The sequence below is a fragment of the Carassius gibelio genome, chromosome B1 (assembly GCF_023724105.1).
Source record: "Carassius gibelio isolate Cgi1373 ecotype wild population from Czech Republic chromosome B1, carGib1.2-hapl.c, whole genome shotgun sequence".
Lineage (NCBI taxonomy): Eukaryota > Metazoa > Chordata > Actinopteri > Cypriniformes > Cyprinidae > Carassius > Carassius gibelio.
The window spans coordinates 31,639,600-32,184,322 of record NC_068396.1 but is presented as its reverse complement, the minus strand read 5'-3'; the positions used below and the strand labels follow the sequence as shown (position 1 = coordinate 32,184,322).

Here is a 544,723-nt window from a genome sequence, read left to right as displayed (position 1 = left end):
AGAGTGTGTTTTTGAGATCGTACTTTGGTTGGTTTAAGCCTGTCATGGATAAATAAACATGACACTAGAGCTGCCAGAAGGTGGCGGCAAGTCTCTGTCTGAATGAGTGATGCACTGACTCATTCATTCAAAATGGCTGACTCATTTAGAAACAAAGCCAGTGATTCCCTGTGTCTCAGTGTGCTTACTTATACTATGCCCCTTTATTACATACTCTTTTTGTGAAGAAAAAGTAAACACTTTTGAGTGTGTAGTAGAAGAGAGGCAAGCTTTAGGACATACTATCATATCACACAACTGTGTCTCTATCGCATCTGTTACACGCACCCTGTCACTGTAAACTGGCCGGTCAATCATATTGTAACAGTTAACATACTTCATATTTCATTTCATTTAACTTCCTACAGTACTGGAGAGAAAAGTAGCAGCTAGATGATCTGCCAGCTCTGCTCATATTTTTTGCATAATGATGTGATGATATCTCATGGGTTTTTGCAAGGTTTCTTGCAGAGCTGCAAGGTGAACCGTTTAAAGATGGTGATCTCAATTGAAACACGATTCAGCTATGTCTCCTATGTTATGTCAAAACAGCATGTTTTGTTGCTGCCCATGTTAATAAATCATTCATGCTGCAGTCTTTTCAACCACACATCATTATAGACATTTAGATAACAGAAGTACTGATATAAAAGTTTGTAGTTTGGGTATAACACTTATTCTCTCTACAGTAGCGATCAAAACAAAAGTATCTTAAAGCTGCAGTAGGGAACTTTTGTAAAAAAATATTTTTACATATTTATTAAACCTGTCATTATGTCCTGACAGTAGAATATGAGACAGATAATCTGTGAAAAAATCAAGCTCCTCTGGCTCCTCCCAGTGTCCTATTGCCATTTGCAGAAACTCCATCGCTCCCGGTAAAAAACAACCAATCAGAGCTGCAGTCCGTAACTTTGTTTGTGTTCAAAATGTAGAAAAATTTATATAATAAGCGAGTACACCATGAATCCATTTTCCAAACCGTGTATTTAGCTTGTCCTGAATCACTAGGGTGCACCTATAATAAGTGTTTATATTCGGACTATTTTAGATTGCTTCGGGGGTACCGCGGCGGAGTAACCCAGTGCCTTTGTGATTCTTCATAGACATAAACAGAGAGAAGTAGTTCCGGCTACGATGTTCTTCCGCAAGACGCAAGCAGTTCTGTTTATTAACCGCTAGAGCGTCAAAAGTTCCCTACCGCAGCTTTAACAAGCGTATTTCTTGTAATGCAATATCCTCTTCCTCCACGAGGTGGCGACAACTGTCCATTTAAAAAAGTATTTGTCAATGATTCATTCACTCATAAGATTCTAATTGAGAAACAGGGCCCGGTTCCCCAAAACGTTCTTATCGCGAAGTAGATCTTAACCTATTCCTTAACCTCTCTCTTAACGTTATGGCATGATTCCCGACACGTTCGTACGCTAAGTATTTCTGTAAGTCACACTTTTGTAAGGTTGATCTGGACCATTCGTAAGCTTTCTCTTAGCATTGTATGAGCTCAAGATGCTAGTCGCTGCCATTGTGCAGCAGTCTTTAGAAATCAGCGCATGCAGCGCAGTACAAGTCAAACTATGGTATGACAACTATGATTTTATGTTATGGACATTTTAAGACTCATAATAAAATATGTTCGCAATGGATACAGGCCTATTTATGAAGTTGACTTTATGTGGTATCAGAACGAATATGGTGGGAATTAGCCTAGGCTATTTCGTAATGTCATTAAAGCGTTTAAATTGGCAATCACTTTTGATAATAACAATCTGGCTCTAAATGGCTAAGATCTATAAATGGGTAAGCATGGTGGTGTCCAGTAAGCGACCAACTATGGCAGGGATCCAACGTGTCCTTGTATTAAATCAATGACAGAGCCGGCCACTGAGCCATTTAGTCTGTCATTTTTTTATTTGACAAAACTTAAGCCCTTTTGAGATTTTGCCTGACGTGGCTATATTAAAAAAAATGTGCCTCCCAAGACAACTCATGGACCTGCTGGACCTTCTCAGACCTGCGTTTGCCAGGCTTATGCGGCAGAATTTTTCTTTAAGCCCTGAAGTCCAGCTGCTTGCAACGCTGAGGTTTTTTGCTGCAGAGAACTTCATCGAGGTCATGGGAGAGCGCTACGGCCTAAGACCTCGGTGTGGAGGTACGTCCACACTGTCACCAACACCCTTCTGCACCATGCCAGGGATTACCGGCCACACATCAGGAGGTCCAGGAGGTGAAGCAGTGCTGTCATGCTCTTGCTGGCATCTTGCTTGGGCCTGGTGGATGGCACACTCATCCCTATCGCCAATCCATCAGTGATTGATCAGGCGGACATATCGCGAAAGGGATTCCCGGCCATAAACGTGCAGGTTATAGTGGACCACAGGGGGGTGATCACAGTTTACAGTCTACATTTTACTGATAATTTAAACTATGTTAAAATAAATGTTACTGGAATAATTTGAGGAATGTTTCATTTCATTAGAGCGTGTTTTCTTTCTTAACGCCTAAATGCACATTTTGCGTGAAGTGGAAAATCGATTCCTGCTGGAATTATTTGGACAATCAAAGATGGATCTTTAATTTCTTTCCAGTTTAATATTTAAGTTTCTTTAAGTGTAATATTTAGCAATGTTAATGAAATAGAAATGGCCAGGAATTGGGTACTTGGATGATTGGCACATAACCTCTGTCCAACTGGTTGGTCTCTGAGCAATTTATCTAAAAACAACATATTATAGCCGATGGCCCTAAAGACTTTATATAAAACATTAATGGTATGTCATAATGTGTCAGATACTGTAGTTAGCTTAACTGAATTTAAAATCATGGCAATTATTTCTTGGTATGATGGCAATAATAAGTAACAACTCCTCAAATAAACAACAAATGTAAATATACACTGTAAAAAAATTGTGCCGTTAAATTACAGTAATTTACTGCCAGCAGGGGTGCCAGTAAAGTACTGTTAATTTACAGCTTTCAACCATTAATTTACCTCTCTTGGTAAAACCACTTTTACAGTATTTTACCGTAAACTCTACCATGGAAATTAACTCCACTCTCACTGCTTCAAACAGTTCGAGTTTAAAAGCTAGCATTCCTACGATGTTAGTACTATGAACATCTTTCATTTAAGTCCACTGAGAAGGAATATTTCTTTAGATAAAAATGCAAACACTTAATGTGTAGTAGTAAAGCAACTAAATGCATGACTTTTACTCAAATCACTGCAGCTCATTGTCAGCTATAACACACATGTATGTGCTGAAGTACTTAACACAGAGATCACTACTGTATCAGCATCTTTATATAAAGCAGCAGAAGATCAGAATTTGTGGCTCATCATTGACTGAAGCACAGGCTCTACTCTCCAGCACAATGGTGAACAACCAAACTACATTAAACTAAACGATCTCTCTTGTGCAAACACACATTAATACAGTTCAGTTCAGTATTTACTCTCGTTATCAATGTATGACTTTGCATTATTTTTTTTCTATGGAGGTTCATAAATATTTTAGTTAAATTAACTTTTTATCATTTGGTAAATCTGACGTTTACATTTTACAGTATATTATGTATGTTGTTTAATACATTTGCAGTCAATGTAATTACATATATCTCTCATATCACTAGAATATAATGTAATAATGTTATTGCAAATATGAACATTTCACTACATGGGGAATAGTGCAACTAACCCATATCTAAATAGTCTTAAATCAGAAATTTATATATATATATAGTAATTACAAATGTGATTGGTTGATAACTTTTGACAATGTTTACTTCAGGTGTCAAAATCATGAACATAGCTGGTTGCTGCCACAGTTTTGCCTGTAACGTTATCCATAGTAATTTAATATAATTTAATTTATGACTGAACTGTGATTTTTCAGATTTTTCAGCCCCAAGCTGCGATAGCATCCAGCACCCGAGTGGGGTGCAAAAACAGCGCTAAAGTAGTCACCTTTGACCTGACTGCACACTTACCACAGGCCTGGAGGATCTCTGCGGCACCTGATTGAGAAGCAATGGTTTAAAGAGTTTCACTCGTAATTATGTACAGGATAAACAATATTGATCAAACCACCATTCACCAAACACACAATATACATTATTTTATTGTTTACTCAATTCTTTCTACACATTTAACTCTTCTAAATTTACAGTAGTATTAACATAAACAAATGCATCCTTTAAAGGCAAATAAATACAGCACCCGATTCACTATTTTTAAAGGCTTGTGTTAAAATATTTGAGAGAAACAAACATTTAATGGCAAAGATTAGCCGACAAGAAAATGTTAAGCTTGTCTCCTCACAAAAGCCATTTATTCAGCGTAACGAAACCTCTCCTCCATTCAGAAATGGAAGTTTTTCATATGTTTGCTCACAGCTCTTATAGTTTCATGTCCTGTTTCTCACACAAGTGTTGTGTATTTAAAGTCACTTCACATGGCCAAAAGCACATTTCAACAAAAAGTCCAAATTTTAATTCACCGTTTATTTTCTTAATGCATCTTACTGTGATCGATCCGTCCAAATGTAGGCCTATTTGATGTATAAAATAAAGTCTCATTTGTTAAGCGGAATCGCTTTTTTCGGTCGCAACTTCTATTTCATGCCGACTTCAGTGTATGCAAATGTATGAGCATGTTCAGTGATGTGACCAGACGCTCCGGTTCTTCATGAAGATTTGATGCTACTGTAGATCACATTGGAATCATCCGCCTTCTCAGTATTTGATCTGTTTGATAAGAATAAAAAAGACAAAACAAGATTAACCAGATGAATGTAGTGCACCCATAAATCCTCATTCCTCTAAGCTAGCTCTGCCTCATTTTCTTAAGAAAGCTGGAGAGTTTGTGTTTGTTTGCATCTTAAACCATAGTGATGCTATATGAAGGAGTGTGTCTCACCCGGCAGAAACACTGTTTCCATTCTGACATCCGTCCTCTGCAGTCGTGTTTCTGGTGTTTCTGTGGTGCTGGACGGTGGCGTACTGAACCTCGTCTTCATCTCCAGCTCTCTGCTGTTCTCTGGGTCTGCTGTGAGTGATGCTGGCGTACACTGACTCATTCAGATCGGCTGGTTTTGGAGGTTTTGCGCTGGTCTGATCAGTCACGGCTGTGCTGTTGTTTTCTTCCTGAATACACACACACAGTCCGGATGATTCCACTGTGATCTCAATTACATGATAATGTGCTGGAATAGATGCTGTTCTGGACTTGCCTGTTTTGAAACACCACTCTGGCCACCAGCATCTCCTGTTTTCCTGCCGGAGAGAAGAAAAATGACACATACCGTATCCGTGTCATAGAAAGCAAAGATTACACAGAAACTGATGTGGTGTAGAAACAATTTTCATGCAGACATTTCTAGTTGACTTTACAAACAGTTACAAAGAAACAGCGAGTAGCAGATTGACCTAAATGTGAAGTTTGGTAGAAAGCCTAAAATAGTAACTTTGTTGTAAAACAACAACTACAAAAATATGATCACACTAGTCATATGAATGCTTAGAGGGAGGGACCTAAAGAAAATGTTGTTATATGCTATTGTTCAAAATGCAAGGTGAAGAATGAGATTGTATTCTACAAAATGAATGAGTTAAATATCTGGCTATAGCATACGAGTCACATAAACTACCTTCATGATGTTTTATGGTGTTTTTCAGGTTTTTCCACTGCAAAAAGAAAAAAAATGACAGCAGTTTTTTCTTACCTGATGTTTTTTTTTACTACAATAAATATACAGATGCAGATGAGCATTGCCCCGATTGCAGCAGCTGCATACAGAACGGCTTTCTGGTCACCTGAGTGAAGAGAAACATCATTTCACATGATGCTCATGATAAAAGCAGAGCTCAGAAAGAGCCTACAGTATCATATTAATACCTGCAGATGTTAAAGAAACAGACGCTGATCTCTGAGATCCATATTTATTCTGAGCCTCACAATAGTAGCGTCCGCTGTGACTGGAGTTAAAGCTGGAGATGATGAAACTCTGTCCAGATCCAACAGAGGAGCTTTGATTCTCCTTAAACCAGCTGAAGTTCAGAGCAGGAGGGTTTGAGTCACTGCTGCAGATCAGAGTCACTGAATCTCCCTCCACTATTTCAGACGGACTGATGGACACTGAGACACTCTTTGGAGGATCTGAAAAATTCAAAACATTACGTCTAACAGTGCATCTTTTGATCAGTCTGGACTGACTGCTGCTAATGAAGATCAAGTCTCGACGTACATCTGACGCTGAGAGTGACGGCAGGAGACGACAGGTGTTTCTGATCTGTTACTGCACAGCTGTAGTTCCCCGTATCATCAGTGCTCACAGACGGCAGCAACAGCTGGTCCGAGACATTCGACTCTGATAAACGCTTGCTGTTTTTATACCAGGTGAAGTTTGTTTTATCTGAAAGGTTACAGGTGGTTTTACAAAATAAAATCGATGATTTTCCCTCTAAGGCCTCTTCAGGAATCTCCACTCTGAGCTCTGAAATCATGGAGAAAACATATATTCATATGTGTACGAAAGAACAGAGTAAAATCAGATATGTGAGTGTAATATTAGTGTAATTTTAGTTTGACTGTACCGGTCACTTTAAGATCAATCCCAGGAAAAAACAGATATTTGTCTTCTTTTGCCACGATTCTGAGGCAGTACATTCCTTCATCCTTATGTGTCACATTACTGAGACTGAGAAAGAATATTCCGTCTTTATTCTGGGAATACTGAACTCTGCCTTTGTAATCTGGATGATCCACCAGATTGATGGTTTCTTCACCTTTAACTGGGTTTACAATCCAGAATGTCTTTATCACTGTGAGATGATTTGGGTGTTTATAACTGCCTGATAGATGTGTATTTGAACCCTTTAGGGCACATTTCATCATACTCGAGTACTGAACCTGCCAGTCCTGGCTCCAGATCACTGGAAAATATGACACAGACAAATACAGGGAATTTATTCCATTCTGTGTAACTGTGTTTTTACTTTTCTCAACAAGACAGAAGATCTAAAGTAAGATGTGCTCAACTTTACCTCAATGTCTGCTGTGATTGTGTTTATAGTTTTTGTTAAATATGTCTTAACTCTTCAGTTTTTCTCATTGTAACCAGACAGAAGACAAAGTATAATAGCATCAATATCTCAGTCATAGTTCTGCTCTCTGTATGCCTTTCTAACATGCCACCAAGTCAATAACAAAAAAGGACAGCACTAGCCAGTTTTTCCTGGAAGTGTTTAATTTGATCTGTCACTATAGGCATAATACACAGTATTGATGGTGTCTGTGTTCATTTTGCAGAACTGAAAAACCACAATATATGAGCAATACTTTTCCACCGTAAACATCAAAGTAATTTAACACACTATACAGACAATCATACTCAACGACAGTCATGGATTTCTTCATATGTATGAAAATAAGATTTTGAGACTCACCGGGAATCATGATCAGAGAAATCAAAGAGAATAGGCTGAACATTCTGGAAAACATTAGGAAGAGTGTTAAAATGACACTAATGCGCACACTGTAAAACCCGACAAGTTAACTTAACTCAAATCGTTTGAGTAAACAGATATCCTTAAGTTATGTTAACTCAAACCGTTTGAGGAAACTGATTGCCTTAAACCATTTAAGTTGAAAAAACTAACAGTTATGAGTACTCTGAACTTAATTCAGTTGAGTTCATTAAAAGAAGATATACATTGCAATTAAGTGATTAACTGAGTGATAATTGAGAATTAGTGATGAACAGCTGCTGTTAACAAACAGAATCACTGAAGAAAAGAGAAACACAAGAACTACTACAACTGACTTCAGACACAGACTTAGATGAAATCAACTGAAATAAAATACATGAAATCTCTCAAGATCTGATTAAACAACCCCACAAACAGCATCACCAGCTCCACTTATTAATAACCAGACTGACTTTATTTCTGTCAGACGTCTACAGAAGATCTTATTGAGAATGAACTAAGGTTTAGATGTTGATTTATTGTTTCATTTGAAGTAACCATGTTAGAGATCAGTGTTTGCTTTAGTTGGGCTCTTGACCCTTGATTTCTGTCTTAGTCTTTTCTCTGGCTGTTATAACCATGTGTTTCTAAAACATGTTTGTTGTAATCCAAAAGTCCAGAAGAAATGCGATCAGGTGTTAACCTGTACTTAGGTGTAGGTTGTTTTGCTTTATATAGGTGATGATTATTCATTATTATTCACAATTATTGATCTGTACGGAGTCTAATCTCTGATGAAGTAGATGTTATGTAATTAGTAGAAGTGGACCTAATAAAAGTGACACTAAGAGCCAGTGATTCTGTGATAATCAGTTAATATAAAAATGATTTCATAAACATTTTGTACACATACATTTGTCTTCTATGCCAGTAACTGGTCAAACACAGACATCAATAATCAGAATATGAACCTCAACAATGGTGACAAAAAAACATGCTGCAATGCATTCTGGGTACTATTGTATTACAAAACTCATCCATGGCTCCCAGCATGCTCTGCAGCATTTTTTTTTTTTATGGTCACCATTGTTGAGGTTCATATTCTGATTATTGATGTCTGTGTGTGACAAATTGACACCATAGAAGACCACACTGTTTGGAAAGTCTTTGTATTAACCGATTATTACAGAACCACTGGCTCTAAGAATCATTTACTATAATCAAATTACACAACACATATTGCATCAGAGATTAGACTCCCAGCAGTTCAATAATTGATGATTATCATCACCAATATAAAGTATAACAACCTACATCTAGGTACAGGTTAACACTTGATGGCATTTCTTCTGGTCTATTGAGTTACAACAAATGTGTTTTAGAAACACATGGTTATAACAGCCAGAGAAAAGACTAAGACAGAAATCAAGGGTCAAGAGCCCAACTAAAGCAGACACTGATCTCTAACATGGTTACTTCAAATGAAACAATAAATCAACATCTAAACCTTAGTTCATTCTCAATAAGATCTTCTGTAGACGTCTGACAGAAATAAAGTCAGTCTGGTTATTAATAAGTGGAGCTGGTGATGCTGTTTGTGGGGTTGTTTAATCAGATCTTGAGAGATTTCATGTATTTTATTTCAGTTGATTTCATCTAAGGCTGTGTCTGAAGTCAGTTGTAGTAGTTCTTGTGTTTCTCTTTTCTTCAGTGATTCTGTTTGTTAACAGCAGCTGTTCATCACTAATTCTCAATCAGCACTTAGTTAATCACTTAATTACTGGAATGCAACGTTTTAAACTTACAGGGTTTAAATCAAGGCAATCTGTTTACTCAAACGGTTTGAGTTAAGTTTACTTGTCGGGTTTTACAGTGCAGCAGACTTAAGTGTATTTGCTTATTTAAATGTAATATTTAAAAATCTAACTATATAAAAACTGTATAAAAATATGTATTTACATTGTGAAAATATAGTTGTCCCTACCTTGCCTTGATCTGCAGGGACTGAATTGTCATATAACAATGACAGTTGATGTACTGTATGCAATTATTTTCAGACATCCTGTCTCTCCTCACTTCCTCTATCTGAGTTTAAGACACTTCTTGTCACAGGACACTAGAAGATACTCAGTCGTCCCTGATGAGTCAATCAAACCTCATCACATCTGCACTGATGCATTCAATCAGACAGAGGGGGGTGAACTGAAGAGGTTTTTTACATGCAAGTTCACTGAAAAATTATGGAAACATAAGTCAGTGTGACATTCGCATGGCACTGCAGAAAATAGCTCTCCTTCCTCTTCTTCTTTCTTTTTACGGTTATATGCTGGTTTTGTAAGAGTCATGAGAAAAGTGCAACATGCACACGTGAGAACTGGCTTCTTAACAGCGTTGACTTCCTCTAAAACAGTCATCAATACTCATTCAACAAATAGCCCAGCTATTTCACACAAATATAGAGTAATAAGCAAAAATCAGGAGGATTTAATAATTGATCATTCACTGTTAATCGTACACCTTATATTATAATTCAAATAAAACGAGTGAATGTGGTTAACTGTAAGGCTGCTTTCACAATGCAAAGACATCTTACATCTTAGATGAAATCAACTAAAATAAAAGGAGACATTAAATCTCTCAAGATCTCAGCAGAAGATGATTAATCATCTCCACAAACAGCATCACCAGCTTCACACATCACTAACCAGTTTGAATTGTTTGTCATGCATCTAAAAATGTCTTATTAAGAATTAACAGAGATTTAGATGTTAATGTTTATTGAAAATAACACAATTTGACGTCACCTTTGTTGAGATAAGCGTTTGCTTTAGTTGGGCTTTTGACCCTTGTTGTGTTTTTAATAATAGTTTTTTTTTTTTTATGGTTGCTGTAATTGTGTTTATGAAACATATTGGTTATGATAAGAAAAAGATTTTTTTCAGATTATATTGGCTATTTATTTGGTAGTGACATAACTATCATGCTGTATCCAGATTCACTGAATCATACAGCTGCGTTTTCTTAGTATTTTATTTTTACTAATTTATTTTATTTTTATCTTTTGTGATTTTTTTTAATGCCTTGATTTGCTACATTCAAAAATCACATAAAAATTATCTAAATATTTGTCACCATTGCTGAGATTCACGAGCTGATTCCACATGTCTATGAGCGCCAGAATCAAAGCCACTTTACAAGCCATATTTATTAAAATTGTTCATGAAGGGTTTTCCACATTGTTATCTAATATCTGCAATAACATAGAAATCATAAAAGTGCTACGGTTATAGGTAAAATGGATTCAGAGACATGACTTTATCATAAATTCCTTGCTATCACATATGTGTTTATTACACACAACTGAGCTAGCCAAAGAGAAACTCATATTTACAAAAGTCAACTAAAGCAAACACTATTCACAAAAATGGTAAGTTGAAGAAAAAAAAACATCATTCAGCTTAATTGTGTTTAAGCTGAATGGAGCGTAGTCCATGACACATATAAACATTAATTTTCAGGAAAGAACTTCTGTTTTAGAAAGTCTAACTGGTCAGTAATGCATGAATCTGGTGATGCTGTTTGTGGAGATGGTTAATCATCTTCTGCTGAGATCTTGAGAGATATAATGTCTTTTAATTCAGTTGATTTTATTTAAGGCTTTGTCTGAAATCAGTTGAAGTAGTTATTGTGTTTCTCTTTTCTTCAGCGATTCTGTTTGTTAACAACAGCTGTTAATCACTAATGCTCAATCAGCACTTAATCACTTAATTATCTCATTAAATTAAACACTGCTTCAGTGTTACTTTCACACTGGGACCATATATGCTCCGAGCAGTGTTAATTTAACACTCGGGAATTTACTGTGCATATATGAAGAATGTTTGTATTTTGGAACATACCTCTGAAGGTTCCACGCACGTGTCACAGTTGATGAGCGAGCGATCAGTACCACGGACAGCGCCTAAGGCCTGGTTCACACGGGACGATTTTAAAATTGTCGGCAGATTTTCCAAACCTGAGAGACCCCACACACGGCGATAAAAAATCACGGGTCTAACAGTTTTGGTCGCTCCGTGTGTGGTGTGCAGCCACACGGCAATATCAACACATCACACACGAACCGATTTGACTCCCGAGCATTCCCAGGTCAGACGGGAAATCTCGCAAAATCCCTCGAGATCAAACGTGACTTTAGAGTAAACAATCATGGCGGACAAAGAGGATGCAGTGGCCATAGTTTGTGCTTTGTTTTTAACGGGAAAAAAAAAACATAAGAAAAATAAGAAAAGGCGATGGTCAAAGAGGTGGAGACGACGCGAGCATGGACTATACTTGCTATATCATGATATGGAGATAAGTTGTTGTTTTATCTCATAGAAATGTTGTTACGTACTACACAGATTAATAACCGTTGAAATAAACGTTCATATATTAGTTTCCATGTACTCTGGTGGACTGCAGTTGTGGATGTAGTTATGCCCATCGACTTTATTTGTATTTGTTATATTATATACGCCGGCTGTTTTGATTTTGTTTCCCGGTACTATCACTGCCTCGTCACCTCGCTTTCTGATTGGCTACACGCCACAGTCCACAGGCTGCGTGATTGTTTGTCCTCGGGGGACACCACACACGAGAAGAAATCGGGCAAAATAAATCCAACATGTTGGATATCCCCGATTTGAGATCGGAGCGGTCCCGACATTCTTCCGAGCAGAGGAGATTAGTCTTAACACACCACACACGGCAGGAATATTTGATCAGATTATTTTACGATAATCGGAGCATCCTAAGATTGTCGGAAGGGCTGAATCGGGGCTAAAATCGGCCCAATTATCCTGCCGTGTGAACCAGCCTTAAGCGGCTACAGCAACAGCAGACCGTTAAAAACTCCTTTCTGTTGAATCCGCGTCGGAACAACACTTACTATGGAACACACGACCGTTATTGATCACAAAAAGATCTGATATAAATAATTTTTAAAATGAGAATTCGCTGTATTCACACCAATGCCAAAAATAAAGCAAACAGGCAAATACAATGTTGCTCCAATTCATGTTTATTTGTATAGCGTTTTGTACAAGTTAAAGCAGTCTAAAAAATGGGGAAAAAAACTTATACTTCTATTGTAAACAAGTTAAGGGAATTTTTCTCGTTTGTAGATTTTTTATTCTAACCCAGTTTTAGTAAAAGCAAAAAGGCCTGAAATATAGACAGTTCATTACTTTTACAAGCATTTCGATGAAACAGATTTGTTAAGATGCATGAAGCAACTCTTTCACAAACAGAAGACTGCAGCTCATGTGCAATGCTGCATCCTGTGTTTCTATATTTTTGGGAACTTGCAATAAACTGACATATAGGCTATTTAACAGTTGTGATGTTTCTCAGCATTTATGTGATATGTACACACACATACACACACACACACACACACACACATATATATATATATATATATATATATATATATATATATATATATATATATATATTATTTTACTTGCTTAATATTTGTTTTTTATTTGTTAGTTTTCTTAACTATTTGAGTTATCTTCTAATACTGACTCAGGCTGTATTTACTTAGAATTCTGAGTATAAAGTTTTATATATATATATATATATATAAATTTATAAAAGGTAAAGAAAAGTGAAATACCAAACTTCATATTCATTTGGGTTATTTCAATGAGTCCAGGAACATCACTGAAGATGTGTCCAGTAGCATCAGTAGATGTATTTGCACAGCTTTAATCTGATTCAATCAGTGACAACCAGGAAAGGCTGGTTGACAACCATGAAAAGCATGGTGACAAACGGAGAGTCGGTGACAGCTCGGAAAGACGGCAATTGGGCCAGAATGGGCTGGCAACCTAATTTTGTGTCTTCTGTGAGGGGGACTCCCACAACAAGCTACGATGAACCTAATGGAAAAAATACCCCCAGGGGTGCCCGAGAGTGGGGGAGGAGCACCCCAACTGGATGGATATAACGGTATTAGAACAAGGCAATGGACAAATGACTATGAGAAAGCAGTGTATATGTGGCAAAATCTGCAAGAATAAGCAAGGCCTAAAGATCCACAAAGGGAGGATGAAGTTTCTGGTGGGGACAGGACCAACACAACGCACAGGTGTTCAGAGACGCAGGAGGAGCCAGGCCCGGAGTCACCCCTCAGTGCCCGGAACCTCCAAGTGTTGCAAATGACTCCCTCTAGCATCAAGTCTGAGAGGGGGCCTATCAAGTGGCCCGCATCTAACATGACCTCATTGTGGAACCAGTTTGATAGTGATGCAGCACTCTGATAAACCCTCCTGGGCCAAGTGTGCAATTCCACATGTCAGAGCTGCAGCTGAAGGAGGTTCGAGAGGTTGTCAGGAAAGCGCGAGCTAGTTCCGCTCCAGGACCAAGCGGCACTTCATACAAAGTGTACAATAACTGTCCTAAACTCCTGCTGCGCCTGTGGAAAATCCTGCGTGTTATCTGGATGAGGGGCAGGATCCCTGAACAGTGGAGAGTTGCGGAAGGGGTCTGGATTCCGAAGGAGGAGAACTCCAAGAAGATAGACCAGTTCCACATTATCTCCCTGTTGTGTATTGAAGTTAAGATCTTCTTCAGTGCAGTCTCCAACAGGCTGACCACCTTCCTATCAAAGAATAAGTTTATTGACACATCAGTCCAGATGGGTGGAATTTCAGGAATGTCTGGGTGTTTGGAACACACAGGAGTGGTAACACAGCTCATCAGAGAGGCTAGAGAGAACAAGGGCAATCTGACAGTGCTGTGGCTCGATCTGGCTATCGCATATAGCTCAATACCACACAAGCTAGTGCAGCTCACCCTCACAAAACATCATGTCCCGTGCAGAGTCAGAGACCTCATCGCTGATTACTACAATAATTTCAGGATGAGAACTTCTTCAGGAGCAGTGACATCAGGCTGGCACAAAGTAAAAATCGGAATCATCTCGGGATGCACCATCTCTGTAGTTCTGTTCTCCCTGGCCATGAATATGCTCATAAAGTCTGCTGAACCAGAGTGCAAAAGGCCCAAGAAGGAGTCAGCTCTTCGCCAGTCACCGATCACAGAATTTATGGATGACCTCACGGTCACCACAGAATCAGTCCCAGACTGCTGGTGGATTGTTAAGGGTCTCGAAAAACTAATGGAGTGGGCACGGATGCATTTTAAACCAGCCAAGTCAAGATCAATGGTGCTGAGAAGAGGAAAGGTGGATGATAATTTCCGGTTTAGTGTAGTCTGTCAAGTGCTTAGGCAAGGTGTTTGACAGCACCTTGAGGGACTCCGCACCCATCCAGTCAACCTGGACTGAGCTGGACAGATGGCTAAAGACAGTGGATCAGTCTGGAATGCAAGGGAAGTTCAAAGCTTGGCTGTACCAACATGGCATTCTTCCCAGAATCCTGTGGCCACTACTTGCCTATGAAGTGCCAGTCTCGACCATGGAAACCTTAGAGAGGAAGGTCAGTAGCCACTTCAGAAGATGGCTGGGGCTTCCAAAAAAGTCTAAGTTGCATCGCACTCTAAGGGCACCGCAAAACAAACTGCAACTGCCGCTTAAGTCCTTGGAAGAAGATTTAAAGGTTCCAAAACCTAGGGAATTGTTGCTATATAGAGACTCTAGTGACCCAAAAGTAGCAAAAGCTGGGATTGAAGTGAGGACTGGTCCAAGGTGGAAGACTGAGGAGGCTGTTCAACAAGCAGAGGCAAGATTACACTAGAGGCTGGTGGGGGTGGTAACAAGAGGCAGGGCTGGACTGGGTTCCTTTTCAACTCCCCACACTGACACCATCAAAGGGAAGGATAAGCACTGCCTAGTCCAGGAGGAGGTGAGAGCAGTGGTTGAGGAAGAGAGAACCTGCAGGACAGTAAGAATGAGGCAACAGGGTGCCTGGACATGATCGGAGAATGGGATCTAGAGGAAAGTGACATGGGCGGAGTTATGGAAGGCAGAGCCACAGCGGATCAGTTTTCTCATTCAAAGTTGAGTCTCCAGCATGCTCACTGTGCTCTAAGCGTGGAACCCTAGAGCACATTTTTAGTTGCAGCTCAAAGGCACTGGGAGAGGGAAGGTACAGGTGGAGGCATGACCAGGTACTGAAGGCCATTGTGGAAACCATTGCTACAGGAGTTGAGTGGGCAAAGCGCTTCCGACTCTCCAAGCAAGCCATTGCCTTTGACAGAGCTGGAGAGCTGCCAAAACCAGACGGAAAAACATCTGCAGGTATCTTGGCCACTGCGAGGGACTGGCAACTGTTGGTGAACTTGGAGCAGCAACTCAAGTTCCCCAACCACGTTGTGATCACCACCTTAAGACCCAACATCGTACTCTTGTCGGAGTCCACCAAACAAGTAGTTCTGTTGGAGCTTACAGTCCTCTGGGAAGACCGCTTGGAAGAGGCCTTTGAGAGGAAGCTTGCCAAGTACGAGGGACTGGTCAGCGAGTGCAGACAAGCCGGATGGAGAGCTAATAGAGGTAGGATGCAGGGGCTTTATAGCCTGATCCCTGGCCAGAGCCTTCAGTTTGTTAGGTATGGATGGGTGGAGGAGGAGAAGAGCCATCCGCAACACCAGCGAAGCAGCAAAGAAAGCCTCAAGATGGCTGTGGCTAAAGAGAGGAGATCCATGGAGGAAGGGTAGCTAGATTTGCCAACTGGACACAAGCTGTGGTCTGATCAACCACAGCTGGGTCGCCTGGATGAGGGTGTATGATGTTGAAAGACCCGAAACACTCAATTTGTCCAGAAACATCACTGAAGATGTGTCCAGTAGCATCAGTACAGTAGATTTATTTGAAGTTGTTTTACTTACAAACTAAAATATTTCAACTTGCATCAACCAGAACATGACTAAAACATTTGAAATAAAACAACAGTTGAAATGAAAAAACTATTTATTTGGAAGAATAAGAAAATATGCCAAATTATGTGGAATGAACATGAACACTTTGGTTTTGAAAACTTAAAGTAAGTCCACTTTACTTTCAGAAATGTAACAATTAACTAAAGTTGTCAAGTTGAAAATACTTAATATTCAAGGTATGTCAATGTAAAGAGATATCTAAAAGTAAAATAAAATTTTGCATTTTCACAGCACAGCTTTAAAAATGAATGCCAAATTAAAATTGTCAAAAATTATCATATATAGAATCTTCAGGGTGGTCTGTGTTCTCACAGGATCTCTTCATATTCTAGAGAAGAAGTGAACATATTAATAACTAACTAGATCTGATGTTAAATATCCACATGATAAACAGAGGAACTCACATCCAGTGTGTCGTATTCAAAACATCTGGACTTGGGCTCAAGGCTCATGTAGGTGTCCTCAGGAGACTCCAGCTGAGGACACACAATGATGAGAGAATTCATTCTCCCTCCAGAACTGACAGACACAGATGAGAAGATGCATGAGGAGATTTACTCACAGTCTTATTGTGTCCTGATCCTCCAGGATTTTCCTCTTCTGATGGAGTCGCTCGTTTCCTGAGAGAGAAGAAGAAATGAACATGAACACAAACTGACTCTGAATCTTTCTGACAGTACAGACACAGAGTCTCCTTCACCTTCTGATCAAATCCCTGATGAAGACCATCAGAATCGCAGACGTCAAGACAACAGCTGCAGAGATTCCCATTGTGAACATGATCAGAGATGAGCTGCTTTCTTCAGTCATGCAGACGAGAGGAAGAAGAACTGTTACTCTTTACATACAGACAGTGAGCTCATTGAGATCAACAGAGATGATTCTCACCTTTAACAGAAACAGACGCTGATCTCTGAGATCCATGTTGATTCTGAGTCTCACAATAGTAGCGTCCGCTGTGTCTGGAGTTAAAGCTGGAGATGATGAAACTCTGTCCAGATCCAACAGCTGAGCTTTGATTCTCCTTAAACCAGCTGAAGTTCAGAGCAGGAGGGTTTGAGTCACTGCTGCAGATCAGAGTCACTGAATCTCCCTCCACTATTTCAGCAGATGAATTAAGGGTCACCACAACATCTCTTGGAGCATCTGAAACAGAAAGAATGAAATGTCTCATCAGTGAACAATAATAAAACACACTCAAACTAGAGGATCTGTTCTCAGTTCTTGCACCAGCGTTCACTCACACTTCACATTCATCATCACATTGTCAGAGTCTGTTACTCCGTATTTATTTCCGGATCTGCACTTGTATTCTCCACTGTGATCAGATCTGATGTTTGAGATGTTATAGATTCTTCCAGATCCTACAAACATTCCTTTCTTAAACCAGCTGAAGTTCAGAGCAGGAGGGTTTGAGTCACTGCTGCAGATCAGAGTCACTGAATCTCCCTCCACTATTTCAGCAGATCCATTTAGGGTCACCACAACATCTCTTGGAGCATCTAAAACAGAAAGAATGAAATGTCTCATTAGCGAATAATAATAAAACACACTCAAACTAGAGGATCTGTTCTCAGTTATTGTACCAGCGTTCACTCACACTTCACATTCATCATCACATTATCAGAGTCTGTCTCTCCATGTTTATTTCTGGACTTGCACTTGTATTCTCCACTGTGATCAGAGCTGGTCTTTGAGATGCTGTAGATTATTCCAGATCCTACAATAACTTCTCCTTTAAACCAGCTGAAGTTCAGAGCAGGAGGGTTTGAGTCACTGCTGCAGATCAGAGTCACTGAATCTCCCTCCACTATTTCACCAGACGGACTGATGGACACGGAGACACTCTTTGGAGGATCTAAACAGACAAAGAAGTAAGCAATGACAACAGTAAAACATACAGTTGTACTCAACTCCAACCACGTTTATTGCTGTTGCTTTGTAAGCATTATTATCAGAAACAGTGAAACAAACTGAAGATTGTTGATTTGCCATTTCCTTGTGAATACACATGAGATGTTTTAAAATAAACCTCTCAACTAACTTACATCCAGGTCTAACAGTGATTTCATGAGATGCAGAGTTCAGTCCCTCATGACCGCTTATGGTGCAGGAATATCTGCCTCCATCCTTCAGCTCGACGGACTCCAAAACAAGTATGTTTTCCCCATGGTGTTGACTGTGCAGTTGCCCATCTTTCCTCCAAATGTAGGTTGGTACAGTCATGGAGGGGATGCATGAACCACAGACAAACATAATCAAGTCTCCCTCCATCACAGCATCAGACTCCGTCTTTACCTCCAGGTTCGCATCTGGAGCAGAAAGAAGAAATCTATGCTTAATATGTAACACATTAAAGGTAGAATAAGTTATGTAATCAGATTACTTTAATTACTCAAGTCACTAGTCAAGTAACACACTTGTTGTTTACAAGAAATTATCTTACTGGAGTTACTTTTTAAGATAAGTAACACCAGTTAGTTTGATTTCCTATTTTCTTTCCCCATGTTGAGAGAAATCTGGAGTAAGTGCAGAAACATTGTGTGCACTGTGTAAGAATGCTTGCTCCATTTTGTTACACAAAAACTAATTTCAGTATGACTTTTGCTCTTGACTTGCAAAACAAACTTTTAAAGTAAAAAGCCACAAGCCAAGATCCCAACTAAAGCAAACACTGACCACTACAATGGTGACACACAAATTGTGATTTTCTCGGTTGGTGATTCTGCTTGTTAACATCAGGTGTCATCAATAATGCTCAATCATGACTCAATTAATTTCGTAATTATCTCATTAACTTCAACTCTGCTTCAGTGTTTTACTTTTAACACTGCTTCAGTGTTTATATGAGTCCACAGACTCTACACTCAGAGTGTTAAATTAACACTGGGGATTTTGCTGTGTACTTCTACACATCAGGGTACATTTAATTTCTTCCTTCTCTTATGCCTCAACTTTCTAAAGCATCTATAAATGGCTTACAAAGCAGTGTTGAGTGTGTGTCAAACACCTACAGTATAACCTGGCCAAGTACCTTGCACGCAGTCTGGTGACTTCTGGACTGAGCTCTTTTGATGATAAACCTAAGAGTTATTGTGCTTGGAGATCATCTTTTAAAAGTGCCATTGTGGACCTTGACCTCAGGCCAGAGGAATAGTTAGACATCAAATATCTCGGAAGAGATTCATCAGAGAAGGTACAAAGAATAAAACCAGTTAATTTTAGGTAGCCACATGCAGGTCTACAAATGGCTTGAGAGAGATTAGAAGAAATGTGTGGCTCTGCAGAAGCAATTAATAGAGCTCTCTTCTTCAAATTGGAAAGTTTCCTAGAATTAAAGATAAAGAGCCATATAGGTTGCGTGATCTTGGAGACTTGCTTGCCGAGCTATCTTCCTTGGGTTGTCCTATATTGACACCGCTCATGGAGTGAGTCCTATCATTGGGAAACTTTCTTACAATATCCAAGAGAAATGGATATCTTATGGCTCCAAGTACAAGAAAGTGCATTCTGTGGCATTTCCACCATTCTCTGTGTTTGCTAATTTAACTAGTTCAGAACCTAAAGCAAGAACAGATCTATTTTTTCTGCAGTACCTCAACAAAAGAGAGACAGACAAGATAGATACAGGTAAGCTTCTATAACTGTTCATAAAACTCAAGTGGATACATCTGAGAGAAGAGATGCAACTGCCAGGATAAGATCTGTTGATCCTTGTCGATACTGTCTCATCCATGATATGTATCATCCTCTGTAAAAATGCAGAGGCTTCAGAGAGAAAAACCTTGAAGATCGTAAACAGTTTCTTAAGGAACATTCAGTGTGCTTTAGGTGCTGCTCCTCAGTAGTTCAAATGGCAAAAAAAACTGTAAAGCTGTAATTCAGTTTATTTAATGTGGCAGTGGCCATCACATTTCAGCACTACACCCTGGTCCAGCAACCTGGAAGAAAAATGTCTTTCCTGTCTCAGAGGATGGCGGGGAGGAAACTGACCCAACTACTCAGGAGGTAACATCAAAATGTACTGAAGTTTGTGGATCTGGAATGAGTTCTAGAGCATGTTCTAAGATTTGTTTGTGTATCCTGTGAGTAACAAGAAGGAATCCAAAAGAAGGTATGCCATTTTGGATGAGCAGAGCAACTGATCACTAGCAAGAACATAATTCTTTGATAAGTTTCAAATCAAAGGTTCTTCTTTTCCATACTCACTGAAGACATGTGCTGGACTGAAAGAGACATCAGGAAGGAGAGCAATGTAAGCCTTCATCTTCCTATACTGTTAAAGTGCTACCAGATTCCTAACATTCGTTCTGAAATTCCCACCCCGACATAGCATGCCATTTCAGTCGTCTCAGGGATATTGCACATGAAATACCAGCCCTTGATAGAGACCTCATTAGGGTCCACAAGGTCCACCAACAGATTAATGGACCGCACAACACTCCATTTGCTCAAAAGTTAGATCTTGGGTGGGTTGTCATTGGAGATGTTTGTCTTGGAGGTGCTAATCAACCTACTCATGTAGATGTTTTTAAGACTTTTTCATACTTGAAAGTGGACGTCCCCAGCTTCTTCCACCCTTGTGAGTCAGCTTCATGTAAAAGAGTACTATGGCAGTAAAATTCAGTTTCAAGACCATCTCACATTGAATGGCACAAATGCACTAGTTAGGGCAATTCCTTTTCATTCGTACATCTAGAGATCATAAGCTTGACCATAAGCTTGATCAGTGGATAATGAAAGGTTTCTTCACTTAATTGACAAAGAGGTCTATCAAGATGAATGTACTGACTGGGTGGCTCCTTTACCATTTCAAGTTCCTTAAAGAAGGCTCCAAAATAATAGGGCATATGCTTACAACCGTCTTCCTTCACTTCATGGCACCTTGGACAAATGTCCTCAGATGAAAGCACATATTTTTGAGTTTATAGAGAACATGTTTGCTAATGAACATGCAAAAATTGCTCCCCCTCTTAAGAAGGACCAGAAGGAGTGTTGGTATCTGCCTTTGTTTGGGGTTTATCATCTGAAGAAACCAAACAAGATCTAAGAACAAGAACAAGATCTGTGTAGTCTTTGACTCTAGTGCACCTTATGATGGAGTCTCTATGAATTATGTCCTACTTAAGGGGCCAGATCTCAAAAACAGCCTCCTGGGATTGTGGCTATAACTGCCGACATTCAACATATGTTCCACTGCTTTTTAGTCAGAAAAGATCACAGAGATTACCTGCGCTTTTTGTGGTACCAAAACAATGACCCAGGTAAAGAAATAGTGGAATACAGAATGCATGTTTGTACCAATGTAAAAACTTTCATAGTCACAGGAAGAAGGAGGCGATAACCGGAGAATGTGCAAATGAAACTTTGTTAATAAAATAAACACAAAACAGTGCGACAGCCCCTCATGGACGACTTCTGCACACAAACAAAACCAACACACAAAATGAAGTCCAGGCCTGTTCCTCTCTCATCCTTCATTGTCATTACTCCTCTTTTATCCTTCCAGAGCTCCTCCGCGGGACTCGAGATCGGTGAGTGGCACAGGTGTCGCTATTTTTCCAGTTACTCCGCCGGCCTCGACCCATTCCAACGGCTCTCGGCAACGCCCCACCCGTCACAGTGTTCATGTGTCCGGCAATAGTCCTTCCCCCACTATTACCAGAGTTTGTTGAATGTGACTTCTTTGTTGAAGATGCTTTGAAGTCCTTTCCTTCTGAAGCAGCAGCAATTCAAGTCCTCAAACAAACTGCTTGCAGTAGAGAATCTTAGGCTACATAAGATAATTTCTAATCAACTTGCAGTGATTGAGGCATTTCACCCAGAATTACGTGTTGTGGACATCAAAAATGTTGACCTCTTCGTGGAAGATACTCCAGTGTAGCGTAGCCTAGGAGTGTCCTGGCACATAGCATCAGATACCTTTACCTTCCAGGCTGTTGATGGCAAGAAGTCATTTACCTGGCAAGGTTTACTGTCAACAGTAAACAGCCTATATGATCCCTTTGGTTTCATTGCTCCTATTACCATCAATGGCATGTTGTTGCTTAAGGAACTCTCTGCACAGGCTGAAGACTGGGATTCCCCATTACCAGATGACATGAAGCCAGAATGGATACGATGGAGGAACTCCATACAGCGTACTCATTCATCTTTCAGAATCAGAATCAGAATCAGAATGAGCTTTATTGCCAGGTATGTACACATACGAGGAATTTGTTTTCGTGACAGAAGCTCCGCAGTACAACAGAATGACAGCGACAGAACATAAAACACATAATAAAGAATAAAAAATACAAATAAGTAGAGAGTGAATAACAATATACAAATGACAATTGTAGGCAAGTATATTACAAAATGAAGTTATGTATGTACATATATATTGTGTGCAAAATTTAAGTGTATACTAAGTATGTGTGTTAGATAAATAAGTGTGTGTGTATATAAATATAAAGTGTAGTGTGTCCGCCGTTATTATAAGCTGTTCATAAGATGGATTGCCTGAGGGAAGAAACTGGTCCTGTGTCTGGTCGTTCTAGTGCTCAGTGCTCTGTAGCGTCGACCAGATGGCAACAGTTCAAAGAGGGAGTGTGCTGGATGTGAGGGGTCCAGAGTGATTTTGACAGCCCTTTTTCTCACTCTGGATAAGTACAGTTCTTGAATAGAAGGGAGGATTGTACCAATGATTCGCTCAGCAGTCCGGACTACCCTCTGTAGTCTTCTGAGGTCAGATTTAGAAGCTGAGCTGAACCAGACAGTTACTGAAGTGCAGAGGATGGATTCAATGATGGTGGAGTAGAACTGTTTCAGCAGCTCCTGTGGCAGGTTAAACTTCCTCAGCTGGCGGAGAAAGTACAACCTCTGCTGGGCCTTTTTCACGATGGAGTCAATGTGAATGTCCCACTTCAGGTCCTGAGAGATAGAGGTGCCCAGGAACCTGAATGACTCCACTGCAGTCACAGTGCTGTTCATGATGGTGAGTGGGGGGAGTGCAGGGGGGTCTCTCCTGAAGTCCACGATCATCTCCACTGTTTTGAGGGTGTTAAGCTCCAGGTTGTTGAGACTGCACCAGACAGCCAGCTCTTTTACCTCCTGTCTGTAAGCAGACTCGTCACCGTCCTGAATGAGGCCGATGAGTGTGGTGTCATCTGCAAACTTCAGGAGCTTGACAGAGGGGTCCTTAGACGTGCAATCATTAGTGTACAGGGAGAAGAGCAGTGGGGAGAGAACACAGCCCTGGGGAGCTCCAGTGCTGATTGTACGGGTGCTGGATGTGTATTTTCCCAGCGTCACTAGCTGCTGCCTGTCTGTCAGGAAGCTGTTGATCCACTGACAGACGGAGGTGGGCACGGAGAGCTGATTTAGTTTGGGCAGGAGGAGGTTTGGGATGATCGTGTTGAAGGCCGAGCTGAAGTCCACAAACAGGATCCTCACATAAGTCCCCGGTCTGTCTAGGTGTTGCAGAACATAATGCAGTCCAATGTTTACTGCATCGTCCACAGACCTGTTTGCTCTGTAGGCAAACTGAAGAGGATCCAGCAAGGGCCCAGTGATGTCCTTCAGGTGGCCCAGCACCAGTTTTTCAAATGACTTCATGACTACAGACGTTAGAGCCACAGGCCTGTAGTCATTTAGTCCTGTAATTTTGGGTTTCTTAGGGATGGGGATGATGGTGGAACGTTTGAGGCATGAAGGGACTTCGCACAGCTCCAGCGATCTGTTGAAGATCTGTGTGAAGATGGGGGCCAGCTGGTCAGCACAGGATTTCAGACAGGCTGGTGTAACACAATCTGGACCTGGTGCTTTTTTCCTTTTCTGCTTCCGGAAGACCTGGCGCACCGCATCCTCGCTGATCTGAATTGCAGGTGTGGGGGAGAGGGGGGATGCAGGAGGTGAGAATGGTGAGAGTGCTTGATTGGAGAGGTGTTCAGGATGGGTTGCAGGAGCTGTTAATGGTGTGAACGGTAGTTTGGAGAGGCATTCAGGGCTGGTTGCAGGAGTTGTGAAGGGTGTGAATGGTTGTGTGGGGAGGCGTTCAGGGCAGGTGATGGGTGTTCTTTCAAACCTGCAGTTCCCTACATCAGAGCTCCAGTCAAGGGATATATTTGCAGATGCATCTGTGAAAGCTGTAGCAGCTGTAGCTTATCTGAGATACACATCTCAAAAGGGTCAAACAGATCTTGTCTTTGTGTTGGAAAGACAAAGTTGGCACAACAGTCAGATCTCACTGTTCCAAGACTGGAACTGTGTGCTGCAGTTCTCACAGTTGAGACAGAAGAAATTGGCTTGCAGTTCAACAGCATTCATTTCTTCACTGACAGTAAGATTGTCTTGGATGTATTCACAACCAAACAAGACGTTTTTATGTATATGTGAATAACAGAATCCAAAGCATTCTTCAGTCATCGACTCCGAATCAGTGGAAGTATGTTCCATCGGATGGCAATCTTGCAGATCATGGGTCTAGATTTGTAGCAGCTGATCTTCTTAATAGCACAACATGGCTTACAGGGCCAGACTTCCTTTTGAACTCTCCACTCTTTCATTCATTGTCTCAGGAAAGCTATGACCTTGTTGATTCTGCATTGGTGCATTCTGCATTCTGCATTGATGTCTAACCGCAATACCAAATCAATCAAGCCACATCTCACAGTCATTCTCACATTCTGCTAAAGAACTAGGATGTAGTGGATGGCATCTTTGTAGTAAGAATCCCACAGGAGATGACTTGGAAAATAAATATTTTGGACAAGATGGCATCGTGAGTATCTTTCCACTCTTCAGAATATGCAGAAGTGGCAAGACAAGAAGCCTTGTCTCAAGGAAGGAGACATTGTATTGATGAAAGATTGCCAAGCTAAGCAAAATCAGTAGCCTATGGCCATTGTTGCTAACACGTTAGTGAAGATGGCCTTGTAAGGAAAGTTGAATTGAAGCTCATTAGAGAAGGTGTGCAGAAAACCTTCTTACGTCCAATATCGGAAATGGTTTTGCTTTACTCAACCCTAAAACATTTCAGTAAGCCAAAGATTAAAGTGGGGTGTTAATGAACCCCAGACGGGGAGTGTGTTGGACTTAATATTTTGATTCATGACTTTTATTTTGATTTTGATTTTTAAAAATCTATGGGCTATGAATTGAATTTCCTCCTAGTCCTCCACCCGGACTTCTTTAAGAGGAAGTAGGCCAGTAGTTTGGTGTTCACTGCAAAAATAGGGTGATTATTCATTCCTTTAAAAAAAATAGAAAAAGAAGAAAGTTTTCATATGGCCATATATTATTGTAAAATGTAATAAAATATTGAGTATAATTCATTAAACATGCCTTCAGGTTATTTAAATGTAATTAAACCAATAAAATTAAATTCAGCAAAATTTAAATGTAAAACTTGGAATTTGAGGGAAAAACTACATTTGAGAAAAAAAAATAATATATTTCTTTTTTTTCTTTTTTTTTTTAAACTATATATTGTATGATTTCAAATTATCAGATTTAAAGCTGCAGTTGGTAACTTTTGACGTTCTAGCGGTTAATAAACAGAACTGCTTGCGTCTTGTGGAAGAACATCGTAGCCGGAACTACCTCTCTCTGTTTATGTCTATGAAGAATCACAAAGGTACTGGGTTACTCCGCCGCGGTACCCCCGAAGCAATCTAAAATAGTCAGAATATAAACACTTATTATAGGTGCACCCTAGTGATTCAGGACAAGTTAAAAACACGGTTTGGAAAATGGATTCATGGTGTACTCACTTATTATATACATTTTGTATACTTTGAACACAAAAAAAAGTTATGGACCGCAGATCTGATTGGTTGTTTCTTACCGGGAGCGGTGTATTTCTGCAAATGACAATAGGACACTGGGAGGAGCCAGAGGAGCTTGATTTATTCACAGATTATCTGTCTCATATTCTACTGTCAGGACATTATGACAGGTTTCACAAATATGTAAATATGAAAATACATTTTTTACAAAAGTTACCAACTGCAGCTTTAATTTTTGATTACAATTAAATTTAACCATTAGAATTCTAAATAGAAAAAAAAGGTAATCCAGGTAAATTTATTATAATCCAGAAAACTTCTAAATTCCAGGAAAACAGAAGTGCAAAAGTGTATAAATTGTAGTAAACATATGCTTAACTGCTTAAATAATTATTAGGGGTCCTTGGAAACTGTTCTCCCCTGTGAAAATGTTTGAGAACTGCTGCTATAGTGCATGATATGCCATGCAATGTAAATTACTTTGGATATGGACATCTGCCCAAGGAATCGAAGTAAATATAAAGATAAAGAAATGTAAAGATTTAAACATTGTTAATTCTGAAAAAAGTCACATAATTTAGCTTTAAGCAACCCAATGATTAGTGGTTGATTCTGTATAATTGGTTAAATTCCAGTTCTTACACTGAAATCTTAAAGGTCTTTATTCACACCTATCATCTATCTGGCTCTCCACTCACCTGTTACTTCTAGCTGGATTCCCTGATTGTTTGTCCAAGTTTGTCCGGAAGTAGTGTTGAGCACAAACCGGAAGATGCCGGCGTCACTCTCCCTCACGTTCCTCAGCAGCAGTTTCCAGCGGCAGGCTGCACAAACTCCACACGGCCTACAAACGCAGGGTCCTGAGAAACCCTGACCCTCTCCCCCGACGATCTCTCAAAGAGCCATTCGGCTGAGCTCACCTGCTCGTTTGGAGAAGTGTGTTTGCAGGGTATGAGCACCATCGACTGCTGGACCACACACATTTTGCTGACGATATGAGTCACGTCATACTGAACACCTGCAATACACATATAAATGCATGCATGCAAGCCTGCTTGGAGACGCACTAAAAATCAAGGTACTTAATTAGGTTCGATGAAGAACCTTAAAACTCTTAAAAACAAAGTGCACACTGCAAGTACTGAAAGCTGTAATCTGTGACCGTTTGACCTCAACTGAAGTGACACAGGATGCTGCTTTAAGAGAAGTTGTTGTATGCAAATGTGCTGCCAGTAAAGAAACTTTGTTTTCTGCTTATCGGAAAACAGCCTTCGGTAAAGACTGGTGTTCATTATGTTACCACATAATATACCTTTTGCCATCAGAGAGATCCAGATGAAGGATAGAAGCAGTATAGCTGGACACACCTTTAAGACATGAGATTTATCCATCAAAAACCTCAATAAATCAAATATCTGATTTATCTGTCTTCAGACACTGAATACTATGACAAGTAAATTAAATGTATCCCATAGTTATTTTTCCATAACCTTTTACAGAAGCATGTAATAAAAGCATGTTTGCAGCCTTGTTTTTATCATTGCTTGACTTAAACTGACCATAAATGACCAGACTGTTCATTAGTTACAACTATACGTCTTGTGCCAAAATACAGTGCAGTGCAGTAAGCAATCAGTCATCTCAGTAGTTTCAACCTAACGTGATTTAAAATGAAATATATTACCATGATACCGTTGCCTTCTAATGACGAACATAAAAACAGCCTGTAGAAGTGAAGACAACGACTCGTGAGACAAGATACCAGAATAAAATGTCCTCTTTCTAAAAAAAACTGTTGACCACACTTGTCTTAGGTGGAGTCGTAACTACAGGAAATACTGTAGCTCTGAAGGCGCCAAATGTGAACCTGGAGAACAAAAGTAAATCACTGGGTATGGGTCAAAATTATAAATTTTTCTTTTATCGCGAAAATCATGAGGACATCAAGTAAAGATCATGTTCCATGAACTTTGCTACCGTAAATATATCAAAACTTAATTTTTGATTAGTAATATGCATTGCTAAGAACTTCATTTTAACAACTTCAAAGGCGATTTTTTTCAGTATTTAGATTTTTTTGCACCTTCAGATTCCAGATTTTCAAATAGTTGTATCTCAGCCAAATATTGTCTGATCCTAATAAACCAAACAATGGAAAGCATATTTATTCAACTTTCAGATTATTTATAAATCTCAATTTCGAAAAATCAACACTTAAGACACTTAAGGTTGACACTTAAATGTCATTATTAGTATAGCTTTACCATGCATAATTCCCCACACTGTTTTTGGAACATGAACATGAGTAAACTTCATCAGATGGAAATGATAAAAGAGCCATGTGTACACTACAATACCTTACACTCTCAGAGGGAAAAAAGTACAAAAGCTGTCACTGGGGTGCTACCTTTTCAAAAGCTACACATTTGTACCATATTTACCAATAACGGGGGCATATTAGTAACTCAAAGGTAGATATTAGCACCAAAATGGTACATTTCAGTGACTTTTAAAAAAGTACCACCCCAGTGACCGCTCTTGTATGTCACAATGTCATATTTTATGTTCCTGGAACATGATTCAATTTTCACGAGATTATGAAAGATGTATAGGCTAATAATAACACTCTTCCTGTTTTTATGACTTGTTTCTCACTTGTATACTTGTGAAAGTAATGTTACATGGTTTTACAGAGTGTTAACAGGGTTACTGTCTAGTTTGTGACACTGCACGTGTTAAAGCCCTCACACGAGCACAGCATGTGCTAAACCTGCGGGGTTTAAAACATCTGGAGCTCACATCTGCTCTTTCAACACATGGATCCCCAGATGAAGGGCTGAATAGGAAAGTTATCATTAGTTACCTTTGCAGTAACTAATGATGAACGGGCACTTTGAAGAGACGTGTGTCTGTAAGTTACTCACAGTGGACTGACTTAAAGGGATAGTTCACTCAAAAATTCATATTCTGTCATCGTTTACACATTTCCACAAACTGTTCCAAACCTGTAATATATTTTTTTTTTCTGTTGAACATAAAAGAAGATACTTTGAAGAATGCTGGTAACCAAACAGTTTCTGCTCCCCATATGCATAAATCCCCCCTAAAATTATGATTAAAAACCATGCTGTGTATTGCAAATAACAATGTTTCATACTTTAAATTATTGTGTAAGTAGTAAAACAACACAAATGGGGCAAAACTGCGTTTTATGTTTAGAAAGATTTTTAGTCTCCCCCTTCCTTGCTTCACAGTGCTCTGGTCTAAATGCCTGCTTTGAGAGAGACGTCAATAGTTGAGGAGCTCCAGGAAGTAAGGCTGTCAAGGATATTTTATTCACTGAAAAAACAGCCTGTGGCAAAAGTAGCCCAACTCCATGGTAAAACCGTGGACTTGACAACATTGTGATGGATAGTTATCAAGCCTCTTATTAAGAAACCAAAACTAGAACTGGCAAATTATAGGCCTATTTCAAATCTTCCATGTATGTAAAACATTTTAGAAAAAGTTGTGTCTGCTCAATTGAGCACCTTCCTGCACAAAAATGATCTGTATGAAGAATTTCACCATAGCCCCACCATAGCACAGAAACTGCACTTGTTAAAATTACAAATGACCTGCTTCTTGCGTCAGATCAAGGCTGCATCTCATTTCTAGTCTTACTTGATCTTAGTGCTGTGTTCAACACCATGGATCATGACATACTAATAGATTGATTACAAAACTATACAGGTATTCAAGGGCAGGCTCTAGGATGGTTTAGATCCTATCCGTCCGATAGCTACCAATTTGTTTATTTAAATGGGGAGTCATCTCATTTATCACCAGTAAAATATGGAGTGCCACAAGGATCCGTCATAGGTCCCCTTCTATTTTCAATATACATGTTGCCCCTTGGTAATATTATTAGAAAATACGGGTTTAGTTTCCACTGTTATGCTGATGATACTCAGCTATATATCTCAACGAGACCAGATGAAACTTCCCAATTATCTAAGCTAACAGAGTGTGTTAAAAATGTAAAAGATTGGATGACAAATAATTTTCTCCAATTAAATTCAGATAAGACAGAGATACTAATTATTGGACCAAAAAAAACACTACACAGAATCTTGTAGATTACAATCTGCAACTAGACGGATGTACTGTTACTTCCTCTACAGTCAGAAATCTGGGTGTTATATTAGACAGCAATTTGTCTTTTGAAAATCATATTTCCAATGTTAAAAAACTGCATTCTTCCATCTTAGAAACATTGCCAAGCTACGAAACATGTTATCTGTTTCTGATGCAGAAAAGCTAGTTCATGCATTCATAACCTCTAGACTGGACTATTGTAATGCACTTCTAGGTGGTTGTCCTGCTTCTTCAATAAACAAGCTACAGGTAGTCAAAAATGCAGCAGCTAAAGTCCTTATCAGGTCAAGAAAATATGATCATATTACCCCAATTTTACAGTCTCTGCTCTGGCTACCTATTAAGTTCCGTATCAGTTACAAATTATCATTACTTAGCTATAAGGCCCTAAATGGTTTAGCTCCAGCGTACCTAACTAGCCTTCTACCACGCTACAACCCATCACGCACCCTAAGGTCACAAAACGCTGGACTTTTGGTAGTTCCTAGGATAGCAAAGTCCACTAAACGAGGTAGAGCTTTCTCACATTTGGCTCCCAAACTCTGGAATAGCCTTCCTGATAATGTTCGGGGTTCAGACACACTCTCTCTGTTTAAATCTAGACTAAAAAAACATCTCTTTCGCCAAGCATTCGAATAATGTATCTCTTAAATTGTGAGTATAGTTGTATCTGATCAAATGTGCATTCTTATTCTCCCGAACAGATCCAGAACACCTGAGAATAGATGATACTGACCCCTCAGAGGACCCCAGATGATCATGCTAGCCCTGAAAAAAAACAGAACTGACAAATATTGCTACAAGTGTGACTGCATCATATAAAAATTATTAATTATTAATAATATGAATAATATTAATCGTCTGGCTGACTGCGTCTTGTATTAATTTTTCAAAAAATCCTGTCATACGTGCACAAACGGAATTTTCTGTAAAGTCGCTTTGAAACGATTTTTATTTTAAAAAGCGCTATACAAAAAACTTTAATTGAACAAAAATTTAATTGAATTGAATTGAATAGTAATGTCTACAACGGACACGAGCGCTGTCACGGTGCGACCACAACAGCTTGACGTTGTCTAATTTGGCAATGGCCTCCCTGCTGCACTAATAGTAGTATTCATCTGTATATACAAGCCCTCACAAGTACAATTTTAGCTGGATTATTTGTGTCCCGACTCCCTTTCAAAAATTGCTCTAGAAATGTTATGTTTATTGCCCCCCCTACCTTTTAGACTGCCTTTTCGGAGAGCCAAATTAGCTCCGGAGCAGTGTCTAACCAGCAAAACTAGAACTGACCGTAGACATTGATTGGCCAGATGGATTGAAAACGCCATCACCCGCCATGATTTAAAACACCATTTAAAGATACTGTAAACATTGTATCAACTTATTTGGCAAATATTGAGAATGGCGACAAATATCCAGACGCTGAAGTGCAGGGACTTGTAGCAAATGTAGCATTACCAGTTTAGTTGGAGATTCTTAATTGTCCTTTCCATTCTTTCAGTCGCTTTACGTATACGTTGACATTTCACATCCATTATTGTGAACCACTTCAGGAATGTTGAATTTGTTATTTGTTGAAATCTACAGGATTTCTGTGAGACGTGTGTGTCTTGTTCTTTAACGTTCCGCCTGAAAACAAAGATACCATGCCGTTGTTTACAACTGTGATGACGGGCACGTAGGATCAACTAAATGTTGGATTTTCAAAAGTATGTGGAAATATTTAAAGCATGATGATGAATGACACAAACTGTGATTGGTTGTTGGACATATCATTCAATGGGCGGGCATTGGCCAATGAAAGACGCGAGACTGGTGCGAATGCAACCCTTTAAATGGTTCTGGGAAATGGTTCGGGCAAAATCGTCCCAGTACTGTACATTCAGTTCTGGAACTAAAGCAGTGCGAAAGGCCCTGATGATTTTGTTTTCTCTGCTATGGAAGTAACTGAGGACCAGCAGCTGTTTAGTTGCCCACATTCTTCAAAGTATCTTCTTCTGTGTTCAACAGTAGCAAAAACTTTATGCAAGGTGAATTATGACAGAATTTTTTTTTTTGGATGAACCATACCTTTAAAGTGACAGGCACATCCATGCTACGAAAGGGATAGGCCTAAAGTTTTGATAAAATTTGGATAGTCTGTTAATATGATATTCCATATATTATCAGAGCTTGATATACACAATTGTTATATTTTTAAAGAGATTAATTGATAGATTATAATTAATGATAGACCGCATTTATTAATTTATCATTATATAAGTTACATTTATACATAATAAATAATCATTTACAAATTTGAAATTACTTTAGATAATTATTTTATATGTATTTTATTATAATTATAATAATTGTATTATAATAATATAATCTATTTTATTTTAATATAAAATATTATAATTTTATATTGCAATTATTTTTTATTTAGAAACAATTAGGAAATAAATTACCTAATAATGTAGTCCTAATTTGAGCAAATGAATAAGATAGGTAAATTATTCAATAATTCATCCCATTCAGGTCACAACTGCAGAGCAGTCAAAAAGACAAATAATAATTAATAATAATTATAAATAATCAAATTTAAAATATCGATATTAATGTGTTCTGTTGCAAGTTTGCATATTTGAGCATGTTTTCTCATGGTTTATTGTTGAGTCCCTCAATGTTTATGTGTTTCCTTTTGTTGACCTCGTGACCTTACGACTCGTGAATGAGTGTCCCTTATTTTGTCTTGCTGAAGGTGGGAACCCTACTGTAGGGCGATAGAAAATACAGTTTTTATAGTATAAAAACTATTACGCCTATGTCCCCACGAGGACAGCTGTCCAGACTCTGCGTGTGCGCGCGCGCGTGTGTGTGTGTGCGCGCGCGCGCGAGTGTGAAACTTCCGCAAACTCTCTTCGGAGTCCGTCAGTCATCATGTCCAACAATAACGCGAGCAGCAGCAGTGTGGCTGTGGCGCAGAGAGCCGTCAAACAGCTCAGACTAGAGGCCAAAATACGACGAATTAACGTACGTATGCCAGCTTCAACAATAAATGTGAAAGAGTTTTGGATTTTGAGAGTTTTTGGATGAGTTTAACCTGTTTGATTCACTGCTAGTGCTAACGCTAACCGACAAAACCATTTAAACGAGTTGAGGTAAATGTAAAGGTAACGTAAATAACATTTTTGACGTCGGAGATGCTTTTAAGTTGTTTTAGACGAGGTTTTTAAACTACCAGAAGAGTATTTAGGCTTAAAATTTAGACAACCTTTAGAAGTTGTTTCTCTTGCTCATTAATAATGTAAATCTATGTAAACGGACGCTCTGTGAGTGATGGTGTCAGATTGCAATACTATTGTACTTCAGTGTGTATTATGTTACTTTGAAGAATACAATTGTAAATATAAACTTTTTTTGTTGTTTTTGTTGTTTTTGTGTGCATTAATTATGGTGACCCAGCCTAAAGACCCCCATATGAAAATGCCTCTTTTTTTTTCAATAATAATACTGTGCAGTAAATTTCACTATTAGTGCAATTTTTCCCAATGTTATTTTGTCAAAGTAGTGTTAACCTAGCTTTTCAGTTACTGTTACTTTTTACATCCTATAAATTCATCATGCCACTGTTGTATGAAATAAACATATTTACATTTGTTTAATGCTCAGAAGCAATCAGTGAACTCATAGAAAAGCTTATTATAACCATAAATGTAGGGCAAGGTACTAATAGGTAAAAAAAAAAAAAAGTTTAACAAAAGGCTTTTGAAATGTTATGTTTAAATGTGCAAATTATGTATTCGCTAAATACATTTCCAGAACAGAATCCTGATCATTAGATAAGGCAAGGTTCAGAATTCTTGTTTTGAAACCCTCTATAAAAAAATAGAATAAATATAGTTTAACATGTTGTCTTAATTGTAACTTCTGTAGGTTTCTCAAGCTGCCACAGACCTGAAGAACTTCTGCCTGCAGAACGCCCATAAAGACCCGCTGCTGGTGGGTGTGCCGTCCAGCGACAACCCCTTCCGCCCGCCCAAGTCCTGCGGTCTCCTCTGAACATCTGCTGTCCGATCACATACAGGTTACAACAGCCTTCTGTCCTTCTAAAGCACCCTACGTGCATTCAGTCAATGCATACGCAATCAAAATGTATCAGGCCATCAAAGATGTAGATGAGTTTGTTTCTTCATCAGATCTGGAGAAATGTAGCATTGCATCACTTGCTCATCAATGGATCCTCTTGCAGTGAATGGGTGCCGTCTGAATGAGAGTCCAAACAACGAATAAACAATCACAATAATCCACAAGCGAAAAACAAACCTATCAAGACATTTTTGCCTTCAAACTGTTGCTTCTGGCAAAAATGTGTCTGCATAAACCATAATATTTTTTCCTCCAGTGAAAAGTAATCTTGCCTGAATCAGGAGAGAAATATGCACAGATCAAGTACCATTCACAAGCACTTCTAAATAAGTGGGTGGATTTTCTTGTGAGCGGACAACAGCGGATGGACAGCGGATTTTACTTGATAAATCATCATCATGGATTATGGACTTATATATGCCTTTTAGGTGGATTACGAACATGCAATTTTCACTTCACAAGACATTAACTGATGGACTGGAGTGCTGTGGATAACTTGTGGATTATTGTGATGTGTTTATCAGCTGTTTGGACTCTCATTCTGACGGCACCCATTCACTGCAGAGGATCCATTGGTGAGCAAGTGATGTAATGCTACATTTTTCCAAACTTGTTTCCAAGAACAAACTCCCCTACATATTTGGTGGCCTACATTTTTGAACTACTCCTTTAAATGTACTAATATCTATATTATATCTGTTATTTCAGAGCTGGTGAAGCGTTTCAGATGATGTGGCTGTCTTCTGCTGTGTGTTTCTACCTTTACACTACTCCATAAAGACCTCCTGGAGCACTACACACACACAAACACTACTTAGCGTAGCAAAAAAAGAAATATTTCTTCTGTTCATTATCTTCATATCTGCAGTTGCTGTCTATTTCTATGAACTGTATTATGAGTGATGTTGACTCTGCTGAATTAACACTGTATGGTACAATCAGCTGTAAAACCTAAACTCGTCCCATGTTTTGAAAGCAATTTTATGTACCAAACACTATTTTATTTGTAATGCGTATTTTATAAAACAAAAAGACTTCCTTGAAGATTGTATGAAGTTTTCCCTGGTTTATGTGGAAGGAACGAAAGAATTAAACGATTAGAGAGTTTTTCCTATCAGAAATGACATGCCCTTGTTTTATTATAGTCTTTTACTAATTTATGGCCAGCAGGATTTGGTTTGAAGGTGGTTTGTAAACATGCTTTGTGTCTTCAACAATACACACGTGGGACGTCTTCCTTTATCTGAGGCTTACTTGAGGACTAAAGATCTGATGAGTGTTGAGGAAACCCTGAGCAACCCTTCTTTTCTTGTTTCACTGACTTTATACTAAACTTTTAAAATAAAGTGTTCATTCGTCATTAATTGGTTGTCTTTTGTTGAATGGGCTTTAAAATTCGTCTTTAATATTATAATTGAACTGTTTTGTATCTGATATGGGTGATTTGTGATCTCAGTTTGGTCTTTAACAGTCTATGTGAACTTTCGTTATTAATCTACCTTCTGGGTGAACTTTATTTATTTATTTATTTTATTTTTTGCTCCGGTAAGACATGCTGTATGTAAGTTGTCATATTTGCATATTCATATATATTTAGGAAGTGAATTGGTGTATAAATCCAATTTTGGTAAGTTATTTAATGTTACAAATTTAAGAGTGCACAAAAAAAGGCCAAAAGCCAAGCTTTTCCAAGCAATATTTTTACAACAACTGCCTTTTATTTTATATATTGAAAAAGAAAAGCTGTATATAGCATGAGATGCCAGTGTTTCATGCTGCAGTGATATTCATCATGCTGATGTTACAGTATCTGCAGAGTCTGGGCTTATGGCACACAAACAGGTTTCGATATCCCCGACATCCCATAAGAGAGCTCAGGACTGCTCAGGTAACTGATCACACACACTGGCAGCATGCTGCAGATGATGCACAGATTCAGTTTGTGCTGGTGCTGTGTTTCTGCCTCGGTGTCCTGATGAAAACACTCACAGCTTCTCACACAGGATCTTCAGAGAGGAGCACAGAGACCTCATCTACTCATCACAGGTGCACAAACCCCAAAACTCACACAACCTGTCATCAAATCATCAACGTCTTTATATTCTGCACTGAGCTTCTGACATTACTCGTTTTATTTCTTAATTCTCATCACTATATATCGCACTTTTTTTAACTGCCTTTTATGTATTTTACTGCCTTTTATGAATTTGAAAATGTTTAAATTATTTAAAACCATTAAGATTAAAAAGTATTATACATAAAATGCAATCTGGATGTGCTCCAGCTGTCCACGAGGGGGCGCAAAATAGCTTAAAAATATTTTAAATAAGACAAAAGCTTTAGAAGAAGCTAAAGCAACACCACCTCAAGAGTTTTCAAGATCTTGGAAATGTATTAAATATTAAAATAATTTACATTTTTTATAAATTTTTATAATTTTGTCTTATGTCAAGCTGTAAAATATTGTATCAAGTGGCTAGTGCTATTTGTGAGTCAAAATAGACACTAAAATTGTTTCTGGTTTATCAAAATTATAAACCCTAAATAATTCAGGAATTGTGGAATTAAATTATTTTAACGTTATAAATATTTTGTTGTTGTTAGTGTCCCACACCATCATCTGAGGGGTCAGAGGTCACGCAAAGATCCCATCAGTCACCTAACATGCACTGGCCCTTTAAGAGCACATGAGAATCAGTGTTTTCAAAGATACATTTTTGAAAAAAGAAATGAAATAAAGATATGCCATATGTATAGAATAAACCTTGTTTTATATTTCTTTCATATTAACATCTCTCATGAATGCACACATCAGATCAATAATTACATTTATTATTTTGTACACTGAAACTGAGACCGGGGCAAGTTGTCACAATGCCTATGTTTACAGTACTATATTTCACTCAGAAGTCCACAAATATATATATTTTACGTTGGTTTAAATTTGTTGATAATATACCTACCCTCATGCTATCTGAGAGGTACATAAGTTTGTTTATTCATCAGAAATTTAGCATTACATCATTTGTACATCAATCCCATCTACAGTATTGTTCAAAATAATAGCAGTACAATGTGACTAACCAGAATAATCAAGGTTTTTAGTATATTTTTTATTGCTACGTGGCAAACAAGTTACCAGTAGGTTCAGTAGATTGTCAGAAAACAAACAAGACCCAGCATTCATGATATGCACGCTCTTAAGGCTGTGCAATTGGGCAATTAGTTGAAAGGGGTGTGTTCAAAAAAATAGCAGTGTCTACCTTTGACTGTACAAACTCAAAACTATTTTGTACAAACATTTTTTTTTAGCAATCCTGTGAATCACTAAACTAATATTTAGTTGTATGACCACAGTTTTTTAAAACTGCTTGACATCTGTGTGGCATGGAGTCAACCAACTTGTGGCACCTCTCAGCTGTTATTCCACTCCATGATTCTTTAACAACATTCCACAATTCATTCACATTTCTTGGTTTTGCTTCAGAAACAGCATTTTTGATATCACCCCACAAGTTCTCAATTGGATTAAGGTCTGGAGATTGGGCTGGCCACTCCATAACATTAATTTTGTTGGTTTGGAACCAAGACTTTGCCCGTTTACTAGTGTGTTTTGGGTCATTGTCTTGTTGAAACAACCATTTCAAGGGCATGTCCTCTTCAGCATAGGGCAACATGACCTCTTCAAGTATTTTAACATATGCAAACTGATCCATGATCCCTGGTATGCGATAAATAGGCCCAACACCATAGTAGGAGAAACATGCCCATATCATGATGCTTGCACCTCCATGCTTCACTGTCTTCACTGTGTACTGTGGCTTGAATTCAGAGTTTGGGGGTCGTCTCACAAACTGCCTGTGGCCCTTGGACCCAAAAAGAACAATTTTACTCTCATCGGTCCACAAAATGTTCCTCCATTTCTCTTTAGGCCAGTTGATGTGTTCTTTGGCAAATTGTAACCTCTTCTGCACATGCCTTTTTTTTAACAGAGGGACTTTGCGGGGGATTCTTGAAAATAGATTAGCTTCACACAGACGTCTTCTAACTGTCACAGTACTTACAGGTAACTCCAGACTGTCTTTGATCATCCTGGAGGTGATCATTGGCTGAGCCTTTGCCATTCTGGTTATTCTTCTATCCATTTTGATGGTTGTCTTCCGTTTTCTTCCACGTCTCTCTGGTTTTGCTCTCCATTTTAAGGCATTGGAGATCATTTTAGCTGAACAGCCTATCATTTTTTGCACCTCTTTATAGGTTTTCCCCTCTCTAATCAACTTTTTAATCAAAGTACGCTGTTCTTCTGAACAATGTCTTGAACGACCCATTTTCCTCAGCTTTCAAATGCATGTTCAACAAGTGTTGGCTTCATCCTTAAATAGGGGCCACCTGATTCACACCTGTTTCTTCACAAAATTGATGACCTCAGTGATTGAATGCCACACTGCTATTTTTTTGAACACACCCCTTTCAACTAATTGCCCAATTGCACAGCCTTAAGAGCGTGCATATCATGAATGCTGGGTCTCATTTGTTTTCTGACAATCTACTGAACCTACTGGTAACTTGTTTGCCACGTAGCAATAAAAAAATATACGAAAAACCTTGATTATTCTGGTTAGTCACATTGTACTGCTATTATTTTGAACAATACTGTATGTCTTGGATGGTCCGAGGGTGACTACATTTGGAGTAAATGTTCCTATTTGATTGAACTTTGACTTTAAAATAAGAATATTAATTCCACTGTAATATTTTAGCTATAAGATGAGAATATAAGGTTCGTAATGAAAAGCTGAACTGTATTTTCAAAAAACAGCAAGTTTCTCCATATTGTTATTATTGCAATTATTCAACCCCTTTGACCTGCAAGGCATTTTGCTACGGCGAATAAAATTTTATGGAAACAATTTAACAAAGGCATCAGTAAAGTATTAGAGAAAGTTTGTTAATACACTTTTGAGTGATTCTGAGAATGGAACATTGATGAATCATGATCAAATTAGAATTGGCTCTAAACATTCATGTTCAAAATTATAAATTGTTTAATTATTCTTTTAAATCACCAATAAACTCTGTCTGTAAGTGTTTAGAAGCTTCTGTCACATCTCTACTACAGTCTTGGCCCATTCCTCACATGAAGAAGCTTTCAGATCACTGATAATCTTTGGTTTTCACATTGCCACTGCTTTCTTCAAATTCAACCAGATATTTGAAATGAGAATCAAGCCTGGAGACTGAACAGATCACTCAACTACATTCTGTGACTGATCCCTGAACCAAGCAGGTTCACACATTCATAGATTTGGATGTGTACTTTGGTATGACTGTCCTGCAGGAAAGTCCACTGATCATCAGCTTCAGTCTTTGCACCAAAGGCATCACACTTCTGGTGTGATGGCCTGATACTTCAAAGAATCCATGATGTCCTTCATACAGTCATGATTTCCACTTCCTTCTACAGTAAAGAAACCCCATAACAGGACTGATCCACCTCCAAGTTTGACGATGGAAATGGTGTTCTTCTGCTTATGAGCTTTGCCTGTTTTGCAGCAGACATACCGCTGATCCATGGGTACAGAAAGTTCCAGTTTGGTCACATCACTCCATAAAACATTCCTCCAGAGCTCCACAAGTCTACACAAATGAATTTGATCAAGTTCAAGTTGTCCTTTGTTGTTCTTGATCAAGAGTGGTATTTATCAAGATGTCTCAACATGAAGGCAATACTTGTCATCTTCTTACACACTGCTTTGAAATGGTTTCCCTCCTTTCATCGGGTCATCGTGAAAGTCTTTGGCTGTACATTGCAGGTTTTTCTCAGTTGCTCTAATTTAACATTTTATGATATTGTGCTTTTTCTTCCACAACCTCAAATTTTTTCTGGTAAAACACACTTTAAGCTAAGAAATAAGGCTGAGAGCTGTGTCTCTAGGAACTTTCAATGTCTTGGAAATCTTCATAAAGCCTTAGCCTTTCTAAAGTAATATGATATTTATTCTCTTTAGCTTTTGTGAGATCTCTGTTGACATTTTTGCTACTCAACTTCAGCACATGCATGGGCTAACTGTATGTGTAACAGCTCAAGCTAATTCTGTTTATAATAGAGTTTCTAAAAGCTTAATTGTGTTTTGAGACTGTTTTATTCCGCACCATGCAAATAAGTGATTTAAAAACAGCTATGTTGAATTGGGGTTTGAATAATTATGACTTAGCAGTATTATTAAAGAATCATATAACTCTTTAAAAATATTGCATTATATATTGACAATATCACTTTTAATACGACAGTGAACTTACAGACGCAATTTGTATTTTATCCTGGATCTTCTGAAATTAGATTGTATTTGTAACTTTACAAATGTATTTGTATTTGTATTTGTAAAGTAGGCTACTGCAGTCTCTGAGGGGTTGACTTTTGATTGCAACTGTACACACACACACACACACACACACACACACACACACACACACTACACAAGCAACTCCAGTCCACAGTTTAAAAGTATTTTTGCTTTACTTCAGTCTCCTCTACCAATCGTTTTCGTTTCAGAGGACACTTGGCAAACTCTTCGTGTCGTAATTGGTCTCCTGGCGTGACGTCTGCCCTTTTAAACCCACGCGTGCTCAGCGCGTGCTTCACGGTTCTGTCGCACTCTGGCGGATGCCATGGCATTTTCTCTTCTCCACTACATCCTGTCAGCTCATGGATCTATGGAGTCTGGAAATCAGGACTTTCAGCCCTGGAAGGATTACATGGGTCTGGCGGACATGATCCGAGGCATGCAGCGGCCAGCAGAGCAGCCAGACGCGGCCGATGACGCCGCCGCCTCCGCCGCGCTCCCGGAGTCTCCAAGCGGCCCGACGCGTGCGCACGGGACCGTGACGACGGAGAACAGAGACCCGGGACACGGGAAGAGCACCCGCAGCAACCCATCCGAGAAGAAGTTCTGCAGCTTCTGCAAACACAACGGAGAGTCCGAGACCGTGTTCACCTCACACTACTTGAAAGACCGCGCCGGGGCCGTGACGTGTCCGTACCTGAGCCAGTACGTGTGTCCCCTGTGCGGAGCCACCGGGGCCAAAGCGCACACCAAGAGATTCTGCCCGCTCGTGGACAAAACCTACAGCTCCGTGTACGCCAAAACAACATGGGGACCCGGACGTTTCTGACCCGCAGAAGACCTCGCCACGGTATACGAGAAGGACGTTTTTTACGAGTGGTTTTAATATTTAAGTTTTAAGCTTTAATTGTTCGATCCATAATGGCTTGTGTGTAAGTTTGCATGCATGTGTGTTTTTTGGTGTTTGATTTTGCACGTGTCTTCTCTTGTGTGCAGTGGGTTTTTTATTTCTATTCTTTATTTTTTTTTCACTCTTTTCACTTTGACTTTAAACAAACTTGTACACAAGCCAATAGGCTCGCTACAGGTGCAACCACGTGTGAACCAGCTCTTGTTAATATTACTAAAAAAAGTATTTTGTGATACTCTGTGGTGAAATATATATATAAACGCTTTTAATGTTATTTAGCTGTGTTTCTCTTTAAAGCTGCCTATATTTTGCTTTAATATTTAACAATCTCAATCGTCTGGTTTTATTTCTATTACTACATTTTGGAGAACATGATCATCAGATTTTGTTCCCATGGCATCAGGAAGTTAATGTACATTTGTTTGAAAATATGATGGTTTGGTTTTGTGACAAAAAAAAACAAAGTGAACAACAGAAACGTGTTTTGTGAACTTTTGGAAACCTGTGTGTTCATAGCACAGCACTTTTTTTTTTTTTTTTAAACATTACTTCAGAACCAAACACACACCGCAATAACCAGAAAGATTCACTTTATTTATGCAGAATGTGTTTTGAACCGATATTTGGAGTGATTTATGACTTCAAGGTTATGACCCTTCAGTCCTGGGGATCGCACCCTGTGATTGACAGAATTACGATGTTTACTACTTTGCTTGAACCTCCTTGGAAAAGTGTTAACTTTGGCTCACTGAAACAGAGCAACTCTATGAATGTGCCTTTTACTCAAACAAGTGTAACTGAACGGTTGTAAACCAGTGCCTGCTATCTGAACTCATCAGTGCAAATTATTCGGTGTCTGTTCTTTTGTCAACATTTTCTTTCTGTCCCTCATATGATGCAGTAACATATGTTCAGAATCTGTTATGATGCCTATTTTTCTGAGTGGGGAGAGGAGGTTTTCTGCCTTGTTGTCCAAATCCAATCTGCCTGCGTGCGTCCATCAATAAGTGACTGCAAGAAAACATCAAAATTATGGTTTATGGTCAAAACTGTTCTTTACTGTTATTTAAAAATAAACCTAATGGTGTGAACCACACAGAGTTGTTTCAAGTGCTTACTTCAGAGAGGCAATATCTCTGATTAGGCCACATACAAGCTCCGTGGCATCTTCCAGATCACCGGAGGCTTCAGAGATGGGGAGATCCTCCAAACTGAGAAAGATATCAACCATGAAAATGGACAAAAACACTTTACTCTGTTATCACAATTAATATTGTGGACGTAGCGTCTGAAATTGAAACAACATCTAGAAACCTAAGCAGACCTCCGGTAAGATTCAAAGTCAGCGGTTGTCACACTCGTCTCACCTCAGAGGGATGTTGTTGAGCTGGGAATCTGTCACTGAGTGCACGGATGAAGGGCTGGAGGGATCCGGTTCAGCGGCAGGACTCCCATGAGGCTCATGAGCATCACTCAGTACACTTACACACTCCGTAAACGACTGAGGATACAATTCAGTATTAGTATATTAATGCTGACTTTAAAGGATATGTGAGAGTTTGGGATGCCACTGTAAATTCAAAATTAAAGTAAAAAAAATAAATAAATAAACCAAGTGGTTTTGGTATTTCAAAGGAATATTACACAAATTATATCCTGGCCTTTTTCTCACCCAAAGCTGTCTTAGGAGTCTTATGGACTACTGTTTTGTGCTTTTATGACTTTTCTAGCTCTTAAAAGCACTTCAGAGAACATTCTGCACTATATCTTCTTGAAATATGGTTTTTAGAGTGATTTGTGAAACCTGATCCTGGAGGTACAGCATCCTTCAGAGTTTGGCTCCAACGAATTTGCATGGACATTAATTAAGTGTCTGAAAAGCTTAATCAACTGATTCAGGTGTGTTGGTTAGGTTTGGAGCTAAACTCTGCAGGACAGTGGCCCTCCAGGAGCAGGTTTGGACTAGTGTTTGACAAGAATAACTCACTTGCACCTCTTCATTATCACCAGCCGATGGAGCTGCAGGTAAAGACAAACTCGACACGCTGTTGTTCTCCCAGTCTGCCTTGTTCTCAGCTGTGACAGTGGCGGCAACCTGACAAAAGCCTGAAGACTCACACTTATCTTCTGTCTCGTGGATTACAGGAGGTGCACCGATGTTCTCATCGGCTGTGATATCCATGAGCTCCACACACTGTTCACTGCTGTGGTTTCTAGTAGAGGCGTTCATGTCACATTCACACGGACTGCACTGCTTCATCTCGTCGCCTCCCATGACGAGTTCTTCTCCAAATTGGTTTGCAACCTCAGAAGCGGACGCAGAGGCTTCATCGTCTTCTTTGGGAACTTCAAGTGAACCGTCTATCACAACCTCTTCTTGAGCTGAAACACCAGTTGAGTCTTTGTAAACGTCAGCTAAATCCACAGGCACTTCAGTACCAATCTCAGTTGTGACCTCGCTGCTATCTTCCCTAATGTTGCTTTCAGTCGCATTTTGCTCCATGCATTCAGTTTCATTCTGCTCGAGAGGGTTTAGATCATCAGCATCATCTTGGGATGGGATTGCATAATCAGTTTCATGAGTAACGGGCTCCTTTGACATGCATTTGACCAGTATCTGAACTTCACTCCCAGACTGCTCCCGTTCCTCCTGCACTGGTTTATCCTCCGATGCGCAAGAGGTTGTGAAGGAGGGCACTGAAACCTCTAACTCAGTAACTCCCTCTTCTTCAACAGACATCTGGAGATCCTTTTTCAAACCATCACTCGTCATGACCGGCTTTTCGTTAGTGATTTCCCCCGCCTCGTTCTCCTGGCTTCCTTCAAACACATTCCCTCTAGTCGGCTGTCCCTTGAGCATCTTCTTCCTATCTCCAAGTCTGCACATTCCCATCCTCTTTCTTATTTTTCTCTTTACTAGAGGATCTGCAGAACTTGCATCTTCAGGCATCTGCATCTGGTCATATGAGGTCTCCGTTACGATCCCTGAAGAACCTAATTGCTCATCCATCTTGGGTTCGGTGGCTGTATACTCCTCATGTGACAACTCTCTCTCGGTTTGATGCTCATCGTAAGGTAATTCAGAGTCGCAGTCATCTGGGACCTTCTCAGATTGATGATTTGAATTTCTTGTGATTTCACAATCTTCATCATCTAGCTCTACAGTGGGCTTATCTAGATCAATAGCTTCTGTATTCAGAGGTCTAGAGAGTGTGTGCTTGTCAGTTTTGTTGAGTTCTGGGGTCTGTAGTGTGATCGCCGGAGTCTGTTCGGTCTCATGAGAGACCTCAGGTGGATTTGTGCCATTTCCAAGCTCATCGTTCTCATTATGGCTTGTTTTCTCTTCCAAGGAACAACAAGGCTGATGTTCATCCGGCTTGTCTGAGCAGAATGCATTGTGGGAGTCGTTGTTTTCTGACTCTGGTGTCAGAGTCTAGACATTAAGGTAAAGAGTTAAGTGAATCAACAAACAAAAACACAAATATGACAGTACAGTGGCATTAAAGCATATTGTAATTTTCTTTAAAATGTTATGTGATAGCATGTAATTGAGAGAGAAATCACCTGTTTGTCATCTTCAGACTGGTTTGTTTCTTCAGTGCTTTTCTGTCGTTTTGCTCTGGGCTGCGTCCTCTTAGGAGGTCTGAACTCTGCTAATAGATATTAAACTGCATCAGCATGTATACTGATGAAATAAATATGTAATCTAGCTCTAATCAAGCTTTTAGTATGAATTGACTGATAATTAGGTTTACATGAGTCCAAGGTACCTGTTGTCTTCGATTTTCTTTTGGCCATTGTCTTTAGTCCAGATTCAACTAAATTTATAAAATTTAAAATATGTTAATGACACACTTAACTCTTTTCATTTGCAAACTGTAGATGGTTTGTTTAAAATGGTTTTTATACAGTCTTTGGTTAAAATGTATACATATTTCTTCCTTTAACCCAATTTTGTAAAATAAATACTTATAACCAATTATAAATCACTCTATCATATTAAAACAAACCTTTGTAAAAGGCACATAATTAATTTGACAGAGGCTGTCAAGTCAAATAAACGCGCGAAAGATTTGTGACGCTATTCGTGATATCATATTTTAGTAAACCTATTTCTGCACATTTTCTCAGAGAAAACCAATTATGACAAGACAAACCATCATAAAGTGTAAAATATGGTTTAAAACTTCAATACATCGACAGGCTGGCGGTTGAACTACAGATCCTGCTGCGGGGCGTCGTTCCCGCGTGCCGTAAAGCGAGAACCTCTGTCGTTGCTATGGGAAACCTGACGAAAAGCAGGAAGTGCTGGAGCTACATTGACAGCAGTGTAGATTTGTGTTTATCTCTGTGTTTATGACACTCTAGTGCAAAAACTTCATGACAGATAGCTTGTTCTTCTCAACGGAACAAATATATAACACTTAACCCGCCGTCGGATGAACATTTGACCAAGGTATCGCGTTCAGATTTTTAGTAAACAGAGTCTGATGTGAGAATGAACCTCCTTGCTAGCAGAGACCTTGACTGAATTAGTTGTTACTTTATGATTTATATTGTAAATGAGCTGATATTTATTATATGGCTTCGTTGCGCTTTGCCTCCAACAGTTCTGGTGCAAAGTCAGCCAAAGATGTGCTTTGGATTAACCTGTTTAACTTGTAAACACTAACGCTAGCATGTTAAACACTGTGAAAACAATCGCTATCGAGCTGATAGTCAGTTAATGTAAGGTGACGCAGCTCTGGGAGAAATATTAAACTATTAAATATGTATATTAGGCCGTTGATTATGTCTATACATTGATTATGCAAACACAGACGTCATTATTCACGTAATGAGCTAGGAATGCGCTATGACGTCACTCAGTTTCTGGTGTGGTCGGTTGTGGTGTCACTGAAAGGCTGAAGCAGTGGCTGTTTGTAGTATTATAAATGTATTATTATTTTTCTCACTCCAGGTTTGAAGGACCTGTGGAGAAAATGAGTCGAAGCCGGAACCCTCCACAGAAGGGCCAGGGGGCCGCCAGGGCCAAACAGGTAATGACACTGTGGCCAGAATCACACGAAGAAGACATATTTGAAGTCAGCATGAAACGAGAAAGAAAAAAAAAATAGAAAAAACTATTTATTTTCTAAATGCATGTTATAAATTATATTGTGAACTATTCCCCTTTGTACGTTTATTTATTTATGTATTTATTTTGTCTTATTCTTTATATCATGTTTAATGATTTGTGGTGATGTAAGGACTTTTCCAAATATTTAGTGCATTTAAACTGCATTCACATATAGAGTGCCACACATATAGATTCTTAAAATGCTTTTGAATCTATAAATCAGTTTTGAGGGTTATTATTGCAAATTAAAACTAAAACCTATTAAAAATTGTCACTTGAAATAATATAAACATTAACCAAAATAAAATAAAAATAAAAGTATATATTTTTTATTCATTCTAGTTGCAAACGCCACATTTCTAACTGTCCTTTACTTTAAAGCGGTCATATGATGCCTTTTTAGAGATCATTATTTTGTGTAACAGAATATTTTGACATGCTTCTACACTATGTTAATGAAACCACACCTTCTTTGTTTGCATGAACATTTGGGTTGCATTATGCAAATATTTCTACATCGTGACGTAGACATGTGGGGGCGTGTTTGAATGAGCCACTTTAGGGGCGCGTGGCAGAGTCTTAACTTTGATAAAGGATATCTCTTTGGATTTGAGACTTTGGTCTTTGCAGCTTTACAGATCTTCTTCATGCACCAGGAGTTTGAAACACTCCAAAGAGAAAGGAAAAACTGAAATCACATCATATGACCCCTTAATCTGAATTACCATCATAAAGTGATAAAATAAAAATTGAAAGGAAAATTTTTAAAACATTTATATACATATTAAGGGGAATGTATGTGCATAAAATGCTCTTGAATTTGCAACAGTTCATATGTAATGTTCAAACAAACTATAAACATTTAGGCATATTTACATGTATACACAAAGAATGACACACAACAAAATGACAAAAACAATAATAATGTAATTCAAAATATTGATTAAAACTGAAATAATATCTCAGTGATACAATAATAACCGCATCTGTCCGTCCTCCCGTGTATCAGATGGGACTGCTGCTGGATTTGGCTCCTGACGGCGGTCTGGATGACTCCGGAGGAAATGATGAGGATCTGGAGGCGGAGCTTCTGGCACTGATGGGAGGAGGAGGGAGGAGCGGTCCAGCCGGCAAGAGACCCGGAGGAAAAGGTTGCCGTCTACCAACAGCAAGCCAAGCTTTGATCCCTCAGCATTTTTCCTAATCTCTCTGTCTGTTTTGTTCTCTTGTAGCTCCGGTGCCCATGGAGGACATCGAGCGGATGGCAGCGCTTTGTATGAAAGACCTGGACGAGGACGGAGATGACGATGGTGATTTGGAGAACGATGCTGATCTCTTGGTAGAACACAACCCTTCTTGTCTTTCTTTACATCACTACAGGCCACACATCAGATGAGATCCTTCTCTCAGGAACAGCTTTTGATTGACGTCGTTTTGTGTGTTTCAGGCCGAGTTGAATGATGTGCTGGAAGACGATGAGGAGCAAGTGGTCAGGAAACCTCCTCCGTCACCAGTGCCTCCTCAACGCTCCAGTGCAGCGCCCACATCCCAGAATGCACCTGCCAGCCTGGAGGCTCGTCTGCAAGAGCGCTTGGACATGTACCAAACCGCCATCACCAACGCCAAGGCCGCGGGGGAGACCAGCAAAGCACGGCGATACGACCGCGGACTGAAGGTGGGACATCTCCAAGACTAGAGCTCCACTCACATCGACTGTTTGATGGGAGATGATAATGTTTAGAGCAGGGGTCTTCAGCCCCTCTGTCCTGCAGAGTTTAGCTGCAAGCCTAACTAAACACACCAGAGACAGATGATTAAGCTCCTCGAGACTGCTTAAAATAACCTCTGCAGGAGCCGGGCTGAAGACCTCTGTCTTAGAGAGCAGGCTGGCTGATGTGAAGGTGATATACAACAATTACTGCTCTTTATATGACACATATCTCACTAAAACAATTAGAAATACATTATTTCAAAAACATATCAATTTGAAGAAAAAAAGAATCCATAAGATAAGTCATTTATACTGTATTTAATAGAGTATATTAGTCTGAGGATTTCCGTTTTCCTGTTTTTAGACTCTACAGTCCATGCTGACATCAGTTAAAAAGGGGAAGCCCATCAGTGAAGATGAGATTCCTCCTCCTGTGGCCACTGGGGGAAACCCCTCCGCTGCTCCGCAGGCCGAGCCAATCACAGAGCTAGAGAAACCAGCTCCAGCAAACACGCCACCGCAGACGGCCAACGTCAAGCCAGTCGCTCCGCCCAAACCTCAGCTGCTACAGCCTCCACCACAGAGAGTGACGGCCATGACACCCGATACACCCGCCATATCACCCCTCACACCCGGCCAGCCCAACACTCAGCACTCGGGTACACACACACACACACACTAACACTCTCACACTCTCTCACACACACACACACACAGCACTCGGGTACACACACACACTAACACTCTCACACCCACACACACACACACACACACACACTCACACTCTCACACTCTCTCTCTCTCACACACACACACACACACACACACTCACACTCTCACACTCTCTCTCTCTCACACACACACACACACACTCTCTCATTAACTGTCACTGTGAAGCTGTGGTGTGTTTGTGTGTGTCTCAGAGCTCAAAGCCGGTGTATTAAGCAGACAGAGAGAGTATAAGCTGGCAGCGTTAAAGGCCAAGCAAAGCGGGAACACTGAACAAGCCAAACAACTCTACCAAGTGTTCAAGGTGAGGGAGTTTCTCCAGATCGTGATCATCAGATCCAATCTGGGTCACTATCATTCCTTTGTTGCCCTATGCATTTTATGTTCAGTAAGATTCAAAAGATAAATTTGTTCAGCAAGAATGCATTTAAGTGATCAAAAGGGACAGTAAAGACCAGGGTCATTACAGATAAACTGGATATTATAAATGAACTAAAAAAATAAATTTGTTACTTTAAAAAAAGTTAAATTATTTTTAACTTTGTTTATCAAGTAAACCTGAAAAAAACACAGAAGTATGAAACGCCTCAACTGATTTCAACAATGATGATAATAAACATTTCTTTAGCATCCAATCAGCATTTGATAATGATTTCTGAAAGATCATGTGACACTGAAGACTGGAGGAATGATGCTGAAAATAAAGACCACAGCAACAAGTTACATTTTAATATATATTCACATAGAAACCAGAACAGACTTAATTGAAAGAAATCCATACTGAGCTCAAACGTCTGAACAGAAGTGTAGGTTTGTAGATTTATCTGGCTACACAGCACTAGATCATCTGAACGTCCCCTCACTCTCCGTCTCGCTCTTCTTCTCAGAGACTGGACTCGGTGGTGGAGAGTGTTGACCGAGGGGAGTTCGTGGACCTCAGCTCACTGCCGCCCCCTCCTGGTACAGCTCTACCTCACAGCTCTCCTCTGCGCTCACTTCAGTCTGGTTCTGATGAAAGTGTGTGTCTTTCAGGAGATGTTGAAGTGCCACGCTCTGACCCTCCTCAGCAGTCCTCCAAACCAGCCGCCCCTCCTGCTGCACCCGCTGCTGCCCCAGACACATGTGAGAGCGCGCGCGCGTGTGTGTGTGTGTGTGAGACGTCCCACTCACACACATCAGTTACGTGTGTGTGTGTGTGTTTCAGCTGTCTCTGCTCCCCGGAGCGTCGCCGAGGCCTTACAGCAGCGCATGGACAAATACAGAGAAGCTGCAGAGAGCGCCAAGAGCAAAGGAGACGAGCGCAAGGCACGCATGCACCAGCGCATTATCAAGGTAACACACGTGAAGACGCGCTTCAGAAGAGCAGGTGCTGTTTCATTAACCTCTCCTGTGTGTGTGTGTGTGTGTGTGTGTGTGTGTGTGTGTGTGTTCTTGACCTCAGCAATATCAAGACGCCATTAAAGCTCATAAAGCGGGACGGCCGGTGAATTTGGCAGAACTTCCTGTTCCTCCAGGTAACGCTGGTTTACTTGTTCCTAGCGAGAGCCAAACTTCTGACAAATGTCTTCACAAATATAGAAAAACCTCCTTAATGAGCCTCACCAGTGGAAAATGTTAACATATAGATGTGTTAAACCATATAATGTGTTAGATAAAATCTCTATATAAAACTGCAGGTGTTTGTAAATGTTAGAGAAGATGAGCGTCTCTAATGCTCACCAAGACTGTGTTCATTTGTTAAAATAAAAAACACTGAAACCTAACAGCAGTCTGCATTTATAACTATCTAATTTAATTAATATGTAAAACAGAGACAGTGTAGTTATGGTTGTGGTTTCTGCACAGAATTAAATAGTCTCACTTTTTCTCTTGCAATCTAGAGTTTACTTCTCATTATTCTGTGTAGTTTTTTCCTTGTTTTGGATTAAAAATAAAAAAAGGCTAATTGTGATTTTAGTTTCTCCCCATTCAGAATTAGTTCTTAGAGTCTCATAGTAGTTAGCTTGTGCGCCTCAGTTTTGACTGTGTTAATGTTTCGTGTAGGTTGTCCTCCGCTGCAGGGCACTGAGGGCGGCGAGCAGAACTTTATGGGCGTCCTGGAGACCGCTATGAAGCTGGCCAATCAGGACGCAGATGCAGACGCAGACGCAGATGAGGAACCGCAGAAGGTAGAGTCAGAGTTCAGCAGCGCCTCTAGAATCTGTGCGTGGGTCTGGTTCTTCATCTCTGTGTCTGTGTAGCCATCAGCTCAGCCTGCCGTTCAGAAATCCAGAGCTCCCGCTCCTCCGAAAGCCTCGTCCGCTGCAGGGACGCCCACCGGCTCCACTAACACCCCCAAACTAGGAGGGAAAGGTAGGTGTGCTGATATAGGGGCATTAACGTGTCGGCACCGCTGTGTGACGTCGTCTGTGTGGTTGTGCAGCCCAGCAGCAGCTGGATTTCCTGACCATACGCCGACAGCAGTTCGTGAAGGCCGCGCTGCGCTCTAAAGAGATGAAGGACATGCAGGGAGCCGCTCAGCACCTGAGGAACGCTAAAGGACTCGAGCCCATGATCACTGCCGCCAAGGCCGGACTTCCTGTGGACATCAGCAAGGTTTGTGAATCACTGAGGCACAGTAAATGAATCAGAATTGGTTCTGGAGGGTCAACACCATTGACTGAATGAGACCAGTTGAAAGTATAACTCTTCAAAGTGATCAGATGTGTGTGTGAAGTGTGTGTTTTATGTCTGGTCTTCCAGGTGCCGGCCGCTCCGGTCAGTGAGGATGACTACAGACTGTCTCATTCCCGCTCGTCCGCTCTGTCTCCGCGCTCACTCGAGCAGTACACTCAGCTGATGGCACAGCTCAAACAGCAGCACGAGGTTATTACACAGATCTGATCCAAACACATGCTTTATTTACAGTCTACGTGACTTTCTAACGCTTGCTTCCAGAAATGCCTGGCGTACTCGCAGCAGTTCACTCATATGGGGAACGTAGCAGAAACCGCCAGGTGGGTTTTCATTTACTCTATATAGAAAACATGGTCAGGTAAGAAGAATCTCCAGGTGAGTGATAAGTGCTGTTAAACTGCTGTTTAAAAGTTTTTTTTTTTAAAGTATTCTTTTAAAAGTTTTTTTTTTTTTAGCAAATATGCATTAAATTGATCAAAAGTGCCAGTTATTATTTCTTTTTCTAATAAATGCTGTTCTTTTGAACTTTCTATTCTTCAAAGAATCCTTAAAGGAAATGTATAAAAGTATTTTCAACTGATAATAATCAGAAATCTTTCATGAACAGCAGATCAGCATATTAGATTGATTCCTGAAGGATCTTGTGACACAGAAGAATATTTGGCTTTTATCACAGAAATAAACTAAATTTGACAATATATTCATATTTGATCATATTGACCTAAACAAGCACTAAAATGCCATTTAAAAAAAAAAAAATCTTATTTTTTTATAAATTGTATTTTATAGTACTGAATTTTCTTTTCTGTTTTATGTATTAATGGTGTAAAAAATATTAATTAAAATATATAATATTAGAATCTAAGCTCTAACCATAAATACTAACATTTATGAAATCTAGCCTTAAAGTGTATTTGTTTGTGAGTTGTTAGATTTTGCCTACATTGTAAAGTTTATATGTCGTCACATGGATATTAAAACCTGAAATGAACATTTGAGGGAGCACCAAACAGTCCTCATGAGGACAACTGAATCATAAACAGTAAATAGTAAATAAAAAAATAAAAAATGCTGAGGGTTTAGTTTAAAGATTGCTGCGGAGCAAAGGTCTAAATGGAAAAAGCCCCCACGATAGAAAATATGTATGTATGTTTGTGTTTGTGTGTGTGTAGGTTTGAGAAGCTGGCTGAGGAATGCATGAGTAATATTGAAGTGCTGAAGAAAGCTCACGCTAAAGGAAGATCAGTTCCTAAATACCACACAGAGGAGCGCACCTTCAACTCTGTCAAGTGAGACAACACACACACACACAGTCTGTCAGTGCAGTCGTCCTGCGGATTCACTGATGTCTTCATCTCTGTGTTTAGGATCTTTCCTAACCTGACGTCCAGTGAGATGGTGCTGACCATCGTGAAAGGAATCAACCTGCCCACTCCTCCAGGTGTGTGTGTGCGTGTGTGTGTGCGTGTGTGTGTGTATGTGTTTCACAATGCTGTAAACAGATGGTCACTGAAATACACTACCATTAAAAAGTTAGAAATGTATTTATTTCTTTAAAAAAAGTTTCCAGATTCCAACCTTTTGAACATCCGTGTCTATACTGTATATAATACAAAACAATGAGATTCTGTCACAGAATGCAGTAAATGTTATTTTCTTTGTTTTCTCCAGGAGTCTCAGCCAACGATCTGGACGCGAGTGTGCGCTTTGAGTTCCCGTTCCCCAGCGCCGTACGCAACACTCTCACACTCTTCTACACACACACACACACACACACACACTACTTGCATCTAACAGTGTGTTTGTTCCTTAGGAAGAAGCTCAGAGAGACAAAACCAGTACTGTGAGGAACACCAACTGCCCAGGTACACACACACACACACACACACACACATGATCTGTGGTGGCAGTAGCTGACAGTCTCTGTGTGTTTCAGAGTTTAAGGAGCAGTTCAAGCTGAACATCAAGCGAGATCACAGGGGCTTTAAGAGAGTGGTTCAGGCCAAAGGCATCAAGTTTGAGATCGTACACAAAGGGTGAGACTCTTAATCATCACTGACAGTGAGTCTGACAATAACACGCCCAGATCACATTCACCCCAGAAGAAATTACCTTACTAATGTGTTTAATAATGAAAATGAAGAAAAAAATCTTTAAAAACAGGCAATTGTGTCTTTAAATCTCACAATTTAGAATTTTGTGATGTATTCTGATCTCACAGTTCTGATGTTTTTTCCCCAAAATTCTGAGTTTCATAAGCAGTGTGTCTAATAATCGTGTGTGTGTGTGTGTGTGTGTGTGTGTGTGTGCGTCCGCAGCGGTCTCTTCAAGACAGATAAAGTGGTGGGAAGTGCTCAGCTGAAGCTAGAGGCTCTTGAGAACCAGTGTGAGATCAGAGAGATCATTGATGTGAGCGGTTCACTCAAACTCACACACACGTGTCACATGCAGACGAGCGCTGGTGTCCCATGAGGCTGTGCTGCCGTTGCAGGTGTTGGACGGACGCAAGGCGACGGGAGGGAAGCTGGAGGTGCGAGTGAAGATCCGCGAGCCGCTGTCTGGAGTTCAGCTGCAGCCGGTGACGGAGAAGTGGCTCGTCATCGACCCGCTCACACCCTCACCAGAGAAGGACAGAGAGCGAGAGAAGGACAGAGAGAGGGAGAAGGACAGGGAGAGGGAGACAAGCAGGGAAAAGGATCGGGTATGAGATGAAAAAAAGTGTCGTTTACATTACACACAGGATCTTGCAGACAAGAAGAGTTGGACAGAATCCACATAAAGCGTTTTATTTCCAGCAGGCTCCTTTGGATCCGAGAGCCAAACCTAGGAACGATCACGACAGGAACTCTAAACCAAGGTAACACGCTAGCTGATCGTTCAGCACTGGTGTCCTGTGTTTAACACCTGTCTCTGGTTGTTTCAGCTCGTCTCCTCCGCAGTATAAGATGCACAGCTTCGGTCTGCTTCACCACGACAAAGAGAGGCTGGAGTGGAAGGTGTGTGTCAGTGACCGGATCGAGCTGTTGACTGGATCTAGAGTGTGTCAGGAGTCATTGTGTGTGTCTCTTTAGATCAACGAGTGTAAGAAGAACAGACGAGACCCGTCAGAGCTGATCAAGCAGCACATGGACGTCTGTCAGAGACTGCAGTGGCAGAAATCATACCTGGAGAAACATCCGGCAGCACTCACAGGTACCACAGGACATTAGAAACTCTGAACTACACTGCACTACAGTTCACTTCAAAAGAGTCCGGACAGGGGTTCATCTCTTTCTAGACAACAGAGAATCCTGACTGAAATGTTTATTGAGCAGCAAATCAGTTCTGAAGATCATGTGACACTGAAGACTAGAGGAATGATGCTGAAAATACAGCTGCGCATCACATGAATGAATTAACTTTTAATATATTTTATGATAGGAAAGTCATTTTAAATTGAATCAAACTGTTTCAAATGAATGCAGACTTGGTGAACAGAAGAGACTTCCAAACACTTGTTTTAAGAGAAAACCACCCAAAACCCTAACCATAAACTGCACTAAAATAAGAGGTTTATTATGAATGAGAGCATAAAATGCTGCATGTGGACTGATTGATGATTCAAATGAACCTTCTTCATAAACTGATTCACTTTCCAGTGCTACATCTTAAGAGTACATCGGGTCATCAGTAATGCACTGTATCTCTGTCTGTTTCTCAGAATATGAAAATGTGCTGCGGAAGTTTGTTCACGGTCTGTCAGATTCAGTTAAAACGTTTTCCAGCCAAGGCAACAGGGTGAGCTAACCACACACACACACACACACACACAGCACTGATGAGCTGTGAGGTGTCTGGTTTTATCTTGAGATTACTGAAGTACACTTCATGTTGACATGAAACACTCGTGCAGTTGCTCAGATGTTTCATCAGAAGCTGGATGTCACTTTTATCAAGTCGTTTCAACATTTTGAATTCAGTCGTTTAGATTCAAGCTAAAACGCTGTTCTGGTTTCTCAGGATGCAGCAAAAGATGCCCTCGGCCGACTGAAGATCGTGGAGAACGAGGTGAATATGAAAGCCTTCTGTCTCTGCTTCAGGCGCTTCATCATGTGAACTCACTGTGGTCTTCTTCACTGTCTCTCTCTCACAGCTGGAGTCAGTCAGGAAAAAACGGGCCATCAGAGAGTGACACGACTGTCTGCTTCTGAAATCATGAGAATAGAAATGAATCCTGACGGATATAAAAGAGCTGCAGAGGGAAGCACACACACACACACACACACACACATATGCAATTAAGCACCTTTGACATTGCTGCTCTTCATTACTCTGCGGTCCAGACCATCAAAACTTTCCTCAGTTTGACGTCTGAATGTTTCGAGGGAGATCAAACTGATCTCAGCTCATGCAAAAATAATCACCAGTCAAACACTAAAGCAGAAATCTCACAAAACACATCATTGGGGAGATTTCCCCAAGCAATGTTGTGTGTGTGTGTGTGTGTGTGTGTGTGTGTGTGTGTGTGTGTGTGTGTGTGTGTATCACATAAATGAAATAAGGGTTATCAAAGAACAGGATAACACACGGTCATTCATTCCCTCTGACAGTTGTATGTACCTAACACTACAAAAGAGAAATAGTTATTTTATTTGAATCCAGTTTTGTGTCTGTCTTCTGTCTGATATGGCTCTTCCTAACCTCTCTTTCACATATAAACGCTGTTAATCTGCCGTCTTTACAGTAGTCTGTGTCCTCCAGTATTCCCAGATTAGGATAATGCCACTGCACTGCTGTGATATGGGAATAATCTCAGCACTCCAGGGAAGATGTTCAAGTGTGTGTTAGAAGGAGCAGATGCTGATAATATCCCACAATCCTGGATTATCCGCACCCCGCTGCTTCGGGGGAGGAGATGAAATGGGGCTGTTTCGGGTGTGTTTCGGGTGTGTGTGTTCTGGGTCTGTTTGGTTTGATAAGGTGGAATGAGAGGTTTTGTATCCGGGTGATTCTGGTCATTCATATGCTGAGATCAGCATGTTTCTAGGAAAGCTGTCGCCTCTTCTTCTGTTTCTTCTTGTCTGTTTCAGAGAGTATCTGCTTTAACCCCTGACTGACACAGTCCAAACCTCTTGTTGTTTGTGTAGAGAAGATCTCAGCATGTGCAACAGTCAGCCATTATATCAACCGTTTGGTTGCGGGGGTTTTTTTCTTTTATTCGGCACACGATCACCTCTTAGGATGCTGTCTGAACCGTTAGCCTTCATCATCCTCGTTCACTCCAGCATGTACAGATCAGGTTCATTAGGGTCTCTGAAGGCAATCACTGCTAATGTATTAATGTATGTACTGATTTCCTGACGATGGGTCTATTATTTAAAGCTGCATTAATTTGTTAATGTGTCTATGGTGAAGGATATGATAATGCCTAATGTAATCATTAAAAATTAAAGATGACATAAAAATTTAGATTCTGTCATCATTCTCTCATACTTGTGTTGTTTTTATGCTTAAGTAATACAAAAGGAGATGTTTAGCAGAATGTCCTGGCTGAAAGCGAATGTGGACTGGGACTTTCATGCTCAAGAAACAACAAAAACACCTTTATGGTAGGTTATAAATGTTAACAGTACAACTTAACAAGCCATATTCAAAAGTTCACTAATTTAAGTAAGCTCTTTGAAGCTTTAAAAAATCTTATGGACTAAGTTCACACAGAATGCGTTCGTTTCTGAGTGGCCTCTTAAAAATATTGTCCTGTTTATTATAAGCACACACTTAAAGGGATAGTTCCCCCAAAATAAACTTTTCTTGTCATTATTTACTCATCCTCATGTCTTTTCAAACCCGCAAAGCCTTTATTCATCTTCTGAACACAAATGAAGATTTTTCTATGAAATCCGAGAGCTTTCTGACCCTGCACAGACACATAGGCCCAGAATCGTAAACAGTCCATGTGACATCAGTGGATCAACTGTAATATTATGAATCTACAAAATACTTTGTGTGCGGAAAGACAACTAAAAATAATGACTTTATAAAACAATTCTTCTCTAAATCATGTCATCTTAAAATTGTGGTTGAACCACTGATGTCACATGGACTGTTTACGTTTCTTAGCCTATGTGCCGCTATCTGTGCAGGGTCAGAAAGCATAAAAAATATCTTAAATTGTTAAAGGTCTTCTAAGTTTGGAACAACCAAGGGTGAGTAATTAATGACAGAATTTTAATTTTTGGTTGTCATCATTGTCAGACCTAGCATGGATGTTGTTTGTGTGTGTGTGTGTGTGTGTTTAAAAACATTAGACCGTTTGCGAATATTTAAATGAGGAAATGGCAGAATTCTCATTTTGGGAAGAAAGATTCCATCGGACGAAAGACCGTGATGACGTCGTGGCTTATTAACATATGAAAAATAGCCTCAGCGGTGTGCGTTTTAATCGATTCCTCCACAGAAACATGATCTTGCGTGTCCTCATCTGCTCTTCGTTGGATCCCTCCATTCACTCTCTGAGAATAGTCTGAATCGCTTTATTGTTGCTTCGCCGTAGTTATATGAATAATAAAAGGCTTCATCTGAATGTCAAACGCGCCTCCGCGGGATGATTGACAGAGTGGGCGTGGTCAGTGGGCGGGGCTTTCTGCCAGAGCGAAGCGAACACGCTGCTCCGTTGATCGGTGCGCCGTTCCCCCTCGATCCGTGCAGACGCCCACACCTTGTGATTCGCGATTCATGATTCACGAATCGCAGCGCGTTTAACGCACCCCGACTCCACCGGACGCGAAGCGGACCTACGGAACCCAGCGCTCCACCGGTATACGTTCAGCCGCATCTCATACGGGTCATGACGCTAGAGGCGATCCGGTACCGGCTCGGTTCTCTGCAGATCCTCAACCAGCTGCTGCTGCCGCACGAGACCGTGTACGACGAGATCCGCTCGGTGCGGGACGGATATGAGGCCATCAAGAGCATGAAGGTAGGCTACGACAGGCCCGGTCGACGGATCCTCTGCCCGGTTTCGCTCGCGCACGTCCGAACATCTCAAAGCCGGTTGAGGCTCTTTGTGTGGAATCAGAGCACGGGCTTGCGCTTTTTGTTCGTGCACGCGTGTGCATGTGTGATTTGCATAACATGCGATTGACAACACTGCGCTGTTCCTGTGTGTGTTTATATTATATATATATATATATAACCCCAAATTTTTCTCAGGCATGAAAGTAGTATAATGTGTCTTTAGTAACCCCTTGAAATAATCAGTAATGTGTGTTTTATGGTTGACCGGTGGGATAATGTGTACACTGAAATTCAATTATTTCTGCAGTCATCAGAATTCTTATGCATCTCAGCCAGCTATTAGCCCATCTGAAACTGTTTCATCACTATGCTTCGTATTATACAATAAAACCCCTTATACAACACTGAATAGGTATATTAGGATAAAACACAGAAATGTGAGCCTGGACCACAAAACCATAAATGAGCTCTCCATCGATGTGTGGTTTGTTAGGACAATATTTGGATGAGATACAACTATTGGAAAATCTGTCTAAAAATATATAAATAATGAGAAAATCACATTTGAAGTTGTCCAAATGAAGTTCTTTTGCTATGCATATTACTAATCAAAAATGAAGTTTTGATATGGTAAGAGATGTACAAAATATCTTCATGGAACACAATCTTTTTGACAAAAGAAAAATCGATCATTTTGACCCGTATAATGTATTTTTGGCTATTGCTACAAAATATACCTGTGTTTAGACTGGTTTATGCTCCAGAGTCACTTATAGTTATTATGCCACTATTATCACTATTGTGACCATCAACATGTTTGCTCACTCTGTGTCCACTCTCAACAAAACTGAATAATTCATATATTAATACCAGACACCTTAAAGATAATGCATACCAAAAATCTTTGTTGACATACTTCTCTAGCCTTTAATTTTTGATGATCTCATGATGCAAACAGGAAGTAAACTGCTCTGGTCATGTGACACTTTGCAGTAAACACATGATTTAATTAACCTCTTAAGACCAGATAAAAATTTAGTTTTCTCCATGTCTTTACGTTGTTTGGAGCATTAAAATTAATGTAAATAAATAAAAGATATTGTGTCCGTAAGTTATGCTGTCCTTGGCACTGATTCTTTAAAATAGACAAATAAAAAGACATGAATGACATGCATAGACAAAAACAATTAATTTTTTTAAATCACCAATCTATTTTTAGGTTTTCAAGATTTATTTAGATTTTTTTTTTACCAAATTTTGTATAAAAATGATTCTCAACTATGTTATAACAGAATGATTCAATACACAATTTTTCTTTCTACAAAATGTGTGTAAAATGGCCATAAACAGGTTTTCTCATTAAATACAATGTAGACTAAATCTAATTTGCATATTAATGTGTTTTTGGGGCACCATTTAATGAAAAAGAGAAGTGTAATAATGGAAAAATTAATTAATAAGATTTTCATAATAATATATAATATTTAATAGAATACTGAAATATAATTTCTTTCCATGTTCTTTCCATGTCTCTCAAATTGTGTAATAAACATGCTTTTAGTCCCGGTGTCCTCATGTAAGGACATGAAATCAACCTCTGTTTCATAATACAAAAACATATTTAGTATTTTTATAACACAGTTTAAAAATGAGACAAATTTATATGATAATAACAAAATATTATTATTTCCATAAGAGTGTCACTAAATTAATTTCAGACATGTTTGATGAGCGATGAGAGCGAGTGTTCACGGTGAAACATCCAATCATTTGGTGTCTCTGAAAGCCCTGAATGTGCTCTGTACAGGACATCCAGACGTAAGAGCCTTTACTTGTTAAAACAGCAGTCAGTAATATTTGTAGAGCTTTATCAGTGAAAAGCTTCTTTACAGTCTCTTTTGTGAGTGAGCGGTGGAAATAAATGAGTTAACTGTGCAGAGCCGCTTGGGAAAACAAGTGACTTCCCAAGTTAAAGATTTGGCAGTGTTAGTTCATGCTTGTAAAAAATTAAAAGAAATGTCCTGAAAGAAGTCAATCATACATTAACGGTTTAATGTGCTAATTTGTTTTCTTGTTTGCCACTGATGTGTTTTTATGAAGGGACATCAACGTCTGAAGTTTTTAAACATCTGCTGTGTTCAAACATGTGACAGACGTCTGTAAGATGTCAGTTTTACACTCATTCTAGTTTCTAGTTTTCTAAACCGATGTAGGCTACGTGTGCTTGGGAACACGTGGTGACATCAGAAAGGTGTTTCACAAACCTCCAGGTTTCTCTCTCCAGCTGTTCCACTCTTGATTAACGTAGTGCATAATTAATGTGTTGGGGTGATGGTTTTCCGGCAGCCATGTCTGCGCCTCATTAATAGTCCTTACTGCATATATCTGGCATGAATTATTGATCAGTGGGGGATTCGGGGGCTCTGGTCCTGTGCCAGCCGCTGTCACTGTCATCAGGGCTTTACTAATGGACGGGAAATGAAGATCACGAGCCAGCGCTTGAGCTACGGTCAGTCCCACACCAGACTCTCTTTACTCCACAAGAGCCATCACCAGCGGCCCATATAATATAGAGATCATACTTCAACACCAGAAATACCAGATCCTGCCAGAAAATATCTGATTTGACTTGTTACAGATTTACAGTTCGTCAACAAAACTGTCTGATAGCCAAAACTGTATTAACAGTCTTCTATCAGCCAAGACATTGACTGAGTAAAGCCAAAGAAGAGCAGAAGCAGGAGATGAAGTGATAAAAAAAGAGCGTTTTATTGAATAATCTTAGTTGTGTATGTTTCAGTGAAGCACAAATCTGGAAAATGACTGCTTCACAATAATGTCCCATAACCTGAAAAACACTGAAAGTAAAACCTCTTACTATAATGAAGACAAACATCCAACCACTCATCATAAGAGTAAACAACAATGGGAACAAATATTTAAAAAAAATAATCATATAATATAAATGACTAATCAAGGAAATGAGTATATTAATGGCTTTAAAATGATAATTGATAAATAATTACATGATTAAATGCAATAACAAAATGATTATGAATGAAGAATAGATGAATATAAAAGAAAGAAGACGTAATGAATTTCAGATGTTCCAGTTTAGAATGATGATGTCATACGATTATTAAAGGGGTAGTTAATCTAAATATAAATATTCCTGTATGAGTCTCTTTATTCTGTTGAACACAGAAGATTTCTTGAAGAATGTTGGTAACTGAAGAGTTGCCGGTAGCCATTGACCTCCATGCTTTTTTTTTCATTCTATGTAAACTATTCGCCCAGTAACATTCCTCAGAACATCTTCTTTTGTGCTCAGGAGATGATGAAACTCAACAACTTGAGGGCGAATAAGTGATGACAAAGTCTTTTTTTCTTGTGAACTGTTCCTTTAAGTCATTATGACATCACAGTTCTTTAATTAGCTCTTTGAACTGAATGCCCATTTCAGAATGATGTCATGATCGCTCATTGTAATCGTTCCGGCAGAATTCCAAGTTCTGAAGAACTGATGACTTCATACTTGCCATAATTTCTTTTTGTAAGTGATTGAATAATCTGTGAACTGTGGATGGATGACTCTTAAATGGAAAGGTCGTTTTCCTTTAATAGGTTCACTAAATGCAATGAGTCCCAGTGGATTTCCTGGTTATGTTTAACATTATGAATGTAAAATGGGTTTGCAAACAGCATTTTAGCTTCGGCACACAATTTTTATCTCAGATTGTTTTTTCCCATCAGTATAAATGAATGTCTGTGGTTTTTCACTCCAGTGAGCTGATGTTAGAGCTGACGGGAAGTGTTCTCATTGGGAAAGCCCATTGAAATGGATGATTTGTGAGTGTATCAAGCTCCTGGTGATGAGAAGCTCTGGCGGTCCTGTGACCCTGTGACCCTTCACCCCACAGGTGCGCGGCGCTCCCGCCATCGCCATCGTGGGCTGCCTGAGCCTGGCGGTGGAGCTGCGGGGGGGCGCGGGGGGCGAGGACCTCGTGTCCTTCATCAGGGACTCTCTGTGCCACCTGACGTCCGCTCGACCCACGGCGGTCAACATGGGCCGAGCCGCCCGCGAGCTCATGGAGTTCACCGAGAACGAGAGCATGGAGAAGAACACGGAGCAGCTCCGAGACAGGTGACGGCCCGCCAGGGTTTACCTGGGACCTGAAGAGTTGGGGATGTGGGAATTGTTTTTCCATTGTATTAGTTTTAGTATAACATTATAATACCATTTATATTTTTACTTTTTTATATTTAAAAAAAGAAACCAATTCGATGTATATTTGAAATTTGAGGCTTAATACTATAGAAAAGCACTAAATGTTTTTAAGATCTTTAAAATATTTTAAATTATCTACACACCTTTCTAGTTTGTACAGTATCTTTTTAAAGAGCCTTGAAGGAAGAATGCTTTACTGTGTATAAATGTTTAGCAGATATTCACTGTGTGAGAGAAGTTTAAATCATGAAACGCAATTATATTTAACGACACTTAATTTTCATCTAAAATGTAAGTAATTGATCACAACAGCCTAAATATGAAGTGCTGCATTAATTACTCCTCTTTGTCCTCCTCTAACGTGTCTGTCTCTTGGCCACGCCCCTCTGCAGCGTGATTGGCTGGATCGAGGAGATGTTGGAGCGAGACGTGAACGACAACAAAAAAATCGGCAACTACGGCGCGCAGCACATCCTGTCAGGCGTCCCGCGAGACTCGATCACCATCCTCACGCACTGTAACACGGGCAGCCTGGCCACCGCGGGATACGGCACGGCTCTCGGTCAGTCCACGCTCTACAGAAATCAGAGGATAAGTCCATACCACAATAAAACCTTTCCTGATAATTGACCCAATGCCAAGTCGTGTTCATGTCTTACTCTCTTCAATTGCAAAGAAATTATGTTCCAGGAATTTTCTCCATATAGTGGACTTCAATCGTGGCATTTTTTAAAAGGATATCAGCCGAGGAATAAGAGCCTTATCTAGTTAAACGATCTGTCGTTCTCTGAAAAAGATTCATATTTATTTACATTTTAACCACAAATGCTCGGCTTGCTCCAGCCACCATTGAAGTCCACTATATGGAGAAACATCCTGTAGTGTTTTACACCGAAACCTTTGACTGTAGAGCGACTCTGATAAGACTGTAACTGATCTGTGCAGGAGTGGTGCGGTCGCTGCACACGCTGGGCCGCTTGAAGCGTCTGTACTGCACAGAGACTCGACCCTATAACCAGGGCGCCCGGCTGACGGCGTACGAGGCCGTGGCGGAGGGGTTCCCGGCCACCCTCATCACAGACAGCATGGCAGCGCTCGCCATGAGGGAGAAGGGCATCACAGGTGACGCATGTGGAGTGTCTGCTCGAGTGTTGTGACTGTGTCAGGTGTGTGAGATGTTAATGTTGTTCTGCACACACAGCTGTGGTCGTCGGAGCGGACAGGGTCGTGGCCAACGGCGACACGGCCAACAAAGTGGGCACGTATCAGCTGGCCATCGCTGCCAAGCATCATGGGATACCGTTTTACGTGGCGGCGCCCAGCACGTCCTGCGACCTGAGTCTGGAGAGCGGACGAGACATCGTGATCGAGGAGCGTCCAGCTCACGAGCTCACCAGCATCAACGGACTTCCTGTGGCCGCTCCTGGTGAGTCAAGAGGACACCGCAAATACACTTCACACTAAACTAACATCCAAAGCACTTTAGGATTCAAATCAGAACTTCTGAAATACATTCATATTAGATGAAAAACATCCAAAAACAACGTGCAACATTTCTCTTTTTTTTGTCTTTCTTTTTTTTGAAGCACTAAAATTACTGTTAAATAAAAGCTAAATTAAAACTGAAATAATATATTATATAATATATAATTAAACCTTATATAAAAAAAAGTATTAAAATCAAATAAATAAGAAAAGAAAACTACAAATATAAAAATAACAATAATTTAACATTATTACAAAGTATAATATTATATAACTAAAACTAAAACAACACAATTTTACTACTACAATAAACACTTCCAAGGATGAAGAAATAAATGAGTTTGTCTTAGTTTGCGAAGATTATGCATAGAAAGTATTATAACTTAATTTTATAACTTAAAAACTAAAACAAAAATGTATTCATATATTCCACTTTTTACCTGCATTTAAAGTCACACAAACAAAAACAAATCTGATTGGTCATTTAACACGTCAGTCAGAGAGACTAAAAAATACAGAGATAAAACATTCAAATAAATTAATTCTCATGGGATTTTTTGTGAAATTCAGCATGTTTCTGTGAAATATATATTTTGAATAATCATACATGTGTTCAGAGGTTTAGGGTTGGTACGATTCTTTGACATTTATGATGGTTTCTATATCAAATAAATGCTGTTCTTTTGAACTTTCTAGTCATCGAAGAATACAGAGAATAAAAATATATCACTGTTCCCACAAACATGAAGCAGCACAACTTTATTCAACTTGGATAATAATAATAAATGTTTCTTGAGCAGTAAATAAGTGAAGATCATGTGACACTGAAGACTGGAGGAATGATGCATAAAATACAGCTTTGATCACAGGAATAAATTACATTTGACACTATAATAACATACAAAACACTTATTTAAAATGTGTATATTTATTAAATTAAATTTTAACATATATTCACATAGCAAACATTGGATCCAACTTATAATAATATTTCACAATATTAGTTTTGACTGCATTTTTCATTAAATAAAAGCAGCGTTGGTGAGCAGAAGAGAAGATGTCATCAGTGCTGAACTTCTGAATGATGGAGAAAGTTTATTAAATGTGCTGCTGCTATCGTGATCATGTACAGTAAATGGCTATTTGTGTTTATTTTAATAATGTTCGAAGCAGCAGGGATTGTGTTGTTGTTGTTGAAGAAGGGATGAGAAAAGCAGAAAAAGATGATTAGTGTGAGCGCAGGGTTTAAGTGAGATCTGAAACAGAGCACAGCTGCGTTTAATTAAACGCTTCTGATGTGAGGGAGGAACGATCCTCCGCACGTGTGAAGAGAGAGAGAGAGACAGAATCAGCAGATTAATTAAAGCTGCAGTGTTTAATATCTGCTGGGGTCTCGAGGGGGGAGACAGATTACTGCACTGCTCTCATGAAGACCAGACCGGGAGATTGAGACGGGAACGCTGCTCCCAGATCAACACCCCATTCAGTTCATCTCAGCAAATCAGCTTCTCTGACTGGAACTGTTATACGTCTGCTATATCTGAAGAGCAGCATGAATTATATCAGCTTGATTGATGACTGTCTGTAGAGTTAAGTAGTAGTGTTAATGTTTGTTCATGGCAAATGATTTACAGAAATGTAGCATTGCATCACTTGCATGCTCCTCTTGGCTGTTTTTAGTGGAAGAAGAAACATCCTGTTTTCGTGCATGTCTCTTTAAATGCAAATGAGCATTTTCCAAAGCTGGACTGTGTCTTTAAAGCTCATTTCTCTGATAATCTTGGTTTGGATCATCATGTCTACCACACTGAAATAATGTGTTTCAAATCACATTCATTTAAACATCTGGCATATGGTTTCATGAGTGAAGCGAACGCACAGAAAGCGGCTGTCACACAGCGTGTGTGTACTACATGCTCAAAGCGGGGGCTCTGCTAAAGCGGCTGTGTCTGTCATGGGCAGAGCTTGTAAAATGTGATGTCATATTTTACGGATTTTGAGAACAGCTTGTTCTAAAATGAAAGTGAAAGTGAAAGTCGTGAAATTGCCAAGTATGGTAACCCATACCCAGAGTTGGTGCTCTGCATTTAACCCATCGAAGTGCACACACACAGCAGTGAGAAGTGAACACACTGTGAAAACACACCCAGAGCAGTGGGCAGCTATAGATCCAGTCCCCAGGGAGCAACTCAGGGTTCAGTGCCTTGCTCAAGGGCACTTCAGTCACAGGTATTGAGGGAGGAAGAGAAAACTGTTCATACACTCCCTCCTACTTACAACTCCTGCCAGCACTGAGACTCAAACCAGCGACCTTCTGGTAACTAGTCCAAATCTCTAAACATTAGGCCACAGCTGCAAATACTGCTTATGATTTAAGAGGAGTAAAAAAAAAAAGGAGTGTGTGGATTTTTATCATTATATGGTGGTTGTGTACACACACTGCCAACAACATGTAAAAGTTCATTTAGCATAATAGGTGCAAATGAATGCATTTTACCTTTAAACTGTCACTTCTGTTAAAAAATAATCATTTCCTACTGTAAATATATCAAAACATACATTTTGATTCGTAATATGCATGGCTAAGGACTTAATTTGGATAACTTGGATAACTTCAAAGGCGATTTTCTCAACAACAAATATTTTTTTCTGCACCCTAAAATTCCAGATCCAAATAGTTGTATCTCAAACAAAAATTTACCAATCCTAATAAACCATACATCAATGGAAAGCTTATTTATTCAGCTTCTCTATAATTATTTCATCAAATTGTCCCTTATGGCTGGTTTTGTGGTTCACATATAGACATATTTATAAGAAAAACTAATAAAAATTACAAAAAACACAGTGTAATGTAATTGAGAGTGTGCTGGTGGTCTGTGTTGTGCTGCAGGGATCGATGTGTGGAACCCTGCGTTTGACGTCACTCCTCACCAGCTGATCACGGGCGGCATCATCACAGAGCTGGGTGTGTTCCTGCCGTCTGAGCTGCAGGCCGCTCTCACCGGGAGACTCACTGCTCTGTAGGCTCTCGCCCTCCTCATGGGTTCACCTCACTGTACACACAAGCGTCAGCACCGAGGTGTAAACAAGCTATACTAGACACGATCCATTCAACACTTACAACGAGGAATAACACCATGTGACACACACTTGTACAACCCAGGGATGCTTGCAAACACACACACACACACACACTTACACACGTACGTTCTCCTTCTCTCTGTGTGTACAGCTCATGTCACGTCATCTCATGTCTTCTTCACTTTTCCACTCGTTTCTTCCCCTCTCTCTGGCTCAGCTCCCGTTTTAAACAGGAAGTGTTTCACAGAGGTGGTAAACAGTGTAGTACATTCAGAGTATTTCCAAATACGGGTCAACTGATGTCCCTTAAGAATGACGCTCATGACCGCTGTTGAGAACACATCCGGGTCGTATTTCACCCCAAAATCAAATGGAAAATGAGCATTAAATTTTCTATAAAGTAGAAAAAGCCTATTTTGGAACTGATTTTGCTTTGTGATTTTAATGGCACTTAAATATTTAGAAATTCCTCCATGTTCTCAGTAATGTAATACAAAAAAAAACTGATATTAACAGAATTTTTGATTAAAAAATATTATCTAACATTAAATAATATTGTGTTGTACTACTATAATATTTTTACTGTAATACTGTAAAAATGGTAATCTATTACAGTAATGAGAATCTAATAAAGAAATTTGAAAATATTCTCAAAAGTACATTCCAAAAAAAAAAAAAAACTTTTAAACTGTAGACTTTTTTTTTTTTGCATTACGTTAATTTTGAGAATTTTGGGCAGTAAATATATTAGTGTCATCGTCATGATCCTAAAACGTTTTCGCAAGACTTAATGGAAAATGTAATGCCATTTCTTTTGATTTTGAGGTGAAGTGTCTTCATGAGATGTTCCCTTTACCGGTCCGACTGTTTATTAGTTATAATAACAGATTTATGTCAAATATGAGCCCATTTTAGATAAGGGCTGTACTTTAATCTACATATACACGATTTATTGTGATCTGAGTTGCAGTCCTGGTACAAGCAGTGCCATATAAACTGTCTCATGTCACAAAATCAAGATGTTATATTAACATTAAGAGAGATGTGAAGCTTGCAATCGAGCAAATAAAACAAATAAAGAGTAAGAGCATTCATATCCAGATGATTTTTAACCTTATTTGAGGAAATACAGTATGTTAGAACAAACTTATTTAGAGTAGAATAGTCAATCTACCTAAAACGAACAATTACCGGAGAGTGATTTGAACTTCAAGGTTTCAGGTTTATCTCGAGCACTATGGATTGGTAAAAATGAGGTACGAATCAAATTATTTTCACGTACAGCTACAGACGCTGGGGTTAAACCTGCAATGTTTCTTTAAATCTGTAATTTAGGCAGTTGTGTTTGATCAAGGTGTGGGAAAATGGTGCTATGGAGCTAGATGTTAGACAATACCTCAGAAGAGATCCCAGACTCCTCTAGTACTTCCACTCTGTTTTTATCCTAGTTCTGTCTTGTATATATTCACACGATCGCACACACAAACACACAATCACAGTCGAGCCTGGTTTTGGGCGGATCTTCGGCTGTGGATCAACGCCGTGAGTTGGTCCGGGCTTGCGCTCCGTGAAACCGAATGTAACGAGGCCCAAGATCCTCACTGCCTTACGAGACCAGCAAAAACACCCCGCCCACTGATGTCCGATTGGCTGAATGAGACGGAGCCACGCCCACCTCTCACTTACAGCATTCTGAAATCACCACGGCAACCCGATCATAACAGACTTACTTAAAATAACAACGTATGGTTTTTATCACAGTCCAGTTTCTCACAGTATCAGTGTCACATTAATAAACTTTAGTCAGGGTAACGCCGCATTGAATTTCTGCTGAAATGAAAACGAGGCTGGACAGAATTACAGAGCGTTAAATGAATTGAACTGTTGTTTAACAACATATCTAATGAAACGTCTTCATGTATTAAACTCTAAGAAGACAAAAACTACATAAAACAGTCTTGAAGGCTGTGAGTTTATAGACCTTTATACAGTGTGTGCGACGACAGTACGTCCTCGTTTATAATTCGCGTTAAATTCATAATGGCGTCTATCCTGATTAAAGACCTGTTTGCACGTTCACACCAAGAACAATAGCTATAAAGATAACTATAATCTGATATCATCTGTCTATTCTAAGCGCAGTGCGTCTGCCGCTTTAAATGCTTGAGCTCGTTATAGCCATAGACAGTAAATGAAATGGACACAGCAACCCCATTGGAACTCAATTGAGACAAGTGAAGCCCATTTTTAGCGTTTTTTAGCACTTACGTTTCTGAAACGCAGACTCAAACGAAGCTTGACGACGTCAGCAACCTGTCTGACAGATGTAAATCTTCTAGTAGCTGTGCGTGCAAACTGCCATCGTTAATCTTGCAGAGACGGCGAGCTTGAGCGGGGAGCTCTTTGGAGTGAGTGAGCAGGAGTAAGTATTCTGATTAATTATTTTGTATAGTATTTTAAAATGTAACGCCAGTACGCCATATTAAGTTAATTGCCTGCGAGCTTCTCCTCCTGTCTGTACGGTAATGCGACAGAGAGCCGAGTGGTTATGACGCAATCGTTAGCCTATTTTTTACAAAAACTGTTTATACGGGGCCATAATGTAACATAGAAGGTAATGGAGCCCTTTATACATTGTTGTGTATCTTTAGAAATAAATAATGGACAAACGGAGTCTTTAAACGCCTCAGATGTAAAGTTATTCGCTGTCAAAGTGACGCCAAAATGAATGGGAGTCAATGGGAATGCTAACGCAAGTGCAGTTCTGCTAAAAGATGGCAGCCCCCACCCGACTTCAACTTCCGGTCGAGTTCCTTGCCCCCTGGTTATAGCAGGATTGATTCTGATTGGCTGTCAATGTATCATTCATCAGCTGACTCCAACGATATCGTTTCTGTGTCTTTATCGTTATAGTTGTAGTGTGGACTCTGCTGTTCTTTAATATTGAGAACGATTTTTAACACGGTATCTTTATTGTTATCTTTATAGTTTTCGTGCTTGGTGTGAACAAGCCAAGAACATTAACTATAAGGATGACGATAAAGATATAGTTCTCAAAATCGTGAGAAAATTCTCAGTATCGTCCACACCGCAGCTATAATGATAAAGATGAACTAAAGATTTTTTCAGCTGATGAACGATGCAAACATTGACAGCCAATCAGAATCAATCCTGCTATATATAACGAGCTGGAGCATTTAAAGCGGCAGATAAATATAGTGATCTTCACAGTAATTGTTTTTGGTGTGAACAGGTGTATTTAACTAACTTTGGATCACACAGTAATGAATGCGCATTTATTTTTACACTTTCATCTGCTTAAAAAAAAAATGTAGCATCGAAATAGCAGCTGTAAATGTGTATCATATTTTTTTTTAATCCAAATTCTCATATAATACAGCTCAAGACAAAATATGCTTTATTTTTTGCTTGTTTATTATCTTTGGTTTTGAGGACTATGAATGGGAAATATGGAAGGATTCATTCTAAAGACAAATGTAGCATAATTCGAGGTCATCCGTGTAGGGTTTTGAAGGTACAAAGTTGATATTTTTTTCACATCATATTGATTATTTTTTATTTTTTACTTGAACTATGTAAGCTTATGATTTGATTTATGTATATCTATACATTGTATATCCATGAATTGTGATTATTGGTGATGAAACTGCTATTTGAGAGGCCCTCTATAGACGGGACACGCCACTCGATGACTAGAGGCTAAATCTAATATGAAAAGCAATGAAATTTCCCAGACTGAAATCATTTAAAGACTAAAAGCTCTGGAGCGGATGTCCGTCTGAGAGGACCTCTATGTGTTTCTGTTTGTTCTCGTTCTTCTAATTGATAATCACAGCTGGGTTTGATTTTGTATTCTGTGGAAGTAGTTGGAGAAAAAACTATTACACTGGATGTTTTTTTTATACATATGAATATAATATACAACGTACATAAATAAAGAGATGTCTGTTACACATCAGAACAATAAACAGAGAGAACCAATACTGTTGTGTTCTTGTGTAGTTATTGACCTGTGAGATGCTAACGAGGAGACCCAATATCAAAGCAGTCCTCTCTTTCTCTTTTAAAATCTAATTATACTATTAAAACATGTATCTTTCTATATACTATTAAAACATGTATCTATTTCCGGTTCCCCTCAGTTCTATTGTTAACGGTTAAAACCACAAGTTTCTGTTGTTAGATACAAACGTGGTGCAAGTTTTGAACGAGATGATTAATATCATTAATTTAGTACCACTGGGGGTGAAAACTTTTGGATAATTATTATTATTATTTTGTTTAAAAATAAGCTTCTATAACTATAAGATAGTAACATTCAATTTGGATTACATAATCTGATTTCAAACATTAAGTACATGTAATTAGATTATATTAGACTTGAAAACTAAAAAAAAATGTAACCAGACTAAAGTTACTTTTTTTACTGAGTACGTTATTACATATCATTCACACAACAGCAATAAATCATTCATAATTTAATGAATCTCCCTATTTTTATATCCTTTGTCATCTTTAATAACTATGAATGGAACTAATTTTTCTTTCTCTTTGTATTTTTATATCGATATTCGATTAAGTTTATCTTATTTAAATCAGTGATATAAACAACGGTTTAAAAGTAATGCATTTAAAAAAGTAGTCCGATTATATTACTTAAAATGTGTAGTGATGTAATTGTTTACGTTAGTAACAAAACATTTTTTCATTTTCTTTTTTTTTTTTTTTGTGGGGGGTGGTCGGTAATGGCCTACAATTTATATCTACCAGCACTGTCTACGTATATGAAAAAGTACGTTTGGTCTAAGAACAAACAAACGTTTGGATAATTCAAGTTAAATGTTAACATTTTTTATTTTATAAGTTATGTTATCGCTCTGATGACCTCACAACGGACCGACGTAAAGACGTCATCCGCCCTTCAGCCAATCAGCGCTCGAGCTCTGCAGCACTTCCTCGAGGCCGCGTAACCAAGCGGGAACAGTGCGCGCGGGTCGGAAGTCTCATTCCGAGAGGCAAAAAAAAACAATAAAACAATAAACCTACAACAAATAAACACTGTCAAAACTTTAAGAATATGGACCACTACACAAAATACCGAACTGCGGTTTGATAAAGCAGCGCGAGGACTGATAAATAAGCGCACTTATGGCGGATTGAGGAAGAGTTAGCCGCTGCTGCTAACACACGACACTAGCTCCCTGATTCACGAATAACTTATTTCAGCGGCACTTCAGCCATAAACTGCGCTTTCTGGAGCCTCTCAGACTCAGAAGAGTGTGTGGTGTTAGTCGGCTGTGTGTTAGAGAGTCTCAGGAGGCGGTTTATGTTGTGTTCGGCGCCCGCTGGGCTCGAGGCCTTCTCTGCTCTATGAGGAGTCAGTTGTAAACAGCTCAGATAGAACAGTGTGTTTAACGCGTCAAACAGGTGTATCCTCAGGTGTATCGAGCTGAACGGGTGAAGATGTCGGCCCAGGCACAGATGAGAGCCATGCTGGACCAGCTCATGGGCACTGGCAGAGATGGTGAGTGTTTCCTTCAGTCTCATCAAAGCGAAACTAAACCATGCGTTTGACTCAGTGCTTCGTTACTATATGTTTTATATACTGTATATATTGATGTTCTCTTAATCTCGAGCGGTTTAAAAGTCACGGTTTCATGTGAATCATGGCTCTCGTGATTTGGTTGAATCATTTAATAGCACTGCGATTAGTGATTTGATTGATGGGAAGCACGTCAGACTGATGATTACCAATGATTATGTTGAAATAATTTTATAATTACTGCTACTTTCACTTTTCGATTGGTTTATTTCATAATTCTAACGATTCTGTCGGTATAATAAAAAAAAATCGTAGCCTATGCTTTGCTTGGAATAATTTCATATCAGTCAATCATTTCGTGGGAATCATGAATTTTATTATTTATATGCTATGAGAAGAATCACAAGTCACATGTTTGGTTGACAACTTATGATCACAGTTTCAATTCATTATTCTTATTTTTGTTATTATTACCGTCATTAGTCTAATTATTGTTGCACTTATTTATTTATTCTTTATTTGACAGGGACAATGAATGATAAAATATTACCCCAGAATTAGCTCAAAACTAAATTTCATCTGCTGTTCCTGTTTAGGAGTAAACCAAATTATCAATGAAAATACTGTACAAATTAAACACAATAGAATAGAAGTATAAAACATATTCAAAAATCTTTACCTTGTATAATTAGTGATCTAGAACCTGACTTGCCTTTAAAAATCTTCTCAAATGTAATTTAAACTGCACAAAGGTAGTACAAGGTCTAATATCAGTTGATAAACTATTCCAATTATTAACAGCTTTTACAGAAAACCGGATCGTCCAGAATCAGTTTTTCTAATGAGGCTCTTGTCTGTCTTATGCTGTCATTGTGCAATGAAACACACATCTTTAAATGTGGAGGTGCAAGATCGTTCACAGCTGTATACATTAAACTACAGTTGTGTAGTATTACAAAGTTTTTAAAAGTAAAGAGATTGTTTTTGAATTATATGACAATGATTGAATGAAATGACAATGAAACTTGTAGTTTGATCATCAGTCTCATAATTCTCATGTTCTATTGAGAATCATGATTTGATTTGTGGCATTGTTGTTTCTTTGATTGGTGTATCTGGTTGTGTGTTTGACACGAGGAGAATCGTGATTTTTGATGCTTATTATGTGTGGCAGGCGACACGATGAGACAGCGGATCAAGTTCACGGACGAGCGAGTATGTAAGAGTCATCTGCTGGAGTCGTGTCCACATGACATACTGTCAGGAACCGTAAGTGTCCTCCTCTCTGCGGGGTTGACTTCACTCATCTAAAACCGGTCTGATAATTGCAGGACTGTGTTTATGATTGCCCCACAGTGGCATTATGACATCAAACACACTGAAAGCTGGCCTGAGTTTTCTAAACGGTTGTGTTTGTGGTTGTGCAGCGCATGGATCTGGGGGAGTGTGTGAAGATTCACGATCTGGCTTTGAGAGCAGATTATGAGATCGCGTCTAAACAGCAGGAGTATTTCTTTGAGCTGGATGTGAGTATGAACCCTTTGCATTTATTTGACTGTATGTGCTTCTGAATGTCTGATCGTGCCGCGTCTCCTCAGGCCACAGAGCACCTGCAGTCCTTCATCGCAGACTGTGACCGAAGAACCGAACTGGCCAAGAAACGGTTGGTCGAAACACAGGAGGAGATCAGCGCTGAAGTGGCTGCCAAGGTGAAAGCTGACGACCACCAGATTTCACTTTCACATCATTTTCATGCTGAAGTTTCACACACCTGCTGTGCACAGACCAGTGACTAGTGAGTCATGGTGCACAGCTCTGATATAAACTGACTTTTAATGAAGAAAAAAGGAGAATGGGCTTTTCAATGTGTCCTGTTCCAACTTCCTGTTTCGATAGGAAGAACATGCTAACAGAAAAGAAATCCACTCAGTTTATTTTCTTTTTAAAGAGACCATATCCTACGGAGTCTAGTTTCCACCACAAAAATCCCTCAAATCTACTAGTTTATATCTCACATTTTTTCGCTAACAGCTCACAATTTCCAATGTTTTCTTTCCGAACTTTAAGTTTATAGTTCAAATTTTAACTAAAAGTCTAAAGCTAGAATGTGAACTTAGAATTCTGAGAAAAAAATGTCTCAGTTGTGGAATCTAAGCGTTGAGTTTTGAGAAAATTTAGAATTGTGAAGCGTAAACTCCAAATTATGATATCAAAAATCCAAATTGTGAAATGTAAACCGAATTCTAAGGAAAAAGTCTGAATTGGAAGATGTTAAGTCATAATTCTGAGGGGGAAAAAGTGTTGTCATGAGACGTAACAAGATTGAATTGAGATGGGAATTCAGAATTCATGAGAATTCAAACATGTCTGAAGTGTAAACTTGAGTTCATAGAGGATAAAGTCAGAATTACGAGATGCTAACAGACTTCTAAGAAAAAAGTAAGAGTTGTGAAATGTAAACTCATGATTGTGAGAAGAAAGAAGAGTGGATTCACTAGTGATTTTTTTTCTGTGGCAGAAACGGGCTTCCTTTAATATCTTGCCATTTGGTAGCTTTTAGTTATTTTGCCCGAAATAAGTGTATTAACATTATTCAAGTCAATGTTTCATGCCCGTCTGACCTGTCCTCCGAATCTGTCTGTTTCTGCAGCTGTGACTCTAATCTGGATGCTCTCTGATTGGCAGGCGGAGCGAGTGCACGAGCTGAACGAGGAGATCGGGAAGCTGCTGGCGCGAGCGGAGCAGCTGGGCGGCGAGGGGAACGTGGATGAGGCCCAGCAGGTGCTGGAGAAGGTGGAGAAAACACGCACCCTGAAGAAAGAGGCAGAGGTCGGTGTGGGTCAAAGGTCATGGTGCAAATATCACTGTGATCATCGGTTCTAGATCTTAAATCACAAATAACATTTGATTCGGTATTTGTTGTGGTTTTTTATTTATTTATTGGTTTACGCTCAGAGTATACAGATACATACATCCTCAAATCCAGTCTGTGTTAACTGAAGTCAAATGATAGCACATGAGAGGTCAGTGTGTTAAGAGTGGATATAAAGTGAAAAGGCTCATAGTAGGTCCAAAAACATATTCCAGGTCTCTAAGAAGATGTGGCTTCTGTTTAATAAAATGTATGTTAAATATTCCATGTGCAGCGTGTCGTTTAGGATTTTCTCACATAGGCAAAATAATCAATTAGATGTGTTTTTGTATTAGCAGTTAATTCTGTCGTTGTGTTTAGGACATCTACCGTAACTCCATGCCGGCCTCCAGCTTCCAGCAGCAGAAGCTGCGCGTGTGTGAGGTTTGCTCCGCTTACCTCGGCCTCCACGATAACGACCGCCGCCTCGCCGACCACTTCGGAGGGAAACTTCATCTGGGTTTCATTGAAATCCGGGAAAAACTAGAAAAACTGCGGGTACGAGGACGACTCACAGCTCAGTTGAGGCTGGGTCACGCAGTTCTTCATCGACGATCTCCTCTGTGATTTACAGACGGCTGTGACAAAGAAACAGGAGCGCATGCGCACGAGGAGAAGAGAGGAGCGCGACCGAGAGGAGGAGCGAGCCCGAGAGTGGGAGCTGGAGAGAGAGAGGGAGCGCGAGCGGGAACGAGAGCGCGAGCGGGAACGAGAGAGAGAGCGGGAGCGCGAGAGAGAAAGGGAACGAGAGAGAGAACGCAGGAGGTCCGTCTCTGTGCCATGCTTTCATTTCATTCACCCAGATGTGTGCATCATATTCAGGCCGTGATATTACAGCTGGGAATGTCTCTGCATGTTCATTTTTTGTTTTTAAGTGCTTCCTTTCTTGACCAGGGACAATTTGAAAAAGAGACTATTGTCTCAATATGATTTGCCCTGGTTAAACAAAGGAATAATAATAAATAATTTTAAAAAATTACTTTACTTCAAATCAGTGGAGCTCTAATAGTTAAGGCAATGAAGTTGTCAAACTCTAAAGCAGCTCTGCAGTCTGTGTGTGTGTATGAATGTGTTTTTGCTACTTAGTTTGGTGATGTAGCCGAGTAAATCAGCAATTACACATGGAATAACATTTCACAAAGAAACCCTTGTGATTTTTTTTTAAGAGTTGACATGCAAATTGTTAAACAAAACAAGCTATATAATATATCTGTGGTAACACCGAAATGCCCAAGTGTTTGATCATGATGAAGTTTCTCTTTATCCTGCTGTTCTCAGGTCCAGATCCAGAAGTGCTGAGCGATATCGGTGAGGATCAGCTTCCTGTAGAATAACATCCGTGTCAGTAATCAAAGGGTGTACTGTGCTGAAATGATATCTGTGTGTGCTCCTCAGGGAAGGAGCAAGCTCGTCCTCCCATCGCTCTCGTCGACACCGTGAGGAGGGAGAGAGGGAACGAGACCGAGAGAGGAAGCACAGACACAAAGATCGCCATCGCTCTCGCTCCCACTCACACAGGAGCAAAAGAAAGAGGTACCACAACAACTCCATGGAATTTAGATCTAATAAATTTTATATCTTGAATTCAGATTTAGAAATTTGAAAATATTGAATTAAATACTTCTGTTAATATAACAACATTTCAAGTTAAAAGAATGAATGTTTAATAAATCTGTATATTCCCGTTCTTGTCTGTCACACTCACTCAGACACTCATATCCTGACGCTTGTGCTTGTGTCTGCAGGTCTTCACACACCAGAGATCCGGAGCCGAATCTGTCTCAGGAGAGATGGCGGGAGAACGCCGCGGACGAGAGATGGTGGGACAACGGAGGCAGAGACATGGAGAGAGAGAGATCCCCCGTCTCTCCAGACATGAGCCGAATGAAAGAGCGGGAGAGATCCGTGTCGCTGGAGAGAGATCAGCGCTCCAGCTCCGAGGAGAGAGAGTCCGGAGAGATCTAGAGGAAGAGATCCAGATACTTTACACACTGTAGCTTCCGATCCCTGCACTGATCAGACAACAACTGGACCATCTTTCTGTCCGGTCACACACACATCAGTAGAAGCTCAACAGCTACAGAGAGAGAGAGAGAGAATGTGTGTGTGTGTGTGTGTGTGTGTGTGTGTGTGTGTGTGTGTGTGTGTGTGTGAGAGAGAGAGAGAGAGACCAGCATCTTTATTTGAGATCCAGATGACGCCTCAGACAGCAAGAGTGTCACACTCTGATTTAGTTGAGCCAAACTAGTCAGCAAACCAAAACAAACATTTGACAGAAGTGCTGTAAAGGGAAAGAGTGCATTTAGAAGTTAGTTTTTTATGTTGTGAAATAAGGAGAGGTGGATGAAGGAGAACCTGCGGAGATATAAAAAGTTTTCTTCTTTTTAAACTGGCTACTCTGTTTATTTTTTATTATTTTTGTTCCTTTTTTCATAATTAAAACTCCTTAAAATGACTTTTGATGGGGATAATTATTTTCTCATGTTTTTTCATTGGATACAAGTATAAACTAAGATCTGGACTGAGCAGTAATCCTGGATTACAATGTGATTGATTTTTTTTTTTTTTCCTCTGCAAAAACCAAACCAGTTTTTTTTTTTTTTTCTCACACACATCTGCACAGGTTTGTAGCTCGGCTTACATTACATTATTTCTCATGGTACCATGATGTGTGTGAGTTTCTCTGGCCCCTGTTTCTCACAGTTTGATTTTGCTGCGTTGAGGTTGTCATTATGCTAACGCTATGAAATAATAAATCTCTTGCTTTCATTGTTTAAAGTGTGTCAGGCTTTTTGTCTTCATGAAAGCTGGTTTGAATAAATTTCTGCTTCTGCCGAGATAAATGTGAATAAGGCTTTGTTTGCATATCTGCATGAAAATACAAGTGTTTACAATGAAACAAAACTCTTAAAGTGTCAGAAGAACACCTACACTTAAAATATTTACCCATAGAATGTTATTTAACTTATTTACTGAAGCCCAAAATGTACTTTAACGTCACTGAATTGAAATAAATACATTAGGTTACACAAACTTGAGGGTAAGATGTGACAGAAAAAGCAGTTTTAATTGCAGGAGCCCATATTCACAGTATCTGATATGGTGCTAACTTCAATCAGAGGAAACCATTTCCAAACTTTTTATATAGAGAGATAATCTATAAAATTCCATATTTATCATCAAAAGATCGATTTAATATCATTGGAAACTATAATTATATTATATTTATTCAATAAAAATGTTTTTATATATTATCTTCAATGAAATACATGATGTTTCTTACGTTTTAAGATGCATGTTCCAAGAAGAAGAAAAAGTCAAATATGAAGTTTAATCACGAATGTAAGGCCGTTCGTAACCGCGCGAGGGCAGCAGCGCGCGCTCTACGTCAGGTCGCGCTCTGTGACGTCACGCGCGTGAACTTTGAAAATAAGCGCGAGGAGGAACCGTCACGCTAATCGCGAGTTTTCGCTGGGTTTTTTCTTCTTTCCGATAAACACACAAAGAAATCAGTAAAACTCGACTTATTTCTGATACCGCTCATCATGGCGCTCCTGACTCCGTTCAGTAAAGTCCCGGAGCTGAACACCGCGACGGTGCTCGTGAGTAACGCGCCTCAGTTCATCTCTCCGATACTGTTGATGAAGCTTGTAGAACAATACAACTCTTTTAATGTTTTATATTTGTCTTAACAGTTGGTGGAAAACGAGGAGGAGCTGCAGTCCAAACTAGCCAACGCCTTAGTGCAATATAAGAAAGATTTCAACGTCAATGTGTGAGTGTCTACAGTTCTTATTATCATGTGTGCGGATATGATGTGATATTATGTATCTCATGTATTAAATGATCGTGATGTGTTTTAGGCGTCTGGCCAGAAAGCTCCCTCTGCCCGTCGAGAACAAGGAGACTCGTCCTCGCATTGATTTAATCGTGTTTGTGGTGAATCTGCTGTCAGAGCGCAGGTAAACTCATCTCTTTCTCATAACATTGACTGGGAGTGGACAGAACCTCATTTCTTTTACTCTCTCTCTCTCTCTCTCTCTCTCTCTCTCTCTCTCTCTCTCTCTCTCTCTCTCTCTCAATTCAATTCAAAATTGCTTTATTGGCACGAATGTAAATTATACAATATCGACAAAGCTGTCTGTCCCTCTCCTAATAGTATCTTTATTTGTTCTGTTTCACTAATGGCTCTAAAGTTCTTTAGTAAGTTGGTTATTTTGTTGAAGTAGAGGTCTCTTATGGATCTGTATTTCTGACAATGAAGGAGGAAGTGCATCTCTGTCTCGATTTCTCCTGTTTGACAGGACAGATTTTAAATGAAATAAAAACATTTTTTATATTTTAAATGATTTTGGAGTTCAGTAGAATTGTAATTTACTCCGTGTATTAGTTTCTTGATCCCAAATGTTCCAGATGTATTTTTAGATAATTTGATTGGTTCTGATGTTTGGGTGAGAAGCAGTGCTGGTCTGAGACTGGTTAGTGTTAGTAGAGTTAGTCAGGTTAGTCAGGTCTCAGAACTAGCTGACTGAGTGGACTCTTTTCAGGGTTCAGTTCTTGGGTTCGTATTGCTTTAAAATGTAGTGATTCTGTGGGACTTCATTTAAGATGCATCCAGAATTTGAGGGATCTTTTATGCATATTGATAATCAATGGGAATCGGCCTAATTTCGAGCTTTCTTTGAGATATTCACTGCCGAACTGAAACTCCCCGGCGGTGCTGCCGAGACTGAACTGGTGTCTGTGTTCCTGACATCTGAAAGACCATAATGCAGATCATCTGCGTATAGCAAAAGCTTGATGTTCTTGTCTTGTAGAGAAGGTCCAGGGGCTGTAGACTGTTCCAACTGCACCGCTAATTCATTGATGTAAATGTTGAACAGCATTGTACTCAGGCTACAGCCCTGCTGCACTCCTCTTTTCTGGTGAAGACTTCTGTATGTTTGTTGCCAATTCGGATTGCACATTTGTTGTTAAAATACATTGATTTTATAATGTCAAAAACTTTACCCCCTACACCACCAAATCTCTCTCTCTCTCTCTCTCTCTCTCTCTCTCTCTCTCCCAGTCTGCAGTCAGTGGAAAGCTCTCTCGCCCATCTGCACTCTGACTGCTTCCTGGGGAAAGTGTGTTTCTTGGTGACTGATGGTGAGTTGAGAACAGTTGTAAATGTGCGCACACTCATTTTTGTCTCATTACAGTTTTCCTTCAAAAAGCATTGCATAGTATTTGTGAAAATGCATTTATAGTCACATACACTCAGTGTTGGGTAGGTTACTTTTGGAAATGTAATAGGATACTCTTTTTAAAATGTATTAAGTAGTATAACTATTTCAGATACTTTAATATAAAGTAATTGATTACATTTGATTACTTTTCCAAATTTCTAACGTATGTTTTCAACTATTATTCATTTTCAGACATTTAAAGCAGGCAGGTTTAACCTTACAGTACTGAACACTACTGTCAGACTTTCAAAAGCCTTCATCACTTGAATTGAGATTATAATAATTCAATTTTAAAGCGCAGCTTAAAATCATAACAGGAAGCACTGGTATCTAACAGTGCCTTGGAAAAACAGTTCATCTTAAAACATAAAGCATACATAAACCCAGATAGAAAGTGTAGTTACTCCCCAACACTGCACTCAAAAAAGATGAAATGGGTTGCTTTTTTATATTTTTTATTTGTGTAGTTCATGACCTCACACAGTTCAGGGTCCCATTTGGGTAACAATGTAGCTAAAGGGTTCATATGTTATTTGGGTTGAGCTGAAGATGGATGAGCAACACTTTCTGAAGGTCAAGCGTCGTCTTTTTCTGATCATGTACTTAAATACATAGTTCACTTTAAAAGTCTGGGCTCAGTAAGATTTAATGTTTACAAAATAAGTATTTTCTGTTCACCAGAGCTGCATTTATTTTATTAAAAATACAGTAAAAACTTTGAAATTATTACTATTTAAAGTCACTCATTTCTATGTTAATATATAGTTGAGATATAATTTATTCCTGTAATCCAAGCTTGATTTTCAGCATAAAATAATAATAAAAGCGTTATATTTTAAACCTAAACTTTAATTCTAAACAAATCTTCCTGACCCCAGACGTTTACCCTGGTTTCTGAACGCTCGGTCTGTCAATGATTGTCAGAAGTGTGTGTGAGGTCAGTGTGTTTTACGTGTGTGTCTGCAGCTCGCTGTGGCTCTCACACTCAGGAGCGTTTGGTCAGCGTAAGAAAACTGGCTGCGTCACATCAGTGTCCCGTCCTCTGCGCCGAGCACAGGGTAAACACACACCGAGAGACACATGCACACACACACCACACACACTACCGGTCACCTCAAGCAGACATGTGTTTCTCTCTCTGTCTCTCTGTCTCTCTCTCTCTCTCTGTCTCTCTCTCTGTCTCAGACGGTAGATGGCGTGAACGCAGCAGCTGTGCGGCTCCTCAACATCTTGAAGGTGTCGGCGGGAATGTCTCCCATAGCAACCACCGCCCTCTATCTGTCCTCTCTGACCCGCTGCTCTGTGACCTCTGACCTCGAAGAGGACTGACCTCCGATATGATCAATGAATAACCAGATTAAGACTCGATTCATTAGTTTGAACTTCCGCACAGGAAGCCCAAGCTGCAGAGAATCACTGTGGGCTGCAGATTAGTTCAGGTGGGTGCCACTGTCTGTGAGACTGACCTTGCCCTGGGCCTGTTCACATCCAGCTCTTGTAATGGATAAACACATCAGAACCAGCAGAGAGAGCCCTTGTGTAGCGAAGGAATCGCTCCTAACATACTCCCCGAGTAATTATCCTGTTACCATATTTATAAATAAAAGAAGCGCATTTTAACCAGATTACTGTACTGCTTTTTAGGCAATTTAAGTTGGTTTTTCATTTCATATATTTACTACAATACTAGTAAAAAGTTTGGATGTACTTTGTGAGCTCACTATTATTATTATTATTCCCATGTTTTCCCAGTTTTAAATGCTTAACTACTGTTATAAAATAATAAAAGAATGAGTAAATAAGTCCTGGTACTGAACCTATAAATCTTTACTGTTCTTGCCCTAAAATATCTTAAAACCCAATAATTATGGGAGTAAAAACATATTTATTATTATATGTGTCTTGGAGCATTTGATGGCTCAAAACAAAAATGTATTATTGAGATTAAATGTCTACTCGAGTGTTCTTTTAGATAATATTATAGTTTCTATTAATAGTTTGAATTCGTTTTTTCTGTTTTGTTCTTCATTTTAGATTTTAGTCATTTTGTTGTTTAAATCATTTTATTAGTTTTAGTTTTGTAATGTGTACATTAGTTTTTATTCAGTTTTATTTCAGTTTTAGTTATTTTATCATGTTAATAAGGGTAAATATTTCTTTGACAATATAAGTTTTTCAGTAATTCTATAGTGTCCGTTTGTTTTCTGGGTTTAGTTTTCGTTCCCTTCTGTGTTTGGTGCACTACAGTAACCTCATCCCAGAATCCTCTCATTCTCCCTCGAATCTTTTGGGGTTTCTATGACAACCTCACCTGTTGCAAACCAATCCTATCGGTAACCCGAGTCCTGAATAACGGACGTTCTTTGCGGAGAAATGGCAAAAAGGCTTTCTGGCATCTTACCTGCGCTCTCTCTCTCTCTCTCTCTCTCTCTCTCTCTCTCTCGCTCGCCCAACCTTTCCGTTGGCTCCCTCGTGACTGACCTCATTCAACAATCTCTCCACTGACCACTTCACACCCGGGGTCACGGTCCAGATATCCTCTCACCCCACAGACACACAGAGTGCCTCCACTGTCACGAATAGGCCATCGAGGTCTAATTTTAGAGTTTCTTTTTATTGTTCTTGTAATGCACACATCTGATGGCGCTCATGAGTTGGGCTTGAACCTACGAGCTCTGGGATTGATGTTCTGTTTTTGGCCTTAACTATAAAAGTCATTAAAGTAGCTAATTATAGGCCTGTTATTCTCATGAGGTCTCAGACTCGGGTCATTCTCAGTGGCTCTGTGAGGTTCGTTCCATGATCTGCTCTGCTGGCGTCCATTAGAGTCCTTCACAAACACATCTACAGTGCAGCCGTCCCTCCAGAGCCCTGCCTTTGTCCCACTCCACATTCGGTTACTGAATAATGCAGTGTGTGTGTGTGTGTGTGTGTGTGTGTGTGTGTGCTGGGAGACTGGCAGAGCTGGATGGCAGTAGATGTGTTTCTACCTGCACGTACCACTTTCACACACATTCCTGCCCTCATTTATGTCCAGGTGAAGTGTGGTTTAAGTGAATCATCACTACTGGCACTGCACACAGTTACTGATCAGAATCAACGCTTTCCAGTTAAGTGTGATCTTAAATCACATGTCTTGGTTCAGGAAAGTTTATTTTTGGGTAAAGCTGCTCTAATACAATGTACATTGTCAAAAGCATTGCACAAGTTTCTGTGTCCAAAATGTCGAGAGTCCAGGTACACCGACTCTAGAAACTGACCTGCAAGACCACACTCTAGAAAACATCCAGAAGATGCATAGCAATGTGTTAAAAAAAATGTTTGCTCTGGTCCTCCTGTATGTTATAACTCAGTTACCATGGCCCACAAAATCTAAAGATAATAACTGAAGGGTCAAGATCCCAACTAAAGCAAACATTGACCACTATAATGGTGACACACAAATTGTGATTTTCTCGTTTGGTGATTCTGCTTGTTAACATCAGGTGTCCTCAATAATGCTCAATCATAACTCAATTAACTTCTTAATTATCTCATTAACTTCAACTCTGCTTCAGTGTTACTTTTAACACTGCTTCAGTGTTTATATGAGTCCACACTCAAGGGTGTTAAATTAACACTGGGGATTTTGCTGTGTGACTACCGCATAGCAACACCCTCGCAACAAGAAAACTCTAGCAAGCATGTAGAAACATGGTAAAAACCACATAAAACTCCTGGCAACTACATAGAAACACCCTTGCAACCATGTAAGAAACTCTTAAAACACCTGGCAACTGCACAGGAATGCTGTAAAAACCATAAACCTCTAGAAAGCATGTAGAAACATGTTAAAAACAAATCAGAAAACCTAGCATCATCTTATCGATCCTATAGCATTGATGAGCATAACCTTTGAAAAAAAGAAACCGACTACCTGCACAACAATATGCTAAAACCCTTTTAGAGCACTTGACACTGCTTAGCAAACCCCTGGCTCCCTCCCAGCAGCGCTCCAGTGCTGTAACGGGGAGATTTGCATGATTAGCAATGCATACTTATTATTCATTTCTGTGTTTTGAGAGTACGTGATCATCGTCACGTTTTGACTGATTATCATCAAATGCATGCATGATAGTGACAAGCATCATTGTGTGTGTGTTTCTGACGGACTCTGGAGAGCTCCAGATATCTCAGCTTTCCTGCCCTGCCTCTTCCTCTCACAGAAGATAATGCAGGATGACTCTGAGCTTCCTTACAAACAAACACACACTCATTCAGTCAGGAGATGTTTAGAAAGTGCTCAGAAACCAGATGCTCCCTTTCAGCAGAACAATGCTGGTATTGAGAGGAGAAGCGATCAAACCAGCGCTTGATTCGAGAGCTCAGAGGAAAGCCTCGGTGCACAGAAGTCCCTCTTCTACTGCTCCAGAGACTGTGATTATTGACTTTGAAGCTTCTCTTACCATTTATTTCGATAGAAAAACTCAACCACAAGATCCTCATCATCCCTCTCCTACAATTTAAAATGCTGCCATAGATTTTAATAATAAAAGCCCAAATGATACAGGAAGAAAATATAGTAGGAATATGTAGAAAATAATATTCGCTAGTACTTTTTCGTTTGTTTAATAACTGATTTTAATTTTTAAACTACTATTTTTTTTTTATCTTTTATTACAATCAAATTTTACTTATTTGTTTTAATCTCATTTTTTATTTATCTTAATCTGCTTCTATTTCTATTTAATCATTTGAATCCATTTTTAGTTTAATGTACCGTGTATTTATATATTAAGAAACTTTTTCTTTTTTCAACAAATGTGTTATTTTTTTAACAAATATTTCCACAGACCCAATCAATCCAATTATTTATTTAGAAAAAAAGTAAACACTTTGAAAGATATTTCCACAGACCCAGTCACTGCAATAGTTTGTTTATTTGAAACAAATGTTTCCACAGACTCCCATTGCTCCAAATAATGAAAGTAAAAAAAAATCAAGTCTCCAGTCACTCTTCTTTCGATCTGGTTGCTTTCTAGGAGAACCAGGGATATTGGAGCTCAGGCTGATATGCTTTATATGTCAGCTATCTCATGTGCGTGATATCATGTGCAGCTTTCGGATATGAGGTCAGGTCTCCAAACACTCGACTACGTGACAAATAAAGGAAGACAGAGAAAGAGAGAGAGAGTTACTGTTGTCTGGTGGGACAAAGAGACACCCCCCCGGGACAACTTAACACATGCTCATGACATCTCTTAACACAACTGTAAAGTTAAAGCGAATGGCGGTTGCGGAGCAGGAAACCTCTGTGGCTCCAGTCACGTCCACAGACGTCCTGGAATGAGATTTGTGAGGGATGGAAAAGCGCGAGAGCGTTTGACCTCGAGCATGTGCGTCTGTGCACGGCTGCAGATCAGCCAGCAGTTTTTCTGAGGACAAAGATTTCAGAGAAACACCGGCCAGCGGAAGAACGTAAACAAGAGGTCGAGGTTTAGCAAAGAGTAAGGGTCACAATGTCATAAATAAAGCTCATTCCAGCCCCAGATCAGACCAGATGACTTTAGCATGTGATTACACAGCAGCTTAGAATAAAGCACTTGCCAAACAGACCGTAAACACATGCAGCCGTGATCCTTCAGGTCCTTATGAGCTGAAAACAGCCCACCGCAGCCATAAGTCAGCTAATAACTCCTGTGTTTGTGTGTGTGTGTATATATTTACAGAGCGGCGCAGTTATTGATAACATGTAATCTTTATGCACTTGTGATTAGATTAAAAGTACTTGTAATCAGACTACAGTAACTTTTATATTGACTACATGATCACCTGTTATTCACACACAAGCAATGCATTTTTAATAATAATATAGATTTTTCCTAATTCCTCTTTTTCATCTTTTAAATGTTTCTTTTCTGAAATCGCCTGCCTCTTACATACACGTGAAGTCTTCAGGTGCTGAATCAGTTCAGGTGTAAGAAGTGTTTTAAGTCTGTTGTCTCTCGGTCGGTTGTTCAACCTTTGTCTTTCAAACACATTAAATTCACAAACTTTTTTATCATCTGATCTGCTTTTACCTAATATATTTTTACCCCTGAGATAGTTTAAGATAAATAATGTAATAAACATCACAGTTCACAGTTCACAGTCCTCTGATGTTGGTTATAGCCACATGACATGAAGCTAAACAAATGCAATATCACGTTTAACGTTTTTATGATTTCATTCATTATTATATTCTCATTAAATTCATAAACCCTCTGCAGTTTCTTCACAAACCTAAGTCAGGAAAACCTTGATGTAATGTTTAATGCACTTCATATTGTTAATAACAATGAATGAAATATATTTGTGTCTTTCGTATTTTTATATCAATGTGGTACAAAATTATCATATTTAAATCAATGTGATAAGTTAGGACAATCGTCATCTAAAAGTAGTCTGATTACATAACTTAAAATCTGTATTATAAAGGATTACGTCACTAATTACAATTGTTGGCATGTAATTTTGAATCAATATCAGATTAGTAAATAATCTACCCGTGTGTGTGTGTGTGTGTGTGTGTGTGTGTGTATATATATATATATATATATATATAGTTTAGTTTATTGTATTATTTTTGTGTCTGTTTATAATAATTTAACAAATAGTGAGAGGCAATGGTGAAGCTTCCACTGCAGGAGTGACAAATAAAGAAACAACACAGTTTTTCAGCAATTAAAAGCGATGTTTATTAATAAGTGTTGCTAATCAAAAGCAAAGCAAATTATTTGTAATGCAGGTTAATAATTGTAAGAGACAGCAACTGTAGAGAAACAAATATCTAAGGCATTTTTCAAGATGATAGAGGAGTCATTAGAATTAAACAATTTCAATCATCATTTTTTTTCTCCCAAATTGAACTCATTTTATTCATGTGCAATCACTCGAGTGCAGTTCAGATGAAGTTTAGTCCAAATCTGAGGCTCCTCCTGAGACCCTAACAGTCACCGCCATGACGTCATCAGATCAGCTGACACTCGACACCTGACGTGATTGGCTCTGCTCGTTCTAAGGCACGTTTACATTAATCAGATCAGGCGCCATCTTGGATCTAACGCAGATGAAACGAGGCTTTCATCAACTTTCTTTTTGAGTTTTTGTCTAGACAAAGTTGTACTGAGTGTGGTCAGCTGAACAATCAGTGTGTCGTCCAGTGACCGCGCTGTAATTAACGTCACTTCAGCTCCAGCCTCGAATTCATTCCTGTAGAAATGAAACATAGCGCTGTCCTGACTAACACCTATACAGACAGTTGTACGTTTATTTGGATTTTAGACATGATTTGTTCTCTGCAGATAGTTTCTAATCATATTAGCTGCACAGTAATTTCTGCTGACTAATGCATGAACAAGACAAGCGTTTTTTTTCTGTGATGCCGCTGCGTTCGTGACGCTCAGCGTGTCGTTTAACCGGCGAATCCGAACTCCTTGTAGTAAGTATCGATGTCTCCGATCACGGCCTCCATGACTCTCCTGAGCGCGCTCTGTCCAGCCGCGTCCAGCCCCGCCTTCTCCGCCATCACCTTCACCAGCACCTCCGTGATCAGCTGCACACACACATTACCATGTAGTGAACATTTTATAAGGTTATCTTGTCATTAATAATTAGAATCTGATAGCCCCTCCCCTTTTTACGACAGGTGGGATTGAGTTCATTTCTCATTCATTCCTATGGGATCCATGAACGTCGATTGAGTGTTGTACAAACAACTCTGACTGAAATTCAATAACCTCAAGGCTCTAATGTGATATTGTGTATATATAGTGATTATTAAGACACACGTCATTCGAGTTACCATTACACTTTCTCCAATAGTAAGAAGCCTAATAGAGAACCTCTCATCTCCTGATAGTAAGACAATCTGATGATGTGTCCAACTTCCCACTTATTATTATTTTTATTTTTTTTTACTTTTTTTGGGTAGGAGGTTATTGAAGTGTATCTTTTGGGCATTGAAAATGGACTTTGTTCTTTTGGAATTTGTCAGTGTGAACACTACTCACACTGTAAACTACAAAACGTCACAGAAAAGCGCATAAGTCTGCGTTTTTGGGACGCACTAACAGACAGGACTGGCTGTTTTCTGAGAACAGGCTTCGTGGAGTCTGTCTGCGTGCGAATGGAAGGAAGAGACAGATTTCAACACTCCGTCTCAAAACTAATGAGTTTCCTCTAGTGGCAACAACTTAGACAGCATGGATTTCATCCAAAACTGATGCATGCAGCGTATTTTTAGAATCCTGTTGTTAGCATGGTTACGTGCTGTCAACAGTGGAAACTACTGCTTTAATTCCTATACTCTTATTTTTATATAGAAATAATGCACAACATTTCCCTATAATGAAATATAACTATTTTCAGTGAAATATAACTTATGAGAGGAGTTACAGTAAGAATGTTTTACTTTTGTGAAGTTTAATTTGGTCTTTTTTTGCAACAAACTATGCACTTAAATTAAAATTAAACAAAATAAATAATCAAAAATATTATGCTATTTCATTTCATAAATAAATAAATATATGTATATGTGTATATATATATATATATATATATGTATATATATACCCATATATACACAAACATACACATTTATATGTGTGTGCACATGTATATGGTCTTTTTACTAGTTTTACATTTTCTAGCAGCGTTCTAATATTTTATTTAATTATAAATTGTATATATAATGTGCAACAATTAAAATCAGTCACTTATGAGGTGCTCTCTGTGTAGTCAGTGAGTCCGTTCACTAGGTTTTGAAAGTCAGGCGTGAAGGTCAGACTGGACTGAAAGTGTGAGGTGTTACCCTGAAGTTGTTGAGGGCGATCTTGTGCTTGTTGGCGTGAGTGGTGGCCAGTGGTTTGAGGATGGCAGCGTGATCTCCTCTGGCCTTCAGCAGCTCACCCAGCTTCTTCAGCACAGTCGCTCCGTGGGCATTCACCGCAGCGTTCCCCGCCAGATCAGACTGAGCGATGCCCACGAACTTCGGGAACAGCTTCTGAGTCTCGGGATGCTGCTTAAACAGACTGAAGAGACAGAATCATCAGGCAGCTCTCAGCAGACCACAGAGATGTTAATCAGGACGGTGCCGTGACTGACCGGGTCAGAACTTCTCCTCCGGTGCCCTCGAAGTCGGCCTCGACCACCCCCCAGCATTTCAGAACCAGTTCGTGATCAGCCATTGCTGCAGGAGAAAACACACCTGTCACTAATAACCAGCCAGTACTCTCCTGCCAACATTTCAGCTGTTGGGAATCACATTTGCATTCTTAAACAAGGCGTTTATGTGCGACGTGTTTCAGTCTGTGCCTATCACATGGCCTCCGCTTCACTCATGACCCGTATCAAGCCACTTTCAGCTGTAAAGCTACTTTAAAACTATGACCTCCTGAGCTTATGTCGATCAGGAGAGTCTATGGACTTACAGTGTTTACTGTGCTCTCGTTTGCACACATTAAACGAGCGCTGGGAGTGTGAGTATATATGTTTTCAGATGGATGACTGACCTCGACATTTGACCTCTAAAGAACTTATAAATGAGCTACATTAGTACCATTTGTCCAATAACTAGATCATAGGATAGATTGTTTTTAGTGTTTGTTTGCACTTCGCTTGGCTGATTAGTTGCATTAATCAAAATAATGTAGCATCTATGGTAGTTATTAACATTAATAACGGCTGCAGTAAAGTGCAGCGTGTAGTTTGAGGCGACTGGAGTCAGTTCAGTTTGAGGCTCCAGTGATCTGGAACGTGAGTGACCTTCAGGACGCTCTGTCGATCTCGTCTAGTCCTGCGCCACACACCGCACCGCTCGTCTACAGACCAACAGATCTGCAGTTTACTCAAGTTTATTTTACCTTCAGCTGGGGTTTTTCCATGACCCTTTTCTATTAGTTTTTATTTCTCAAAAAAAAAATCAATTTGGACTTGTTTTTTCCTCTGTAAAACAAAACCGACATTGAAATATAATGTTTATGTTTTAGTTTTTTTCCTCTGTAAAAAAACATTTTTTATTTTTATATTAATTAGAAGTTTTGTTTTAATATTTTACAGTCTCTTAATAAATAAAGATTTCACTTTTAAGTTTCAATTTAACTTTTTAAATATACTAGTTTATTCTTCCCAAACATATTCTGCTTTTTAATGTTTTTTTTTTCTTGTTGTGCATGTTTTTTCCTTACTTTTTCCCTTCGTTAAAAAAACGAATTACTTTTGAGTTTAACTGCAGCTTTCAAATTCTAAATTAATATTTGAATAAACTACCATTTAACTTTTATGGTTGATTTTAAATATATAAATGTAGTAGTTTTCCCTTCTTGTATAATTTCTGCTGCAAAAGAATAAACGTAGTGTTATGTTTATTTAAAATGATCAAAACATTCCGGGTACAATTCCTAAATAAAATTAAAAAAAAACATTTTAAGTATTAAAATAACCCCCAGGAATGACAGATGCGGTCTGCTGGGAATAATTAGCATCTTAACTTTCGCACAAAGCTTTAGAAAGTCCAGTCAAACTCCTTACCGATATCAGCGTCCTCTCTGAAGAGCGTGTGACTGGATGAAGGTTTGGAAAACTCCCCAAATGAGCTCAGATTCCCCACTTTCACCTTTTATACAGCGTCCTTGTGATGTCACCTGTCAATCACACTGTCCCTCTCCTTGTCTTGAAATGCTAACCCCACCCCTCTGTTTGCCCCCACCAGCACACACACACACACACACACACGTAGAACAGATCTGCAAATGAAGCCATTTGAGATGCTCACTGTATTATTCCACAGCATTTGCATTGCCGCACAACCCACAGATGCCTATCTGCACACCTATATTCACTTTAAAAGTCATTTTGAGATGTGCCAGATGGTTTGCTTCCACAGCATCATCTCTCCCACTGTGTCATGCTCTTCTGCGAGTTCATGTAGTGGAAAAAAACAGATGAGCCGTCTCGGAGTTTGATTTGGGGTGAATGGATGAGCGTTCAAGGCTTTGGCACCGGAAAACAAAACAATGACCGACGCGTGTGCAAACAAACACAGGAAAACTCCTTCAAAAGTGAGCAATAAAAGCTGTGCAGCCCTGTCTTTGGCCATATCTATCCCAGCACTCATTGTCTCTCTGCTGCAGTCACCAGACAGGTGTATTAATAGCATTTGTAGGTCCGTGGAACATGTGTGAGCGTGTATTTGGATAAGGGAAAGCCATTCCCCTCCATTTGGACTGGTTCAAAGACGGGTCAAGTTCAGCGTCCACTGCCAAACTACCAAAACCTGGCAGAAATGAGAGGAGCTAAATACGCTGGGACCAACTCTGGACTCCAACACTTTCCATGAGATAAAGATAGTCAAACAGTTGTGCTTCGATCACCAAGAGAAAGAAAAAGAGAGAAAATCTACTCTGCCATAAGATAGTCTTTTTCAACTGGTTGACCTTTTAGTTAATGTTAATGATGACAGACAGACAAACAGATGTACTCGATCCGGGACAGAGGATCGCTTTTGACTTGAGTTCAGCGCCATCTAGAGAAAAAACTGCTAACGTGCTGCAGTTCTTGCATTTTGTGTACATGCGTAGTCGATTTAAAGTTTAGAAGTACATTTTGACGGAACGTGTTGCGTTAAGAAGCGCAGTCGTATTTTACTAGGCATGCAGATCCAGTGATAATCGATTAAAAGTAATTTAAGAGACAAACAAAAAATGTTTAAATAAACTTTTTTTTTTCGATTTCTAGCAAAATAAAAGTCGTCTGGAAACGTTCCAAAATCGTTCTTCCAAATATACTGCAATATATGCGATATATATATATATATATATATATATATATATATATATAATAAAATTAATAAAAAATATATGTGTTTAGAAATATAAAATGTTAAAAATAGATTATGACAACTAATTTATAAAAACAATCGTGCGTCTGTCAAGGCTTTTATTTTGGCAGGTCGTGCAGCGAAAGTGACGTTGCCTAATCACCAGCGAGTGGCCATTTTTATTTTTATGTGCGTCCAGATCCCACTTCCGCTCATTCCTCTCCAAAAAACGCATTTAACAGTGATTAATAACGGGTATCACCAGCAAACCGGCCAACTTTAACCGCCTTTGTCGCAGAGGAAGAACACGACAGATAATTTGGGAGTCTTTGTCATCATGAATCCTGAATAGTAAGTTTGTGTAGGAAAGCGCCGATGACACATCAAACACACGTCACCTGCTTCATTATTATTCACATAAATCATTACCGCGGCAGTAAACTAAACATTAGTTAACGTTACTTGATGTATCTTGGGTTAATTAATTCCTATTTGTCTTAATTGTGCTGTGTCTTTTTAACGATATCGACAAACCGAGTGTTGTTTCAACCTGATTTAAAAGTATCAACATTGAAGTTTGCGTACATATGTGTCCTTTACTAATGTTTCAAATAGAGATGTAAACAATAACCGTCAGTCTGTGTCTCGAGCTCTCTGAGCGCCACATCATAATAATACAACTAAAGAAACCGTCTGCATAATTATCATCGCGTTTATAATGAAATAAAGCCCTCCTCAAGTGCTGTCAGAGAGCTGATCCTGTCACTCCTGAGGTGACCAAACCTGATCTTGGGCCTGAACTCACTGAGTTTGTCACATGTTGAGCTCTGTTTCAGGGTTGTTGTGTAGTTTGAGGGCAAGTGAAGTCATTTGTTGCCACACCACTTTTTCAAAATCTCTGGTTTTACCATTGTAATACTGTGGTGTTGAAAGACATCATGTGAACCTGTCATACATGCATGATGCATAGGTCATAATTCACATCAACTGCATTGGTATTGTTTTCTTTTTTTTATCATGCAAAATTGATTTCTTGTAGATTTCGGGGTCAAGTATGTGCCTGACATGCCCTTATGTCATGGTGACACACATGTGTTAAACACATAATGTGATCCCCTCTTCCATTGACTCGTCCTGTGGTTTGTGTTTCAGTGATTACCTGTTCAAGCTCCTGCTGATCGGAGACTCTGGCGTGGGGAAGTCCTGTCTCCTGCTGCGTTTCGCTGTAAGTTACTGCTCAGATGATGTTCACACACACGGGGTCAGATATTGCGCAGGTGATTTGACTGTCAAACAGCTCCGTGTTCGAGGTGAAGGAAGAATGTCGTCTCTGCAGCTGCTCTTCTTTTTAGTGCGTGTGTGTAGAAACGATGCCTCATTTTTGATTGTGTGTGTGTTTCCTCAGGACGACACGTACACCGACAGCTACATCAGCACGATCGGAGTGGACTTCAAAATCAGGACGATAGAGCTCGACGGAAAGACCATCAAACTACAGATCGTAAGTGTGCTCCACTTCAACACCCCAAACCGTTTATTACATGACTTTCTTTTAAACTTTGGATCTGAGAGAGTTTTAAGTGTTTTTGGAAGTCTCTTCTGCTCAACAAAGCTGCATTTATTTGATTAAAAAAAATAGTAAAAATTGTGAAATATTATTGCTGTTCAAAATGTCGGCTTTCTGTTTGATTTTATTGTAAAATGTAATTTATTTCTGTGATGCGCGGCTGTATTTTCAGCATCATTCGTCCAGTCTTCAGTGTCACATGATCCTTCAGAAATCAGTATGATATGCTGATTATCTGCTCAAGAAACATTTCTGATTATTTATGTTTTCGTGGAAACCGTGATGCATTTTATTTTTCAGGTTTCTTTTAATAGAAAGTTCAGTTGTTTGAAATCTTGTGTAAAGGTCTTCCCTGTCACTTGACTCCGTGCTGAATGTGTGTGTGTGTGTGTGTTGTCAGTGGGACACGGCCGGTCAGGAGCGGTTTCGCACCATCACCTCCAGCTACTACAGAGGAGCTCACGGGATCATCGTCGTGTATGATGTCACGGATCAGGTGACCAGACACTCCTTCAGTGTGCGCTTCACACACAGCACGTCTGCTTCAGTCACTCGTGCTTCAATGTTCTAATGTGTTCCTCAGGAGTCCTTCAACAACATCAAGCAGTGGCTTCAGGAGATCGACCGCTACGCTAGTGAAAACGTCAACAAGCTCCTGGTGGGAAACAAGTGTGATCTGACCACCAAGAAAGTTGTGGATTACACCACAGCCAAGGTCAACACAACACTACATTCAGCAAAATCACAACAAGACTCATGTTTTACACAGTGAAGTTTTCATTAACTGATCATTTATCATCATTTGTTAAACAACAAATCATTATAGTCAGTCATTTAGAAGTTATGTTTTTTTTTTAAATCATTTTCTAGTTGCAAACTGAGAATACCAGATTAATTATTCATTAATTTATTATTTATTTATTATTAATTATTCATTAATTTATTATTTATTACTAAAAAAGACTGGCTGATTAAATGCATATATTATTATTTATTGTTAATCAATAAATAATGAATCATTTTAAACGTTTTCTGGTTGAACCTCCAAAGACTGGCTGAGTAATGATTTAAATGGTAAATTAATAATCTGTGTAAAAAACTTTCCTGATTGCAAATTTTAAGATTAGCTGTTTATTAAAAAAAAAAAATTAAGTTAATAATGTTTTAAAATAAATTATTACAATTAATAATGTATCCGTAATCTATAAAAAAAAACTGATTAATAGCCTAAATAATGTTATTTAAATATTTATTATTAAACATTAAATAATTTATTATTTACAAAACCTTTCTTGCAAACCAAAAGTAGTATTTTATCATTATTAATTGTGAAATAATTAATAAATATATATTTTTTTGAAATGTTTTGTTAATGATTAGTACTAATGAACAGCCCTAAATAGGTTGGAATATTTAAATATATTGTATAAACTATTTTTTTTTCTCATTTAATTGCTGAGCTAAACGCTCAGTTTGAGATCAGGCTGTTGTTTTCTGTCTCCAGGAGTTTGCGGACTCTCTCAGCATCCCGTTCCTGGAGACGAGCGCCAAGAGCTCCTCTAATGTGGAACAGGCCTTCATGACCATGGCAGCAGAGATCAAGAAGAGAATGGGCCCCGGGGCCACTGCAGGAGGCCCCGAGAAATCCAACGTCAAGATTCAGAGCACGCCGGTCAATACATCCTCCGGAGGATGCTGCTGAGACCAACGACAGTAACGCTACCAACCATACGCCACAGCTGAGTGAGTGAGTGAGTGAGTGTGTGTGTGTGTGTGTGAGAGAGAGAGAGAGAGAGAGTGTGTGTGTGTGTGTGTGCAATAAAGACTGAGAATATTAAAGAACAGGAGAGAGAGAGAGAGAGAGAGGATCAAATGAAACATTGCCTGACATTGACCCATGCATGCACATGGATGCATGACCAGACAAATACACATCCAGCCGTGGGGCGAGTCAAACACACGTCTTCACGGCTCAGATTCTGTCGCTCTTTACACAAGCATCCGGCAGCACTTCCGGACACCAGCGGTTTTAGAGGAGCACCACCAGGTTTGGCTTTGAACTTCCTCTTTGGATCTTTGAAGGAAGCTGTGGACTGTGATGTCATAACTGACCTCGGAACAGTGGGATCTGTTACTATGGCTCCCAGTGGGGTTACTCCGTCCCTCTCCGTCCCGTCTCTCGTTTGGTGGAGCGTTCGCCTGTTTGGCAGTTTCTTCTGTTTGGTTTTTATTAGTGCTCCTCTGAGCGAGACCAACGCAACACTTACAATAGAGCTAGTCATGTTTCTAACATTATTATTATTATTATCCTGGGCAGTTTGTTTGAGCTATAATTTGGAAATCAAGAACCAAATCCTAGGCCGCTTGTAGTTTAGACGCATATTTCAACTAAAAATGATCAAATAAATCCTGATTCTGTCATCATTTACTCTCCTTCAGGTTGTTCCACGGCTGCGTGTGAGTTTCTTTCTACTGTTGATCACAAAACATCTCGGTTATTTTGTTGTGATGTTTAATTGCCGGAGGCGTTCACTTCCATAGTGTGTAAAAAAACTGCTGTGTGTGACGCCGGCAACTGTTTGGTTCTCAACCGTTTTCAGAATTTCTTCTTTTGTGTTCAACAGAAGAAAGAAACTCTCTGACGCGTCTTGTACAACATCAGGGTGAACAAATGAACTCTGCCTTTAAATGTCTATATTATCAGTTAGTTATTTTCATTAGTTTTGATTCTTATAAATCATGTATATTATGTGGAAGCTTGTCTTTATCCATGGGAAAAAAAAATCTAACAGTAAGTGCAATTCTTCACCTCACAATTTGGACGTTTTTTAACCCTTACTTTTTCCTCGCAATTACAAGAAATTTGAAATATGTCAAGGGGAAAATCTAATAAAATGTTTTATTCCATGATGGAAATAAACAACAACAAAATAGAAATTAGTTCTTATTCGAGTCTGAATTGCTAAAAAAAAAACAATGTTTTGTTGAAAACAAGCTTCCGTAACAGTGTGACTGTAACAGGAGCAATAGCAGATCTATGTACAAATGGATCTATGGAAATCCCACAGATAAACAGGAAATGACATCACAATAAGTAAAGCAATGTTGCATATGTAGCTTTTTGTTTTCAGGGAGAAATGCTCTTTCTTTCCTGTATTGTTTTCTTTTACATCTCCTGATGTTCAAATAAACTATGAAGGAAAAGCTGAATAAAATGGTTTTAATTGGAGTGTTAGGTGACATGTTTCATCATGAAGCTATTTTAAATAGTCATAATTTTACTGTATTATTGATTAAATAAAGAAATCATACTGATCCTTAACATTAGCACAGTTCTTTCCGGCAACAAAAGAGTTCACACACTGAGCTGAAGTCTGACATCTGCACGCTTCCACGCTCCTGCAGAAAGAGACAGCTGTCCTGCAGGGGTCAGAGGTCAGGGTCAAGGACAATGCAGGAGCGCGTGTGACTCCTCGGGGGTCCTCTGGGAGGAGCCGAGCACGACGGCAGCTGTTCAGAGGAGAGCAAGAACAGAACACAGTGTGAGAACAACAGACTGTTTACATACAAACACGGATAGTCTGCTCAAAATGATATTAAACAGTGAATCAGCACTTAATCATGTAGATGTGATTTCAGTGTAAATCAGAGACGTTCCAGAATACTCTCATATGATCATATTCACTGAGACGAGGTCAAAGGTTGAGTGCGTTTCTTTGTGTGTTTGATGTGGTTTTTTATGCAGACGTGTGTGTGTGTGTGTGTGTGTGATCCAGCTGCTCTGACTGACTGCTGCTTCATCTCGTTCCTCTTGTTCAGGCCATCTGGTCAGTGTGAGGTGAAGGAGATGAGGACCGTCTGGAAATATCTGCAAACATTTTCACACACAGAAAGATTCTGATTACCTGCTAATGTAGATTTGTTTCGTTTTAAATAACTCATCTTGAAACAGAACATTGCATTGCTCCGAGTTTGGTCTTTAATAGTTAGGATAGGAGACATCAAAATTATGCTTTATTTAAATATCAACTTTATCTTTGTGTCAGATGCATTTTCTAGAATAGGGGCCTTTAAACTGGGGCCAATAGAAATATTAATATTAATTATTAAATTAATAAAAAAGATTAATAATTAATACAATTAGTTGATATAAATAAATGTGTTCTAAAATGTCTGATATTTAATACATATTTATATATTTTACAAATTAGAGTGTAAAATATGAGTTTAAAATGAATCAATTAAAATAAAAAATAATCTAAATAAAAAACGGATTATTATAGAGATCATACATAAAAAGGAAACAAAGAACCCCAACAAAATTATAATTAAAATGAATTAATAGATTATAATAAATAATAAAAGTTGATTTAAATAATTTAGGTTGTAAACATAGATTTATAATATTTATAAGATTAATTATACACAATAATTAAATAATTCACACTAGAAAAAAATGAATAGGAACAAAATATTTTCCAAATAATGTATTTATCAAAATAATTTTGCATGGAAAGCCCCTTTTATAGAATTCCTCTTAGAAAGTACAGTCATAAATGATCCAGTAAGAGTTTGTATCTTTAAAAAGAAAGCCGAGAGATGTTTGAGTTCATATTGAGATGATCTTCTGAATCTTCATGTGATGATTTCTGTTGGCTGTGACAAATATGCACATATAAACATATTCAGCTGCACTGAAATAAGGGCAATCTATTTGTCACGCTTTTTTTTCTATTTATCATTCTTTTCTGGATTGCTGTTGTTCAGCTGAACTTCACAAGAAATGCTTCACATATTTGTGGCTTTTCCACGGGAGCGCGGAGCACGAGGTCACGTTCACTGACATATGCAGACTGGAGAGAAGGAGGGAGGGGTGACATCTGTAGCATCGCGAGCTCCGATTCATTCTTGTGAATCGACTCGCTCGAGCGATTCATTTCAATGAAACCTTCAACAAAGATTCTTTTGAGCGATCACATGTTCCCAGCACGTTTAGATCAATATTTACCTATTTTTAACGTTGCTATTAGCCTCAAACGTTTAAGTTAAATTTAAGTAACATTATCGTAAACAAAAATACTGTGGAGAAATCATTAGTGCTACAAATGTTATCTACAATGTTGGGCTCTTACTCAAAACATGTAATTTATTACTCATTAGTTACTTCTATCAAAAGAAATATTATTACATTATTTCTGTCTGTCAACATTACACTACTAGTTACAATGCTTTACTTTCTTCCCCATGCCATGAAATCTTTCTAAACAATATATTTCTGCCTCATCACTTCACCAAACCCACACTAGATCAGAGTTATAAATAACTCTCAATGGTGACTGACAGTGATGTTTAATTAAAAGTTTTGTATAATCAACAGTTACCAAGTGACGAGCTGTTACTGTAAAAAGTAATGTTATTACTGTAACTAGTCACGTGTACATATACTGTAGTAATCTATAGTAAATATAGTGTTTTGAACCATACTATAGTAAAGTGTATTGTACTCTATACATTGTAGGCTATTTGCAACACTTTGTTAATGAATGCTACAGTATAGTGAAGTAGTGAACTGATAAACTGTAATGAATACTGTAGTTTTTACTACAGTAAACTCTAGTGTATAGTAGTATAATATATCCTATAGTTGCATGAAACATAGTACAGTATTGGGTAATTTGTTTCTGTTAGTATAGTTGTTATATTATTACCATAACAAATTAATTAAAGCACTTTACTATAGTATGGTTCAGAAACACTATAGTATATATATATATATATATATATATATATATATATATATATATACAATTGTTACTAATGCTTCCCTTCGAACGCCAAAAAAAGCTTCGCGAATCGGATCGAACGAATCGGTTCCATCAAAAGATTCGTTCGCGAATATCATTGGACATCTGCGAGACTGACGCCACTGTCGAAGACTCCGCTCGCGCGTTTGTTGATCGAGTGACTGCGCGTGAAACACGGTGAACGGCGAACGAGTTCGATGTGTCCCTGTCTGACCTGCACGCGGTGAGCTGCTTTAACAACTTGTGTTAATGTGTGACTGTGTGGTATTAACTTACTTTTGGAATTTTAATGTATGGAGTGTTTCAAATGTGTTCTATTGTCTTAAAAATGTATCGAAATAAAACAGGTCGGATTTAAGCGCTACTAAACCCCGTTAACGTCACGCTAAGACTCTGAACGCGATGAAACTCGGTCCGTTGAGCGCTGTTTACTGCAGCAGCTCCCGCAGGACGGCCAGGAACGGGTTAATACTGTCAGCCTTTACTTGAGAGAGCTGTAAAGCTTTCATTTTACTGTAAGTCATCTGAAGTTTGACTTCTGAGCTGATGTGGGCGTGCAGCGCTTCAGTTCAGACCTAAGCTAACTTAAGAAATAATCTAGCTGTATACATATACACGCATTTATACGAAAATAAGAGCTTTCGGTTCATTTTTGCACGTCTGCTCAGTGTTGTCTTATGCAAACCTCATATGTACACACTATAATAACAGTCACAATATCACACTCGAGACATAACAGCTCTAGAATTCTCAAATATAAACTGATTTACGCAGTGTTAATGATCCAGTATGTATTTGTGCATTGCGTGACTCGGGCATTATTTGTCCAGCTCTAGTTGTTGTTCTCCTGAACACATGATTGTTACAAACTATTTACTCTAACTACTGAGCAATCAGTTCAAGAGTGGAAGTGAGTCAGAGCAGTGCTGTGATTTACAGTAATCCCACAGTCATGTGTGTAGTCATGAGCTGTCACTGCTGAACTGTGTATCTGGCTGTAGCTCTTCAGAAGTTCATTTGAGCAGAATATTCATTTTAAAATACAGAAAACTTTTTTATATTTAAAATGTTAATATAAGAAATGTACACTAAAAATAAAATGTTTTAAATATAGTAATTACATTACATTTTATTCATTAAAGATAAAATAAAATAAACAATTAAGTTTTATTAAATTTATTTTTAAAATGTTATTATAGAAAAACATTTCAAATAAAATATACATTTTAAAGTTAATATATGTTATATTTTTATTAATTTGTCATTTTAATACATTGCATTTTATTCATTAAAGGGACACTGAGTAGGAATTACTCCCATCTAGTGGTGAAATTGTATTTTGCATTCAAACTAATTTTGCTCTCCAGCGCCTCGCTTTTCCAAATGCGCGTTGCATCTACGGTAGGCGATATGTACCAAAAAGCTTTGACAGGATGTCTTCTAATAGCACTTCGTCGAGTTTTCCTTCAGGTGAACAGGTGTGTTATTTCAAACAAACTGCAACATGACCACTAACAAACGAATGTTACAGTATGAATTACTGACTGTGGAAAACATGAAATATTGTAATTAGTAGTTATGTCTAATTTATTCGTTATATTTTCTGAATTATATGCATTGTTAGATATAAAAAAAATATTATAATATAGACTGTAACACTGACTTACCTGTCGAGAAGAAAACTGGCCACTTCAGCGTCTCTTTTGAAATCTTTATCCAGCATTAGCTCTTTCCACCTAGAAAAAGCTTCCCCGACATTAACTCTTGTTTTCTGTAATCTACGGTCACATTTCCTTTTACGTTCTATTTTTGACTGTTTTGGCGACGATGTTTTCTTCTCCTGTGGCGCGGCATATGTATGGTCCATAATAAGAATGCAATCCAGACTTTTAAACTTGCCGGTGCAGTTTCAAGCGCCTCTCACTGCTCTGCACCTGCGTTTCTGGCTCTGACCGAAAACGCGCTGTGGAAACGCGTTGGCTTAGTACTTTTTGTCCCTCTCTGCTATTATAGTTTTGCAAGATGGCGGAACTACATGGAAGCCTCCGTCGACCTACCCATCCCATGTATATAAAGATAATAAATTCTTCATTTACAAGGATTAGTTTAAACATTGGCATAGGTATTTGTACACCATTGAGGGCATATTTATTAATAAAAATATTGATTTTAGATAATAAAATACCTAAAAAGTTACTTATTGTCCCTTTAAAATTTAATTTTGAAGATACTATTAAAATTAATACTTAACAATAATTCAGTTAATTGTATTAAAAAATACTTTTTTGCACCCTCAGATTCCAGATTTTCAAACAGTTGCATCTCTGTCAAATATTGTCAGGTCCAAATTTTTCAATTAAAAAAAAAAAAGATCCATATGACTGGTTTTGAGGTCCAGGTTCACATATATCAACTATTTTAAAATAGAATCTTAAATTAGTAATTAAAAATATTATAAATATAATGCGCTTTGCTTAATTTCTGTGTGTTTCTCTCTCAGATATACGCTACATGTTGGGTAAAGGCCTGAAGCGGAAGCTGGAGAAGGAGGAAGATGATGGTGTGATGAAGATGAGCTGTCTTCAGGAGGCGTCACCCGTCTGTTACTGGCTCCAGCGGCAGACCGTGCTCAACCTCTCGCTGCTCAAGCTGCACAGCCGTCCGGGACACTCGGAGCCGGGCCTGGCCCGCAGGGTGCTCATCACCAACACACTCCGGCTCATCCAGGACGTCCCGGCACCCCAGGCCTTCCCCAGCGGGGTCGAGGCTCAAAGTGAGGGCAGCTTGATGCCCGTGTCACAGCTGGAGGAGGACAGACATCTGTTTCTCTGTCTGTCTCCGTCCATCTCCAGACAGCAGCCTCCATCATCCTCCGTTTTTAAAGACAGCTTCGCCTCAGCACTGGCTGAAATTGAAGATCTGTGTCCCACTGTAGGAATAACCACTTTATTTTCTACAGAGACAGGCCGCTCGCTCGCCTCAGACCCAAATTCAGATGAATCCAGGCACACAGATCCAGATCTTTCTGAAATGAACAGCGGTACAGACTCAGCGTCATCTCTCTCTGACTCCGCCCAGTCACTGTTTGGCCACACCCCCTCACTCCTTGCCGATTTCTCATTGGACGATTTCCTGCTCACAGAGATAGACAGCTTGCTGTTTGATAACGTCCCCTGCGGGAGCTCAGGCGCATCAAAAGTGTTCTCCATTGTAACAGACGACCTCGTCAAGACGCTCGCTGGTTACGGTAACGGCGGGACGAGCCAATCAGCGCTTCCCTCTACTCAGACGTTCAAACTGGATCTGAACGAACTGGATCACATCATGGAGGTTTTGGTTGGCTCGTAATCTGATGTGCAAAACGTTTGAAACTACTGAATATTACGGTCAATTTTTCTATTTTTTTGTATTATTGTATGTTACTATGAAAGTAAAGGGTTAGTAAAAGGGTTACTATGGTAAAAAGATATATGCATTTGTGTGTATATTTATTTTGATACAGTATCAAATGCTACACAATACATTGATGTAATGTAATATATTGCAACCATTTTATAATGTTATAGAATGCTATTTCAGTATTTTTCTTGTGGAAATTTCATATGAATTGTTATATTTAGGATTAAAAAAAAAAAAAATACCAAACTAAAGTGGCTTTGATTCAGTTTTTGACTGAAAAGACACAAAAACAGCATTTTCTCTTAAATTATTTTAATTTCTTGTGTACACTTAAAGAAAATTTACACACTTGTTTGTTTTTTTAAGAACCTGGGCATGCACGATTGACCTCGGTACAGGCTCTTTAGAGATATCATTCATCTGTATGAGTTTTCCATAGGAATTTTCCCATAACAATTTTTACATGTTCCATAGTTTGACTGTACACAGTCTGAAGCCACAGTTAACTATGTAAGCAGATCTTCTGTATATCTTTACAATGTGCAAAATCCTCCAGGAGACAGAATAAACAGAGACACGACTGAAAAACAAAAGATCCAGGAGACAGAAAAACCAAAAGGTGAGAAAACACGTTTCTGGCGAACATTTCCCATCATGCACTCCTGGTGTACAGGACCACAGTGATAGCAGACATCCTCCAAAAGAGTCACTTAAGATTTATCAGAGTAAATAAAACACAGATACAGAATGACCAAAACAGGTACATGAGCAAACCGATACAGCAGATATTGGTCCCTTATTCTTGATACATATATTTATATATTCAAGTTGATCATTCATTCAACAATTCCTTCACTACAATTGAGTCCAAAGACAGTGGTTTCAACCTACATTAAAAAAACAATAATAAACAAAATGAGAACCGAAAAACATGAGCTAATGCAGAGATGTGGTTTGTATAGTTGCCGTCTGTCAGGATGGAAAGCGAGTTAATTGTTAAACTATTTTCACAACAAAATGATAAAGTGTTCACTAATGCCTGTGCGAAATCAAATAACCTAAAACCTACATGTAATAACAATATTGATTGTAATGTAATAGCCCAAATGATTAAAAACTAAGGCCTTTGTTACGCAAAATCTAAAGAAAAATTTGCAGGTTTGGTTTCAAGTCGATATTACTATGCATTTATGTATCTACAAACAAATCAGATCATTCACATCATCATTTGTGCCATTGAAGGACGTTTAAGCCAGTGTTTCATTAAAACAAACGACCTGAAAATAACAAAGTGCCTCGTTCTCCCTCATACAGACTATCTTAACTGTGACGAATACTCCAAAGCAAATCATCCCTGATTATATACAGATTGGCTCTAATATAAACACAAACTCTTTTTCTACTCGCATCCTACTAATAAAATTAACTAGTCTTTTCTCCTCTAAAGCGATCAATCATTAGTCGATTATCTTATCCACTCTCTCTAACATAGACAATGTTTTTGAACTTAAAAACACCTGGGAACATGACACACCGGAACTAGACAACCAAAAGGATGAAATTAAAATCATAACTGTCCGTTTCGTGAAAAGCTGGAGAGCATTACACAGAGAAAGAGGTGAAACGGCAGGAGGAGAGGACCGCATCAGTCGGGTGTGGGACAGGGCGAGGAGGAGGAGGGGAGGAGAGGAGTCAGCGTGGAGGGGAACATGAGGACTTTAGCCTGCATGAACGACAGATCCGGCAGACCGGAGATCACTCGCCGAGCCTCTTCACTCAGATTCTCCTCCTTCTGCACTGGCTTTCTGCTGAGAGAGATCAGACCGGTCAGAGAGAGAGAGGACATCAGAGAGAAATATCTAAAACAGAGATCAGACATATCAGAGTAAGGGATCAGAGAGATCTGACAGAGATCAAATAGATATCAGACAGAGATCAAACATAAATCAGACAGAGATCTGACAGAAATCAGACAGAGATCAAACAGATATCAGTCGGAGATCAAACAGATATCAAACAGAAATCAGACAGATATCAGACAGAGATCAGACATAGATCAGACAGATATCAGTCAGAGATCAAACAGAGATCAGACAGAAATCAAACAGATATCAGTCAGAGATCAAACAGAGATCAAACAGAGATCAAACAGAGATCAGACAGAGATCTGACAGAAATCAGACAGAGATCAAACAGAAATCAGACAGATACCAGTCAGAGATCAAACAGATATCAGAAAGAGATCAGACAAAGATCAGACAGAATAGACAGAGATCAGAACGAGAGATCAGACAGAGAGCAGACAGAACAGGCAAATCTGAGTAAGAGATCAGACAAAACCGACAGAGCTCAAACTAAATAGACGGAGATCAGAACAAGAAATCAGACAGATCTTGAATTGTTGTTTGATCAGACTTAGAAAAGTTGGATCAAAAATGCAAAATAACCCTATTTTTCCTAAGGGTAATTACTGAACGGCAATCATTAAATTAACCAATAAACCGAGTACCACACAGGATTTTCTTTTCATGAGCAGCACGACAGAAGTACGCAGAAGTACTACAACAGTAGTAAATACCGATGGCATCACATGACCTACATCCAGGTATCCCATTAAAATGGCTATTTGCATTTTTATTAAATTCTGTGTAAAACCATCAAACCTTTTGGCAGTTGGCTCAAATAAGGAGTCAACGCCTACAGAAAGCCTGCTGCTCTGAACCCCCTCACGCTCTGTGGTGTGGCTCCTCCTGGTGGCCCAGCAGCAGTACTGTGAATGTGAGAGGCTCACTGACCTGGTGGAGGTGCTCGTCTTCTCCACGGTGGACATGAGGCGAGCGAACGCATCCACGACTCTACTGCTGCCTCCGCTGACCTCCAGCTTCGCCTGGGTCAACTCGTACAGCTCCGGGTCCACACCTGCACACGCAGATCAGCACACATGTGATACACCAGCACATGCACGCATGCAACAACAATCGTCTGAATGGACGGTTAAAGATATAGATGCAAATAGAGCAGAAATCCAGAACGCACAGACAGCTTTGGTGTTAAACTGGAAATGTTTCAGCAAACCTGGTATGGAGGTGGCCGTGCCGGAGGGCGACTCGTCCACAGGGCCGAAGAAATCGAGGTTGAGCAGAGAGGAGCCTCCACTCGCTTCAGAACGAGGGATGGTGAAAGACGAGAGAAGGGTTAGGAACAGAGAGAAAGAGAACACAGGAGAAGCAGAAGTTGACAAACGCTCAGGTCTGGATTAGTGATGAAACTACGGGACTGGATTAGTGCTGGTTTCTGTTAGCGAGAAGCGTGAAGAGGACATGAGCATCCAACAGAGATGTGGAGAACTGTTAATCAAGCGTTTAGTTTTCAAAACACGAGACATGTTTCTTTATATTTGAGAATGAGAAAAGCTGGTTTCTCAGCGATGTTCCTCCTCGTGAATCGATTGATCGGTCTTACCGTCCAGAGGGTTTGTAAGGCCACTGCTGCTCCAGTCAAACTGAACGGGAGGAAGAGACTCCTGACCACAGAAAAAGAGAGACCAGATGTCACATTTTACAAAGTAATGCAAAAAATTATAATTAAATGAAAAAAGTTGTTCCATTTAGTTGTCTGTACGATACTTTTAATGTGCAACAATTGCATTTGTTTGTTTTTTATGTGCAGGACTAGGTTTATTATGTAATTAATGATTGCCGCCCAGTTATTACACTTAGAAATATAGAAGCTGTAACTTTTTTAAGTTAAGAAAGGTCTGATATAAACTGTGGTAAATACTGATTTGGCATGCTTTGTCAAACATATTGTAAACAAACCTTCCTATAGAAACCACGTTCTAAAATTAAAGTTTTGACATTTTCATTTGTGCAGATTATATGGGGTCTAGCTATTTCGTTTATTTTGACAAACAAAAAATGACCATTTAAATCAAACTGGTTTTAATCAAATTGGTCCTCCAGCTGTTCCTTTTATCTACAATTAACTTTTCTGGCCTCTTATTGCTACCTGTCCCAACTTTTTTGGAATGTGTAGCTCTCATGAAATCCAAAATGAGCCAAAATTGGGCATGACATTTCAACAAGTTTATGAGATTTGTAAATTATTCCATTCCTTTTTTTACTCACAATTTTTGTTCACAATGTGTTTTTTACTCACAATTTTTGTTCACAATGTGTCCCAACTTTTTTGGAATCGGGTGTGTAATGTGTGCACTATTTTAGCAGGTGAATGTTCCTGAAGACGCTCACCTGGGCAGTGTCAGGTGGACAGGTGTTCAGCTCCGTGGTGACTGAAGGAGATTTAGCGATTGAGGCGATCATTTCAGCGGCGGAGACGGGCTTCACCGGCTCTTTCGTGGGTTCCAGCATCCCCTGCAGACCAACATGATTGATTAAACACATATGAGCTTTAAAGGTCGTCTAAAATAAACCAGCGTCCATCATTCTCTCACACACACAGCTCACTGCAGCTGGGCTTCACTCACCAGACTGGCAGCATACATTGGCACAATTACAGGCTGCTTTTTCTGTCCCGTGAACAGCTGAGGAGAAAGAGATCAAAACAGAAGAGAAGTCAGTTACACACAGAACACAGCTTCTTATATACATGACTTGACCATCACTTGACAACTCACGATGTTTCTGGTGTCGATACCAAGCGAGCAGAGCAGTGCTTTATTGGTGTGAGAGCCGCCCCACTGGTACCGGAGGCCGAAGGCATTATGAACATCCTGCAGCTGCTGCCAAACGTCTCGCAGTGCCCTACAGATCCCGCAGGAGGAGAACGAGAGCGTTTCATTCACCACAGGACAATAAAGATGACTTAACTGAGGTAACTGGCCACCAGCAGCACTAAGCAAATAAAGCTCCTCACCCATTGGTCGGCCCTCTGTCAGCGTCTTCCTGTGGTGAGGTGTCAGGAGGTTTGAGGAAGGTGTCGAGCGTGGTCACCTGTACCTCCACCGGAGGGGCGACCACCAGCTCGAAACTGGCCTGGAAAAGCTTCTCCAAACGGCTGAGCAGTGCAGACTTCGTAAAACACAGAAAGAAAGAAGAAAACTGTGTTATAATAGAGAGGGGATCAAAGGACTTTTGGAATGTTGCAACAGATAAATGCTGTTCTTTTGAATTTTCTGTTCATCAAACAGTTTATTGTAATTGTAATGATATTACACAATATTACCATTTTAAATGTATTTTTGATCAAATAAATGCAGCCTTGGTGACTTGGTGAAATATTACATTTCATTAATTAGTGAAAGGTATCTGTAAAAAAAACAGACATTAAATAGGCTCTGTAGACAGAGGAAACCATCCTGTGCAGGTTCATTCCTCAATCTGATTTAATTTTCTGTGCTAGTTTTTCTGAAGCACAGAATGGGGCAAAGTAAAAAAATTTAATATAAACCATCAAACTAGTAAGTTTAAGTAATTCGACCTACCGTTGTACAACTTTTGTGCTCCTCCGCAGCAGTAGGGGGTGCTGTAACCGGTTGGCTTTCCTGCCAATCATCTCTGTTTTTTTCTGTAGCCGATGCATCAAACCTTGCCCACGATTCCTCTTCCTTCTGGCTCGGATCCGGCTCAGAGAAGGCCTGCCATCCTTCGTTATCGCCCACCTGTGCAGAGCTAAAATCTGCAAAACTGTCACTTCCAGGAAAATCAGCAAACGTTGTTGCCTCCTCACCCTCCAGCTCTGTTTTACTAGGTTCTTTTGATGTGTCAAAATCACCAAATTCATCATCTTCGACCTCCAGTGGGGGATTCTGGTCCAGCTCGGGCTGAGAGACCCCCTGCTGGTCAAAATCAGCAAATCCTGTCGCGCTAAATGAGCTGGCGTCTCCAAAGTCACCGAAATCTCCAAAATCCTCATCGTCGTCCTCGGCCAGCTGGCTTTGGTCGGCCGGAGTGGCCGTCTCCTCCTGAAGCGGAGGCGAGGGGACAGATCCCGTCATGCTAAAGTCGCTGAATTCTTCGAGCGCGTCTGTCGATAGCGGCCGACCAAAGGAAGTCTCCGTTTCCGTCTCCATTTCTAAAGTCTCATTCTCTGAGACTTTCTCATCTGATTGCTTGCCACTAGACTTATCCCCAATAGAGTCGGGCGACCCCCTGTTCTCATCGGTTTCACTAAAAGTGACACCATTAAGGGCTAGCGGTTCCACTGTGCTAACGACTTCAGCAGTATCAGCTTCTAGCTCCCTTCGATCTAAATCAGACCCTTCATGGAAACCCCAGTCACCATTGCTGAGACTTTCTGAGTTTCCAGAAAAGAAGCCAAACCCTGTGTTTCTCGAGTCCCTGCTATTGTCTTCTAAACTAGTGCCGCGCTCTTCAACGCTGTCGCTAGCATCGTTCTGTGGCGGTACGCATCCTTGGTTCGAATGTTCCCAGTCTGTCTCTGAAGGCTGGTTGTGTTCAGCATTAGAAAAGGCAGTGAAATCTGCAAAATCATCTGGACTGACATCAAATTCGTTGGATTTGTGTGGTGTGGCCGGGCTTCCACCTTGGTCTAATGTCGCGAAACCGTTGGTGAGCACTTCAGCGGTGCCATTGCAGTCAATGACATCACTGTCAGTCCGAGACCCTGTTGTGAACTCCAAGGATGTGATGTGAGCTTGGTGCTCACTGAACTTTTTGAGTTCCTCTACGCTAACCGTTCTGCCATTGGGTGTGGAGGTCTGGCCGGAGCCAGGGGTCACGCCGTTGGCTTTCGTAGACCCTGCGGGTTGAGCGGACAGCCCTACGATCCTTCCGTTGCTCAGCAGCTCTGGCGGCGAGGTGGCGTTCAGAGCCTGAGACTGGTTGAATGTGGTCGGCGTGTCGAACTCAGAGAAGCTGGTGCTGTTCGGGACACCGGTGAAGTCACTGAAATCATCGTCCTCGTCCTCCATGCCATCCTCCATCGGGGGCGGAGAGGAGGAGTACATGTGTATCACGTCAGGCTCCATGGGGCCTTGAGCAGAAACACAGCCGAGAGCTCACACCTGAAGCAAAGCCATGCACGCACAGATTAGCATTCAGGAATATGACTCACAAACCATTAGTACAAATGGAGGTTAATTTATTCTCAGGGCCTTTAATCTAATCTTACACATCAATATTTTCCAATTAGACACTGGTTATCACAAAAGAGTTACTAGATATGTTATTGTTTGAGAAAACATTTTCTTTTTCTGGCAAAAGAAATATGATGCATAGATGTGGCTTTGCGTTCATTTACACAAGCAAAACATGATCTAGTTCACAGTAAATGCTAATCCACATCAAAATCTATGCTACTAATCTGAGTTTGTGTCGCACAGGACAACATGCACCCATCATCTTCCCATTGTGTAAAGAGAAGTGCCCATCAACACATATTACAATAGTAATAGTTATTGTATTGTTTGATATTTTATTTACAATTTTTGCTTTCATTTTTAAATGATCAGAAAAATTCACAGCCAGGTTTTTCCTCCTGAACTGCGCAGCCCTACAATGCATGTCACACAATGAGACTGTTGGAAGGATACTAATATAATTAAAGTGTCAGGGTGCCCTCAGGATTATTCCAAACCCATAATCAGATTTAATGTGAAATGCAAGAAGTCGTTTGGAAATGCTTTCTGTCACAGCAACAGAAAATCAGCTCTTCTGCAACGTTTCATGTTTTAATCGCAGCAGTGAGAACAGCAGGGAGACGCTGTATTATCACTAATTCTTCTCTTTAATGACCTTAAGCATTTTTGTACATGAGCATCACCCTACATCTAATTACTGGTGTTTGCAAAGACAAGCAACACTTTGCTGTTGCTCTGCATATGTGTTAATGCTTTAAGCCATAAATAACTAACTAGTGAGTGAATCATCACACACTGCTTGTGCTTTAGTACATCAAGCCATCTTTGAGAACACAACATCAGTAAATCTTCTTAATCTTGACATGAATAAAATGCATGCTTATTTTCTTTATTCAAACCGCTGATCACCATCGTAACACCGCTAAGCAATCGCCCTCTGTAGACAGCGCTCATCATGATAGTGCTCAAGGGCTCATTAACAGGAACAAGTTCTTGTTGTCTAACTCAAATCAAATCAACAAGAGTTAAAACAAGACAGACCGTCTTCAAATCAGACGTTAATTAAGTGCTAACGGGAGAAGTGGTGACTCGAGCGGAGCAGGAGAACCAGATCAGTCTGGAAAATCCACGTCACTCAATGCAATAGTTTACAAAGGAGAGCAAAAGCACAGAGCAAATTAAACAGGGTTTTAAATGATCCACTGTCTCGCGCTGGGAGCGTCGTCAGAGCTGTTTGCTCAGAGCTGGCTCAAACAATGACAGAGTGACTGAGTGAAAACAGCAAGATCTTAAACAAACCTCAGTTTACATTCACACCACTTAAGTGGCCGATGTCTTACAGACATTATAAAGCAAAAAAAGAAAAAGAAAATTATATATTTCAAAAAGCATCAACAGATTTCCAAATGAATTATTTACTCCTCTGATTTATATTATTGTAAATTAATTTAAGATTTATCTTCATAGATTTAATGGGACTGACTGACAGTAATGCTCAACTGTCCTGTAAGGACAAAACCTTTGGTAAATAACTGATATTAATAATCATAACTGAGTATTCATTTTATAATTATTATGAAAATGATACTTTCAAAAACAGGAAGATTAAAACAGGAACAGAAAGCAAATTGTGCTAAACTACCATTTTTGTTTAAACCAGTTTAACTGCAGACGTCTATAATCTAGCACACACACACACACACACAAAATACATTTTACTATCAGAAAGCAACAACAAATGTCCATCTTAATTATTTTACTCCTTTAGTTTGTATTACTGCAAATTAAAAACCCCTCTGCATTTCAGAAGATACTCTTATTTTCTTCTGATGATACACTTCATCTATAAATATCTATAATTAGGCTATAACGGTACATTCATATTACACATACCAAGACTAAAATGTAGTAATATGAGGATTATGAGTAATATCGTTTCTAAAATAGATGACAGTGTTTAAGTGCGCAGGACACACTTCAGGAGTGAAGTTATTAAATCAGTTCATCACAGCTGTTAAAAACACCAGGCCTTCAGCTCATAAACTGATCAATCTACACACACTTTATTAACCTGACGAGGAGATTAGTTTAGATTAAACTGTGTTTATCCTAGATTAAATCTGGATTAAACCTGGACTTTTAGGATTTTAGACAGAATCGAATCGGTTTTGGAGATGTTTACCTCACGGCTAGCAGTTAGCCATTAGCTTGATTACTCCTGACAGCATAAAATACAGTGTTTAAATCAGTCAAAATGATCTTCTTCTGTCTAAACTATTACATTAAGTTCCCGTAAGAGTCGTGTTACTGTTTCATGAGTGATTCAGCAGAGCAAACTCGGGCTGTTAGCATACGAGCTCAGAGTAGCATCAGAACCCATTGGTTAACATGGGCGATGCTAGCAGGCTAACACTAGCTGTAGCCTCGGTGCTAACGGCTAGCTGTCACGCAGCTGTCAGTCATCTTCTTACCTCACGAGACCGGAGTGAAGAGTCCCATCGTCACGAGCGCATCCCGCGCACCGGCGTCACGGGAGACCCGCTCAGATCCCGCTCTCTATGTTTGTGTGAGTGTGTGTGAGTGTGAAAGTGTGAGCTATAGATCCTGCTCTTTTTCTGAGTATTACCCAGCATGCACCACGCGCTGGTGTGGCACTGCTGGACTCGCGTGTTGATTGGTTGAGGCTGGCTTGAACAAATAATATTATAATTATGTAACATTATTTGGCTTATCTTTTTCTCATTATAGTACTGTACTGTATTCTGTAAATTTAATGTCATTTTGAAATATATTTCAATTATTAATAATTAATTATTTGTTTAGTATTTTAAGTTATTTAGTAATATCTGTCAAGCGATTAATCGCGATAAATCGCATCCAAAATAAAAGTTTTTTGTTTACATATCATATGTGTGTCCAGTTTATTATTTATTATGTATATATAAACAAAAACACATGCATGCATATATTAAAGAAAAATGTTATATGTTAAATGTTAAATGTTATATGTATGTATATATATATATATATATATATATATATATATATATATATATATTAAATTGCTATAAATATATACATGCAAATACATTTAAATGTTTTCTAAATTTGTACTATATTTGTGTGTATTTATAAATAAATAATAAATATAAATATATTATGTAAACAAAAACTTATTTTGGATGCCATAAATTGTTTGGCAACACTTATTTATATCATACTTAATTTTTTTGTTATAATTTTTTATACTGCTAGCCTAAAGACCCAGTTCATACAGTGAAAAGATATCATGAAAATATTTGAAAAATATTTTACTGCTCTATGTATTGTTTGTTTATTCTAATGTAATTTTACATCTATTTATTTTAATCTCATTTTATTCTTCTGTTTATTATTTACATTTATCTATTTATTTATTATTTTAATCTACATTTAAAGCATTTTTTGTACATTTTAATCTACCTTTTTTACACTGCTTAGCCTAAATGCCCCATTTATACTGTAAAATTTTATATTATAAAATTGTAAAACATATAAATAGAAAAATATAGAGTTTTTATTAAGTTACATTGAGCTTTGCTACTCACTAGAACTGTATTGCTATATGTATTATTTGTATTTTATTATCTATCTATTGTTTAGCATATCTATCTCTTTATAATTATAATTATAATTTAATTTATTTAGTAAATTTTTATTTTAATGAACTTTTTCTAAGTTTTTGCTTACCGGCCTAAATCAAGCAGAGCCTTAGCAAGTACCAAGGCAAAATACAGTCATTATAACATACTGCAGCACAGCTGAGAAGGAGCTCTACTATAATAGACATAATCATCAGGAAGCAGAGCAGAGATAAGAAAGCCAACAGGAAAGCCGAAGGCAGGAGTTTATCAGCACAATATGCAGGAAGACTCTTCCATGAACGCTCAAATTAAACTCTTCAGAAGGGATGAGAACGTTTAGTAACAGGAGTGCAGCACATCAGTCATTTGCACATTTGAAATATATTTCTGTATACACCAAAATACTTTTCTAGATAACTTGGCCCTGCTAATATCATCACTTACAATACCATTTCATTCATTAGAAGCCTTTATTAATTAGAAACAATGTGTGTACAATCAAGAGGCTGATGTGACACACCGTGTGCTCAGAGACAATAAATACACAGAAAGCACTGGAATGCAATGATTTTTACCCCTGATTTCTGCTGGTCTCAAGTAACCAAAGCACCTAAATGAAGTTCACAGCATCAGCGGCTCAACAGTGTGTTTAACTGCTTGTCAGTGCAAATACAGTGTTAAGATCACTATTGATGTAATTTTTATGTTCTATTCACGTATTTAGGAAATAAACAAACCTCTTTGGGGTTTCCACCGGAGTACATTAGCTGTAGAGTTACACATTCAGGCAGTACGTTCATATATCACTATTCACTGAATCTTTACATTATTAGTTCAGCATCTGTATCTGGCCTCATGCAACATTCATCTTACATTTGTCATCTCCACTTTAATGCCATAAAGTCAACACGGAATGCAGATGGACCCCTTTACTTTCTGAATGCATGCTCTTGGTCTTATATTTAATAAGATTTTTTCATATATGTAACATTTTACATATAAATATATTTACATACATTTATTTTAATATATCAATATTTTGTGTTTTACCTTTGAAATTAATTTATTATAAATAATAATATATAATTTACTATTTCTGTAGTCCAAAACTATGAAATGTTGAAAGTGGCATTTCAGCACTGAAGTCCCGGGCTGGTTTTCTGAATGGGTTTTGGGTTAAGTTCCTGAAATAATCTCTGTGGTGAACACAAGCTCACAATATTTTCACATTTTATCACAATTGCTAACAAGTAACACATTTAACCGCAGAGGTTCAACTCATCTACTCACTAGGCGCTGTCACGGCCTCATTGTGATTATAATCATGCTCGTGCACTATTCAAACTCAAACGTTCAGCGAAAAAACGTTCAGTTCAGTTTTTAAATAAGCTGATGGTGATGTTGAAGTTACACGATCTCGTAATTTGTTTACATTTCTTTTTTACTTTTGGTGATTGTGTTCAGGATTCAAAATTGATTGTGAAGATTAACAAAATGAGTAAAAATCTTAGTCACAGAGCTTTTTTTCTGCAATAATCCAAAAGCCAATGGAAAGTCCAGTTGAGTCCAGGATGATGTGAACTTATGAGATGGACTACAGATATTCATCAAAATCAAGTCCCAGCCTATTTGAATATCCCTTTGCACTCAGAAAAAACTAACTAAATCGGATGCGAATGGCATTTCATGTTGACTTCTGCTAAAATGCTACTGAGACTTGTGATGCTCATCAAAACGAATGTCTCCTTATAGCTCGAAGTGCATCAGTTCTAGATGATTGTGGAGCGTCCTTCAGCATCACAGACAGTCTTTAGCACCCAGAACAGACTCGAGGAGTCTTCAGTTGAGCTTGGTGATGGTCAGACTGCCGCTGATCTGGATGGTGTCGATGGCCGTCAGCGGCGTCACGCGGTGGTAGAAGTCAAAGAGCTGATGGCCGTCCACGAGCACGCGGAAGCGCGGGTGATCACAGTGAATCTCAACCTGAACAAACAACAAGAACATGTCACATACAGCTTCTAATTGCATGTTCATGTTCCTGCTGTTTTATAAGGACTAGGAGAGTTTCATGCAATAAACAGTTATTTAGACTATTTATCTTTTGCATATTCATCAGTCACTCTAAATATTTACGCTTATGCAATTAGGCATACGCTTTTATCCAAAGCAGTTGACTTACATTTAATCAATTCATGCATTTGCTGGGAATCGAACCCAAGATCTTGGTGTTGCGGTCAGCATGACCCTAAACCTTCCTCCATTAACCCCATAAAGCCTGCTGTGTCATATTTGATGCACAAAGGTCTCTAAGTGATAAACATGATCAAAACCTTGCTGTTAAATCAGCTGCACGCAATCTACTACATGTCTTCTACCGTCTGATTGATAGTTTAGACTTTTGGGCGTTAAATGCCTTTTAGTACAAGTATAAAACGGCTTGTGCTTCACTTGTCTAATTGCTCTGAAATCTTTAATGATTTTTATAAAGTAAACATGAGAATAACTTTTATATTCTTATTGCCAACTCTTACTGGGCTAAAGTAACTTCTCTTTACACGTACTTGATTATCTAGATAATAAATAATAACAGCAAATGTATTAATAATAGTCATGCTAATAAGCAACTAGTTAATAGTGAGAACTGGTCCCTAAACTAAAGTGATACCACTTTTTCTGTCTATTATTTTATATGTTTATGGGGTTAACAAGCCTTCAAAAACACCAACAAGTCAACTATTTAGTAGACAGCCAATCGTTCAGTTTTGCAAATATGCATCCCGACACAAAACATGAGGTCATTCAGCTGAATTCAGATGAGGACACTGACCCTGAAAGGCTGCTCTGCGATGAAGGGGAAGTACGGTATTGACCTCTCCTCCTCGCCCCAGCTTTCAGAAACACAGGCGTTTCGTGAAACCTCCCGGTCGTCGAACCGCACGCACATATCCAGAGCCACGTCCCCACAGCCGCACGTCAGACTGATGTCAAACCTGCCCCGGAGAGAGAGAGAGAGAGAGATGAGAGAGAGAGAGAGAGAGAGATGAGGGAGAGAGAGCAGGAACATTCAACATTGAGTCCAAACCAGCGTTGAGTCCAAACCTGAAACAACCGAATACAGGAGCTCATCGTCTAGACGTTTTCTGTCTAACCTCATTCCTTGTTAACTAGCTAGCTTTGATCATTTAACTTATACAGATAATATGAAGCACATGACAGCTGTGTATCTCAGGGTGTGTCCTGCACTTGTGTGTGTGTGTGTGTGTGTGTGTGTTGACATAAGCTACTGTACCTGTCCGGATCTGCATTCACGACGCCCATGACCGTGATTTTCTTCCCCGGTCTCAGTCCTCCGCGGATGCTGCCACAGAACGGCACGGCCTGTCAAACACAGCACAGCGACGTGAGACAACACAGCCTGGACATATAGACAGATCCACATCTGTCAGGTCATTACCAGTGTCTGCTGCTCATCTTTCTGTGGTGACATACACTGAGGCTCCTCAAAAGAACCGCTCAGATTTCTGGTTCTCTGTGGTGGATAAAGCACAACCAGGAAGTTAAGAGACGGCCGTTTGTGCAAAAAACATGCAAATTACAGACAGATACACAGCACTGAACAGATGGAAACACTGATTCATTCACTAAGGGAACATACAAATGCACAATATACAAGCTGTCTTCTTTTAAACACAATTAAAAGTGAATGAGGACTGGAGCTGTCAAGCCCTCATAGGACTAAAAGAACCATAAAAATATCCTAAACATACTCCATATGAAATAAAGTCTTTAGAACCTAAATCGTTGAAACTATCAAGACATCCAAATTATATTTGACAACAAATTGAAGCAAACATTTTCTCCTCACACAAAACTATTGTCTGGCTTCATAAGATAATTTAGCACATCTGTCTTGACAGCTCCAGTCCCATTCACTTACACTGTAAAAAAAAAAAAAAAAAAAAAAAAAAACCCTAAAAAAGTGTTCATGTTTGGAAGGACACGAGGGTAAGTAAATAATGCATGTTATCTGAATGTGTAAATTTCTTTAAAACATCAATGCGTGTGAATTCTCTAGTCTGACTCTCATTGCTGACGAACTAGTTCCGCGTCACTCTTTATTATGACAATACTCACAAGTTCGTGTCGGACTGCGCTCAGCTCCGCCATGTTCCACGCAGATGCTCCACGGAAAGCGCGAGCACTCGGGCTCGGTTCGGGATCCAGGAGTCAGTTCGCCTGTATCTCCAGCAGTCTATGAGCAGAACTCTGAAAGAAGCGTCTGACCAATCAGCGCGCGCCCAGCAGGGTTTGCATTGTGACGTGGGCAGGATGTTAATCCGAGCGCTTGTCCTAAAACTTAAATCAGCTCTAATGACTTTAGTCTGTGTTTATCCCCCTGGGACTGAGAAGAAAAATGTTTTGGGGAATTTATTTTTACGTCATTGTAATCTGTTGAGCACATTACTTTTTATAATATAAAGTCAAATGTTATATTCGATCAACATCTTCTTGCAAACTCAGCACCTGTTCAACAACTCACTGAAAAACACTTAAAATGTTAGTTTAAGACATAATTTGAAAATCAAAGCATAGTGATGCAGTGTATGAAAAAGGATTGACCACCATCAGAACTAAAAATAGCATGTTACATTTTTGAAAATGATACCACAGTAAAACATTTTTTTCTTTTTTTGATGTGCACCACGGCGCACTGAACAAGAAAACGTTTTCGAGCTAACATTTTTAACAATGTTTTGAAAACATTTAAAACCAGATAACATTCCACACGCGTTCTATTAACACTAATGGAAGAATGTTCGTTAGTCAGAGTTCTGAGAACATTCCTGGGGAACACTGTGGAGTACCACGTGGCAAGAAAACGCACTGAAAAGATCGGAAATTAAATCTCTTTATATCATATGAAACATATTTTGCATGTATTTAAAATTGATAAATCTGATATTGAACTAAAAGGATCCTCATAAGAGTCTTCCACGACCAAATTGAGCTTTGCTGTCAGAATCATTCATTTTAGGCAAATAGCCTATGAGTTTTATTTCTCATTGGGAAGTTTTAGGAAAACCTCTGAGCAAACAGTTTCATATGTTTAATTCTAGACTTGTAGTCATAAACATTTAATATCTCATGAATATACAGCATACAGATTCCATATTAATTCATCTTTAACTATTACTCATGTATGCCGACGGAGGACTTTGGCATTTTTACACGGTATTATCACACATATGTTGGCTGTTGTGATGTTCACAGGAGTGATATAAACTGTCTGTCTGAATCAAAGTGAAGGCAGCACCACAGACACACACGTGTTGTGTTGTGAGGGTATATACAGCAGGGGGCGGTCTAGAGCAACACTTTACTTTCTGCATTTACCTCTATACTACTGAAACACCTCATCTATCTATCTATCTATCTATCTATCTATCTATCTATCTATCTATCTATCTATCTATCTATCTATCTATCTATCTATCTATCTATCTATCTATCTATCTATCTATCGATCTATCATCCATCCATCCATTTATTAGTCTGTTTGTCTATCTTTTCAACAGTCTGTCTGACGACCTGTCTACTTTCTTTTTATAAAAGAAAATTATAAAAATAAAAAAAATAAAACATATTATTAGAGCCACAGAGTACAGGATGGTCTCTCAGCTTGACCGACACTGTAACCTCAACCAGAATCTCTCTCAGAGAAATCTGATTTCCAAACATCTCTTCGTTATGTTTGTTTCCAATAACCTGTTGCCTCATTCAAGTTTAAAAGCATGGCAGGTTTAGTTGAATCCTTTGTAAAGAGAGTAAGCGAATCATAAAGCTCTGCTGTGTCATTGTGGATTGTGTCATGCCTATGGTGCACGACTGGTTTGAGATCCATAGACTCAAGAAGACTGCATGTAAACAACACACTAATGTGTTACACAGACAAAGACTTCTAATGCAATATCTCTCTTTTCTATCTCCTACACCCAGCTATAACACACACACACACACACACACAGACATCAGGACTCCAGCCGAGCAGTTCTTTTGTTTCCCTCCCCAGTCTAAGTTCAGGGTATTTAAAACACAGTGTAAACACACTTATACTCATGGCAACTGTCTCCATGACAGCATGACAACAAGCCCTTGGCAGCTGGTGTAACTTAATATTTGCGTTGCGTTAGCATAACATTTTCATTATGTAAGGCCGAGGCAGAGAGGCGGCGCTCATCACTGAAGTTCAGGGCAGTCAGCGCGCGACGGTTGCTATGTTGCTGTGTGTTGAGTTGCAACTGTGGCAACAAACCCATGCTGAAGTACTTCCTTAAGAGGAACATCTGGTGAAAAAAATGTCCCCGGGGCGTAATGTGCTCTGAGAGAGAGAGAGAGAGAGAGAGAGAGGAGTGGGCTGGGCAGACAGACAGACAGATATGACACAGAACAGATGCAGGTTATTGCCTGTGCCAGGCTCATGGCTTTGCCTCCGGCAGACGGATGAGGAAAGTGTTTGAATGCTGTTGCTGTGTGTTGGGATCTGACTCACTTTAAAGGGTTATTTGAGAATTGCTTATTCTGAAGAGAGACTAAAGGTTAAACTGTGTGAGTAAACGCATGGCTTTCCATGTTTATGTTTGTGTGGACTACACCCATGACTACACCTGTGTCGATTCAACACCCCACATTGACACCCTATCACTGCATGGCAAACACTCGCTAAGTCAAACATGTATTTATGGGTTGCCGTCGGCTGAGCAACAATGATGTCACCCTGGGATTTTATATTCCCACATTTTAAGACCTGTTCTATTCTATTATCTTCTTTTCTATTCTGTATTGCTATTTTTTTACTCTAATCAGTTACACTTTTATTATATCTTGTGCTATTATATACCACATTCTATTCTGTTCTAGGCTAGTCTGTTTCTTCTAATTGAGTCCAGTTTCTATTCTATTCTATTCCAGTCCAGTCTAGTCTAGTCTAGTCTAGTATGATTTACATTCTATTATTTTCTATATTATTATGGCATATTATGCTACAATCTATTATTGTCACACCCCTGGACTCTCATGTGTGTTTTCGCCCCCGTGTCCCAGTTTCTGTCTCCTGTGTTTGGTTTGATTAGTTCCCAGGTGTGTCTAGTTTCTTCCCCATGTGTTCCATGTCCCCGTTAATTAAGTTACTCCATGCACCTGTCTGCTCTTCTTTATCCTGTCTTTAAATGTCTGTTCAGTCCATGTCTTTCCGGTCTACAAGCCATATATGTGTGTCTTTCTCAGTGTTCCATGTTGGATATAACCTGTGTTGGAGTAATAAAGTCTTATTTCACGTATCCCGACCTAAAAAAAAGTTTAATTTTCATGTCAACCCTCTTGTTTTCTTTCTGGTTTTCCTCAGTCCTTTTTCTTTCCGTTGTGCTTTATGGATCCCCTCCATCGCCCCAAATTTCTCCTCCTCGTTCTCTCGAGGACCATACGAGAATGTTCCTATGCTAGCTAACATCAACAGCTACCCGGATGACACGTTCTGCGCTTTCTATAACGCCAGCCTGAACACAGAGTGCAGAGTGTTGTCATCCAAAGATGGTCCTCTGAAGGAATTCGCCGCCTTTGTGGAGTGGACTGGCGAGAAACAGGTCGCCGCTTACCATCTGCCCTGTGGAGGATATCGCCCAATCCACTCCCGACCCAGAGCTCAGCCCACCATCTCCCCACAGTACGGAGCATAAACCCGAGCCCACCAGTGATGGAGAGCCAGAGCATACCCATCAGATCAGATGCAAGAGCCGGCAACAATGCCCACCACGAGGTAGCAAATCCTGGACGGTGTGAGTGTGGAATGGAGCTATGCCCCCTGCACATAGAATGCCAAATGGCGGCACATATACTAAAATTGGATCAATACAGAGAAGATTAGCATGGCCCCTGAGACGCAAATCCGTGAAGCACTCCACATTAGGGAAGTCGTGGCCTAATGGTTAGAGGGTTGGACTCCCAATCGAAAGGTTGTGAGTTCGAGTCCCGGGCCGGCAGGAATTGTGGGTGGGGGGAGTGCATGTAGTTCTCTCTCCACCTTCAATACCACGACTTAGGTGCCCTTAAGCAAGGCATCGAACCCCCAACTGCCCCCAACTGCCCACAGCATAAATGGCTGCCCACTGCTCCGGATGTGTGTTCACAGTGTGTGTTCACTGCTCTGTGTGCACTTCAGATGGGTTAAATGCAGAGCACAAATTCTGAGTATGGGTCACCATACTTGGCTGAATGTCACGTCACAACAATTAACAATCACAATTAAATGGGTCAAAATGAGGAGGAGGATCTTATAGACTGTGAATCGGTACTGGAAGTTGTAGTGCTACCTCTCCTCCCTCCGTCTCCAGCCCTCCTTGGTTTCCTCATCCAGCCCAGAGGGGGCTTCCAATTCTCCAGCGCATGATCCCCAGTCAAGCCCAGGGTGGGCTTCCGAGCCCAGTTAAGCCCAGGGACGGCCCCAGAGCACTCTCCAGTGTTGGTTCCAGCCCCAGAGCTCGCCCCAGTGCCTGTTCCTTGAAGGTTTCCTTGAGTGCCTGTGACTCCGAAATGCCCGCCCTCCCATCTACTCCTGCTTCCTCCACCGCTGTCATATGGCAGCCCCTCTGCTCGCCCTCAGCCCTCCATTACAGTGCAAGCTCTGCCGGACTGCCAACCTCCAGCATGGCCAGAGTCTCCTTCACCTCCACCTCCACCTTCAGCCTCCAAGGCCTGGACTCTGCCTCGGCCCGTTGACCCGTCAGCTCCACCATGGCTCCTAGCTCCCTCCTCTCCACCATGGCCCGGCAGTCCACAAGCTCTGCCTGGCTCTCTTGTCCCTCCGGCTCCACCTTGGTCTGGCATCAACCATCCTATGCCTCAGGACTCCACTGTTCTGGCTTCGCCTCGTCCCTCCAGCTCTGTCAGTCTCCTTCATCGCCTTGGCTCCACCTCAGTCCTCTGTCACTCTGGTTCCACTGCAGCCTTCCAGATCCACATCCCTGCGCCGGTTGCCAGAGCCATCAGCTCTGCCTAGGACCTCCGGATCCTCCCCATCACCCTGGCTCTTCAGCTCTCCGTCTCTGCCTCGGGCTCCTCCTCCACCTGCTCTGCTGCCGTGGGCGGCCTCCTCCATGGTTGCTCCCCCCATCAGCTCCACCTTGGGCCATTATGGCTGTGTCCTGGGTCCTGCTGGACGCACCTACGCACCTGGATGAGGACGCACCTACTGGGAGGGGGGAATAGTGTCACACCCCTGGACCCTTATGTGTGTTTTTTGCCCCTGTGTCCCCGTTTCTGTCTCCTGTGTTTGGTTTGATTAGTTCCCAGGTGTGTCTAGTTTCTTCCCCATGTGTTCCATGTCCCCGTTAATTAAGTTACTCCATGCACCTGTCTGCTCTTAGTTATTCTGTCTTTAAATACCCATGTCTGTTCAGTCCATGTTTGTCAGGTCTACAAGCCACATCTGTCTTCCTCAGTGTTCCATGTTGGATATATCCTGTGTTGGAGTAATGAAGTCTTATTTCGCTTATCCTTGTCTCCATGTTCCTTCCAGGCCTCGACGTGTCGCAATTATATTGTATGCTACTATATATGCCACATTCTATTCTATTCTATTGTGTTCCATTCTATTTTAGCCTTGTCTAGTCTGTTTCTTCAAATCAAGTTGAGTTTCTGTTCTGTTATGCCACAATCTATTCTAATTTGTTCCAATCTAGTCTATTTCAGTCTGTTATATTCTATTCTGTTATACTTTATATATATCTTATGCTTTTAAATGCCACATTCCCTGCCCTTTACTTTCTATTCTATTCCAGTACATTCACATTCTAGTACATTATAGCTTTGTTCTTTTGAGTTATTTTATATTCCATTCTATTATGTATTGATGATATAAATGTTAAAATGTGTGAAATTGCTAACCTAGTATACTGTTGTTTATGCAGTGCTATTCTTATTATTATTATTAATGAAGGCCACTAACATCACTTTTTTTTGGTTAACTGCTGCTAATCCAAAAGTAAAGGGGTGATATTTAAGGACTAATGGGCGGACTTCATTACCCATAACCCCTCGCGGTGCGCTCTGTGACGTCAGCTCTCACGCTTTCTAGACGGACGCGATTTTTGAGAGCTGTCAGTGCACGGAGACTGCGGAGGACATTCTGCCTCACTCCTTACAGGATAATTGTTTTGCCTTTTTATCCGACAAACAGAACGACTGTTGTCATTTATTTCCGTCCACTCCTGAGTCCGTCCACCTGGATTTTGTTTAGTTTGGCGCATATCTGAGAAGGCACACTAAAAAGTCTTATTAGAGGTAAGCTGTTACCTTTAGTGAATGGAAATTAAAGCACTCTAAGTCAGCCCAGGCACATTTAATTTTAGTTTATATATATTATGAAAACGTTTGCAATAAGTTTGCAAAATGAATTTGAACCAAACCAATATAATAAAAACTTTTGTTAGTCTACGAAATAAATAATTCTCTATACGCGCTGAATGTGATAAATCTATGAATTAAATGAAAATTTGTTTCAGAGAGTTCAGCATATATTCTCATATTTACATATGAGCGTTGATTGACTGACAGCTTTCAGCATATTTGTAATGATATCCCATCTCGGAATTGTTCATGTTCTAGGAATGTTTTCAGCGGCAAGTTTTATTTAAATTCCCAGAATGTTCTGCTAAAAGGTAGGACAACATTCTCTAAAAACATTCTAAAAATGTTTATTGATAGCATTGTTTACAAAAATTATTCTCTAACATTCTAATAAGCCTCCCATCACACTAGATGTGGACTTATATTGCTCAGAAATCAAATGTTGGTTGAAAGTAAAAAACCCAACCTTTGTTTCATGTCAAGCTCCAGCATAAATAACTCCAAAATCAACATAACCAGTTTCACTTATAAACCAGACTGACTTTATTTTATTTCTGACATACATTTACGTGTTAGATTATGATTAACAGAGGTTAATATGTTGATGTTTGATTGAAAATAATAGTTTGGTTTGACGTCACCATTATGAAGATCATAGGCAGCTTGACTCAAACTTTTCAGTGTTAGTTTTTACTTGGCTGTTGTAACTATGTTTGTTACGGCAAAAACGGTAAGAGAAAATAATGTGATCAGGAGATGTTGGCTACTTGCTGATGTTAAAGATATCACCATGTAGTGTTCTGATCAACTGATCTCATCTAGAGTATATTCTGTTAGTTTTATATTAGTGATTATTGTAAGTGTGTTTCAACAGCATAAGATCCAGCAGTGTTTTAATCAGATAATCTGTATTTCGGTCTGAACTTTTTGAAATCACATTGGACATAAATCACTTTGAAATACTGAATTTTTTAGACACACACAGATATAAAAAATTTGTGCATAAATCTCAACAATGTTGACATGCTTCATGCCACAATGCATTATGGGAGACATGAGTTTTGTATGATGCACCCACAATACATTACAGCATTACACTGAGTCCACACACAATGTCCAATGGAAAGTTTCCTGTTTAAATCTTAATTAGAATGTTAGGGGATAATGTTCTAATAATGTTTTCGAAAACCATATTTAGAACCTACCTTTTAGCAGAACATCCTGGGAACTAAAAATAACTGCCACTGAAAACATTCCCAGAATGTTCTCAGAACATTCTTAGAACGAAAACATTCCTAGTTGGGAGTCTGTGATTGTCAGCGTTAATATCCGTTCAGGATGTTCTCAGCTATGAATACTGCTGCTATACAATATAATGTGAATCAGTGCATTATCATGTTTCCTGAGTCTGAATAGGCTCGGGATCTTTATCCTTCTCCACAGACTCGATCGTGCGTGGTGTGTATGCCACTACACTCTTAAAAATAAAGGTTCTTTATTGAAATCAATAGGTTCCACAAAGAACTTTTACCATCCATGGAACTTTCTCATTCCACAAAAGGTTCTTTACAGTGGAAAAAGGTTCTTTAGATTATTAAAATGGTCTTCACACTGGAAGAAAATTTTATTTTTAAAGAACACTGAAAGGTTCTCTGGGGAACCAAAATTGCTGTGAAAGCCTCTTTTGGAAGCTTTATTTTTAGGAGTGTAAAGTCTGTAATTTCTGAGGTTACAAAGTCGGTTTAAAAATGACAAAAACTGAAGCATGGTGATACTAGCCATCACTGTCATCAATAAAAGAATAAAAAAATAAATGTCAAACTTCTGAAGGAGAAAAGTAGTCTAATAAGTCTTCAGTAAAATAAGCTAGTAAAATAAATCAAACTACAGAAAATGTGTTTTACATAGAATAGTTTACTTAATTTCAATTAGAAATACATTTAGATTATTTTAGAATATGTAGAAAATGCTTTTCTGTTTTTTTTCCAAAACTAATCATTATAACAAAAATGTTATCAAGTTATGTTACATTTATGTTGTGAAAAATGAACTGCCCTTTCCTTGCATGTGGCTTTCTCAGTTGAATAATGAAAACAGCTTGCACATATGCTTTCAGTGTTTAGTTTTTTAATTTACCATGTTTCGTTGAAAGAAAGGAACACTGACATATTATTTTTTATAAAAATTTTTGTTAGCAGGGCTACGTTGTTCTGTTATTTTGTGCAAACTCATACATACTGAAATGCATAACAAACTTTAAAATACATTTTTAAGTAATGAAAAAAACAAGTAAATCAAAACACTACAAAAATAAAAAAGGATTTGTTTATTTAAAAAATTAGCTTAATTGGTCCAACAAAAATGTCACCAGTGATATTCAGTATCATAAAAATCATGTTTGTGTTGTTCCTGAACACACACACTGTCCCTTCACTGTTTCCATTCGGCTCTTTCCTTTTTGAATTTTGGGATATATTTTCTGCTAATTATTCCATAATCATCAACCCTGTATGTTTAATTCAGTGCAACTCAAACACTGTTCATATGCTAAGAGTACAGCTGCTCTCCAGACAAGAAGTTCTGCACTAAACTGACGGACCAGCATGCATTGGGTCAAATGCTCGAAATCATTAATGCACCAATGGTTACGTAAAAATAGGATTGACAAATGTACAAACGTCTGTGCTTGCTGTTCTGTTAAACACTGCGATCTTCTGTGGCCATATACTGTCTATCCTGAAAAGGTTTTTTGTGCTAAACATTGCATTTCCAAATGTTCCATGTTTGTTTATAATTTCAGAACATATGAATAAATTAATAAAAAAATTATTTACACAGAATCTGTACTGGAATTTCCTGAGTATTTGGTTGTTTAATGAATCAGAATCAGAAATCACAACTAACTTTGCATTTACATTTATATATAAATCGGAGAAATGAAGCCTTTGCAGCAAAACAAAGACTTCTCTCTATTGCACGGCTAAAATGCTGCCTAACAAACAAACAAACTGTTTAGTCTAACCGTCTCTATCACACATACTATAGATGAAGTGAACTGTAGCTCTAAGTTGAGCGTGTGTGTAATCTCAGCATCAGCGTGAAGGTCGTGTGAGTGTGTGTGTGTATAGCATGTGTCATGAAAGATCCTTTGTTGTTGGCAGTGAAGTCACTCTTAGGTTTGTGAGTTGGTTGGGTGGGACTGAACAGAGCTGAGAGCCCAGCGAAGGGCTTTCAAAGTCAGACGCATGGGGTGAATGAAGCTCTGTGTCGAGCCACCTTCACACGGACAGCTTAGTCAGATCTCAGCATCAGAGCTTCAGCTGCTCTTAGCAGTCTGTTTGCTAAAACAACACTCTTGCCCATACTTTGGCTTTTTGTCCCTTTCAATTTATAGAAATAACTTAATTCTTAAATGGAACTATTATTCCTCAAAAAGTGTCCTGAGGGATAATAGTTGAATTTAATACGTTTATTTTGCTGAACTTTGCACAGTGCAAGGAAAATAACTGTGGCTGTCTGCATAAAACAGAAGCCACTGCTTTTCAGTTTATTTGACATTTTCATTCATGCATGGTTGCAACAATGTTTAAGCACTAAATATTTAGGTTTTAATATAAAAAAGATAAATTAACTTTTGTTTCTCAATGGTTCGTAGTAGTGTGTCAAATGATTAATCTGCATTAATTGTATACAAAATAAAAGTTTTGTTTGCATAATATCTACTGTGTATATTAATGTAATGTAATAAATAGACACAAATACAGTATATATTTGGAAAATATTTACATGTTTTTACATGTCTATTTTTTAATTAATATCATTTATATTACAAATAAATATATTTCATATATTTAAAAAAAGTAATATATACAAGTAAAAGCATGTGTGTGTATGCGATGGATGCGATTAATCACGTTTAATAGTTTGACAGCATTATTCATAAACATTTAGTTATCTTTTAAATTAAACTTTAAATGTCACTCTATTATTACTTGCAGTCACTTTTATAAGTGATCAGTCTTGTGATTTTTTTTTACCTTGTGGATGATTACATAACACCCTAGCAACCAGACTGAACCCCCCAGCAACTATGTTTGTCTTTATCCTTTACGTCTCTCCTGTGAAAATATCTGTGCTAAACATGCAGGCTTGTATCTATATGTGTGTGTTTCAATCCTCATAAATCACTCATAAATCACAGCTCATCATTAGCAAGCGTTCCCATGCATACTTCAAAGAGCATAAACTGGGAGAGGTGTGTGTCCTGCATCACCCGCTGTATAATGGGTCGCTGTGGAAACACTGCACTGTGTTGTAGCCAGCTGGCAAGAGTGCAAATTTCTTCTGTATGTGAGTAAATGTCTGGCATGGATACAGGGACGAGGCCAGGATGTAACACACACACACACACACACACACTGCCCTTAGGGCTGACAGTATCTGTCCTTAAGAAACATATCTGGCTTTGTGTGGTTAGTGTGTGTGTGTGTGTGTGTGTGTGTGTGTGTGTGTGTGTGTGTCAGGCAGGAATGGGGTGAGAAGATTATTCACACTATGTCAGAGTCGTCCTGTCAGTGCTTCAAGCCCAGATCAGATATCTGTCCTGTTCAAGAGAGCTCCCTCTGGGTCATTCACACAGACCCACATGAAAGACAGCAAGGTTTGTACGTTTACACACAGGTGTGTTGTTGCTAGCCATCCAATTGCTAAAAAAAATCATGCACAGATGCATTACACTTCTAAGTAGTTTTCTCTATGGATTTTGTGCTTGTGTTGATGCTTGTTAAATGATTGACACCTGTTTGTTTGTTGTTCAGTTCTTGTATTTATGTTAGATTATTTTTGTTGATTTTTCCTTGTGTGTGTGTTTTTTTTGTGTGCTTATTTATATTTGTTGGTTTGTCATTTTTTTTTTTTTTTGCGGTTGTGTTTGTTCTGTTTTTTTTTGTTTGCTGCTGCTGCTTTATATTTTAATTTGTTTCTTGTTTTCAGTTGTTTTGCAGTTTGTTGAGCTGTGTTGGTGTGTGTTTATTGATTTGGAGTTGCGTTTGTTATTTAATTTATACATTTGTGAGCTTGCCACTTTATGTTTTTATTTATGTTTTGTTTTTATGTGCTGTTTTCTGTTTGTTACTTTACACTTATTGTTGTTTGTTTGTTGCTTTGCACTTGCATTTGTTAGTAGATTTGTTCTTGTGTTTGTTTTGACACTTTTCCACTGTATGGTACGGTTTGGTAAGGTTCAGTATGGTACGGTTCACATTTGGGGGGTTTCCCACTGGGTACAGTTCCTGGTACCTGGTATTTTTTGTACCATCTCGGTTGAGTTTCCAATTAAACTGTACTGTTACCAAAATGTGACGTGTAAACTCTGCTGATCATGGATTGGCCAGAGAAAATCGTCACTACCTGCGTCACTGAAAATGTGACACAAAAGTAAAAAATAAAATTAAATCAGCACAGCCACTGAAGGATTGAAAAAGCAACTGTTCTGAATGAGCGCAAATTATTTGTACATTTGTTCGTTGCAGAAGTACAGACGTTCCTCTTGTTGATAGCAGAGGAGCGGATCAAACAAGAGCTTGATGGGGCAATGCGGAATGAAAAATTACTTTTTAGGAGTTGTGGCAGTAAAGGCAGTGCAGCTATAACAACATGTGAATAATCCCGCCCACTCTAAAGTTATACTAAACTGCAGTGGAAATGCAAATCGTCCCTAGACAAGCTTTATTATACTGAGCCGTGCTGAGCTGAGTATGAGTCTTGTTTTGTTTGTTACTTTGCACTTGTAGATTTGTTCTTGTGTTTGTTTGTTTCTTGCTTTGTTTTGGGTTTTCTGTTGCTTTGCACTTGTACTTGAGCTCTGGAGCTGGAGTCGACAGTGGAGTGAGCTCTGGGGCTGGAGCCGACAGTGGAGAGAGCTCTGGGGCTGGAGCCGACAGTGGAGTGAGCTCTGGGGCTGGAGCCGACAGTGGAGTGAGCTCTGGGGCTGGAGCCGACAGTGGAGTGAGCTCTGGAGCTGGAGTCGACAGTGGAGCGAGCTCTGGAACTGGAGTCGACAGTGGAGCGAGCTCTGGAACTGGAGCCGACAGTGGAGCGAGCTCTGGAGCTGGAGTCGACAGTGGAGCGAGCTCTGGAACTGGAGCCGACAGTGGAGCGAGCTCTGGGGCTGGAGCCGACAGTGGAGAGAGCTCTGGAGCTGGAGCCGACAGTGGAGCGAGCTCTGGAGCTGGAGCCGACAGTGGAGAGAGCTCTGGAGCTGGAGCCGACAGTGGAGCGAGCTCTGGAGCTGGAGCCGACAGTGGAGCGAGCTCTGGAGCTGGAGCCGACAGTGGAGCGAGCTCTGGAGCTGGAGCCGACAGTGGAGCGAGCTCTGGAGCTGGAGCCGACAGTGGAGCGAGCTCTGGAGCTGGAGCCGACAGTGGAGCGAGCTCTGGAGCTGGAGCCGACAGTGGAGCGAGCTCTGGAGCTGGAGCCGACAGTGGAGCGAGCTCTGGGGCTGGAGCCGACAGTGGAGCGAGCTCTGGAGCTGGAGCCGACAGTGGAGCGAGCTCTGGAGCTGGAGCCGACAGTGGAGCGAGCTCTGGAGCTGGAGCCGACAGTGGAGCGAGCTCTGGAACTGGAGCCGACAGTGGAGCGAGCTCTGGGGCTGGAGCCGACAGTGGAATGAGCTCTGGAGCTGGAGCCGACAGTGGAGCGAGCTCTGGAGCTGGAGCCGACAGTGGAGCGAGCTCTGGAGCTGGAGTCGACAGTGGAGCGAGCTCTGGAGCTGGAGTCGACAGTGGAGCGAGCTCTGGAACTGGAGCCGACAGTGGAGTGAGCTCTGGGGCTAGAGCCGTCAGTGGAATGAGCTTTGAGGCTGGAGCCGACAGTGGAGTGAGCTCTGGAGCTGGAGCCGACAGTGGAGCGAGCTCTGGAGCTGGAGTCGACAGTGGAGCGAGCTCTGGGGCTGGAGCCGACAGTGGAGAGAGCTCTGGGGCTGGAGCCGACAGTGGAGCGAGCTCTGGAGCTGGAGCCGACAGTGGAGCGAGCTCTGGAGCTGGAGCCGACAGTGGAGCGAGCTCTGGAGCTGGAGCCGACAGTGGAGCGAGCTCTGGAGCTGGAGCCGACAGTGGAGCGAGCTCTGGAGCTGGAGCCGACAGTGGAGCGAGCTCTGGAGCTGGAGCCGACAGTGGAGCGAGCTCTGGAGCTGGAGCCGACAGTGGAGCGAGCTCTGGAGCTGGAGCCGACAGTGGAGCGAGCTCTGGAGCTGGAGCCGACAGTGGAGCGAGCTCTGGGGCTGGAGCCGACAGTGGAGCGAGCTCTGGAGCTGGAGCCGACAGTGGAGCGAGCTCTGGAGCTGGAGCCGACAGTGGAGCGAGCTCTGGGGCTGGAGCCGACAGTGGAATGAGCTCTGGAGCTGGAGCCGACAGTGGAGCGAGCTCTGGAGCTGGAGCCGACAGTGGAGCGAGCTCTGGAGCTGGAGCCGACAGTGGAGCGAGCTCTGGAGCTGGAGCCGACAGTGGAATGAGCTCTGGAGGAGCGGGCACTGGAGGGCACTCTGGAAGGCATTTGGAGGTTCTTGGAGGTTCCTTAACGTCATCATTCAAGGTCCGGTCTTCTGTGATGCTTCTCAAGCAGGGAACAGGGAGACAAGGAATTCTTTAAATAACAGGCTTTATTTCTCCAAGAAAAACATTCAAGACCAGACTCCAAAGACAGGGAAACACAGGGCTTAGGTACAGAACTAAATGAAGAGTAAACTAGATAATTAAAGACACACAGCTGAGGACTAATAACAATTAGTTATTTAGAACTAAACAAGGACAGGAAGAGGAATTCCAAATATGGTTACAAGAGGGAGGGAATTGGAACTTGTTAATTTGTAGAATTGTACTTGTGTTTGTTGCTTTATACCTGTATACATTTATTGTTGTTTTCTAGTTTTGTTTAAACTGATGTTTTTTTGTGTCTTGATTTTGCATCTTTGTTGACGTGTGTTTTCGTTTTGCACTTGTTTATCTCTGTTCATGCACATGAGAGATTAAAGTTCTGTCATCTGAGGCTTTGAGAGTTGTTGGTTTTTTTGTGTGTGTCGGAAACAGCGATGTCTGTCGCCTGCTATTTTTATGTTTGTGGTTTCATCGCGTGCCAGCGCCAACTTTTTGTGACCGTTTGACCCTGACAGAGCAAAACAGTACTGATGACAACCCACACTGAGAGGAAGTGAAACCATCTTGGTGATATTTGGAGATGATCTCCTCCGTTATTTCATTACTTGCTTGTATGATATCGAATGTGTCTCTTCTGGGTAATATTCCCTTTCTATAACTTTTATTTGCTTGTTGCAGGGTTTTTATTTGCACTGTAGTCTCAGTGGTGCCACCGTAAAGGTGGGAATAAGATTAACATCTTTAGATTTTGTGCTGCTTTCAGAGGCGTATAGTAGGAGGAGAGCAAACTAATCACTGGATCACAGACATGATCAGAGACATCTGTCGCTTAGTCATTCGTTTAGTGCCACAAATTAGTGTAACCGGCTTTTGTTGTGTTTTTCATTTGCAGATGTCTTATAGTGAGCCCATGATGGTGGAGCATTGAGGATACAAGATCAAGAAGGGAAGTCAGAAATATTTCAGAGAAAGAGTGAGCTGTAGACCAGACCAGAGTGATGTTGGCCCCTGAACAGGAGCTTTTGAGCTCTTCCAAACCCATCAAATACGGAGAGCTCATCATCCTCGGGTAAGAATGACTCCTCTATCTCAATCAGATTTACATTTATGATTAGTAAGTCTTACTAGTTCAGTATTGAGTACTAATGTTTTGTTTCCACAGCTACAACGGCTCCCTACCGAAAGGAGACCGGGGAAGGAGAAGGAGTCGTTTTGCTCTGTTTAAGAGACCCAAAGCCAATGGAGTCAAACCCAGCACCGTCCACAGCGCATGCAGTCTACAGACCGCCAAGGTACATGCCTAGTGTACTGAGTGTATATTTTTTTTAAGTCTTTATTGTGGATTTACATATCACATTGAATTTTTTAAGAGCTTCTGCACAAGCCGAGTGTTCAAAGTTTTTCTTATCATTTGTCGTATCTAAAGCATGCGTAGCATGCGACCCATTTATCCAGAGTGACTTAACCCTAACATTTTATTGTCATCTGTTGCTCCTGCATGTCTGAATATGATAAATCAACTGTAAGCTGATTTGACCGATATAAATATTATGAACTGGCATGCTCTTGATGAGGGTTCTGGTGTGCATGTGGTGTTTCTGCAGGCCATCAGCAACAAAAATCAGCACAGTGTGTCGTATACGCTGTCCAGAGCGCAGACGGTAGTCGTGGAGTATACACACGACAGCACCACCGACATGTTTCAGGTATGTTCATGTTTCTTCAGGTAACTGTGTGTTTGTATACAGATTTAGTGGGTGCATTTGTACTTGGATCTGGTTTGCATCCTTCAAATCGGTAAAGCACCTAAATGCAATACCAATACCAATTGACAAAATTAGCTAAAACCGAAAATAAAGTTTATTTAATAATCACATTCATTTAATAATAAACATTCAAATAAAAATAATTATAAACATTTAAATTGCACATAAAGATGTTTTTATGTCAACTTCATTATAAAATCATGTTTCTACTCCAACATAATTTGAACATTAAAGAGCATCAAAACCACATTTATTGTTTGAATTGTGTGATAAAATGGACAGAACCAACTAAAAACGGCACAGACTAAAAGATCTCTGAAGAAATAAAATGATATTATCAGTGCCTTCCGAAAACCAAAAATCCATTTTCAGTTTTGGAAATTTTGGTGCACTACCTCTCTATGCAGAAAGGACATATAAATAAACTGCACAGTTAATGGTGCAATATAAACACTTTCTAAACACTGAATGTTCTTCATCTCATTCATGCATGTCACCCTGTTTTTACTCTGTGTGTCACAGATTAGAGGTTCCCACACAATATCGCCTTAATCATTGCAGAAACCCTCTTTATTTTGCAGATCGGCCGGTCCACTGAAAGCCCCATTGATTTCGTGGTGTTGGACACAGTGCCTGGTTGTCACAACAAAAGTGGCACGATGTCGTCTCAGAGCACTATATCGCGATTCGCGTGTCGGATCGTGTGTCAGAGAGCGCCACCCTACACCGCGCACATCTACGCCGCTGGCTTCGACTCGTCCAAAAGCATCTTTCTGGGGGTGGGTCAAACACACTCTCTCCTCTCTAACAGTCTTTCATACTCATCCATCCATCCGTCCATTCCATGATGCTTTCATGTGTTCATCTGTCCACTATCACTCATCCTGGAGAGGCTGGAAATGAACAAGTGAGTGAGTGAATGAACTAATTCATGACGTGAGTAAACCACACTGCTATTCGAAAGTTTGCGGTCTGTAAAAGTTTTTTTTAAGGATATTTTAAAAATAGATAAACATTATAAGAGTTAAGATTATAAATGTGTTTACTGCCACTTTTGATCAATTTAGTGCATCCTTGATTAATAGAAGTATTAATTAATTAAAAACTAAAATCTTACTGACCCCAAACATTTAAATGGTAGTCTGTGTGTATGAATGAATGAATTGGTGAATGAATTGTGGGAATGAGTGAATCGATAAATGAAGTGAGCAAACAAATGAAAGATTTAATGATTCTGTTAATGAACGAATGAATCAGTGAACGAATTGTGTGAATGAATGAATCAGTGAATGAAGTGAGCAAATATATATGAATCAGTGAACGAAGTGAGTGAACGAATGAATCAGTGAATGAATGAATGAATCAGTGAACGAATTGTGCGAATGAATGAATCAGTGAACGAAATGAGCGAATAAATGAATCAGTGAACAAAGTGAGTGAATGAATGAATCAGTGAATGAATGAATGAATCAGTGAACGAAGTGAGTGAATGAATGAATCGGTGAATTAATGAATCAGTGAATAGATGAAACCAGTGAACAAAGTGAGCAAATGAATTAAACAGTGAACGAAGTGAGCGAATGAATGAATCAGTGATCGAAGTGAGTGAATAAAGGAATCAGTGAACGAAGTGACCAATTGAATGAATCAGTGAATTAATGAATCAGTGAATAGATGAATCAGTGAACAAATTGAGCAAATGAATGAATCAGTGAACAAAGTGAGCAAATTAATCAGTGAACGAAGTTAGCGAATGAATGAATCAGTGAATAAAGTGAGTGAATGAATCAATCTGTGAATGAATGAATCAATGATCGAAGTGACCAAATGAATGAATCAGTGAATTAATGAATCAGTGAATAGATGAATCACTGAACAAAGTGAGCAAATGAATGAATCAGGGAACGAAGTGAATGGATGAATGCCACGGTGAATGAAGTGAGCGAATTAATCGGTGAATGAAGTGAGTGAATGAATGAATCAGTAAATTGAATGTGCGAATGAATGAATCAATGAGAAAATGAATGCATCAGTGACTGAAGTGAGCGAACGAATGAATCAGTGAATGAAGTGAGTGAATGAATGAATCAGTAAATTGAATGTGCAAATTAATGAATCAGTCCACGAAGTGAGCGAATGAATGAATCAATGAGAAAATGAATGCATCAGTGACTGAAGTGAGCGAACGAATGAATCAGTCAATGAAGTGAGCGAATGAATGAATCAGTGAATGAAGTGAGCAAACTAATGAATTGGTGAATTAATTGGGAGAATGAGAGAATCGATAAATGACTTGAGTGAACAAACTGATTGCATGCATTGAAAGAAGAAATTAATCAGTAAATGAAGTGAGCAAACAAACAAAATAATTAATCAATCTGTTAATGAATGAATGAATCAGTGAAAGAAGTGAGCAAAATGATATATCAGAGAATTGGTAAATCAACAAATGAATGGACAGATTTCATTCTCTGTCCTCAGGAGCAAGCGGCAAAATGGTGGTGCTCTGACAGCCAGATGGACGGCCTGACCACCAACGGTGTATTAGTGATGCGACCGCAGCACGGCTTCACCTGCGAGTCCAAAGCAGGCTCCTGGAGAGAGATCTCAGTCTGCGGCAATGTCTTCAAACTCCGAGAGTCTCGGTCCACTCAGAAACATGGAAAACCGGTGAGAGCTGAAATTAGACTTTAATAGACTAGCCATTTATCACACCACCAAATTTAGATCAAAGAATGGCCAAGGCTTGATGAAATCCCCCAAAACAAGGTCAAAACATTGCCATAGGGACAGATAAACACAAGGGTGGCATTTCCTTGTTTCCAGCTTCACCATGACAACTCTGATCATGTGCTGGTACATACTTGTTTTATTGCTTGACAATTCCCACTGGCCTTATCTGGAATCACACAAGTACTCACAGTTGCAGTGTGAAGAAGAATTTGTATATTTGTGTATCTTTACAATCAGCAAAGGCCCACGGGGACTGACTAAGCACATAGCTGGTGTGTGTGTGTGTGTGTGTGTGTGTGTTGTGCGTGACAGGACTCTCGCCCGACTGCAGTTTGTTGTGTTGTTCAGATCTGGTCTCCATGGTGTCAGAGGTCCTGTCTCTAACCTTTTTTTCTCTCTGGATGCACAGTGTGTGAGAACGAGAGGTTATGAAATGACTGTCACTGGTAAACAACTCCAAATCTCAAAAACCTCTAAACCAGTTCCTCTCAGAAATGTGTTTATCAATATCTGTTCTTTTAGATATACCTTTTTATCATTATTTTAGTATCACTGATATACTATTGTAGTTATTTTTTATTAGATTTTTTTATACATCAACTTTTTATTAAACAAAGTTTTAGTAATCTTGTAGTGTTTTGGTCTTTTTTTTTATTTTAAGTTTATATAGTTTTTATGACCTTTTATTGATTAGATGTATTTGTTTTCGTACTTAAAGTTAAAATAAAGAAATGTTGCCTTGTTGCATATATATACATATATATATATATATATATATATTTTTTTTTTTTTTAATTATTTTTTATCAAAATGTTTATTTTAGTTTAGTTCAGTCCTTTTTTTCAGGTTTTAGTTAGCTGGAATATTTTTTTTTTCTAATTTAGGATTTTTTTGTGCATTGTGGCATTATTTCTATATATAAAAAGCACTACTATTTCCATGAGACTTACCTTTTAATAACTCTGTCGTGTTAACTCTAGTTTTGTGCTGTGAATTGTGCTAATGCAGTATTTCTGACAGCACACCTGTGTAAACTCTTCTGTATGTTGGCGGTAGCTGTGTTTGGTGTCTCTCTGGTCGTGATTTGGCAATGCTGGGCTGGATTTGTGTGTCCTGGCAGACTTGAGGTGCAGTCTGCCCTCTCTAAAGAGTGGATGTGGTTTGGACTTGTTTCATTCTGACTCTGTGTGTACTCACTGTACATTGCTGACTCGTGCAGAGCTGAGAAGTGTGTTTGAGAGCATCATCTACTGGACGCTTAGAGTCAGTGCAGACTGAACCTTTGCGAACTCACGTGAAAGAAACGACCTGTAGATGGTTATATTAGCCAGACACATGAATCGCTCAATATCGGACTGTTTTATGATTATCCTGCTTTGATGATCAGCAGAGGTGGCTGTTAATAAATATGCTGGCCTTAATAATTGTGACAAAAAGTGAGTGACATGACAATACAGTCAAGTACAGTGAACCTCATGCTCTGCATTTAACCCATCCAAAGAGCACACACAGACTCGAACTCACAACCTTATGATTACAAGTCCAAATCTCTAACCATTAGGCCATGACTTCCCCCAGATGTAATGAATACATACATACATTTTAATTTTTAACACACACAAACACAAACACAAAAAAGCTGAGGGACTGTAGTTACAAACAGGGTTTGTTCATATCAATATATTCTAGCAATAGCAATGTTTTATTTTAATACAAATATAAAATAAAAAATGCATATAATGAAAAAAGTATATTATTATTATATTATACTTTTTTAATATATAAAATATTCATATAAAATAAACATCAAGTGAGCATTTAGTTTTAATAATTTTTATATGATTTCCAACCAAAACTAACTTTTTGCACAAATCATATTGCTCCATCAATATTTAATGTTACAAAATAATATTGTTTTGATCATTTTATTTTAAGACTATTTATTTTAGACAAAAATACAAACATTTTAGTTACCAAAATCACACAAAAATGCTGCAAGGTTTAACGTGGAGTTTATTGAAATCTAAATATATAAGTTATAGTGAAGTGATCAGTGGCATTAATGATGTTGTTCTGTGTTTGTCTCTCTGTGTAGCTGGTGAATGAGTGTCACGAGCTGGTGGATGGCACTTTAATCGACCTGTGCGGCGCGACTCTTCTGTGGCGTTCGGCGGAGGGTCTGTCACACACGCCGACCCCCAAACACCTGGAGGTGCTGTGGAGAGAGCTGAATGCAGCGCGGCCCCAGTGTCCCGTGGACCTGCACACCCTGGCCTTCCCCAGCCTGGAGCGCTCCTCCAACCCTGACCACCAGCTCTGGGCCTACCTGAGCTGCGGCCACGTGCACGGACATCACGGCTGGAGGGGCTCCACCGAGGAGGACGAGTCCCAGAGCGGAGAGGACCTGGGGCTGGAGCAGGGCGAGCGTGAGGGTGAGTGCCCGCTGTGCCGGACCCGGGGCCTGTACGTGCCGCTGAAGCTGGGCCTTGAGTCGGGCTTCTACCTGGACACCGCGCCCCCCACGCACGCCTTCAGCCCCTGTGGACACGTGTGCTCGGAGCGCACCACTCACTTCTGGAGCAGACAGCTGCTGCCACAAGGCACTCAACGCCTCTGTCCCGCCTGCCCCTTCTGCATGCAGCCGCTCGCCCGCCACAGGAAGAGCGTCAGGCTCATCTTTCAGGGACCGCTGGACTGAGTGTGTGTGGCTGCGTCACTAATCACCAACTACACCCTTAATGGGTTACTCCACCCAAAAATGAGATTTAACCCATGCTTCACTCACCCTCATGGCATCCCAGGTGTAAATGACTTTCTTCTTTCAGACCAAGCCAATCGGAGTCATATGTGGAGCACAAAACCAGTCTTAAGTAGAACGGGGAATATCGGTCAAAATGAGAAATTCAAGATCATTTTCCATGGAGATATTTAGACAATTCCCTACCATAAATATATCAAAACTTCACTGTAGATTAGTAATATGCATTGCAATGAACTTAATTAGCTCAACTTTAAAGGCAAAGTTCTTAACATTTTTTTTTTGCACTCTCAGGTTTCAGATTTACAGTTAGCTGTATCTCGTCCAAATATTGTCCGATCCTAACAAACCATACATCAATAGAAAGCTTATTTATTCAGCTGATGATGGAAAAAATCTCAATTTCAAAAAATGGACCTGATTCACTCACTGGTTTTCATTCACTCCTTCAGGTGATAGTGGATGGGGGTATAGGGGATGATTTGGGACTCAGCATGTGTGTATTTAAGACTCTGTTCCTCTCCCAACACACACACTCAGCTCTGATTTCCCACAAGGCATCTGTTCTCTGTCTGACTGGATGCTGTTCACTGTACGTTCAGTAGTTTACTGTATAAAAGCCACTGTGCTTGTGCCATAAAACCAATGTTATGTGAGGAATCTGTATGAATACACTTCAGTGGGTGTGTGAACCTGTTTTCTGAATTCAGTTACTTTCATTTGTGCTCGTTTCAAACTGCCGTTGATTATCAACTCCAAAAAACCAATGATTTTCATCAACAATGAGTCTGAAATGAGGTTATTATATTATTTTATATTATATTATGTATATAGTATTAAAGCGGTATTGTTGTTGTATTTTCTCAGAAATGTTTTTGTATAATTAAAGAATAAAGTTTATGGATCATATTTCAATAAACACTGAGCATGTCTTCCACCTATTTTAAAAAAACTGTATGTGGTCAGACAGACATTATATAAAAAGAAATAGAGAGAGAATGAGCTGAATGAATGAAAGAAAGAAAATACGTAATAAAAATATTTTACTCATTATAGAATAATGAGTTAAATGAGATAGAAAAGGCAGAAAACAATGAATGAAATTAATGAAAAGTAATCAGAACAAGTTACTGTATGTATTTATTTAGCAACAAAGAACATTCAGACAATAAATAAAATAAATCCTAAGAAGGTTACTGAACTAAAGTACATTATATTATATTATATCATAGCTGAAAAGTGTTTTTCTCAGAATTAAATAAATAAATAATGTTAATACTTCACCTAATGTGAAAAGAAAAAGCAGAATGAACTGAACAGACAAAAGAATTGCACAAAAAGGAATGAAATATTGAATGAAGACAGAATGAATAAAAGAAAATAAAAACTACCAATAAAATAAAGAACAAAAATAAGTTAAGAGTTCTTTAAAGAAATCAAATATTTGTAAATATCTTTCTTGAAAATATAAAAAGAAGGTACTTTTCTAAATCAAAAAAAGTACATTTATGAATGTAGGTTACATGTTATTGTATGAGGAAAAATAATAAAATAAAACAAAAATTATAAGCTCAGTATGACAAATGTATTTGATCAAAGAGTCTCCAAAAGCACGCATTAAAAGTATGGCTTTTTTTCCAATCAATGAATCGAAAGACTTTATGACGGAGTTAGATTTGCACGCGCTGACAATCGTAAACCGGAAGTCTTGGTTTCTCGCGCAGTGCATCATGGGCTGGTGGCCGGCTGACCGCAGAGTGAGTGATTTGATCCGTCAGTGAGGATGTGAGTGAGTGAGATCTGAAGATATAATGATCTCCAGGAGCTGCTCTCTGTCCTCTAACAGGTATATGAGCGGCGCAGGTGTTTGTGAGCGCGTGCGGCGCGCGCAGACGGAGCTTTGTTATGATTAGCGCTCAGCTAACAGCGGCTCGGACAACAACAAACACAACACACCAAACTAACGAGTTACTGAATCTGCTGTAAAACACCAGAAATCACACACTCGAGCTGTTCAAAAGTGTCTTAGACGTCTGTGTGTCAGTTAAAGCCATTGCGATGGAGTTACTGTCGCGTAGGTGATTTGTGTTGCTCTTAACCCGTGATTTTATCATGAATTATTATGTGTAAATAATCATAATTCGTGTTCTGCTTCTGTGAAATAGTGTGAAGCTAAGGCTTGTGTCTCCACATCACCTTTACAGTGATTAAAATAAGATCATCTGTGGAGTTGTCATTGACAGTTTATGGGTGAAGACTCATAACAATCACAATCAAAATTAATAGTTGTTTGATAAAGTGAGAGACTTGATGTGTGTGATTTGATCTGATCAGATGCTGAACTTCATCAGTCATGTGTTCAGTCTTAATCATTAATAATCATTCATTATTCGACAGGGCAGGATTTAGTATTGGAGTGCATTTGGACACATTCAGTGCACTGGCATCTGATTATTTAGACATTTCTTGGCTTTCCAAGAAAATCCCTGTTAATTCAGGCTGAAAGACATTAAAATATATATGTCACAATGACAAAAAGTGTATGCATTTAGCAGACGCTTTTATCCAAAGTGACTTACAATGCGTTCAGGCTAAATTGTTTTACCTAAAATTTAACCCAAAATACAAAACTAAATATAAATAGATAAAATACAACTTAATCAATTTAAAATGTAAAGTAAATTAATTACAAAAAATACTTCTGTTCTAGAAAAAATTTGATCAGTTGTGATAGAAAAAAAAGAATCACACAGCAGTTTAAACCAATCCAACATTAGTTTGAAGGGAGATCTAGTGCTTTTCCTCTAAAGGACAGGTACTTCCTGTGCTGGCAGGAAGTTGATGTGTGTTCTTGCGCTCTCCTTCCAGTCCTCCTCATATGTGAGGGATCCACAGTGATGTCCTCTAACCAGGGCTCATCTCCGCTCTCTCAGTCCAGTGATGGGCCCTTCAGGAAGCCCAGGGCCCCTGCGATGGGCCCCAGACACTGTCAGACGCCACACTCTTTACCAGACGTCTGTCCTAAAGAGCCCACCGGTGAGAGACCTCTGCACTCTTATTACAGTATTACTGACTACTATATTATACATACTATAGCTCTTTGTCAATACGTTGGATTATATTCAATTTTTATATTTTCAGTTTTCATTTTAATTTCAGTTAAAGTTTTATTAACTTTTTTGTGATTTCTATTTTAATTTTTTTGAATTTCTATATTTGTCTATATATATATATATATATATATATATATATATATATATATATATATATATATATATATATATATATGCCTATTTTTATTTTAAACCCTAACCCTTTTTATTTTATGTTATTCTAGTATTCAATGCAAACTAAATGCAAATGGGAAATGTTGTCTTGGCATCTAGATGAAATTAAATAAGTTTAAGATTTTTACACTTAATTTTATTTTAATTCAATTGTCTTTTATTTCAAGTAATAAAGGTGTTTTTATGGCTTTTGTGCACTTTAGTCAGTCCTAAATCCACTAAAACTAGTTTATTAAATTTTTTTGTTTTTAGTACTGCAAGAAAAACAAGGAAACATTTGTCATGTCATTTTTTACCAAAAACTATTTAACTAGTTTTAGTAAAAATGTAATGTTTTTTTTATTGTCTTTTTTTATTTATTTATTTGATGTTTTTTCCATTTCTATTTATTTATTTAAGTTAACATTTATTTTAAGCAACGTTTCTTTTTGGTTAGTTAATTATAATAGGTCTGCCTAACCGTCAGTCTAAAAGCCTTCAAAGCTTTTTTTCAGTAAAGCGTCCAGGATTGTTCCTGACCTGCTGTGCTCCTCTGTACAGGTGAGGGACGTGCTCTCTGTGACGGGCCGTCTGTTGTGGTCGACCAGCACCGCTGGACTGTGTATAACTCTCAAGTGAACCTCCCCGCGGCCCTCAACGACCCCAGGCTGGCCAAGAGAGAGTCGGACTTCTTCACCAAGACGTGGGGCCTGGACTTCACCGAGACCGAGGTCATGCCTTCCTTCTACCTGCCCAACATCAGCCGAGAGCACTTCAGCTCGTACCTGCAGGAGACGGCTCAGGTGACCGCAGCTGAAGCACTCACACAGAGACCTCACAGTGACATCTGATGCGCAATAAACACCAAGCTTTCATTAACTGAAACTGTCAGGCTCTCCCGCTGACTGTATGTTTGTGTCTCAGAGGGAGAAGGTTCACGAGCGATGTAAGAACATCTGCCAGAGCAAAGACGATCTGTCCATGCTCACCATCACCAATAATCACGGTAATGTCGAGTTTGAACTATCGTGAGGTGTTTGTATTTGATTAGAGGAGCTTGAATTAACCTGCTCTGTGTCTGTGGCTCATCTGTCCTGTAGATAAAGCCCGAGCTGAACTGGAGCAGGTGCCCAAGGTGAGAACTCCAGATCTACCAGGAGCTTGTGAAGTCTTGATGTACACTCAGTGACCTACACAGTCTGGTTAGAAAGCGTGTGTCACTGTTGCTCTGTCTCCTTGCCTCTCTTCTCTCTTCTCTCGTACAGATCTTCATGAAGCCGGAGTTTATGCTGAATGATCCAGCCACGTTTAACGCCGTGTTGCCGTGGTCTCACTTCAGCGTCGCCGGGGGCAAGAACAGCCGAGATGTTGCATCGTCACGGTTACTGCAGGAAAAGGTCATTATCTGGTACCATAAGTTACAGACGCAGTCATTATTTTAGAATCAGAAAGATGTTGTTATAGTTTAGTTTTAAATAGTTTGAACGAGTTGTTTATTTTTGTAGTTTCCATTTTAATTTGAGTGTTTGTTGAATTCTTAGTAATTATGCTGTTTTTTTGCAGTTTTAGTTTTAATATGCTTTTATGATTTTTTTTTTTTTTTAGTGTCAGTTTTTTTTTTTATAGATTAAAATAGATTAAATTAAAATGAGAAATTACTTTACAACTAACTGAATTTAAAAAACAAATCATATCTATATGTATGTATATATCAGGTACATTTAATTGTATTTCAAGTAGCAAATACATTTTTTTTTTTTTTTTTATTACTTATTTTAATATTATTAATTTATTTAGTTTTGTAATCGTTTGAATTTTAGTTCACTGTAATAATCTTGCAACTAATACCAGGGTTTTTCTTTTTCCCATACCTTTTTATTTGGGGATTAATGCCAATATGCTAATTTTAAAATTACATTTTAATACTTTTAATATTTTAATACTATATTTATTTATTTATTAATAATAAAATCATTAACAAGTGAAGTATTTCTCAATTAAATAAATTAGTTGTTTTACCAGCAGGCCTAAACATTCAAGATAATTAAACAGTCCTAAAACTGAAGACATGACATAAATAATAACGATTAATTAAACAAATAAAAACAGTATTAGAAGTACATGAATGAAGTGAACATTCTGCCTGTGTGTGTGTGTGTGTGTGTGTGTGTGTGTGTGTGTGTGTGTGTGTGTAGTTGAGTCACTATCTGGACGTGGTGGAGGTGAGCATTGCTCGGCAGATCTCTCTCCGCTCCGAGGCCTTTTTTCACGCCATGTCGTCTCAGCACGAGCTCCAGGATCGTCTGCGAGGAACAGCGGACGCCGTGGCTAAGCTCCGCGCGCGCACCGCCGCCATCGACCGCATCATGTGCCGCGGACCGCTGCGAGCACTACGAGACGCTCTGACACGCAACAACTGCGTCAAGCTACACAACAAGCTGAAGCTGATGGCGGCCGTGCACCAGACGCAGCCCACCGTGCAGCTGCTGCTCTCCACCTCAGAGTTCGTCGGGGCGCTGGAGCTCATCGCCACCACCAAAGAAGTGCTGCAGCAGGAACTGCAGGGGGTTCACAGCTTCAGGTGCGCACACACACACACACACATCAGGAGAGGAGGAATGTGCAGTGCCGCTCACTTCCTGTGATTTGTGTCCGCAGACACTTGGGTTCTCAGCTCTGTGAGATGGAGAGGTTGATCGATAAGATGATGGTGGCCGATTTCTCCACCTACGTTCAGAGCGATCTCAGTCGACCCTTTGAGGAGGACAGTCAGATCCTGGAGAAGGTCAGACGAGTCTCATGTGTCAGCAGAATCAAATGTGCCTTCAACACACCATAACTCTCACTTCACCTAAAAGAGCCTTTATCAGAGCTAAACCACAGAAATGTATTCAGGATATGAAAGGGTTAAATACATGCCGATGTATCATATTTCAAGTTTAAATTTGGGATTAGTGAATTTTTTTTTTTGTATCTTCTGTTCACCAAGGCTGCATTTATTGATGAAATATTGAAATATTAATTACAGTTTAAACGAGCTGTTTTCTACGTGAATATAAATGTTAAAATATAATTTATCTCTGTGATGCGCAGCTGTATTTTCAGCATCATTGCTCCAGTCTTCAGTGTCTCGTGATCCTTCAAGAAACATTCATTATTAATATCAATGAGGCAAACAGTTGTGCTGCTTCATGTTTTAGTGGAAACTGTGATGCATTTTATTTTTCAGGATTCTTTGATGAATAGAAAGAAAAAAATCTTTAGTAACATTAGAACTATCTTTACTCTCAGGGCTTAGCCCGTGAATCCCATCATGTGATGCGCTCAGTGAATCAGGTCATGTGTGTGTTGGTTTGAGGTTTACAGTGTGAGGTCTTCTCATACAGGTCTCAGAGCAGCCTGCAGCGTCAGGAAAGATTGGTCACGCTCCGAATCCCACGCGACCAGCAAACAAACCGCCGCTTGCTTTTAATTTCCTTAATGAAAGTAGACAACCACAGAGGAAGACTGAACTCAAATCAAGATCACCTCCGCAGCATGTGTTACGGGTGATGTTTTCATCTGAGTGTGTGTGTGTTCGTCACAGGATCGCTTGCAGTCTTTAGTCTTCGGCCTGCTGAGACAGAGGAAGCTGGATTTCCTGGACATCTACAGCGAGGAGATGGTGCGCGTCGCCAAGAGCGTCGTTCGACAGGTGCAGTGCCTGATGGGAACAGGAAGAGTGGAACATCAGATCACAAATGAGTGTTTCTCTGAACGATTTCTCCTTCTTCCCTGCAGTGTGTTGTGAAGTCTGTGTCACAGATCAGTGAGATCGATGCAGACACTGTCAGGTGAGTCCTGAACCGTGTAAGTATCACAGCCCTGTGTATCCCAGCTGACTGTGTGTGTGTGTGTGTGTGTGTGTGTGTGTGTGATAGGTTTCACGAGCAGATGCGCTTGATGACCTTTCCTCAGTGGTTTGATCTGCTGCTGGATATTTTTGAACACTTCATCCTGTTCCTCAAGAGGATCAAGGTAACATATATTCTTCAAGACATGAAACCCTGACAGAAAACACAATATCTGACTTTTAGAGAAGCCGATGACGTTAGCTATGTATTTTTTATATTTTTTAGTATTTTTTATTTTTTTCTAATGATAACTGCACTGTTAAAGATACGTTTGAAAAGCAGCACTACCGTTGAGATGTGTATGTCCAGATTCTCTGGAGGGTGAACTTCATGTCTTCATGTTTTCTCAGTAATGCAGTCGTCCTCAGACTCTCTGGTGTTTGTTTCAGGCTACGCTCGGCGTCATCCGCAGCGTGGTGCTGGAAGTGCTGGATAGCAGCCAGAGGAGTCGGCTAGCAGACGTTTCCTCTGCAACCAATCATTCTGACGGCAGGACCAATGAGGAGGAAGAGGAGGAGGAGTCTGGAGGCGGAGAGGCGGAGCTTGCGTATCTCACACACGAGGGGCTGTTCATCAGCGATGCGCTGACGCTGAATGAAGAGGAGCAGCACAGTCACACATCAGCACATGTGCAGACGAGAGAACAGACACACACAGACGCCTGCGGGAGCGACTCGGCCTCCGCAACCACCGAATCTTCCTCCAGCAGGGAACACAACTCCAACACTACCTCCTCCCTGCCCACAGGGGGCGCTACTGCGACGTGAGTTACACTGCATCTGATTGATAATAATCAGAAATATTTATTGAGCAGCAAATCAGCATATTATGATGACACTGAAGACTGGAGTAAATCCAGCTTTTATCACAGAAATAAATTTCATTTGAACAAAAATTCAGCCTTAGTCAGCAGAAAAGACCTCTTAAATAATTGTAGTGTAATCCCTGTGATGCCCAGTGATGAGAGGGAGGACGGGAGGATCTGATGATTCACAGTGTGAGAAGCCGCAGATAGATCCAGCAGAATAACAACACCCATGCACTTGATTTTTTATTTAAGATTTTTTGTGTGACCGTGTGAATAAGCCTCATATTTAAAGAGCATGATGATGTTGTAAATGTGTCCCATCCCTGTGACAGCGGTGAGGACGTGATGCCGTCAGATCTGGAGCTGGGTCGGGTGGCCAATAACGCTCAGGAGCTGCTGTACACCGCCTCAGACGTCAGTCAAGACCGCTGCGTCAAAGTGCTCATGACACGAGCAAAGGTAAACACACACACTCACTCACTCACACACACCCACACAAACGAACACATACATACACGACATACACACACAACACACTCACACACGCACATGCACATGACATACACACTCACACACATTCACACACATGCACACATACATACACGACATATACACACACCTGAACCGGTTTGATCACTATATCGGATCAGTGCTTTCAAATCTACAACAAAACTTCTTCTGCCTCGTCCTGTCTGAGTTGTATAACACTGACAGCTGTTGAAGTGTGTGTGTGTGTGTGTGTGTGTGTGTGTGTGTGCAGGACGGGTCTCTGGAGCGCCTGAGCTCGTCAGAGTTTGTGTGTTTGAGTCAGGCGGTGGAGTCGTTCGTCTCAGACACTGATGAGCTGTGCGGCCGGCGCAGTGTGAGCCTGAGGGGGGCGCTGCAGAGTCAGGCCAACCGCTTCGTGCAGCGCTTCCACGAGGAGCGCAAGAATAAACTCAGGTACAGCTGCGCTCCTGCTGTCAGTGAAGGAGAGCTCTCAGTCTGAGCTCAGGGAGTCACCGCTCGTGTGTGTGTGTGTGTGCGCAGTCTGCTGCTGGATAACGAGCGCTGGAAGCAGGCAGAGGTCCCGGCTGAGTTTCAGGATCTGGTGGACTCCATCGCTGACGGACGCATCACACTGCCTGAGCACAAACACACAGGTACTAAACCCTCCTTCAGTCGCACTTCATTTGGCTTTAATTCATTTTCAGGGTTCTGGTGTTTCTATATTTATAGAGATTTCTTTTTTTCTTTTTTTTATATACCATACAAGATAAATAATATTTGTATAATAAAAGTGTGATTTATTATTTTTATTTACATTATTATTATATTATAATAATATATAATGGTATTTTCATCAATGTGGTTCTGCCATATTTTTGTGGATTTCCGTATGAATAAATTATTGAATACATTATAATATATAAATAATAATAAATAGTTGTTAAAATAAATATAAGTAATTATAAAAATATTATTGTTTAATAGCTGTTTTCATTTGACAGTACAGTAAGAGTTGGTTCAAGCTGTTTAGCGATCAGTTATTGCCGTGTATCAAGTTTAATTCATGTAATTTTATTTTCCATATTTGTAGAATTTCTGTATTGTTTTATGATGATAATAAAAATGTTGGTTCTGATTATTATTGTGATTATCTATATTAACTATAACGAAAATAATCCTTTTGTTCTTTTATAATAAATATTTAAAAGCACTATACAGTATGGGTTTAATATTATTATATGCAATAATAACAATATTAGATTTTTTTTTTTAATTAAATTCTAAGAAAATATTCCGTATTAGTAGTGTGTTTGGTGTGTGTCAGGGTCCGAGGACAGGAAGCCCGGTGAGTTTCTGTGTGTGGACGGACAGAAGTACGCTGTGGTTGGGTGAGCTTTCAGCGCTGGAGCTTCATTTCTCACCGCTAGCTCCCTCTGTCCCTACTGTGACCTTTAACCTTTGTGTGCTCTGACAGGACGGTGCTGCTGCTGATCCGCATGTTTCTGGAGTACTGCCAGTGTGTGAACGACATCCCCTCCATCACCACCGACATCCTCACACGCCTCGCCGACCTGCTCAAGGTGTGTGTGTGTGTGTGTGTACTTGTTTTTCTATTCTGGTGGGGACTTAAACCTGAGTGTGACATCACTTGACTGACAGGTTGTGGTTTGTCTCTGTGCCACAGCTCTTCAACTCTCGCAGCTGTCAGCTGGTGCTGGGGGCGGGAGCTCTGCAGGTGGTCGGCCTGAAAACCATCACCACCAGAAACCTGGGTGAGAGATCACACACACACACACACACCACATCTCAGACGCAAGAGGAGTGATGTTCAGCAAAACACAAGCACAAATACTGAAAGAACTACTTCATTTGGCAAATGCCTTTCACGTGCAAGTTTTTTATAAAATAGTTTTTGCCAGGAAAATAGCCTAGGATGCTAACATGGCATTAAATAAAAATGATACTACTGCTAATGTCTTTCACGGGGTTACTGTGGGTCCTTAAAACATCATAATTTGATTAACAAAAGTCTTAATTATCATTGTAAATCTGGCCGTGCATAAACAGGAGTCACAGTATGATTTAATGTGATAATTCAACTACAGAAGGCCATTGTTGAGTTAAATAAATGCCAGCACTGCACGTCTCAAAGTCAAAGTGTTTCACAGGCTCACGCTTTCAGAACAGTTCACAATCAATGATTGTTTCACATTTACATAAAAGATGCAAAGCTATGAAGCTGTTTAGGTTTTAATGTGGTGTAGATCGTTGTATAAGTGCATATTTCATAGCTCTCTCTTCTTTTTCTTTTTTTTCTTTTTTTTTTTGCATTAGCAACCGGTAATAGTAAAACATATTTCAAAATAAGAGTCCTAATGTATTTCAGACTTGGTTATCATTTAAAAAAAGATTTATTTTGATTGCACAGTAAACTGTCTGGGATTTAATTCAACACAGTTAAATGCAAACCAATGCTATTATTCAACACACTCAGTATATGGATTTTAGCATCAGTGTATTAAAGTCCACTGCCTGTGTAAATCTGCATTAACAAACAAACCAGTTTCAGTACTTGTGTACCCACTGAATAAAATGTTTGTAGTATATTTAAACTTGCTTGCAATCAAAAATGTAATAATTTTTTTATGTTTTATTATTCATGTTTGTTGTCTATGGGCATAAATATTTGTGCAGCTGTTTAATAATGTCTTGAAGTGTCTCTTAAGTGTATTGTGAAGCAGCTCATTGTCCGAGTGATGTTGTGCGTCCTCAGCTCTGGTGTCTCGCTGTCTTCAGTTGCTGGTTCACTTCATCCCTGTGATCAGAGCACACTTTGAGAGCAGACTGCAGCCCAGACAATACAGCATACTGAGACACTTCGGACACATCACCAAGGTACACGTCCTCACATCCTCCAGACACTGTGACACACACACACACAGCTGTGCTTACACTCCTTCCTGACTCTCTCTCTCCAGGACTACAATGATCACATCGCCGAGATCTCTGCTAAACTAGTGGCCATCATGGACAGCATGTTTGAGAAGGCTCTGTCTAAGGTGGGTTTGGACCGGTGTGGTCTCTGGGATGTCACTGTGGTTTATTACTGCTGAAGTGTGTGTGTTCTCTGCAGTATGAGGTGAAGGCACCCATGCCGTCTGTGTGTCTGCGTAACGTGTGTAAACAGATGGCCAAGATGCACGAGGCCATTAATGAGCTGTTACCGGAGGAGCAGACGCAGGTGAGACACACACGTGATGTTTGAGTCGTCAGCGTGAACACAGACTACAATCTCATGGTGTTTACTGTGTGTGTGTGTGTGTGTGTGTGTGTGTGTGTGTGTGTGTGTGTGTGTGTGTGTAGATGCTGTTCCACAGGATAAATGCCAGCTTTAAACTGAATCTGAAGAGACAGCTAGCACGACTGGGAGTCATCAATGACGGCGGACCTCAGTATGGGTGAGTGTATGTGTGTGTGTGTGTGTGTGTGTGTGTGTAACAGCAATGAAAATCACCAGGGACTATGACAATTACAAAAAAAAGGCTGCATTTTATAGAAAATACTATATGCTTTATTGTATCTTTTATTTTGCATATTTAAAAAAAAACTGTAAATGCTTATTTATTTGTACTGTTATTTTTAAACTTTTTTACGTTTAAATATATAATAGTATTCTATATACTTAAATATAGATAATATTCAGTAAATTTTAATATGTAGAAATGTACATTCTCTCGCTTTTTTTATATATATATATATATATATATATATATATATATATATATATATATATATATATATATATATATCAAAATTTCTACTTTTAGAATTAATTTTATTTAGTATATTTAAGCACTAAGCCCCGTGAAGCTGTGGTTTACAGTGAGTTTATAACAGCTAAGCGGTGTTGTTGGGCATGAAAACCCTATTAACTGTTATAAATTCACTGTAAACCACGGCTACACAGGGCTTATTGCTTTTATAAAATAGTTATTCCATATTCTGTAAGGCTTCACAGAATAGAAAAAGGGCAAATAAAGTAAAGATATTAATAAAAACTTGTATTCTTCCACCAAACAATGTAGTTCTTCAGAATCAGTTGTTGCTGAACAAAACACAAACCTAAATAAATGTGTGTGTTTGTAAAGTAATTTACAACAGCTTTATTATTTAAATATTATTATATATTTAAATATTATTTCTTTAATACTTCTTTTACATATAATGTATATATATTAATAATGAGTATGTTTTTACTGTTATTAGATGGAAAGGTTATTTCCGTCATTTGTTCTTGATGAATGCGCTCGTGGTCTTCTCTCTGTAGGCTGGTGATGCTGGACGTGGCGTTTTACTCGGAGAGCGTGCTGGCTCTGCGCTCTCTGGAGCGTCTGGACTTAAACATGCTGGAGATCTGGGAGCAGAAGAGGTGATGATTGACAGCTCCTCCCGGCCAATCAGGTCTCTCCGTCCGTCACGGTGACCGGCTCCGAGGATGAACCGGCTCAGGACTCGGGGTCTGGTGTGTCTGAATACCTCAATCACTGAGGGACCCCTGTGTGAGCAGGACCGCCTCGGGGGGGACCCACGGCTTTCTTACGGAGACCAAATCAGGATTAGCTGGAGTGTTGATCAGGCGCAGCTGGGGATTGTGGGGAATATGTTGTTGTGTGGTTGTAAAGCAGAGACTCGTCGTCCGATCCGCCACAACAGTGCAACTCTCCATTCGTGTGCAATTCTGTCTGATTATTGTTGTTATAATTATTTCTGAATTATTTAATCACAGAGGAATCAAGGAATATTAGGTTATTTATTTTAATTGATTTTGACGTTGGTTGATCAATCAAATGTTTTGTTTTTGTCATGTAAAGCTTTCAGGTGATGACGGCTGGATGAGAACTAGTACTAAAGAGGGTTTAAACACACTTTGACTTGTTCTCTGATTTCCACCAGCACTAATATGATTTTAATGGCTGCTTTTGGTTTCATGTTCAGGTTCTCTGAGTAAAGTATTAAAGCCTCTGGAGGGTTTAGGGCCGTTTCATAACTGATTCTAGTCCATGTTCATCGGGAGAATCTGACTGTGTCTACTTTATATGGTCTGCATGGAGAAGATCTGCTGTACTCCTCTTCAGACTCAGATGAAGACTGCTACACTAATCAGCTTTAGATTAGTGCTGTCAAACGATTCATCGCATCCAAAATAAACAAATTGTTTACATAATGTATGTGTGTACTGTGTACATTTATCATGTATATAAATACATATATATATATATATATATATATATATATTGAGAGAGAAGAAAAGGGTTTTATATATTAAAAATATGCATGTGTAATATAAATTATATGAACATGTAAATATTTTCAATATATATAGTGTGTGTGTGTGTGTGTATATATATATATATATATATATATATATATATATATATATATATATATATATATATATAATGCACAATACACACACACATTACTTAAACAAAACTTTAATTTTGGATGTGATTTATTGTGATTATTCGTTGGACAGCACAAGTTTAGATAAAAAACTCATGGTGATAACTTCTTGTCCATGCAAACTGGAGCATTAACTCGATTTCTCCATCATCCATGGTATTGCTGTAACCCCGCCTCCTCTCAGTCTAATTTGAACAAATCGAGGCCTGTGATTGGCTTGTGTGAATGCAGACTGTTTTTAAATCACATATTGTTTTGCTGTGAGCTTCTGTCATTGACGGAGGGTTTCTGTTTGGGAGGATCCATGTATCACATTATTTTAACACTCATTCTGTCCGGTTCAAAAGTGCCTAACCTTTTATTTGGTATCAGAAACTTCTGACTAACTGTACGGCTTTAAGTTTACAGTGCCTAGTGTGTGAGTGTATGAGTGTTTTGAGGGCCCTCATTCCTGCAAATAAATTTACAGATGGGAAACTCTTGTGGCATGCTTTACTTTTTAACTTGAGGCACTTAGTATTATTAATAAACCCACAATTAACAAAAAGTGGTGGTTTTTGCATATTACTTGTAGGCTGTGTGTTCAAATCTAGCTACCTAGCTAGTCCATCTTTATATCTTCGGGCACTACAAAAGAGCAAATGAAGAGTTAATTTGTGTGTTCAAAAATCTCTCTTTTTTCCATCCTGCATTTAAATTAATATCATTCGAACTGCAGTTGAGTTGTTTTGATTTAATAGTAAATATATATATATATATAACACAATAAAAAAATGAACATTAATAAAAAGATATCTGTTTTTGCATATAAACTCTTCAAATGTAAGTCATATATTAGTTTTAAAATCAGTTTACAGATTTAATCAGTACCACTAAGACTATTCTTAATTTAACTCTTAAATTACACTACATCACACGCACACAGCCACACACAAACACTGTTTGGTGTTTAGAAAAGACTTTTATTTTTATTTCATCCTAAACGTGGATGTCTTTCTACTTCCGGTTGCGTCCACGGAGTAGAAATGGCTCAAGGCAAATGAAAATGTAAAGCACAAAGACCCGGAGAAGTTAAAAAGCAACAGCACAAACCGAAAGCACTCAGGAAAGGAGTTAAGAAAGCACTGTGTCCTTGAACAGACGAGTATTCTGAACGTAAAGCAGCGTTAAATAGATATTTCTCATCAGCAGCGGAGGAAACTCGTGTGTGGACGCGCATGCGCAGTTGAGTTTGTATCTTCAACTTGAAATACTACTGGCCTAAGACTTTTGCACTGCACTCTGTGTGTGTATATATAATAAATAAATAATAAAGTATATATAATAAATAATCGTGAGACCATTTTAATTTATAAACTTAAGTTTTATTGTTTTTTTATGTATCAGTGGATTATGGATGACTCATTCTTCCTCAAATCTGGCGAAGATTTTGTACTCACATCAAAAAAAAAAAAAAAACTATTTTTTTTTTTAATAGAAAGGCAAACAGTTCTGTGGAGAACTTTCTGCCCACGCAGCTTTTTCTAGGCATTTAATGTGGTGCTCATCTGCTTGTTGGTATGTAGTAGCCTATGCATCATCAATTTTTTTTTAAATAAAAAAATAAAAATAAAAATCCTTTTCAATTTCTGTTACCACACCAGTCTGCGGCAGTCCTGGTGTCTCTCAAAAAATGTTTTCCTGCTGTGAAAGAAGAAAAGTATAGTCAAAATATTTGGTGTATATATACTGTTACAATCAATGCCTCAAACTTGTAGACCATTTACAGTAAGACGGAATGCTTTCTATAAATATAATAAATATATACTGTTTTCTCATTATAAAATAACATTTAAAACTCATGAAAATAACACATGGTTTTGCAACAAATAAAAAAGGTTATTACACCTAAGTAAGGTAAAACACTTTGTTACACTCACTATAGTTTAAGCATGCTATTTGTAGTAAAACTGTAGTAATATAAATTGTAATTAAAAAATAATAATTTCTCGGTGATCCATTTTTTATTTGCCCATTTTCATTCTATAATTAATTGAACTGCCCAATTTCCATTCATCACTTTATTAATTTGGGGATGTCATCCAGAGTCACGTATAAGTTTTTCCACTGGTAAGCAGTCTTACTGCGATTATAATCTCTGGAGGTCTCCCTGTGGTCAAGGACCCGCTGCTCGTTCTGTGATTGGCTGAACGCTGTGATTCTCTGCCTGCTTTATTATCTTTGTTCAGCCTTGATTGTGTGGCGACCTTGAGCTTCAAGATCTCGACTGGCTCTCAGTTTGAGATTGACTGCAAAACACTTCCATTCTGAGCCAAATAACTTTATTAGGTTCAAAGATATAAATGCACGATTATTGATGTTTTCAAATGTCTAAAGAGTCTATGTCCTACTACACTTTATTCTACCTGACTGTGGCTCATGCGTCTCTACATATTAACTCCAGATCTAGTCTAGACCACAGATACACAGTGTGTCTCACAGGACTCTGAGAGGCTGCTGGCTGAAAGAGGAGCGCAGGAAACGTGGGAACGAGTCTTTAGCCATCAGAGAGAAGATCCGGTGCTGAGCCTCGTCGAACGTGTCCGCTGTGGGCTCCTCCATCAGCCCCATCAACGCCTCGCGGGTCTCACTGTCCAGATTCACCTGAGAAACACATCACACAAGCTCCAACTGTCTAGAACATGCATTTCACTTTAAAACCAGAAGAAAGAAACAAGAAATCACATTTTAGAAAAAGAAAATGAAGCATGTTTTAGCTCCATAAAGATGTTTTGCATTCTACCATTATTTTGATGACAATAAAGCACATTTCTATCTAAATTTGTCATAAGAATAATTCAAAAATAGGTATATTATTTGAAGATTTTTTGTAAAATATATAAATACATTATTATACAGATTTATATAAAATGCAAATATAAAATTTAATATAATTTTTATTATTATATTTTATTAGTTTTAAGAATAATACAGTAAAATATATACTTAAAATAATTATACAAAAGCATATAATGTAAATATAATTCAACTTTAATAAACTAAAGCAAATATCAATTTGTTTATAAATAAGTTGATTTAAATTAATTGTTTATAAATAATTTGAGTTAATTTAATTAATTTAAAATATTTTTTGTGCAGCTGTTAATAATGATAATATCACAAACAATGTCAAAATTTGACTTTTTACTTCATTTAATTTACTTAAACTCAACAAGCCTACTACTATTTGTTCATTATTTTTTTATTCTCCCTGCTGTACACTGTGTTGGTCTCTCACCTCCCGAGGAGCGTCAGGGTTGATGAACTGCTTGTAGATGTTGTGGGCTCTCTCCGTCAGTCTGGACCCGGATGTGCTCTTGTACTCTTCACACGCCAGCCAGAACTCCAGGTTCTCCTCGCTGAACTCGGAGCGCAGGAAGCAGCGAAACGCCTGGATGCCCGCTGCGCAGAGAGAAGTTCAGTTTAGAGAAGAGAAGTGAGTTCAGCGAGTCAGATCAAGAAGAAAGTCTCCTCACGCTTGCTGTTGAGCAGAGACTCCAGGTCCTGAGGCAGCTTCTCACACGCTCTGAAGAAAACAACAGATGCTTATTATTACCTAGTTCAGCTTTTTTTTTTTTAACTATCCCTTTTACACCCATTTTTGTTGGTGTTTTAAAGAAAAGGAAGGATGGTATATTAATCTTAACATGTATATTGAGCTTTAAACGAGAGCGGTGCACTTCTTACCTGTGTTTGTGGACCCACTCCTGCTTTTCGGTCAGGTGGGACAGTTTGACCCTCATGCCCTTCGCCCTGAAACATCAACACACAGTTTCACATCCAGACACAGTTTGATGCTCCAGTATCTGTCTCAAAGCACTGATACTCACTTCTCCAGGCATGAGGAGGGGATGGCAGACAGCCCCTTACACATCGCACCACGTCTGAGAGAACCTCGGAGAATCGATCGGATGTCTCCCGCTCTGCTTGACTCTCTCTGTCTCTGTGTGCTGCTGTTATATAGTGACATTAATCTGATCCTGAGATCGTGAAACAACACGGACAGCTGTTGGGTGAGAACTCCACACAATGACTGTCCACATCACAAGCAGGGCTGATTACCGGCTGTATTGACGTTATACAGTTAGTGTGGACAGCAGCTGACAGCGGTTTTCTACAGAAAGCGTGTCTCTGTGTGTGTTATCACCTGTATTTGTGTCGGGAACAGTGACTGAAGGCAACAGGTGTTCATTAGGTTCTCTGTGCACTGACATAGTGAATGCATTTAAAGTCAAAAAAGCTTTATTGCCAATTATACTTGCGTATACAAGGATTTTTTTTATTTTAGTGACATAAGCTTCCAGTACACAGAGACAATAACACACAGACAAAAAAATATAAATACATGTATAAACAATGGTGCTAAAATTATAATGGAATAGGATTGAGTAAGATGCAGGCATGTACTAGGATGGAGGGGTAACAAATAAATATAAGGATATTACACGTTTATGAGCATAAGTAGAGAACATTTAACTGTTCATGAGGTAGATTGCCTGGGGGAAGAACTGTTCTTGTGCCTGACTGTTCTGGTGTTTGCGGCCAGATGGCAAAAGTTCAAAGATGGGGTGATTTGGATGTGAGGGATCCAGAGTGATTTTATGAGCCCTTTTCCTCACTCTGGATGTATACAGTTCTTGAAGGGTGGGCAGAGGAGCACCAATAATCCTTTCAGCTGTCCGAACAGTTCTCTGTAGTCTTCTGATGTCTGATTTTGTTGCTGAACCAAACCAGACAGTTATTGAAGTACAGAGGACAGACTCAATGACGGCCGAGTAGAACTGTTTTAGCAGCTCCTGTGGCAGGTTAAACTTCCTCAGCTGGCGAAGGAAATACAACCTTTGCTGGGCCTTTTTAACGATGGAGTCAATGTGATTGTCCCACTTCAGGTCCTGAGAGATGGTGGTTCCCAGGAATCTGAATGACTCCACTGCAGTCACAGTGCTGTTCATGATGGTGAGTGGGGAAAGTGCAGGTGGGTTTCTCCTAAAGTCCACGATCATCTCCACTGTTTTGAGCGTGTTCAGCTCCAGGTTGTTAAGACTGCACCAGACAGCCATCTGCTCAACCTCCTGTCTGTAAGCAGACTCGTCACCGTCCTGGATGAGGCCGATGACTGTAGTGTCGTCTGCAAACTTCAGGAGCTTGACAGAGGGGTCTTTAGAGGTGCAGTCGTTGGTGTACAGGGAGAAGAGCAGAGGGGAGAGAACACATCCCTGAGGGGCACCGCTGTTGGTGGAGCAGCTGTTTGATGTGAATTTCCCCAGTCTCACTAACTGTTGCCTGTCTGTCAGAAAGCTGGTGATCCACCGACAGATAGAGCTAGGAACAGAGAGCTGGGTCAGTTTGGTCTGGAGGGTTGTTGGGATGATGGTGTTGAATGCCGAACTAAAGTCCACAAACATGATCCTCACATAAGTCCCTGTTTTGTCCAGATGTTTCAGGATGAAGTGCAATCCCATGTTGATTGCATCATCCACCGACCTGTTTGCTCGGTAAGAAAACTGCAGGGGGACAAGTAAGGGTCCAGTGATGTCCTTTAGATAAGCCAGAACCAGTTTTTCAAACGACTTCATGACGACAGACGTTAGAGCCACAGGTCTGTAGTCGTTAAGTTCTGCTATCTTGGGTTTCTTTAGAACAGGGATGATGTCTTCATGCAGAAACATCTCAATATGCAAATGCAGATGAGATCAGGAAAATAACTTAAATTTGGGTCTGTTCCTCTCATAAATCTATAAAAAAATTACTCCTCTTTGGAGCTTGAAAGCATTTGAACCCATTCATTTACATCATAAGGAAACATAAAGCAAGGACATTCATCTGAACAACTTATTTTGGGTTGCATGGAGGAAAGAGAGTTAAATGTATTCAGAATGACATAAGGGTGAGTAAACATTTACATTTCGGGGTGGAGCCTTTAAGGTGGTCAAACCTGTTTTTTGGAGGTCTACTAGGTCTAACCAAACTGACAGATATGGTCTAGCAGATCAAAAACCAGTTATGACCTTAAATTACTGGTTTGGACCATCTAACCAGCAAAACCACCCTTTGGATTAGTAATATGAAATGCTAAGATCTGGACAACTTTAAGGGTGATCTTCTCAATATTTTGATTTTTTTTTTTTTGCACCCTCAGACTCCAGATTTTCAAATAGTTCAAAAGAAAATTAAAAAAAAAATGGTGTTTTGTGGTCTATGGTCGCATGTGTTCTTCTGCTCACATTTCTGATCCATCTATGTGTTTGATAAGAGTCAGCAGATATACTGAAAAAATAGTGAACCTGCTGCCTGAATTCTTCTAGAACCCTCAGGAAGTGACTTCATAAGCCATGCAGCCTTGAATCAAAATAACCAATCACCCTTGTGAAGAGAAGATCATGTTCTGTTCTGCATGACAGGAGGTGTTTTACTCCTGTCATCTGATTTGTGTGACATTCATCCCCAGAGTCAGTGGAGAAGTGGCTGCACCGTGCACGGTTTAACACGGTTTCTCTGTTGTTAACACTTCAGGACCAGGATATTTAGGGTCATATTATCATGCTGGCAGAAGGAAGCCCCCCTGAGGGTGTAATGTGAAGCCGCTGTTGTTGTATCGTGGCAGGAGTCAGTCACTGCAGTCCTCGGGTTTCAGACAAGGACAGCGTGGTGTTTTCATCTCGACGTAAAATGTCGCAATGCTTGCGGATAAGAATATGAATGGCTATCTTGGAAGTACGAGTTTCATGATTGCGCAAGCTTCCTGGTTCGCGTGCAAAACAGCTGTTTGACGCCGTCTGCTGAGCGCGAGCTCGGACGCGACGCAAGGGGTTTGTTTCCCCAGCAGCTCCTTTTTTGGACGCGTCTTCCGGCCGATGTTTCTCCGTGGCTGACTGTGCGTGGACAGCATCATGTGGCGGGCGCGGTGCCAGGACAGCGGGGTCGATCCCGAGCGCGAGCGGCTCTGGGCCGAGCTCTTCGCGCAGCTGGATCTGAACAAGGACGGACGGATCGATGTGAACGAGCTGCGCGTCGGACTCGCCGCGCGGGGGATGTCGTGGAGCTCGGTGGAAGAGGTACGGAGGACACCTAATGCATGCAGTCATAACGGAAGGGTGCTTATAGAACAAGGACAACTGTCCGTGAAATGACAGGTTTATGATTTAACGTGGAAATACAACCTGCGCTTCCAGGTCACGTGATCTGAACACTGAAAGTGAAAATGCCGCAGTACGCGATACGATCTCAGGCAGCCAATCAGATTGTGTCTGATGCTCAAGATTCAAGAATGTAGAGTGCGATTCGAACCAATGGGTGTAGAGAACAGTTGCGTCTCAAACATGTACTGTACATTGTGTACTTACTCTGTCTCAAACCGTGCACCATTCTGTGACGTTCTGTCGTACAGATACTAGTGTGGGTAGTGGGTGTAAAATTCCTAAAACAAAAAGTGCACTTAGATTACCCGAAAAAGGAAGTGTGGAAGTTTGTTGGTTGTGGCTAGAACTGATACAGATCTGACCGGAAACTAACAATCATGCCATTACATTTTCTACCTATTAGATTGTTTTGTTAACATCTAAACCTACCCCTTACAGTAATGCAAAAATAGAGATAATTGATGTACAGTGTGAGAAAATGTACACTACATTGATGTGAGCATGTCCAAGCATGTCCAAGGGTGTGAAGCTGCTTGTAGTGCACTGCTCATACTATTACATTTCAAGAATGATGCACAACAAGTACACAAAATGGGATAAACCTGTAGAAACCACAATATTTCATATATGATCATGTAAACAGGATTACAGGACGCTGAGATTTCACTGTGGATAGACAGTGCAAACAGTGCTCCAGAAATAGAAAACAGACAAGCGGTCAAAAGAAAGAAATAAACAAACAAAAAAACAATCAGTTGTTGCTGGTTGGGATGGCACCTGATGTTCAGTTCAGATTAGACAGATGTGCTGCACACATTAGTGAGAGTGTAACACATTAAGTAGCTGCCTACTCGCTAACATACTCAAACTCATGATGCTTCATATGATAAATGAATTGAATTGCTAAGAAGGTTGTAGTGATGTAATGCCAGCACATCAAACTCAAGGCCTAGGAAACAATGAGAACCAAGTTACAATCAAACCGACACACGCATGTGTTAAATGAATCTTTGTTATCTTATCTTACCACAGCATCCTGCACGCTGTTTTTTAGTGTTGTGGAAACTACCTTTAAAAGTAATGCAATACAGTATTGCGTTACTCCATTAAAAAAACAAAAACAGCTCAACACAGGGACAGAAGACGTGTTCGTGAATAAACAGGGAAAAAATAACTTGCTTTACTAATTTAAAAAGTAGCTCCAATAGTTTCTTGTAAATGTGCTACTCTACTAGTTACTTGAAAAAAGTAATCCGATTACATTACTTTTAATGCGCTACCCCATCACTGCTGTATACAGTAGTTTATAGTGATTAGACATTGATCTGTTTGCCTGCAACAGTCTTGTGTCATATTGATTTCTGAAACTTGATGATTTTGTAAAGTGCTTTGCTTTTTGAGGTTTGGGAGCATGTGTGCATGTGTTTGTAGTTGCATTATGCATTGTTATGAATGATTTTGGCAAGAAAGTGCTAAACTTCACACATAGGCTCACAGAAACACATGCAGACTGCAGACTGTGTGAAAGGTCAGCGCCTTGGAGTGGATCGGATTTAAAGCTACTGTTTCGTGCGCTTGGCTTTCTCTGTTTGTACATTTACATTCATTTTCGAATTAATTCGAATGAAATGAACCTGTTTAGTTTCGATGATAAGTGTCTGATTGCTCATGTTTGATGTTGGTGCTGTGGGCCGGTGGCTTTGCATGGTTTTAATGTTCGCTTCTCCTTCATTTGCACCCCATCCCACCTTTCCTAATGATCCCGGCATCCCTCTGTCCCTCCATCTCTCTCTCTCCCCCCCCTCTATCTCTCTGTATATGCCCTATATTCAGCAGATTGTCCGAGCTGGAGATGTTAATAAAGACGGTCAGCTGGATTTTGAAGAGTTCACCGAGTATCTGCGTTCACATGAGAAACGCCTCAGACTCATGTTTCGCAGCTTGGACCGAAATAATGATGGTTCGTTTCTGTCAGATTCACAACATTATCAGAATCATGTTATTTTAGTATTATTCTCTGTATATTCTATTACTGTATGTGTTAATATTTCAACATTTTATTTCAGTCGACTACACTAGTTAATAACAACACTGGTCAGAATCTTAATTCCCTGTTAGAGTAGACCTAATTTTTTATGTTACAGATATGATAAGTAATAAAATTTGCCATATATATCTTCCCAATAACCCTACAGTCTATCCCACTACACAACATAGCATCTATAACCTTATATTATCTGTAATATATTAGCATTATAATAACCCAGAAGCTGTGATATTGCTGCTAGCACTTTACATCACTGTTACCATCATATTAGCATTAGCATGAATTCGGTTTAAGCTCTGTTATCTCATGTTTCAGTACAATGACACATTGTTTGTAGGTGAACTGGACGTGGGGGAGATCCAGCAGTCGTTACACAATCTCGGCGTGGATGTCACGCTGGAGCAGGCCGCCAAAATCCTGCAAAGGTGAGTGCTTTTGTGCGTAGCATGTATGGGAAGTGCTTTTCAGCTGTGGTTTTCTGACATGGTGCTTGTGAAATGTGTTGGTACAGTATGGATAAAGACCAATCCATGACCATCGACTGGTTCGAGTGGCGAGATCACTTCCTGTTCAACCCTCTGCTCAACATGGAGGAAATCGCTCAGTACTGGAAACACTCGGTGGTACGAAGCAACAGGTTTTCTCATGAATATTAATGGCGCCTCTTTCTTTCTGTAACTCCTCTGTTGTGTGTGTGTTGGTGTGTTTGTGTAGATGTTGGACATCGGGGAGCATCTGACGGTCCCAGACGAGTTCTCGGAGAAGGAGAAGCAGTCAGGGTTTGTGTGGAGGCAGCTGATGGCAGGAGCCGTGGCCGGATCAGTGTCCAGGACAGGAACCGCGCCGCTCGACAGACTCAAGGTCTTTCTGCAGGTGAGACAGCGCTGGTCTGGGATCAGTGAAACCATCTGATCTTTGATGCATGTTTAGAGGTTCCTTTCAAGGTTTGCTCTCAAGATACTGTAGGGCAATGTACGGTAATGTACAAGGACCAGATATGATGAAGGAAGACCAGGAGTCAGAGATGCGTTTCATCAGCAGAAGTAGTCTCGACAGAGCACCAACAACTCTACTCTAGACAGAAAATACTAATTGGGTCAAAGAGCTGGTCAACAGAAATCTGATTGGTTCCAAAACCTAGATAAACTTAGACAGTCTCCATGAATGAATGGATATAAACATCTCCAGCATCTCTCCAATGATTGTGTCAGGCGTCAGCACTGGTGAAGAAGACACCTCATCTCAGGTCAGGATGTCTGCGGAAACTGGTCTTCTCACACACACACACACACACACACACACACACACACACACACACACACACACACAGAGAGAGACCTTATCTACAATTCAAGGTTTTCGAGCACTGGCAAGTGTCTTATTACGGTTGGAAACACACACATAATATGCAGACATTAATCCTGAATAATAGAAATACAGGATAGAACAGGATTCTTAAAGTCTAGTATACATTTCTAAATGTCACAGTTCTCTTCGTTTCTCGCTGTGCACGTAGAAGATAGGTCATCCTGACCCTTTTAGCCTGGCCTTGTGACCCTAGGAGAAGGAATACTCTCAACATGTGTTCATGCCTGTTACTCTTACCACTTCTGAAAGGATAAACATATATTTATGCATTTTTTATCTATATGAGTATAGATGGCTTTTACTTATTTAGTTAAATCATCAAACAGTCTTTGAGGTTAAATACTGATGAATAACTTGATTAATAGTCACACAAAATATTAATGAAATAATAAATATAGTGAAGGAAGGATATGATCAGGCAGCATCCACTCATTATCTCCTTTAATACTTTCAAAGTTGCTCACGCAACACAATCTAGCAAAAGCTGTGGCTTGTGTGAACAAGGATAATAGATATTACTACAAGATGAAAGGCATCTAAAGGTTAACTACTACAGTTTTAGTTAACTAAACCCTGAAGCAAACCAACCAGCTACATGGTGAATTAATACAAACTTTGATTTGGCGCAAAAAGCACTTGAAAATCGGACAAATGTACGCTACTATGTATTTAGCAGCATTAATGAACGAATAAAACTACAATTCTGTAAAGCATTGTGACGGACAGGAGAACTATGAAATTATGGATTTAAAGATATTTGACTATGTGCATAGAAATGTATTTTATGGTTATTGCAAAATATGCTTATTTAAGAGTTTTAGTTAAGAATGCAGTGTTTTTCTGCTACAAGTCTCTGATTGGTGAAGAGTCTGTGCAGAATTATGGGTAATGTAGTTTTTCACCACCGTTGAACAGGATTATTTAAAAATTAAGATGAAATAATGTGTGCCCCTGGAGGTCATTTGAGACACTGCAACTGAACTTTTTTTTGTTATCATGTTTAGGTGTGTTGTGATTTAATTGTAATCTAGTTAGACTACATCTTGACATTAAAAATCATGTGAATTGTGTTGATGTTCAGGTGCACGGCCAGAGCTCTGATAAAGGGACTGTGTGGCGTGGTCTGCGTGCGATGGTGAAGGAGGGCGGCCTCTCTGCGCTGTGGAGGGGGAACGGCATCAACGTCCTGAAGATCGCACCAGAGACAGCCATCAAATTCATGGCTTATGAGCAGGTACAGCTCTGTCTTACACTCAGCCGAGTGGACAGCGCCTCAAAACTCAGCCTACATCCATGTGTGTGCAGATTAAACGCTTGATGAGAGGCAGTAAAGAGGGAGGAACTCTGAAAGTTCAGGAGAGATTCGTCGCTGGATCACTGGCTGGAGCTACAGCTCAAACTGTCATATACCCAATGGAGGTAAACACACACACACACACAACAGCTGGTTCCTGCACGCACTGAATATCAAGGTCACTATATGTCAAGGCCTCGCTGTCACACACGTCTACATGTCTGCTCAAATTACCAAAGCCCTTACATAAAGTTCAGGCCCAGTGCTCTAAAGAAAGCGCTCTGCATTCAGCGGCTCATGTCAGAATAAAGCAGAGAGCTGTGGTTAATGGAGAGAGAAGCAGAGTCCTGGAAATATAATGGACTTAAGTCAAATAAAGTCTTCTGAAAAATGTTTGCATTAGCAAAATATACATATCTTCAATAAAAAACACATTTATTAATAATATTCACAATAAACAATATTTGTAAAGAATATAGTTTATATAATATATTTATTACTACAAAAACCTATTTTAATTGTTTAATTGGTGTAAATGTTTTAATTAAAAAAGTAAAAGAAATATTCACTGACAATAATTAGTACATTGCTGTTCAAACATTTGGGTTCAGTAGTTTTTGAAAAACGTCTTATCTGTTAAACAAAGCTGCAATTATTTGATAAGAAATTCAGTAAAAATTTTAATATTGTGAAATATTTATTAATATTATTTATTATTATTTATAAATAATATTAATAAAAAAATATATATACTTGAATATATTATAAAATGTAATTTATTCCTGTGATGCAGAGCTGTATTTTCAGCATCATTCCTCCAGTCTTCAGTGTCACATGATCAGAAATCATACTAATATGCTGATTTGATGCTCAAGAAACATGTATTATTATTATTATCAATGTCAAAAACATATTTATTTTTTTTGTAACATTTTTTGTGTTTGTTTTAATGTCATGAGTGGGTTTCTGTCTGTCTGTGTGGTTCTGTAGGTGCTGAAGACCCGTCTCACTCTTCGTAAAACAGGACAGTATTCAAGTGTGGCAGACTGTGCCAAGCAGATCCTGCAGAAGGAGGGCGTTCTGGCCTTTTATAAAGGATACCTGCCCAACATGCTGGGCATCATCCCGTACGCTGGCATAGACCTCGCCGTCTACGAGGTGTGTGTGTGTGTGTGTTGAGAATGATTTCTTCATGAAGGCTCTCTCTCACGCTGTCTCCTCTCTCAGACGCTGAAGAACGCCTGGCTGCAGCGGTACTCGGAGGGCTCGCCCGACCCGGGCGTCCTGGTGCTGGTGGGCTGCGGGACCGTGTCCAGCACCTGCGGACAGCTGGCGTCCTACCCGCTCGCCCTCATCCGAACACGCATGCAGGCGCAGGGTGAGACACACACACAATCAGACCAGAGCTGTGCTTCCTTCCCAGGAAGATCATCACATAAAACACAAAATTGTCACTTCCAGGAAAAGTAGTGCAATGTATTACTAATAAAAATAAATAAAATTCCACCTCATAATTATTCCCAAAATTATCAACAACAGTTGAGTGCATATGTTTTTTTTAAATGCACATTTTAAGATTTTATCTAAAATATTGTCATTTCCATCTGGTGTTTTTAATGCAATATCCCAAAATTCACATAAAAATACTTGAATAGTTAATAATAAAGCTGGAAGAATAGATGTTTTAGTGTGATTTGTAACAGTGTTATCTTTGTGAACTTAAACTGTAAAAACATTTTATTACTTGATATAAATATGCATGAACTGAAATTATACTTTTGGTATCATAAGAAGTTAAGATTGTTTTCCTCCGGCTCCTCAGCGTCAGTGAAGGGAGCTCCTCAGTTGTCCATGCTGACCCTCTTCAGGAGTATCGTGGCACAGGACGGAGTGGTGGGTCTCTATCGAGGCATCGCTCCCAACTTCCTCAAGGTCATCCCGGCGGTCAGCATCTCATACGTCGTCTACGAGCACATGAGGAAAGTACTGGGAGTGGGAACCTGAGACAGAGAGAGACAGGTCATGTGTGTGTGTAGAAAAAATACAATCAAAGACTTGTTTATTTAAGCCTACAATATATGAAATCACTGGAGGGATGTTCACCAAAAACATTGGATGTGAGGAAGAACGACAAACTGAAACCAAACACTGAAATATGCAGAATCTTAGAGGTGCTGTTCTTACCCAATCCTGAATTACCGAGGTTCATGATGTGCTCTTCATGTGTGTTTGTTGGTTAACAGGGCCCTGATATTCAGATATACAGGGTACGGCCCTCTGGATGCGGTAAAATGAACGTATGTGTGAGCATGTGCTTTACTGTGTCTGTGTGTGTGTGTGTTTAACCCAGTGCACACTACTGAACTCCAAATGGGAATGGACAATAAACTAACTTCCTCGCTTTGAATTTACAGTACAATTGAAAGTGCCTCTGCTTGGAGAAGCATGTATGTTTTATCTGTGCTCCAAAAATACGCTTCCTCTACTGTACTGAATCCCTGTGTGCTCCGAAATCACCATGACAACCAGTCAAGAGTTCTAGAATCCTCAGCTGAAGATTCCGTAGCTCAGATTGAATAGTTCACCCAAACAAAATTAACATTAGCTGGAAATGTGATCACATTGAGCCCATCTAAGATGTAAATGGGTTTGTTTTTTCATGGGAACAGATTTGGAGAAATGTAGCATTACATCACTTGCTCAGCATTGATTGCTCTGCGGTGAATGGGTGCCGTCAGAATGGGAGTCGAAACAGCTGATAAACACATCACAGTAACCCACAAGTAATCCACAGCACTCCAGTCCATCAGTTAACGTCTTGTGAAGAGAAAAGCTGCGTGTTTGTAGGAAACAAATCCATCTTCAAAGATTTTTTAAATTCAGCTTCCAGCTAAAATATGACTCCATAATACTGCTTTCTGCAGTGAAAAAGTCATTCATCTGGTTCAGGAGATACATATGCACAGATTTAGCAGGATTTATAGGTAAAAACAGTCCAGTTCTAATAAACACACAGCTTGGACTATTGGAGCTTGGATTATTGTGATGTGTTTATCAGCTGTTTGGACTCTCATTCTGACGGCACCCATTCACTGCAGAGGATCCACTGGATTTACAAATAACAATTTACATCTTTGATGGCCTAAGGGTGAGTACACTTTTAGGAAATTTTCTATTCCTTTAACTGTTTCTAAAATCCTGAACTGCGTCTCAATTTGTACATTATCTACCCTTAAATGGCATTAAGTCTCACTCATGAAACATTTTCGTTTTATAAATTTTTTTTAAGACGGACAATAATTGTGCCAAAGGCATTTTTTTTGTGGAATTGCATCCATGCATGTTTTTTTTTATTTATTTCAACTAATATGGTCCCCCATTAGTATAACGTTTTTGATGGTTTTCTTTTGACTGTTTCAGGTAAAGAAAAGTATCGAGGAATGCAAGGCAGAAGTTGCCACAGCAGTTTTAAAGTGTACTGGATATGATTTTAACATTAGTTATTTTAAGGTTAGGAATGTAGCTAGATACTAACGTTATAAAGCAAACAGTAGATGGGTGGCATACTATCTTACTACAAACTCAGAAGTACTTTTACTCTCTACTTTGTACATTCAGTGTGTAGTGTAGGCATCTGAATTGGGACGCAGCCTTGGAGTTCAGTTTATATATCTGTTATCCTCAATGCATGAGAGACTGCAGGCTACGGTTTGGAGCAGAAAGCCTTATGGGTGTTTGTTTTTGTGATTTTTGACTCATAGAACAATAAGACTAAGCAAAAAATGGACTTTCTGATAGTGTTACTTCTACTGTAGGTCAACGCTCTGTGTTTTATCATTGACTGAGTTAATATGTTCAGATAATATATTCAGATTTGTATGTGTTACAATAAAAAAATATTCCGTACAGAATCTGCAACCACACGTTTCTTTAGGATTCAAGCATTATTTGTTCACAAAATTCTATCCAAGTTCAAGTCTCAAAATTAGATTTTTTTTTTGCACTAATATGCTACTGCAGAACTAAATGTTCACAACACAAACTTGTAGTAAATATATATGTATTTAAATGCTCCATTCTTTATCTTCTGGGAAAACGGACCAAAAATAATTATGACGTCAACATGCACCCACAGATTCTATTCAATCAATTGCTCTCAAGAACAACAATGTTCCTCCCACGTATTCAGCTGTGACAGACACTGGCTATTTCAATAATAGTTATTTACTGAACTAATTAGGCTATCTGCTTCCAATAAAAGCTATATTTGCCATGTTTACATCCATTCTGCAAAATATACCCACAATTAGTGGGAAGTGTGAAAAAATATTTCGTTTGGTTTTGTATGCATACATTATTATTGTTGTTATTTTGATGTTAACGAAAAATCATGTATTGTCATTATATATTTTTGCTGTCCTTCCGTGTGTTTTTATTTGAAAGGAAACTAAAGCAAATTACTGAATGCATGTACGAGAATGTATGTAAATTAAATACAATTAAACAGTTCAGAGTCTTTCTTGACGGTCTTTATCATCATTACAACACCAGCTCATCTCTCTGCTGTACGGAAACTGTATTTCATTAACCCATAAAAATGCCAAGATAATGCATTGAGAGCAGCAGAGTAACATAATCACCAAGGTTAAACGGTCCTAAAAAGCCTATACGCTAATCCAAACGTCCATCATTGCCTATCAGCGTTTTCTCGAACCTCATTGGGCTATTTCATGCGTTGCCGAGCGCTGATTGGCTCCCTCACGTAGCGACAAGCTCTGTGCGTTGCGTTCGGTCAGCTCTTACTCATTGGGTGAATGGTCAAATCCGCACGCTACGCCCGCCTCCAGCTGCCATCTAATTGGTGCTCGCAACAGCCACTCATTAAGAACGCCTATAGGAAAGCCCGTAGAGCTTAAGTCCCTCCTCCCATGCGTTTGTCTCGCTCGTCTTCCCGCGTCTGCGCACCTCTGCCAGGCCTAGTGCTCCTCGCCGTCTCCCGCACACTTCATCCTCCATACGGACAGCATGTCTGAGTACAGCGCGGTGCCGCCACCCGGTGCCGGAGCAGCTGGAATCCAGAAAGACGCGTTCGCCGACGCGGTACAGCGCGCGCGGCAGGTGAGAGATCCGCACTGCGGGCCGCGTTTGTGGGTCAGCGCGAGGGCCGCGGCACATGAGCCGGCGCGCGCCACAATCATCCGTTAGCACGAGCTGCGATCGCGTAGGGCTCGGAACAAAGGCAAGATGTGGTTACAAGTTACCGTTACAAACGACTGCTGTACTATAGTACAGAAATGTTCGCACAGAATAGGTATTTAGCGCGGTACGTAGTGATTATTTTCATTTATCACCGTATTTACACTGAGTCCAGGGGGTAACATGGTGCTAATGCTACCGCTGTAACGTTAAATGTCCGACAAAACATTCGAATTACCGTTGTTTGTTTTTCCCTCTTCTGTAAAAGATCCACGGCACTACCATGTGTTTTAACGTGTGTAATGATTGTACCATGGTTTTATAGGGGTAACGTTACACATCCTGTAAAACATGTTAGCATCGTGGTGTCACGGTAAAAGCGGTGTTCTATACTTAACACACACACTCTCGCTCGCTCTCTTTCCTATTTGTATCGGTGTGTACAATTAGTGGCGATTATTATGGCAATTACAGGAGTGGTTATAGATGATAAATATACAGTGTTACTTTTCACATGCCATTGTACTGAATTTTGGACGTTTTATTATACCGTGTTTTTACATTGCATTTCAAAGAATATTGTGGAAAGAAAATGTTTGTCAAAAAATAAAACAAGCCCAGTGTAACATTAATGGCGATATTTCTCAAGTATATTATAATGTTTCCTGAAGGATCATGTGACACTAGAGTAATGTAGCTGAAAATTCAGCTGAATTAAATTTGAGCAAAATGGTTATGTACAAAAGCATTATCTTAAATTGTGTTTTTGATTAAATATTTGAATCCTTGGTGAGTCAAGTAACTTCTTTCAAAGGTCTGGAACAAAGGATCTCGCTGACCCTAAACTTTTGAATAGTAGTGTCTGTCTAATATAAACGCATAATTTTAAAAGAAAACGTGACTAGCAGTTCGTATTAACTTCATGTGATTTTGTGGTGTTTTCCAGATCGCAGCGAAGATCGGCGGAGACGTTGCCGGTCCCCCCATGAGCAATAACGGTGGAGCGGAGAGCTATGCCTTCGCGGCTCAGAAGCGATCGCTGGAGGACGGAGGTACGGCGTGAGAGACGTGCTCTGGATCTGTTCGTCTATCTCTCCGGAGATGTTTTTGAGCTCTTCTTGTGTTTCCTCCTCAGATCAGCCGGAGTGTAAGAAGATGGCGTCTGACAGAGACAACTCTTCAGCACTGTGTACGTCTGTCTTTGCTGTTTTTTCACTCATGTAAACACAGACTCACTTTTAGCAACTCAAAGCACATGTGTGTGTATTTTTAGCGCAGTGATTTTATCCCTTTCTCATCCACAGCTATCGGAGCCCAGCTGGCTGCCCTTTCCCAGCAGAGGTAAGACGTCCTCGTGTGTGATTGAGTCGTTAGAACAGATCTCAGATCTGAGCACTTGGGAATAACTACACAGGCCTGTATAATTAGACTAGGTTTGGTTTCCACTGACTCCATCAGACTGTTAAGCCTAATACAGGGGTCTTGAGGTGCTCTTGTAAAAGTTTATCTCTTGTGGTGCCTTCAAAACATATCAAGATCTTAATGTATAGGATTTTTTTTTAAAATGATTTTCTGAAAAGGCTTTTGGCCACAAGTAAGTTTGACCTGATTGTATTTGTCAGCTGGTATTTTTCCTGACTGTTTGTTATCTTTCTGTAGCGTGCGTCCGTCTACTCTCACAGAAGAGTACAGAGTCCCTGACGGCATGGTTGGCCTCAGTAAGTTCACATTACCCAGCATGCACTGGCAGTACTCGCGCTTTCCTGGGGGAATATCACTTGGGTTATTTTTTTTTGTTTTTTTTTTGTTTGCCAAAACCAAAAGGAAGAAATGCATGCTTTTTTTTTTTTTATTACTTGATTTTTATTATTAATCCTAGTGCATAATAATATGTATTACATTATTATTTTAGCTTACCCCAGACTTTTGAATGGTAGCTGTAATTTACATCATGATTGGACCGTGCAGAATGTACAACAGTTGTGATGTTTGATCGAATACACATCTAAACAAACCTTCCTCAAACTGTGCTGGGTTTCCTTTGGCAGTCCTATTATTGCTCCTATATAATGTGCATACGCAGAGTTGAGGGGGTGGAAATGTGGATCTGAAACTGTTCTATGAGATTCACACTTCTACTGGAGGTTGACATGCTAGAGTCTGTTTGTGATATAATTCTGCTCCCAGTGAATAATGTTGTGTCTGTTTGTAGTCATTGGTCGAGGAGGAGAGCAGATCAGTAAGATCCAGCAGGAGTCTGGCTGTAAGGTTCAGATTGCTCCAGGTGAGTCAAACTCTGGTTCAGATCACTCGAGTGGGCTCTTCTCTCCTGTTTTTGGTTTTAGAAGTATGAGGCGTGATGGGACATGTTGGTTTTGTGTGTGTGTGTTTAGACAGCGGCGGTCTTCCAGACAGGAGTGTGTCTCTCACCGGCGGCCCTGAAGCCATCCAGTATGTTTGTGCTTCCTCACACGTTTAACTGCAGTGTGGTTCTGTGTGTTGGTGTTTTGACCTCTGACCTGTCCGTGCAGGAAGGCCAAGATGCTGCTGGATGACATCGTCTCTCGGGGGCGGGGCACTCCTCCCTCCTTCCACGAGTCGACCAATGGGAGCGGACACATGCAGGAAATGATCATTCCGGCAGGGAAAGCGGGGCTCATCATCGGCAAAGGAGGAGAGACCATTAAACAGCTGCAGGTAGAGAGAAATTTGACCATTTTCACAAATATTACTGTATTAAAATGTATAGATTTTGAATGCTAACAGGCCGTTCTTGGTCGTCTTCTCTACATGTTAACATGCTTTGTGTTTCAGGAGCGCGCTGGCGTGAAGATGATTTTGATCCAGGACCCTTCTCAGGGGCCAAACATGGACAAACCTCTGCGCATCATTGGAGATCCTTACAAAGTCCAGGTGTGTGACGACTACTCTTCTCTCACCTGTGACTGTTCCTTGTTTTGTTTGTTCTTCTCTTTTAAGACCTGCTGTGGTTAAGGTGTTGGCACTCATTTCTCTCTGTAGCAAGCGCGTGAGATGGTGCAGGAGATTCTGCGAGAGCGGGACCATCCTTGCTTTGACAGAAATGAGTATGGCTCTCAAATAGGAGGAGGTGGTGGAGGAATGGAGGTGCGGTGTTGATTTAATCGTTTATATTCAACTTTTTTTTTTTTGGAAATGTGATGTCTTATTCTGATTGGACAGGTGCCCGTTCCGCGTCACTCTGTGGGCGTCGTGATTGGCCGAAGCGGAGAGATGATCAAGAAGATTCAGAACGACGCTGGTGTGAGGATACAGTTCAAACCAGGTGTGTTTAGACTTTCAGCTTCTGATTAAACTCAATGTTTTATGATATTTCAGTTCATAACATGTATTTTTCTTCTCTCTGTAGATGATGGAAGTGGTCCAGAAAAGATTGCTCATATAGTGGGTCCTCCGGACCGCTGCGAGCATGCCGCTAGCATCATCAACGAACTCCTGCAGAGCATCAGGGTACGAGAGGAAGGAGGGGTGAGTGATGCTCGCGCTCATCTGGAGATGCCCAATATACTCTGTGAAATCAGTATTTCTTTCCTAAATTCAGTTTCATTTTATTTCTAAAATCTTTTTTTCTGGATTCAGTATGAAGTGTGCAATTTAAATAGTAATTAAAAGCATGACTACATTTAGTTTATTAGGCGTATATGCATTTCTCATTGATTTTCTGAATTACATTAAGGACCAAATGAAAGTTTTAAAGTTTCACCTGGAATATTTAAGTCAAATACTGAAATGTCTTATGTTTGTTATAAGGTGGTGAGTTTGTTGTCAGTAGATTTTTCCATTATTACTGCTTGTTACTAATATTTGTTTCTTTTAAATTTACATTGATCTTGTCATGAAAATATACCAGTCACCGATGCTGGTATGTCAAATAAAATATTCTGTATGAATGATTTAATACACTATATATCTCTCAAATGGAGGCATAGAACATTGTATTTTAAGAGTAACTCATTTTTATTCAAGGCGATGCACAAGAGGTTTACTGATTATTATTATTACTACTACCTTTGCATTTGTGTATATGACATGCTAGTCTTTCTCAATTGAACTGATTAAATGCTAGTGAAGTGACTGATTCACATGTTTTTATGACTGGACTCCATCTGTGTTTGGTTGCTTTGGTTAATCTCTGATGTGTTCCTCAGGGTCCTCCAGGTGAAGGAATGCATCCAGGGGGGCGCGGCAGGGGGCGTGGTCCGGGCAACTGGGGCCCTCCTGGCAGCGAGATGACCTTCTCAATCCCTGCCCACAAATGCGGTCTGGTGATCGGCCGAGGCGGCGAGAACGTGAAGGCCATCAACCAGGAGACGGGTGCCTTCGTGGAGATCTCTCGCCAGCCGCCGCCCAACGGTGACCCCAACTTCAAACTGTTTATCATCCGGGGATCTCCTCAGCAGATCGACCACGCCAAACAGCTGATCGAGGACAAGATCGAGGTACCCCTAAACACCGCTTCTGTGCGCATCACCAGAAAAGATACGATATGTATCCCAATACAAGACTGGGCAAAGGAGCTGTTTACACCTGCTCACTTCAAGTGTTTTATCTAATCGAATAACTATCCTATCGTGAAAAAACCAGGTGTAAATGTCCTCAAAACTCATTTAAATCAGAGCACAGCAGTCAGTGACCTCTGCATTATTATTGACCTCACATATTTAATAACTGCATCATATAATCACTGCTCTTAATAGTATTCACCATCTGTTTGATTTACGTGGATGAACTAGCTGCTTGATTTTTACCATATTTCTGCCACACCACTGATAAGCTGTTACTAAATATAATGTAGAAACTTACATTTTCTTTAAGGCTTTGTTTTGCATCATAAAGAGTGCTATACTTATAAACTTGAATTGAATATCTGTTTGGGGGATTCTGTCTCTTCATATCAGGCAACCCAGTTGTGTTCCTCTGTGGCCAGATTAAACTAAGTTGTCACCTGTATATACTCTATAAAAGTGCAAAATGTCTTAAATAAAGAGACCTTGCACAGTTTGAATACAAGAACAGCATTTAAAACAGTGCGGTGCACATATTGTGATATGGATACTTGGACTGCTGCTCTAGTGTTTGCTGGCTTTAACTGGTCTGCTTCTCTTCGTAGGGTCCCCTGTGCCCTGTTGGTCCTGGACCAGGTGGACCGGGCCCCGCTGGACCCATGGGCCCCTACAACCCGAACCCGTACCAGCCCGGACCCCCCGGTGGACCGCCACAGTCAGTACTGCTGTAAAGGGGAATCAGCTTCAGGGAGAGGGTTGAGGTTTAGTTTGCACATGCTCACAGTGGTTCTCTCTCTGTCTCCAGCGGTGGTCCTCCTGGAGGTCAGTATCCTCAGGGATGGGGGAACACGTACCAGCAGTGGCAGCCGCAGGATCCTAGTGAGTCGTTTTGTACTGACGCTTTCAGTGTTTAGGTCTTGATGGGATTCTAGTGCCTCATGCTACCACAGTCACATGTCTGTTCAGTTTCTCATGCTTGGGTCACATTGCATCTTAAAGACATGGATTTGATTTTTTTTACTTTAAATTATAGTAATTGATTTCAATTTGTAAAATACACTAAATACAGTTTGACAAGTACTAATACTATTATACATGTATTTAACCTGTTAAATGTCACCCCGTCCCGTATACGGGACGCCTACGTTGACTATACTATATTAGAATCAAATTTAATCTAATCTTGACAAACTATATATCGTTGGAAAGGTCTAAGACTCCCAAATATATATTATACCAATATTTTTTGTTAAAAATTATGTAGAAAAAGTAATAGATTAATATATGACAAGAGTGCACCCTCAGAAATCTACATTACAAAAGGAGCTTTGACCTTTGTTTAAAAAAAAAAAAAGAATTCCTCGTTGCCTTTTTCTCTATCACATTTTAGAAATCATCAGAAGTTATATATCACTTGAAAACATAAAATCTCAAAATTCATCCTTCAAAACCCATTTTAAAATCAGTCATTGCATTACCATGTAAATGGAACATCAAAATCATGTTACAAAATGTTTTCAGACATGAAATATAAAAATTTAGGTGTGTATCATGCACATTCAAGTCTATCTTCAAAAGAATGACTGACAGTTATCAGGTTAAAAATACTACTTGATTTTACATTTAATATTTAAATATTTGAGGTCTTTTATTTTTTTTTATTTTTATTTTTTTTAAATGTCTTCTGCTAAAACTACCGAGATCCCCCCCCCCCCAAAAAAAAGTCATTGGCTCCTATAGGAAACTAAGGTGCCAAATTACTTAACACTGGATCTGTACCAGTATCATGAACCATGAGCATCACTTGGCCATTGAGTGTAATTGCATTTTAAATAAATTTTAGTCCAACCAGAAATAAGTGAACAACACTTTCAAACTTATTTGCCAGTGCAACTCATCATTTTCCAGTTCACATAACATTTCTTTATGCATGAAGTTTATTTACTTAATGATTTATTTTTATTTATTTGTAAAGTCAACTGATCTCTTTTTACAGTGTAGTTTGGGCTCCTCAATGCATCCAGTGTTTTCATGTCTTTCACACATTGTTGGTTTTTCTTCATTAGTAACCTGCAGCTTTATAGGATGTTGAATTTTATCTTTAGCTTGCATTCTTCCATTTCATATATGCAACAGGTAAAGTTATACTATTAAAATGCAATAGCGCTTAAATATAGCAATGCTATACTAGTTATTTTTCTAGCTGACCGACGAGCTTATAGACACTGAATTGTTATACTGAGGTAAATGTTATGTGGCAATGTTTTGCAAAGTTTGATTTACTGGATGGCAAGTGTGCTATAAATGGGCTAATATGAAGTTAAAGTATTGACAGAACATAGCATATAGACTAATATCTTGATAAGAAGCCATATTAATGATGATAAATGAAAATTAACTGTATTTGCCAATATCCACACAGCTGACAGATGTTATAATTGAAGTTCTGTAGGAAGTTGATAATGCTTTTGTGCACTTTTCCATCTTTCTTCCATATCCATCTTTCTCATGCTGCACAAATAACCTGCGTTTAGCACGTGTGCTGCAGAGATGAGGACTGATTTAAACTTTTTATTTATTTTTTTACATTTACTAAAATTGATGCGCATCTGTTTAATAAATGATCATAATAAAATGTATGTATAACATGACAAATACATATTTACTGTCCTGCCTCTGTCTGATACCGGTCTTAAGTATTAATTTCTCAAAAAAGGACAAACTGTCCCTTTGTGTCAAGCTTTTGAACTTCAAAAAATGGATGTATGGATCCTTATTTAAATGGAGTTATTTTGTTTAATATGATCTTGTTTATCCTGAGGCTCAGCTCGTGTCTGCAAGTTGCCGAGTATCTTAAGTATAAAGGGGATTTCTGTCTGTTTCTCTCAGGTAAAGCAGCAGTGGATCACAATGCAGCGTGGGCAGCTTATTACGCACAGTACTACCAGCAGCCTGGAGGGGGCGCCATGCCTGGACAGACGCCTGCGGCCCAACCGGCCGCTCCTGCTCCTGCTGACCAGAGCCAGGCTGCTCCCGGAGCCGCTCAGCCCGACTACACCAAGGCCTGGGAGGAGTACTACAAAAAGATGGGTACGAGCGCTCATTCCTCACGGTGTTATCACGTAGTAGAGAAATGCATGTGAATGAATCTGCTGGCGGATCAGTGTTTTGATGCTGAGACTGTTTCAGCTGCTGCAGGAGGAGGAGGAGGAGCAGCTGCTCCAGCCGCAGGAGCAGCTCAAGCCACAGGAGCTCCAGCAGCAGGACAGACGGACTACAGCGCCGCATGGGCTGAATACTACAGACAGCAGGCTGCTTATTACGGACAGACGGGACAGGCCCCGGGACAGCCAGGCGCCACACCACAGGGCCAGCAGGTACACACTGATCACCGGTTCATATGTGTCTGAACAGCCATTGATGGCATGTAGATTCAAGATTAGATGTAAGAAGTAGAGTATACAAAGTAGTAATTTAACTATCTTAAAAAAAGCCTCTCCAATATTTTGAATTTGGACGGCAATACCTAGTTCAACCACTCGGTGTCAATCCTTCATGCAGCACCTTTATCAATTTATAAATCTAAACCAATGAAGCATACAGAAGTTCAGTGGCTCTAGTTTTGTTTCCTCATGCAGTGATGACTGACTGATTTCTTGTCTCTCCTCAGGCGCAGTGAAGTGACTGTTGAGCTCTCGTCCGTCCTACTCCTTCCCTTCATCCTGTCACTCTTCTCTAACAAAAGGACTTCTCTTCCAGTTTCATTATTTTTTTTCTTTTTTTCTTTCTCGTGTCCAGCTGAAAAGCTCTGTGACTCTTTCTCCTCTGAAGCCGGATTTCTGTCTTTATGAAACGTTACTGCTTCAGACTCTCTTGTTCCTCCTCCTGGTTTTAGCTGGATTCACAAGCGCTGATGGACTTAACTCTGCCTTCCCCTTCACACACGCTTCATCCCTCGCATCAGTGTGACTCATGTCCAGGAGACACAAGGGAAAGCTAACTTTCTCACATGAGCGTGCACTTCCTGTATTTGCATTAAAAAAAAAAAATCTTTTTGAGGAAACCGGTGCATTTAGAGGAAACCTTCAGGTGTTAATAACTACTGTGTTTCAAACTCAATGAGTAACCATGTCTTTTTTTTTTAATGCTATTTTGCTTTTAGTCCTTTTTAAGTTGATTTTGAGCTGGAACATTCCCATTGTTTAATGTGTTCTTTATTTCTATTCATTTAGTGAGTTTTTCTTTTTAATGTGATTAAAATTTTTCTCCTGTGATATCAAATGGGGTTTCAGTCTCTGAGTGTGTCTCGTGTTTGTGCACGAGTATATATGTTCTGACACTGAAACTCAAGACGTGTTGCTCCTCACTCTGTGAAAAGAGGGTTTCTTTTTTTTTTTTTTTTTCTCCCACCTTCCCAAGTTATTGGAAGTCATGATGTTATAAATATATAAATTGTATGCTTTTTTTTTTTTTACTGCTTGTTTTTAAAAACTACAAAATAAACATTACAAAATCCTCATCTGATCACATGACCAGTGTTCAGTCTGAAAGTGTCTTTGTTGACAGTCTAGTTTTTGAAAGGCAAACATTACCATTACTTTTTCACTCATCCTGAGTGATAACTAATAGTTGCCTAAACCTTTCTCTATAAAGGGCCAAAAAAAATGTAAGGGTTATGGGATGTAAATAGAATATCTAACTTTTTTTTTTGTGACAGTTCCCTTTTCTGCATTCTGATGTCCCCAGTTGTGGCAATTTTCCAGGACCAATGTGCAGTTTGAAAGGGGCTTGAGAGAACTACAAACTAGTTTCCCTTCTTCCCCTCATTGCAAAAACACTTAAATTACTTCTTGGCTTCAGTAGTGGAAATTTGACCGAAACTGTCTTGTTCCCAGTTGTTGGAAGCTTTAAGTCTGGCGAGAGCAGATTCAAAATCTTCACTGCCGCGTTTGAAACATAACCACCAGATCCTCCTGTCAAATGTACTGGCACAAGACATCTCAGGAACCACAGGCCAGTAATTTGAGTCTTCTTTCAGATGGTTCCTTTAAAGTATCTTGGAGAGGTGAGGTGTCCAAGTCTCAACATCTAACTACTGGGGTGCCTCAGGGCTCAGTTCTTGGAACACTTTTCTTCTCTGTCTACATGGCATCATTAGGTTCTGTCATTCAGAAACATGGCTTTTCATACCACTGCTATGCTGATGACACTCAACTCTGCCTCTCATTCCATCCTGATGATCCGACGATACCTGCTTGCATCTCATTATGGACCATCACCTTCAACTCAACCTTGCCAAGACAGAACTGCTTGTGATTCCATCAAACCCATCGTTTCATCACAATTTCACCATCCATTGCACATCAACCATAACTGATTGATTATCAGCTAACTTTCTCAGACCACATTGCTAAAACTGTCCGATCTTGCAGATTTGCTTTATTCAACAACAAGAAGATCAAGCCCTTTCTTTCGGAACATGCTGCACAACTCCTTGTTCAAGCTCTTGTTCTGTCCAAGGCTGGACTATTGCAATGCTCTCTCAGCAGGTCTTCCAGCCAATTCTATCAAACCTTTACAATTAATTCAGAACACTGCAGCAAGATTAACTGTTAATGAGCTGAAAAGAATACATGTCACCCCTGTTTATCAATTTGCCCTGCTTTTATTTTTATGCTAGCAGCTATTGGTAACCATCAATGTTTGCCTACAGAACCACCACTGGCTCTGCACCCCTTTACCTAAATTCATTACTTCAGACCTATCTGCTCTCTAGAAGCTTGCGTTCTGCAAGTGAACGTCACTTGATTGTGCCATCCCAAAGAAACACAAAGTCACTTTTACGGACTTTTAAATTAAAGGTTTCCTCCTGGTGGAATGAACTCCCCAACTCAATCTGAGCAGCTGAGTCCTTGGCAATCTTCAAGAATCAGCTTGAAACCCATCTCCTCCATCTTTATTTGACCCTTTAACTTTAACTCTCACTCTATTTATTCACTGCTTGTTTTCTATATATATATATATATATATATAGCTAACACTAGCTTCTCTAATCTTTTTCTTTTCATTTATACAGTTAGAATAAGCAAAAAAAGTATCTTGTTATTAGCTTGCTCTATTCTTTTTCTATTCTGTAAGTGTTCTTTTTATTATATAATAAAAAAACTTTCTAAGTGTACTGTTAAGATAACTGAGACTTTTTTGATAGTTCTTGCACATCATTGCTCTTTTGTTGTTTTTGATTGCTTCAGTTGTCATTTGTAAGCTGCTTTGGATAAAGTGTCTGCTAAATGTAAATGTATTTAGTAATTTTAGTTTGAAGCACTTGTTGTGGCTACATTTTATAAAGGTTAATTACAAGAACGTTAACTATAGAATTGTCAAAAGTATCTATATTTAATTTCTGATAGGACAGAAAACGAGGCTGTTATGGTTTAGTACAGTGCGTCTTAAGGACTGTACTTGTTTAACGAATGTTTAGCGATCAAAACTAAATAAACCTACTACATTCAACAAGTTTTAAAATTGTAAAAAGTTTTAGGACATTAATACAGCGCGTGCCTTTTTAAGATTGTAGTCTGTCCTTTACAGCATTGATTTCATTACTGTAAAAATATATATATTCATTAAGTGTCCACATCAACGGTCAAAACATTCTGAGCGGTTTCGTTTCAACCGCTGCTGGATTCTGATTGGCTGTCAGTGTCCTCCTCGTGCAGTAATTAAAAACAAAGAGAATAATTGGAATGTTGTTATAGATGATGAGGATTTCACTGTTCTCAGCGATAGAACGATTATCTAAATGATATCGTTATAGATGGTGTGAATGAATGATAACTCTTGTTAAAAGCAAATAATTGCACATACTGGAAAATGCTAAAGCCTTAAATTACCAATACATTAATGATATTTTAGAAAAAGATTTCAACATTTTTATTCCAAACAGAACTGGGAATACAAGTGCACCAACATCTGAGAACAACAGGCATTAAAAAAGTTAATCTTTCAATTTAGTAGCTAAACGAAACCTTTTAGAGATTAACAGCACAGTATTTACAGTAATAATGAAAGAACATATACAAAAAAATAGTTCTGTTAGAATGTGCTGATGGTTTGAAAAAGACTTGAGTGGGATTAAATAAAATGTCCACAATTGACTTCAGTCTAATCCCATTCTTACAACAACAACAAAAAAAAAAAAAAAAATTAAGGATAACGTGATCCTTGACATACTTTTTTTTTTTTAGTTGACATTTTGAGAATCACTCATTTACACAATTGAGTGTCATGAAAGACATTATCAGCTTTCAGTGTCGACTTTTCTCTTTACTGAGACAAAAAAATACGACTGCAATCACACTGCCATATGATGTAGTTTGTTTTAGTCACCAAAAAGAAAAACATTCACAAAAATAAATTAAAAAGGCCTTTCCAAACTGAAAACAATCAAACATTTACAGGGAAAAGTTCAGTTCAAAACAAATCTCAAGAGGAAAGATCAGAAAGCGTCCCTGTTGAAGTGTGTGGCTTCGATGAACCCCTGCGTCCTTCTTCTTGTATCTTTGGTGCAGACCGTCCTGCCGAAGCTCCCACTCCTTCAGACCCCAAACCCAGAGATAAACCACTTCAGAACTGAACCCATGATCAAATCAAAACACTTCACAGTTCACAAAAACACAAACCTGCTTCTTCTGCCCTCCCAGGTGTCTTCACGCTACTTTTGTTCTGATGAGAAAATGGATCACATAAATCCCTGTTTTCACCAGTCCAGCAATAGAAGAAACCAAGAACAACATGTCACCTCTCGCCTGCCGTAGTCTGTTCCTCTCTGCCTCTCGCTCCTCTCGGGTCTGGTGACTCTTCACACCCAGAGCCCCGATCACCAGACGACGTGCAAGAGCCGCACTCGTCCGAGGACGCTCTTTAGCCGGCAGCAGGTAATCTACACCCACACAATCAGGACAGAATCAGTTTGTGATGCATGCACGAAACAGGCTCAGAATAGTCAAGGCATGCATGTCTAAGAGAGAGCAGGAGTACCGGAGACGCTGCGCGCTTTGGCTTTAGTGGCGTTTGATGATTTAGAGAGACGCCTGACCTTCATCATGGGGTTCTTCATCCTCAGAGCATCTCGAGCTACACAAACACACACACGTACACAAGAAAAGGTTTCTCATTTTGGGGTCTTATCGTTTATATTTCGTTATTTAGGATATGGTTTTTATCCAAAGTGACTTAGAAATACATCAATGTCATATTATATATAATTATATTAATATAACTTTTCAATGTTTTGAATGTGTAATGAGAATAAAGAATAATCTGGATATGTTTTATATAAACATACATTAGCTAGTGATCGAATAACTTAAAAAACACCCAAATATTGTTGTATTAGATAAACATTGTAAAAAAAAAAGTGCCATTTCTACTCTTCAGATCCTTTGGTTTCTTTTCCAGAGATCTTCTTCAGATCGTTTCAGCTCCTCAAACACATCACAGATTCTATATTCCTGCCGATCAACCAGAGATTAACTCCAGAGATCTTATAGACGTTCACAGCTTCTGGAGAACAGACTGACCTGCGATGGGACTGGAGAACAGACCGAGGGCATGCGTGTCATCAATCCAGCTGATGTCAAGCCCCTTCTGCCTAAAAAACACACATCTGATCAATAACAACAGCGGTTTCTGTAGACCAGGAGCTTTCAAAGCTTGAGTCATGACCGGAGCTTCACACACTGGCACGAGCTGAAGGATCTGATCAAGTCCTCCGTCCTGAACTCAGATGGGAAGTCGTAAATCTCCACGATGTGTGACAGCTCATCGTCCCGGAGCTCCACCTCCTCCTGCGGCGTCCAGTTATAGTAGTCGAAGCGTGGCTCCTGTATTGACGGCTTCTTGTGGCCTTCCTTCAGAGACATCTGAAACAGGAAGAAGAAGAATTAAACCCGAGCACAAACACCGGCTAAAGCATCTCAGTTCATTATGTCGTCATTAATTACTCACCCACACATCGTTCCAGACCTGTAAGACCTTTTTTCATCTTCAGAACACAAATGAAGATATTTTGGATGAAATCTGAGAGCTCTCTGACCCATCCAGAGACAGAAACACATCTGGGCCCTGAATGTGTCAGTTGTTTTAATGTCTATGGAGGGCCAGAAAGCTCTCAGATTTCATCAAAGATATCTTCATTTGTGTTCAGAAGATCAACGAAGGTCTTATGGGTTTGGAATGACGTGAGGGTGAGTAATTAATGACAGAATTGTAATTTTTGGGTGAACTATTCCTTTACAGGGACTGCTTACTCAGAAATCAGTGGAAGGATTGGTCTTTGTGATTCTTACCTCCTCTATTAAATGTGGGTCAAGACAGTCACCATAATCATTTAAGAAAGAATCCCAGTTCTTTTCTTCCTCCTCCTCCTCCTCCTCATCTTTTGGGACCTCTTCATGTTTTAGTGCAGTACCCGTGTCATCTGATGTGTTCATAGTTCTGGATACACTGTCCGTATCATCTCTAGACTCTGTATGCATGTTCAGGTTTTCTTTATCTCCCTTCTCCAGTTTTACCTCTTCGTTTGGGGTATCTGTCGCTTTGGCTTGATCCTTCTTGTTCTTGTCGGTGTACCGGGGTCTGGGTTTCTTGTCACCCCCTGCCTGAGGCTTCTCCATCTTCTCGGCCTGCCGTTTCTTGGGCACGTAGATTTCCATGGCAGGTTTTTTCGTTCGGCGCGGAGCAGATGTTTTGGACCCCTCTTCTGGTTGAGCTGCTTCAGTCTCCATCAGGATCTGTGTAAGAAAGTACGGAAGCAGGACAGAAGCTGTTTTTAGGGTAGTAAATCACCACACTTACAGGGATCCATGTAAATGTAAAAGGCCTGTCTGTATATAAAATAATTTATTTGGCCTAAACTTGCTCTTTCATTTACAGTGGGTTAAGTTACACAGACAAGAACAGACAATAATTTATATAAGTTGTGATTTTACAACATCTGTTTATGACTCACTGTTTAAATCCGTCGTTTTCATTATTTATAACATTTCTAGACGAGCTTGGATGAGCAATGCAAAATCATTTTAACCTAAAAGATAACAAATAGATAATCAAATGACAACAATGTAACGTTAGCATTCTTTTCAGCACTCATAACATGAACACAAATCTACTGACCGTGACACCATTGAGAAGCACGAATTATCTTTTCAAAACAACTCATATGTAGTGATAGTAACTGAAATGTTGACATTTGTAAATTAAATTATTCGCGGTTTACTTCTACTCACATCTCTATATTTTTTCAGTTCGCCGAAACGTGCTAACCAAGACCGGATGTTTGGAGACGTACGGACGCCATGACGTCACGATAGGAAAGTCTATTATGGGACTTGTAGTTTATTATTATGAGTGTAGTTCAGAATCGACGTCTATCCAAAGCGAGGTATGATATGTTTCCAGAAGGGCTCCGTAGTTTTATCATTTTATTCCTAAACAAGGAAAAAATTAATTAATCATTAAAAATCAAATGCTACCGTAAAGTTATACACAATTGATGTAAAAAATTAACCAATACAAGCAAACAATTAAAATTATTTTAAGTTTACGGAGTAAAACAATTATTTGTTTGGGTTTGTTAGGAGGGACGTAACACTTCTGCATGCAGATTCTCGCGTCGTTAACGCCCTCTTTTCACTTGCGGGCTTGTGATTGGTCGGACCGACACAGTATTTAAAATACTCGACAGTGATTGGACAGTCGCTTACACAAGCGCTTGTGTAAGGCGGCTGCATTGAAGTTGTGTAAGGAGCAAATATACACCGTAGAAAACACCAATCACACATCATTTCCCAAGCTCTTGAGACAAGCCACGTATTGGAAACTCTAAAAGCGTGAGTATCCACTATAATCCAGCCCAGTCAGCACGACAGGTGGATTTGACACCTTAATATTTACTTGCAAAGCTATAACAATTCTCTCTATTGAGGTGATGAAGATTTCAAATGCATGAACTATTCTGTCCTATCATATCGCTTTGGTTTGCTTAGATCTGCTCTGAATGTCTCTTTCATTTGTTTTCTGTAATGTAATACAACAAATTTGTTCTGTTTTGCATCCTTGCCAACGTTTTCTTTCATTCAGTTGAATTTAAATATAATTGCATGCTCTTATTTGTTTTAATATCCATATGCTGTGTAAGCAATTTCATAAATGTGTTTCTCATTACATTTATTGCATGATTATGAAGCTAAATTGTGAATACTGTTTGATTGACAGGTGGAGATGAGGATGTGGTGTGCATGTCTTCTGGGTTTGGCTCTGTCAGCTCTCTCTCAAGCTCAGCCCATGTTCTCCGTCACCACGGATACGGTTCTGCCTCCTGATACTGTTCACAACCCCACCCAGCGGAATTATGGGATGGCGGTGACGGATGTAGATGGAGACGGGGATCTGGAGGTGGTGGTGGCCGGGTAAAGAAACTCCAGCATAACCAGATTTCTCAGTGATTAAAAAATAAAACAGGCAGATATATGAAATTTATGAATATGAGTATATATATATAGACACACAAACAACATAAATAATGTAAGCCATGAAGCATCTCTTGTTTGACTTTCTATAAAAAATTTAAAGTATGACATTTCTTTTATAAAGTTTGATAAAAATGGCAACAGATTTTTTGCATAAGTAAAAATAATAACTTTAAATGTTTATATATTTTTAAATAAAACACTTATGCGCAAATAATTAACGATTGCAAACACTTCAAGCAATGTACTTTACAATATCTGCATTTTAACTTCCATAGCGTTTGCAATCGTTAAATATTTTATTATACATTTTGCTAAACAGGCAGTGATGTAGAATCGGTGGGCGGGGCTAAACAGCAGTGATGTAGAATAGTGGGCGGGGCTAATCAGACAGTGATTTATAATCTGTGGGCGTGGCTAAACAGGCAGTGCTGTAGAATATGTGGGCGGGACTAAACAGCACTGATGTAGAATAGTGGGCGGGACTAAATAGGCAGTGATGTAGAATCAGGCGTTGATCATCTTCTGTCGAGGCGGTGTTTATCCACACTATTACATCATACATAGGAACATTCCACAATATGTCGTTTTGGCAGACTGCCTTCAATATATAATATGAAACTTACAAGATGTTTTTTATAGTACAGTAAACTCTTCTATGTCAAAAGATCAAGATAATTTTGGTTTCTTAGTTCATGACCCTTTAAGGATTTTGTTGTTTGCCTGATATCAGGTATAATGGCCCAAACCTGGTTCTGAAGTATGACCGTACACAAAACAAGCTCGTGAACATAGCGGTGGATGACCGTGGTTCTCCTTACTTCGCGCTGAGAGACCCGCAGGGGAACGCCATCGGAGTGACGGCCTGTGATGTGGACGGAGACGGCAGAGAGGAGATCTACTTCCTCAACACCAACAACGCCTTCTCAGGTACACAGAAAAACACGAGTGTCAGTGACAAATAGAGCCACAAAACTTAACGATTGCTTACAAAACCAAACTAACTCCTTAAAGGTCGGGCGACTTATGCTGACAAACTGTTCAAGTATCGTAACGGACGCTTCGAGGATCTGCTCGGGGATGACATCAACGTGCGCAGAGGCGTGGCCAATCGCATGGCGGGACGCTCCGTGGCTTGTGTCGACAGAAAGGTAATTATCCATCTTTAAATTATTAGTGAGTCAATATTATAATTACTTTTGTATTTTAATACATTTATTCTGTTGTAGGGAACAGGTCGATACTCGATCTACGTGGCGAACTATGCCAGTGGTAACGTGGGTCCTCACGCGCTCATAGAGATGGACGAAGCTGCCAGTGACGTCGAGAAAGGCATCATTGCGCTGACTGATGTTGCACCACAAGTCAACGTCAATAAGTTCACAGGTCAGAGATACCAGAAGTCATGTTTGTTTATATGTGTGAGATTTAGAAAGGTTTGGGGTTGGTAAGAGTTTTTATTGTTTTTGAAAGAAGTCTCTTATACACGCATAATAATCTGAAAATTGGGGGGGGATGTTTGGACAACCCTCCCCATTGACTTTGAATTGTGGGAAGCTGCCTCCTTGTCATTTCTGAATTATAACAAATGCCTAAAAGCTGCTACATATGTGACAAGGTGTACAGTAAACAAGCTTAAAAACCCAGAACTACATATTTATAAACTGTCGACCCAAAAAACGAAAAGTAGAGCGCAACATGCCATATTACTCTGAAAACTTCGGCCACAGGAGGGAAATGTAATTGGTGACAGGAAACATTTGTTATTTTTAACCATGTCAAAGGATTATTTCACCACCTGATGTGAACCTAAGAGGAGGTGATATATTAATAAACTAAATTTGATTGGTCTACTTCAGTACCTCTTTTCCTTTACCTTCCTGTTGTTTGAGAAATGATCCAACTGAATGGCCCAATGTGATAACCACTGACAACTATTTGTGTCTCAAATGCACATTTTTTGGGGTCGACAGCTTATAAAAGCATAGTTCTGGGTTCTGTTGTTTTCTGTTGTATTACACCTTGTCACATAGTAGCTTTCAGACATTAATCTGTTTTTTGTTAAAAGTCAGAAATGACAAGGTGGCAGCTTCCCACAATACAAAGTCAATGGAGAGCGTTGGATTGTTGGATTGCCTAAATGCGATCTATCTCTATGCTCACCAAGGCTGCTTTTATTTGATAAAAAAATACAGTAAAGCTAGTAGTACTTTAATATATTGTTACATTTTAAAGTAACTGACTTCTATTACAACATACTGTAAAATGCCATTTATTCCTGTGATCAAAGCTGGATTTTCAGCATCATTACTCTAGTCTTAAGTTTACGTGATCCTTCAGAAATCACTCTAATATTATGATTTGCTACTCAAGAAACATTTCTGATAGACCCTTTTCACAAGACAGTCATCAGCATCGTAAATACTCAAAAGTTTATTTTATTTATATGTATATATATTTAAATTTATGTACATTAGAACACTATACTTTCACTGTTGCATCAAAAAACAAAAAATTTTTACTTTGTGAGCAAGGGATGAGTTTTGTGTGATGTACCCATAATACATTGCAGCATGAAGCATGTTGTCATTGTTGAGATTCACACACTGATTCTTGATGTTTCCATGATAAATAAATGTTTTTTTATCCTTGAAATCTGGTTGAACCAGTGAGTTGCTATATTATATATTCATTTAATATCTTATGATGATATTTTAATCACCAGCAAGCAACCACAACATTTAATATCTTGCTGTTTTTGCCATAACAAACATAGCTAATGAAAAATGTTGAAAAGTCGAGAGTCAAAATGTCCAAATAAACTAAACACTGATTGCCATAATTGTGACTATTACTTTCAAATAGACATCAACACCTAAACCTCTGTTAATCTCATTAAGATCTAAGATTTCAATTTGTAAATGTATGACATCAATATAGTTTATAATAAGTGATGTTGAAAAATTATTTTTGGAGTTATTTAATATAGTTGGATCTTCTTCAAACAAACCAAAATTTCACATCTGAGCAACATCCAAGGTCCGATGGGAAGCTTCCAGTTCATATCTCAATTATAATGTTAGAGGATAATTTTCTAACAATGTTATCAATTAAAAGAATTTAGAATGTTTTCAGAGAATGTTATACTACAGTTTAGCAGAACATTCTGGGAACTAAAATAAAACTTGCTGCTGAAAACGTTCCCAGAACGTGTATAATGTTCTCTGAACATTCTTAGAACAATAACGTTCCTAGTTATCCCTCCTTGTTATGGAATATTAATGTTGTACAAGTGTTAATGTTGTTTTATAAGGTGGCCGTGGTGTCGTTGTCGGTCCAATCCTCAGCGACACAAGGTCTGACATTTTTTGCGACAATGAAAATGGACCCAACTTCCTGTTCAAGAACAACGGTGATGGGACCTTCACAGACGTGGCCGCCAAGGCCGGTGAGGAACCTGACGTTATATTTACAGTACTGATTTATAATCCTCCCTCAGACTTATGTTTATGGTCTGATAACAGGAGTTGAAGACAGATATCAGCACGGGAGAGGTGTGGCGCTGGCCGACTTTAACGGCGATGGAAAAACAGACATAGTTTACGGCAACTGGAACGGTCCACACCGCCTCTACCTGCAGGACGCCCAGCAGAGATTCAAGGTGAGAGTCACCTCTGTAAACATAGTTAACAAAGCCTGAATGTAGGCTACTGTGAGATAGGAATGTTTTTTCTTGACTTGTTTTAAAATATGTTTTGGTATATGGAAGGTAGAAACTAAATATATTTTTAATTTAAAAAAGAAAAGACAATAACACACACACACCAAATTGGTGTTTGTGCAATTTTCTTGAAAATATAAATTTTTTGCCATATGGGTCTATATGAATCTGTATCTGTAATGATGAATTGGTCTGTTGTGTTTTTGCAGGATGTCGCCACACAGGCCTTCGCCACTCCGTCACCCATTCGCACCGTCATCGCTGCAGACTTTGACAACGATCTTCAGCTTGAAGTCTTCTTTAATAACATCGCTTACCAAGGAAACGCCCCCAACAGGATCTTCAGGTACTTCAACTCTGATGTCCGATATTCACTGATATATATTTGTATTCTTTAGAGATTATAATGTCTAAAAACTGAAACTAGAAAAACATAAAAATAAAAAAAATAAAAGATATTAATAAATAATAATAAAAATAATTTTGAAATAGCACTGGCTTTTGTTTGTGTAGGGTGTCGAGGAAGCTGAACTCTGACCCTGAGGTCACAGAGCTGGATGTGGGCGACGCCTCTGAGCCTCAGGGGAGGGGCACAGGTGAGATCACATGACCTGAGACACTTCCTGTGTAAATAAACAACCCTTATGTATTTCAGCATTATAATGTGATGTTCTGGTTGGGTAACAGGCGCAACAGTGACAGACTTTGACGGTGACGGTCTGCTGGATCTGTTCGTGGCTCACGGGGAGAGCGCCTCTCAGCCCATCTCTGTGTTTAAGGTCAACCAGGTATGTCAGAAAGTTAATTTTCAATGTTACAATCGATGACTTTTGGACCTCATTGTTTATGTACTGTATACATTGTCTCCCACGTTCTGATTTAAAATTCAGTGTAAATAAACACTTTAACGGTTCAGCGTGCTTTCTTCTCTTTTCCGCAGGGCTCCTCTAATAAGTGGCTGCGTGTGGTGCCACGAACACGTTTCGGTTCGTTCGCTCGTGGAGCAAAGGTGGTGATGTTCACGAAACACAGCGGTGCACACACTCGCATCATTGACGGAGGATCAGGATATCTGTGTGAGATGGAGCCTGTGGCTCACTTTGGGTTAGGTATACACATCAGATCATTTACAAAATAATTCAGTCATTTAACTTAAATCATTTTATACCTGATTTATGATCTATTAGTGTAGTGCTGCTTTATTCTACATAGACTACTGTTCAAAGTTTGGGGTGAGTTCAAATTAATTTGAAAGAAATTAATACTACTTATTGATCAAAAATGCATTAAATTGATAAAGGAAAAAACATGATGTTACTGTAAATGCACATATGTTTCTTGAGCAGCGAATCTGGATGATTTCTGAAGGATTATGATTATGTCACCATGTGACACTGAAGACTGTAGTAGTGATGCTAAAAATTCAGCTTTACGTCACAGGAATAAATTACATTTTACGAGATATTCCCATAGAAAACAGTTATTTTAAACTGTAATAATATTTCACAATATACATTTTCTTATCAAATAAATGCAGTCTTGTTGATCCCAAGAGACCTCTTTAGAAAAAAAAAAAAACATTAAAAAAATCTTATTGATTATTAAAAATGACATTAAAAATCTTATCCCCAAACCATTTAAATGTATTTCATTTTGACTCATTCGATCTCTGTAACTACTCTATCCATTAGCATATGAGATGAATAGTCTCTTTTGATTGGCTCTTAGGAACCGATGAGGCCACCAGCATTGAAGTCTTTTGGCCGGATGGTCGCTCCATCGCTCGGCCGCTCGAGTCCACTGACATGAACACAGTCATTGAGATCGCATATCCTAATGAGGGGGAGGAGTCAGCGCTCACATCTGACGCACAGGTATGACTGCATGCAAATGAGGAGGTGGGGTCAATGCACACCTTACACAGACAGGTATTGAGATATGCAGTTTAGGAATTTGATAACGAAACACTAATGTATTATTATCTGATGGTCAATATTATCTGGCTTCAGTAAAATATTGTGAATACTGAGGTACGGCTGTGTATTGATTCTCTGCAGTGTGGAGAGGGATTCACAGTCAACACAAACGGCCATTGCATTGGTAAGATTACCTGAGAAGTTCACACTTGATCCAAATTTGAGTAAAAATGATAAAAGCATTTCTCCAACTCTTTTGGAATTCAAAACAAAAAACATGATTTAATTTTAAATGGCTTTAAATGTCACAAATGTTAATATATATATATATATATATATATATATATATATATATATATATATATATATATATATATATATATATATACATACATACACACTTAATTAACACATCTGAATAATTATAAATCTTTGACATGTTTTCTCTCTCTTGCCCCTCAAACAGCGAGAGCCTGAGTATTTTCAGCTGGACACTGAGTCATCATCTCGTTAAATCAGAGCTGTGCTGTCAGATGTCCGATACTGAACCAGTTATTCAACAAACTCAACCACAGATGCAAAACCTTCGTCTTTAGTGCCAAATATTTCCTGTAGTGCTATTGAAATTGAACACTTGTACTTCATCCATCACATTTCTAAGAGTAACATGATAGTCAGCATTAACTAAATCTGAAAATGTTTACGTCAGACACACTTGTTGCTTTTCTTTGTATTTCCTTTTTTTTTTTTTTTTACTTGTTTACTCAAAGGTGGAATGGTGTGTGTTACTAATAAACCCCAGTCTGTGAGTGTGACTCTGTCTCCATTCCCTTCATCCTGTTCAGACGTAAATGAGTGCAGGCGTCTGCCAGCAGTGTGTCCTCACACTCGTCCGGTGTGCACCAACACATACGGACACTATAAGTGCAGCTCAAAGAAGAGATGTGTTGAGGGCTATAAGCCCAGCAGGGACGGCCGAGCATGTGTGGGTGAGTGCAGGTGATGCTCTGGTTTAAGTTGAGGAAGACAGAATACACTGAGAATGAATGTAGCAGGATAGATGCAGTTCTGAGAGTATGTCTCTTTACTTTCAGTCCATTGGTGAATTACACTGCAAAAAAAGTGATATAGGATTCCCATCTTTGAGCACTGATGTGAAAATGCAGTAAATCAGAATTGAATCGGCTATAATTCAAGAGTGCTGTAATACAGTCTCTTTAAAAGACACTCAATCGATTATTGCAGAAGTACAACCACTTCAATAAATGGGATTACTGTAAAGCAAATGCACTGCACTAAATACAAAAATTATTATACAAAATCATTTGTACTTTAAAATCAAACAAATTTGTGTTCGGTTCTTGGGAGATTTTGTTTAGGTGACTATAAAAACACTTCAAATCTAACTAAAAGGAGGGGAACAACTAGGGAAGGAGCCCACTAAAAGTCAAAGCAAGTTAAGTCCAATTTCAAAACGATTTTCACAAAATTAATTCAGTGTTGACTCTTCTATCTTTCAAAAGAGCTCTTATTTATGATGATTACTAAAATATGTGAAAAAAATGTAGAGGCAAGCATCACATTAAAATCAATGAAGTAGCTAGTAAACAAATCAATTTAAATAATTTGAAATAAATTTTAAAGAAGTACTGAAATTATAATTTTTAAAACCTACTCCAGAAACCTTTGCTTTATTTGAAACTGTAGAGTGTATTTACAGTAGGCTGCAGTTTATTTACACTGCAGTAATATGTCTAAAATAATAAGCCTCTGAGTAGTGTGGAAGGAAATATTATTTATATACACAGGAAGAATTTACCTGTTCAGAATCATAATGCATAAACGGTCTAATATAAGTGCAAAAATATTACCTGAAACCCTTCTAGTCATCCAAATTTCTTCTTTCTTTCCACATTAGAATCAAATCTGTTTTTCTCCAACTCATCCTCATCCTCTCTCTCTCTGTTTCTCCAGCTGTGTCCTCCCGGTACGACAGCAGTGTCTCTTCCTCTCCTGTCTGTCCTGGTTTTCCTCTCTCTGAACTTCTCCTGATCTCAGTGCTGGGTGTCTCTGGAGGTCTGTCTCCGTGTCGTTGAGTCTCTGTAGGTTTTCTGTTCTGGTCCGACTCACTGTCTGTCTCGATGAAGACGGACCTCAGAGTGATCAGATGATGCACAAACAGGATGAAGATCTTCAATCATGCTTTCAGACCTCTAGAGGCTGACTAAAAACATTACTGCATGAATATTTGTCTCCACAAGGAGAAGTCACAGGAGTAGAAGAGCTGAACTGGATGAATTCAATGAGTCACGATGATTGTCTTTCCCCAGACCTTACATGTTGACACTTTACAATATTATGGCACTTTAAAGCTGCATTCTTTGGTTAAAAAGGATCCAAAATCAGTAAATGATTAAGTATATAACCAATCAGTGTTCAAAACTATCTCCTTAACTTAGCCCCTGATTCTCAGTAAGCTAGTAATGTTCTCTAATTCGGCTTTGGGTCGGATTTCGCAAGAAATGCCAGTTTGTGACACTGTTAACACATTTGAGAACAAATTATAATATTTGCATGTTTGATGTGATCTGAGCTAGCTTTACCAATTTTTTACAGTTTTGGTTAAGTGCAACTGGCAGACATGTTACTTCAGATTTCCAGCGATACTTGTTATTTTTGACATATTTCCAAGATGTATCTGTAATTCTGAAGTACATACAGCTCAAAACATAAGATTCATCCGCGCTGGAGCCATGCCGATGCACAGCCCACTTAAAGAAGAACATCTCAAACAGAGATGGTGACAAAGAGGCATATATATTAATATCTTAACTTAATGGCAAAAAACAATGAACTGTTTAACAGGAAAGCATTTCATTTTGGGCAAGTAAATAAAACCCTGTGCATGCAAATACCTTTAAATAAAATGTGGATCAAATACAGAAAAGCCGAATTCCTTCATTTGACCATGGTTTATTTATTTTGCTACACAACAGAAAAGCACTCTCAGCTTCTTCTACGCTTGATCTTTGCATAAACAGATGCCAAAGCTTCTCAGTATGAAATGGAAGATCATGATGAAGGACCATGTGAGGAAGCTCTGGCTCTTGGCAGTCACGTCATCAGGACTCGTTTCTGCTCTGATGACGTGTTACGAGTACAAAACATGAACGGTTAGCACACTATGAAATAAAACAAAAGGATCAAGTCACAAATAGTACCCGAGGAATAAGATGGCAGTGTCTAGGGCTTGTATAAAATATATGGGCTTAGATTTCAGTCTTTGACATCTACATAGTCTTAAATCTGACTTCTGTTCAATAATTTGAGTAATTCTCAAACAAAAAAGGGTGAAAAATGGTGATGATGGAAGACTGTCGTGTGCCGATTGGCAGCTACATCACAGGCATTTGTGAGTCAGTGACAGAAGCTCCTGTGTTTCTCCACTGAGTGACTGGAGGATGTGCAATAGCTGCAGGGCAGTGAAGGTGACGGTTATGACTGAGGTAATGACGCGCTGCTGATCCAGAGCTGATGCGTCTCCTGGAGGCAGTTCATGTCAGGTGTGTGTGTGTGTGTGTGTGTGTTTGGCGATGCTGAGTGGACGCTGTCGTGTCTGTTCAGCAGGCGTCAGTATGAAGGCGGCACACGTGTTTGTGTGTGTGTGTGTGTGTGTGTGTGTGAATCATCGTCCGCTGCTGCTGGTTGTGCTGCTTCCTGAGCTTGAACCGCTGGAGCCGTGATCCTCGTACAGACTGATCTCAATCTGACACACACACAGGTTAAGAGACTAACATCACAGCATTACACAACCTTACATACACACACTAAACAGCCTTTACTAGACACCTGCAATGAATATGATTGAAACTGGTGTCCGGTTTCATTTTCTCATTACTGATAGTTTTGTTATTTTAAAGGCATTTTACTAAAACATTTTGTTTTAGTTTTTAATTTGAATTTTTTTTTGTTATTATTATTATTGTATTTCTATATAAGTTGTATTCTTATTAAATGTATTATGAAATTTTAAATAAAATTCTATTTTGTTTTATTTTATTTCAGGGTTTTATGGTTTTAGTTAGTTATAATAACCAATTACTGTTTTAAAGCAATAAAGATGGAAATCTGACAAATTATTTATAGTGAGACATTATTAGATATTTTATATTAACTATTTTCTTCCATTAAATTAACATAACATGACAAATAGCAATATCTGGTAAATTGTTATTCAATTGTGAAAAATACAAAATATTATAAAAATAAATAATATCAAATATAAGATAATATAATAATTCTCAAGTTATAAATATTATATGTTATTACTTATCAACCTGATTTAATTCCAAAAAACAATATTTAGCTTAATATTTCGATTTAACAATCTTTTTAATTTAACGCACTGTAAATATGTATAGGCATAAAGATGAATAAATATATAAATATATCCATATCTTTATTAATACATTTAATTATGAAAAAATATATTTATCTTATTTGATATTCAACTAAATATGTTGAAGTGACACCAATTTATTGTTACAAAACTGAATTAATATAAGCCAAAAACAATATTTGGCCACTTCCCACATTTTGTTCACAAGACTAACAACAGTTTCTGAAGTACAAGCAGCGTCCGCTGACCATTTGTTCACACACACACGCACACACACACACACACACACTCTGTAAGGATACGACTCTCATGCCTCTCTCTATGGGGTCTGTGATGAGGAGACCTCGAGGAGCGTAGACCTTCTCATTCTGCTCCTGAATGTACCACGAGATCTTCTTCAGCACCTGCACAAACACACACATCAGCATCATTTTTAATTGCCATAGTTTGCAAAAACTGGCACATAAAACCATGTTTTATTTTTACATGCCATTTCAGGGTGGCTTTATCTGAAACTGATAATGCACCTTCTCGTAGCGTGTCTCGATGCACAGGAATATGAGGTAAACCGTGAGGCAGGCCAGACATCCCTCGAGGTAGGACTGGCCTCCGATCTTCTCCGCCTCTGCATAGTAATTATTCAGCGTCTTCACCGTGTCCTCAAACAGCGTCCTCTCAATCTGACCAATCAGGTGCAAGGATAAGATGAGTCAGCAAATCTTCACTGGGCGTCTGTATCATGATCTAACACCTTTAAACAGCTCTATTATCAGCTCTATTAGCAGCTCATTATGTGTGTGTTGTGTGGAGTCTGTGCACTCAGCAGTGCTTTACTGAAGAGCACAGTTTCTCTGAGTGAAGAGCCCTTTTATCATCCTCTTCTTTTTACTTGCGTTGTGTCTCTTTTTTTCTGCCACACACACACACACACACACACACACACACACACACTTACCCTGCTGTCTAACTCGGAGGGGAACTTGGTCTGGAACTTGCAGACGGTGCCATCCGTGTAGTCTCTCTGAATGAAGACCTTATTGGCCAGAGATGCACTGTGTCTCAACTCCTGAAGGTTATGGAACTACATCAGAGGATGAGAGAGGGTTACAGATTAACAGATCTAATCAGAAATCCAGTTTCCTTCAGATGTTAGATGTTAAACAATGCATGATAATGGCTTGACGAGTGCAGTTTCCTTTACGGTCTTGTAGCATTTTCTAGTGAAACCAGAAGTTTGACGAGGAAATTATCCACTAGTATTCAGTTATATCACATATGAATGTTCCTGCTAGTCAGTGACCGCTGGTACATTTTAGCAGTGCATTGCAGGTGATGACATTGTGTTCACTCATCACTGCATCACTTGAGCTCAAAGAGTAACAGAGTTAAATCATCATCATTAGCTCAGTATATTTCACTGATGCTGCTGTCATAAGCTCTACATTAATGTAGAGATGTTTCTGTCATTAACTCATAGTAATGCCATCATCATAAATCTCTTTTATATTAATGCAGTTGCATCACCATCATTAGCTCATAGACAGAGCAATGCAGTGATGCTGTCTTTAGCTCATATAGTAATGCAGTGGTATATAATTAATATCTTATAGAAAAGTGCAGTGATTTCATCATCATATCAGACTAATGCAGCGATGTCATTATCTCATACAGTAATGCAGTGATGTTGTCTTTTACTCAGAATAATGCGGGGACATTTTCTTCATTTATCTTCATCACTGCAATACCCTAAGCCTAAGGTATTGACAACACTGCATTATGTGTCAATGATCATAATAGCTCACACAGTAATGCAGTGATGTTGTCATAAACACATAAAGTAATCCAGTGATGACCTTATAATTTAATGGACACTTCATCGGCTGTATGCACACACACACACCAACATCAGAGCGATTGGCCATCTGTCACTGCCAACACACACACACATTAACTTCTGTCCATCCCCCACTCCTTCCCTGTATTCGCACCTCTTTCTCTTGCAGTATCAGTAAAGTTCATACACTGGAAGACACAGCACCAACACACAGAGATTCAGCTCAACTGACAACACTGTATGTTATTCTTTATCTTTGGATATCTGAAGGTCAGATAAAGATTATTTTGACTGCAAGCAAGGGACAGTATAATTACCCCTGGCAGTCCTGGCAACCTGTTATTTAAAACCTGGCATTGTTTTAGCAGCAGGGCCTGCCAGTGAAGGTCTCAATCTGATATAGTAACAGGCTGAGACAGCACACACTGATTCAAACACACACACCGCTCTTCAATAATGTGGATGAGATCAATTTCTGGCACTCAACGTTTGCACAGATCTCAAGAATTCTTGCAAAGCTCAGATAGAAGACATATCCGGTGTCAAATAATGCACAACATGACATTTACCTGTTGAACTCCTCAGAAATACACTCAGATGGATCTAGAGCTAAACTATGATGGGAAAAATCTAATGAAAGAGTGGTACTTCAATTATAAACTACTTTATGCAATTATTAACAAATTAATATACCATCCCATGGTACTTCAAATGATACATGGAGCAGACAATGTAAATGCCAAAAGTTTGCTAGTAACATAGGACATGTAGCATGCTAGGAACACTATAAACCATCAACTTTTAAGCATTAATATTGTATATATATAATATTCCATTAGGTTTTTTTGGTTATAACAAGACACAAACAGAAGGTGACCAATTACCAGTAAAGACCAACAGGGTCCATTACAGTTTCCATTAAAAGCAATACAATTACCATCGTAACCAGTAAAAACAGTACAAATTCTGTGATTGTGTCTTTTTTTTTTTTTTTTTTTCATAGTACAATAACATCTGATCATTGTAGTATAAGGAAAACCGAGGGATTTATCACAACTAAGCGTTCTGGACTGTTGTTACTAAACGCCTCGTTAATTATGCATGCATGCCACTCTCGGTAACAGACTCAGAAAGATGAGAGACACTGTTACCGACTCCCGCGAGCACAACCGATCGATCGCGAGGAGACGATCATTTAACACACACACACTCACCACTGAAACCAAATATATCCAAACACACACTAGTCATCCGGTGAAGCCTGTACAGAATGATTATTGACCGAGTGTGTTTGTTTTCCGCTCGCACGAGATTAAACAAAGAGATCTCGCGCTCGAACAACGACACCACGCGCGCGCTCAAGGTTACTCGGCGGGACAGCGGACAAACATTTAACTCTTAAATTAACCCCAGAATCACATTTTAAATCCCAACCGCAGGAAATCACAGCAAATATCGTCAGTTAAATCACTTTTAAAAAAGTGAATTTAAAAAGAAAAGAAAAACACCCTACAGATTCGTGGCAGTACGGGAGTTTTGTTCGGTCCGTCGCTGTCCGCGGTGCTGAAATCATTCCTGATCCGGTCACCGATGAAAGAGACACACAAACACTTCGCTAAAAGAGCTTATGGAGCAGTGGACATACGCTTTAATTCTCTTCTGTGTCCAGGGCGCGCTCCGCTACGTCACACGCGCACGGCTCGCGCTCATTTGAATAAAGCACCAGATCCTTCTGACCACAAACACAAGCCTTTGTCATCTTCTGTGATGAACAGTGCTTTCACAACAAACTTTCTATTATCGATCTAAGCATCTAATCTAAGCAACAGCATTTCAGGCAATCATGACACTCTGTGTCAGCAATAAACAACTAAATAAATCCACATATCCGAAAGCACCATTGAAAAAGCTTATTTTGTATTTTTATAACATTTACCATTGCAAAACATGGTCACACTTTAATTTAAGGTGTCCTTGTTAAACATTTGAGTAATATTAATTGACAACATTTTTAGAGTTAGGATTAGAGTTTGGCTCATGACTTGCATGTAATTATGCATAATTTATTGTTATTATAATAGTAAGTACATGTAACGTGTAACAAGGACGCCTTAAAATAAAGTGTTACCCAAAACTGTATTTATGTCGTTGTATATGTGGTATGTCCCTTTTTACTTTGACAGTATTTCAGCAGATCTAACATGAAAAAACAACAACCGCTGATCAATGTCAACATTATTTCATAACTAACGTTAATCACCTAGAATAACATCTCTGCCTGATCCAATATACTGGTAGCCTAGCATATTTAGTTAAATTCAGTCATAATAAAGAACTTTTGAATAAATGACAAACAAGATTACCACATTATAAAACTATCTATCTATCTATCTATCTATCTATCTATCTATCTATCTATCTATCTATCTATCTATCTATCTATCTATCTATCTATCTATCTATCTATCTATCTATCTATCATCTGTGCCTTATGTGCTGAGCAGCAATTATAACCGTTTTAACGTTTTTTTAAACGACGCTAGAACAGCGACAGAGCTAATGTTATACACTAATGATATTTAAATGATCAAAATGACGCCGCAATTCAGACGCTATCTTAAAAAAAATGGCTCATATAAGCACACCTGGCACAAAAACGATGAATAAAGGTCTGTTTCTCACCTCTGTGGCCATGTTGCCATGCGAGAGCGAGATGCCTGGACCAGTGCTGAAACGGGTTCATGAGAATAAACTGAGAGGGGGCGGGGCCGGAAACAATCACACAATCTGATGACGCGCGGGGGAGGAGCAACTAACGCCGCCAAGTCAGATAATGTTTTGGGTTATATATTTACAAACAAAAAAGCTCTTTCGGAAATGACTAATATTTTGCTATAAATTCGTCAGAGATCACTAAGGGACTATCACGAAGAGAAATCCATTCGCCTGAGTGGGTAACCATAGCAACAGATCGCCAGAACCAGCGCTGTTCTGTATAAAAGGCGCTTGTTTTGCATTGGTTTGGCGCGAAAATTCCTGACAGTTATAAAATTATTATTGTAACAGTAGATGTAACCAAGGAAAGTGGTGGGGCTATACTATGGATAACTCCCCAATAGATTTGAATTTATGTTTCAATAGCAGTAGTACGATCTAGCTATATAACCGTTAAAACACTGGTTTTACATTCAATATTGTCTTAAAGATACAGACAAATAAAATTACAAGAACAGAGCTCATTTCTTTCAATAATCTGAATAGGAGCACTCTTGGGAATGATTTGCTGATAGAATATAATGTTATTATTTTGGTTAGTTTAAATAGTTTCTGAGGGCAAACATACTAAAGCTTTTCCAGACAAACTTGAAAAAAAAATTAACCAATAATCATGGATTCAAGCAAACAAGCAGCTAGCAGAAGGTTGAATAGTAAACTCTTAGTCAAAAGGTTAATGACAGAATTAAACTGACTCATATTCCTCCACTGATTTGACAGTACACAGCAAAATCCCCAGTGTTAATTTAACACTCTGAGTGTAGAGTCTGTGGACTCATATAAACACTGAAGCAGTGTTAAAAGTAAAACACTGAAGCAGAGTTGAAGTTAATGAGATAATTACGAAATTAATTGAGTCATGATTGAGCATTATTGAAGACACCTGATGTTAACAAGCAGACTCACCAAACGAGAAAACCACAATTTGTGTGTCACCATTATAGTGATCAGTGTTTGCTTTAGTTGGGATCTTGGCTTGTGGCTTTTTACTTTAAAAATTTGTTTTGCAAGTCAAGAGCAAAAGTCATTGGGTGGTGATGATTACGTTTTAATGTAATCATTGTTTGACCTGAGTTACTGAACTAATTTATAGTGTTTTCTCTAAAAAAAAATTCCATTATTGATTGTAACAGTTTTGATTCCACAATGAAAGCGTCTGCATATTCTATTCATTTTGTAGGCATCTCTTGCAAGTTTTTTTTTTTTTTAAAAATAAAAGAGTCTTTATTTTAGGCACACACAGATAACAAGAATCAGCGTATGAATCTCAACAACGGTGACAAACAGCATATTCAGATAAACAGATCTACTCTGAACATCACAAAACTAGATACTAAAAATTCACATAAAAACAGCAAAATAAAATATAGTTAGAATAAAAAGTTAAAAAGACAGTTCAGCTCATAATTTATTCATGCCGCAATGCATGATGGGAACCATGGGTGAGTTTTTATTGGCTACAACATGCTTTTTTGATGGTCACCATTGTTGTGATGCTCACGCTGATTCTTGATGTCTGTGTGTCTAAACTAAAGAACTCTTTCTTTATATAGAACTAACTTTTAAAAACATGTCATATTGTGCCAAAAATGATGGATTGCTATCTTTGTTTTTCCCATTTAATTTATGTATACATTAATGAAACCTGAACTCACGCATTCAGATCTCTACATGACAATTAGTTCAAACCACAATCAATATCACACATGATTGCCTTTGCTCTGGTCTGTATGTTATAATTGTGTTACCACAGCAACACAAAGTCTAAAGTAAACACCTGAAGGTTCAAGATCCCAACTAAAGCAAACACTGATCACTATAATGGTGACACACAAATTGTGATTTTCTCGTTTGGTGAGTCTGCTTGTTAACATCAGGTGTCTTCAATAATGCTCAATCATGACCCAATTAATTTCATAATTATCTCATTAACTTCAACTCTGCTTCAGCGTTTTACTTTTAACACTGCTTCAGAGTTTATATGAGTCCACAGACTTTACACTCAGAGTGTTAAATTAACACTGGGGATTTTGCTGTGTATGTGGTACAGTAGCCAGAGGAGCCTAATAAAATGCTCAGATTCACTGGTATTGGCATCCAGTTCAATAAATAACCAACATTATTTTCATGATCTTGTTTTCCTCTTTAGGATGATGTGTAAAAAACAGATTTAAAAACAGATTTAACCGGACATGTATCCCACCAAGGGCTCAGATTCTGGAAAGAGATGCCCAATTGAATAAGAGGTGAATCATGGGGATCACTGTTGAATAATGGAGGCAGAGAATAGGACGGTATTCTCAGCCAGAGTTCAAAGAAAAGGTCAAGATAGCCACAATAAAACTCCATAACGACGTGTTTGCAGGCGGACTGCGGCAGCAATCTGCCTTCTTTTAATCTTAGCGGGTGATGTGGAGGAAAATCCCGGTCTCGCGAGAGGCAAGCGTGGTGTCGTAGACACAACGGTTAGGCCGGAGAAAACAAAGCGGCAAACAACACTGTTTGGAGCGACAGGAGGTTTAGAACCAAACGAACCTCACACTCAAGCAGATTGAATCACTTCATAAAGAAGTCATGGATTTAAGAGAGTTGGTGGAAAAGTTTGTGGAGACAGTGGAGAGACTTGAACAGGAAAATGCCGAACTTCAGGAGAGGCATGATCGCATGGAAAACCAAAACAGACGGGATAATCTTGTCTTTTATGGTATCCCAGAATCGGGTCGGGAAACACAGGAAGAGAGTGAGCGAAAGATATGGGAACACACGGCTAAATACTATGGTGTGGAAAGAGCCAAAAGCAATGAGGAACTATAGATTGAAAATGCTCACCGGGTTGGGAAAAGATCGCATGGGAGAGCAAGGTCGGTGGTGGTTCATTTCACAAGGTGGAAAGACAAAGAAAGATTCTACACAAGGCATGACAAAAAACCCGGGAATGGCATGAACAAAGTAATGAAGATGACGGAAACAATTGAATTAGGGTGTCAAAGGACTTCAGTGCTCGTGTGCGTGAGATACGGAGAAAGTTGGTTAACTACATGCAAACTCTATGACAAACTCAACCAAATACATGGATGTCACTTCGACTGTAAAATGTTAACTTATGACACAGAGTCGGAGTCCGTGATTGAAATTGAAACGAATAAAGAAAGACCATCTGAAACTTTCGTAAGGTAGGATGATGGCCTCAGCCCAAATGAACTCACTGTATTGGTATGGAATGTTCACGGGTTAAGGACAAAGGTCAATAACAGTGAGTTATTGGACACTCTGAATGGAAACTCTATTATATGTTTGAGTGAAGTCTGGTCACAAGATGAGACTGAGTTTTGCAACCTACTGACTGATTATACATGTTTTTGTCTCGTGCATAAGCGAGTGTCAACATTTGGTCGTAATATTGGAGGTATCTGTGTATATGTACATGATTCTATTGTGAAATATCTCTATAGGATTTGTTAAGAAGCAACTGACTGTGTAGTTCTATATTCTGACAAAGAGAGTTGGTTATTCGAAGATACTTATTTTCACTTATACTTTCCCAGAGCCATCTAGCTCATATAGAAAGAGAGAAGAGAAAAATGGTATTGTTTCCTTGGAAAATGAAATCTTAAATGTGCTAGATCAATTTGGAGAAGATGTAAAACTTATCATCGCAGGGGATTTTAATGCTAGAACAGGTAATGAATGTGATAACAGTGTGATGACTCTGAATATATAGCCTGTGGCTATATACATTGAAGTTGCAGTTGTTATCTGAGTCAAAATGTAACTTAGATGTTGATTTTGAAATCTTTGTTACAGACTGTGTAAATAATCATGATACTACAGTTTTTAATCGAGATGAAATTTTGGACAGTAATATTATGTTTAGTGAGGTCTTTAAAGCTATTATGTCAATGAGTAATGGAAAAGCCCCTGGACCAGATGGTATTATAATTGAAATGATAAAAGCCGCTCTACATACGCTATGTCCCATAATGCTTTCTTTATATAACAAAATATTAGAAACAGGAGATTTCCCAGAGTCCTGGTGTGAAGCTGTGATTTGTCCTCTATTTAAGAATGGTGATAAAAATGATGTGGAGAACTATAGAGGAATCTCACTGCTTAACATACTAGGTAAAATTTTTACAAATATCCTGAATACGAGGTTAGTGCACTATGCAGAAATGAATAATATACTCTTTGAAGAACAAGCAGGGTACAGGTCTGGTTATTCCACAATAGATAATATTTTTTAATATATTACAAAGCAAAAAAGAAAGATGTATTGTATATTTATTGATTTCTCTAAAGCTTTCGATAGTGTTCAACATACTCTTTTGTATTTTATTCTCATTAAGAATGGTATTGGTGGGAAAGTATTTTATGTATTAAAATCTATGTATTCCAAACTTAAGTCATGTGTGAAAGAAATTAAGGTTTAACAGAATATTTTGATTGTACCATTGGGGTGAGACAGGGTTGCATGGTGAGCCCTTTTTTGTTTGTTCTTTTTCTAAATTAATACATAACAATGCTAAAGAAAAATTGTAAAGGTATTCAGATTGAAATGATGACAGAAGTGCAAACATTGTTGTATGCTGATGATATGGCCACTGTAGCAGATACAATTGGACGGTTACAGAGACAGATTGAACAGTTGGAAAAATGAAAAGTTTTATGGTACGAGAGTGAACGAGTAAAACAAAAATTATGGTCTTTAGAAGAGGGGGACATTTGAACAAAAATGAAAAATGGTATTTTGCTGAAAAACAGATCGAAGTAGTTAATTGTTACAAGTATCTTGGTGGTTTACACCCAAATTGTCATGGTGGAAAACCCGTCAGCATTTAGCAAGCCAAGGCAAGAAAGCAATGTTTTCTTTGCTAAAGTTTATCAGTAAACAAAAAATTTGCTACACGCAAGCTCTGTTTTTGTTTGATCGCATGGTTGCACCTATATTGTATTATGGTTGTGAAATATGGGGCTTCGAACCAGTTGAATGTATTGAGAATGTTCAAGTGTCTTTTTGTAAAAAACTTTTGTGTGTAAGCACAAGTGCAAGTAATGTAGCAGCTTTGGGTGACCTGGGAAGATTTGCATTGTCGACATCCTATATGAAAATATGTATTATGTATTGGATAAAATTAGTGTCAATGCCTGATCATCGCTATCCAAGAAAATGGTTCAATATGCTTTTAGAATTAGATAAAGTAGGTAGAAAAACTTGGGTTAAGAATATTAGAGTATTATTGATTTTTTATGGCTTTTCAGCTACTTGGGAGGCTCAAAGTGTAGGTGATATAAGAACATTTACAGACATGAGGAACTTAAAGAGCACCTATTATGGCATTTCAAATGTTCCAAATATTTTTTTAGATGTCCCCAACAACAATTTTGCATGCATGCAATGACAAAAAAGACTTTAGTTTTCTTATAATATGCATTTATTTTTACCTGTTTTGACAGCGATTCTCAAATGATTAGTTTAATGATTAACTTTTCAAAACCTCGCCTTTAGGTGACGTTAGCGAGTATAGCCGAACGTAACGAGGTATGACTCTATTCTTAAAGAAAACTCCGAAAACAACGACAAACAATTCACATATCTCAATACAATTGTCATTGAAGACCTAGAAGCTAAACGGTGCTTACACAACAAATCAAACAATTACTAAGCATGCTACATAAAACATAAAAGCAACAATTATTAATAACACTTACAGGTTGTGATACGAGGATAGGAGGAAGCTGATGCAAATACATTTGGAACTGAACCTTCATTCAATATCAGCCGGCTCGCGAATCCAAGTTTGATTGCATTTAAGTTGGTAAAGCAATCCTCTTCAAAATGGCGTGAACAAAGCACAAGGCTCGGACTATGAATTGTTGCCACTTAGTCTTCAAATGAAACGAAAGATTCTTGGGCAGATGAAAAAAGTTTGCTTTTTAGTCGCACTTCAGAACACAACGTCTCGTCGCCATGATGTTTTCTAGTTTTCACTGGCGTCTTGGAGCGCAATAAGTGGGCGTATCGTATTCAAATAACTTGACAAGTTGATGTCATCTAGTCAGAGAAAAAGCTTTGGTCTTCTAACGATTCATAAAAATGACTCAGAGTGGACTCTTACTTTTGAAAGACAATAGCTTTATATACGGTGCACTGTCATATTTCAAACTTTGCAGGATGTTTTTGTTCACTTAGATCTATGTTACACACTACATGAAAGGTAAATTTCAAAATTCCATGATAGGTGCTCTTTAATGTGGTATCATAAGCAAACTGTTGAATTCTACACATTTTCAGTGGTCAAAAACCAAATGTGAGTCACTTTGCCAACAGCTGATACTCAAAAGAGGTATGTCTGAAGAACAAATTTTTCTTTCATCTTCTGGTTCTTATGTGGAACTTCTGCTGGTCTTACAACTGCACCACATAGTGTCTCTTCTTCTTCGCATCAATAACTCAGAGATGCATTTAGAGCAAAATCAAAGCCTCCTCATGAGAGTCACATGACACAGTCTCCTGAAGTACAGGCAGAAGCGTAATTAAAATGTTACGTGTTACTTCCCCAACACATCTAGTACTTACTACTTACGCAAACTTTGATCACACTACAAACAATACAAAACTAAAATGCTATAAGATACAGAAAATATTAATTAATTTTTTCCCTGGGTCTTCAGTCTGTGATTAGCTGACCTCACCTCTTGTCTAACAAGTCTTCGGGTTCAAGTCATCCCTTAATCACGTGACAGCCCCATACACCAGTGATTCCCAAAGTGGGGGTCTCGAGATGATTTCTATAAAAAAAAAAGTGGAAAAAAAAATATATAGGCCCTTCATATTTTTGTTGCAATTAATTTAACCTTTTTGCACGTACGATCACACCGGTGTGATCAGTCTAGGCTGGTCTCTGTGTACGATCAAACCGGTCAGTGCTTGACGTGAAATTCAAACGTGCCCTCGCGGGTTGGCTGGCGCTGAGCCATAGACAGGCGCTTGGAGATGTCATTACAACATTTCAGTGTTTTCAACCACATAATGTTTATTTTAGGTTTCAGACATATAAGTACTAAAAAAACAACAGTCCAACAGATTTGATCATCTGAACTGCGTCTGCAGCACAAACTAAGATGGTGGCGCCCATCACGCATACAGCTCAACTAATGCGATCAGTGTTGGGGTAGTTAATCAAAAAATTTAATTAGTTACTAGTTACTTCTGTAAATTGTAATGAGATTACTTTACTAGTTACTGCATTTGAAAAGTAACTTTACAACTTTACATTCCTTTTTTTAGGGCCCTTTAGGGTTTTCTCCGTTTTCTGTTTAAATTTTTCTGGATACCATTTTAATGGTTAAATTTAATTGTATTCATAAAAAAGCATGTCTTATTAATTTAAATCATAACCCTTATACATTGTCACAGCAATTTATTAAAAGTTTAACAAAAATGACATGTTTAGGGCCCTATGAAATGTATACATTTTTTCTTCACCATATGTTTTATTTTTTTAGTATGTGTAATAATTTAAATGCATAAAAACATTCAAAATTCAATTATAAAACTTTTCTTAAAATAGCCTTATGCAATGTTTTTCCCCTCAGAAATTCTGATGTGTATTTACATTTTTCTGGGCAACAAATGAACGCATAAAACATTAATTTAGATTTTCTTTTAAAGATAAATTGCATTTATTTTTTCTTCTTAGAAATATATTTTCAATTTGAGTATGAACAAAAAACAAACTATGCAGCAGTAGAAACAATTGCACAAATTGTCTTCAACAATACAGTGCAAAAACAGTGCTGAGAAATATTCAGAGTGCAAAAAAATAAAATAAAAATAGTGTAACTATCTTTATGAACTGTATAATTATATAATGATTTACTTAGTATACATAATATAAATGATCGATCCGTTGGCTGTAATCTGTGTCAGAATCGATTTTACCGGGACATCGCCTAGCGACCCAAGACATAAATTCCAGTGCTTTATCAGATATGTACCACTGTTTCATCCTTGTTTTTGATTTGTTTTATGTCAGAGTACTCTGTCAAGTGTTTTTAGTGCTTTTTCTGAGAGTTTTCTCATGCAAATGTGTTATTGTGTGTTTTTATTCATGCACTCAGGACAGACTTTACTTTCACTTTGTTTTCGTTCATTTTCCAAAGCAATATGTTAAGTAGTAGTTCAAAAGACTACTTATTGGTTTAATATGGGACAGTTTGAACCAATCTGGGCACGGGGTGGGACTAAGCGTCTACAATCATTTCTGTTTGGCTCAGAGGAACGAAAGCATTGGTTTCTTCTGACGAATCAATGTTGTCAAAATGCGATGATGTAATCACGTACACTACAGCATCTGTGAATAGGGCTTGGGCGTCGTGATGTCATTACTTGGCGTGGCAGTCACGTTGGTAGCCTCCTTAACTGCTACTCAAACTATTGCGCAGTGTTTAGACATACTTCCTCTTATCCGTGTTTCTTAATTTGATTAATTAAAAATCTATTTCAACCATGGTAAACTGTTGCTGTATTGTGGGGTGAAATAGCGCAACATATAATCGCCATGGGGAAAATAAAATGAGAATGGATTAACTTTCCCCACCGCTTTCCTGCTTGGAGGCGCGACCACGGAGACCATAACATCTGAATATTAATTTATATAGCTTAAGTCAACATTGAAAATAAGGGAAATTTCTTGGGTTACTCATCCAAAATATGGGAAATTTCAACATTCATCTTTTTGTTGCTATCCCTCTGCTGACAGCAAAATTGCTGCATTAACTAACGTTAAGCGATTTGTGAAGCTAGGTCTAACGTGACTTTAGTTACAGATTGGCGTGAAATCGTGCTCTCATAACAACCACGCTATCTTAAAAAGCCCAACATCACGCTAAGGTTGCTTTCAAGTAAGCAAAACGATGCTTTGAAAACAGCTGTTTCGCTGGAAGGGCAAGGAGTAGCAACAGGGCAACAACACAGTGACTTGACAGGTCCGATTGAAGAGCTAACGGGATATTTTACAGGAAAATACCCATCCATTTGTGAACTGTACGAGACTTCAATGACTTGTAGTTTCGGAACTATTCTGAAGTGTAGGCGCTCACAAAACAAACAAGGTAGCCGAAGATATCTGTAATGCACAAGTGCGGCAACAAGTCTCCGTCGGTACTCCACTATTTGTTGGGAATTTCATATGGATCCAAACCGTTAATAGTGCCGATTTTGTCCACATACCGGTCCCTGGCATCCATATTTAGTGTATCCCTATAAATCCCACAATATTTTCGCGATTTTAACATCTTTTTTCTTTCTCTCTATTCATCTCTTCTCGTTCAACTTGCTGTATGTTTACATTCGCGAGGCTAGCAACAGGGCCGCCACGTCCCAGAATGCAACTCGGCGACCAAGCCCTATATCCAAATGAGATAAATAGGATATCGTCAAAACGTGGAGAATCTCTCCTTTACATCACTTTTTAAAACATTCAGATTGGATTAGCGTTATTAAACATTGGTTAAAGTTATTAAACATTAAAGAATAACAGTTATTTTTAGCCGCGGGCGGCTGTCTCTGTCTTTGAGGGTTAAACAAGATCAATCCTTATCGGGAAACCCAGCCCAGAACTTTACACACAGGCAAACACGGCATTTGTAACGCAGGAAAGCGCGTTCCTATAGTCTAGTTAAGTAGTGTAGTTACCAATATTATTAGTGAAATGTGTTACTTTACTTCGTTACCCAAAAAAGTTATATAGTTACTGTAATCCGTTACTTGGTAACTCGTTACCCCAAACACTGGCGATCATTATAAAGGTGTTTAAACAACAGAACACTTCCACTTGCATATATTTGACAATCTGAATATCAGCTATTTCATGCCAAATCTAACAAATTTGTGAATATTTTGAATAAAAAAGGAAAAATGACATAAAAGCAGATCATCATTTATTCAGCTCTGTTGGTGCTGTGGTGTCACGTGACAAGCAATGACAAGTCACCATGGAAACTGTAAAGCCACACATCTAAATAACGCCTTAAAAAACTCACGCTGGGGGTCAGCCAGAATATTTTAAATTTACGCGTGAAAGGGGTTAATTCAATACTTGTTAAATGGTGTTTGCAGAAAAGTCAGATACAAATATATATATTTATATAATTATACAAATTGAAATAATCAAAAGTAGATTAAGTAAATTAGTGCTGAAGTACACAAGCGCCATCTAGAGGAAATATACATCCTTAACTCCCTTTGTGACAGAAAATATACATTTTTGAGGCAGCAATTACACTCCCACCATCACACTATGTGTGATTCCTAATAGAAATTATGAGTACTCAAGTAACATATGATAAACTTAACATTCAAAGGGGTATTTTGTACACGTTAAGTATACCCAGAGAAATCACCCATCAAACGTAACCCTTTAATCAGCTTCAAGTAATAACACTGTTTTGTGTATGGGTCTTTCTAGATAAACTAACTTGCTTGTGCGTGCAACCTTGCTATCCAGTGTTGCATTACTAACAAGAAGTTTAAGTCTTCTCATCCAACCATTAGTTCCTGGAAAGACTTCTATCACTTTGGCAAGTTTCCACTGATTTCTTGGTGTCAAGTCATCTTGGAGCAGAACAATATAATTTATCTTAGCGTTTCTCCTGCTCTTGTTCCACTTACTTCTCTGCTACAGATTCAAAAGATATTCCTTTCTCCACCTGGTCCATAACTAATTTGCCAGATACTGAACTCTTTTCCATCTCTTCCGAAGATAGAGGTCCTCTCTTACAAAGGCTCCTCTCTCCAGGAGGTGGTGCAATGATAGTGGACTTCATTGTTAGTATATGATTCGGCGTCAATGGTTCTGGTCCCACAGGGTCATTGGTCCCACCCTGCCCCCCTGGTCATAACCAGCGACTCTCTGTCGCACAGTAGAGAAATTACCGTATGGACAGGAGTAGAACCTCGCAGGCAATCTTTTACTGTCTATGAGGCTATCAGGGGGACGTGGAGGCATAAAGTCAAGAGAGATAATTAATCAACCAAAACTTGCTCCTGTTCACACTCGCCTTCTCTGGAAGATTCGGTGGGTGATTCAGATTTCTCTTGGCACAGCGATTAGAAGACTTACAGGTTGCTCACGTGACATCTACGTCATCAAGCTCATTTTGAGTCTGCTCAGTACGCTCCACCCACAGCAAGTAAGTGCTTCTAATTGACTTCATTTTTCTCCGTTGAATCCAATGGGGTCGCAGTGTCCATTTCTTTTACTGTCTATGCTTTGATGTAGTGATCCGAAATTCGATTCTTTTCCGCGAACCGGTTCTTTCGGACGGTTCGATTAAAAAACTGGTTGAAAAAAAACGGTTCACCGGTTCTTTTACGCTCTACATAATGATGTCATTGGTGATGATGTAATGTAATGACGTCTATCAAACATTCAAATATATAATGTCAGTAATCATAACTTCAGTCAGTTAAAAACCTCATAATCATGAAATGTTTACAATTAAGTTTTGCAACAACGCACCCAAAAACAGTAACAGCAATAATGTGCATACGAGGATTTAAGTCTTGAAGATATAAAGTAAATAAATTAGGTGTCATCAGCGCAGAAACCATGTCGTGTCTTCTTCACTTAACAAGCAATAATGAACTCTGACGACTAGGGGTGTAACGATATGCTTGGGTCACGATACGGTATGTATCTCGATACTGGGTTCACGATACGATGCATATCACGATATTTTGAACAACATTTAAAAAAATGAAACTGAAATTTAAATAACAGATTTATTTCAAAAACAAACAAATTTCAACAACTTTCTGTGTTGTACATAAAATATCAAATTTCAAGGTTTAATAAAAACCTTTCTGTACTCAAATTACCAACTGAATAGGTCTGACTGTCACTGATTTGTTTAATTTTTTTTATTTAACATGAACTTAGAATTAAGAAACCTAAGACAGAACTTCTGAAAGCAGTATAAAAAAAAAGGTTCAAAGGTTTTCTGTTCAAATAAGTTCAAACATAGACACTAGGTTTGTTTAGTTTACCTACAGGTTTTTTTGCAGAAAAACCAACATATCTACATTTTCTGGCAGAAGCTGGGATCTTTGAGCATACACAATATCCCCTGCTGTAGAAAAAACACGTTCACTGGGAACAGAAGTTGCTGGAACTGTTAGGTAAGCCTTGGAAAGAGAGGAAAGAAGTGGGTACACTGTTAAAAATCGCTGTAAAAAAATGGCCAAATTTCGACAGTAAAATACTGTTTTTCATTTAAACAGTGCATTCTGGGTAATATTCATCGTTTTCGAGAAGTAGCCTGCTGCTATATATCGTAAATTAACAACGTTCAAAGTCGACACTCAGCGGCTGTGTTTCAAATCACACCCTACACCCTCATTCACTATTCCCTACATGAGTTTACTAATATAGTCCACCTGACAGAGAGAATGAACACTAATGAGTGAATTCAGACAATGATCAACAGCTGCTGTTAATGAGTAGAATCACTGAAGAAGAAAAAAACATAACAAGACAAACACATGAAATACAACTGACTTCAGCCACAGCCTTAGATGAAATCAACTGAAGATTTAAACGATCAACAAACAGCTTCACCAACTTAACACATTACTAACCAGACTGACTTTATTTCTGTCAGATCAGAGAACAGAGATCAAAAGATCTTACTGAGAATTAAAGAGATTTAGATGATAATGTTACTGTTTCGTTTAGCATCACCATTGTGGAGATCAGTGTTTGCTTTAGTTGGGCTCCTGACCATTGACTTTTACACTTTACATTTTGTTTTATTGCTGTATTTGTATCTTTATGATGCATCTGTTACAGCAGTATTAATTTTGATAGTCAAGTGATTATGGTTGTTTCTAACAGGCATGATCTACTAGACTGACTTAAAGTGTTGCTATAATAATCAAATATTAATTTGGTGTTGAAATATTTGAGTCAATGACACTTCAATTTAGTAAGATTGAAAAGTAGTGAGATAACCAGTATTTATGGATCTAACGACTAGTTTTAGTTAAAAAGTATTTCGGGCAGCAGTCCCCACAACACTCAAAGAGAGAAATCAACAATCAGCATATGAATCTCAACAATGGTGACAATCAAAAGGTTCATGATGCAATGCATGCTGGGTACCAGCACAGGATAAAACTCATCCATGATTCCCAGCATGCATTGCGGCATGAATAAATGATGCCCCTGAATTGTTCACTTATTTTCTTGAATTCTTATGTGCTTATAATTTTGCATTTGTTTTAAGTTTTAGTAGCATGTGTTGTGATGTTCAGAACTGATCTGTTCATTTATTTTGTGGATTGTCACCATTGTTGTGATTCATACGCTGATTCTTGATATTTCTGTCTAAATTTCAGCAAAGGTTTTTTTTATTTATTATGAGTGACATTTTCTTAACAGTCTTTCATAACTTATGGCTCAGCAGTGTTCCTTCTCATGCTGTAGTATCAATATTCAATAAGAGAAGAGATATGGGATTAGATCAGAATTAATAGTATTTGTTCTTGTCAATCTACAGACAACAATATCAGATTTATTTTCTTCTGTGTACTTTTGTTTTGCTATAACAGGTTCCAAAGGCGCATTGTTACAGCATGAAAAAAAAAAAAAACCTTAGTTGTTGAAAAGTCACGTTCAAGAGCCCAACTAAAGTAAACACTGATCTCCATCATGGTAGTGAAAAAAACACCTAAACCTATTTAACTCTCCATAAGTTCTTCTGTAGACATCTGACAGAAATAAAGTCAGTCTGGTTAGTAATGTGAATCTGGTGAAGCTGTTTTAGAAGTTGTTTAATCAGATCTTGAGAGATTTGATGTATTCTTTTATTCAGTTGATTTCATCTAAGCCTGTGGCTGAAGTCATTTGTAGTTCTTGTGTTTCTCTTTCCTTCAGTGATTCTGCAGGTGTTTATCACTAATGCTCAATCATCAATTAATCACCGAATTATCTCATTAACTTCACTGATTCAGTGTTACTCTAACACTCTGTAGTGTGCACACATTATAAGTGTTCATTTAAAACTGAGGATTTTCTTGTGGGGTTTAAAGGGTTAAAGATTTAAGATGAAGAAAAAACAGAATGAAACATAATTTAACAGTAATAAACTGTAATTAATTTACAGGAAACAAATTGTAGAAAAACAGTTATTTACTGGCACCCCTGCTGCCAGTAAATAACTGTTTTTCTACTGTTTCTTGCCGTAAATTAATGGTTGCCAGCAAAAAAAAGGGGGTTTTCTACAGTTTTTTGCCGTCAAGTCAAGGAAAAACAGTAATATACTGTAAAATGTAAACGTCAGATTTACCAAATGAAAAATAAGTTAATTTAACTAAAATATTTGTGAACATCCATAGAAAAAAAATTAGGCAAAGTCATACACTGATAATGAGAGTAAATACTGAACTTGACTGTATTAATGTGTGTTTGCACAAGAGAGATCGTTTAGTTTAATGGTTTTGTTGTTCACCATTGTGCTGGAGAGTAGAGCCGGTGCTTCAGTCAATGATGAGCCACAAATTCTGATTTTCTGCTGCTTTATATAAAGGCAGTAAATGTGGAGTCGCTGATACAGTGGTGATCTCTGTGTTAAGTACTTCAGCACATACATGTGTAATACAGCTGACAATGAGCTGCAGTGATTTGAGTAAAAGTCATGTATTTAGTTACTTTATTACTGCACATTAAGTGTAAGAAATATTCCTTCTCAGTGGACTCAAATGAAATAAGTTCATAGTACTAACATCGTAGGAATGCTAGATTAAAAACTCGAACTGTTTGAAGCAGTGGGAGTGGAGTTAATTTCCATGGTAGAATTTACGGTAAAATACTGTTAAAAAATAAGAGTGGTAAATTAATGGTTAAGAGCTGTAAATTAACAGTACTTTACTGGCACCCCTGCTGCCAGAAAATTACTGTTATTTAACGGCAAAAAATTTTACAGTGTACGCTTGAGCATTTTCTTTCCACCATTTCAGTGGACAGCTAGTGAGGGGAATAGAAGTGTCTTTTTTGTACATTTCAATCTCTACTTCTATCCTACATCTAGACTGAGAGACTGTTGGTTTAGCAAATGTTGCACCATGGAGATCTTCCAGTGCTGCCTTTTTGCTAGGTGGTGGCTGCTCTTGCTCAACTCTCTGTGTTATCTCTCTCTTCTCTGCTGCATCAGTGGGATCTCCATCACTGGCACCTCCCTCCCTCTTATCTGCTTGCTCCACAGTGCCAGCCTTAAAAAATATTTAAACACACTATTAAGGAGTGGGGAGGTATAGCATAGTTGCATAGTTACACACACACACACACACACACACACACACACACACACACACACACACACACACACACACCCACATCACAAAGAAGGCTAACCAAAACATGGAAATGCAAATACAGATTCTCAAATAATTAGTAATGCAGAGACATACCTGCTGTAACTGGTTTGATTTGTCCATCAACCTGTGGAAAACCTCTTCACGTTGTTCAGGGAGCAGATGGGGCAACGATCGAAATCTGGGGTCTAGTGCAGTGCTCTCTAGCAGATAATCGTGTACTTCTGAGTATCTGCCTGAGAGGTTTTGCAGGATGGCTGCTTTCATGTTAGCTATAGTTGTGGAGTCCTTCTCATCCAGTGTCATGCTCTGCTCGATCATGGATTTCAAGGGCACAATGAGTGACAGGGTGGCGCTCTTTTCATCAGACAGAACACTGGTGGCTTTTTTTAAAGGTTTGAGAAGGGTTACTATTTCTTCTGCATCAGTGATGTCGTTGCTATCCAGAGTATCAAGTTGACGGGCATTTTTGCGCACCTCTGTGCTCAAGAGAGATGCAGTTATAGCCGCTTGTTGCTCGAGATAGCGTTCCAGCATATCCATGGAGCTGTTCCAACGTGTTACAACATCCATGATAAGCTTATGTGATGCAATCTCAAGCATCTTTTGCTTTTCAGCGAGCACAGCTGTTGCTGTGGCACTGCGGTGAAAGAAAGCCACGACTTTTCTCACGCGACCAAGCAGGCGACTCACGCGAGAAACATTTAAACCTGCTTGCGACGCGAGATTCAGTGTGTGCGCGAAACACTTAATATGCGGTGACAACCCGGCTTCTCTCACTGCCACCTCCATGTTGCGTGCGTTGTCAGTAACAACAGCAGTACTATGAGGAGCCTTTTCAAGCCCCCACTCTTGTATAGCCACTTTTAAAACTCCGGCTATGTTAGCTCCAGTGTGTGACTCAAAAAGTGGGCGAGTCTGAAGCACAAAACTTTTTATTTCCCACTCCGCTGTAATAACATGCGCAGTGACTGTAATATAGCTCTGACAAGCCCGCGAAGTCCACCCGTCCGTTGTTATTGCCACATTCTCAGCTTTTTTCAGACCGTCGACCACCTTTGCTTTAGCTTCGCAGTACAGGGCTGGAACTATCTCTTGACTGAAGTGCGGGCGTGACGGAATATGATACCTGGGCTCCAGTACCCTGACCAATTCACGAAATCCAACATTGTCGACAACGGAAAATGGTCTCATGTCTTTTGCAATAAAAACTCCGATGCACCTAGTTATTTCTTGAGCTTTCGCACTTGACTGAGACCATGTTGCAGCAAAACTGCGTTGTATAGATGTTTGGCCTTCTTTTACTCTTTTTGTCGAAGGAGTTTGCAGAAGTTTGTTGTTGTGATGCCGTTTTAAATGGCACATCATATTCGAAGTGTTTGACGTTGTGTATGGCAGTCTTGTTTTACAGTGTTTACAAACAGTTTGTGTTTTGTCTGTAATTTTTTTACCGTCGTCCTGTCGCGTGACTGGAAAGCCAAAATGCTGCCAGACTTCGGATTTATAAGAAGATGGGGCATCTTCAATTTCAGTTTCAACCGAACTCATGTTTCTCAACTAATGTTCAGCTTGAGCGAGTTCTTCAACTTTGAGGAAACCACACATGGCGCTGTTGCAGAGTAAGTCACATCAGCAGCTCAACCAATAGGATTAGACTGCCGTCATATCGTTTAAGTATCGCCACCATTTTACGATACATATCGTAACATTTTTGCATCGCGAAATATCGTACTGCGAAATATCGTTACACCCCTACTGACGACTCAAATTAAAACAAAGAACTTGTTTACTTTCAGACAGTTTTACAGAGAATGAGTTCACTTTAGCAGCATACACATACTAAGTTCACTTCTAGCAGGCGGCAAGGAAGTCGACCGGAAGTTGAAGTCAGCCGGGTGCCACCATCTTGTAGCAGAACTTCACTTGCGTTAGCATTCCCATTGACTCCCATTCATTTCGGCGTCACTTTGACAGTGAATAACTTTACATCTGAGGCATTTAAAGACTACGTTTGTCCATTATTTATTTCTAAAGATACACGACAATGTATAAAGGGCTCCATTACCTTCTATTTTACATTATGGCCCGTAGAAACAGTTATTGTAAAAAATAGGCTAACGATTGCGTCATATCCACTCGACTCTCTGTCGCATTACCGTACAGACAGGAGGAGAAGCTCGCAGGCAATTAACTTAATATGGCGTACTGGCATTACATTTTAAAATACTATACAAAATAATTAATCAGAATACTTACTCCTGCTCACTCACGCCAAAGAACTCCCCGCTCAAGATCGCCGTCTCTGCAAGATTAACGATGGCAGTTTGCACGCACAGCTACTAGAAGATTTACATCTGGCAGACAGGTTGCTGACATCGTCAAGCTTCGTTTGAGTCTGCGCGTCAGAAACGGAAGTGCTAAAAAACGCTAAAAATGGACTTCACTTGTCTCAATTGAGTTCCAATGGGGTCGCTGTGTCCATTTCTTTACTGTCTTTCTAGAGAGCTCTCAATCTGAAGAGCATTATGGGCAATTAATTCTTAAAAGGGGAACAGCCCAATTAATTACTATATATGTAGTTAATGTTCTTATTATTGAACAATGAATTAAACGTTGTACTAAGAATTTATGATTCTCAATCTCATTTAAGTTACAACAAACCATGATCCACTTACTATACATATTGTTATTAAATGAACTTACGTTTCGCCAGATTATCCTTGATTCAAGCCTTCGGTTAACCCACGCTCATAACATTAGCACAGAATCACTTCAGAATCAGTCACCAAAAGAATCAGTTCAGAGTCAGTCGGCATCAGCTCCTTGGTTCTCGAATCGGACGCGTCCGAAAGAAACGTTTTTCTGTTCAGTGTATTGATGATCCGAAAACCGATGCAACCGGTGCATGCGCAGTATCATCAGTTTATCGGTTCTCAAATCGACGCATCCGAAAGAAACGTTTTTTGGTTCAGTGTACTGGTGTACACATACTCGTTTGTGACTTGAAAGGAACGATTTGGTTCTTCCTTTGATGAAATCAGCTGCTGAGTTCATGGCTGGAATAAACATATGGCAGGACTGACCCCTGGACTATCTACCTCTGCCCTTCATTTGGGCTCCATGGATTGGCATTCATATTAGGTCATCCAACATGGTTCTCAATACAGTGTATGCTAAGCTTTGTGTTTCACAAGACTCAACTGAGGATGACATACCAATTACAGAAAAAGGCTTGCTGATGAGCTGCTGAATCTCCGGGTATGGTTTCATCTTGCTAATATATTAAGATGCTTTGTTCTGTCATGTATAATAATTTTGTTGCCATTTTTTCTTTTTGGCTAGACTGAGGAAATAAGGGCCCTTTGTAAGGAGTGTGGAATAGATCACAAAGGATCTAAGATGGATTTAATCATCTGTAGCTCTATATGTGGTAGAGAAAAATATATGTTTTTTTTTCATAAGTTTAGATTTTGAATAATTGTCTCAGTGAAACTACAGCACACAAAAAAGTACTGCTCTAATAATTATTTTTCAGGTTGCACATGTTTTGAACCCCAACCGTGACCCGGGGGAACATATTGTTTCTGTGGGATCAACTGTGCTGTAGCGTTCTGATTAGTTGTCTTTAGGACTGTCAGAAGAAGTTGAAGCAATGGTAAAATAAATTTTTATCAGTAAAATGAGATGGAAAAATATCAAAGGAACTCATTTTATATGTTTTATTAAAAAATTATAGATTTTGAACTGTTGCCTAAAGAACTGTAGAGCACATTGCTTTTAAAGTGGTAAGGTAGCAGTCTAAAAGATTTTATTGAAAACAGGATAAATTTGTATTTATCTGATAATTGTTTCTTTGTTAAAAGATGATAATGTGTATGTTGCTAATTCCTACGTGGTAGTGACCTGGCTTCTGCCACATTCTTGTTTCCCTGAGTTGTCCCTTCCGGTGAGTTCTGAAATGTTTTATCTTGTGAATGATTGTACTATCACTGAATATAAACAATATATTTCCTAGGCTCTGATATGTTTCTACATATTTTAGACTAATGTCGGACAGACAGAACTTGTAGTTCTGCCAGCTTGGGTACCTGGCCACTGGCTACTGTGTGTAAGTAATAGAATTCATATGAGAACTAGGTAAGTTGTAATTTTACCTTTATCCAATACTAAACAATGTGCTGTTGAATTAAGTTTAGTTGCACATTGGCATTAAATTACATAAACCATTACTTAGATGTTTGTGTAGAGCATTTCATGTGCATTTTACAGATAATGAAACCAAAGACACAAGAAATTTATTTTCTCAACTCTATGCAACAAGTAGGAATTTGACCGTACATTGACACATTCAGGTTATGGAAATGTTTAGAATGTGTTCAAAGATTACAGTGGTTCTGTTTTAAACTGTTATCTTTTTTCTTTTCTTTTTCATTATTGTTCATGAACTTTTATTTTGTTCATTGAAAATTTCAGTGATGTGCATGAACAGTTATGTATCAACAAACCACAGATGACATTGTTTGAAAATGAGATATAAATAGGTTAATTGACATTAAGGACTACATCCCTAGAATGTTGGACATCCTTTTTCTTTACAGGAGCATTGCAAAACTCATTGACAGCAGAGAGTGGATGGAGAAAACTGCCAATACATTTGAAGTGAAACGTTTTATTTAAATGCAAACAAAAGTCTATTTCATTACATAAATTATAACATTTACAGTAATTGATATGATAGTAATCTGTGAAGCTAAAAGTATGTGCTTGTTTAAATCCAAACCTTACAGGCAGATGTATAAAGCTGTTTAAATGTTCCTACATGAAACATTACTCTGTATTATATCTACCATTATACCTACCTCTTGACATTTGATCATTTAGAGCTCAACCACTGAGGGGAGGAACTTCACCACTCAAAAGATAATGTCGCCAGGCAGAGTCCAGCGAACCAGGTTATTTGTGCACATACATTCATTAAGAGCTAATAATTACATTTGTGTACATGCAGAGGTATGCATTTTCTAGTTGTTACGGCTACATAGTTGTTCAGATATGAAATTGAAGGGATTATGTACAAGTACTATATTGGTCAGCCCCGTGAATCATTTCATATATAGCTATCAGTAAACATCAGCAAGCATCAAAGACATTTAAAAACATTTCAATTTAATTCATTTTCAGACAGCAGCAAGTGTTTGAAATAAATTCTGTTTGTGATCTTATGTGGATTCTGTTCACCAAATAAGATAAATATTTATATTCAGTGCAGAAGATCCCCATTTGGACTCTTTGTATATACAAAAACATCACTGGATTATTAAAATGAATGGCAAAATGAATGTTTGGAAATGTAAATCGATATTTCCTACTGACAGCGTCATCAGTGCTGTAAGTGGCCCAAAAGAGGTGCCGGTACTCTAGTTTTTTTTGATGACATCCCTCATCCCCTGAGGTAACAACAACTATATGTAAGGGGTATGTCTGCGGTCTTGGGTGATGGGATGGGGGACTTATGATATTAGACTTCGTAGCCTATAATAAAAGAATTTCAAACCTTGACTTAACACATTTTTATTCAAAGATCAACCGTCTGTCCTTACTCTTTAGTCTGCCACAAGAAACAACAACATTAAAATCATGTACTCAAATGTCATTGTAAAAAAAACAAAAAAAAAAACAATGACTGTTGTAACAGTGCGTAAATCAGACCTTTCTGTAACGCTAACGCCAGAGGTGGGACTTTCAAGTCAAAAGCAAGTCTTCAAGTCATATCCCAAGTCCTCAAAGGGTTAAAGTTAATGAGATAATTAAGTGAGTAATTAAATGATGATTGTGCAAAAGTGATGAACATCTGCTGTTAACAATCACTGAAGAAAAAAAAGAAGAAAAGCACCAGGCCCAGATGGTGTTACACCAGCCTGTCTAAAAATCTGTGCTGACCAGCTGGCCCCCATCTTTTCACAGATCTTCAACAGATCCCTGGAGTTGTGTGAAGTGCCTTCCTGCTTCAAACGCTCCACCATCATCCCCATCCCAAAGAAACCCAAGATAGCAGAACTTAACGACTACAGACCAGTGGCTCTAACGTCTGTCGTCATGAAGTCGTTTGAAAAACTGGTTCTGGGTTATCTGAAGGACCTTACTGTACCCCCTCCAGTTTGCTTACCGAGCAAACAGGTCCACGGATGATGCAATCAACATGGGATTGCACTTCATCCTGCAACATCTGGACAAAACAGGGACTTATGTGAGGATCCTATTTGTGGACTTTAGTTCGGCATTCAACACCATCATCCCAACAGCCCTTCAGACCAAACTGACCCAGCTCTCTGTTCCTAGCTCTATCTGTCAGTGGACAGTGGACTGTGGACTGATGCACACTCTTTATCCTCCTTCTCCCCACTCTCAGAGATGGACGTCTCCAAAATTCTCCTGTCCAATCATCCTACTACTTGTCCACTTGATCCTATCCCCACTCACCTCCTTCAAGCGATCTCTTCTTCAGTCATACCTTCACTTACTCACATTATCAACTCCTCTCTACAATCTGGAACATTTCCCTTAGCATTCAAGCAGGCTCGGGTAAGCCCACTGCTCAAGAAACCATCTCTAAATTCAGCGCTTCTTGAAAACTACAGACCGGTATCCCTTCTTCCATTCATTGCAAAGACACTTGACCGGGCTGTGTTCAACCAGCTTTCTATGTTCCTTGGACAGAACAACCTCCTGGACAGCAACCAATCTGGCTTCAAAAGTGGCCACTCAACTGAGACTGCTCTGCTCTCGGTTACTGAAGCCCTGCGACTAGCAAGAGCAGCTTCAAAATCCTCGGTACTCATCTTACTGGACCTGTCTGCTGCTTTTGACACTGTTAATCACCAGATTCTCCTGTCCACCCTCAGAAAGATGGGGATCTGTGGAACTGCTCTCCTGTGGGTTAAGTCCTACCTCTCTGACAGATCCTTCAGTGTGTCTTGGAGGGGTGAGGTTTCTAAGTCACACCACCTTGCTACTGGGGTTCCTCAGGGCTCAGTACTTGGACCACTTCTCTTCTCCATCTACATGACATCTTTAGGATCTGTCATTCAGAAGCATGGCTTTTCTTATCACTGCTATGCCGATGACACCCAACTCTACTTCTCATTCCAGCCTGATGACCCGACGGTAGCTGCTCGCATTTCAGCCTGTCTGAGTGACATTTCTAGCTGGATGAATGACCATCACCTTCAGCTTAACCTTACAAAGACTGAACTACTGGTGATTCCAGCTAACCCATTGATTCATCACAACTTCTCTATACAGCTGGGCTCGTCAACCATAACTCCTTCGAGGACAGCCAGAAACCTAGGAGTTGTGATGGATCATCAATTAAGCTTCACTGACCACATTGCTACAACGACCCGGTCCTGCAGGTTTGCCTTATACAACATTAGGAAGATTAGACCCTTCCTGTCAGAGCAAGCAACCCAACTTCTTGTCCAAGGTCTTGTTCTCTCCAGACTGGACTATTGTAATGCTCTCCTGGCGGGCCTTCCTGCATGTACTGTCAAGCCTCTGCAAATGATCCAGAATGCAGCAGCGAGGGTTGTCTTCAATGAACCAAAAAAAGCTCATGTTACTCCCCTCCTCATCAGGTTACACTGGCTACCAGTAGCTGCTCGCATCAAATTCAAGGTACTGATGCTTGCCTACAAGACAACCACTGGCACGGCACCAACTTACCTAAACTCACTGGTTAAATCCTATGTGCCCTCCAGAAGCTTGCGCTCTGCAAGTGAACAACGCCTTGTGGTGCCATCCCAAAGAAATTCAAAATCACTCGCACGGACCTTTTCCTGGACTGTGCCCAGCTGGTGGAATGACCTCCCAATCTCAATTCGTACAGCGGAGTCTTTACTCATTTTCAAGAAACATCTAAAGACTCATCTTTTTCGCCTGCACTTAACCTACTAACACCAGTACTTTTCCTTTTCTTGTCTTTTTCATTTAATAAAAAAATAAAAAATAAAATAAAATAAAAAATTTATATACAACTGGTTATGCGTTCTATACTAGACTAACTGAGACTTGTCATGGCACTTGTATTCTGTTGTTGTTCTCTTGTTGACCTGACTGCTTCTATTGTTCTCATTTGTAAGTCGCTTTGGATAAAAGCGTCTGCTAAATGATTAAATGTAAATGTAAATGTAAATGGATCACCAGCTTTCTGGCAGACAGGCAACAGTTAGTGAGACACATCAAACAGCTGCTCCACCAACACTGGTGCCCCTCAGGGATGTGTTCTCTCCCCTCTGCTCTTCTCCCTGTACACCAATGAATGCACCTCTAAAGACCCCTCTGTCAAGCTCCTAAAGTTTGCAGACGACACTACAGTCATCGGCCTCATCCAGGACGGTGACGAGTCTGCTTACAGACAAGAGGTTGAGCAGCTGGCTGTCTGGTGCAGTCTTAACAACCTGGAGCTGAACACGCTCAAAACAGTGGAGATGATCGTGGACTTTAGGAGAAACTCACCTGCACTTTCCCCACTCACCATCATGAACAGCACTGTGACTGCAGTGGAGTCATTCAGATTCCTGGGAACCACCATCTCTCAGGACCTGAAGTGGGACAATCACATTGACTCCATTGTTAAAAAGGCCCAGCAAAGGTTGTACTTCCTTCACCAGCTGAGGAAGTTTAACCTGCCACAGGAGCTGCTAAAACAGTTCTACTCAGCCGTCATTGAGTCTGTCCTCTGTACTTCAATAACTGTCTGGTTTGGTTCAGCAACAAAATCAGACATCAGAAGACTACAGAGAACTGTTCGGACAGCTGAAAGGATTATTGGTGCTCCCCTGCCCACCTTTCAAGAACTGTATACATCCAGAGTGAGGAAAAGGGCTCATAAAATCACTCTGGATCCCTCACATCCAAGTCACCCCATCTTTGAACTTTTGCCATCTGGCCGGCGCCTCAGAGCCGCAAACACCAGAACAGCAAGGCACAAGAACAGTTTCTTCCCCCAGGCAATCTACCTCATGAACAGTTAAATGTTCCCTACTTATGCTTAAAACTTGCAATATCCTTATATTTATTTGTTAACCCTCCATCCTAGAACATTCCTGCATCTCACTCAATCCTATTCCATTATCATTTATAGCACAATTGTTTATACACTTATTTATTTGTCAATTTGTAAATCTGTTTTTTTTCTTTCTTTTTTTCTGTGTGTTGTTGTCTCTATGTACTGGAAGCTTATGTCACTAAAACAAATTCCTTGTATGCGTAAGCATACTTGGCAATAAAGCTCTTTCTGATTCTGATTCTGATTCTGAAAAGTAAAGACAAACACAAAAACTACAACTGAATTTAGCCACAGCCTCCAACTGAAAACAACAACAAGAAAAACACTATGCCACCATAATTGTGGTCAAGGTTTGCTTTAGGGAGTCTCTTGACCCTTTTAGCAATTTAAAGCAGTTTGATTCAAAACAATTGCAATGTTGTTTTTGCAACAAACATGTATGTATTGCTGAATCAAACCTTGCAATAACATATTATTTTATATTTTTTCTGCTTATAACTTATGATGACTGAACATCAGTAGTCTTTATCTTTGGATTGTTGATTGACACTCTTTTACTGAAGTAAAAAAAGAAGAAAAAGCTCCTCCTATAAACACCAGCGCAATGCTTCAACATTGAAAGACAAAAAAGGGGAGCTGTTAGTTCAGGCTTTTAGACATGCAACCTTACCACACGATCCTCATCAGTGGTGACAGTTTTCCATACTGCAGTGCATGACGAGTTTTTACTATGGTGTTACCCAGCATGCAGCATGTTATTGATTGTCACCACTGTTGAGAGTCATATGCTGGTTCTTTATGTCTGTGTGTGTCTATCGATTAGTGGAGCTCCAATTTTGCATTCACTTCATAAGCTTAAAATTCAGCAACTGTAATTTTTTTGCATGCTGTAGTTTTACTAAGTCAATTATGCAAAACTCAAACTAAACAGATGTTATTTTTTTTACTGTAATTAGACCAGGTCATGAATACTAGCGTATCACATACAGACAATTAATATTTTCTTTCTGCTTTACAGCAACTCATGCAAAAGCTACATTAAAGAGATACGACACAACGAGTCAAGAGCTCAACTAAATTAAAAACTAATCTCTATGATGGTGGCATCATTTTAACCAATAAAACATTAACATCTGATCCTCTGTAATTCTCAATTACAGCAGGTGTTCATCACTAATGCACAATCATTATTTAATTGGTTACTTAATTATCTCATTAACTTTAACCCTTTGAGGACTTGGGATATGACTTGAAGCATCACTGTCCTCCTCGCAGCTGCAGCAACTGCGCCCTCTTAATCAAGCTTTAAAACAAAAAGGTGACAAAAAGGTCGTATTGTCTTTGTGTATATAGACTAATTAGATAAATGAATATCTAAATTCGTGCCTAGCCACCTACGGACTACAGTATTTTATTACAACTTAGAAAAAAGATGCTACAGCCAATGAGCAGCCGGCGGGGACTGGTTGCAGGACGACTCAACCTCAAGATTTTACTTTAGTAAAATTTTCGGGACAATTAGGGCCAGATTCGGGATTTGGGACAACAGTTTAGATTTCAGGACTGTCCCGAATTTTTTGGGACGTCTGGTCACCCTACCTGAAAGAGCTACTGCATTATTTCATTAGCTTGAGTCCGACCTGCAGTGATATCATTCTTGCTAAGTGGAGTATCAGCCAGCGAGTCGTATGATTCGGACCGTGTTGTTTTATTATTCAGAGTCTGAAGCCAGGAAAGCATATTAAGTGTTATTCAGTGTATTTGATTTTTGGCCGAGTTGTTACTGACAGAGTAACAACTAGAGTGTCATACAGTTCTACACCAATAAGCTCATCTTAATCCAAACAATTACCGTTTAGGTTCGTCCAGACTGCACTCTGGCCTACTATGATTAATCCACCTAAAACTATATTAAAATGAGATCCACAGGTGGATGTGTGGATGTCAGGGCAAACAGAAGAGTGCCAATCAATCGATGTGTCCCAGAAAACCCAGATGTGACTATCATTTGAAAATCTTTTTCTGTTTGGTGTTTGACAATTTAAACTATTACTGCCATCAGTGTCTGTTGAACCTAAAAACTTATTTTTTATTGGTTTACCCTCAGGTTGCGTGTTTTGAGGCCCTAGAGATTTTGATTTTTAATCCATTACTTAATTTAATGCCATTTGATATAATATGATATATAATTTTTCTTTCACAAAGCAAAATGATTGTTATGCTACTGTTAGTTTGACTGTGTTTGAAGGGAAATAATGGTATTTTATGTCATTTGATCAAGAGTTAATGCATTAGATTTCTGGTAAATTTATACAAATATTTCTACAATATTCTGCTTTTCACACACAACTTTCTTGAAAATAAAAATGTTGTAAGAATTGGAGTTATGTCATAAAAATAACTTTTTCCTTGTCAGATGAGCAAACGTGACCATAATATTTGACAAGAGACATTAAAAACCATCAATATCCAGGATTCACCTACTAATGAAACTCAGCTCAACTTCACTGAGGAAGAGTTTAATAAATCTTATGTACAAAAAATACTTTACATTCATATACAATATAATCATCTGAAATATCATAAAGATTAGGGGTGTTACGGTACGCAAAAAAAAAAAAAAAAAAGTTCGGTACGTAGCTCGGTTTTAAAGTCACGGTTCGGTTCATTTTCAGTACAGTAAGGGAAAGAAATGCGAACATTAAACTGCAGGTTGTTTATTACTATAAACTTTTTTTAAACAATTTGTTTACCCATTTTAAAATACTTTTTAATACAATATATTTAAAATAAAAAAAGAATAGAAAATAAAATACTGCTGCAAAGTTCTCCACTAAATAAAATACTCTCAGTCTCAAACCAATATCATATAATAAAATATAATGAAAAATATAAATAAGTAACTATGATTACATTGCAGCATTACCAATCCCAGCTTGTAGGCCTGCTCATATTAAAAAAAAAAAAAATATATATATATATATATATATATATATATATATATAACTTTTCCAAAGTGTAAAGTGCAGCATTAACCGTTTCAGTTTTTAGACCTCAGATTCAGATTTCATTATAGAGTTGGACTGATCGGAATTAAGAGCAAAGGTCTGTTTTAATGCCGACGGGAGCTGCGTTTGAATTACAATCATTTTTTTCCTGGTTGTAGTGATGTTCACACTCACGTGATGCCTTTTGAAAACCTTAGGCCAGTGACACACTGCCATATTGCACCTGTCAAACATAGTCTATTTTGCCGTCAATGCTGTTGACTGTGTCCTTTATCAGTAGGCTTTATATTTATGCTCAACATGAAGTATATATATTGTCGTCGTGAAGACAAGATCCTGGACTGTTGGCGGTTTCCCTCTATGTCACCTACAGTAGCAGCAGCACACCAGCGCCGCGTCAGGAACGATTCTGGTGTGTAAAAGACACAGAAAACGCGAAGCAGCCGTCACGCAGCAGAAAAGCCATGCACACGCCACGCAGCCAGTGTGTCACCGGCCTTAGAATAAGCTGCAGGGCAGGATTTGCGCTGAACGCGGAGACTTCCGCCACTTAATATGTTCGTTTAGAAACACGAAAATGCATATGTTTCTCCCACAAAATATTGCATTTGGTACACACGTGCACCGTACCAAAAGCCCTGTACCGAAACGATCCGATACGAATACACGTACCGTTACACCCCTAATAAAGATTGTTTTAAACATATCAGAGCTTAATCCTCAGATGTGTTTTAGGGCCTGGAGATATTATTATTAATGACTACAGTGTCATTACACTGTATTAAGAACAAATTGTTACAATAATATTAGTATATATACACACACACATCTCATACAACATATACAATTTAGATTTTATCATATCATACAGTGTAAAATACACATACTTGTTTTTCGATATTTAGATATATTAAAAAGGTGTTTATATATCAAGCAAAACATATTTCATTCTAAATATTACAAATCCTCTGCTGTCTGATGTAAGGTGTAAATGGCAATGTAAGGTCTGAAATATCATAACTAAAAAAAACATGTACATGCTTATCTACATTGTTCATTTTTAAGATAAAAAGGAGATTGGAGGCATCAGAAAGAGCATCCTGTTTTTCTGCAGCTTTGAGTTTTTATTGTGAGTAGATAAAAAAAAATCAAATAAAAGTAGCAGACCCTTTACAAACTTTGGGGTTTGTCTGTGCGCAGTTGCTGTTGTTAAAATCCAAGTAATAGTGAAAGTGTCTCTAAACTCCTGTAACTCACACACATCAGCGCTTGATCATTGACTTCAGTTCTGATGAATCTGTTGGATTCAATGTGTCTGTCCTGATCCATATTCTCCATCATTTAGTACCTGTCAGTACAGAATAAACACAGTAAGAGATGCATTATGGGGCATTACTGCTGACACACATCTGCACTGGAGATTGAGTTGAAATGACATTATCATGTGATATATGGATCATTACTACTTACATCAGTTTCTCCAGTTTGTAACATGGATCATCTTTTAAAGCAGAGAGCAGGTTCAAACTTGACTGTTCTAGATCATTCCATGACAGATCCAGTTCTCTCAGCTGTGAGGAGTTTGATCTCAGAGCTGAACTAAGAGCAGCACAACCTTCATCTGTGACGCCACACTTACTCAACCTGCAGAACAACACACTCTTCACTCTCAGATCAGCAAAAACAAACGGTAAGATCACACACACGTGTATTGCAAATTCAGTCTAAAAGCTTGTTCAAGCAGTTTTGCAAATTAATCTGTGCTTTTGAAAAAAAGTTGCTAACATTAACACAAATGAAGATTGTTCAAATGAAGAAAAATACTGAATCTCTGTGAGCCCATATAATGAAATATAAGGTGCATATTATACTAAAAGCTGTGAAGCACTAATTTTAAGTTAAAAATATAAATATTTTTCTTACAACAATTGTTTTGCTTTGAAAGACATTGATTTACAAACATGGATCTTTCTGGATTATAGCGGTGCTTGTTTTGTATTTCCTTTGAAGCATAAACTGACGTTACTAGCCATTTGCATTATATGAACTCAAAGCAAGTTTTTTTTCTAATGTAATGTTTTTCGAATTTAATATAACCCTATTATACATAATAGTTTCACTCAAGCTTAATATTGAATATTTTCTTACCACAGTTTCTCCAGTTTACAGTGAGGATCCTTCAGTGCATCAGAGATCAGCTTCACTCCTGCACCTCCTACTTTATTCTCAGTCAGATCCAGTTCTCTCAGCTGTGAGGAGTTTGATCTCAGAGCTGAACTCAGAGCAGAACAACCTTCATCTGTGACGCCACAACTATTCAACCTGCAGAACAACACACTCTTCACTCTCAGTTCAGCAGAAATAATCACACAAACACAATGCCAATAAAAATAATTTTCCTCAATCATTTTTCTTCATGATGATAAAAACTATATCACCTTATCTTTGTGTATGGCTCCTTTTATAACAAATTATGTGTTTTGGTAAACACTATTACAGGAACCACAAACTTACTAAGCCAAGAGTCAAATTACACAACTAAATCAAACACTGATCACAATAATGGTGACCAAACATTTTCAAATAAAACATCAACATCTAAAGCTCTGTTAATTTACAAAAATAACTTCTGTAGACGTCTGACAGAAATAAAGTCAAATTGGTTAGTAATAAGTTAAGCTGGTAATTCGTGTACTGCCATGCATTTCACCGTTATTTTTTTTTTTTTTGGGGGGGGGGGGGGGTATTCCAGCCAAAATTCAGCATCTGCCCAACATTGGAGCTTGACGTCAAACAGTCATTGGATTTAGACGTCAACCCGATTTTCAACCAAAATCCAACGTCTAACCGCTATTGTTATGTTTGCGATATCAATCACTGGTCGATGACCATAATGTTTGTATAAACTGTAGGTAACAGCTGGTAAAATGTACATCTAGGTCATAAAAAACATAATAATACCTACACTTAAATATTTTCTTCTCAGCCATGTCATCAATTGCTCTTGAGTGAAATCTCCTCATCCGTTGTCTGATTGGAATTTTGCAAGAATTTCTGTGTAGTTAAAGTGTGCATAGCCTGCATCTATCAGCTTTTTTTTTTTTAACTTACCCACATTAAAGTGTTTAAGAAAAGAATGCATGAAGCTAGAATGAAATGTTTTTGTTTACAAGCAGATACACTGTTCTTTCTTTGTATGTTTTGCATGTCCAAATATTCATGTAACAAAATTTATACAAATTCAAACCTAAATAGGGACATAGTAGTCTTAAAGTATGATATACATTTCACTTAAAGAAAACATGATTATACTTGCAGTATAAGTGTACAAAGTATTTAATTAGTAAACTATCAGCAAATCAAGTTCACTTTTATTATAATTGCAGTACAAACTACAAACATAGAGGTAAACTAGTTGTGTACTCAGAGTTTGCTACTGTTATACTTAAAGTATATTTAAAAGTATATTTTATATACTAGAAAGTGGGCCGATTTAGTCCCAAGGAGTATTGAAACAGTACACTTACAAGTATACTACTAGAACACTAGAACACTTTGTATACTTGCTACATAAAGAATACTTAAAAGTATACTTGAACTTTACTTAAGTAAACTTAATAAAATAAACTTTTTTTTTGCTAGGGGTAAGGGGACGTTTACAAACCATTTCAAACTAAAACCAGAAAACTTTTGGTTGTTTTGATCAAAGTTTTAAAAACGACTTTCAAAATTCAATTTCTTTGTAAACTATATAGTTATGAGTTCTGTGTAAAGATTTTAATTTGTGAAGACTTTGACATCACACAGATGAATATTACGTGTTTGGTCTACAGGCTGTGAGTTTCTTTACAAAGTGACATCTCCGAGCTTGGCATGAATAATACAGCATTTTCAGTCAAATTCTCTCCATGTGATTGTACTGTAAATTTTGTCGTCTATATGTAAAACTTATCAAAAATGTAAAGGAAGACCTTTCCGTAAACATATCTTAAGAGCTGTGATTGTGTGTCTATAGTCTCTCTCACTTCACCTGCTTTCAGGCCAAATCACTGCAGCTGCATCTTAACCCCTAAAAGAGCTCTTAAGGTCCCAAATTGTCAGGAGTACTGACAAGGACACCTGTTAAGGCAGGCATACACTGTGCAATTTCTGTGCGATTTTGGCAAGGTACCAACTCACACTGTACGAGTAGATCGAATGCAATGTAAAGCCAAAACTCACGATTTTTATGTGCTCACTGTACGGTCCAATCGTCAAGTTGCGATTTGACTGTTCACACTATACGTGGGAAATCAACCGAATCAACACGTAGGATCCCTCTGTCATGGTTCGCAGGTTTGCTTGCTCATTTTGTGTGTACTGCACTGATCTGATTGCCTATCAGCGCCAGCTGCGCTGATGAGCAATCAGATCAGTCGCAGGTGTGTCTCATTTATTAGCCCTATATGTAGGCCTGTGTCAGTCAGGTTCAGTGTCAGATCGTTTGGTTTGCTGTCTCTGTTCTGTGCAGTTCTGTTCCTGTTCTTGGTTTGCACGGAGATCCAGCTTGTATGTCTGCTTGAACTGTGGTCTGCCTATGTTTGAGGATCGTCACAGCACATCACATTTCTTTTCTGCCCTGCTTGGAGTCTACACTGCAGTTGTCATGTTTCCTAGGACCTGCTTGGTGCCCCATGTCTGCCAGCAATTCTGTTTGGTCTACTGACTGTTTCATTAAACCTTGTTACTACTGGCTACTGGATTCTGTCGTATGATTCTTGACACCCTCAGAGCCCGGATGTTTGTGGCTGTTTCAGAATAAAAATGCTTTCCCCGAATAAACGCACTGCTTTGGTGATATGCGCAAATCTGTGTGCTGAAACGTCCAAAAAGGAAAAAAAAGGTGTCGGCATATATAGACACGCAGGTAGCTCGGAAGACGTGGCCTATATGGTTTATCCATTTTGCAATGCGAACTGGAGGTAAGCAGGCGCTTTCTTCCCTCTTTTATTTTTTTTTGGCAAAACTCCATGTTTTCCCTCCATCACTTCAGTCCACACTACACGCCGTGTCACCATGGTTTCGTTTATAGTTTCGCGCATGCGCAGTGAGGGATAATAGGGCTTCAATAGTGCAATACCTCACAAGAGGTGACCAAAATTTCTGACATGTCAGAAATCCATCCGACCAACCGATTGCCGGTCGGGAGTGGTTAATCGCGTCTCGTTTCCCCTTGTACACTGCATGACAAACAATGCACGAAAATGCTGAAAATCGGCCCGAACCGAAAAAGAGTTGCACGAGTCAGAATTGCCCAGCCTTAGCCAGTACTCCCCATTATGGGACTCACAGCTGAAAGTGCTCTACCTAACTTAAAATTTTTAACAGTTCTTTACTTCAGTATGTTACACACATAATTTTTGAAAAGAAGACTCTTTGGGCTTTACTTTTCATCAACCAGATTTGATTTCAAAATTATTAAAAGTTATAGACACTGAAGTGCCTTGAAATGTTTTTTTTTTTTATTTGATATAAAAATACACAAAATGAATCTTGGAGCAAAAGTATTGGGCTGATAGTCACATGTCCCATGAGTTTCTATTTCAAATCTGAAGATGATACTATGATAAATGAGATTCCTGCAACCATTTTTCTGAGACGATGTATAGTCCCCCCACCCCCAACTAAAAAAATATCTTCCGTCTTTCTTTCACTTTTTTTTTTTGGTAGATCATCTCATTCTGTTTGTGACATTGTACGCTACAAAATCATGCAGTTTTTTTTTTACTACCAAGATGCAGTTTCTGATCATAAGTTATTCCATTTACAGCTGTGGATGTGTTTGACTCGTTATTACGACGAATCTGGTATGTACTGCATTTTCATTCTTCATGTTTTGATGTGTACTGCTTACACAAATGTAGCAAATAGTCTTTATAAGCTTTCCTTTGAAAAACAGCGATCTGTCGTCGACGCTTGAGGCTTAGATCTTTATAATGATACATAGTTTGTCAAGATTAAATTTGTCCTGTTTCATTTAATCTATTCATAAATATTAACACGTGAACACAAGGGGAGTTCAGGAGGTCGGGGTGCAGGTTAAGAGTTTTTTTTATCAGTGGAGAAAATTGAAGAAACATGAAGAGGGAGAATAAATGTGTTGTACACAATGCATGACAGTGAGTGAATAAAACCCTACACATTAGATCACGAAGGGATCATGTTTGTGACCGATTTAATTAGAGACACGATAATTAATTTTATTTAAATTGATGTGGTGATTTGAGTATGTCAAAACCTTCTATAAGCAAAGAGAAAACTGAAACAATTACAGCACTTTCAGAACCTTGTGTCGGCATTCATTTCCTATAAAATATGCTAAGTATAACAGCACGGTAAATAAAAATACAGAATACATATAATATGTGTGAGAGAAAGAGAGTATGGTAAAACAGGAAAAATTATGCCTGGAATTTCAAAGTGAAGGTTTATAATAGACCCAACTCTTTAAAATGCTCTTTTATTTCCTTCTTGGACAACCAACAAAACACAGCCTTCTAAAGACCGTGTCATACCTAGAAACGGTCAGCCCCGCCTCCTGACTAAGATAAAAGTTTTTGTCTTTTCCTCGCTCAGAGTTGCTCTCAGATTGGTCCCGAATCACTTTTAAGCAGACTCCTAGTTAGACATTTTTAAGCAAAATTAGAGAGGAATCTAAGAAGATTGAAGAAAACAGGCCATGATGTAAACGGCTCAAAATGTCCAAGTCTGAGGTCCCTAGGACAAGTCTGAAAACTGAGCTCTTCTCTGGTTGTAGTGTGTTTGTTTCTGTCAATAGTTGGTGTGGACCATCAATGTTTGTGCACTTGACAGAGCCACAACAGTCACTAGCCGCTGTAGCCGCACTGGGTTGTACATTAAAATTAACTGAAATGATATATAGGGAATTTTAATAATCAGGAGTATGATTAATATATATATATATATATATATCTCATGACAGTTACATTAAAATTATTGAAGATGCAAAATAGGTCAATTGTATAGATCAATAACTCATTACAAGGCACTGTAATTTACTCCTTAATATGTCAATATTCCATTCTTCATATCAATTATAGTGATATCTCTTACTGTGAATTACCACAAATCAAACAGTGGTTTGTCCAGCAAACGGCTGCTAGATTAATTTATCAACTTTCAATAAAGTTATCACTTCTTATAATTCAAGGAAAAATAGTTTGTGGCCATGAAACCATTCTCCTATCCTTATGAAATTTTGGTTACTGAAAAGTAACAAGCTTTGTAACTTAAGATCAAACATTTCATTGACTCATAATGTGAGCATTTTAGACAGAAGCAATCGTGAATATATATTGGATTTTAATAATTGAACTAATAATACATCAAATTACAAATCACACAGAGTAAATGAGGGAGAGAGAGAGAGAGAGAGAGAGAGAAAATGAGTGAGAGAGAATGAGAGAGACATAGGCGAGATCACAGAATAATCTCACAGTAAGGCAAAAATTTCAGAAAGTTTGAATATTTCACAGAACGAAATGATTCAGAGTTCATCTCCCTCATGAGGAGAGGTGAATATGAGAATAAACTTAGTAAGGAAAAGAAAAGAAAAGCCATGAGAACAGGCTGTTCTCTCAGCTGCAATGCTGAGATCAACTACCCGACAGAAGTGCAGAGAAGAGAGGAGGAGGAGGAACGAGCTGGTTTCAGTTCTTATGGCTTGACTGGTTCACGCTTCTGTTTGCGCGAACAACCAATTAATGTCCGCAATCTGAAATGGGGTAAAGGTTCTGTTGTCTCTGGGGAAACACCCACTCGCGTGAGTTATAGCTTATTAGAATTCAGCAGTTATATTCTAGCAAATTGGTAATTCCGGATTAATACAATTTACATTAATTTCCTTTATATGAGTTAGTCCGTCAAAGCATGACGGTAAACAGATAAAAATATTACATGTAAAGGTAGAGGAAACAAAGTTTCATTCATATGCATAATTACACACATTTAAACTGGTCAGGAGTGGGGTTACAGAATCATGAATCTATTTGAGAACATTCATTAGGAGAAACATTTCCAAGTTGTAAATCAGAAAATCATAACCATCGCATAACTGGTTAACCCTGTAAACCCAGCACAAACCTATCATAATACATCTTATTAAGGACTTACAGAAAGGTTTGTGTGTGTGCTTATGTGTGTGTATTGTGGAATGTGTTTTGTTTTTCCTTTGAGGCTGCTCACGTGACTGTGGAATTTGCCGTCGTGCCATAAGGAAGTCATAAAGTAATTTAGATCCAGCCATGCTGGTGCCAGGCCAGTCATCTAGCTTAGAGATAGTTTTTTTTTATATGCCTGAATTCAAAAGCTAAAGCTTTGGGTTTGCATTGTTTTAGATTCAACGAACCATGATTCATTAGTTCAGAACCAATGAATTAATAAACTGCTCATCCGTTACAACGCGTTTCCACTGTCGAGCTTAAACCAGGCGCACTAGTGCGTGCCAGGACCAGTCGCGTTTCCACGGTCACTTCCGGGGCTTGATCGTGCCTCGTCAGGGCTTCCTCTGGGCCAATGGCCAGGGTTTTTTGTCCGACAAAAACCTTGGGCCAAAGCGGGCCAGTTGGGGCTAGAGGTGTTATGAACAAAGGTGGAGTTTCTCCCCGTCTGGAGAGTGTCAGCACAAAGATCATTTCAGAAAGATATAAGCTATAACACCAGACTTTTTAAAATAAGTGGAGCTCAAAACTCACTTTCAGTCAGCAGCGAGTGTTTGAAATAACGCGATCTGATGTGGATTATAATCACTAAACAAGGCAGAAATATTTATAAACGATGTAAAAGACTATGCTCGCTAAACATGGTAACATCAGCTTCTTATTCTCTATCACAATGTGTATTTATTTAGTAGCATATTTTATCTCATCTCGTCTCGAGAATTTAGCTCCATGTAGCATATCATAAAAATATATTATTCCAGATCACTTAATCAAACTATTGTTAGAGATAGAGCGAATATTGCTGAATCTTTTAATAATTTTTTTTACTGCAAGCTCAAGTTATGAGTCTGATTTAGGTGTCTCTACAGAATTAGTTGTCTCTAATAAACATGGTCCCAGGCAGGTGTTTAATTTCTCTCCTATTACAACATCCCAGGTTTATAATGCTTTAGTGAAACTCGATGTCAAAAAATCTGCAGGGGTGGATAAAATTGAGCCTTATTTTTTAAAAATAGCTGCTGGTATTGTCAATTGCTTCTATTTTTAATTTAAGTTTAATTTCAAATATTATTCAGAGAGCGTGAAAGTTGGCAAAAGTTATTCCCATTTAAAAAGTGGAGATCCTTCAGATCCTACCAACCACCGTCCTATTTCTAGATTACCAGTCTTAGCTAAATTATTTGAATCATTGATTTTTATCTCCTATCCTATTCTCTATTTTTATAAATGATTTGGACTCAGGAGCAGATTCTGCTAATGTACATCTATATGCTGATGACTCTATTTATACAGCAGCAGCAGCATCTATAAATCAAGCTCTGATGAATTTACAAAAAGCATTTAATGCTATACAATATTAGTTGGATAAACTAAAATTAGTTTTAAATTCAAAGAAGGCAAAATATATGATTTTTAACCGTACTCACCGTAAGGATAAAGACATAACAATTTCAACTTTATGTGGTTCAGAAATTGAAAGTCTTTTCTTATAAATATTTAGGTATATGACTTGATGAAAAATTAGCATTTAATGTTCACACTGATCAGTTGTTGAAGAAGCTTAAATCAAAATTAGGGTTTTTCTATCGTTTTAAAAATTGTTTTCCCTATGAGGCCCGAAAGAAGCTGGTTGAGAGTACTTTTTTAACAATAATTGATTATGGTGATCTTGTGTACATGCATGCAGCTTTCTTCTGTACTAAGGAAATTGTAATCTGTCTATTATGCAGCGTTACGTTTTGTATGTAGTGCAGAATACCGTATGCATCATTGTATTTTGTATGAATCTTTACCGTGGTCCTTTTTGTATCATAGGAGAAATTTACACATGTACGTATTTATTGCAAAGTCACTCCTTGGTAAATTACCAGCTTACATTACAAAGTTTTTAACTTTTCATACTACACTCTCAGAAAATAAAGTACATAATTGTATCTTTAGGGGTACAATAGCTTGTCACTGGGGCAGTACCCTCAAGGGTACAGCTTTTGTACCCTTGTGATTTGTACCTTAAGAGACCAATTTTGTACCTGTGGTGACAATTGTGTACCTTTATTTAACAGTACAAAAATTCACCCTTCGAAAAGGGTACAATCGTTGACTATAATGAGATATATGTATATGTATATATTAACACACACGCTGAATTAAAATCTGAATTTACTAAATCCTTTTCATTTTAAAAACAATGTCTATTGATCTAATGATCATCTACTGAGTGAGTTTAATTTGCCTGAAAATCCATTTCATCTCCTGGTTTCAGTATAGTCCTTTTTTATCAGCCTTGACACTACATACATGAAAGTGATGCTCATAGGACAAAGAATTCAACATTTTTCCACAAAGGATCCACATGGTGTTTATGTTATAGAGATACTTGATTTGCCAAAACAATGGAATAGACTCAGAATGCAGTACATCTCGACGTCGGTTACTTCTATGCCTGCGTCTGATATTTTTTGAAGGACCTTCTTGGTTGAAAGCCCTGTAAGAACCAGAGGTGGGTAATCCAGGTGCCAAAGGGTAAAAGTCCTGCCATATTTTTGTTCCACCCATTAACTCAGCAGCCGATTTCACCAGAGGAGGAACCAAGTCATTCCTTCCAAGTCACAAACGAGTCTTGAGTCAAATCCCAATTCATCAAAGAGTGATATAATGAGAGTGATATAATATAAGAATTATATAATTAAGTGACTGATTAAATGATGATTGTGCATTAATGATTAACACCTGCTGTTATTGAGAATTACAGAGGATCAGATTTTGTTGTTTTATTGGTTAAAATGATGTCACCATCATGGAGATCAGTGTTTAGTTTAGTTGAGCTCTTGACCCTTGACTTGTTGTGTTAGATTTCTCTCTGTAGCTCTGCATGTGGTGTTGTGGAGAACACAAAACAGTGACATATGAATAACATATAGTCACGATGAGCTGATTTAATTATATCTTAGTTTTTTTTTTCTTTCTTATTGCATGTTTAGGTTTTGAATAATTCCAGTGAAACTGCAGCATGCATACAAAAAAGGGATTGCTCTAATATTTACAGGATATAATTTTTTTTTCATTTGTAACACACAGAGGTTTGCACTTCAGTGCTTCTTAGACACACACATATATCAAGAACCAGCATATGAATCTCTACAATGGTGACAAAATGCTTCATGTTGCAATACATGAATTACTCCCATAATGCACTGCAGTATGAATAATAATTTTCACCACTGTTGAGGATCACATGACAAATGTTTATGGCTAAATGCCTAATTCCAAAACTTGTCATTTTTTCCTTAATATTGAAGTGTTGTATGGTGGCATTTGCATAATTAGATTTATCTCTTTTTTTGTAAAAGTGACATACAGTTGAGTATGGTGACCCGTACTCATAATTCATACTTTGCATTTAACCCATTCAGAGTGCAACAGAGCAGTGAATACACAGCAGTTCTCTCTAAAAACTAAGCCAAGAACTCTTCACTTCAAACATATAATCAAGAAATTTAATCAAGATCTTTCAGTCATCTGCTAGATCAAGAGTTGTATCAGAATTGCGCAAATGTTTGCTGCAAAACAATAATGCAATTGTTTAGAAGCAAATTTTTAAACACTGCTTAAAGGCTCAAGAGCTCAACTGAAGCAAATACTCACCACAATTATGGTGGCAAAGTTTTTTTTTATCCTTTCAATTGATTTCATCCAAAGCTGTGCTTAAAGTCAGTTGTAGTTCTTGTGTTTCTCTTTTCTTTAGTAATGTTGATTGTAAACAGCAGGTGTTCATCACTAATGAATCTTCATTTAATTAGTCACTTAATTATCTCATTAACTTTTACTCTTTGAGGACTTGGGATTTGACTCAAGACTTGTTTGTGACTTGGAAGGAATGACTTATTTCCACCTCTGATGAAATCATCTGCTGAGTTCATGGGTGGAGCAAAAATATGGCAGGACTTTTACTCTTTGGCCCCTGGACTACCCAAATCTTGTAAGAACCATGCATAACCGTGCTATGACTTTGTCTCTGCCAAAAAAAAGAAATAGAAGAATCCGGACGTTCATTTAGATTCAAGCAGCCAATCAGGGCTGGCTCTAAAAATTTTACCTTAAAGGGTTAGTTCGCCCAAAAATGAAAATTATTTCATTAATAACTCTAATGAAATTAGAGTTATGCTGTTCCAAACATGTAAGACCTCCTTTTATCTTCGTAACACAGTTTAAGATATTTTAGATTTAGTCCGAGAGCTCTCAGTCCCTCCATTGAAGCTGTGTGTACGGTATACTGTCCATGTCCAGAAAGTTAAGAAAAACATCATCAAAGTAGTCCATGTGACATCAGAGGGTCAGTTAGAATTTTTTTGAAGCATCGAAAATACATTTTGGTCCAAAAATAGTAAAAACAACGACTTTATTCAGCATTGTCTTCTCTTCTGTGTCTGTCTGAGAGAGAGTTCAAATCAAAGCAGTCTGGATATCCGGTTCGCGAACGAATCATTCAGTTCACCAAATAGAACTGAATTGTTTTAAATGGTTCACATCTCTAATACGCATTAATCCACAGATGACTTTAGCTGTGAACTATTTTAATGTGGCTGACACTCCCTCTAAGTTCAAACAAACCAATATCCCGGAGTAATTCATGTACTCAAACAGTACACTGACTGAACTGCTGTGTAGAGAGAACTGAAGATGAACACCGAGCCGAGCCAGATAACGAAAAAAACATTGACTCGTTCACGAGTCAAGAACCGTTTCTGTCAGACCGAACTGTTTTCTTCAACCGGTTTATTGAATCGAACTGTCCGAAAGAACTACTGGTGATCCGAACACCGATGCAACCAGTTCTTCACTCGTGAACGAGTCAGTCTGTTGTTCGTTATCTGGCTCGGCTCTGTGTTCATCTTCACAACAGTTCAGTCAGTGAACTGTTTGAGTACATGAATTACTCCGGGATATTGGTTTGTTTGAACTCAGAGGGAGTGTCAGTCACATTAAAAAAGTTAACAGCTTAAGTCATTTGTGGATTAATGCGTATTAGAGATGCGAACCGTTTAAAACGATTCAGTTCGATTTGGTGAACTGAATGATTCGTTCACGAACCGGATATCCAGACTGCTTTGATTTGAACTCTTTCTCACAACAGACCGGAAGAGAAGACAATGCTGAATAAAGTCGTAGTTTTTGGTATTTTTGGACCAAAATGTATTTTCGATGCTTCAATAAATTCCAACGGACACTCTGATGTCACATGGACTACTTTGATGATGTTTTTCTTACCTTTCTGGACATGGACAGTATACCGTACACACAGCTTCAATGGAGGGACTGAGAGCTCTCGGACTAAATCTAAAATATCTTAAACTGTGTTCCGAAGATAAAAGGAGGCCTTACATGTTTGGAACAGAATAAGGTTGAGTTATTAATGACATAATTTTCATTTTTGGACGAACTAACCCTTTAACCTTTAAAATAAATGGTACATATATGTACCTTTTAATGCAATATGTACATTGAGGTCCAATAATAAGCCCTATGGGGTATGTTAGTGTAGATTGTATCTTGGGGGACAGAAATGGACTCCTACTGTACCCCTATTTCTGACAGTGTAATGGTTATGGTACCAGATCGCAGCTGCATCTTTGTTTAAAAGTCTCAAGAGTATTCACTGAATTTGGAAAGCATGCTTTTTCTTTTTACGCCCCTAGGGTTTGGAACGACCTACAAAATGTATTGAAATTTGAGTCTTTGCCATCTTTGAGCACTTTCAAATTTATTCTGTATTCTACATTCAAAGAGTCTTGTAAATGCTTTTCTTGAACTTCGATCTATTTTTGATTTGTTGGATTGTTTGTGTTTTAATTATTTATTTGTCTCAAATTATGTGTGCTGCCATTTTTGACCAGGTCTCCCTGGAAGAAGAGATTATTATATCTCAATGGGATTTTTTCCTGGCTAAATAAAGGATAAATAAAAAAATACTAAAAACAGCTCCTAAATCTGTGGAAAAATTATGGGCAGCAGCGAACTTGCCATTTGGGGCTCTGGGGGTTTTCCTGGGGGCCACTGCATAAATATATATAAAGAATGAATTATAGTAAGTGTATGTAGCCTATATCCCTCAATCATCAAATACGAATGACTCGTGGGTCCGCAGCAGCTCAAATGTGCTTCTCAATGTCAAATCAAGATGTCTGTTCACAGAAGCTAAGCTGTGCAGCACTTGATGAGAGCTGAAGTACGATGTGAGCAGCTAAACATGACAAGACAATTCTGCAATATTAGCCAACTGTTTATGATAAAAAGTGAAATAACATTAACTTTCAGGGATGTAAACTACTATTGACCTTTTTGCATTTCTCACATTTTAATGCTTTTCATGTGATTCATCACAATGTACATAGAAACATTAACGCAGCAGTTTTCACTAGACATGAGATAAGAATGAATGTTTGTGTATTTCTATCCAGGCTTTCCTCTGTAATTTATGCATATAAAAATATTTTTAAAAAATAATTAAAATATTCTCCAACTTACTCTATAACATTGTAAATCTGAAGACCTTTGCTTTCAATGCCATGATTAGGAAAGTGATCTATATTATAATAAAAATATAATTTACTAATTAGTTCACAATCACATACATTATTTTATAAACAAATTGGCAGTCAAACGTTTGAAATAATAAATTTTTAATTACTTATTTTTTTAAATAAGGCTGAATATATTTGATTAAAAATATGGTAAAAACAATATTATGAAATATCACACGATCCTTTAGAAATCATTGTAAAATACTGATTACTTAAAACAGTCCACATTCTGCACTACATTCTCTTCTAGAGCATAGCAGAGCATTGTGTCATGTACCATTTAACTAAAAATTAAACTGTCCATCTATATGTAAACATTCTTCAAAAGTGTTTACTATTCGAGCTACCTGTAGCTGTGCCTATATTTGCTGTATACACCGGGAAAGACAGATTATAATGTAAAGAAGTATGCCAGTCATTCATTAATATTAATAATAAGAAAATCAATTAGAATAAAAGACAGCAGTTTTGTGTTACACTGTAATGTCAGTAATTGGTGTTGATTGCTCTGTGGATAATGAGCAGGTGTGTTTATGTAGAGGCGTGTGTGAACCGGGTGTGGAGGGCCAATCTGTGCCCGAAGGTCCAGGGCCACATTTTAGCCCCAGTCCTCCCCTGGTTACAGGTAATCCAGTGAACTACATAGCCATTTTATGATGGTTTGTGATTTTGGTTTTATTGACTGTTTCAGACAATCCTCCTGAGAAAATTTCACAATAATTTCCCTTTAATTTAATTATGTTCTTTTTTACATTTACAAGCTGGGCGAGAAGTAATCCATAGTGAGCTTTCATAGATATTTGAATTATTTATTAGATCTATTAGATATTTTAATTCTTTATTAATAAGCTAGTGTTTTCTGAGTCATTGTCTGCTGCAGTGATGAAGTTAATGATGTTGACTCGTCATCTCTGCAGTACAGTGCATCTTTAGAGAGAAATACACCTTTCATACGATCACATCACCAGAGAGTATCTGTTCAAGTTGAATTGGTTTGCTCAGACAGTCCTAACTTTTTACAGATATATGTGTCATGTCTGTGAGGCATTTTTTTCATTTTAGTGAAGCGCTCCAGTTCACAGTGACAGATGGCAGAAAGCACATCCTGGTTGTTTTCTTTATTTTACAAAACCACAATGTTTAGTTAATATTGTGAGTGCACACAAATAAAAGTAGAATGATGTATTACACTGATCTGTGAGAGTAAAAATTATGACAGATTTTATGTTGTTTCCACAGTTATCGGGAGAAATGCCAGAGATCTACTTCTGTGTACAGCTTCTGCACAAACACTCAATAGTGCACTTTTATCCAGATTAACACTAGAGTGAGGGGCTGTGAAAAGCTGCTGCAACTTACATTTCAATTTACAAATTATCATCTCATTTTTTCTAAACTTCAATTCATACAGATGTGGGATGACGTGACTGAGTAAATGACTGAATGTTAATGTTTGGGTGAATAATATATATTATTATGATATAATATATTATTATAATATATAATTGTTTCACTGGAGCTTAATACTGAATATGTTCTTACCACAGTTTCTCCAGTTTACAGTGAGGATCCTTCAGTGCATCAGAGATCAGCTTCACTCCTGCATCTCCTACTTTATTCCCAGTCAGATCCAGTTCTCTCAGCTGTGAGGAGTTTGATCTCAGAGCTGAACTCAGAGCAGAACAACCTTCATCTGTGATGTCACAACTATTCAACCTGCAGAACAACACACTCTTCACTCTCAGTTCAGCAGAAACAATCACACAAACACAGACTATGATATTAAATGATAAATCTGTGTGTGTTACATCTCAGGAGGTATTATTATTATTTTGTCTCCTGTCTAAGGGGATGTTTACACAACACAGTTTACAACTGAAAACAGAAAACTTGTGTGTTTTTTTGTTTATTTGTATGACAATGGCATTTTGGGGGCCTGAAAATAAACTTTTGAAAACAGGTTTGAAATGCTTTTTTCTTTTTTAATTTATTGTATGATCAGACATTTTTCTTTTTAAATACAACACTGAATTAATGATCAATTACATATATTTTAACAATGACATTTTATTGTCTTATTAACTAGTAAAACTACACATTCTGAACAAATCTGTGTATATGGTAGTTAGTTAATATGCACTTAACTGATCAACAGTTACAGGTACAAGCTAATGATGGTATTATAAATGAACAATCATTACAGAACAAAAGAAGCTAGCAGCTTCATTCAAATGTATGACCTGCTTAACACATATCACATTTTTATAGTCTGAGACACTTATCAAAAGTTGCTAAAAGTTGGCAAATACCTTTTTAAGACCACAAAATTTGTTGCTAGGTTCCAAGTTTGAAAAAAGTTTCTAAGTTGGCAACATGAACACAAATTAAGTCTCTTAATTAGATTTCAGTGAGCTCAGATAATGAAATATAAAGAGCATATTGGTCTTAAAGTTGTGAAGCTCTTTCTGAAGTTGATGTGAAGTGAAGCATAAGAACACAGCCACTTCTGGCTTGAGCTTCATTATACACTTAAAAAAGTTTAAATATTACTTAAATATTACACCAGAACAGGGGCATCACTAGCTTATAGTCCCAGTATAAATCTCAAGTTTAAGTTTTAACAATTTACTTTATTTGTCAGTGTATTCATTTACATTGATAATCACGGCAAGAAAAACTGGTCTACTGTATGCAGAGTAGTAACCTAATTCACGCTTGTAAAAGATACGCAATCACGCACTTTAACCAAAAACAAAAAAACTTGTGCTGTCCTTTTGAGCAGAAATCCATGTCCGTGCAACTGTGGTTCCTTGCAACAACTGCAGCACACAGGCTGGTGACGACACGCGAATGAGTTAGGCTATGAAAACATTACCAAACTAAAGTAGTAATATAGATTCTCTTATTTTGACTTGATCATTATTGGCTCCTGTAGATGAACATCAGATTGATCTGATCAGAGGATTAGTTTGAGGGAGGTAAGACTTGATAAACAAACTATTGTACACCCTCAGCCAGACAGGTCTCAGACATCAGAGGAAAAAGTCTCAGGAAAACCTTTCAAGTCTGTAGTTTAGCCGAGAAAAACAACTAAGGGTCTGTACTTGTATGAAATTAATATTTAATTCACTAGTTCTTGTTTAGGACATTACATAAAATGTTGGCAGTAGCTATGGCTGAGATAACTATTTAGTTTAAAGTTTAATAAATAAGCTCTTTATTTTTGCCGCAGCCATAAAATGACTGGTTACATGAACATATCTGTGGGTCTCAGAATGCGAACTCCTTTTGTGGACGCATTCTTCACGTGCAGAAACGTGAAATGTTTACAACAGTCCCAGTCATAGTAATTAATATTCTGCATTGTAGTTTGACCAACTTGCGCTGCGTGCTGAAGAGATAATCACCGCAGTCCTACAATGAAGCGCTTGACTCAAAACCAAATGCATCTTATATCAGGTAAATAATATATCCACGATATATTTAAAGAGCCACACAGATGGCAAATCAAAAATTACCTGTATTACAGTGTATGATGTAGCTGTCCATCAGTGTTAACAATGTGCAAAGTAATTAAACCAAAAAGTACACGATTTATAAAGTTATTGGCTTCTAAAGTAAGGAGTCGACTCTGAATTGCTGAAATGAGTCGTTATAGATTTCAAATCTTTTGCCCATCTTTATGTACGTCACTAGGAACACTTTGCATAATAATCTCCGACCTACCGTGTTGGGAGAAACGGACTTTGACCTGCCCCCCCCCCCCCCCCCACACACAGAAGCTCTGGTTGGTGTGATAGCATCATGTTGAGGAGACAGTGTGTTTTTAATTGTAAAGGCAAGTTTGTTTTATTTTCACTGCCAAAGAATGAAAATCAGAAGAACCAATGGCTAAAATTCATTTCACAATTCACAATACCAGAGCAGTACAACAAATCTCCCTTTTGCTGTGTCCACAACATTTCACTGATGACTGCTTTTCTAATCTCGGTGAGTACAGCGGGATTTTCAAAGCGTTTCGCCATAAAAGAGGGTTCATTACCAACTTTATTTAGAACAATGAGCATCTCCGAATCACAACGCGAAGTATGATTATGAAGTTATGTGTCTGTTTTCTCCCGAGCGTCTTATCAGTATGTGTGCTGTCTGCGCTGATCGTCATGTACAAACACGTCATTAAAATGAAGTGTAACTCCGTGAATACTCAACGAAGAGACATGAGAGAGATATCTATAGAAAGTTTGAAATGTCTATTTTAAAACTAAACAAGTGCTTCCGAAAACAGATATTCTGTGATAAAGTAATCCATATGAAAACAACGTGATGTCTGCTTTTCATGTCTCCCTTCGTGACCACGCCCCCGCGCTGAACGCGCTATTCAGATTCAAACTGAAGCGCGCGGCTTGAATACACCCACACAGAAGAAAAAGCAGCGAGACTGTTCAAGTTTTTTATTTTACTGTTTGTTTCGCGATGAGAGGAATAAGACATAATTCACCCCAAACAGATGCTAACGCATTGTTTACCGTGGAGGTGTGTGCGGAACAACCAATCAAAACTACGTTAGTTGACCAATCAGAACAGAGTATGCTACCGAAAGGTGGGGTTTAAGGAAACTGAATCTTTTGAACAGCTTCGCGCGAACCTTTTGGGGATCTCTGAGAATTGAGGTAATTTTAAAATGATATTTTGACAAAATGACAATGTTTTTTAACCTTGGATGGATTTAAACCTAATGTACAGGACTTATAAACAGTCATAGGAAGCTTAGAATTTTCATCTTACTGGCTCTTTAAATCAGGTGAAATGGTTTGAAATCACTTGTACTCTCACTTGTCTCCGTCTGAGTCAGTTTGAGTCTTGGTAAAGTTCTAAATCCCTGTCGCCAAGATGCTCCTCTTTCGGTCACGGATCATGGAAAGTGAAACATAAATCTATAGGGGTGATTGGATTTTTTAACGCACATTAAAATATTAATTTAAAGCTTCTTTCTTTTCAGATTCTTACAGCTTTATCATAATAGGCTGTATATTAACTTATTGGGAGAAAACCGGTAGTTCTATGTGAAATCGGACATTTGAGCTCCCCCATATAGTCAAAATGGCATAATCAATAACACCCCACGAATATTCGACTGTTAAGATTGATAGCACTGATTCATCAACTATTCGGGGTCGCCCCTAATCCATAGATTATACATACATATATATATATATATATATATATATATATATATATATTTATATATATATATATATATATATATATATATATATATATATATATATATATATATATATATATATTTATATTTATATACACATATATACATATACATATATACATATACATATACATATATACATATGTATGTATGTATGTATATATATATATATATATATATATATATATATATATATATATATACACACACACATGTGTATTTATATATATATATATATATATATATATACACACATACTGTATATACGCATAATCATCAGCATTAGCATTATTTATTTATTTTCTTCTTAATCTAGTTTCAAAAGTGATTTTCATGAATAGTAGACAGGATGAGAGATTTTCATGAATGGTAGACAGGATGAATATTGGACAGCGTTGTAACAGCAAATAAGGGTGAGGAAGCAGGTGCAAGTAAATGAATAAGAATTTATTGACAGAGTCCAGGTAACAGAGAATAGAGGCAGAAACAACAGGTGTGTAAGGCGATGTCTGACGGTGATCCAGGAAGTGGCTGTGAGAAGATGCCACAGGAGATTGTGACACAGGAACTGAGACGAGCGATCCGTGGTGGTAAGGACGTGGATGGGGCTCCAGAGGTGAGATGATCCAGCGAAGACAAGAAACAGAGAATATCAGGAACGAGAAACCAGGCATAAGAACGGGAGACTTCAAACAACGCTCTGACAAACACAAGATGAAAGACAGGGCAATAAGTAGGGATTGGGTAATGAGTAGCAGCTGGTGTAGATGAACAATTAATAGAGACGCCCACGTGAAATGATCAATGCTGACGAGAGACACACAACACTCCACCCGCATAGTGCAAAACCGAGACCACGGTTTACCAAAACGATAGAGCACAATATGAATTGATAAGACTTTTAATTTTGTCCATCCGATTTGTCTCGTCATATCGCCCAGCCCTATTTAGTATTGTGTAGCATGTTAGACCCGAACCAGACAAATTAAAGAGTCGATCAGGACCATGGTTGAAACATGAGCCGAATTCCTCAGAAATTCCTCAATTCCTAGTGCCACAAATCAGAAGCAAGATAACCAACCAACCAACTCTTTCACAGAACAGCTTTCAACATTAACACCATTAGAACAATTATTGACAATTTCAACTGGGAGAAAAGATTGTCAAATTTGGGGCAAGTAATCAAGATTAATGGTCAAAGAAATGCACAGCCGACCATCACATGTAAACCCATGAGAGCAAAACAAGATCCTTGGATTGACTCCCCCCCCCCCACCTAGCAGAACCAGACTGAAATTCCTAATGGGACCTTTTAACCTCTGGTCTCCACAGAACATCTTTATGTCAGAGAATGGCACAGGAACTGTCTTTTATAGATGTAGATCAGAGGTTGGTAGAGTACCCAAAAACTGTACTCAAGTAAAAGTAAAAGTACTTCTATAAATATTTACTCAAGTAAAAGTAAAATTACTAGTCTTGAATAATTACTTGAGTAAGAGTAAAAAGTATCGGATAACAAATCAACTCAAGTAGTTAGTTACTGGTTACTTTGGGTCATATATACTGAGCCTATTTTTATTTAGATATATAGATAAAATGTATGTAATGTATGTGTGTGTGTATAAATGTATATATTTCATCAGCCTTTACTCCAATTTATGTAATTTATTATAAAACCCTGTCTGTTTACTTAAGTAACAGATATAGGTGTCATGCCATAACATATTTTTAATACGACTGACTTTATATTAAATGTGAATTTAACAATAAAAGTTAATGTGATATAAATATTGCTACTAATCTTTCATTGTTCAGAAAGAGAGCAAATAACATTTACATTATTAAAGATCATTTTCACTGACAGTCTAGAGTTCAATCACTCTCAGAAACTCCCATTAAAATCACTGAAACCGTTAACAATGTGAAATCAATATCTTAATTATAGATTCTGCACTTTTTTTTGTTTCTGATGAGAGAATTCGCCAGAAAGAGGTATTCAGTCAGTGAGTGAGTGAAGGAAGCACCGGCATTTTAGCGATGACTCATCGGAACACCTCTGATTGGCCATTGCATTCAAAAGCTCAACAGAATCGTGTGTGATTGGTTATAATGCGCAGCGCTGTAAAACGCGTCTGTCACTGGCTCAGCCCCAGCAAGCGATCACAGATCTGAATTTAGCAGCTGATGATATGACTTGCTGAAAAACTCATACTTGTATTAAAATTAATAAAATCTTAATCGGCTATTTTTTGTCTTTTGGAAGCTGCATTCAACTTGACCCTCTGTTATAAGCCACACACGTACAAGAAACTAATGTCACAGTGGTATCGTGTACTGTAATCGAATGTAGCCCAAGTTATTACCTGTTAAACAGTAGACAGCACTCGCGGTGTTCATCTAATAAGATTCTCCATCGCAAGCAAATAATAGCTTTTGCAGATTTGCTTTCAATTCAGTGAAGTTCCATAGCCCCCTTTTCAACGCTGCTGATGTTAAATGTTACAACTCTGAGTGAACTGCTTCAGACACTCAGCTCGTGCGGCAGGGAACTGAACGACTCATTCAAACTGATTCATGAATCAATTCACTCGTTTGCCAATTGGTTTGATCAAGCCTTTGAACAGAATTGACTCAAAAGAATGAATCATTCGCGAATGGGCATCGCTCATTGCCCAGAGAAAATTAGATGTCGCGTTTGGAATAAACTGAAGCATTTCTAACATTTATTGCATTAAGATAAAGTAACGAAAGGAGCGTCGTCCACAGTAAAGAAGTAAAAGTACAGATTTTTCCCAAAAAATTTAGAGTATAAGTAAGAGTATAAAGTACTCATCTTTAAATATACTCAGAAAAGTATTAGTTACCCCGAAAAATTACTCAAGTAAATGTAACAAAGTAAATGTAACTCGTTACTACCCACCTCTGATGTAGATGCAACAAAATGAACTCAAAAAGACTTATAAATGAATATCAGTCCATTGCTTAACTCCATATTCATTTATATGTAACCCATACATTTGACTGCCATGTTTATAATTACTTATTGTGTATGCCTTTTTAATAACTATTGAATAGTTTAAGGATTCATATTCATTTTTAGTATGTATGTTTCATTCTGCTTGCTTGAAATGCTTCTCACCATCAGTTATTTGTCAAATGTATCATATTCTTGTTATAGAAATCATGTCCAAAATGATACTCTGCAAGAGCGGGAAAATTTGGACTATTTGCTTGATAAGATAACATATGATTTATGATACCCCGAGCAAAGACAATATCTAATTGGTCAAGAAAACATTTGAGGTGTGGCCAAAAGGCCAGTTTAAATACTCAGGGCACTGTCAAATTTCGCCTTTAGTTTTGTTTCTTAGGTTTTGCTAGTAGTCATGCCCACTTTTAGCTTTTGCTCCTAGCTTTTGCTTTTATTCATGACTTTTAGCGTTCTTTGAGCTACAACAAAGGGGACTCCCTTTTAAACAGGCAATGCAAGGTAACTTACCTCCAGACTCTCATCTGTTCTGTTGTATCTAATATAATTTTTAACCTCACTGAGGAACTCAATGCAAGGGTTAATTAAGTGATTGATGGCTGTTCATGTCTATGCGATTTCATGTATTGCTGTAAACTTGGGATTCCACATTTTCATTCTTCTTAAAGTCATTCTTCCCTAACTTTCTCTCTTCCTCCAACTTGTGTGAATGTGTTAGGGCATGTGCTTATGTGTTAGATTAGTTTATATGTCTTAGATTTATCTAATAAAGCCTTATTCATATTGAAAAGAGAAGTATCTTGTGTTTTCTGCTTACAAGTTAATGTCGTAAACTGCCGATCTTGTTAAGGCGGGCGTACACGGTGCGAATTCAGATTGTCGGAAGATCGTATGTCCACGCACATGGCACGAGTGAGTTTATCTGAAAATCTGACGGACAAGGTGATATACGACATGATTTTATGACCTGCCAATTTCCGAAGCAACTGATAGATGTGTTAGGCTTGAAGCACCGCTGCACAGAAGGATCACTGTATGACATTAAAGTACCGCAAGAGCGACACGGATCCAATGCATTCAAATTGCTCTTGTAGTACTTTGATGTCATACAGGTGATCATTCTGTGCAGCGCTGCTTCAAGTCGAACGCGCGTAATATAACTGCTCTCCCTCTCTCATAACTGCATATAAAATATTGATACAAGCAGTGACTGTTTCCTACACATACAGGTTCTTTTTCAGCAACAGGAAACCGGGACGTCTGATCACCCTAGTGTGTGTTCTTGTACATGGTTTATAAATATCTGACATATGTATTACAATGTTATCATGGTTTATGAGGACAATTCCTGTGACCTCGTAAACCAAATGGCTTAAAAAATAGAGGTAGTGTATGGGGATATAATATACAGTATAGAAAACCGTTACATCTATGGAGAGTCCCCGTAAACTACCTATGCGTGAGATCGAGAGAGAGAGAGAGAGAGAGAGAGAGAGAGAGAGAGAGAGAGAGAGAATTAAAAACCATGGTACACGTTGCTAGAAACATCATACAGCGCTCGCTGTTCCTGTCAGAGTTCAAGTTTATCCTCCTGGTCAATAGTCCACATTCGCCGTGGCGCTGCCATCTTTGTCTTTCTTCTTCTGTGGTTTTTCTAGTTTGTGATTGGTCAACTTCAGATAGATCAACAAATCGTCTCATTCAACCACACACATCACAAATTCAAACCGATAGCTCACAAACTTTTATTGATATTTATTTTGATACGAGCCAAGACCACATGAGCATACACGATTTACACACAATTGAAAAAAGATTGCATGCAAACTCATACGACAGCAAAAATCGCACCGTTTACGCTTGCCTTTACTGTACTAATTAATAGTGTTTTCACTACAGATGTTCCGATACTGTTTTTCTCTTCCCGATACCGATTCCGATACCTGGGCTCAGGGTATCGGCCGATATCGAGTACTGATCCGATAGCTGGGTGTGTATCTGTATATAAAGCTGTATATACTACTAGCCCTGTGTAAATTGCTAGAATTATTTTATGGTGTGCTTCAGACTGATCCCTTAATAAAACGTGAACAAATACATGGTGAACTACTGTATTCATTACAGTATTTTTATTATCTGACATGAATTTGACAGTATTATTTATTTTCTTAAGCGAAAAGGAACTTCAAATGCAGCCAAAAATCTAACACCGCAAACTAAAAAAGGTATTTTAGTTTTACAATATAACTGTATAAAAAACTGCAACAAATAAGTCTAGGAATATAGAAAATGATATATTAATCAGATAATCTCTTTACAACAAAAAAAGGAAAAAACAAGCAACCGTCTAGGCATAATTATTATTATTAATAGAGACGTATTATTATTACTACATAGAGACATAGCTAAATCTACTGTAGGCTACAACAGTAGCTTAATATATTGTCAATTTACTCATGTTAAACCAAACATTTATTTTAATGAGCTGCCATGAAGATCTTTGAGTGTCTGTGTTTATGATATGACAGTTTTCTCAAATGAAACGGTAAATCCTCATGAAGTGACGGTTTATGCATTCGTGTCCTCATATAGTGACACACGTCACACCCACTGGGCAAAGTTACGTCCAGTGGACGCCTTTTTTTATGTCTTTGCTGAATTTGAAAAGACGTCCCCTGAAGAGCCAGAATGAAAGTTTTTATGACGTCTTTTTTTAACGTCTTCTGTACGTCTGATTCACACGTTCACAGAACCTCCTTACAAGGTTAAAAACTAGTTAAAAATTGTTCAGTGGACATATTTTCAACATCATTTAAGGTTCATTTAGGCATAAATTATACTGTTTCTGGGCCAAATCAACACTCTCAGGATTTAGACTTTTCCAAACACTGTGTTTGTCCTAAAATCAAGAAAATAATATATTCTTTATGAAATAATAAAATAACTGACGATTGAGCATGTGGTAAAATCATCTGCAAATCAAAGACATTAAATCTCTGAAGATCTCAGCAGAGGAGGATCAAACATCTCCACAAACAGCTTCATCAGCTTCAGATTGACTTAATTTCTGTCAGACATATAGATAAGCTCAAATTGAGAATTGACAGAGGTTTAAATGTTTATATTTGATTCATTTCAAGTCACCATTGTGGTGATCAGTGTTTGGTTTAGTTGGGATCTTGTGGTCCAGCTACTTCTTGTGTTAGCTTGTCTCTGGTGTTGTAACTGTGTCATAAAGCATTCCTCTTGTGGCAGAGAGCATTGAGCTCAAGTGCTAGCATCTTGCTCTTAATGCTGACAAAATTATAGCAAAATAAGATATTAGTGTTTTGTCACAACTATATTTATTTTCTTGGATAGAAATCTTGTAGAAAAAAATAATACAAAATGCTACATTTTGGATATGCATCACATCAATGGTGACAATCGAAACAAAAAAGTTTGGAAAATAAGGATGAGTTTGTGCTATGAAGTGGTTTTGATTGTCACCGTTGTTGTGATGCATAGCCGGAATCTTGATGTCTGTGTTTGAGTACATGACACTCTCACTCAAAATATTTAAATTGCATGCATTTTGTCCATCTTCAAATAAAGTAAGTATTTTGCTCTTGGTCTCTGTACTGTAGATTTAAAAGGCTAGGGGTTTATAAATGAAAAAATAAATAAAGCTAACTTCATAACCTTAGATACTTAATATGTGATGACTTTTTCATCATCAACAAAGAACTGATACTACCTGAGCTCTCTTAATTTTGTTTCTCTTTACTGCAGTGTTTCACAAAAACACAGTTACAGCAGTCAGAGACAGGCTAATTGAAGAACTGGACCAAGATCCCAACTAAACCAAACACTGTCCACCACAATGGTGACTTCAAATGAATCAAATATCAACATTTGAACCTCTGTTAATTTTCAATAAGAGCTTCTCTAGATGTCTGACAGAAATAAATCAATCTGATTCCATGTTTGTGGATATGTTTGATCCTCCTCTGCTGATATTTTCAGAGATGTAATGTCTTTGATTTGCAGTTGATTTTACCACATGCTCAATCGTCAGTTATTTCATTATTTCATAAAGATTATTTTTATTTTCTTAATTTTAGGGCATGACTCTAAATCTAATGCATCCTGAGAGTGTTGATTTGGTCCATAAACAGTATAAGTTATGCCTAAATGAACCTTAAATGATGTTGAAAATATTTCTACTGACCACTTTTGAGCTAGTTTTTAACCTTGTAAAGAGGTTTTCTGAACGTCTAAATCGGACGTACAGAAGACATCAAAAAATACGTCATAAAAACTTTCATTCTGGCTCCTCAGTGGACGTCTTTTCAACATCAGCAAAGACATAAAAAGACGTCCACTGGACGTAATTTTGCTCTGTGGGCAGACTACAAAATAGCGAGCTCCGGTGCATCTGTGCCCGTCACCCACAGAGATGTAGAATTATATTAGTAATATTTAAATAGTATTTTGCAGTTTAATATTCACAGACACTAGTATATATTCGGCTACAGTCTGGAGCCCTGCGCTTAGACTAACACGGAAGCGATTGAACGCAGCTGTGGGTACTGAATATACTCAGGAGTCTGTAACTACCGGTACTACAGAGACATACTGCTAACCACTGATCTATAATATAGAAGCGGCTTCACGGTCTGTTGGCAGTTTAGAATGCGATGAGCGATCCAGTTATATATAGATCAGTGCTGCTAACATGTTTTCATTTCTTCTTCGCTGCTCTAAACGGGTTGCTTGTGACAACACAGCACAACTTCCTGTGTTTTCAATGCATTCTGAGCAGCGAAGAAGAACCGTGCAGCGGTTAGGCAAAGCTAGCGGTCATAACTAGGTCTTGTTTAAGAAAATGGTATCGTATCGGTATATGGGTTCATGTACTCGCCGATGCCGATGCCAGAATTTGTTGTGGTATCGAAGATATTTCTGATACTAGTATCGGAATCGGAACAACTCTAGTTTTCACTATACCTTGGATATTAATATCCAGTGCAAATTTTATGGTATACGGCTTATTCAATGAATCGCTGGCCATCTCAGTGATCAGCCGTGAAACAGTTATTCTGTTCAAATTCCCTTTAAAATCTTAAATGATTCCCTTTTGGCTAAATTTACCTGTTTCCGTTACAATTGTTTCAATGTAGGAATATTGGTTTAAGCAACACAAGTTTGTGCAGTGCTTTGTGTTGCACACTTCTTACACACAGCAGGCTTTGAAAAGAAAAAAAAAAAAAAGAAAAGTAATGGGGGCCTGTGCCTTAGTAGAGTTTGAGGTCTAGTAACGCCCCTGAACAAAAATATTTTTTTTGGCTTCAGAAGACACTGATTTATGAACTGGGGTCTTTGTGGATTATAGTTGTGTTGCTTTTTAGATGGTTTTTGAAGCATAAACTCTGAGTTTACCATCCATTTGCATTAAATGGACTGAGAGAGATGGATTTGTAATTTTTTTAAACATGATGGAATTAATTTATATAGATCTGTTATGACATGAGAGTTATTAAATAAGATAATTTAGATATTTTGGGCGAAGTGTCCCTTTAATGTAAATTACTTGATGACAGAACCTAATATTATAGAACCTATATATATATAATTGTTCCAGTTGAGATTAATGTATGATCTTACCTCAGTTTCTCCAGTTTACAGTGAGGATCCTTCAGTGCATCAGAGATCATCTTCACTCCTGTATCTCCTACATTATTCCTAGTTAGATTCAGTTTTCTCAGCTGTGAGGAGTTTGATCTCAGAGCTGAACTCAGAGCAGAACAACCTTCATCTGTGACCCCACAATATCTAAACCTGCAGAACAACACACTTTTCATTCTCTCAGGTTATATAAAGTTTAACAACACAACAAATTCACAAATACATCATTTTACAGACTAACACACAGGCAAAGTTCACTATATCAGAAGATTAGAGATATTCTCAATGGAAGAGCAATAGATGAGGTTTCACAGACATTCTCAGAAAACAAAAGTGACAGACATTCAAAACCCAATGCTTGAAATTAACACCTCAATCTCAAATTCATTGTTAATATGAGAAGAGACACCCACACAGTGTCTAATCTGTTAACCCATTAGGATTTTGACATCAAGATTTCAAACGCTTGTGGCTTGAAAGGGCTTAAAGATAGAGATCTACTGTGAATTAAAATAATGTTGGGCATGACCGAAAGGTTTATGTGGGGTTTAAATATACTAATCTAATTAGCATATTATGATGTCATCAGAGGGTGGCATCTCAAATTTCATAATATTCAGGAAATAGTATTGAATTGATGTTGCACTGAACTTTTTGTGTGTGTGTCTTCTTATCCTCATTCCAAATGATCAGAAAAGAGGAAGCCAACAATACAAAAGTAGAAAGTCCTAAATGATTTGTAATGTTTGTTTTGGCTTTTGATTCTTGTTCACCGTTTTCATGTCTCTTACTTTGTAGTTTGTTTCATGCCATTTGTGTCATGCTTCCCTTGCCCTCTTGTATCTCTGTCTTGTGTATGTGTCATGTTCTCATTGGTTATTGTCTTGTCATGTGATTTATCAGTTCTGTTACTTCATTGTTTTTTTTAGTCATTTGCCTGGTTCCCCATTGGTTTGTTCATGTCATGTGTCCTTCTTTGTTTGCTATAAGTAGTCAGGTTTTTGTCCTTGTGCCTTGTTGTCTATTAACATATGTAACCTGCTGTCAGTGAGTCAAGTCTGTTCAAGTCAAGTCTTTGTTTCTGGTTTGGATTATGTTTGGATGTTTTGGTTTTAACTGTAAATAAACTGCACTTGGGTTCTTCAACGCTCGCCTTCAGTGGACTGATGGTTACATTATTACTATATTACTATACTATATAGTTGTAAAACGCATGTGAAGAGTAGACTACCTTTTAATCAGTTCATTGGTAATATTCAGGAAATAATAGATATTCAATGGATGTTTGAACTTTTTCGAAACTTTTGAAACTTTTTTTTTTATCTTTTAGCTTTTTGTCTTTTTATTCTCATTTAAAAATGATCAGGAAATAATGAAAAAAAACAATCAAACAAACAAACTGGAAAACAGAAAAAAGTTGTAAATTATTATTACATTACCATGACATGTCAAAATGCATGTGCCTATTTTTTTGATCAGCTGACCAGCTATCTGCCCAACCAGGTATCTAGGTGACAGTTTAGTCATTGAGAGTATAATACCTAGGGCTGTCGCGATAGTCGAGAAATCAATTAATCGCACGATTAAAAAAATGAGCTTGATAATATTTTTGGCCGTGATAAATTTCAATTTTTATTTAAATAATGTAGCATGATGTGATGTGGGGTTAGTCCGGAGCTCAGCCTGTGGACATCCCACGGCAGAAAACACCCTCTCCGATAGCACAGATGTCCCGGGAATAAAGAGAGAAAGTCTCGCTAGAGTGACCAGCTTTGGGAAGCGCCTTTCATTTGCTTGTGGATGTTTGCTTTGCAAGCGATACAGCATTGTATTTGCACAACTATAGTACTTCATTTTATTTTTGCTCCATTTCACCAATAAATATAGCTCATTCCAAACAGAGGTACGGTGCTGTTTTGTGTCTCTGAGCATCATGAGTGTTTCATTCCTGAATTAATCAACCGTTTAAATGATCAATAACTCACTTACTACAGTTTTTCTGAATGCTTAAGTGCTAATCGTGATTCTTGTATCACAATTCCTAAAACTATTAATACGTATAGCAAAACCACTCACTGAGTTTGCAAAACTAAAAGCACAAACACTGCTTTCCACTCAGTTTGCAATTTTGTAACACACTTTGCAAAACTGTAGGCACAATTCACTGCACAACACACTGGCTATCATTAACACTATTTTGCCAACTGTCTGGCACACTTTCACATGTGAAAACTGTTTTAGATAAGTTCACTTTGCAATCAGCCTAAGCACTATAAATAAGCCACAGGTAAGCTGTCTGTGTGGAGTACAATGGAAGGAGCAGTAAGAGTGAGAAGAGTGAGAATCAGAGGAGGCAGAGGGAGAGGACGTGGAGGTGAAGAAGCGACAGGGTTAGAGGAAGAGGACAAGGAGGAGCAAGAAGAGGATGAGGAGGGGAAAGAGAAAGGGTAAGAAGAGTAAGAAATAGAATAACTGATGACATCAGAGCTACAATAGTGGACCATGTCATCAACCATGTGATGACCCTGAGGGAAGCTGGCCAACGGGTTCAGCCTAATTTGAGCCGCTACACTGTGGAAAGCATCATTAGGACATTTCGAAATGAGAATCGGTAAGTACTTTGTAGCACTGCCATACTGTAATAAGAAACACAACAGTACTATACATGCAATAATACTGAAATTGTTACTTTACAGAATTGCTACACATCCAGATGTTGGGGGCAGAGGAAGAATGTTCACTCCAGAGCAAGAGACCCATATAGGGAACATGGTGATTGCCAATAATGCAATAAGACTGCGCGAAATAAAGCAGCGCATAATTGATAATGACACCATCTTTCAAAATATACACAGTGTAAGCATTTCTGCACTAAGTCGTGTACTTGTGCGCCACAGAATAAGAATGAAGCAAATTTACAGTTCCTTTTGAGAGAAACACAGAACGTGTAAAGCAACTGCGATATGACTATGTGCAGATAAGCTATAGTGTCATTGGTTCTGAATTTGGAAGTGCATACTGTAGTGCTGTGCATGGGCCTGATGTGTTGCATTTGTTTTGTCTTGTCCAGAGAGTGATGGAACTAGAAGCAGATGCCATGGGACATGAGCTACTTTTTGTAGAAGAAGCCGGTTTTAACCTCAGTAAAACCAGGAGACGTGGCAGGAACATTACTGGACACAGTGCCATCATCAATGTCCCAGGACAACGTGGTAGTAACATAACCATGTTTGCAGCTATAAGCCAAAATGGTGTTGTTCACCATCATGCAACCATAGGCCCATAGAACACTGCACACATTATTGCATTCCTGGACACCTTACATGACATGCTCACTGTTGAGAGACTAGAGCATACCCGATATGTCATCATATGGGACAATGTTAGTTTCCATAGGGCTGCTTTGGTCCGCAACTGGTTTACAGACCACCCATCCTTCATGGCACTCAACCTCCAGACTCTCCATTCTTAAATCCCATCGAGGAGTTCTACTCTGCCTGGCGCTGGAAAGTGTACGACCGTCATCCTCATCAACAGGTAGCCCTTTTACAGGCAATGCAGAAGGCGTGTGGAGATATTGACCAGGCATCATGTCAGGCCTGGATACGGCATTCAAGGAGATATTTTCTCCGGTGCCTTGGACTGGAGGATATCGCATGCGATGTGGACCAAATTTTGTGGCCGGTCCCAGAAAGACGACATGATGTAGGCTGATTGTCTTTCTTTTTTTTTTTTGTGCTCTGACTTTGTCTTGGTTTTGATGAGTGTGAATAAACACCAATACTTAAAGTTTGGATCCTTGTATGTTTACATGACACTATGACAAAAGTATGACCTCAAATTGACATCTGTACACAGAGAGAGCAAAAGCCAGATGTGTTTTGTATTCGTACCATCAGTGTGTAGTTGGAACATTGTGTGCTTAGTAGATGATGGCTTGTGTTTACTGTTTGATAAGAAAACAACATTTTTACGAAGGTGTGAAGAATTACTCTAGCTGTCAATGTTTTGATAATTGGGTGAAAGGTTTTCTTATTTGTGTTTAGAGTTTTGCAAAAATAGCCAGTAGTTACAAAAAATATGCCTAAGCACTCAGAAAAAAACTGTAATAGTGTAATTCTGCCACCTACTAGCGGTTTTCAATTCACATTTAAAGTACCTTTCCATTTTTCTTTTTCTTTATAATTGTAAATATCAGTAAGCTAGTCAACGTTTTAGGATTAAAATATGAAACATTATTTCTGCATTTGTAACTGCAGGTTAAAGGATTCATGTCCTGCATTAAACAGTGTGTAAATGCATCTAAATGCCTCTTCAGATGCTGCGTGTTTCCTCTGCATTGCAAAGATAAATTTTGTTTATAATGATTTTTATTGGTTTGGTAACAACCCTGAATTTCATATAATTCGTATAATTTTATATATATATTTTGCAGACACTTTATTGATTGAATTTAAGAATTTGACGCTAAATATAATGAACTCTTCTAGGAAAAAAATATAAAATGCCCTTTAAGGGTGAAAATAACCTTTGTTGGAAAATATTAATTTCCATCACTGCTGTGAACTGACTACGCAGAATGTGAAGCATATCAATTCACTGATCATCAAGCTTAAAATAAGCTTATCTTAGGTTTTCTCAACGATAACGATCAAGGACACGACAATTAAATAAATAAATATCAGCCTATTCTCACCATCTTTACTCCAGTCTTCTTTGAAACATGGTCCTTCAATGTTTTTTCAATGTCGGAAACAATTGGGCTGCTTAATATTCTTCTATGATATTTTTACAGGATTGATTCGTGTATCCTGGCAGATTATTATTCAAAATATAGAAATCTTTATAATTTAACATTATTGATGAATAAAAGTTTACATTAAAAAAAAAAAAAGGAAAAAAAAATATTGAATAATAAAATTATATTATAATCCTAATTTAGATTTTAAATGTAAAATAAGAAGAGAGGTGCTTGAAAAACTGAACATTAATCAGACATAATGTATTTTACAGCCTTTATTATTTTACAGCAACAGTCTCAGATCTAGCAGCCGATTGCGATCGATGGGTTGGCCATCAAGACGATCAAGTGCTGTAGGCTACATTAAAAATGTAAAAAGATAAAAACAAAATAACCCTAAAAAGTAATTTCAAAAAGGATTTCATAAAAATAAACGGAATAATTCATGTACATTGAATTGGCCGGGAAAAAGACTCAAAAAAAAAAAAAGTCAGATGCAGACATCACGTTATATTGCAGACGGAGATGTCACGTCCATTGAGAGCAGTGAATGAAGTGCAAGTAAATTGTGCATTGCCTCACACACAGCAATGAGCCGTGTGAGGACCGTGTTCTGATCCGTGTTAGGGAAAAAATAAATAAATAACTTCACTGCTACACGTGAATCACGCGTGAACGTCTGACTCGACACTTCACTGCCACACGTGATTTACGTGACGTCTGCGTGACGTTTACGCCTCGTCTGCGTCTTAAAATGAATGGATTTAATAGCAAAAAAATCAAGACGTCAGTGAGACGTTCAGTGAGACGAGTGCATGTTACAACGTCATATTAAAGATCTCATCGGAGCGCCATATGCAAACACGCGTGCGTCGTTTTCTCCATTACAAAGCACGTGTTCAGTTGCGCCCCTGAGGCGTCTGTCATTGCTGAGCATCCATTAGCTGCGATATCAGTAACAATAAGGACATTCAGTAATGAATTTCGACCACCGAAAAACACTTGCTGTAACTCTGGTACTAGATCTATTTACGAAGAAAAGTAAAAAAATCTCTGCAGTGTTTTGGTGCAGCCTAGGGGTGTAACGATTCACTCGTTTTCTCGATGCATCGATTATAAACCCTGTCGATTCATATGCATCGATCTTGAAACATGATTTTTTTAATCGTGAATCGCCGATCTAGGACAGTAATCGATTCAAAATGCTAAGAATCGAATGAATCGCGATTTTTCTATAGCGATTCAATGCTTTCAAAACGTATACACATTCAATTACTACACGCATGAATTAATGGAGACCTTGAAGAGTGTTCGTGAATCGTGCCTCTCATCTGTCCTTCACGCGCTCCACCGTTTACCGCCTGAGACTGTGACAGGATTGCGCTCGCGCTCCGTTCGTCTCTGACGCAGCTGACGTGTGATCTATAGGACTCGTGGCCAGTAATGCTAACGTGAAGTAGTTGTACTTTTCTGTAGTTTGTCAATGGCTCTCTGCATCTTACCGACAGAGTTACCAGAGCCGTAGACAGCTGTATTTATTGCATGGATAGAGCATAAATGTAAGTGTCTAAATAATATGCTCAGATCCATTGAATGATAAATGTTTTTAAACAATGCAGATGAACGAAGGAAACTTTTAAAATTAACCACAGCATTAACAATGACCTTGAAATAAGAGCATGAGATTTATCTGATAATCAGATGCATGAAAGTAGCGTTTGTTTCATTAGCAAACAGACATCTGGTGCATTTTCTCTCAGAATCATTCGCTGATGGAGAGGAAAAGTTAAATAGAGATGAAGACGTTTTCACACTGAAAGAGAAGCGATCTCGCTCTCATAGATGTGCCAGGCTATATCTGCAGCTAAACTGAATAAAAGCAGAATGAACTGATGAAACTAAAAAAAAAACACAAAAAATTTATGAATGATGCAGTGCTAATTGACATTTAGTACAGAAACTATAAAGTTTCTTATTTATTATTAAAGTTTTATTATTATTATTATTATTATTATTATTATTATTATTATTATTATATAGGCTACATACATAAAATGATTGTATTTGACATTTCTGTCACTTCTGAAATTATGGCTACGCCCCTGGTGTGACAAAATGTTAGCTTCTACATAATACTCTTTAAGCTCTTTTTTTTAAAAACTTGGCTTACATACTTTTTTTACGTATGCCATGTCGCATCATTAAACTAGCATTTAACAATGGACAAAAGTTTTTTTTTTTTTGTTCTAACCTATGGTTCTCTAACCATAAATGCTACTGTAATTTGCCCCCTGACTAAGCATTTAAAAAATTTAGTAGAAGCATTTAAATAATCCCGTGAATGCACTTAAAGAATGCAGAATCAAATCGTTATAATCTAATCGAATTTAATTGTGAATCGAATCGAATCGTTCTAAATTTGCAAAAATCGTTCTTGAATCGAAACAAAAACCTATGAATCGTAATCGAATCGAATCGCTGCCTTGCCCAAGATTCACAGCCCTAGTGCAGCCCATTTTAAAATAAATTATTCCCCCAAAGGAAGCTGATTAAGTTGGCTCTTGTCACATGGCCTGGTGCGCTTGCATCATTCTGAACAGCTGAGATGTTTTTAACTAGATGTGGTGCGGCCGCACCTGGAAAAAAACAAGCGCGTCTCTTCCATTATGAGCATGCATACCGCATTTGAAATGACGAACTTGACCACAAAAAAAGATGAGATATGTGAACGGCCCCTTCATCGAGCTCCTTCATCAGTCACAATGTTTACTTTCGGTTAACGGTTAAACGGTCATTATGAGCATCCCTAACTGGCATATACGCATACAGTAATATAACATACAAAACTAATTCATTTTAAGCCACACAAAGTCAACATGTTGGCATTTCTTGCTCTGAAACTGCCATAAAATAAATGTTTATTGATCTTGGAAAAGGTGTACCTGCGTTTGTATGCCATTATCATTATATTAGTTGAAATTGGTCTTAGAACTACAATATTATTGTTTATCGCGATAATTTCTTGGACAATTTATCGTCCAGCAAAATTTGTTATCGTGACAGGCCTAATGTTACCTCTCATTGCACAGCACACAGACCTGCTCCACACTGACTGCACCTGTACTGTCTGCTGGGGGCTCTTAGAGCCTGTGTGATCAGAAACAGCTCTACTCTGGAGACTATATGAACACATTCACCCCTGCCACCATCTCCGCTGGGCTAAGGGACAAAATTATCACTTGTTTGTTCTTGCTTGGAATACAATTGACACATTACACCATGTTAGGGACTACAGTCTATTTTATTAAGTATGACGTCTTGTCGCAATTTTGCGCCTTTGGCGCTTAGACGATTAAAATTGATACTACCATTGACAATAGAGAAAAAAAAAAACAGCATTTCAACACACACAAACACTCACACATCTGAAGATTACACTCAGTGCTACTCACTCTGCTGTTCTGGAGGCTTCAACGACAGGCAAGAGCTTCATAAGAAGTTGATCAGGTGTCATGTGGTTTTGGTTTTGCTCTCTGCTTATGTATTTACTCAAATCAAATTGATCCAACTGCTCTGAGGTCAACAAAACAAAGAAAACCGCTGACCACTGTGTCGAGGACAGTTTGGCTCCTGACAGATCTCCAGATGTGAGATACTTCTGGACTTCACTGACGAGAGACTGATCACCGAGTTCATTTAAACAGTGGAACAGATTGATGGATTTCTCTGGTGAGGGATTCAGTCTTATTCTTATTTTAATGTATTCAACTGTTTTCTCCTCACTGAACGGGATGTTTACAATGCGTGTCAGAAGACCTTTCAGAAGCGTCTGACTGGACTCCAGCGAGAGACCCAGAAGAAATCGGAGGAAAAGGTCCAGATGTCCGTTCTTACTCTGTAAAGCCTTGTCCACGGCTCTCTGATGCAGGTCAGATATTGTTTGACATGTGAAATCATGATGACGTTTTGAGCTGAAGTTGTCATTGAGCTCGTCCCTCTTGTCCAGCAGGAACGAAAGCAGCACATATAGAGCTGCGAGATGCTCCTGAATGCTCAGATGAACAAAGCAGAAGACTTTCCCCTGATACAAGCCCAACTCCACTCTGAAGATCTGAGTGCACAATCCTGAGTACATTGATGCTTCAGTCTCATCAATGCCACACTCTCTCAGGTCTTCCTCATAGAAGATCAGGTTACCTTTCACAAGCTGCTGGAAAGACAGTTTCCCCAGTTTGAGGATCATGTCTTCATCTTTGACTTTCTTCTCATAGTCCTTCTCATGTTTGATGTTGGTCTGAATGATCAGGAAGTGTGTGTACATCTGAGTGAGAGTCTTGGGAATTTCTCCAGTCTCTGCTTCACTCATCATCTTCTCTAAAACAGTGGCTGAGATCCAGCAGAAGACAGGGATGTGGCACATGATGAAGAGGCTCCTTGATGACTTCAGGTGTGAGATGATCCTCTCGGCCAGACCCTGATCACTGATTCTCTTCCAGAAGTATTCCTCCTTCTGAGGATCACTGAAGCCTCGTACCTCGGTCACTCGATGGACACACTCAGAGGGGATGAGATCAGCTGCTGCTGGTCTGGAGGTGATCCAGATGAGAGCAGAGGGGAGCAGATTCCCCACAATCAGGTTCATCAGCAGCACGTCCACTGAAGCTGATTCCCTTAGATCACACAACCTCACACTGCTCTGAAAATCCAGACACAGACGACACTCGTCCAGACCATCAAAAACAAAGATGACTTTATATTCACCACTGAATGGTTTCATTTCTTTGGTTTCAGGAAAGAAAATATGCAACAGATCCAAAAGACTGAGTGTTTTGTCCTTCATCAGATTGAGCTCTCTGAAAGGAAGTGGAAATATGAGCTGGACGTCCTGATTCTCTTTCCCTTCAGCCCAGTCCAGGATGAACTTCTGCACAGAGACTGTTTTTCCAATGCCAGCGACTCCCTTTGTCAGCACAGTTCTGATGGGTTTGTCTCGTCCAGGTAAAGGTCTGAAGATGTCTCTGCATTTGATGGCTGTGTCCTCTCTTGCTGCTCTCCTGGACTGTGTCTCAATCTTTCTCACCTCATGCTCATTATTGATCTCTCCGCTCTCACTCTCTGTGATGTACAGCTCTGTGTAGATCTCATTCAGCAGTGTTGGGATTCCCTGCCTCACTGTTCCCTCACACAGACACTCAAACTTCTTCCTCACATTTGATCTGAATAACTTGAGGTGAATAATATGCCTGTAAGATAAACAAATTACAAATAACAAATTATTAGACTTTGTATAGGTACCTCATAATATATGCATACTTCATGTAGTATTTTTGATAACAATCTGTTTGAGATCTTCCTTTAGTTTAGTCTAGACTGTTTAGTATGGTGATGTGTTATGAGGATGTCATTGTATATTACAATACTTTCATAATATCAGCATGTCTTTATTATTTAAAGGTTTAAAGGTCCGTTCACACTGAGAACGATAACTATAATATTAGCATCCACACCAGCGAACGATACTGTGTTTTTTCTAAGTGCATCTTCCACTTTAAATTCTCGAGCTCATTAGAGAAGGATTGATTCTGATTGCCTGTCAATGTTTTTTATTGGTCATCAGAAAATAAATTGTTCTGAAAGTGATTCCAATGATATCGTTTCTCTGTGTCTTTATCGTTATAGTTGTGGTGTGGACTCTGCTATTCCTTAATATTGAGAATGTCCTTGGTGTAAACGTGCTTTAACACATTAAAGAAATTATGAAATTAGAGAAACAAAGAAAGGTCTGTAAGTGAAATACAGACTTTCCAGCTGAAGAACAGTCATAAATGTGCTTCAGAATATCCATCCATTTCTTCTATCCTAGGAGACTCTAAAAAATTACAAGTTACATTGTTAAAATTTACAAGTGCTGATTTTAGTCTGTTAACTAAATTTGACAAATTTAAATTACTTTATTTGCAGTAACTTTTTTGGCTGTAAAATGTATGTAACTCTCAGATTTTATCTTGGTAATCGATATGACCAAGTTATGTATTTGGGTTTGACCGAATTAATTAGCTACGCTGCTATACTGTTGTACATGAACTTGCTACTGCCAATACATACGCCAATACGCTGCTTTGAGTATTTAAGACACACTGTAGCATACACAAGTATTATATATAAATCTAGCTGCAAGCAGCAATTGCGGGCCCAAGCAGTCCACCGGCAAATTGAGGAGCTAAGCATGGCATGGAGTATCACACCAAATGCAACAATGAGCAATTACAGCAATTTTAGGATGATTGTAATTTAAATGGCTGAAAAATCATGAATACAACCACAAGTAATATGATTAAATGGCTTACCACTTTTGACCAAAAGGTGGCGCTGTAATCATTTTGGTGTATTCTGTGTGAGGTAACAAAAGCACACACAATGTTTGGTGTCAATATGCCAAAGCATTGCAAAGCTACAGCCTTGAGGGTCATTTTGGCATCATGCCTCAAATTCGTCGCTGTGGTATGCGACAACGGTTTTGTCGATCGACACGAAATCCATAAATTTTTGTCAGCACAGACTGAAGATCATCTCATTCAAATTTGGTGAAAATCGGACCAATGGTTAAAGAGGAGTTTGAAAAAGTTCAACATAAATAAAAATGGCGGACAAGAAGTTCCGTTTTCTCTGGCATATTTAGTATCTATGTTGACGGCATAACCCAGGGAATATTTTGAGACCAGATTCATTGCAATAGGCTAATGCAATAAAAAGCTATTCGCATTTTTATAAGTGTAATTATTGATGGTTAATGATTGGTTTATTACTCTTGACCAATAGGTGGCGTTGTTACAAAATTGATGTGTCATGGTCAGTGTGACAATGACACATACAAAGTTTGGTGCAAATGTCAAAGCTTTGCTGAGATACAGCCTCAAATGCATTTTGGCATCCTTCCAGCAAATTTGTTGATGCGCTAAACGAGAACCGTTTAGTATATCGACACAAAATCCATAAATTTTGCCCAGAATTTTGAAGATGATCCACGTCAAATTTGGTGAAAATTGGACTAACAGTCTAGGAGTAGTTCGAAAAAGTAGATTTTCAACATTAATCAAAATGGCGGACAGGAAGTATGGCCAATTTGGCCATAATTGGTATCAATGCTCTCAGCATGACCCAGAGAATATAGGGAGACTATTTTCATTTCAATAGTCTAATTTATTCAAAAGTTATTAGCATTTTTTGTATATATATTTCATTACAACTTTTGAACCACAAATCATATTGAGTACCTTCAGGGCATGGAGCCGAAGATTTTGTAATTATTTTCATAATGATACGATAATGCGTTAAAAATAGAGCATTTGAAAACATAATTCAAAATGGCCGATGCCTAAAATGGCTGACGCGGGAAACTTGGATATCATTCGACTCGACATGACTCACTGATTCTAAAGAGACCAGTTGTGTGATTTATTATTTTTTTATTTATTTATTTATTTATTTTTTGGCCAAACAATTCAGAAGTTATAAGCAAAAATGTGCTTTTTTCAGATCTTGCGCTGCACTGGGTAGTTGCAGGTCATGGTTATTATGACACACACCAAGTCTGGACTCAATATGCCAAACCATTGCCAAGAAATAGCCTCACATGCACTTTTGCGTGCTTTTCATACAAATTGTTCACGTGTCATTCAAGAACCGTTCGACGAATCAACTTGAATTCCATCAATTTTTGCCACCATTGTCTGAAGATGATCTGAGCCAAGAATTCAGAGAAAAAAAGAATTTCCATTTTTTTGGCTTACGGTTCAAAAGTTATTAGCATAAAATTTTGTAAAATTTCTACAAGTGGTGGCGCTAGAGAGTTGGAGATAGAGACTTCAAACTTGCTATAGTTAATGTTGGGACTGTCCTCTATCAGTGTGCCAAATTATACAACTTTCCTGCAAGTGGTTCTATGGGCTGCCATAGACTTGCGGCGGAAGAGGAAGAATTATAAGAATCCTAACAGATACAATAGGTGCCTAAACACCTTCGGTGCTTGGCCCCTAATAACTCTTAGCAGATCTATCAAGGTGGAGCTGGGGAACTTAGAGTAAGGTTTTTAGAGTAACTCTGAAAGCACACTGCAAAATGCTTTACTGAATGCTAACCAGCCATTTAAATGTAAAGCAGCAAGCTCATTGGCTGTGTATGCAACATGAACCAATCAGATTGTGCCAAGAAGTTTAACACTGTGAATATCATTAGTTTACATTAACAACCCATCAATCTGCACCATCTTGAGTTTTATGACAGAACTTGGCATTTGTTTTATTAGAATATAATTAGCAGTTTTTTGTATGTGTAGATCTCAAGAGTAGAGTGTGATAGAGGAGATAAAAGGGTTTTTGCAGTATAAGAATTTTTTTTTTATAAGAGCATTTGCAGTAAAGCTAATTAAAACATTCAGTGTGGGATTTTGTGCTAGGGAGTAATGGATTGTGAGACTTTTAAATCTGTAGGAGAGTGAAATACAGAGTATTCCTCGTTTGCATTTACAATAATTTGAGCTGTATTGATTTTATATTATTATTATTTTTTTTTTTTTCTCATCTCTTTATTCAATTTCTTGAAACAACACATATACAATGTCACCGGGTAGCTACTATACAAGAATAATGCAACAACAAACACTCTTAGCTGTATACTATAAATAACTTTGAAGCCAAGAAATTTAAAACTTATATTAAAACACCCCCCCCCCACCCCCCAAAAAAACAAAAACAAGAAAGGTTACTTAAAGTGCTTTATAATCAAGAATGTTTCACATGAGCAATAGAGTGTTAGTATATAAACTCTTGTCTTGATGGACGACAACAGCTATCAAACTGCATGTAAGAACAGTTTTACTGGTTTCCAGATCTTGATAAAAATGTATAATTTATCTTTTAATATAAATCTAAATTCTTCCAGATGTAACACATTTCCTAGTTCCCTTGCCCACATCTCAAACGTAGGAACAGAATCTGATTTCCACATCTGTAAGATTAGCTTTTTAGCAAGCAACATGCAAAGCGAAATGGCCTGTGTTTGATATTTACTACAAAAGGCATTCTCTGCACCTAGAAGTCCAATACAGGGCTCAGGTTCCAAGTCGACAGAATATACTTCAGACAGAAATTTAAATATACATTTCCAAAATGGCTGAATCTTAATACATGACCATAAAGAATGAAACAAGGTACCTTCTAATGTTTTACATTTATTACAGAGTAGAGAGATAGTGGGATAAATTTTATGAAGCTTTGATTTAGAATAATGAAGCCTATGAATTATCTTGAATTGAATCAGATTATGTCTAGCATTTACAGAACAGGTATGTATATTTCTTAAACACTCATTCCACATGTCAACATGAATATTAAAACCCATTTCTTCTTCCCAATCATGTTTTATTTTGTGAGTGTTATTGTCCACCTTTTCTACCAATAATCTATAAAAGTTTGACACGGTACCTCTCGCACCAGGGTGTATACTAGCAATATTCTCTAAAGTTGGATTTAAATTCAGAGTTTCAAAGTCTGAAATATGCTTCCTAACGAAGTCTCTGACTTGCAAGTAACGAAAAAAATGAGCGGGAACAAGATCATAAAATTGTTTTAGTTTTTCAAAAGAACTAAATGTACCTTCCCTATAAAGATCTTGTATTGTTACTATACCCATATGTTTCCATTGAAAAAAGGTCTTATCATGTAATCCTGGAGGGAAAGCATGATTATTACAGATTGGGGTATCCAGATACAAGTCTGGAATTTTCAAATATACCTTGATTTGTTTCCATATTTTAATTAGATTTGAAATAATTATGTTACCATTGATATTTTTGAGTTCAATTTTGTTAGGACTGTTAAGCAGAGCTGTTAATGATGTCTTATTACAAGAAGCTTCTTCAATTGCTAACCATTCTGGCTTGTCACCTAACTCCACTGAACCAATCTTTCTCCACCATGCTAAAGTATTTAAGTTAGCTGCCCAATAATAAAATTTAAAATTGGGAAGCCCAAACCCTCCTTGATCTTTGGATTTGTTTAGATGTTTCTTGTTAATCCTTGCAGTCTTGTTATCCCAAATGAAGCTGCTTATAATAGATTCTAGCTGTTTAAAATACTTAAGGGGAATAAAGAAAGGAATAGATTGAAATACATATACAAATCTTGGAAGTACCACCATTTTTATAGCGTTAATTCTACCTACCATGGACATTGGGAGTGTCTTCCAAAACATTATATTATCTTTAAGCTGATCAATTTTCTTTTTATAATTCAATTTAAATAACATTTCAGGTTTTTTGGTGATTATTACACCCAAATATTTAAAGGAATGATTTGCAATTTTAAATTTGGTGCTAGCTAAATATTTTGAATCCAGAAAGACTGCTAAATTTATCAATTATCTCAAGTAGTAGTGGAATGGACATTTCAGGGTTGGAAACATACAGAAGAATATCATCTGCATACAGTGAAAGATATTGGGGTCTGCCCTCTGTCACTGTTGGTGTAATGCTAGGATGTTGTCTGATACAGGCAGCTAATGGTTCCATAGAGATATCAAACAAGAAAGGAGACAAGGGGCATCCTTGACGTGTACCTCGAGACAACTGAAATGGACTAGAAATGTCTTGGTTGGTAATAACAGATGCTACTGGATGTGCATAAATTATTTCAATCCATTTAATAAATTCCGAACCAAATCCAAATTTCTTTAAAACTGAAATCATGTATTTCCACTCTAACTGGTCGAAGGCTCGTTGAGCATCTAATGAAATAACACATTACTTTATGTTTTTCTTGTTATAAATTATATTAAACAGCCGTCTCAAATTAAATTATATATGTCTCTTTGGCATAAAACCGGTCTGGTCTGGATGAATTATAGAGCAGATATAATCTTTCAGTCTGTTTGCAAGAATTTTGGTAATAATCTTAGATTCAGTGGAAATTAGAGAAATTGGACGATAGGAAGACATTTGCAGCTTGTCCCGCCCTGGTTTTGGAATTAATACTATATTCGTTCATACATTGTTGGTGGGAATTTATTTTGTTTTGTTGCACTTTTAACCAATCTTTGAATTAAAGGTACAAGACTACTCCTAAATTTTTTATAGAATTCGGCACTAAAGCCATCTGGACCTGCAGATTTATTATTAGGTAACTGAGATATTACTTCATTTATTTCTTCTTCTGTAATTTCTTTATCTAAGGATTGTTTTGCTTCAGTGCTAAGAATAGGAAGATCCAATTGAGAAAAAAAGTCTTCTATTGCCTCTTGGCTTGTTTTACACTTTGATTCATAGACTTCTTTATAAAATTCAGCAAAACAACGATTAATTTCCTTGGGGTCAACAGTTACTTTTCCATTATTCAATTTTATTTTATGTATTGCACGAGATGCCTGAGATTGCTTTAATTGACGCGCAAGTAATTTTTGAGGTTTATCACCTATTTCAAACTGTCTTTGCCTGATATACCTAAGTTGTTTCGATACTTTCGTAGAAAGAATTGAGTTGTATTCACTTCTCAGTGCGACAATTTTCTTAAGAGTAGTCTCACAACTTGTTGATCTATATTCACTCTCTAATTTAGTAACTTGTATGTCAATTTCATTTAATTTGGCTTTGTTCTCTCTATTCTTAACTGTTTGATATGCTATAATATCGCCTCTGATAACTGCCTTCATTGTCTCCCAAAGAACTGAATCCAATACATCTCCTTTATCATTATTTTCTAAGAACAGTGCAAACTTGTTAGAAAGATACTCATAAAATTTGTCATCGTTCAGTAGCATATTATCGAATTTCCAAGAATAATTCCCTCTACTAAATTTTATATTTAAATTAAGAGTAACAGGAGCATGATCTGATAATAATCTATTATGGTATTCAGTTGAGTCAATATATTGCAACAATCTGGAATCGTTTAGTAAAAAGTCAATTCTAGAGTACGTTTTATGAACCGAGGAATAAAATGAAAAATCATGATCAGAGGAATGCAAAACTCTACAGCTATCTATCAAATTTAACTTTCACATATAATTATTTAGTACACCAGCAGATTTACTTATTGCGGTTCGCCGGGGAAGTGTGTCTAATCTCGCATTTAACACGCAATTTCAATCACCAGCCATTATGACTTGTGAATGCATAAAGTCTGGTATAATCTTGAAGACGTTTTCAAAAAATAAAGGATCGTCAAAATTAGGACCATACACATTCACTAAAGTAATGGGAAATTACTTTATCTCCCCACACACAATTAAATACCTGCCATTCCTATCTTTAATAGTTTGCTTGTGTACAAAGGGGACAGACTTTTTAATAACAATTGCTACTCCTCTAGCTTTGTTGGTGAAATTTGACTGGTAGACTTGAGACATCCAAGGGGCTTTAATACTGAATTTTGTTGTTGTTTTAATATGCGTTTCTTGGAGAAAAACTATTTCCGCTCCTAATTTTTTAAGATGCGCATAGACCTTTCCTCTTTTGACTGGACTGTTAAGTCCACGTACGTTCCAGCTTAATAAGTTTAGTTTGCCGCCACCACGAACCTTCACTCCGTTAATCATTATGTAAAATAAAATATATTTTGCCTGATTCTTTTAAATAAAATCTGCACATTAAACCTGCCAGCTCAAACTCAAAATAAGTAACCTTCCCATAAACCTGAACGTTACAAACCTTGTAAAAAGGAACGAACAACCCCACTGTACCCCCCTCCCCCAAAAAATTGCATCCCATGGGAACATTATGGATGCTCACCCCAGAAAAAATAATATTTGCATCGTTCAACTCACCATCGATGCCACCTAACATTCTTCCGTTAGTACAGCCCCCACTTATCTTACCAAACAAATAAAAATGACATCTTGCAGTCTTTACATATCAAAGAGTTTTGTTACATAAACACAAGTCTTTCCTGACGCCGTTATCAAGTGCAGCAATTTCAACATTTCACCAGCTCTCCACCGCACCCCGTAGATAAGCTTCAGCAACCTCAGGTGAATCAAAGGTCTTCGTTTCTTTATCCCTCACGGTCACGATTAACTTGGAAGGAAAACGAAATCCGCATCTCACTTCATGCTCCCAGCATTTTTTCCGTATGTTGTCGAACTTCTGCCTCTGTTTCAACTTTCCATCGTATTGCAGGGGTTTCGATCTTGCCAGGCGTAAAATTCGTTCCTTCACTTGATAGTGATGGATTCGGGCAATAAATGCCCGAGAGCGGCCATCTCGTAGAGGTTGCGGCGAACGGTGCGCCCTGTCAATCTGAATTGGACAGTCAAAGTTCTCTTCGGCCAGCACATTCGCCAGAAGACTTGTCACGAACTCAGTTGGTTTATCGCTTTCAGCGCCTTCTTTTATTCCGACAATTCGAATATTTTGTCGCCGAGATCTTGACTCTAAGTCGCAGGTATTTTCCTTAAGTTTTCCACATTCGGTCTCCAGGTGTGCACACCGTTTCTCCAGTGACTCAATGCGAGTTTCATGAGCTTTCGCGGCCTCTTCAGTCGCTGTCACTCGGGAAGAAATGTTTGCGATAGATGCATTCAGCTCTGCTAACGTTGATGAAATTACATCAAACTTTCTGTCAAAAGATCCGCTTAATTTCGCAATTGCTTCCATTATGTCTGTTCGTTGGCACCGTAACGTCAGCGTTAGTTTGATTAGCATTAGCCGGTGGCTCTTCATGAACATTACCAGTATCTCTCTCTTCTTCATTATTCGATTTTTCGATTTTCTTATGTTTTGTCGGCATGGTTCAGACTAAGTTAATAACTTGTGATTTTTAAATGACTACAAGGTAGACTGAGAGAAATTGTCACAGGCGTGTGGGGAGCTATAAAAAACACGTTCACTTCATTCAGCGCCGGAAGCCGTCCCTTTATATTATTTTATATAAAATCCATGTACCTCAAACATGAAAACCAAAGAAATGACTGTCAAGAGTGCAAAATAAACCAATAAAAGAGAAATCACACAAGGCCAATTTAAAGTGCAATAAAAAAGGATTTTAACAAAGATCACATGTGGAGCTATTGAACTGACAGGGTGAATGAGCAGATGTGCTCAAGACACTAGACTAAGAACAAACAGAAGAGCCCATGATAAACACAGACACTATGTGCTCAACCAAAAGGAAATAGAGAGAGAGAGAGAGAGAGAGAGAGAGAGAGAGAGAGAGAGAGAGAGCTGGGTAGATTACTTATGAATTGTAATATACATATGTGTTCCTGTAGCTCAATTGGTAGAGCACTGCGCTAGGTTGGGGGTTCGATTACCCGGGAACACATGCTATGTAAAAATTGATAACCTGAATGCACTGTAAGTCGCTTTGGATAAAAGCATCTGCTAAATGGATAAATTTAATTTAATTTTAATTTTATTTAATCAGTTACTGATTACAGATTACATGACAAAAAGTCATGTAATCAGTAATATAGTCAGTAATATAATCTCTTAGATCACACATTTTTGGTTACGTAATCTGATTACTTTTGGATTACATTTGTGCTTAACCTTATTTGATAGCACATATATTTAATTAACCTAATCTTGTACTATTTTGACAAACGTAGAAAAAATATATTCCACAAAATATATTTAATTCACCAACAAGAGCCACAATTGCTTCTTTTTCAAATGCAATGTGTGGACAGTTAATACTTACAAAATACTAACACTAATGTGCCTTGCTGTTAGTGTTTGCTAGTAACACTGAATAAAACTTATAATTAATTACTTATAATTAAGTAAATTTAGAAAACAGCTACAGTACAAAAAGCAATATTGAAAAACATGAAATTCACAGCAATATCACTGCCAGGTTAAATATTTAATCTAATAAAACACTTGAAGTGCATATGAATGTATCAATGAAAAACAAAAAAAATACACACATTGCAAACATCAATTAAAAAAAGACCAAAAAAGGAAGGAAAAAAAATGAAATTTAGGAGAATCAATGAATTGTAACCAACTTATTACCATTGTGTAAATAAAATGTAATCATGTAATCCATAAAAAAGTAACTCTAGTCTGATTACGAGTATTTTAAAAAGTACTCTAATTACAAGTACTTGAGTTTTGGAATCTTATTACGTAATCCAAATTACATGTAATCTGTATATATATATACAGATTAACAAGCACATGGTTGGGGTTCGAATCCCAGGGAACACATGATAAGAGAAATTTGTTAGCCTGAATGCAATGTTTTGCAATGCTTTGTATAAAAGCGTCTGCTAAAATGCATAAAAAAAGCATATATATATATATATATATTAAATGTAATATTAATAATGTAATATAAATAATGTAATATAAACATGTACAATCAAAAATATGTAGCCTATGTTACAGTGTTTACCTAAACCTACGACCAGTGTGTCCTCTTAAGTTACGTGGAGGATCCATTGACCGGTCGCTCTTCATGGACACACAGCTGGGTTCAGATGACTCTGGTCTGTGCTTCTGGACTGAACTGAAACAAACATGAAATTAATTAACTTAATATGTATGCTAAATGAAGGATTCACCAAAAGTCAGGAAACCAGGAAATTTGTACCTGAACATTTCAGGATTTGTTTTCTTTGGAAAATGGAAATGAGACAATGCAGCAATGTATTACTTATTCCCTTCATAAGTTCACACCAATGGTTACATCTGCATTTGGTTTTGATTTAACATTCCTGGAGTCTTAGGGTATTTCACTACAGACTTTACAATGAATCTATAAATGTATATTACAGTGTTTACCTAAACCTATGACCAGTGTGTCCTCTGAAGTTACGTGGAGGATCCATTGACCGGTCGCTCTTCATGGACACACAGCTGGGTTCAGATGACTCTGGTCTGTGCTTCTGGACTGAACTGAAACAAAACATGAAGGAAAGTCAGAATCAGACACTGTGAAAATTAAGGATTATTAATTAACTTAATATTTATGCGAAATGAAGGATTAACCTTAAGTCATTCTCTGGAAAGCAGGACATGTGTTTTTATTTGGGTTTGTGGGGCATTTCACTACATCCATGATAAAATAATCACTATTAAAGGGATAGTTCAGTCATTCAAATTCTGTCATTAATTACTCATCCTCAAGTTGTACAAAAGACTTTTGTTCATCCTTCGAACACAGTGGAAGGTATTTTGAATGAAATCCAAGTGTTCTGTCCCTCCATTAATATGTTAATTAACTAAGAAGGCCCAGAAAGGTAGTGAAAACATCATGGAAATAGTCACAAAAAAATTATTGTTGCTTCAGAAATTTACAGTTGAATCATTGGAGTGACGTGGACTATTTCCATGATGTATTCACTACATTTCTGGGCCTTCAAAGTGAAAGTTGATTAGGTTTTCAACGGAGAGACAGAAAGCTCTCGGATTTCATTTAAAATATCTATCAAAATATATATCCGTACTGTGTTCTAAGGATGAATTAAAATCTTAAGAGGCTGGAACAACTCGTGGATGAATAATTAATAACAATTTTTATTTTTGGAAGAACTATTCATTTAATTTTAACATAGGCTTTATGAAGTAACCATAAATGTATATTACAGTGTTTACCTAATTCTAGGACCAGTGTGTCCTCTTAAGTTACGTGGAGGATCCATTGACCGGTCGCTCTTCATGGACACACAGCTGGGTTCAGATGACTCTGGTCTGTGCTTCTGGACTGAACTGAAATAAAACATGAAGGAAAATTAAAATCATATGCTGTAATCAGGGTGGACTTGAAGGGTTAGTTCACCCAAAAATGAAAATTATGTCATTATTGACTCACCCTCATGTCGTTCCAAACCCGTAAGACCTCCGTTCATCTTAAGAGCACAGTTTAAGATATTTTAGATTTAGTCCGAGAGCTTTCTGTCCCTCCATTGAAGCTGTGGGTACGGTATACTGTCCATGTCCAGAAAGGTAAGAAAAACATCATCAAAGTAGTCCATGTGACATCAGAGGGTCAGTTAGAATTTGTTGAAGCATCGAAAATACATTTTGGTACAAAACTAGCAAAAACTATTATTCAGACTTTATTCAGCATCGTCTTCTCTTCCAGTCTGTTGTAAGATTTCAAAACACTGCAGTTTAGTGACATCGGGTTCGTGAATGAACCAGTTCACTAAATCGAACCAGGCCGCTTCTGCCCTGCATGCCATGGCCTCACTTCAGGTTTATCAGCCTCCCATGCCAGGGCTGTCTGCTCCACCACGCTGCCCCACCGTGGGTATGCCTGTATTCCCCTTGACCCCACTGGTTCGGTTTCTGAGAGCCTGGCTACAGCTTCCCAGGCCTTCCTGCTGGCTCATCCGAATGCTCAGGCTCGGCTACGCGATTTAGTTCGCCCGGCGTCCCCCCAGGTTTCAGGGTGTCCACGCAACGATGGTGGGCAAAGATGCCCCTGTCATGCGCACAGAGGTCGCGACCCTGCTGGCAAAAGGCGTGAAAGAGCCGGTTCTTCCAGCTGACATGAAGACCGGCTTTTACAGCCCTTACTTCATAGTACCCAAGGAGACAGGTGGATTACGGCCAATCCTGCCTTGAACCGAGCTCTGCACAGACTGCCGTTCAAGATGCTAACGCCCAAGCGCATTTTTGAATGCATTAGTCCGATGGATTGGTTTGCAGCGACCGACCTGAAGGACACGTACTTTCATGTCTCCATTCTTCCTCGACACAGACCGTTTTTTTCGGTTTGCTTTCGAGGGGCAGGCATTTCAGTTCAAGGTTCTCCCATTTGGGTTCGCCCTGTCTTAACGCGTCTTTTACGAAGGTTGCATCAACTAAAACAAACTTGTTACTTGAGTGAAGCATGAAATGAAAGAATTGGGTTTATTATTGTAGTGTTTTGTTTAAAAGGGGCAGTTCTTTTAAAATAACTATTTACAACAACTAAAACAAACTTGTTACAAACTAAAAATGTAAATTTTATCTGAAATGCTAATTTTCTTTGGAATTATTCTCACGTCTGTTAATATAGTAAAAGATTACAGATTTTTGCCCATTGTTATTTTTTACATTTTTATTTATTTATTTATATTTTATTTACAATCGTATGGCCTATATTTAGATTTATTATTTTTTTAAACCACACAACAGGGCAGGTCTCAAAAAATATCTACTTCTGTCCCTATAATATTTACAGCATTAGCTTTCGACTCATTTTAGAGAATTCTGTTACAATCTCATCCATGTCCAGTTCATGTGTTATTGCTTTTTCATGAGCTAAAAGCACAAGGTTTTTTTTCCTCTCATGAAGCATTGTTCGGCGGAATGGCGTCAAAATTCTTGCCACAGTAGTGAATGAGCTCTCACATGAAGCAGAAGAGACAACCATGACCATAGCAGATACATACAATTTATGAAGACCTGCAAATGCATCTTTGTATTCCTGCAAGAGTTTGCAAACAGCAGAAAATTCAGCATCAGATGGAAGTTTTTTGGACAGCATTGGTCTGGCAACAAGAATTTCATTCTGGAGTTCAGTTTTTGCAACCCCTGCAAGAGGTTCAAGCAACTGGATGTCAAGAATTTGTTGGATTTGAGAGGGCTTGCATCAGCTGTAAATTCTTTGTGGAAAACCTGTTCTGATCTCTGATACAGCTGTATCTAGTATGTTTACCATCTGTCGTCTTAGAGCTGCAGTGGCACATTCAGAACCTGACTGCCCTTATTGCCCTAAAGGTGAAAAAATGACTGAGTCACCATAGGAGGGATTCACAGTCCTTAGATGTTTTGGTGAGGGCTCAACAGTAGACATGTCAGCGCAGTACTGCTGAAATTTAATGTCATTTTCTCTGAGATTTTTCAGTGCACCAAGACATCCCTGCACAACTTCAGCTGCACTGCACAAATCAACATGTTGAGACTGTAGGATTGCATTAGCTGGTTTTAAGATGTATCAGAAATTTGCCAATTAAAAAAAAATGGCATCGCTTCAGCTGAGAGAGCTGATTCTTTTGCAAGGTCAACTGATGCATTATCATCACTGGAAACCTTAAAAAGAATGTCAAGAATGACTTCCTCATTATCCACCACACATTTTGTAACAACATTTCCAACAATCTTTTGAGATACAAGTAATTGTATCTCTGAGAAACAAAATGGTGCCTGAAAAAAGAGTGCAGGGAGCCTGACAAGTCAAAGAATCTTTTAGCAAAAGGTTCACTTCATGTATGACAGTGAGGTAAAGCTGGTGGTTATAGCAGTGGATGTAGGGGATATGCTTGCCCAACCTTTGTTGTAATAAAGCCTGAACACCACCTCGTACCCCACTCATCACTGATGCTCCATCATAACACTGGCTCATTATATTATCAGTGCTGTATCCTGATTCAGACAAGTGTTGTAATATTTCATTAGTGTAATCTGCATCAAGCTGCTGAAGTTCTAACAAACCAATCAGATGTTCCTCTGGCACACCATTGCATACAAAACAAATTATAATGGACAAATTCTCAGTGTTGCACCAATCCCTTGTGCCATCACTTTTCAAACAGAATGCAGCCTAATCAGCAGTGTCATATTTCTGTTTTATTTTTTTTTAAACCATGGATGCCAAAATTTCAATCACTTCATTCTGGATTGTTTTGTAAGTGTACTTTGCATTTTGTGGGATACCTGATGTAGTGTCAGCCAGGTATTTATCTTTTTCCAACGTGTATTTAAACAACTTAGCAAAAAGGCCAGCAGCTATGCAATCTTCCTCACTGTCACGTTTCACAATCCCCATGTAGTGGAAGCTCATTGACTGCTAAAAACTTCACAACACCTGCCATGCTTTTTATGTAATAGCGATTCTTTTCTATCTGTTGTCGGCCGAGCAAACATGCTACGGTCTCCCCTGACACCAATCGCAGGCAAAACTCTGTCCATGAGGTCGAGGCTTGTAAATGAGCTTGGCTGAACGCATGTTTTTGAAGACCACGGTCACGATCTAATGCTGCTTTCCAGTTTCGAAAACCTGTGGAAACGAACGTGTCATTTTCAGAGAAAGCAACACCGAACACTCGACATGGAAAACAAAAGCATGCATTGCGATCTACAGAATATTCAAGCCATGGCCATGACTGATACCAAGCGGCCGAAAAACATCTCTCTCTCCCTCCAAAAAGAGTTTGGGGGTATGATTTCAGAACCGGCTGGTAAGGATTCGGCCAGTTTAAATCATTCTGGACAGAATTGCTGCATTTTTGAGTGGGTGTGTTTGTGCTTTTGACACCATCGGAAGCTGCTGATGAACTCGACTCATCCATTTCTCCGACATCATTGCCGCAACTGTATCTTGGTGAGCTGAAATGGTTTTCTTTTGTCCTTTCGGAACAAGAAATCTGTACATGTTGTATTTTATTAGGATACTATAGTGTGGTAATTGAGTTCACTAACAGTTCTAATAAAATGAATTGGCTGTTAATGTCATTTATTGCTTTATAATTCAGCACGTCCGTTTACCTCAAAGGTTTCAAAGTAGTGATGTCCGATTCTTCTTAGTGAACCGGTTGAACCAGTTCACCAAATTGAACTGAATCGTTTGAAACGGATCGGGTATCCAATACGCATTAATCCACAAATGACTTAAGCTGTTAACTTTTCTAATGTGACTTACACTCCCTGTGAGTTAAAATAAACCAATATCCCGGAGTAATTAATTTACTCAAACAGTACACTGACTGAACTGCTGTGAAGAGAGAACTGAAGATGAACACCGAGCCGAGCCAGATGACAAATGAACATGCCCACTGCTGGAGCAGTTCTCGTTCTCGAGTCAAGAACCGGTTGTATCGGTTTTCTGGATCACCAGTACACTGAACTGAGAACCATTTCTGTTGAACTGATGATACTGCGCAAGCATGTAATTTTTTAAGTATTTTGTTAAACATCGGAAAGTGTGATAAAATACCTATATTTTATTTTGCTTTTTTTTTTTTTTTTTTTAAGATGAATGTTTCTTATCTGTATATTGTAGATAATGTATAGGCCAAAAGGGGTTTTCAGGGAAGTTGGACAATAAGTAAGACTCTAAAGACTCTATGTTTAATTGGAATAAGGGATGATTTATGAAATATCTGTACTGTATTCATAGTTAATGATGACACATTCACAAATTGAGTTTGTAGTAAACAGAACATGAACACGAGTAGAGCAGCTGATGATACTGAACTGCTGCACGTGCTGGTTAGAGCGATTCTTGTTCTCGAGTCAAGAACCGGTTGCATCGGTTTTCAGATCATCAGTACACTGAACCGAAAACTGTTTCATTCTGACGCATCCGATTCGAGAACCGAGGAGCTGATGATACTGACCTGCAGCAGGTGCCGGTTAGAGCGATTCTCGTTCTTGTTCCGATTCTGTGCTAATGTTATGAGCGCGGGTATTTCGAGGGCTTGAATGAAGGGCAATCTGGTGAAACGTAAATTCATTTAATAACAAATACATCGCAATGGATTATGTACAGTAAGTGGATCATGGTTTCTGCGCTGATGACACCTAATTTATTTACTTTATATCTTCAAGACTTAAATCCTCATATGCACATTATTGCTGTTACTGTATTTAGGTGTTGTTGCAAAACTTAATTGTAAACTTTTCATGATTATGAGGTTTTTAACTAACTGAAGTTATGATTACTGACATTATATATTTGAATGTTTGATAGACGTGACGCCATTACGTCATCACCAATGACGTCATTATGTCGAGCGTAAAAGAACCGCTGAACCGTTTTTTTCAACCAGTTTATTGAATCGAATCGTCCGAAAGAACCGGTTTGCGGAAAAGAATCGAACTTCCGATCACTATTTTGAAGTGAATGAGCTAAGTCTGTCTGTCTCAGAGAGAAAAAAAGAGGGGGTTGGGCAGAAATCAGAAAATAACGTATTATCTGGAGCTGAATTGAATATTGCATTAATTTTGTGATTGACTGTTATGTGGTGTGGGACCAGGGTGATTGCACTCTCGGGCGAGATCCCATTCATCAGTCATAACGTCTCCATTCCCTCCTTTAGGGAACGAGGGTTACATATGTAACCATGACGTTACATCGAGTGATTGGTTCGTGAATTTTTGGACCAAAATGTATTTTCGATGCTTCAACAAATTCTAACTGCCCCTCTGATGTCACATGGACTACTTTGATGATGTTTTTCTTACCTTTCTGGACATGGACAGTATACCGTACACACAGCTTCAATGGAGGGACAGAAAGCTCTCGGACTAAATCCAAAATATCTTAAACTGTGTTCTGAAGATGAACAGAGGTCCTACAGATTAGGAATGACATGAGGGTGAGTTATTAATGACATAATTTTAATATTTGGGTGAACTTACCCTTTAACCAATAAGTAGTCGCTTAAGGCCCCAGGGGCCCTCACATTTGGCCACAACTGCCCAGACATAGTAATACATCTTTAGAACAACATCAGGTTTACTAACTAATAACTGAATCCTTTAGATACTGTAATGTGAAGTGGTAAATAAAATTTAACCAAAGAACAAAATTAAAAGAACACATAGGCTACTGCAGATGATACCTGGAATTTGCTAAGGGCCCCAAATAAAATCACCAAGTCTGCTGCTGACTGTTATAATGACAGCTTGTTAATTTACTGAATATTTGTATTAATATAAACTATTTTAAATGATTCTACCTTAATTCATTCTGAGGAAATCACAGAATTGTATAATTTGTGCATGAAAATCTTTACCAACTTTATTTTGCCAACTTAACTCTTCAACCAAAAGACCAAATTTTAGCCATGAGGATGAATAACATTGTGGTACATTCAAACAGCCTCGATAAAATCAATATCAATAACCCAAGACTAAAAATAAAACAATGGCCTAAACTAGCAAACATCACAACACACCACATTATTTACAGTCAGTTTTCCTTCCTGACAAGAGTTTATATTGTGCTGATGAATCTAGAAGAGGAAGCTGTCAATCATTTTTTAGATCGTCAGAGCACAACAACATGCGGAAGAGGGCTTCTGAACGCAAATTCATGTCTACTTGAAACCTTTAAAATTGTGTATAAATAACATTTATAATACATCAATTATAATTAGCAAAACACAACTGTCTAAAACACGTCGGGATGGGATACAGCTCCAGGAAGAAAAGCACAAAATTTAAATATAAGTTATTACGTTTCTTCGTTTACGATGTATCTGTAACACTCACTCAGGAAATGCATCTAAAGATGTGTGGTCTTCATAATGTCGATTTCTTTGAGGATCCATCGAGAAAATCTAAATGAAGGAAACTCAACACTTTGATATTCGTGTTAAGATGTTTCCTCTTGCATAAGACAGCCCGATGTATTTTACTTTCACTTTGTTAACGGCACCTGTCAAGTTGTCAAACCCCCTGAAGGGTGCGTTTCTGCCCCCTACTGGACTGGAGTAAACCCGAGAGAGGAGGGGATCTGTATTTGTGCATTTGTGTTTAACAATGTGCATGTTTGTGTTCTTTTGTAAGGAAGACACAAAAATGGTGCAATGAAAAATGACGTAGGTCTCATTTATTGGCGTATTAAACATTCTATTTATGTGAAAAGACGAAAGTAAAAATGTAGAAAATAAAGTCTTTATTTATGTTCCACCATCTCTGGTAAAGAACATTTTTGCAATAAATGTTTGTAGGTATTAAAACGTGAATGATTAAGTGTCAACACAAAGACTAGATATTACTAGATATTATATCTCTGTTGGTGTATTTTAGTTTATTTTCTTGGCCGTTTGTTCATCGTCTACATTTTCCTCCATGTGCCGGTAACCATGAGAATGATATACTTAATCTATGTTGGTGATTTCCGAACAATATTTATAGTATAAGACGTACTGTCTAGATGTAGGCTTACCACAAATAAACCTGTTCAAACAGAATATGATCTGAGCCAGTGACTGATCTTCACGGCTGAATTTCCTCCATCCACTGAAGAGTCATCAGAACAATCTCTGCTGAGTAAACTGATCAATGGTTACTTGTCCTTTTAGCAATTCTAGTTTTAAACTGAGGAATGCACTGAAGCTGCTGTATTTCCTGAATCAGGGTCTTTCCATCCATCTGCAAACATTTTAGTTTCCTTACTATAATTATGATCCATGTATATTCTGTACAGTCTCATTCTTAGAGTTTAGTACCACGCATCACTTTGCAGAACACAACCCCTCTTTTAATAAAAGTTCTCTGCATCTTCTCATTTCATCAGAAATATTGTAATTACTGCAAAACACTTTAACAAAGGTTTAGCCTTTTGCAGTATCAGTTGTTACTGGCTTTTCTTCACTTATTAATATTGGTATGCAGTTATATTTTTCTATTTGTATGTCACCAGCTTCTGTTTTCCTCCAATATTATCACATAATTCTCTCCAGTAATCTATTTTACATGCTCTTATAACATATATAATAACTGCTTGTGCTCTCTTATAATTAATGAGATTATCAAGAAAAAGACCTTCTGATCTTCAGATGGCACTGCATTTGTCTGTCCATCATTTCACAGCTTTCTTTCCTTTACTTCCTTTCTTTTTACCAATAACTTATTTTGCCTATATCATATAATATTTAAACGAATTGTTTAAATATTGTCACTCTTTTTATCTCTTTTGCCAGCTCTGAAACACTTACTTGGTTTTTCACCTGCTCTTTTTCTAGCAAAAAATAAAGAGAAAATATACACATGACAAAATGAAAGCTAAAAGTGAAAGTCTGAGTGAATGAGGGGCTTTGTCACAAGTCTATTGTTTTTGAATTTCTGTGTTTCTTCTGCTACAGTTTCATGCTTAAAACAATGATTTGGTATTCCTCTTGTACCATTATCCTCTTTTCTGTAAAGAAAAATGTTTCCTGATGATTCTCTCCATTGTTGTCATCATTATGAATGATTCAATGCGCTAAATAACAATAAATTGTCAAGGAATGACTTCTTTATAAATGTTTTGGTTCAGCATAGCAGCAATTGATTAAAAAATGCCTTTTTTAAATAATTTATTTATTTATTTTTATTTACAAAAACTGAAAACAGTTACTTCAGTTTCTCTGGGAAAAAAGATTAGTGAAACAACATTATATGAGTTTAAATGTAAAAGCATTATGAACAAGATGAAGATCGGAAACAAAACAGTAGGTACCCTAGCACAGTCGGAGCAGAGAGAGCCCCACGTCTGAGGACATTTGACCCAGGAGACACTTACTGCATTACATCACACCTGTACAGAATACATGCACACACTTCAGTCTGAGTGAGGAAGAGGATGTTGAGCAGAACGCAGCTCAGCAGGAAGCACAGCAGCGTCCTCCACCTGAAAACACAAAGAGCTGAATACTGGAGACATGCAGCAGCATCAATAACTCAGAGACACGTTTAGAGCAAACACAAAGTCTCCTCGTCAGAGTCACATGACACAGTCTCCTGAAGTACAGGCAGTGATTATTACGGGACGTCTCTCATCTGAGCAGGGACCGCAGCACCTCCAGCGAGTCTGTGACCGGCTCCAGGAAGATGGCCATCTGTTTGAAGCAGATCAACATGTTCAGCAGGTCAAAGGTCAGCGCTCTGGGGCGGCCCAGATCAGAGCTGCTGTCTATAGAGGACGTGTCTTTAGCAGTAAGTTCGGCCCGGTCACTGCTCGCCTGTGTGGGGTCCTGAGGAGAGGAGGCTGTGCACTGCATGCTGGGAAATCAGAGATCATGACTGAGGATACAAAGACTTACACATGTGACAGACAAGAGACATACAGCTGTTAAATCTGATGCCTGACAGTCCGTTTAGAAACTTTAATGATTTAATCTGAATCAATAAATAATGTCAAATCCAGCAGACTTGAGTAACAAAGCATCCTGATATATTTAAATATATGAACAGATGTAAGAATCAAGTCGACAGATGCCAAACAGATTTGATAAACGTACATGATTACACAAAAAAATGAGTTGTGTTTAGTCTTTTTATGAAAGTAAAAAGGAATATAACTAGAGAAACATTAAACACTGTCATAAACACCAAGCAGAAGAACACAATAGTCAATAACGTACCTTTTAATCCTTAAAACAGCGTCTTCTATCACTACAGAGTAATTCAGAAGTCATTAATGTGCATTAAGATGAATAAATCTGAGATGAATCCACTTAAAACTATATTAAACTCAATCCACAGGCGGATGTGTGGATGTCAGAGCGTGATGATGATCGAGTGTCAGGAAGAAAGGTGTGACGATCACATCGATGTGTCCAAGAAAACCCAGAAGTGACTGTCATCTGAGAATCTGTTTCTATTTTCGTTTGACAATTTAAACTATTACTGCCATCAGTGTCTTTTGAACCTAAAACATGTTTTTTCCTGGTTTTCCTGGCTAAACAAACTATTTGCCTATTTTCGCTGGGTACTGTAAATAATACCCCTTTTCTGTCATATGTTCAATTATTAATGCATTAATCTCTGTTTAATTCATTCAAACAGTTTTACAATTGTTAAAGTGCCCAGTTTGTGGCCAGCGAGCCTATATCACTGACTCAATGAGCCTAATTTACACAGAAAGTAATAAAAGTGATTTAAATAATGATGGTGCCTCATGGACCCTGATTACGAGATCAGACAATATCACTGAGACACACATTACATGTGAAATTAATAACGCTGAGTTTAAATAAAATGAGTTTGAACGTTCACAATCATAACCATTGGATTTTCATAAACCCCTTTCCTGAAGACAGTTATGATGAGAGGATGACAGATGTGTCATAAATTAACTTCAGTGATAAAACATGTGCATGACATTTTGACAGAGACATTAAAAACATCATCATCCAGGATTCACCCACAAATAAATCTCAGCTCAACTTCACGTGGAGGAAGAGTTTAATAAATTATATGTACAAAAAATTTACATTCATATACAATATAATCATCAGAAATATCATAAAGAGTGTTTTAAGCATATCAGATCTTAACCCTCAGGTTGTGTTTTAGGTGATGGAGATATTATTATTAATGATTACAGTCTCATTACACTTTATTCAGAACAAATTGTGTTACAATAATATTGGTTCATAAAAATACAATATTTGGTTAGTAATTCGTTTTTAAACTCAGGCCATGAAACATACTAAACATGTTTATCACAAGACTTTTGGATACTGTGAGTGTTTGTAACAAGGTATATGTACATCTCATTATAAAGCATTTACAATTTAGATTTTATCATAACATACAGAGTAAATATACTTGTTTTGTGATATTTAGATGTACTGAAAAGTTGTCTATATAATCAAACACAACATATTTCATTCTGAATATCACAAATCCTCTGCTGTCGGTGATAATGTCTAAATGGCAATGAAAGGTCTGAAATAGCACATCTAGTAAAACATGTACATGATTATCTATATTTTTAACATGGTAACTAATGTTAATGTAATTATGACTAAATGATTTCCTCATGAGAAATCCTCTGCTGGATCGTGTCCCTCATTCACAATCACAGTCACAGTCTTGTTGTGAGGTAAATCTGAGATCTTCCTCACTGTTCAGGATCTGCTGGAGAGCTCATGTGTGAAGCAATGGAAAGTGTTATCTTTTATTTGTTTGTTCATTTTTGTGATGTGCTCCAGATAAAAAATAAAATCATAGATTGGAGGCATCAGAAAGAGCGCCCTGTTTTTCTGCAACTTTGAGTTTTTATTTTGAGCAGATAAAAATAAAAGCAGACCCTTTACACATTTTAAGATGTGTCTTGTTTACAGTGTCTCTGTAAACTCCTGTAACTCACACACATCAGCGCTTGATCACTGACTTCAGTTCTGATGAATCTGTTGGATTCAATGTGTCTGTCCTGATCCATATTCTCCATCATTTACCACCTATTAATACTAAATAAAACACACAGTAAGAGATGCATTATGGGGCATTACTGCTGACACACATCTGCACTGAGATTGAGATTAAATGACATCATTATGTGATATATTATTACTTACTTCAGTGTCTTCAGTTTGTAACGTGGATCGTCTTTTAAAGCAGAGAGCAGCTTCACACTTGACTGTCCTAGATTATTCCATGACAGACTCAGTTTTCTCAGCTGTGAGGAGTTTGATCTCAGAGCTGAACTCAGAGCAGCACAACCTTCATCTGTGATGCCACAATGAATCAACCTGCAGAACAACACACTCTTCACTCTCAGATCAGCAGAAACAAACAGATCACACACACACACGTGTATTACACATTCAGACTATAGTTTTGTTCAAGCAGTGTTGCCAATTAATCTGCTTTTGAAAAAAACGTTTTCAGTTGCTAACATTAACACAAATGAATATAATTAGAAACACTGAATCTCTGTGAGCCTATTTAATGAAATGTAACGTGCATATTATTCTTAAAGCTATGAAGCACTAATTTGAAGTTAAAAATATTAATAATTTTCTTACAACTATGGTTTTGGTTTAGAAAACACTGATTTATCAACTGGGGTCTTTTTGGATTATAGCTGTGTTTGTTTTGCATTTTCTTTGAAACATAAACTCTGAGGTTAATATCCATCTGCATTATATGAACTCACAGAGATGTTTTTTTCTCTTATCTAATAGAAAATAAATTATATTCTAATATAACCCTAAATTACATAATTGTTTCACTGGAGCTTGATACTGAATATGATCTTACCCCAGTGTCTCCAGTTTACAGTGAGGATCCTTCAGTGCATCAGAGATCAGCTTCACTCCTGTATCTCCTACTTTATTCCATGACAGATTCAGTTCTCTCAGCGGTGAGGAGTTTGATCTCAGAGCTGAACTCAGAGCAGAACAACCTTCATCTGTGACGCCACAACTCCACAACCTGCAGAACAACACACTCTTCACTCTCAGATCAGCAGAAACAATCACACAAACACAGACTATGATATTAAATGATGAATCTGTGTGTGTTACATCTCAGGAGATATTATTATTATTTTGTCGGTTTCTGTACACATATCCTAAGAGTTGTGATTGTGTGCTTATGTTTGTATGTCGTGTGTCTACTGTCTCTCTCACTTCACCTGCTTTCAGACCAAATCACCGCAGCTGCATCTTAACCGTTAAAAGAGCTCTTGAGGACCAAATTGTCAGGAGTATGGATGAGGAGATTTAAGAGGCTTGTGAGTTTCATTAGCAGTGGAGAAATGGACGAAACATGAAGAGGGAGAAGAAATGTGCTGCACACAATGCACGACAGTGAGTGAATAAGACACTACACATTAGATCGTGCAGAGATCATGTTTGTGACCGATCTAATTAGAGACATGATAACATCTGACACCGCGCAAAAATAATCACTACATTAATAACATTAACATATTTGACAATTGGAAAAATGCAAATATATGCAGCAGTGATGATTTGAGTCTGTCACAAACTTCTTTAAGCAAAGAGATTACAAACAATTACTGCTCTTTCTGAACCTTATTGTGTCGACATTAATGTCCTATAAAATATGTTGAGTATGACAGCATGGTAAATAAAAATAAAGAATATATATACACATATTAGGGCTGGGTGATATGAGCTAAAATTCATATCACGATATTTTACACTGTCTAGCTGATATCGATATTGTGATATAATAATTTTTCTTTACAGTAAAATATTTTAACCTTATTTAACTAGAAAAAGTGAGGGATTGGACATAGACCTGATAAAAAGTATTTTATTATTGTGCCATTGTTTTTCTCAAAAAGTGCAAACGTGCCACATGAGGTAGAACTGTATGAATTAAATATTGTGTGTTTGAGCTGGCCAGTGGTTCCCAAACTTTTTCTTCTGGGCCCCTCTTTTGTCGGGAAAAATATTTTCAAGGCCCCCAACCCCTTTTTTTTTTTTTTTTGAAAAGTTTTTTTTTTTTTTTTTTTGAAAGTCTCTTATGCCCTCCAAGGCTACATTACTTATTAAAAATACAGTAAACACTGTAATATTGTGAAGCATTGTCAGTTTAAATGATCTGTTTGATTGTTTTAACTTATAGGCTGCTGTATTCCTGTGATGAAAGCTGTATTTCAGCATCATTACTACAGTCTTCAGTGTCACATGATCTTCAGAAATCATTCTGATATGAGGATTTGCTGCTCAGTAATAATTTCTGATTATTATCAATGTTGTAAACGGTTGTGCTGCTTGATATTTTTGAGCAAACTTTTTATTTCACGATTCTCTTATGAATATTTGAAATGGTTCTTTGTCAGAGTAATTTAACTCAATATAACTCTGATTCTTCAATCGCTCCATCTAGTGTCTGTTACTGACACAAGCACAGCTGCTACAACTGATAACAGAGCGCTCACACGAGTCATGAGGAGGTCATTAAAATATGTCAAATTAATATTTTGCGTTCAGTTATTTACTTTACAGGAAAGTGGCCGCATGATAAGCGGGACAGTTGTACAATGTAGTATTTATCACCCTGCAGAGGTTAATTTTTCAAAATAATCTGCTGACTGTACACTGTCCCTCAGTCTGTGAACCACTGGAGCAGGGGATTTGTGCTCTATTAGTTTGGTCTGTTACGACGCTCTGTGTTTGATTACTAATGCCTCTGTAGGACAAAAACATTCAGCCTCGACTCTTTATCGTCATTTGTGGGAACATTTGCCAAGCGTACCATGTTGAACAGAACTATATAAATGCACATTCTGAATTCATGAGTATATAATGGTATCCACGTTATAGCTAAATCCATATCATACATATATCACATAGACATATATAGGTAGACGCCCCATCGAACGCTACTCCCTATTGGCACGAACGAGCCGTGGAGCCGCCATCTTGAACCGGTCGCCAGCTCCTCTCTGTGTAACTTGTTTGCCAGGTGCAATGAGCTGTTAGCGCATTAAATTAATCATATCTCACTGAATACCTCACTGATTTTGACGCAGGTTTTTTGCTGCAAAGGTCATTCATGCAGCTATGATACAGGACACATGATTCAGCGTATTTTAATATTCATAATAGGCATACAGTGACATGTTATATTCTGATATAATATATAAGTGACCAGACACCCAAAATCTAAATATGTGAGGTAGGATATTTATAAATCACACACTATAAATATGATAAAGAAGCACAAACAGATAGTTGCAGTGAAATAAGATATTTTAATAAGTTGAAGAAACAATTTATTATAATTTGTGACATATACACTCTCTCTGGTTCTCTCTCGCTCTCTCTCTCACAAACACAAACAAACACACACACACACACACACACACACACACACACACACTTCTCCCTCCCTCTCTCTCTCTCTCCATCTCACACACACACTCTCTCACACACACACACACACACACACACACACACTTGTGAGGTTATAAAACAACTGCTCTCTTATAATTATAAAAAAGAAAATCATGCAAAATGCAGAACCACCAAAGAGGAAGAGAGAGTGAGATGACAGGATGAGACAAAACAATTTAGCACGCACACACACACAAACCTGCTCCAACCCCGTCAGAAGTCATGCAGTTTACCATGCTTACTGCCTGCAATGCATTGTAATGTAACATTGAAAAACTGGGATTTTTTCAGAAAAAAAATACTAAAATTTGACTAAAAATATTTTATTTTTGTTATAATTGTGATTTTATAATATTTAGATATGAATCCAACTGGATCCAACGTGTGAAAAGATATCTTTCAGGTAGTCAAATTGCAAATAGCATATAGTGGAGCTCTATAGCCATCTAGTGGGTAAAGTAATTTTTCATTTTCCCAAAAATGGGTATAACTGTTACATTAAATCATTTAAAATTATCCATGTTATCCCCATGAATGAAAGTTAGAAATCTGTGTCTCTTATAAAGCGAATTTTACATAAAATGCTGTTTTTTTGTTGTTGTAAAAAGCTTATTTAAATAAATATTTATTTATTTATGGAAATTTATAAGATATCATAAATCCTCCAAAACTACACAAATGTTGAGTAAAAACATTAACAAACAGAGTACAATTACATTTGTAAAAAAAAAAAAAACTATTATCTTGTTACAAAATTAAATGTTATTGTCAAAAAACACGAGTGTGGACAGGAAACGAAGACCATCAGAGGGTTAATATACATTACTTCCTGAAATCACGTGCGCAAACACAAATAACAATAGTAGTAATAATAGTAATGTTAAATCTTACTTGTGAAAAGTAATCCCGAGCCGTACTTGCAATGGTCCGCCGATAAGAACAGGACAATGCAGCACATCTTAACTGCTGCTACGCAACGAAACTAGGAGTACGACCGGTTCAAGATGGCGGCCGCAAATCTCGTCGCCCAGCGGCCAATAGGGCGTCTACTTATATGATGTCTATCACTGAGTTTCAGTTGAGGGCTGGATTATAGAATTGAAAATTTGAAGGGGGCCAAGGGGGGGGGGCCATCCCATTCTCTTTATGGGACTATAAAATAATTAATTAAATTTAAATGCATATTCAGCAACAGCAACATCAATGAAAGGTTAACATTTGTGTTGTCTGTAAATAAAATAAAAAAAGCTAATTAATCACACGTTTTCTGTAGTTCATCATGACTAACTGATTATTAATATATTGTCATAGTTTCACACTGAACCTTTTAGAAACAACATAAAGATGGTATATTTTAAATATATGTTTAATGAGATCTCTTCACTAAGTCTCTTTATTACTTGACACATTTTTGATAATACTGCTGACGATTTCTCTATGTCTTCACATAAACTATAAATGCATAAACCATATATATTAATTTTTATTCAAGCTACAAAGGTTAATCAGTGACTAGAACAGTTGAGTGATTTCTCTCTCTCATTTCCGTGATTTCAGACTTCAGGAGTTTCACTTTAAAATCGGACGTGCATGATGCATATCTGTCACATATCCGGTTTTCTCCTAACTCTGTACGATTATTTTGGACTTTATAACTAATTTAAGGCTGTGTTTACAAAATCACTCACCAAAACCATGCATTTCGTCATAAATGCGTGTGTTTTTGTCGTTTGAATGTTTTTATTACCTTAGAATGAGTAATTTCTATCTACATTCACCGCGGTTGGCCTAAATTTAGGAAATTGATATTTTGCGCTGCATGTTTCTACAGGAGCCTAAACAGACAAACTGCTCTACAGAGTGTGTTTCATCACTGTGCTGTTCTTGTCAATAAAACACTGACACAATGATGAACAAGTAACAATAATAATATTTGCAGTAACATCGGTTTACTGAATGATAGAGTAAATATAATTCCTTAGTTAATCTTTGTAAAGAAAGCTCATTCTCTGCTGTCTCAAAGGATGACATCTTTGTCCTGTTTCAGCCACCGTAGCTTCTCTATGTGCAGTTCAACCTAACCGCTAATGATGGTAAAATTTACACACTATTTTTAACTTTTATTGCGTCACACTAAGTGCATTATGGTCAGTAACACGACACGTGCGTGTGATGTAGAGCACACTGCTTTGTTCAGGAGCAGAAGAAAACACACGTGTGACGTGGTTCTGTCCATAACATGACTAGATAACACAGAGAAGAAGAACTGCTGAATCAAGTCATTATTTTTGTTTCATTTTTGCACAAAAAAAATATTGTTGTAGCTTTGTAAATTATGGTTGAAGCCGTGACTACTTTAACGATGTCTTCACCACATCTATTCATAGCTTTCAGTCACGTGACCGGCTCGAAGACACAGAGGACAAAACATCCACAGAAATGCAGCACAAACCTGTCAATTTCCATCTGTTTCACAGCTGCAAATATTCATGTCACCTCTCAAAAGAATAAAACGAAAAGTATGTGAACAAAATGCAAGTTTTGCCTATTTGCAATCCAGTCTTGTTTTTGGCAGCCCTTTTAGTTTTAGTCAAGTTTTAGTCAATTTTATTAAAAAAACAAAAAAGTAGTCTTTAACAAATTAATTCAGGTTAAAAAGTATTGGAAATGGACTTAGGTTTGACAGGTTGTAACGAGTGTTGCAATTCATAAAACAACAGTTAACCTTAAAAGCTTTGCATAATAAACTAGACTTTCTCATTGATGGAGATGCAGTGCTGCCAAGCTGTACTTCATGGTCGCATTGGGCAGAAACCTTTTATCCACATATTTCAAGTTATTTTTCCATGAATTGATGCTCTTCTAAAATTTCAGCACATTGCCTATTTTCACCAGTAATCACAGTAATAAAGGAATGGTTTAAAGTTTAAACAGCAAAAAACTTTGAGCTACTACAACATTACACACAGATAAAGTGGTAGAAGTGGAATCACTGTTTTACTCCAAAAAAGCCAGGAATAAATACATTCTTACTTTGGCAATTGTGGCTTTATTTGAGAAATTGGTAAAGTGCAATGAACAACGTGCCCAAAATATAAGCTATTGAGGAACACATACTTATGCTCTACGACTTGTGCTTCAACTTGTCTGCCAGTGCAACAACAAGATGCATATTATTTGTAAACACAAACATCATGCAAACCTGTCTAATTAAAGTGACACAAGCATTCAGGGATGCAAACACATGTATGGTCAAAAAAGAGAGAGTTATCGAAGCCCTCACCCCACAGCAAATATCACAATTTTATATTTATATATGAATGTCAAGAGCTAAGAAGTGTATGTATTTATATAGCCTACATTACACACAAATAATATACAATTAAATTATGCTAATTTTAAATGTATTGTGTAGGCTAGGTATAAAAATATAGGCTTTTAATAATCTGTCAGTGCGCAAACCCATGATAATATGAAACGCTTCAAAACAGTATAAAACGGTATAATCATTTTCGTTCCGTCTCGTCTCGTCAACGAAAACGTCTCGTCATTTCGACAGGTAGTCATCGTCGTGTTATCGTCAGAAAAAAAGGTACATCAACGAAATCATTTCGTTATCATCATCGTTGACGAAAACAACATTGTTGCAATCCATATTAAGCACCTGCGGCAATATTTCATTTATTAAACAGTGCGACAAAACATAAAACACTTAAAGTGTCTCTAATATATTTAAAACAGTAATATTCTCTATATTAATGATGCATAGTTTATATACGCAAGCAGACGAGGCCAGAATATGAACACAATCCTCTTAATGGTTCAATGTTTTCCTTCTAAAAGTTTTCTATGGGAAACCATTTAATGTGACATTTAATGTTGCACATTGTGTTTATATTCTAGCTTCATCTGCTTGTCTGTACAAAATATACATAAGGTGTTTACTGAATTTCAACTTTTAATATACATGTTTTAAGTCAAGTCAAGTCGCCTTTAATTTATATAGCGCTTTAAACTAAATACATTGCGTCAAAGCAACTGAATAAGATTCATTAGGAAAACAGTGTGTCAATAATGCAAAATGACAGTTAAAGGCAGTTCATCATTGAATTCAGTGATGTCTTCCCTGTTCAGTTAAATAGTGTCTGTGCACTGTTTACTACATTAATGCTAACTGTGTAATAATAACTGGTGGTCATTGGAGCAGAGCCTTGTTTTGTCCTCCAGGTGTGTGTTTCTATAAGAGTGTGACGTCACGTGAAAACTATCAGAGGATCAGCTCTCGGATTTCATGAAAAATATCTTTATCTGTATTCTGAAGACGAACCAAGGTCTTACATTATTTTATACACACACTGGTTGTCGAACATTTGAAATAATACATGCGTAATTATTTTTTTGAGAGAAGGCAGAATTTATTTGATAAAAATATAGTAAAAACAATAATAATGTGAAATATATGTGGATGATAAATGGTGTACGAGGAGATACCCCCTGATTATGTAAAGTGCTATATAAATGTAAGGAATTATTATTATTAAATATTACACGTAAAATTCTGTATTTCTAATAAAGATATTTTAAATGTAAGTTATTCCTGTGATCAAAGCTGAATTTGTAACAGTCATTACTCCAGTCTTCAGTCACATGATCTTCAGAAATCATTGTAAAATACTGATTAACTTAAAACAGTCCACACTCTGCACTACTTTCTCTTCTAGAGCAGAACATTGGGTCATAAAACATTTAACTTTAGCAAAATTAAACTGTCCATCTGTGTTAAAGAGATGTGTGAAAATTCTTCGAAATGTTTTAAATATTTGAGCTACCTGTATCTGTGCTTATATTTACTGTATACACCAGGAAAGGCAGATTATAATGTAAAGAATTATGCCAGCCATTCATTAATATTAATAATAATAATATCAATTAGAATAGAGACAGTATTTTTATTCCTGTACTGTCTAACACTGTAATGTCAGTAATTGGTGTTGATTGCTCTGTGGATAATGAGCAGGTGTGTTTATGGAGAGGTGTGTTGTGAACCGGGTGTTTAGGGCCGATCTGTGCCCGATCTGTTCAGGGACACATTTAGCCCCAGTCCTCCCCTGGTTACAGGTAATCAAGAGAACTACTTAATCACTAAAAGCGAAATCACAAACCATCATAAAATAGCTGTTTCAGATCCTCAGAACAAAACATTTGAGGAACATTTCATGATAATTTTCCTTTAATTGAATTATGTTCTTCTTTACATGTACAAGCTGGGCAAGAAGTAAGCCATAGCGAGCCTTTATAGCTATTTTAATTGTTCAGTAGAGACATTAATTGTTTTATTTATTAATAAGCTAGTGTTTTCTGAGTCATTGTCTGCTGCAGTGATGAAGTTAATGATGTTGACTCGTCATCTCTGCAGTACAGTGACGCATCTTTAGAGAGAAATACACCTTTCATACGATAACCTCACCAGAGAGTATCTGTTCAGTTTGAAGACATTGTTTAGACATTTCTAGCTCTTTACAGATATATGTGTCATGTCTGTGAGGCAATTTTTTATTTTAGTGAAGCGCTCCAGTTCACACTGACAGAGACGGCAGAAAGCACATCCTGTTTGTTTTCTTGATTTTACAAAACCACAATGTTCAGTTAATATTGAGAGTGCAACACAAATAAAAGTAGAATGTATTATACTGATGATGAAAGATTTTGTGTTGTTTCCACAGTTATAAGGAGAAATGTCAAAGATCTACTTCTGTGTGCTAACAGCTTCTGAACAAACACTCAATAGTGCACTTTTATCCAGATTAACACTAGAGCAAGGGGCTGTGAAAAGCTGCTACAATTTACATGTTTTCATTTACAAATTATAATTTGAGTTTTTTCTAATCTTCTACTGTATTCATTTGAAGACCGAAATTCATACAGATCTGGGACGACATGAGAGTGAGAAATGACAGAATTTTAATGTTTGGGTAAATATATATTATTATAATTCATAATTGTTTCATGGAGCTTGATACTGAATATGATCTTACCTCAGTTCCTCCAGTTTACAGTGAGGATCCTTCAGTGCATCAGAGATCAGCTTCACTCCTGTATCTCCTACTCTATTGTGAGACAGACTCAGTTCTCTCAGCTGTGAGGAGTTTGATCTCAGAGCTGAACTCAGAGCAGAACAACCTTCATCTGTGACGCCACACTCCCACAACCTGCAGAACAACACACTCTTCACTCTCAGATCAGCAGAAACAATCACACAAACACAGACTATGATATTAAATGATGAATCTGTGTGTTACATCTCAGGAGATAGTATTATTATTTTGTCTCATGTCTAAGGGAATGTTAACACAACACCATTTTCAACTAAAAACAAAAAACTTGTGTGCTTTGGTTGTTTATTTTCATGACAATGTATTTACATTTTCTTTTTAAAAACAACAATTAATTAATGATCAATTACATATTTTAACAATGACATTTTATTGTCTTATTAACTAGTAAAACTGCTCATTCTGAGAAAGTCTGAAGCAGTGTATTTGGTGGTTAGTTAATATGCACCTAACTGATCAACAATTAAAGGTACAAGCTAATGATGGTATTATAAATGAACAATCATTACAGAACAATTGCAGCGAGCAGCTGCTTAACACATTTAACCTTTTTATTGTTTGAGTCCCTTTTCAAAAGTTATTAAAAGATGCCAAATCAATTTTAAAAACTACAAATGTGTTGCTAGGTTCAATGTTTGAAAGAAAAGCTTCCAAGTGTAGTCTAAAAAGATGCTAAGTTGTCAACATGAACACAAATTAAGAGTCTCTTAATAAGATATCTGTGAGCTCATATGATGAAATATAAAGGGCATATCATTACTAAAGTTGTGAAGCTCTTTCTGAAGCTGATGTGAAGCAGAGTCTGCGTCTGTGTTTAAATGTCACAACTGCAGCCGGACACGTGGATGAGGCAGGCTATGAAAACATGACCAAACTAAAGTAAGTCTCTAAATAATATTGATCCTCTTATTCTGACTCGATCATTATTGGCTCGTGTAGATGGACATCAGATTGATCTGATCAGAGGATGAGTTTGAGGGAGGTAAGACTTGTTAAACTGTACATCCTCAGCCAGACAGGTCTCAGACATCAGAGGAAACGTCCCGGGAAAACCTGTCATGCACAAAGCGCGTATGCACATCGCAGGTGCAGAATGATGTGCTCAAAGCAACATGGAGTCACAGTGTGCTGCGCTGCTCAAGTGCGCATTTAAAAGTATGTGCATCCCCGCCCCAGGTGCAGCCGGGTGCTTCTCCAAAATAGGCAGAAATGATATGCATTGTGAACATCAGACTTATAATCATTTTCGTTCCGTCTCGTCAACGAAAACGTCTCGTCATGTTTTAGTCACATTAGAGCCAATTTTAGCTAGTCATCATTGTGTTATCGTCAGAAAAAAAAGGTACATCAACGAAATCATTTCGTTATCATCATCGTTGACGAAAACAACATTGTTGCAATCCATATTAAGCACCTGCGGCAATATTTCAATCATTAAACAGTGCAACAAAACATTTTAAAACACTTAAAGTGTCTCTAATATATTTAAAACAGTAATATTCTCTATATTAATGATGCATAGTTTATATATGCAAGCAGACGAGGCCAGAATATGAACACAATCCTCTTAATGGTTCAAAGTTTTCCTTCTAAAAGTTTTCTATGGGAAACCATTTAATGTGACATTTAATGTTGCACATGTGTTTATATTCTAGCTTCATCTGCTTGTCTGTACAAAATATACATAAGGTGTTTACTGAATTTCAACTTTTAATATACATGTTTTAAGTCAAGTCAAGTCGCCTTTAATTTATATAGCGCTTTAAACTAAATACATTGCGTCAAAGCAACTGAACAAGATTCATTAGGAAAACAGTGTGTCAATAATGCAAAATGACAGTTAAAGGCAGTTCATCAGTGAATTCAGTGATGTCTTCCCTGTTCAGTTAAATAGTGTCTGTGCACTGTTTACTACATTAATGCTAACTGTGTAATAATAACTGGTGGTCAGTGGAGCAGAGCCTTGTTTTGTCCTCCAGGTGTGTGTTTCTATAAGAGTGTGACGTCACGTGAAAACTATCAGAGGATCAGCTCTCGGATTTCATGAAAAATATCTTTATCTGTATTCTGAAGACGAACCAAGGTCTTACATTATTTTATACACACACTGGTTGTCGAACATTTGAAATAATACATGCGTAATTATTTTTTTGAGAGAAGGCAGAATTTATTTGATAAAAATATAGTAAAAACAATAATAATGTGAAATATATGTGGATGATAAATGGTGTACGAGGAGATACCCCCTGATTATTTAAAGTGCTATATAAATGTAAGGAATTATTATTATTAAATATTACACGTAAAATTCTGTATTTCTAATAAAGATATTTTAAATGTAAGTTATTCCTGTGATCAAAGCTGAATTTGTAACAGTCATTACTCCAGTCTTCAGTCACATGATCTTCAGAAATCATTGTAAAATACTGATTAACTTAAAACAGTCCACACTCTGCACTACTTTCTCTTCTAGAGCAGAACATTGGGTCATAAAACATTTAACTTTAGCAAAATTAAACTGTCCATCTGTGTTAAAGAGATGTGTGAAAAATCTTCAAAATGTTTTAAATATTTGAGCTACCTGTATCTGTGCTTATATTTACTGTATACACCAGGAAAGGCAGATTATAATGTAAAGAATTATGCCAGCCATTCATTAATATTAATAATAATAATATCAATTAGAATAGAGACAGTATTTTTATTCCTGTACTGTCTAAAACTGTAATGTCAGTAATTGGTGTTGATTGCTCTGTGGATAATGAGCAGGTGTATTTATGGAGAGGTGTGTTGTGAACCGGGTGTTTAGGGCCGATCTGTGCCCGATCTGTTCAGGGACACATTTAGCCCCAGTCCTCCCCTGGTTACAGGTAATCAAGAGAACTACTTAATCGTTAAAACCAAAATCACAAACCATCATTAAATAGCTGTTTCAGACAATCCTCCTCAGAACAAAACATTTGAGGAACATTTCATGATAATTTTCCTTTAATTGAATTATGTTCTTCTTTACATGTACAAGCTGGGCAAGAAGTAAGCCATAGTGAGCCTTTATAGCTATTTTAATTGTTCAGTAGAGACATTAATTGTTTTATTTATTAATAAGCTAGTGTTTTCTGAGTCATTGTCTGCTGCAGTGATGAAGTTAATGATGTTGACTCGTCATCTCTGCAGTACAGTGACGCATCTTTAGAGAGAAATACACCTTTCATACGATAACCTCACCAGAGAGTATCTGTTCAGTTTGAAGACATTGTTTAGACATTTCTAGCTCTTTACAGATATATGTGTCATGTCTGTGAGGCAATTTTTTATTTTAGTGAAGCGCTCCAGTTCACACTGACAGAGACGGCAGAAAGCACATCCTGTTTGTTTTCTTGATTTTACAAAACCACAATGTTCAGTTAATATTGAGAGTGCAACACAAATAAAAGTAGAATGTATTATACTGATGATGAAAGATTTTGTGTTGTTTCCAAAGTTATCAGGAGAAATGTCAGAGATCTACTTCTGTGTGCTTACAGCTTCTGAACAAACACTCAATAGTGCACTTTTATCCAGATTAACACTAGAGCAAGGGGCTGTGAAAAGCTGCTACAATTTACATGTTTTCATTTACAAATTATAATTTGAGTTTTTTCTAATCTTCTACTGTATTCATTTGAAGACCGAAATTCATACAGATCTGGGACGACATGAGAGTGAGAAATGACAGTATTTTAATGTTTGGGTAAATATATATTGTTATAATACATAATTGTTTCACTGGAGCTTGATACTGAATGTGTTCTTACCCCAGTTTCTCCAGTTTACAGTGAGGATCCTTCAGTGCATCAGAGATCAGCTTCACTCCTGTATCTCCTACTTTATTCCCAGTCAGATCCAGTTCTCTCAGCTGTGAGGAGTTTGATCTCAGAGCTGAACTCAGAGCAGAACAACCTTCATCTGTGACGCCACACTCCCACAACCTGCAGAACAACACACTCTTCACTCTCAGATCAGCAGAAACAATCACACAAACACAGACTATGATATTAAATGATGAATCTGTGTGTTACATCTCAGGAGATATTATTATTATTTTGTCTCATGTCTAAGGGGATGTTAACACAACACCATTTTCAACTAAAAACAGAAAACTTGTGTGCTTTGGTTGTTTATTTTCATGACAATGTATTTAAATTTTATTTTTAAAAACAACAATTAATTAATGATCAATTACATATTTTAACAATGACATTTTATTGTCTTATTAACTAGTAAAACTGCTCATTCTGAGAAAGTCTGAAGCAGTGTATTTGGTGGTTAGTTAATATGCACCTAACTGATCAACAATTAAAGGTACAAGCTAATGATGGTATTATAAATGAACTATCATTACAGAACAATTGCAGCGAGCAGCTGCTTAACACATTTAACCTTTTTATTGTTTGAGTCCCTTTTAAAAAGTTATTAAAAGTTGCCAAATCAATTTTAAAAACTACAAATGTGTTGCTAGGTTCATTGTTTGAAAGAAAAGTTTCCAAGTGTAGTCTAAAAAGATGCTAAGGTGTCAACATGAACACAAATTAAGAGTCTCTTAATTAGATATCTGTGAGCTCATATGATGAAATATAAAGGGCATATCATTACTAAAGTTGTGAAGCTCTTTCTGAAGCTGATGTGAAGCAGAGTCTGCGTCTGTGTTTAAATGTCACGACTGCAGCCGGACACGTGGATGAGGCAGGCTATGAAAACATGACCAAACTAAAGTAAGTCTCTAAATAATATTTGTGGCAGGGGGGGCGTGGTTTAGCAAAGTCTGCAGCGGGAGAGAGAATCAGGAGACGAGCGGTGAGTGGTTTGGGCAAAAATTATCATCACCTGTTTCTCGTTCTAGTAATTGGCGTGGAGAGAGTATAAAACGCCAGGAGAAACGGATGCAAGCGAGAGAGAGACGGACTGCTGACCCGAACCGGAGACGGAAAACCGGAAGGAGTAAACCGGAAGTTTGACAGAGCGTGTCAGAATAAGAGTCACCGTTTGGGTGTTTGTGATTTTCTTTGTTCTTTGTTTAGTTTTGGTGAAATAAATACGTCAGCAGTCCAGCCGACCCCTTTGTCCTCTTCCTTGCCACACGAACTTACTACACTGGTGCCGAAACCCGGGAAGGAAGAAGGACCGCCGCCGCCATGCAAAGCCCGTCCTCCACGCCGCTTGCGGATATCATCGCTTCCCTCGCGGAGGACCGCGAGAGGTTCCGGAGCTGGATGGATCGGGAGGTTCGCACCGAGGCCGCCGGGCCGCCCGCTGCCCCCATGCACCTGCCGCTTCACAAGATGGGGGCCCAGGACGATCCGGAGGCCTTCCTGGAGCTCTTCGAAAAGTCGGCGGAGGCCTGCGGGTGGCCCCGCGAGCAGTGGCCGGTACGCCTAATTCCCCTGCTCTCCGGTGAGGCCCAGGTGGCCGCGCAACAACTTCCGGTGGCGAACCTCCTGGTCTTCGACGACCTCAAGAGGGCCATTATCCAGCGGGTCGGCCGGTCGCCAGAGCAACATCGCCAGCGCTTCCGGTCCCTTCGCGATGGCCCAACAGCTCCGGGACTCCTGCCACAAGTGGCTACTGGCCGAGGGAAGTGACGTGGAGCATGTCGTCGACCTGGTGGTGCTGGAGCAGTTCATCGCTCGGCTTCCCAAGAAGACGGCCGAGTGGGTCCAGTGCCACCGCCCCACGTCACTGGACTCGGCCATCCATCTGGCGGAGGACCACATGGTGGCGTGCCCAGGGGTCGGCGCACCCCCACCTGCTAACTCTCTCTCTCCTTCTCTCTCTCCCCCCTCTCTCTCTCGCCCTGTCCCTCTCCCTAGGACCCGTCCACCCGGCCCTCCTCGTGTCCCGCCCCGGGGGCGGGGCGGGATCGACCATGGTCACTTCGTGAGCCCAAGGGCCCCGCCCAGGGGGGCAGGGATTGTGCCTGCTGGGGGGGACAGTGCTTCCGTTTCTCCACTCTCTCCGCGCCAATTCTCCAATCCACTCCCTGCCACTGGGGCGGCGGGTAGGTCTGGGCTGGCCTGTTGGCGTTGCGGGGACCCGGAGCATTTCGTGGACAGGTGTCCAGCGATGGAGGTGGGGATGATGATCCGGGTCCCGGATGTCCCACAGGTCACCCCCGGTCAGGCTGGCGAGTACCAAATACCCGTGAGTATCAAGGGGGGTACATATCCGGCCTTGGTGGATTCGGGATGTAACCAAACCTCAATCCATCAAAGCCTGATTCAACCGGGGGCATTGGATACAAGCCGCGTGGTTAAGGTGCGGTGTGTACACGGGGATGTGGTGGAGTATCCGGTTGTCCCAATTAGCATTCATTTCCGGGGACAAAAGCATAGTGTAGAGGTGGCGGTTAGTCCCCACCTCCGGCATCCGGTAATTTTGGGAACGAATTGGCCCGCGTTTACGGTTTTATTGGGGTCGTTATGTGCGGATGCCTCTTGGGGAAATACGGCACGGAAGGAGGCCGTGCGGGTACAGGTGGGAGAAACTGAGCCAGGGTCGCTGTGGTCTGCTTCAGGGGAACCGAACGAAATCGGGAGACTAATTCTCTCGGAGCGTGATGACTTTCCTCTGGAGCAGTCTCAGGATGAGACACTAAAACATGCGTTTCAACAGGTCCGCGCCATCGATGGCCAGTCTCTCCAACCTGCCCTCCCGCTCTCCTATCCGTATTTTGCCATTTTAAAAGACCGGTTGTATAGAGTGACCCAAGACGCTCGGACAAAATTGAATACAACCCAATTGTTAATTCCAAAGAGCCGCCGGGAAATGCTGTACGGATTGTTGGGCATTAAAACGATTCGAACTAGCGTCTATCACCCACAAACCGACGGCCTGGTCGAACGATTTAATCGCACACTTAAATCCATGATTCGTAAGTTCATTCACGAAGACGCCAAAAATTGGGATAGGTGGCTAGAGCCCTTGTTATTTGCTGTGCGAGAGGTCCCACAAGCCTCCACGGGGTTTTCCCCCTTCGAGCTTCTCTATGGACGCCAGCCCCGGGGGGTGCTTGACGTACTGAGAGAAACTTGGGAGGAGGGACCGTCTGAGGGCAAAAACGAAATTCAGTATGTGCTGGACTTGAGAACAAAACTCCACACATTGGGGCGGCTATCCATGGAGAATTTGTTACAAGCCCAGGACCGCCAGAGCCAGCTGTATAACAGGGGAACTAGGTTACGCAAATTTGCACCGGGAGAGAAAGTACTTGTATTACTCCCAACGTCGAGCTCCAAATTAATGGCTAAGTGGCAGGGACCGTTTGAGGTCGCACGACAGGTCGGAGATCTCGATTATGAGGTAATACGGTCCGATAGGAACGGGTCCAGTCAGATATACCACCTCAACCTCCTTAAAAAATGGAATGAGGCGGAATCAGTGATGTTGGCAACGGTGATTGGCGGAGAGGATGATCTCGGGCCAGAGGCGAATATCAAACCCCAATCCCTCGCCCTGGCTCCAGATGGAGATCACCTCTCGCTGTCCCAACTCACTGATGTAACGAAATTGCAGGCAGAGTTTGCCGACGTCTTCTCGCCGTACTAACCTAATTCAGCACCATATCGAGACCGAGCCAGGCGTGGTAGTTCGCAGCCGGCCGTATCGTTTACCTGAGCACAAGAAACAAGTAGTTCAGGCTGAACTGGGCGCTATGCTTGACATGGGGGTAATAGAAGAATCTAATAGTAACTGGGCGAGCCCGATAGTTTTAGTTCCGAAAACGGACGGCTCAGTCCGATTCTGTGTAGATTACCGCAAGGTGAATGCTGTGTCGAAATTCGACGCGTATCCAATGCCGCGGGTTGACGAGTTGCTTGATCGGCTAGGCACGGCTCGTTTTTATTCGACATTGGACTTAACAAAGGGCTATTGGCAGATCCCCTTGTCTCCATTGTCCAGAGAAAAGACAGCTTTCACAACGCCGTTCGGATTACACCAATTTGTTACCCTTCCGTTTGGCTTGTTCGGGGCCCCAGCTACCTTCCAGCGCCTCATGGATCGGATTCTACGGCCCCATGCTGCATATGCTGCTGCCTACCTAGATGATATTATTATATTTAGTTATGACTGGCAGCGGCATATGCAGCATCTGAGGGCTGTCCTGAGGTCGCTGAGGGGAGCGGGGCTCACGGCCAACCCAAAGAAGTGTGCGATTGGGCGTGTGGAAGTAAGGTATCTGGGCTTCCACTTGGGGCATGGGCAGGTGCGTCCCCAAATTGATAAGACTGCCGCTATTGCGACCTGCCCACGACCCAAGACCAAAAAGGAGGTAAGACAGTTCTTGGGGCTGGCGGGATATTATAGACGGTTTATTCCTAATTATTCGGACCTCACCAGCCCTTTGACTGACCTTACTAAAAAGGAGGTACCAGATACGGTCCAGTGGACGGAGCCGTGTCAGCAGGCCTTTACTCAGGTCAAGGCTGCTCTGTGTGGCGGGCTGCTGTTACACTCTCCTGATTTTTCTCTCCCTTTTCTGTTGCAGACAGACGCATCGGACAGGGGGCTGGGGGCAGTCCAGTCCCAGGAGATAGAGGGGGAGGAACGGCCGAAGCTCTCGAAGAGAGAGGCTAAGTACAGCACCATCGAGAAAGAGTGCCTTGCCATCAGATGGGCCATCCTCACCCTCCGCTATTATCTCCTGGGACGGGAGTTCACCCTCTGTTCGGACCACGCTCCGCTGCAGTGGCTCCACCGCATGAAGGATACCAACGCGCGGATCACTCGTTGGTATCTAGCTCTTCAGCCTTTTAAGTTCAAGGTGATCCACAGGCCGGGTGTTCAGATGGCGGTGGCCGACTTCCTCTCCAGAAATGGGGGGGGGGGCTGCAGGCCGGATGGCTCCCCGGCCTGAGTCGGGCGGTGGGGGTATGTGGCAGGGGGGGCGTGGTTTAGCGAAGTCTGCAGCGGGAGAGAGAATCAGGAGACGAGCGGTGAGTGGTTTGGGCAAAAATTATCATCACCTGTTTCTCGTTCTATATTGGCTCGTGTAGATGGACATCAGATTGATCTGATCAGAGGATGAGTCTGAGGGAGGTAAGACTTGATAAACTGTACATCCTCAGCCAGACAGGTCTCAGACATCAGAGGAAACGTCCCGGGAAAACCTGTCAAGTTTGTAATATTGCAGTGTTGCTGAGAAAAACAATTACGGGTTCTGTACTTTCAGATATGACATTAATATTTAATTCACTAGCTCTTGTTTAGGACATTACATAACATGTAGGCAGTAACTATGGCTGAGATAACAATTTGCTATTATAGGCAGAACAGTTTAATATGCTCTTTATTTTTGATGTAGCCATGAAATGACTGTTTTCTTGAAATATTGTAATTGTATAATCTTAAAAAAATGTGATTACACAATGATAAAAATGAATAATGTAGAAGAATGCAGTGTGTGCAAGAAAAACTTCTCTCTGCTTTTATTATTTCCACACAGGGCTGTACCCACCAATGAGGTTATTTGTTCACTAACAGAAGTTGTCAAATAATTACCTAATATTAATTATGCTTTGGTGCTGCACGGATAAAAAGCCTCAGCAGGAGACATGCGTCATATATACACAGTCTGTGATTATAATACATTAAGAATGATCACAAATTCAAGACACTGGGCAGAAAATGTACAGGCCTATATTTATATCACTTCATATAGTTAATCGATTTCACACGAAGAGCGCCGTTTTTCTCCAAAAAAGTACCTTGATTACAAATGTGACATTGATTTTTTCATAACAATAAACAAGAAGTTGCTAAATAAACACAGAGTTAATTAAGATAATTAAGTTTTAGACACCATATTACCTGTTTTCACTATTTCGCCAACAAAATTATTCCAAACACAGCCACAGCACAGTTTTGCATCTCTGAGCACATGATGGTGTTTCGTTCCTGAATGAATCAACCGTTTCAATGATTCAGTTCAATCATAAAGACTCACTTATTAACAGTGATTTGCTGTCACCTACTGGCAGATTTAATTTCACATTTCAACCTTTTTTCATGTTTTAAATCATTTTAAATATCAACAGTATATGTTTTATATATCTAATAATTATTTCTGCATTTGTAAGTGCAGGTTAACTGAATCATGTCCTGCATTAAACAGTGTGTAAATACATCATAGTGTCACTTCAGATGCAGCTTCTGTGTTGATTTCATTTGCTTGGTAACAGACCAAATGTTTTATTCTAATTCACTGATTAAATGAAAGAATTTGACTCAAAAGATAATGGTCACTTTTAGAAAAAAATGGCCTTATAAAATGTAAAAAAAAAAAAAATCAGTTTAAAGTTATTGGAAAGGATTACCTTTTATCTGTGTGAATAAAAAATAAAAACCTGCACATGGGTCTGTTTTCACAGTGTATGCCTTAAATAATGTTAATGTTCATGTTATGCATGTAAAAGATATAATTTTCCTTCCTATTGTTTGAATGTAGGAATATTGGTTTAAGCAACACAAGTTTGTACAGTGCATTGTGTTGCACACTTCTTACACACAGCAGGCTTTCAAGAAAATAAATAAATAAATAAAATAAGTAATGGGGTCCTGTGTCCCATTAGAGTTTGAGGTCTAACAACGCCCCTGAACACAACTATATTGTTTTGCTTCAGAAGACACTGATTTATCAACTGGGGTCTTTGTGGATTATAGTTGTGTTGGTTTCTAGATGGTTTTTGAAGCCTAAACTCTGATCTTATCATTCCATTTACATTAATTTTGGGTGAAGTGTCCCTTGTGTCCCTTGTCCCTAATGTAAATTACATGATGAAAGAACCTAATATATAATAGTTTTAGTTTAAATTAATGCATGTTCTTACCTCAGTGTCTCCAGTTTACAGTGAGGATCCTTCAGTGCATCAGAGATCAGCTTCAGACCTTTAACTCCTACTTTATTCCCAGTCAGATCCAGTTTTCTCAGCTGTGAGGAGTTTGATCTCAGAGCTGACCTCAGAGCAGAACAACCTTCAGCTGTGACGCCACAATCACACAACCTGCAGAACAACACACTCTTCACTCTCAGATCATATAAAGTTTAACAGCACAACACAACACATTCACAAATACATCATTTTACAGACTACCAAACAGTGTCTGAACATTGTCTAATCTGGCTTGAAAGGACTTAAAGATAGAGATCTACTGTGAATTAAAGTAATGTTGGGCATGACCGAAAGTTTATGTGGTGTTCAAATATTCTAATCTAATTTGCATATAATGATGTCATCATAATATTCAGGAAATAGTATTGAATTGATATTTGAACTTATTTGCATGTTTTTTGTGTGTGTGTATGTTTTTATCCTCATTCCAAATGATCAGAAAAGAGGAAGCCAACAATAAAAAAGTAGAAAGTTCTAAATTATTACTATATTACTATATTATATAGTAGTAAAACGCATGTGAAGAGTAGCGTAGAGTCATCGGTAATATTCAGGAAATAATAGATATTAAATGGATGTTTAAACTTTTTCGAAATTTTTTTTTAGCTATTTGTCTTTTTATTCTCATTTCAAATAATTAGGAAATAATAATAATAAAAAAAAAACTATCAAACAAACAAACAAACAGGAAAACAGGAAAAAGTAGTAAATTATTATTACATTACTATGCCATGCCAAAATGCATGTATCAATTTTTTTTATCAGTTGACCAGCTATCTGCCCAATCAGGTGTCTAGGTGACACGGTTATAGTCATTGAGAGTATGTTCCCTCTCATTGCACAGCACACAGACCTGCTCACACTGACGGCACCTGTACTGTCTGCTGGCAGCTTTTAGAGCCTGTGTGATCAGAAACAGATCTACTCTGGAGACTACGACCACGTTCACCCCTGCCACCCTCATCCCCGCTGGGCTAAGGGACAAAACTATCACTTGTTTCTTCTTGTTTGGAATACAATTGAGATATTACACCATATTAGGAACTACAGTCTGTTTTATTAAGTATGACGTCTTGTCGCAATTTTGTGGCTTTGGCACTTAGAGGGTTAAAATTGATACTACCACTGACAATAGAGAAAAGAAAAACAGCATTTCAACACACACACACAAACACACACACATCTGAAGATTACACTCAGTGCTACTTACTCTGCTGATCTGGAGGCTTCAACGACAGGCAAGAGCTTCAGAAGAAGTTTATCAGGTGTCATGTGGTTTGGTCTTGGGTTTTGGGCTCTGCTTATGTATTTACTCAAATAAAATGTATCCAACTGCTCTGAGGTCAACAAAACAAAGATAACAGCTGACCACTGTGTCGAGGACAGTTTGGCTCCTGACAGACCTCCATAGCTGAGATACTTCTGGACTTCACTGACGAGAGACTGGTCACCGAGTTCATTTAAACAGTGGAACAGATTGATGGATTTCTCTGGTGAGCGATTCAGTTTTATTCTTGTTTTAATGTACTCAATCGTTTCCTCTTCACTGAACGGGATGTTTACAATGCGTGTCAGAAGACCTTTCAGAAGCGTCTGATTGGACTCCAGCGAGAGACCCAGAAGAAATCGGAGGAAAAGGTCCAGATGTCCGTTCTTCCTCTGTAAAGCCTTGTCCACGGCTCTCTGATGCAGGTCAGATATTGTGTGACGTGTGAACTCGTGTGAATATTTTGAGCTGAGGTTTTCATTGAGCACATCTCTCTTGTCCAGCAGGAATGAAAGCAGCACATATAGAGCTGCGAGATGCTCCTGAATGCTCAGATGAACAAAGCAGAAGACTTTCCCCTGATACAAGCCCAACTCCTCTCTGAAGATCTGAGTGCACAATCCTGAGTAAACTGATGCTTCTGTCGCATCAATGCCACACTCTCTCAGGTCTTCCTCATAGAAGATCAGGTTTCCTTTCACAAGCTGCTGGAAAGACAGTTTCCCCAGTTTGAGGATCATGTCTTCATCCTTCACGTTCTTCTCATAGTCCTTCTCGTGTTTGATGTTGGTCTGAATGATCAGGAAGTGTGTGTACATCTGAGTGAGAGTCTTGGGAATCTCTCCTCTCCATGATTTCTTCATCATCTTCTCCAGAACAGCGGCTGAGATCCAGCAGAAGACAGGGATGTGGCACATGATGAAGAGGCTCCTTGATGACTTCAGGTGTGAGATGATCCTCTCGGCCAGACCCTGATCACTGATTCTCTTCCAGAAGTATTCCTCCTTCTGTGGATCACTGAAGCCTCGTATCTCTGTCACTCGATGGACACACTCAGAGGGGACTAGATCAGCTGCTGCTGGTCTGGAGGTGATCCAGATGAGAGCAGAGGGAAGCAGATTCCCCTCAATGAGGTTCATCAGCAGCTCGTCCACTGATGTCTCTTTGGTCACATCCTGTAGAGTTTCACTGCAGTCAAAGTTTAAGGGAAGACGGCACTCGTCCAGACCATCAAAGATGAACAACACTTTATATTCACCACTGAATGGTTTCATTTCTTTGGTTTCAGGAAAGAAAATATGCAACAGATCCAAAAGACTGAGTGTTTTGTCCTTCATCAGGTTGATCTCTCTGAAAGGAAGTGGAAATATGAGCTGGACGTCCTGATTCTCTTGTCCTTCAGCCCAGTCCAGGATGAACTTCTGCACAGAGACTGTTTTTCCAATGCCAGCGACTCCCTTTGTCAGCACAGTTCTGATGGGTTTGTCTTGTCCAGGTAAAGGTCTGAAGATGTCTCTGCATTTGATGGCTGTGTCCTCTGTTGCTGCTCTCCTGGACTGTGTCTCAATCTGTCTCACCTCATGCTCATTATTGATCTCTCCGCTCTCACTCTCTGTGATGTACAGCTCTGTGTAGATCTCATTCAGCAGTGTTGGGTTTCCCTGCGTCACTGTTCCCTCACACAGACACTCAAACTTCCTCCCCAGATTTGATCTGAATAACTTGAGGGGTTCACGTTGAGGGCCATGCCTGTAAGATTAAAAAAATAATTAGAATTTGTATATTTATAGTACATAACAGAGGTCAACCGATAATGGATTTTGTCGATACCGATTGCTAGGTTGGACCACACTGGCTGATATCAATTAATTAATAGATAGTTTTTAAAATGGAAACTGAACAAAAACTAAAATAGTGCTTTAAAAAAAAACTGTACTGAAACATACTAGTGGTAGGAGTAGTATTAATAATAAAAGTTATAATAATAATAATAATAATAATAGTAAATGTTGAAATTTCCACACTCTAATAGGGCCCTATGAAATCTGTAATTTTTTTTCCAAATTCTGTTATTTTCGTTTTCATTTTTCTGGATTCTGTTTTTTCAATTAAAAATTTTCTCCAATCCTTTTTAATAGTTAAATTTAAGTTTATTAATCATAAAGCAAGTCTAATTAATTAAAATCATGGAACTTATATTTTCACATTAATTTAATAAAAGTTTAACAAAAAATTACATGTTTAGGGCTCTATGAAATGTTTTATTTTTTATCACCATATTTTTTATTGTTACCAAATTCTGTATTTTAGCATGTGTAATTATTTGAATGCATAAAACAACTTAATTCTTTTCTTAAGGAAGCCTTGTGATTTTTCAACTCAGAAATTCTGCGTGTATTTAAAAAAAAAATTGTTATCAAATCAAGACATGGAACATTAATTTCATTTATCTTTTAATTCCTGAAAATTAAAACATTGTGCTTGTATAATTGTAGGGCCCTATGTATACTCTTACAAGTGAACTGCTTCTGTTAATGAACACTTAATGATTATCTAATCAGAATAAAAGAGCAACGCTGAGTCTAGGAGAACTCACTGCTATCACACACATTCTGGACGTGTCGCGTTCAACTCGAGCAGCGGTCTAAAAGAGTTTAATCACCAAATTTATTTAATCACCAAACGGACACAAATTTACTTGAAGAATGAACAATGAGGCAAAGATAAATTTTAAGTTCAGTGTTTAAAAAACGGAGCAAATGGAAAGAGCAATCTATATTATAGCAGTAGAAATAAAGCATACAGACTTCATTAGAGCAGTGTTAATTTCGTTGACGAAGACTATGACGAAAAATATTCGTCAACTAACCTTTTTCACGGACGAAAACTAAATAAAAACTAAATATAAAATAAACGAAAAACGTGACGAAATATAACTGACACTTTAGTCAACTAATAAAAATTAGACGAAAATATATGGGAGGGACGAATGGAGAAGAGATCCAATCAGAGCGAATCTTTGAGGGTAGGTTGATCTATGCAGAAGCAGCCGAGCCATTTTAAAAAGCCGCGGCAAATGCAAGGGCAACAGCTAAACAAACGCAGCAGCAGTTACACAGAAAAGAGAACAAAGATGAGTTTGCAGAAATTCGCACAGTTTCAAGGACGTTTTCATAACAGTTAAGTTGTTTACACAGGGAACTACACTGCAACCTTTTGAAATGCCATTGCGACCCAAATTTTTATGGGGTTGTAAATGTATCATGAATTATTTTTGAACCTACTTATGTGTAATGCTATGTTTTAATATGAGCATTTATTAAAACACAAATGTGTATTTTAAGAATACGTTTTATAACGTGCTCCGGGCATTCAACGCATCAAGTTGGCTTCAGCCCCGCGATGCGGGAAAGCTGAACTGAGCAGCTGGTTACTCGCGCAACACTGAACCGAGCTCTCCTTCAGGACGTTTGCGTCTTCCTGCACCTGAACGAACAAATACAAATCGCATTTTAAATAAACATAAGAAAAAGAGCGAAAAGTGAAAGAGCTCAATTCAGCAGCGCGGTGTTCTGGTGTTCAGGGAGCAAGCAGAGACGCGTCTCAAAGTCTTCTTGCTTTTGTACCGACAACAAATACATACTAAATATGTCGAAATATCCATCTTGGAAAGTGTGTTCGAAAAAGTCTGTAGTTATGTCTTCAGTGAAAGTAAAGAGTTGGAAAGAAATCGGATGCGTATCTTTATAATGGATTGTTTGTCTCTTAAAGTGACCGCGCCTAATTTACTAGCTCTGCTGTCAGTGTCTTTAATGTATGAAAATGAAAGTAAATCACTCACTGCTCTTGATTGAATTACTTTGTAGTTTTAACAAGAATTTATCCAATGTCAATCCAAAAATCAGATAGAATTGATTATATTGTTTTACTAGTGAGTAAAAAAAAACAAAAAATAAAAATTATTAGGGACCTGAGCATGTTTTGCTTAAGTGTTTCTTTCTTTAACTGCTAATGCAACCTTTTCACACCACAGACTGAACCAAATTAAGCATTGCATCCGACATTATCAAGATGAATTTGTTGTTCTGACACAGTTTAACCCTGAGTTATTGTCATATTTTATTACCAATTTCCAAACTACAGCAAATAAACTGTGATATTGTAAGAAACGTTGAAGGTGTCTGAATACATTTTGGTTTGATTGTGTATTTTATTTTACAGTGAAGACTATGCAGTGCTATTTTAAATGAACAAAAACAAACTTAAAAAAATTTAAACTTTGTGTAAATAGCACAAATAAAGAAATAGAATGAACATACAATACAAATATAATATAGGTGGTTGTCTATTTCAATAATACTGTACTTCATCTTGAAAGAATGTCATAAGCATTGCATATCATTCGGGACGAATGCATATCTTTTTCAGAGAGCATGTATATTTTTCATTGAGAGCAGGCCTTATGTTTATTTTATAAATACCATTCCATAACAGACTGATGGAAACATTTAGTCAAGTCAACTAAGTTGACTTTGTTCTACTAAAAAAAAACTAGACTAAGACTAAAAGACTTAAGACTAGACTAAGACTAAAACTCTTATGATATTTAGTCGACTAAAACTAGACTAAGACTAAAAGACTTAAGACTAGACTAAGACTAAAACTCTTATGATATTTAGTCGACTAAAACTAGACTAAGACTAAAAGACTTAAGACTAGACTAAGACTAAAACTCTCATGATATTTAGTCGACTAAAACTAGACTAAGACTAAAACATTTCAGATGACTAAAATGTGATTAAAACTAAATGGTGTGTTATTCAAAAGACTAAGACTAAGACTAAATCCGAATTTGCTGTCAAAATTAATACTGCATTAGAGCCACAGAAAGACCAACGTTTCGATGAAAATGCTCAATATAAAATTCATAATGTACATTAATAATGATTCGGAGCGAATATAATGTTTTTTTTTTAGTGGACGCAACCCGGAAAACTATCGGCATGGATTTTTGCTGATAACCGATGCTCAACCAAATAAAAATATAGCAAGATTAAGTATAAGTACCAGGATCCAACACCAGAAAAATGAGACCGAAAGGACAGGATCCTGACCCTATGCTCCAAATACAACAGCCACAAAACACTCAAAAAACCAACAAAAAACTAAAAGAAAGCATAAACGTGTGACAGGATACCAAAAAAACTAAATATACCAGCGCCAGGATCCTTACATTGCAAAAATGTTTGTTAAATGTAATATAAACAATGTTATATAAACCTGTACAATTAAAAAATATGTATCCTGTTTTAGTGTTTACCTAAACCTATGACCAGTGTGTCCTCTGAAGTTCAGTGGATGTTCCATTGACCGGTCGCTCTTCATGGACACACAGCTGGGTTCAGATGACTCTGGTCTGTGCTTCTGGACTGAACTGAAACAAAACATGAAGGAAAGTCAGAATCAGCTAATGTGATGATGACATTAAAGATATTAATCAACTTAATATTTATGCTAAATGAAGGATACACCAGAAATCAGGAAACCAGGGAAACTTGTGCCTGAACATTTCATGGAAATGGAAATATGAATAAGAGTAGATGCAGTACTGTATAACGTATTCCCTTCACAAGTTAACACTCATGGTTACATCTGCATGTGCTTCTGATTTTATATTCCTGGAGTCTTCAGGCATTTCACTACAGACTCAATAAATGTATATTTACACTGTTTACCTAAACCCAAAATCAGTGTGTCCACTAAAGTTACATGGATGATCCATTGACCGGTCACTCTTCATAGAAACACAGCTGGGTTCAGATGACTAATATTTATGCTAAATGAACGACATTTTACTACATCCATGATCAAATAATCACTATTATAGGGATAGTCCACTCATGACAATGAATTACTCATCCTCAAGTTATTCTAACCCCCTAAGACTTTTGTTCATCCTACAAACACAGTTGAGGGTATTTTAAATGAAATCCGAGGGCTTTCTGTCCCTCCATTGAAAGCCTAAGTAACTTTAACTTTGAAGGCACATTTTTTTTTAATGTTTAAAAAACTATTAAAACTATTTAGAAAATATTTGCATCAAATTGTTTTACTTGCTAATCAAATCATTAAAAAATGTGTATGTTCCGTTTTAATACAGATTACAAAACAGGGTGGGTGGTGCGTTTGTTGGTACGGTGGTTAACCAGAAAAATTTGAAATGGCACGTCATGCCGAAAAGGTTGCCGACCCCTGTAATAAAGTGTTCCTCTGCTTGAAATCAATAAAGCACTTGTGGTATTGTGATAGTTGTGCTCTCATGTCAACACTCATGCGTCGTGGTGATCTTGTAAAATGAAAACAAAAGAGAAGAAACTCTCGTAAAACATGCATTGTGGATTAAAGCAGAAGTGAAGAAAATTTTGAATATAGTTATTTTTTTTGGTGCACAAAAAGCATTATCATTGCTTCAAAAAAATTACAGCTGAATCACTGGAGTAACATGAACTCCATGATGTTTTCATTACCTTTCTGGGCCTTCAAAGTAGAGCTCTACCGATATGGGTTTTTCTATAGCTGATGCCGATGCCGATGTTTAGAGGTCACGGTCTGCCGATGGCCGATATGTGCTGCCGATTTTTAGGGCCGATATCTTGAAGTTTTCCCCTTCATTTGCATGCTAAAATGTCGCTCTAATAATAAGTGGATGCACAACATTTCTAAACTTATCATCATTTATTGAGCACTGACTTGAACCATCTCTTGAATCTTAATTTTGTGCACTGCACGGTATTAAAATAAAAAAAAAAATTATCCAAAGTTAACCATCAATAAAACAGTCAACAAATCAATAAACTGACCAAGTATTAAATTATATGTCAATCATTTACATAAAAGTTTTAGAGCATTTATCAAGTAGAATTTTTCAAGTTTGTTGGAACATAAATGTAAACACAAATATACATTTAAATAAATACAATTTTAGAAATAAAAATCAATTAAACTGAAAAATATAAAAAATAAATATAAAAAATAAATAATAATAGTGCTGCAAACACACTAGCAACCAGCAACATTTGTGTTTGGTATAAATGACACAAAATATCTAAAGTGAATTCTAATTTCGAACTTACATCACAGTCTGTTCATTATTAAAATAAAGTACAGTCAACCAAACATATAAAAGGTTACACTGGTCAGTTTAAATAGACTGTAGTATACCGGTCCACTCTGCTGTTATGCCAAGGACGTTTTTGCTCATGTGAAGAGGATGATATTTTCCGTCTAGTTTACATTAAAAAAATAAAAAATATATTATAGTTTAACATTCAGATACATTGCGAATATGGAAACATTTGGATATGCGCAGAACGAGACCTGAGCAATAACCTCCAAATACATCTAGTCAAACCCGCGCTCACTCGTCCTTGTATGGATCGGATCATTTGTCGGATCAGCCAAAAAAAAAAAAAAAAAGGCCAAGACAAATAAACATACGTTTTGTCTTTTTTTTATTAACATTAAATTATTAAATTAAAATATATGAAATAGACTTAAAGTGCACATGGCATAATATCTTCTTTCTAACATAATAGCCGGACTTCTCATCTCCCAGTCTGCTGTGATGAAGTGAGCAGTTTTCGTCACAGAGCTCTCCGTCCCCCTGGACGTCCACCCGCAACAGAGGATGCTCGGGATAGTTCATCCACAACTTTTTTCTTCTCCTGTTCATAAAGATCTGGCACAATCTTTTTACTCTAACCTCTTTCTTTCACCATTATATCTGACAGGGAAGCCAAAATGCGCGGGGCGTTCAAGCTCCTCCGTTCCTCCGCTTGCCATGACAACCGAGTGTGGACTGAACATGCGCAACTTTTTTTTTTTTCATAAATCAATCCGTGGGTCACGCGTATGCCGAACTGAAGATATTGATCTGAACGGATCACGGATCAATGATGATCAGTTGCACCACTACTATAGTGTCGTTTGAAAACATTGCAGTTGCGTTTTAAAATACAACAACGTGCACCACGAAATTATTTAAAGAAGCGCATTCAGCGGTCTCCTTGACGAGAAACAGTCAACAAAGATAAATGATCTCCAACGTATGGCGCGCTCTCTTCATTTTATCAAATGATCATAATCACATCTATTCATTTCACAGTCCTGCTACTAGCATTTTATTCAGACTAAAACCCCTTTAATTCGGATGAGAAAGCTTTTTTCCCAAGTGGCTTTTGCACATAATAATTATACCACTGCAGACGCATTTTGCAGCATTAATTGATCGTTAATTGAAACGACTATCGATCAAGGAAATTATCAAATGTTGACATCCCTAAATAAAAATGAGTTGGATGAAAAACTGGTTATTGTCTGCATCAAACCATGCTTCCGAACAAATGTTATTCACCATTCTGGGCAGCTCCAGGACGTCTGTCTCTCCGAGTGCGGTGCTGTCTGTGAGCGGGGCGGAGTAACGGAGCACTCAATCACGCTGCAGTGTTTGTAAGAGCTGACAACTTCTCCACCCCATTTACAGAGTGAAATTCTCTGACTACCTTTATCTCCCAGGGCAGTTGTTGAATCTTCCAAAAGTTTTGTCTTGGGGTGCTTCAAATGCAGTGGCAGCAGCAGCACTTTCCACCGCGCCAATAACACAGGGCTGCCCGCCGACGTGCCTGACTTTAAATCGGCGCTACTAAACACGGATATCGGCCGATGCCGATATATTAAAAAATTACAAATATCGGCCGAGCGATATATCGGTCGACCTCTACTTCAAAGTTAAAGTTGCTTAGGCTGTCAAAAGAGGGACAGAAAGCTTTCAGATTTAATTAAAAATATCTATCAAGATATATATCCGAACTGTGTTCCAAGGATGAATGAAAATCTTAATGGAGTTGAACAACTTAAGGATGAGTAACCAGAGTAATAACAGAATTTTTGTTTTTGGAAGAACTATCCATTTAATTTTATCAAAGGTTTTATGAAGAATCAATAATTGTTTGTTTATTACACTGTTTACCTAAACCCAAAATCAGGGTGTCCTCTGAAGTGAAATGGAGGATCCATTGAGCAGTCACTCTTCATGGACACACAGCTGGGTTCAGATGACTCTGGTCTGTGCTTCTGGACTGAACTGAAACAAAACATGAAGGAAAATTAAAATCAGACACCGTGAACATGACTGACTGTTAATTAACTCAATATTTATGCTAAATGGACAATGTGGGGCATTTTACTACATCCATGATCAAATAATTACTATTATAGGGATAGTCCACTCATGAAAATTAATTACTCATCCTCAAGTTATTCGAACCCCCTAAGACTTTTGTTCATCCTTCGAAAACAGTTGAGGGTATTTTAAATAAAATACTAGAGATTTCTGTGCCTCCATTGAAAGCCAAAGTTACTTTCACTTCGAAGGCCCAGAAAGGTAGTGAAAACATCATGGAAATAGTCTGTGTTACTCCAGTGATACAACTGTAATTTACTGAAGCAACGAAGAATGCTTTTAGTGCACCAAATAATAATAATAATAATAATAATAATAATAATAATAATAATAATAACAAAAACAATGACTATATTCAACTCTCACAATTAGGGATGTCACAATTATTGTGATTAATTGTCTGTTTTAGGGCTACGGCAATTATCATCATTATTACAATTAGTTGTCCGTTTTTTTTTAAGGCTTTCATTATATAATTGTGATTATCTAAAGGGTTAGTTCACCCAGATAGCAAAATTATGTAATTAATAACTTACCCTCATGTTGTTTCAAACCCGTAAGACCTTCATTTATCTTCTGAAAACAGTTTAAGATATTTTAGATTTAGTCCGAGAGCTCTCAGTCCCTCCATTGAAGCTGTGTGTACGGTATACTGTCCATGTCCAGAAAGGTAAGAAAAACATCTTCAAAGTAGTCCATGTGACATCAGAGGGGCAGTTAGAATATTTTGAAGCATCGAAAATACATTTTGGTCCAAAAATAGCAAAAACGACGACTTTATTCAGCATTGTCTTCTCATCCGTGTCTGTTGTGTGAGAGAGTTCAAATCAAAGCAGCTGGATATCCGGTTCGTGAACGAATCACTCGATGTAACCCGATCTTCTTGAACCAGTTCACCAAATCAAACTGAATCGTTTAAAATGGTTCACGTCTCCAATACGCATTAATCACACATGCGCAGTATCATCAGCTCCTCGGTTCTCGAATCGGACGCGTCTGACAGAAACGGTTGTGAACGAGTCATTATCTGGCTTGGCTCGGTGTTCATCTTCAGTTCTCTCTTCACAGCAGTTCAGTCAGTGTACTGTTTGAGTGCATGCATATATCCGGGATATTGGTTTGTTTGAACTCAGAGGGAGTGTCAGCCACATTAAACAAGTTAACAGCTTAAGTCATTTGTGGATTAATGCGTATTAGAGACGTGAACCGTTTAAAACGATTCAGTTAGATTTGGTGAACTAAATGATTCGTTCACGAACCGGATATCCAGCTGCTTTGATTTGAACTCTCTCACACAACAGACACGGATGAGAAGACAATGCTGAATAAAGTCGTCGTTTTTGCAATTTCTGGACCAAAATGTATTTTCGATGCTTCAAAATATTCTAACTGCCCCTCTGATGTCACATGGACTACCTTGAAGATGTTTTTCTTACCTTTCTGGACATGGACAGTATACCGTACACACAGCTTCAATGGAGGGACTGAGAGCTCTCGGACTAAATCTAAAATATCTTAAACTGTGTTCTGAAGATAAATGAAGGTTTTACGGGTTTGAAACAACATGAGGGTAAGTTATTAATTACATAATTTTGCTATCTGGGTGAACTAACCCTTTAAGGGTTCAGTAAATAATTATGAGTTATATTTATAAATATTTTTTGAGTTATTATTTTGCAACGTAAGAATACAGAGTATTCCAAATTCCAAGAATTGGCCAATACCGATTAAACGCCAGCACCTTTTTTTTCTACACCACTACAGAATATCAAAACTTTGTTGTGGTGCCCGGGGATCAGTTGGGGGTTCAGTGCCTTGCACAAGGGCAACTAAATCGCCCCGAGCCTCGAACCCACAACCTTAGGGTTAGGAGTCAAACTCTCTAACCACAAGGCCATGACTTCCCCAATGATATACCGAATGCACCCCTCGTGACCTTTTGTAAACTGTAATCATGAAAAAGAACTTCACAAATACATTATAATCGTAACCTTAATTTATCAATAAAATTTGTTTCTGTTTGAGTCCGCTCGCGCTGAAAGACGGGGAAGAGATGAAGTATGACGCCGTTTTCATATGAAATTTAAAGGGACTGACTCCGATGAGATCCCGAATTTGTGTACGGTTTATGGAGCTAATCACTAAAAACGGCCTAGCGACGCCCTGTGTTACGGTTTAACTGGTTACCGTGTTATCTGGTGACCAACTTCCTGTTTAGGTCTCCGCTGCAGATGTGCTGGAACGACGGCAGCAGATTCGCCGATTCTGAAAGCACAAACTGACGTGATATTAAGTGCCTAATAAAAGCAGACTTGCTCATTGCATGATTTTGATATTCTTGCAGAGATAACAAGTTATAGGTATGATCGCCCGTAGCGGCTGAAGTAAGTAGGATAAACAAAAAAATAAAATAAAGTAAATCTGTGTTGGCACGGGTTTCGAACACGCGCTAAAAGACGACGCGCCGCGAGACGACACTCTCGAACCACCGAGCCACCGATCTTTACATAAGCAGCTCCAGATCTCTGGATTCAACACAGGACTCTCGGCGTCACATCGTGAAACGGGCTGAATCAAGGAACTGTGACCGTGTTAACTTGTGACCTCTGTTTGCAAGCCAAAATCCAATTTTACTGTTGCTATAAGTTAACAATTCCAGCCAAAGCGCTTCTAATGCTGCTAAATGATTTCATACGATCTGGAAATTACTCATCGTCAAAAATTACGAATCCCATTAATGTAAACATGCATAACAACAGCCCAACGTTTAAGTAGCTTAGTTCCATTGGTTCATTGGCAAAACACATTCTTACAGTGGCGTGGAGAAATCCGCAAATCAATACGTGAATTCATCAAATGAGAGTTGCACACTTGTAGAATATTTTCTCAGAAATGTCTTGTATATTTTTCTAAAACAGACACAAAGTACATAACTACAACTGCTTGAATCTGCTGCGATGAATCTCAAACACTGTTTTTCGCTTTCAAGCGACAAGTTTCGCGCTCTCCCTTTTGCGCTGAGATATTTGGTTCAAAAGTGATTTGTGCATCTGTAGAGGTAGTGGGCGGGACTGTTTAGAGATTAGAGAATTTCAGCCAATCAGAAGAGCTACTTTGGCTTATTGCTGAGCATAGACTCATGGTGTCATATTCACATTGTTTTTCATGTAAAATAGTTTATCCATAATGTTAGACCATTGCTATAAAATAATAGTTTTGTGCTTAATATAGAAAAGGCAGTTTTGATTTTGTTGTAAAAAAATGAAAATGCTAAATGATGCTTGGCTTATTTGGGCTCTGATAAATCTTTCTCTGGTAGTCCATCATCTGTGCTCTTGCTGTTGTGAAACGTGTCCATCTTGGAGGGTGAGGAGAAATTACTGCGAGGACCTGTCATTGACGCAAGGTACTGTAAGGATTCTATAAAGGACAAAATGTTGAAACATGACATCCTGCCATAATATATAAATAACCATTGTTTATACCACTATGCAACTTTTGCTTTTTATTTATTTTTATCAGTGAGTGGTATCACTTTGACAGCAGGATAAAGAAACAATTAAAGAAGAGTGGCAAGCCATTGGAGAGTCATCTACAGGAGTCATGCTGTTAAGAAATAACCAAGTCATGGTGTTAATAAATAAAAAATTTTTTGAACAACAATATTGTCTCTTTCTTTTAAATGACCCTTGGAACTTTAGAAAAGGGTTAAATTGTGTTTGTCTTCATAAAATGCTATGTAGGACATGTTTTGTTGCTGTATGACGAGCAATTGTGAATTGTACAGCAAATATTTCATTTAGGATCCATATGTTTACACAGTACTGTATGTCTAATGGCCTGAATATGGTTAATATCTAAATATAACTTAATATAAATTCACAACATCATATATCAGTCAGTCTCCTTTATATATAAACAGTTTATAAATAAATATAAATAATACATTTTACAGTAGGTCATAGGTCTGCAGCCTCCCCCATATTCTGGACGCATGTGGAACAACAGGGGCGTAAAACTGCTTGGGGCGTATATCTACCGGCTACGATTCCCAAGCCTCCACCTACTCAGCAACGAGCCAAAGTAGCTCTTCTGATTGGCTGAAATTCTCTAATCTCTAAACAGTCCTGCCCACTACCTCTACAGATGCACAAATCACTTTTTAACCAAATATCTTGGTGCAAAAGGGAGAGCGCGAAACTTGTCGCTTGAAAGCGAAAAACAGTGTTTGAGATTCATTGCAGCAGATTCAAGCAGATGTAGTTATGTACTTTGTGTCTGTTTTAGAAAAATATACAAGACATTTCTGAGAAAATATTCTACAAGTGTGCAACTCTCATTTGATGAATTCACGTACTGATTTGCGGATGTTCAACATTTCTCCACGACTTCACATTTCTTGATGCGGGTGTGTAAATGCGTTTTGCACCACATTCACTGCAGCAATTGTTTCAAAAATGTGAGCGTACGAGTTTCTAAATGTGTGATTTGTAGAATAGGATTTGTGCACCTGCAATGAAGAATTTGAGAAGGTGTAACTGTTGTGTTGTGTTTGTGGGAGAGAAAAAAAGTCTTCAGGTTTGCAACTCTTAAAACATTTCTCTCTGTGACTTCAAATTTTCTGATACACATGTGTAACTACAAATCGCACTGCCACAGGTGTTCAGTTGTTTTGAATCAAAAATAACTTCATATTTATAGTCACAGTGGCCTATACGTCACATTAAGAATGAATAATATCTTTATTTTTATAAAGGCTCCCGAACAAAAACATTATTATATTTTTATGATAGGCAACATGAGCTAAACTCTCGAGACGAGGCTTGTAATAGATAATATAAGTTACTTAATAAAAACACGATTGTGATATAGAGAATAAGGTCTGATTTCTTCAAGCGGTCATATTTTACCATGTTTACTATATGTTTAGCGTGCATATCTTTTTCATCGCTTATAAATATTTCAGCCTTGTATGGTGATTCTAATCCACATTGGATCAATTTATTTCAAACACTCGCTTCTGACTGAAAGAATGTTTTGAGCTCGACTTATTTTAAAACGTCTTTAATGCTGGTGTTATAGCTGTTATCTTTCTGAAATGATCCGCGCTGACGCTCTCTAGACACGGAGAAACTCCGCCTTTGTTCATAACCCCTCCTCTAGCCCCAGCTGGCCCGCTTTGGCCCAAGGATTTCGTCAGGCCAAAAAACCCTGGCCGTTGGCCCCGAGGAAGCCCCGACGAGGCATGATCAAGCCCCGGAAGTGACAGTGGAAATGCGACTGGCCCTGGCACGCACTAGCACGCCCGGTCTTAGCTCGATAGTGGAAACACGGCTAATGAAATGATACAATGCAGTAATGTATTACTTATTCCCTTCACAAGTTCACACCAATTGTTACATCTGCATTTGCATCTGCATGATACATGGGGAAGTCGTGGCCTAATGGTTAGAGGGTTGGACTCACAATCGAAGGGTTGTGGGTTCTAGTCTCGGGCCGGACGGAATTGTGGGTGGGGGGAGTGCATGTACAGTTCTCTCTCCACCTTCAATACCACGACTTAGGTGCCTCTTGAGCAAGGCATCGAACCCCCAACTGCTCCCCGGGCGCCGCAGCATAAATGGCTGCCCACTGCTCCGGGTGTGTGTTCACTGCTCTGTGTGTGTGCATTTCGGATGGGTTAAATGCAGAGCACAAATTCTGAGTATGGGTCCCCATACTTGGCTGAATGTCACTTCACTCACTTTTGATTTTACATTCCTGGAGTCTTAGGGTATTTCACTACAGACTTGACAAGGAATCGATAATTGTATATTACAGTGTTTACCTAAACCTACGACCAGTGTGTCCTCTGAAGTTATGTGGAGGATCTATTGACCGGTCGCTCTTCATGGACACACAGCTGGGTTCAGATGACTCTGGTCTGTGCTTCTGGACTGAACTGAAACAAAACATGAAGGAAAGTCAGAATCAGACACTGTGAAAATTAAGGATTATTAATTAACTTAATATTTATACTAAATGAAGGATTAACCTTAAGTCATTCTCTGGAAATCAGGACATGTCTCTCCACTGAAAACATAAACAACTTTCACATCGAAGGCTCAGAAAGGTTGTGAAAACATCATGGAAATAGTCCATGTTACCCCAGTGATTCAACTGTAATTTACTGAAGAAACAAGAATGCTTTTTGTGCACCAAAAAGCATAGGAAATAGACTATATTCAGCTCAAATAGCATACCGTGGGGTTTCAGTCAGGGCCTTCAGTAAGCAAACTACATACCCTTACACATCTATCTTACACATATCGGGTCAGCTAATGCAGTCATATGCATATAATTCACATATTATGTTTCACACAGGCTCTCTCAACAACAATGACAGGTGATCAACAATTTCAACAGTAGGCTAGATAGGGTGGGTTAAATGCAGAGTAAATTTTCCTACATGGATCAGTAAAAGTAATCCACCAATACACGGGTCACTATGAACATTCATGTCACTCTTAGGCCCAATCCCAATTCTACCCCTTAACATTTCCCTTTCCTCACGTGAAGGGGTAGGGGTGTCTTGATTCTCTTTTGGTTGAAGGGGAAGGGGGAAGGAGAAAGGGCCAGATAGCCCTTCAAACGAAGATTTTTCGGGACCACACTTCAAAGGAAGGGGTATGAATTATCTCGGCACATGGCTGCTACAGCGAACAAAAAGACACATAAATGTAAGCTGTTTTGGCATAAATAAAGATTTTAACGAAAAGTAATCATTTGTTTTATGTTACATTCAATTGTGAGTTTGTGTTAATGGTCATGTTACTAAAAGAAATGTTTGCAAAAAATCGCTAATATTTGCTAACGTCATATCATTACAGACTGCATGATAGTGCCACAGCATATGTCTGATCAGGGCGATAACTGCCGTAGACATTGATGAGCTGATAACACCCGAGCTCGTTTAATCATTGTCTTTCTTCGCCACAAAAACAGCATTTTAAAATACACCGTTATAGCAGCAAGAGACAAGCCAACACAAGAAGTAACTGGACCAAGATACCAACTAAACCAAACACTGATCACCACAATGGTGACTTCAAATGAATCAAGTATCAACACATTTAAACCTCTGTTAATTCTCAATAAGAGCTTCTCTAGATGTCTAATATATCGGACGTACAGAAGACATAAAAATGTTAACATTAAAATTAACATTTTTAAAAAAGACATCATAAAAACATTCTGTCTCCTCAGTGGACGTCTTTTCAATGTCTATAAAGACATAAAAAGACGTCCACTGTACATAACTTTGCCCAGTGGATTAGGTTGATGTTAAAATACGCAATATAGTCATTTTCACGTAATAGTTCTTTTAAAAACAAACAAAAATGTTAAATACATGTGACTTCATGCCACAAGACTGCTAACGTATTAAGGTATAAATAACACTGGATTTATTTAACATGCATTATGTACCATGTTTTGAGTTCAGTGTAAAATGCATTGAGTAAAGAAGTTAATATACAAGACTTGGTATGTCCTTGTGCTTTGGACACAAACTTTCAATAATAAAAAAAGTTATCTGACCCGTGTTATGGTCTTTTATTTATTTATACTATTTGAATAATATAAAAAATTGTGTATGCTTAGAGATTGTGGTGTTGGCGCAGGGGATAAGACACATGCCTCTGGTGTGAGAAAAAAATCATTTTTGTAATCTTTTTCATTAACATTATCAAAGATTAATAGATACTGTAACCCATGTATTGTTCATTGTTAGTTCATGTTAATTAATACATTAACGAGTGTTTACCAATGACACCTTATTGTAAAGTGTTACCTCTTAAATTGACCTTCATATGTCTTAATATGACTTTTTGGGGACATTGTAAGTGAGAAGAAATTCAGAGAAGATACCCACTTCATGTGGCTAGAGAACTGTGATTATCTGTTTTTCTTTCTCTGACAGACTGTATAGCCCTCAACTGTAACATTTTCAAATTGAAAAAAACTTAAAACTTTCAGGCCATGCTTTCTCAAGCCAAGCCAACCTACATTTTGAATTGACAAAATGTATTAATTTAGTTGATGCTAATGTTGGTTATAAATTAAATCTCTTAGGTAGTTTGCAGACAAAGCAAATAACACTTTTTCTAACACCATGCTATAATATATTTAAAAATATATGTAAAATATTTTCCTTGTAGGGCTCTTCTGCCTTTCTTCAAAATGATTCAATATTGCTTTAGTATTGTTTGTTCTTTTATGTAAATAAGGTGTTGTGAACTGGAGTGCATTGTCTGAAGAATACAACCTGAGTTCCGGGCGTCATGTTCTCTGACCCAGTGCCTCCGGTGCAGTGAGATATTTAAAGACTGTCCACCTGTGTGTGAGGAACCGCAGGAGGAGAGTCCTGTGTGGGTTTTATCCATTCAAAGAATTTGAGGGCTACTGCTTGACTTATTGTTTTATCAGTGATTTTGAATTTCAGATTTTTTTTCTTGTGTCATGTAAATAGTCTTAATCTATATTTGTATATACAATTATATTTTCTGTTTTGTTCTTTTAAATAAATAAAAAAAGATCACTGTCATCAGTTTGGTTTTTTGGAGGCACCTTGCATAAAATGGGATGCAGACACTGTAAATATACTGTATGTAGTCAACTGAACTTAAAACTACTTTATTTAAATGTTTCACATGCAGAATATAGTTAAAATAGTTAAAATAGATAAACAAGAACCATAGCAAAAGAAAGATTAAAATAAGAAAGGCAGTGGCTATTTACACTTAGAGCAAATGGCTATAGATTCTATTTATACTATGTTAAAATAGCAGGATTTTCTGTAGTACATTATAAAACAGTATGCAATAAAGACTGAGTGTAAATTATAATTTTAATTGTATTTTAATTAATATTTTTAATTACTACCTTTCTAATATTTTTGTATTATATTTTATTTTCATTTATTATGCAATTGTATATGTATGTGTGTGTGTGTAAAGATCTCTAACACTAGCTTGCTCTATTCTTTTTTTTATTCTATCGGTTTTCTTTTATTTATTATATTATTTAAAATCCCATGCTACGTGTACTGTGTTTACCTAACTGAGACTTGTTATGGCACTTATATATCATTGCTCTTTTTGTTTTTTTTGATTGCTTCCACTGTCCTCATCTATAAGTCACTTTGGATAAAAGCGTCTGCTAAATGAATAAATGTAATGTAAATGTAATTCAAATTATTAAATGGATACCAGCATATTAGGACAATAAAGCCCTTGCTCAAAACTGTTTGATTATTTCCTTCGTTTTTATTTAAAATATTTGCTTTTCTGATGTGATTTGAAATGTGAAAAGATAGGGGAAAAAAGGCAGATCGATTGCATCAAACTGTAAACAACACACGTTTTTCCATCTGCTCTATTAGAGCCGACGACTGTACTTTATCTGTTGTAATTTTGACTAGCTCAATAAGAAATATAAGGTGCCATTGAAGTGTAATATTACATTATACACAGTGAAGTAAAGTGCAACAGAATGTTAGGCTTATATATTTTAAGTAAGACACAGATATTACAGAATAAACTTTAATTCCGTATAATTCTACCTCACATGAAACATGGTTAAACATGGTTGTTTTTCCCGTTTTCACGCGAAAACAACTAACGTCATCACGCAATTACGTTATTTACAAGCGCAGGTTAACATGACTATTTATGTTGTGACAACTTGTGATATTAAGTTATTATTTTAAGTTGGGTGTACTTTAGTCCTCTTTTTAAAGTTTACTCAAAAAAGCGCTTTTTTTTTTTTACAGTGAAGGGAAGCACTAGCCACAGACTTTATGTAGGATATTCCAGTTCAACCTCAACAAAACTAATCATAGGCCGTTTTGTGGACATTACACCAATGAAAAACATTTTTCACACAATTTTCTTACAGGGCGAGCAGAGAAGACAGTTTTTTTGCCACTTACATAATATCACTTGTATTTGGTTCTCTCTCAGTCAGATGGATGCTGAAACTGTTACAAAAGCCATCGTCAAATCTCAATTAGATTACTGTAATTCACTTCTCTATGGCCCATCAGCTAATAATATAAAATTACAAAAATATGTTCGAAACTCTGCAGCTCACTTGATTACTCACACAAGAAAGAGTGTGGTGTAATCACATCACCCCAATCCTCTATCAACTTCATTGGCTGCTGAATCCTTGAGTATAATCTAGAAGATACTAATTATCACTTAGAAAGCTCTCCATAAGCTTGGTCCTGCATATTTATCTGATTTACTTCTGCCTTATGTTCCTGCCTACTTCTTACGATCTTCTAGTGAGGGACTGTTAGGGGTGACTAAGTTTCGTCTGGTGACTACGGGAGCTAGGGCTTTCAGTGTTGTGGCTCCCAGATTGTGGAATGTTCTTTCCCAAAATATCCGTCAAGCATCCTCCCTTCTCTCCTTCAAAAACCTCTTAAAACACATTTTTTTTCTTTGAGTATTTACTCTTCAGTTCTCAGCCTGTGATTTTTACCGTTATGGGTGTTTATATTCATTCTCTCTGTATCTCTAATCTTACTATGTAAGTTGTCTCTGTATATTACTCTCAGCTCTTGGTATGTGTTCTTTCTTCTGGTATTGATGTTTTTTTGTTTCTGTTCCTTAAACTTGGATTGTAAAGTGACCTTGGGTGTTGGAAAGGCCCTATAGAAATAAAAATTATTATTATTATTATTAATACTGTAATATTGTAATACAGCGTTCCTCTACTTGCAATCAGTACAGCGCTTCTGGTATGGGCTGTTTTGTGATAATTGTGCTCTCACGTCAACACACGTGTCGTGTTGCTCTTGTGGACCAAAAACAAAGAAGAAGCACTGGGGATTGAAGCAGAACTAAAGAAAATGTTGAATTTTTTTTTGTTGCTCAAAAAGCATTCTTGTTGCTTCAGTAAATTACAGCTGAATCACTGGAGTAAAGTGGGCTATTTCCATGATGTTTTCACTACATTTCTGAACCTTCGATGTGAAAGTTGATTAGGTTTTCAGTGGAGAGACAGAAAGCTCTCGGATTTCATTTAAAATATCTATCAAAATATATATCCGAACTGTGTTCTAAGGAGGAATGAAAATCTTAAGAGGCTGGAACAACTTGTGGATGAATAATTAATATCACAATCTTAATTTTTTGTAATATCTATCCATTTAATTTTATCAGAATCTTTATGCAGAATCAATAATTGTATATTACAGTGTTTACCTAAACCTAGGCCCAGTGCGTCCTCTGAAGTTATGTGGAGGATCCATTGACCGGTCGCTCTTCATGGACACACAGCTGGGTTCAGATGACTCTGGTCTGTGCTTCTGGACTGAACTGAAACAAACATGAAGGAAAGAAAGAATCAGACACTGTGAAAATTAAGGATTATTAATTAACTTAATATTTATACTAAATGAAGGATTAACCTTAAGTCATTGTCTGTAAATCAGGACATGTGTTTTTATTTGGGTTTGTGGGGCATTTCACTGCATCCATGATAAAATAATCACTATCAAAGGGATATTTCACTCATGAAAATTCTGTCAATAATTACTCATCCTCAAGTTGAACAAAAGACTTTTGTTCATCCTTCGAACACAGTTTAATGTATTTTGAATGAAATCCAAGTGTTTTCTGTCCCTCCATTAATATCCTAAGTAACTTCGAAGGCGCAGAAAGGTAGTGAAAACATCATGGAAATAGTCACAAAAAAAATGATTGTTGCTTCACAAAATTACAGTTGAATCACTGGAGTAACATGGACTATTTCCATGATGTTTTCACTACATTTCTGAACCTTCGATGTGAAAGTTGATTAGGTTTTCAGTGGAGAGACAGAAAGCTCTCGGATTTCATTTAAAATATCTATCAAAATATATATCCAAACTGTGTTCTAAGGATGAATGAAAATCTTAAGAGGCTAGAACAACTTGAGGATGAATAATTAATATCACAATTTTTATTTTTGGAAGAACTATTCATTTAATTTTATCACAGGCTTTATGAAGAATCGATAAATGTATATTACAGTGCTTACCTAAACCTAGGACCAGTGTGTCCTCTGAAGTTATGTGGAGGATCCATTGACCGGTCGCTCTTCATGGACACACAGCTGGGTTCAGATGACTCTGGTCTGTGCTTCTGGACTGAACTGAAACAAACATGAAGGAAAGAAAGAATCAGACACTGTGAAAATTACGGATTATTAATTAACTTAATATTTATACTAAATGAAGGATTAACCTTAAGTCATTGTCTGTAAATCAGGACATGTGTTTTTATTTGGGTTTGTGGGGCATTTCACTGCATCCATGATAAAATAATCACTATCAAAGGGATATTTCACTCATGAAAATTCTGTCAATAATTACTCATCCTCAAGTTGAACAAAAGACTTTTGTTCATCCTTCGAACACAGTTTAATGTATTTTGAATGAAATCCAAGTGTTTTCTGTCCCTCCATTAATATCCTAAGTAACTTCGAAGGCGCAGAAAGGTAGTGAAAACATCATGGAAATAGTCACAAAAAAAATGATTGTTGCTTCACAAAATTACAGTTGAATCACTGGAGTAACATGGACTATTTCCATGATGTTTTCACTACATTTCTGAACCTTCGATGTGAAAGTTGATTAGGTTTTCAGTGGAGAGACAGAAAGCTCTCGGATTTCATTTAAAATATCTATCAAAATATATATCCAAACTGTGTTCTAAGGATGAATGAAAATCTTAAGAGGCTAGAACAACTTGAGGATGAATAATTAATATCACAATTTTTATTTTTGGAAGAACTATTCATTTAATTTTATCACAGGCTTTATGAAGAATCGATAAATGTATATTACAGTGCTTACCTAAACCTAGGACCAGTGTGTCCTCTGAAGTTATGTGGAGGATCCATTGACCGGTCGCTCTTCATGGACACACAGCTGGGTTCAGATGACTCTGGTCTGTGCTTCTGGACTGAACTGAAACAAAACATGTAGGAAAGTCAGAATCATATGCAGAACTGAAGATGAACACCGAGCCGAGTCAGATAACGAACAAAAGATTGACTCATTCATGATTCAAAAACCGTTTCTGTCAGACGCGTCCGATTCGAGAACCGAGGAGCTGATGATACTGCGCACGTGTGATTCAGCGTGAAGCAGAGCGACACACAGAGCGTCTGAACTGATTCTTTTGGTGATTGATTCTGAACTGATTCTGTGCTAATGTTATGAGCGCAGGTAAATCAAAGGCTTGCAATCAAGGGCAATCATCACAAATGACGTCATTACGTCGAGCGCAAAAGAACCGGTGAACCGTTTTCTTCAACCGGTTTATTGAATCGAACTGTCCGAAAGAACTACTGGTCATCCGAAAACCGATGCAGCCGGTTCTTGATTCGTGAACGAGGCTCGGCTCAGTGTTCATCTTCAGTTCTCTCTTCACAGCAGTTCAGTCAGTGTACTGTTTGAGTACATGAATTACTCCAGGATATTGGTTTGTTTTAACTCAGAGGGAGTGTCAGCCACATTAAAAAAGTTAACAGCTTAAGTCAATTGTTGATTAATACGTATTTGGAGATGGTTCAATATGATCCGGTTACATCGAATGATTCGTTCATGAACCGGATATCACTACACTGCGACATTGCTGAATAAAGCCGTAGTTTTTGCTATTTTTGGACCAAAATGTATTTTCGATGCTTCAAAAAATTCTAACGGACCCTCTGATGTCACATGGACTACTTTGATGATGTTTTTCTTACCTTTCTGGACATGGACAGTATACCGTACACAGTTTCAATGGAGGGACTGAGAGATCTCGGACTAAATCTAAAATATCTTAAACTGTGTTCAGAAGATAAACGGAGGTCTTACGGGTTTGGAATGACATGAGGGTGAGTTATTAATAACATAATTTTGATTTTTGGGTGAACTAACCCTTTAACCAATAAGTAGTCACATTTGGCCACAATTGCCCCCACATGGTAATACATCTTTAGAACAACATCAGGTTTACTAACTAATAACTGAATCCTGTAGATACTGTAATGTGAAGGGATAAAAAAAATGTAACCAAAGAATGGTTACAAAAGTAAAAGAACATATAGGCTACAGCAGATGATACCTGGAATTTGCTTAGGGCCCCAAATAAAATCACTAAGTCTGCTGCTGACTTTTATAATGACTGTTTGTTCATTTACTGGATATTTTTTATTAATATAAACTAGTTAAAATGATTCTACCTTAATTCATTCTGAGGAAATCACAGAATTGTGTAATTTGTGCATGAAAATCTTTACCAACTTTCTTTTGCCAAGTTAACTCTTCACCCAAAAGACCAAATTTTAGACATGAGGATACATACGATTGTGGTACATTCAAACACCCTCGATAAAATCAATATCAATAACCCAAGACTAAAAATAAAACATAATAGTCTAAACTAGCAAACATAATCATCACACCGCACCACATTATTTACAGTCAGTATTTCTTCCTGTCAAAACAATTTATATTGTGCTGATGAATCTAGAAGAGGAAACCGTGTCAATCATGTTTTAATTTTTTTTTAAAGAAAAGAACATTTGTCTGTTTTTCTTTTCTAAGGCGGAAGTGACCATCTGAACGCAAATACTTGTCTACTTGAAACCTTTAAAATTGTGTATAAATAACATTTATAATACATCAATTATAATTTGCTAAACACCACTGTCCAAAACATGTCGGGATGGGATACAGCTCCAGGTAGAAAAGCACAAAATTAAAATATAAGCGATAACTTCGCTCATGATGTAGTTTCGTCAGTGTATCTGTAACTCACCTCTGAGGAAATGCATCTAAAGATGTGTGGTCTTCATAATGTCCATATCTTTGAGTTTCCATCGAGAAAATCTAAATTAAGGAAACTCAACACTTTGATATTCGTGTTAAGATGTTTCTGCTTTCATAACACAGGCCGATGCATTTTACTTTCACTTTGACTTAATGGCGCTTGTCAAACCCCTGAAGGGTGCGTTTCTGCCCCCTACTGGACTGGAGTAAACCCGAGAGAGGAGGGGCTCTGTATTTGTGTTTCTTCATAATGTGCATGTTTGTGTTCTTTTGTAAGGAAGGCACAAAAACGGGGTAATGAAAAATTACGTAGGTCTCATTTTTGGCGTATTAAACATTCTATTTATGCGAAAAGACACAAGTTTGATCAAAGTAAAAATGTAGAAAATAAAGTTTTTATTGTAATTGTATTGTGCAAAATACTATAAATTTGGCAAACTCTATCGCTGCACACACAATTTCCGCCTTGCTACGACACATATTCTTATTAAATAGACAATTAAACCTTACAATGACATCCCAATGAACAAAACATCTGAATGATACAGTTGGTGTAGGAATTTTATTGACCACCAGATGACGAGGAAGAGCACTGTGTCAAAGCCTTCGAAGCATCAAGGCAGTTTGTTGTAAAAGCCTCACTGCTTCAAAAGCCTCGCTCGGCACTTTCCAAGGTTCTTTCCATCCATCTGCAAACATTTTAGTTTCCTTACTATAATTATGATCCATGTATATTCTGTACAGTCTCATTCTTAGAGTTTAGTATCACGCATCACTTTGCAGAACACAACCCTCTTTAATTAAAAGTTCTCTGCATCTTCTCATTTCATCAGAATTACTGCAAAAACACTTTAACAAAGGTTTAGCTTTTTCAGTATCAGTTGTTATTGGCTTTTCTTCACTTATTAATATTGGTATGCAGTTATATTTTTCTATTTGTATGTCACCAGCTTCTGTTTTCCTCCAATATTATCACATAATTCTCTCCAGTAATCTATTTTACATGCTCTTATAACATATATAATAACTGCTTGTGCTCTCTTATAATTAATGGGATTATCAAGAAAAAGACCTTCTGATCTTCAGATGGCACTGCATTTGTCTGTCCATCATTTCACAGCTTTCTTTCCTTTACTTCCTTTCTTTTTACCAATAACTTATTTTGCCTATATCATATAATATTTAAACGAATTGTTTAAATATTGTCACTCTTTTAATCTCTTTTGCCAGCTCTGAAACACTTACTTGGTTTTTCACCTGCTCTTTTTCTAGCAAAAAATAAAGAGAAAATATACACATGACAAAATGAAAGCTAAAAGTGAAAGTCTGAGTGAATGAGGGGCTTTGTCACAAGTCTATTGTTTTTGAATTTCTGTGTTTCTTCTGCTACAGTTTCATGCTTAAAACAATGATTTGGTATTCCTCTTGTACCATTGTCCTCTTTTCTGTAAAGAAAAATGTTTCCTGATGATTCTCTCCATTGTTGTCATCATTATGAATGATTCAATGCGCTAAATAACAATAAATTGTCAAGGAATGACTTCTTTATAAATGTTTTGGTTCAGCATAGCAGCAATTGATTAAAAAATGCCTTTTTTAATTAATTAATTAATTTATTTTTATTTACAAAAACTGAGAACAGTTACTTCAGTTTCTCTGGAAAAAAAGATTAGTGAAACAACATTATATGAGTTTAAATGGAAAAGCATGATGAACAGGATGAAGATCGGAAACAAAACAGTAGGTACCCTAGCACAGCCGGAGCAGAGAGAGCCCCACGCAGCGTCCTCCACCTGAAAACACAAAGAGCTGAATACTGGAGACATGCAGCAGCATCAATAACTCAGAGACACGTTTACAGCAAACACAAAGTCTCCTCATGAGAGTCACATGACACAGTCTCCTGAAGTACAGGCAGTGATTATTACGGGACGTCTCTCATCTGAGCAGGGACCGCAGCACCTCCAGCGAGTCTGTGACCAGCTCCAGGAAGATGGCCATCTGTTTGAAGCAGATCAACATGTTCAGCAGGTCAAAGGTCAGCGTTCTGGGGCGGCCCAGATCAGAGCTGCTGTCTATAGAGGACGTGTCTTTAGCAGTAAGTTCGGCCCGGTCACTGCTCGCCTGTGTGGGGTCCTGAGGAGAGGAGGCTGTGCACTGCATGCTGGGAAATCAGAGATCATGACTGAGGATACAAAGACTTTGTTCATCTCTTATACACAAGTGACAGACAAGAGACATACAGCTGTTAAATCTGATGCCTGACACATCCGTTTAGAAACTTTAATGATTTAATCTGAATCAATAAACAATGTAAAATCCAGCAGACTTGAGTAACAAAGCATCCTGATATATTTAAATATATGAACAGATGTAAGAATCAAGTCAACAGATGTCAAACAGATTTGATAAACAAACATGATTCGTATTTTTATAATACAAAAAAAAAAATTAGTTATGAAAGCAAAAAAAAAGGAAGTAGACATTAGAAACAGTGTCATATTAATACCAAGCAGAACACAACAGACAATAACATACCTTTTAGTCCTTAAAACAGCTCCTTCTATCGCTACAGAGTCATTAATGTGCGTTAAGATTAATAAATCTGAGATTAATCCACTTAAAAATATATTAAACTTGGTCCACAGGCGGATGTGTGGATGTCAGAGCGTGATGATGATCGAGTGTCAGGAAGAAAAGAACGCCGATCACATCGATGTGTCCCAGAAAACCCAGAAGTGACTGTCATCTGAGAATCGGTTTCTGTTTGGCGTTTGACAATTTAAACTATTACTGCCATCAGTGTCTGTTGAACATAAAACGTTTTTTTTTTTTCCTGGTTGATGAAAGTAGTTTTCACTAAACAAACTATTTGCCTATTTTTGATGGGTACTGTAAATAATACCCATTTTCTGTCGTATGTTCAATTATTAATGCATTATATCTCTGTTTAATTTATTCAAACAGTTTTACAATTGTTAAAGCGCCCTGTTTGTGGCCAGCGAGCCTGTATCACTGACTCAATGAGCCTAATTTACACAGAGAGTAATAAAAGTGATTTAAATACTGATGGTGCCTCATGGACCCTGATTACGAGATCAGACAATATCACTGAGACACACATTACATGTGAAATTAATAACTCTGAGTTTAAATAAAATGAGTTTGAACGTTAATCATAACCATTGGATTTTCATAAACCCCTTTCCTGAAGACAGTTATGATGAGAGGATGACAGATGTGTCATAAATTAACTTCAGTGAGAAAACATTTGCATGACATTTTGACAGAGACATTAAAAACATCATCATCCAGGATTCACCCAGAAATAAATCTCAGCTCAACTTCACGTGGAGGAAGAGTTTAATAAGTGATATGTGCAAAAAATTTACATTCATATACAATATAATAATCAGAAATATCATAAAGAGAGTTTTGAACATATCAGATCTTAACCCTCAGGTTGTGTTTTAGGTGATGGAGATATTATTATTAATGATTACAGTCTCATTACACTTTATTCAGAACAAATTGTGTTACAATAATATTGGTTCATAAAAATACAATATTTGGTTAGTAATTCGTTTTTAAACTCAGGCCATGAAACATACTAAACATGTTTATCACAAGACTTTTGAATACTGTGAGTGTTTGTAACAAGGTATATGTACATCTCATTATAAAGCATTTGCAATTTAGATTTTATCATAACATACAGAGTAAATATACTTGTTTGGTGATATTTAGATGTACTGAAAAGTTGTCTATATTATCAAACACAACATATTTCATTCTGAATATCACAAATCCTCTGCTGTTCAGTGATAATGTCTAAATGACAATGAAAGGTCTGAAATAGCACATCTAGTAAAACATGTACATGATTATCTATATTTTTAACATGGTAACTAATGTTAATGTAATTATGACTAAATGATTTCCTCATGAGAAATGATATCCTCTGCTGGATCGTGTCACTCATTAATAATCACAGTCACAGTCTTGTTGTGAGGTAAATCTGAGATCTTCCTCACGGTTCAGGATCTGCTGGAGAGCTCGTGTGTGAAGCAATGGAAAGTGTTATTTTTATATTTGTTTGTTCAATTTTGTGATGTGCTCCAGATAAAAAATAAAATCATAGATTGGAGGCATCAGAAAGAGCGCCCTGTTTTTCTGCAACTTTGAGTTTTTATTTTGAGCAGATAAAAATAAAAGCAGACCCTTTACACATTTTAAGATGTGTCTTGTTTACAGTGTCTCTGTAAACTCCTGTAACTCACACACATCAGCGCTTGATCACTGACTTCAGTTCTGATGAATCTGTTGGATTCAATGTGTCTGTCCTGATCCATATTCACCACCATTTACAACCTGTCAGTAAAGAATAAAACACAGAGTAAGAGATGCATTATGGGGCTTACTGCTGACACACATCTGCACTGAGATTGAGATTAAATGACATCATTATGTGATATATTATTACTTACTTCAGTGTCTCCAGTTTGTAACGTGGATCGTCTTTTAAAGCAGAGAGCAGCTTCACACTTGACTGTCCTACTTTATTCCCAAACAGATCCAGTTCTCTCAGCTGTGAGGAGTTTGATCTCAGAGCTGAACTCAGAGCAGAACAACCTTCATCTGTGACGCCACACTCACACAACCTGCAGAACAACACACTCTTCACTCTCAGATCAGCAGAAACAAACAGATCACACACGTGTATTACACATTCAGTCTATAGTTTTGTTCAAGCAGTGTTGCCAATTAATCTGCTTTTGAAAAAAAAGTTTTTAGTTGCTAACATTAACACAAATGAATATAATTAGAAACACTGAATCTCTGTGAGCCTATTTAATGAAATATAACGTGCATATTATTCTTAAAGCTGTGAAGCACCAGTTTAAAGTTAAAAATATTAATAATTTTCTTACAACTATGGTTTTGGTTTAGAAAACACTGATTTATCAACTGGGGTCTTTTTGGATTATAGCTGTGTTTGTTTTGCATTTTCTTTGAAGCAGGTTAATATCCATTTGCATTATATGAACTCACAGAGATCCTTTTTTTCTCTAATATAATAGAAAATAATTTCTATTCTAATATATCCCTAAAATACATAATTGTTTCACTGGAGCTTGATACTGAATATGATCTTACTTCAGTGTCTCCAGTTTACAGTGAGGATCCTTCAGTGCATCAGAGATCAGCTTCACTCCTGTATCTCCTACTTTATTCCATGACAGATTCAGTTCTCTCAGCGGTGAGGAGTTTGATCTCAGAGCTGAACTCAGAGCAGAACAACCTTCATCTGTGACGCCACAGTCCCACAACCTGCAGAACAACACACTCTTCACTCTCAGATCAGCAGAAACAAACACACAAACACAGACTATGATATTAAATGATGAATCTGTGTATGTTACATCTCAGGAGGTATTATTATTATTTTGTCGGTTTCTGTACACATATGCTAAGAGTTGTGATTGTGTGGTTATGATTGTATGTCGTGTGTCTACTGTCTCTCTCACTTCACCTGCTTTCAGACCAAATCACCGCAGCTGCATCTTAACCGTTAAAAGAGCTTTTAAAGACCAAATTGTCAGGAGTATGGATGAGGAGATTTAAGAGGCTTGTGAGTTTCTTTAGCAGTGGAGAAATGGACGAAACATGAAGAGGGAGAAGAAATGTGCTGCACACAATGCATGACAGTGGGTGAATAAGACACATTAGATCGTGCAGAGATCATGTTTGGGACCGATTTAATTAGGGACATGATAACATCTGACACCGCACAGAAATAATCACTACATTAATTACATTAACATATTTGACAATTGGAAATATGCAGATATATGCAGCAGTGATGATTAGAGTCTGTCACAAACTTCTTTAAGCAAAGAGATTACAAACAATTACTGCACTTTCTGAACCTTATTGTGTCGACATTAATGTCCTATAAAATATGTTGAGTATGACAGCATGGTAAATAAAAATAAAGAATATATATACACATATTAGGGGTGGGCGATATGAGCTAAAATTCATATCACGATATTTTACACTGTCTAGCTGATATCGATATTGTGATATAATAATTTTTCTTTACAGTAAAATATTTTAACCTTATTTAACTAGAAAAAGGGAGGGATTGGACATAGACCTGATAAAAAGTATTTTATTATTGTGCCATTGTTTTTCTCAAAAAGTGCAAACGTGCCACATGAGGTAGAACTGTATGAATTAAATATTGTGTGTTTGAGTTGGCCAGTGGTTCCCAAACTTTTTCTACTGGGCCCCTCTTTTGTAGGGAAAAATATTTTCAAGGCCCCCAACCCCTCTTTCTTTTTTTTGAAAAAGTTTTTTTTGCTTTTTTGAAGTCTCTTATGCCCACCAAGGCTACATTACTTATTAAAAATACAGTAAACACTGTAATATTGTGAAGTATTGTCAGTTTAAATGATCTGTTTGATTGTTTTAACTTATAGGCTGCTGTATTCCTGTGATGAAAGCTGTATTTCAGCATCATTACTCCAGTCTTCAGTGTCACACAATCTTCAGAAATCATTCTGATATGAGGATTTGCTGCTCAGTAATAATTTCTGATTATTATCAATGTTGTTAACGGTTGTGCTGCTTGATATTTTTGAGCAAACTTTTTATTTCACGATTCTCTTATGAATATTTGAAATGGTTCTTTGTCAGAGTAATTTAACTCAATATAACTCTGATTCTTCAGTCGCTCCATCTAGTGTCTGTTACTGACGCAAACACAACTGCTACGACTGATAACAGAGCGCTCACACGAGTCATGAGGAGGTCATTAAAATATGACAAATTAATATTTTGCGTTCAGTTATTTACTCATCAGGAAAGTGGCCGCATGATAAGCGGGACAGTTGTACAATGTAGTATTTATCACCCTGCAGAGGTAACTTTTTCAAAATAATCTGCTGACTGTACACTGTCCCTCAGTCTGTGAATCACTGGAGCAGGGGATTTGTGCTCTATTAGTTTGGTCTGTTACGACGCTCTGTGTTTGATTACTAATGCCTCTGTAGGACAAAAACATTCAGCCTTGACTCTTTATCGTCATTTGTGGGAACATTTGCCAAGCGTACCATGTTGAACAGAACTATATAAATGCACATTCTGAATTCATGAATATATAATGGTATCCACGTTATAGCTAAATCCATATCATACATATATCACATAGACATATATAGGTAGACGCCCCATCGAACGCTACTCCCTATTGGCACGAACGAGCCGTGGAGCCGCCATCTTGAACCGGTCGCCATCTCCACTCAGTGTAACTTATTTGCCAGGTGCAATGAGCTGTTAGCGCATTAAATTAATCATATCTCACTGAATACCTCACTGATTTTGACGCGTTTTTTTTGCTGCAAAGGTCATTCATGCAGCTATGATACAGGACACATGATTCAGCGTATTTTAATATTCATAATAGGCATACAGTGACATGTTATATTCTGATATAATATATAAGTGACCAGACACCCAAAATCCAAATATGTGAGGTAGGATATTTATAAAATCACACACTATAAATATGATAAAGAAGCACAAACAGATAGTTGCAGTAAAATAAGATATTTTAATAAGTTGAAGAAACAATTTATTATAATTTGTGACATATACACTCTCTCTGGTTCTCTCTCGCTCTCTCTCTCACAAAAACAAACAAACACACACACACACACACACACACACACTTCTCCCTCCCTCTCTTTCTCTCTCTCCATCTCACACACACACTCTCTCTCACACACACACACACACACACACTTGTGAGGTTATAAAACAACTGCTCTCTTATAATTATAAAAAAGAAAATCATGCAAAATGCAGAACCACCAAAGAGGGAGAGAGAGTGAGATGACAGGATGAGACAAAACAATTTAGCACACACACACACACACAAACCTTCTCCAACCCCGTCAGAAGTCATGCGGTTTACCATGCTTACTGCCTGCAATGCATGGTAATGTAACATTGAAAAACTGAGATTTTTTCAGTAAAAAAAATACTAAAATTTGACTAAAAATATTTTATTTTTGTTATAATTGTGATTTTATAATATTTAGATATGAATCCAACTGGATCCAACTTGTGAAAAGATATATTTCAGGTAGTCAAATTGCAAATAGCATATAGTGGAGCTCTATAGCCATCTAGTGGGTAAAGTAATTTTTCATTTTCCCAAAAATGGGTATAACTGTTACATTAAATCATTTAAAATTATCCATGTTATCCCCATGAATGAAAGTTAGAAATCTGTGTCTTTTATAAAGCGAATTTTACATAAAATGCTGTTTTTTTTTTTTTTTGTAAAAAGCTTATTTAAATAAATATTTATTTATTTATGGAAATTTATAAGATATCATAAATCCTCCAAAAACTACACAAATGTTGAGTAAAAACATTAACAGAGTAAAATTACATTTGTAAAAAAAAAAAAAAAACTATTATCTTGTTACAAAATTAAATGTTATTGTCAAAAAACCCGAGTGTGGACAGGAAACGAAGACCATCAGAGGGTTAATATACATTACTTCCTGAAATCACGTGCGCAAACACAAATAACAATAGTAGTAATAATAGTAATGTTAAATCATACTTGTGAAAAGTAATCCCGAGCCGTACTTGCGATGGTCCGCCGATTAGAACAGGACAATGCAGCACATCTTAACTGCTGCTACGCAACGAAACTAGGAGTACGACCGGTTCAAGATGGCGGCCGCAAATCTCGTAGCCCAGCGGCCAATAGGGCGTCTACTTATATGATGTCTATCACTGAGTTTCAGTTGAGGGCTGGATTATAGAATTGAAAATTTGAAGGGGGCCAAGGGGGGGCCATCCCATTCTTTTTATGGGACTATAAAATAATTAATTAAATTTTGAATGCATATTCAGCAACAGCAACATCAATGAAAGGTTAACATTTGTGTTGTCTGTAAATAAAAATAAAAAACTAATTAATCACACGTTTTCTGTAGTTCATCATGACTAACTGATTATTAATATATTGTCATAGTTTCACACTGAACCTTGTAGAAACAACATAAAGATACCCCCTGACCATGTAAAGTGCTATATAAATGTAAGGAATTATTATTATTAAATATTACACGTAAAATTCTGGATTTCTAATAAAGATATTTTAAATGTAAGTTATTCCTGATTAACTTAAAACAGTCCACACTCTGCACTACTTTCTCTTCTAGAGCAGAACATTGGGTCATAAAACATTTAACTTTAGCAAAATTAAACTGTCCATTAGGGATGGGCATGATTAATTGACGATCGATAATTGATCGTTAAGATTTTCCTCGATCATGTTAATTTGTTATCGATTAATCTAAAGCATTTTTTTATCTAATGCAGGTTGCGTTGCGTAGTGCGAGTCTTGAAGCAATTACATGAATTTCACTGTGTGGCAGCAATTAAATATTTTACCACCAGGGTGCAATATTTGACACCCTACTCGGTTATCTGTGATCTTCCGTTTTGATTTCAAAGAGTAATCATGAAGATGTCACGGCTAAGTGTGGCGTGGGACCATTTTGATTTAAAAAGCGAACTAGTTAACTGCAAACATTGCGATGGGGTGTTTAAGTACATGAAATCAACTGTAGATGAAGTAGATGAAATCAACTGAAATAAAATACATGAAATCTCTCAAGATCTGATTAAACAACCCCACAAACAGCATCTCCAACTCCACTTATTAATAACCAGACTGACTTTATTTCTGTCAGACGTCTACAGAAGATCTTATTGAGAATGAACTAAGGTTTAGATGTTGATTTATTGTGTCATTTGAAGTAACCATGTTAGAGATCAGTGTTTGCTTTAGTTGGGCTCTTGACCCTTGATTTCTGTCTTAGTCTTTTCTCTGGCTGTTATAACCGTGTGTTTCTAAAACATGTTTGTTGTAACTCAAAAGCCCAGAAGAGAAGCCATCAGGTGTTAACCTGTACCTAGGTGTAGGATGTTATACTTCATATAGGTGATGATAATTATTCATTATTATTCACAAATATTGATCTGTACAGAGTCTAATCTCGGAGGAAACAAATGTGTAATTAGTAGAACTGGATCTAATACAAGTGACACTAAGAGTCTGTGATAATCAGTTAATATAAAAATGGCTTCATAAACATTTTGTACACATACATTTGTATTCCATCCCAGTAGTTGGTCAGACACAGACATCAATAATCAGAATATGAACCTCAACAATGGTGACAAAAAACATGCTGCAATGCATGCTGGGTACTATTGTAGTACAAAACTCATCCATGGCTCCCAGCATGCTCTGCAGCATTTTTTTTTTTTTATGGTCACCATTGTTGAGGGTCATATTCTGATTATTGATGTCTTTGTGTGACTGTTTGAAAAGTCATTCATATTAACTGATTATTACAGAACCACTGGCTCTTAGCATCACTTTTACTGTAATCAATCAAATTACACAACACCTATTTCATCAGAGATTAGACTCCTAGCAGTTCAATAATTGATGATTATCATCACCGATATAAAGTATAACAACCTACACCTAGGTACAGGTTAACACCTGATGGTATTTCTTCTGGGCTTTTGAGTTACAACGAAAGTGTTTTAGAAACACACGGTTATAACAGCCAGAGAAAACACTGAGACAGAAGTCAAGGGTCAAGAGCCCAACTAAAGCAAACACTGATCTCTAACATGGTTACTTCAAATGAAACAATAAATCAACATCTAAACCTTAGTTCATTCTCAATAAGATCTTCTGTAGACGTCTGACAGAAATAAAGTCAGTCTGGTTATTAATAAGTGGAGCTGCTGATGCTGTTTGTGGGGTTGTTTAATCAGATCTTGAGAGATTTCATGTATTTTATTTCAGTTGATTTCATCTAAGGCTGTGTCTGAAGTCAGTTGTAGTAGTTCTTGTGTTTCTCTTTTCTTCAGTGATTCTGTTTGTTAACAGCAGCTGTTCATCACTAATTCTCAATCAGCACTTAGTTAATCACTTAATTACTGGAATGCAAAGTTTTAAAACTTACAGGGTTTAAATCAAGGCAATCTATTTACTCAAACGGTTTGAGTTAATTTTACTTGTCAGGTTTTACAGTGCTGTATCTGTGCTTATATTTACTGTATACACCAGGAAAGACAGATTATAATGTAAAGAATTATGCCAGCCATTCATTAATATTAATAATAATAATATCAATTAGAATAGAGACAGTATTTTTATTCCTGTACTGTCTAAAACTGTAATGTCAGTAACTGGTGTTGATTGCTCTGTGGATAATGAGCAGGTGTGTTTATGGAGAGGTGTGTTGTGAACCGGGTGTTTAGGGCCGATCTGTGCCCGATCTGTTCAGGGACACATTTAGCCCCAGTCCTCCCCTGGTTACAGGTAATCAAGAGAACTACTTAATCACTAAAACCAAAATCACAAACCATCATAAAATAGCTGTTTCAGATCCTCAGAACAAAACATTTGAGGAACATTTCATGATAATTTTCCTTTAATTGAATTATGTTCTTCTTTACATGTACAAGCTGGGCAAGAAGTAATCCATAGTGAGCCTTTATAGATAAAAGTGAAGTGTGTGAAGGGACATTCAGCCAAGTATGGTGACCCATACTCAGAATTCGTGCTCTGCATTTAACCCATCCGAAGTGCACACACACAGAGCAGTGAACACACACACACACACACACACACACACACTGTGAACACACACCCGGAGCAGTGGGCAGCCATTTATGCTGCGGCGCCCGGGGAGCAGTTGGGGGTTCGATGCCTTGCTCAAGGGCACCTCAGTCGTGGTATTGAAGGTGGAGAGAGAACTGTTCATGAACTCCCCCCCACCCACAATTCCTCAATTCCTGCCGGCCCAAGACTCGAACTCACAACCCTTCGATTGTGAGTCCAACGCTCTAACTATTAGGCCACGACTTCCCCTTCATATCTGAATTGTTCAGTAGAGACATTAATTGTTTTATTTATTAATAAGCTAGTGTTTTCTGAGCCATTGTCTGCTGCAGTGATGAAGTTAACGATGTTGACTCGTCATCTCTGCAGTACAGTGACGCATCTTTAGAGAGAAATACACCTTTCATACGATCACCTCACCAGTATCTGTTCAGTTTGAAGACATTGTTTAGACATTTCTAGCTCTTTACAGATATATGTGTCATGTCTGTGAGGCAATTTTTTATTTTAGTGAAGCGCTCCAGTTCACACTGACAGAGACGGCAGAAAGCACATCCTGTTTGTTTTCTTGATTTTACAAAACCACAATGTTCAGTTAATATTGAGAGTGCAACACAAATAAAAGTAGAATATATTATACTGATGATGAAAGATTTTGTGTTGTTTCCACAGTTATCAGGAGAAATGTCAGAGATCTACTTCTGTGTGCTAACAGCTTCTGAACAAACACTCAATAGTGCACTTTTATCCAGATTAACACTAGAGCGAGGGGCTGTGAAAAGCTGCTACAACTTACATGTTTTCATTTACAAATTATAATTTGAGTTTTTTCTAATCTTCTACTGTATTCATTTGAAGACCGAAATTCATACAGATGTGGGATGACATGAGAGTGAGAAATAACAGAATTTTAATGTTTGGGTAAATATATATTGTTATAATACATAATTGTTTCACTGGAGCTTGATACTGAATATGATCTTACCTCAGTGTCTCCAGTTTACAGTGAGGATCCTTCAGTGCATCAGAGATCAGCTTCACTCCTGTATCTCCTACTTCATTCCCAGACAGATTCAGTTCTCTCAGCTGTGAGGAGTTTGATCTCAGAGCTGAACTCAGAGCAGAACAACCTTCATCTGTGACGCCACAGTCCCACAACCTGCAGAACAACACACTCTTCACTCTCAGATCAGCAGAAACAATCAAACACAAACACAGACTATGATATTAAATGATGAATCTGTGTGTTACATCTCAGGAGATATTATTATTATTTTGTCTCATGTCTAAGGGGATGTTAACACAACACCATTTTCAACTAAAAACAGAAAACTTGTGTGCTTTGGTTGTTTATTTTCATGACAATGTATTTACATTTTCTTTTTAAAAACAACAATTAATTAATGATAAATTACATATTTTAACAATGACATTTTATTGTCTTATTAACTAGTAAAACTGCTCATTCTGAGAAAGTCTGAAGCAGTGTATTTGGTGGTTAGTTAATATGCACCTAACTGATCAACAATTAAAGGTACAAGCTAATGATGGTATTATAAATAAACAATCATTACAGAACAATTGCAGCGAGCAGCTGCTTGACACATTTCACCTTTTTATAGTTTGAGTCCCTTTTCAAAAGTTGTTAAAAGTTGCCAAATAAACTTTAAAATCTACAAAATGTGTTGCTAGGTTCAATGTTTGAAAGAAAGTGTAGTCTAAAAAGATGCTAAGTTGTCAACATGAACACAAATTAAGAGTCTCTTAATTAGATATCTGTGAGCTCATATGATGAAATATAAAGGGCATATCATTATTAAATTTGTGAAGCTCTTTCTGAAGCTGATGTGAAGCAGAGTCTGCGTCTGTGTTTAAATGTCACAACTGCAGCCGGACACGTGGATGAGGCAGGCTATGAAAACATGACCAAACTAAAGTAAGTCTCTAAATAATGTTGATCCTCTTATTCTGACTCGATCAATATTGGCTCCTGTAGATGGACATCAGATTGATCTGATCAGAGGATGAGTTTGAGGGAGGTAAGACTTGTTAAACTGTACATCCTCAGACAGGTCTCAGACATCAGAGGAAACGTCTCAGGGAAACCTGTCAAGTTTGTAATATTGCAGTGTTGCTGAGAAAAACAATTACGGGTTCTGTACTTTCAGATATGACATTAATATTTAATTCACTAGCTCTTGTTTAGGACATTACATAACATGTAGGCAGTAACTATGGCTGAGATAACTATTTGCTATTATAGGCAGTACAGTTTAATGTGCTCTGTATTTTTTTCTTGAAATATTGTAATTGTATAATCTTAAAAAAATGTGATTACACAATGATAAAAATGAATAATGTAGAAGAATGCAGTGTGTGCAAGAAAAACTTCTCTCTGCTTTTATTATTTCCACACAGGGCTGTACCCACCAATGAGGTTATTTGTTCACTAACAGAAGTTGTCAAATAATTACCTAATATTAATTATGCTTTGGTGCTGCACGGATAAAAAGCCTCAGCAGGAGACATGCGTCATATATACACAGTCTGTGATTATAATACATTAAGAATGATCACAAATTCAAGACACTGGGCAGAAAATGTACAGGCCTATATTTATATCACTTCATATAGTTAATCGATTTCACACGAAGAGCGCCGTTTTTCTCCAAAAAAAGTACCTTGATTACAAATGTGACATTGATTTTTTCATAACAATAAACAAGAAGTTGCTAAATAAACACTAAGTTAATTAAGATAATTAAGTTTTAGACACCATATTACCTGTTTTCACTATTTCGCCAACAACATTATTCCAAACACAGCCACAGCACAGTTTTGCATCTCTGAGCACATGATGGTGTTTCGTTCCTGAATGAATCAACCGTTTCAATGATTCAGTTCAATCATAAAGACTCACTTATTAACAGTGATTTGCTGTCACCTACTGGCGGATTTAATTTCACATTTCAACCTTTTTCCATGTTTTAAATCATTTTAAATATCAACAGTATATGTTTTATATATCTAATAATTATTTCTGCATTTGTAAGTGCAGGTTAACTGAATCATGTCCTGCATTAAACAGTGTGTAAATACATCATAGTCTCACTTCAGATGCAGCTTCTGTGTTGATTTCATTTGCTTGGTAACAGCCCAAATGTTTTATTCTAATTCACTGATTAAATGAAAGAATTTGACTCAAAAGATAATGGTCACTTTTAGAAAAAAATGGCCTTATAAAATGTAAAAAAAAAAAAAAAAAAATCAGTTTAAAGTTATTGGAAAGGATTACCTTTTATCGGTGTGAATAAAAAATAAAAACCTGCACATGGGTCTGTTTTCACAGTGTATGCCTTAAACAATGTTAATGTTCATGTTATGTATGTAAAAGACATAAATAATTTTCCTTCCTATTGTTTGAATGTAGGAATATTGGTTTAAGCAACACAAGTTTGTACAGTGCATTGTGTTGCACACTTCTTACACACAACAGGCTTTCAAGAAAATAAATAAATAAATAAAATAAGTAATGGGGGCCTGTGCCCCAGTAGAGCTTGAGGTCTAACAACGCCCCTGAACACAACTATATTGTTTTGCTTCAGAAGACACTGATTTATCAACTGGGGTCTTTGTGGAGTATAGTTGTGTTGGTTTCTAGATGGTTTTTGAAGCCTAAACTCTGATCTTATCATTCCATTTACATTAATTTTGGGTGAAGTGTCCCTTGTGTCCCTTGTCCCTAATGTAAATTATATGATGAAAGAACCTAATATATAATAGTTTTAGTTGAAATATTGAATAGATGTTTAAACTTTTTCGAAACATTTTTTTTTTTAGCTATTTGTCTTTTTATTCTCATTCCAAATAATCAGGAAATAATAATAAAAAAAACAATCAAACAAAAAAGCAGGAAAACAGGAAAAAGTAGTAAATTATTATTACATTACTATGCCATGCCAAAATGCATGTATCAATTTTTTTTTATCAGTTGACCAGCTATCTGCCCAATCAGGTGTCTAGGTGACACAGTTTATAGTCATTGAGAGTATGTTACCTCTCATTGCACAGCACACAGACCTGCTCCACACTGACGGCACCTGTACTGTCTGCTGGCAGCTCTTAGAGCCTGTGTGATCAGAAACAGATCTACTCTGGAGACTACGACCATGTTCACCCCTGCCACCCTCATCCCCGCTGGGCAAAGGGACAAAACTATCACTTGTTTCTTCTTGTTTGGAATACAATCGAGATATTACACCATATTAGAAACTACAGTCTGTTTTATTAAGTATGACGTCTTGTCGCAATTTTGTGGCTTTGGCGCTTAGAGGGTTAAAATTGATACTACCACTGACAATAGAGAAAAGAAAAACAGCATTTCAACACACACACACAAACACACACACATCTGAAGATTACACTCAGTGCTACTCACTCTGCTGATCTGGAGGCTTCAACGACAGGCAAGAGCTTCAGAAGAAGTTTATCAGGAGTCATGTGGTTTGGGTTTTGCTCCTTGCTTATGTATTTACTCAAATAAAATGTATCCAACTGCTCTGAGGTCAACAAAACAAAGATAACAGCTGACCACTGTGACGAGGACAGTTTGGCTCCTGACAGATCTCCAGATCTGAGATACTTCTGGACTTCACTGACGAGAGACTGATCACCGAGTTCATTTAAACAGTGGAACAGATTGATGGATTTCTCTGGTGAGGGATTCTTCTTTATTCTTGTTTTAATGTACTCAACTGTTTTCTTCTTAATGAACGGGATGTTTACAATGCGTGTCAGAAGAGCTTTCAGAAGCGTCTGACTGGACTCCAGCGAGAGACCCAGAAGAAATCGGAGGAAAAGGTCCAGATGTCCGTTCTTACTCTGTAAAGCCTTGTCCACGGCTCTCTGATGCAGGTCAGATATTGTGTGACGTGTGAACTGGTGTGAATATTTTGAGCTGAGGTTTTCATTGAGCACATCTCTCTTGTCCAGCAGGAATGAAAGCAGCACATATAGAGCTGCGAGATGCTCCTGAATGCTCAGATGAACAAAGCAGAAGACTTTCCCCTGATACAAGCCCAACTCCTCTCTGAAGATCTGAGTGCACAATCCTGAGTAAACTGATGCTTCAGTCGCATCAATGCCACACTCTCTCAGGTCTTCCTCATAGAAGATCAGGTTTCCTTTCACAAGCTGCTGGAAAGACAGTTTCCCCAGTTTGAGGATCATGTCTTCATCCTTCACGTTCTTCTCATAGTCCTTCTCGTGTTTGATGTTGGTCTGAATGATCAGGAAGTGTGTGTACATCTGAGTGAGAGTCTTGGGAATCTCTCCAGTCTCTGCTTCACTCATCATCTTCTCCAGAACAGCGGCTGAGATCCAGCAGAAGACAGGGATGTGGCACATGATGAAGAGGCTCCTTGAAGACTTCAGGTGTGAGATGATCCTCTCGGCCAGACCCTGATCACTGATTCTCTTCCTGAAGTATTCCTCCTTCTGAGGATCACTGAAGCCTCGTACCTCGGTCACTCGATGGACACACTCAGAGGGGATGAGATCAGCTGCTGCTGGTCTGGAGGTGATCCAGATGAGAGCAGAGGGAAGCAGATTCCCCTCAATGAGGTTCATCAGCAGCTCGTCCACTGATGTCTCTTTGGTCACATCCTGTAGAGTTTCACTGCAGTCAAAGTTTAAGGGAAGACGGCACTCGTCCAGACCATCAAAGATGAACAACACTTTATATTCACCACTGAATGGTTTAATTTCTTTGGTTTCAGGAAAGAAAATATGCAGAAGACCTAAAACACTGAGTCTTTTGTCCTTCATCAGATTGATCTCTCTGAAAGGAAGTGGAAATATGAGCTGGACGTCCTGATTCTCTTGTCCTTCAGCCCAGTCCAGGATGAACTTCTGCACAGAGACTGTTTTTCCAATGCCAGCGACTCCCTTTGTCAGCACAGTTCTGATGGGTTTGTCTTGTCCAGGTAAAGGTCTGAAGATGTCTCTGCATTTGATGGCTGTGTCCTCTGTTGCTGCTCTCCTGGACTGTGTCTCAATCTGTCTCACCTCGTGCTCATTATTGATCTCTCCGCTCTCACTCTCTGTGATGTACAGCTCTGTGTAGATCTCATTCAGCAGTGTTGGGTTTCCCTGCCTCACTGTTCCCTCACACAGACACTCAAACTTCCTCCGCAGATTTGATCTGAATAACTTGAGGGGCTCGTGTTCATGGTCATGCCTGTAAGATAAAATAAAAATCATAAATTATTAGAATTTGTATATTTATAGTACATAATGGAGGTCAACCGATACTGGATTTTGTTGATACCGATAGCTAGGTTGGACCACACTGGCTGATATCTATTAATTAATAAATAGTTTTTAAAATGGAAACTGAACAAATACTAAAATAGTGCTTTAGTTACTTTTTTCCATTTAAATTTTTCTCCACTCCTTTTTAAGAGTTACATTTAAGTCAAATTAATTAAAATCATGAAACTTGTAAATTTTCACATTAATTTAATAAAAGTTTAACAAAAATTACATGTTTAGGGCTCTATGAAATGTTTTATTATTTTATCACCATATTTTTTATTGTTGCAAAATTCTGTGTTTTAGCATGTGTAATTATTTGAATGCATAAAACAACGTAATTCTTTTCTTAAAGAAGCCTTGTGATTTTTCAACTCAGAAATTCTGCGTGTATTTAAAAAACATTTTATCAAATCAAGGCATGGAACATTCATTTCATTTATCTTTTAATTACTGAAAATTAAAACATTGTGCTGGTATAATTGTAGGGCCCTATTAACACTTGAACTGCTTCTGTTAATGAACACTTAATGATCATCTAATCAGAATAAAAGAGCAGCGCTGAGTCTAGGAGAACTCACTGCTATCACACACACTCTGGACGTGTCGCATTCAACTCGAGCAGCGGTCTAAAAGAGTTTAATCACCAAATTTATTTAATCACCAAATTTATTTAATCACCAAATGGACACAAATGTACTTGAAGAATGAACAATGAGGCAAAGATAAATTTTAAGTTCAGTGTTTAAAAAACGGAGCAAACGAAAAGGGCGATCTATATTATAGCTCTAGAAATAAAGCATACAGACTTCATTAGAGCCACAGAAAGACAAATGTTTAGATGAAAATGCTCAATATAAAATTCATAATGTACATTAATAATGATTCGGGGCGAATATAATGTAATTTTATGGAAATCTATGTGAATGACGGTTTGTGGCAGGACAGAATTTTCTGTCAGCTGCATTTAAATCTGTGTCTGAAGTTTCTTGCTCTCTTTGGTGTGCAGCATCACTTGTCTGTCAGTGATTTCTGTCAGTGATTTCAGCCACTAGAGGCCGCTCTCACACTGTATAATGAAAACAGACCCTTCTCAGCCGCTCCAGCAATGGAAGCAATCCGCAAAACTATTGGCATGGAATTTTGCCAATAACCGATGCTCAACCAAATAGAAATATAGCAAGATTAAGTTTAAGTGCCAGGGTCCAACACCAGAAAAATTTGAAAGGACAGGATCCTGACCCTATGCTTCAAATACAACAGCCACAAAACACTCACAGAATCAAAACCGACACAAAACTAAAAGAAAGCATAAACGTGTGACAGGATACCAAAAAAACTAAATATACTACCGCCAGGATCCTGACACTGCAAAAATGTTTGTTAAATGTAATAAAAACATTGAATATAAACATGTACAATAAAAAATATGTATCCTGTTTTAGTGTTTACCTAAACCTAGGACCAGTGTGTCCTCTGAAGTTCAGTGGAGGATCCATTGACCGGTCACTCTTCATGGACACACAGCTGGGTTCAGATGACTCTGGTCTTTGCTTCTGGACTGAACTGAAACAAAACATGAAGGAAAGTCAGAATCAGCTAATGTGATGATGACATTTAAGATATTAATCAACTTAATATTTATGCTAAATGAAGGATACACCAGAAATCAGGAAACCAGGGAAACTTGTGCCTGAACATTTCATGGAAATGGAAATATGAATAAGAGTAGATGCAGTACTGTATAACGTATTCCCTTCACAAGTTAACACTCATGGTTACATCTGCATGTGCTTCTGATTTTATATTCCTGGAGTCTTCAGGCATTTCACTACAGACTCAATAAATGTATATTAACACTGTTTACCTAAACCCAAAATCAGTGTGCCCTCTGAAGTTATGTGGATGATCCACTGACCAGTCACTCTTCATAGAAACACAGCTGGGTTCAGATGACTAATATTTATACTAAATGAAGGACATTTCACAACATCCATGATCAAATAATCACTATTATAGTGTAGTGTTTTGAGTTTGACCATTCCAGCTAATTATTTTTTATTTTTATTTTCATGTTTCACCATACATGTCATTATTAACAAACTTGTAGGACTATACGGAAACTGTGTATTTTGGTTTAAAAATAATGTATAGTATTTTATGTTGTGTGATGTCATTTCCTTTAATTGAATTGCCCAATCGCATCCCGCTCTCGTCACAACAGCTTTGGACTTGAGCGAGACAGGTGCGTTGCAAATGTGCTCTGTGACAAGGAGTTAAAATTGGGGCCGGTGTTCTGTTGATTTGTCCTACGCTGTCAGATTTTCCTACCTCCCACTAAAACAGTGGGTAGTACAATTCCACAACAAAAAATGCTACTGTAAAGTTATGGTTTATTAACGTCTACACCTACCACAACCCTAATCATACCCTTACAGTACTGCAAATACAGTAATTATGTGTTATATTCACGGTTGTAGCTAGAAGGGATACAGCTACAGGAAACCAACAATAAATATTATTTTCTACCAATTAGATTGCGTTTTTATTAAAGTCTACACCTACCCCAACCCTAAACCTACCCTTACAGTAATGCAGATACATTAAATATCGTTGTTTAGCATGAGACAAAGGACGTGATATTGATGTGCGCGTGCGCAGTAAACCCGGGTAGGAAAATCTGACAGGGTAGGATAAAATGTCAGGATACCCTTGACTCAATTAAAAAAAATAATCTAATTAATTAGATGCTTTGTAATTAATTAATCGAAATTAATTGCATTTTAATCACATATAAATAAATTTGACCTGAGAACAGTGAGAAGTAATTTTTTTTCACATGGATTTATAGTATACCATTGAATAATGACTGAATACATAAGCTTAAGCAACAAAATATTGTTCATTTTTGTTCAACCAAGTCTAGCAGACCAGTGCAATTTTTGCCATTAAGTGTAGCAATAGCATATTTAGAAACAATTTAGAAATAGTACATTTCAGAAATTCAGGAAGCTTATAGGTGCTGGAACCTTCTGTAAAGTGTTTTTTTTTAAGTAAAACACAATACTGTCAATTACATTCAGAACATTGGAAACACTGACTATTAGAAAACATCTCTCTGTTGCTTCAGAGGCCATAACATACTAAGTCCAACTCTCAATAACCTTGGCCAAAACAATAAAGAGTTCAACATAAACCGTTGCACCAACAAAATAATATATAGTTCAACATAAAGTGTAAAGTCCACGCTAGCTGCTATATGTTTTGCGTTGAGGTGATACTTGAGGCTCGATGTGCTTCTGTGATATGCGAACCGATGCGAACGCTAGTTGGTGCTTCAGTATAATCGGTCCACCGAAACTCATCCAGTGAGAAACGTTCCGCGGTGCAAAAATAAGTTATTAAAAATGCGGGACATTTTTTTCTGCAATATAATTAATCGTAATGAACGCGTTATTTTTTGCGTAATTAATTAATCTCAATTAACGCGTTAAAGTCCCGGCCCTAGTTAAAATATATCAGATTGAGTTAAAATTGTGGTGGATATCAGTGGATGACATGTTTAGATGCTGGATTGAGTCAAATAATCTGTTCGTTTGGCGTTATTTTTCAGTATATTGTGAGTTTTGTGTTAATGAGTTGATTCAAGTTACCGCCCGCGCCATTTGTATTGCGGTATTTTTCTGATAATTTTGGTTATTTAATAAAATAAAATAATAAAAGTGGATTATGTTCTTAAAAAGTCATGCAGTTAAACTTGTCTAAAGTATATCGTCATTTTATGTTTTCAGTTGTGTATTTGTAGCTATGTATCATTTTTGAGTCGTTAATCAGCTGCAGTTACAGTATCAATGGGAACAGAGGTTCACTTTTCACTCTCTTCTCGCAACTCTCGCAGAACAAGGAACAGAGAGTGTTTTTGTGTGCCGTTAATCCCTGTCCTGTCTTTTAATAAACTGCAGGTATGTAATTGTTACAAAATAACCACTACGATCACGTCATTGTAATGTTAGATTGAAATAATTTTTTCTTCTTTTTGCAAAGTATGAAATTGTATGTGTGTAGAAATATATTTATATTGAATATTATATTACATTGAGAATATATTTACTTTATTGACTTTGTCTAAGGTTGTATAGTATGTGATGTCTAATACATGTGTTAAATGAAAATAAGTGAAACAAGACACTGTATTTAGTAAGTTTAGTGTTAGAAATGTTAAGAACAGCTTTGGACTTAAGCGAGACAGAGATAGTTCACTTCCCTACAATTGTCAATTATGTCAAATTATGTCATTAATTACTCATCCTAGGGCTGTGCAAAAAATCGAATGTGATTTTCATGCACATCTCATCAGTAAAGACGCTCCTGTAATTAGAAGTATACATCTCCAGCACGTGTGTTCAGATCAGGGTTGCCAGGTTTTCACAACAAATCCTGCCCAGTTGCTTCTCAAAACTAGTCCAAAACTAGAACAATTTCCAGAAGGTTCCCCGAAAAAAATTGCTTCCCAGGGTTACAATATAAGTTTTTTTAGCAGGGTTGCCTTGGTAAAATTCGCATTTTAGGGGCTAAATATCACGTTATTTGTATTGGGGTCGCTTCGACCAGCGGACATGAAAAACAACCACAGACTTGGCAACACTGGTTAGCATTTACTACACCGAGCCGTAATTCACTGACAATCTACACAACATCGATTTTAAAATCGCAGGCGATTCTTTGTCGATTTTGAAAGCGATTTTGTGTAGTAACTGCCGCTCCACCTGAACCAGTGTTGCCAAGTCTGCGGTTGTTTTTCATGTCCGCGGTTTGAAGCAATCCCAATACAAAGTAGGCGGAGTTTACAGTTCACAGAAGCAGAGTGCAAAGCGTCAGTTTAACGTTAAAGAGAGCGAGTTAAGATGAAGCTGCAAATCATTTAATAGTCAACTTTTTATAATACTTTTTACAATAGAAATGTTAAATGACCTAAAGCTAACCTATATCCAGTGGCGAAAATTTCTCTCAAATATGGCTATTTTGAGAGAGACAGAGAGGGGGAGAGAGAGAGAGGTCTAAAACAATGGTGATTTTGCCCTCTTTTTGTTGAGAAATATAATGTAGCAATTCAGTATCGATTAATTAAACATCATGCTTATTCACGTTCATGGTCATCATCTTTCAGAAACACCTCCAATGAACCTCCCTTTATAATTCACGTGACTGTTTATGCCCTCACCGAAAAAAGAAAAAGAAAGCAGTATCGACTGAGAAGTCACTCTGAGATCAGCGCAGTCTTTTGAAAACACGTGCTCTTCACAGTGCATGGTTTGCCGAATCTTCCAGCAAAGAGACATCAGCTGTGACACTATAGCTACATTTCAAATGACTTCCCTGCTGTCTTTTATATCTTTTAACACCAATTATGCAAATGTATACATTGAACTATATGAAATGATCAATTAAGTATTTGCAATTAAAGGACACAGGAAATATGCACCGGCACCTTCTTTCTGTAGTATCACCTCCACTACATTCTCTGCAGAAGCATGCTCAGAGTTGTACTTATATTTACACACATTCCTACATATAAGTACAAGTTGGTACACTTTGTGTGAAACTGTTCTCTAATTAGGCACATATCTGTGCTAGTGATAGTGCTAGTTCCAACCTGCGGGTCACACTTTTATTAAATTATTTGGCCCGCCCCGGAAATAAAGTACAATTTATTTACCCGCCCCACGCATCAGGACGTCATGGAAGTTACGTTGCTACTTAGACCTTCGTATTTTAACCTTATCAAAGAACCTAATAAAATATGAAAATATATATTCCAAATATTTTATATTGGCTATAGGAAATTGCACTAGTGATGGTTCATTCGTGAACGAATCTTGTAGGTGAACGAATCATTTTCGTTCACGTAATCCATTGATTCATATTTCTCGTTCACTGACGTTCCTCCCTCCACAGCAGCGCGCAAGCACGGCGCTATTAGCAGCACATGCGCAGCTCGTGAACCGCTCTGTGAACTGTTTCATCCTGTCAAAGAGTTACTCAAGATGTGACGGAGCATGTGATTTGTTCGTGAACGAGTTGAATGAACGATACATAGCTCGTTCATGAATGAAATGAATGAGAGTATACAGGGTCAGTGGGCCAAGCATGTAAATTTCGATCAGCAATCAGCAGATACAAAGCCCAGTTATTTAATATAAGCCCTATTTAGCATACAGAACATTACTCCACATTTAATCCCTGATTTATTAATGTGAATATATTATATATGTAGTACTGTCTGACCAAACAATTAAAATGTTAATTATGCAAGAAAGCCTTGTGCTTTGTTCACCTGAACAACTTATTTAGACTTTATTTAATGTGATAATGCACACATTTTAATAGTCAAATCAGTTTTTGTAACAAGTGAATACGTTCATTGATTGAAGACATAACACACAAGACACTCTTTTTCTAACACCTGCTGGTGAATTTGTGTAATAGCTATGAAGAAATGGTCACTGAACGAATCAGTGAACGAATCATTTTGATAAATGAACTGAAAATGAACAAATCAAAGTTTCCACCAAAAATTTGCACGCAACATAAATTAATGTTTTTACATTTTGTTTTTAATGACCCGCCCCAACCAGCCTCGCAAATAAAGTGCTAGTTTCTTAACCCGCCCAAACCCGACCCGTGCATCACTAATCTGTGCGTATACACTAGAGTCTCGGGTCATTACATTACATCCACAATAAAATAATCACTTTCAGTTTTATCACAGGCTTTATGAAGAATCAATAAATATGTTTAATACAGTCTTTACCTAAACCTAGGACCAGTGTGTCCTCTGAAGTTCAGTGGAGGATCTAGTGAGCAGTCACTCTTCATGGACACACAGCTGGGTTCAGATGACTCTGGTCTGTGCTTCTGGACTGAACTGAAACAAAACATGAAGAAACATTAGAATGACTGTGATGACTGACCAGGGGCGGTTCTAAGGTGAGTGGAGATCCGGGGCTTAGCCCAGAAAAATCCATGTATGTGACTTTTTATTTTAATAAATCAGAAAGATTTACCTTGTTTAAAATATACAAAAACAATAAAAAAGAAACTAATTTAAAACATTTTAGGCTATCCTTAAAAATATTCTTGTTTGCCGTAACTCGACCGCCCCTGTCAATTTAGCACCGACTCAATTTATTTAAATTTTTTTGCTTTTAGTCCGACTGACTTGCCGATTGTAAATTTGCGTTAAGACCAACCTTTTTTTTTTAGTCTTCAAACAACTAATACAAAAGCAATAAAATACTATTAATTATATTTAAGTAAGTATTGTTAATATGTAAATTGCATTTTTTGAGACTGAAGAAGGTGCACGTACATGAGGTGAAAGATGAGACAGCAGATACTGCATGTCGAGCTCATCTGCCTTTGAAAGTTGTGTAGACATAGATGTGCACGCGGCGAGATGGAATGGAACACGGACTGTGAAGTACCGGGGCTCATAAGGCAGCTTTCTTAATGCACACCTTAATGCAATGTGGATTATTATTTTTAATTTGACGAATATTCAATGGTCAAAAAAAATTTTTTGACAGCCCTAGAAAATCGCCTATGCGATTTGTTGTTGTTGCTGAAATTTAATCGTAGACACAGCCATGTTGAAGCCTGCAGTAAATGTTTTGCATTATGGCAGTCCACTCTGCTTATTGTTTTTCGAAAATGTTGCACTCCTGTTTGTCATTGTGCACGTAAATTCACACCAATAAATCATCATAAAAATATTGAATCTTTACATTCCTCCTGCCTGTTGTCCGTGGATTTACCTATATTAGGTGTTATTTGCCGTATAAAACTTATTTAGACATGCAAAATCGATTTGACAATCGATTCAATGAACACTTGTCACTCAAATCAAACAGGAGTTTTTTGACAAAAGTGACAACCCAAGAAAGCGAAGTAAACGGTCTCTCATAGGTTGCATTGACACGTAGCGTTGGATGCATGTAAAACAGTATAACAGTACCTTGTTTTTTTTTCTTCTCACCTGAAATTCAAGCAATAAACATGTTTTTGACAAAGACTAAATCTTGACAAAGATTTAAATTTGTTTGTGGTCTATATAGCCTGCATCAAAATGAGGTTTGCAATGATGCACCCAGGCGGCAAGGAAGTCGACCGGAAGTTGAAGTCGGCCGCAAGCCGCCATCTTGTAGCAGAACTTCACTTGCGTTAGCATCCCATTGACTCCCATTCATTTTGGCGTCACTTTGACAGTGAATAACTTTACATCTGAGGCGTTTAAAGACTCCGTTTGTCCATTATTTATTTCTAAAGATACACGACAATGTATAAAGGGCTCCATTATGTTACATTATGGCCCCGTATAAAAAAGTTTTTGTAAAAAATAGGCTAACGATTGCGTCATAACCACTCGACTCTCTGTCGCATTACCGTACAGACAGGAGGAGAAGCTCGCAGGCAATTAACTTAATATGGCGTACTGGCGTTACATTTTAAAATACTATACAAAATAATTAATCATAATACTTACTCCTGCTCACTCACGACAAAGAACTCCCCGCTCAAGCTCGCCGTCTCTGCAAGATTAACGATGGCAGTTTGCACGCACAGCTACTAGAAGATTTACATCTGTCAGACAGGTTGCTGACGTCGTCAAGCTTCGTTTGAGTCTGCGCGTCAGAAACGGAAGTGCTAAAAAACGCTAAAAATGGGTTTCACTTGTCTCAATTGAGTTCCAATGGGGTCGCTGTGTCCATTTCTTTTACTGTCTATGTGATGCACCCGAAGGCACGGGTTGAAGACCCAGTCAGTGACGTCACGATATGCTAATTTGTTTAAATTCATACCTACATCATCACCATCACAAAAATGTACTTTTTTTTTAAATTGAAACGTAAGAAAATAAATAAATAGACCGACCTACCTACCCTTTTTTTTAAATTACTGTTACTGCAGTGAAAACCAAAATATTTTTAAGGATGGCCTCATTTAAAGTTTATCCCTTGTATCCTGACACATATGCTGATGTTGTGTCTCTATCTCTCAGTTTTCTTTTCTTTTCCAATAAAGCCTGACTGGCTACACTTGTTCTGGTAGAACAGGGATAAGAAGCAAATATTAAGCAGTGCACTGACATGCTGTGTTCCAAATTGGGTAAAGGAATACTGCTGAAGCTTCACGTTTTGGGTCTGTCTGCAGTGTTCCTAGAACATCCCTTTCTCATCCCATCCCTTTATTATTGTTTTAATAGTCAGTATTAGTAATATAAGTGTTTTAATTCACTTAATGGCATGATTTTTGTGAGAATAGATAAAAAAAGATGAATAAAGAATCTATAATAACAACAACAACAAAAACTTCACCCATTCTTCCTGCACATATTAAATTTTATATGCTACCTTATTACTTTATACATACATAATACACACACAAACACTTAAAGCGAAGTATAACTATAAATGCAGGGCTCTATACACTTATATTTTTGAAGGAGCACTTACACAGCACTTAGAAATTGCATAAATAATTTTATGAGGCTAATGTATCAAATATAAAGTTTGGAATACAGAAATATTAAATTATGAAAATTTTTTGAATGGTACTTTGCCATTAGGTGGCGGTATGCGACTGCCTTAATGAGTGAGTCAGTCAGTCATTTAATCAATGGATTCGTTTGAAACGGATGATTCATTCAGAAAAAAGTAAGCAACTGTTTTTATGAATGGGTCAGTGAATCATTTACGCAAGCAAATTTACGGCAGAGCACAACAACATGCTTTGTTTGGAACCATTTCCTTTGCGAAATATGTCTTTTTATTGTCTTATTTATTGAATTGTTGCCCTGACACGAAAAGTCTGCCACAGACCGTGCTAACCAAACCGCTCTCTCTCTCTCTGTGTGTGTGTGTCCTAAAGTGTGCTGCGCAACCGTTAACTGTTAGATGTTCAAAATGTAACGTTAAATCAGACACAATTTAAAACCGAAAAATAAATATAATACTATGATTGAAAGTTACAGATACCTGAAGCTGTTGTATCTTGGTGTTGGCTGGGGGTGTTTTACTTCCTTTTTTTTTTTTTTTAGAATTTTGAAATATCCATTTCAATTTTCAAGGAAATTGATCTAATAAAATACTACACGCCAACAAACCGCATGCCTCAAAAAGATGTAATTTCATTGGCTGGATCGTACAGATGCTCATCGATGGTTGGCTAGTTTACATGTGAGTCAGAAGCACTAGACTCAGTGGGGAGTTTTCGTCGGGTGTGAATGACAATGCGTAAATTGACAGACACTGTAGACGTGAGAGTAGCGGGATATTTATTTATTTATTTAAATTCTAATATAAAATATTTTATTGGGCATGAAAACTCATTGATGGCATGGTGGTAACAAAAACATTCGGGGCTTTACTGAAAACATTAGGGGCTCCAGCCCCCTTAGCCCACCCCTAACGCCGCCCCTGTGACTGACTGTTAATTAACTCAATATTTCTGCTAAATGAAGGATTCACTGTAAGTCATTCTGTGGAAATCAGGACATTTGTGTCTGAAGATTTAAAGGATTTGGGATCGAGGGGCATTTCACCTCATCCACAATAAAATAATCACTTCTAATTTTATCACAGTCTTCAGGAAGAATCAATAATTTTTATTAAAGGGTTTACCTAAACCTAGGACCAGTGTGTCCTCTGAAGTTCAGTGGAGGATCTAGTGAGCAGTCGCTCTTCATGGACACACAGCTGAGTTCAGATGACTCTGGTCTGTGCTTCTGGACTGAACTGAAACAAAACATGAAGAAACATTAGAATGACTGTGATAATGACGGACTGCTAATTCACTTAATATTTATGGTAAATAAAGGATTCACCATAAGTAGGGATGCACGATCATGATTTTTCATGGCCGATTTCCGATTTATTTATTTTTTATCTTTAAGCAACAAACAAGAAGGAAAGTGTGCATAAACAAGACGTTTATTTGGTATTTAATAGGCCAAAATGGCTTTTGGCTATTGAAAACAATAACCGTAACCATCTGAAATTAACGGCAGTAACTGTACAATAAGTATCCTACATTAAATACAAACACAGATGATACAGACATCAGCATTTAGCTTTTGTTTCTGAATTGGGTTGAAACTACAGAGAACTGACCTTAAATTAAAAGATTAACTGTAACCATGTGAAATTAAAGGCAACAACTGCATAGTTCTACAATCCAAACAACACAATCAACACACTTTCAATAAGATGTTTCTTAATCAGCATTCAGTATTTGTTTTAGTTTTTAAATTTGGTTTTAAATTTAAAACAAGGTCTTTACCAGTGAGACTAAATAAAAGTATGCTGTATAAATACATTATTCCAAAATGTTAAAATCAAATAATGTTGGTACGAATAAAACAAAGATGTAAAGTGTTTCATTCATCCAATAAAAAAGAAAAATTTTTAGGGTAATGATTCACATCTATATTTTTTTACTTGAGCCAATGAGAAATAAATAACTTATTGTCTCAAGTAAACAAATATAGATGTGAATCATTACCCTAAAATTTTTAATTGGATGAATGAAACCCTTTTCAGTGTGCTACAGCAGGTGATTTTTAAATCAAATTAAGTCGATGTAATTTTAAGGTAAAATTAAAATAATCATCCTTTACTGAGCTGACATTTACTTCTGGCTTTTCAAGCGTGTATCCAAGTTCTACTTTACAAAAAAAAATATATATATATTAATAATAATAATTTCAGTTTTGTCAGTTTAGTCCGTTTCGTTTCTCATCCAACACATGAGAAGTTGATCTGAACATCTCTTCACATTCTACTCGTGTACAGTATACGCTCGCGCAGCTTTAGTGCGCGCAGAAAAGGGACTCTTATTTGTGCACCAGTACACCAACTGCTGGTCGCTTCCTGTTTTCTGTGCCTCAGACGTGTAGCTCTGCACGTCCAGTGCCGATCGGCTGCCCGTGTCCTGCGCACAGATTTTGAAATACTTCCACACAAATGACATGATACCGAACGATTACAATGTAGTCTGAGCACGCGGGCGCACTTTGGAAAAATCGGCAGAAAAAAGGCCAAAAACCGTCCGATTGCCGATCGCGCATTTTAAGCAAAAAACGTCCGGTTCCGATTCATGGCCGGTCAGCCGGTGCATCCCTAACCATAAGTCATTCTCTGGAAATGACCCAACAAAATAACAAAATAAAGTGCCAATTTCTTAACCCGCCCAAACCCGACCTGTGCATCACTAATCTGTGCGTATACACTGGAGTCTCGGGTCATTACATTACATCCACAATAAAATAAATCACTTTCAGTTTTATCACAGGCTTTATGAAGAATCAATAAATATGTTTAATACAGTCTTTACCTAAACCTAGGACCAGTGTGTCCTCTGAAGTTCAGTGGAGGATCTAGTGAGCAGTCACTCTTCATGGAGACACAGCTGAGTTCAGATGACTCTGGTCTGTGCTGCTGGACAGTCATTCTGTGGAAATCAGGACATTTGTGTCTGAAGATTTAAAGGATTTGGGATCGTGGGGCATTTCACCTCATCCACAATAAAATAATCACTTCTAATTTTATCACAGTCTTCAGGAAGAATCAATAATTTTTATTAAAGGGTTTACCTAAACCTAGGACCAGTGTGTCCTCTGAAGTTCAGTGGAGGATCTAGTGAGCAGTCGCTCTTCATGGACACACAGCTGAGTTCAGATGACTCTGGTCTGTGCTTCTGGACTGAACTGAAACAAAACATGAAGGAAAATTAAAATCATATGCTTTAGTCAGCGTGGACTTAACCAATAAGTAGGTAAGCGGTTCTTTAGGGCCCCAGAGGCCCTCACATTTGGCCACAATTGCCCCCACATGGTAATACATCTTTAGAACAACATCTGGTTTACTAACTTATGACTGAATCTTGTAGATACTGTAATGTGAAGGGATAAATAAAATGTAACCAAAGATTGGTTACAAAAGTAAAAGAACATATAGGCTACAGCAGATGATACCTGGAATTTGCTTAGGGCCCCAAATAAAATCACCAAGTCTGCTGCTGACTGTTATAATGACAGCTTGTTAATTTACTGGATATATGTATGAATATAAATTAGTTAAAATGATTCTACCAGAATTAATTCTGAGGAAATCACAGAATTGTGTAATTTGTGCAATAAAATATTTACCAACTTTATTTTTTCAACTTAACTCTTCACCCAAAAGACCACATTTTAGCCATGAGGATGAATAACATTGTGGTAGGTTCAAACAACCTCGATAAAATCAATATCAATAATAACCCAAGACTAAAAATAAAACATAATAGCATAAACTAGCAAACATCACAACACGCCACATTATTTACAGTCAATGTTCCTTCCTGTAAAGAGTTTATATTGTGCTGATGAATCTAGAAGAGGAAACTGTGCGTTTTAAAAGATCGTCACAGCACAACAACATGCGGAAAAGGGCTTCTGAACGCAAATTCATGTCTACTTGAAACCTTTAATATTATGTATAAATAATAATTATATCAATTATAATTTGCAAAACACAACTGTCCAAAACACGTCGGGATGGGATACAGCTCCAGGTAGAAAATCACACAATTAAAATATAAGCGATTACTTCGCTCATGATGTAGTTTCGTCACTGTGTGTGTAACACTCACCTCTGAGGAAATGCATCTAAAGATGAGTGGTCTTCATAATGTCCATATCTTTGAGGATCCATCGATAAAATCTAAATAAATGAAACTCAACACTTTGATATTCGTGTTAAGATGTTTCTGCTTTCATAACACAGGCCGATGCATTTTACTTTCACTTTGACTTAATGGCGCTTGTCAAACCCCCTGAAGGGTGCATTTCTGCCCCCTACTGGACTGGAGTAAACCCGAGAGAGGAGGGGATCTGTATTTGTGTTTCTTGATAATATGCATGTTTGTGTTCTTTTGTAAGGAAGACACAAAAATGGTGATTGAAAATTGAAAATTGCGTAGGTCTTGTTTTTTGGCGTATTAAACATTCTATTTATGCGAAAAGACAAACGTTTGATGAATGTAAAAATGTAGAAAAAGTCTTTATTGTCATTGTATTGCAAAATACAATACATTTGGCAAACTCTATCGCTGCACACACAATTTCCGCCTTGCTACGACATATATTCGTATTAAATAGACAATTAAACCTCACAATGACATCCCAATGAACAAAACAGTTAGTGTAAGATTTTTATTGACCACCAGATGACGAGGAAGAGCTCTGTGTCAAAAGCTTAGAAGCATCAACGCAGTTTGTTGTAAAAGCCTCACTGCTTCAAAAGCCTCGCTCGGCACTTTCCTATTTATTATATAATTATAACATTTATTATATAATTCAGGCTTATTTCTAAAACTACATGGTTTGTGTGTTGGAGCAGGGCTGCGGTCCTCCAGGAACTAAGTCTGACACCTCTGCTCTAAAGTGTTACATTTTATATATTATAAAAAACTTAAATCTTCTGTTATTGAATTTGTTCTTGTTCATATGCTACACTATTTAATAACACAAGTTCCACCTTCTCTGGTATAGCACATTTTTGCAATAAATGTTTATAGGTATTAAAAAGTGAATGATTAAGTGTCAACACAAAGACTAGATATTACTGTGTTCTCCTTCCTGCACCGCTAATTATTCCTGGCATTTCTGCTTAACTTAGTGTTATGTTTATCTCTGTTGGTGTATTTTAGTTTATTTGTTCAGCGTCTTCATTTTCCTCCATGTGCCAGTAACCATGAGAATGATATACTTAATCTATGTTGGTGATTTCCGAACAATATTTATAGTATAAGACGTACTGTCTAGATGTAGGCTTACCACAAATAAACCTGTTCAAACAGAATATGATCTGAGCCAGTGACTTATGTTCAAGGCTGAATTTCCTCCATCCACTGAAGAGTCATCAGAACAATCTCTGCTGAGTAAACTGATCAATGGTTACTTGTCCTTTTAGCAATTCTAGTTTTAAACTGAGGAATGCACTGAAGCTGCTGTATTTCCTGAATCAGGGTCTTTCCATCCATCTGAAGACATTTTAGTTTGCTTACTATAATTATGATCCATGTATATTCTGTACAGTCTCATTCTTAGAGTTTAGTACCATGCATCACTTTGCAGAACACAACCCCTCTTTTAATAAAAGTTCTATGCATCTTCTCATTTCATCAGAAATATTGTAATTACTGCAAAAACACTTTAACAAAGGTTTAGCCTTTTCAGTATCAGTTGATATTGGCTTTTCTTCACTTATTAATATTGGTATGCAGTTATATTTTTCTATTTGTATGTCACCAGCTTCTGTTTTCCTCCAATATTATCACATAATTCTCTCCAGTAATCTATTTTACATGCTCTTATAACATATATAATAACTGCTTGTGCTATCTTATAATTAATGAGATTATCAAGAAAAAGACCTTCTGATCTTCAGATGGCACTGCATTTGTCTGTCCATCATTTCACAGCTTTCTTTCCTTTACTTCCTTTCTTTTTACCAATAACTTATTTTGCCTATATCATATAATATTTAAACGAATTGTTTAAATATTGTCACTCTTTTAATCTCTTTTGCCAGCTCTGAAACACTTACTTGGTTTTTCACCTGCTCTTTTTCTAGCAAAAAATAAAGAGAAAATATACACATGACAAAATGAAAGCTAAAAGTGAAAGTCTGAGTGAATGAGGGGCTTTGTCACAAGTCTATTGTTTTTGAATTTCTGTGTTTCTTCTGCTACAGTTTCATGCTTAAAACAATGATTTGGTATTCCTCTTGTACCATTGTCCTCTTTTCTGTAAAGAAAAATGTTTCCTGATGATTCTCTCCATTGTTGTCATCATTATGAATGATTCAATGCGCTAAATAACAATAAATTGTCAAGGAATGACTTCTTTATAAATGTTTTGGTTCAGCATAGCAGCAATTGATTAAAAAATGCCTTTTTTAATTAATTAATTAATTTTTTTTTATTTACAAAAACTGAGAACAGTTACTTCAGTTTCTCTGGCAAAAAAAGATTAGTGAAACAACATTATATGAGTTTAAATGTAAAAGCATGATGAACAGGATGAAGATCGGAAACAAAACACTAGGTACCCTAGCACAGCCGGAGCAGAGAGAGCACTGCGTCTGAGGACATTTGACCCAGGAGACACTTACTGCATTACATCACACCTGTACAGAATACATGCACACACTTCAGTCTGAGTGAGGAAGATGATGTTGAGCAGAACGCAGCTCAGCAGGAAGCACATCAGCGTCCTCCACCTGAAAACACAAAGAGCTGAATACTGGAGACACGCAGCAGCATCAATAACTCAGAGACACGTTTAGAGCAAACACAAAGTCTCCTCGTCAGAGTCACATGACACAGTCTCCTGAAGTACAGTCAGTGATTATTACGGGACGTCTCTCACCCGAGCAGGGACCGCAGCACCTCCAGAGTCTGTGACCGGCTCCAGGAAGATGGCCATCTGTTTGAAGCAGATCAACATGTTCAGCAGGTCAAAGGTCAGTGCTCTGGGGCGGCCCAGATCAGAGCTGCTGTCTATAGAGGACGTGTCTTTAGCAGTAAGTTCGGCCCGGTCACCGCTCGCCTGTGTAGGGTCCTGAGGAGAGGAGGCTGTGCACTGCATGCTGGGAAATCAGAGATCATGACTGAGGATACAAAGACGGTGTTCATCGCTTATACACATGTGACAGACAAGAGACACGCAGCTGTTAAATCCGATGCTTGACAGTCCGTTTAGAAACTTTAATGATTTAATCTGAATCAATAAATAATGTCAAATCCAGCAGACTTGAGTACACTGTAAAAAATTGTGCCGTTAAATAACAGTAATTTACTGGCAGCAGGGGTTCCACTAAAGTACTGTTAATTTACAGCTCTCAACCATTAATTTATCACTCTTATTTTTTTTTACAGTATTTTACCATAAATTCTACCATAGAAATTAACTCCACTCCCACTGCTTCAAACAGTTCGAGTTTAAAAACTAGCATTCCTACGATGTTAGTACTATGATCTTATTTCATTTGATTTCACTGAGAAGGAATAGTTCTTAATATAAAGATGCAAACACTTAATGTGCAGTAATAAAGTAACTAAATACATGACTTTTACTCAAATCACTGCAGCTCATTGTCAGCTATAGCACACATGTATGTGCTGAAATACTCAACACAGAGATCATCACTGTATCAGCAGACCCACATTTACTGCCTTTATATAAAGCAGCAGAAGACCAGAATTTGTGGCTCATCATTGACTGAAGCACAGGCTCTACTCTACAGCACAATGGTGAACAACAAAACTACATTAAACTTACAGATCTCTCTTGTGCCAACACACATTAATACAGTCAAGTTCAGTATTTACTCTCATTATCAGTGTATAACTTTGCCTAATTTTTTTTCTATGGATGTTCACAAATATTTTAGTTAAATTAACTTATTTTTCATTTGGTAAATCTGACGTTTACATTTTACAGTATATTACTGTTTTTCCTTGACTTGACGGCAAAAAACTGTAGAAAAACACTTTTTTTTGCTGGCAACCATTAATTTACGGCAAGAAACAGTAGAAAAACAGTTATTTACTGGCAGCAGGGGTGCCAGTAAATAACTGTTTTTCTACAGTTTGTTTCCTGTAAATTAATTACAGTTTATTACCGTTAAATTATGTTACATGCTGTTTTTTCTTCATCTTAAATCTTTAACCCTTTAAATCCCACACCAAAATCCTCAGTTTTAAATGAACACTTATAATGTGTGCACACTACATAGTGTTTGAGTAACACTAAATTAGTGAAGTTAATGAGATAATTCGGTGATTAATTGATGATTGAGCATTAGTGATAAACACCTGCAGAATCACTGAAGGAAAGAGAAACACAAGAACTACAAATTACTTCAACCACAGCCTTGTGTGTGAAATCAACTGAATAAAAGAATACATCAAATCTCTCAAGATCTGATTAAACAACTACTAAAACAGCTTCACCAGATTCACATTACTAACCAGACTGCCTTCATTTCTGTCAGATGTCTACAGAAGATCTTATTGAGAGTTAAATAGGTTTAGGTGTTTGTTTTTTTTCTTTCACTACCATGATGGAGATCAGTGTTCACTTTAGTTGGGCTCTTGAACGTGACTTTTCAACAACTAAGTTTTTATATATATATATATATATATATATAATCAGTGTGTGTGTGTTATAACAATGCGCCTTTGGAAATCAAAACAAAGCAAATGTCCACAGAAGAAAAAAAAATCTGGTATTGTTGGTTATAGATTGACAAGAACAAACACTATTATCTCTGAACTAATCCAGTGTCTCTTCTCTTACTGATACTATAGCATAAGATACACTATTGAGCCATAAGTCATGAAAGACTGTTAAGGAAATTTCACTTAAAAAAAAAAAAAACTTTTGCTGAAATTTAGACAGAAATATCAAGAATCAGCGTATGAATCACAACAATGGTGACAATCCACAAAATCAATGAACAGATCACTTCTGAACATCACAAAACATGCTTCTAAAACTTAAGACAAATGCAAAATGATAAGCACATAATAATTCAAGAAAATAAGTGAACAATTCAGGCGCATAATTTATTCATGCCGCAAAGCATGCTGGGAGTCATGGATGAGTTTTATCCTGTGCTGGTACCCAGCATGCATTGCATCATGAACCTTTTGATTGTCACCATTGTTGAGATTCATATGCTGATTGTTGATTTCTCTTTTTGAGTGTTGTGGGGACTGCTGCCCGAAATACTTTTTAACTAAAACTACTCAAAATCCATAAATACTGGTTATCACACTACTTTTCAATCTTACAAAACTGAAGAAACAAAAATAATTGTGTTATTCACTCAACACCAAACTAATATTTGATTACTATAGCAACACTTTAAGTCAGTCTAGTAGATCATGCCTGACAGAAACAGCCATAATTACTTGATTATCAAAGTTAATACTGCTGCAACAAATGTATCATAAAGATACAAATACAGCAAAGTAACAAAATGCAAAGTGCAAAAGACAAGGGTCAGTAGCCCAACTAAAGGAAACACTGATCTCCACAATGGTGATGTCAAACGAAACAGTAACATTATCATCTAAATCTCTGTAATTCTCAGTAAGATCTTTCGATCTCTGATCTGATAGAAATAAAGTCAGTCTGGTTAGTAATGAGTGAAGTTGGTAAAGCTGTTTGTTGATTGTTTAAAGCTGTGGCTGAAGTCAGTTGTAGTTCATGTAGTTCAATTCACTTATTAGTGTTCATTCTCTCTGTCAGGTGGACTATATTAGTAAACTCATGTAAGGAATAGTGAATGAGGGTGTAGGGTGTGATTTGAAACACAGCCGCTGAGTGTCGCCTTTGAACGTTGTTAATTTACGATATATAGCAGCAGGCTACCTTCTCGAAAATGATGAATATTACCCAGAATGCACCGTTTTAATGAAAAACAGTATGTTACTGTCAAAATTTGACCGTTTTTTTACAGCGATTTTTAACAGTGTAACAAAGCATCCTGATATATTTAAATATATGAACAGATGTAAGAATCAAGTCAACAGATGTCAAACAGATTTGATAAACAAACATGATTCGTATTTTTATAATACAAAAAAAAATTAGTTATGAAAGCAAAAAAAGGAAGTAGACATTAGAAACAGTGTCATATTAATACCAAGCAGAACACAACAGACAATAACATAACTTTTAGTCCTTAAAACAGCTTCTTCTATCGCTACAGAGTCATTAATGTGCGTTAAGATTAATAAATCTGAGATTAATCCACTTAAAAATATATTAAACTTGGTCCACAGGCGGATGTGTGGATGTCGGAGCGTGATGATGATCGAGTGTCAGGAAGAAAAGAGCGGCGATCACATCGATGTGTCCCAGAAAACCCAGAAGTGACTGTCATCTGACAATCTGTTTCTGTTTGGCGTTTGACAATTTAAACTATTACTGCCATCAGTGTCTGTTGAACCTAAAACATTTTTTTTCTCGGTTAATGAAAGTAGTTTTCACTAAACAAACTATTTGCCTACTTTTGCTGGGTACTGTAAATAATACCCATTTTCTGTCGTATGTTCAATTATTAATGCATTATATCTCTGTTTAATTTATTCAAACAGTTTTACAATTGTTAAAGCGCCCTGTTTGTGGCCAGCGAGCCTATATCACTGACTCAATGAGCCTAATTTACACAGAGAGTAATAAAAGTGATTTAAATACTGATGGTGCCTAATGGACCCTGATTACGAGATCAGACAATATCACTGAGACACACATTACATGTGAAATTAATAACTCTGAGTTTAAATAAAATGAGTTTGAACGTTAATCATAACCATTGGCTTTCCATAAACCACTTTCCTGAAGACCGTTATGATGAGAGGATGACAGATGTGTCATAAATTAACTTCAGTGAGAAAACATTTGCATGACATTTTGACAGAGACATTAAAAACATCATCATCCAGGATTCACCCAGAAATAAATCTCAGCTCAACTTCACGTGGAGGAAGAGTTTAATAAGTGATATGTACAAAAAATTTACATTCATATACAATATAATCATCAGAAATATCATAAAGAGAGTTTTAAGCATATCAGATCTTAACCCTCAGGTTGTGTTTTAGGTGCTGGAGATATTATTATTAATGATTACAGTCTCATTACACTTTATTCAGAACAAATTGTGTTACAATAATATTGGTTCATAAAAATACAATATTTGGTTAGTAATTAGTTTTTAAACTCAGGCCATGAAACATACTAAACATGTTTATCACAAGACTTTTGAATACTGTGAGTTTTTGTAACAAGGTATATGTACATCTCATTATAAAGCATTTACAATTTAGATTTTATCATAACATACAGATTAAAAATACTTGTTTTGTGATATTTAGATGTACTGAAAAGTTGTCTATATAATCAAACACAACATATTTCATTCTGAATATCACAAATCCTCTACTGTCTGTGATAATGTCTAAATGACAATGAAAGGTCTGAAATAGCACATCTAATAAAACATGTACATGATTATCTAGATTTTGAACATGGTAAATAATGTCATTATGAATAAATGATTTCCTCATGAGAAATGATATCCTCTGCTGGATCGTGTCACTCATTAATAATCACAGTCACAGTCTTGTTGTGAGGTAAAGCTGAGATCTTCCTCACGGTTCAGGATCTGCTGGAGAGCTCATGTGTGAAGCAATGGAAAGTGTTATCTTTTATTTGTTTGTTCAAATTTTTGTGATGCGCTCCAGATAAAAAAATCATAGATTGGAGGCATCAGAAAGAGCATCCTGTTTTTCAGCAACTTAGAGTTTTTATTTTGAGCAGATATAAATAAAACCAGACCCTTTACACATTTTCAGATGTGTCTTGTTTACAGTGTCTCTGTAAACTCCTGTAACACACACACATCAGCGCTTGATCACTGACTTCAGTTCTGATGAATCTGTTGGATTCAATGCGTCTGTCCTGATCCATATTCTCCATCATTTACCACCTGTCAGTAGAGAATAAAACACACAGTAAGAGATGCATTATAGGGCATTACTGCTGACACACATCTGCACTGAGATTGAGATTAAATGACAAAGATTAAATAATTATGTGATATATGAATCATTACTACTTACATCAGTGTCTCCAGTTTGTAACGAGGATCGTCTCTTAAAGCAGAGAGCTGCGTCACACTTGACTGTCCTAGATGATTCCCAGACAGACTCAGTTCTCTCAGCGGTGAGGAGTTTGATCTCAGAGCTGAACTCAGAGCAGAACAACCTTCATCTGTGACGCCACAATAACTCAACCTGCAGAACAACACACTCTTCACTCTCAGATCAGCAGAAACTAACAGATCACACACACGTGTATTACACATTCAGTCTATAGTTTTGTTCAAGCAGTGTTGCCAACTAATCTGTGCTTTTGAAAAAAAAAACGTTTTCAGTTGCTAACATTTACACAAATGAATATAATTAGAAACACTGAATCTCTGTGAGCCTATTTAATGAAATATAACGTGCATATTATCCTTAAAGCTGTGAAGCACCAGTTTAAAGTTAAAAATATTAATAATTTTCTTACAACTATGGTTTTGCTTTAGAAAACACTGATTTATCAACTGGGGTCTTTTTGGATTATAGCTGTGTTTGTTTTGCATTTTCTTTGAAGCAGGTTAATATCCATTTGCATTATATGAGCTCACAGAGATGTTTTTTTCTCTTATCTAATAGAAAATAAATTATATTCTAATATATCCCTAAAATACATAATTGTTTCACTGGAGCTTGATACTGAATATGATCTTACCCCAGTGTCTCCAGTTTACAGTGAGGATCCTTCAGTGCATCAGAGATCAGCTTCACTCCTGTATCTCCTACTTTATTCAGAGTCAGATCCAGTTCTCTCAGCTGTGAGGAGTTTGATCTCAGAGCTGAACTCAGAGCAGAACAACCTTCATCTGTGACGCCACACTCCCACAACCTGCAGAACAACACACTCTTCACTCTCAGATCAGCAGAAACAATCACACAAACACAGACTATGATATTAAATGATGAATCTGTGTGTGTTACATCTCAGGAGATATTATTATTATTATTTTGTCGGTTTCTGTACACATATCCTAAGAGTTGTGATTGTGTGCTTATGTTTGTATGTCGTGTGTCTACTGTCTCTCTCACTTCACCTGCTTTCAGACCAAATCACCGCAGCTGCATCTTAACCGTTAAAAGAGCTCTTAAAGACCAAATTGTCAGGAGTATGGACGAGGAGATTTAAGAGGCTTGTGAGTTTCTTTAGCAGTGGAGAAATGGATGAAACATGAAGAGGGAGAAGAAATGTGCTGCACACAATGCATGACAGTGAGTGAATAAGACGCTACACATTAGATCGTGTAGAGATCATGTTTGGGACCGATTTAATTAGAGACATGATAACATCTGACACCGCGCAGAAATAATCAGTACATTAATAACATTAACATATTTGACAACTGGAAATATGCAAATATATGCAGCAGTGATGATTAGAGTCTGAAACAAACTTCTTTAAGCAAAGAGATCACAAACAATTACTGCACTTTCTGAACCTTATTGTGTCGACATTAATGTCCTATAAAATATGTTGAGTATGACAGCATGGTAAATAAAAATAAAGAATATATATACATAAATTAGGGGTGGGCGATATGAGCTAAAATTCATATCACGATATTTTACACTGTCCAGTCGATATCGATATTGTGATATAATAATTTTTCTTTACAGTAAAATATTTTAACCTTATTTAACTAGAAAAAGTGAGGGATTGGACATAGACCTGATAAAAAGTATTTTATTATTGTGCCATTGTTTTTCTCAAAAAGTGCAAACGTGCCACATGAGGTAGAACTGTATGAATTAAATATTGTGTGTTTGAGCTGGTCAGTGGTTCCCAAACTTTTTCTACTGGGCCCCTCTTTTGTAGGGAAAAATATTTTCAAGACCCCCAACCCCTCTTTTTTTTTTTTTTTGAAAGTCTCTTATGCCCACCAAGGCTACATTACTTATTAAAAATACAGTAAACACTGTAATATTGTGAAGTATTGTCAGTTTAAATGATCTGTTTGATTGTTTTAACACATAGGTTGCTGTATTCCTGTGATCAAAGCTGGATAAATGCACATTCTGAATTCATGAGTATATAATGGTATCCACGTTATAGCTAAATCCATATCATACATATATCACATAGACATATATAGGTAGACGCCCCATCGAACGCTACTCCCTATTGGCACGAACGAGCCGTGGAGCCGCCATCTTGAACCGGTCGCCATCTCCACTCAGTGTAACTTGTTTGCCAGGTGCAATGAGCTGTTAGCGCATTAAATTAATCATATCTCACTGAATACCTCACTGATTTTGACGCGGGTTTTTTGCTGCAAAGGTCATTCATGCAGCTATGATACAGGACACATGATTCAGCGTATTTTAATATTCATAATAGGCATACAGTGACATGTTATATTCTGATATAATATATAAGTGACCAGACACCCAAAATCTAAATATGTGAGGTAGGATATTTATAAATCACACACTATAAATATGATAAAGAAGCACAAACAGATAGTTGCAGTGAAATAAGATATTTTAATAAGTTGAAGAAACAATTTATTATAATTTGTGACATATACACTCTCTCTGGTTCTCTCTCGCTCTCTCTCTCACACACACAAACAAACACACACACACACACACACACACACAAACACACACACTTCTCCCTCCCTCTCTTTCTCTCTCTCCATCTCACACACACACACACACACACACACACACACACACACACACACACACACACACACGTGAGGTTATAAAACAACTGCTCTCTTATAATTATAAAAAAAAAAATCATGCAAAATGCAGAACCACCAAAGAGGAAGAGAGAGTGAGATGACAGGATGAGCCAAAACAATTTAGCACGCACACACACACAAACCTGCTCCAACCCCGTCAGAAGTCATGCGGTGTACCATGCTTACTGCCTGCAATGCATTGTAATGTAACATTGAAAAACTGGGATTTCAGTAAAAAAAATAACTTAAAAATAAACTTGCGATGGTCCGCCGATTAGAACAGGACAATGCAGCACATTTTAACTGCTGCTACGCAACGAAACTAGGAGTACGACCGGTTCAAGATGGCGGCCGCAAATCTCGTCGCCCAGCGGCCAATAGGGCGTCTACTTATATGATGTCTATGATAGGGCTATTCACTGAGTTTCAGTTGAGGGCTGGATTATAGAATTTAAAATATGAAGGGGGCCAAGGGGGGGCCATCCCATTCTTTTTATGGGACTATAAAATAATTAATTAAATTTAAATGCATATTCAGCAACAGCAACATCAATGAAAGGTTAACATTTGTGTTGTCTGTAAATAAAAAAAATAGTTCATCATGACTAACTGATTATTAATATATTGTCATAGTTTCACACTGAACCTTGTAGAAACAACATAAAGATGGTATATTTTAAATATATGTTTAATGACATCTCTTCACCAAGTCTCTTTATCTCATACATCTCATTTATCTTAGTCTCTTGACACATTTTTGATAATACTGCTGATGATGATTTTTATGTCTTCACACAAAAATTATAAATGCATAAACCATATATATTAATTTTTATTCAAGCTACAAAGGTTAATCAGTGACTAGAACAGTTGAGTGATTTCTCTTTTTCATTTCCGTGATTTCAGACTTCAGCAAGTTTCACTTTAAAATCGGACGTGCATGATGCATATCTGTCACATATCCAGTTTTGACTCTGTACGATTATTTTGGACTTTATAACTAATTTAATGCCGTGTTTACAAAATCACTCACCAAAACCATGCATTTCGTCATAAATGCGTGTGTTTTTGTCGTTTGAATGTTTTTATTACCTTAGAATGAGTAATTTCTATCTACATTCACCGCGGTTGGCCTAAATTTTGGAAATTGATATTTTGCGCTGCATGTTTCTACAGGAGCCTAAACAGACAAACTGCTCTACAGAGTGTGTTTCATCACTGTGCTGTTCTTGTCAATAAAACACTGACACAATGATGAACAAGTAACAATAATAATATTTGCAGTAACATCGGTTTACTGAATGATAGAGTAAATATAATTCCTTGGTTAATCTTTGTAAAGAAACCTCATTCTCTGCTGTCTCAGAGGATGACATCTTTGTCCTGTTTCAGCCACCGTAGCTTCTCTATGTGCAGTTCAACCTAACCGCTAATGATGGTAAAATTTACACACTATTTTTAACTTTTATTGCGTCACCCTAAGTGCATTATGGTCAGTAACACGACACATGCGTGTGATGTAGAGCACACTGTGCCTTGTTCAGGAGCAGAAGAAAACACACGTGTGACGTGGTTCTGTCCATAACATGACTAGATAACACAGAGAAGAAGAACTGCTGAATCAAGTCATTATTTTTGTTTCATTTTTGCACAAAAAAAAATATTGTTGTAGCTTTGTAAATTATGGTTGAAGCCGTGTCTACTTTAACGATGTCTTCACCACATCTATTCATAGCTTTCAGTCACGTGACCGGCTCGAAGACACAGAGGACAAAACATCCACAGAAATGCAGCACAAACCTGTCAATTTCCATCTGTTTCACAGCTGCAAATATTCATGTCACCTCTCAAAAGAATAAAACGAAAAGTATGTGAACATAATGCAAGTTTTGCCTATTTGCAATCCAGTGTTGTTTTTGGCAGCCCTTTTAGTTTTAGTTACTTATAAACTTGATAGTTTTTGTCAAGTTTTAGTCGATGAAAACACAAAAAGGTTTTAGTCAAGTTTTAGTCAATTTTAGTAAAAAAACAAAAAAGTAGTCTTTAACAAATTAATTCAGGTTAAAAAGTATTGGAAATGGACTTAGGTTTGACAGGTTGTAACGAGTGTTGCAATTCATAAAACAACAGTTAACCTTAAAAGCTTTGCATAATAAACTAGACTTTCTCATTGATGGAGATGCAGTGCTGCCAAGCTGTACTTCATGGTCGCATTGGGCAGAAACCTTTTATCCACATATTTCAAGTTATTTTTCCATGAATTGATGCTCTTCTAAAATTTCAGCACATTGCCTATTTTCACCAGTAATCACAGTAATAAAGAAATGGTTTAAAGTTTAAACAGCAAAAAACTTTGAGCTACTACAACATTACACACAGATAAAGTGGTAGAAGTGGAATCACTGTTTTACTCCAAAAAAGCCAGGAATAAATACATTCTTACTTTGGCAATTGTGGCTTTATTTGAGAAATTGGTAAAGTGCAATGAACAACGTGCCCAAAATATAAGCTATTGAGGAACACATACTTATGCTCTACAACTTGTGCTTCAACTTGTCTGCCAGTGCAACAACAAGATGCATATTATTTGTAAACACAAACATCATGCAACCCTGTCTAATAAAAGTGACACAAGCATTCAGGGATGCAAACACATGTATGGTCAAAAAAGAGAGAGTTATCGAAGACCTCACCCCGCAGCAAATATCACAATTTTATATTTATATATGAATGTCAAGAGCTAAGAAGTGTATGTATTTATATAGCCTACATTACACACAAATAATATACAATTAAATTATGCTCATTTTAAATGTATTGTGTAGGCTAGGTATAAAAGTATAGGCTTTTAATAATCTTTCAGTGCACAAACCCATGATAATATGAAACGCTTCAAAACAGAGCACACAAAGCGCGTATGCACATCGCGGGTGCAGAATGATGTGCTCAAAGCAACATGGAGTCACAGTGTGCTGCGCTGCTCAAGTGCGCATTTAGAAGTACGTGCATCCCCACTCCAGGTGCAGCCGGGTGCTTCACCAAAATAGGCAGAAATGATATGCATTGTGAACATCAGACTTATAATCATTTTCGTTCCGTCTCGTCAATGAAAACGTCTCGTCATGTTTTAGTCACATTAGAGCCAATTTTAGCTAGTCATCGTCGTGTTATCTTCAGAAAAAAAAAGGTACGTCAATGAAATCATTTCAGTATCATCATCGTTGACGAAAACAACATTGTAGCAATCCATATTAAGCACCAGCGGCAATATTTCATTTATTAAACAGTGCGACAAAACATTATAAAACACTTAAAGTGTCTCTAATATATTTAAAACAGTAATATTCTCTATATTAATGATGCATAGTTTATATACGCAAGCAGACGAGGCCAGAATATGAACACAATCCTCTTAATGGTTCAATGTTTTCCTTCTAAAAGTTTTCTATGGGAAACCATTTAATGTGACATTTAATGTTGCACATTGTGTTTATATTCTAGCTTCATCTGCTTGTCTGTACAAAATATACATAAGGTGTTTACTGAATTTCAACTTTTAATATACATGTTTTAAGTCAAGTCAAGTCACCTTTAATTTTATATTGCGCTTTAAACTAAATACATTGCGTCAAAGCAACTGAACAAGATTCATTAGGAAAACAGTGTGTCAATAATGCAAAATGACAGTTAAAGGCAGTTCATCATTGAATTCAGTGATGTCTGAATGTTTACTACATTACTACATTAATGCTAACTGTGTAATAATAACTGCTGGTCAGTGGAGCAGAGCCTTGTTTAGACCTCCAGGTGTGTGTTTCAATAAGAGTGTGACGTCACGTGAAAACTATCAGAGGATCAGAAAGCTCTCGGATTTCATGAAAAATATCTTTATCTGTATCCTGAAGACGAACGAAGGTCTTACATTATTTTATTCACACACTGGTGGTTGAACATTTGAAATAATACATTTGTAATTATTTTTTTGAGAGAAGGCTGAATTTATTTGATAAAAATATAGTAAAAACAATAATAATGTGAAATATATGTGGATGATAAATGGTGTATGAGGAGATACCCCCTGACCATGTAAAGTGCTATATAAATGTAAGGAATTATTATTATTAAATATTACACGTAAAATTCAGGATTTCTAATAAAGATATTTTAAATGTAAGTTATTCCTGTGATCAAAGCTGAATTTTTGTCAGTCATTACTCCAGTCTTCAGTCACATGATCTTCAGAAATCATTGTAAAATACTGATCAACTTAAAACAGTCCACACTCTGCACTACTTTCTCTTCTAGAGCAGAACATTGTGTCATAAAACATTTAACTTTAGCAAAATTAAACTGTCCATCTGTGTTAAAGAGATGTGTGAAAATTCTTCAAAATGTTTTAAATATTTGAGCTACCTGTATCTGTGCTTATATTTCCTGTATACACCAGGAAAGGCAGATTATAATGTAAAGAATTATGCCAGCCATTTATTAATATTAATAATAATAATATCAATTAGAATAGAGACAGTATTTTTATTCCTGTACTGTCTAACACTGTAATATCAGTAATTGGTGTTGATTGCTCTGTGGATAATGAGCAGGTGTGTTTATGGAGAGGTGTGTTGTGAACCGGGTGTTTAGGGCCGATCTGTGCCCGATCTGTTCAGGGACACATTTAGCCCCAGTCCTCCCCTGGTTACAGGTAATCAAGAGAACTACTTAATCACTAAAACCAAAATCACAAACCATCATAAAATAGCTGTTTCAGACAATCCTCCTCAGAACAAAACATTTGAGGAACATTTCATGATAATTTTCCTTTAATTGAATTATGTTCTTCTTTACATGTACAAGCTGGGCAAGAAGTAAGCCATAGTGAGCCTTTATAGATATTTTAATTGTTCAGTAGAGACATTAATTGTTTTATTTATTAATAAGCTAGTGTTTTCGGAGTCATTGTCTGCTGCAGTGATGAAGTTAATGATGTTGACTCGTCATCTCTGCAGTACAGTGACGCATCTTTAGAGAGAAATACACCTTTCATACGATAACCTCACCAGAGAGTATCTGTTCAGTTTGAAGACATAGTTTAGATATTTCTAGCTCTTTACAGATATATGTGTCATGTCTGTGAGGCAATTTTTTATTTTAGTGAAGCGCTCCAGTTCACAGTGACAGAGACGGCAGAAAGCACATCCTGTTTGTTTTCTTGCTTTTATAAAACCACAATGTTCAGTTAATATTGAGAGTGCACACAAATAAAAGTAGAATGTATTACACTGATGACGACAGATTTTGTGTTGTTTCCACAGTTATCAGGAGAAATGTCAGAGATCTACTTCTGTGTGCTAACAGCTTCTGCACAAACACTCAATAGTGCACTTTTATCCAGATTAACACTAGAGCAAGGGGCTGTGAAAAGCTGCTACAATTTACATGTTTTCATTTACAAATTATAATTTGAGTTTTTTCTAATCTTCTACTGTATTCATTTGAAGACCGAAATTCATACAGATCTGGGACGACATGAGAGTGAGAAATGACAGTATTTTAATGTTTGGGTAAATATATATTGTTATAATACATAATTGTTTCACTGGAGCTTGATACTGAATATGATCTTACCTCAGTTTCTCCAGTTTACAGTGAGGATCCTTCAGTGCATCAGAGATCAGCTTCACTCCTGTATCTCCTACTTTATTCACAGACAGATCCAGTTCTCTCAGCTGTGAGGAGTTTGATCTCAGAGCTGAACTCAGAGCAGAACAACCTTCATCTGTGACGCCACAATATCTCAACCTGCAGAACAACACACTCTTCACTCTCAGATCAGCAGAAACAATCACACAAACACAGACTATGATATTAAATGATGAATCTGTGTGTGTTACATCTCAGGAGATATTATTATTATTTTGTCTCATGTCTAAGGGGATGTTAACACAACACCTTTTTCAACTAAAAACAGAAAACTTGTGTGCTTTGGTTGTTTATTTTCATGACAATGTATTTACATTTTCTTTTTAAAAACAACAATTAATTAATGATCAATTACATATTTTAACAATGACATTTTATTGTCTTATTAACTAGTAAAACCGCTCATTCTGAGAAAGTCTGAAGCAGTGTATTTGGTGGTTAGTTAATATGCACCTAACTGATCAACAATTAAAGGTACAAGCTAATGATGGTATTATAAATGAACAATCATTACAGAACAATTGCAGCGAGCAGCTGCTTAACACATTTAACCTTTTTATTGTTTGAGTCCCTTTTCAAAAGTTATTAAAAGTTGCCAAATAAATTTTAAAAACTACAAATGTGTTGCTAGGTTCATTGTTTGAAAGAAAAGTTTCCAAGTGTAGTCTAAAAAGATGCTAAGGTGTCAACATGAACACAAATTAAGAGTCTCTTAATTAGATATCTGTGAGCTCATATGATGAAATATAAAGGGCATATCATTACTAAAGTTGTGAAGCTCTTTCTGAAGCTGATGTGAAGCAGAGTCTGCGTCTGTGTTTAAATGTCACAACTGCAGCCGGACACGTGGATGAGGCAGGCTATGAAAACATGACCTAACTAAAGTAAGTCTCTAAATAATATTGATCCTCTTATTCTGACTCGATCAATATTGGCTCCTGTAGATGGACATCAGATTGATCTGATCAGAGGATGAGTTTGAGGGAGGTAAGACTTGTTAAACTGTACATCCTCAGCCAGACAGGTCTCAGACATCAGAGGAAACGTCCCGGGAAAACCTGTCATGCACAAAGCGCGTATGCACATCGTGGGTGCAGAATGATGTGCTCAAAGCAACATGGAGTCACAGTGTGCTGCGCTGCTCAAGTGCGCATTTAAAAGTACGTGCAACCGCGCCCCAGGTGCAGCCCTGTCTCGACCTGCAGCCTGCAGCCGGGTGCTTCTCCAAAATAGGCAGAAATGATATGCATTGTGAACATCAGATTTATAATCATTTTCGTTCCGTCTCGTCTCGTCAACGAAAACGTCTCGTCATGTTTTAGTCACATTAGAGCCAATTTTAGCTAGTCATCGTTGTGTTATCGTCAGAAAAAAAAGGTACATCAACGAAATCATTTCAATATCATCATCGTTGACGAAAACAACATTGTTGCAATCCATATTAAGCACCTGCGGCAATATTTCAATCATTAAACAGTGCGACAAAACATTATAAAACACTTAAAGTGTCTCTAATATATTTAAAACAGTAATATTCTCTATATTAATGATGCATAGTTTATATACGCATGCAGACGAGGCCAGAATATGAACACAATCCTCTTAATGGTTCAATGTTTTCCTTCTAAAAGTTTTCTATGGGAAACCATTTAATGTGACATTAGTGGTGGAAATTATGATTCTTTCTAGAGATTCGTTCATTTTCAGTTCGTTCACCAAAATGATTCGTTCAGAATCGTTCACTGATTCGTTCAGTGACCATTTCTTCGTATTACACAAAATAAGCCAGCAGGTGGCAAAATAGAGTGTATTATGTGTTATGTCTTAAGTCAACGAACGTATTCACTTGTTACAAAAACTGATCTGGCTTTATTAAAATGTGTGTATAATCGTATTCAATATATAAAGTCTAATTAAGTTGTTCAGATGAACAAAGCACAAGGTTTTCTTGCCAAATTAGCATTTTAATTGTTTGGTCAGACAGTTTGTATATTATATTTACATGAATAAATCGGGGATTAAACGTGTAGTTGCTAAATATCAAAACAAGCGTATGTGCACAAGTACAGCTTTGCATTTTGCGAGATTGACATGCTAAAGGCAGATTAACCCGGTCTACTCTCATTCATTTCGTTCACGAACGACATGTGGATCAGTTCAGTCATTTCATTCACGAACGAGATGTGTGTATCAGTTCAGTCATTTCATTCACGAACGACATGTGGATCAGTTCAGTCATTTCATTCACGAACGACATGTGGATCAGTTCAGTCATTTCATTCACGAACGAGATGTATCAGCACATTCAACTCATTCACGAACGACATGGGTACCAGTTCAGTCATTTCGTTCACGAACGATCTCTAGATCTAGTTCAGACTCATATGAAACTCGTTCATTGAAGGGCGTATTCGTTCACTACATTCAACAAATCAAATACTCTGTCACATCTCATACTCGAAGGCTATTGGCTCGAGGTTGAGCAATTCTTTGACAGGATGAAATACCCGGTTCACTGAGCTGCGCATGCGCTGCTTATAGCGCCGCGCTGCTGTGGAGGGAGGAACTTCACTGAACGAGAAATATGAGTCAGTGGATAGCGTGAACGAGAACGATTCGTTCACCTAAAAGATTCGTTCAAAAAGAACGATTCGTTCACGAACGACACATCACTATGTGAGATTTAATGTTGCACATTGTGTTTATATTCTAGCTTCATCTGCTTGTCTGTACAAAATATACATAAGGTGTTTACTGAATTTCAACTTTTAATATACATGTTTTAAGTCAAGTCAAGTCCCCTTTAATTTTATATTGCGCTTTAAACTAAATACATTGCGTCAAAGCAACTGAACAAGATTCATTAGGAAAACAGTGTGTCAATAATGCAAAATGACAGTTAAAGGCAGTTCATCATTGAATTCAGTGATGTCTTCTCTGTTCAGTTAAATAGTGTCTGTGCAATGTTTACTACATTACTACATTAATGCTAACTGTGTAATAATAACTGCTGGTCAGTGGAGCAGAGCCTTGTTTAGTCCTCCAGGTGTGTGTTTCAATAAGAGTGTGACGTCACGTGAAAACTATCAGAGGATCAGAAAGCTCTCGGATTTCATGAAAAATATCTTTATCTGTATCCTGAAGACGAACGAAGGTCTTACATTATTTTATTCACACACTGGTGGTTGAACATTTGAAATAATACATTTGTAATTATTTTTTTGAGAGAAGGCTGAATTTATTTGATAAAAATATAGTAAAAACAATAATAATGTGAAATATATGTGGATGATAAATGGTGTATGAGGAGATACCCCCTGACCATGTAAAGTGCTATATAAATGTAAGGAATTATTATTATTAAATATTACACGTAAAATTCAGGATTTCTAATAAAGATATTTTAAATGTAAGTTATTCCTGTGATCAAAGCTGAATTTTTGTCAGTCATTACTCCAGTCTTCAGTCACATGATCTTCAGAAATCATTGTAAAATACTGATCAACTTAAAACAGTCCACACTCTGCACTACTTTCTCTTCTAGAGCAGAACATTGTGTCATAAAACATTTAACTTTAGCAAAATTAAACTGTCCATCTGTGTTAAAGAGATGTGTGAAAAATCTTCGAAATGTTTTAAATATTTGAGCTACCTGTATCTGTGCTTATATTTCCTGTATACACCAGGAAAGGCAGATTATAATGTAAAGAATTATGCCAGCCATTCATTAATATTAATAATAATAATATCAATTAGAATAGAGACAGTATTTTTATTCCTGTACTGTCTAACACTGTAATGTCAGTAACTGGTGTTGATTGCTCTGTGGATATTGAGCAGGTGTGTTTATGGAGAGGTGTGTTGTGAACCGGGTGTTTAGGGCCGATCTGTGCCCGATCTGTTCAGGGACACATTTAGCCCCAGTCCTCCCCTGGTTACAGGTAATCAAGAGAACTACTTAATCACTAAAACCAAAATCACAAACCATCATAAAATAGCTGTTTCAGACAATCCTCCTCAGAACAAAACATTTGAGGAACATTTCATGATAATTTTCCTTTAATTGAATTATGTTCTTCTTTACATGTACAAGCTGGGCAAGAAGTAAGCCATAGTGAGCCTTTATAGATATTTTAATTGTTCAGTAGAGACATTAATTGTTTTATTTATTAATAAGCTAGTGTTTTCGGAGTCATTGTCTGCTGCAGTGATGAAGTTAATGATGTTGACTCGTCATCTCTGCAGTACAGTGACGCATCTTTAGAGGGAAATACACCGTTCATACGATAACCTCACCACAGAGCATCTGTTCAGTTTGAAGACATAGTTTAGACATTTCTAGCTCTTTACAGATATATGTGTCATGTCTGTGAGGCAATTTTTTATTTTAGTGAAGCGCTCCAGTTCACAGTGACAGAGACGGCAGAAAGCACATCCTGTTTGTTTTCTTGCTTTTATAAAACCACAATGTTCAGTTAATATTGAGAGTGCACACAAATAAAAGTAGAATGTATTACACTGATGACGACAGATTTTGTGTTGTTTCCACAGTTATCAGGAGAAATGTCAGAGATCTACTTCTGTGTGCTAACAGCTTCTGCACAAACACTCAATAGTGCACTTTTATCCAGATTAACACTAGAGCAAGGGGCTGTGAAAAGCTGCTACAATTTACATGTTTTCATTTACAAATTATAATTTGAGTTTTTTCTAATCTTCTACTGTATTCATTTGAAGACCGAAATTCATACAGATGTGGGACGACATGAGAGTGAGAAATGACAGTATTTTAATGTTTGGGTAAATATATATTGTTATAATACATAATTGTTTCACTGGAGCTTGATACTGAATATGATCTTACCTCAGTTTCTCCAGTTTACAGTGAGGATCCTTCAGTGCATCAGAGATCAGCTTCACTCCTGTATCTCCTACTCTATTGTGAGTCAGATTCAGTTCTCTCAGCTGTGAGGAGTTTGATCTCAGAGCTGAACTCAGAGCAGAACAACCTTCATCTGTGACGCCACACTCCCACAACCTGCAGAACAACACACTCTTCACTCTCAGATCAGCAGAAACAATCACACAAACACAGACTATGATATTAAATGATGAATCTGTGTGTGTTACATCTCAGGAGATATTATTATTATTTTGTCTCATGTCTAAGGGGATGTTAACACAACACCATTTTCAACTAAAAACAGAAAACTTGTGTGCTTTGGTTGTTTATTTTCATGACAATGTATTTACATTTTCTTTTTAAAAACAACAATGAATTAATGATCAATTACATATTTTAACAATGACATTTTATTGTCTTATTAACTAGTAAAACTGCTCATTCTGAGAAAGTCTGAAGCAGTGTATTTGGTGGTTAGTTAATATGCACCTGACTGATCAACAATTAAAGGTACAAGCTAATGATGGTATTATAAATGAACAATCATTACAGAACAATTGCAGCGAGCAGCTGCTTAACACATTTAACCTTTTTATTGTTTGAGTCCCTTTTCAAAAGTTATTAAAAGTTGCCAAATACATTTTAAAAACTACAAATGTGTTGCTAGGTTCAATGTTTGAAAGAAAGTGTAGTCTAAAAAGATGCTAAGTTGTCAACATGAACACAAATTAAGAGTCTCTTAATTAGATATCTGTGAGCTCATATGATGAAATATAAAGGGCATATCATTACTAAAGTTGTGAAGCTCTTTCTGAAGCTGATGTGAAGCAGAGTCTGCGTCTGTGTTTAAATGTCACAACTGCAGCCGGACACGTGGATGAGGCAGGCTATGAAAACATGACCTAACTAAAGTAAGTCTCTAAATAATATTGATCCTCTTATTCTGACTCGATCATTATTGGCTCCTGTAGATGGACATCAGATTGATCTGATCAGAGGATGAGTTTGAGGGAGGTAAGACTTGTTAAACTGTACATCCTCAGCCAGACAGGTCTCAGACATCAGAGGAAACGTCTCAGGAAAACCTGTCAAGTCTGTAATATTGCAGTGTTGCAGAGAAAAACAATTACGGGTTCTGTACTTTCAGATATGACATTAATATTTAATTCACTAGCTCTTGTTTAGGACATTACATAACATGTAGGCAGTAACTATGGCTGAGATAACAATTTGCTATTATAGGCAGAACAGTTAAATGTGCTCTTTATTTTTGATGTAGCCATGAAATGACTGTTTTCTTGAAATATTGTAATTGTATAATCTTAAAAAAATGTGATTACACAATGATAAAAATGAATAATGTAGAAGAATGCAGTGTGTGCAAGAAAAACTTCTCTCTGCTTTTATTATTTCCACACAGGGCTGTACCCACCAATGAAGTTATTTGTTCACTAACAGAAGTTGTCAAATAATTACCTAATATTAATTATGCTTTGGTGCTGCAAGGATAAAAAGCCTCAGCAGGAGACATGCGTCATATATACACAGTCTGTGATTATAATACATTAAGAATGATCACAAATTCAAGACACTGGGCAGAAAATGTACAGGCCTATATTTATATCACTTCATATAGTTAATTGATTTCACACGAAGAGCGCCGTTTTTCTCCAAAAAAGTACCTTGATTACAAATGTGACATTGATTTTTTCATAACAATAAACAAGAAGTTGCTAAATAAACACCGAGTTAATTAAGATAAGTTTTAGACACCATATTACCTGATTTCACTATTTCGCCAACAAAATTATTCCAAACACAGCCACAGCACAGTTTTGCATCTCTGAGCAGAACATGATGGTGTTTCGTTCCTGAATGAATCAACCGTTTCAATGATTCAGTTCAATCATAAAGACTCACTTATTAACAGTGATTTGCTGTCACCTACTGGCAGATTTAATTTCACATTTCAACCTTTTTCCATGTTTTAAATCATTTTAAATATCAACAGTATATGTTTTATATATCTAATAATTATTTCTGCATTTGTAAGTGCAGGTTAACTGAATCATGTCCTGCATTAAACAGTGTGTAAATACATCAAAGTCTCACTTCAGATGCAGCTTCTGTGTTGTTTTCATTTGCTTGGTAACAGCCCAAATGTTTTATTCTAATTCACTGATTAAATGAAAGAATTTGACTCAAAAGATAATGGTCACTTTTAGAAAAAAATGGCCTTATAAAATGTAAAAAAAAAAAAAATCAGTTTAAAGTTATTGGAAAGGATTACCTTTTATCTGTATGAATAAAAAATAAAAACCTGCGCATGGGTCTGTTTTCACAGTGTGTGCCTTAAATAATGTTAATGTTCATGTTATGCATGTAAAAGATATAATTTTCCTTCCTATTGTTTGAATGTAGGAATATTGGTTTAAGCAACACAAGTTTGTACAGTGCATTGTGTTGAACACTTCTTACACACAGCAGGCTTTCAAGAAAATAAATAAATAAATAAAATAAGTAATGGGGGCCTGTGCCCCAGTAGAGTTTGAGGTCTAACAACACCCCTGAACACAACTATATTGTTTTGCTTCAGAAGACACTGATTTATCAACTGGGGTCTTTGTGGATTATAGTTGTGTTGGTTTCTGGATGGTTTTTGAAGCCTAAACTCTGATCTTACCATCCATTTACATTAATTTTGGGTGAAGTGTCCCTTGTCCCTAATGTAAATTATATGATGAAAGAACCTAATATATAATAGTTTTAGTTTAAATATTGAATGGATGTTTAAACTTTTTTCGAAATTTTTTTTTTTTTAGCTATTTGTCTTTTTATTCTCATTCCAAATAATCAGGAAATAATAAAAAAAAAAACAATCAAACAAAAAAGCAGGAAAACAGGAAAAAGTAGTAAATTATTATTACATTACTATGCCATGCCAAAATGCATGTATCAATTTTTTTTTATCAGTTGACCAGCTATCTGCCCAATCAGGTGTCTAGGTGACACAGTTTATAGTCATTGAGAGTATGTTCCCTCTCATTGCACAGCACACAGACCTGCTCCACACTGACTGCACCTGTACTGTCTGCTGGCAGCTCTTAGAGCCTGTGAGATCAGAAACAGCTCTACTCTGGAGACTACGACCATGTTCACCCCTGCCACCCTCATCTCCGCTGGGCTAAGGGATGAAACTATCACTTGTTTCTTCTTGTTTGGAATACAATCGAGATATTACACCATATTAGAAACTACAGTCTGTTTTATTAAGTATGACGTCTTGTCGCAATTTTGCGACTTTGGCGCTTAGAGGGTTAAAATTTATACTACCACTGACAATAAAGAAAAGAAAAACAGCATTTCAACACACACACACACACACACACACACACACACACACACACACATCTGAAGATTACACTCAGTGCTACTCACTCTGCTGTTCTGGAGGCTTCAACGACAGGCAAGAGCTTCAGAAGAAGTTGATTAGGAGTCATGTGGTTTTGGTCTTGGTCTCTGCTTATGTATTTACTCAAATAAAATGTATCCAACTGCTCTGAGGTCAACAAAACAAAGATAACAGCTGACCACTGTGACGAGGACAGTTTGGCTCTTGACAGACCTCCATATCTGAGATACTTCTGGACTTCACTGACGAGAGACTGGTCACCGAGTTCATTTAAACAGTGGAACAGATTGATGGATTTCTCTGGTGAGCGATTCAGTTTTATTCTTGTTTTAATGTACTCAACTGTTTTCTCCTCACTGAACGGGATGTTTACAATGCGTGTCAGAAGACCTTTCAGAAGCGTCTGACTGGACTCCAGCGAGAGACCCAGAAGAAATCGGAGGAAAAGGTCCAGATGTCCGTTCTTACTCTGTAAAGCCTTGTCCACGGCTCTCTGATGCAGGTCAGATATTGTGTGATATATGAACTCATGTGAATATTTTGAGCTGAGGTTTTCATTGAGCACATCTCTCTTGTACAGCAGGAATGAAAGCAGCACATATAGAGCTGCGAGATGCTCCTGAATGCTCAGATGAACAAAGCAGAAGACTTTCCCCTGATTCAAGCCCAACTCCTCTCTGAAGATCTGAGTGCACAATCCTGAGTACATTGATGCTTCAGTCTCATCAATGCCACACTCTCTCAGGTCTTCCTCATAGAAGATCAGGTTTCCTTTCACAAGCTGCTGGAAAGACAGTTTCCCCAGTTTGAGGATCATGTCTTCATCTGTCAGCTTCTTCTCATAGTCCTTCTCATGTTTGATGTTGGTCTGAATGATCAGGAAGTGTGTGTACATCTGAGTGAGAGTCTTGGGAATCTCTCCAGTCTCTGCTTCACTCATCATCTTCTCCAGAACAGCGGCTGAGATCCAGCAGAAGACAGGGATGTGGCACATGATGAAGAGGCTCCTTGATGACTTCAGATGTGAGATGATCCTCTTGGCCAGACGCCGATCTATGATCCTCTTCCAGAAGTATTCCTCCTTCTGAGGATCATTGAAGCCTCGTACCTCTGTCACTCGATGGACACACTCAGAGGGGACTAGATCAGCTGCTGCTGGTCTGGAGGTGATCCAGATGAGAGCAGAGGGAAGCAGATTCCCCACAATCAGGTTCATCAGCAGCACGTCCACTGAAGCTGATTCAGTTACATCACACAACCTCACACTGCTCTGAAAATCCAGAGACAGACGACACTCATCCAGACCATCAAAAACAAAGACAACTTTATATTCACCACTGAATGGTTTCATTTCTTTGGTTTCAGGAAAGAAAATATGCAACAGATCCAAAAGACTGAGTGTTTTGTCCTTCATCAGGTTGATTTCTCTGAAAGGAAGTGGAAATATGAGCTGGACGTCCTGATTCTCTTTCCCTTCAGCCCAGTCCAGGATGAACTTCTGCACAGAGACTGTTTTTCCAATGCCAGCGACTCCCTTTGTCAGCACAGTTCTGATGGGTTTGTCTTGTCCAGGTAAAGGTCTGAAGATGTCTCTGCATTTGATCGGTGTGTCCTCTGTTGCTGCTCTGCTGGATTGTGTCTCAATCTGTCTCACCTCATGCTCATTATTGATCTCTCCGCTCTCACTCTCTGTGATGTACAGCTCTGTGTAGATCTCATTCAGCAGTGTTGGGTTGCCCTGCGTCACTGTTCCCTCACACAGACACTCAAACTTCCTCCGCAGATTTGATCTGAATAACTTGAGGGGTTCACGTTGAGGGCCATGCCTGTAAGATTAAAAAAATAAAAAAATAATTAGAATTTGTATATTTATAGTACATAATAGAAGTCAACCGATATTGGATTTTGCCAATACCGATAGCTAGGTTAGACCACAGTGGCTGATATCGATTAATTAAAGAGCCAGTAAGATGAAAATTCTAAGCTTCCTTTCACTGTTTATTAGTGCTGTACATTAGGTTTAAATCCATCCAAGGTTAAAAAACATTGTCATTTTGTCAAAATATCATTTTAAAATTACCTCAATTCTCAGAGATCCCCAAACAGTTCACGCGAAGCTGTTCAAAAGATTCAGTTTCCTTAAACCCCACCTTTCGGTAGCATACTGTGTTCTGATTGGTCAACTAACATAGTCAGTGATAACTATGCGTTAGCATCTGTTTGGGGTGAATTATGTCTTATTCCTCTCATCGCGAAGCAAACAGTAAAATAAAAAACTTGAACAGTCTCGCTGCTTTTTCTTCTGTGTGTGTGTATTCAAGCCGCACGCTTCAGTTTGAATCTGAATAGCGCGTTCAGCGCGGGGGCGTGGTCACATTAGATATAATGAAGGGAGACGTGAAAAACAGACATCGCGTTGTTTTCATATGGATTACTTTATCACAGAATATCTGTTTTCAGCAGCACTTGTTTAGTTTTAAAGTAGACATGTCAAGCTTTCTATAGATATCTCTCTCATGTCTCTTCGTTGAGAATTCACGGAGTTACACTTCATTTTAATGACGTGTTTATAAATGAAGATGAGCGCAAAGAAAGGCTGCAGACAGCACACATACTGATAAGACGCTCGGGAGAAAACAAACACATAACTTCATAATCATACTTCGCGTTGTGATTTGGAGATGCTCGTTGGTCTAAATAAAGTTGGTAATGAACCCTCTTTTATGGCCAAACGCTTTGAAAATCCCGCCTTGTACTCACTGAGATTAGAAAAGCAGTCATCAGTGAAATGTTGTGAACACAACAAAAGGGATTTGTTGTACTGCTCTGGTATTGTGGTAAAAATGAATTTTAGCCACTGGTTCTTCTGATCTTCATTCTTTGGCAGTGAAAATAAAGCAAACTTGCCTTTACAATTAAAAACACACGGTCTCCTCGACATGATGCTCTCACACCAACCAGAGCGTCTGTGTGTGTGTGTGTGTGTGTGTCTGTGTGGGGGGTGGGGCAGGTCAGTTTCTCTTAAGACGGTAGGCGGAGATTATTATGCAAAGTGTTCCTAGTGACGTACATAGAGATGGGCAAAAGATTTGAAATCTATAACGACTTGTTTCAGTGATTCGGAGTCGACTCCTTACTTTAGAAGCCAATAACTTTATAAATCGTGTACTTTTTGGTTTAATTACTTTGCACATTGTTTACACTGATGGACAGCTACATCATACACTGTAATACAGGTAATTTTTGATTTCCCATCTGTGTGGCTCTTTAATAGTTAGTTTTTAAAATGGAAACTGAACAAAAACTAAAATAGTGCTTTTAAAAAAATCAGTACTGAAACATACTAGTAGTAGAAGTAGTATTAATAATAAAAGTTATAATAATAATAATAATAATAATAATAATAGTAAATTTCCACACTCTAATAGGGCCCTATGAAATCTGTAATTTTTCTCCTAAATTCCGTTATTTTCGTTTTAATTTTTCTGGATTCTGTTTTTTTTTCAATTTAAAATTTTCTCCACTCCTTTTTAATAGTTAAATTTAAGTTTATTAATCATAAAGTAAGTCGAATTAATTAAAATCATGAAACTTATATTTTCACTTGATTTAATAAAAGTTTAACAAAAATTACATGTTTAGGGCTCTATGAAAGGTTTTATTTTTTATTGTTACCAAATTCTGTGTTTTAACATGTGAAATTATTTGAATGCATAAACTTAATTTATTATTTTTTTCTTAAATAAGTCTTATGATTTTTCAACTCAAAAATTCTGTGTATTTAAGTTTTTTTTGTTATCAAATCAAGGCATGGAACATTCATTTAATTTATCTTTTAATTACTGGAAATTAAGCAAACTTTTTTTTCGTATCGCAGAAAACAAAGGGCCCTACAATTATACCAGCACTATGTATACTCTCACACTTGAACTGCTTCTGTTATTGAACACTCAAGTGATCATCTAATCAAAATAAAAGAGCAGCGCTGGGTCTAGGAGAACTCACTGGTATCACATACACTATGGACGTCTAAAAGAGTTTAATCACCAAACGGACACAAATTTACTTGAATGAAAACAATGAGGCACAGATACATTTTAAATTCAGTGTTTAAAAAACGGAGCAAACGGAAAGAGCAGTCTATATTATAGCTCTAGAAATAAAGCATACAGACTCCATTAGAGCCACAGAAAGACAAACGTTTCGATGAAAATGCTCAATATAAAATTCATAATGTACATTAATAACGATTCGGGGCGAATATAATGTAATTTTATGGAAATCTATGTGAATGGCGCTTTGTGGCAGGACAGAATTTTCTGTCAGCTGCATTTAAATCTGTTTCTGAAGTTTCTCGCTCTCTTCGGTGTGCAGCATCACTTGTCTGTCAGTGATTTCTGTCAGTGATTTCAGCCACTAGAGGCCGCTCTCACACTGTATAATGAAAACAGACCCTTCTCAGCCGCTCCAGCAAACTAACCCGGAAAACTATCTGCATGGATTTTTGCTGATAACCGATGCTCAACCAAATAGAAATATAGCAAGATTAAGTATAAGTGCCAGGGTCCAACACCAGAAAAATGAGCCCGAAAGGACAGGATCCTGACCCTATGCTCCAAATACAACACCCACAAAACACTCACAGAATCAAAACCAACACAAAACTAAAAGAAAGCATAAACTTGTGAAAGGATATTTTGTTCAAATGTTTAATATATCTGCTGTTCATATGTTCATTTATTAGTGTGTTATATGATTAGAACGTTGTCCCGGTTTTAAAATAAAGCACAGCAATGATATTTGAGAGTGTATTTTCCCTTTTCAGTAAAAGTATCGAAAAAGTATTGAAATCGCAATTCTTGACTAGGTATCTGTATCGAAACAATAATTTTGGTATCGTGACAACACTAGTATAAAATGGGACAGCAACCTTTATATCAAACATTTTTAAATCACCCACAGCTAAGCAACGCGAGAGGGTTATCTGCGCCAGAGCGCGTGAAGTGAATGTGATGAACAGTCATTTTCAGATGCAATGGAAAAAAATAGCCTAGATTAGGCCCATGCAGACTCTGCTCTCAAGTATATAATACTTATAATTACTGTTAACCCGGAGTAACAAATTTTAACGGATTAATCGCCTTTTTTCATTTGCTGCATGTTTTCTTTCTTTCTTTATTTTTGAACACACTAAAAAATAAATTAAGTTTGTGAGAGAAAAAAAATATATGAGTCGTGTATAGGTTTCATTTTGATGTATTAATCACCTACTTTCGTTTGCTGCATGTTTTTTTTTTTATATAATGTATAAATTGCATTTTATTACATTTAGAAATGATGGCTGGCCTAATAATGTTATCATGTACAAACAGGATATATTTAATTCCCTTCACTTTAGGCAAGGCAAGGCAAGTTTATTTATATAGCACATTTCATACACAATGGTAATTCAAAGTGCTTTACATGAAAGAAATGAATAATCATGAAAAATAAGAAAAAAATAAAACAAGCAATTTTAAAACTTTTAAAATGATTAAAACGTTTACTTTATCAATTTAAAAACAGTTAGAAAATAATTTTATATGAAATAAAACAGTGACAATATAGTGCAATCAGTTCGGACATAGCACAGTGCTCATTCAATAAATGCACAACTAAACAGATGGGTTTTGAGTCTAGATTTAAATGTGACTAGTGTTTTAGCACATCTGATCTCTTCTGGAAGCTGATTCCATCTGCAGGCGGCATAGTAACTAAAGGCAGACTCCCCTTGTTTTGTGTGAACCCTTGGTATTTCTGACTTGATCCTAGTGATCTGAGTGCTCGGTTAGGTTTATATTCAGTGAGCATATCTGAAATATATTTGGGTCCTATGTCATGTAGTGACTTATATACGAGTAAAAGTATTTTAAAATCAATCCTAAATGTAACTGGAAGCCAGTGTAAGGACCTGAGGACTGGTGTGATATGCTCAGATTTTCTGGTTCTAGTCAGAATCCTGGCAGCAGCGTTCTGGATGAGCTGCAGCTGTCTAATGGTCTTTTTGGGAAGGCCAGTGAGGAGCCCATTACAATAGTCCACCCTGCTGGTGATAACACCATGAACAAGTTTCTCCCAGTCTTGGCTGGAAACAAAACATCTAATTCTTGCAATGTTTTTTAAATGATAGTATGCTGATTTAGTTACTGCTTTGACATGACTACTGAAACTAAGGTCTGTCTCTAGAATCACACCAAGATTCCTGACTTGATTTTTAGTTGTTTGACCCCTAGAGTCAAGGTATGCATTCACCTTGAAAACTTCATCTTTGTTTCCAAATGTAATGACTTCAGTTTTTTCCTTGTTTAACTGAAGAAAGTTCTGGCACATCCAACTAATTTCATCAATGCATTTGCAGAGGGAGTCAATGGGGCTGTAGTCATTTGGAGATAAGGCTAGGTAAATCTGGGTATCATCAGCATAGTTGTGACAGGCAATTTGGTTCTTTCTCATAATTTTACTTAGTGTAAGCAAATACAGGCTAAACAAGAGCGGTGCAAGGATTGAGCCTTGTGGGACTCCACATGTCATGGCCGTCCATTTAGACTTATGCTCTCCTATTCTCACATAATAGCCTCTCCCTTCTAAGTATGATCTGAACCATTTGAGTACCATCCCAGAAAGCCCGACCCAGTTTTCCAGTCTCTCTAGTAGTATGTTATGATCAACAGTGTCAAACGCAGCACTGAGATCTAGCAATACCAGCACCGATATTTTGCCAGAGTCGCAATTTAAGCGAATATCAATTATTATCTTAATGAGTGCTGTCTCTGTGCTGTGATGCGGTCGGAAACCAGATTGAAAATTGTCCAGGTATCCATTTGAGTATTTGTTCATCTGATTAAAAACTACCTTTTCTATAATTTTGCCTATAAAAGGAAGATTAGATATTGGTCTGAAATTGCTCAAAATTGTGTTATCAAGATTGGTCTTTTTCAGGAGGGGCTTAACAACTGCAGTTTTTAGGGAGTTTGGAAATGTCCCAGAAAGAAGTGAGGTGTTCACCACTTCTAAGAGATCTGCTTTTAAGCAGTCAAGCACACTTTTGAAAAAAGATGTGGGAAGTGTGTCAAGACAGCAGGTTGATGATTTTAGGTGCTGCACTATGTCTTCCAGAATTTTGCTATCAATTGTTTCAAAAATAGACATAGTATATTTTTGATATTGTGGCCGAATCTGTCTGCCCTCTGCATTACTTGAGGATGTGCTAATCGCCTTCCTGATATTGATGATCTTCTCAGAAAAGAAGGAAGAAAACTCATTGCATTTGCTGTCTGATAGCATTTCACTGGGAACCTGACTTGGGGGGTTTGTCAGTTTCTCAACAGTGGCAAAAAAAGTATGAGTGTTATTTAAGTTACTGTTTATAAGGTTTGAAAATAAATTCTGTCTAGCTGTGGCTAGTTTCACATTAAAAGCATGAAGGCTCTCTTTATAGATGCTATAGTGAATTTCAAGTTTTGTCTTCCGCCACATCCTCTCTGCTTTTCTGCATTGTCTTTTCATAGTCTGAACTGCTGTTGATCTTCTCCAAACTGATTTCTGTCTGTTTGTTTTCTTACTGACTATTATTGGAGCAATATCATCAATAACATTCTTAACTTTTGAGTTGAAGGAATCAAGGAGAATATCAACAGAGTCTGCAGAAATGCTTGGTGTTAAAGATATAGCCTCCGTAAATAGTACCCTTGTGTTCTCGTTTATGCATCTCTTTCTGACAGAGACAGATCTAGATTCAGTGGTAGCAGAGATCAGTATATCAAAGAAAATACAGAAGTGATCAGAAGGATGAATGGATGAAATGGATGAAATTCATCACAATGGATGAAATTCATCACAATGGATGAAAACAAATCCTTTAAATTTAACAAATATATCATAACAAAACAAGAATTAAAAATATAGAATTCTAATGGATAAATATAATTGCAGTATATAATAATATACGCTTAGCTATAAACAAACAAAAAATAATAATTTAAAGCTAAGCATAAGGTAAGGTTGGGCTTTCTCATTCTCTCACTCGGGAGAAATCCGTTTCCATATTCGTGATGTTGCCAATTTGAAGCTTAAGTATTATTTGTGATGTAAAATAGGCTTTGTTCTTCACGCGTGTTTCAGCATCGATGGAAAAAAATCTTAATTAACAATATGTGGAGTAATTGGACCACTGCTAATGCTGAATGTCTGCTGAACGCCTGCTGTTTCCAGTGAATATGTGCGCGAGGCACCAGCGCGATCAAACAGCTGAAACAGAAAATACTCAATTTTTGGTCATACATAAGGCATAATTCAAGAATGCAAAGTGTTAGTAGTTTAAAAAAAAATCAAGAATAAAATTATTGCTAAATGCTGGACCGTTCCCATTTTGCTCTGCATATGGAACCTGAAGATTTTTTTTTAAACCAAGAATGAACCAAAATGAAAACATTTCGTTTTTTATTCATATATTATATATATATATATATATATATATATATATATATATATATATATATATATATATATATATATATATATATATATATATATATTTATACACACATAAATACATACATGGGCCTTATATTTATTTACTGTTTAATAACAATAGCATGCATATGATCCTTTGTGTAAAGGTCTTTTAATTTTTGATGACTAGACTGTAGACTAAGACTATCTTATGTTTTAAAATTAACTCACTGTAAAAGTTTGAATATTTTTAAAGACGTTACAATGTTATATCATAATGTTATTGTTGTTTTACTATTTCCTTTTATATAATTTTACAATTACATTAATTTCACAATATGTCCCTATGCACCACCTGGTGGTAGTTTCGCGAATGATTTTAACACGCGACTGAATTACAGTTACCGCCGCGGCACCGAAGCAGCCGTACACGCGGTGGTAAAGCCCAATTAGGCTGTCTACCTACTGTATCTAAACCAACAACATGTTAGATCCTGTACCCACTAAATTACTGAAAGAGTTGTTACCTGTAGCTGAAGAACCGCTTCTCAATATCATTAACTCATTGTTATCTTTAGGTCACGTCCCAAAACCATTCAAGCTGGTGGTTATTAAGCCTCTTATTAAGAAACCAAAACTAGATCCTAGTGAACTGGCAAATTATAGGCCTATTCCAAATCTTCCATTTACTGTATGTCTAAAATCTTAAAAAATGTTGTGTCTGCAATTGAGCTCCTTCCTGCACAAAAATGATCTGTATGAAGAATTTCAGTCAGGTTTCAGGCCCCACCACAGCACAGAAACTGCATGCAGAGCGTCTGAACTGAACTGATTCTTTTGGTGATTGATTCTGAACTGATTCTGTGCTATGAGCCCCGGTAAACCCAAGGCTTGAATCAACGGCAATAAACGCCAATGATGTCATTACGTCGAGCACAAAAGAACCGGTGAACCGTTTTCTTCAACCAGTTTATTGAATCAAACGGTCCGAAAGAACCACCTGGTGATCCGAAAACCGATGCATCCAGTTCTTGACCCATGAACGAGTCAGTCTATTGTTCATTATCTGGCTCGGCTCGGTGTTCATCTTCAGTTCTCTCTTCACAGCAGTTCAGTCAGTGTACTGTTTGAGTAAATTACTCAAGGTTATTTTGTTTGTTTGAACTGAGTATGGCTGTCAAAATTGCTCAAAAATGACGTTCGAATATTCCCTCTAAAAAAAAAAACGATTATTCGAACATCTGGTTGTGCATGTTGTCAATGACGCGCAGTACGTCAATAACAGGACAAAATAATACAAAGAGACATAACTATTTGTATAGGTAGTCTATTTAAGTTTAAACATTTATGACAACGTATTACCTACACAAAAACAAGGAAATCAACTAATGGCCAAGACTGCAGACCTCACATTCTCTCACCCTCACGTTCTCTGTGCATAATGGTTTAAATGAACACATCAACTTTCAGCAGTGATAATGTGCCAGACAGTGCGACTCCTGTGACCGGTCCTTGAACCCTCAGGAGCGCTAGCGCACCCACTCGCAAAGCAGACAACCAAGTTTTTTTTCTCCACATTTTTTTTTTTTTTATTCTAATATTTTTCACCTTCGAAATTAGTTTTTTTTAAACTATTGGAATACAAAATCGAATTTAAAATATTCATTGACAGCCCAAACTCAGAGGGAGTGTCAGCCACATTAAAAAAAGTTAACAGCTTAAGTCATTTGTGGATTAATGCGTATTGGAGACGAGAACAGTTTAAAACCATTCAGTTTGATTTGGTTACTGGTTCAAAAATATCCGGTTACATCGAATGATTCGTTCTCGAACCGGATATTACAAACTGCTTTGTTTTGAACTCTCTCACAACAGACACGGATGAGAAGACAATGCTGAATAAAGTCATAGTTTTTGCAATTTTTGGACCAAAATTTATTTTCGATGCTTCAAAATATTCTAACTGACCCTCTGATGTCACATGGACTACTTTGTACTTCTTACCTTTCTGGACATGGACAGTATACCGTACCCACAGCTTCAATGGAGGGACTGAGAGCTCTCGGACTAAATCTAAAATATCTTAAACTGTGTTCTGAAGATAAACGGAGGTCTCACGGGTTTGTAATGACATGAGGGTGAGTCATTAATGACATAATTTAGATTTTTGGGTGAACTATCACTTTAAGTTCCGTATCAGTTACAAATTATCATTACTTACCTATAAGGCCCTAAATCATTGGTCTCAAACTCAATTCCTGGAGGGCCACAGGTCTGCACAGTTTTGCTCATACCCTAATCAAACACACCTGATCCAGCTAATCATGGTCTTCAGGATTACTAGAAACTTCCAAGCAGGTGTGATTTGGAGCTGGTTGGAGCTAAACTCTGCAGAGCTGTGGCCCTCCAGGAATTGAGTTTGAGACCACTGCCCTAAATGGTTTAGCTCCTGCGTACATAACTAGCCTTATAGACGGTTTCAACGGCATCAACATAAACAAACGTTAATGCGCGTGAGCGCTTTTGTGGACCTAACTTAACTTCCGGTAGACTCCAAATAGAATAAGAACAGCCAAGTCCCTCTAGAGCAGATATTTTTTGATAACAAACAAAAGTGTTTTCTGTGTGGATAAGGCGGACTTAATGAAAATGCTAATTCATTATTTGCCAGCAGGAGATGTTTTAAAGCATAGACATAAAGCGCGAGAAATAGAGGTTTCCCCAGTAACAGCTGTAAACGAAGCAGAGCTGGTACGCTCATACGCTGCTTTATCATGCATATAACATGCAAGTCTTCCTTCAAAAATACAGCGACATAAAAACACCCGTGACTCGTTTTGATATTTAAACATAAATGTAAGGAACTATTATTAAACGTGCAGTACGTTACGTAATGTTACGTTACTCATGTTTATTTAACGAAGCCTTTTTGAAAATCGATCAGTTTTAAAATTGTGGCGAGTCTCCAAAAACAAATAAATGTATGGGAAACACATCCCACAGCACAACCACCTAAACCCAACTTCAGTCTACTCATCACCTTGGCTTTAACTGCGTTTGTAGATGGCACTGCAGCCAGACCGATATACACAACACAGACCGGAAGTTAACTTAGGTCCAGGCGCGTGCGCCCGATGAAACCGTCTATACCACGTAACAATCCAGAATCAACAAACAGAACTAACACATATTGCTACAAGTGAGACTGCATCATATAATAATTGCTGTTAATAATGTTCATCATCTGGCTGACTACGTCTTGTATTAATTTTTCTGAAAAATCCTGTCATATGTGCACAAACTGACAGCCACCACTTATAAGCTTCTACTAAATATTGTTGAAATTTAATTTTCTGTAAAGTTGCTTTGTAATGATTTGTATCGTAAAAATGGCTATACACATTGAATTTAATATTGGAGCTGTTATTTAAGGCCTTCATTCTGAAATGCACTGCATATAGGCATTGAAAACCCATTATAGCATTACATTTGACAGATGTAATAAGATAAACACTTTGTACATTGTTTACCTAGACTTTTCAGTGTGTCCACTAAGCTTAAGTGGATGATCCATTGACCAGTCGCTCTTCATGGACACACAGCTCGGTTCTGGAGGATCTGGTCTGTGAAGTGAATGTGAACAAAACAAATGCATTTAATTGAACTGATCTGTGCTATGAGCCCCGGTAAACCCAAGGCTTGAATCAACGGCAATAAACGCCAATGATGTCATTACGTCGAGCACAAAAGACCCGGTGAACCGTTTTCTTCAACCAGTTTATTGAATCAAACGGTCCGAAAGAACCACCTGGTGATCCGAAAACCGATGCATCCAGTTCTTGACCCATGAACGAGTCAGTCTATTGTTCATTATCTGGCTCGGCTCGGTGTTCATCTTCAGTTCTCTCTTCACAGCAGTTCAGTCAGTGTACTGTTTGAGTAAATTACTCAAGGTTATTTTGTTTGTTTGAACTGAGTATGGCTGTCAAAATTGCTCAAAAATGACGTTCGAATATTCCCTCTAAAAAAAAAAACGATTATTCGAACATCTGGTTGTGCATGTTGTCAATGACGCGCAGTACGTCAATAACAGGACAAAATAATACAAAGAGACATAACTATTTGTATAGGTAGTCTATTTAAGTTTAAACATTTATGACAACGTATTACCTACACAAAAACAAGGAAATCAACTAATGGCCAAGACTGCAGACCTCACATTCTCTCACCCTCACGTTCTCTGTGCATAATGGTTTAAATGAACACATCAACTTTCAGCAGTGATGCTGTGCCAGACAGTGCGACTCCTGTGACCGGTCCTTGAACCCTCAGGAGCGCTAGCGCACCCACTCGCAAAGCAGACAACCAAGTTTTTTTTCTCCACATTTTTTTTTTTTTATTCTAATATTTTTCACCTTCGAAATTAGTTTTTTTTAAACTATTGGAATACAAAATCGAATTTAAAATATTCATTGACAGCCCAAACTCAGAGGGAGTGTCAGCCACATTAAAAAAAGTTAACAGCTTAAGTCATTTGTGGATTAATGCGTATTGGAGACGAGAACAGTTTAAAACCATTCAGTTTGATTTGGTTACTGGTTCAAAAATATCCGGTTACATCGAATGATTCGTTCTCGAACCGGATATTACAAACTGCTTTGTTTTGAACTCTCTCACAACAGACACGGATGAGAAGACAATGCTGAATAAAGTCATAGTTTTTGCAATTTTTGGACCAAAATTTATTTTCGATGCTTCAAAATATTCTAACTGACCCTCTGATGTCACATGGACTACTTTGTACTTCTTACCTTTCTGGACATGGACAGTATACCGTACCCACAGCTTCAATGGAGGGACAGAAAGCTCTCGGACTAAATCTAAAATATCTTAAACTGTGTTCTGAAGATAAACGGAGGTCTCACGGGTTTGTAATGACATGAGGGTGAGTCATTAATGACATAATTTAGATTTTTGGGTGAACTATCACTTTAAGTTCCGTATCAGTTACAAATTATCATTACTTACCTATAAGGCCCTAAATCATTGGTCTCAAACTCAATTCCTGGAGGGCCACAGGTCTGCACAGTTTTGCTCATACCCTAATCAAACACACCTGATCCAGCTAATCATGGTCTTCAGGATTACTAGAAACTTCCAAGCAGGTGTGATTTGGAGCTGGTTGGAGCTAAACTCTGCAGAGCTGTGGCCCTCCAGGAATTGAGTTTGAGACCACTGCCCTAAATGGTTTAGCTCCTGCGTACATAACTAGCCTTATAGACGGTTTCAACGGCATCAACATAAACAAACGTTAATGCGCGTGAGCGCTTTTGTGGACCTAACTTAACTTCCGGTAGACTCCAAATAGAATAAGAACAGCCAAGTCCCTCTAGAGCAGATATTTTTTGATAACAAACAAAAGTGTTTTCTGTGTGGATAAGGCGGACTTAATGAAAATGCTAATTCATTATTTGCCAGCAGGAGATGTTTTAAAGCATAGACATAAAGCGCGAGAAATAGAGGTTTCCCCAGTAACAGCTGTAAACGAAGCAGAGCTGGTACGCTCATACGCTGCTTTATCATGCATATAACATGCAAGTCTTCCTTCAAAAATACAGCGACATAAAAACACCCGTGACTCGTTTTGATATTTAAACATAAATGTAAGGAACTATTATTAAACGTGCAGTACGTTACGTAATGTTACGTTACTCATGTTTATTTAACGAAGCCTTTTTGAAAATCGATCAGTTTTAAAATTGTGGCGAGTCTCCAAAAACAAATAAATGTATGGGAAACACATCCCACAGCACAACCACCTAAACCCAACTTCAGTCTACTCATCACCTTGGCTTTAACTGCGTTTGTAGATGGCACTGCAGCCAGACCGATATACACAACACAGACCGGAAGTTAACTTAGGTCCAGGCGCGTGCGCCCGATGAAACCGTCTATACCACGTAACAATCCAGAATCAACAAACAGAACTAACACATATTGCTACAAGTGAGACTGCATCATATAATAATTGCTGTTAATAATGTTCATCATCTGGCTGACTACGTCTTGTATTAATTTTTCTGAAAAATCCTGTCATATGTGCACAAACTGACAGCCACCACTTATAAGCTTCTACTAAATATTGTTGAAATTTAATTTTCTGTAAAGTTGCTTTGTAATGATTTGTATCGTAAAAATGGCTATACACATTGAATTTAATATTGGAGCTGTTATTTAAGGCCTTCATTCTGAAATGCACTGCATATAGGCATTGAAAACCCATTATAGCATTACATTTGACAGATGTAATAAGATAAACACTTTGTACATTGTTTACCTAGACTTTTCAGTGTGTCCACTAAGCTTAAGTGGATGATCCATTGACCAGTCGCTCTTCATGGACACACAGCTCGGTTCTGGAGGATCTGGTCTGTGAAGTGAATGTGAACAAAACAAATGCATTTAATTGAACTGATCTGTGCTATGAGCCCCGGTAAACCCAAGGCTTGAATCAACGGCAATAAACGCCAATGATGTCATTACGTCGAGCACAAAAGACCCGGTGAACCGTTTTCTTCAACCAGTTTATTGAATCAAACGGTCCGAAAGAACCACCTGGTGATCCGAAAACCGATGCATCCAGTTCTTGACCCATGAACGAGTCAGTCTATTGTTCATTATCTGGCTCGGCTCGGTGTTCATCTTCAGTTCTCTCTTCACAGCAGTTCAGTCAGTGTACTGTTTGAGTAAATTACTCAAGGTTATTTTGTTTGTTTGAACTGAGTATGGCTGTCAAAATTGCTCAAAAATGACGTTCGAATATTCCCTCTAAAAAAAAAAACGATTATTCGAACATCTGGTTGTGCATGTTGTCAATGACGCGCAGTACGTCAATAACAGGACAAAATAATACAAAGAGACATAACTATTTGTATAGGTAGTCTATTTAAGTTTAAACATTTATGACAACGTATTACCTACACAAAAACAAGGAAATCAACTAATGGCCAAGACTGCAGACCTCACATTCTCTCACCCTCACGTTCTCTGTGCATAATGGTTTAAATGAACACATCAACTTTCAGCAGTGATGCTGTGCCAGACAGTGCGACTCCTGTGACCGGTCCTTGAACCCTCAGGAGCGCTAGCGCACCCACTCGCAAAGCAGACAACCAAGTTTTTTTTCTCCACATTTTTTTTTTTTTATTCTAATATTTTTCACCTTCGAAATTAGTTTTTTTTAAACTATTGGAATACAAAATCGAATTTAAAATATTCATTGACAGCCCAAACTCAGAGGGAGTGTCAGCCACATTAAAAAAAGTTAACAGCTTAAGTCATTTGTGGATTAATGCGTATTGGAGACGAGAACAGTTTAAAACCATTCAGTTTGATTTGGTTACTGGTTCAAAAATATCCGGTTACATCGAATGATTCGTTCTCGAACCGGATATTACAAACTGCTTTGTTTTGAACTCTCTCACAACAGACACGGATGAGAAGACAATGCTGAATAAAGTCATAGTTTTTGCAATTTTTGGACCAAAATTTATTTTCGATGCTTCAAAATATTCTAACTGACCCTCTGATGTCACATGGACTACTTTGTACTTCTTACCTTTCTGGACATGGACAGTATACCGTACCCACAGCTTCAATGGAGGGACAGAAAGCTCTCGGACTAAATCTAAAATATCTTAAACTGTGTTCTGAAGATAAACGGAGGTCTCACGGGTTTGTAATGACATGAGGGTGAGTCATTAATGACATAATTTAGATTTTTGGGTGAACTATCACTTTAAGTTCCGTATCAGTTACAAATTATCATTACTTACCTATAAGGCCCTAAATCATTGGTCTCAAACTCAATTCCTGGAGGGCCACAGGTCTGCACAGTTTTGCTCATACCCTAATCAAACACACCTGATCCAGCTAATCATGGTCTTCAGGATTACTAGAAACTTCCAAGCAGGTGTGATTTGGAGCTGGTTGGAGCTAAACTCTGCAGAGCTGTGGCCCTCCAGGAATTGAGTTTGAGACCACTGCCCTAAATGGTTTAGCTCCTGCGTACATAACTAGCCTTATAGACGGTTTCAACGGCATCAACATAAACAAACGTTAATGCGCGTGAGCGCTTTTGTGGACCTAACTTAACTTCCGGTAGACTCCAAATAGAATAAGAACAGCCAAGTCCCTCTAGAGCAGATATTTTTTGATAACAAACAAAAGTGTTTTCTGTGTGGATAAGGCGGACTTAATGAAAATGCTAATTCATTATTTGCCAGCAGGAGATGTTTTAAAGCATAGACATAAAGCGCGAGAAATAGAGGTTTCCCCAGTAACAGCTGTAAACGAAGCAGAGCTGGTACGCTCATACGCTGCTTTATCATGCATATAACATGCAAGTCTTCCTTCAAAAATACAGCGACATAAAAACACCCGTGACTCGTTTTGATATTTAAACATAAATGTAAGGAACTATTATTAAACGTGCAGTACGTTACGTAATGTTACGTTACTCATGTTTATTTAACGAAGCCTTTTTGAAAATCGATCAGTTTTAAAATTGTGGCGAGTCTCCAAAAACAAATAAATGTATGGGAAACACATCCCACAGCACAACCACCTAAACCCAACTTCAGTCTACTCATCACCTTGGCTTTAACTGCGTTTGTAGATGGCACTGCAGCCAGACCGATATACACAACACAGACCGGAAGTTAACTTAGGTCCAGGCGCGTGCGCCCGATGAAACCGTCTATACCACGTAACAATCCAGAATCAACAAACAGAACTAACACATATTGCTACAAGTGAGACTGCATCATATAATAATTGCTGTTAATAATGTTCATCATCTGGCTGACTACGTCTTGTATTAATTTTTCTGAAAAATCCTGTCATATGTGCACAAACTGACAGCCACCACTTATAAGCTTCTACTAAATATTGTTGAAATTTAATTTTCTGTAAAGTTGCTTTGTAATGATTTGTATCGTAAAAATGGCTATACACATTGAATTTAATATTGGAGCTGTTATTTAAGGCCTTCATTCTGAAATGCACTGCATATAGGCATTGAAAACCCATTATTGCATTACATTTGACAGATGTAATAAGATAAACACTTTGTACATTGTTTACCTAGACTTTTCAGTGTGTCCACTAAGCTTAAGTGGATGATCCATTGACCAGTCGCTCTTCATGGACACACAGCTCGGTTCTGGAGGATCTGGTCTGTGAAGTGAATGTGAACACAACAAATGCATTTAATTCACATACTCTTTTATTAATGACTTTTGTCAGATTCAGGTGACTATATTATCCCATTATTATGTATTTTATGTAATATGTATTAAAATGCTATTGGAGATTTTACAGCAAGTACACATCCACATATCAAAGCTGTTAATTAAGATCTTGCAATTAATATCTCCTGAAATGCACTACATACAGTGCAGGCACTGAACAATTATGTCTTTGTTTCAACACAGATGTAACAGGACAAAAAGTTTAATACAGTGTTTACCTAAACCCAAGATCAGTGTGTCCTCTAAGCTTAAGTGGATGATCCATTGACCAGTCGCTCTTCATGGACACACAGCTGGGTTCTGGTCTGTGCATTGAAGATAAACACAACAATGTTATCCACACACACACACACACACGTTACACCTATGTTCGATCATTTCTGGTCTGAGACCTTAATTGTAAAGTTTTTCAGCTTCCAGTGCATCTTATTTCCTGTTTGCGGTGTTTATTTTCTGTTTTTCATGGGTTCCATTGTGTTCTCACTTATTTCCGTATAAACTCATTGGCTTCTAAAGTAAGGAGTCGACTCTGAATCGCTGAAACGAGTCGTTATAGATTTCAAATCTTTTCCCCATCTCTATGTACATCTCTAGAAACACTTTGCATAATAATCTCTGCCTACCGTCTTCAGAGAAACGAAACTCTGACCTGCCCCCCCCCCCCCCCCCCACACACACACACAGACGCTCTGTTTGGTGTGATAGCATCATGTCGAGGAGACGGTGTGTTTTTAATTGTAAAGGCAAGTTTGTTTTATTTTCACTGCCAAAGAATGAAGATCAGAAGAACCAGTGGCTAAAATTCATTTTTACCACAATACCAGAGCAGTACAACAAATCCCTTTTGTTGTGTTCACAACATTTCACTGATGACTGCTTTTCTAATCTCAGTGAGTACAAGGCGGGATTTTCAAAGCGTTTGGCCATAAAAGAGGGTTCATTACCAACTTTATTTAGACCAACGAGCATCTCCAAATCACAACGCGAAGTATGATTATGAAGTTATGTGTTTGTTTTCTCCCGAGCGTCTTATCAGTATGTGTGCTGTCTGCAGCCTTTCTCTGCGCTCATCTTCATTTATAAACACGTCATTAAAATGAAGTGTAACTCCGTGAATTCTCAACGAAGAGACATGAGAGAGATATCTATAGAAAGCTTGACATGTCTACTTTAAAACTAAACAAGTGCTGCTGAAAACAGATATTCTGTGATAAAGTAATCCATATGAAAACAACGCGATGTCTGTTTTTCACGTCTCCCTTCATTATATCTAATGTGACCACGCCCCCGCGCTGAACGCGCTATTCAGATTCAAACTGAAGCGTGCGGCTTGAATACACACACACAGAAGAAAAAGCAGCGAGACTGTTCAAGTTTTTTATTTTACTGTTTGCTTCGCGATGAGAGGAATAAGACATAATTCACCCCAAACAGATGCTAACACATAGTTTACCGTGGAGGTGTGTGCGGAACAACCAATCAAAACTGACTATGTTAGTTGACCAATCAGAACACAGTATGCTACCGAAAGTTTGGGGATCTCTGAGAATTGAGGTAATTTTAAAATGATATTTTGACAAAATGACAATGTTTTTTAACCTTGGATGGATTTAAACCTAATGTACAGCACTAATAAACAGTGATAGGAAGCTTAGAATTTTCATCTTACTGGCTCTTTAATTGAATGTCACCCTGAGTATTTATTATCCTCCTCAGTTTAATCAGATCATTGTTGTTTATTGTCTTTGTGTAACTGCAAAGTCATTTATGCTGCATTTGTGTGCTCCCTTGCCTGTCGGGTTCCCTCATTTATTGAAATAAATTCTGCAAAATCCCCATCTCTACTCACCCTTCATTTTCCCTTCTAATTAACTAATTCAATTATTCCATTTATATGTGATCTATTGTTGAATACATGATAGTAAGTACAGCTTTTATAGCATACACAACCATTTATCAGAGTTATTAATCATTGTATTTTAATATATTTAATATATTGAATAAAAGGCACAGAAAAAAAGTAATTTCAACACAGAAGATAAAGACAAATGGTTTAGTACATTGTTTACCTAGACTTTTCAGTGTGTCCACTAAGCTTAAGTGGATGATCCATTGACCAGTCGCTCTTCATGGACACACAGCTGGGTTCTGGAGGATCTGGTCTGTGAAGTGAATGTGAACAAAACAAATGCATTTAATTCACATACTCTTTTATTAATGACTTTTGTCTGATTCAGGTGACTATATTATCCCATTAATGTGTACAAAACAGTGATGTGACATACAACCAAGTATGGTGACCCATACTCAGAATTCATGTTCTGCATTTAACCCATCCAAAGTGCACACACACAGCAGTGAACACACACAAAGCAGTGAATATATATATATATATATATAATTTTAATCTAAAATTAGGATTTTTATCAGGCACCTATATTTATGTTCAGTTATTTCACTTTAATAGCCTGGAAAAGGACCTGCATATCTGCATATTGCCATTAAAGTAAAATGACTTAACCTAAGCAAAGGAGCTTGATAAAAATCCAAATTTTAGATGAAAATTTCAGATGGCACTTAGAGGCTTTTGTATCTGAACTCTTCATATATATATATATATATATATATATATATATATATATATATATATATATATATATATATATATATAAACACTTTTAAATACAGAGTGTTTCCCATTTTTATTTGTTCTGTCCCTTCAGAAACTCTCACATGTGATTTAAATGCGTTTCTGATTAACTTTCTTTAATATTTTTGCCGGTAAGGTTTGTTTTTTATTAGCTTCCAAATATAATAAAATATATTTGTACTCTTTTCCAGAATTGCTGTAATTTGTGCCAACTCTTCTACGTGGCAAGTTTTGAGGTATAAAGTGAAATCAAAAGCTTATCCAGTAAACGTCGTCGTCACACTGCACCACACAAATGTTACTCCTGTAACGTTACTTGGAGCCAAAAACAGTTTACGCCATAAAACGTGCTGCTAATCTGCAAGAGGAAACCAACTTCTTTCGAAACCTCTGTAAATCCGTAAATTTCCGAAAGCAAATCGAACTATTCGCAGATTAACATCAACGCCTGTCTAGGCCTGAATCTTTTCTAGGAAATAACGTTAGCTACGTCGTTTCGTCGATGTGTTTGTAAAACACGCACCTGTGTAGAAACATATCTGTGGATAGTTTCTCATGATCCGGATTTCCATCTGGTTCCATTAAAAAAAACTGTGTAAAGAGGTTTCCGTTTTCATTAAAATCCGATTATAAACCGATGGATTCTACTTTCACTTTGATGAACCCAAAGGGGAGGAGCTGTGTGTGGATGGGGCTTCCGCAAAGTAAGTTATTTTTTCCGGTTTTATGAGGACAGTTTAACCAGCACGTTAGAGGTGACAAAAAGAAACCCGTCAATGGCCCACAGGCGATCCACTTTCTTGTACATTTGTGCGTGGAACCTCTTTAAAAGATGCACATATGTTTTTCAGTAAAAACCATTGACAGTATAAGAAAAAACAACAAAAACTGAAAAAAATGCAGCGTCTTCTTCCTCTTCTTTAATGGCGCATTTCCGCAATCCACTGGACTGGGGTGGGGAGCATGACGTATTTCGTGATAACGGTAACATACCATAAAAAATTAATATAAATTTAAATAAATAAATAAAAACATTTGGGAAACATTTTGTCCAAAATAACAATGGCTTTAGATTATAGATAAACCACGGTAACAACAGATTAACCATGGTTTTGCTACACCAACCATAGTTTAATCATGGTATTTGAAGTAAAACTGTGGTTATGGAAAAGGTAATCAAAAAGCAAAAAAACTTTTACTATAATAAAACAATGGTTAAGACAAAGACTATTTCAGACATAATCTCACAATGTGATGCACAATTTCATGAATTTCACTTCAGCGTTTGAGGGGGAAATCTAAATGACAAACGGGGATGAAAAACACATTAACTGAGTGAATAAAAGCTTTTACCTTTGCAGCATTGTCCAAAAAAAGATCTAAAAATAAATTGACATGATTACCTAACCCTGAAACATCCAAGATTTGCCACATAGTCACAAATAAAATTCATGTTTTTAATTGCCATTCAATTCTATTGAGTTCATATCACGGAGATGGCAGATACAAAGATCCACTAGATGAATGGGAGGAAGATTTTAATAGATCGTATACACACACACACACACACACACACACACACACACACACAGGTGTTAATCCTCTTCCCTTTTTTTTTTTTTTTTTTTTGCATGTTTGTCATTTTAATGTTTCGGATCAAACAAATTTAAAGGGTAAGTTCACCCAATAATCAAAATTATGTAATTAATGACTCACAGGTTCCAAACCCGTGAGACCTCCATTTATCTTCAGAACACAGTTTAAGATATTTTAGCATCGAAAATACATTTTGGTCCAAAAATAGCAAAAACTATGACTTTATTCATCATTGTCTTCTTTTCCGTGTCTGTTGTGAGAGAGTTCAAAACTTTGCAGTTTAGTGATATCCGGTTCGCGAACCAATCATTCGATGTAACCGGATCCTCTTGAACCAGTTCACCAAATCAAACTGAATCATTTAAAACGGTTCGCATCTCCATTAACTTTTTTTAATGTGGCTGACACTCCCTCTGGGTTCAAACAAACCAATATCCGGGAGTAATTCATTTACTCAAACAGTACACTGACTGAACTGCTGTGAAGAGAGAACTGAAGATGAACACCGAGCCGAGCCAGATAATGAACGAAAGATTGACTCGTTCACGAGTGAAGAACCGGTTGCATCGTTTTTCGGATCACCAGTAGTTCTTTTTGACAGTTTGATTCAATAAACCGGTTGAAGAAAACGGTTCACCGGTTCTTTTGTGCTCGACGTAATGACGTCATTTGTGATGATTGCCTTTGATTCAAGCCTTCGGATTACCCGCGCTCATAACATTAGCACAGAATCAGTTCAGAATCAATCACCAAAAGAATCAGTTCAGTTCAGACGCTCTGTGTGTCGGTCTGCTTCACGCTGAATCACACATGCGCAGTATCATCAGCTCCTCGGTTCACCAATCGGACGCGTCTGACAGAAACAGTTCTTGACTCGTGAACTGGAACATACACATACTTTCAATGGAGGGACTGAGAGATCTCGGACTAAATCTAAAATATTTTAAACTGTTCAGAAGATAAACGGAGGTCTTATGGGTTTGGAACGACATGAGGGTGAGTTATTAATGACATAATTATGATTATTGGGTGAACTAACCCTTTAAATATTAGCAAAAGATAACAACATGCTGTTTTTAAATTAAGGCTTTTATTATTAAGGGAAAACAAAATCCAAAACTATGTGGCCCTGTGTGAAGAAGTGTTTGCCACCTAAACCAAATAACTGGTTGGGCCACCCTTATAAGCAACAAGTGCAATCAGGCGTTTGCGACATCTTGCAACGAGTCTGTTACAGCGCTGTGGAGGAATTTTGGTCCACTAATCCATGAATTAGTAGTAATTCAGCCACATTGGAGGGTTTATCAAGCATAAAACACTTTTATGGTCATGCCACAGCATCTCAATAGGATTCAGGTCAGGACTTTGACTATAGGCCACTCCAAAGTCTTCATCTTGTTTTTTTTCAGCCGTTCAGAGGTGGACTTGCTGGTGTGTTTTGGATCATTGTCATGTTGCAGAACACAAGTTAACATCAGCTTGAGGTCACGAACCGATGTCTGGACATTCTCCTTCAGGATTTTTTGGTAAACAGCAGAATTCATGTTTCCATTCATCACAGCAAGTCTTCCAGGTCCTGAAGCAGCAAAACAGCCCCAGACCATCACACTGCCACCACCATATTTTACTGTTGGTATGATGTTCTTTTTTCTGAAATGTGTTACTTTTAAGACAGATGTAATGGGACACACACCTTCCAAAAAGTTAAATTTTTGTCTCATCAGTCCACAGAGCATTTTCCCAAAAGTCTTGGGGATCATCAATATTTTCTGGCAAAACTGAGACAAGCCTTTATGTTCTTCCTGCTCAACAGCGGTCTTCGTCTTGGAGCTCTGCCATGCAGACCATTTTTGCCCAGTCTCTTTCTTATGGTGGAGTCATGAACACTGAGGCAAGTGAGGCCAGCAGTTCTTTGGACGTTGTTGTGGGGTCTTTTGTGACCTCTTGGATAAGTCGTCGCTGTGCTCTTGGGGTAATTTTGGTCAGCCGGTCACTCCTGGGAAGGTTCTCCACTGTTCCATGTTTTCTACATTTGTGAATGATGGCTCTCACTGAGTTTCGCTGGAGTCCCAAATCTTTAGAAATGGCTTTGTAACCTTGTTCAGAGTGATAGATCTCAATTGCTTTCTTTCTCATTTGTTTCTGAACTTCTTTGGATCTCGGTATGATGTCTAGCTTTGTGGTGTATTTTGCCAGTTCTCCAAAGAATCGAACTCAGTCAGGGATTTTTCTCTCAGAAGAAAAGACTTTATTTTAAGCAAAACAAAGCCGAGAGCTCGTTTCAAGGAGATCTCCCGAAATGCTAGGTTGCATCTCATTATATACCCTATACAGGGCGTTTCCAAATAGTCAAACTTTTCCTTAGGCTTGCAATTTTGATCCCTCCCTAGGGAGGAGAGGCCCCTACTTGTTTTTGTATAACGAAAGGCCCTTTCTGGCCATATGTTTCTCCTCAGTTCTGAACATTCCAGCACGTAAGCAACTTTCTCTCCATTACCTATAGGATTATAATGGAAAAACAACTAGCAACAAATATGGCTTGATTCACATTGATTATTCTTGATTGATTAAAATCTTACTAATAAAAATCTTCCACATATTCTCCCCTTTGAGACTTAATAAGTCTCACATTTGATTATTCTTATCCAGAGTGCTACTCCATAATCCAGTCATATTATTTACACTACCTAGTGACTAAATAAGTCACATTGTATTATCACCAGTGACTAGATTATGAAATTCCACTCTGAGGGATTACTGGACCAAACATCTCTCTCCTACTTTGACATGGAGTGAGTAAAAGATCCAGTCTCCCTAACCCCTCTTTAATAGTAAACATTGTTAAAAGCATTAATGTGCAATTGGTTCAGCATTTGCCTGGTTATCACAGTTTTGTATAAAAGACATAAAAATACATACACATACAAATACAAATCACATCACACATTGAATATCACAAGATTATAAGAGTTGATCTTCAGCTTAGATACCTTATGTATCAATTTCCCATTATCTTGACATCTTTGAATTTAATTTGCTTAGCTGTGGCTTTGACTAGTGACCTCAATATAGGAAGTATACAGTAAAATAGTAAATATCCTGTCATTAATGCCATTCCTAAAAGCTTTCCCTATTTAGTTATAAACTATGCTCCACATGCTCCTAACTGTAAATCAAACCAGTCTTACATTTTATTATCTTTTCCAACATTTTCTTTATCTACCATTCTTAGCCTTTTCAATTTGATCATTACTTCATTAAATGCTCCCTTCTATAAATACAGCATTTTCCCCAAACATAACATACTTCTCCTTCTTCAATTCACAAATCTTGAGCTTTTCTATTTTGCTCCTTTCATTCTATTTGTTGCATCAAATTGCTCTATTTTCCCTTCAAATCTTCCTACATCCATTTTTCCCTTCTCATAACCTTCAAATTCTTCATCTACCATTACTTAACATCCTCTTTCCATTTTTTCTTTTCTATTTGTTGGCTCATATCTGCACCCAAGTATTTTGATCTCAGTAGTAGTCCCATCACTCTCTCATTCCATCTTCACCAGGGAGACTCTTTGCGAGTCGTTGCAATGGTCTTTCCCTCGTTGGCAAGGGTGGGTCGTTACTAGCACGCCCTTCATCCCTCACTTCATGCTGTGTGGAGTTGTTGAATCTGGTTGGCATATTTTAAGGTTAGAGATGTGAACTTAGGTGTCACTCTGTAACCGTTTTTCTGATTCATGCAAGGCTCTCTTGAGATCATTACTGCACCCTCACTGGTTCTCTTTGATGGGGCGAAGCATTCCTTGGTCTTACTGGAACTGCTGTCACCTGTAAATGGAAAACTTCAGAGTTTTTTGTTAGTGTTATCAAGCATGCTAATTTGTTCATCTTGCCAGTCGTCCTTCTTGGTGTGACCTGTGGAAATGTAATGTGGGTTGAGGGCTGTCTTGGCCCCTTTTTGAGTTTTCACAATTCCAGTGCTGTCTTTCTATATATATATTTTTTTTATTCCTTTCAATTTTATTCTCAGCAATTTGCTTATTTAGTTATCTCTTTGTTTTGAAAACTGAGTTCCACTATATCACTGGATAATTTATCTAGGCCTATGTTGCTCAGTAGCATAGGCCTTTTGACCTGGAAAACACTCAACCCACTTTATTTATTTTAACAGTCAGAAAGATAATATTTCATCCTTTTGACACAATCAGGTCCATCATGATATGCTGAAAAGAAAGTTAAATGTGGGGTGGACAGAGCAAGCTTGCTTTGCTCTGCTCTGCCTTCCCGTGTTATACGCTGCGCAGGTGTGTCACTGTTTTTCTTTCTGCCACAACAAAGACCTAGGTACTGACCAGGAAACTTAACCAAATACATCCATGGTCATTATTTTACTGGGCATAAGTTTGCCCTGTGGGCCCACATTCAAATTTGTATACAGCTGTTTGGGCAAATTGATTGAATTGCCTCAGTGTCTCGTCAGACACTCTCTTTCATGCCATACAACACCATCATTCATACTTTTTCACATACTTTCACTCCCCCCTTTTTTTTTTTTTTTTTTTTTTTGCCAAAAACTTTTCTTTTCTTTCTTTCCTTCCTTTTTTCAAAATGTCATAGATGAATTTGTTTAGAATATTAGGCCTAGGCATTGGGCATTTGAGAGAGCCAATTATCATTTCTCAAATGTCATGTGTTTGTCTAATTTAAAGTTTAGTCAAATACTTTTTTGTTATTGCTCATGAGCAACTCTGAGAAGAGGATTGGAGATCTCTGTAAATCTTGGATCCATGGCTATCAACATTTCCATTTTGTTATCCCCAGTGATGACAGTATATGTGATTACATGATTTTGGATCTCTGGAATAATTTTTTATTCAATATTATTTTATTCAGTTTTACCTTAGAAAATTACCTTTAAACAAAATGGAGTGACCAATATTTCTATTTTCTCAACAATAAATATTTTTCTATTGTTCATCAAGATACCCTTTTTTATTTATTTATTTATTTATTTATTTATTCTCTTCTTTCCCAAAGAGCTCAGCATTGTTGTCAAGTATTCAGTTATGCACTTTCCCCTAGTTGTTTAATGAAACAGTCTTACTATGCCAAATCCAGCTCCATGTTTATCTGATTGGTGAGTCAAGTACTCACTTCTGTCTGTCAAAGTTATTATTTTTTCTTTAAGACATGAGGCTGGACTGGTACCTATTGAAAAGCAGATTGAGAGAGTTAAAACACAGAATTTAAAGAAATGCTGTGAGACCAGTGAATAATCAAGATTAAAACATAGTAAATAAGATAATGAAATAAAATAATTAACATTTGAAGCAGTCTCTATAGTGTTCATTGAATATGCAGCACCTGTGCACTGAAGGGATGGAAGTCCTTCTGGTTAGATCATCAGCCTGGGCTGTTGTACTGGGTTGTCAGTCTGTGATGGCACTCAAAGACCTAATGTTGTGGTGTATGGTCTCTGTTGTTTTTCTGCTTCTTCTCAGTCTGGCTTCTGGTTGCTTTCTGAGAGTTTTGCATTTCATAATGTTCTTTTCACCCTCAGGAAAAGTCTCAAGTGAAAGATTCACCTTTTCCTGCTTTAATTCAGTCTTTCTCCATGCTGAAGTGTGTTCTTCTCTTTCAGGAGGGGAGGGGAAAATCCATCAGCCCCTCCCTCTTCTTCTCTCTGCAGCTGTTTGCTGCTTTGCCATTCCTCGACAGACTCCAGTTCATTGCTTTCCTTTGTCAAGGCACTGTTCCGGAAGTCATCTGAAATTTGAACACTCAGAGACTGCATTAATCAAATGCACCTATGTAACTTCTGACCAAATTGTTTCTGAGCAGTCAGCTCTTTTTCTAATTTTCACTTTTCAACGTCTTCTTTCAGTGGTCCTTTAATAAAAACAAAATCATCTGGTTGAAAACAGCAGTTCTCTTATTCTTTGTTAGTGAAGCAAGTTCTTCATTGCAGGAAAATAGCAAGCATTTTTCTTCTTTGCAAAATGCAGAAATCAGCTACCTTTATTATCTAACTATACTGCAATAAAATAAAATAAACCTTCCTTTTATAACAGCATGACATGCATATGGTAAAATAAAGACTTCAATCATAATTTTTCTTCTTTATTTGCATACATGATTCAGAATGATCTGGTATTTGTGAATTAATGTTTCCTAACCAACATAAAATTATTCCTATTATTGTAAATAAAATAATTAAATGTAATTCTTTAAGCAACTAGTTCCCTTCCTATTGAAAAATGCCTATAGCTTTTGAATCCAAATGTCTATTAACTTGGTCACCCAATCTTGCTTTCATTACACATTGCACAAGTTATTTCTTTTATTTTTTTACATTTACACAAGCTCAATCTCTGAAACTCTGTAATGGATTAACTTTCATACTGTGTCCCAGGGATAACAAGATAACATTTTTTAGATGTCTTCACATATTAGATACAAAGTTTTAAGCACGTGCATCTTTTAAATTCATCAATTAATAAAAGTTATTGAATAATAAATGCATATCTTATTTTAATTAATTTATTATTATTTCTATATTCCACCATATCTGCCATCTCTATATTAGTCCATTTCTTGGAACATTTGTATTTATTTTTCTGTTATTAATATACATACTATATATGTGCATGAGTGCTATAATAAACTGTGATCTTCCTTTAGTTCAGGATGTTTAGCTGTGAAACGTAAGATGTTTCTCATGTCTCTTTGTGGCTTTTAGGAAATCATTCAAGAGATTAGATATAGATCTAATCTGCTTCCATGAAGGAGAAAAGGAGGATGCAGTACTCTTACTATTTTTGCTAAATCAACACTGACCTATGTCTCCCTCTGTTGGCGGAAAAAAGAAGGACATCAAAAATTCGGTTTTATTTCTACATTACTTCTGCGGCAAATAAATAGTAGGCCTACTACTTAATTGGGTTTTCAATATTAATGTTGTCTTTCAGAAACCTGATGTTACATAAAAGAAAAGTAGAAGCTCAGAGTCAAATACCACCTCTAAAGAAATTATCAAAAATGTACAAAAGAAATATATAAATAAACAACAGTGACATAGAAATCGTGCTCGATGCTTTTAAATAATCTTATAATCACTACACATTCCTAAATATCGATGCTTTTTAGATATATATTTATATTACTGGTAATTGTAAATGCCAGAATAACTGTAACCGAGTTTCGCTCTCTTTTTCTCGAGACAGTTTCACATATTGGCACGTGCGCGGCAGCACTGACGTAAATGAAGGATTACTTCAAGACCACACGACCCGCAGGAAGGAAAGATGTGATTGGCTGGATGCGGTTTGGAGGCGGGTTCAATCGTCCATTCCAATCGTCTCATTGGTCAGAGCGGTACAGTAGGTGACGAGTCTGAGCGTTAAACTTTACTGTCCGTTCCTCTCGCTTGACACAGACGGAGACTAACAGCCACGCTGTTTACTACAGCATTCTGCTGCTTTCTCTTAATATATCCCAAAGAGCTGAAATGCAAACGATTTAGAGACAATAGTTCACACAGACAAGGTGAGTATATTTTTACATAATTATGTTGTTAATGTCTTTTTAATGTGTTTTTCCTAAAGCGCACCTAAGCGGAACCGCATTCCCAACTAGAAATATGACTAAGGCGCAACGATTGTTCTTTGTCTTTGTGGTCCCACAAGTCGTCACTCTTAACCGAGCATTTATTCTTGAATATATGCGTTCACTCCTCTTGTTATGTGCTGTATTTTGAGTGAATGCGTGTGAAATTATGTTTTCAGTGGTGTTTTTGCAGTGCCTCCTCGCGCAGCTGTCACCGCGGATGTTCGTGCGCTCGTGCGTCACTGTGCCGTCACGTGACTCATCGAGCTGCAAACTTAGCAGCCTTTGTGACAAATATATCATAATCAACGAAGCAAATGAGCCAGAGCAGTCAACGAAATCCTGCCTACATTTATTATTTCTGAGAAATCTGAGAGATGAAACCAGAAAGCTGATTCAAACAATGTTTACTTTGTGCAATAATTGCTTAAGTAAACAGCATACTCATACTCATTTGATGGGGCTGCCAATTTGCATGTTAATCGCTGCGTAATGCATAGTTTAAAACGAATAGTATGCATTGCACACTGTAAAGTACACAGTGTTCTGTTCTGAACACAGCCATGGTTAGTTTAGTAGGGTAACTGCTGCTAGATATCAAAACTACATCATAACTTGACCTTTTCTACCCTGAAGACCATCCAAAATTGATCCATGCATTCTGACTTGATTATATATTTTCCATAGAAAAGAAAATATAACAAGTACTGCATCCCATCCATGTAGTGTATGATTTTTCTAAGGTTATTTTGTCATTAAATAATCAGAGTCTGATAGCCCCTCCACCTTCGTTGACATAATTACAGCTGCAACAGTTGAGTGCATGTCCAACATAAAATACACTGAAAACGTAATCCTCTGAAAGCTTTGAAATCTATGCAATTTTCTTCATTTTTTTTGCTCTGGCAGCTAATTTTATTTTGATTGTGAATATGTAATACCTCTTGTTGTTGTGGCACTGAGAAAAAGAAAAGTCCTATATTCCACACTTCATTTAAAATGTACTTTTTTTGAGTTTTCAGTGTGAACACACTACTCGCACTATGTGTACTACAAAACGCCATAGAATAGTGCATAAGTACGTAATTTGAGACACACCTGTAGTTTATAAAAATTGCTTGTCATCTCAGAAGGGCTACATTCTGTTTAACCCTTGTGACCTTCACCTCTTGTTGTGCAGATGGAGGACGTGGCCTCAGCTTCTGCTCTCGTAGGCCCGTCCCAGCCCACGTGTTCCCGCCCGCCGGGCTCCGTGCGCCGGAACCGTAAGTCCGGCACCGCCAACATCTTCCAGGGCGTGAACCTGCGGCAGCTCCGGCAGCTCTTCCAGGCGGCAGGAGACCCGGACGCCGAGCAGAGGGCACGGATGGTGTGGAGGAACCGAGGAGCGGCGGCTGGAGAGGACAGAGCGGACCGGGAGGAGGAGGAGGACGAGGACAGAGCCATGGCGGAGGTGGAGACGGGTCTGGCCCAGGCGCTCGTGGGGCTCAGAGTCCGAGCGCGGACCCGAAGCGGCCTCAGGGTGGAGGCTCATAAAGACAGCACAGGAACACGATGGATGCGAGCGTTGGGTCATCACAGGTGAGACCGAGGGAGAAATGATTCTACAATATCATTATTATCTACAAAATAAAGCCTGCTTTTGTAAACTGTCACTTTGTAAACTGTAACCAACATCATTGTAATATTTGCGTACAGAATTGCATGCACATTCAATTTTATTAGCTTATTGAAATACAACTATGTGTTAAACTAAAATTGTGGATATAATTTTTTATTTTTTTTTCAATGTCAAGGTCACATTATACCCAAAAATATAAAGATAAATTTGCATAAAGCGAATTAAGCTTGAATCCTTACCTGTCATGTAAAAGTATTTTTTAATATCAGTTTTTTGTGTGTATATGTATTGTATGTATATAAATAATTCTCCTTATTTGCAATGTAAAAAATTATACATTATAAAAAAGGCATTCTCATATGCAATTAAAAAAATAATAATATTAAAGTATTTATACAAAATTGTGGTATTTACTGCTTGATTGCAATTGATCAAAATCATTACATTGTTTTTTTTTTGTACAATTATTTTAATTAAAAAAAAAGAATCATCTTCGAGATTGAGAATTATAAAAATGATTAGGTGAAAATCATGCACAAAAATATTTGTACAAAATTGTAAATAAATAAACAATTTTTTATTCAAAACGTAAGTTTTTCCTTTAATTTTGGGGATGAAATGTGATTTGCATGTGCTTTTATAGAACTTACCCTAGTAGATTTACTAGTGTTTATTCAGATGCACCTGGCATGTGTGTGTGTGTTAATGGAAACATGCTAATCTAAACAAAAATAGGTCACAAGCCTGCCACATTAAAGACCCTGTAAACAAACTAGAAAAGGCATGGGTCTCACCCACCCTCCCGTGAACATCAGATGTGCACGATACTGTAATTACATAGCATATAATGATTTACATAGAAAAAGTGCATTCATTATTATTTAATCCCCCATCAGAATCAACGAGGGCTCACTGGCACAAACCTCTGAAGTCATAACTGGAGATGAAGACAATAATGTCAATGATCATGATGATGCATCTGCTTTGGGAGCCTGTGGAGGGCAGAGCTCTTCTGAGGCTGGATCATGTGACCAAGCTGACTTCCTGCCCCCAGAGGAAGAGCCTCAGGGGCCCTCGGATGGCCCCAGGTGGAGCTGGAACGGCGTTCAGGAGAAGGACCCGGAGCGATACCTGCACCGGATCCGACACTGACGCAGCGGAGCAGTGCATCCAGTCAGATTCCCATCTGAGAGACTCGCAGACACCCTAGATTTACTTGAAGCCACCTCCTCAATCAAACACTAGTCTTAATCAAGCAACAATCAACACTACAGACATTAACAATAATCCCACAGGATTACAGTCCTGCGAACACACTGTTTACGGGTTTGTGCCATTCTCACATCCTCAAAAGTCAAACACTATTATAGGATAGTTCACCCAGAAATTTCCATTCTGTGTCATTTACTCATGCGTTACAAACCTCAAAACACCTTCACTCTTGTGCAGAGCAGAAAAAGATGCTTATGCTGCTCTTTTCTGACAAATATGAGTGAACCGAGGCATTCAAAAGATTAACAATGAGATAATGTTTCTCTTTCATAAATCAAATGACAACAAAACACATTGTCATAAGTTGCAATGCAATAAGGATACTTCTCTATATCGGTTAAGTATTTATACTAAAAAACAAAACTAATTCCCATTAAATGCACTGCAAAAGTATTTATGATACTAAAAAAGTCAAATAATAATACATTTATTGACTTTTTGATAAAATATTTATACATAATGGTGCTATCTGTTTGCTGTCTGTATGTTGATAATATCATTGTATTACAGTATTTGTTTTACTATTATACAGTAAAAATATAGTATTTCAGTAATGAGAATTTGAGAATTATGAAATCTAAAAATATTGGGTAAAACAGAAAACATTCTTCCTTTTGACTTCAGGGTGAAAAATGACTTGATTTAGTTGGATTCACCCAAGTAGATGTATTTCAGTGAATTAAAAATTTTAATTATTTCATACTGAAAAACCAGAAAATCATACAGGTTTGGAACTACACGTGGGTGAGCAAATGACACGACTTTCGATGTTTTGGGTAATCTTTTCCTTTAAATCCAGTGATTTCAGTCTCATTGAAGCTTCCAGAGCCCCTGTTCTAAGAAATGTATAGGCCAAAGAGTGCTGGGTTTCTATTATTTAATGATCTGTGCTTGTATTTTATTTTTGAAACACTAGTTTCTCAGTAGTTCTCCTTTTTTATGGGAGCATTTTGCCTTCCAGTGGTTTTTAAATGGTTTAAATGGTTTCATATGGCTAAAAATATGAAAGAATGTATTAGCATTAGCTTTTTACTGCAACACTGCAGTTCTCACCAATCCATTAGTGTTGTTTTCAATACAGATAGTCTTTGGTAAAATGTAAATGATATTATTATGACCTGTAGAAGTATGCTGGACACTATTAGTGCTGATTATTTAATGTCTTCTTCTGTCACTCAGACAGACATTTAGAAGCAATATGGAAGAAAATATGTAGCTGAATTCAGTAAACATGCACAAGAACAAGAGTTATTTTTATCCTAGTGATTAAGCTGGAACTTCCAATTAAACTGTTTTTGAAATAAAACTCAAGTTTGTTTATTTTATTCAGTACTTTATGGTTATAGTTTTAGCATCTCTCATTAAATACATTACATACAATTTATACAAATTATACAGTCCATTGTCACGTTTTAAGGTCAGTTTTGTTGACACCTGTGAAAACATAGTTTGAAAAAAATGGCAACATCTTAAATTTTAAAATTAAATCGAACAACGAACAAAAAGAACGATGACACTGTGAGAATGGAACGTTCGGTGTTTCTGCACGCGCTCAGTTGAGCGCCAAAGTGACTCCGCCTCCAAGTAACGAACGCCTAACAGGTGAGCGTTAAAAAAGTAGAAAAATTGTGACTTTTCAACGACTGTGAGAACAACGAAACTAACACAAAAGTGAGGCAAGAACCCCCTGACCAGAATACGCTTATGAATGATATATTTGAGCAGTTCCAGAGCCGTGAAGCATCGAGGTTTCACTACAACAGAAAGTTTCTCCTTCATCGTCTTACTGACTCGACATGCAGGTCACTCTGAACGCGGCTATGTGTGTTCATAACAGTCATCAAGGCAATGCTTCCTTCAGAATTATATGTTCAGCATCAGTTATTCCTTCTCGTCTGTTCCCCAAATCCCAGTGAAAAACGCAACTTAAATCGGGCTGTGCTCGCGCATCAACACCAGGTGAAGAAGGGTCTTCTGCTCTGGAAGCTCTGTGTGTAGGACTCGCTGTCGGCTCGCTGCGGCGCTCGCGCGGTCTCCACGGTCACCGGCGGCATCTGCACCAGCTGCAGCGGGGTCTGACCCTCCATCAGCGCCTGAGTCAGGTTCAGGATCTACAGCAACACGGGACAAGAAAGAGAGAGTAGAACGATGCCAAACCAAAGGGGGGTTTCATTCAACTTCCCTGCTCGTGCTGGTCTCTTTTCTCTTCTGTGTGGACATGTCGTAAGGTCACGTCTCAGAGAGATATCTAGAATCTAGGAATGTATTCAGTGTCAAGCAGCTTTGAGAAACGAGTTTCAAACGACGCTCATTGTTGCAAATCTGGCTGAAGAGTTTTTTTCCCCCAGTTGTTAACCATATTAAAGTTCACATGAGCCCTTTCCCTTTTGAAAACCTATGAGGACATTTTCAATGTTTACATAATATATTGTGGCCAAATAATAAGGCCGAGTGATAGCATTTAGTCACCATTTTTAATCCCAGTATTTTCCCCATATCATTCCACATGTTTGTTAGACCTAAAAAAAAAAATAAAAAATAAACCAACCCTGTGATTATGGAAACTCCATAGAGAAACCAATTCAGGGCCCCATTTATATATAATATTATTATTATTATTTATTTATTTATTTATTTTTCCAGTGTTTATTTTAGGCTTTAAAACTATCAATATAAAAATTGTGCAAAATATAATTTTTGCAACAGAATAAGATTATGCATATCAGAACTTATTGTATATTGTATGCATTAAACATGGACAAAAATATCTCACTTTCATTATATTTTTTAATTATCATTTAGAAAAGTTAAATTTACTATACAATTGTAATATACTGTCACAATTTGAAGTTAAACCTAACTTATTTTGTCATGAAGACCTTCAAGGTTTAGTGTGAAGCTTTTCACAAATGAAAATGAAATGCTCATGAGCACCTCTGAAGATTTAGGCTTAATATAAAAATATATATATATATATATATATCAAAGCTTTATTATCGGCATTTACAGATGTATTTTTTTGGTGAATATCAATATTGCATAGCCCAAACGTATAAAATATTGTAATATTCTAATGCAGATTATTAATTTTAGTATCTTTAAACATAAGTGATTAATGACTCACCTGCCCCCTCATTACTGAGATCTGCTTCTTGAACTGTCCTCGGTCAAAACCCGGGTCTTTCTGTCAGTGTTAACATAAATATTATTAATTCAATACCAAGCATTAATTTCATGGAATATAAGTCAAACAAACTGGTGAAAACCCTGCTGAACATCAAGGTGATCTCTGTGACTCACCTTAAAGAGCTCATATAGATCTTCCTCAAGGTCTTTGATGAAGTTGGGGTCAGATAATTTGGGCAGAACTAATTCTCGGATCTCTTGGGAAAACGCAACTTTAGCCTGAGGCAGCCAAGCCCAGTAAAATGGGTCTACAGGACAAACAATCAAGAAAAAGATTGAACCGACTGTGCAAAATACTACTTCAAATGAAACAAACCACCTTAAAATAAATGATACTGCAATGGTGATATATGAATTGTTGTCAAAGAATATAACCATGTGATTGGCCAGTAGCTGGTCATGTGTTTGTGAGGTGAATGGTGATTGGCTTACAGGCTCTCCATGAATCCGGGTGTTTGAGAGGGAAGGCCAGTCCATTGTCAATGGCTGCCAGTTTAATGATGGGGTCCTTCACAACCACCCAATCACTGTCCTGCACAAGAAAAGCATTCGATAAACATATCAATAAAAACACAAACTGGGACAGAATGTCTCCCAAAAAAATCAAATCTGGTCACTCACCCTGTTGCTTGACGTGTCCATCGGACAGTCATATTTGATGAGCCAGTTGTCATTTCCTCGATCTACAGATCCATACAACAAGTAATAGATGTTAAAATAAAGACAGTATATAGTTATACAGTATATATACAGTGTTTTTGGCTGTTTCGTTTGACCTTAATTCTGCAGGTTTCCGTGAGTTACCTGTGTTTCTGATGATGTAATCCAGCACCACCAGCCTCTCAAACTGTAGCAGCAGTTGACGATTAGTGTTTTCTGGTAAAGGCTCTGCCTCGAACCGTCGGAGCCAGAAATCGGCATCTTTATATCCCTCTACGAAGAGCTGGAATGAGCCCACCTATAAACAACCAAAGGAAAACTATTCACAAACTTACACAGCCAATATATTTATATTGAAATGAACCGGGAAAATATTCAAATTAAAAACTAATTAAAATTATACTTTAAATTTAAAATTGCATCTCAATGATACTAAAATAACACTATAAAAAGGTGAGTTCAGTAACATCTAAAATGTCTCTTCTTCCTCCAGGCAGACAGGTGGCGCTGTCATAAACCTTACCTTGGGTGGCAGGCCAATCCGGTGGAAACGTTGGCCCACCTTGGGCACTTTTTCTAGCGCTAACCTCTTTCCTCGAGACTTCACTCGGTCGATGGCACTGTAATTAAACGTCTCGCTTGCTAAATACACCACCTGAGGGAAAGAGAGCACAGAGAAGGCTTCATATAGCACATGTCAGTCCACAGTCACTGTTCAGCTCATATGTTCAGCTGTGAGGTTGACTAGTTTGTTTTGGTGCATGCCAGCAACAGGAAATGAAAGAGGCTGACTAACAAACACCAAACTATCAGGAGCATTTCTACTTTCACACGTCCTCAGTCACCTCGGTTTTGGTTTTGCACAAGTGTGGGTGTCGCTCTCATACCTTGGTGCGCGGCACGATGTTGAGATCTAGTTTCTGGTCCACCAAACTGGCGCCGGCCTCTGACAGGTAGCCCTGATTCAAGACCAGACAGTCCCGGCCGAAACAGCATGGACAGCAGAGCTTCTGCAGCCATTTGGTCCATTTGGGGTTCAGCTGGCCGTACGGTTCCTCATTCTTTGGTTTGAAGACACCAATGGTCTTCTGTTTTGAGATTAGAGAGAGAGAGAAAGAGATTTCAGGTCAGATTTTTCTGAAGCGACACGTGCGGTTCACATCTTACGTGTAAAGCACCACAGTCTGCTCAAACTGACACTTTCACAAGTTGCTCTGACAGTAAAACAACAGTTTTCCTATTAGCAAATCAAATTAAAAATGCTGTCGTACACTTTACATCTCACATATTAGACTACGGTCACAATTATAACCAGGGATTTTAAAGTTATTAAACTTAAAACTATAAAAAAAATACTTGTTTCATTAACTGAGATAAAATATTACAATTATTTTTAACTTCATTTATTTCAGCTTGTTTTTAAGGCAAGATTTTTGTTTAATTTACTTTTACATGAAATACTAAACTAACTAAAACGCAGAATAAATCAAAACTATTCTGCAGAATTAAAAACAAAAAACAAAGAAATGCACAAAATTGCTAACAGTAAAAAAAAGAAGATAATAAAATGAACTAATTCAAAATATTCATAAAAACTAAAAACTTTCAAAAGATGAAATCTCTATGATACTTATGCCAATCTACAATATTCAGTAATCATAGATGCTTTCCAGAACCTTTAGACACATCATTTTGGCTTGAGTTTAAAGCAATTTCATTAAAACAATCAAAGAATGCAGTAAAAAAAAAAACATCCAATATGGGAAATGTCAGTTTTCTTTTGAGATAAAACACTGTTTTCAACACTGATAATAATCAGAAATGTTTCTTGAAATTATTTTTACTATATGTTCACACAGAAAAAAGTTATTTGAAATTGTAATAATATTTCACAATATTACTGATTTTATTTTCAATCAAATAAATGCAGCTTTACTGAGCATAAGAGACTTCTTTCAAAAAACATTTTAAATTCTTAACGATGTGTACAAGTGTCACACATTTAATCTTATTTGTCAAATTTAGTGATTTCCCAACTAAAAGTGACCTTTAGCAAAGACTTCATCTGGCCTCCGTGACTCATGTGTGATTTGATTTTACCAGCGCACCACCTGACCATACACGTGGTCATGTGTCTTGTGACTCTGAGTGAGCAGATGAAGCTTGCCACATGTTCACTGCTGAGAGACAACACCAGGACTGCACCACTGGAGATCACAACACCGAACTGATACCACATCAACTCAGTTCTGCCCCCTGCAGGCTGGAGCATGAAGCATCACGCACTCAGCTCTCATCTGACTAACTAAACTAATCAGCCTGACTAATAATCACATCCTAATCATAAAAAAAACTTCTTGAATTAAAAATGGGTTTGTTTGCAGTTAGGAATAATGTCTTTTGGTCACTTCTGGTCACCTCACAGCCTATTTTCTTTGTCATTATTTAAACACTCAAAACTTTACGGAAATCACTACAACTAAGTGAGAAAACAATTGAAATAATAATAAAAAAAGAAAACTCCTGAAACTGACAAAAGCACATAGTAATATAACATAGTTTTGGAAAGATCTGAACGATTGTGGAGAAAAACCTCTGAACGTTTCAGAGTGGGACAGAGATTTTGTTCAAGCGGCAAGATCTGCATCTGTTGACAGCACTCTTGTTGTTCGTAAACAAAGGGTTCAATTGGTATGAATTTCGTGAAGAATATGACAAAATTAAAACAGCTGTTTCACCTGAGAGTTATCTAAATATATTATAGCTAATTAAAAACATTATTGAATACTATTATAGTCTACAATTATACTAAAAGAACACAGGTGTATGTACATGCATCACATTTCTGAACACTCTTTATGATGTAAAACAAAATGTTCATATAATATTTACCTTGATTGCCTTTGTTTTATCACACCTCACATCTCTTCAGCTCAAACTTCACTGATACTGTTGTCTACACTAAACATAATGTTAACTGCAATAAGATCCCATTAACCATAAGATTACATAATAACAACACACCGTGCTTTACCACGTTAAATAAAAAACAACAAAGATCAATACATGTGTTACGGTATTTTAAAATGTAATCAATAATAATAAAACTGTTCATTATTAGTTAATTTTATCTGAATCCATTAAATAATTTTAACAGATACAGCTTTGATTTTAATAAGTATTAGTAAATGTTGAAATTATCATTTACAGAGACGAATAAATGCAGTTAACTAATCTAACTGACTAAGGTTTCCAAATGAAACTGTATTGTAAAGTTGCCAAAAATAAGAACTCGTTCCTAATCGAGCTAAACTTTGACTTTTATGAGAGCCGTTATCGGTGTTAAGGTCTCATATAAAAGACGTGGTGCATATCTGCTGGGCATTTAGGTGTGTAATGATCTGAGCTCTATCACCGCATGATAATAGAGGGCAGTTTCACTAAAGGGAACTTCAACCAGAAAGTGCGGGACAGCTTTTTTTGTTTATCGATCAAACAGATGGTGGGCTGCCTAACCAGACATTGTGAGGTCTCAATGCTATCTAGGATGATAGATCTAGATTTTGAACTACAAGCATGATGAAGCTGTCCTGTGCAATGACACAGCAAAGTGACAATTACCTTAATTTAACCTAGTTTTAACCAAACATTCGTCAGATTTGATAAATAATGATTGCACAGCTGGGGCCTGGAACAAGAGTGCAATAGAAATGCAAAATAATTAACCAAAACACAATTAAGTTTCACATTCATATTACAAGAACACATAAAAGTGCCTGTAGATGAAGAAACACACAGTAATCCAGATTAAACTGTACAGAAACAGATGTCTGGTGACTCCAGGCCTGAGCTGATGACACAGCTGTTACTCTGACTGTCCAGCTCTGTGTGAAGCTGTGGATGCACAGAAACTGATGTAACGCGTCACAGATCGAGATGTGATGACCTCTCACCCCTGTTGAGTCTTTGACGAAGTAGCTCCCGCTGGAGCCCTGGTAGATGCGCTCGGGGTAGATGCCCTCCTCGATGGCCCTCTCCGCCTTCCGGATGATCTCCCTGAACTCCGGATCCTCCGGGAACTCGTTCCTGTGCGGGTCGCGGGGTGAAGCGCCTCGGTCTCGGTCCAGGAGCGGCTGTCGCTCGCGGCTGCGTCCGGGACTCCCGGCCGGGAGACGCACCACGGAGCCCGGCGTGCCTCCAAATCCGCCTCGGGGACTGGTCGGTTCCACGGGACCGTAGCTAAAATTGTTAGAATCGCGAACCGGAGAGACCAGCGGGCTCGTCTCGTCCATCGCGGAGAAGAGACAGAGGATGAGAGCGGGGAAAGGGGAAATTACTCTGGACAAGAGTGTGTTTGTTGCCGCAATGAAATTATGCGGTTCTGTATAACGGATAGCCAACAAACAAGTCACATGATAATTATCTTCCGGAAAAAGGCGGGGCTCTTGCGTCATCACGATGCCACTGTCCAATCAGCGCTTCAGAATTCCCTTGTTTCCATATACACACGCTGATTGGTCAGAATTATACCACCCATATCGAACATGTGATAAAGCACAACGTATAGACTAAATTTTCTCTGCGTAGACACACCGACAAAAATACAGAAATTATAATTGCGTTGATGTTTGCTTACAAAACCACCACTGGCTCTGCACCCCTATGTGCCTCTCTAGAAGCTTGAGTCCTGCAAGTGAACGTCGCTTTATTGTTCATCCCAAAGAGGCACATAATCACTGTCAGGGACTATTAAATTTAATGTTCCCTCCTGGTAGAATGACCTGCCGCGTCCTTAACCATCTTCAAGAAACTGTTAAAAACACATTTCTTTCATCTTTATTTGACCCTCTAACTCTAGCACTCTCTATTATAAATATATTCTTTAAAAAATGCTTTGTCCCTTTTAAACTTCACCACCATCTACATTTATTGTTTTTTTTAATAAACAAAACAAGCTTTTCTAATAGTTTTGCATTCCATTTGTTTTTATAATACAATTAACAAAACCAAAAAAGGCCTCTAACACCAGCTTGCTCTATTCTTTTCCTATTCTATCCGTTTTCCTTATTATAAAAAAAAGCATTAAGCTAACAGACTTGTTATAGCACTTCATATCATTGCTTTTTATCAATATTGATTGCTTCCATTGTCCTCATTTGTAAGTTGCTTTGGATAAAAGTGTGTTCCAAATCAGTGGTTCCCATTCCTGTTCCTGGAGAACCCCCAACACTACCCATTTCAGATGTCTCTATTCAAACACACCTGATTCAAGTCATTAGTGAAGACTCAAATGTGTGTGTCAGATGAGAGAGAAACCAAAAACGTAAATACTAAAACCAAAATACTGAATGTATTTTCTTTACGTATTTCAAAATATTTAAGACGTGAAAAATATGAATCAGAAAGAGCTTTATGGTCAATGTTGCATAAGTATGTACATGCACATACAAGGATTCTGTTTTAGTATAGCTTCCAGTTCACATAGACAAAAATAAAGATAATACACATGTAAATAAACAAATTGAAAAAAACATTGATTTACAGATGTGCTAAATAGAATAGAAGCTATAAATTATACATAAACCTTCAAAGTTTTAGGCTGCTCTTTTTCTTTTTGCATACGAGTTGCATAATAAAAGCTACATGCAAATGAATGCAGCGATGTTGCATCACACCACAGATAGTGAAGAGATGACTACACCACCCATGCACCCAGGGAAATAACACACACCCTCAGGTGCTACTCAAGGATACACAGATTCACTACTAAAGGAGCAAGAGACAGGACTTACCAAGATAACTTCAGAGAAGTCAATCCTAAAACATGGTCTCATCAACAGGTTACCAATGAAATACCCACAAGTAAAAATAGAGAGATCTTAATAAAGCTTACCTTTATTAGAAAAGACCAGCCCCACAGCAAATTAGTGAATACAAATTAATACAATGCACGTGACAAATCAAAAAGTGCTGAGGCAGTGGAGGCAGACAGAAGAAGACAGTAAAATGACAGTGAAATTTATTAATTATATTAATGTTACACTGAATCCTTCTGCAGGGCGTCTGGTTTTCATTCAGGGAGCAGTGAATCATTACACTGAGTCTCAGATCGAGCAGATTGTGCATCAGCCCTCAGCAGGAGCCCAACGCTTGCCTCAAAACACCTCGTCCTGGAGGATGAGGATGAAGGGATGTCTGTCTGACTCACTCCCAGAGGAGGAGGGCTCGTCATCACAGAAACGATCATCTTCCACTGCGAGTTCTCATCGGGAAGAAGCCCACATCTGTGAGAAACACACTCCACACACACACACACACACACACACACACACACACACACACACACACACACACACACACATTTGTTTCAGTGAATTGTGGGGACTTTCCATATACTTCTATTACTGACCGAATGATATTTTCTATCCCCAACCTTGACCCTAAACCTACCCCTTACAGAAAACCTGTTTGCATTGTTACACTTTCAGATAAACATAATTTACTATTTTTAATAATTTTTCCCTTGTGTGTCAAAAATTCTAGGTTTTAATATCCTTGTGGGGACATTTCTTCCCCACAGTGTAACACAAACAAGCACACACACACACACACACTGAGACGGATCTCAGAATGGACACTCCGGAGCTCGACCTGCTGCTGGTATATATACATATATATATATATATAATCAAACCAAAACTTCACCTTCAACATTTCTCACATTATCACAGTTTATTTGCTATAGTTTAGAAAATAGTAATGAAATATGATGGACTGAACTTCAGAGTTAAACTGTGTTAGAACAAATTCATCTTGTGATGTGTTCCTGTGGCTCAAGTGGTAGAGCATTGTGTTAGCAGCGCAAGGTTGTGGGTTCGATTCCCCGGGAGATCATGTTAGGTAAAAAATGTTAGCCTGATTGCACTGTAAGTCGTTTTGCATGAAAGAGTCTGCTAAATGCATAAATGTAAATGTAAATCTTGATAGTGTCAGATAACTTTGATAGAAAGGTATGAAACAAATTGGGCTGAATGTCTGTCGGCTGTTAAATTAAGTTGTTTGGTATTATCATGATTAGATAATACCAATTTAGGTCATCCAATTACCAAGATATGCTAACATTTGTTCAGTCTGTGTTGTAAAAAGTCTGCATTAGAACTAGAAGAAAAACATAGTCCGGTCAAAGTGTCGGAATAATTTTTGGCTCATATTTTTTTTCCCCTCATAATCATGGCTACTAATGTTATATATAACCCCTTTGCTTATATTTATGTATATGACCCTTCATCTCTCAGCAAATCAACTAATGGGTCTTTGAATAAAGTTTTCAAACACAGAATCTGTTTTTTTGTTTTATTTTAATTTTAGGTAATGAAACTCAAATTTGCTAAATGTTCTATTACATTTATACAATAATACCAGATTAAACGGGAAGAAAAGGGGTCTGAGAACATTTTTAAGGACAGTGTAAAAAGTGTTAAATAATAAAAATATGAAAAAACTAAATAAAAAAAATTCTTAAAATAATTTAATAGATAATAAACCATTAGATTTAAATAAATACTACATCTAAAAATACACTTCTATAGTAAACACACAAAAAACACGACATGAAAAAAACATAATAATTGAAAACAATAGAAACTAAATATTTCCAAATAATGATTTTACTGTATAAATTTGGTTTATGCAATTAAAAAATATATCTGCCTTTTAAATTGTAATGTTTTAAAGAAAAATCCCTACACTACATTATTTAAATTAAAATACAGTATATAATGTTTAAAGTGAAAAAAATAAATATTTCGAACTTCCACAATAATAATAATATTTTTTATTTATAAACATGTAATTTTATACCGTTAAAATATGTAAATATTGCACTTCCAACCAGCTGCAAAACTATATTTCCTTCTTTTTAAACTTATGACAGACGATAAAGACGCTCGAGGTCGCGTCGTGACGTCTCTTCCCTCTGATTGGTCGCGCGCATCAGGAAGCGTCGTGCTCTCGCGCTGTCCTCCTTTATCAAGCGACGACCTCCAAACTCACCGGAGCTATATTTCCGCTCACCGTGACTCCATCTCTTATCCGCCTCCGGGACCGCGTCTCCTCCGTTACCCACGTGCATCCCCGTTGTGTTTCCGTGCAGACCGCGTGATGGCCGCGTACAAGCTGGTGCTGATCCGCCACGGAGAGAGCTGCTGGAACCAGGAGAACCGCTTCTGCGGCTGGTTTGACGCCGATCTGAGCGACACCGGAGCCGAGGAGGCCAAGAGGGGCGGCCAGGCGCTGAAAGGTGACCCGAGTCCGGTCTTGTGTTTGTGTGTGGCCCGCGGAGATCACCGCACTGCAGCAGTAGCAGCTCCTCTCGTGATATTACTGTTATTATAACGCAGGATGACTCAATATCGTGCTGCTCTTCCTCATTTACTCTTTATCTGCTGCAATGCAATATTTTTAGCTTGCCAAGGCGTCAAAAAAACTTCATAACACAGAAGTCATGACAAGTTTGTTTAAAAATACGACGTTGTGAAAATGAGTTAAGTAATTGATTTTTATATGTCTGCTTTTTGAAAATATAATATCTTCTAAAATATTGATATGGAGGGGAAAACCAAAAAGAGGAAAAGGATGTTGCTTCACTTATCTGTCAGTACCATATTTAAAAATATTCTTCTTCAAAAACAGAACAAAAACTGTATTTTTAAAAATATAGAATATAAAAATATATAATTATAATATTATTTATAATGATTGAATTTTTTTTTGTTAGGACAAATATTTGGTTGTCACAACGTGAGGTTGCATGATTGGTGAGTGGTTTTCTTGATGGACCAAGTCTAAGGGATCAAATTCCTGCATTGCAGTCACAGATACAAAAATAAAAATTTGAAACCAAGATGTAACAACACAAGTAAAAAATACACTGCACAAAATGTACAAATGAAAGCAAAGTTTTCAGAATAGCAAGCAATGGTGGCCGATTGCAAAATATTGTGCACAAATAATTTTTTTTATAATGCATTTAAAAAAATAATTAACATGAATCAAAACTTAAAACACATTTAAAATCATGTTTCATAAAACTTAAATATTCATGCAGAATTATCCAACTTGCAAACAAAATCATGTTTTCATTGGTTATATATATTTTTTTTTTTTTTGTGCTCTCAGATATTTTTATGCTCATTATTTGTATATGCTTATGCTGCTTTCCCTTTGCTCTTGTTTCAATGTTCTGTGCTTGGTTTTGTAAATGTTGCTTTAGTTTCATGTAAATCAGGGCAGGTTTAAGCATTGCTCCACTAGTTCTAGACCCTTAGCTGCTGACGCTCATAAACCACAATCTTACTGACCCCAGAGCTTTGAAGGGTAGTGCACATGCAGTGTGCAGAATGAAGCAAATGCTGTTTTTTCTCTCTCTCTCCTGTAGATGCGGGGTATGAGTTTGACATCTGCTACACGTCTGTGCTGAAGCGTGCCATCAGGACCCTGTGGCTGGTGCTGGACAGCATCGATCAGATGTGGCTGCCCGTGCATCGCACCTGGCGTCTGAACGAGCGCCACTACGGCGGCCTGACAGGCCTCAACAAAGCAGAGACGGCGGCCAAACACGGCGAGGCGCAAGTGAAGATCTGGAGACGCTCCTACGACATCCCACCTCCGCCCATGGACCCCGAGCACGACTTCTACACCGCCATCAGCAAGGTGAGCAGGACACTGACCACCAGCAGAAACATGTCAGTTCAGCATGTTAGATTGATTCCTGAAGGATCATGTGACACTGAATGTGATGTCACTGCAGGACCGCCGCTACGGAGACCTGACGGAGGACCAGCTGCCCTCGTGTGAGAGCCTGAAGGACACCATCGCTCGAGCGCTGCCCTTCTGGAACGAGGAAATCGTTCCTCAGATCAAGGAGGGCAAGAGGGTCCTCATCGCCGCTCACGGGAACAGCCTGCGAGGAATCGTCAAACACCTGGAGGGTGAGAAACTGTCTCAAACACCCTAAAGATCAGGCCCTGATAGTACACCAGACAGGATATACACCCTAAACACACCCAGAATGAGCCCACGAGGTCTCCTAATCCATAGGACGCTGTTTTATTGGTTGAAATAAAAATGTAATAATCAAAAAGCATGTCTAATTAACTTATAATTATGAAATTTAGACATTTAAAAACAGTTGTGTTTAACAAAATTTGTAGGGCCTTGTGAAATTGTTAATTGTTCTCAATTCCATTTTTTTCCATTTACATTTTCTGGATTTAATGGTTACATTGAATTTTTGTAATCAAAAGTATGCTAATTACTTGAAATTATAACATTTTACAAATGAACAATGATTTATTAAAGGTTTAATTAATTAAGTTCAAAAGTATCCCCTCCCCCAATTCAGTTTACTTTTAACCAAAATTCTGTTTTTAGATTTTTTTTTTTTTTTTTTTTTTTTATAAAATGGTCCTATGGATTTTTTTTTTAAATAATTATTCAGAATTGATGATTAAATACAATTTCATTATCAAAAATTGTGGTATTCAAGGGAAGGCATAAAACATTAACATTTTAATTTATATTTTGAAATCTAATCAAATGAAAGTGTAGCTTCTAACTCTTCTGTCTGCACTTCTCTTGAGTTACTCTTTTAAAATTCTGTGACATTCCGAGTTCTACTGAAAATCCACTTTTATAACTGTGATTATAATTCCGTGATTACATGTCATGGAATTCTCCAGGCCCTACATGATGCATCATTTTCACTGGCTCTTAATAATAACTGAAGTAAAGGTAGCAGTTTTTCAAAAAATCTTAGCAGATGTATATCAATGTCCTGGCAGCTTTACAATTGCATCTATTTGATTGTGTTAATTATATCCCGTGTGTTTGCTCCAGGTATGTCGGAGGAGGCGATTATGGAGCTGAATCTGCCCACAGGAATCCCCATCCTTTACGAGCTGGACAAGAACCTGAAGCCGGTGAAGCCCATGCAGTTCCTGGGGGATGAAGAGACGGTCCGCAAAGCCATGGAGGCCGTCGCCGCTCAGGGCAAAGCCAAGAAGTAGACCTCAGTTCACACAATCCTCCTCCAAAACACAATCATTGTTCGACCATGAGCCTAGAACCAAACCACTGACCAATCATTCATTTCCTAATGCTCTGAATCGGGACCATTCTTCTTATAAAATTCAATTGAATCTGCTTTGGGTATATGTTTAAATGCAGTGAAATTGAGCCACAGGGAGGGATTTTAGCTTTACGTAGTCTCAGCACTGAAGATCCACGGTTGCACATTTCAGAAGGCGGCACATGTTTGTCTGTGATGACATGCTTTGATCACTGTTGCCAGGCAGCAGCATATATTAATGCTCCGGGTCGGCTGCAGAAGGGGTGCGATTCCCTGTTTTTGCGTGATTCCTGCTTTGCACTGCTGCTCTATATGTTTCTCAAGACCCACACAAATGCTCTTGAATCATCCCACACTGTCAAGTCACTGAAAAGATCTGCGTAACGGTTTGTTTTTAGGATTCACTTACATCTAGAGTGGAGGCGTGAGTTTGTTTGGTGATTAAAAGCAGATTATATTCCTGTGGGTTTTTTTGCATATGTTTATTGTCACTTTTTCTGTGGTAAATATGATGCTGTGGTACATGTCTTGTTCAATGCATCTTGACCCAAGTATTCTGCGAACATACTGAATATTGTTGTCCCAGAAAATAAATGATAGCTTGTACAGGAGGTTACAATTAGTTTGCTTGACTGAAAGCCATAGTTATATGTATACTTACGCGAGCTATGAGATGTGCAATCCCTAAAAAATTTTGTTGTCTTAAGCAGAAATAAAGTTGCATGCTGTGAATATTTTCTTCTGATTCCTAAAGATAAAAAGAGAAATGCATCTATCACAATAAAAAGTTTTAAAAAAACATGAATATACATAAGATATCTATTTTAAAAAATGCAGTTTTTTTTATATTTTATTCATGTATCACAGGTTCCAAATAAAATAAAAAGCATCACAACTGTTTCCAACATTCATGTGACACGGAAAACTGGAGAAAAGATGATGAAAAATCAACTTTGCATCTCAGAAATAAATTACATTTTAAAGTATATTAAATAGAAAACCATTATTTTAGAAATAAGTTTTTTTTTACTGTATATTTGATCAAATAAATGCAGCCTTGGTGAGCAGAAGAGACTTCTTTTACAAAAACTATTCATTTTCAAAGATTAATTGAAAGGCAGTGGTTTTGAACTTCGTTTTTATAATAATATATGATAAGAAATATATAAGTAACAAAACGTCAAAACCCTTTTCTTTCAACATGTCTCCAGTTACATTGCAATGCAGCCACAACAAATATGGCGGTTTACTCAAACCGCACATGACGAAGTGACCAATCAGAGCGCGAGTTGCCCTCTCACTAATAGCCAATCAGAACCCGTCTGTCGCTTCTTGAAAACATGTCGCCCATGAAGCTGTGTGTTCCAGGTGGGTCGCTGTTATTAACGTGTTTTCTGCACGTACTTTTATCTACATAATCGTTGCAGGGCTTCGCTATATGTTCTCTGTTTACGCACAGAGTGATATTTTATGAACTTTGATGTGGGTAGTAATAGTTGTGAGCGGTTTGATTCCTCTATAGCGTTCACGTGTGTTGCTACAGGGCTGAATCATCCACACGCGCAGCACTAATATGACGCTGTAAACACATAAACATGTTCGATTTCGGTCAAAATATGGCAAAAACAGCTTAGGTCGATTAGTTTGCGTGATATAATAGCGTGTATGTGCTATTGAGTGAGTGAGTGAGGTGTTTGCAGGGTTTAAAGACTCGTTTGGCGAGCCCTGCCCACCGCCCGGGGCGCGAGCGCTGCTGTCATGCATACCTGCCCTGAACCTGCGCTCAAACACTCACCTGTGTGCCTCTACACGAACGACTCGAGCTGCTTCATCACATACATTGCCCTGGGAACCGTCACCGAAATCCGGTTTAATTTCTTGCATGTTTGTAAAAAATAAATAAATAAATTATGTATAATGTACAGTAAGTTACTGTTCGTGTACACCTCTGGATATTACAGTATTTAAACTTTGAAAACATATTTCCTCCACGGTATATAAAAGAGTAAATGCGACTTAAATCTTACAATTCTGACTTTTTACATCACAATTGAGTTTGTATCACATTCAGATTTTTTCTTTGACAGCAGATGAAAGTGCAGAATTGTGAGATAGAAACTTGAGCAATTTTGATATTTAAAAGTCAATCACAGTTAAAAAATTATATTATTATTATTCTGTGGCAGAAAAAAATTGCAAGATATAAACCCAGAATTCAAAGTGGGGAAAATGATCTAGGCTAAATTGTGAAATTTAAACTAGAATCTGAGAGAGAAAAATCTGAATTGTGGGATTGAAAAGTCTTGGCTAGCTTCATTATATTTTATTGCATGGCAGAAATGAACTTTGATGATCTTTTCTTGTGGTTAAACTATATTTTTAGGTTTATTATTCTCCTATATACTTCTAATGAATGTGGATGACTGTATATTGTGTGTGTGTTTACACACAGTTTGATGTGGCTTGGTTGGTCTGCTGTTGTTCACACAGGTGAAAGGCTCTGCAGCACGGAGGACTGTATTCCCGGGAACGGCACGTATCTGCGGCACGGCTCCATCTTCGCTTCGCTCGCGGGATACGTGCTGAGGAAGAACGAGGGAGAGGAGGTCAGTTCATTTGAACACAACACTTTATTCATTTGTAAGACTTAAACACCCATGCTTCTTGGTAATGCAACAGTGGAATGTAATTCTTCACAGCTCCCGGTGATTTCAGTCGTAAGGGAGACAGAAGCACAGCTTTTGCCTGACGTCGGTGCCATTGTCACCTGTAAGGTGAGATTCTGTACAAAACCTGTATTGGTGTTTAATGCTGTGGTCATATCATATCTACAAGCTTCTGATCTCTTTTTGTCATTTACTGTTGACAAATGTGAGATGTTCTGCTAAATGTTTCTGTGTATTAAATCTATGATTGTTTCTTTGCAGGTGACTAGTATCAACCCACGATTTGCTAAAGTCCACATCTTATACGTGGGGTCGACTCCGCTTAAAGACAGGTTTAGAGGCACGATCAGGTATGGATGATTCAATCTTCTATCAATCCCTAATTCTAATATCAGAATCAGCTTTATTGGCCAAGTCTGCACAGACACACAATGAATTTGTTGTGGTTTTTAAAGGGCTCTTGGTCTAAACATATCTGATATGAGAACAGAAAACATTTCAAAAGTAAGACTTAACAATATAATAATGTGTATGGATCTGCAACAGAAGATTTATATACAGACTTCTGCATTGTTTTCTCTATTTACAGCTGTATAAATTGAATATATGCATATGTATTTACATAAAACTTGAGATTAATATCCATCAAATGTTGCAAATAGGCTGAATAAGTAAAGTTTCATTCATATTTGAAGAGCAGGTTCTGTTGGATATTTTATTATCAGTAAAAGAAGTTAAATGTTCAGTCTAATCTGTTAAACATGGTTTGATTTGGATTTGTCCAGAAGAGAAGACGTGAGAGCGACGGAGAAAGACAAAGTGAGATCAGGGGACTTTTTTTGTTTTGTGATAAATAAAGAAAGTGAATGGGAAAGATGATAATGCTATTAAAAATTTTACAGAAATATCTGCAAACATCTAATATGTAACCCTTTTTAAAAAAGTGTGTAGGGGGTAAAAATGTCATGTATTGAATTGGTGTTTTCAGGTGGAGACGTACAAAAGCTTCAGGCCAGGCGATATTGTCCTTGCAAAAGTGGTATCCTTTATGCTTTATGAAAAGCAGTTTTTCTTTTGTCACGGATGTGCTGCTCATGACCCTTGACCTCGGTATCAGATCTCTTTGGGTGACGTGCAGTCGAACTATCTGCTGACCACAGCAGAGAACGAGTTGGGTGTAGTGGTGGCCCACAGCGAGGCGGGTGAGGGGGCGTCAAATAGCATGCACTTTAATAGGAATAGTTCACACATGATAAATATTTGACAAATGTACTCACCCCGAGACCATCTCAGATCTAGATGAGTTTGTTTCATCATGGGAACATATTTGGTGACGTGTAGCATCACTTGTTCACCTGTGGATCCTCTGCAGTGAATGGGTGCCGTCAGAATGAGAGTCCAAACAGCTGATAAAAACATCACAATAATCCACTCTAGTCTATCAGATAACATCTTCTGAAGTGAAAAGCTTCAAGTTTGTAAGAAACAAATCCGTTTTTAATGCGTTTTAACCTCAAACTCTTGCTTCTGGTCAGAATATGTGTCCATTATCCATAATAACGCTTCCTCCAGTAAAGTCCATCTCCTGTTGTCCTCTCATATCAAAATCCACTACACTACATTTGTTTAGAGCTATTTTGGACCATAACCATATTTTTCTCCTGATTCAGACAAGTCGATATTTTTCACTGCCGAAAGCAACACTGTGGATAGAGGATTCATATTTTAGCTGGAAGTAAACAGTTTAAAGTAAAAACACTTTAATGATGGATTTGTTCTGATGGCACCCATTCACTCCAGAGGATCCATTGGTGAGCAAGTAATGCAATGCTACATTTTCCAAATCTGATCCTATGTTGACACAAACTCCTCTACACTTTGGATAACCTGAGAGTAAGGACATTTGTATTTATGTATAGTTAACCCAAAATGTTCGTTGTTCATCACAGTCTGAAATCTCTTCCCGCAGGCGCTCAGATGGTGCCCATCAGCTGGTGTGAGATGCAGTGTCCACGTACACATGCCAAAGAGTTTCGCAAGGTCGCGCGGGTACAGCCGGAGTACCTGCAGGCCTGAGCCACGCCCACCTCACCCGCTGACCACACCCACCGGAACACACAGCTTCAAAGACACGCCCCCTCCAGCAGAACTCTCAGCCCAGTAACCGATTGGAATTCTAGGAGTGGATCTGGACTTGTCACATTCCACACTGCTTGTGATGCACACTACTCAGTGAATACTGCATGAGTATCACATCACCGTAGTTCAGTGTAGTTGCATTACTAAGCAGCATTCTGGCATTTCTGCTGCTCTGACACACCCGTGATTGCAATGTCACATGTTCAGATGTCTTTTGGAAGCTCTGATTGTGGAAGCTCATATTTTGTTGATGGACTTCCATTTTAAATGGTCCTGAATGTTTAGAGCTTCTTTAAACACTGAGTTGGAACAACTGAATCTTAGTAAAACATACTACTTTGTCACATTTCATCACAAAATCAAAAGAAAAAAATAAGAAATTATATTTTGTGTAAAGCAACTGAAGACTGTTTTAACGACATATTTTTAGCATTGTATAAACGGAGCTCCAAATCCCACAGCTCTTTTCCGAACGTGGAAATTTGAAATTTATGGAGTAATAACATTTGGCAGCACTGTTTTCTAACTCTTTGAAGCGAATGAACTGCAAAAATAGTCACCAGAGATTAATTTTCTCTTGCCGCTTTTATTCAGAACATCTGGAAATGTTTTATTTTATTTTTATTTTACGTTTTCTTTATTCTGTCTTTTGCCTGTAACCGTTTAGAGAGGACGTGTTTACAAGAGAAAAAAAATAAAGTTCAGTTCCATTTGTCCTGAATGTTGCATTGTTGTTTGCAATATAATGGACAATTTCAAAACAGGATTTACTTCGTCAAACGATATATTCCTGTAGCTCAAACAGTAAAGCTGGTGTTAGTGATGCCAAGGTAATGGGTTCCAGAAGTTTGGGATCAGTGAGATTTTTTTTTTAAAGCATTTAAGTGCTTTTATGTAGCAATGATGTGTTAAATTGATCAAAAGTGACTAAATTTAATGTTAAAAAAAGATTTCTATTTTAAATAAATTGTTCTTTTGAGCTTACACTTCATAGAAAATTATCATAGTTTCAACAAAAACATGAAGCAGCCCTATTATGGGTTACGATTGGTTCATATTTTGGTTTTGGGACTCCTCAACAACAGGTTGACATGCATGCAAGGTCAAAAAACACTTCCATTGTCTTTTTTTTTTTTTAAGTGAAGTGACATTCAGCCAAGTATGGTGACCCATACTCATAATTTGTGCTCTGCATTTAACCCATCCGAAGTGCACACACACAGAGCAGTGAACAAACACACACTGTGAACACACATCCGGAGCAGTGGGCAGCCATTTATGCTGCGGCGCCCGGGGAGCAGTTGGGGGTTCGATGCCATGCTCAAGGGCACCTCAGTCGTGGTATTGAAGGTGGAGAGAGAACTACATGCACTCCCCCCACCCACAATTCCTGCCGGCCCGGGACTCGAACTCACAACCTTTCGATTGGGAGTCCGACACTCTAACCATTAGGCCACGACTTCCGGTTAACAACAGTTCACTCAACGATAAGTGGTGCTCAATGGATTGAAGGTTAAAATTGCAGCTACAAAGGGCTCTACATGATCCAAGCTGAGAATAAGGTAATTTTCTTAAAAACAAAAAACAACAACAAAAATATATACACTTTTTTTAAGGTGCATGTGTACACTGGTTCAAGGGTGGCTATGTCTAGGATGATTTTGATGTTTGAGGAGAAAAATAATCTCCACAGACATCCACTACGTTGTTTGAGGATGGGCAGGTTCAAGTTTCCTGGGTCTGCTCACAAAACAAATATGCTAATGCAGCTTGAAACTGCTTAAGATTCGTTCTGATGACTCTTTCTTAGGAAAGACAGTGACTTCATACATGGTGCACTTTTTTTAAACTGCGCAGGATGTTTTCATTCACTTAGAGCTGTTACACAATGCATGTAACTTTCAAAAATCTATAACAGGGGCACTTTAAACTGTAATAAAATCTCGCATTATAATCGTTAATACTGTAAACGCAGTCTTTGTGAGCATAACATTTTACCAACCCCATTCTTTTGAACACTAGTGATTATACTCTGAAAGCAATGCCACTTTAGACAAAACTTGCTAATTGCATCACTGTAAATGACTAAATAAATTAACTAAAATCTCAAAAACATCAATAACGCAATGTGACTCATGATTACCCAAAGGACAGCTCTAATCCAGTGTCTTTATTTGCTGTTGTGTAATTTTATCTTCTAGTATAAACTTCTTGGGCAAATCCAATGATGATTTAAAATACAACTTGTGATATTTCACCTGAGTACAACATCTCTCAGGACCCAAAGAAATTCAATCAGGTTTAAAGGAAACTTACGAATAAAAAAAGTTAAATACTTTTCTTGGTGGGTGATTCCGAGCTCCTTAGTTTCCAAAAAGTCAAATCCACTTTGATTCATACTTTAAAGGAGCAGTACACCAAGAAATGAAAATTTTATCATCATTCAAAACAGATTTCATATGGGCTATTCTGTCCTTTTTCTGGAGCTTGACTGATGTGATGACAGCACATGGGTTTGTAAACGATGAGAGCGTGAGTACATGATGATCGAGCGTTCACTTCAGAGTGAACGATCCTGTAAATCTCAGTCATCGAATCGCACGGAGTTCCTTGCGTTCGCATCAATAGCAAACTTCTTATTGGACGGCGCCGCAAACCCCAATCCGGCTCCTTTATTCCTGAAGTCCATACGGCGGCTCTGTGCACGCTCAAACTCTCCCAGAAGGCCTTGCTGCAAAGTTTGTTGGCCTTCTTTCCCCAGCGCCATGCTGGCCTGGCCGGAGGATCCTGAGAGGGGCTGGCTGCTCTTTTTAAAGCCGCCCATCAAGCGCAGGAACTTGGCTTGTCTGTCAGAGCTGTCGAACTGTGCCGTGCCCCACTGGCCAAGATTCTACAAACAGATCAATCCCTTCACATTACTGATTCCACCAGCCATGCTCTTACACTCTTATAAGTAAAGACCAAGATCAATTAAATGCTAGTGTTCTGAAGTGAAACTGACCGGCTTCGGCTGTGATTCCTGGTCAATGTCCCTCTGTAGGGCGAGTCTGCGGGCCTGTGGAATAAAAACATAGTTTTAACACAGCTTAAATTGATTTATTTATGGTGTACACGGTATGTGGTAAAGTATCATTGCTGTACCTGATCTATAGAAACCTCATCCTGATTTCCAGGCTTCGCTGACAGGAACACGACATCAGACTGAGCACAGAGAGAGAACACAATCAGATACAGAGAAGTGAGTGTGTGATTCACTTTTGACAACAAATAAAAATATTAGCTACTCATTTAAACTCAAATTAATGTGTTACACTTTCCTGGAATATATATAGCATAGAAAATGACCATATGTCACAAAACATTACAAATTATATTTATCATAAATAAAATGAAGCTTATTTTTATGACTTAATGGCTTTTCATGTGAATGTGAATCTCATTTTAATTCATTATGCTATATATATATATATATAATTAATATAAACTGAAGATAAACAGAATATATTTTTTTAAATGGGGTAAAAAAAGTGTATTTTTCCAAAACCTTTAACTAAAATGAAAAAATGTGTAAACACTATGCAAGTATATAAATAATAATAAAAAAAATTATCTAATTAAATATCCTCTCTGAAAGTCAGGTTAATTGTCATCACAGTGACATCATATTGTAAACACCTAGTCTAGTCATGATCCTGGGTTTTGTCCGAGCAGAATAAACTCAGTAAAACTCACCGCTTTATTTGCTCTCTCCACGACGGTCTCATGATGCTCCTCTTTAGTTTTTTTCTTTTTCATTTTTTCAGGGGTTTTGTTTCTGTCCTCTTTCCTCCCCTTCTTTCCCGTCGGCTCCTCCTGGATCTCAATGACATCATCAGTCCTCGCCCTGATTTTCTTCTTCTTCTTCATCTTCTTGTCTGATGATCTCTCCTGTGCTCCGTTGGTGTGAGGATGACTCTCACCTTCATCCATGCTTTTTAATTTCTTTTTCAGCTTTTTCTTTTTTTTCTCCGCCTTTTGATTCGATCCGATCTCATCAGGCTCCTCCTCTGCTGAAGATTTCTTCTTCTTTTTCTTCACCTTTTGCTCCACCACTTCACACGCATCTGCTTCTTTCTGCTTTTTTCTTTTCTTCTTTATCTGTCCATCTGCCAGTTCTGTATTTTGCTCTTGTTCGGCCACATCATCGATTTTTCTCTTCTTTTTCTTCTTTTTGACCAGCTCCACACTGTGTCCTAAATCAGCCTCTTCTTCTTCGACCTCTACCTCTTTTTTCTTCTTTTTCTTTTTTACACCTTCCACCTCTTCTTCATACCCTTGTTTCTTGGCTTTCTTTTTCTTGGACACTAAATGATCTCCATCCACACTGACGATCACTTCCTCTTGCATCTGTTCTGCTTCCTCCTTTATCTTCTTCTTCTTCTTCTTCTTGGTCTTCTCAGGAGCGTCGCTTATGTTTATATCTGAGCTCTCTGGTTTGACGGTCGTCTGAACGGCTGCATTGCAACACACAGGGCTGTTCGCTTCCACTTCCTCCTTCATTTTCTTTTTCTTCTTTTTCTTCTTCTCAGCTGCATCGCTCTCCTGCTTCTCTCCATCTCTGATGTTTATGATCAGTGGTTCTTCTTTTTTAACAACAGTCTGGACGGACACATCATGACACGCTGTCACGCCTTTATCCTGAACATCCTCCAACTTTACTTTTTTCTTTTTCTTCTTCTCCTTGGTCGCCCTGTCCACAGCCATGCTAACTTTTGTCAACTAGCTTCTCAAAAACCTCTTATTCTTCTCGCTTTTTGCATCCTCGGGGCTCTTTTTATTGGTTTTCTATGGTAGTTTTTCCTCTGATTTCTGATCCTGGATCAGCCTTCACTATCTGCAAATGCAGTGAACACATTTCAGACAGGTGCACTACATATAATCTTCATGCAAACTAACTTACATTCATAAATGATGAGAAATAAAGTGATTTATAAGTAATTTTTAGTTCTTGGCTGGTTGGGTAGAGAAGTAAACACATAGATATGAGATTAGTTTGACGTATGTGTGGAATGACAGCTTGGTTGCTTTTTTTTAAAATATCTTTTAATACGTTAAACACATTTGAATCTTACTTAACTTAAACATGATTACAACAGCATTGTTAAATCGACTAGTTTAGCTAAACACGCTCATGTGAACAAATACGCTTCACTGCAGCGGTTTAACATTCCTTGTTTAACTCCTTCAAAATACTGTATTATTTGCATTACATGTTTGTTTTATTACTTACTCGTGTGCCACACGTGGAAGCGCTTTCCCTTCAGACTCTAATCCGGAAGAAGTCGCTCGTCACTTCCATGGTAACGCTTCCACGCGTCCCTGGCAACAGTGACCGAACGCGTCCGCGAGCGCCAGTTTGCGCATGCGCACGACGCGATACGCAAAGAGTGACAAGGGACGCCTTGAAAACACGGTAGGAATGTTTAATGGAATTTGTTTCAAATATAGACATCAATTATAGTTGGTAGTATGCTTTTCACACTGTATTGCCTTTCAATATCAAACACGGCATCACATTTAAAGATAATACCATCAACTGCATAATAAAGACTGACAATCAAGCGTGCAGAGTCTGGAAAAAACATCAAACGTGATATCAAAACTAAACTAGGCTCACAGGTCGAATTTAAAAGAGCTTAAAAAGAAGATGGTAACTGAACAACTTGATACAAAACATTAAAATAACTGAAATACAGTTTAATACATTTCAAAGTTATAGATTTTGATTATATATCTGAAGTGGAATGCAGGCAGAAGACTTTCTAAGGCTAGACATTTAATGAAATAACCTCTCTCTCACAATCTCATCATAAAAATAACTGACCCTTTCTCAATACACATTTCTGGTTACATTTTGAATAATTGATATGTGCGTGTTTCTTTTGAAATTGGCCACTGAAATAATATGCTTTTTAGTTTCGGCAGACATCACAAATGCCTGTTTTCCCCTCCAGTCAATCAGTTCACACTGAATAAGTGAAAGAATGACATCTATTCTCTCTCACTCAGAAACGCGTCACATTATGTAAGTAAACTGGTCTGTTACCAGCTTTTCATGTTGATTTTTACACTCCCTCTCCTTTCTCTTTCACACATCTCTGTTTATGTAAATCCTTACAGGTCCTCATCAGTATGATTTAACTGATTTATTTAATCTAAACAGACATCACCTGAGTGATATCGAATATGTAGCATGTCCTTTGTTTTGTATTAAGTGCTTAATAGAGAACATGTGCAAAATGAGCTTGCTCCCATGTTGAAAATGTCCATTAAATTCAGTCAGCTCTTTTATTAGAGGAGCATTTCTAAATGATGAACATGGAACCTTAATAAAGTGCCTTTTGACCCTGTGAAGTCACCCGAACTCAATCCTTTTGGGGGGCCCGAGGGGACATTATTGCCATTCTAACCGCTCTCACCACAGATGCCTCCCAGTGAAGTTTGGAGGGGCAGATGGGATCTGGAAACATAAAGCGTGAAGTGAATGGTTTGTGAGACTTAGGCATTAAAGTGTTGTAGAAATGAGTAGTATTGTTACTGACTGGTCCGGCGTTCATGAGCAGGGCCATCTCGGTGGGCTGGTAAACGTGACTGCGGTACGGCACATCGGGACGTATCAATCCGTTATGATAACCTCCAGTCTGCAGAACTGCAAGAAACAAGACAATATAAACAATATATTACATGCTATTATGTAAAACAAAGGAAAAGCTCATTTAAAATCTGTATATAATAATTCTAATCTGGCTAAATAGAATAAATATAAATATATATATATATTTTTTAATATATGGCCAGTTAAATGATTTTGAAAAGCTTCAGAAATTGTACCTTTTCCTAATGTCCTCAAAAGGCTATTTTTGGCAGAACCAAATAATAACATTCTAGAAAAGTTTTTATAACCATCAACTAACCTTCCAGAACGTTGCTGGGAAGTTTTTTTGTAACAGCCTAGAGAACCTATATAGAATGTTCCCTAATGGTTACTTTTAGGCTTTTTTATTACACGGCTCTGTGGAATACTTGATTCTGATTGGTCAGTCGCGACATTCCGAGGTATGTTATCCCTGGATAACAGCCTGCAAAAGATAATAACACAGGATTATCCGGGTAACAGCAGTCGGCGCTCTACTCTTGCTTGAACTATCTTTTTTCTTGATGGAAGCTTTGCGTTTTTTTTAGCTAATAAAATATTAAAACTCGATTTAAAACGGTGTGCAATTGTTTAATTATGTCATCCTGGTATCGTGGACTTGGTCTCGTTTCATACAAACCCAGCTGCTGCCATTTTTCTACAATTGTTTGGTACGCTGTAATGGATTTTTGGAGAACTAACAAACTGGTAAGGTTTTAAAACATTTCCGTCTTAATAATTTTATTGCCTTAATTATTTTGTGGTGAAATGTTGTGTAATACGTGGTTTGCCGGCACCGTTTGCCTTAAATGTCCATTTGCTCACAACTGCTGTCTTTACGGAAGCTTTGCGTTCAAATATTTCAACTCAAATCAATATTTCACGCCTAATTATTTATTTATGTGTTAAGTAGCCGTGTAATAAGGTTGATCAAGACGTCTCCGCTTTGCATCAGGGTCGTGATCACCCTGTCGGGGTTTATTCTGCAAGAACAACTGGCTGGAGGTACATTATCCCTTACATAATCATAACCTAATCTTCACGGATGTTGCAGGAAGGTTTTTGTAACATCCTGAAGATAGCCTACGCAAAACATTCTCTAATGGGTTATTTTTAAGTTAAATTTTCAGAAATGTAAACTATCCTTCCACATGTTTTCTTTTTGTGTGTGGCGTCTTACCCGCACTGTGCTCTTCTACGGTGTACGCCTGGCTTTCTACGAACGGAGCTCTGGGATTGGTCGGCCGCTCGTCATCATGGTAACTTTGTGCCGTTGGCGGCTGAGGAGTGTCGTAGTAGTTCTGGCCGGTGTCTGTGTTCCTCTGACTGGACGGACGCAAGCACAGGTGCGTTTCTGGGATAGCATGAAATAACAGCAGCACCCAACCCTCGGTCACCAAGGCGACTGCTAATGCCGGCTCATCCCAATCCTTCGCTACGGTCGTGATGGTGGCATCTCCGTACAGATAGAAACCGAGCCAGGCGACCCAGAGGAGAAGCGAAGACAGACATGAGAGGAAAAGCCAGACAGCGTTGCACCTCCACTTCATACTCCTCCTGCTCGACTCCTCTCTGTTGCTCCCTCCGCACAACACCACAGCCAACGACAACATGCTAGCAGCTAGCAACAACGCTAGAGCATAGCTACACACCAGCACAAAGTCTAGAGGCAGGTAATCACAGGCTGCATGTCCCTCGCGGACCACCGTAAGCAGAAGCCACTCTCCAGCAATGATGCCTTGAACCACAGTAAGAGCAAAAGCCAATCCGGCGAGAGAGCTGCCCGCTGGGCTCCGCCTCCCTCCGGCCAGCTTCTTCAGCCGCACTCCCTGCACCAGCAGACAAGAGAAACACATCGCAAACAGCGCCCCCCACAGCCCACGGCGTACCATGCAGAGCACCTCGCCACGCCCCACCAAGAAGACCAGCGATAGGCTGAAGAGACCCATGGTTCCAGCCAATAGGAGGAGGAGAGGACCGACACCACAGCGCTTCTCTGGTTCCGTTATGGTTTTCAGCTTGGCTAAAAGAACTATGGCCAGGATCAGAGCGGATACAGTCCCGCCGCATGCTATGGCCTCCAGCACCACGCCCCACACAGACTCCAGATCGCACAAAACTCTGTAGGGCGGGTCCACTGTAGCGCCACACCCATGAGGAGGGGGCGGGGCCAAAACCTTGGCCGGGTCCTCAAGAGCGCAGCAGCCAATCAGAAAGAGAATGACGATGAGGGTGGGCCTTACAGCCATGGCTGAAAGAGAAAGATCACAAAACATAAATGTATTTTTTCCAATGGGTTTTCTGTGTAAAGCCCAACATATACTGTGTCTTATGCGCATATAAATATATATATTTTTACATATAGAAAACAAAACCAGAGATGGAACAACAACAGCAGACACCTGTGTTAAGAGATAGCCACAACTTTAGTTTAAAAGGGTACAAAGATATTTTATCAGTCGTACCTCCTGGAGAGAAACTTTCTAAAAATGCACGTGTCAGCTGTCTGATTTGTGTATGCTATCAAATGGAGTACACTTTAAAAGGCTATGCTGTTATCTGTATGCATATGCTAGCATACATATACCAAAAAATGTATACTTTGGGCTTAAGGATTTCAACTCTTTTTATTTTTCAGTAAAAAGACATTAACCAAACCACCAGCTCTGAGATGGATCACAAGTTGTCACTATGAAATTACCATTTTCATGTGAAATATTGCAGGGTTTATTATAAATAATTAACCTGTGCATATCTTTATTTATTTATTATTATTATTATTGTTTTTTTATAATTAATATGCCCTCTTAATAAAAAAACAATAACCTTCTACCTCCATCTACCTCCTACCTCTACCTACACCTCTTCTCGAGCTCATGAAATACAAAATTGACTTTATTTACTAAGCGCACATTTCTAGTCAGTGAACAATGAATCTGTGCAAGGTAATAAGAAATAGTTTGTTTTGGTAATCTTTAATCAAAAGCTTCTTCTTCTGCTCTGAAATTGCACTCCTCTCTGATGACGTCAGTTTGAAGGCTTGGACAGAGCATCTTTAACAACGGCCGTGAGGTTGCTATGAGTCAGAGATGAGAGGAGGAAAATAAAACTCAGCACTCTATTCAATATTCAGTTTCATTTGGAAATACGTCACAGAAATAAAGACTGCATCCAGAAACTGAAAAATGCTTCCTTTTGAGGATGCATTCCAGAGAGGCATCAAGGCACATCCGAATCCAAAGTTATAGTTTTACTTTCTGTCTCATGAGATACCTTTATCTGATACATTTTTGAAGGCAGCATAGATGTCCTTCGCTGCCTTTGATATCCCACAATCCTGTGCGTTCCTATCTATGATGGTTGATGGCATCTGAAAATTACATCTGGTAGGCCTAGTCAGTTTTTTGTGAAAAGATTTCTGACTAACTTTTAGCGTTTTTTATGTCATTTCTAGTGAGAAATCATAAGGTCTATTATAGTAACCAAATATTTGTTTAGTTTCACCTATTTTGTTGTAAATCATCAATCCTTTTCGCTGCCTCAGAAGCCTGTCAGTTTCATCAGATCAGCAAATCAGTTTCATGAGGTGGCCTCATGCCAAAACGCTGTGTACAATGTCAACAAGGCAGCAAGCCCAAGTGCCCAAGTTTTCAGATGCAGTCAAAGTCGGCAGCAACTTCACGCAGACTTTAATCAGGTTAGAAGCTATATTGGAATTTAACGCAGATGAAAACAAGGCTGTGCATGATAGACCTATAGCACACACTAATTGTCACAACTTTCAAACTGTTTTATCTAGTTTCTGAAAGAGTGTTCATCGTTATTTTGTTGGTATGTTGTTAAACAAGAGCACAATCCAATGAACGCACTGTATTCCTCACAGCCTCGTTTTCATTCCTTTCAGTCACAGAAGATCGCTACAATTATCTAATCTTCCAGAATAGATGGAATTTTCTTTTTAATTTATAAAATGATCGTATGAGAATCCTTGTTGCAGGATATTCTTAAAGGGGGGGTGAAATGCTATTTCTTGCATACTGAGTTTTTGACACTGTTAAAGAGTTGGATTCCCATGCTAAACATGGACAAAGTTTCAAAAATTAAGTTGTACGTTTGAAGGAGTATTTCTGTTCCCAAAATACCTCTTCCGGTTTGTCACAAGTTTCGGAAAGTTCTTTTCGAGTATTTCTCTGTGTGACGTTAGATGGAGCGGAATTTCCTTATATGGGTCCTGAGGCACTTCTGCCGGAAGAGCGCACGCTCCCGTATAGTAGAGCACTGAGAGCACAACAGACTTCACTGATCAGAGCGAGAGCGTCGCGAAAAGTCACAAAAGAAGTGTGTTTTTGGTTGCCAGGGCAAGACAACCCTGCACAGATTACCAAAAAAAAAAAAACATTAAGGGACCAGTGGATGGAGTTTATTTTTACAGAGCATCATCGGAGTTGTGCAAGTGTTTTTGTTTGTTCCCTGCATTTCAAAGATGCTTGTTTTACAAACAAGACCCAGTTTGACGACGGATTTGGATATCGTTTATTTCTTAAGGATGATGCAATCCCAACGAAAAAGGGTCACGATCGTGTGTTGGAACCGCAGGCGGTGAGTAAAACTGCTTCAAATATCTCTGCCTCCTTGTTAGTGCGTCCGCCTCCCATCGGAGACCCGGGTTCGAGCCCCGCTCGGAGCGAGTCGTTGCTGCTGCTGCTCTCGTTCAGTTTCAGCCTCTGGATCTGATTCTGGACCATAAATATACGGCTGAATCTGATTGTTAGCCATGGTTTGTTTTGGATGTTTTTTTCCTCACGGTAATGTCACAGCTTCCAAACGCTCTCAACGCAAAAGCCTACTGGCGCTCATGATTCTTTAGCTCCGCCCACACGTCACGCCTCCAGCCGGTCGTGTTTTTCCGGGAAAAATTGGTACAGACTATCTTTCTCTTATGAATATAATAAAACTAAAGACTTTTTGGAGTTATGAAGGATGCAGTACTACTCTATAGGTACTCAAGATTAACAGGATATTGAGTGAAAATTAGCATTTCACCCCCCCTTTAACAAGAGGTAAGAAAACACAATTGCATTTACAGTTATGGTACAAGTCAATGATAAAACTGTACACTTCTTTGTATTCTTTAAATTACAATAAACAGTAAACAACATACTGGCGAGTCACTGATTATAACTACAAAAACATTGTGTGTATTAGACTAAAAGAATAAGTGTGTATTACAGAGTGTAGGTACTGTAGACAGGTATTGCTGTAATTTTAATTTCCAGAGCGACATCCTTTTCTCTGGTTAGGAATTTGGCTATTAAAAACATAAAATTTTAGCACATTTCACTTTTGAATTATTAATTTTTGTTATATGTTTACGCAATTTGTGTGATTTCTAAATAAATGTGATATATAATAAATAAAATTAAATAAATGCTATTTCTAGTGAATGCATTTGCTCATCAGAGTTGTAAAAACCGAGTGTAGAGATGAGTTTGTCTCTCATCCTCTACCCCTTATAAACCCCCCCAGACAGTTGCTATGGCAACCAGAGGAGCGCGTGGGCTGGCCTAGATGGAGCGGCACGCAATTGATATAAAAAACAAGAAGTCAGAATACACACACATATAAACACACATATAAACACATGCACGACTTCAGAATCACATTTGAGTTAATTTAGTTAATTTAAAGACAGCAAAACCATAATGAACAAGAGTAATAGGATAGATCTGCAGGTAAAACAGTTATATAAACCACAGACAGCCATAGGTGTGACTCACCTGATGAGTTCAGACTGTGTTATAGATAAATCCTTGAGGTCGATATGTGTTTATTAGTGCAGGAGAGTTTCTACACACTTTCCCACAATCCAAATCTCTTCTTACCGTGTGAGAATATCCTGCAAAATACAAACTCCTGCTCTGACATTACAACCGAACGCCACGCTTTTTCTCGCTGCTCAATAGTTGAAAACCGGTGACAGAAACCAGCTGATGTGCGACAGACAGCTTCACACCCACACACTACATCTGTAAGAGAGCATCCTTATTTCTTGATGTCACTGCTGCTGCTTCTTTCTTCCAGTCTCTCTTTGACCATGTTAAACCTCCTCTTGCAGCGAGAGATGTTGCTGCGCAGTGTGCTCCGTGGATCCGTGTGCAGTTGAGGGTAAAACTCACGTCTGATTGAATATAGACCTCACTGGACCGCTGTAGTCCATCCTCACTTGTCACATGCATCTCTCTCTCTGAAGGGCTTCATTTGCAGCATTGTGATGCAGAGCCTATAAATAAACCGCAGCAAACTCCTCAATAATCATGCTTCTCACAGTCTCATGATGATCCAGCGGTCAGACTTCTGGCCTGAAGACTTCCAGTTAGACCTCTCGCTGTCATAGAAATCTGACAGAGGCCACACACACACACACACACACACTTACGGCCAGGTGTGTGTCCACGTGCAATGTCTTCAGGGAGTCTTATGTAATAAGGATCCCAGAGCTTCAGGTCATACGTGTCCATTAGTGTGTGTGTGTGTGTGTGTGTGTGTGTGAGTGTCTCTTTAAGTAGCCTTCAGATAATCCTGTCCAGTGGTGCAGTGAGCCATCAGAGTATCACAAAGAGTCTCTTCAACTCTCCTTTCATTATGTGTAGGTGCTATATTTTGTAACCCGTACAGTGGATATTAACTGGGATCTGAGAAGTTTAATGTAATAAGAGGTATACAATTTTAATGCCTACAAAACCTATTATTTTGTTGAGGCCTTACACACACACATTTGTTTATGTGAATTGTGGAGACTTGTTTTTATACTGACCAAACAGTATTTTCTATCCCCAACCCTAAACAGGAAACCTGTTTGCATTGCTACACTTTCAGATACACATTTACTATTTTTAATCATTTTTCCCCTCATGGGGGCTGCAGGCTGGTCCCCACAATGTCACAAATTTCAGCTTTTACTATCCTCCTCAATGTAGCATAACATGTACAAACACAGACAGATATGCTTCAGCATAACGTACCCCAGATGCTTGTTGAAGATTAGCTTAAGCTGCATTCAGATGACTTGCTAAACTGCACTAGTGCAGCAGAACTTTAAGAGCTAAATGTTTTAGGTGGCCATAAGACCATTCTGTTGTATTTGTATAATGCAAAACAGGGATCGTTCTGAGAACGTTCTTATCAACAAACCATACTCCCAGTAACAGATCATTCATTCATTCTCAATGCGTCAGCACAAAAGTGTAGGCTAGATTATACATTGTTTATACACAGAAACAATTTAGTTTGATATTAATCTAATGCTTTCAAAACGTTACTTCTTGATTCAGAATGTTCAGAAGACATTTGAAAGTAACGTTCCCATAATGCTGACAAAATGATCAAATGGAATGTTCCCTTGCATAACCGAGAAAAATTTAATGAGAACATTCACAAAATACATTATAACATTTTAAACATCTATTTGAGCAAATAAAGACAAATTTATCTGAAATTAGTACAAAACTGCCAACAACATGTTATAAGTGTGTAACACCTCATGAATCCAGTAGTAATGATGCTGAGCTGGTAAAGCCTGGACTGACTTCAGAGACAGATTATCCTGCTGTCCTTCTACTAACAGGGTTATTAGGACACAGAGGACAGGGCCTGATCAGATGGAAAAAAATCACACACACACACAGATATATATATTAGGGGTGTAACGGTTCACAAAATTCACGGTTCGGTTCGATACGATACACTGATGTCACGGTTCGGTTCGGTTCGGTTCGATACGTTTTAGATACAGCAAAATGTAAAAACATCTCAACTTTTCAGAATGCCGCAAGCGCACCGCGGGTCATGTGACAAGAACTAACCAATCAGCTTCATCCTTTCCCGTAACAACGTTGAGAGCTCAGCCAAGATGAAGGAACAGCTGATCATAGTTGTATATGGATTGCAATTTTGAAATAAATTCAGTAGCAGAGCTACTGCAAGCGATTTTTAGAGCTGCAAATCCATTTATCCTTCGCTGAAATTTCCGCGTCTCATGGAGAGAGCACGTCATTGTTGCTTAGCAAAGACAGACGCCTCAGGAGAAAGACGCGCTTAGCGTTTTCCATGCGTTTTTAGGCACGATATGTGAACGGCCCCTAAGGCGCTCGCTCACTCAGCACGCGCTGAAGGCTCGTTGCAAAATGTCTAATGCATTTAACAGACCAGAAATATAAGATCCTAAAATAACCAACAGGTCTGGTGTTTGGGTTGGATTCCCTGTAAGCTATAGTGTCTAAATGCTGCAGGGATAGTTTGCTGCGTGCATGTTTCTCCTTTTTTTCGTCTTTTCCCAGATAGTACTGACGCATATATCCCAGATATTCCCGCTGTTTTTTTTTTTTTTTTTTTTTGTAATCCCGCTGGTGTACCCTGTCATGTTGCAGATGCGACATACCGTTGTTTTTTTATCCACCACTCTCTTGCCATCACCATTATAGCTTAAAGGGAATCCAAAGTGCACCCAAACACCAGACCTGTTGGTTATTGGAGGATCTTCTCATTTCTAGTCTGTTAAACGCATTGGCTATTTTGCAACGAGCCTTCAGCGCGTACTGAGTGAGCGAGCGCCTGCTGAGTAGCCTAACATAAACATATAAGATGGTGTTTTTTTCTTCTTCGGGAGTGTCAGGGGCGTTGCCTGTTACGTTGTTTGGGTTATTGGGCTACCTTGTTGAACGCATATCATTATATTTCTTTCTCTCTCTTTTTTTTTTTTTTTTCAAATATAATTAATTACTCCAACGAACCGTTCGGTATACATAATGCGTACCGCGTACCGAACCGAAAGCGTCGTACCGAACGGTTCAATACGAATACGCGTATCGTTACACCCCTAATATATATATATATATATATTAGGGGTGTAACGATACGCGTATTCGTATCCCCTAATATATATATATATATATATTAGGGGTGTAACGATACGCGTATTCGTATTGAACCGTTCGGTACGACGCTTTCGGTTCGGTACGCGGTACGCATTATGTATACCGAACGGTTCGTTGGAGTAATTAATTATATTTGAAAAAAAAAAAAAAAAGAGAGAGAAAGAAATATAATGATATGCGTTCAACAAGGTAGCCCAATAACCCAAACAACGTAACAGGCAACGCCCCTGACACTCCCGAAGAAGAAAAAAACACCATCTTATATGTTTATGTTAGGCTACTCAGCAGGCGCTCGCTCACTCAGTACGCGCTGAAGGCTCGTTGCAAAATAGCCAATGCGTTTAACAGACTAGAAATGAGAAGATCCTCCAATAACCAACAGGTCTGGTGTTTGGGTGCACTTTGGATTCCCTTTAAGCTATAATGGTGATGGCAAGAGAGTGGTGGATAAAAAAACAACGGTATGTCGCATCTGCAACATGACAGGGTACACCAGCGGGATTACAAAAAAAAAAAAAAAAAAAAAACAGCGGGAATATCTGGGATATATGCGTCAGTACTATCTGGGAAAAGACGAAAAAAAGGAGAAACATGCACGCAGCAAACTATCCCTGCAGCATTTAGACACTATAGCTTACAGGGAATCCAACCCAAACACCAGACCTGTTGGTTATTTTAGGATCTTATATTTCTGGTCTGTTAAATGCATTAGACATTTTGCAACGAGCCTTCAGCGCGTGCTGAGTGAGCGAGCGCCTTAGGGGCCGTTCACATATCGTGCCTAAAAACGCATGGAAAACGCTAAGCGCGTCTTTCTCCTGAGGCGTCTGTCTTTGCTAAGCAACAATGACGTGCTCTCTCCATGAGACGCGGAAATTTCAGCGAAGGATAAATGGATTTGCAGCTCTAAAAATCGCTTGCAGTAGCTCTGCTACTGAATTTATTTCAAAATTGCAATCCATATACAACTATGATCAGCTGTTCCTTCATCTTGGCTGAGCTCTCAACGTTGTTACGGGAAAGGATGAAGCTGATTGGTTAGTTCTTGTCACATGACCCGCGGTGCGCTTGCGGCATTCTGAAAAGTTGAGATGTTTTTACATTTTGCTGTATCTAAAACGTATCGAACCGAACCGAACCGAACCGTGACATCAGTGTATCGTATCGAACCGAACCGTGAATTTTGTGAACCGTTACACCCCTAATATATATATATATATATATATATATATATATATATATATATATATATATTTTATTCTATCTGTTTTCTTTTATTTCTTTTATTATTTAAAAGCCCTTGCTACATGTACTGTGTTTAAGCTAACTGAGACTAGTTATAGCACTTATGAATCATTGCTCTTTTTGTTGTTTTTGATTGCTGGCACTGTCCTCATTTGTAAGTCACTTTGGATAAATATATATATACTAATTTTATTAAATATTAAATTTTACTTACTGATGACATCATACCATCAGTCGGCTTCCAGAGCAGATTTCGCCTTAATCGTTGCACGGGTTGCGTTTGCTTTGGTGATCTTAAATATCAACATTGCTAATACCAGAAATCACTTACCCCACCTTTAAATAATTAAATTTATATGTGTGTATATATATATATATATATATATATATATATATATATATATATCAGAAAATGTTGTTTTGTTCTCACAGTAATCCAGCTGAAAGTCTCCTGTCAGGTCAAGCCAAGGTTTATTGTTGTCATTCTCCTGTACAGTGGAAAATAGACTAATGCCTCAGGCTCTGACACAGTACTGCCATATCAAAGTGCTCTGCTCCTGCACTGAATAACCAGTTATTTGAGATAACAATAATAATGTTTTAAATCTAAAGGTTTAAAAATTCAAATGAAATGGTTCACCATTTAATTTCTCCACGATCATCTTTTCTTTTCAAGTGCATTGCAAGTCTATCAACAAGCTAACGACGGATTTCATTTGAGGTTTTGAAGGGGAGTTTTAAATTCTTGCTGTTTATTTCAGCGTTTCATGAAGATTGGAGATGGACTGACCATGATGTTATTGAATTCAACAGCTCTCAACTCTTATAGGGCTTGGGCGTCACGACGTCATTACTCAGCGTAGCCGCCACGTTGATGGCCTCGTTTACTGCTACTCGGACTACTGCGCAGTGTTTAGACATACTCCCTCTCATCCATGTGTCTTAATTTGATTAATTAAAAATCTATTTCATCCATGGTAAACCGTTGCTGTATTGTGGGGTGTAATAGCGCAACACATGATCGCCATGAGGAAAATAAAATGAGAATGGATTAACTTTACACTGCTTTCCTGCTTGGAGGCGCGACCACGGAGAATAATATTCATTTATATAGCTTAAGTCAACATTGAAAATAAGGGAAATTTCTCAGGTTACTCATCCAAAATATGGGAAATTTCAACATTCATCTTTTTGTTGCTATCCCTCTGCTGACAGCAAAAATTCGTACCACAAAACTGCTGCATTAACTAATTTAAGCGATTTGTGAAGCTAGGTCTCACGTGACTTTAGTTACAGATTGGCGTGACATCGTGCTCTCACAACAACCATGCTATCTTAAAAAGCCCAACATCACGCTAAGGTTGCTTTCAAGTGAGCAAAACGATGCTTTGAAAACATCTGTTTCGCTGGAAGGACAAGGAGTAGCAACAGGACAACAGCACAGAGACTTGACAGGTCTGATGGAGGGGCTAACGGGATATTTTACAGGAAAATACTAAAACAGGAAGACAGCGGGAAAAGAGCTCAAATAAAATCCATGTGTGAATGGTTGTTATCACTAACGGTTACTAAACTAGCAGCTAGGTAGAGCCCTATTTAGCATATCCCTATAAATCCCACAACCCTTTTCGCGATTTTAACATATTTTCTTTTTTTCTCCCAACTCTGCTTCTTCTCGTTCAACTTGCTGTATGTTTACATTCGCGATGCCAGCAACATGGCCGCCACGTCCCAGAATGCAACTTGGCGCCCAAGTCCTATTGAATGATCGCCTTCTGAGTTTATTAACAGGGAACTAATGTTTTGTCAAAGTTCTCTCAAAGTTACGAACAAACATCTCCCAGTAACGTTACGAAATCGTTATCTGGTCTTTATGTTCTCGAAAACAAATTAGTCCAAGAAACGTTAGCTAATTATATAGTTCTTAAACGTTTTAGTAGAACGTGTGGATAGCTTAGCTAAAACATTGGAACGTTCCCTTAGTTCTGTCGCAATCAAATCATTTTGTTAATTTTCGCTGACTTCACAACTTGCAGTAGAATGCAGTAGAACATTCAAAGGCATGATTGTTACATGCATTCAAACATTGTTACAAACATTGAAATAAACTTGTATGTAAAAATGCCAACAAAAGTAAAATGTGTATTCTGCTTGATTACATTACAATGCATTAACATACAAGCCTACATCCTGCAGTTCATTATGAATTTACAATTTAAAAAAAGAACAAGAAAAGGAAAAATCATATATCATATAAAAATATATATCAATATATAACTTCACAATTCAAAAGAAAACACCACCATGACATGACAAGCCAATGAGTTTCACTTTCCCTATCTATGCAATATATATATATATATGTGCATATATTTTTTTAATAAAGCAGGAAATACATCAGCCTTTTGCATGTTATAATGTTGTTTTTCTTTAGAAAACCCAGTACTGTCCAGAAGATGTTGGTGCTAAAGATGTTTGGTCTTCCATGATTTCTTTATTTCAGCATGTGCGTTTGTACACATAGATGACACTTTTGCATATTGGGCAGCGATGTGCTACGTCCTTACAGGAATTCCAACAAAAAGGGATCAAACAACACGGCCAGATTCTGGACAGAAAACAGAAAAGAGTGTTTTCTCATATCAAGAAGTACACTTATTCTGATGCGTTTACCCAGCTAACAAAATAACATTTTGCTCATGTTACCATTAGTTAATGAAAATATTATTTCTGATCATTCTCTGAAAATTCAGTGTCCAGTTTTTAAAAATGTTTGTCAAACTTTCTTCCAGTTAACTATTTGAACATTTAGGAAACATTCTATTGTATAATTTTGTACACATAGTTATGAGATCAATAATTGAAGACCAGATAACTCTGAAAGAATGTTCTTTTAAGATTGCTGGAAGAATTCAGGTTATAATCTTTCCGGAATGTTACCAAAATTCTAAAAATGTTTCTTGTTAGCTGGGAACATACTAAAGCACATGTCAGTTATTTGATATTCATTTTAACTGTACTAAAATAACAGCTTCATTATACATGTGTAAATAAATCTATATTTAAATATATCACACACAAATTTTGGTGTACCAGATGGTCAAAAATCAATGTGAGAAATGAATGCAGTTCCTTACATTAAAAGGGCAAGACCTGCAGCGATGGCCCATGTCATCAGGCCACTGATGAAGATTGTCTCTGTGACGACCTCTAGCTGACAGCGAGGACATTTCATCTGCCCCGGGAACTCAGTCAGACGAGGACGTGAAGCTAGCTACCACTGCAGTTACATGGAGAGACAAATATAATACCATCATAAACCTGTAATGTACAGATGCATCGTGTATGCTGAAAACTTTTAGTGTCCGAGGCAGAGTGTCTCTTTCTGCTCACCCAGGGCAGGTGGGAGCATGACGGTGGGCTGTGTGTTGCAAACTACTATTGGAGCTGAAAGAAAAAAAAAGTTAATGATGAAATCCCAAAAAAGATGACATGAGAGAAATCATTGAACTAGGGTTTTTCTGCTCACCCGGTTTAGGTACAACAGACTGGAAGGTCTGAGTTACTGTGGCCCACATTACGGTAGGCACTGGGTTGCAAACTGCCATTGGAGCTGAAAGAAAAAAAGTTCATGACGAAAACATGAATAGTTTGGCCCTGGGGCGCAGTTGTGGCCTTATGGTTAGAGAGTTGGATTTGTAACTGGAAGGTTGTGGGTTTGAGTCTCAGGTCTGGCAGGGATTGTAAGTGGGGGCATCTATCTGAAAAGTGATATTAAAGTAGCCGAAGTCATCTTGACAATGCTATGAGGCTCCAGTTTTTTGGGACAGCTAGACGAAGGCTACAGGATTGGCATTAGAAGGCACAATGAAGAGGTCACACAAATAGACATATTCTGTCTAGAATAATTGACTGTGTGAAATTGTGTGGTGTGTTTGAGCTGGCTTTGCGTGGCCATGATGAGAGCGAGGCATCAGACTATACAATGACCTTGTCTCTTTTCAAAAAAGAGTTTTTAAGTGTATCATTATAGATGCATTATATAAAAAAGTTAATAATAAAAGTATTTTGGACATCAGTTTCGTTGATTATTAGCTGATTATATTGGGCTTTATGAAACTATTATATTTTTATATACTGAAAGAGACTCTTTTTTTAACAATTTACAGTCTTTAAACTGATTTAAATGGATTTGTTATTCTTTGGTTTACCCTTGTGGACAACATCTCTGAGTTAAATGGCTGGTGTTTTAAAAATTGGTGTTAGCGCCATGAGCATCAGAAGTTCATGAAGCTTGACTTGTTTACTGATAATGAAAATGTTTATGATGTTTTGAGAGATTCAAACACTAAAACAGTGGTCTCCCTTTATAACCTAAATTGGTCGTTTTAAACGTAGCAGTTGAAACTGACACATTGTCATCACTACATCATTTTTTTATCCTTGGTCTGTGATACCATACTCAGACACACATGGGAAAGGTTCTCCTTCAGACACCACCTCATCAGTGGCACTGCGCTGCAAGCAGACAGGTTTAAACAGTACAGACTGATGTTTCCAGAAGATGCAGTGAGCAGGACTTTGGCCTATCCAGTGCTCGACAGGAGAAAGCTGAAGACAGAGCTTAGTCTCATTCACTGTAAGGAAGAGTTCAGAGCCTGTTGTGGGGCTTTGGACCTACTCCAGCTATTTATGGAGAACAAGACTGTAACTCTCCTAAAGGTTCCTGTAACCATTATTTATTTATTTTTTTTGTGATTTTCTTGATTACTTCATTACTGATAATAAACCCAAATTTAACTAAAATTCACTGATTTGTGGTACTTTTATTGCATGCTTTAACAGTCGTAAAGCGAAGTCGTTTAGCTAAGCAGTAATGATACATTCTGACCTGTTAAATGGCTTTTACATTCCTGTGTTACTAACAGTTTGATTTTCAGTTTTATGTAATAAACCAGCAAAATTAGAGGGGGTTAGACTGTGAAGATTTAGGAAAAGAGGCAATGCCTAAATGTTACTGAATTTGTTGAAATTCGTGTTCAATTGGCAAACCAGAATAAAGTCACATGACTGAAGGCTATAGGCTCAAACGGCATCCAGAGGCATGGTCACGATCTAACATTTTCCACCTATTATTCCTCTAATAAACAAAGCTTTTATACCACACTTGTCATAATCAGAGCTTATGATTTGTAAATAAATAACTGCTGGATTCAAAACAGCAAGTCATAGGCCTAACATAAAAATAACAATTTGGTTTCATAATATTAATATATATATAAGTCAAATATATCTGACTTAAACAATTAAGATAACAGATTTAAAACAGAAGTGTGGCAGCGCTCCATAAATTCACGGAAAGAAAAGGATGACGATGCACATATTCTGTTTGTTTTATTTTACAAGAGCACAAATCTTCTGTTTTTATTGTGAGTGTGCACAGATGAAGGTAAACACTTTTGCAGAAAAGGTTTTTTTATTTGTATTTTTGTTAATGTCCAGGCTGTTTTGATCGCGCCGGAGCCTGGCACACAGTATTCCAGCAATTCAAACTAACATCACTGTTCATTATCAAAATAAAATACAGTCAACTAAACATACAAGGTTACACTGGTCAGTTTTAATAGACGTAGTATACCAGTCCATTCTGCTGTTATGCCAAGGACGTTTTTGATCATATGAAGTGGATCTTTTCCATCTATGTGCGAATGTGTGTAGTGTACTAACCTAATTTACATTATAAATAATAGTTTGACATTCAAATATATTGTGAATATGGAAACGTTTGCATTTGTGGCGAATGAGACATGAGCAATAACCTCCAAATAAATCTAGCCAAACCCTATACTCGCTCATACTCGACTGCACGCATGCACGCACTGTCATGATCTAATGCACATAATGGCAGATTTTTAAAAACAAATAGGCTAGGCCTACCAGAACGCAAAAATTTAATCTGAACAGAATCCAGCATGATCAAATTAATGTGAGACACAGTGTGTTTTGCTGCATCAGGGCCGATACTTTGCAGCACAGCCACAGTTACTTTTGGGATAATTTTATTTTAAATCCCATAATGCCAGTTGAAAACATTGCAATTGTGTTTTAAAATACAGTAACGAGCACCACAAAACCATTTAAAGAGGCACATTCAGCAGACTCCGTGCGGGATAGGAAAACAAAACCAAAGTGAAATGACCTCAAACGTATGGCACGCATTTTATCAAATGATCATAATCACATCTATTCATTTTATAATCCTTTTATTAGCATTTTATTCAGACAAAAACCCCTTTAATTCAAGTGAGAAAGATTTTTGTTTTAGCCATACAATGCTTTTTTGGAAAATGCCTTGGTAAATGGGATTTTTATTTGGTCTGTATTTAAACAACTACCTTCTAAGATTATGAATCCAAAATTAGGTTAAAGCTAATCCACAGACGTGAATTTTGCAATATATAAAATATACAAAAGCAATCTTATAGTAAACCTTTACAAACTTTCTTTAATTGCAGGCTGAGCTGGATGCTGAATTGAAAGAGTGATGTGTCCTCACATAACAGGATACAGACTCTGCTTTAACTCTTCTGTCGAATTTTTCTTGGGTATGGATGTTATGTTTTTAATCCCGAGGGAAATCCAAATAACATCTAATGCACATTTCATATTCTCATCAACGGCTGTAAATCATCTGGTCTTACCTGTGAGATCCGCATATGCGACGAAAAGACTTGAAATCTACCCCAGCACCCAAATCTGCTGAGCTGGGTTCAGACTTCTTGAGGCTCGAAAGGAATATTCACTTCCAGAATAATATGTTACTCATAAATAAATTACTCAGAGACTTTTCTTTTAATAAGTTTTACCGCGTCACCATTTGTTGTGGCTTCACTTTATTAGAAGACAATAACTCTTAAGTAATAAAGACTGAATATAACAGCAAGTAAGTCTTCACCATCGGACTGCGGTTTTAAAGCTCTCCTTGGCCTTTTATAGCCTTGCATCAACTTCCCTGCCTTCCTTATTAGCATGACATTTATCACACTTAATACAGAGTGTCAAAAGCACAAATGGAAGAATTGCACGGGTTTATTAGTAAAGCATGCAACTGCTCATAAAATATCCATTACACCTCGAAAGCATAGTTATAACTGTCTATAATAATACATTGTCTCAACCACATAAGTCACACTTGGATATAGTAAAATTAGCACAAAATTACTAACACATAGCAACTTAAACCCCAAACCTCAGGTGTGATCAAAACACTGCGTCAAGGTTTAATCTTCCTGGCACATGAACCACCCTTAGTGAGAGGAATTCTTTCTGTGCCCAAAAGAGGAGGCGACGAGCCACCCTGCAAAGAGGGTGTGATCTGAGACCACCCTGGTGATTGATATAAGACACCACCATCATGCTGTCGGACTGGACCAAGACATGGTGCTCTTTCAAGGATGGAAGGAAGGTTGTAGGGCTAAGAAAACTGCCAACATCTCTAGGCAGTTGATATGCAGGCATATCCCCTCCAACAAGGTGCCCCAACCCAAGTTGGATGGGTCCGTCATGACTACCTTCCTTCTGGAGGTCATGCCTAACCTTATTCATGTTTGGAACAGGTGAATAGGTCACCCATGGGCCCACAGCCCTGATACAGCTGGAGTCTACCCTGACAGGAAACCGCCCAGGCGCTAGGTGTGGAATGTGGGCTTTGAGCCAAAATCTGAAGGTGCTGCGGATGAGTGCTTTGTTGTTTGGAACAGAAGTTTGAATGACGCCTCTGAATCGAGGTAACCTGCGAACGAATTAGGGCGAGCAATCTCATCGAATTGTTTTTAAAACTCAACTTGCCACTCCCAGAATGGCTGGCCAAACAGAAGGTGAGAAGGTTTATTTTTTTAGAATGAGAGCTTGCCGAGAAAATACGGGGAACTCGCATTTACATGAGTGTGAGAGAGTGAAGAAAAGATTAGCTCTTTATTGTATGTGGGTCTGCCATCACAGTGGTAAAACATTTGGGTATGCACTGCACCTGCAGGACATGACCCACTGGAAAGGAAACTCCATTGCTCACAGGTGCTCGGAGGGATGGAGAATGAAAGCGAGCACTTTGTGCAGGGTGTTCCAGCCGAGGCGATAACAGAGCCTCTCCTCTAAGTAAGTCTGGAGCTATGTGTTCTCAATAGGATTTAATGATTCCTCCAGACAGTGAGGACAGGTAATAATGCTGATTAGAATCTAGTATGCCATCTAGTGTTTAAGAAAGGAAACACACTATTGCTCTCAAAATGAGTTTGTATGACAATTCATTCAGTATATTGCACACTCTAGTGCTGGGAACGAATCTCAATACGTGAAATAAAACCAAAATCATTGGTCTTTGTGGTGAAAACTCGTCTGCATGGACCAGGACCTCTGTGAACTGGACTGTGGTCGATGGAGACTCATATTTGGGGTAAAATGAAGATGACATATCTGTAAAAACACTGAAACCCATCGCAGACATTTTCCCTCAACCTTTGTCTTTGCATTCATTAGACTTCAATTAATTTCCTTTTATTTTTTCATTGATAGATCATTTATTAAATGTTTTCCTGAAATATTTTAGTTGGGTGTTCATCTAACCATTTTTTTATTTTACTACTTGTTTTAGAATGTTCTGAGTGGAGTCAAAGCAATATTCCCATAATGTTTGCACAATTATAAAACGAGAGAAAGCCGATGAACATGCACATGTGAATGTAATTGTCTTTATTGTGCATATTGAAAATGTCATCAGGGTGTCCTGGAAATAAAGGTGGCCAGAGGGGCACAGAAATCTTTTTGGAGGTAACTACAGTAAAGGGTAGCTGTATAGAGTACAACTTTTTTAGCATGCACTGAATTTTTTTTTTAAATACAAGGCACACCTAACTGTATTAATTTTAGGGAAATTAATTATTGTACAACAAACATTTTGCTTTACTGTATTTACTTTTTTTACATGTATTTGTCACAACATTTTATTATATTTTATAATGAATAAAAATGAACAAAATTAATGGTGCCACTTTTTTTCTGTTATTTTACAGATTTATTTCTTAAAATAATTTTAAAGAACCCCTGTTTGGGGTCAATTATAGCATTTGATCTTGTCTGCTTAAGAGCAATTTGTACATATATTATCATATATTCACATATTACAACTGACAGATGTAGGTTCAAAGCATTACAATAGTTTTTTCTAACACACACAGTCTCTGAGAAACAGAAGGAAATGCAAGAAGTGCTGCAACCAACCATGCTTTCCCCCTAAAGACACTCAAAGTTTTTATGTTGGTCTATCAGATTTTCTTTGTTTCAGAGCAAGCTACATGCGTTTGTACACACTGACGATGGTTTTGCAGTTGGGACAGGTATGCTTTACATCCTTGCAGCCGTTCACACAGAAAGGAATCAAACAACACGGCCAGATCCTGGAATGAAACAAATGAGTGTGTTTTCTTTTCTCATATCAGATACATTTGAATCTGATGAATATGATTCCTTACCCTAAAAGGCCAAGAGTTCCAACGAGGACCCACACCAACATGCCATTGACATATTTTACCTCTGTCACGACCTCCTTCTGGCAGTAATGACATTTCATTCGTCCCGCAGCAGTAGTCAGATGTGGTGGAATAATTACAGCTTCAATAAATACATAGAAAAAAGAGTTGAAGGGGTCATATGATGCGATTTCAAGTTTTCCTTTGTCTTCAGAGTGTTACAAGCTCTCGGTGCATAAAGAAGATGAGTAAAGTTGCAAGGACTAAAGTATCAAACCCAAAGAGATATTCTTTAAAAATGTTAAGAGTCAAACACTCACCCCTAAAACAGCTTTTTTAAACACGCCCCCACATGTCTACATCACAATGTGGGATTTTTTGCAGTTCAACCCAAATATTCAGATGTGTGCTGCACATATTACAGAGGACACAGACTGTTTCCTGAACCAGTAGCCTACAATGTCAGTGTCTCTTTCTATAAAGTGGGGCAATTCCAGCTTTGCAAAGACTTTTGAAGGCACATTTTCATATGTAAAGATTTTGCAACTCATGATTCAAATGTCTTTAAAATTCATCTGGCTGTTTCTAGCAGTGTATTACACATATTCTTTTTTCTTTAATATATATTGTAAGACTGAACAGTGAGGTGAAGAACATAAAGATTTAAAGAGCAACAATAATGAACAGTATGTGGAAAATAAGCAACATCATATGACCACTTTAATACTGATAAAAATGTATAATATTATGATTTTAAACCTCTAACATGTAACACCGATACATTGTGCTTGATGAAACCTTCTAGTATTTGAACACAAAGTAAGGCTTTACTTCTTACCCTGAGCCGGAGCAGGAGCCGCTGGAGCTGAAAGAGAAACAAGCTGGGGATGAAAACCCACAGAACCAGACACTCATAGCACTCATCTGTCAATAAGTTCAGCTTATTTATTTATCTCAGGTTTAACATTAACAATTATTTGAGTTCAGACATCACAGTGCACTTCAAAAGATTAACAAAACAAAGCACTACTGATGTCCTCTAACATGTCACACAGATTAATCTTGTGCTTGATAAAAATTTGAACACAGAGTAATCTAAGGGTTTACTGCTCACCTTGGGCCGGCGGAGGACCTTGGACCACATGAATTACAGGCTGTGTCACTGGAGTTGAAAGAGAAACAAGCTGGTGATGAAAACCCACAAAACCAGATGCTCACAGCACATCAACACTCACCAGGGACAGGCACAAATGCAGGCTGAGCTGCAGCCACGATTGAGGTAATTTTCTTTTAAGTGTGACTTAATTATGTTATCCACTGTGTTATCATGAGTGATATGACTGATCGTCTTATAGCTCATAGAGTCCCGATCAGCCAGTTGCCAACATTTTAATTTATGCATTTAGCAGATGCTTTTATCCAAAGAGCATTCAGGCTATCAATTTTTTCCTATCATGTGTTCCCAGGGAATCGAACCTCCAACCTTGTGCTTAATAACGCAATGCTCTACCATTTGAGCTACAGGAACACTAACTAATTTTAACTGCCAAGAGTTCAAGTTGTGAGAAACCGAGATCAGCGGAATGCATGGATTCCGAAAAATGAGAGAACCTGCGTCAAACGTTTCAACTCAAACATTGTTAAAGTGAAAGCTTTAATAGTAGCTGCTGACAATTACTGACATTAAATACTGTAACATTAACCAATGGTCAGATGAATAAAAATAAAAGGGATAAAAGGAAGGGTAACACTTGTGACCTGACTTACTTGATATCCCTCATATCATCTGTTAGTAAGTTCAGCTTTCACAATATTGCTATTTTATCTTTATTTCAGGTTTTACAATAATTATTTGTATCCAAACATCACAGTACACTTAAAAAGATTAGCAAAACAAAGCACTACTTATGTCCTATAACATGTCACACAGACGAATCTGGTTCCTGAATAAAATCTCTAGTGTTTGAACACAGAGTAATCTAAGGGTTTACTGCTCACCTTGGACTGGCGGAGGATTTTGGACCATCTGAATCACAGGCTGTCCTGGAGATGAAAGAGAAACAAGCTGGTGATGAAACGCACAGAACCAGACACTAACAGCACATCAGCACTCACCAGGAGCAGGCATATATACAGGCTGAGGTGCAGGCATGACTTGCATCTGGGGAGGTTGAGGTTGGTAAACGGTGGTCATTGGAGCTGGAAAACAGACAACCATCATCTCCAAATGGTGGCATGACATGAGGATTTATTTTCTTTTTTTAAAAGGTTGGATTTGTCTTATTCATCAAATTGATTTACATTTATAACTTAAGCATAAAAAGTGTTTCCAGTAAACACTGACATTCAGATCATTGTTGCTGTTGTTGTTTTTTTACTTAAATTACAGTTTTTTTTAACAATTGCTAGCTTTTCTCAATACTTCGGTCACTTTTCCAAAACTCTTCACACAGTCCCCTAACCAACTTTCATCTTTGCACAGCAGCTCAGTCCACACTCAAAATGCACTTAACTACCAAAACACTTTATATATTTCTCAAACAAACTCATTCTTCCAAAACACTGGCAAATATTATGTAAATATATGCTCGGAAAAAGTGAAATAAGTCTCATCTTTTCTAGAAATGCTGGGTGTTTACAGTAACACTGTGGTATGCGGAAACATTCCTTCTGAAATAAGTCTCATCTGCTGTGATGTATGCGAGATGTAGATGTTTAAGTTATGCTGGATGTCATGACTGTCAGTGGTGGGCTGTGTACGGTAGACCACGATCATTGATGGAAACAAATGGCGCCATGAACATAGTTATGGTTCAGAACCAGAGGGTCAGCTGACCTGGCTGGGTTTGATAGGCGACCTGCATTCCTGGGCCGGGTATGTTGTTTGGGGCAACTGGTGAATATGGAGGAGGCAATTTTCCTTTTTCCATCAACAGCAGCCTGTAACTGAGAAAACATGTGCTTTACAGATACAGTGTGACAGATCCATATTCAACACTGGCAAGGGGATTTTCTTTTAAGTGTGACTTAATTATCAACTGTGTTCTCATGAGAACTGATCGTCTCAGTTTGAGTCCCGATCAGCCAGTTTGCCAACATTTTAACTGCCAAGAGTTCAAGTTGTGAGAAACAGAAATCAGCGGAATGCGTGGATTCCAAAAAAAGAGAAGAATCTGCGTCAAACGTTTCAAATGAAACATGGTTAAAGTGAAAGCTTTAATAGTAGCTGCTGACAATTACTGACATCTAACACTGTAACATTAACGAATGGTCAGATGAATAAAAATAAAAGGAATAAAAGGAAGGGTAATGGAGGTAAATAAGATCACTTTTGATCCTGATTTTGAGAATTACCTGATATCCCTCATATGATCTGTTGATAAATTCAGCTTTCATAATATCGCTTTTATTTTTATCTCAGCTTTAGCATTAACAATTATTTGTGTTCAGACATAACAGTGCACTTAAAAAGCTTAAACAAAAATCTAACTGTGGAACAAGCAATAAACAATTATTTAAAAAAAAATTAATGAAACAAATTGGATTTATTTTTATTATAATCATATAAACCTTATCACATGTGTATTTAAAAAATGTTCTGTTTATTAATAGCTACATTTGCAAAAATCTTACCTGTTTTATTTATGACTTACAAATATGCATCACATTAAGTTTTCAGTAATCTTAACACTGCGAACATTTATGTATATAAATTATATGCAATTCAAATACATTAATCTTAAATGTATATGGTTGTCTGTGGAAACAGATAATCTGAAATCAATCCAAAATTCCCAAACTCTATGTAATATGACACATACCTGTGTGTTTCTGCAGTCGGCAGAAAGCTGTGAACTCTCTTACAGTATGCTCTTGCCCCGAAAAGACACTGAGATATTATAAAGAGTCTGTTTCTGTTTTTCAGAATTTGGTAAAGATAAGGGGTGGAGCTTAAAGTACAGTCATGAGGGCCCATGCTAATTCAGATTCTAAATTTTCACATAGTACTTTTACAAAACTCCCAAATTTTAGTGCAAACACCTCCTTTAGTTTCCCATCACCATTTAAACCATGCTTATAACTGTCAGCTTATCATTTTCAGTCTCAGACTTAAATGCTTGAGATACAGATAACCTCAATTTACATGCTGAAGTAAAAACTTTTGGTAAAATTTATGATGCTTTTTTTTATTTGTGTGTATTCATGGGATGTCACACAGTGTTGCAGCTGCCATTTTTTAGGATCGTCAGTCTGCTGTGCTTTTATAACAATAAATCAGAATGGATTATTTACCAAAAGATGTGGATGTATGGAGTTTTTTTGAATAAATATTTCTTGTAAGCATAGATGCGTCTTTACATTTTAGAATTTTAGAAACCAAGATCATAGTGAAACTCGCAAGAGGTTAAATTTGCATGTGAAACTGATGATTTACCAGAAAACATTAAATTTCCACCTAAAGCTATTATAACATCGAGATGTGAGTCTAGTTACGCTGCACTTAACTTTGACGAACAACACTTCGATCTGCAAACAAATAGATGATGAAGAGGAGGATGATGACAGTCCAGCGCAAACAAGGAGAAAAGTTTGTAATTTTAGTTTCTACATTCTTATTTTTATGAATGTACCTACTTCAAGGATGTTAGAGTGAAGAGGATTTGTTTGTACTATTAGTATAATAGTTATAGAAGAACATTATTTTCAAATAATCTCGATTCACTAAATATAAGCTAGTTGCAGTAATGTTTACGATGACAATTACGACAATAACAAGCTTTTACAGTTGTTATGTAAGCAGATTTGTATGTACAGGTGCTCACCAGCCAAAACACATGTAACTGACTACAGTCGATGAGTCGATGAAAGTAAGTTCAAGTACATGTCTGTCTGACCATGTAATATCATGTAATATAATACTTTCTGCAGCAATTGGGGGAATCTTAACTGAAGAGACGAACTGATCAACAGGAAGATATGGATCTATTGAAAGTGTATTTTTCAAGCATTTTATTATAAATTGTGTGAAAAGAGTTTCTTCTAATTTATTAATTTAAAAGTATAGTTAACCCAGAATTCTGTCATTTACATTATTACATCTTTTTTTCTTTCTTTTTTAAACCCCTGACATTTTGTTTTTCAGCAGAACTCAAAAAAAAAAATGCTGGTAATCAAAACATACAGGTTTATCACGTGTAGACGACATGTAAATGATTGATATTTTTGGGTAAACCCTCTCTGTAATTAGGGAGATACACACTTTAAATTTCAATCATACTGGACCCAGCCATTAAATTGCTAGAATTAAATGGGTAAATAACAATAAATAAATAGTATTTTAAACACATGCTTTAATATCATATGATTTAATTCCGTTTTCTTGCATTCAGTTAGACCTTTAGTAATAGATACGTGTGCATTAAATGCTCTTTACATGAGAAGAAATGAAAGCTCCCAAGCAAATAACTCAATGGACTAAGATGCGGAAAGACATGCAGCACAATGGAGTAACAAAATAACAAATAACAAAATTATTCAAAGTGATAGTTATATTTATTAAAATTAATTTTACCAAGTACAATATGTTTCATTCCGGGCATTGCACTGCGATGACACATTCCTATGTCTTTACATCAATCAGCTTACATTCATCGTTAAAGTATGTTTCAGCCTAGTTGAAGGGGGATTCCTAACATTCCTCTCTGTAACAAGCCACACAGGAAAGTACACTTTATGTATTTCTCAGAAATGGGCTTTATGTACTCCTCATAAATATGCTTAAAGTGAAATTTAAGTATACTTGACTAATACTTACATAAAGTCTAAATATATTGGAGCTATACTTGTGCTCTAGAATTCGCTCATGAAACACTCATGAAAGGAATGCAAAATAGCAGCCTCTCTTCATTTTCTCACTGTAATAACCTTCGGCTAAAGTTCTCTGCTCTAAAGTTGCCCTGGCGTCCAACCCTTGCCATAAAGCTTTGGCGGTTGCGAGGTACTTGGGGTGATGTGTGCGACCTGGACTATGAAAACAGTTCTGCACTGGAGTTTTTTACACTTCACACGCACCTCCCCTTCCTACAGTGAGCTGTTGGATGTGGTTACCCACGCAGATAAACTAGTCCTGCACCTGACCACCCCCTTCTTCCCAGACTTCCACCAAGAGGTTTCAAGGTCCTAGAAGCAGCCTTATTCAGAACGCATCACAAACGCTACTGCCACGGATTTCACCACCATTGTTTTCGCCCATTGCAATGAGGACACTATTGTCTTCCCTATGCATTCAGTCTTTCATGTTATGTCTTCGCCATTTCAAAGCAGGCCGCACAGTTATGGTGAGTTTGTTCCACAGACTTTTGGGTCTAATGGCAGCAGCGTCCCCTGTAATCCATCTAGGCTTACTTCATATGCGTCTAGTTCAATGGTGGATGAAAGGCCAAAGGATTTCACCCCATTGTTATCCACATTGAACGATTTCAGTGACACAGAGGTGTGTTCTGACGATAAAGACCTGGATGTCTGCCAAATTTCTTTGGAAAGGAGTTTGCCTAGGGGTCTATTTTTGCCGTTAGACTGTCATGACAGATGCACCATTGACAGGTTGGGGGCTGTTTGTCAAGGACGCCCAGCCCATGGGACTTGGACAGATGCACAGCAAAGGTGGCACATAAACACATTGGAGCTGCTAGTCTTTTCTAGCTCTCCAATATTTTTCCAAGATTGCTGAATGGCCATCATGTATTAATCAGGATAGACAACATAGCGGTTGTGTCGTATTTATATCACCAAGGAGGATTACGCTCTCGCCCCATATGCAGGCTGGCAAGGAACACCCTTCTATGGTCTCAGAACAGATTTCTGTTGATCAGAGCAGTTCATGTACCTGGACACTGAACTTCAGAGCAGATTTGCTCTTGAGACAGAGCCTGGAGGAAGGAGAACTGAGGTTACACCCCCAAACGATGAGGTATAAATGGCAAGCATTTGGAAAGGCAGAAGTGGACTTATTCGCGTCGAGCACAACTATGTATTGCCCACAATGGTCCACCCCCCCCCCCCCCAAATCACCCCTGGGACTGGACGTTATAGCCCACGAATGCCCCAGAACCAGTTAGTCTGCTCTTCCACTTATGTGGTTAATTCCAGCGGTGCTATCTAGAATACGGTTGGACAGAGTGGAACAACTATTGTTGGTAGCTCCGTGGTGGCCATGGTTCAGCCATGGTTTGCTGAACTGATCAGTCTGTTAGTGGGTTCTCCATGGAAGAGTCCCCTCAAACAGGACTTGCTGTTGCAAGGACGGGGAATGATCTGGAACCCAAGGCCAGATCTATGTAAGTTGTGGGCGTGGCCTTTGAGCGCAGTGAGTTAATATGTCCCGGTCTCTCAGTAGAGGCCACCAAGACTATAATTAATTCTAGGGTTGTTTCTATGAGACGTTTATATGTCTTGAAATGTAAACTGTTTACTACCTGGTGTAGATTTCGTAATATGGATCCAGCTTACTGCCCTGTCACTTCAATACTGGAGTTTCTTCAAAACAGTTTTTCAAAGGAAGTAACACCAGCCACTCTTAAAGTTGGCTGCCATATCAGCTAACCAAATGTACGTAGATGGCGTTTCAGTGAGTCGTCATTCCCTGGTCTCTCGATTTATGCGGGGTTTGAGATGGCTGCGGTTTTTCCACCCTGCAGAGTTCTATCATGGGATCTATCCATTGTATTACAAGGGTTATCAGGACATCTGTTTGAGCCCTTGGAAACTGTGTCTGAAAAATCCTGACTCTAAAGACAGCCCTACTTTTAGCTTTTTCTTCCCTCAAGAGAGTTGGGTATTTACAAGCTCTTTCTATTTCACCTTTGTGCATGGACTTTGCACCAGGATTTGTGTATGTTTTGCTGTGACCAAGGCCTGACTATGCCCCCCCCCCTTCAAATCCTTTTTCTGCTTCAAGCAGGTGGTCTTGGAGGCTTTCTCCCCCACTGAGGTGGGGTTAAGACATCTAAGCCTTTGTCCTTTGAGGGCGCTGAAGATCTATGTTGATCGTACAGCCCAATGCCATGAGTCCAAATGAGTGTTCATTTGTTCTTGGGGGTAAAATACAAGAGAACAAGATGGCGCCGTCTGTTGTCGTCTGCGTTTTTTAGTTTGTTTGTGTCTATGTGGTTGCTGTTAGGACAAATTGCATCAACACTTTTAGTATATGACCGTCAAACACTTTTAAATTTGCGAATCTCCACTGAAGCACTACAAGATCAAACACCATCATGATAGTCGCCTCCTCCCTTCCTGGCGGATCTACCTGTGTGGCTACATCGCTTACCATACTATGCTCCGGTGAATAAGTGTCGGAAAAGATGGGGTAAGCTTGGCAGTGTGGCCGTCAAGCTCAAGATCCTGTTGCAGGCAAGCAGTAAGTTGAACACTATGCTCGATCGACTAACAAGGGAAGGTGATAGTAACCGCTCCTACATTTGGCATTCAAATCTGGATGCTTATGCTTGGAATATACACATCCTACCTAACATGGGAGATCAATGACATCTACACCTCTCGCCTCGCCTCCGCCGTTGCTGCCGTGGCATTTCGGTAACTTTTCTTCGCATGCTGCGCAGAGCATCGCAGCAGATGGAAGACCCTGTGCAGATAAAAATGGCCTTGATCAATGCGAGGTCTGTGGTAAACAAGACTTTTATTCTTCGTCTTTATTCTTCGACTTCGTCACTGCCCAATCATTAGTCTTTCTATTTATCACTGGAACGTGGCTTTCAAACGAGATTTAACTCCGTTTTCGGAGCTGTTACCACCCAAGTGTATATATTTTAATTCCCCCCACTCTGTGAAAAGGGGGGACAGCTTGGCTAAAATTTTTAAAGACTGTTTTCAGTGTTGGACTGTACAAAGAACTGTATACAACAGCTTCGAATTGCAGTTATTTGTGCTGGACTCTGACACTACACCAGCTGTTGCTGAGGTCTATAGGCCTTCAAAGCCACATAAAGACTTCATAAAGGATTTCTCAGTCCTTTTGGGGGTATTATGCCAAATTTTGAGTGATGTTTATTTGTAGGGGATTTTAATATTCACATATGTTGCCCCCTAGACACATTTACTAAAGATTTTATTAATTTAATAGAAGATTTTGACTTAGAGCAGCTTGTTACAAAACCTACACACATAAAGGGGCACACACTTGATCTTATTCTGTCCCATGGGATACTGTTGGGTGATACTGAGATATGTGACCAGTTTTTCTGATCATAATCCTATTATCTTTAATATGCCGCTAACACTAAATACTATACATTTCCATAAAACTGCCATTAAGACGCGGAGAATCACTGCTGCTACCTCTGCAAATTTTTCTGCAGCGTTTAAGAAGTTTTTTCACTATCCTGAACTTGCCTCACCAGAATTAAGCCTGGACGAACTACTTTATAATTTTAATTCTATATGAGGTACAATTTTAGATAGATGATCACTCCAATGAGAACAAAACATCAAAAGTCAATCCCTGAGACATGGGTGAATAATACTACTCGGACTCTGAGACAGGCATGTTGAAGGGTTGAAAGGAAATGGAAAAAGGATAAATTACTGATCTCCTATGAGGTGCTTAAAGCCTCCCTTCTTAAGTATCAGAATGAGTTGAGAGTGGCCAAATCAGATTATTTTTCCACCCTTGTAGACAAGAATTACAGTAACCCTAGAATCCTTTTTAATGTGATTCGTACTGTGCTGAACCCTGTTGTTTCTATTTACCCGACTGAGTCAGTGGCTCTATTCTGGCACGATTATTTAAACAAGTGTTTAATGTAATGGTTCCGACAGTTTTACATTTTATAAACAAATGCCTCGAGTTAGGAGTTGTTCCTGAGTATTTGAAACAAGCATCAGTGCAACCCAGACTTAAAAGGCCTAACTTGGCTTCCTCCGGATTATCAAATTTTCGACCTATTTCTAATCTCCCATTCTTGACAAAAATTTTAGACAAAGTAATCCTGTGCCGGCTTCAAACATTTTTGGTCGACAACAAAATGTTTTATTTTTTTCAGTCCAGCCTTAGAAAATTTCACTCTACAGAAACGGCTCTGGTAAAAGTGCTTAATGACATTTTCTTAGCCACTGACTCTGGAGACTCGGTAGCATTCTGGACTTAAGTGCTGCATTTGATACTGCATGACCAAAATGTCTTGCTGTCTCATTAAGAACACAGTAGGCATCAGAGGCTCAGTCTTTCATTGGTTTCAGTCTTATCTGACAAACAGGAGTTTCTCAGTTAACATCGGTAACTATCGATCTTCCTCTGTAAAGCTGACGTGTGGAATTCCTCAAGGCTCCACACTGGCCCCTATATTGTTTTCTTTATACATGCTTCCTTTAGGTACTATTTTTAGAAATACGACTTGAGTTGTCATTGTAATGCAGATGACAGACAAACATATTTTCCTCTTAAACATAAAAAGTCTAGAACAGATGGCTGTTTGCCTTGAGGATGTTAAAGCTGATGTTTGGAATTCCTCAAGGCTCCAAATTCGCCCCTATGTTGTTTTCTTTATACATGCTTCCTTTAGGTACTATTTTTAGAAAATAGGACTTGAGTTATCATTGTAATGCAGACGACACACAAACATATTTCCCTCTTAAACATAAAAACAGTCTAGAACAGATGGCTGCTTGGCTTGAGGATGTTAAAGCATGGATGTCACAGAATTTTTTAAGTCTGAATGAGAGTAAGACTGAGGTCATGGTATTTACATCTTCCAGTGTACATGACACAACAAATGTGAATCTTGGTGCCTTGGCACCTTATGTTAAGCCATATGTTAAAAACTTGGGATTGGTACTGGACAGTGCCCTAAAACTTGATAGACAGGTAAATCAAGTTGTAAAGGCAAGCTTCTACCAGCTTCGAACCCTGGTGAAAATTAAGTCTTTCCTTTAGTTCTCTAATTTTAAAAAAGTTATTCCACGAGGGAGGTTGCTTCATTGTAAGCCTTCCTTAGTGGATCTTCTATGGACGATATATGTGCTGTGGCAGGATGGCCCTCACCAAGCACTTTTGCCAAATTTTACAGCCTAGATGTGAGGACAGTTCCTGGCTTCCGGTTTTTTCTTTTATTTATTTTTTCATTTGGCCAGATGCTATCCTAAGATCCCAGCTATGTCAGGCGTGACAGTATAATAGAGTTCCCATACGGTGATGTCACCGCAGCATCGAAGTGACCTATGAAAAGAAACATCTTGGTTAAGGGTGAAGAGGCAACTAAAGCAAACACTATTCACCAAAATGGTAAGTTAAAAATAAATAAATACAAATCTCAACCTTATTTCTCAATAAAGACCTTCTGTTTTAGATACTCCAGAAAAAAAAATCTAATTGGTTAGTAATGTGTGAAGCTGATGATGTTGTTTGTAGAGTTGTTCTATCATCTTCTTCTGAGATCTTGAGAGATTGAATGTCTTTTATTTCAGTTGATTTCATCTAAGGCTGTGGCTGAAGTCAACTGTAGTTTTTGTGTTTTCGCTTTTCTTCAGTGATTCTGCATCGTCAGTAATGCTCAATCAGTGCTTAATTAATCATATTATTATCATCTCATTATCTTTAACACTGCTTCAGTGTTACTTTAACACTTTTTTTGAGTGGGATCATATGTTCAGAGCAGTGTTAATGTAACACTCTCGATTTTACTGTGTATGTTTTGTAGTAACCAAGAGACGTGTCATCAATCAGCTTACATTCATCAACAACTATGTTTCACCCGAGGGCCTTGTTGAAGGGGGATTCCTAAAATTCCTCCTTGTAGCAAGACACGCATTCAGGTAAGGTACTGTTTGAAGCCATACTCACAGTTTTACATGAAATGGACATAAACATCAGTAACTGCTACGGACAACGCTATGATAACGCTACAAACATGTCAGGAGTGTACAATGGCCTGCAAGCTCACATCAAAGACATTAATCCACTGGCAAAGTGTTCAAGAGTCACTGATGAACACTACAGAAAACAGCACACAGAACCTGACAAGACAAAATGATGCAAGGTCACCGCATAAGAAAAATTAAGAAACTAGAGACCACTTTTCTTTGCACTTTGTGGTGTTGATTCGGTGAGATCACTGAAGGAATATATTTTTGGTTTTGAAAGATGAATTTGGTGTGTTTGAGGTGAAAGCAAAAGCAATGTCTCCCACAGTTTCAGCAATGCATAAACAAAACAAACAAAGGAAACTAAAGACTCGTGGGTGAGTCTGCAACACCTGAGGCTTACTTGACGAAAAAAGTTCTCATCTGGTGTTTCAAGTTTTTTTCTTTCTTAAAATTTCTCAGCTTTTTTTTTTTTTTTTTTTTTACAGTGTACAGTAAAGCTGTAGATACCAGTGAATGATCTTTAAAATGCCATTATAATGAGGGAAGAAATGCCTTATTTACTTTTACATTATATATTATTCTCTACAGTTGTTGAGGTGTACTCAGCCTGTATATCATCTGAAGATGTATGCAATCTGTAAAATATTAGCACTTAAGATTCATACATTTATGTTTACAATTTACTGAAATTCTTTATGACTGCAACCTCATAAGGGTTTTGTATGTTTTCCTGTAGTTTATATGTAAAGTTTTGTTGTTGTAATTTTTATATCATTCTGGTAAAGAAACTGAATTTTGTACATTGCAATAAATACATGATCACTGTAGTCATATAAATAAATAATTCTATAGACTAGGCATAGCATGTTTTAGAGTGGATAGTTCTGATACATGTTGTGTGTAGTGTTTGTTGGGAAAAAATACACGCAATGCCATTGACAGGTCCCAATACTCTGTGTACAGTTAAGCTTTGACATCTAATGGATAAAGTTAAGTACTGCACCTAAACAAAAACTGAAAGCTCACTTTGTAAAGATGTCAACCCAAAATAGGAGCACAAATTGTGTGGCTTTGACTTTCTAGCATTTTTTTTGTAATGTGTAACATATTTTTTGTATAAAAATATTGCCATTCAGTTCAACAATGAACTTGCCAAGGTTCTTCCTTAAAATGTTCTTCCTTTATTCTTTATAAAAGTTAAGACTCGTCCACGTCCTCCTAAAACACGCCCCACATGTCTATGTCACTGGGAAGATTTGCATAACACCACACAAATGTTCACGCAAAGAAAGAAGGTGTAACTGTTATTTTCATTGTTGCCACCGCTGCCATGTGTTTTGTTGTGAAGGCGAAACTACTTTGTTTGGTCTTCCAAAAGAGGACATGACTAGAAATCAGTGGTTAAGTTGTATTTACAACACTGTTCCAGAACAGTTCAACCCAAAAATTCATGTGTGTGTAGCATTTTTATGTTTAAGTTGCACGATACACAATGCAATGTGTAAAAAGATAGTATAAAGTGCTATTAGGAGGGTAATTGTTTCTCAGGGGAATGTAAGTGATTTTCACCATTTACAGGGGGTAACTGATGATTTAATTGCCGTCTGAGTCCAGGATGTCAATGTTTTTCTCTCACCACCCCCGTAAAATCCCAAGGCCAAATTACCTACCATTTTTAGACAAACACAGAGGTCATGTGGTAATTTAATTACCGTCTAAATCCACATTTCTGAGTTTACAAGAAGTCGATTCAAAATTCAGTGCTGAACCCCTTTTTTGAGCACTCTTGAACACTGTAGGTTAACTGTTGTACTTCAGTGTAATTAGCTAAATAAGTGGATGGGTGATGCCATAAATTCACAATATATTCACAAATTCAAGACATAAATGTCACAAATTTATTCATCCCAATTTATCTCAACACACACACAAACAAACTGAATATATACTGTAAATACAGTGCTGTGAAAAGGTTTTTGCTCCCTTGTTGTTGTTTTTTTTTTTTTGCATATTTGTCACACTTAAAAGATTCAGATCACACAAATTGTAATAGATAATGCAAGTAAATACAAAATGCAGCCTCAAATGGTGAATCAATTTATTAAGGGGAAAGAAAAAAGCTGTACAAACCTGCCTATCACGGCACTGTATATATACAAATTGATAGAGATATCTCAATAAACGTAGTAGAAGTAAATAGACTTTATGATATCTTCAATCAATCTTTATTGAATCGCTTTGAATGTCACAAATTTGTAATAAGGTAACAGTGCATGAAGTGATTTCTGGGCAACTCTTCAGTATTTTGGTGGATCTTCATGTTCTCTTGTGCAGTATGTTCTACATACGTTTGTAAATGCGGATGATCTTTCTGCAGTTTGGACAGGTGTGCTTCACATCCTTGCATGCATCCACACAGAATGGGATAAAACAACAGAGCCAGCACCTGAAAAACACAGCAGACAACCTCTGAATATCTGCGGCCTGTGAATTAAATACAGGCAATCTGTGCATACTTACGCAAAGATCGCAAGGCTTCCACAAATAAGCCAGGTGAGCAATCCATTGATATGTTCAGTTTCCGTGAGGACATCTGTCATGCAGTGAGGACAGGTAGTGCGGACCGGTACATCAGGAAAACTCACAACCACCATCTGTGCAGCTGTATATGTACAAATGCATCTATTAAACACACACACACACACACACACACACACACACACACACACACACACACACAAAACAGCTAGTGCAAGCTTGTGTTGCACAGTAAACCATTGTCCAAGAACATCAGACACCAACATCCGATCCACAAAAAGACACTTCTGTCTTTTGTCCTCTGCAGAAAACATTATATTTTAGTGAATTTCTCTGAGAACTGTTACAAAATGACAACATTCAGTCACAAACAATACACATGTAATATTATATCATATTTCATAAAATTAAAATTCAGGACAATGATCACATATTTGGTTTTCCTTAAGCCATACTACTATAAACATAGTTTATAAAAAATACTAAATGTTGTACACTCTCTAATATAAATTATGCTTTAAACAATGTAATAACATGAACAAATATTAAATTTGTTTTTGGTTATCAGGAGTCTATGGTATACAGGGCTGTGCCTTTCATTATTAGATATTAGTTGATATGGTTTATCCTGGTTCTGTTAACATAGTGTTTAACCACAGTGATTACCAGAGTGTCACTGCATGAATAAAAGCATGAGAAAGGATGGGTGTTGGGAGCTGAACACTCACCCACAGGGATCACCGTGGGCTGGACAGTGATGGTCGGATCCCCAAACCCATAAGGAGGTGGTTGATAAGGTGGAGCTTGTGGACCTGTAAAAGAGTCAAAGCGCTGGCTAAAAACACTGAAACCCACTGCAGCGGAGGTGTACACTACCGGTTCGATGTTGGGAAATATTTAGATCAGAATTTGTTTTCAGAAAGCACTCTAATATGCTGATTTGGTGCTCATGGTCGTTGATTTCCTCTCTTGTATGTCATGTACTTATCCACTGTCTCCGATAGTATTCATCTAGTAATCATTAACTGATGGACTGGAGACATGTGGTTTACTTGTGGACTACTGTGATGTTTTTGGACTATGACTGGTTGCCACCTTCAATACAGAAAAATAAGGGACGCCTGTGGGGGTCACCCCACGATGACCACAGGTCCAATGAAGTGCCAGTGATGGTACATCACAACTTAAAACATGTTTTCATAAAAAATACCACACGGTTAAACACAACCTGAGCTATAACGTATAACCGTGTGGTACACCTGTATTAACTCCGCTGCTGTAACATAGAGAGGAGCAGGGTGAGAAATTGCTAATGAACTTTAGTAATTGTATTAGGTGGCGTGAACACAGATTTTGGATAAAATATTTATCATTGTTTGCAGACAGTAACACCATCCAAACAGTGAAACCACATAATAAATAACCGATCTACAAACATTTCTAAACTCATGTAAAACACACCATTTTTTAAATTATTATTGGTAAGTTGATCTATTTTATAGAGTCTACTGTTAATTTCACAGTAGCCTTTTCTTTATTTGCTTCACATAGGCACTATATTTTTATTATTAACTATATCCCTCTTATCAAAATGCTTTGTCTGACTGTACAGCTTAACTGTAAAAAAACAAATCGGTAACACTTTACAATAAGGTTCATTAGTTAAATACATGAATTAACATTAACTAATAATGAACTGCACTTATACAGCAATTGTCCATCTTTGTTCGTTAATTTCCACATTTAATAATACTTTATTAAAATCTTGTAAATATTAGTTAATGAACTGTGAACTAACATGAACAAACAATGAGCAGCTTTATTTCTATTAACTTACATTAACAAATATTAATAAATACTGTAACAAATGTATTACTTATTCATTGTTAGTTCATGTGAGTTAATACATTAATATCAAACCCATCAATCCAGCGATGGCAGCGAGTCTTACCCAATCAGGGGCAGAATAGGACGAGTCTTCACAGAATGCCGGAGGGATGATTTGTATGGGATGCTGCATTGAAGCAGGCGGCAAGGAAGTGGACCGGAAGTTGAATTCGGCCGCGTGCCGCCATCTTGTAGCAGAACTTCACTTGCGTTAGCATTCCCATTGACACCCATTCATTTTGGCGTCACTTTGACAGTGAATAACTTTACATCTGAGGCGTTTAAAGACTCCGTTTGTCCATTATTTATTTCTAAAGATACACGACAACGTATAAAGGGCTCCATTACCTTCTATGTTACATTATGGCCCCGTATAAACAGTTTTTGTAAAAATAGGCTAACGATTGCGTCATAACCACTCGTCTCTCTGTCGCATTACCGTACAGACAGGAGGAGAAGCTCGCAGGCAATTAACTTAATATGGCGTACTGGCGTTACATTTTAAGATACTATACAAAATAATTAATCATAATACTTACTCCTGCTCACTCATAACAAAGAACTCCCCGCTCAAGCTCGCTGTCTCTGCAAGATTAACGATGGCAGTTTGCACGCACAGCCACTTAGAAGATTTACATCTGTCAGACAGGTTGCTGACGTCATCAAGCTTCCTTTGAGTCTGCGCGTCAGAAACGGAAGTGCTGAAAAACACTAAAAATGGACTTCACTTGTCTCAATTGAGTTCCAATGGGGTCGCTGTGTCCATTTCTTTTACTGTCTATGTATTGAAGACAACTCTGAAAATACAGGACAAACAGCACTATTTTATTCCCATATACAGGACAATTCTGTATTTTAGGGGACGGGTGGCAGCCCTAAGCTGCAGGCAGCTCGAATGGGTTGATATTTTGGATTCCTGAGAGCTTCTCCAAATACTGCAGTTTTGCGCTTGGTGTAACCTAAAAAAAACTGTTCCTTGGTTTACCATATGTATCGTGTGAGGTATTGGAGCAGTTCTTTAACGCAGCAGTGACTTCCAGCCATGGTAAAACAGTGCGGAATTGCAAAAACCTCTACTACCGAGTTAACAACACATGTAAACAAATCATGTTTCACCGTCGGGATCCTGCCAATATGGCGGAGAGGGTGATATCGAGGGGAGGGGCTCTGTACTATGACGACAACTCCTCACACTCAATTGACTTCATTACCCATGGTTTTTTTCTTTCTCTAAATTGGGTTTCATTTTCATATTTTCTCTTTGCTGTACAACTGTTATGTGAGTTTTGTATAATACAAAAGGAGGAAATTGACCTATGGCGTTCATGTTGTTTATTCATTAACCAGCCATTGTATTTGTGTAGCTCAGTATTTTCTGTGGTAATATTATATGCTTTAAAACCAAGAATATTCTTTCAGGTACCCATTGATAAGCAAAGAGACAGTGAGAATCATAGTGTTTTTAGACAGGGTTATTATACAATGGAATGTCTCTTCACCATTTTACCAAGCATTAGGGTTAAGAGGGTTCAATACTTTATACATTGCTGTATAACGTACTTGCCTCATCAAGAGCCTATGGCGAAAAGGGTTACATCTACAAAAGACACTATTGAATATTGGCTCACATATAGAGGTTGCCATTGTAACTTCTATTACACAGCTGTGTAATCATCCTGTTCCTTCTTATTAGTGAGCGTGAAGTGGAAGATCAGCTGACCTGCTTGTGGTGGGTACACGGCCTGCTGGCCAGGGAAGTTTACGCCTGTCTGATTCATCTGAGGAAAAGAAGGAGGGGCTCTGTAGTCTTTCTCCATTATCAAAACCTGTGAATGCGAATAGTCGGAAAGTAGATGTTTCTTTATATCCGTCAAGTCATATTCTCTCCTTCCTAATCTTGTTCTAGTAATTTTCCTATTGCTAAAGTACATGCCACGAACAGTACACCCTGTATATTATCATGATAGCCTTGACTTATCAATGCAAAGCTCAATAACATATGCCTTTATGTATTAGACGTATAAAAAAAAAGCATAATCTTCAATCTAAGTAAAAAATGTGTCCACAACACGTACCTGTGAGTCCCTTGTGTTGCTTCTCCTCTGAATGTACAGCAGAGTCTGGATGGCTGAGAGACAGCGAGAGGGCGTGGACCAAGATTATAATAGAATCAGTCAGAGAGAACAGCAGGCTACAGTCATAAATGGTGGAATAAAATTACAGGCTAGATAATGGTGGACTTACAGGGCCATCTTTAACTGGTTAAAACACGTGGGTTTGAATAACCTGCCGATTTTGCAACACAAAGAAAGCATTATTATCAGTTCAACTAAGTTATTTTTCCATTTGTTTATACTTGCTGTTAATGTTGTAGGACATTTTGGCTGATCAGCAGACAGACATGCTTTAGATGGCATTCTACACCAACTGAAGATTCTGAACATGTGTTTGATTTTCTTCTTGTAGTAACTTAAGAGGGTTGAATAGTTGTGTTTGATGAATGCAGTCGACACAATTACACTCATAATTTTAATTTAATTTATTTTACTTGTCTTCATGCCATGCTGTAAAAAGGTCAATGTGATGTCACTTCCTGGGTGTCATAGTTTAAGCAAAGTTACATCTTATGTAATAGGACAAAGACATGTAACAATGCATGTAAAATATAAGTTTAAAAAAAAAAAATTCAAAATAATTCATAACTCCTATTTTTCGTTGTTATTTTTTTTTTTTTTATAAATAGCCTGTTTGTGTAAATTACCATCTACAGACTATAAACCACTTTGTTTATCATGTTCTTATTTGATTTTAATGGTTTGATTCCTCTCTGATTATATCTGTAGTGTGTTCATACCCTGCTTATTTGTAATTTGTGACCAGATTGTGACCTTTCTACAGTTGAGTTCCTCTCTTCCACTTCTTATGGGTGATGTGCACACACTGTAAATGCATCATTATATTTTGCTCTATCTTTTGTACTCATTGCTCATAAAACTTTAATGTGATAGTCCACCATGGGAGGAATTTTCCATTAACCCACTAAAACAGATGATTGCTCTTCTATTCTACACTGAGTCATATCACTTCAATTTGTGTCCGGCGTTTCCTGGAACTAGTCAGTCATTAACCTCAGTGAAGCAACATGATGTCAATTAAAATCTTGCTAAAAAAAAGAGAAAGATACGCTTTGAGAAACTCAGCTCTGTACATTCAGAAGTGCCATGAACAGGATGATAAATGTGCATCACCTTGCATTAATCAAATCTGGAGTTTCCTTTTCTGATACTGTTTTATGGGGAAAATGAACCATGGTTTTATTGATTAATTGTAGTAACCATGTTGTGACGGTTGGGTTTTGGGAAAAACACAAAGTGAGGGCAGGATCCAATTGCAAGTACGGGTTTATTTACAGAAGGGAAAAAATACAAAATAAACAGTCGTGAGAGACAAAACCAAACAAAAGAGGGAACCGGATGAAACGGATAGGAAACTCGGAGGAACAAGAAGGTAAGGGAAAACTCGGGAGACGAGCACAACTCACACATAGGGTAAGGACTCCATACAGATGACAGAGAAAGACAGCTATACATAGGGAGACTAATGACAGAGGATTGTCAGCACCTGTGCAATTCTAATTGGAGTGCAATTACTGTGAAGACACAACCAGACTAGAGGAATTAAAGTGCCTATGGTGAAGTGCCTAAGGAGAAGTGAGCTCACTAGGGAACACCCAGGAAAACATAGACTGAGAGCGTGACATTACCCCCTCCCCTACGGAGCAGCTCCCAGATGCTCCACCTGAAACCCCGGAAAACCCAACAGAAAGAGGTAGGAGGGAGGTGAAGCGGCGGCGGACTAGGGGGAGGGACGGAGGGTCAGAAAACAGGGACAGGAGAACCAGATAGAATGGACAGAGACAAACAACCAGGTGGAATGGAGAGACAAAAGACAGGACAACCAGGTAAAAATGGAAAAAACAGAGACTGAACAACCAGATGGGATGGAAAGGCAGAGACAGGAAGGTGTAACACAAAACAAGGAGTCCAGGAGGGTGGTGGACCGGCGGAGGGAAAAAGGGGAGGGACAGAGGGCCAGGTCCAAAAGGAGGAAAATAGACAAACAAATGCAAACAAAAACATGGGTAAAAGGAGGACATTAGGTGATTACCACCCGGGCGGAACAGAGGGCCATCACACCCATGTGGTTAAGGCAGAAGCCCCCCCAGGGCGGAGCGGAAGACCACCACATCCTCGCGGTCGAGGCCGAGTCCCCCAGGGTGGAGCGGAAGACCACCACATTCTTGTGGCCGACCCCATGGGAGGACGAAGATCACCGGTGACTTGACTCAGTCCTCGAAGATCACCGGTGACTAGCCTTGTCTCTGGAGAGTTCATGGGAACCTGACTCGACTCAAGACTGCCTGTGGAGACGTGAGACACCCCTACTTCGGGCACTGCCTCTGGAACAGCCTCGAGCACCGCCTCGGCCTCCCGAACAGCAGCGGGCACCGCCTCGGGCACAGCATCGGGCACCGCCTCGGGCACAGCATCGGGCACCGCCTCGGGCACCGCCTCGGCCTCGGGAACTGCAACGGGCACCACCTCGGCCTCGGGAACTGCATCGGGCCCCGCCTCGGGAACCGCATCGGGCACCGCCTCGGGAACCGCATCGGGCCCCGCCTCGGGAACAGCCTTGGGCACCGCCTCGGGAACAGCCTCGGGCACCGCCTCGGCTTCGGGAACAGCCTCGGGCACCGCCTCGGCTTCGGGAACTGCATCGGGCCCCGCCTCGGGAACTGCATTGGGCCCCGCCTCGGGAACTGCCTCGGGAACTGCATCGGGCCCCGCCTCGGGAACTGCATCGGGCCCCGCCTCGGGAACAGCCTCGGGCACCGCCTCGGCTTCGGGAACTGCATCGGGCTCCGCCTCGGGAACTGCATTGGGCTCCGCCTCGGGAACTGCCTCGGGAACTGCATCGGGCACCGCCTCGGGAACTGCATCGGGCACCGCCTCGGGAACTGCATCGGGCACCGCCTCGGGCACTGCATCGGGCACCGCCTCGGGAACTGCATCGGGCACCGCCTCGGCCTCGGGAACGTCCTCCTGGACGACAGCGGCCCGCTCGGGAATGTCCTCCTGGACGGCAGCGGCCCGCTCGGGAACGTCCTCTGGACCTTGAGGAACGGCAGACGCCCGTCTCCTCCTCCGTCCTTTGTGATGGCGAGTCGGTGGCACCTTATCAGGAGACTCAGCCGTTGAATCGGCCATCTTGTGCTGTGGTGCTAGGCTGGCGACCCTCATGGGTTGTGGCGCTGGACTGGCGGCCATCTTGTGCTGTGGCGCTGGGTTGGCGGCCATCTTGTGCTGTGGCGCTGGGTTGGCGGCCATTTTGTGCAGCAGCGCTGGACTGGCGGCCACCTTGTACTGTGGCGCTGGACTGGCGGCCATCTTGTACTGTGGCACAGGACTGGAGGCCATCTTGTGCTGTGGTGCTGGGTTGGCGGCCATTTTGTGCCGATGCACAGGACTGGCGGCCATCTGGTTCCACGGCGCTGGCTCGGCCGACCTGCGTCTCCCCTCTCCTCTCGGGACAAACTGGGCAACTGGCAGCCCCCAACCGAATCCCGGGTCGACGGTTGCCCACAGTGGAGATCGCTGCCGGACCTCCTCCCGGCTGTTTGTTCCGGAGCAAGTAAAAGAAATGGAAACAGCGACCCCATTGGAACTCAATTGAGACAAGTGAAGCCCATTTTTAGCGTTTTTTAGCACTTCCGTTTCTGACGCGCAGACTCAAACGAAGCTTGACGACGTCAGCAACCTGTCTGACAGATGTAAATCTTCTAGTAACTGTGCGTGCAAACTGCCATCGTTAATCTTGCAGAGACGGCGATCTTGAGCGGGGAGTTCTTTGTCGTGAGTGAGCAGGAGTAAGTATTCTGATTAATTATTTTGTATAGTATTTTAAAATGTAACGCCAGTACGCCATATTAAGTTAATTGCCTGCGAGCTTCTCCTCCTGTCTGTACGGTAATGCGACAGAGAGTCGAGTGGTTATGACGCAATCGTTAGCCTATTTTTACAAAAACTGTTTCTACGGGGCCATAATGCAACATAGAAGGTAATGGAGCCCTTTATACATTGTCGTGTATCTTTAGAAATAAATAATGGACAAACAGAGTCTTTAAACGCCTCAGATGTAAAGTTATTCACTGTCAAAGTGACGCCGAAATGAATGGGAGTCAATGGGAATGCTAACGCAAGTGAAGTTCTGCTACAAGATGGCGGCACGCGGCCGACTTCAACTTCCTGTCGACTTCCTTGCCGCCTGCGCGCGACCCTTGGGAAAATGTTTTGCCTATTTGAACCTGTTTCCTTATTAGTCAATTTTTTTAAGGATGTGTTATTTGGTTCTTATAACTCTGACAAAAATCTGAAAGACAAGTATTTTCTTGTAAATCTTTTTATTTTTCTAGCCAAGTTTTCTGCTCACAAGTGTAAATTTTGTCCGTCAAACCTCTTTTTATTGTCTTTTGCAATTACCTTAAATATTATTTGAGTACTATATCTTCTTCCAACAATGCCAAAGCTTTAAAATCAGTTACATTATGTACAAAGTATAATATTTATGCTTTTTTATAATGAAAACAAAAGGGAATCAAGGCATGTCTATCTCTCTTGAATATATTTAAAGGATATGTTACCCCTGGCTAAATTATTATTATTATTTTGTAAATGTATTGTTTTTTATTTTGTTATAATTTTGTTTTACTCTTGTCTATTTTACTTGGTTTTTACTTTACTTGCTCTTTGTCTACTGTTTATAATTATATTATTTTTTATTTTTGTAGAAGAAACTAAATTTGTTAAAAAAAAGAAAAAAGAAAAAAAAAGTACTAAGTCTAATTGTCTATAACTTTGGTTAAATCCCAAATCCAAGGTCTGTATCTGAATAGCAGGTTTCGAGTCAAAATAATAAAGACTGTTGAAACGTGAAACGTTGGAGCTCTCGCGTGCGTAACGCGTCCTAAGAAACCGTCGGTATCCAAGCAACGGAATACAAACATTCTGGGGCTTAAACCAGCACAGCAACTACAGGCTGTTAAATACTTTAATCTACACCAAAATATGATGTCATCCCAAATTTTAGTGTCTCGCCCTTATTTTGACACGCGGGTAGCGGCGCAGAATGGCTCACAGCCGCCGGTCACAAACCCGGAGACCGCCGTTAAAGAAAGCGTGTACGCGGGTACATCCGCCGGTCTGGCCACGGCGGGCTACCGGAGCGCCAAATACACCCCCGAGGAGTGGCTCGCCAATAACTCTGCTCTGTTAAACCGGTCCGTCGCGGACCGGGATCACGCGGAGAGGATTTGCACTGAGTCCAAAGCGCTGAAAGCGGAGACCGATGCCGGAACTTTACGCACGCAGACCGCGGGCACCAAACACCTGGGCAACCGGCTGCAGGACATCCACCGCTGGAGGTCCGAGCTGGAGCAGCTCATCGAGCGGCTGGTCGCGGAAACGGACCTGCTGACGGCCTCCAGGCGGCGGCTGGAGAAAGCACTGGACGCCACGGAGATTCCCTTCGCCATCGCCACTGATAACCTCACCTGCCGAGAGAGACGCTTCGGACCGGACCTGGTGGAGGACCAGGTGGAAGAAGAACTTCTTAAGGTAACTGAAGGACAATAAGATGGGAAAGTTTTATCCCCCCCCCCCCCCCAAATCAATAAATAAATATACATACACACACACAAATGATAATTGTGATTAATCGCATCCATGATACAAGCTTTTGTTTACATATATTATACATGTACTGTGTGTGTGTATTTATTTCTAAATTGTTTATATATATATATATATATATATTACACATATTTAAACTTATATATATTAAAATATAAGAATATTAATGTATAGATGTATATACACGTAAATATTTATATATGCATAATACTGTAAATATACACAGTGCACATACATTGTTATATACTTTAAATAAAAACTTTTATTTTGGGTGTGATTAATCATTTGACAGCACTAATACACACACACACACACACACCAAACATGTCTTCAACTCCCCACAAAGTGGACATTTTGCAAATGTTTTTATGTTAAGAATATGATAAAGTTGTTTTTCTTTACTAATTAATAGAGAACAATAATAATACATAGGTCTATAACAATACAATTATTAGTAGTTGTAGAATCCTTAATTAATAAAATATTTAAAATAATATCTGACCATTATTGTTACTAGTAGCTGGCATAGTGAATAAGAAAGATGCCATTAAACACAAAATGAGTTCAATGTGTCAACAACCAATCCTGAAACCATTTTTTCAATGATTTCCAACAGGAAGTGGAGCTGATCAGAAGCATTCAGGCCTTGCTGAAAAAAACTCTGGATCAAACTGTCGACCAGATAAGGCCAGTTGTCCAAATTATGGATCTCTCTTTAATTCTGTTCAAATGCTATACTATATCAGTGCAATAAATTCACATTTATATCTTACAAAGCATTCCTTAAGGCAATAGTAACCAGAAAAGCAACATTTGGTCAACATTTATAAGTGTTCAGCACACAATTGTAATGAATTTCGATTGGATTGCAGATTAAAGTCTTAAACCTGTCTGTTTCTGTCAGGCTGAACCGGGAGATGAAGCAGACTCTTGAGTTAGACTGGTCTGATAAACAGCATGCCTACAGTCTGGATGACCAGTGTGGACGCTTTAACAACAGGAGCACCGACACACAACGGCATCCCAGCTCAGCCATGCTGCAGGACCAGTGCGTGCCAAACCTCACCTCAGCTCAGTTGGAGTGACACAACTTTAATATTAAAGCGGATGATCAAGAACAAATTTTGACTCCATTGGGTGTCTGATAATGCATAACACTGCCAGCACTTTTAGATCGCAGCTGTTGTGGTGACAGCATCTCAGATGTGTTTCTGTGTAGGGTGTGCGATGAGGAGGTTTGGCGTAGGTTTACTCGGGATAACCTGCGTCTGGCGGAGAGAGAGGAGGTGGCGAGCCAGACCTTGAGGCGGCTGATAGAGCGGGTCCTGCAGGAGACTTCTGAGGACCTACGGGCGCAGTGTGCTGCTGTAGATCAGGCCTTCAACCAGCGCTGCATGGAACTGAGCCAAGCCAAAACACAGCTGGAGCTGCACCTGGCTCAGGCAATACACGTTTACATTTACACAAGGCATCACATATGATTGAGTCTATATAATTTCATACAAGTAAACATATCGGGAGGTTAAAATTTAGTTAAAAGCAGTGGTTCTCTCCTCCATTCCTTGGGACCCATTGCTCTGCACATTTTGTATGTTTCTCTTATCTGACACACTTAGTTCCAGTTCATGGATCTCTCTCTGAACTAGCTGATGATCTGAATCAGGTGCGTTTAATTAAGGGAGACTTACAAAATGTGCAGAGCAGTGGGTCCCGAGGACTGGAGGAGAGAACCACTGGTTTAAAGGAACAGTTCAAACAAAAATGAACATTTGTTCAAAAATGTAAGATTTGGAGGAATGTAGCATTGCATCACGTGCTCACCAATGGATCCTCTGCAGTGAATGGGTGCCGTCAGAATGAGAGTCCAAACATCTGATAAAAACATCACAGTAATCCACACCACTTCAAGTTTTAACTTTAAAACCATTGCTCCTAGCATGAGCGTATTTGTTTAGAACTGTTTTTGCTTGTAAATGGGGCTTGATCTGTGCCTAATTCTCTCCTGATGAAAAACAAGGCAATTACTTTTCAACTTTAAAAAGCAATATTATTAATGTATGTCTGATATATTAGCTGTAATTCTAGGTATGGATTTGTTTCTTACAATCATTCAGCTTTTCACTTCATAAGACAATAACTGATGGACTGGAGTGCTGTGGATTACTTGTGGATTATAGTGATGTTTTTATCAGCTGTTTGAACTCTCATTCTGACGGCACCCATTCACTGCAGACGTGCAGAGGATCCATTGGTGAGCAAGAGCAACATGCAACATTTTTTGTACTTATTCCTGTGAAAAAAAAACACACACACATCTATATTTTGGATGGAGTGAAGGTGAGTAAATCTTCAGCAAATTAAAAATTTTAGGTGAGCTTTTCCTTTAATATGTCTGTGTAATAGATTCTAGAGCAGATTGGGGCTCAGGAGAGGAATATCTCATACCTGCAGCAAGCTGTGTATGATAAAGAAGCTCCTCTCAGAGTGGCTCAATCTAGACTGCATTACCGAACCTTCAGACCCAACATGGAGCAGTGCCGAGACCAGCCTCAGCTCAGGTGCATAAACACACATGCACACACACACTCAGTCTCCTAATGCACATATACCCATCTGATGTGTGTGTGTTTGTGTAGTTTGTTAGGTGAGGTGTCAGAGCTCAACAGCACAGTAGCAGCCCTACAGCAGCAGCTGTATGAAGCACGCAAATCTTTGTCGGACCTGGAAGAAAGCAGACTGTCCCTGGAGAAAGACATCTCTTGCAAAACAAACTCCCTCCTCATCGACCGAGAGAAGTGTATGATGCACCGCACACGCTACCCTTCTGTCACAGTGCTGTCTGGATACTGATACAGTGTCATAATATCCACTTCTGAAGAGCAGGTCTGGTCTCATTAGACAGTCACTTCCAGTGACATGTAATGTGTGTGCATTTCCTCAGTGTGTGTGTTGTTCATGGTTTTTTAATGCAGTGGTTATGTCTATCCTCTGGTTTTAAAGAAGAATATTTTGGGAAAAATGTAAAGCAAACATTTTAGTTTTAAATGATGCATAATACGCTGAAATGGTCTAGTGTGTACCGTTTATTTTAGATTTATATGTTTTTTCTGTACTGTATTATGAAATAAGTAGACTTAATTAAACATGAACTATAATAAGATTTTAGGCGAACACAAATTCATAAAAAATGAGACCATTCAAAAATGAAAATGTCTGTCCTCATTTACACACCCTCATATCATTTAAAGCCTATATGACTTTATTTCTTATGCAGAACTCAAATAAATTATGATTCTAAAGAATGTTTCAACTGTTTTTGCCCAAAGAATAAAAAAATCAACAATGTCCAAAATGACGCTGTATGACTTTTATTTAAACTATGACATATGAAAACTATTATTACTGTATTATTGTTAAGTAAATCTTTGTTAAGTAAGTCATTACAATGACATAATTAAATATTTCTAAAATTGTGAAATCTGCGAAAAGACAACTGGAATCTGTATCGAAATACTTATTTTAGCCCAAAGACCATCTGATGCAAATATAGACAAAACTGAAAAGCACTTTCTCTATTTAAGTAATAAAAACTGACTGTATGGTTTTATTCAGATTACACGAGAAACAATTTCATCAGTCCGTGTTTTCAAAGTATATTAATACAGTTAGCGCTTTTGTATAATCAGTGTTATCAGTTCTTTAAAACAGTTCGTGCTTTTTACCTCAAGTCAAGTCACGAAATCATTGAAGCGACGCTGGCATGTTGGTACCACAGACTTTATTCACAGATCATTGAATCTTAAATGAAATCTATACGGCATCAGAAAAAAACTGAAGGAATTAATACAAATGAAAGCTATATATGAGGTAGAAATTATTGGATTTAGCTGCTTCTATTTACAATGTGTTTTTATTGGCATCCATTGGTCTCTTATCAGTCCTGGCCTCCTAATCTTTCAAATAGTTTGACTAATCACTCTCCTCCGTTAGCTGGTGGGTGTCCTGGTACGCTATGACTGACTACATTATCTGGATGGATGAAGCACTCAGGTGGTGGTAGAGGAGACTCCTCCAATCTGTTGGAAGTTTTCTCTACAGTGTGAATTCTCATGTGACATTTAAGGCTTTGTTTCACTGTGAAACTCTTCCCACATTCAGAGCAGATAAAAGGCTTCTCTCCGGTGTGAAATCTTTTGTGAATTTGAAGGTGTCCTTGTTGCATGAAACTCTTTCCACACTCAGAGCAGGTGAATGGTTTCTCTCCAGTGTGAATTCTCTTGTGTCTCTCAAGGCCTTGTTTCACTGTGAAACTCATCATACAATAAGAGCAGCTGAAAGGCTTCTCTCCAGTGTGAATTTTCATGTGCCTCTCAAGAGAAATGTTCATCGTGAAACCCTTTCCACACACACAGCAGATGAAAGGCTTCTCTCCAGTGTGAATTCGCATGTGGTTTTGAAGGTGTCCTTGCTGGATGAAACGCTTTCCACATTCAGAGCAAGTGAAATTCTTCTCTCCAATGTGAATTCTTAGGTGTCTCTTAAGGCCTTGTTTCACTGTGAAACTCTTTCCACATTCAGAGCAGGCGAAAGATTTCTCTCCGGTGTGAATGGTTATGTGACTTTTAAGTTGTCCGTGTTCTGTGAAGCTCTTTCCACACTGAGGGCAGGTGTAAGGCTTCTCTTCTGTGTGAATGCTCATGTGTCTCCTAAGGTTTCTGTTCACTGTGAAACTCTTTCCACACTCAGAGCAGGTGAAAGGCTTTACTCCAGTGTGAATTCCCATGTGACTTTCAAGGTGGCCTTGTTCCATGAAACTCTTTCCACATTGGGTGCAGGTGAATGGTTTCTCTGCAGTGTGAATTCTCACGTGTCTCTTCAGGCTCCGGTTCACTGTAAAACTCTTTCCACACTCAGAACAGCTGAATGGTTTCTCTCCAGTGTGAATTCTCATATGAATATTAAGCTTTTGTTTCTCTATGAAGCTTATCCCACACTCAGAGCAGCTGAAAGGCTTCTCTCCAGTGTGAATTCTCATGTGTCTCTCAAGGCCATGCTTCAGCGGGAAACTCTTCATACAATACGGACAGACAAAAGGCTTGTCTCCAGTATGAACGCTCATGTGAATTTGAAGTTGCCCTTGTTGAATGAAACTCTTTCCACACTGAAAGCAGCTGAAAGGTTTCTCTCCAGTGTGAACTCTCATGTGACTGTCAAGCGTACTTTTCACTGTGAAACACTTTCCGCACTGAGTGCAAGTGAAAGGTTTCTCTCCAGTGTGAATTCTCATGTGACATTTCAACTGTCCTTGTTGTGTGAAACTCTTTCCACATTGAGGGCAAGTGAAAGGCTTCTCCCCAGTATGAATCCTCATGTGGATTATAAGTTGTCGTTGTTCCATGAAACTGCTTCCACACTCCGTGCAAGTGTAAGGTTTCTCTCCAGTGTGAATTCTCATGTGATTCTCAAGGTGTTGTTTCACTGTGTAACGCTTTGCACAATGGGTACATCCGAAAGGTTTCTCTCCAGTGTGAATGCTCATGTGTCTCTTAAGGCTCCTGTTTACTCTAAAACTCTTTCCACATTGAGGGCAGCTGAAAGGTTTCTCTCCGGTGTGAATCCTAATGTGTATTTTAAGCTTTTGTTTCTCTATGAAGCTCATCCCACACTCGGAGCAGGTAAAAGGCTTCTCTCCAGTGTGAATTCTCATGTGTCTCTCAAGGCTTTGTTTAAATGTGAAGCTCTTTCCACACTGAGGGCAGATGAAAGGCTGTTCTCCCGTGTGATTTCTCATGTGAATATTAAGTTTTTGTTTCTCTATGAAACTCATCCCACATTCAGAGCAGGAAAAAGGTTTCTCTCCTGTATGAATTCTGATGTGCCTCTCGAGGCTTTGTTTAAATATGAATGTTTTTCCACACTGAGGGCAGATGAATGGCTTCTCTCCAGTGTGAATGCCTATGTGCTGCTTAAAGTTTGCTTGTTGAATGAATTGCATGTCATGCTGATGGCATGTGACAGGATCTTCTTTCAGTTCCTTGAGATCTAAAATAAACATTAAAGGATCAATGTCAAAAATCAATTCATAGGCAATGAAGTTGAGACATTAGCTGTACAGTAATGGTCGTTAATAGATGTGCACCCCAAACATTAAAGTAAAATGAACAGAATAAGTATATATAAGAATGTTTACACAGCTTGTGAATGCTAGAGCTTGGGATGGACATTAGTACTCAAGTAACTGAAATAGGAATAATTTATTGTGGTGCCATATTCAACAACAACAAACATTTTTAAAAATAATATATTTTTATTTTATTATATTGATAATATGTTATATAATAATACAATATAATGTTTAATGTGGTGTTATAATATTATTAGATTTTTTTTTTAATTGGAACATTTTTTGTTGAATCACTTTTGTAAAATTGAGCATTATGTGTATAGACATTTAATGATACTGTACATGATGTCAAAAAAAAAAAAAAAAAACATGGCCCACTTTAACCGATTTTGCCCATTTCTTATTATATTTACGCTTAGTTAATTTTACCAGAAAATAATGAATCATCTTAATTATCAAATTATCTGATCTAAAAATCGCATTAAGTCATTAAGCTTCTCCGGTTTAAATTTCAGTTCATTCTTTTTTTTTAATATACTTGGTCTATATATTATTCCCAGTTATTGCGGACACTTAAACATCTGGAGCAGCCTAACGATGTTTCTTATTCGGCAGACGTCCTCTGATCACTTTTCATTAGTCACGATCAACAATTAATATAACAAACATAATATTTTAACTTGTTTAATTCATTACTTACACTGCCTTTTGTTCTTGCAGTCTTGTATTGGCGAGGACTGGCATGTTTTCGTCTGCACATCTGGAGTCTCTGCTGTCTGACTGTTTTCATGCTGCTCCATCTTTATCACCAGGAAATGTTCGAAGCCGCTTATTCCATCAGTCTCCATCAACCAGGTTTCGTTCACTCTATTCTCTAATGGCTAGTCTGCAGCCAAAGTGGATTCGGGTTTAAAATCACTACTTTGTTTTCTCCTTAAATAAGCGTAAAAACGAATGCGAATCGGTCGTGCGCGTATCAAACTGGTCAAGTCACGTGATTTCAACACAGAGGCCTCGTTGCGTCACATACAGGACCGAGACGCTTGATATTTCGATGGTTCGCCGCTAGGGGCGATGATCTGCTGTCCCTGCCCTGTTTCTGGATTGAGGAACAGATTGGAGAAGTATATACTGTCTATGAGTATATATTTGGGACACAAAGACGTAAGAACAAAGTAATAGGGAATTTATTAAAAGTAAGTTATTTACAGGTTTTAATACACCTTCAAAATGAAAACAGTAAAATTTGCAAAGTAAATATTAAAAAATTCTGTAGTTATCTTAAATGGCCAATTCTACCTAAAATGGAGGATAATCAGTTTAGGATATTAATGAGTATCCAGCTGCCAAAATGTGTTGGAAAAGTTTATGTTTTGACGTAGATCCTTGTGGAGAAAATACAGTTATTCTCATTGTTTGGGTCATTCCACAAAATCGGTGCCTTTTGCATGCCTAAGAATAATCAAAACATTGATTTAATATAACAACAAATAAATGTGCAATTTAAAAGCATTACAATACTATGTACACTTTCATCAATATTACATAGTTCAATAACGTATTATATTAAATGATCTAAATAGCATTTATGCTGATAGGGGTAAGTTTTATGGGCTGTCCTTCAAAGGGATTTTTCTTTTTCAGAAGGGCTTTTAATTTTCAAAATGAAGGCAAAACTATATATATATATATATGAAAAAACAAATTTGCATATTGTTTTAAATATAGTCTCATTGTTAAGCAATGTTTTTGGCATAAATATGCATTTTCTGATTTCATGTCAGCCCTGTTACCTTCATGAAAAACCCTTGTAAAATAATGTACATTCAAGTGACATCACTTCTAGGAGGTTACATCATCTGTCAAACAGGATTCCTACATTTAAAACACAAGCATATTTCTCTCTATGCAAGAGGTTTATTCGACATATCAAGCAGGTGTGGTTGAGATTTATTTACCATATTTCAGGGGTGTATTTTTTTATTTTTATGACCGTCCCTTTTAGTGGTTCCCTTTTCTTTTTTTGTCTATCATATTTTTAAAAAAAAAATACTAACTGAGACTTGTCATAGCACTTCTATACTGTTGTTGTTCTCTTGTTGATCTGATTGACTCTATTGTTCTCATTTGTAAGTTGCTTTGGATAAAAGCATCTGCTGAATGTTTAAATGTAAATTTAAAATGTGTAATGTGCAGCACTAAGATGAAATGGTCAGATCCCCCAAACCTCAATGGTGTTTGCCAGACAGAAGAACTCTGTGGGTTAATTTAAGCATTATACATAGATTTTTAGTCATAATCTTGGTGAAGTACCATTAAATTTAATGCGTTTGTGTAATGTTTTGTTTTACAAACAAACATGGTAGTAGAATTCCTTGTTGGTTAACTTGTGCATGAGGCTGTTATATTGGTAGAACCCGTTTAGTTTAAACTGGTCCACCATCATATTCGTGCTTATATTTTGTAAATAAGTACAACTAAATGTGTTTAATATAAATTATTACAAATGTTAATGTAGGTTGCATTTTACTTTATAATCATGTTTCAAACCTGATACTGCAAGGTAAGACACCTACCACCAGTTTCACAGACAAGATTTAAGCCTAGTCCCAGACTAAAATGTAAATCTGAGCTGTTTCAGCAGAAAGAAACTTGCACTGATTGAGCTTAAAATATAACAATGCCTTTGTTTTGTCTCAAGAGGCATGCTTACGAAAAATGATTTAAATGTCCTAATTGAACTATGGACTAATCCAGGCTTAGTCTAAACATTGTATGTGAAACCAGACCTTAGAGTTTTGTGATATAAGGTCACCATGAAATCTAAATTCACAAGTATACATTTTTATGGAATAAAGCAGTGTATACTATCCATAAGCATCATCCCAAAAGTCCTACCATGCATTTTTGGTACAAATGAACAGAAACATTTGGTTATTAAGAGTGGGGGAGTAAACGTGGCATCCTGACCAAATTGTCCAATTGGTTTCATATCAGTCCTGGTCTCCTAATCAAACAAACTGACTACATCACTCTCCTCTGATAGCAGGCAGATGTACTAGTACGCTATGACTGCCATCACTTCATTTGGACTGATGCTGTACACAAGTGACGGTAGAGATTTCCCCTTCTCTATCAATAAGCTTCTCTCCAGTGTGAGTTTTTATGTGACGTTTAAGATGTTTATGTTGCGTGAAGCTCTTTGGACACTGAGGGCAGGTGAAAGGCCTCTCTCCAGTGTGAATTTTCAAGTGGTTCATAAGGCTTTGTTTGACTGTGAAACTCTTTCCACACTCGGAGCAAGTGAAAGGTTTCTCTCCAGTGTGAATTCTCATGTGATTCATAAGGCTTTGTTTAACTGTGAAACTCTTTCCACACTCGGAGCAGGTGAAAGGGTTTTCTCCAGTGTGAACTCTCATGTGACTCTCAAGGCTTTGCTGCACTTTGTAACTCTTTCCACATTGAGAGCAGGTAAAAGGCTTCTCATCAGTGTGACTTCTCATGTGAATGTCAAGGTTTTGTTTCATTGTGAAACTTTTTCCACACTGAGAGCAGGAAAAAGGTTTCTCTCCAGAGTGAATTCTCATGTGAATATCAAGGTTTTGTTTCACTGTGAAACTTTTTGGACACTTAGAACATATAAAAGGCCTCTCTCCTGAGTGATTTCTCATGTGATAGCTAAGCTTGGGTTTACTCGTGAAACCCTTTCCACACTCAGAGCAGGTGAAAGGCTTCTTTCCAGTGTGAATGGTCATGTGACTCTCGAGGCTTTGTTTCACTGTGAATCTCTTTCCACACTGAGGGCACAAGAAAGGCTTCACTCCAGTGTGAACTCTCATATGTCTTGCAAGGTTAAGTTTTACTGTAAAACTCTTTCTACACTGAGAGCAGGAAAAAGGTCTCTGCCCCGAGTGAATTCTCATGTGAATATCAAGGCGTTGTTTTATTGTGAAACGCTTTCCACATTCAGGGCAAATGAAAGGCTTCTCTCCAGTGTGAGTGCACATGTGATGTTTAAGACTTTGATGTTGTGTGAATCTCATCCCACAGATGGAGCAGGTGAAAGGTTTCTCTCCAATGTGAATTCTTAAGTGACTTTTAAGACACTGTTTTGCTGTAAAACCCTTTCCACACTGAGGGCAGACGAACGGCCTCTCTCCTGTGTGAACTCTTATGTGACTCTCAAGGCTTTCTTGCAATTTGTAACTCTTTCCACACTGAGGACAGGTGAAAGGCTTCTCACCAGTGTGAGTTTTTATGTGACGTTTAAGGTATCCTTGTGTTATGAAGTTCTTTCCACACTCAGAGCAGGTGAAAGGTTTTTCTCCAGTGTGAATTCTAATGTGACTTTTAAGGCTTTGTTTCGATGTGAAACTAGTTTGACATTGAGGGCAAGTGAAAGGTTTCTCTCCAGTGTGACTTCTCATGTGACTTTTAATCTGACCTTGTTGCGTGAAACACTTTCCACACTCTGTGCAACTGAATGGTTTCTCTCCAGTGTGAATCCTTAAATGAGCCTCGAGCCTGTGTTGCACCGGGAAACTCTTTCCACACTGTGGACAGACAAACAGTTTCTCTTCTGTGTGAATTCTCGTGTGCTGCTCAAGACTTGCTTGATCCAAAAAATCCATCCCACATTCATGGCAAGTGACAAAATCTTCTTTCACTTCGATCTGACCTAAAATAAACATTAAAAGATCAATGTCAAACATCAATTCGAAGACAACAAAGGTGGTATTTTGAGCCAAATGTATAGATTTGTGACCCAATTTAATAGCAGAATGCAACAGAGGTCATTGTTTAGGCACAGACATGTTTTTCCTGAACTGCAATTCGATATATATAACGCAAGCAGCCGAGATTTGTAAACTTATTGTTGCCCATGACTGAAAGAAACCAGTCGAATGATTTTAATAGTTGGTGCCCTAATGCTGTGTTCACACCATATGCGAAAAGAGTGTCAAATTTGCATCTACCGCGTATAGTTTGTCGCTTCAGCATTTTGAATGCATTCGCGCGTTTAGAGCAAAATAGACGTTTGAAGGGAAATTGACGTGCGTCTGAGGCGAAATCCGTGGTTGGCGGTTGTCTGTTTGCAAGATGGCTGATGTTGACCGAGCATTCATCGAGAGAGTTATCTCTTTGTATTTGCTCTTGCGAAAAGTAGCTGTATATCACTCGGGAAATATTTGTAAAAAACAGCGGGAAGGCCGCGGGTTGATAAACGTGTACGTGACTCAAAAGTGAAATGTGTATTTACAACTTACCAGGTTGCCCAATCTCCTCACCGACACTCATCCAATCAAGGTCTTTTATTATTCCTGTCTCTATAGAAATATGAACTTGTCATATAGCTCCGGGTGACTGCTCACTGACAATATCAGTCGTTCCTCCATGTTGAATGAGTGACTTCAGGCGGGCCTGCCGCTACAGCAGTAAGAAGGCTCCGGATTGGTTAACGCGGCATGAAGAGTTCAAATATTTCAACTCGGGTATCAGCCTCGAATTCGCGTCGAATGCATAAATGCACAAAAAGCACCATTCGCGGTAGACACACGTATCATGCTAGATGCTCCATTCGCTTCGCACGAATGAGCCGAATTCGCGTCTACCACGCCACGCTAAACGCCTCATTAACATTAAAATCATCCGCGCCAGACACTCTATTCGCATTTGGTGTGAACGAAGCATTAAAAACTTCATCAGTGTATGAGGGATGGGCGATATCTTATCATTTTCAATATGCCATTAAAAATTTTCCAAACATTAAGAATTAGTCTTTCCATGATAATAACGATAAAGTCTAGTTCTGTGTGCGAATGTGCGAAACATGATGGAAGGCTGAGGTGAAATTCAGGAGGAATATATCGGTAAATGAGGAGCTCCTACAGTCAGGAACTGGTTTGGACAGGGCTGTAACTTACAGTGGAATAAATTGAATAAATGTTCTAAAATAGCATGTGTGTGATACAGTTTTACATGTGTATGAGCCTGTTTAAAGTGAAAGTGACGTGACATTCAGCCAAGTATGGTGACCCATACTCAGAATTCGTGCTCTGCATTTAACCCATCCGAAGTGCACACACACAGAGCAGTGAACACACACACACACTGTGAGCACACACCCGGAGCAGTGGGCAGCCATTTATGCTGCGGCGCCCGGGGAGCAGTTGGGGGTTCGATGCCTTGCTCAAGGACACCTAAGTCGTGGTATTGAAGGTGGAGATAGAACTGTTCATGCACTCCCCCTACCCACAATTCCTCAATTCCTGCCGGCCCAAGACTCGAACTCACAACCCTTCGATTGGGAGTCCGACGCTCTAACCATTACCCCACGACTTTACAAACCTGTTTCTTCATCAAAAAAATTCCGGTTTCTCAGCATTCAAGAGTCATCATAGTTGGGAAAACCTGAACAACAGTGAATGGGAGAGTACTATAAAAAAATTTTTGCATATGCATTTGTATATATAATGTATATGGTGGCAGTATTGGTCTCAATTTTTGACTGCAGTGAAATAGATAACTTATAATATAGTAATATGTTTGCAGTCTTCATCTCGTTGCTAGGCTAATTGTTTTTGTACAAAATAATACAAACCAATCTTGTGCGAGTTTTAAATTATATACAGGTAAGATCATAAAATACATTTCAGTAAAGTTTTTGATGTCCTCCTATGTGTTTATTTCTTGAGTAGCCAGTAATGTAGGGATGCACCTTTATGGCATAATTAGTAAAGGGATGTTCTGTTTTTGGCCTTTATTTGTAAATTTTAATCAATAAATTGTAATATATAGTTGCTATGACAAATACCCCAAATACCAAAATGTAGCCTATGCATAAATCATTTGGCGCACGTAGTTTTCCATTTGTAAAAACAATTAAGATTCTTTGGAAGTGACATAATTAACTTACCATCCGTTTCATTCTTCTGCTCTCGCATAGGTGAGGACTGGCAGGTTTTCATCTTCACATCTGGTGTTTCTGTGGTCCGACTGTTTTCACGATTCTCCATCTTTATCACCAGGAAATGTTCTCCGTTTATTCCATAGATCGCTCAGTCAGTCGCGTTTGATTCTGTCAGTTTTGTGTATAACCACACACGAATGTATTTGGTTTAAAACAAGCCTAGCGTTTGTGTATTTATGATCTCGAATGAAGCTTCGAAACGTTTAAGAATCTTTTGCTTTGAATCAGTGGTTCAGTTCACGAATCAAACTGACCAAGTCACGTGGTTTCAGCAAACGAGTCTTCATCACTGCTTTGAAATGTCGACGGTCCTCCGCTAGACGCCGCTGATCTCGGGTCAGCTTTATTATGTAGGTCCAGTTTAAAGAAAAACACGCGTGTACAATGAAAAACTGAGTTATTTCATAATTAATGTTACTTATTAAGATTACACATAACAGATTACACGTTAATGAAAACATTTGTAATTGGTTTGAGAGGGTATCATGATCAGCCTTTTACATTACATAGCTACTATTGATCTGTTTGTGATTGTGACTGATTGCTTTTGATGGCCATGTGAAAATCTTTAGTGTATACTGAGTTTTCTCTTTGCTTCTTTACAGTTGGGCAATGAGGTATTTGTTTAGGGACACTGCTGAAAAACAAAAAACAATAGACACCATAAATGAATTCTAAAGCTTTATAATGGGACTTGTGTTGGTTTTAACGGGAACTGTACTGGACCCTGGCTTCTGGTAATTGGTTGACTTGCTAAAACCACTAAATCCTAATGGAATATGTCCCAAAACACACTACAGGAAACCATTTGTTACTGGTTAAATGTTGGTATACAGTATTGTTCAAAATAATAGCAGTACAATGTGACGAACCAGAATAATCAAGGTTTTTAGTATATTTTTTATTGCTACGTGGCAAACAAGTTACCAGTAGGTTCAGTAGATTGTCAGAAAACAAACAAGACCCAGCATTCATGATATGCACGCTCTTAAGGCTGTGCAATTGGGCAATTAGTTGAAAGGGGTGTGTTCAAAAAAATAGCAGTGTCTACCTTTGACTGTACAAACTCAAAACTATTTTGTACAAACATTTTTTTTTTTCTGGGATTTAGCAATCCTGTGAATCACTAAACTAATATTTAGTTGTATGACCACAGTTTTTTAAAACTGCTTGACATCTGTGTGGCATGGAGTCAACCAACTTGTGGCACCTCTCAGCTGTTATTCCACTCCATGATTCTTTAACAACATTCCACAATTCATTCACATTTCTTGGTTTTGCTTCAGAAACAGCATTTTTGATATCACCCCACAAGTTCTCAATTGGATTAAGGTCTGGAGATTGGGCTGGCCACTCCATAACATTAATTTTGTTGGTTTGGAACCAAGACTTTGCCCGTTTACTAGTGTGTTTTGGGTCATTGTCTTGTTGAAACAACCATTTCAAGGGCATGTCCTCTTCAGAATAGGGCAACATGACCTCTTCAAGTATTTTAACATATGCAAACTGTTCCATGATCCCTGGTATGCGATAAATAGGCCCAACACCATAGTAGGAGAAACATGCCCATATCATGATGCTTGCACCTCCATGCTTCACTGTCTTCACTGTGTACTGTGGCTTGAATTCAGAGTTTGGGGGTCGTCTCACAAACTGCCTGTGGCCCTTGGACCCAAAAAGAACAATTTTACTCTCATCAGTCCACAAAATGTTCCTCCATTTCACTTTAGGCCAGTTGATGTGTTCTTTGGCAAATTGTAACCTCTTCTGCACATGCCTTTTTTTTAACAGAGGGACTTTGCGGGGGATTCTTGAAAATAGATTAGCTTCACACAGACGTCTTCTAACTGTCACAGTACTTACAGGTAACTCCAGACTGTCTTTGATCATCCTGGAGGTGATCATTGGCTGAGCCTTTGCCATTCTGGTTATTCTTCTATCCATTTTGATGGTTGTCTTCCGTTTTCTTCCACGTCTCTCTGGTTTTGCTCTCCATTTTAAGGCATTGGAGATCATTTTAGCTGAACAGCCTATCATTTTTTGCACCTCTTTATAGGTTTTCCCCTCTCTAATCAACTTTTTAATCAAAGTACGCTGTTCTTCTGAACAATGTCTTGAACGACCCATTTTCCTCAGCTTTCAAATGCATGTTCAACAAGTGTTGGCTTCATCCTTAAATAGGGGCCACCTGATTCACACCTGTTTCTTCACAAAATTGATGACCTCAGTGATTGAATGCCACACTGCTATTTTTTTGAACACACCCCTTTCAACTAATTCAACTAATTGCCCAATTGCACAGCCTTAAGAGCGTGCATATCATGAATGCTGGGTCTCATTTGTTTTCTGAGAATCTACTGAACCTACTGGTAACTTGTTTGCCACGTAGCAATAAAAAAATATACGAAAAACCTTGATTATTCTGGTTAGTCACATTGTACTGCTATTATTTTGAACAATACTGTATGTAATGTTCCTGTGGCTCAGTGGTAGCATTACATAACCGAGGAAAAGATGATGGGTTCAGTTTTACTGGTAAATAATATAAAAAATGTATAGCCTGGATGCATAAGTCGCTTTTAAGCAAAGTGTCTGACAAATGTATACAGCCTAAATGTAGTGGAAACCATTAGAATGTCTGTGATGGTTCCTATTGTTTTGTTTTTTTAGAATATAGAATATAATATAAAATATTGTGACATGACACCAATGTACTTTAACAGATCATCACTGAATGAAAACCAATAAATGATAAATTCATTTTAATAGGTGTGCATTGTCTCTTGATTGGTTCATTAAATCAGAAATTATCCCATTTGAGTCTTATATCCCATGTTATTCAAACCTATTATCAAAGACTTCTGCATCCAATATGAAGGGAAAGACTAAGAGGCAGGGAATGTAGTAACAAGTAAATAGTTTAATGTATTACATTTATTCAATAGCACTTGCGATTTGTATTAGTCAAAGCTGCATCTGCACTGCATCCAAGCAAAGGTGATGAGAACTTGTTTGTTAACTTTGTCTATGGTCTTGAAGAATTGGAAGGGAGGCCTCTTGTCTCGAACTTATAGTAACGGTTATGACTTGCACAGATTAATGAATCTTAAATGTTTTCCACATTGAGAGCAGATGAACAGCTTGTCTCCAGTGTGAATTGTCATGTGCCTCTTAAGACTTGCTTGATAAACGAAACCCATTCCACATTGATGGCAAGTGACAGAATTATGGAGTCAAAATAGGGCCATATATATCTGCAAAATAAAACAATGTTTTGCAAACAAAAAAATATGTTTTGCAAAAATAAAATATGTTTTTCAAATAAAAATAGAGTATTGAGGAAAAAAATGCTTTTTTGCAAGTAAAAAAAAAATAATTGCAAAAGAAAAGTTTACCACAAGAGAAAAAATTAAGTTTAGCAAAGTAAAACTTCAGCAGCAATGACTTTGCAACAGATTCCCCTTTGCGCTGCTCCTTTAAATCCGCGTTTCAGTCATCCGTGCCTCTGCGGTGCAAGCTTTCCTTTGCGCTTCATTTTTTCTTTGCGCCTCGCTTTGTGTCCCTGATTTGACGTGGGGGAGGGGTCAAGAGGTTGAGGTGTGTACAAGGGATGAAGGCGCGTCCTTCTCGTTACGTCATCAGCGCGAGCCCCAGACCGAGTGGATCGATCGAAATGGAGGAGCAGAGACATGCGGGTGATGGATCACAGGTATGTGTTATTGATCGCTTTCTTGTTATTATTATTATTAGACTCCTATATTATTAATAACAGATACTTCAGACCGGCCAGAGGGTGGTATTTAACGGGGTTTTGAAGTAAAATTATTTGAGTAACACATAGGCTATTATGTGTGGAGAGCTTTCACTGAACATCATAATCTCTTTTATTTGATTGAGGTGGGCCTGTAGAGGCTTTTTGCACCTCTTTTGTTGTCAGTTTGTGTTCCTACCTCGTCTCTAAGCCAGCCTTGACTCCTTTACTAGTGGGTGGAATAACCATCCTCTCCACACAGAGTAATCTAAGCCCAGACCAGTTGTGGGAAATTGGACTCCTGCAAAACCCTGTCACTCCTCCAGTCCTATCTGAGGTATTTTAAGAATGTGTGTCTTTTAATGTAATGTTTTCATGCAAGACATTGCCCCAATGTCCATAAACTATTACCAACTTTTAACAGATTGCACAAGGCGATGACTCTGACTGGGACACAGACAGTATCTCTGACCAGCCGTGGACAGGAATTGTAGTTCCTCCAGTCGAATGCCCCTTACTGAAGAACTTAAGGCCCAAATTCAAACTTTTTTTAACCCAACCTCACACTCTCAAAACTATGGAAGAGACCATTATTTAGTTTTAAATTTTGTGCTGCTTCATTCTTAATTGACACTAAATCAGTCATTGAAATGACTAGTTACCAAATGATACATTTACAAGCAAATTAACATCCAAGTCAATAAAAAACAAACTTAAGGTGACATTGCATGCTTGTTTTATTTTCTGTATTGGCTATATTTAAAGCAGAAAATGGCTAGTATAACAACTTGTGTTCTCTTAACACATTCATTAAGATATACAATTTTACATTGTGTAACACGTTGTGTTCTCTACACATACACAGTAAATTTCAAAACCATAAGAACATTTACCAATGTATAAAAGTTTTTATTTTCCTGAACATGTACAATTCCATACCTTTAGTATAATTTTAAATTCAGTCTAAACCGTTGTCAAATTGAATGGCTTGGTTGGGGTTGATATTGTCTGAATTAAATCAATTACATTTTAACATTAATTTTTAGTTTTTTTTTTACAATATTTATACTAAATCAACTCTGTCAGTTCATACATAACACAGCTTTCAATTTCTTGGAGAAAGTCTTGCAGAAAGTTGATTATAGCGGTTTCATAAGTCTCTTGTACTGATCCCTTCTCCGACATTTTCGGAAGAATGTTCTGCATGATGAAGTCTGCATCAGCCTGTGGGGGAAAAAAAACAACCATCCATTTTCAGGTACATATGCACATGCAAAAAAGCTACTTTATTACCATTTTCTACTATTATTTTTTTTGTAAGGAACAAGTGTTTAACAATTATTCTTTAAATTGGTAAATAATAATTTTCCTATGTATAACATTCCTAAAATGAAATACAAGATATAGGCATATTTTTTTTTCCAGTTACTGATACCTTATCATCATCATCCACCACATCAGGGAAAAAGAACTGGTGGCAAAGTCCTGAATGGTTTTCCAGGATGTCCACAAAATTGTAGACTTCAAGACCTTCTCAGATTTGCTTCAACAAAGGGACCAAACGTAGAGTTGCATGAAGCACAATTGATTTGGAAAAAGAACCAGAAAATTATTGCATAATATAGACAGTGTTGTGGCTAATCCATATATCTGGTAGGCAGCAAAATTAAAACCGTTTGCAAGGTTTCAAATGTAAAGAAGTTAGAAGACTTTTTCTGACCTTATTATGGCCTCTTTGTCCTCAGGTTTAACGGCCCCAATAAAACCACAGTTAATAATTTGATCATACCATGCAGAGAGATCAGTTTCTTCTTCCTCCACCTGAAAAAAACATAAATATGTAAACTGTACATAGAAATAAAGGTTTTATGAATTTGAAGCAGGAGGCTGCTGCTGCTGACCCTGAGCTGACTGAATCTGACCAAGGCTTTGGGTCAGAAGACCTATTCAATTCTGTGCAGCTGTACAGACATCAGAATATTCTCTCTGTTAAATAGGTCATCACAACATCATATAGGATTATCTGGATCAGGTGTTTTAAACTCAGTTCCTGGAGGGCCACAGCTCTGCACAGTTTAGCTCAAACCCCAATCAAACACATCTGATTCAGCTAATCAAGATCTTCAGGATTACTAGAAACCTCCAAACAGGTGTGGGTTGGAGCTGGTTTGAGCTAAACTGTGCAGAGCTGTGGCCCTCCAGGAACTGAGTTTCACACAACTGATCTAGAATAAGTGCATTAACAATGTATCATAAACATCACAGCTTTTAAACATAGTCTATAGGGATGTGACCTACTGTATATAAATAAACTTGTTCGGAATCAAAAAGAGGTTTATTTCAAATTATGTTTACACATACAAGGCATTTGTTTTGTATTTGTTTTTTGTTTACAGTATATTTTGAGAGACACCTTTGGCATCGTTTATAGTCCATAATACAACTAGGGCGTGGAGAATAATAATAATTATTTATTAATTATAAAACAACGTGAAAGGTGTGCATATTGAGAGAAATGTACAGCCGCCGACGCAACCCGCATTAATTGATCTCTAACTTACTTAACTAGAGCAAACGCGTTGATACACATAGTTACATATAGTTATCGGTCTATCTAGCGAACTTGAAGAAAGTGATCAATAACACATACCTGTGATCCATCACCCGCATGTCTCTGCTCCTTCATTTCCCTATCATAGGTCACTTCGATGCTGCGGTGACGTCACCACGTATGGGAACACCTCCGGTGTGACGAATGTCTGAAGCCCTATACCATCCCGCCAATCCTATTGGCCAAATGGCGCATAGCACCACCCTGCGCATGCGCGCGCATGATATACCTGGGTGCAGCGCGCCATTTCGCTCAGATTTCATTCCTTCAGGAATAGCGAATCTTCTGTGCCCTATCATCTCGCGTTCTCCAGCGATTTTCTTCGAGCAGTGTTAACTCCTCTTTCGCGGACGCGATGAGTCAACGAAAGGTAAGAGCCGTATATGGGTTTATCACAGGGAGGCACTCATGAGAGATTCGTTTGCAGCCTCTCTCATGTTCTCTCTGTGATAGCCTACGGCTATGGTAAAATAAGAAATGTATCCGCGCTCTGGAGTCTATTTCTTCAGTCGCCTCGCGTCTAACCCCCACCGTTCGCTTCTGCGGTCGCCGAGGCCCCGCACGAGGTGTTGGTTAGGGGCGATATGTGCGGCTTGACTATGAGTACAGTGATGCACTGGAGTTTCCACTTGCTCGCTCTCCCCTACTCGAGCGCGTTGATCAGAGCAGTTTTGCTTTATACTATGTTGTCTAACCGCAGCTTCTACTCAGAGTAGGCTCTGACCTGCATAAGCGGTTCTCTCCCTCCGAGCGGACAGGAGAAACGCGCTTCCCCTTCCTCAGTGTGCTACATGGCGGACTGCTATTATATAGCGATGCCGTTTGACTAAGTTACCTCTCTAGCCGAACGGATCGCGCCAAACTCCGCCGCGACCTAGTCTCGTCTAGACGTTTCGAGTCGTGTCTATTTCGGCAAATTTTATTCTCTATTACGGTTCTTTACGAGAAGCCTCTCGTTCTTTCCCCACACTCTAACATTGACCGTCTCGCAGCACAAGCACTTCGAGCGTCACTGAACTGAGCTGTTATTTGAGCGCCCCTCAGACACTGCACAATTCAGTCTTCAGAGTTTGAGGCACGGCACAAGAGACTGGCGAATTTGGCCAGTTTATGACGGCTCACACAGCTGCCGCGTTCTCGCTAGCGGCGTGGCCCTATGTTTATCTTGTTGGATTAAATCCTGCCGTGGACACGCTTCAGGATTATACACAACGAAACACAGCGAGTTTGACGCATGCATTTCCTTCTATGTTTGCCGGGGTCTGTGCCCTCCACTGAAGAGTGCTGTTGGACTGCTAATGCACATCCAACCCTCTCACTGCAGTCCCCACGCTCTAACATTGACTGTCTCGCAGCACATGCACTTCGAGCGTCACTGAACTGAGCTGTTATTTGAGCGCCCCCTCAGACACTCTGCACTATTCAGCCTTCAGAGTCTGAGGGACGCCACAAGAGGCTGGCAAATATGGCCAGTTTATGACGGCTCACACAGCTGCCGCGTTCTCGCTTGCGGCGTGGCCTAATGTTTTCTTGTTGGATTAAATCCTGCCGTGAACACGCTTCAGGATTATATACAACGAAACGCAGCGAGTTTGACGCATGCGCTTTGCTTCATGTTTGCCAGGGTCTGTGCCCTCCACTAGAGAGTGCTGTTGGACTGCTAATGCACATCCAACCCTCTCACTGCAGTCCCCACGCTCTAACATTGACTGTCTCGCAGCAAAGGCACCTCGAGCATCATTGGATTGAGCTATCATTTGAGCGCCCCCTCAGACACTCTGCACAATCCAGCCTTCAGAGTCTGAGGGACGCCACGAGAGACTGGCGAATATGGCCAGTTATGACGGCTCACACAGCTGCCGCGTTCTCGCTAGCGGCGTGGCCTAATGTTATCTTGTTGGATTAAATCCTGCCGTGAACACACTTCAGGATTATACACAACGAAACGCGGCGAGTTTGACGCTTGCGCTTTCCTTCTATGTTTGCCAGGGTCTGTGCCCTCCACTAGAGAGTGCTGTTGGACTGCTAATGCACATCCAACCCTCTCACTGCAGTCCCCACGCTCTAACATTGACTGTCTCGCAGCAAAGCCACCTCGAGCATCATTGGATTGAGCTATCATTTGAGCGCCCCCTCAGACACTCTGCACAATCCAGCCTTCAGAGTTTGAGGGACGGCACAAAAGGCTGGCAGAGATGGCCAGTTTATGACTGCTCATACAGCCGCCACGTTCTCGCAATGGCGACGTGGCCCGATTTTTATCTTGGTGAATTTAATCCTGCCGTGGATACGCAACAGGATTATACACAACGAAACGCAGCGAGTTTACGCATGCGCTTTACTTCATGTTCGCCAGGGACTGTGCCCTCCACTAGAGAGTGCTGTTGGACCGCTAATGCGCATCCAACACTCTCACTGCAGTCCCTACGCTCTAACATTGACTGTCTCGCAGCAAACAGCGCTTCGAGCAGCATTGGATCGGGCTGTGACGCCAGGCGTAATAATAAATAATAATCCCTCAGACACTGCGCAATCCAGCTTTCAGATCTTGAGGGGCGATTCAAGGGTCTTACACAGACGACCCGTTTATGACGGCTCGCACAGCCGCCGTTTTAGTTAGCGGCAGAGCCTGATGTCCAATTCGTTGGTCTAATTCCTGCCGTGGACACGTTCAGGAATATACACAACGGGACGCAATAGCTCTTATGCATACACTTCCCCTGTGCACGAATGCCGCAGGCTTTTCCGTGCACGGACATTATGTGTATGACAGCGTTGCAGAAAGCGGAAATTTGAGACTGCTAGTATCGTTTTGGGTCGCGTGGAACGCTTGCCCGGCATTTCTCAATGGGTGTTACGCACAATTGTCACGGATACACCAATTCGTTTTTTAGAGGCCCGCCTCTTTCCGCTGAATTCTTTCCACGGTGGTAGACTGATGGTAATATCAGTGTTGTGACAGGAGATGTCAACTCTGCTGAGCAAAGGGGCTATAGAAGTCGTAGACCCCGTACTTCTCAATGCATGGATGTAGCTCTGGCCCCGTTGCGGCTCCAGGGCGTCCGCCTGTTAACCACTTGGACGATTGGCAGCGGCATTCCCCGTAATTTGTCTGGGGTTACTTCACATGCGCCCTTTTCAGTGGAAAAGTGGGCGGTAAGACGAAATATTTCACCCCGTTGTCTTCCGCATCCGACGATTTCGGTGACACGGAGTTGTGTGATGTCATTAAAGCTATGGATGCCAACCGAGTTTCTCCTACCGGGGTTCGGCTGGGGATTTGAGCTTTCCCAGAGACCGTCACGACGGATGCGTCTTTGACCGGTTGGGGAGCTGTTTGTCAAGGGCTACCAGCCCATGGAGTGTGGACAGCTGCACAACGCAGTTGGTATATAACCGGTTGGAATTACTGGCAGTTTTCTAGCTCTCCAGTAATTCGCGAATCTGCTGATCGGCCGTCTTGTGCTGCTCAGATCAGACAGCACAGCGTTTGTCTCATACCTGAATCATTAGGAAGGATTACACTCTCGCCCCCTGTGCAGGCTGGCGAGACATGTTCTTCTCTGGTCTCAGAGAAAATTTCTGTCGATCCGAGTTGTTCATGTCCCCGGACGTTTGAACTTCGGAGCAGATATGCTATCCAGACGGGCTCTGGAACAGGGAGAATGGAGATTACACCTCCAGACGGTGAATCTTTTATGGCGGATATTCGGCAAGCGAAAGTGGATTTATTCGCGTCAAACATGACTACGCATTGCCCGCTATGGTTCTCCCTATGCCCCCATCGCCCCTGGGCGTGGATGCATTAGCTCACAGCTGGCCCACGACCAGTCTGTATGCTTTTCCTCCGATTCGTTTGATCCCAGCGGTATTATGCAGAATACGGTGGGATAGAGTGGATCAGCTGCTGCTGGTGGCTCCGCGATGGCACACGCAGCCGTGGTTTGCGGATCTGATCAGTCTGCTAGCGGGCTCTCCTTGGAGATTCCCCTCAGACAGGATTTATTATCACAAGCACAGGGGCTGATTTGGCACCCGAGGCCGGATCTGTGGAAACTGTGGGCGTGGCCACTGAGCGGAGTGCATTAGTATGTCCCAGTCTTTCTGTTGAAACCACTGAGACTATATTGAATTCTAGAGCAGCTTCTACGAGACGCTTATATGCTTTCAAGTGGAGATTGATTACAGCCTGGTGTGGCAATCGTAATGTGGATCCAGTTTACTGCCCAGTGGCTTCAGTGCTGGAGTTCCTCCAGGATTGTTTTTCGGATGACATAACACCAGCCACTTTTAGGTTTACGTGGCAGCCATTTCAGCTTACCACGAATACATAGGCGGTGCCTCTATGAGGCGTCATCCACTAGTTTCTCGTTTCGTACAGCGTGCGCGACGGCTGAGGCCTTTCCGCCCTGTGCGAGTTCCTTCATGGGGTTTATCCATTGTGTTGCTAGGTTTATCAGGGCATCCGTTTGAGCCCTTGGAGACCGTATCGGATAAATTCTTGACACTGAAGACACTTCTTCTCATGGCTTTATCCTCCCTCAAGAGAGTTGGGGATTTACAGGCTCTTTCTGTTTCATCCTCATGCATGGAATTTGCACCGGGCTCTGTGAAGGTGCTGCTGCGGCCCAGGCCTAACTATGTTCCTAAGGTCGCATCTAACCTCTTTCGCTTTCAGCAAGTGTTCCTGGAAGCTTTTTTTCACCTGCTGAGGCTGGATCAGAAGATCTAAGTCTTTGCCCTGTGAGAGCTTTAAAGACTTATGTGGATCGTACAGCCCCTTGGCGTGAATCTGACCAGCTGTTTGTCTGTCTTGGACATAAAGTAAGGGCCATGCGGTTCCAAAACAGCGCATGTCCCATTGGCTGGTGGAGGCAATTTCTTTGGCCTATGAGGCGCGCGGACTCGCTTCGCCCTTAGGAATTAAGGCTCATTCCACTTGAGCTGTGGCTTCTTCTCAAGCTTTTCTCAGTGGATCTTCTATGGATGATATCTGTGCTGCGGCAGGATGGTCCTCACCGAGCACTTTTATCAAGTCCTACAGTCTGGATGTGAGGATGGCTCCTGGCTCCCGGGTTCTCTCCGCTTGAGCAGATGCTTCCTCGGATCTCAGTTATCAGGTACGTCAGGCGTTTTGGTATATCGTTCCCATACGTGGTGACGTCACCGCAGCATCGAAGTGACCTATGATAGGGAACATCTCGGTTACGTATGTAACCTTGGTTCCCTGAATAGGGAACGAGATGCTGCGGTTCTGGCCGTTCCGTACCTTGATAACTCTTCATCTTCAGTCATGAAATCTGAGCGAAATGGCGCGCTGCACCCAGGTATATCATGCGCGCGCATGCGCAGGGTGGTGCTATGCGCCATTTGGCCAATAGGATTGGCGGGATGGTATAGGGCTTCAGACATTCGTCACACCGGAGGTGTTCCCATACGTGGTGACGTCACCGCAGCATCTCGTTCCCTATTCAGGGAACCAAGGTTACATACGTAACCGAGATGTTCGATCAATCCACTCGGTCTGGGGCTCGCGCTGATGACGTAACGAGAAGGACGCGCCTTCATCCCTTGTACACACCTCAACCTCTTGACCCCTCCCCCACGTCAAATCAGGGACACAAAGCGAGGCGCAAAGAAAAAATGAAGCGCAAAGGAAAGCTTGCACCGCAGAGGCACGGATGACTGAAACGCGGATTTAAAGGAGCAGCGCAAAGGGAAATGTGTTGCAAAGTCAATGCTGCTGAAGTTTTACTTTGCTAAACTTTATTTTTTCTCTTGTGGTAAACTTCTTTTGCAATTATTTTTTTTTACTTGCAAAAAAGCAATTTTTTTCTCAATACTCTATTTTTATTTGCAAAACATATTTTTTTTATTTGCAAAACATATTTTTTGTTTGCAAAACATTGTTTTATTTTGCAGATATATATGGCCCTATTTTGACTGGATACTGAATCTTTTTTCAGTTTCTTTTGATCTAAAATGAACATAGGATCAATGTCAAAATCAAGGACAATAATGGCAAGAAAGCCAAAGTAACTTATGCCCAACCCACTCTAACGCAACTGAGGACATTGTTATATTTTTGACATACTAAAGGCTAAATCTGTCACTCCCCTGTTATTGTCTCCTGAAGTGACAATATAAGTTACAAAGAATTTGCAAGACAGTAAACAATTAAGTAAAAATCAGCATTGGTTTATAATATGTTAACCGTTTCACATGCAAGTTTAAAATATTGACTCTGACTGTTTACACGGTGTTCAGTCTTCATCACAAGGAAATACTCGATCCCGTTTCATCAGTCCGTTTAGATTCACTCTCTTGTTACACAGATTCTACATGCAATTTTTCTGTAGTGATGCCTGCTTTCGAACGCTGCTTCGCGAGGCTTCGAAACTTTATGAATCTTGTAATTCTAATGCGAGTGAATTCCGCGAACGAGTCTTCATTACGTCACTGTCGTTTCGAAATTCGAAGTTCGCCGCTAGATGTCGTTGATCTGGAGAACCCACGAGCCAGTAACTTTAACCGATCTCGTTTCTGTTTAGATTCAGTTATATTCCACAAAGTAGGGATTAGTGTAGTATTTAAGGCCCTCAGAATAATCGGAGTCATGCAGCTGGTTTGTGGAAACCCAACTGCAGAAGACCTGTGCAAGCTCGACGACCAGTAATAAAGTTGTTTTAGGCTGGATCTTTGAATTCAGTAATAAGTATTTGCAAAAACTGTGCACAGATGATATTCTCCCACCTTTCAACCACTGGGCATCCTAAGAAAATGATTAGCAATTTGAATTAATTTCTGCAGCAACATTATGGATATTTTAAATAAAAATATAATATTACAGATAATATACATAACCTATGTTGGGTTAAACAAAATGTTTTGTTTGGATGAATATTAAGTGCTTGCCATTATTTTGACATATTGTACAGTAGCCATTGTTTCCCTGCTTTCAGTGTCAGGGTGAAAATAAAACTGGAAAGAGAGGTGATGACAGCATGTGATGTGTTTTAATTAAATAGTTAATTCAAACAAAACAAAACAACAACATACACGTTTAATAAGAAAAAAACAGAAAAAAACTGCAACTTTTGTGTGACAGGTTAGGTGTTAAAATAATCTATAGGAATAAAACATTTAAAAACATCATGATGGTACAAAATATGACCAGGTCAAAAAAAAATTATGTTCTATGACTATATACTATATTCAGTGCAAATAAAAAAAAGACATTTTTGACCAAAAATTGGGTAGGAATTGACAGGATTATTTACATTCAAAGACTAATACATTGCCTAAAAAAAGCTTTGTCTTCATTACAACCTGCAAGTCCTACGATGGCCATCTTGATTCTGAGCAGATGACAGATATGACAGAATCTACATAGCAACAGCCCTCAAAATGGATAATCACACAGATAATCCATCCGTCCCCTCTCCAAACCTCTTATCCACTGTACGACCATGGGGGGCTGGGGTCTATCCCGGGGAAACACCCTGGACATATGAGCTGTCCATCACAGGGCTCACACACCAACACACACAAACACAGCTATGTACTTTGAAATTCATATTGTGTAACACTCATCTGCTATTAAGACTCTGACGGAAATATACGCATTATGAATTTTTATTCAGGGTTTTGAAAATCTAAATCTAATCGTTGTTTTAAAATTATTAAATCAGACTTTAGTTTTGAAATGTTTCATTTAAGTACATTCATATAGAACCACTTTAGTTTAGCTGTTCCTTCTTACAATTTGTGAATAAAAACAACAGCTAAATTGTTAGTCTGATTTAAATCGAGTAATTTATTTTTTTAAAAATAGAAAATATTTTGATCATTAATGTTTCAATCCTGAGACTGCAAAGTCTCATATAATATAATATTTGATGACACTTAAATATTAAAGTTACCAATAAAAAAAAATTGACAATTTAATTGAAGAATGAAATATTTATTCTAAAATACTGAAAATTATTATAATTTTTTTTCTAAATCATTATTATTATTTACAATTCATGTGCTCTTTTAATTTTTAATCAAAATAACTTTCCCTACCCCTTGAAATGACATCTCTTATCTCATGATGTGTGTACAATGACCTAAGATCATAAAAATAGCAAACAACAATGCTCCAGTCAATTTCAGATGGACAAAAACAAGTCCTGCATTTTTTTCTACCTCAAGATAGCTGATTCACTTATATATACAATACTGTATCAGTCACAACAGGATGAAACAATGCCAAAGTACATTTTGACTTGTTTAAATCTCTGAATGAAAGTGATAAACAACTAACATTGACTTTCTGTTTTGCAGCAGTTCAGTCAGGAAAAACTGGGCCAGTCCTTTCAGAAGTCTCACTGCCTCCCTGCCAGGAAGATTTTTGTCTGACATTCAAAACTATTCAAAGGGACTCTCAAGTTAACTCTTCTGTAGCAGGAGAAAGGCATGAGGTGGGAAAAAAATGATAAGAAATGAGAAGTTTATTGAAAAACCTTAGATATTTGTGTTGGTCAAAGCTCTGATTGTATCTAAACAGAAGCATACATGCTCTTATATCAGTAAAAGGTTTTAGGGATTTTCTGCTTAACTGTGTATGTGGTCATGAATAGACTTTTTACTCAAACCTACTTTAAACAACAACCATTGTGTTTCTAGGATAAATTCATGTAAAATGAGCACTTTCCATGTGTTACAGTTCTGCTTTTCACAGATTAATGAAACTTAAAGGGACACTTCACCCAAAAATGAGAAGTTCTGACTTGATTTTTTATTTACATTTTTTTATTTCCTCAGTAGAACAATAAAGAATTTTTTTTTTTGGACAAACTGTTGTCCTTCCAAATGGTACTCACCTGTGCTTATCCTTTATGCTGGAACCAATTTTTAAAGATTTGCTGGTTTCCTGGTACAATCCCATTTGGAAAGATTGACTCATCGTCAGAATAGTCCATCTGCCATCAGTGGTTCAACCGTAACATTATGAAGTGACGTGAATACTTTTTGTAAACAAAGAAAACAAGAATAACAGTGATGTGGAGAGACACAAAGGAGACAAATTGTTGAATAAAGTTGTTATTTTTGTTTTATTCGTGTACAAAAAAATATTCTGGTTGCTTCATAACATAACGTTTGTACCACTGATGGCAGAAGGACTATTTTGATGATGTCTTTCATACTTTTCTGGACCTTGACAGTGTAAGGTACTTGGCAATCAATGGGACAGTCCCAAGCCTCCCGGTTTTCATCCAAAATATCTTAAATTGTGTTCCGAAGACGAACAAAGCTTTTACGGGTTTGGAACGACATGGTCGTAAGTGATTGAAGACTAAATTTTCAATTTGGGGTGGAGTATCCCTTTAACAAACAATTACAACAAACATTTAGAATATGTAGAATAATTGTGGAACTTTAAAATGAAGGGGAAACAGTGCATTTTCCATTATAATGATCAACAGAAACATTTTCTCATTAAGAGTAGGGGTGTAAAAGTGGCATCCTGACCAAATTGTCCCATTGGTCTCTTATTGGTCACGGCCAAATAATCATATAAACAGATTGACTACATCACTCTGCTCCGACAGCTGGTGGGTGTCCTGATACGCTATGACTGCTATCACTTCATCTGGATGGATGGTGTAGACAGGAGATAGCAGAGAAGATTCCCCAACTGCGTCAAAATGAATTCTCATGTGACGTTTCAGGTGTACGTGTTGTGTGAAACTCTTTCCACACTGAGGGCAGGTGAAAGGTTTCTCTCCAGTGTGAATTCTCATGTGATTCTCTAAGTTTTGTTTCACTGTGAAACTCTTTCCACACTCGGAGCAGGTGAACGCCGTTGCTTCATTGTGAATTTTCATGTGACTCTCAAGGCTTTGTTTCACAGTGAAACTTTTCCCACATTCACAGCAGATGAAGGGCTTCAGCCCAGTGTGAACTCTCATGTGACCATCAAGGTTTTGCTTTATTCTAAAACTCTTTCCACACACAAAGCAGGCGAAAGGCTTCTCTTCAGTATGAATTTTCATGTGTCTCTCAAGGTTGGTCTTCATTGTGAAACTGTTCCCACATAAAGGGCAGATGTAAAGCTTATCTTCAGTGTGGATTTTCATGTGTCTCTCAAGCTTTTGCTTCATTGTGAAACTCTTTCCACACTCGGAGCAGGTGAAAGGTTTCTCTCCAGTATGAGTGGTCATGTGGCTCTCGAGGCTTTGCTTCACTGTGAATCTCTTTCCACACTGAGGGCAGGAGAAAGGTTTCTCTCCAGTGTGAACTCTCATGTGACTCTCGAGGCTTTGTTTCACTGCAAATCTCTTTCCACACTGAGCGCAGGAGAAAGGTCTCTCTCCAGTGTGAATTCTCATGTGACACTCAAGGCTTTGTTTCACTGCAAAACTCTTTCCACATTCAGGGCAAATGAAAGGCTTCTCTCCAGTGTGAGTCCACATGTGACGTTTAAGACTTTGATGTTGTGTGAAGCTCATCCCACAGATGGAGCAGGTGAAAGGTTTCTCTCCAATGTGAATGCTCATGTGACTTTTAAGACACTGTTTTGCTGTGAATCCTTTTCCACACTGAGGGCAGATGAACGGCTTTTCTCCAGTGTGAACTCTCAAGTGACTCTCGAGGCTTTGTTTGACTTTGTAGCTCTTCCCACACTGAGGACAAGTGAAAGGTTTCTCATCAGTGTGAGTTCTTATGTGACGTTTAAGGTATCCTTGCTGTGTGAAGCTCATTTCACACTGAGGGCAGGTGAAAGGTTTTTCTCCAGTGTGAATTCTCATGTGACTTTTAAGGCTTTGTTTCGATGTGAAACTCTTATCACATTGAGGACAGATGAAAGGTTTCTCTCCAGTGTGACTTCTCATGTGAATGTTAAGCTGACCTTGTTGCGTGAAACTTTTTCCACAGTGAGGGCAGGTGAATGGTTTCTCTCCAGTGTGAATCCTTAAATGAGCCTCAAGCTTTTGTTTCACTGTGAAACTTTTTCCACACTGAGAGCAAATGAATGGTTTCTCTTCAGAGTCAATTCTCATTTGCTCCTCAAGACTTGCTTGCTCAAAGAAATACATCCCACCTTCATGCCAAGTGACAGAATCTTCTTTTTGTTCATTCTGATCTAAAACAAATGTTAAAATATCAATGTCAAAAATCAGTTCAATGATAATCAAGGTGAGATTGAGCTAGGGTTAATTTAACAGCAGAATGCGACAGAGGTCTTTGACATACTATTGATTTTAATGTCCATGCCTACAGAATTTTCCATGATAAGATTTTCCATGATAAGATAAGTTAGATCTCCTACAAGGTGCTAACTCACTTGGATTTGTCAAATTGGGTTTAAACAGGATCCAATTAGACACGTGTCCACTGTCAGCCCAAAGCAAGTGTAATGGAGGTATGAACTTTGTGGGTAAAACCTCACTCCCCTGACCCCAAGAGGTGCACTAGCAACTGATGTTAGAAGCTGTGGTCTTAAGAGTCCTTGTTAGTGCACTCACATCCCATGTTGGTAACGCCAGTTCAAATCCCGCTTGGAGTGAATGAGGGGAGTAAAACCTGAAGAGGTTACATTGGTGCCGTGACCCGGGTGGGAGTGAGGTTTAGGAAGTTAATGTAATGGAGGCCAGATAACAAGAGCTGTGTTGGTAATACCTGACTCTTCTGCTCTCAAGTAGCTGTAGGATTTACCATTAACCAGAGTCCAACAAATTGACACAACACTTTTTAAGATCAAGGAGATTCCCCAATAAGTCAGTGATTGATCATAAAAACTAATCAGTGGTGCCTGATCGTCTGAGTCCACTGTCTTCCTTATATCTGCTAAATCTCAACTGGGTCTGGGTCTGAAAATTGATCAAAGAAGACCCTCCATTGTTCCAAAAACATAACCATTCTGTGGAACCAAATGGCCAAGCAACACCTTGTGACAATCATACACAAATGTATGGCCATTACAGGAAAGAGGAAATGTGATCGGGGTTAAAAGACCAAAATTAAAATGGGAAAACACCTGCAATGCCGATAATGCCAGTTCAAATCCTGCTCAGAGCTCAGGGAGTAATACCCAGAGGGGTTACATCAGGGCCTTGACCCAGATAAGAGTAAGGTTTAGTCGGGTGAGTGTAACACTGAGGTTATTTCTCACTCTGTTGCTCTATAACAGTAAAGTGAGATGTGAGAGGTCATCAAAACATCACCAGATCAGATAATTGTATGGAAAATGTATATAAATGCTCATTCTTTTTTTAATAAAACATAAACAGAGTTTTGTTTAGTATTTTATCTAAAACCTTAAAAGCCATGATGGAGTTATTTTGTACATTCATGTGATAAAAATAAAAATAAACAGAAGCAGATGTAACTGCTCTGTAAGTTTAATTTTTATTGTAAATCATAGATCAAACATCAATGATGAATCCTTAAGTTTTTATGTTAAGTCAAAAGTCAGCTTCTGTCATGTTCACACCACTATCATTTTATACACATTTGGGACACATTCAATGTGGAGAGAGCATGTAGCCTAAATCTACTAGAAGTAGAGCATGTAGCCTAAATCTACTAGATGTAGACTTAAAAAAAAAGCAGTACATAAAATGACTATCTATTTTTAACATTCAAAATGGATTTATATATATATATATGTGTGTGTGTGTGTGTGTGTGTGTGTGTGTGTGTGTGAAGTAACTTCATAATCACTAAGGAATAAAAGCTAGTTTATAGTTATTACATTAAATTAATTATTTAAAAATAATTTATTAAATTCAATTACCCCCAATTCCCTTTTCTATTATACTGAACAATTTTCAGCTTGCAGAATGTTTTGGAAGGCAAGTCAATAAAGAAATATACTTCTGCTTAGAGAGTGGTGTAGATGTCTTTTTAATTTTATTATAAGGAATGAATGATCATTTATTCAAGAGTCTGAAAATCACATTTGAAAAACATTTAGCTTCTCTGACTTCAGTCTGATTTTAGATATAAAAAAAAACAATAGAAGAAAAAAAAACAATTAGTTGCTCTAACAAATCCGCAAGTATTGCGGTCATTTTAACATCTGGAATAACCACCCTTCTAGGCTTGTAAATCATTTGACACATGTCACGATCAACAAAAAACAGATTAATTTAACTATTTCGATTTTGAGTGTCTGACAAATAATCAACTTACTCTCTGTTTCACTGTTCTGCTCCTGTTTAGGTGACGACTGGCAGGTTTTTGTCTTCACATCTGGTGCCTGTGTTGTCTGGTTGCTTTCATGCTGCTCCATCTTTATCGATCAAGTTTATTTCGCAGAATAGGCTACCCGTTAGTCAGTTTTAATACATTCTATTCTCTATAAGACATTCTACAATCGAAACTGATTTGGTTTCAAATATAAGCATTATTAATGCAGCGATGGGCGCTTTCAAAACACTGGTTCATGAAGATCCGAAACGTCAACGATTCTTTTGTTTCGAATCAGTGGTTCGGAGCACGCATCAACCTAGCCAGGACACGTGATTTCAGCAAAATAGGCTTCGCTACGTCATAAGTTGTCCATTTCGATGTATTTCCAATAGAGGGCGGTGAATTCAGTGTTGTATAATTTAATGTCAGGTTAGGCTATATTTCCATAGAATGTAGCTAAATGAATAATACTATATAATATTTCAATTGGACTAACTGAATTTCTGTAAAATGGATTTCATCAATTTACATTATTAAATTATTTATTAACATTAGCTCAATCAGAAATATGTAAAGCCAATGGAAAAAATTACTTAATATTGTCTTTAACAGAATATTTGGCGGAGGTACCTTATTCTAATTAAGGAATACACATTCAAGAGGTTTTCTCCATTAATTCGGAATAAATTGTTAAATCAAACTTTCATAAGCAGTTCACGTCAAAACATTAATGACAAAGTTTCCTCGCATTAAATAGGTTTTTTGAAAGTGACAGAACAGATTTATAATTCCATGACATGTCCTAAATATAACCAGCTTTAAAATGCTTAAACTGTTACTGACAAAATCTTTAGAAAATAATTTCATTGATTTACAGTGCTCAATAATAGGCCTATAACGATGAATATATCTTCTCTTATAGGCTAGTGACAATGCCCCTGAATTTTCGAGATACCCCTACCGGAGGTAGAACTAAACCCAACAATGTTTTTCCTCATCTCTAAGGTCTCCCATATATGAAATGGATTCTTGGCTAAAAATATTTTACTGCTAAGATTGTTAAATTAACAGATATTGTTATACACCACAAAACCAATAAAGGACTAAAATATAGCCTGTCCGTATGGGAGTTAAGGCATATAAACTAATGTAGATCAATCACACAAGCTCTGAGAGCTTTGAAACTTGACATGTTTGTAGTCAGGAAGTTGATTTAACTACTAGAAAAGACTGGATGTGAATATCTTGATGTATGGAATAAATAGAGACATGTAAACACATATCTAACATAAGCAGACATGCACAAATTCAATATCTATGCAGAATGTTTTCATTTACTTTGTGCTTGCTTTGCCTGGCATTATCATAGAAACACATATGATGGCTTGTTGGAAAGGTGGGGTTGTGCTGAATCCAGCAATACCAAATATGTAAATATATGATAAAAGAGAAGTGTTCTGTCACTCAATGTATGATGTGTCCAAAATGAATGAAAATGGAACACTGACATAATTGAGTCCAAACCCATTCATTATCAGTGGTGAGAAGAATGTTGAGAAATTCAAATATAAGAGACATCAAAAAATATTTAATATGGCACCTTGTACTATATGGAAACAAAGATTGAAATCGAAAGATAACACCTTACCATAGCACAAACAGGAGACCAGGAGTTTTAACTTAATGAACTTTTTAATAAAACTATAACTTAACTTCACACAATACAACTTAAATTACTGTCTTAAATAAAACAAATGGCAATCTAACTAAAGAAACAAACACTCTTCGGGGAAATGAGCCCTGTCTTCTCAGGCTGTTTAGTTTATTTTCTAGCAGCAACCATTTGGAACATCAACTGCTTTTGGTAACCATTGGAGAAGGGTCTGGCTGCAGACTTGCACTTGCACTCTCAGACACTGCTTCTGCTAGCGAAGTCACTTGCAGTCTTTATTTTTTATTTTGTTCTATTTATTGATAACTTTTTGTTTGAATTTCCCAACATTTTATAACAGTTGCCATGTGGCGAAGACTAGAAAAAATAAACTAAATTACAATGTCAATTGCAATCGCTACTTGCACTCTCCGCTACCTGTGACATCACTTGCAATCAACACAAATCATGCATGTTGCCACTGGAGACAACACGCTGTGGTTGTGATTAAACGATTAAAACTAATTTAGTACTATAACGTACAGGGTCCTGCAAGAAAAAGACAAGCACAGACCTTGGCCACAGAACATCAGAATATGAACGCAATGAACAAAGTCTTTCGTTAAGTGTTTTCCTCCTGTAGAAAAAAACTAACACTTAATATGGCATAATGTATTCAGACACATTAAGTTCAATTAAAAGATCAAATTCGATATATAGTTATTATTCAATGTACTGCAAGTCAAGCAGATGGCTATGAACACAATGTGCAAACTTTGTCCTCCCATACAACATAACGCTTAATGTGGCCTAATAACAGACCAAGATGATAAAGACAATTTAGTAGGCCTAGGCTAGCCTATATGTCTTGTTGTTGACTAAGTATATACAGACAAGCAAATATGAACGGGCATTATGCATTAAGTGATTTTAAAGGATCAACTCCGTAAAGGCAAGCAGACGAGTACAGAATGCAGTGCGTTAAATTGTACTTTAAACGTTTTCCTCCTATAGAAAATCATTATAAATAAAACACATAATGTAGGTTAATGGTGTAGACAGTTGTAGACAGTTTATTCTATATGGAAAAATGCTTAATGTGAAACTTTGCGTGTTGCGTTTATTCTGGGCTCACCTGCTTGCCTGTACATATTAGTTATGTATTTTAATAAAGTAGAGAAGCATGAGTTTGGCCTTTCTCATCTATGTCCATTATGCCACATTTTGCGGTATGTGAGGAAAATATTATATACATATTCCTTATATTAATGAACTGTACATTTAATTTGATATTTTAATAGCATCTTAATATATTAAGCCATGTTAAGTGTTTTTTTTTTCTATGCTTAGCTAGAGACTTTGTGCAAATGTTCATATTCTGGTGTTCTGGCCATGGATTTGCCGATCTTGTCTTTTTCTTGCAGGACCCTGTACGTTATAGTACTAAATTAGTTTTAACAATTTAATCACCACCACAGCGTCTTGTCTCCATTGGCAACATGCACGATTTGTGTTGATTGCAAGTGAAGTCACAGGTAGCGGAGAGTTCAAGTAGCAATTGCAAGTGACATTGTAATTTAGTTTATTTTTTCTTGTCTTCACAACCTGGCTTTATAAAATGTTGGGAAATTCAAACGAAAAGTAATAAAAAAAATAAAATAAATAAAATAAAGACTGCAAGTGATGTCACTAGCGGAAGTGCAAATGTCTGAGTGTGCAAGTCTGAGAGTGCAAGTACAAGCCTGCAGCCAGACCCTCTTGAAACATTTTGGGGTCAACCCCCCATGATGTTACAACTGCAGCACACCACTCATCCACATTGTCATCAGTGACAAAGTGGGTCATATTTGGACAGTCAGGGCAAGAGCAAAACCCTGTGCAGGTCAAGCCCACAGAAAGACACTGGCATTTGGTGGCATCAGTGCAGTTTCCATCTTTACAGTAGAGGTGGGTGAGGTCTCTAACTCCTTTAGGTGCTGGTGCCTTCTGGAACATCACAGATTAAATGCAGCCACCTTCTCTGAGACTCCATCCTCTACCAACTGGGATCCAGAGAAGAGGTTTGGCAAGGTGGCTGTGATGCCACACTGCTGTTTGGTACACGGCTCTCAGCACATGTTGCTGGAAGCCATCTTCTGTTGGGGGTAGATTTGCTGCTGACACCTCAGCTCATCCAGGTTGGTGCTAGGATGCTCATCTTGGTGCCTCTTCTTTGTCTTTCAAGATCTTTGATTGAGTGTTGGTGGTCATATCTATCAAAAACTATAACGACACAGCTGTTACCTTCCTTTCCCATTAAAGTTGCGATCTTAATCTGAGATACGAGATTTTTATGACTTGGGAGCGGGGAGATACGAGGTTATGCACTCATTGATAAGAATGATACAGACACAGACGTCGCTGCTGCCAGCAGTGTTCATCAAAGTCTGCGGTCGTGTCGAGCCTTTTGACAAGAGATAAGGCTTTAAGGGGTAACTAAACCCCTGGTCAGAGCCTGACTCCACCCACTGGCAATATTTGAAAAATGCTGAAAAGTGGGCAGAGCACAGCGGAGATAGAGGGGACAAACCAAGGGCAGGGCTGAGCCGGTGGGGCGTGAACCTGAGACCCTCAGTGACAGATTAATTGACAGCTGCTGAGTCGCTAAAATGGAGAGTGACTCTAGTGACACAAGTAGTTTTGCAACAGAGCGTTCATTTGAAGTAGAGGACTTTTCTCCCCCACCTTCACCTGAAGTGGAGGATGTCGAGGTGTCTGAGGACACAGGGCCAGGGCCTGAGCCATATCAATTCAAGCCACTGGCTCAAACTGCGGTCTTAACTCCCGGATTCTGATAGGCATCCGATGATGCTAGCGAAGCAGCCGTGCAAGAGAGAATGGGCCAGTCTCCGAGTAAGGCACTGCGTCGCTTTTCAGCGTGAGCTGTGTGGAGCATTACAGCTGTGTGGAGCATTACCGAAGCATTACAGCTATGGATTTTTAACAAAACAAGCCTACTCAAATGTATCTAACCTAACGATTTTCATTCGTTATTGTAAGAAATGAAAAAGAGTTATGCAAAGATAGGCTTACTTGGCGCCAGTAGACAGACCTTTTTTCTCCCATAAATAAAACCTGTTAGCCTACTTGGGGCATTTTACATGCACAGTGCCAACTTTGTGTCAGTAAAATAATAATAAAAACAATAATTTAATGCTGGTATCCAAAACATTTAATTCAATACAAGTAGAATTAGAAATTAGATACATTTTAAAACTTCAATGCACATGTATAATAAGCCTAGTAATAATAACCCTAGTACTATCGATCATAACATACTTCTACAGAGACTGGAAAACTGGGTTGGGCTTTCTGGGATGGTACTCAAATGGTTCAGGTCATACTTAGAAGGGAGAGGCTATTATGTGAGTCTATTAGAGCATAAGTCTAAGTGGACGTCCATGACATGTGGAGTGCCACAAGGGTCAATTCTTGCACCGCTCTTGTTTAGCCTGTATATGCTTCCACTAAGTCAAATAATGAGAAAGAACCAAATTGCCTATCACAGCTATGCTGATGATACCCAGATTTACCTAGCCATATCTCCAAATTACTACAGCCCAATAGGAGGATCTTTGATGACATCTTTGTACGCATACGCGAGTGGTTGTGTGGCAACAAAACAAACAGTATGGCGGGCTGTAAAGACGCAACGAGCACTTTCAAGTGAGTTAAGGCCCGTTCACACCAAGCACGATAACTATAAAGATAACTATAAAGATAACGATATTAGCGTCCACACCAGCGAACGATATTGTCTGTGTATTTTAAGCGGACGCGGCACGTCTGCTGCTTTAAATTCTCGAGCTCATTACAGCAGGATTGATTCTGATTGGTTGGCAATGTTTTATCGTTCATCAGGGGGAAAAATCGTTCTGAAAGTGATTCCAACGATATCGTTTCTTTATCGTTATAGTTATGGTGTGGAATCTGCTATTCTTTAATATTGAGAACGATTTTTAGAACTATATCTTTATCGTTATCTTTATAGTTATCGTGCTTGGTGTGAACGGGCCTTTAGCGGGCAAAATCCTCAATATATAAGCACTTTAACAACTGAAGACCGGAGGAGGTATGGAGAGAAGCTCAAAATTTGTATTGGTGACAAAATCGAAGCTATTCAAAGCCCATATGAGATCTGGGATGACAAAAAACGTTGGTCCGACTCGTCCGTGTCTTGGCCACGAATCTGCTGGGGAGACATTTATTCTTATTTAATAGAAACCCCTGGACCCTTCACTCATGAAAGATTAAAGGCTTTCAAAAGTCTGAAGGCCTATGATTATTTTGTTTCTCGAAAAGTTGGGCCAGTCTTTTCTGCCAAGCAGAAAGCAGTGATCGTGCTAAAAGCAGAGGTTAGACCTGGCCAAGCAGAGTCACAGCATGATTCGCATCTCCCGTGGGTGATCGCCAAAGAGAACGGCGAAATAATCACTGCTCACTGCGACTGCAAATCCGGGTAAGTCTTCATTGATCAGTGTTCTTATTTACTTATTTATTTACTGAAAATGTAGTGACTGTTGTACCAATTCAATTGTGTTCAGTGTGAGACTTTCAATGGCGTCTGTACTAATAGTGAAAAATTGTATATCACAGCTTACACATTTCTCCTTCTTTCAAATCCAGTCTTGGAGAAACATGCAGTCGTGTAGCAGCTTTAATGTTTAAAGTAGAAGCAGCTGTCAGGATAGGACTACATGCTGCATGTACTAGTGAGGCTTGCAGCAAAGCACAGCTACAGAATGATGTGAGGAACATAGTCTGGGTGCTGTGGATTGCGGTTTGGGACACCTGAATCAGAAAGCGAAAACATATGACTCGGTTGATTTGACTCAGTTTTATTTATTTTTATTCAATCTTCTATAAATACATAGTCACTAAGACTTACCATGAACAAAATGTGCCTCACAAACTCGATCAGAAGCTGCAGGCTTTCTTTGGAGCGTCCAGGTTCAATCGCCTAATTGCACGCAACCATTTCTTTCATTTTTCGATATCCTTTTCGGAGGGAATTCGAAAAAACTTTTTATCAGACCCCCAACTAACCGTACAATCGACCACACAGCAAGAGTGAACCATCCTCTTCTCTAAATCCTCCTCCAAACGTGCAAAACAATCAAATTACAGGTATCTAGCGGCGTTTCCTGCCACACGATTCCCATGATGCAACGCGACAAACATAAACAATGACGTCACAAAAGATCCGCCTATTGACTCCCTCTGCCAATGCATTGATAAAATTAATAGTTGGATGTGCCAGAGCTTTCTTCAGCTAAACAAGGAAAAAACTGAAGTCATTGCATTTGGAAACAAACATGAAGTGTTCAAGGTGAATGCATACCTTGACTCTAGGGGTCAAACAACTAAAAATAATGTCAGGAATCTTGGTGTGATTCTGGAGACCGGTCTGAGTTTCAGTAGTCATGTCAAAGCAGTAGCTAAATCAGCATACTATCATCTCAAAAACATTGCAAGAATTAGAGGTTTTGTTTCCAGCCAAGACTTGGAGAAACTTGTTCATGCCTTTATCACCAGCAGGGTGGTCTATTGTAATGGGCTCCTCACTGGCCTTCCCAAAAAGACCATAAGACAGCTGCAGCTCATGCAGAACGCTTGAGCTGATTCTGACTAGAACCAGAAGATCTGAGCATATCACACCAGTCCTCAGGTCCTTACACTGGCTTCCAGTTAAATATAGGATTGATTTTAAAGTACTTTTACTCGTATATAAGTCACTAAATGACCTAGGACCGAATTATATTGCAGATATGTTCACTGAATATAAACCTAACAAAGCACTCAGATCACTAGGATCAAGTCAGTTAGAAATACCAAGGGTTCACACGAAACAAGGGGAGTCCTCCTTTAGTTACTATGCTGCCTGCAGTTGGAATCAGCTTCCAGAAGAGATCAGATGTGCTAAAACACTAGTCACATTTAAATCTAGACTCAAAACTCATCTGTTTAGCTGTGCATTTATTAAATGAGCACTGTGCAATGTCCGAACTGATTGCACTATATTTTCACTTTTTTTTTTATGTAAAATCATTTTCCAACTGTTTTTAAATTCATTTTAGTTTAGTTTTTTTTATAATTTTAAAAGTTTTAAAATTGCTTGTCTTTATTTTTATTATTTTTCTTCATGATTATTTTACTTTATTTTATGTAAAGCACTTTGAATTACCATTGTGTATGAAATGTGCTATATAAATAAACTTGCCTTGCCTTGCCTAGTAATAAGTAGACATTTAAAATACATCAATAACTGATATCATAGTTTAAAACAGATAAAATCAGAGTTAAGGCTTGCTTTATGTGTTGCTCGATGAGGATTTCTCAATCGTTGCGACTTTAAATCCTGAGGACACAAAATGCTGTGGAAGTTCCTGCCGCGGAGTGAAGAAGAGGTGGCGTTACAAGGATTCTCAGACAGTTGAAGTGTCCAATGGAGTTAAGAGATTTGCTCTCAATCTATTTTCAACACTTTAGATTGTTTACCATGTGGGGTTTAGCATTGAATTGTGAAAAAATATGAAATAGACAAAATTTGGACATGCAAGGATTCTGCCTGTCAGTGACGATATTTTAATAAAGGTGTTCCATTCCAATGTTAACCTGATTCAATTGGATCTGTGGTTCATATGAATTGTAAAGTATACTGTGCATTATGAAATGTATCATTATTAAATGTATCATAAATATAGATCAGCACTTGTTTAATGTAAGTTACTTTGCAGTAACCATGAATTTGTCAACATTCTTCTCACCACTGAGGCTATTTTGTCCAGCGTTCTTTCATTTTGGACACCTCATACATTGAGTGACAGAACACTTCTCTTTTATTATATATTTACATATTAATAATTTAAGTTGTATTGTGTGAAGTTAAGTTATAGTTTTATTAAAAAGTTCATTAAGTTAAAACTCCTGGTCTCCTGTTTGTGCTATGGTAAGGTGTTATCTTTCGATTTCAATCTTTGTTTCCATATAGTACAAGGTGCCATATTAAATATTTTTTGATGTCTCTTATATTTGAATTTCTCAACATTCTTCTCACCACTGATAATGAATGGGTTTGGACTCAATTATGTCAGTGTTCCATTTTCATTCATTTTGGACACATCATACATTGAGTGACAGAACACTTCTCTTTTATCATATATTTACATATTTGGTATTGCTGGATTCAGCACAACCCCACCTTTCCAACAAGCCATCATATGTGTTTCTATGATAATGCCAGGCAAAGCAAGCACAAAGTAAATGAAAACATTCTGCATAGATATTGAATTTGTGCATGTCCGCTTATTTTAGATATGTGTTTACATGTCTCTATTTATTCCATACATCAAGATATTCACATCCAGTCTTTTCTAGTAGTTAAATCAACTTCCTGACTACAAACATGTCAAGTTTCAAAGCTCTCAGAGCTTGTGTGATTGATCTACATTAGTTTATATGCCTTAACTCCCATACGGACAGGCTATATTTTAGTCCTTTATTGGTTTTGTGGTGTATAACAATATCTGTTAATTTAACAATCTTAGCAGTAAAATATTTTTAGCCAAGAATCCATTTCATATATGGGAGACCTTAGAGATGAGGAAAAACATTGTTGGGTTTAGTTCTACCTCCGGTAGGGGTATCTCGAAAACTAAAGCACTTTTTGACCATTTGTCACTAGCCTATTAGGACTGATGTTTGTTTCGTATTTGGCTGAAATCTGCTCCGCTCCCGCGCGTCCGCAATTTGAATTCACAATTCCAACGGTTTTCCTCTATTGGTTGTGGTTCATGGGTCTGTGCGTTCATCTTGCGTCTCTGTCTGATTGTGTGCGTCTGTTAACTAACAAATGTAACAACCCTTTTTACTTCCTTACTTCCCTCAGATCTAAAATAATAATAATTACATATATGTATTAAAATTAATTCAAGGAAGAAACAAGCATTGTTCATATCTGTTAATCTCATGTTATTGCCATTAAATTTGACAACTATTATACAAATCTATTATCTTGTACCCGAAATGTACTTCGCTTTAGCATCTATAGAGAATGTGAATGTAACTTTTGAAACAGATAGTTAGACTTGGATTTGTGGATTCGTCTGAAAGAAGAAAGTCATATACTGTACACCTAGGATGATGCTTCGGGGGTGAGTGGCAAAACACAGCATTTTATTTTTGGGAGAAAGAAACCCTTTAAGGCAACACTTTAAAAAAAAGGTTCCATTAGTTAATGTTAATGTATTAAGTTAACTAACATAAACAAACAATAAACAATACATTTACAGTTACAGTATTTATTAATCTTTTTTAATGTTAATAAAATTACAGTTGTTCACTGTTAGTTCATGTCAATTCATAGTGCATTAACTGTTAACAGGCACAACTTTTTATTTTAATAATGCATTAGTAAATGTTGAACAATGTAAGATTACACATCATTAGAAAAATGTGGCAAACAAATATTAAGTAAGGCTATATATAATGTATACAGGATTATATATAAATGATAAATGAGTAAAGAAATACACAAATAATGTAAGAAAACCCACAAAAACATTGCTATTTAATTAACTATGTAGTTCTGTTAGGGCTATACAAGTTTTAAAAAGCCACATTTCCACGGGCCAGTGCGAGCCAGGGCTTAAAGCGGGCCAGCTGGGGCTAATAGCATCGGGCCAGTAGCACCGAGGCCAGAATAGCGCAGGGTTTCCACAGTGGAGCTTGAAGCACCGCTACACGTCACTAAAACACGCCCTTTACACGCCTCTCAGAACAACGTCATGCAACCTCATCATTTCACCAACAAAGAGAAGTTATCATAAAACTAAGAAATAAGTCACTGGAACATGCACGATCTCAAAACGAACATGATAAAAGCGGCCGTTTGTTTGCATGCTTTGTTAAATACTCAAATTAAAAAGCATCTATGTTTTAACTATAGAATACATGATACATTGATCATATTTAATTTATCAGGACTCAAAATTAATCACACATAAATACACTTATTTCTATTTTATTTATTTTTAACGCTCATGAAAATAGCCTGCTTATTCAGTCATAACGTCAATATTTAGCGTGCATAGTCTTTTACATCGCTTATAAATATTTCTGCCTTGTTTAGTGATTATAATCAACATCGGATCAAGTTATTTCAAACACTTGCTGCTAACTAAGAGTGAGTTTTGAGCTCAACTTATTTTAAAACGTCTTTAATGCTGGTGTTATAGCTGTTATCTTTCTGAAATGATCCGCGCTGACGCTCTCTAGACACAGAGAAACTCCGCCTTTGTTGATAACCCCTCCTCTAGCCCCAGCTGGCCCGCTTTGGCCCAAGGTTTTCGTCGGGCCAAAAAACCCTGGCCGTTGGCCCCGAGAAAGCCCCGGTGAGGCACGATCAAGCCCCGGAAGTGACAGTGGAAACGCGACTGGCCCTAGCACACACTAGCACGCATGCTTTAAGCCCGACAGCTAATGAATCATCAAGACCGCCTGCAGTTTCTGCAAGTAAACTAATTGTAACGGTATTCCATGTATTCTTATTGTGTCAAATGGCCAAATCTATATCACATACTCAATAGCTGGTGGGTTTTCTGAACTGTCGAAAGGCCTCTCTCCAGTGTGAATTCTCATGTGTCTCGTAAGGCGATGTTTCATTGTGAAACTCTTTTCACACTCGGAACAGCTGTAAGGCTTCTCTGCTGTGTGAACTCTCATGTGTCTCTGAAGGTTTTGTCTTATTCTGCAACACTTTCCGCACAGAGGGCAAATGAAAGGCTTTTCTCCAGTGTGAATGCTTATGTGATTCTGAAGGTTTTTTCTCAATCTGCAACACTTTCCACAGTGAGGGCACACGTATGGCCTTTCACCAGTGTGAATTCTCATGTGAACATTAAGATTTTGTCTCTCTCTGAAACTGTTTCCACACTCGGCGCATATGAAAGGTTTCTCTCCAGTGTGAATTCTCATGTGCTTCTCAAGGGATTGTTTAAAACCAAAGCCCCTTCCACACTCAGAGCAGGTGAAAAGCTTCTCTCCAGTGTGAACTTTCATGTGTTGCTTAAGACTCTTGTTGACGATGAAACTCTTTCCACACTCAGAGCAGGTAAAGGGTTTCTCTCCAGTGTGATTTCTCATGTGATATTTAAGGTTTTGTTTCACTGTGAAACCTTTTCCACACTCAGAGCAGGTGAAAGGTTTTTCTCCAGTGTGAATTTTCATGTGTTGTTTAAGGACCTTCTCCATTTTGAAACTCTTTCCACACACGAAGCAGGTGAAAGGTTTCTCTACACTGTGGATTTTCATGTGTTGATTAAGGATCCTCTTCAGTTTGAAACTCTTTCCACACTCGGAGCATGTGAAAGGTTTCTCTCCAGTGTGAACAATCATGTGGTCATTAAGGACCCTCTTCTTTTTGAAACTCTTTCCACATTCAGAACAGATGAAAGCTTTCTCTTCGGAGTGACTGGTCATGTGGTCATTAAGGATCCTTTTATTTTTGAATCTCTTTCCACATTCAGAACAGGTGAAAGCTTTCTCTTCAGAGGGACTTCTTATGTGCTGCTTATGGTTTGCTTCTTGAATGAAAGGCATCCCACATTGATGGTTAGTGACCGAATCTTCTTTCGGTTCCTTCTGATCTAAAATAAACATAAAAGATCCCAGTAATCAGTATAAGAACAATAAATAATATTACTGTAATATTGTTGCGGTGGTCTTCTTGATGCTAGTTTGATTTTTATTTATTTATTTGGTGAGCAGTTAGTTGGCCAGGAGCAAAATGGTCTTAGCCTATGATTTAGCCATTTTTAGAAACTTTTCTGTTGTTACATACAGCAAACAAAATAACAGACTCAGAAATAAACCATGAGTCTGCAGGCACTGTTATTATTATAATCACACATTAATATATCGGTTTATTCAACTGTATGTAAACATGTTCCAACTATAATCATGTTTTGCTCCCCAGTTTCTCTAACCTGTTAGGTGAATTCATTTGTTTTCGCATTTGGCATTTAATATATTTGGCATCAGTATCTCCAATTACAACATATGTGAGAAATTTTACATTTTATCATTGGCCTGTTTCTCTGGTAAATTGTTAAAGTTACCTTAATTATTAAATCAGATATGAAATTACTTTTATTGTCTAAAACCTCTATCATGAAGGCCTTTGGCATCTCTGGAGTTATTTTTAGTTTACGACTTTTAAAGTAGCCTAGTTGGTCTCACAAAACATGTGGAGAAAGCTAAACACTTCTCTATCATTTTACACACGTAACGTAATATTTCAATAGTCGCCATCACACCATAACCGAATTAACTTATTCTTTCTAAGTTGCAAATAACCAGCTTACATTTTTCATTCTCCCGCCTTTGCCTTCGTGAGGATTGGCGGTTTGTTGTCTTCACATCTGGCATTGTATGGCTGTTTTCACGCTGCTCCATCTTTATAACCAGGCAGTTTTCCATCCCGGTTATTTCGAAGATATAATCAGTCTGGTTTGATTCACTGCTTTCCTTATTAGAGAGTCCACGTCTAAATCTGTTTCGATTTGAAACAGGAAAGTATAATGTGGTAATGGGCAAAATCACAACACTTCTCCACGAAGCTTCGAAACTATGAATCTTTTGTTCTGAATCAATCAGGGGTTCGAAACACGTATGAAGCCGACCAATCACGTGGTTTCAGCAAACGATGCTTTATTACGTCACACACTGGTTTGATTCTTTTGGAATTTAAATGGTTCTCCGCTAGAGGGCAATGAACAGATAAACCAGCGTCTGATATAGTTGTACCTGATCGGGGTTCAGTTTTATAATGTAGGTTGGTGTATCTATAATGGCAAAAAGGAGAGTGATATTTAATTATCTCTAAATGTTTGCATTAAACACACACAGCAAGCACTACAAATTATTCAAATTAAGAACAAAAATAAACACACTTAATGTGTTTTGTATATTGCCATTGTATATTCTGTCATCAAGTATAGGTTTGGTCCGTGTTCTTGTTGCACATGGTTTTGGTCAACAGGTGTCGCAAGTGTAAAGCGTTTCGAGGATCGTTTTACAAATCGATTGGATCCAAAGCAAAAAGCTCCATTTAGCACTGCATTATTTTAATAAATAATAGCTATCCAAACTTCGTGTGAGCAGTTAAAATACACAAAGTAACGCGAGGGGATATCATAGTTTATGGAGAACATAGAGATGTGTGCATCGGGCTTATGTTTGATCCTGTGCACAATAATGTGGTTACCTATATGTTTGTACAGCAAAGCATATATTAGGCTATCTAAACCTTTTCAGTTTTTTACCCACACCTCATCGTACTATGCAGGCACGTGCACAGGTAGGGCTCAACCTGTGCAGAGCACATGCCCTTTTTGCCCTTACACTCCGAAGTGCCCTTTTTTTGGTGGTGTTTTTTTTTATTTTTTATCAATGCTATTGGTCACCCTTTACGTCTGTCTGCCTGTTTTACCAAATGAAAGTTCTTAAAACGAGCTTGTGTAAATCTTATTCGATCCTCAAGCTGTCAGTAAGCTGATAACTCCGCCCCCTCTCATTGAATCAACTGAAGTTCCACAGCAGCCGCACAGTAGACAACAGCTGAGCTGAACAAAGTTTTGCGAAGGGTAAATAAATATCTTGTTGTTTGAATAAGTACTACTAAACACTGTCTATAAAGGCTCATATTTTATTTATTTGATGTCTGACTGACTCACTGACTGAGACATGTGGGACGTCGCCTGAGAGAGAGAGAGGGCTAGCATTTTGCCATCTAGTCATAGCCAATACATAGCCAACACTTAAATAGCCTGTGCAGATAGTAGCATTTCATCTTTTATAAAATGCTAATTTGGCCAAATTCATTTTACCACAGGAAATACTGAGCGCTCCGTCTATATAGCTAAAAAAAACTAGTTTGTAACCTAGATGAAAATGTAATGTGATGCCCGCAGCGGCAGGCGCCATCGCCGTTTTAATGACGGACAGAAAAAAAAATCACATTTGCACACATTCGCTGGTCAAAAACGATATATTGATAAGTAATACAACAACATATAATTTCTTTTTAGCATCGGAAAATCATAACAGGTGCGCCCCCGCGCTGTTTCGTACTGGAACTTACACAGCGACGAGTGATCCTCGTCACCTAGATGACTATATTTCTAAGAAATTTCTTCTGATCACTGAAATCTTTATATTTTATCATACAGAATGTAATTCGTGATTCATTCCAAATCTTCATTTATTTGAATCCAAAATACAGCAAAATCAGTAATATTGTGTAATATTTTTACAATTTTAAATAACTGTTTTCTATTTGAATATTTTAAAATGTAATTTATTTTTGTGATCGAAGCTGAATTTTCAGCATCATTACTCCAGTTCAGTACTCTTCAGTGTCACGTGATCCTTCAGAAATGCTTTTCACTGCAACTGTACTTTTCACACTATTTTTATTTATTTTTTCATTGCTGGCTTATTTTAGGGGAAAGTGTAGTGAATAAGAGACCTTCGAGAGACCAACATCCCTGGTCCACCACAGTATAAAATTTTTGCCAGATACATGGCTCACAGAAGGTTGCTGTTGTATTAGGTTTAAAGAAGCCCTTAAAACCCTGTTTATCTATATTATCTAATATTATTATTATGGTTGTTATTAATCGTGAATAAATCTAAAGCTTTTGAGACTATTATTTTGTGTTATTGAATTTGTCATGAAGATGTGACCATTTCTTCCTTTTATGCAGGCTTACTAAATAATCTTGATATAAAAAGGGGGGGGGGGGGTGCCCTTTTTCAGTTTCAGCACATGCCCCTCAAAAGGTCTGTGCACGGCCCTGGTACTATGTGAAAGGATGAGTGTCTCTTTCTAACAATGCAACAACAAATGAAACTCTGTTATTATACCTGTATAATAATTTATGAGCTTTAACTGTAGCACATATGGAAATGAAAACACACATCTAGCTTATTGTTCTCTTTTCTTTTTGAACCCTTCTTGAATTGAGATCTGAAGGAGCTGAAAGCATTAAGTAAAGGATGAAAACTCATCTTATCTTGAAGGACACTAGTGAGAAAGAGTGGAGCCGAAGCACAAAGACTGTATTGTTTTGGAATATGTGTGTGGGCCGAGGTTATATCATCTGTTTGTTTGTTTTACATACTGACACAATTGAGTATCAATCCAAGTTAGGGCACCCAATTAACATCTACTGTGAATAGATATTAGATAATAATAGATTAAGACTAAGACTAACTCTTGGCAGTGTTAGATATGAATTGCAGTATTATTTTGTTGTATTCATGGGCCTTAAATCATGTTGGGGATGTGTCCAGAATGTGGTTTAATCTTTATGCTTTTCTTCTTAGGTCATTCTTAGAGATTTCATTCCCATTCAGATAATAAAACCTACACACACAAACACAGAGATAATTGTCAATGTAAAGCAATATCAGCTCATGCTCATTTACTCACTGTGTGATTCAACACTGTTCTCAAAAATGACAATCACTTGCTATGTAAAAGATAACAGCAAGGGCTCTAATGTACCAACCAACACACAGGGCTGTTAAATATATAAATTCCTTGTCACAAATACACGCTTGATCATTAACGTTAGTAAATGCGGCATCTTAACTAAACTAGATTTTTACAGTTTCTGTGAGTGATAACAGCACAGCTGTCCTCCTCAGGCTGTACATTTTCAGCTCCTTCATGTCCAGGCCGAGAGAAGACATTTAAATGGTGTAAGATGTTTTTGTCATTTCCTATTATGTGCAATCCCAGCTAACAAAAATATCTTCTAAGAATATTT

The 544,723-nt window shown here is 38.3% G+C and overlaps 40 protein-coding genes, 2 long non-coding RNA genes and 1 pseudogene across 112 annotated transcripts; 22 read left to right on the top strand and 21 right to left on the bottom strand.

Annotated features, from left to right (window-relative positions):
• Positions 1-4,103: 4,103 nt before the first annotated feature.
• Positions 4,104-10,105, bottom strand: LOC127949485 (B-cell receptor CD22). Of its 2 annotated transcripts, none has more exons than XM_052546834.1 (9): positions 9,491-10,105; positions 7,486-7,529; positions 6,634-6,972; positions 6,285-6,533; positions 5,936-6,196; positions 5,764-5,853; positions 5,267-5,317; positions 4,958-5,180; positions 4,104-4,785 (listed from the first exon to the last, which is right to left on the bottom strand). In XM_052546834.1, exons 1-9 carry the CDS (start codon positions 9,565-9,567, stop codon positions 4,725-4,727), a joined length of 1,395 nt encoding a protein of 464 aa, XP_052402794.1. In that variant the 5' UTR covers positions 9,568-10,105; the 3' UTR covers positions 4,104-4,724. The 2 variants fall into 2 exon arrangements, with proteins under 2 accessions (XP_052402794.1, XP_052402795.1); XM_052546835.1 differs by having other exon boundaries at positions 4,106-4,785; positions 5,267-5,313; positions 5,763-5,853; positions 9,491-10,103.
• A 3,589-nt stretch (positions 10,106-13,694) lies between these two features.
• On the top strand, positions 13,695-15,463 carry LOC127949523 (uncharacterized). The gene has a single exon (XM_052546972.1). It carries the CDS (start codon positions 13,844-13,846, stop codon positions 14,792-14,794), a length of 951 nt encoding a protein of 316 aa, XP_052402932.1. The 5' UTR covers positions 13,695-13,843; the 3' UTR covers positions 14,795-15,463.
• LOC127948384 (uncharacterized) lies at positions 15,457-16,167 on the top strand (the record flags this gene model as incomplete). Its single annotated transcript, XM_052544813.1, has 1 exon — positions 15,457-16,167. A coding segment is annotated over one exon (711 nt), but the record flags the coding sequence as incomplete, so codon positions are not given.
• Positions 16,168-16,402: 235 nt separating this feature from the next.
• Positions 16,403-27,966, bottom strand: LOC127949512 (B-cell receptor CD22-like). 2 transcript variants are annotated; one of them, XM_052546910.1, is made up of 11 exons: positions 27,841-27,965; positions 27,469-27,523; positions 26,855-27,174; positions 18,438-18,701; positions 18,116-18,247; positions 17,634-17,759; positions 17,278-17,535; positions 17,090-17,189; positions 16,952-17,009; positions 16,794-16,865; positions 16,403-16,717 (listed from the first exon to the last, which is right to left on the bottom strand). In XM_052546910.1, the coding sequence occupies exons 4-11, from the start codon at positions 18,661-18,663 to the stop codon at positions 16,655-16,657; spliced, it is 1,035 nt and encodes a 344-aa protein (XP_052402870.1). In that variant the 5' UTR covers positions 18,664-18,701; positions 26,855-27,174; positions 27,469-27,523; positions 27,841-27,965; the 3' UTR covers positions 16,403-16,654. The 2 variants fall into 2 exon arrangements, with proteins under 2 accessions (XP_052402870.1, XP_052402871.1); XM_052546911.1 differs by lacking the exon at positions 17,634-17,759 and having other exon boundaries at positions 17,990-18,247; positions 27,841-27,966.
• A 5,179-nt stretch (positions 27,967-33,145) lies between these two features.
• Positions 33,146-35,794, top strand: si:ch211-286b5.5 (uncharacterized protein LOC100003596 homolog). Its single transcript, XM_052547016.1, has 3 exons — positions 33,146-33,314; positions 34,218-34,368; positions 35,139-35,794. Exons 1-2 carry the CDS (start codon positions 33,222-33,224, stop codon positions 34,341-34,343), a joined length of 219 nt encoding a protein of 72 aa, XP_052402976.1. The 5' UTR covers positions 33,146-33,221; the 3' UTR covers positions 34,344-34,368; positions 35,139-35,794.
• Positions 35,795-41,036: 5,242 nt separating this feature from the next.
• nanos3 (nanos homolog 3) lies at positions 41,037-41,958 on the top strand. The gene has a single exon (XM_052547006.1). It carries the CDS (start codon positions 41,100-41,102, stop codon positions 41,601-41,603), a length of 504 nt encoding a protein of 167 aa, XP_052402966.1. The 5' UTR covers positions 41,037-41,099; the 3' UTR covers positions 41,604-41,958.
• A 301-nt stretch (positions 41,959-42,259) lies between these two features.
• On the bottom strand, positions 42,260-45,983 carry si:ch211-286b5.2 (uncharacterized). Its single transcript, XM_052546752.1, has 7 exons — positions 45,880-45,983; positions 45,455-45,502; positions 45,249-45,337; positions 43,672-45,117; positions 43,052-43,185; positions 42,803-42,895; positions 42,260-42,695 (listed from the first exon to the last, which is right to left on the bottom strand). The coding sequence occupies exons 2-7, from the start codon at positions 45,480-45,482 to the stop codon at positions 42,596-42,598; spliced, it is 1,890 nt and encodes a 629-aa protein (XP_052402712.1). The 5' UTR covers positions 45,483-45,502; positions 45,880-45,983; the 3' UTR covers positions 42,260-42,595.
• On the top strand, positions 45,964-57,367 carry cc2d1a (coiled-coil and C2 domain containing 1A). Its single transcript, XM_052546639.1, has 29 exons — positions 45,964-46,140; positions 46,645-46,723; positions 47,813-47,954; positions 48,036-48,142; positions 48,251-48,478; positions 48,879-49,173; positions 49,438-49,547; positions 50,131-50,203; positions 50,276-50,365; positions 50,448-50,575; positions 50,685-50,757; positions 51,287-51,411; positions 51,484-51,595; positions 51,666-51,838; positions 51,986-52,108; positions 52,181-52,239; positions 53,092-53,208; positions 53,287-53,360; positions 53,591-53,649; positions 53,733-53,784; positions 53,856-53,955; positions 54,238-54,328; positions 54,411-54,620; positions 54,715-54,776; positions 54,843-54,915; positions 54,991-55,111; positions 55,620-55,696; positions 55,919-55,966; positions 56,052-57,367. Exons 2-29 carry the CDS (start codon positions 46,667-46,669, stop codon positions 56,088-56,090), a joined length of 3,018 nt encoding a protein of 1,005 aa, XP_052402599.1. The 5' UTR covers positions 45,964-46,140; positions 46,645-46,666; the 3' UTR covers positions 56,091-57,367.
• Positions 57,368-58,502: 1,135 nt separating this feature from the next.
• mri1 (methylthioribose-1-phosphate isomerase 1) lies at positions 58,503-71,714 on the top strand. The gene is made up of 6 exons (XM_052546886.1): positions 58,503-58,877; positions 62,836-63,059; positions 63,536-63,705; positions 64,089-64,265; positions 64,345-64,569; positions 67,522-71,714. Exons 1-6 carry the CDS (start codon positions 58,746-58,748, stop codon positions 67,653-67,655), a joined length of 1,062 nt encoding a protein of 353 aa, XP_052402846.1. The 5' UTR covers positions 58,503-58,745; the 3' UTR covers positions 67,656-71,714.
• A 967-nt stretch (positions 71,715-72,681) lies between these two features.
• Positions 72,682-78,964, top strand: zgc:158803 (LUC7 domain-containing protein). The gene is made up of 10 exons (XM_052546844.1): positions 72,682-73,257; positions 74,450-74,544; positions 74,703-74,801; positions 74,874-74,984; positions 75,961-76,104; positions 76,508-76,684; positions 76,761-76,951; positions 77,465-77,494; positions 77,582-77,719; positions 77,932-78,964. Exons 1-10 carry the CDS (start codon positions 73,197-73,199, stop codon positions 78,149-78,151), a joined length of 1,266 nt encoding a protein of 421 aa, XP_052402804.1. The 5' UTR covers positions 72,682-73,196; the 3' UTR covers positions 78,152-78,964.
• Positions 78,965-79,569: 605 nt separating this feature from the next.
• On the top strand, positions 79,570-83,034 carry pane1 (proliferation associated nuclear element). Its single transcript, XM_052547000.1, has 6 exons — positions 79,570-79,788; positions 79,882-79,961; positions 80,050-80,148; positions 81,255-81,334; positions 82,381-82,472; positions 82,600-83,034. Exons 1-6 carry the CDS (start codon positions 79,732-79,734, stop codon positions 82,741-82,743), a joined length of 552 nt encoding a protein of 183 aa, XP_052402960.1. The 5' UTR covers positions 79,570-79,731; the 3' UTR covers positions 82,744-83,034.
• Positions 83,035-88,105: 5,071 nt separating this feature from the next.
• Positions 88,106-92,093, bottom strand: mb (myoglobin). The gene is made up of 4 exons (XM_052547008.1): positions 91,963-92,093; positions 90,538-90,622; positions 90,245-90,464; positions 88,106-88,987 (listed from the first exon to the last, which is right to left on the bottom strand). The coding sequence occupies exons 2-4, from the start codon at positions 90,618-90,620 to the stop codon at positions 88,847-88,849; spliced, it is 444 nt and encodes a 147-aa protein (XP_052402968.1). The 5' UTR covers positions 90,621-90,622; positions 91,963-92,093; the 3' UTR covers positions 88,106-88,846.
• A 1,323-nt stretch (positions 92,094-93,416) lies between these two features.
• Positions 93,417-98,139, top strand: rab1aa (RAB1A, member RAS oncogene family a). Its single transcript, XM_052546998.1, has 6 exons — positions 93,417-93,601; positions 94,403-94,475; positions 94,656-94,751; positions 95,218-95,313; positions 95,401-95,532; positions 96,322-98,139. The coding sequence occupies exons 1-6, from the start codon at positions 93,588-93,590 to the stop codon at positions 96,517-96,519; spliced, it is 609 nt and encodes a 202-aa protein (XP_052402958.1). The 5' UTR covers positions 93,417-93,587; the 3' UTR covers positions 96,520-98,139.
• A 2,551-nt stretch (positions 98,140-100,690) lies between these two features.
• sertad2a (SERTA domain containing 2a) lies at positions 100,691-104,261 on the top strand. Its single transcript, XM_052546987.1, has 2 exons — positions 100,691-100,844; positions 103,122-104,261. Exon 2 carries the CDS (start codon positions 103,133-103,135, stop codon positions 103,967-103,969), a length of 837 nt encoding a protein of 278 aa, XP_052402947.1. The 5' UTR covers positions 100,691-100,844; positions 103,122-103,132; the 3' UTR covers positions 103,970-104,261.
• Positions 104,262-104,315: 54 nt separating this feature from the next.
• aftpha (aftiphilin a) lies at positions 104,316-113,741 on the bottom strand. Of its 4 annotated transcripts, none has more exons than XM_052546666.1 (10): positions 113,552-113,741; positions 109,464-111,005; positions 108,896-109,050; positions 108,657-108,783; positions 108,507-108,563; positions 108,271-108,393; positions 107,483-107,543; positions 107,096-107,179; positions 106,816-106,939; positions 104,316-105,825 (listed from the first exon to the last, which is right to left on the bottom strand). In XM_052546666.1, exons 2-10 carry the CDS (start codon positions 110,967-110,969, stop codon positions 105,666-105,668), a joined length of 2,397 nt encoding a protein of 798 aa, XP_052402626.1. In that variant the 5' UTR covers positions 110,970-111,005; positions 113,552-113,741; the 3' UTR covers positions 104,316-105,665. The 4 variants fall into 4 exon arrangements, with proteins under 4 accessions (XP_052402626.1, XP_052402625.1, XP_052402627.1 ...); XM_052546665.1 differs by having other exon boundaries at positions 104,316-105,828; positions 113,552-113,726; XM_052546667.1 differs by lacking the exon at positions 107,096-107,179 and having other exon boundaries at positions 104,316-105,828; positions 113,552-113,725.
• Positions 113,742-115,154: 1,413 nt separating this feature from the next.
• lgalsla (lectin, galactoside-binding-like a) lies at positions 115,155-119,001 on the bottom strand. The gene is made up of 5 exons (XM_052547004.1): positions 118,838-119,001; positions 118,158-118,232; positions 117,993-118,081; positions 117,531-117,693; positions 115,155-116,686 (listed from the first exon to the last, which is right to left on the bottom strand). Exons 1-5 carry the CDS (start codon positions 118,868-118,870, stop codon positions 116,543-116,545), a joined length of 504 nt encoding a protein of 167 aa, XP_052402964.1. The 5' UTR covers positions 118,871-119,001; the 3' UTR covers positions 115,155-116,542.
• A 2,152-nt stretch (positions 119,002-121,153) lies between these two features.
• Positions 121,154-140,932, top strand: LOC127949488 (E3 ubiquitin-protein ligase pellino homolog 1). 5 transcript variants are annotated; one of them, XM_052546841.1, is made up of 8 exons: positions 124,836-125,038; positions 125,363-125,415; positions 133,649-133,825; positions 133,919-134,048; positions 134,361-134,462; positions 135,104-135,301; positions 137,004-137,192; positions 139,351-140,932. In XM_052546841.1, exons 3-8 carry the CDS (start codon positions 133,755-133,757, stop codon positions 139,951-139,953), a joined length of 1,293 nt encoding a protein of 430 aa, XP_052402801.1. In that variant the 5' UTR covers positions 124,836-125,038; positions 125,363-125,415; positions 133,649-133,754; the 3' UTR covers positions 139,954-140,932. The 5 variants fall into 5 exon arrangements, with proteins under 5 accessions (XP_052402799.1, XP_052402801.1, XP_052402798.1 ...); XM_052546839.1 differs by lacking the exons at positions 124,836-125,038; positions 125,363-125,415 and adding an exon at positions 121,154-121,309; XM_052546838.1 differs by lacking the exon at positions 125,363-125,415 and having other exon boundaries at positions 124,837-125,038.
• Positions 122,573-122,667, top strand: LOC127949749 (uncharacterized; annotated as a pseudogene).
• A 754-nt stretch (positions 140,933-141,686) lies between the features above and the next one.
• Positions 141,687-154,409, top strand: LOC127949413 (vacuolar protein sorting-associated protein 54). Of its 2 annotated transcripts, none has more exons than XM_052546641.1 (23): positions 141,687-141,770; positions 142,882-143,049; positions 143,841-144,082; positions 144,204-144,285; positions 144,380-144,414; positions 144,545-144,676; positions 145,475-145,860; positions 145,938-146,064; positions 146,866-146,973; positions 147,060-147,112; positions 147,200-147,296; positions 147,562-147,935; positions 148,313-148,439; positions 148,741-148,922; positions 149,010-149,122; positions 149,794-149,857; positions 149,944-150,049; positions 150,154-150,241; positions 151,243-151,364; positions 151,448-151,528; positions 151,603-151,710; positions 151,833-151,927; positions 152,797-154,409. In XM_052546641.1, the coding sequence occupies exons 2-23, from the start codon at positions 142,911-142,913 to the stop codon at positions 152,900-152,902; spliced, it is 2,967 nt and encodes a 988-aa protein (XP_052402601.1). In that variant the 5' UTR covers positions 141,687-141,770; positions 142,882-142,910; the 3' UTR covers positions 152,903-154,409. The 2 variants fall into 2 exon arrangements, with proteins under 2 accessions (XP_052402601.1, XP_052402600.1); XM_052546640.1 differs by having other exon boundaries at positions 141,705-141,859.
• A 1,317-nt stretch (positions 154,410-155,726) lies between these two features.
• si:ch211-196h16.12 (regulator of G-protein signaling 5) lies at positions 155,727-158,185 on the bottom strand. Its single transcript, XM_052544812.1, has 6 exons — positions 158,119-158,185; positions 157,802-158,015; positions 157,659-157,724; positions 157,448-157,497; positions 157,210-157,373; positions 155,727-156,575 (listed from the first exon to the last, which is right to left on the bottom strand). The coding sequence occupies exons 1-6, from the start codon at positions 158,183-158,185 to the stop codon at positions 156,408-156,410; spliced, it is 729 nt and encodes a 242-aa protein (XP_052400772.1). The 3' UTR covers positions 155,727-156,407.
• Positions 158,186-160,605: 2,420 nt separating this feature from the next.
• slc25a23a (solute carrier family 25 member 23a) lies at positions 160,606-170,335 on the top strand. Of its 5 annotated transcripts, XM_052546811.1 has the most exons (12): positions 160,606-161,026; positions 162,944-163,070; positions 163,495-163,582; positions 163,669-163,780; positions 163,872-164,030; positions 165,607-165,759; positions 165,831-165,944; positions 166,810-166,977; positions 167,047-167,197; positions 167,642-167,799; positions 168,064-168,116; positions 169,240-170,335. In XM_052546811.1, the coding sequence occupies exons 1-11, from the start codon at positions 160,862-160,864 to the stop codon at positions 168,112-168,114; spliced, it is 1,446 nt and encodes a 481-aa protein (XP_052402771.1). In that variant the 5' UTR covers positions 160,606-160,861; the 3' UTR covers positions 168,115-168,116; positions 169,240-170,335. The 5 variants fall into 5 exon arrangements, 4 of the variants coding, with proteins under 4 accessions (XP_052402771.1, XP_052402773.1, XP_052402772.1 ...); XR_008152301.1 differs by having other exon boundaries at positions 160,614-161,026; positions 167,642-168,116; XM_052546812.1 differs by having other exon boundaries at positions 160,616-161,026; positions 162,947-163,070; positions 168,064-170,335.
• A 408-nt stretch (positions 170,336-170,743) lies between these two features.
• On the top strand, positions 170,744-180,091 carry LOC127949441 (far upstream element-binding protein 2-like). 2 transcript variants are annotated; one of them, XM_052546736.1, is made up of 19 exons: positions 170,744-170,937; positions 171,962-172,067; positions 172,151-172,204; positions 172,320-172,356; positions 172,675-172,733; positions 173,228-173,299; positions 173,409-173,466; positions 173,547-173,712; positions 173,830-173,928; positions 174,037-174,141; positions 174,217-174,319; positions 174,404-174,522; positions 174,905-174,916; positions 175,203-175,493; positions 176,165-176,274; positions 176,365-176,438; positions 178,449-178,649; positions 178,749-178,936; positions 179,230-180,091. In XM_052546736.1, exons 1-19 carry the CDS (start codon positions 170,845-170,847, stop codon positions 179,236-179,238), a joined length of 1,956 nt encoding a protein of 651 aa, XP_052402696.1. In that variant the 5' UTR covers positions 170,744-170,844; the 3' UTR covers positions 179,239-180,091. The 2 variants fall into 2 exon arrangements, with proteins under 2 accessions (XP_052402696.1, XP_052402697.1); XM_052546737.1 differs by lacking the exon at positions 174,905-174,916 and having other exon boundaries at positions 170,745-170,937.
• Positions 180,092-182,466: 2,375 nt separating this feature from the next.
• LOC127949524 (coiled-coil domain-containing protein R3HCC1L) lies at positions 182,467-186,003 on the bottom strand. Of its 3 annotated transcripts, XM_052546975.1 has the most exons (9): positions 185,849-185,897; positions 185,572-185,646; positions 184,910-185,353; positions 184,302-184,483; positions 184,142-184,212; positions 183,600-183,695; positions 183,361-183,501; positions 183,242-183,284; positions 182,467-183,154 (listed from the first exon to the last, which is right to left on the bottom strand). In XM_052546975.1, exons 3-8 carry the CDS (start codon positions 185,345-185,347, stop codon positions 183,274-183,276), a joined length of 939 nt encoding a protein of 312 aa, XP_052402935.1. In that variant the 5' UTR covers positions 185,348-185,353; positions 185,572-185,646; positions 185,849-185,897; the 3' UTR covers positions 182,467-183,154; positions 183,242-183,273. The 3 variants fall into 3 exon arrangements, with proteins under 3 accessions (XP_052402935.1, XP_052402934.1, XP_052402933.1); XM_052546974.1 differs by lacking the exon at positions 185,572-185,646 and having other exon boundaries at positions 185,849-186,003; XM_052546973.1 differs by lacking the exon at positions 185,572-185,646 and having other exon boundaries at positions 185,736-185,911.
• A 196-nt stretch (positions 186,004-186,199) lies between these two features.
• On the top strand, positions 186,200-193,542 carry crtac1a (cartilage acidic protein 1a). Of its 2 annotated transcripts, none has more exons than XR_008152299.1 (14): positions 186,200-186,451; positions 186,837-187,030; positions 187,824-188,020; positions 188,105-188,241; positions 188,320-188,476; positions 190,404-190,538; positions 190,615-190,751; positions 191,021-191,157; positions 191,325-191,407; positions 191,499-191,599; positions 191,752-191,920; positions 192,540-192,739; positions 192,869-192,911; positions 193,194-193,542. XR_008152299.1 is itself a non-coding variant. In XM_052546792.1 (14 exons), exons 2-14 carry the CDS (start codon positions 186,843-186,845, stop codon positions 193,202-193,204), a joined length of 1,641 nt encoding a protein of 546 aa, XP_052402752.1. In that variant the 5' UTR covers positions 186,204-186,451; positions 186,837-186,842; the 3' UTR covers positions 193,205-193,542. The 2 variants fall into 2 exon arrangements, 1 of the variants encoding a protein (XP_052402752.1); XM_052546792.1 differs by having other exon boundaries at positions 186,204-186,451; positions 192,540-192,685.
• On the top strand, positions 193,503-195,541 carry LOC127949560 (cartilage acidic protein 1-like). Its single transcript, XM_052547014.1, has 2 exons — positions 193,503-193,716; positions 194,702-195,541. Exons 1-2 carry the CDS (start codon positions 193,503-193,505, stop codon positions 194,821-194,823), a joined length of 336 nt encoding a protein of 111 aa, XP_052402974.1. The 3' UTR covers positions 194,824-195,541.
• Positions 195,542-195,684: 143 nt separating this feature from the next.
• On the bottom strand, positions 195,685-201,696 carry LOC127949550 (golgin subfamily A member 7B). 3 transcript variants are annotated; one of them, XR_008152308.1, is made up of 6 exons: positions 200,474-200,636; positions 198,082-198,207; positions 197,654-197,806; positions 197,429-197,530; positions 195,846-196,493; positions 195,685-195,780 (listed from the first exon to the last, which is right to left on the bottom strand). XR_008152308.1 is itself a non-coding variant. In XM_052547002.1 (5 exons), exons 1-5 carry the CDS (start codon positions 201,652-201,654, stop codon positions 196,413-196,415), a joined length of 474 nt encoding a protein of 157 aa, XP_052402962.1. In that variant the 5' UTR covers positions 201,655-201,696; the 3' UTR covers positions 195,685-196,412. The 3 variants fall into 3 exon arrangements, 2 of the variants coding, with proteins under 2 accessions (XP_052402962.1, XP_052402961.1); XM_052547002.1 differs by lacking the exon at positions 200,474-200,636 and adding an exon at positions 201,643-201,696 and having other exon boundaries at positions 195,685-196,493; XM_052547001.1 differs by having other exon boundaries at positions 195,685-196,493.
• An 11,040-nt stretch (positions 201,697-212,736) lies between these two features.
• On the bottom strand, positions 212,737-218,940 carry LOC127949453 (E3 SUMO-protein ligase ZBED1-like). The gene is made up of 2 exons (XM_052546772.1): positions 217,205-218,940; positions 212,737-217,006 (listed from the first exon to the last, which is right to left on the bottom strand). The coding sequence occupies exons 1-2, from the start codon at positions 218,654-218,656 to the stop codon at positions 216,695-216,697; spliced, it is 1,764 nt and encodes a 587-aa protein (XP_052402732.1). The 5' UTR covers positions 218,657-218,940; the 3' UTR covers positions 212,737-216,694.
• A 9,730-nt stretch (positions 218,941-228,670) lies between these two features.
• Positions 228,671-413,934, bottom strand: LOC127949395 (NACHT, LRR and PYD domains-containing protein 3). 50 transcript variants are annotated; one of them, XM_052546545.1, is made up of 27 exons: positions 413,788-413,934; positions 412,684-412,776; positions 410,833-410,919; positions 410,448-410,540; positions 407,641-407,733; positions 404,834-404,926; positions 367,002-367,115; positions 366,743-366,859; positions 365,032-365,145; positions 361,164-361,277; positions 334,336-334,449; positions 333,519-333,632; positions 332,702-332,815; positions 327,277-327,390; positions 321,237-321,350; positions 317,529-317,642; positions 312,152-313,957; positions 310,879-311,052; positions 303,811-303,984; positions 300,084-300,112; positions 291,292-291,436; positions 290,752-290,780; positions 257,843-257,987; positions 245,526-245,699; positions 231,332-231,505; positions 230,654-230,827; positions 228,674-230,531 (listed from the first exon to the last, which is right to left on the bottom strand). In XM_052546545.1, the coding sequence occupies exons 1-27, from the start codon at positions 413,844-413,846 to the stop codon at positions 230,525-230,527; spliced, it is 4,692 nt and encodes a 1,563-aa protein (XP_052402505.1). In that variant the 5' UTR covers positions 413,847-413,934; the 3' UTR covers positions 228,674-230,524. The 50 variants fall into 50 exon arrangements, with proteins under 50 accessions (XP_052402519.1, XP_052402506.1, XP_052402518.1 ...); XM_052546526.1 differs by having other exon boundaries at positions 228,675-230,531; positions 291,292-291,465; positions 299,939-300,112; XM_052546559.1 differs by lacking the exon at positions 300,084-300,112 and having other exon boundaries at positions 228,671-230,531; positions 303,956-303,984.
• LOC127949577 (uncharacterized) lies at positions 267,092-354,005 on the top strand. The gene is made up of 3 exons (XR_008152369.1): positions 267,092-267,240; positions 313,342-313,548; positions 353,870-354,005. It is a non-coding gene; the product is annotated as an uncharacterized LOC127949577 (long non-coding RNA).
• Positions 413,860-426,599, top strand: LOC127949545 (uncharacterized). The gene is made up of 4 exons (XM_052546997.1): positions 413,860-413,968; positions 422,083-422,404; positions 423,645-424,045; positions 424,982-426,599. Exons 3-4 carry the CDS (start codon positions 423,645-423,647, stop codon positions 425,235-425,237), a joined length of 657 nt encoding a protein of 218 aa, XP_052402957.1. The 5' UTR covers positions 413,860-413,968; positions 422,083-422,404; the 3' UTR covers positions 425,238-426,599.
• Positions 426,600-426,664: 65 nt separating this feature from the next.
• LOC127949487 (phosphatidylinositol 4-kinase type 2-alpha) lies at positions 426,665-433,672 on the bottom strand. The gene is made up of 9 exons (XM_052546837.1): positions 433,157-433,672; positions 430,091-430,291; positions 429,727-429,858; positions 429,348-429,501; positions 429,165-429,226; positions 428,976-429,075; positions 428,658-428,791; positions 428,482-428,541; positions 426,665-427,468 (listed from the first exon to the last, which is right to left on the bottom strand). Exons 1-9 carry the CDS (start codon positions 433,655-433,657, stop codon positions 427,307-427,309), a joined length of 1,506 nt encoding a protein of 501 aa, XP_052402797.1. The 5' UTR covers positions 433,658-433,672; the 3' UTR covers positions 426,665-427,306.
• A 3,503-nt stretch (positions 433,673-437,175) lies between these two features.
• Positions 437,176-441,063, top strand: LOC127948608 (phosphoglycerate mutase 1). Its single transcript, XM_052545167.1, has 4 exons — positions 437,176-437,502; positions 438,640-438,914; positions 439,012-439,192; positions 440,100-441,063. The coding sequence occupies exons 1-4, from the start codon at positions 437,364-437,366 to the stop codon at positions 440,267-440,269; spliced, it is 765 nt and encodes a 254-aa protein (XP_052401127.1). The 5' UTR covers positions 437,176-437,363; the 3' UTR covers positions 440,270-441,063.
• A 548-nt stretch (positions 441,064-441,611) lies between these two features.
• Positions 441,612-445,902, top strand: LOC127948609 (exosome complex component CSL4). Of its 2 annotated transcripts, none has more exons than XM_052545169.1 (8): positions 441,612-441,699; positions 442,822-442,937; positions 443,031-443,105; positions 443,259-443,347; positions 443,783-443,816; positions 443,986-444,036; positions 444,115-444,199; positions 444,967-445,902. In XM_052545169.1, the coding sequence occupies exons 1-8, from the start codon at positions 441,672-441,674 to the stop codon at positions 445,071-445,073; spliced, it is 585 nt and encodes a 194-aa protein (XP_052401129.1). In that variant the 5' UTR covers positions 441,612-441,671; the 3' UTR covers positions 445,074-445,902. The 2 variants fall into 2 exon arrangements, with proteins under 2 accessions (XP_052401129.1, XP_052401128.1); XM_052545168.1 differs by having other exon boundaries at positions 441,656-441,699; positions 442,813-442,937.
• A 1,373-nt stretch (positions 445,903-447,275) lies between these two features.
• knop1 (lysine-rich nucleolar protein 1) lies at positions 447,276-450,551 on the bottom strand. Its single transcript, XM_052545164.1, has 5 exons — positions 450,406-450,551; positions 448,869-450,009; positions 448,278-448,337; positions 448,138-448,191; positions 447,276-448,026 (listed from the first exon to the last, which is right to left on the bottom strand). The coding sequence occupies exons 2-5, from the start codon at positions 449,877-449,879 to the stop codon at positions 447,721-447,723; spliced, it is 1,431 nt and encodes a 476-aa protein (XP_052401124.1). The 5' UTR covers positions 449,880-450,009; positions 450,406-450,551; the 3' UTR covers positions 447,276-447,720.
• Positions 450,552-450,584: 33 nt separating this feature from the next.
• Positions 450,585-458,264, bottom strand: LOC127948607 (G-protein coupled receptor family C group 5 member B-like). The gene is made up of 4 exons (XM_052545166.1): positions 457,587-458,264; positions 452,990-454,060; positions 451,718-451,824; positions 450,585-451,635 (listed from the first exon to the last, which is right to left on the bottom strand). Exons 2-4 carry the CDS (start codon positions 454,056-454,058, stop codon positions 451,591-451,593), a joined length of 1,221 nt encoding a protein of 406 aa, XP_052401126.1. The 5' UTR covers positions 454,059-454,060; positions 457,587-458,264; the 3' UTR covers positions 450,585-451,590.
• Positions 458,265-470,726: 12,462 nt separating this feature from the next.
• On the bottom strand, positions 470,727-475,406 carry LOC127949637 (lipopolysaccharide-induced tumor necrosis factor-alpha factor homolog). The gene is made up of 8 exons (XM_052547073.1): positions 475,333-475,406; positions 474,348-474,457; positions 473,627-473,710; positions 473,510-473,554; positions 472,626-472,673; positions 472,350-472,376; positions 471,515-471,653; positions 470,727-471,439 (listed from the first exon to the last, which is right to left on the bottom strand). Exons 2-8 carry the CDS (start codon positions 474,439-474,441, stop codon positions 471,334-471,336), a joined length of 543 nt encoding a protein of 180 aa, XP_052403033.1. The 5' UTR covers positions 474,442-474,457; positions 475,333-475,406; the 3' UTR covers positions 470,727-471,333.
• Positions 475,407-485,263: 9,857 nt separating this feature from the next.
• Positions 485,264-490,008, bottom strand: si:ch211-202h22.9 (uncharacterized protein LOC559480 homolog). The gene is made up of 5 exons (XM_052544996.1): positions 489,889-490,008; positions 489,534-489,639; positions 486,655-486,738; positions 485,909-486,050; positions 485,264-485,834 (listed from the first exon to the last, which is right to left on the bottom strand). The coding sequence occupies exons 2-5, from the start codon at positions 489,628-489,630 to the stop codon at positions 485,729-485,731; spliced, it is 429 nt and encodes a 142-aa protein (XP_052400956.1). The 5' UTR covers positions 489,631-489,639; positions 489,889-490,008; the 3' UTR covers positions 485,264-485,728.
• Positions 490,009-494,854: 4,846 nt separating this feature from the next.
• tekt4 (tektin 4) lies at positions 494,855-498,935 on the top strand. Its single transcript, XM_052546050.1, has 6 exons — positions 494,855-495,486; positions 496,178-496,248; positions 496,466-496,609; positions 496,781-497,003; positions 497,965-498,119; positions 498,198-498,935. The coding sequence occupies exons 1-6, from the start codon at positions 494,938-494,940 to the stop codon at positions 498,409-498,411; spliced, it is 1,356 nt and encodes a 451-aa protein (XP_052402010.1). The 5' UTR covers positions 494,855-494,937; the 3' UTR covers positions 498,412-498,935.
• A 201-nt stretch (positions 498,936-499,136) lies between these two features.
• On the bottom strand, positions 499,137-502,681 carry LOC127949106 (oocyte zinc finger protein XlCOF6). Its single transcript, XM_052546045.1, has 2 exons — positions 502,386-502,681; positions 499,137-501,603 (listed from the first exon to the last, which is right to left on the bottom strand). The coding sequence occupies exons 1-2, from the start codon at positions 502,531-502,533 to the stop codon at positions 499,535-499,537; spliced, it is 2,217 nt and encodes a 738-aa protein (XP_052402005.1). The 5' UTR covers positions 502,534-502,681; the 3' UTR covers positions 499,137-499,534.
• A 173-nt stretch (positions 502,682-502,854) lies between these two features.
• LOC127949108 (gastrula zinc finger protein XlCGF57.1-like) lies at positions 502,855-508,984 on the bottom strand. The gene is made up of 2 exons (XM_052546046.1): positions 508,602-508,984; positions 502,855-506,363 (listed from the first exon to the last, which is right to left on the bottom strand). Exons 1-2 carry the CDS (start codon positions 508,699-508,701, stop codon positions 504,769-504,771), a joined length of 1,695 nt encoding a protein of 564 aa, XP_052402006.1. The 5' UTR covers positions 508,702-508,984; the 3' UTR covers positions 502,855-504,768.
• Positions 508,985-513,317: 4,333 nt separating this feature from the next.
• On the bottom strand, positions 513,318-515,087 carry LOC127949115 (uncharacterized). The gene is made up of 4 exons (XR_008152240.1): positions 515,057-515,087; positions 514,127-514,227; positions 513,842-513,949; positions 513,318-513,630 (listed from the first exon to the last, which is right to left on the bottom strand). It is a non-coding gene; the product is annotated as an uncharacterized LOC127949115 (long non-coding RNA).
• A 6,936-nt stretch (positions 515,088-522,023) lies between these two features.
• Positions 522,024-528,457, bottom strand: LOC127949109 (gastrula zinc finger protein XlCGF57.1-like). Its single transcript, XM_052546047.1, has 2 exons — positions 528,200-528,457; positions 522,024-526,148 (listed from the first exon to the last, which is right to left on the bottom strand). Exons 1-2 carry the CDS (start codon positions 528,297-528,299, stop codon positions 524,575-524,577), a joined length of 1,674 nt encoding a protein of 557 aa, XP_052402007.1. The 5' UTR covers positions 528,300-528,457; the 3' UTR covers positions 522,024-524,574.
• A 9,716-nt stretch (positions 528,458-538,173) lies between these two features.
• LOC127949113 (gastrula zinc finger protein XlCGF26.1) lies at positions 538,174-541,527 on the bottom strand. Its single transcript, XM_052546053.1, has 2 exons — positions 541,253-541,527; positions 538,174-540,535 (listed from the first exon to the last, which is right to left on the bottom strand). Exons 1-2 carry the CDS (start codon positions 541,365-541,367, stop codon positions 539,457-539,459), a joined length of 1,194 nt encoding a protein of 397 aa, XP_052402013.1. The 5' UTR covers positions 541,368-541,527; the 3' UTR covers positions 538,174-539,456.
• Positions 541,528-544,723: the final 3,196 nt, after the last annotated feature.

Coding starts and splice junctions, on each gene's coding strand:
- LOC127949485 (XM_052546834.1), bottom strand. CDS start 9,567: ATGTCTGAAAATAATTGCATACAGTACATCAACTGTCATTGTTATATG. Junction 7,530..9,490: donor TCCCTGCAGATCAAGGCAAG/GTAGGGACAACT, acceptor AATGTTTTCCAG/AATGTTCAGCCTATTCTCTT. Junction 5,318..5,763: donor TGTAGTAAAAAAAAACATCA/GGTAAGAAAAAA, acceptor TTCTTCTCTCCG/GCAGGAAAACAGGAGATGCT.
- LOC127949523 (XM_052546972.1), top strand. CDS start 13,844: ATGTCAGAGCTGCAGCTGAAGGAGGTTCGAGAGGTTGTCAGGAAAGCG.
- LOC127949512 (XM_052546911.1), bottom strand. CDS start 18,663: ATGGAGGGAGACTTGATTATGTTTGTCTGTGGTTCATGCATCCCCTCC. Junction 17,190..17,277: donor AGCGTCTGTTTCTGTTAAAG/GTGAGAATCATC, acceptor GCATGACTGAAG/AAAGCAGCTCATCTCTGATC. Junction 16,866..16,951: donor GATCAGGACACAATAAGACT/GTGAGTAAATCT, acceptor GTGTGTCCTCAG/CTGGAGTCTCCTGAGGACAC.
- si:ch211-286b5.5 (XM_052547016.1), top strand. CDS start 33,222: ATGTCCAACAATAACGCGAGCAGCAGCAGTGTGGCTGTGGCGCAGAGA. Junction 33,315..34,217: donor CCAAAATACGACGAATTAAC/GTACGTATGCCA, acceptor TAACTTCTGTAG/GTTTCTCAAGCTGCCACAGA.
- nanos3 (XM_052547006.1), top strand. CDS start 41,100: ATGGCATTTTCTCTTCTCCACTACATCCTGTCAGCTCATGGATCTATG.
- si:ch211-286b5.2 (XM_052546752.1), bottom strand. CDS start 45,482: ATGGCCAAAAGAAAATCGAAGACAACAG. Junction 45,338..45,454: donor AAGAAAATCGAAGACAACAG/GTACCTTGGACT, acceptor AATATCTATTAG/CAGAGTTCAGACCTCCTAAG. Junction 43,186..43,671: donor GTGATAATGAAGAGGTGCAA/GTGAGTTATTCT, acceptor TTGTATCCTCAG/TCGTTTACGGAGTGTGTAAG.
- cc2d1a (XM_052546639.1), top strand. CDS start 46,667: ATGAGTCGAAGCCGGAACCCTCCACAGAAGGGCCAGGGGGCCGCCAGG. Junction 54,621..54,714: donor CAAGCAGGGAAAAGGATCGG/GTATGAGATGAA, acceptor TTTTATTTCCAG/CAGGCTCCTTTGGATCCGAG. Junction 55,112..55,619: donor ACATCCGGCAGCACTCACAG/GTACCACAGGAC, acceptor TCTGTTTCTCAG/AATATGAAAATGTGCTGCGG.
- mri1 (XM_052546886.1), top strand. CDS start 58,746: ATGACGCTAGAGGCGATCCGGTACCGGCTCGGTTCTCTGCAGATCCTC. Junction 63,706..64,088: donor GGGATACGGCACGGCTCTCG/GTCAGTCCACGC, acceptor TGATCTGTGCAG/GAGTGGTGCGGTCGCTGCAC. Junction 64,570..67,521: donor ACTTCCTGTGGCCGCTCCTG/GTGAGTCAAGAG, acceptor GTTGTGCTGCAG/GGATCGATGTGTGGAACCCT.
- zgc:158803 (XM_052546844.1), top strand. CDS start 73,197: ATGTCGGCCCAGGCACAGATGAGAGCCATGCTGGACCAGCTCATGGGC. Junction 77,495..77,581: donor AGAAGTGCTGAGCGATATCG/GTGAGGATCAGC, acceptor TGTGCTCCTCAG/GGAAGGAGCAAGCTCGTCCT. Junction 77,720..77,931: donor CACAGGAGCAAAAGAAAGAG/GTACCACAACAA, acceptor TTGTGTCTGCAG/GTCTTCACACACCAGAGATC.
- pane1 (XM_052547000.1), top strand. CDS start 79,732: ATGGCGCTCCTGACTCCGTTCAGTAAAGTCCCGGAGCTGAACACCGCG. Junction 81,335..82,380: donor GTGTTTCTTGGTGACTGATG/GTGAGTTGAGAA, acceptor GTGTGTCTGCAG/CTCGCTGTGGCTCTCACACT. Junction 82,473..82,599: donor TCCTCTGCGCCGAGCACAGG/GTAAACACACAC, acceptor TCTCTGTCTCAG/ACGGTAGATGGCGTGAACGC.
- mb (XM_052547008.1), bottom strand. CDS start 90,620: ATGGCTGATCACGAACTGGTTCTGAAATGCTGGGGGGTGGTCGAGGCC. Junction 90,465..90,537: donor GGAGGAGAAGTTCTGACCCG/GTCAGTCACGGC, acceptor CTGTCTCTTCAG/TCTGTTTAAGCAGCATCCCG. Junction 88,988..90,244: donor TCGCCCTCAACAACTTCAGG/GTAACACCTCAC, acceptor GTGTGTGTGCAG/CTGATCACGGAGGTGCTGGT.
- rab1aa (XM_052546998.1), top strand. Junction 94,752..95,217: donor AGACCATCAAACTACAGATC/GTAAGTGTGCTC, acceptor GTGTGTTGTCAG/TGGGACACGGCCGGTCAGGA. Junction 95,314..95,400: donor TGTATGATGTCACGGATCAG/GTGACCAGACAC, acceptor TGTGTTCCTCAG/GAGTCCTTCAACAACATCAA.
- sertad2a (XM_052546987.1), top strand. CDS start 103,133: ATGTTGGGTAAAGGCCTGAAGCGGAAGCTGGAGAAGGAGGAAGATGAT.
- aftpha (XM_052546665.1), bottom strand. CDS start 110,969: ATGGAGCCTGACGTGATACACATGTACTCCTCCTCTCCGCCCCCGATG. Junction 108,564..108,656: donor GTATCGACACCAGAAACATC/GTGAGTTGTCAA, acceptor CTTTCTCCTCAG/CTGTTCACGGGACAGAAAAA. Junction 107,544..108,270: donor GTCCACCTGACACTGCCCAG/GTGAGCGTCTTC, acceptor TTCTGTGGTCAG/GAGTCTCTTCCTCCCGTTCA.
- lgalsla (XM_052547004.1), bottom strand. CDS start 118,870: ATGGCGGAGCTGAGCGCAGTCCGACACGAACTT. Junction 118,233..118,837: donor GCGCAGTCCGACACGAACTT/GTGAGTATTGTC, acceptor TATCCACCACAG/AGAACCAGAAATCTGAGCGG. Junction 117,694..117,992: donor GTGAATGCAGATCCGGACAG/GTACAGTAGCTT, acceptor TCTCCGGGGCAG/GTTTGACATCAGTCTGACGT.
- LOC127949488 (XM_052546839.1), top strand. CDS start 133,755: ATGTTGGCCCCTGAACAGGAGCTTTTGAGCTCTTCCAAACCCATCAAA. Junction 133,826..133,918: donor GGAGAGCTCATCATCCTCGG/GTAAGAATGACT, acceptor TTGTTTCCACAG/CTACAACGGCTCCCTACCGA. Junction 134,463..135,103: donor GCACCACCGACATGTTTCAG/GTATGTTCATGT, acceptor TTTATTTTGCAG/ATCGGCCGGTCCACTGAAAG.
- LOC127949413 (XM_052546641.1), top strand. CDS start 142,911: ATGTCCTCTAACCAGGGCTCATCTCCGCTCTCTCAGTCCAGTGATGGG. Junction 143,050..143,840: donor CTGTCCTAAAGAGCCCACCG/GTGAGAGACCTC, acceptor TCCTCTGTACAG/GTGAGGGACGTGCTCTCTGT. Junction 144,083..144,203: donor ACCTGCAGGAGACGGCTCAG/GTGACCGCAGCT, acceptor TTTGTGTCTCAG/AGGGAGAAGGTTCACGAGCG.
- si:ch211-196h16.12 (XM_052544812.1), bottom strand. CDS start 158,185: ATGTCAGTGCACAGAGAACCTAATGAACACCTGTTGCCTTCAGTCACT. Junction 158,016..158,118: donor TGTTCCCGACACAAATACAG/GTGATAACACAC, acceptor AGCCCTGCTTGT/GATGTGGACAGTCATTGTGT. Junction 156,576..157,209: donor ACCCTGACGCTCCTCGGGAG/GTGAGAGACCAA, acceptor TGTGTTTCTCAG/GTGAATCTGGACAGTGAGAC.
- slc25a23a (XM_052546811.1), top strand. CDS start 160,862: ATGTGGCGGGCGCGGTGCCAGGACAGCGGGGTCGATCCCGAGCGCGAG. Junction 163,071..163,494: donor CTTGGACCGAAATAATGATG/GTTCGTTTCTGT, acceptor CATTGTTTGTAG/GTGAACTGGACGTGGGGGAG. Junction 167,800..168,063: donor TCGTCTACGAGCACATGAGG/AAAGTACTGGGA, acceptor TTGGTTAACAGG/GCCCTGATATTCAGATATAC.
- LOC127949441 (XM_052546736.1), top strand. CDS start 170,845: ATGTCTGAGTACAGCGCGGTGCCGCCACCCGGTGCCGGAGCAGCTGGA. Junction 172,734..173,227: donor TGACGGCATGGTTGGCCTCA/GTAAGTTCACAT, acceptor GTCTGTTTGTAG/TCATTGGTCGAGGAGGAGAG. Junction 176,439..178,448: donor GTGGCAGCCGCAGGATCCTA/GTGAGTCGTTTT, acceptor TGTTTCTCTCAG/GTAAAGCAGCAGTGGATCAC.
- LOC127949524 (XM_052546974.1), bottom strand. CDS start 185,347: ATGGAGACTGAAGCAGCTCAACCAGAAGAGGGGTCCAAAACATCTGCT. Junction 184,213..184,301: donor AGATCCTTCAGCTCGTGCCA/GTGTGTGAAGCT, acceptor TGTGTTTTTTAG/GCAGAAGGGGCTTGACATCA. Junction 183,696..184,141: donor GTTCTCCAGTCCCATCGCAG/GTCAGTCTGTTC, acceptor GTGTTTGTGTAG/CTCGAGATGCTCTGAGGATG.
- crtac1a (XM_052546792.1), top strand. CDS start 186,843: ATGAGGATGTGGTGTGCATGTCTTCTGGGTTTGGCTCTGTCAGCTCTC. Junction 191,408..191,498: donor GCCTCAGGGGAGGGGCACAG/GTGAGATCACAT, acceptor GTTGGGTAACAG/GCGCAACAGTGACAGACTTT. Junction 191,600..191,751: donor CTGTGTTTAAGGTCAACCAG/GTATGTCAGAAA, acceptor TCTTTTCCGCAG/GGCTCCTCTAATAAGTGGCT.
- LOC127949560 (XM_052547014.1), top strand. CDS start 193,503: ATGGTGTGTGTTACTAATAAACCCCAGTCTGTGAGTGTGACTCTGTCT. Junction 193,717..194,701: donor GGACGGCCGAGCATGTGTGG/GTGAGTGCAGGT, acceptor CTGTTTCTCCAG/CTGTGTCCTCCCGGTACGAC.
- LOC127949550 (XM_052547001.1), bottom strand. CDS start 200,533: ATGATTTCAGCACCGCGGACAGCGACGGACCGAACAAAACTCCCGTAC. Junction 197,531..197,653: donor TCGAGACACGCTACGAGAAG/GTGCATTATCAG, acceptor GTGTTTGTGCAG/GTGCTGAAGAAGATCTCGTG. Junction 196,494..197,428: donor TAGAGAGAGGCATGAGAGTC/GTATCCTTACAG, acceptor TGTGTGTGTCAG/ATTGAGATCAGTCTGTACGA.
- LOC127949453 (XM_052546772.1), bottom strand. CDS start 218,656: ATGAGTTCGGTTGAAACTGAAATTGAAGATGCCCCATCTTCTTATAAA. Junction 217,007..217,204: donor AATCAAACCAGTTACAGCAG/GTATGTCTCTGC, acceptor ATATTTTTTAAG/GCTGGCACTGTGGAGCAAGC.
- LOC127949395 (XM_052546526.1), bottom strand. CDS start 413,846: ATGGAACCAGATGGAAATCCGGATCATGAGAAACTATCCACAGATATG. Junction 333,633..334,335: donor CACACTGGTCCTAGGTTTAG/GTAAGCACTGTA, acceptor TGTTTGTTTCAG/TTCAGTCCAGAAGCACAGAC. Junction 313,958..317,528: donor CACACTGGTCATAGGTTTAG/GTAAACACTAAA, acceptor TTAATCTTACAG/GCATGGCCCTCAACGTGAAC.
- LOC127949545 (XM_052546997.1), top strand. CDS start 423,645: ATGGAGGACGTGGCCTCAGCTTCTGCTCTCGTAGGCCCGTCCCAGCCC. Junction 424,046..424,981: donor CGAGCGTTGGGTCATCACAG/GTGAGACCGAGG, acceptor ATCCCCCATCAG/AATCAACGAGGGCTCACTGG.
- LOC127949487 (XM_052546837.1), bottom strand. CDS start 433,657: ATGACGCAAGAGCCCCGCCTTTTTCCGGAAGATAATTATCATGTGACT. Junction 429,227..429,347: donor TTACATCATCAGAAACACAG/GTAACTCACGGA, acceptor ATGGATCTGTAG/ATCGAGGAAATGACAACTGG. Junction 427,469..428,481: donor TCTCAGTAATGAGGGGGCAG/GTGAGTCATTAA, acceptor GTGTTGCTGTAG/ATCCTGAACCTGACTCAGGC.
- LOC127948608 (XM_052545167.1), top strand. CDS start 437,364: ATGGCCGCGTACAAGCTGGTGCTGATCCGCCACGGAGAGAGCTGCTGG. Junction 438,915..439,011: donor TCTACACCGCCATCAGCAAG/GTGAGCAGGACA, acceptor ATGTCACTGCAG/GACCGCCGCTACGGAGACCT. Junction 439,193..440,099: donor AATCGTCAAACACCTGGAGG/GTGAGAAACTGT, acceptor TGTTTGCTCCAG/GTATGTCGGAGGAGGCGATT.
- LOC127948609 (XM_052545168.1), top strand. CDS start 441,672: ATGTCGCCCATGAAGCTGTGTGTTCCAG. Junction 441,700..442,812: donor CATGAAGCTGTGTGTTCCAG/GTGGGTCGCTGT, acceptor GGTCTGCTGTTG/TTCACACAGGTGAAAGGCTC. Junction 444,200..444,966: donor GGTGGCCCACAGCGAGGCGG/GTGAGGGGGCGT, acceptor CTCTTCCCGCAG/GCGCTCAGATGGTGCCCATC.
- knop1 (XM_052545164.1), bottom strand. CDS start 449,879: ATGGCTGTGGACAGGGCGACCAAGGAGAAGAAGAAAAAGAAAAAAGTA. Junction 448,338..448,868: donor TGGAGAGAGCAAATAAAGCG/GTGAGTTTTACT, acceptor CTCTGTGCTCAG/TCTGATGTCGTGTTCCTGTC. Junction 448,192..448,277: donor ATGAGGTTTCTATAGATCAG/GTACAGCAATGA, acceptor TTTATTCCACAG/GCCCGCAGACTCGCCCTACA.
- LOC127948607 (XM_052545166.1), bottom strand. CDS start 454,058: ATGGCTGTAAGGCCCACCCTCATCGTCATTCTCTTTCTGATTGGCTGC. Junction 451,825..452,989: donor CGTAGAAGAGCACAGTGCGG/GTAAGACGCCAC, acceptor TGTTTCTTGCAG/TTCTGCAGACTGGAGGTTAT. Junction 451,636..451,717: donor TGCTCATGAACGCCGGACCA/GTCAGTAACAAT, acceptor TTATGTTTCCAG/ATCCCATCTGCCCCTCCAAA.
- LOC127949637 (XM_052547073.1), bottom strand. CDS start 474,441: ATGGAAAAAGGAAAATTGCCTCCTCCATATTCACCAGTTGCCCCAAAC. Junction 473,711..474,347: donor CGCCTATCAAACCCAGCCAG/GTCAGCTGACCC, acceptor TCTGTTTTCCAG/CTCCAATGACCACCGTTTAC. Junction 472,674..473,509: donor AAATCCTCCGCCAGTCCAAG/GTGAGCAGTAAA, acceptor TTTCAACTCCAG/TGACACAGCCTGTAATTCAT.
- si:ch211-202h22.9 (XM_052544996.1), bottom strand. CDS start 489,630: ATGGAGAAAGACTACAGAGCCCCTCCTTCTTTTCCTCAGATGAATCAG. Junction 486,051..486,654: donor GCCCACGGTGATCCCTGTGG/GTGAGTGTTCAG, acceptor GTACATATACAG/CTGCACAGATGGTGGTTGTG. Junction 485,835..485,908: donor GGAAGCCTTGCGATCTTTGC/GTAAGTATGCAC, acceptor TGTGTTTTTCAG/GTGCTGGCTCTGTTGTTTTA.
- tekt4 (XM_052546050.1), top strand. CDS start 494,938: ATGATGTCATCCCAAATTTTAGTGTCTCGCCCTTATTTTGACACGCGG. Junction 496,249..496,465: donor CAAACTGTCGACCAGATAAG/GCCAGTTGTCCA, acceptor TGTTTCTGTCAG/GCTGAACCGGGAGATGAAGC. Junction 496,610..496,780: donor TCAGCCATGCTGCAGGACCA/GTGCGTGCCAAA, acceptor GTTTCTGTGTAG/GGTGTGCGATGAGGAGGTTT.
- LOC127949106 (XM_052546045.1), bottom strand. CDS start 502,533: ATGGAGACTGATGGAATAAGCGGCTTCGAACATTTCCTGGTGATAAAG. Junction 501,604..502,385: donor CTGCAAGAACAAAAGGCAGT/GTAAGTAATGAA, acceptor TGTTTATTTTAG/ATCTCAAGGAACTGAAAGAA.
- LOC127949108 (XM_052546046.1), bottom strand. CDS start 508,701: ATGGAGAATCGTGAAAACAGTCGGACCACAGAAACACCAGATGTGAAG. Junction 506,364..508,601: donor GCAGAAGAATGAAACGGATG/GTAAGTTAATTA, acceptor TGTTTATTTTAG/GTCAGATCGAAGTGAAAGAA.
- LOC127949109 (XM_052546047.1), bottom strand. CDS start 528,299: ATGGAGCAGCATGAAAGCAACCAGACAACACAGGCACCAGATGTGAAG. Junction 526,149..528,199: donor GCAGAACAGTGAAACAGAGA/GTAAGTTGATTA, acceptor CATTTGTTTTAG/ATCAGAATGAACAAAAAGAA.
- LOC127949113 (XM_052546053.1), bottom strand. CDS start 541,367: ATGGAAAACTGCCTGGTTATAAAGATGGAGCAGCGTGAAAACAGCCAT. Junction 540,536..541,252: donor AAGGCGGGAGAATGAAAAAT/GTAAGCTGGTTA, acceptor TGTTTATTTTAG/ATCAGAAGGAACCGAAAGAA.